Source organism: Penicillium canescens (assembly GCF_028828765.1).
Source record: "Penicillium canescens strain IBT 15451 chromosome Unknown utg000005l_segment0_segment0, whole genome shotgun sequence".
NCBI lineage: Eukaryota > Fungi > Ascomycota > Eurotiomycetes > Eurotiales > Aspergillaceae > Penicillium > Penicillium canescens.
Genome location: NW_026703967.1, coordinates 879355 through 1414865, shown reverse-complemented (window position 1 = coordinate 1414865; position 535511 = coordinate 879355). Strand labels below are relative to the sequence as shown.

General features: G+C 49.6%; 189 protein-coding genes across 189 annotated transcripts in view; 101 read left to right on the top strand and 88 right to left on the bottom strand.

The window, feature by feature from the left end:
- The window catches only part of N7446_008126 (eukaryotic translation initiation factor 3 subunit E), a gene marked incomplete at both ends in the record, with an annotated part of 1471 nt that extends 23 nt beyond the window's left edge, over positions 1-1448 (bottom strand). The window contains 2 exons of the mRNA XM_058516871.1: positions 49-243; positions 304-1448. Coding sequence (XP_058370517.1) covers positions 49-243; positions 304-1448 — 1340 coding nt within the window. The remainder of the gene's footprint in view (positions 1-48; positions 244-303) is intronic.
- Positions 1449-1518: 70 nt separating this feature from the next.
- N7446_008125 (mitochondrial 54S ribosomal protein mL49) lies at positions 1519-2525 on the top strand (the record flags this gene model as incomplete). The annotated part of the gene is made up of 3 exons (XM_058516870.1): positions 1519-1861; positions 2022-2419; positions 2475-2525. The coding sequence occupies 3 exons, from the start codon at positions 1519-1521 to the stop codon at positions 2523-2525; spliced, it is 792 nt and encodes a 263-aa protein (XP_058370516.1).
- Positions 2526-3459: 934 nt separating this feature from the next.
- On the bottom strand, positions 3460-6378 carry N7446_008124 (putative ARID/BRIGHT domain protein (SWI1); the record flags this gene model as incomplete). Its single annotated transcript, XM_058516869.1, has 1 exon — positions 3460-6378. The coding sequence occupies one exon, from the start codon at positions 6376-6378 to the stop codon at positions 3460-3462; it is 2919 nt and encodes a 972-aa protein (XP_058370515.1).
- Positions 6379-8408: 2030 nt separating this feature from the next.
- Positions 8409-10465, top strand: rpt3 (proteasome regulatory particle base subunit RPT3). Its single transcript, XM_058516868.1, has 6 exons — positions 8409-8698; positions 8747-8788; positions 8852-8950; positions 9006-9292; positions 9341-10004; positions 10061-10465. Exons 1-6 carry the CDS (start codon positions 8412-8414, stop codon positions 10077-10079), a joined length of 1398 nt encoding a protein of 465 aa, XP_058370514.1. The 5' UTR covers positions 8409-8411; the 3' UTR covers positions 10080-10465.
- A 580-nt stretch (positions 10466-11045) lies between these two features.
- Positions 11046-12856, top strand: N7446_008122 (uncharacterized protein). Its single transcript, XM_058516867.1, has 4 exons — positions 11046-11339; positions 11387-11528; positions 11588-12242; positions 12292-12856. The coding sequence occupies exons 1-4, from the start codon at positions 11238-11240 to the stop codon at positions 12578-12580; spliced, it is 1188 nt and encodes a 395-aa protein (XP_058370513.1). The 5' UTR covers positions 11046-11237; the 3' UTR covers positions 12581-12856.
- Positions 12857-13805: 949 nt separating this feature from the next.
- Positions 13806-16706, top strand: fcpA (protein-serine/threonine phosphatase). Its single transcript, XM_058516866.1, has 3 exons — positions 13806-14135; positions 14190-14276; positions 14331-16706. Exons 1-3 carry the CDS (start codon positions 13888-13890, stop codon positions 16408-16410), a joined length of 2415 nt encoding a protein of 804 aa, XP_058370512.1. The 5' UTR covers positions 13806-13887; the 3' UTR covers positions 16411-16706.
- Positions 16707-16909: 203 nt separating this feature from the next.
- N7446_008120 (uncharacterized protein) lies at positions 16910-17600 on the bottom strand (the record flags this gene model as incomplete). The annotated part of the gene is made up of 3 exons (XM_058516865.1): positions 16910-17013; positions 17088-17362; positions 17440-17600. 3 exons carry the CDS (start codon positions 17598-17600, stop codon positions 16910-16912), a joined length of 540 nt encoding a protein of 179 aa, XP_058370511.1.
- Positions 17601-18244: 644 nt separating this feature from the next.
- Positions 18245-19326, bottom strand: N7446_008119 (arginase; the record flags this gene model as incomplete). Its single annotated transcript, XM_058516864.1, has 3 exons — positions 18245-18548; positions 18609-19192; positions 19240-19326. 3 exons carry the CDS (start codon positions 19324-19326, stop codon positions 18245-18247), a joined length of 975 nt encoding a protein of 324 aa, XP_058370510.1.
- Positions 19327-20111: 785 nt separating this feature from the next.
- N7446_008118 (glutamyl-tRNA(Gln) amidotransferase subunit PET112) lies at positions 20112-21863 on the bottom strand (the record flags this gene model as incomplete). The annotated part of the gene is made up of 4 exons (XM_058516863.1): positions 20112-21214; positions 21262-21403; positions 21452-21528; positions 21581-21863. The coding sequence occupies 4 exons, from the start codon at positions 21861-21863 to the stop codon at positions 20112-20114; spliced, it is 1605 nt and encodes a 534-aa protein (XP_058370509.1).
- Positions 21864-22979: 1116 nt separating this feature from the next.
- On the top strand, positions 22980-23879 carry N7446_008117 (uncharacterized protein; the record flags this gene model as incomplete). Its single annotated transcript, XM_058516862.1, has 1 exon — positions 22980-23879. The coding sequence occupies one exon, from the start codon at positions 22980-22982 to the stop codon at positions 23877-23879; it is 900 nt and encodes a 299-aa protein (XP_058370508.1).
- Positions 23880-23893: 14 nt separating this feature from the next.
- Positions 23894-24603, top strand: N7446_008116 (uncharacterized protein; the record flags this gene model as incomplete). The annotated part of the gene is made up of 3 exons (XM_058516861.1): positions 23894-24041; positions 24106-24490; positions 24561-24603. The coding sequence occupies 3 exons, from the start codon at positions 23894-23896 to the stop codon at positions 24601-24603; spliced, it is 576 nt and encodes a 191-aa protein (XP_058370507.1).
- An 859-nt stretch (positions 24604-25462) lies between these two features.
- On the bottom strand, positions 25463-27961 carry N7446_008115 (uncharacterized protein; the record flags this gene model as incomplete). Its single annotated transcript, XM_058516860.1, has 2 exons — positions 25463-27719; positions 27774-27961. The coding sequence occupies 2 exons, from the start codon at positions 27959-27961 to the stop codon at positions 25463-25465; spliced, it is 2445 nt and encodes an 814-aa protein (XP_058370506.1).
- A 519-nt stretch (positions 27962-28480) lies between these two features.
- On the top strand, positions 28481-31579 carry N7446_008114 (uncharacterized protein; the record flags this gene model as incomplete). The annotated part of the gene is made up of 2 exons (XM_058516859.1): positions 28481-28567; positions 28622-31579. The coding sequence occupies 2 exons, from the start codon at positions 28481-28483 to the stop codon at positions 31577-31579; spliced, it is 3045 nt and encodes a 1014-aa protein (XP_058370505.1).
- A 141-nt stretch (positions 31580-31720) lies between these two features.
- Positions 31721-32870, top strand: N7446_008113 (putative mitochondrial methylglutaconyl-CoA hydratase (Auh)). Its single transcript, XM_058516858.1, has 2 exons — positions 31721-32121; positions 32198-32870. The coding sequence occupies exons 1-2, from the start codon at positions 31760-31762 to the stop codon at positions 32766-32768; spliced, it is 933 nt and encodes a 310-aa protein (XP_058370504.1). The 5' UTR covers positions 31721-31759; the 3' UTR covers positions 32769-32870.
- A 1040-nt stretch (positions 32871-33910) lies between these two features.
- On the top strand, positions 33911-38908 carry N7446_008112 (uncharacterized protein; the record flags this gene model as incomplete). Its single annotated transcript, XM_058516857.1, has 4 exons — positions 33911-34219; positions 34285-34915; positions 35043-35093; positions 35418-38908. 4 exons carry the CDS (start codon positions 33911-33913, stop codon positions 38906-38908), a joined length of 4482 nt encoding a protein of 1493 aa, XP_058370503.1.
- Positions 38909-39353: 445 nt separating this feature from the next.
- Positions 39354-41304, bottom strand: N7446_008111 (nucleobase cation symporter-1 family protein; the record flags this gene model as incomplete). Its single annotated transcript, XM_058516856.1, has 6 exons — positions 39354-39895; positions 39947-40017; positions 40071-40213; positions 40265-40640; positions 40693-40797; positions 40865-41304. The coding sequence occupies 6 exons, from the start codon at positions 41302-41304 to the stop codon at positions 39354-39356; spliced, it is 1677 nt and encodes a 558-aa protein (XP_058370502.1).
- A 376-nt stretch (positions 41305-41680) lies between these two features.
- Positions 41681-42885, top strand: N7446_008110 (isopenicillin N synthase family dioxygenase; the record flags this gene model as incomplete). The annotated part of the gene is made up of 3 exons (XM_058516855.1): positions 41681-42059; positions 42117-42781; positions 42835-42885. 3 exons carry the CDS (start codon positions 41681-41683, stop codon positions 42883-42885), a joined length of 1095 nt encoding a protein of 364 aa, XP_058370501.1.
- Positions 42886-42962: 77 nt separating this feature from the next.
- Positions 42963-44810, bottom strand: N7446_008109 (uncharacterized protein; the record flags this gene model as incomplete). The annotated part of the gene is made up of 5 exons (XM_058516854.1): positions 42963-43504; positions 43561-43778; positions 43839-44588; positions 44652-44738; positions 44800-44810. The coding sequence occupies 5 exons, from the start codon at positions 44808-44810 to the stop codon at positions 42963-42965; spliced, it is 1608 nt and encodes a 535-aa protein (XP_058370500.1).
- A 320-nt stretch (positions 44811-45130) lies between these two features.
- N7446_008108 (MDR family MFS transporter) lies at positions 45131-47050 on the bottom strand (the record flags this gene model as incomplete). Its single annotated transcript, XM_058516853.1, has 3 exons — positions 45131-46506; positions 46571-46651; positions 46708-47050. Coding segments are annotated over 3 exons (1800 nt in total), but the record flags the coding sequence as incomplete, so codon positions are not given.
- Positions 47051-50066: 3016 nt separating this feature from the next.
- Positions 50067-50530, top strand: N7446_008107 (uncharacterized protein; the record flags this gene model as incomplete). Its single annotated transcript, XM_058516852.1, has 2 exons — positions 50067-50256; positions 50322-50530. The coding sequence occupies 2 exons, from the start codon at positions 50067-50069 to the stop codon at positions 50528-50530; spliced, it is 399 nt and encodes a 132-aa protein (XP_058370498.1).
- A 152-nt stretch (positions 50531-50682) lies between these two features.
- Positions 50683-51684, bottom strand: N7446_008106 (putative FHA domain protein SNIP1; the record flags this gene model as incomplete). The annotated part of the gene is made up of 1 exon (XM_058516851.1): positions 50683-51684. One exon carries the CDS (start codon positions 51682-51684, stop codon positions 50683-50685), a length of 1002 nt encoding a protein of 333 aa, XP_058370497.1.
- Positions 51685-51912: 228 nt separating this feature from the next.
- On the top strand, positions 51913-52833 carry N7446_008105 (J domain-containing protein; the record flags this gene model as incomplete). The annotated part of the gene is made up of 1 exon (XM_058516850.1): positions 51913-52833. One exon carries the CDS (start codon positions 51913-51915, stop codon positions 52831-52833), a length of 921 nt encoding a protein of 306 aa, XP_058370496.1.
- A 317-nt stretch (positions 52834-53150) lies between these two features.
- Positions 53151-54749, top strand: N7446_008104 (uncharacterized protein; the record flags this gene model as incomplete). Its single annotated transcript, XM_058516849.1, has 2 exons — positions 53151-53728; positions 53783-54749. 2 exons carry the CDS (start codon positions 53151-53153, stop codon positions 54747-54749), a joined length of 1545 nt encoding a protein of 514 aa, XP_058370495.1.
- A 352-nt stretch (positions 54750-55101) lies between these two features.
- Positions 55102-57549, bottom strand: N7446_008103 (uncharacterized protein; the record flags this gene model as incomplete). The annotated part of the gene is made up of 1 exon (XM_058516848.1): positions 55102-57549. The coding sequence occupies one exon, from the start codon at positions 57547-57549 to the stop codon at positions 55102-55104; it is 2448 nt and encodes an 815-aa protein (XP_058370494.1).
- A 379-nt stretch (positions 57550-57928) lies between these two features.
- Positions 57929-58996, top strand: N7446_008102 (uncharacterized protein; the record flags this gene model as incomplete). Its single annotated transcript, XM_058516847.1, has 1 exon — positions 57929-58996. One exon carries the CDS (start codon positions 57929-57931, stop codon positions 58994-58996), a length of 1068 nt encoding a protein of 355 aa, XP_058370493.1.
- Positions 58997-59509: 513 nt separating this feature from the next.
- On the bottom strand, positions 59510-63622 carry atg11 (autophagy protein ATG11; the record flags this gene model as incomplete). The annotated part of the gene is made up of 3 exons (XM_058516846.1): positions 59510-63292; positions 63357-63468; positions 63555-63622. 3 exons carry the CDS (start codon positions 63620-63622, stop codon positions 59510-59512), a joined length of 3963 nt encoding a protein of 1320 aa, XP_058370492.1.
- A 233-nt stretch (positions 63623-63855) lies between these two features.
- N7446_008100 (centromere protein H) lies at positions 63856-64694 on the top strand (the record flags this gene model as incomplete). Its single annotated transcript, XM_058516845.1, has 3 exons — positions 63856-64030; positions 64094-64265; positions 64322-64694. 3 exons carry the CDS (start codon positions 63856-63858, stop codon positions 64692-64694), a joined length of 720 nt encoding a protein of 239 aa, XP_058370491.1.
- A 1920-nt stretch (positions 64695-66614) lies between these two features.
- nhp6 (high-mobility group nucleosome-binding protein) lies at positions 66615-67594 on the top strand (the record flags this gene model as incomplete). The annotated part of the gene is made up of 4 exons (XM_058516844.1): positions 66615-66924; positions 66997-67092; positions 67151-67275; positions 67353-67594. Coding segments are annotated over 4 exons (567 nt in total), but the record flags the coding sequence as incomplete, so codon positions are not given.
- Positions 67595-69605: 2011 nt separating this feature from the next.
- Positions 69606-71687, top strand: N7446_008098 (uncharacterized protein; the record flags this gene model as incomplete). The annotated part of the gene is made up of 8 exons (XM_058516843.1): positions 69606-70018; positions 70075-70512; positions 70571-70648; positions 70710-70945; positions 71020-71131; positions 71191-71295; positions 71365-71546; positions 71626-71687. The coding sequence occupies 8 exons, from the start codon at positions 69606-69608 to the stop codon at positions 71685-71687; spliced, it is 1626 nt and encodes a 541-aa protein (XP_058370489.1).
- A 372-nt stretch (positions 71688-72059) lies between these two features.
- N7446_008097 (CCDC174 family protein) lies at positions 72060-73178 on the bottom strand (the record flags this gene model as incomplete). The annotated part of the gene is made up of 1 exon (XM_058516842.1): positions 72060-73178. The coding sequence occupies one exon, from the start codon at positions 73176-73178 to the stop codon at positions 72060-72062; it is 1119 nt and encodes a 372-aa protein (XP_058370488.1).
- A 305-nt stretch (positions 73179-73483) lies between these two features.
- On the top strand, positions 73484-74649 carry N7446_008096 (homoserine dehydrogenase; the record flags this gene model as incomplete). Its single annotated transcript, XM_058516841.1, has 2 exons — positions 73484-73517; positions 73571-74649. The coding sequence occupies 2 exons, from the start codon at positions 73484-73486 to the stop codon at positions 74647-74649; spliced, it is 1113 nt and encodes a 370-aa protein (XP_058370487.1).
- A 126-nt stretch (positions 74650-74775) lies between these two features.
- Positions 74776-76070, bottom strand: N7446_008095 (heme-dependent oxidative N-demethylase family protein; the record flags this gene model as incomplete). Its single annotated transcript, XM_058516840.1, has 3 exons — positions 74776-75006; positions 75078-75763; positions 75845-76070. The coding sequence occupies 3 exons, from the start codon at positions 76068-76070 to the stop codon at positions 74776-74778; spliced, it is 1143 nt and encodes a 380-aa protein (XP_058370486.1).
- A 668-nt stretch (positions 76071-76738) lies between these two features.
- On the bottom strand, positions 76739-77232 carry N7446_008094 (uncharacterized protein; the record flags this gene model as incomplete). Its single annotated transcript, XM_058516839.1, has 2 exons — positions 76739-77101; positions 77167-77232. The coding sequence occupies 2 exons, from the start codon at positions 77230-77232 to the stop codon at positions 76739-76741; spliced, it is 429 nt and encodes a 142-aa protein (XP_058370485.1).
- Positions 77233-78281: 1049 nt separating this feature from the next.
- On the top strand, positions 78282-79023 carry N7446_008093 (uncharacterized protein; the record flags this gene model as incomplete). Its single annotated transcript, XM_058516838.1, has 2 exons — positions 78282-78327; positions 78473-79023. 2 exons carry the CDS (start codon positions 78282-78284, stop codon positions 79021-79023), a joined length of 597 nt encoding a protein of 198 aa, XP_058370484.1.
- A 387-nt stretch (positions 79024-79410) lies between these two features.
- lys1 (saccharopine dehydrogenase (NAD+, L-lysine-forming)) lies at positions 79411-80989 on the top strand (the record flags this gene model as incomplete). The annotated part of the gene is made up of 9 exons (XM_058516837.1): positions 79411-79471; positions 79525-79605; positions 79666-79682; positions 79757-79997; positions 80060-80086; positions 80137-80309; positions 80360-80456; positions 80504-80651; positions 80707-80989. The coding sequence occupies 9 exons, from the start codon at positions 79411-79413 to the stop codon at positions 80987-80989; spliced, it is 1128 nt and encodes a 375-aa protein (XP_058370483.1).
- Positions 80990-81839: 850 nt separating this feature from the next.
- N7446_008091 (putative ubiquitin C-terminal hydrolase) lies at positions 81840-83678 on the top strand (the record flags this gene model as incomplete). Its single annotated transcript, XM_058516836.1, has 1 exon — positions 81840-83678. The coding sequence occupies one exon, from the start codon at positions 81840-81842 to the stop codon at positions 83676-83678; it is 1839 nt and encodes a 612-aa protein (XP_058370482.1).
- A 760-nt stretch (positions 83679-84438) lies between these two features.
- Positions 84439-86022, top strand: N7446_008090 (fructose-bisphosphate aldolase FBA1). Its single transcript, XM_058516835.1, has 3 exons — positions 84439-84721; positions 84773-85186; positions 85243-86022. The coding sequence occupies exons 1-3, from the start codon at positions 84614-84616 to the stop codon at positions 85801-85803; spliced, it is 1083 nt and encodes a 360-aa protein (XP_058370481.1). The 5' UTR covers positions 84439-84613; the 3' UTR covers positions 85804-86022.
- Positions 86023-86367: 345 nt separating this feature from the next.
- N7446_008089 (uncharacterized protein) lies at positions 86368-88025 on the top strand (the record flags this gene model as incomplete). The annotated part of the gene is made up of 2 exons (XM_058516834.1): positions 86368-86960; positions 87009-88025. Exons 1-2 carry the CDS (start codon positions 86883-86885, stop codon positions 88023-88025), a joined length of 1095 nt encoding a protein of 364 aa, XP_058370480.1. The 5' UTR covers positions 86368-86882.
- A 58-nt stretch (positions 88026-88083) lies between these two features.
- N7446_008088 (uncharacterized protein) lies at positions 88084-89792 on the top strand (the record flags this gene model as incomplete). The annotated part of the gene is made up of 2 exons (XM_058516833.1): positions 88084-89619; positions 89673-89792. The coding sequence occupies 2 exons, from the start codon at positions 88084-88086 to the stop codon at positions 89790-89792; spliced, it is 1656 nt and encodes a 551-aa protein (XP_058370479.1).
- A 1954-nt stretch (positions 89793-91746) lies between these two features.
- Positions 91747-92961, bottom strand: N7446_008087 (uncharacterized protein; the record flags this gene model as incomplete). The annotated part of the gene is made up of 1 exon (XM_058516832.1): positions 91747-92961. One exon carries the CDS (start codon positions 92959-92961, stop codon positions 91747-91749), a length of 1215 nt encoding a protein of 404 aa, XP_058370478.1.
- A 531-nt stretch (positions 92962-93492) lies between these two features.
- N7446_008086 (putative RNAPII degradation factor Def1) lies at positions 93493-96206 on the top strand (the record flags this gene model as incomplete). Its single annotated transcript, XM_058516831.1, has 4 exons — positions 93493-93784; positions 93873-93974; positions 94034-96009; positions 96057-96206. The coding sequence occupies 4 exons, from the start codon at positions 93493-93495 to the stop codon at positions 96204-96206; spliced, it is 2520 nt and encodes an 839-aa protein (XP_058370477.1).
- Positions 96207-97170: 964 nt separating this feature from the next.
- N7446_008085 (OSBP family protein) lies at positions 97171-98539 on the bottom strand (the record flags this gene model as incomplete). Its single annotated transcript, XM_058516830.1, has 4 exons — positions 97171-97947; positions 98003-98057; positions 98105-98430; positions 98480-98539. The coding sequence occupies 4 exons, from the start codon at positions 98537-98539 to the stop codon at positions 97171-97173; spliced, it is 1218 nt and encodes a 405-aa protein (XP_058370476.1).
- An 824-nt stretch (positions 98540-99363) lies between these two features.
- On the top strand, positions 99364-101039 carry N7446_008084 (putative MFS transporter; the record flags this gene model as incomplete). Its single annotated transcript, XM_058516829.1, has 4 exons — positions 99364-99768; positions 99821-100054; positions 100117-100560; positions 100581-101039. The coding sequence occupies 4 exons, from the start codon at positions 99364-99366 to the stop codon at positions 101037-101039; spliced, it is 1542 nt and encodes a 513-aa protein (XP_058370475.1).
- Positions 101040-101141: 102 nt separating this feature from the next.
- N7446_008083 (uncharacterized protein) lies at positions 101142-103254 on the bottom strand (the record flags this gene model as incomplete). Its single annotated transcript, XM_058516828.1, has 9 exons — positions 101142-101441; positions 101490-101573; positions 101631-101687; positions 101737-101975; positions 102026-102220; positions 102275-102399; positions 102451-102933; positions 102980-103019; positions 103074-103254. The coding sequence occupies 9 exons, from the start codon at positions 103252-103254 to the stop codon at positions 101142-101144; spliced, it is 1704 nt and encodes a 567-aa protein (XP_058370474.1).
- Positions 103255-103803: 549 nt separating this feature from the next.
- N7446_008082 (uncharacterized protein) lies at positions 103804-106515 on the top strand (the record flags this gene model as incomplete). Its single annotated transcript, XM_058516827.1, has 4 exons — positions 103804-103839; positions 103892-104014; positions 104068-106107; positions 106156-106515. The coding sequence occupies 4 exons, from the start codon at positions 103804-103806 to the stop codon at positions 106513-106515; spliced, it is 2559 nt and encodes an 852-aa protein (XP_058370473.1).
- A 107-nt stretch (positions 106516-106622) lies between these two features.
- On the bottom strand, positions 106623-108106 carry N7446_008081 (uncharacterized protein; the record flags this gene model as incomplete). Its single annotated transcript, XM_058516826.1, has 4 exons — positions 106623-106871; positions 106924-107055; positions 107110-107463; positions 107519-108106. The coding sequence occupies 4 exons, from the start codon at positions 108104-108106 to the stop codon at positions 106623-106625; spliced, it is 1323 nt and encodes a 440-aa protein (XP_058370472.1).
- Positions 108107-109756: 1650 nt separating this feature from the next.
- Positions 109757-110538, top strand: N7446_008080 (dynactin subunit 5). The gene is made up of 2 exons (XM_058516825.1): positions 109757-109843; positions 109904-110538. The coding sequence occupies exons 1-2, from the start codon at positions 109802-109804 to the stop codon at positions 110477-110479; spliced, it is 618 nt and encodes a 205-aa protein (XP_058370471.1). The 5' UTR covers positions 109757-109801; the 3' UTR covers positions 110480-110538.
- Positions 110539-110675: 137 nt separating this feature from the next.
- On the bottom strand, positions 110676-112998 carry ccg9 (putative trehalose synthase (Ccg-9); the record flags this gene model as incomplete). The annotated part of the gene is made up of 5 exons (XM_058516824.1): positions 110676-111391; positions 111463-111572; positions 111619-112083; positions 112145-112842; positions 112894-112998. The coding sequence occupies 5 exons, from the start codon at positions 112996-112998 to the stop codon at positions 110676-110678; spliced, it is 2094 nt and encodes a 697-aa protein (XP_058370470.1).
- A 588-nt stretch (positions 112999-113586) lies between these two features.
- On the top strand, positions 113587-114316 carry N7446_008078 (ADP-ribosylation factor family protein; the record flags this gene model as incomplete). The annotated part of the gene is made up of 4 exons (XM_058516823.1): positions 113587-113680; positions 113748-114053; positions 114105-114217; positions 114275-114316. 4 exons carry the CDS (start codon positions 113587-113589, stop codon positions 114314-114316), a joined length of 555 nt encoding a protein of 184 aa, XP_058370469.1.
- A 747-nt stretch (positions 114317-115063) lies between these two features.
- Positions 115064-115354, top strand: N7446_008077 (hypervirulence associated TUDOR domain-containing protein; the record flags this gene model as incomplete). The annotated part of the gene is made up of 2 exons (XM_058516822.1): positions 115064-115112; positions 115173-115354. The coding sequence occupies 2 exons, from the start codon at positions 115064-115066 to the stop codon at positions 115352-115354; spliced, it is 231 nt and encodes a 76-aa protein (XP_058370468.1).
- Positions 115355-115946: 592 nt separating this feature from the next.
- N7446_008076 (cobalamin-independent methionine synthase II family protein) lies at positions 115947-117255 on the bottom strand (the record flags this gene model as incomplete). Its single annotated transcript, XM_058516821.1, has 3 exons — positions 115947-116518; positions 116573-116989; positions 117036-117255. 3 exons carry the CDS (start codon positions 117253-117255, stop codon positions 115947-115949), a joined length of 1209 nt encoding a protein of 402 aa, XP_058370467.1.
- A 738-nt stretch (positions 117256-117993) lies between these two features.
- N7446_008075 (F-box domain protein) lies at positions 117994-119082 on the top strand (the record flags this gene model as incomplete). Its single annotated transcript, XM_058516820.1, has 1 exon — positions 117994-119082. One exon carries the CDS (start codon positions 117994-117996, stop codon positions 119080-119082), a length of 1089 nt encoding a protein of 362 aa, XP_058370466.1.
- A 280-nt stretch (positions 119083-119362) lies between these two features.
- Positions 119363-120457, top strand: N7446_008074 (uncharacterized protein; the record flags this gene model as incomplete). The annotated part of the gene is made up of 2 exons (XM_058516819.1): positions 119363-119623; positions 119678-120457. The coding sequence occupies 2 exons, from the start codon at positions 119363-119365 to the stop codon at positions 120455-120457; spliced, it is 1041 nt and encodes a 346-aa protein (XP_058370465.1).
- Positions 120458-120713: 256 nt separating this feature from the next.
- N7446_008073 (putative PHD transcription factor) lies at positions 120714-123379 on the bottom strand (the record flags this gene model as incomplete). The annotated part of the gene is made up of 2 exons (XM_058516818.1): positions 120714-121764; positions 121819-123379. 2 exons carry the CDS (start codon positions 123377-123379, stop codon positions 120800-120802), a joined length of 2526 nt encoding a protein of 841 aa, XP_058370464.1. The 3' UTR covers positions 120714-120799.
- Positions 123380-126258: 2879 nt separating this feature from the next.
- N7446_008072 (sigma-70 region 2 family protein) lies at positions 126259-128235 on the top strand (the record flags this gene model as incomplete). The annotated part of the gene is made up of 1 exon (XM_058516817.1): positions 126259-128235. One exon carries the CDS (start codon positions 126259-126261, stop codon positions 128233-128235), a length of 1977 nt encoding a protein of 658 aa, XP_058370463.1.
- A 317-nt stretch (positions 128236-128552) lies between these two features.
- On the bottom strand, positions 128553-130128 carry N7446_008071 (DUF1593 domain-containing protein; the record flags this gene model as incomplete). The annotated part of the gene is made up of 2 exons (XM_058516816.1): positions 128553-129761; positions 129820-130128. The coding sequence occupies 2 exons, from the start codon at positions 130126-130128 to the stop codon at positions 128553-128555; spliced, it is 1518 nt and encodes a 505-aa protein (XP_058370462.1).
- A 7218-nt stretch (positions 130129-137346) lies between these two features.
- On the top strand, positions 137347-140660 carry N7446_008070 (uncharacterized protein; the record flags this gene model as incomplete). The annotated part of the gene is made up of 3 exons (XM_058516815.1): positions 137347-139098; positions 139146-139421; positions 139473-140660. 3 exons carry the CDS (start codon positions 137347-137349, stop codon positions 140658-140660), a joined length of 3216 nt encoding a protein of 1071 aa, XP_058370461.1.
- A 2059-nt stretch (positions 140661-142719) lies between these two features.
- Positions 142720-143207, bottom strand: N7446_008069 (uncharacterized protein; the record flags this gene model as incomplete). The annotated part of the gene is made up of 3 exons (XM_058516814.1): positions 142720-142748; positions 142812-142885; positions 142939-143207. 3 exons carry the CDS (start codon positions 143205-143207, stop codon positions 142720-142722), a joined length of 372 nt encoding a protein of 123 aa, XP_058370460.1.
- Positions 143208-144445: 1238 nt separating this feature from the next.
- N7446_008068 (bZIP transcription factor) lies at positions 144446-145704 on the bottom strand (the record flags this gene model as incomplete). Its single annotated transcript, XM_058516813.1, has 5 exons — positions 144446-144524; positions 144590-144889; positions 144944-145468; positions 145516-145570; positions 145626-145704. The coding sequence occupies 5 exons, from the start codon at positions 145702-145704 to the stop codon at positions 144446-144448; spliced, it is 1038 nt and encodes a 345-aa protein (XP_058370459.1).
- Positions 145705-146334: 630 nt separating this feature from the next.
- Positions 146335-147609, top strand: N7446_008067 (uncharacterized protein; the record flags this gene model as incomplete). Its single annotated transcript, XM_058516812.1, has 2 exons — positions 146335-146643; positions 146707-147609. The coding sequence occupies 2 exons, from the start codon at positions 146335-146337 to the stop codon at positions 147607-147609; spliced, it is 1212 nt and encodes a 403-aa protein (XP_058370458.1).
- Positions 147610-147915: 306 nt separating this feature from the next.
- On the bottom strand, positions 147916-149652 carry N7446_008066 (uncharacterized protein; the record flags this gene model as incomplete). Its single annotated transcript, XM_058516811.1, has 1 exon — positions 147916-149652. One exon carries the CDS (start codon positions 149650-149652, stop codon positions 147916-147918), a length of 1737 nt encoding a protein of 578 aa, XP_058370457.1.
- Positions 149653-149918: 266 nt separating this feature from the next.
- N7446_008065 (uncharacterized protein) lies at positions 149919-150245 on the bottom strand (the record flags this gene model as incomplete). The annotated part of the gene is made up of 1 exon (XM_058516810.1): positions 149919-150245. The coding sequence occupies one exon, from the start codon at positions 150243-150245 to the stop codon at positions 149919-149921; it is 327 nt and encodes a 108-aa protein (XP_058370456.1).
- A 996-nt stretch (positions 150246-151241) lies between these two features.
- Positions 151242-152887, bottom strand: N7446_008064 (sugar porter family MFS transporter; the record flags this gene model as incomplete). Its single annotated transcript, XM_058516809.1, has 2 exons — positions 151242-152614; positions 152680-152887. 2 exons carry the CDS (start codon positions 152885-152887, stop codon positions 151242-151244), a joined length of 1581 nt encoding a protein of 526 aa, XP_058370455.1.
- Positions 152888-153570: 683 nt separating this feature from the next.
- Positions 153571-154734, top strand: N7446_008063 (D-mandelate dehydrogenase-like dehydrogenase; the record flags this gene model as incomplete). Its single annotated transcript, XM_058516808.1, has 3 exons — positions 153571-153759; positions 153857-153932; positions 153998-154734. The coding sequence occupies 3 exons, from the start codon at positions 153571-153573 to the stop codon at positions 154732-154734; spliced, it is 1002 nt and encodes a 333-aa protein (XP_058370454.1).
- Positions 154735-155510: 776 nt separating this feature from the next.
- Positions 155511-156743, top strand: N7446_008062 (malate dehydrogenase; the record flags this gene model as incomplete). The annotated part of the gene is made up of 6 exons (XM_058516807.1): positions 155511-155579; positions 155634-155723; positions 155762-155831; positions 155902-155912; positions 155990-156335; positions 156391-156743. 6 exons carry the CDS (start codon positions 155511-155513, stop codon positions 156741-156743), a joined length of 939 nt encoding a protein of 312 aa, XP_058370453.1.
- Positions 156744-158012: 1269 nt separating this feature from the next.
- Positions 158013-161942, bottom strand: N7446_008061 (uncharacterized protein; the record flags this gene model as incomplete). Its single annotated transcript, XM_058516806.1, has 1 exon — positions 158013-161942. The coding sequence occupies one exon, from the start codon at positions 161940-161942 to the stop codon at positions 158013-158015; it is 3930 nt and encodes a 1309-aa protein (XP_058370452.1).
- A 503-nt stretch (positions 161943-162445) lies between these two features.
- On the top strand, positions 162446-163459 carry N7446_008060 (uncharacterized protein; the record flags this gene model as incomplete). Its single annotated transcript, XM_058516805.1, has 5 exons — positions 162446-162516; positions 162585-162721; positions 162774-162875; positions 162929-163186; positions 163245-163459. The coding sequence occupies 5 exons, from the start codon at positions 162446-162448 to the stop codon at positions 163457-163459; spliced, it is 783 nt and encodes a 260-aa protein (XP_058370451.1).
- Positions 163460-164629: 1170 nt separating this feature from the next.
- N7446_008059 (uncharacterized protein) lies at positions 164630-165787 on the top strand (the record flags this gene model as incomplete). Its single annotated transcript, XM_058516804.1, has 1 exon — positions 164630-165787. The coding sequence occupies one exon, from the start codon at positions 164630-164632 to the stop codon at positions 165785-165787; it is 1158 nt and encodes a 385-aa protein (XP_058370450.1).
- A 2205-nt stretch (positions 165788-167992) lies between these two features.
- N7446_008058 (uncharacterized protein) lies at positions 167993-168830 on the bottom strand (the record flags this gene model as incomplete). Its single annotated transcript, XM_058516803.1, has 3 exons — positions 167993-168238; positions 168292-168690; positions 168753-168830. The coding sequence occupies 3 exons, from the start codon at positions 168828-168830 to the stop codon at positions 167993-167995; spliced, it is 723 nt and encodes a 240-aa protein (XP_058370449.1).
- Positions 168831-168892: 62 nt separating this feature from the next.
- Positions 168893-169945, bottom strand: N7446_008057 (uncharacterized protein; the record flags this gene model as incomplete). Its single annotated transcript, XM_058516802.1, has 3 exons — positions 168893-169286; positions 169343-169502; positions 169558-169945. The coding sequence occupies 3 exons, from the start codon at positions 169943-169945 to the stop codon at positions 168893-168895; spliced, it is 942 nt and encodes a 313-aa protein (XP_058370448.1).
- Positions 169946-172409: 2464 nt separating this feature from the next.
- On the bottom strand, positions 172410-173882 carry N7446_008056 (flavin monoamine oxidase family protein; the record flags this gene model as incomplete). The annotated part of the gene is made up of 2 exons (XM_058516801.1): positions 172410-173197; positions 173252-173882. The coding sequence occupies 2 exons, from the start codon at positions 173880-173882 to the stop codon at positions 172410-172412; spliced, it is 1419 nt and encodes a 472-aa protein (XP_058370447.1).
- A 1267-nt stretch (positions 173883-175149) lies between these two features.
- On the top strand, positions 175150-178480 carry N7446_008055 (uncharacterized protein; the record flags this gene model as incomplete). Its single annotated transcript, XM_058516800.1, has 4 exons — positions 175150-175362; positions 175499-175760; positions 175812-178033; positions 178088-178480. 4 exons carry the CDS (start codon positions 175150-175152, stop codon positions 178478-178480), a joined length of 3090 nt encoding a protein of 1029 aa, XP_058370446.1.
- A 1506-nt stretch (positions 178481-179986) lies between these two features.
- N7446_008054 (uncharacterized protein) lies at positions 179987-181855 on the top strand (the record flags this gene model as incomplete). Its single annotated transcript, XM_058516799.1, has 1 exon — positions 179987-181855. The coding sequence occupies one exon, from the start codon at positions 179987-179989 to the stop codon at positions 181853-181855; it is 1869 nt and encodes a 622-aa protein (XP_058370445.1).
- Positions 181856-183124: 1269 nt separating this feature from the next.
- Positions 183125-184899, bottom strand: N7446_008053 (uncharacterized protein; the record flags this gene model as incomplete). The annotated part of the gene is made up of 4 exons (XM_058516798.1): positions 183125-183753; positions 183809-184389; positions 184451-184572; positions 184612-184899. 4 exons carry the CDS (start codon positions 184897-184899, stop codon positions 183125-183127), a joined length of 1620 nt encoding a protein of 539 aa, XP_058370444.1.
- Positions 184900-185614: 715 nt separating this feature from the next.
- On the top strand, positions 185615-186250 carry N7446_008052 (histidine phosphatase family protein; the record flags this gene model as incomplete). Its single annotated transcript, XM_058516797.1, has 1 exon — positions 185615-186250. The coding sequence occupies one exon, from the start codon at positions 185615-185617 to the stop codon at positions 186248-186250; it is 636 nt and encodes a 211-aa protein (XP_058370443.1).
- Positions 186251-188335: 2085 nt separating this feature from the next.
- Positions 188336-189862, top strand: N7446_008051 (uncharacterized protein; the record flags this gene model as incomplete). Its single annotated transcript, XM_058516796.1, has 1 exon — positions 188336-189862. The coding sequence occupies one exon, from the start codon at positions 188336-188338 to the stop codon at positions 189860-189862; it is 1527 nt and encodes a 508-aa protein (XP_058370442.1).
- A 1038-nt stretch (positions 189863-190900) lies between these two features.
- N7446_008050 (uncharacterized protein) lies at positions 190901-191966 on the bottom strand (the record flags this gene model as incomplete). The annotated part of the gene is made up of 3 exons (XM_058516795.1): positions 190901-190930; positions 190981-191768; positions 191825-191966. 3 exons carry the CDS (start codon positions 191964-191966, stop codon positions 190901-190903), a joined length of 960 nt encoding a protein of 319 aa, XP_058370441.1.
- A 1988-nt stretch (positions 191967-193954) lies between these two features.
- N7446_008049 (uncharacterized protein) lies at positions 193955-194927 on the bottom strand (the record flags this gene model as incomplete). The annotated part of the gene is made up of 4 exons (XM_058516794.1): positions 193955-194269; positions 194324-194578; positions 194633-194801; positions 194857-194927. The coding sequence occupies 4 exons, from the start codon at positions 194925-194927 to the stop codon at positions 193955-193957; spliced, it is 810 nt and encodes a 269-aa protein (XP_058370440.1).
- Positions 194928-198555: 3628 nt separating this feature from the next.
- N7446_008048 (non-ribosomal peptide synthetase) lies at positions 198556-202383 on the top strand (the record flags this gene model as incomplete). The annotated part of the gene is made up of 1 exon (XM_058516793.1): positions 198556-202383. One exon carries the CDS (start codon positions 198556-198558, stop codon positions 202381-202383), a length of 3828 nt encoding a protein of 1275 aa, XP_058370439.1.
- A 778-nt stretch (positions 202384-203161) lies between these two features.
- On the bottom strand, positions 203162-204755 carry N7446_008047 (uncharacterized protein; the record flags this gene model as incomplete). Its single annotated transcript, XM_058516792.1, has 5 exons — positions 203162-203820; positions 203912-204278; positions 204334-204414; positions 204468-204668; positions 204720-204755. 5 exons carry the CDS (start codon positions 204753-204755, stop codon positions 203162-203164), a joined length of 1344 nt encoding a protein of 447 aa, XP_058370438.1.
- Positions 204756-206317: 1562 nt separating this feature from the next.
- N7446_008046 (putative C6 transcription factor (Mut3)) lies at positions 206318-209577 on the top strand (the record flags this gene model as incomplete). The annotated part of the gene is made up of 5 exons (XM_058516791.1): positions 206318-206537; positions 206599-207349; positions 207398-208009; positions 208065-208449; positions 208498-209577. The coding sequence occupies 5 exons, from the start codon at positions 206318-206320 to the stop codon at positions 209575-209577; spliced, it is 3048 nt and encodes a 1015-aa protein (XP_058370437.1).
- A 393-nt stretch (positions 209578-209970) lies between these two features.
- N7446_008045 (oxidoreductase, 2OG-Fe(II) oxygenase family) lies at positions 209971-211351 on the top strand. The gene is made up of 2 exons (XM_058516790.1): positions 209971-210618; positions 210685-211351. The coding sequence occupies exons 1-2, from the start codon at positions 210263-210265 to the stop codon at positions 211247-211249; spliced, it is 921 nt and encodes a 306-aa protein (XP_058370436.1). The 5' UTR covers positions 209971-210262; the 3' UTR covers positions 211250-211351.
- A 1013-nt stretch (positions 211352-212364) lies between these two features.
- Positions 212365-214561, top strand: pacC (putative C2H2 transcription factor PacC; the record flags this gene model as incomplete). Its single annotated transcript, XM_058516789.1, has 3 exons — positions 212365-212598; positions 212658-212943; positions 213120-214561. The coding sequence occupies 3 exons, from the start codon at positions 212365-212367 to the stop codon at positions 214559-214561; spliced, it is 1962 nt and encodes a 653-aa protein (XP_058370435.1).
- Positions 214562-215921: 1360 nt separating this feature from the next.
- Positions 215922-218218, top strand: N7446_008043 (putative forkhead transcription factor Fkh1/2; the record flags this gene model as incomplete). Its single annotated transcript, XM_058516788.1, has 3 exons — positions 215922-216035; positions 216123-218071; positions 218152-218218. 3 exons carry the CDS (start codon positions 215922-215924, stop codon positions 218216-218218), a joined length of 2130 nt encoding a protein of 709 aa, XP_058370434.1.
- A 523-nt stretch (positions 218219-218741) lies between these two features.
- On the bottom strand, positions 218742-219963 carry N7446_008042 (putative transcription regulator PAB1642; the record flags this gene model as incomplete). Its single annotated transcript, XM_058516787.1, has 2 exons — positions 218742-219613; positions 219681-219963. 2 exons carry the CDS (start codon positions 219961-219963, stop codon positions 218742-218744), a joined length of 1155 nt encoding a protein of 384 aa, XP_058370433.1.
- A 462-nt stretch (positions 219964-220425) lies between these two features.
- Positions 220426-222238, bottom strand: N7446_008041 (uncharacterized protein; the record flags this gene model as incomplete). Its single annotated transcript, XM_058516786.1, has 2 exons — positions 220426-221704; positions 221754-222238. The coding sequence occupies 2 exons, from the start codon at positions 222236-222238 to the stop codon at positions 220426-220428; spliced, it is 1764 nt and encodes a 587-aa protein (XP_058370432.1).
- A 617-nt stretch (positions 222239-222855) lies between these two features.
- Positions 222856-225162, top strand: N7446_008040 (putative PHD finger domain protein; the record flags this gene model as incomplete). The annotated part of the gene is made up of 3 exons (XM_058516785.1): positions 222856-224194; positions 224221-224741; positions 224795-225162. The coding sequence occupies 3 exons, from the start codon at positions 222856-222858 to the stop codon at positions 224948-224950; spliced, it is 2016 nt and encodes a 671-aa protein (XP_058370431.1). The 3' UTR covers positions 224951-225162.
- A 328-nt stretch (positions 225163-225490) lies between these two features.
- Positions 225491-227254, bottom strand: N7446_008039 (glycoside hydrolase family 72 protein; the record flags this gene model as incomplete). The annotated part of the gene is made up of 4 exons (XM_058516784.1): positions 225491-226956; positions 227006-227031; positions 227083-227120; positions 227177-227254. 4 exons carry the CDS (start codon positions 227252-227254, stop codon positions 225491-225493), a joined length of 1608 nt encoding a protein of 535 aa, XP_058370430.1.
- A 1727-nt stretch (positions 227255-228981) lies between these two features.
- On the bottom strand, positions 228982-230223 carry N7446_008038 (NAD(P)/FAD-dependent oxidoreductase; the record flags this gene model as incomplete). The annotated part of the gene is made up of 1 exon (XM_058516783.1): positions 228982-230223. The coding sequence occupies one exon, from the start codon at positions 230221-230223 to the stop codon at positions 228982-228984; it is 1242 nt and encodes a 413-aa protein (XP_058370429.1).
- An 878-nt stretch (positions 230224-231101) lies between these two features.
- Positions 231102-232562, bottom strand: N7446_008037 (Gfo/Idh/MocA family protein; the record flags this gene model as incomplete). Its single annotated transcript, XM_058516782.1, has 5 exons — positions 231102-231366; positions 231421-231511; positions 231577-232275; positions 232328-232490; positions 232539-232562. 5 exons carry the CDS (start codon positions 232560-232562, stop codon positions 231102-231104), a joined length of 1242 nt encoding a protein of 413 aa, XP_058370428.1.
- Positions 232563-233063: 501 nt separating this feature from the next.
- N7446_008036 (dihydrodipicolinate synthase family protein) lies at positions 233064-234071 on the top strand (the record flags this gene model as incomplete). Its single annotated transcript, XM_058516781.1, has 1 exon — positions 233064-234071. One exon carries the CDS (start codon positions 233064-233066, stop codon positions 234069-234071), a length of 1008 nt encoding a protein of 335 aa, XP_058370427.1.
- Positions 234072-235487: 1416 nt separating this feature from the next.
- On the top strand, positions 235488-236800 carry N7446_008035 (NAD(P)-dependent alcohol dehydrogenase; the record flags this gene model as incomplete). The annotated part of the gene is made up of 5 exons (XM_058516780.1): positions 235488-235562; positions 235622-235649; positions 235702-235761; positions 235820-235861; positions 235923-236800. 5 exons carry the CDS (start codon positions 235488-235490, stop codon positions 236798-236800), a joined length of 1083 nt encoding a protein of 360 aa, XP_058370426.1.
- A 491-nt stretch (positions 236801-237291) lies between these two features.
- N7446_008034 (F-box/WD repeat-containing protein) lies at positions 237292-239963 on the top strand. The gene is made up of 3 exons (XM_058516779.1): positions 237292-238356; positions 238408-238750; positions 238803-239963. Exons 1-3 carry the CDS (start codon positions 237555-237557, stop codon positions 239779-239781), a joined length of 2124 nt encoding a protein of 707 aa, XP_058370425.1. The 5' UTR covers positions 237292-237554; the 3' UTR covers positions 239782-239963.
- Positions 239964-240332: 369 nt separating this feature from the next.
- Positions 240333-241451, top strand: eb1 (microtubule-binding protein BIM1; the record flags this gene model as incomplete). Its single annotated transcript, XM_058516778.1, has 6 exons — positions 240333-240346; positions 240419-240490; positions 240584-240618; positions 240714-240791; positions 240847-241334; positions 241389-241451. The coding sequence occupies 6 exons, from the start codon at positions 240333-240335 to the stop codon at positions 241449-241451; spliced, it is 750 nt and encodes a 249-aa protein (XP_058370424.1).
- A 1355-nt stretch (positions 241452-242806) lies between these two features.
- On the top strand, positions 242807-244396 carry N7446_008032 (uncharacterized protein; the record flags this gene model as incomplete). Its single annotated transcript, XM_058516777.1, has 1 exon — positions 242807-244396. One exon carries the CDS (start codon positions 242807-242809, stop codon positions 244394-244396), a length of 1590 nt encoding a protein of 529 aa, XP_058370423.1.
- A 2002-nt stretch (positions 244397-246398) lies between these two features.
- pmcB (putative calcium-translocating P-type ATPase(PMCA-type)) lies at positions 246399-250142 on the top strand (the record flags this gene model as incomplete). The annotated part of the gene is made up of 5 exons (XM_058516776.1): positions 246399-247082; positions 247142-247572; positions 247643-247788; positions 247856-249284; positions 249347-250142. The coding sequence occupies 5 exons, from the start codon at positions 246399-246401 to the stop codon at positions 250140-250142; spliced, it is 3486 nt and encodes a 1161-aa protein (XP_058370422.1).
- Positions 250143-250805: 663 nt separating this feature from the next.
- N7446_008030 (actin-related protein 2/3 complex subunit 5 family protein) lies at positions 250806-251505 on the top strand (the record flags this gene model as incomplete). The annotated part of the gene is made up of 2 exons (XM_058516775.1): positions 250806-251164; positions 251283-251505. 2 exons carry the CDS (start codon positions 250806-250808, stop codon positions 251503-251505), a joined length of 582 nt encoding a protein of 193 aa, XP_058370421.1.
- A 206-nt stretch (positions 251506-251711) lies between these two features.
- N7446_008029 (uncharacterized protein) lies at positions 251712-252882 on the bottom strand (the record flags this gene model as incomplete). Its single annotated transcript, XM_058516774.1, has 2 exons — positions 251712-252554; positions 252658-252882. 2 exons carry the CDS (start codon positions 252880-252882, stop codon positions 251712-251714), a joined length of 1068 nt encoding a protein of 355 aa, XP_058370420.1.
- A 524-nt stretch (positions 252883-253406) lies between these two features.
- N7446_008028 (putative dynactin Arp1 p62 subunit RO2) lies at positions 253407-255351 on the top strand (the record flags this gene model as incomplete). The annotated part of the gene is made up of 2 exons (XM_058516773.1): positions 253407-253792; positions 253851-255351. The coding sequence occupies 2 exons, from the start codon at positions 253407-253409 to the stop codon at positions 255349-255351; spliced, it is 1887 nt and encodes a 628-aa protein (XP_058370419.1).
- A 665-nt stretch (positions 255352-256016) lies between these two features.
- Positions 256017-257080, bottom strand: N7446_008027 (40S ribosomal eS7 domain-containing protein; the record flags this gene model as incomplete). The annotated part of the gene is made up of 3 exons (XM_058516772.1): positions 256017-256380; positions 256445-256527; positions 256823-257080. 3 exons carry the CDS (start codon positions 257078-257080, stop codon positions 256017-256019), a joined length of 705 nt encoding a protein of 234 aa, XP_058370418.1.
- Positions 257081-257362: 282 nt separating this feature from the next.
- Positions 257363-258406, bottom strand: N7446_008026 (Rab family GTPase; the record flags this gene model as incomplete). Its single annotated transcript, XM_058516771.1, has 3 exons — positions 257363-258000; positions 258191-258254; positions 258323-258406. The coding sequence occupies 3 exons, from the start codon at positions 258404-258406 to the stop codon at positions 257363-257365; spliced, it is 786 nt and encodes a 261-aa protein (XP_058370417.1).
- A 6250-nt stretch (positions 258407-264656) lies between these two features.
- On the bottom strand, positions 264657-266293 carry N7446_008025 (uncharacterized protein; the record flags this gene model as incomplete). The annotated part of the gene is made up of 6 exons (XM_058516770.1): positions 264657-264695; positions 264824-265201; positions 265267-265339; positions 265405-265467; positions 265525-265839; positions 265917-266293. The coding sequence occupies 6 exons, from the start codon at positions 266291-266293 to the stop codon at positions 264657-264659; spliced, it is 1245 nt and encodes a 414-aa protein (XP_058370416.1).
- A 311-nt stretch (positions 266294-266604) lies between these two features.
- N7446_008024 (putative phosphoketolase) lies at positions 266605-269394 on the top strand (the record flags this gene model as incomplete). The annotated part of the gene is made up of 8 exons (XM_058516769.1): positions 266605-266767; positions 266818-266892; positions 266950-267184; positions 267233-267385; positions 267432-267741; positions 267796-268416; positions 268476-269301; positions 269357-269394. 8 exons carry the CDS (start codon positions 266605-266607, stop codon positions 269392-269394), a joined length of 2421 nt encoding a protein of 806 aa, XP_058370415.1.
- A 41-nt stretch (positions 269395-269435) lies between these two features.
- N7446_008023 (uncharacterized protein) lies at positions 269436-271029 on the bottom strand (the record flags this gene model as incomplete). The annotated part of the gene is made up of 2 exons (XM_058516768.1): positions 269436-270329; positions 270403-271029. Coding segments are annotated over 2 exons (1521 nt in total), but the record flags the coding sequence as incomplete, so codon positions are not given.
- A 1113-nt stretch (positions 271030-272142) lies between these two features.
- On the top strand, positions 272143-273280 carry N7446_008022 (lignocellulolytic auxiliary activity family 14 protein; the record flags this gene model as incomplete). Its single annotated transcript, XM_058516767.1, has 6 exons — positions 272143-272645; positions 272708-272795; positions 272845-272873; positions 272923-273059; positions 273113-273187; positions 273255-273280. The coding sequence occupies 6 exons, from the start codon at positions 272143-272145 to the stop codon at positions 273278-273280; spliced, it is 858 nt and encodes a 285-aa protein (XP_058370413.1).
- Positions 273281-275531: 2251 nt separating this feature from the next.
- On the top strand, positions 275532-277428 carry N7446_008021 (RTA1 domain-containing protein). Its single transcript, XM_058516766.1, has 3 exons — positions 275532-276334; positions 276410-276502; positions 276554-277428. Exons 1-3 carry the CDS (start codon positions 276139-276141, stop codon positions 277186-277188), a joined length of 924 nt encoding a protein of 307 aa, XP_058370412.1. The 5' UTR covers positions 275532-276138; the 3' UTR covers positions 277189-277428.
- Positions 277429-277456: 28 nt separating this feature from the next.
- Positions 277457-278874, bottom strand: N7446_008020 (uncharacterized protein; the record flags this gene model as incomplete). The annotated part of the gene is made up of 3 exons (XM_058516765.1): positions 277457-278366; positions 278465-278803; positions 278862-278874. 3 exons carry the CDS (start codon positions 278872-278874, stop codon positions 277636-277638), a joined length of 1083 nt encoding a protein of 360 aa, XP_058370411.1. The 3' UTR covers positions 277457-277635.
- A 65-nt stretch (positions 278875-278939) lies between these two features.
- N7446_008019 (ATP-binding protein) lies at positions 278940-281325 on the bottom strand (the record flags this gene model as incomplete). The annotated part of the gene is made up of 6 exons (XM_058516764.1): positions 281214-281325; positions 280535-281156; positions 280117-280482; positions 279824-280065; positions 279430-279770; positions 278940-279371 (listed from the first exon to the last, which is right to left on the bottom strand). Exons 2-6 carry the CDS (start codon positions 280816-280818, stop codon positions 278940-278942), a joined length of 1665 nt encoding a protein of 554 aa, XP_058370410.1. The 5' UTR covers positions 280819-281156; positions 281214-281325.
- Positions 281326-282159: 834 nt separating this feature from the next.
- On the top strand, positions 282160-286122 carry N7446_008018 (translation initiation factor 3 subunit CLU1; the record flags this gene model as incomplete). Its single annotated transcript, XM_058516763.1, has 4 exons — positions 282160-282196; positions 282300-282371; positions 282424-282479; positions 282538-286122. 4 exons carry the CDS (start codon positions 282160-282162, stop codon positions 286120-286122), a joined length of 3750 nt encoding a protein of 1249 aa, XP_058370409.1.
- A 739-nt stretch (positions 286123-286861) lies between these two features.
- Positions 286862-289621, top strand: N7446_008017 (uncharacterized protein; the record flags this gene model as incomplete). Its single annotated transcript, XM_058516762.1, has 1 exon — positions 286862-289621. One exon carries the CDS (start codon positions 286862-286864, stop codon positions 289619-289621), a length of 2760 nt encoding a protein of 919 aa, XP_058370408.1.
- A 2010-nt stretch (positions 289622-291631) lies between these two features.
- On the top strand, positions 291632-293422 carry N7446_008016 (ferric reductase family protein; the record flags this gene model as incomplete). The annotated part of the gene is made up of 1 exon (XM_058516761.1): positions 291632-293422. One exon carries the CDS (start codon positions 291632-291634, stop codon positions 293420-293422), a length of 1791 nt encoding a protein of 596 aa, XP_058370407.1.
- A 509-nt stretch (positions 293423-293931) lies between these two features.
- On the bottom strand, positions 293932-295593 carry N7446_008015 (uncharacterized protein; the record flags this gene model as incomplete). Its single annotated transcript, XM_058516760.1, has 3 exons — positions 293932-295023; positions 295094-295095; positions 295143-295593. 3 exons carry the CDS (start codon positions 295591-295593, stop codon positions 293932-293934), a joined length of 1545 nt encoding a protein of 514 aa, XP_058370406.1.
- A 727-nt stretch (positions 295594-296320) lies between these two features.
- Positions 296321-299002, bottom strand: N7446_008014 (beta-glucosidase; the record flags this gene model as incomplete). Its single annotated transcript, XM_058516759.1, has 3 exons — positions 298809-299002; positions 298590-298756; positions 296321-298538 (listed from the first exon to the last, which is right to left on the bottom strand). Exons 1-3 carry the CDS (start codon positions 298944-298946, stop codon positions 296321-296323), a joined length of 2523 nt encoding a protein of 840 aa, XP_058370405.1. The 5' UTR covers positions 298947-299002.
- A 407-nt stretch (positions 299003-299409) lies between these two features.
- N7446_008013 (glycoside hydrolase family 78 protein) lies at positions 299410-302097 on the top strand (the record flags this gene model as incomplete). The annotated part of the gene is made up of 1 exon (XM_058516758.1): positions 299410-302097. The coding sequence occupies one exon, from the start codon at positions 299410-299412 to the stop codon at positions 302095-302097; it is 2688 nt and encodes an 895-aa protein (XP_058370404.1).
- A 619-nt stretch (positions 302098-302716) lies between these two features.
- Positions 302717-303325, top strand: N7446_008012 (RTA1 domain-containing protein; the record flags this gene model as incomplete). Its single annotated transcript, XM_058516757.1, has 1 exon — positions 302717-303325. One exon carries the CDS (start codon positions 302717-302719, stop codon positions 303323-303325), a length of 609 nt encoding a protein of 202 aa, XP_058370403.1.
- Positions 303326-303564: 239 nt separating this feature from the next.
- N7446_008011 (uncharacterized protein) lies at positions 303565-304693 on the bottom strand. The gene is made up of 2 exons (XM_058516756.1): positions 304329-304693; positions 303565-304278 (listed from the first exon to the last, which is right to left on the bottom strand). The coding sequence occupies exons 1-2, from the start codon at positions 304511-304513 to the stop codon at positions 303654-303656; spliced, it is 810 nt and encodes a 269-aa protein (XP_058370402.1). The 5' UTR covers positions 304514-304693; the 3' UTR covers positions 303565-303653.
- Positions 304694-305122: 429 nt separating this feature from the next.
- Positions 305123-307321, top strand: bbp (putative zinc knuckle transcription factor/splicing factor MSL5/ZFM1; the record flags this gene model as incomplete). Its single annotated transcript, XM_058516755.1, has 7 exons — positions 305123-305267; positions 305327-305546; positions 305595-305812; positions 306012-306235; positions 306287-306395; positions 306456-306664; positions 306722-307321. 7 exons carry the CDS (start codon positions 305123-305125, stop codon positions 307319-307321), a joined length of 1725 nt encoding a protein of 574 aa, XP_058370401.1.
- Positions 307322-307811: 490 nt separating this feature from the next.
- Positions 307812-309984, top strand: N7446_008009 (anion exchange family protein; the record flags this gene model as incomplete). Its single annotated transcript, XM_058516754.1, has 5 exons — positions 307812-308143; positions 308206-308354; positions 308404-308491; positions 308548-309044; positions 309098-309984. 5 exons carry the CDS (start codon positions 307812-307814, stop codon positions 309982-309984), a joined length of 1953 nt encoding a protein of 650 aa, XP_058370400.1.
- Positions 309985-310226: 242 nt separating this feature from the next.
- Positions 310227-311864, top strand: dbp8 (ATP-dependent RNA helicase DBP8; the record flags this gene model as incomplete). The annotated part of the gene is made up of 2 exons (XM_058516753.1): positions 310227-310738; positions 310805-311864. The coding sequence occupies 2 exons, from the start codon at positions 310227-310229 to the stop codon at positions 311862-311864; spliced, it is 1572 nt and encodes a 523-aa protein (XP_058370399.1).
- Positions 311865-312313: 449 nt separating this feature from the next.
- Positions 312314-313645, bottom strand: N7446_008007 (uncharacterized protein; the record flags this gene model as incomplete). Its single annotated transcript, XM_058516752.1, has 3 exons — positions 313151-313645; positions 312897-313073; positions 312314-312838 (listed from the first exon to the last, which is right to left on the bottom strand). The coding sequence occupies exons 1-3, from the start codon at positions 313454-313456 to the stop codon at positions 312314-312316; spliced, it is 1008 nt and encodes a 335-aa protein (XP_058370398.1). The 5' UTR covers positions 313457-313645.
- Positions 313646-314874: 1229 nt separating this feature from the next.
- Positions 314875-317948, top strand: N7446_008006 (putative glutaminase). The gene is made up of 5 exons (XM_058516751.1): positions 314875-315349; positions 315405-315810; positions 315863-316871; positions 316927-317057; positions 317112-317948. Exons 1-5 carry the CDS (start codon positions 315084-315086, stop codon positions 317736-317738), a joined length of 2439 nt encoding a protein of 812 aa, XP_058370397.1. The 5' UTR covers positions 314875-315083; the 3' UTR covers positions 317739-317948.
- Positions 317949-318335: 387 nt separating this feature from the next.
- stm1 (uncharacterized protein) lies at positions 318336-320025 on the bottom strand. The gene is made up of 4 exons (XM_058516750.1): positions 319848-320025; positions 319406-319544; positions 319227-319350; positions 318336-319140 (listed from the first exon to the last, which is right to left on the bottom strand). The coding sequence occupies exons 1-4, from the start codon at positions 319866-319868 to the stop codon at positions 318510-318512; spliced, it is 915 nt and encodes a 304-aa protein (XP_058370396.1). The 5' UTR covers positions 319869-320025; the 3' UTR covers positions 318336-318509.
- A 916-nt stretch (positions 320026-320941) lies between these two features.
- On the top strand, positions 320942-322507 carry N7446_008004 (Zn(II)2Cys6 transcription factor domain-containing protein). Its single transcript, XM_058516749.1, has 3 exons — positions 320942-321072; positions 321138-321479; positions 321546-322507. The coding sequence occupies exons 1-3, from the start codon at positions 320968-320970 to the stop codon at positions 322428-322430; spliced, it is 1332 nt and encodes a 443-aa protein (XP_058370395.1). The 5' UTR covers positions 320942-320967; the 3' UTR covers positions 322431-322507.
- Positions 322508-322795: 288 nt separating this feature from the next.
- Positions 322796-324044, bottom strand: N7446_008003 (bZIP transcription factor; the record flags this gene model as incomplete). The annotated part of the gene is made up of 3 exons (XM_058516748.1): positions 322796-323067; positions 323119-323800; positions 323883-324044. 3 exons carry the CDS (start codon positions 324042-324044, stop codon positions 322796-322798), a joined length of 1116 nt encoding a protein of 371 aa, XP_058370394.1.
- A 1033-nt stretch (positions 324045-325077) lies between these two features.
- pex19 (putative peroxisomal membrane protein receptor Pex19) lies at positions 325078-326401 on the top strand (the record flags this gene model as incomplete). Its single annotated transcript, XM_058516747.1, has 3 exons — positions 325078-325252; positions 325311-326209; positions 326282-326401. The coding sequence occupies 3 exons, from the start codon at positions 325078-325080 to the stop codon at positions 326399-326401; spliced, it is 1194 nt and encodes a 397-aa protein (XP_058370393.1).
- Positions 326402-326663: 262 nt separating this feature from the next.
- On the bottom strand, positions 326664-327581 carry N7446_008001 (uncharacterized protein; the record flags this gene model as incomplete). The annotated part of the gene is made up of 1 exon (XM_058516746.1): positions 326664-327581. One exon carries the CDS (start codon positions 327579-327581, stop codon positions 326664-326666), a length of 918 nt encoding a protein of 305 aa, XP_058370392.1.
- A 769-nt stretch (positions 327582-328350) lies between these two features.
- On the bottom strand, positions 328351-329130 carry midA (putative cell wall protein; the record flags this gene model as incomplete). The annotated part of the gene is made up of 1 exon (XM_058516745.1): positions 328351-329130. One exon carries the CDS (start codon positions 329128-329130, stop codon positions 328351-328353), a length of 780 nt encoding a protein of 259 aa, XP_058370391.1.
- Positions 329131-330614: 1484 nt separating this feature from the next.
- N7446_007999 (alkene reductase) lies at positions 330615-331715 on the bottom strand (the record flags this gene model as incomplete). Its single annotated transcript, XM_058516744.1, has 1 exon — positions 330615-331715. The coding sequence occupies one exon, from the start codon at positions 331713-331715 to the stop codon at positions 330615-330617; it is 1101 nt and encodes a 366-aa protein (XP_058370390.1).
- A 446-nt stretch (positions 331716-332161) lies between these two features.
- On the top strand, positions 332162-333757 carry N7446_007998 (MFS transporter; the record flags this gene model as incomplete). The annotated part of the gene is made up of 1 exon (XM_058516743.1): positions 332162-333757. The coding sequence occupies one exon, from the start codon at positions 332162-332164 to the stop codon at positions 333755-333757; it is 1596 nt and encodes a 531-aa protein (XP_058370389.1).
- A 118-nt stretch (positions 333758-333875) lies between these two features.
- On the bottom strand, positions 333876-336467 carry N7446_007997 (C2H2-type zinc finger protein). Its single transcript, XM_058516742.1, has 6 exons — positions 336282-336467; positions 335958-336233; positions 335659-335901; positions 334675-335608; positions 334208-334623; positions 333876-334153 (listed from the first exon to the last, which is right to left on the bottom strand). The coding sequence occupies exons 1-6, from the start codon at positions 336397-336399 to the stop codon at positions 333900-333902; spliced, it is 2241 nt and encodes a 746-aa protein (XP_058370388.1). The 5' UTR covers positions 336400-336467; the 3' UTR covers positions 333876-333899.
- A 771-nt stretch (positions 336468-337238) lies between these two features.
- N7446_007996 (SMP-30/gluconolactonase/LRE family protein) lies at positions 337239-338600 on the bottom strand (the record flags this gene model as incomplete). Its single annotated transcript, XM_058516741.1, has 3 exons — positions 337239-337982; positions 338045-338265; positions 338366-338600. 3 exons carry the CDS (start codon positions 338598-338600, stop codon positions 337239-337241), a joined length of 1200 nt encoding a protein of 399 aa, XP_058370387.1.
- A 472-nt stretch (positions 338601-339072) lies between these two features.
- Positions 339073-340012, top strand: N7446_007995 (uncharacterized protein; the record flags this gene model as incomplete). Its single annotated transcript, XM_058516740.1, has 4 exons — positions 339073-339121; positions 339184-339635; positions 339690-339772; positions 339829-340012. The coding sequence occupies 4 exons, from the start codon at positions 339073-339075 to the stop codon at positions 340010-340012; spliced, it is 768 nt and encodes a 255-aa protein (XP_058370386.1).
- Positions 340013-340448: 436 nt separating this feature from the next.
- Positions 340449-341579, top strand: N7446_007994 (3-isopropylmalate dehydrogenase; the record flags this gene model as incomplete). Its single annotated transcript, XM_058516739.1, has 1 exon — positions 340449-341579. One exon carries the CDS (start codon positions 340449-340451, stop codon positions 341577-341579), a length of 1131 nt encoding a protein of 376 aa, XP_058370385.1.
- Positions 341580-342245: 666 nt separating this feature from the next.
- On the top strand, positions 342246-344089 carry N7446_007993 (NAD-dependent succinate-semialdehyde dehydrogenase; the record flags this gene model as incomplete). The annotated part of the gene is made up of 7 exons (XM_058516738.1): positions 342246-342266; positions 342324-342423; positions 342480-342867; positions 342938-343166; positions 343218-343341; positions 343392-343801; positions 343859-344089. The coding sequence occupies 7 exons, from the start codon at positions 342246-342248 to the stop codon at positions 344087-344089; spliced, it is 1503 nt and encodes a 500-aa protein (XP_058370384.1).
- A 768-nt stretch (positions 344090-344857) lies between these two features.
- On the top strand, positions 344858-347340 carry N7446_007992 (uncharacterized protein; the record flags this gene model as incomplete). Its single annotated transcript, XM_058516737.1, has 3 exons — positions 344858-345919; positions 345971-346698; positions 346749-347340. 3 exons carry the CDS (start codon positions 344858-344860, stop codon positions 347338-347340), a joined length of 2382 nt encoding a protein of 793 aa, XP_058370383.1.
- A 5625-nt stretch (positions 347341-352965) lies between these two features.
- N7446_007991 (uncharacterized protein) lies at positions 352966-354042 on the bottom strand (the record flags this gene model as incomplete). Its single annotated transcript, XM_058516736.1, has 1 exon — positions 352966-354042. The coding sequence occupies one exon, from the start codon at positions 354040-354042 to the stop codon at positions 352966-352968; it is 1077 nt and encodes a 358-aa protein (XP_058370382.1).
- A 966-nt stretch (positions 354043-355008) lies between these two features.
- Positions 355009-356357, bottom strand: glfB (uncharacterized protein; the record flags this gene model as incomplete). Its single annotated transcript, XM_058516735.1, has 4 exons — positions 355009-355377; positions 355428-356059; positions 356119-356186; positions 356236-356357. 4 exons carry the CDS (start codon positions 356355-356357, stop codon positions 355009-355011), a joined length of 1191 nt encoding a protein of 396 aa, XP_058370381.1.
- A 1910-nt stretch (positions 356358-358267) lies between these two features.
- N7446_007989 (protoporphyrinogen/coproporphyrinogen oxidase) lies at positions 358268-360479 on the top strand. The gene is made up of 5 exons (XM_058516734.1): positions 358268-358415; positions 358469-358538; positions 358638-358718; positions 358771-359121; positions 359173-360479. The coding sequence occupies exons 1-5, from the start codon at positions 358333-358335 to the stop codon at positions 360178-360180; spliced, it is 1593 nt and encodes a 530-aa protein (XP_058370380.1). The 5' UTR covers positions 358268-358332; the 3' UTR covers positions 360181-360479.
- Positions 360480-361743: 1264 nt separating this feature from the next.
- On the bottom strand, positions 361744-362502 carry N7446_007988 (uncharacterized protein; the record flags this gene model as incomplete). The annotated part of the gene is made up of 2 exons (XM_058516733.1): positions 361744-361985; positions 362037-362502. 2 exons carry the CDS (start codon positions 362500-362502, stop codon positions 361744-361746), a joined length of 708 nt encoding a protein of 235 aa, XP_058370379.1.
- Positions 362503-362748: 246 nt separating this feature from the next.
- On the top strand, positions 362749-365229 carry N7446_007987 (PDPK1 family serine/threonine-protein kinase; the record flags this gene model as incomplete). The annotated part of the gene is made up of 2 exons (XM_058516732.1): positions 362749-364833; positions 364885-365229. The coding sequence occupies 2 exons, from the start codon at positions 362749-362751 to the stop codon at positions 365227-365229; spliced, it is 2430 nt and encodes an 809-aa protein (XP_058370378.1).
- Positions 365230-366363: 1134 nt separating this feature from the next.
- N7446_007986 (Zn(II)2Cys6 transcription factor) lies at positions 366364-368309 on the bottom strand (the record flags this gene model as incomplete). Its single annotated transcript, XM_058516731.1, has 3 exons — positions 366364-367153; positions 367202-367730; positions 367781-368309. The coding sequence occupies 3 exons, from the start codon at positions 368307-368309 to the stop codon at positions 366364-366366; spliced, it is 1848 nt and encodes a 615-aa protein (XP_058370377.1).
- Positions 368310-368654: 345 nt separating this feature from the next.
- On the top strand, positions 368655-369075 carry N7446_007985 (uncharacterized protein; the record flags this gene model as incomplete). The annotated part of the gene is made up of 4 exons (XM_058516730.1): positions 368655-368690; positions 368746-368763; positions 368823-368937; positions 368993-369075. 4 exons carry the CDS (start codon positions 368655-368657, stop codon positions 369073-369075), a joined length of 252 nt encoding a protein of 83 aa, XP_058370376.1.
- Positions 369076-369571: 496 nt separating this feature from the next.
- On the bottom strand, positions 369572-371842 carry N7446_007984 (sugar transporter-like protein; the record flags this gene model as incomplete). The annotated part of the gene is made up of 9 exons (XM_058516729.1): positions 369572-369796; positions 369894-370023; positions 370134-370272; positions 370373-370489; positions 370555-370632; positions 370694-371052; positions 371132-371430; positions 371495-371694; positions 371758-371842. 9 exons carry the CDS (start codon positions 371840-371842, stop codon positions 369572-369574), a joined length of 1632 nt encoding a protein of 543 aa, XP_058370375.1.
- Positions 371843-373513: 1671 nt separating this feature from the next.
- On the bottom strand, positions 373514-375780 carry N7446_007983 (transcription factor TFIIIB subunit BRF1; the record flags this gene model as incomplete). The annotated part of the gene is made up of 3 exons (XM_058516728.1): positions 373514-375037; positions 375092-375300; positions 375354-375780. 3 exons carry the CDS (start codon positions 375778-375780, stop codon positions 373514-373516), a joined length of 2160 nt encoding a protein of 719 aa, XP_058370374.1.
- A 930-nt stretch (positions 375781-376710) lies between these two features.
- Positions 376711-377948, top strand: N7446_007982 (uncharacterized protein; the record flags this gene model as incomplete). The annotated part of the gene is made up of 2 exons (XM_058516727.1): positions 376711-377855; positions 377903-377948. The coding sequence occupies 2 exons, from the start codon at positions 376711-376713 to the stop codon at positions 377946-377948; spliced, it is 1191 nt and encodes a 396-aa protein (XP_058370373.1).
- A 355-nt stretch (positions 377949-378303) lies between these two features.
- N7446_007981 (putative copper resistance-associated P-type ATPase) lies at positions 378304-380148 on the top strand (the record flags this gene model as incomplete). Its single annotated transcript, XM_058516726.1, has 1 exon — positions 378304-380148. One exon carries the CDS (start codon positions 378304-378306, stop codon positions 380146-380148), a length of 1845 nt encoding a protein of 614 aa, XP_058370372.1.
- A 542-nt stretch (positions 380149-380690) lies between these two features.
- N7446_007980 (crossover junction endonuclease MUS81) lies at positions 380691-382583 on the bottom strand (the record flags this gene model as incomplete). Its single annotated transcript, XM_058516725.1, has 3 exons — positions 380691-382213; positions 382270-382439; positions 382492-382583. 3 exons carry the CDS (start codon positions 382581-382583, stop codon positions 380691-380693), a joined length of 1785 nt encoding a protein of 594 aa, XP_058370371.1.
- A 986-nt stretch (positions 382584-383569) lies between these two features.
- N7446_007979 (uncharacterized protein) lies at positions 383570-385298 on the bottom strand (the record flags this gene model as incomplete). The annotated part of the gene is made up of 9 exons (XM_058516724.1): positions 383570-383838; positions 383891-384074; positions 384126-384204; positions 384279-384635; positions 384687-384786; positions 384840-384883; positions 384936-385065; positions 385139-385186; positions 385243-385298. 9 exons carry the CDS (start codon positions 385296-385298, stop codon positions 383748-383750), a joined length of 1089 nt encoding a protein of 362 aa, XP_058370370.1. The 3' UTR covers positions 383570-383747.
- A 4514-nt stretch (positions 385299-389812) lies between these two features.
- N7446_007978 (uncharacterized protein) lies at positions 389813-390721 on the bottom strand (the record flags this gene model as incomplete). The annotated part of the gene is made up of 1 exon (XM_058516723.1): positions 389813-390721. The coding sequence occupies one exon, from the start codon at positions 390719-390721 to the stop codon at positions 389813-389815; it is 909 nt and encodes a 302-aa protein (XP_058370369.1).
- Positions 390722-391390: 669 nt separating this feature from the next.
- Positions 391391-393183, top strand: N7446_007977 (cytochrome P450; the record flags this gene model as incomplete). The annotated part of the gene is made up of 5 exons (XM_058516722.1): positions 391391-391523; positions 391585-391694; positions 391767-392424; positions 392485-392565; positions 392618-393183. 5 exons carry the CDS (start codon positions 391391-391393, stop codon positions 393181-393183), a joined length of 1548 nt encoding a protein of 515 aa, XP_058370368.1.
- Positions 393184-393785: 602 nt separating this feature from the next.
- On the top strand, positions 393786-396154 carry N7446_007976 (DUF3292 domain-containing protein; the record flags this gene model as incomplete). Its single annotated transcript, XM_058516721.1, has 5 exons — positions 393786-394064; positions 394127-394336; positions 394393-394904; positions 394961-395188; positions 395241-396154. The coding sequence occupies 5 exons, from the start codon at positions 393786-393788 to the stop codon at positions 396028-396030; spliced, it is 2019 nt and encodes a 672-aa protein (XP_058370367.1). The 3' UTR covers positions 396031-396154.
- A 776-nt stretch (positions 396155-396930) lies between these two features.
- N7446_007975 (SDR family oxidoreductase) lies at positions 396931-397878 on the bottom strand (the record flags this gene model as incomplete). Its single annotated transcript, XM_058516720.1, has 1 exon — positions 396931-397878. The coding sequence occupies one exon, from the start codon at positions 397876-397878 to the stop codon at positions 396931-396933; it is 948 nt and encodes a 315-aa protein (XP_058370366.1).
- Positions 397879-398162: 284 nt separating this feature from the next.
- Positions 398163-400549, top strand: N7446_007974 (putative C6 transcription factor; the record flags this gene model as incomplete). Its single annotated transcript, XM_058516719.1, has 4 exons — positions 398163-398513; positions 398561-398693; positions 398776-399854; positions 399909-400549. The coding sequence occupies exons 1-4, from the start codon at positions 398411-398413 to the stop codon at positions 400547-400549; spliced, it is 1956 nt and encodes a 651-aa protein (XP_058370365.1). The 5' UTR covers positions 398163-398410.
- A 317-nt stretch (positions 400550-400866) lies between these two features.
- Positions 400867-402034, top strand: N7446_007973 (uncharacterized protein; the record flags this gene model as incomplete). Its single annotated transcript, XM_058516718.1, has 3 exons — positions 400867-400949; positions 401170-401291; positions 401412-402034. 3 exons carry the CDS (start codon positions 400867-400869, stop codon positions 401660-401662), a joined length of 456 nt encoding a protein of 151 aa, XP_058370364.1. The 3' UTR covers positions 401663-402034.
- Positions 402035-402125: 91 nt separating this feature from the next.
- N7446_007972 (ChAPs family protein) lies at positions 402126-404850 on the bottom strand. The gene is made up of 7 exons (XM_058516717.1): positions 404752-404850; positions 404489-404624; positions 404299-404423; positions 403968-404248; positions 402976-403916; positions 402547-402921; positions 402126-402491 (listed from the first exon to the last, which is right to left on the bottom strand). The coding sequence occupies exons 1-7, from the start codon at positions 404772-404774 to the stop codon at positions 402324-402326; spliced, it is 2049 nt and encodes a 682-aa protein (XP_058370363.1). The 5' UTR covers positions 404775-404850; the 3' UTR covers positions 402126-402323.
- Positions 404851-405016: 166 nt separating this feature from the next.
- Positions 405017-411261, top strand: hir3 (putative transcriptional corepressor of histone genes (Hir3); the record flags this gene model as incomplete). Its single annotated transcript, XM_058516716.1, has 6 exons — positions 405017-409367; positions 409420-409642; positions 409693-409848; positions 409905-410201; positions 410255-410656; positions 410680-411261. The coding sequence occupies exons 1-6, from the start codon at positions 405088-405090 to the stop codon at positions 411259-411261; spliced, it is 5940 nt and encodes a 1979-aa protein (XP_058370362.1). The 5' UTR covers positions 405017-405087.
- Positions 411262-411626: 365 nt separating this feature from the next.
- N7446_007970 (uncharacterized protein) lies at positions 411627-414322 on the bottom strand (the record flags this gene model as incomplete). The annotated part of the gene is made up of 6 exons (XM_058516715.1): positions 411627-411946; positions 412004-412064; positions 412115-412636; positions 412691-412818; positions 412866-413916; positions 413975-414322. 6 exons carry the CDS (start codon positions 414320-414322, stop codon positions 411627-411629), a joined length of 2430 nt encoding a protein of 809 aa, XP_058370361.1.
- Positions 414323-414537: 215 nt separating this feature from the next.
- On the bottom strand, positions 414538-414885 carry N7446_007969 (uncharacterized protein; the record flags this gene model as incomplete). The annotated part of the gene is made up of 1 exon (XM_058516714.1): positions 414538-414885. The coding sequence occupies one exon, from the start codon at positions 414883-414885 to the stop codon at positions 414538-414540; it is 348 nt and encodes a 115-aa protein (XP_058370360.1).
- A 280-nt stretch (positions 414886-415165) lies between these two features.
- Positions 415166-416062, bottom strand: N7446_007968 (uncharacterized protein; the record flags this gene model as incomplete). Its single annotated transcript, XM_058516713.1, has 3 exons — positions 415166-415516; positions 415622-415798; positions 415853-416062. The coding sequence occupies 3 exons, from the start codon at positions 416060-416062 to the stop codon at positions 415166-415168; spliced, it is 738 nt and encodes a 245-aa protein (XP_058370359.1).
- A 1662-nt stretch (positions 416063-417724) lies between these two features.
- On the top strand, positions 417725-418920 carry N7446_007967 (putative RTA1 domain protein; the record flags this gene model as incomplete). Its single annotated transcript, XM_058516712.1, has 4 exons — positions 417725-417749; positions 417808-417907; positions 417965-418114; positions 418179-418920. The coding sequence occupies 4 exons, from the start codon at positions 417725-417727 to the stop codon at positions 418918-418920; spliced, it is 1017 nt and encodes a 338-aa protein (XP_058370358.1).
- Positions 418921-419069: 149 nt separating this feature from the next.
- Positions 419070-420827, bottom strand: N7446_007966 (uncharacterized protein; the record flags this gene model as incomplete). The annotated part of the gene is made up of 5 exons (XM_058516711.1): positions 419070-419973; positions 420028-420357; positions 420421-420494; positions 420556-420577; positions 420631-420827. The coding sequence occupies 5 exons, from the start codon at positions 420825-420827 to the stop codon at positions 419070-419072; spliced, it is 1527 nt and encodes a 508-aa protein (XP_058370357.1).
- Positions 420828-425526: 4699 nt separating this feature from the next.
- Positions 425527-427042, top strand: N7446_007965 (zinc-dependent alcohol dehydrogenase; the record flags this gene model as incomplete). The annotated part of the gene is made up of 7 exons (XM_058516710.1): positions 425527-425587; positions 425665-425805; positions 425889-425971; positions 426062-426238; positions 426321-426390; positions 426456-426706; positions 426803-427042. The coding sequence occupies 7 exons, from the start codon at positions 425527-425529 to the stop codon at positions 427040-427042; spliced, it is 1023 nt and encodes a 340-aa protein (XP_058370356.1).
- Positions 427043-427140: 98 nt separating this feature from the next.
- Positions 427141-429009, top strand: N7446_007964 (uncharacterized protein; the record flags this gene model as incomplete). The annotated part of the gene is made up of 3 exons (XM_058516709.1): positions 427141-427297; positions 427368-428722; positions 428869-429009. 3 exons carry the CDS (start codon positions 427141-427143, stop codon positions 429007-429009), a joined length of 1653 nt encoding a protein of 550 aa, XP_058370355.1.
- Positions 429010-430584: 1575 nt separating this feature from the next.
- sec11 (signal peptidase complex catalytic subunit SEC11) lies at positions 430585-431654 on the top strand. The gene is made up of 5 exons (XM_058516708.1): positions 430585-430659; positions 430730-431123; positions 431189-431225; positions 431281-431387; positions 431443-431654. Exons 2-5 carry the CDS (start codon positions 430780-430782, stop codon positions 431534-431536), a joined length of 582 nt encoding a protein of 193 aa, XP_058370354.1. The 5' UTR covers positions 430585-430659; positions 430730-430779; the 3' UTR covers positions 431537-431654.
- A 251-nt stretch (positions 431655-431905) lies between these two features.
- Positions 431906-432589, top strand: N7446_007962 (putative ubiquitin conjugating enzyme (UbcB); the record flags this gene model as incomplete). Its single annotated transcript, XM_058516707.1, has 3 exons — positions 431906-431932; positions 432001-432117; positions 432275-432589. 3 exons carry the CDS (start codon positions 431906-431908, stop codon positions 432587-432589), a joined length of 459 nt encoding a protein of 152 aa, XP_058370353.1.
- A 6591-nt stretch (positions 432590-439180) lies between these two features.
- Positions 439181-440971, top strand: N7446_007961 (cytochrome P450; the record flags this gene model as incomplete). The annotated part of the gene is made up of 5 exons (XM_058516706.1): positions 439181-439489; positions 439544-439784; positions 439850-439968; positions 440029-440826; positions 440876-440971. Coding segments are annotated over 5 exons (1563 nt in total), but the record flags the coding sequence as incomplete, so codon positions are not given.
- Positions 440972-441164: 193 nt separating this feature from the next.
- Positions 441165-442774, bottom strand: N7446_007960 (acyltransferase family protein). Its single transcript, XM_058516705.1, has 3 exons — positions 442625-442774; positions 441948-442566; positions 441165-441893 (listed from the first exon to the last, which is right to left on the bottom strand). Exons 1-3 carry the CDS (start codon positions 442754-442756, stop codon positions 441205-441207), a joined length of 1440 nt encoding a protein of 479 aa, XP_058370351.1. The 5' UTR covers positions 442757-442774; the 3' UTR covers positions 441165-441204.
- A 1139-nt stretch (positions 442775-443913) lies between these two features.
- Positions 443914-446064, top strand: N7446_007959 (putative GTPase activating protein (Gyp3); the record flags this gene model as incomplete). The annotated part of the gene is made up of 1 exon (XM_058516704.1): positions 443914-446064. The coding sequence occupies one exon, from the start codon at positions 443914-443916 to the stop codon at positions 446062-446064; it is 2151 nt and encodes a 716-aa protein (XP_058370350.1).
- A 403-nt stretch (positions 446065-446467) lies between these two features.
- Positions 446468-448170, top strand: N7446_007958 (choline transporter-like family protein; the record flags this gene model as incomplete). Its single annotated transcript, XM_058516703.1, has 2 exons — positions 446468-446761; positions 446824-448170. The coding sequence occupies 2 exons, from the start codon at positions 446468-446470 to the stop codon at positions 448168-448170; spliced, it is 1641 nt and encodes a 546-aa protein (XP_058370349.1).
- Positions 448171-448663: 493 nt separating this feature from the next.
- N7446_007957 (uncharacterized protein) lies at positions 448664-449477 on the bottom strand (the record flags this gene model as incomplete). Its single annotated transcript, XM_058516702.1, has 2 exons — positions 448664-449344; positions 449400-449477. The coding sequence occupies 2 exons, from the start codon at positions 449475-449477 to the stop codon at positions 448664-448666; spliced, it is 759 nt and encodes a 252-aa protein (XP_058370348.1).
- Positions 449478-450653: 1176 nt separating this feature from the next.
- Positions 450654-452000, bottom strand: N7446_007956 (kinesin family protein; the record flags this gene model as incomplete). Its single annotated transcript, XM_058516701.1, has 1 exon — positions 450654-452000. The coding sequence occupies one exon, from the start codon at positions 451998-452000 to the stop codon at positions 450654-450656; it is 1347 nt and encodes a 448-aa protein (XP_058370347.1).
- Positions 452001-453776: 1776 nt separating this feature from the next.
- Positions 453777-455826, bottom strand: N7446_007955 (uncharacterized protein; the record flags this gene model as incomplete). Its single annotated transcript, XM_058516700.1, has 2 exons — positions 453777-455028; positions 455078-455826. 2 exons carry the CDS (start codon positions 455824-455826, stop codon positions 453777-453779), a joined length of 2001 nt encoding a protein of 666 aa, XP_058370346.1.
- Positions 455827-456497: 671 nt separating this feature from the next.
- Positions 456498-456855, bottom strand: N7446_007954 (putative quinol monooxygenase; the record flags this gene model as incomplete). Its single annotated transcript, XM_058516699.1, has 2 exons — positions 456498-456784; positions 456834-456855. 2 exons carry the CDS (start codon positions 456853-456855, stop codon positions 456498-456500), a joined length of 309 nt encoding a protein of 102 aa, XP_058370345.1.
- Positions 456856-457105: 250 nt separating this feature from the next.
- Positions 457106-458681, bottom strand: N7446_007953 (bifunctional AAA family ATPase chaperone/translocase BCS1; the record flags this gene model as incomplete). The annotated part of the gene is made up of 2 exons (XM_058516698.1): positions 457106-458470; positions 458529-458681. The coding sequence occupies 2 exons, from the start codon at positions 458679-458681 to the stop codon at positions 457106-457108; spliced, it is 1518 nt and encodes a 505-aa protein (XP_058370344.1).
- A 304-nt stretch (positions 458682-458985) lies between these two features.
- N7446_007952 (uncharacterized protein) lies at positions 458986-460630 on the top strand. The gene is made up of 4 exons (XM_058516697.1): positions 458986-459271; positions 459345-459389; positions 459443-460069; positions 460132-460630. The coding sequence occupies exons 1-4, from the start codon at positions 459042-459044 to the stop codon at positions 460508-460510; spliced, it is 1281 nt and encodes a 426-aa protein (XP_058370343.1). The 5' UTR covers positions 458986-459041; the 3' UTR covers positions 460511-460630.
- A 74-nt stretch (positions 460631-460704) lies between these two features.
- Positions 460705-462334, top strand: N7446_007951 (uncharacterized protein; the record flags this gene model as incomplete). Its single annotated transcript, XM_058516696.1, has 2 exons — positions 460705-462097; positions 462183-462334. 2 exons carry the CDS (start codon positions 460705-460707, stop codon positions 462332-462334), a joined length of 1545 nt encoding a protein of 514 aa, XP_058370342.1.
- Positions 462335-463811: 1477 nt separating this feature from the next.
- N7446_007950 (uncharacterized protein) lies at positions 463812-465772 on the top strand (the record flags this gene model as incomplete). Its single annotated transcript, XM_058516695.1, has 4 exons — positions 463812-464250; positions 464334-464669; positions 464731-465094; positions 465142-465772. The coding sequence occupies 4 exons, from the start codon at positions 463812-463814 to the stop codon at positions 465770-465772; spliced, it is 1770 nt and encodes a 589-aa protein (XP_058370341.1).
- Positions 465773-474790: 9018 nt separating this feature from the next.
- N7446_007949 (NACHT and WD40 domain protein) lies at positions 474791-478243 on the bottom strand (the record flags this gene model as incomplete). Its single annotated transcript, XM_058516694.1, has 7 exons — positions 474791-474820; positions 474876-476453; positions 476509-476635; positions 476702-476767; positions 476831-477766; positions 477858-478080; positions 478132-478243. 7 exons carry the CDS (start codon positions 478241-478243, stop codon positions 474791-474793), a joined length of 3072 nt encoding a protein of 1023 aa, XP_058370340.1.
- Positions 478244-480145: 1902 nt separating this feature from the next.
- On the bottom strand, positions 480146-481359 carry N7446_007948 (uncharacterized protein; the record flags this gene model as incomplete). Its single annotated transcript, XM_058516693.1, has 3 exons — positions 480146-480517; positions 480571-481057; positions 481118-481359. 3 exons carry the CDS (start codon positions 481357-481359, stop codon positions 480146-480148), a joined length of 1101 nt encoding a protein of 366 aa, XP_058370339.1.
- Positions 481360-486286: 4927 nt separating this feature from the next.
- N7446_007947 (5'-methylthioadenosine/S-adenosylhomocysteine nucleosidase family protein) lies at positions 486287-487207 on the bottom strand (the record flags this gene model as incomplete). Its single annotated transcript, XM_058516692.1, has 1 exon — positions 486287-487207. The coding sequence occupies one exon, from the start codon at positions 487205-487207 to the stop codon at positions 486287-486289; it is 921 nt and encodes a 306-aa protein (XP_058370338.1).
- Positions 487208-489719: 2512 nt separating this feature from the next.
- On the bottom strand, positions 489720-489990 carry N7446_007946 (uncharacterized protein; the record flags this gene model as incomplete). Its single annotated transcript, XM_058516691.1, has 2 exons — positions 489720-489821; positions 489871-489990. The coding sequence occupies 2 exons, from the start codon at positions 489988-489990 to the stop codon at positions 489720-489722; spliced, it is 222 nt and encodes a 73-aa protein (XP_058370337.1).
- A 389-nt stretch (positions 489991-490379) lies between these two features.
- On the bottom strand, positions 490380-491788 carry N7446_007945 (uncharacterized protein; the record flags this gene model as incomplete). Its single annotated transcript, XM_058516690.1, has 4 exons — positions 490380-490865; positions 490939-491035; positions 491093-491112; positions 491156-491788. The coding sequence occupies 4 exons, from the start codon at positions 491786-491788 to the stop codon at positions 490380-490382; spliced, it is 1236 nt and encodes a 411-aa protein (XP_058370336.1).
- Positions 491789-492839: 1051 nt separating this feature from the next.
- On the bottom strand, positions 492840-493148 carry N7446_007944 (uncharacterized protein; the record flags this gene model as incomplete). Its single annotated transcript, XM_058516689.1, has 1 exon — positions 492840-493148. The coding sequence occupies one exon, from the start codon at positions 493146-493148 to the stop codon at positions 492840-492842; it is 309 nt and encodes a 102-aa protein (XP_058370335.1).
- A 766-nt stretch (positions 493149-493914) lies between these two features.
- On the top strand, positions 493915-494607 carry N7446_007943 (uncharacterized protein; the record flags this gene model as incomplete). Its single annotated transcript, XM_058516688.1, has 1 exon — positions 493915-494607. One exon carries the CDS (start codon positions 493915-493917, stop codon positions 494605-494607), a length of 693 nt encoding a protein of 230 aa, XP_058370334.1.
- A 14706-nt stretch (positions 494608-509313) lies between these two features.
- N7446_007942 (uncharacterized protein) lies at positions 509314-510437 on the bottom strand (the record flags this gene model as incomplete). The annotated part of the gene is made up of 2 exons (XM_058516687.1): positions 509314-509321; positions 509375-510437. 2 exons carry the CDS (start codon positions 510435-510437, stop codon positions 509314-509316), a joined length of 1071 nt encoding a protein of 356 aa, XP_058370333.1.
- An 11181-nt stretch (positions 510438-521618) lies between these two features.
- On the bottom strand, positions 521619-524623 carry N7446_007941 (ankyrin repeat-containing protein; the record flags this gene model as incomplete). Its single annotated transcript, XM_058516686.1, has 2 exons — positions 521619-523080; positions 523131-524623. The coding sequence occupies 2 exons, from the start codon at positions 524621-524623 to the stop codon at positions 521619-521621; spliced, it is 2955 nt and encodes a 984-aa protein (XP_058370332.1).
- Positions 524624-527869: 3246 nt separating this feature from the next.
- N7446_007940 (uncharacterized protein) lies at positions 527870-528091 on the top strand (the record flags this gene model as incomplete). Its single annotated transcript, XM_058516685.1, has 1 exon — positions 527870-528091. One exon carries the CDS (start codon positions 527870-527872, stop codon positions 528089-528091), a length of 222 nt encoding a protein of 73 aa, XP_058370331.1.
- Positions 528092-528770: 679 nt separating this feature from the next.
- Positions 528771-529727, top strand: N7446_007939 (SDR family oxidoreductase; the record flags this gene model as incomplete). The annotated part of the gene is made up of 1 exon (XM_058516684.1): positions 528771-529727. One exon carries the CDS (start codon positions 528771-528773, stop codon positions 529725-529727), a length of 957 nt encoding a protein of 318 aa, XP_058370330.1.
- A 685-nt stretch (positions 529728-530412) lies between these two features.
- On the top strand, positions 530413-532430 carry N7446_007938 (uncharacterized protein; the record flags this gene model as incomplete). Its single annotated transcript, XM_058516683.1, has 3 exons — positions 530413-530494; positions 530545-532076; positions 532383-532430. The coding sequence occupies 3 exons, from the start codon at positions 530413-530415 to the stop codon at positions 532428-532430; spliced, it is 1662 nt and encodes a 553-aa protein (XP_058370329.1).
- Between the last annotated feature and the right edge of the window lie 3081 nt (positions 532431-535511).

Sequence of the window (535511 nt, the reverse complement as noted above, 5' to 3'; positions counted from 1 at the left end):
AAAGAAGGTTAGCAATGGTCAATGCTGATTTTCCGGAGAAATGCATACCTCAAGACTTGTGTGCGGAAGAAGGCACCCTTTGTCTTCTCAATGACTTGCTGGTAGACAGACTGGGGAGGGTGGTTCATAATCACAGTGCCCTCCTTATAGTCGATCTTGGCGTCAACCCGGGTGTCGCGGATCAGGTTGACAATCCACTTCTCGCCCTCGTCCTGGTTCAGACCGAGACGAGCGGACAGATCGCTGGAAAACTGTTAATTCGTGTTCCGCACTAGGAAAAGATTCCCTATAACTTATACTTACTTGATATCAATCCGTTGGTGGATCTTGCAGTAACTCTCAGAGATGAGGTGACGGGCAGCCTCAACGAAAGCATCCGCGGCCGACACAAGGAAGAAGTCGCTGCGCAGGACCTCCTCGGCCTCGCCGAGCTTCTTCTGTGCCTCCTCGAAATCGAACTCGACGTAAAGGGCCTTGACGAAGTCGGTAATGGGGTCGGTGTACTCGTAGTCCTCCTGGCGCACAACGCGAATCAGATCCTTCAATTGCTTCTGGTAGATACCGGAATGCTTGTGGGGACGGCTGCGGTTGGTGATGACAGCGGCGGCAAGGTAACGGAGAACCCAAGGGCAGCTGGTCTGGATGGTGTTGATATAGGCGGGGGAGAAGAAGAGGTCGGTGAGGACGTCGCGGGCAGGATCGTGGTTGAAGAAGGGGAACAGCGACCAGTGGATGAGCCATGAGCGGTTGGTGAGCTGCGCGAGAGGGTTGTTGAACAGGCGAGTCTCAATGGAGTCCTTGACCTTCTGAACCTCCTCCATGGCACCCTCCCAGTTGGTGGTCAGGATTTCTGACGCCAACTTACCCCATGTGGCGGAAGCGACCTTGTCGTTGTCGGTGGACAGGACACGGAACTGGTAAAGCAGCTCAGCGGCATTTCCATAGCTACCGCAGCTGTACTGGAATCGTCCGTAATCGTGGAGGCTGTTGACCATCTCGATTGTGACACCGTGCTGCTCTTCGAGGAACCGCAAGTTGGCCGCCTTGTCGCTACGCAGGTTACCCACGACCTCCTCATCCTGCAACAACTCGGAAATCTTCTCGCTCTGGTCCTGGTAATGCTGTAGCTTGGCCAAAACCTCCTCGCGCTTCTTCACAAACTCGTCGGGAATGGTATCGGAGTTGTTGATTTCTTGCCACAGGTTGGCAACGTAGTCGGTCATGTTTGTGTGCTTGAGGAGCTCATATTTGGCCCGGGTGATCTCCTTGTCCTCCTCATCGCTGCCGGCACTGAATTCGAGCAGGGGGAAAACGAGGTGACGGTCGAGGTACGGAATCAGTCGGGGGAGCAAATCGTGCTGAGAGGCGATTTCCTCGGCGGTCTTAGGCTGGTGAGAAGCAGCGCCGCTGAGCATGGTCTCAGCGGAGGGAGGGGCGTTGGCTGCCATGATGTGTCTGTAAAGATGGCAGAAAGGGGGAAAGGTCTAGAGAGGGGATAACAAAGGCCAACCGCGATCAATGGAGAATTTGCAGATTGTGCGGGCGTCGGTGGCCCTAAACCCTTTTGGGAAGTGGGTGCTGGAAGGCGGTGGCAGAAAATCTGAGCAGAACGCCGAGCATCAGATGTTGCTGCTCTTCCCGGCTTATGTCCTCCATCATCATTCTCTCCGGTTAATACACTCCGGTTGGTCCTTTAGACGTGCAATGGCGTCTCTTCTACACTCAGGCCCGGCCACTTGGGCCATGCGAAAGCAGGCCACTGCCATCCCTCTTCGCGTCAGCTCTGCACAATCCGTGGCTTCCGTTCAGACATGTAATTCATTTTCCACATTATGTCCTCAGACAAGGTTGTCGGTTTCACGTAAGTGACATTTGAACAGATCTCTCTTGATACATTGGACCCTGCAAGTTTTAACCCATATGCGCGCTGTTTTGCAATATCTTGCAACTTCCAAACAAGAGAGAAAACTGGGAACAATCTGGTTCTACAGGAAATTCGCGATACTAACCCTTCATTTCAGATTCTCACCCTCAGATCTCACTATCCTCGACCTTCAAGACCTCTCTCCCTACCTGCCAAAGCCGCACTTTCCTCACCCAACTCCGTCGTCAAGCGCAAGCCCTGAAAGAACAATCCCCGTCGGCACACGCGACCCCAGTCAATCCCTCCAAGAACCCTAGCCCGCCTTTGAAGCTCGATAATCTCCCTTATTTCGTTCGCCGTTCCGCCTCCAACAAGCTGCCTGTCTATACCGACACCAAAGCCGGTGGTACGAAGAAGCTCACCAAGATCCAGAAGACAGAGGGTGATCTGGATCAACTCCGCAACGACCTGGCTTGCGCACTGGGTGTTGTCGATGGCCACAAGCCTAACCCCGATGTTGCCATTAACCGTCTTACTGGTCACATTGTTGTCAAGGTATGTTTGATTCAAGATGGACTGGGTCAATGTGGAAATTAACACTCTGATACAGGGCTGGCGCAAACCTGAGATTCTGAAATTCCTCGAGGAACGCAAATTCTAAGGTCTTTCTCCTCTAATACCTGACCCTGGAAGAGACTCCATAGGATCTCTGATGGTCCTGGATGAAACCACAAAAGCATTAAACATACCCCCTCAATAGGGGTATGGCAGAGCATTGTTATCGGAGAGAGCAAGAATCAAAGCACATCGAAAACAAGGGATGAAAATGGAAGAAGCAAACGGTCCAGGTGATCCCTGATATTCATGGGTAATATCTATTTCCTTGATTTCTCTTTCCTCTTCCGTTGGCTTATTCTTTAATTTTCGTTGCGAGTTGTCTCTTTCTCTTCTTTTTCCTTTGGTGTTTGTGTCTTATCTGCCTGGTCGTGTCTTCTGGCGTGCACCTGCTTTTTGTTTCTCTTTCTTTTTTCTCACTGTAACACTCCTACCTACTCTGTACATTTTCGACGACTCGATGGGTGCTAGTTCCTTTTTCTTCATATGAATGATCATGCATCTCCATATTATTAGGAATTCGTTCTTTTCCTTAAAAGAAATCTGCAATGCTTTGTGTCCAAGTAGGCCCAGAACCTGGATTATGCGTCCGACAATGTCCCGGGCAAAAGTAAAATATCTGACCGACTACGACAACATGAAATGAGCATACAGCGTTACGTACAAGATACTGTGTTTACCAAGTAAAGGGAGTAGCTTTGGCATCATGCAGTATCTCTCGATTTCCGAGGGTATTTTGAGCATTGTACACTGAAACAGAGCAGAACGCTATCTCACAAGAGAAGAAAAGAATAGAGAGGAAAGGAATAACCCCCGTGCCCACCAGCGCCCAAATGAGAAAATAGGGAGACAGACAATTGACATGAGTACAAATGACATGAGAGAAATCAAGATTGTCGTATATGCTACGTGAGGCATGTGCCAAGGATGATTGATAAAACAGCCCGTCGCAGGGAGGAATCATATAAACATCAACATCCTTACTCCGCTAACCGAGCATATGTGAGAAGCTGGCGAACAACACCGCCATCAATATTGGGAAGTAACAATGCGCCAAGCAGGCTTTCCTTCCTGGGGAGGATTCCTGATGGGACCCGGAGAGGGGCCGTGTTGTCCACCTGCTTTGACTTCTCGGCGAGTCGGCGGAGGACGCCTAGGCCCCGGTTGACGATCGAGCTGAAGGCATATGCGTCGGCTTCGGCTTGGCCTCTTTGTCGCATATTGATTTGTGGGATACGCTCAGTGCACAGTGCGCAGGAAAGGCGCAGGAGATGCACAGCAAATCCGTCGACAGAGTCAAGCCATGCTTGGGCAAGGGAACCATCGGCAAACGTGGTGAGTACATCGGCTGACAAAAGGCCTTGCATCAGGAAGACCTTACGTGCATCCACGACAGACATGGGCTTCTTGTCAGGGACGCAGGAAATGGCAAGGCCAAATGCACGTGTCAAGAGCTCTGGCTGGGGAGGTGCAGTTCCATCTCCAGAAAAGATAGCCTTGAAATATGTCCGGTTCGGGTCGTCTCTGGCCAGCATTTTGGCAAGGCCATCAACAGCAGCCGGAGTGTATCGATCAACAGAAGAATTGAACGCCGTAAACATAACTTTTCCAGAGGCAGATGTAGATCCGGAACCAGGTGCAAAGGCAAGAAGGAAAGTCAACAAACTCAGTGCTTCCTCCTTGCCAGGGATTTGAACAACATGAGCCAGGTTGCTCAACAAAATCACTGCGTCTTTCATAAAGTCCAAGGTGTTAAGAGACGACCGCAGGAACATCTTGCGAGTCCCCATATAGCGGAAGACATCACCAAACAATTGAGCAACAGGAGGGATACCGAGAGGCAAGAAATTCGTCTCGCTGAAGGAGAAGTTGCGCAGGATGGTGGTGATACAGATAAGCCGATCCACAGCCCGGTCAAGCTCATACTCGATGCTCCCGAATTCAGGAACATCTTTCAGTGATGTGTTTTCAGCATGACAATCCCGGGTGATTTCGTCGTATGAACGTAAAGACATGGTATCAGACTCCTCTGGGGTATGTTGCGCTAGCAGGTCGACCTGTTCCTCTGCGCAGTCGATCAGGCTCTCTACCAGATCGTCACAATTCTCCAGGGAGATCTGTACGGACGGTTCACCAGAAAGAGTGGTAAGGGTGTCCAGTGCCACTCGAATTTCGGCAAACATCCCAGATTTGAGGCCCATGGTCAGCGCGTGGATATCGACTATTCCTAATTCTCCAAATCCTGGTACGTCTGGCTTGAGTCTTGAGATGTCGTCGCCAATCTGGTACATCTCATCAACAGCAATAGGACCGTGCATACGACCTCCTTTCAAAACCAGAGGTTTGAAGGTCTCCTCAATAGGTCGCTTGGTGAACTTCTCGGGCTTCGCTTCTGTTTGCCCTGGGGTTGGCGTAACACCCTTACCAGATTGCGAAGGAGAGGGAACCGGGAATTGTCCGGCAGCACCTTCTGTCGGTGGGCCAGGGGGTTGCGAGCTTCGAGAGATACTTGGTCGGTGTCCAGCCTGACCTGGCCTGCTTTGACCTCGTGGTGTCGGTGTAGCAAATCCATTGGCTGGGTTCATTTGGCCGTTATTATGGGTTGGGGTGTTGTTTTGAGGGGACTGTGTCATGTGCTGTTGTTGATCAAAGCCTGGGCTTGGCTTCACAGAGGGAGATTGGAACTGCATCCCTGATGCGTCACTTGATTGTCGTGGTAGACCGCCTTGTGGCTGCATCTGGCCCGCAAGTTTTTGCTGCGAGTTGAGGAAAGCTTGTTCGTAGGGGCCCAAATTTCTGGAATGGTGACTTTGAATTTCCTGGGCCGCCATGGGGAACTGCATCTGCGGAAATTGTAGCTGCTGTGCGACTACTGGCCACATATTCATTGCTGTGACCTTCTTCGAACCTCCCAACTTCATCACGGAGGCATAAAGTTGAACGAGGTTGATCGGACGCCCACTGACCATAGGATTTGGGTCAATCGGGAGGTTTTGGGACATCATAAATTTCTGGAGAGATCGCATGAATCCTTCTGGGTTACTGGGCTTCGGAATGTTCTGTGCCATATTCGGTGCCATCTGTCTCATCCCGCTCATTTGTTGAGGATTGGCCATCGGATTCATCCCAGAAACCGGCCGTCCCGCCATTGCAGCGTTGGGGTTCATCTGCCGGGGCTGGTTTTGTGCCTGCATGGCTTGCAGTCTCTGTTGCTGACTCGCCAGAGCTTGGTGATATCCCGCTGGCACTTGGGGCATGCCACCAAACTGTTGCGCCTGCATTGAGGGTTGAGCGGCTGCGGAGGTCATTCCAGGCCCCTGTGGCATACCACCGAACTGCTGTCCCTGCATAAAGTTGCCGTTCTGGGGTGTGTGTACGCGGTTTCCATTATCTGACTGCGACGGAGACATCTGGGTGCCAACGTGGGGTCCGGCAGGCGAGAAAGGGCTAGGGGAAGCCGTCGCCATGCGAATGCTTTGCTGGTCGAAGTCTTGCATAATAGGTGACTGCGTCACGTTGGGAGATGCACCTTGCTGTAGATGCTGGTAAGGGTTGGGATGTTGTTGGAATTGGGCGTTGCCATTTGCTGGACCCTGATACCCCGGATATGGCACTTGGGGAGTTTGAGATCGCGACACTGTCACGCCTCCCGGTGCTGGCCTAGGCGACATGGGCATGCCATCTTCCGGTCGCGTTCGTTTTGATGGAATCACCTGGTTTGGGTTGTGGAAGCCCGGAGAGGCATTTCGCGACATGCCATTGAACATGCGCTGGAATTGGGATGGGTCCTGAGTCGGGGAGCCATGGAGAAAAGCAGTTGAGGGGTCTATCGTGTTAGGATGAAAGGCGCCATTATCCTGGCCAGGAATATTCGAGGTGTCGGCAAGCCAGGCATTCATGTCGAGCGGTTTTACCAACCCATCTACCTGGAAGGGGTCAGCATGTGAACGATCCACGCGCCATCGCAAAGATGTGCAGCATAAAAAATATAGGCTCAATCATCGAAAGACATCGAGACTGAACCACCAATGATTTTTTGAGGATCAGATAGACGCGTCGGTGAGGTGTTTGGGGTAGTCGCGCAAGCGGTCGCGACACGGGAGACAAAGGGACGGTGGGGGGAGGAGAAACCACCGATTCGGTATATAAAATATACATAGAATGGGCAAGGGAGGGGTGGGAACAAGGTACATACCGATAAGGCTGGATTCACTAAAATTCCGCTTTGCGAACGGATGACTGAGGCCGGGTCCCGGTGATGGGATGAAGGCAGAGGTTGGAGTGAGATGGGTGGTCACGTGGTGGGAGCCTGAGGCCACAAACAGGAAAGGGGGGAGGGATAGGATATGGGGGGAGAGGTAGACACCTCGGTAAGCTGGGGTAGTGTTAGTGGAGGGGAACGTCACTGGGCTATTAAGGGCCAAGATAATAGACGCTCCAAATCCAGAAACAAATGAACTACAGGTGAGGCGCAGAGGTGGACTGCGGAAGGGGTGCGTGGCCACCAACGAATAATGATGTAAAGTAAAGTAACCAAGTAACAAAGGGGAAACCAGAAAAAGCAAACGGAGTATAAAAACAGTAAGAATGGCGTACTTACCAGAGATCACAGAGCCGTTCAGTTAGGGATGAAAGGGGAAGTGGAGAGAATGAGGGAAAATTACTGACAGGTCAGAGCTTTCAATGGTTACCGCCATTTCCGGCCTTCACTGTACAACTTTTGTTTTGTTAGTTGTTAGTTATCAGTTTGTCAGTTTGTCTTTTGTACGTGGTATTTTTCAAGGCTGTGTTTTAATGCCCTTTTTTGAGGTCTTTTTTTGGGGTCCTTTGGGCTTTTGGCTTTTTGTTAGTTTGCCTCTTATGCTGGCAGCCTGAGCCTGGGCAGTCTGAACCTGGGGGAATGGCCATAATCAAAGCCATGTTAGTGAGGGGAGTGTGAAGAGAGAGAAAACTTCTGTGCCAGAGCAGAAATTAAAATAAAAAACCACTTAGGTTGGGTCTCGTAAATCGGAACGATGATCCATTCCAACGGTCTCCGCCGAGGCTAGATCATATACTCCAGTGAAGGTGGATAGGGTTCCAAGGGGCAACATCCCGCTCTCTTGGATATGGGAAAGAGAAGGGAAGGAAAAGGATCGAGCCATATCGGCCAGTGGTTCTCCTTATATAAAGCTCGGACTAGCGTCTGATAATCGTGTCTATGCGCGCCCAATCCTCCGAAGACAACTAAAAAAGCAGAAAGCAAGTCCGCCGTGCAAGGACCCGACTCGATCCGCATGGGAACATGATGGTTCTGTGCCTGTCCCACCGTGTGTTGGGCCACTCCACCGCTAGAGGTGATTGGATCAGCATATCTTCATGTCCTTGAAGGGTTGAGTCTCTGAGCTTATTGTCTCAAAGTCTTTCCAGTCCAATCTTCTCCCTCTTTTCGAGTTGGACCTGATCGTGTCCCCAAATTGACATGCTTTGAAACGAATACCCCGGGCAAAAAGAGCTGTACATGTCATCATTGGCCACAGGCCGTCGAGTCCGCCGCAGCCGCTAGCGTCTGACCATTGGTAGCCTCAAACTGATACACTCAGGTGGCCAGGGGACCAGGTATAATAATGGGTTTATATGTGCTTTCTCTCCAATATAGCCTTTTTGCGTTAAAAGCATTACAGTTCGGGGTAATGGGTTGGTTTAGCAGGTTGCCATACGAGGTTAATTGCCACATTCAGTGAGAACAACTGACCCTGCCATAGTTTATACACTAGCATACTACAAGACTTTACACTAATTTTTTTTTTTTGTATTCTCGAACATTCAATGAAAACATATTCAATGAAAACACTAAGGAATATAAGGTTAACACTTGATGGGCCAAAACATTTGTTCATTGTATATCACGTGACCCAACCAAGCTCCCCGGCCATATCGTCGAAAGCTCCAGATGGCTGACCTCCGAACCCTTCACACAGCGCGTCATACACCCAACCATCTCCAAAGCACATACATTCTACTCCCAGCTTATAGACGCTATTTCTCTTTCGGATCTCATTTGCTCTCAACAGAATTCGCCATGGGAGACGTGGCCGTGGAGAACCCGGCGAACAACGTCACGCCGCTTCCCAAGCCAGGCGCGCTCGACGCCCTCGCCAACTTGGACTCCCTCGATGGCACAGGCGCTGATGGAAACGATGAATATGCTACTCTGAAGCGCCTACAGAGACATCTAGAGTATGTCTGACCTTGATGGATGGTGTGATCAGGTACTGACGAACACAGGTATATCCAACTGCAGGAGGAATACATCAAGGACGAGCAGAGGTATGCATCTTTAATACGGGTGTTGAGAGCCTTGCAGTATCTAACCATCATGGACCAATGCAGAAGCTTGAAGAGGGAGCTGGTTCGGGCACAAGAGGAGATTAAGCGGATACAGAGTGTGCCGCTGGTCATCGGACAGTTTATGGAAGCTATCGATCAGAAGTACGTATCCCGTTTCTTGGTATTTGAAGGTCGTTTTACTGACAAATCTTTCCAGCACTGGTATTGTGCAAAGCTCGACCGGTTCTAATTACGTCGTCCGCATCCTGTCCACCCTCGACCGCGAGAAGCTGAAACCCTCATCTTCGGTCGCCCTTCACCGTCACTCCAATGCCCTTGTTGATATTCTTCCTCCCGAGGCCGACTCCTCTATTGCCATGCTGGGTGAGAATGAGAAGCCCGATGTGACATACGCGGATGTTGGTGGTCTCGATATGCAGAAGCAGGAGATCCGGGAGGCTGTCGAGCTGCCTTTGACGCATTTCGACCTCTACAAGCAGATTGGTGGGTGAGAATCAATTTGTTTCCAACAACACAGCTAATGATCTGCAGGTATCGATCCTCCTCGTGGTGTCTTGCTGTATGGTCCTCCTGGGACCGGAAAGACCATGCTGGTTAAGGCCGTGGCCAACAGCACAACTGCCAGCTTCATCCGTGTCAACGGGTCAGAGTTCGTACAGAAGTATCTGGGCGAGGGTCCCCGTATGGTGCGCGACGTTTTCCGCATGGCGCGTGAAAACTCGCCGGCCATCATCTTCATCGATGAGATCGACGCGATCGCCACCAAGCGTTTCGATGCCCAGACCGGTGCCGATCGTGAAGTCCAGCGTATTCTGCTGGAATTACTGAACCAGATGGATGGTTTCGAACAATCCAGCAACGTCAAGGTCATCATGGCCACCAACCGAGCTGACACTTTGGACCCTGCTCTTCTGCGTCCTGGTCGACTGGACCGAAAGATTGAGTTCCCCAACCTGCGGGATCGACGTGAGCGCCGCTTGATTTTCACCACCATCGCATCCAAGATGTCGCTTTCTCCCGAGGTTGACCTCGACGCCCTGATCGTGCGCAACGACCCCCTGTCCGGTGCTGTGATTGCTGCTATCATGCAGGAAGCTGGTCTGCGGGCTGTCCGCAAGAACCGCTACAACATTATCCAGTCGGACCTTGAGGATGCTTATGCCGTTCAAGTCAAGAATGGACAGGACGATGACCGGTATGTGCTTTCCCTGAGATATTGGTCTTCATATCTTACTAATTGGTTTCTTGCAGCCCTGACTTCTACCGGTAAACGCTTGGGTCTCTCGGAGGTGTGGTGGATTTCAGTGACGAAAGCTTGGTCTTCCTCACCAGTTGTATTATCAATAATATGCAGGCGCCATGTGTCACAATGTTTGGACGATTTCTTGATTCTGTAATGCTCCTTTCGACCTCTACAGTGGTAGATTGCCTTGTCTTGGCATTTACCTGCCCTCGGTCAACTAAACCGTCCCTGTAAACTAGTAGCCAACAATAACCGTTTTGTTTAGTGTAATTTACATTGGGGTATTTTGTTGTGACTCTGGTGAGGAAAGGCTGTGATTCGACGATTTGTTGTCGCGATTCTCACGGTACTCTACCAAGTATATATATCCGCGGGTGATACTGTATCGAAGTATATACGTCTGGATTCGGAACACTTTACTCTCAAGAGCACGCTGGGCTTTACGTTTTACCTTTTGCTTCAAAATTAGCACAGAATAAGGGCCATGCTATTGTTGCAACAAGGCCTTGAGGTGCTTGGTAGCTTCCGTAGAAGACCAATGGCGCACAAAGAACCCTCGTGCCCGTTGCCAGAGCCACGGCAAGGTAGCCATGGCAGTCTGCAGAAAGGCAGCTGTTGTGTCCAAGAGTCCTGCAAAGGCACGCGATCCTTCGATGCAAGGCAAAAGAACTGTCTGCCCTCGCACAGAGACATATGTCCAAAGCTTACACGTACAAGAAATCCCTCAAAGTGACACGACATCGGCACGATTCCTTGATTTCGTAGAAACAGCATCATCCATAGCGTAGCTTTTCGCCACACCAGTCATCCTGCAGCTGCCAGGTACAGCGGGAGGGGGGTTTTCCGACTAGTCCGACCACTCCGTCAATGGCGCTAATTCCCCAGGCACTAGCCCCCAGATATTCCCCCGGTTGCTGCCAACCTGCAGGCAATATGGATAGAATTATGCGAGCTAACTAGTAGAGATGAAAAATATAGGAAAATGGAACACATGAAGGTCTGGAATTCGGAAACCAGAACCGCGTGATATGGGAACGTCCCAAAGGGGTTTAGTGCCAAGTGCGACCCTCCTGCTTCCGTCATCGGTCTCCTCATCCCCAGGTCCCCCATCTGCTCTTATCTCTCTCCTCTCCATCTCACTCTCTTGTTTACCATCACTTCCACTTACACTATTGATATTGAATTATGAAGTCGTCACTCACCCTCCTGACAGCTTCGCTGTTGGGCAGTGCTGCCGCTGAGGTTCACAAGCTCAAGCTCAACAAGGTCCCTCTGGATGAGACACTGGTAGGATCATTGATGCCTAAAGCATACCTAAGCTAACCGCGAAGTAGAGCCCTCAAAACTTCGGTGCTCATATGGCCGGCCTGGGCCAGAAGTACATGGGCCAGGAGCACCATGACCGGTTCCGCGACACGTCGATGAAGCCTACCGCCGGCCACGATGTGCTGGTTGACAACTTCCTGAACGCTCAGTGTATGTTGCATGCCAACGGGCTCTAGACACTGAATGTTGACGATACTGATCCTTTCCAGACTTCTCCGAGATCCAGATCGGTACCCCTCCCCAGAGCTTCAAGGTCGTCCTGGACACTGGTAGCTCCAACCTCTGGGTCCCCTCCGAGCAGTGCAGCTCTATCGCTTGCTACCTGCACACCAAGTACGACTCGTCTGCTTCGAGCACTTACGAGAAGAACGGTACTGAGTTCGAGATCCGCTATGGATCTGGTAGCCTGAGCGGCTTCGTGTCTAAGGACACACTCCAGATCGGTGACCTGAAGGTCAAGGGTCAGGACTTTGCTGAGGCTACTAGTGAGCCTGGCCTGGCATTCGCCTTCGGTCGCTTCGATGGTATTCTCGGCCTTGGCTACGACACCATCTCTGTCAACAAGATGGTTCCTCCCTTCTACAACATGCTGAACCAGAAGCTCCTGGATGAGCCCGTATTTGCTTTCTACCTGGGCGATGCCAACAAGGAGGGTGACAACTCCGAGGCCACTTTCGGTGGTGTTGATAAGAGCCACTACACTGGCGAGATGATCAAGATCCCTCTCCGCCGCAAGGCCTACTGGGAAGTTGAGCTCAACGCCATTGCTCTTGGCGACAACGTTGCTGAGCTTGAGGATACCGGTGTCATTCTGGACACTGGTACCTCTCTCATTGCTCTGCCTTCAACCATGGCCGAGCTTCTGTACGTGTATCCCTGATTGATGTTGTGAATTCGCTAACCCTTTCCAAAGCAACAAGGAGATCGGTGCTACCAAGGGGTTCACTGGTCAGTACACCGTGGAGTGCGACAAGCGTGACTCTCTTCCCGACCTCACCTTCACCCTGGCCGGCCACGAGTTCACCATTGGCCCCTATGACTACATCCTGGAGGTCCAGGGCTCTTGCATCAGTAGCTTCATGGGCATGGACTTCCCCGAGCCTGTGGGTCCCCTGGCTATCCTTGGTGATTCTTTCCTGCGTCGCTGGTACAGTGTCTACGACCTCGGCAACAGCGCTGTCGGTCTGGCCAAGGCCAAATAAGTGCGCCAAGGCTTAATGGCCCCCATGAGTTGTGAATATCAAAGATCCGTGTGACTAAATGTTTGCTTCATATATATCTGCGGCCTAGCTGGGTTGACCCCATAGCCCTTGTAGCGCACTTGATCATTTGCAATTGCTGCGACTACGTTGACTAAACTCCTCTTTTGTCTTTGCTGTCACAGTCTATCATGAGGCATTTGGTTTATTGGTACTGCGAATTGATCTCTTTACGCGTTAGTATTTACCCATTGCAATTAGTTCATTTACTGAACCCGCTCTCCTGCCCTCGTATTGTATACCAAGCTGGCTATATCAAGCTTGCTCCTATGAACTATCTCCCGATATCTGAGTTGACGTAGTCATAACTTAAGTGACAATTGGCCGGAGCTAATGTCGATTTAAGGTGCAGACTGCACCAATCCACGAACAAGTTTCTGATACATGCTGTGGTCAAGTATACTTTTTCTACTGCTCTTTTCCATACTATTGTTATAGTCCTTTTCAATGCATGGGTGTAATAACATCAATTAGTCCTACTAATACGCAAAGCCGAAACGAACCGATGTAAGTAGGCTAAACACAACTGTATGGCGGTGAGACATGGCATGCTCCAACATGGAGGTCACCAGTGCGGCTAAACGTTACCGTAGATGTTACACCCCAGGCACACCTACAAATAGTTCATTGAGTCATTTCATCAGGCCACGCAAGAAAAGTGAACGAAGTCGATCTCAAACCAAGGAGTGAGACCAATACCTGTTTTTAGATACTGTAATGACATAAGCGGAAGCTCGAAAGGCTCCAGGTCTGTCCCCGCACAACTTCAATGAGCTTCTCTTTCTTTGATTGCAGCAAACTCCAACCAACGTTCCTTCCCTCTTTGACTTTAAGTAATTTCCTGCGCCTGGTGCGGGACCTGTCTTTGACCTCCGCGCCAGGTTGTGCTAGGCGCACGAGTTTTCTTTGATCTTTGATCACCCGCGCCTTGTGGCGATTCTCTCATCGCGCTGCCTAAACCACCTCTACCACCTCTTCGTTTCCTCAGACCCTCCCAAGACAGCCTGCATCTCAAGTGACAGAGGTGACTCTCGCTAGAGCAATACCTGTATTCGTTTCGTTCTTCACGCGTCGCGTGTTGGTGATGGCTTCGTAGCCGGCATCGCACGCGATCACCTCATACGACCCACACGTCCGCTTTTGACGCGCCGCTCACAACAAAAAGGCACAGCGGGTATTCTATGCGAATACCTTGGGAGTAGGACTGAGACTTCACGCAATTTATCGTCTGGGGCGAGCTCAGAGCCATCATGCTTCTTCGTTTGCCGTCCGGTCTGCACTACCCAATCACGGTGACGTCGCTGCTCAAGCAGCCTGGCGATCCGATTGAGAGGGATGAGGCTCTGTTCTGGTATTCGTATGAGACGATGGTCACGGAAGGTGATGAATTCGGGAACAGGACCGATGTCCTGCGGAAGTTTCCAGCGAGATATGAGTCGACTGCCGATGGAGAAATCGTTCAATGGAAAATCAGAAAGGGGGATGTTATTGATGACGCGTGAGTATTGGTCAATTGTTACATTTTGTTAATTCTTGTCTGATCACTCCCCAGTGTTGATATTGTTGAAATCGATGAGCCTTGTGCGCATGAGGTCCAATTCGGCGGACTATGCGCGGAGTGTGGCAAGGATATGACTCAGTATGTATATGTCGAATAATCGGGGTGAATATGGCTAATCGCTTTCGTGAACAGGTCCACATACAATACTGAGATCATGGATTCCACGCGCGCTCCGATTCAGATGACACATGATAACACCACGCTGACTGTCAGTCAGCGGGAAGCAACCCGAGTGGAAGAGGATGCGAAGCGCCGGCTACTTGCATCGAGACGTTTGTCTTTGGTGGTAGATCTTGATCAAACAATTATTCATGCCACTGTCGATCCGACAGTTGGAGAATGGAAGGAGGACAAGGAAAACCCTAACCATGAAGCACTGCGCGATGTGCGACAGTTTCAATTGATTGACGACGGTCCTGGGATGCGCGGGTGCTGGTACTATATCAAGCTCCGGCCGGGACTCGAGGAATTTCTGCAAAATGTGGCTGAGATCTATGAATTGCATATCTACACTATGGGCACTCGAGCCTATGCTCAACACATTGCTGATATTGTTGATCCTACCCGCAAGCTATTCGGAGATCGAATCCTCAGTCGTGACGAGAGTGGAAGTTTGACCGCCAAGAACCTGCAGCGGCTCTTCCCCGTGGACACCAAGATGGTGGTTATTATCGACGATCGCGGTGACGTGTGGCGCTGGAGTCCCAACCTCATCAAGGTCTCTCCTTATGACTTCTTCGTCGGAATTGGCGATATCAATTCGAGCTTCTTGCCAAAGAAGCAAGAAATTGCAGCGAAACAACAAGCGATCCAACCCAAAGAGCCCGCGAAGAAGAAAGAACACCATGTCAATGGCAAGTCTGAAGCAGGGACGGAGGTATCAGCATTGGAGCAGTTAGTGACAATGGGAGGTGACCCAAGGCTGCTCCAGGAGCAGACTAATGCACAAGAAGAGACCATACTACACCAGGTGGAAGACAGACCTCTGCTGCAGAAACAGAAGGAACTGGAGGCAGAAGATGAGGTAGCTGAAAGCAACGAATCAACTTCCAGCATGGAAGACTCCCAGGAATCTATGAAACACCGCCACCACCTACTCGAGGACCACGACCAAGAACTCTTCCAGCTACAAAACCGACTTGAACAAGTACATACACAATTCTTTGACGAATATGACAAGAAGCGGACCCTCGCACTCGGGGGTCGGGTGGCAGCTCTAAGGGGAGAGAAGGTCCCATCGAAAGACAAAGATGTGGATCTGAAACTGGTTCCTGATGTCAAAGATATCATGCCACAGATCAAACGCCGCATCCTCGGAGGAGTAGTCTTGGTATTCTCGGGTGTCCTCCCATTAGGAACAGACTTCCAGAATGCCGACATCTCTCTCTGGGCCAAGAGCTTCGGTGTGATCATCTCTCCAAAGGTCAACGCCCGCACAACTCACCTTGTAGCTGGCCGCAACCGCACTGCCAAGGTGAGGGAAGCCACTCGCTACCCAGACATCAAGATCGTCACGACACAATGGCTTGTCGACTCACTGGTCCAGTGGAGACACGTGGACGAGGAACCCTACCTACTCCCCGTCCACCCAGATGACCGCGGCGAACCTCTCTCCCCAGGCTCCCGAGAACAAGAAATGGCCTGGCTCTCCTCAACAGACGAAGACACGAATGCCTCTCAGTGGACAGAGGGTGACGATGCCGAAGGCTTCATGAATGAATCCGGGCTAGACTCAACGTCGCCCATTGGATACGATGCCGAGGAGCAAGCCGCCGTGCACGACGAATTAAAAGATTTCCTCGGCAGCGACGATGAAAGCGAGAGTGACAACGAATCATTACCAGACGAGACAGCGGGGACTGGCACGAAGCGGAAACGCGGAACTGAGAGCGGGACCGACGAAGAAGAATCCGGTGACGACGACGGAGATGAAGAAAAACGAGGCTCCCGATTGTCGCAACGCATTAAACGCTCGTACGAGCGGAATACCGGGCTTCGGGAAGTCGTCTCGGCCCCTACCGGAGGGGAAGATACATTAGTCCCGTCAGGTCCGCAAGAAGACGAGTCCGATTCTGAAACTCTGGGAGGTCGTGATCAGAATGCTGACCCCGATGACGATGACGACGAGCTAGAACGGGAAATGCTCGCTGCCTTGGAGGGTGGAGCATATGACCCTCAAGCGGAAGAGGATATCGCGGCTGAGAATGGATAAACTAAATGACTGTTCATTACTCCTGTGTCCCCCGTTCGTCCTGTCTTTTATTCATGGTCTCTTTCTGCCATGTTCGCGTAAACGGTGTGTGCGGTTGCAATGCGCTCCTGACATAGCGACGGCGTTTATTATGGTCATTCGATTCTTCGCATCTGGCTTTCGGCTTTGTGTTGTGGTCAATGTGGGTTCTATTCTTTTCTTGTGTGTAATTTGTGAAAATTTGTTTATCTGCTATTTGTATGGTTGTTTATATATAGGACCCATTAGCTGTTTAAAACAGTCTCAGGCTATTCTACTCTCTTTTAATTAAACCTTGGTCTCTACCTCATAGTGAACCCAACAAGCATGCTGATGCGTAGATTAAGGTGCAATCCTCTCAGATTGAAGTATAAACAGATAAGCCAAGTCACTATCCAAGAAATATATACTTAAAGAAATCAATGCTGTATATCGCTCAACGCCAAAGATGCAACACATGGTATCAAAAAAGGGACATGAATCAATCATAAACATCACGATTAACCTGCCAAGACATAACGATCATCCATAAATAGAAGATAGTATTGACAAGTTCCAACGCAAAAGCAGTCTTCCAGCAATTGCCTAAAACCCAAGCCAGTTAGTAATGAATACAATACACAGTGTATAGCGGTATGCAAGCGTCGAGAGAAACTTACAAATCGTACTCTGGGTCAACCAAGCCAAAGTATTGATATTATTCCCCCAAGACTTATTATTCTCCACATAGATCTGGCAATTGGCATTGACATCACCGACAATCCCATAAAGCTGCAGCGAGGTCTCAATCAAACCAGTCAACCATAACACGCAGAGTATAAAGCTGCCGATGATGATAATGCCGGGTAAGAGGAATCGACGCTCGGCGAGAACGAGAACGAGGAGGATAAATGCTACACCTAGAGCGCTTGTCACGACCATGTAGGGGAAGAGCCTGGCGGGGGTTTCTTAGTACATGTATGTATACGGTTGGATAGGGCTGCAACTGCAAAGTATTATATGACCACTTACCAAGGCGTCCCGAGATGCATTTGCGATTGAACAGTCATGAACCACGAGAAAATACCCAGACATGTCGCTGAACATGACATGACGATCATGATCCAGATGTTGAGTTGTAACTCGGGCCAGTGGTATTTGCGGCGCGCTTCATGGCGGATGCGAATGGGCATTGTGTATATTGAGAATGGAGCGATTCCAGATATCGAAGTTGTTCGTTTGTTGTATGTTTGGATGTGTGTCGAGGATTTGAATGAGGTCGGACTTGAGTGTGGATCCAGTCCCTGGTGAGCGCTTTATACCACTGCCCGTCTCGTCCGTTGTATACACTCCCGAATGCCCGACGCAAGTCTCGATGCCCTATGTTGAGTCGCTGGACCCAGAGGGAATAGACGAAGCGCGAATAGAGGTCGGCCGGGTGGATTTGTACAGCGAGGTTTTGTTTGATCGTACCGAAGGTGAGTTATTAGGTGTTAGGGAGCGGACAGCGCATTGGGCGTCTTCGCGCTATGTGGAGATAGGCTGGAGTTGGCTTGGAGTTGGTGCGACGGTGGAATGTACAAATGTACGATTGCGCATGAATTCCCCGAGAAAAGTGAAGGAAAGAATAGCCAAGAGAATGTTTATCGAGGGTTTAGGGAGAAAAATAAAGAGAGGGGGGTTTGTTGATCGGGAAATTGAGGTGGCAGGGGATCTAGTCTGCCGCGTCGTCACTTCTTACTTTTACCTGCACTTGGGACTTTTCTTGCGAAATTGTGTCTATTGATCTAGGAATTTTTTCTCTCTGTTTGTTTATTCCCTTTCCCTTTATTATCCCTTACAGCAAAGTGTCGCCCAATGCACTCCGCACCAGTGAGCACCCCGCGCGGATGGTCTCTGAGGCGCCCTTGGCCTCCAGGCTAGGGTTCACTTCCACCAAGTCCATGGCGATACAGTTGCCCGTCTCGTGCACAGCCTCGCAGATGAAGTCTCCCTCGCGCAGGGTCAAGCCACCACGGACGGGGGTGCCCGTGCTAGGAGCCCACTGGGGGTCCAGAGCATCGACATCGAAGGACAAGTGAATGGGAGTATCATTGCCAATATGAGCAAGAGCCATATCGACAACACGACCGATTCCGTGACTATTGGCAAAGTTAGACGATGATCACCCAAGACCAAGAGAAAACAACACAAAAACATACCGGTCAATATCGTGCATGCTGAATGCCTTGATACCATTGTCGCGGAGGATCTTCTTTTCTCCACGGTCGACATCACGCAGACCAATGTACACCAGCTTGCGCATGCTAACCATATGCTCATCCTGCAACCACCCAAAGATATCGCGCTTCTCCTCCCGGGCCAGCCGGGTCAAGAACGCCATGGGCATACCGTGGATGTTACCGCTGTCGCTCGTCTCGGGGGTATTAATGTCGGCGTGGGCGTCGACCCAGATAACGGCCATTTCGCGGCCGAGACGCTCGCGGATAGCCTTGGCTGTGCCGGAGACGGAGCCGATGGCGATGGAATGGTCGCCGCCGAGGGTCAGCACGAACTTGCCTTCCTTGGCGTGGTTGTAGACCTGGGAGCTGAGCTTCTCTGTCACGGCGCTGACGGCACGCGGCTTCTTCATGCCTCGGTGGTCCGGGTCTTCGGCCGGGATGTCCTGCTCGTAGTAGTGGACTATGTTGTCATGGTGGACTTCGTAGTCGAGGTCTTCGCTTAGTTGGGTGAGAAGGCCTGATTCGATCAGGGCCATCGGGGCTGCTTCGACGCCTTTCTTGCACTGTTGGGGGTGAGTTGAGCTCATGTTGGTCTTGTAGAGGGTCTTACTTGACCACCGTTGAAACCGACGGCAACCACGCCCAGCTGGTTGGAGTGGGAAAGGAAGCGCGAGGCGATAGTAGAGGGCAGCGTCATCGTGTAGGTATCACAGGAATGTATCGTAGAGCAACAGAAGACAGAAGAGAGAGAAAGATGGAAAACTGATCGAGAGATCGCGATAAGATAAAAAGTGGGATTGATAAGGATCAGCTCGATCTTCGTTCAAGTTCCAGTAGAGAAGGATGTAGTCGTTAGTTATTGTATAAAGAAAAGAACAGGATGACCAGCTCTTCTTAAATGTCTCTGATCCCCCGAGTTCAACCGGTCGCCCCTTTCATTTGCGCGTTGCACCCCAAAGTCGCTAAAAACTGCTTTTAGGGATCAGAGCGACTCCGCCGGATCTCCATCACTTCCGCTAAGTACAGGTCGAGGAGAGCTGCCCCTTTTAGGCCATTTCGGTGTCCCACAGGCTGTGTTAGGGCGTAATTGAGAGAGGAGGCATGCGGGATTTATGTGTAATGGCTTTGGAGAGTTATTTGGTCTTGTTTGCCCGGGTGGTTGGCGTTTAGGGTGGAGGTGCAGATATTGGTGGATATCGACAACATTGATCATATACAACGATACAAGGGGAAAAGACTAGATCTGAAATCGGAAGTAGAAGTTGACAGCGTCAAAGGGTATCATTACTACCACATAGTACATCTAATGTTACAATATATATATATATATACACTAAGACCCCAGAATCAGCTCTCGGAGAATTTCCTCTGCCCTGGGGGCCTCCACTCGACCCTTCTCGCCGTTGCGCATCATCTGCCCCACGAACCAGCCGAGCTTCCCCAGCTGGTTCTTGGAGCGGATCTGCTCAGCCATTTGTGGGTTCAGGGCGATGACGGACTCCGCCAGCGCCACATACTCCCCCGCGACAAAGGGCGGAAAAGGAGATTGTCCTCTTCCAAGATCTGTGGGACTGGTCGGCGGTCGCCATCAAAGATAGTGGACAAAACCACCTTGGCGGTCGGCCCGGTGATCCGCTTGCGCTGTAGCTGGTCGAGGAGGCGGGCCAGGGACTGGGCCGGGACGATGTCCGCATCCCATGCGCGATCTGCCTTGGACAAAAGTCCTCCGAGTTCATGCAAAACCCAGTTACCTGCCATGCGTGGGAGACTGGCACGCGTTTTGTCGTCTTGGTCCACCTGGAGGGTGCGTAGGGCATCTACCACGTCATGGTAGTACTCGAAGCGGAGACCGTTGTCTAGCTCGATCAGTGGCTTGGCGTCCTCGACGGGCAGATTATATTCGGATCCGACGAGCACTGAGATGATGGAGTCTGGTGCCGTGGGGAGATTTTCGGTAAGGCTGGACAGCAGGTCCTCTCCAATGAACAACGGCGGGATATCTGGGTCGGGCATGTAGCGGTAATCGACCGAGCCCTCTTTTCCTCGAAGCCTGCGAGTTTCAGTGCTGCCAATTGTCCACCCACGCGTCTCCCCCTCGATGACACCGCCACTCTCGAGTACCGCGATCTGGCGGTTCTTCTCGGCGATGATAGCATCCTCTACTGCCTTGAAGCTGCTCAAGTTCTTGATCTCAGTACGCTGGCCTAGCCCGCTGATTCCATCGTATTGATGTTGTCCTGGTGACTCCCCCCGGCGTCGAATGGAGACGTTGACATCTGCACGGAGACCGCCAAGTTCCATTCCCGTCGTCACAGCACCACACGATTGGACTATGGCCTGGAGTTTCCGAACGCATGCCGCAGCCGTAGCGGGTGAGTGAATCTGCGGCATGGTGATGATTTCAATCAGCGGATGTGAAACACGGTTGAAGTCGAGGAGTTGTGTCGAGGGCGGGTATTCTTGGGACTTGGCTGTGTCCTGCTCCAACTGTAGCTGTTTGATGTCGATGCGGACCCGTTCCCCATCTTCCGGTGCGATGCCATCGTAATCGAATAGGTCGACGTAGCCGTTTCGTGCGAATGGTTCTGTGAGAGATAAGTATGGTTCGAATCCCGAGAGCGAGGGTGCTAACCATAGTACTGTGTGATCTGATACCCCGCCGGCTGATCCTGGTAGAAGTAGTGCTTCCGGTCAAACCGGCTGATAGGCTGGATCTCACAGTTCAGAGCAATAGCGGCACGTAGGGCAGGGAGGAGGGTTGCGATTTGAAATTCCTGTTTCGTATCAGTTGTGGTCCTTCACAAGCGGTACATAACACCAACCGGTTGGCTCCCCGGGAATGCCAGGTCGAACAAAGCGACATTGGAATTGGGGATCTCGCTTGTCGAGGTTGGGGCTCCTGTTCAAACCATGAGATGCCTGCAGAGCAATTGGGGTAGAGACGCACTGACGTGAGAATAATTTGGCCTCTGTATCCAATTGGGCATGGATCTCCACGCCAACTGTCAGTTCCCATTCCTGCCTGGATGCTTCCTCGCTTTCCTTGCGTTGCTTCTTGTGTGACCGTAACGCTTTGGCATCCTGCTTGAGTTGTTTGCGGAGGGGGACGTGATCTGCTTGGAGATAGCGTCTTGGAGCGGAGGAGAACGGGGCGATACGGTAAGGAAGGGTTGGGCGACTGAGTCGCGCGCAAATAGAGCGGACAGAACCGCTACCGAGCCATGGCCGAAGCATGAGGAGATTGGGCTGGTGTTGGAGTCGGAAGAGGTGGCCAAGGTGAACTCGCGGAATCGAAGCTCCGGGCTTGGCGATCTGCAGATCATACAACGCAACAAGTTACAGGTAAGAAACCAAAGTAATTAGGAATGGTCTGACTGGTAGAATTGGAGGAATCAGACCAAACTCAATTCTATTGAACTTGAAATTGTTATTTGTATAATCTATAGAGTACGGAGTACGGAGTAGTATACTGTATTGTTCTCTAACTTACTTCATATATGAATATGAACATGCACCCACCACCAATACATTCTTGACACAAAGACTCTGCAGACCAGGCATGCAGAACATGCACCGTGGCGTTGTACTGATCACAAAAATCAGTCACATTCCCCCACTTCCTGACCGCTAGATGAACGCAAGGAGATCGACCAACGCATAGTTTCTAACTCTGTTCAGACACACATGCGTTGATTCGCATCCCATTTGTTGGAGGCCCACAAGTGTCCAGAAGGTTATCGATGTCACTAGTCGGTAAATAGTCACTTTTTTATGTTTACTATCCCGACACACCCGAAACAGAACAGAAGAAAGGAACAAGATCCGAAGCCCCTCCCCCTCGATCGACAGGGATACAGGGACCTCCTTGCGACATTACCATTTGGCGCCGATCTGAAGCCCTCAGCGCTTCCAATCTGCTTCAGATTATCCCGAACTGCCTGGTGTGACGAATTGCAGTCCTCCATTACCCCAGGGTAAACACATGGGGCCCGTTTCAGCCCGCTGACGCGCGAACATTGGGGGCTAATGTTCTATAATAATCTTACCTGACAGCCCCAGGGGGCCATACACACCTTATCATGGGGAATGTTTGAAGGAATTCGCGGGGAAGATTGGAGACATTATATCATTTCTTTCATCATCGCCCCTAGATTCCCGGCCTCGATCTGAGACCTGAAATTCCCTCCCCTGGGCCATGCGTCGGATTCTACTCATTCCGGTGCGGATGTAATTATTGTGTTCGTGTCATGATCTTTCACTTTCCTTAGATTCTCTATTCCTATACGTGGGCAGCCTTGATATCTATATCGAAATATGAACCCGGTATAGTTCCGAGCTTCCCCGACCACCATGCCGCTCCAAATCCAGAGAACAAAGAAGGATGGAAGGAAGAGGACATTATCGACAGTTTCCAATGTCACAAATGTACATGGTCCTGTCGCCAGTGTGAAAACTTCTGAGAAAGCGTCGCCTTCACAACAGGCTGGATCAGATCAAACAAAGCCGCCTGCCATTTCCGAGACCCAACCGCAGAAACCGGCAAGTTCGGCGAAGAAAGTACCTGATGTATTTCAATTTCTTGACGAAAATGACGACTCCTCATCCGAAGCAACCTCGGATTCGTCAGAGTCATCAGAGTCGGACTCATCAAAGGATGAACAACCGACATCTCCACGACCTGTGCAAACTACCACCAATATCCAATCCCCTAAGCCGCGGGCAAATCCAGTTCCACATGGGATCTTGGTATCAGGAGGCAATGCATCTCCAAAGAATGCTGTTCCCTCGCCTCCAGCATCGAAAAGTCCCAAGCAACAGCGCCGGCCCTCAGCACCCCACGCTCCCTCCACGGGCAATCAATTACAGATAGCCCGGAAGCAAACCAACCGAAAGCCAAGTCCAATCTCGACCAGTTACCCAACGTCTGGAAAGGGACAACTAGAACTGTCTCGCCCAGAGGGCTACTATACCAGAGACGAGGCTGCTCTCCACAGACCACCGCTGCCCCCGTCTCCCCCAAGAAGCCCCGAAGACGGTCTTCACCACACCACGCCAACAAAGAGACGAGACTCAACTACATCCCAGGTCTCATCAGGCTACGGGCTCATTGCCTCACACCTATCCAAGTCCAACCCAGAAGACAAACCAGGTTTCCCCCTCTATACCGACGCTTCGAAAGCGTCAACCACCGCGTCCTCCTCCACCTACAGGATGAGATCTCCCAAATGGAAGAAGACCTCCACACCCTAGACGAGTACGAGGAAATGCACCGAATCGGCACAGCAGAGCAAGAAGGCACAAAGCCCTTACCCGCTTCCAGACGGCGCGACTCCCAGGCTCAGGTCTATTCGTCACTACACTACCGCCGCATGGATCTCATGGGTGCCCTAATCCAGAAGACCGAGCAATATAGTAAGCCCTATCACATTAAGCCCACGCTTCCATTAGAAAAAAAACCAACCCTAACAAAACCCAGACAATGCCCTGAGCTCTTACAGCAAAGTTCTCCAAACCCTACCCAAAGCCTCAGGAAAAGACATCGACGGCTACCGCACCTGGATGAAAGAAAAACATCCCATCGCTTCAGCCGAAACTCGATTCTTGAACCACGATGCTGATCTCGTGTCCCTGACGCCGCGACTAGCTGCAGGAGCCGCTGCGGCCCCTGTCTACGTTGCGATCATCATTGCTTCCGGCGCACTGCTTCTACCGCTATTGGCATTTAGCATGATTGCCGAGTTTTCGGGCCGTCTTGTCGTTGTGACTGTCGTTGGCGGTGCGGCGGCTGCCATTGCAGCGAATTATTCGGCTGGTATTGATACTCTTGTTGATTCGAGGGATGGGTGGCGGTGTGCTACTATGTATGTTTGCTTTGCTTTGCTTTACCTTTTTACATTGGTCTTGTGTTGAATGACGCTGACTCTTTTACAGATACTTTGGGTTCATGACCATCGCTGCCATGTTCATTCCCTGATTCTTATGTTGTTTTCTTATGATTAACGAATCTCCTATGCTTTAATTTTGTGCTATGTCGATGATCCATTCTAATTTGGCGAGGAATGACGAGGGCAAGGGACATTCTGTGTGTAATCAAAACTGCACAGTTAGATGTGAGAATTTGGGACACAGGGAGACGGAGTTTGGCATATAAGTGTCTCGGCCTTGTTGGCATGGACTATGGACTATGGGCATTGGGTTGGATGATGGACTGGAAGATAGGATAGGTGTTTGATATGTTCGGCTTTTATGCTATTCACTGTATTATGAGGAGTGAATCAAGGTAATCTTTTGACAAGACGTTGTTGGCTACGACTTTACGCACGAGATGATCTGTAGTGATCTGTATAGTCCAAGGTAACCACCAACCATGAGGTCTTCTACTTGACAACATCATGTTGTAATAGCGATAACTTCACAGCACAGTGCACATAACTTGAAAGTTGAAATACCCTGGATTGCCACTGTATATGGATCGAACTGCCTTTAAAAAAGTAAAAATGACTGATTTTCTAAACCGAGCAACAAAAAGAAGAGATAGAACTGCATCGTAACCCCGTCTTAGAAAAAAGGACCATCCACGCCAGTCGCTGAGTTAGGCCATAATACAACACCGAATAAGAATAAAATCATCATACACAGCCATAGATCAAAAGGTTCATTAACAACACAGTCGGAGAAGGATAAGTTAGAGCATGAAGCGAGGAAATGAAGAAAACCCGATTGCAGAATGCAATGTTGAATCATTGAAAGACTAAACTTTTGCTTTCTGAGCTCCCCGAAGCATGCTCAGATAGAAGCAAAAACAAATGAAATAAGATAAGCATAACCTGTACCTAAGCAGGGGTACCATTCTGCCTGCTTCCCGGTGTTGCGCTGTCCTCTTGGGACTCCAGACCCTGTGGCTGTGGGGTTGATGGGCTATGTCTCGTCTGCTGAGCTGCCAGCTGGGCCTTGTTACGGTCCATCAATGCAGCCTGTTCCGCGGCACTGCGGGCATATGTAGCAGCTGCTGCGGAATTCGCAGCAAAGCCTGCCTGGGAAGGGGTTTGGTTTGAGTACTGGACTCGTTGGGGTTGGGTTGAGCCTGCGGGGGTGTAGGGCGTGCGGGCCTGTGGCGTGGCGTTGAAACCTGGCTGACCAGGTCGTGCTGTATAGGGTTGTGGTGTACCTTGGGATGATTGCCCTTGCTGTGCGGCATAATATCCGTTAGGAGCGGGGCGCTGATACTGGGTGCCCTGGCTCGATTGTGAGTATTGAGAGGGATGGCCGGGGCGTTGTTGGCCGGGTGTACTGGGTGGACGACCCGAACCATAAGCCTGGGTGTATGTGGTTTGTGCTGAAGATTGGCGCACATGCTGAGGGGTGACCTGGAAACCGGGTTGAGATTGTGAAAGACGGGCGTTGGAAGCAAAAGCACGCTGGTTATAGCCAGACTGAGACCCTTGGTAATTAGGAGGTCGTGGGGCAGAGGGTGTGGAATTCCGGTTCGCCGCAGTGGTCGCTGCCATCAGTGCTGCAGCCCTTTCCTGTGACAAAGTAAAGTCGTCCTTCTCCATGGTACCGTTATAGTCGGGAGTATCAACCAAAATCTTCTGGCTGATATTCAATTCAGACAGCTGGTGACCATCCAACTTAGCAACAGCATAAGGAGGCAGGGTGCTGATGATCGCCACAAGACTTGATTTGAGCGTATCGTAGACGCTGAATTCCGCATCAGATGGCGTGCTCAGGTCGCTAGCATCAGGAGCAGGGGTTTCATTCGCCTCAGAATCTTGGCGGGTGGGTGGAGAAACAGGTTGATCGAGGTTTCGAATCCGCTGGTAAGAACTGAGGGTGTCCAGCAACCCAGAAATATCGTCCAGCATGTCCTTGATCTCTCTGGATTCAAGGTCGTCTTCAGGTTTAACATCGATTTGTGTAATATCTTGAGCGAAGTTCTCAGGGTTGAATGACTTGACCATCTCGTCTAGAGCACTCTCATCAAGTTCACCAATGTTGCCAGGTTGAGCTGTTGTGCCATCTTGTTTTGCTTCTCCGTCAAAGGGAATAGACAGCAAGGTGCTCAGGCGGCTCGCGCCTCGTTGGCCCCACCAAACCATGTTCTTTGAATCATGTTGCACAATTGAGTTGGAGCTATCGAAAGAAGGTGCGAATGAGGAAAAGACGCCCTGGAGAGCAGATGAATCGATGCCAGTCCAAAGAGCAGGATCACCCGATTTGTGAACAATATCTGAGTCTGTATGTTGTTTCTCAACACGGTCCCAGTAGGCTGGCGACGAGGTGATTCCGCCGTATTGAATCCATTGAGTAGAGGGAAGAGGCGCAAGGCAATAGTTGCTACGCTCACCTAGGAATGCCTTGCTATCGAATGTGGCGTCGAAACGATCAATCCAGGTGACTGAACTACTCCGGTGGGATCTTTTGCGCGGAGGCACCAACGGTGGCAATGATTCACGTGGAGCGAAAACTTCACCAAATGTCCGTTTCGGTAGGGATGCGGCGGCCAGGTTATAAGGAGCAACCTTAGTGGTTGTGATGCCATTGGGCAAGGAGGTCTCGCGCAACTCCTCCTGTACTTCAACGAACTTCTCGGGCCCGGAGTCGGACTGCAATGGCACCTTCATGGATTTTTGAAGACTTGAAAATAGCTGCCGGGGGTGTGCTGGATTTCCAAAGAGGGTCAATGCGTGCTTGTCCTCTCGGGTACAAAAATTGATCGCGTGGAGATCTGTCGAATCATCATCATCGTCTTCCATTGCCTCGGTCTTGATTTCAGCCTGGTTGACGAAAACTTGGCCAACTAAACTGTTCATGTGTTTTTTAAATGCTGCAATCTGATTGACCACCTCGGTCAAGGGCGCACTGTCGTCTTTTGTGCCATTCACTTGACCTTGATTGCGTTCAATTACAGCAGCCGACGCTCTTTCAATGTCAGAAAGAAACTCTTGCAGGGTGCTGTATCGGTCCGAGTTGACGCGCGTTTGTATGTTGGAGGTATCTTGGTCACCCGAAACCTTTGCGCGCTTCGTTCGAGGCTTAGTTGTAGATGTTGGGAAGGGGCAAGAAAGGAGTTGCAGCTCGGTATCATGCCTAGTAATTGTCAGAGAGGTGGGCCAGATATATATGAGTCTGATAATAGCTTACTTGAGTAGAAGTCTGATCAGGTTGCGGAGAGTTTCGTGGAGTTTTGCTCGATCGCGTGGCGCAGAGGAACTGGAATCATCTTGGGTGGACCGCTTCCTCTTTCCGGGAGTTGCGATCATAGTGGTATCATGGGAATCGCCATTTGTGGCGGAAATGGCGGCCGTCTCTCCAGCTTCGTCGGCGCTCATGGTTGCAGAGTCGCGCCTAAGTTGGCTTTATTTGACGCGGTCCCCTTCAATGCAGATGGTCGGGGTCCACAAATTAGAGAGCTGGAAGTGAAGGTTGCGAGGTCGCGATCGCAGAAGAAAGTGTTGCAGGTGGGTGGGTGTGAAGCTGCTCCACGAAGCAACCGTGCGAGGAGGCTCGATGGATCAAACCCGAATTCGAAAGGAGGAGCGAATCGCAAAGAGGGGAGAGAACCACAAAAGGAATCCCTCGAAAATGAGAGATAGAATGATGTACCGAAAATAGTAAAGTCCAGTGGGATAGGACAATGGAAAATGTAGCGAAGCAGGTAAGGGTCACGTCTGTTTTGCGGAGGGCGAGACGGATACAGTTCTTGACGCTCAGAATGCGCGCCATCCCGAAAAGCGCAACCCGTGACGATCTATCACGTGACCTCTCATTTTCTGCCGAGTTCAGGACGCGATTGTTTTCTCTCTCGATATCTCAACTTCTGAGACAAATACCCATGACTACGTTCATGGATGTCATCGGTTCTCAAGAATGCCCGAAGCCTTTCGGGAGTACCGGGGTTGAGAGCATACTTGCTCAATAGAGATCGGTTGTGCCAGGTAATGCTACTCGATCCTATACTACGAAGCCTGTGCTAATAGCTTCGATCTTAGACACAATTAAGCCGAGCCACACAGCGTGATATCCCAGGCGATTTCCGCTCCTTTCAATCCACTCCATTCCCGAATGAACCCGATCTACCTGCAACCGACACCAAGCCCTTATCCTCATACCTCAATGAAAATCCACCCAGCGCATCTACAAAAACCCCAAAATCGACGGATAACCACATAGCTGAAGGCGAAAATCTACCTAGAAATGCCGCCAGCATTAAAGTGAAACCGAAACCCGCCGAATATCTCTCCAAAGCTTTGCGCAACACTGGTCATGCTCTTGGAAACGATCAATCGACCGCATCTGATTGGCCTCAATTGGCACGTGGGAGGCAAAATGCGAGGACGGTTGGTCGACCGAAAAAGCCGTCTCTGCCGGTGCTCCTTGGGGAGTATATACGAGAGGTAGACCCATTGTTATCACCTACGTCGGATAACCTCACGGCGAGCAAATTGGATACTGCTCTCAATGAAGTGTTCAGAAAGAAGAGCCATGATTATCTCACCTCGCGTGGCTATGATGTTGCCGATGTCACTGCATGGGCATGGATCATGAAGAGCCGGAATTCTCATGAGGCTATGGTGCGGTTATTCTTGTTGGAATCCAACAATGCCAACTCAGTTGCGAATGCCCCGACAATCCCGGCTTTCATCCCACTCCATATTCTGCGACAACAACACCTCGATGCCCACACGTTTCGTCTGCTTCTCATCTATTCTTTGCATCTCATGAGCGGACAACCGCTTCCGGGCGTGTTCAACCCTGCCAGAGTCCCCGAAGATGGGTCCGAGCTGTTACCCGGGGAATTCCACCCCAGGATAGATTCGGGAACCTGCATGATCTTGGTGGTTCGCCTAATTCGTCATGCTCGACGTGTGTGGCCCCAAGCACTTCTCACTATCGCACGTGCATTTGCCCGCTTTCTGGCAGTTCCAAAGACGGGGGAGACAGAGAGGTCCATTTTGGCAGCACGACACCATGATCGCATGAAAACCACTCAGTTTAACAACTGTCTCTGGTTACTTTCCCTACCAACCAAGATTGCTCCTTACCGCTCGACATCAATCCAACAGCAGGCGCAGTTTGAGCTTCTTAGGGCCATGGCTGCCCACACGCCTGTACTTCCCGTCTCGCGGCAAGGATATCGTGCGGTTGTTGCAGTTCAGCTAGCTCACAAAAAGACGAAAGAGGAGCGACAATCGGCCGAATTGAAAGCCCCATCTTGGCCTCCATGGAAAGAAGAAAAGCTCGGAATTGACTCCCAACGTGGCAATGACGGAATGTATAGTCGCGCGATGCAAGTACTTTCGCAAATGAAGGACGCAGGATATTCTCATCGCCTTTGGGAAGATATCTCTTCCATCCTAGCGGGCTGGGATACTGATGGCAGCCCAACAGTGCAGACGAGAGCTATGATGCGTCGTCCAAAAGCTTTCTCGGACGCTCACAGATACAACTTGGATCACCAGGAAGTTTGGGTTTCCCGTATTCGTTCCACGAGAACTGTACGCGAAGCCTGGGCCTGTTTTCTATCCTACCAGGACCGAGGTCTTCCCCCGAAGGCGGCCATATATGCTGCAATGGCCGAAAAGTTAATCTACCGGCGAGCTACAATTCAGAACGGGATTGAGCGGATGAGCCATACCCTCCCAGGCGATGGCCGCGAAGTTTATCCTGAGCCGGATTCTGCACGTGACATTATATATGTGCCAATAGAGCCGCCTACGCTGGATGAGTTAATCAGCCAGATGCTCTCACATGGTCTCCGGCCTTCCGGGAGGTTCCTTGGTTTGCTGCTTCAGTCGGCTTCTTCCTTGCAATCAGGTCTGCATTACCTACAATGCAGTGGCCTGACAGAGGTTCAAATCTCCATCTTATCAACTATACGAGTCAACTCTCGCAAATATTCGACATTGGACCTTGAAGCTTTCCAAGCAGTGCCGGACTATGTGTTTGCATCGTTCATCAAATTTCTCTGTGCGCATTCTGATATAGTCTCCCTGGATGTCAATCGCGGAGAGATACTCACAGCCGACCGCTTCCCTGCTCTTGTATCCACTACACGCAGGACTGGTCCGAAGACGGATCTTTTTTCGCATATCAAGAAATATCCAGGCCACGGGCATTATCCCAGATGTCTATGGCATGCGATTCAGCTGACCAAATTGCGGCGCGTCCCCTACACCCCAGCTTGGACCCATATTTTGTCTGCCTTGACTCGTGAACGGCTAAGTGAAAATCACGGACTAAGAAGTCGAAGCCTTCAACGTGTGATCTCATGGCACCAGGCTCTGAAGACCTTGAGCTGGATGCGACAACGTGACATCGAGCCTGGCGAGGAAGGATTCCGTATCATCTGTGTGGCGTTCGCACGAGCCATTGAAGCTGCCATTAGGCACCCTGGAACTGCCGAGCATAGCTTTATGCTCATTGATAAAGCTCAGATCCGTGATCTCAAAGCCGAAAGCGAAGGCGATGACGACTTCGAGGCGTTGTTGCGACGTGCGTTACATGTCTTGAAGGATCAGTTTGATCACCTCGTTCTCCCAGCATCAAAATCCTCAGCGCATGCAGAACGCAGTGTCTTTGCAGGTATTTCTTCCAATTCGCCCCTCAGTGTTCCTTCCATACTCCACACACCATCACCTGCTACACTTCACGCTTTTGTTCGGGCTCTAGGATCCGTCGGGGATGACGATGGACTGTTACATCTACTGCATTGGATGGGTCAATCAGCCGATCAGCTCAGAGAAGCTGCAGAAGAGCACTCAAATGGCGACAGAATGATGCGGCGAACCCTTACGGCGATCAGGGTGTTTCTGGAGAGAAAACACCGACGAATGGACACGCGGGTACCGTCGGACCTGGTCATGCAGGAGGCATACGACCTAATCAGCCGGACAGGCTGGGACTGGCCGAGTGATGCAGAGGTTGAGGATTATTGCCAACCATTGTAATTATAGTGTATTTCTAGAGTTCCCCAATGTATATGATACCCCATACATCTTGTAGCTCGGCAAACGTCGGCATCGGAGCTTTCCCCACACCCAAGCAACTTGCAACTTTTCTGGTCATTTCCTCTTCTCCTGCAACGCGATCGCATTCCAGCACGTTTTCTACTACTACATTGACCGACGATGGCAACAATAATGTCCCCGCGTCTCGTGCGCCTCGCCGCCCCCCTCGCCGTTCGACCGACCGTCTCCTCCACCCGGGTGTTCATCTCACGATACAGCAGCGCCGCCGATGAAGACGTCATCAAGACCTCGCAAGTCCCAGCCCCAGGCTCGGGGCATGTGCGCGTGCTACAGCTGAACCGACCCAAAGCCCGCAACGCCATCTCGCGCCACTTACTCGACACGCTATCGAAGCAAGTAAACGCCATCGCCGCGGAAGGGGGCAACGGCCCAACCCGGGCTCTGGTCGTCGCGAGCAGCGCAGACGCGGCATTCTGCGCTGGCGCAGACCTAAAGGAGCGCGCCGGCATGACAATGGCCGAGTATGAAGCCCGCCTCCTTGCGGGTGTAATATCCGCAACTTACATTGCCCATCGCTAACAACTCGATGTAATACAGGACAGAAGATTTCCTCCTCAAGCTCCGCGCAACCTTCAAAGATCTCGCCTCCCTCCAAATCCCCACAATCTCCTCCGTCTCTTCCATGGCCCTCGGCGGTGGCCTCGAGCTCGCGCTATGTACCCACCTGCGTGTCTTCGCCTCGTCCAGTGTTGTCGGTTTGCCTGAGACCCGTCTGGCGATTATCCCAGGTGCGGGCGGTACATACCGACTGCCCTCGATCATTGGGGTGAACCGCGCCCGGGACATGATTCTCACCGGCCGCCGGGTGACGGGCCCCGAGTCCTACTTCATTGGTCTCTGTGATCGTCTCGTCGAGGTGTTGCCCGAGGAGGAGGCGCAGGAAGGCGTTGCTCGTGAGAGAGTTCTCCGTGAGAGTATCAAGCTGGCCCTGGATATCTGCGAGGGTGGCCCTATCGCCATTAAGATGGCTCTGCAGGCTGTGGACGCCTATGCTCTTGGTGAGCGGGCCGAGAATGCGGCTTACGAGGGAGTTATTGAGACAGACGATCGGCATGAGGCGCTGCGCGCTTTTGCCGAGAAGCGCAAGCCTGCTTTCCGTGGGAGGTAAGGGTGTTATAAACCATGAATGGACATAGTTCCAAAAAGCTATAAGCTAAGAATAAAGAGCTCTTCCATGCCAAGGGCTTATCATGACACTCTTATTGGTTTGGGGAAAGTAGCAAAGATGATTTCTTAAACGGACTACGTTTGTTCACCGCGGTGTAGTTAGGATGAGGTGTATGGCCCAGATGTCACATATTTTGTAGTCAGGCACCGCAAGCTATCATGTGGTTTCAGTTGCCTTTTGTGATCATGGGGACGAGGCAATAATTGTGGCGAAAGGCTGGGGACATGAAGTATGATTTGCATGTATAAGCTTTTGCTCTCCGAGTGATATCTTTCGGTGGCTCGGAATAGTCGCAGTTCCATAAACATGATTGCCTTCGAGTCATCCGGCATCTTCCTTGGAAATCGACGGGAGGATCATAACTTTATTTAGATCAGACCTGACTATTTGTTCTGGCCAGGTCTTGCTTGTTCAATCTCTACCTGCTCGATCTATATATTTCCCGGGGTCAACATGGAATTATTATAGAAACATAGCCCACAGCCTGACAATATCCAAGACGAAATACCCAGGTACAAGCATATCTTTTAGAAGAAAATAATCTAATTATGGGTAAGAACACCCCTGCAGTAGCTTGAAACTCGTATTCAGTAAGATTGCTGGTTTCGGCGCCAAAACCCCGACTTGTTTCTAGGCTTCCCTTTCCCCTTCTCTGCCATGGTCGAAAGTCAAAGGTCGAAGGTCGAAGGTCGCATTAGATGGTGAGTCACCAGGCCTCCATATTTCGCAAGGCATACCGACATGCAAATGCAGGCTTGGACGCATGTAATACACGGCTGTACCTGGCATGCCCGATCTCGAGGCTGTGCTAGTACCCCGGGTTAACACCCAATGGGCAATCCGAACTCACCCCCGAGGCACCACAGGGCGCAAGACAGATCGAAACAGTAATCTGCATACCCATACTAGGACTAGACTGGGGAAACCCCATGGATCTGCAGGAATGGATACGCGGGTGACCTGGGTCAGGGGAACAGCCACAGTCACCTGCAGGAAATATATAAACCGCGCTCTGTGAGTCGTTCCTGCTCTCCCACCTTTACACCTTTATACTATGGCGATAGCTTCAACTGTTTCTTTGTATGATGTCTAAGCCCCTCCCCATTAAGCCCTTTGGCTTGTCGCAGATCTATGTCCCGCGCGACGAACCTAAGGTTGATATTGTCTTCGTTCATGGCTTGAACGGCAGCCCTCATGACTCTTGGACGAGTAAAACTACCGGCTGTTTCTGGCCGGTTGACCTTTTGCCTGATATCCTTGCTGCGCAACATCCTCGCATCCTCACCTATGGTTACAACGCAAATGTCACCGCCTTCACGGATGGTGTGTCCCGGGACTCGATCGTTAGCCATGCTGAAACACTCGCCTCGAGTCTTGCTGCCAATCGAAGTGTAAGTTCTGCTATTCTTATCCTTCTGTATTCCTTTGATACATCTTCTAACCTGGGTCTCTACAGCTGAAAGAGTGCTCCGACCGCCCAATAATCTTCGTCTGCCATTCTCTAGGAGGTCTCGTTGTGAAGCGTGCCCTCATATACTCCCGCAGTCTCTCAAACGAGAAAACCGAGCATCTTCGCTCAGTATACGTGTCGACCTTCGGAATTCTCTTCCTCGGTACCCCGCATAATGGCTCTGATATTGCGAAATGGGGTCTCTTGCTACACAATATCTGCAGCGCCGTCCTTCCGAAGAAATTCATGGAGGCATCTCCGCAGCTTGTCAAAGCTCTCCGGACAAACAATGAGACCTTGCAGCATATCAACAGTCTATTTGTAGATATCATGGGCCGATTCCATATCTATTTCTTCCACGAAACGCGATCTACAGATGTACGAGGCACTCGAGAAGTGATCGTGGACGAAGCATCGGCGGCTCCTTATATGGAAGGCGTTGAGCGGATGGGGATTGAGGCAGATCACAGTCACATGTGCAAGTTTGACGATGAGAATGCCGCCGGTTATGAGGTGGTGGCTGAAGCTATTCTCCGATACTCACGCCAGGCTCCTACTATCATCAAAGATCGCTGGGTGGAGGAAAGAAACGTCCGCACACAGGAAAAGAAAGCCAAGGCTAGAGAGATCTATGACGGTGAGTCGACTTATTTCATACTCTGAATGATGCCCTTCTATGCTTTCAGTACTCTTTTCAGTACTCTTTCAGTCGTACTTTCGACCAGATCTTTGATTCCATCCTTGACATATACTAACTATTGCAGGAAGAGTAGAAGACCCAGCGAATAGAAGCATGCCAGATTTGAATAGGCCTGGTATGACACACCTTCTTCCTCCACCCGAGGAGTCAGTCACGCTGAGGAGCTATGAGATTGAGGAGCCTGCCGTCTAATGACTTTGTTTGAACTCCAGTTGGCGTTGCTTGGTTAAATCACATTCCTGTCTTTGCTTTTATCCCTCTATTGATGCTGAAGCCAAGGGACCACATACTTCAAATCAATCATTCCCTTCAAACTCGGACTGTGCTCATGTTCCATGTACTTAATTGCTCTGGGTGGCTCCCATCTTATGTCCTCAATACCTGACATGATTCGTCTTGCACTTTCTTCCCAGAGTCAGACCTGCTGACTTTCGCATAGTCCAATCCGTACCAACTCTGCCGCCTGCTGCTGCAACAGAAGGCCGCAACTCACCCGTTTCTGATTTGGGAAACAGTGGACTTCTCGAATTCTCCCATTATTCCCTCACAAGCCCACCGCTATTCGTGGCACCCCCGGGCTTCCATCCAAATGCCACATTCTTCGGCATGAAAAAAGAGCTTGAAGTTTTGCATAATCGGTTGTTCAAAGCCAAGTCGCGTGCAGAAAGGACTATGGCTGTTTTGATCTCTGGCGTTCCAGGTTCTGGCAAGACGCATCTAGCGCGACAATATGTGTTCGCACGACGCGACTGTTACCCAGGCGGAATCTTCTGGATTGATGCCAAGTCCCGCGAATCAGCATACAAATGTTTCTGGGAGATTGCCCAAGCCGCCACGCTGGTTGACCACAAGGAGGCCGTAGAACCCGAGTATCAAGAAACCCAGCGGTATGTAAGTGCCGTCCGGAACTGGCTTCAGACACGACAGGATTGGCTTCTGGTCTTTGATGGGGTTACCTTTGACCGGGACGATGATATCAACGAGTTCAGGTCTTTCTTGCCGTGGAATCGCCAGTGCAGTATCATTTACACCTCGGTCGACACGACGTTGCGGAAAAAGCAGCGACTGTATGAGCCCTACTGTCTGATGATCTCGATGATGCACGTCGAGGATGCTTGCAATCTTTTGTTTAAAGACGTTGGGATCACCAGACCTACAGCCGAACAGATCTCCAAGGCTACCCGGATAGTAGAGCACTACGAGTGTTTACCTTTGGCGATCCATGCTATTGGCCATCGTCTCAATGCCACAGGAAAGCCCATTGAAAAGTACCGTGTCAAATCCCAAGTGACTGACAAGAAGCTCGCGGAACCATTCTTGAGCATCATGAATGATTTGTTTCGTCTGCAACAAAGACAGGCATTGCATTTGATCAACCTCCTCTCGTTTCTTGGCCACCAAGTTCCCGTTGGACTTCTGAACCTCGGCAGGGCTGCCATGACCGCTGAGAATTTGGAAATCCAGACCAGTGCCCAAACCGGAGAGGAACCTGATCTTGATAATACTCTCGGAACTCTCATACACTATGGACTGATCGAGAGGACCTCCGATGCGGGCGTTGTTCGGCAAACTTCGTCTTTGCACCGGTTTGACCACCAGTCTGATGAGGAGGCAGCCGGGGACAACAAGCCTGTTCCTGAACTGTCGGACTCACTAAATGAGAGCAGCCAGGAAGGATTCTTCTCCATTTACCGCCACAATTCGGCCGTCGACGTGGTCAAAATCCACAGTGTGGTCCAAGGTTTCTGTCGAGATGAGCTCCGAATCAAGGACGAAGAGTATAAGGGTGCCATGAACAAACATGACCCAGGATTTTACGATACCTGGTTGATTGTTGCCACTCGGTTTCTCATCAAATCCTACGAAGCGGCTAGGGAGAGAATGGCCCATTACCAGGACTGTGGCCTTGTTCGGGACTATCGAGAGTACGAAACCCACGCTTCGCGACTGGCTGAGCTCTTTCCAAAGAGACCTTTGATGGGTTCACATCCACCTATCGTTCGTGAAGCACGAGAGGGGCTGCGTCGCCTGCTGAAGAGCATAAGCAAAGAGATCGAGAATCTCTCTCCTAGCTCCTCGCATCACTTCTCCGGCAACCAAAAGTCTGTTTTTGATCGCTCAAGTAGCTCGTCTTCATCCTTTCCCGAATCCTCGACAGACGAAGGTATTTCGCGACAGAATACATTCAACTGGGATGATATTGGCTCACCTCGAGCGGAATCCCCTGAGCAGATGGCAGTGCCACTTCCTCGCTTCAGATTGGAGCTGTTCCCTCCCCATATATTCAGAGGACCTGGGTATGAGTCGGAAGAAGGCTATGAAACCGATGGGGAAGCCAAGGCAGTTGCTCGAGTCTCTCCAGCCTTGTCACAGTTAAGCAATACTACAGAGAAACCGAAACCGCCCCTTTCGTCGAGCCCCCCGGTTATATCCAGCGAACAGGAGTGGCAAGTTGTCAATCGTCACCAAAAGCCAAAGCCAAACCCACCAAAGGGGAGAAACCAGAAGAGGCGGAACAAAGGCCCTCGGAACTTTAGAAACGCCAAAGCCGACACACCACTCGCAAAAGTCTCCTCTATCCAGGGCCGAGGATCCTCAAGTCGGACGACCTCGGCTGAAACGGGGAGCTCCTCAATACTGGTTTCAGAGGCTGAAAGAGCGCTCGCTGCAGTGCGTCGATATAGCAACTCCCAGGCGTCCTCTGAAAGTTCACAGCACACGACTACCTCTCCGCCAACGAATCCGCCAGCGAGCAACGAGAATATGCCGACATATGCAAATGTGGCCACCCGGCGAATCCTAGAGGTGGAGTCAGCTGTGAAACGTCCATCATCAGTGCCTGTATCACACGCGCTAGATCCTGCTCGTAGCGTACAGGTGAAACCTTCCACTGAGTCGCTTGACAGTCAAATGGGATATGCCTTCGCGTCACCACTCTCTCATGAATTGAGCTCCCACGAATTGTTAGTGGAACCTATGAGTCGGTCAACATACAGTGAGCCTGGTGATAATATTTTTGGTCATAAAATGAGTGACGTTGACTATCACACTGCACCTGGATCACGATCTCATTCTCGCCGTGCCTCAATCGCCCAATTCGAAATCCCCCGGACTTTGTCTGCAAGTGTGCCATCCCTCCTTCCATACCCGCCACCGTTACCCTATGATGAGAACATTGCTATCAGCATCCCGAATCTCAGAAGACCATCAAGAACATCAGGCACAAGCACCCCACCGGGATTCCCCGGACCTGGTGCCATTTCTCATCCATCTGCAATCATGCCGGGCTCATTCCCGCTGTCACAAAATTCAAGCCTACCCATGGGGTCTGCTCCCGAGCGGCCAACTGCAGAAGCACTATCGCGTGGCTCATCTGCGTTTTCACATCAATCGTGGGCGACCGAACCCGTACGATATCCACCGCGGTTCTCACCAGTCCCAAATCTTCAACACCAGCCCCCAGAAATAGCATCTGCTGTACCTCCACACATCCAACAACAGCAATTATCCTCCGGAATCGGAAGCTGGACAGCCGAGTTGCCTTTGGCGGGCAGCGCTCTCCCGTCCGACCCTACCATCGCTGGCCCACCACCATTACACGGGCGACTAGGGTCAATGGATGAACGACTGAAGCTCACCGAGCCGGGATTCAAGCCTGAACTTGAGCCTTCACAGTACTTGCATTTCGGCGGCTACCGCGTCGATGTCCGAGATCCACGTCACCGGCTGAGCGAGTCTGCTCGGCTCCAGGCGCCACGTCACGTACCTCAGTACCAACTGTATCATCCCAATCTATCTGGTCCTTTAATACAGCACGATGGTCATTTGTATGCACCTGCCCCACCACTGGAGGTGTATGGAAGACGAGCACGAAGTGGAAGCTCGCCTTCACGTCCGAGCTATGATGGTCTCGGTATGCGATTCTCTTGATCTCATAATCCTGTTTGTCTTTATCGTTCCTTGTTTCTGTGCGCTTGCATAATTACGGTCAACGGTGTAATGCGTTATCTGTCTATTATCACCTGGTTGCATCTGCTGTTCTAATCTGCATCTGATCGCGCGTTCATCATCAAAGGTAGGGTTGAATGATACCCGGAAACATCGTTTTGACAGGAGTTCGGCATTGCATTAATTCACCAAAACCATAGCATCTAGAGGTGGCTCAAGGAGCAAAGCATGGAATGCAATTCTTCAACGCTTCCTATCAAACCAAATGCATATCACTTGTACGAGCACCATCTGTTTTGAACGTGAAAGAAATTAGAGCCCAAATTAACTACTAAAAAAAACCCCCACGAGAGTTAAAAAAAAAACACCGATCACCATCGCTCAAAGCCCAAATTCCCAAAGACCATAACAAACCACCCATTAATAACTAATAACTTCCCTTCTCACCAACATCAGCCTTAGTAACCGCCACGGCTCCCTTCTCAGCGATCCCAACAGCATCTATAGTATTATATCCCTCACCCCCAGAAACATCCGAGTCCTCAACATAATCCTTCGGCTCCATCCATCCAATCCCCTTCTCCATGCCAGGAGGAGCAGAAGCCAAGCAACTCAAATAGTAAACCCCAAAAGCAATAATCAATCCCGTGGGATAGGCGATATAATAGAACCGCTGGATGCCCACGGGCGCCTTGACGCCCATTTGGTGCAGGAATCCGTAGAAGTTAGGCGCTATAGCCACGACATAGGCGAGGAAGGCGCGCGGGTTGAAGCCGTGGAAGTATCTGTATGGACTTGGCTTTGAGATGTACAGCGCTGGGATGTTGAGGTAACCGCGGCGAACTAGGTAGTAGTCGCAGACTAGGATTCCTGTTATTGCTGAGAGGAAGATTTGGTAGGATGATAGGAAGGTTATGAAGATTGAGGCGCTTGCTAGGAGGTACCAGGGGCAGATTGCGTAGGAGAGGACTGGGTGTTGTTAGCGGTGGTTTCTTTTTTGAAGGGTGTGTGTGTTCTTACCGGCGCAGATGAAGAAGCCTCGTTTGATTGTGATGTATTTTGGTAGTAGGGCTGCGATGTCGTTGCCAGCGCTGGAATATGTTAGACATTCTCTGGTTTTCTTGGGTGGATGGTGCATCCTTACGGGATGGAGTTCTCGAAGATGGCCGAGAAGACTGTCGAGTAGACGAATGCCAGGGAAATAAAGGCGCAGGCGGCACGGTTGCCATGGGTATAACGCTCTCCCTCCATCAACTTGTCGAGGAAGGCCAAGGGGTTCCAGATAAGCTGCAGCTCATGTTAGCTTGATATTTTCTTGTGGAAATCAGCAGTACAAACCTCTCCAAAGATCTCCTTGCTGGATGAAGCAATCAGATTTCCCAGAATAGCAACTAGGAAGTTCGATAGTGGGAAGCTGACGATCTGACCAATGAGAACATCATTAGGCTTTGTAGTATATCGCTGGAGATCAGACGCGTTGGAGATGAAAGTTCCACAGCTAGCAAGCCCGAGGAATAAGAACTTGAAGATTAAGAAGCTCTTTTCGGTGCCTTGGATTTTTGAGGGCGCATTAAGTGACTTTAGGGAGCCACCGGCCAGAGATACGGTCCATCCAAGCATAGCAAATGCCGCACAGAAGTAGACGGCAACCTTGGCATAGACCAGGGATTTCATCTTTGGAACGGGTACAATTAAAAATGCACAGTTGACGAGCCTGCAGAGTTGTAAGCCGCGAATGTATTTAAATGGACAGCAGATTACTATACCAGTAGATAAAAAAGCACATCATCTGCGCAGAGGTCAAAGCCGACTTAGAACCCATTTTATCTGGGATGTTCTCAATTGAAGGGAAAATGGCATGCAGGAAGACACTAAACGAGCGTAAGTCCTTCCGCCAACACATCGCGTTTTGAGAAGAGGTAGAGAGCAAATACTCACTATAGACACTGCGCGCCTTGAACGGAATTGACACCATTCCAGACAATCGACATAGCCGCACGGTTAAAAGTCGGCCACAGGGCACCCCATGTACCGAAACTGGAGCGACAAAGCACAGGGAACGGAATGCGATACATGGCACCAGCACGACCATTCAGGGCCATCAAGGCACCGGCCAGGATTTGTCCGCCAAAGGAACAGCCGATCGCTTCCCACATGGTCAGACCCATGGACATACCCGTGGAAGCCGTGTAGAGATTGCTGACATTGGCGGTTGCAGAAAACCAGAACATGATATAGGTGAGTTGGGACCATGTTCTGTCTTTAATTGGGGTGGGTCGGATGGAGGAATTGTCCAGCATGTCCACGGGGCGAGTGATGCCATCTTGCTCTGTCCTTTTGACAATCAATCGTTGATGCAGCCGGGTTAGCGTCGACATGATGGCGCTTGGTCACAGATGCAATGCGAAAACAGTGAGAAGGGGAACGACTGCAGTTATGAGGAGAGGAATGCGCATGTGGTTTAGGGCTATTTGAGGCGATAAGAAAGTCCCCTGGGTTATGAGCCTGTCAACTGCCCACGCCAGACCCCCTGCTATCACACTAAATGCAACAGACTGCAGCGTATCACCTTATCAAAAAGCCAAGCATATGGGCGTCGAAAAGGCCGAGCTTTTCCGCAACTCCGACGGTTATCGGTCGGACTTGCAGGGAAAGTGTCGAAGTATGCGGGGGACTCTCTTAAATACACCCGACTTCGCATTGGTTATCTTACCTGCAACTTAGCAACTTGTCTGTACAGCGATTAAGCAAATTATGGCAACCCTAATGGAATACACCCAGATCGAATTGCTCACACTGAGCGGCCCTGAATACCGCCGAGTATCTACTGCTCCCCCGCGACCCCCGACCGAAGATGAAATCCCGATCATAGATCTTTCCTCGATTGATGGCGATATAGAAGACCGAAAGGCCATCGCATCCAAGATAAAATTAGCGGCCGAAAACACAGGCTTCTTCTATATCAAAAACCATGGAATTGCAGAAGAGCTTATCCAGAATGCTCTATCGCAAGCCAAAACTTTCTTCAATCAGCCAGACGAGAAGAAAGAGCTGGTTTCAAGTAAGAAATCGAAACTCTCAGATGGCTGGCATGGACTTGGGACAACTCAAGTAAATAAAACTGAAACACGAGGTAATTCCCCTCTCATTCCGGGTGAAACATCCCAGCCACTAACCACCAACCCTAAAGATCGCAAAGAGACATTCTCCGTGCGCTACAACCCCAAAAACGACCCGACAATCTCCGACCCAGAGTCGCTGCTCACAGACGAACGATACGCATACGGCGGCGACGATCTGAAATGGGAGGGAACAAGCCACCTCCCGGGATTCCGCGAAACAACAATCGAATTCTACCAGCGCCGCCTCGCCCTCGCACGCAAGATGGTGCGCATCTTCGCGCTCGCATTGGACATGCCAGAGGACTACTTTGACGGAGTGACGACCCATCCCGGCGCAGACGGTCTCTACGTGCATTATCCCGGCACAGAAGATGCGCTCGAAGACGATCAAACCGATGTCGATGTCGGCATAGGCTCGCATACCGATATCCAGTGCCTAACTCTCCTGTGGCAAGATATGTCGGGAGGGTTGCAGGTCCTTTCTGCTAGCGATGAGTGGCTCGATGCTCGACCTATTGCCGGCACGCTTGTCGTTAATATCGGGGATTTCTTGCAGCGTCTTTCGAATAACCGGTTTAAGTCCACTGTGCATCGGGTTTATAATCGTCAGTCTACCTCTAGGTATTCTATGCCCTTTTTCTTGGGCTTCAATCCCGATTCAGTTTGTCAGGTTGTGCCTTCTTGTGTTGATGAGGCCCATCCTGCTCTTTATGAGCCTATCTCCTGTGGAAAGGTTAGTTGATTCTCTCATACTTCTATTTTGCGTATTCTCACAACTGCATTTAGTGGCACCGCAATCGGCTCGAGCTGTCATCGGGCAGGCCCATCAGTGCATAAACGTAAAAGTTTTGATAACAGACTCCTGTTGTGTAAAATGCTGTCATATAACTTATATAGAACGAGTGGAATATCCGTTAAAACGGTCGCATAGACTCCTCCAACCCATCCCATCCAGACGAAGGCATAGAATCAATAAACCGGAACGGCGCCCAATCCGCCACAGACATAGGATAAGAATACAAAGTATCCCCCGAATTAATCGAAACACTTGAATCCAAGTAGTCCCGTGCCTTTTTTTGAACAACATTTGTTGCCCAGTTGAAAACGCCCTCAATACTCCGCGGTATCCTGGCCTGTGTCCGGACATTCTCCATTAATGTATATGTCGCGTGGATATCAGATATATCTGAAGAGTATTCCGCGAGAGTGACGCCCGCGTATGCACTGAGCAAGTAATCATAGGTCGGTCTGACGAACGCAGTGTCCGATGAGCCGAACATTAAAATCTCGCTCAGTACGACCTGCGCATGGCGAATGACGGTTTGGGTCAAGTCCTTTATGCATTTGTTGTGGTGCAGTGAGCCGGGGGACATGCCTTGGTGCTGTTTTGCTAGTTCCCAGCGTGATAAGATGAGTGAGACGCAGGAATGTGCCCATGTCAATACGCTATTCCCATCTGTGATTGAAGTTCAGCTAACTACGTCTTTCAGTGTTTTGAGTGAGGGCTCATACCGGCAAGATATTTTCGGCTCCATCTAGTTAACATTTCCCAGGCTTCGCCCACCGAGTTAGCAGTGTTGTAGATGACCTCGTAGAGAATGATATAGATTTTGAGCTCTGCTGCAATGATCTGATCAAAAGCTTCGAAGCCCGGGTATTTGACAATTTCCGTCCACAGACGGAGACGGTCGCAGGAGACCACGGATGGCCGACCAGTTCCAATCGCAAATCTAGGTTGATAGTTAGCTTTGAGATTGCCCATATTGAGGATAAGTTGATATAGCACATACTTCAAATGTACCAGAGAAGCCTGTATCCACATCCTGCACATATTCCGACTCGTATCGTCGTAGAAGGAAGTAAGAGATCCAAGCTCAGGAAGAGAGAAACTAAGCATGCAGTGGGTGATAGTCGTGCTACTCATCAACCAGCTGTCAATATACCTACCACCTGGCACCAGAGGACCAAAACTCCAGGCGCTGAATATAAGCATGGCATGGATCGTAGTGAGGCCAATTGGCGTGTCTAAGGCTTTCATGCCTAGATGAGTTTTGACCATTGAATGCAGTGTAACGTGGAGATTCGAGCGGTTGAGACCAGCTGTTGCGCGGAACCCTGCCAGCAGACACATCGCGAAAAGTAGAGGGTAGTTTTGTTTGAGATCCGACATTGTTTCGTGCGGGAACGGGTACCATGATGCTATTTGTTCGAAGCCATGCTGGAAAACAGAGGCGAAGTTCTCGGAATCTAGACCCATTTCGGTCATATGTCCTAAGATGGAGTCGTTTTCTCCGTTTGTTTCGGGTTCTGTGATTAGATTGCCAACATGGCGGACGACTGTGATCGGTGCAGGATGAAGATCGGCTGTTGGATTTGGTAGCACTATGTTATCTTCGTTTTCGTCGAGATCCTTTATCGTGGTCAGAGTACTGTTGCCTCTAGAAACATTATCGGGGCCTGTTGATATGGACTGGTCATGTCCAAGGTGGGACCTCAACAATTGCTTCATTTCAGCGAGTGAGGCTTCAATGGCATCAAGCCTGATATCGGTTAGTATGTCACTGATAACATAGATAGGGCTTCGGCGTATGTATAAGGTATACCTTTTTGCGCAATGACATTCAGCAGGTTGAACGGAACCCCTCTCTGGACTAGTAATTGCAGATGTAGCGGGAAGGGAACATTCGAGCCTATCCAAGACCTGTCAGTCCCCAAAAATAGACAACCTCGGCAGACCCCCCACCAGCTTACCTTAAAGACATGCAGCGGGCGCATTGCCTCGACCCCGGCGGAACCTCGCAGCGCGTTTTCAAGCGCCGACATGGCTGGCAAGAGAGGATACGTCGTTTACTCGGCATTATAAAGACAGAATGAGAGATGTTTGAAGTCCAGTCTGCCCAGGTGATGTTCTCCGCAGCTTATCTGGGGTTCACCAGGCTAAGACGGATTGGGTTAGCTGCTGGAGGGTTAGCCTTGTCATCTATACAGAGCAGATCCATGTGAAAGAGAATGTGGAAAAAGATTATATTAGTCGAGAGTTGTCTATTATTTTACATGCTCGTTATTTGGGCAAAAATGCCAATTATGCTGCTCCTCCTGCTGCAAGACTCTTGCCTTTGACACTTTTCCACTCCACGATTACTGCACCAAGGACGCTCAAAGCGGCCACAGCTGCACAGACTGTAAAAGTCTGGGTAATGGCATCGTTGTATGCAAGGAGGAGACCCGGTAGGTCTGCCTTGCTGACAACACTTTGAACACTGGTGGCGCCGGTTCTGATGATCTTAGCTGGGTCCAAAGTGGGAGCGTACTCAGCGAGATACTGAACCAGCTTGTTGCTGAAGACGTTGTTTCCAATCGAAACAAAAAGAGCACCGCCAAGGGTCTGGGCGAAAACAATGATGGCAGTACCGGTAGGCACATCAACAATGTCAAGGACAACCTGAACGGCGATCATAGGTTGCTGCATACCAAATCCGACACCAGCACCCGCAATAATCTGATAACCAATCCAAACGGCTTTGGAGGTATCTGGGTGGAACTTGGTCATGAGACCATAGCCGATGGATATCATGATAGTACCGATAATCATGAAAGGTGCGTAATAGCCGACGATAGTAACGATTATGCCCGACAAAACAGATAAAACCACGACCGAGATCAACATAGGCAGGTTCATGATTCCTGAGTTGACGGCACTGGCGCCCTTCACGGCCTGGAACCAAATGGGCAGGAAGTAGACAGAGCAGAGGAACGCTGCGCCGAGGCAGAAACTGAAGAGGGCTGAGGACCACACAGTGCGCTTGAAGAATATGCGAGGAGGCACCGTGGCATACTCTTGCTGTGTCCATTGAACGAACACAAAGAGCAAGATCAAGACGCCAAAGAAGCAGAATAGCAGAATGATGCGCCAGCTGCTCCAGGGATATGTTGTGCCACCCCATTGCAGGGCCAGTAGCAGGCAAATGATAGCAGGGAGGAAAAGAGATGTGCCCATAGGATCAAACTTCCTAATGCGCTCTGCCCATGTCGAGCTTTTGATCTGGCGGTTTGGAGCCGGGAAGAAGATAGCAATCACCACGACAGTGATAGCACCAATAGGCAGGTTGATGTAGAAACACCAACGCCACGACACTTTATCAGTAAAGACGCCTCCCAAAAGAGGACCTGCAACTGAAGCGATGCCGTACATGCTGCCAATAAAGCCACTGTACATGGGGCGCTTCTCAAGAGCTACCGAGTGGGCTAGGATAATCAAGGCACCCGAGAAGATACCGGCTGAGCCAATACCAGCAACGGCACGGCCAATGATAAGGGTCAAGCTGCTGTTTGCCACAGCGCAGATGAGACTTCCCAACTCGAAAATGCCGATGGCGATGAGGTAGACCCATTTGATACTGAAAAAGCTGTAAAACTTTCCAAAGAGGAGTTGGAGAGACGCCGTGGTAAGGAGGTAGGCTGTAAACAGAACGGGAAGGGATTAGCTCAACTCTATACTCCGATATATCGGCTTTCTACATACCACTTCCGTACCAGCCTACATCTTCCAAGCTATGGAATTTATCTGTGATCTTGGGAATAGCTGTGGCGATGATACTGTTGTCTGCAAGGTAAAGTAAGCACTAGTCCAATGATGTTATATCAATGAGGCAAACGTACCAAGTGCCACTAAGAAGACACTTAGACACAAGGCCAGTGCAATCAACCCCAGCTTGAGGCCTGTGGGATATTCTGTGCCATCTTCACGTGTATTGACAGCCTCGACTGGTGAGTGTAATGAATCAGGCTCTGCCGTAGCAGTCTGAACTAATGTGTGTCCCATCTCTTTTGCTAGCGGTGGCGATGTGGGAGGGTCACTGAATGCCTCAGCCTTCTCTGGATCCTCATGCATAGCATGATCGGACATAGCCGTAGACACCATTCCTGATATCAGGTCAGAGCAGAATAGGCAGAACAGAATAGACAAAGCAGAACAAGATATCGGACTTTTGGCGTAGTGGAGAACTAGAGGAAAGGGAAGAGATTTAAAGCAAAAGGAGTCATCGTAAAAAAGGCCCGAGAACAGGGTCCATGTGGTTTTGACAAGCGCTAGTGCTTAGATAGGTTTCGGTCCAATGTAACCGTGGATCGGGCCACGTTTGGACCACTCAGCGCTTGTGAATACGAGCTTGATCAATAAAGAGCCCCACGATGGAGACACAAAGGCCTAAGTCCGAATGGTATACACTAACTTTTATATGGGCTTGCGCTATAACAGTTATGGGACAAGGATCGATCCACCGGGGAGATATTGTACCGAGCCGTTTACAGCGGACAAAGGCATAGCTTACAGGCAAAAATATAGTTCAAGTTCGTCCGGAATTCGTCCGGTATCATTCTATTAAAGTGCAAGCCAAGTTTCACGCCCTTACAATATCAGCCCGAGACGTGATCTTGCAAGGCAGCAGTGATGCTCACCCTTGGTGGCGCTCGTGTTTGTCGCCTTTACTATCATATATTAATGTCAGCTAATGGCAAAAGCACAAAGGTGAATCTGCACTTGCTTCTTGTTCAGGTTGTTATGGGAAAATCTCCGGGTTTAGCCGCATCTCGCCTACCCTACTCTTAGAGCCTACATCCGCCGTATTCATTGCCACTGCCACAGTTACTAGCGAATGAAAGTCGAGGACCCGACAACTCGCCAAAAAAAGCCCTAGCAGACGTATGACTCACAATGGTTGGTTTCGTAGAAGAAAGAAGTACGAGAACCCCTGGCAGGGAAAATGGGCCTGTCGACTAGGCAAGGATGAGATACTGTGGATTGCATGGTTATATTACTTGGCGCTAGATACGTATACAATAAAGCAAGTCCAACTATACAAGCTAAGCGCCCCGTCGTAGCCAAGTGGCCTGCCTACACTTAGCAGCAGTAATGGTCTATACTTGAGCCTTACTTACCGACATCAACCCTGCCAAGCCCCGGTAACACAAGGGATACGACCTGCCCTTTCTCTCGAAGAATGGTGGATCAACCAGCTTTTCTAGGCACGCCTTCCTCTTTTTCCTCCCGATGCCGATCTAGAGCAAATCAGGACAAAACCCGGTCGACCAAAAGATTCCCAGACTTTGTCAGACTGATCAATTTTCATACAATGGCTTTCCTAGATGATACTGTGACTGAATTGATCTTGAGCGAAGACCCGAAAACAAAAAAACTGAACCTGTCAATCTATGTCGCAAACCGGAAGACACCAATCGGTTTGCAAAGCTCACCAGAACCCTATGATCCTATGTTAGGGAGGACCCATTGAAGGCAGACCATCCGCTACGTCTCGAATTCCTGTCACTCCGAGCTGTCGATGCCGCAGAATTGATAGAAAAAGGATGAGATCACCGACAGAGGGTCCCAGGTTCTACACGAGGGCGACAGAACCACGTATATCATCAAGGCAGCCAACCGTCTCCCTTACATACCACACGACTCGGATGTTATACGAACAGAACTAGAAAAGCTTGAACAGTCCAAAGGTGTGACTGGGATCGTTCAGCCAGCTGGTATTGCGGTTATAACAACCCGCATGCGACTTCCCAAATAGGTTTCCAACAAATGGTCATCAGCGGTGTTCTATTCGACAATAGCGGTGGTTCCTTAAAATGTGTACTAAATGAAGAGCGTGTAAGGGAATTCGGCTGGGAGCAATGAGCTATACAAATTGGGAATGCTTTGAGCATTATTCACCGTGCAAAGAAAACCCATACGGATATAAAGCCCTCAAATGTTGTTCTAGACGACAGTGGCAGTGCGGTTCTCATTGATATCGGCGGCATCAGCGGAATAACACGTGAGTGGCTTGCTTTAGAAATATGGGCTGAAAAATGTGACTTTGATCTTCCATTTTAAACTCCCCTACGGAATGGCGTTTGGGCCTACGGAAAACCCTTGAACGAAATAGCTTCAAGCGCTGGGAACAGCCCGTTTACGATGGCTCTGAAGTTCGTTGCCGAACATTTGACGGAAGAAGATGTTCACAGGCGGTGGTCTTTATCTGAGGCAATAACTCATTTGAAGACTTGTCAGGAGACCAATTAGTTTAAGCTTGTCTAATTTATTCGGATTGTTTGCGTGATATCTAAAGCACGACGTTCGCGTTAAGAAGCGTGCCTCTGACCAACAGACTGACCAGTTCGGCTATACAATCTTTAAACATACTCCCATTCGACATCGCCTTGGTCAAAATCACCCTTTCAATTCGACGTATTATTGTTTTTTTCTGAGAGTGTCTGTAACGAAGCATTGCGAGGGCAAACCGGATACTGGTTATCACAGGGACTCAATCGCATACTGCGCATGATTTACCGTATTTTGTGAGAGGCGATACGCGAAGACCAGGGAGAATGAACAAAGGTGACGGATTATCTGCCAGGAGAACTTGCTCCAACTTTTGTACTAACATTAATTAGTTAGTTAACGTTAGCTCGACGACTAGAGAGGCCTGGGCTCCCAGGAAGCAATTCCAGACAGTGCTCATAATATGATAAAGAAGTAGATATAGAACAGAAGAGAAGCATAAAGAGTACACGTTTGCTTTATAGAGCGATTTGAAAATGTGCTTGGACAATAACCAAGATTTGAAGACTTTATGCTTGGCTACAATTAGGTTTTATACTTCATGGCCGCTATAGCCGATATACAACGAAGGGTCACAAATGTTTAACTTATACGCTTTCTAGCTAGAAGGAACTTTACCAGATATGATTTCCAATGGAAATTATCTCCAGTGACCAATGTTAAACCTGATTTTAACCATACAACCAAGTTAAAGAAAATCCAGTCTGACGTAAGAGACACTACATACTGATGACGTAGAGAAGGCCAACTCTTCGAAAGCGGCGACAAAGCATAAACCAGTCTCTATTTTGATGAGGCGACTACTTAAGGACTGCTTGATACCGGTCTGGACTTTAAACATTCGATCAATTCCATACTCTCAAACAACTTCATCACCATATTACTATTCACAACAACCATCTCCACAACCATGTCCACAGCACGCTTCGCTCCCCTCCTCAGAACTCGTGTGGTAGCTCCCACTCCTGGCTTCCAGGCGATCCGATCTATTTCTGCTACAGCTTCGTACAACAAGGGACCTATCGATGCAACCAAGGACACACTCAAGAAGGCTGATCGGACAGTATCTGATGCAGCAGTGAAGGGAATTAACCAGGGTGGTATGTTTACATTGCAGAGATCCCGTAGATGTAACAGACAGGTGCTAACATAGGTTTCACAACAGAGAAAGCTGCCCACACCATCAAGGAGGCTGTTGGCGCAGGAGCCCAGCATGCTAAGGCCAAGGGAGAGGAGGCCAAGGGCGATGCCGCGAAGGTTGCTGGCCAAGGACAGGGGAAGGCAGAGGAAGCTCTAGGCGAGGCCAAGGGGAAGACAAAAGAGGCAATGGGTACGGTTGAAGGGAAGGCCAAGGAGGCTAAGAACCGCATGTAAAGGGTTTAATCTTCTGCCGCAGATCTGTTGATTTTGCATGACTGGTAATCATCGAGTGTAATATTATTGCCGTTAAATCTTTCATTTCAGTTGTGATTTCATCCACTCGGGCTCTTCCGGGTCTCTTAAATTGAAGTTGGAATGATCCGAGTTCAGCTAGGGGGTAGCATCAGAACGTATTCCCGGGAGCTCAATCCAAAGCGAATCACGTCCTTGTCCATGACCTCCACGTAGCGACCTGCTGGAACGGTTTCCCCGTTGACGCTAGAGCCATTGGCGCTCTCAAGGTCGAGGAGGTAAGGCTTGACCTTTCCGATGCGGTCACCGAATTCATTCCTCTTTTCGACAAATCGGAACTGGAGCACAGCATGCTGCTTCGAGCAACTGGGGTGGTCAAGAGGGAAATCCACAATGGATCGCTCGCGGCCGACTAGCCAGCAGCTGCGTTCCAATAATTCCACAGTTTCAAGCAGATCTTTTCCCTTGAAGACATACATACGCCAAGCTTCCTTTGCTGGTGGCTTGCGTGCCTCTGGAGGCTCATGGTATTTCAGAACAATTCCTTCTCCACCTTGGACTTGAACTGTATTGCTTTCTGCCGCCAACCTGCCGGTAGAGTTGAAATTGGGCTTTTGTTTCTCTGGTGCAGGTGCCTCTCCAGGTTGTGCCACATCGGTAAAAGCATCCGATTGTGAAGGCAGCGGGCCGCTGCGTTGCAATGCACGCGGTGGGGAGCTGCGTGATGGTCGCGGTGAGCGAGAACGGGATCGCGGGCGTCTCTTAGATGATCGTTCTTCATCTCCGTGAGTGTCACGGTGTCGGTGGCTGCGATGTCTGTGTCTGCGGCGGTCTTCTGCTGCGGAGCTAGTTGACCGTTCTCTGCGCTCCCGTCGGGGACTGCGAGAATGTCTACGTCTGCGCCGGTCACCCGCTGAGCTTGTTGATCGTTCCCTGCGCTGGCGCCGGGGGCTGCGAGAGGATCTCCGTCGAGGGCTGTCTCGTCGGGAGCTTCGGCGGTCGTCGTCACGTCGTCTTGAGCTTGAATAATCGTCGTCTCGGGGTGCATCTCGCTGCCGTTCGCGCTTTATGGCTGAGGGCGAGGTAAATGAACCTCGCTGGCGGTCGCGACGGTCTTCATCGTCAGATCTGGCCATCCTTCCCGATGTAAAGGATCTGCGCAAAAAGGAAAGCGTGGTGGCAGACGTGGTGGTAGAAGCAATAAGTATTGCGTTATCTTTGGAGCTCCAACGGCCACACGTGATCATCTCCGCGGCCGGGCCGAAGGCTAAGTGAGGGGAGCTTTCCTTCCTTCAACACGACTACTTTGAGAAGAGAGCATAACGGAGTCTCCCCGTGCTCTCTTTCAGCCGAATGATGCGGCCATGCTCAAGAAATCCAACCTTCTTCGTGGGGGAGGCGTGCCACTACTGAGCTTGACAGCCTCGCCACTTGCCCATTTCAATAGGAAAACTGCTCAAATTCATGGACTACATAAACCACACACAAGCAGGAGCTATGCAACTGCCTCACAATTCTCTCATCAGAACTACGTATGGCCCAGCAATCTGTCTTTCACTCCCTACGACGTCCTGAACATTCCCCGCGGCGCTCCATACTCGAAGAGACCATACTACGACCTTGTTAAGATCTATCACCCCGATCGACCCTTCACCAAAGATCATCCACTATTTGGAGAATTGACGGCCGAAGTTCGGGTACAGCGCTATCGGATCGTGGTGGACGCACATGAGATCCTTTCCGATCCCATCAAGCGAGCTGCTTATGACCAAACCGGCACTGGATGGAACCACGCAGTACAAGATACAGCTGGCTGGAACACACATGGGCCGAGTATATATGCGAATGCCACATGGGAAGATTGGGAACGGTGGAATAACCGCCACAACGGCCCGCAGCAGCACGTTGTCGACCAACGCACCTTCACCCGGCTAGTGATCCTCTTGGTGCTCTTCGGAGGTGCTGTTCAAGCATCATGGATCGGAAAGATGAATACTGGTTTCGAGGATAAACTGCGTCAGGTCAACGAGGAGTCGGCGCGCTTCTTGCATGGCCGGAAAGACAACACCGTCAAGCAGATGGATTCGAATGATGCTCGTGTGCAGGGTTTCCTTATTCGGAGAGATCCCACTGGGTCGGGACTGAAAGACTCCGAGCAAAACGTCTACCAGAAGGAGCTAAGTCCTCTTCGCCGGCCGAATGAGACCTCCCCTCCTGACAGTCAAATTGTGTCGGACCTTGCACAGCCAGCGGCTTCAGTGAAGCCAGATATCGCAGAAACCTAGACTTTCTATATGCGCATATGATTGCATAGTGTTTTGACATTTCACATGGCTGGCACTTTTCGGTTCTATGCGTCTCCTTCGCCTTACTCCCGGAGATCTTGCATGCAGGCATGCGTATGTAAGGGCAATAATTTGAACATATTCAATCATGTATCAAAAAGCCGTTAGGGGCATGCCGTACATACCATATAATTAAATCTCAAATTCAATCATATTCCCAAAACAGTAAGTGACTTACAATGCAAGCTTAAACATGTTTATGCCTGCACGGTGGACCTCGGCAGTGACGCCACTGGCGGCTAAATCCGGTTTAGGGCATGTCTCTATCTCTATACTCTTTCCCCTCCCAATTTGTTTCTTCATTCTTGCGGGAGCCAGTGCTTCAATTCGCTCTTTGTCGCCATGAGCTCGCTCAAGCGGCCTGTTGCCCTTTAAAGGCCATGCTGGTCAGGATCCCATTGATCCTAAAGACCATTCTCCTGCATGGCATTCGAATGTCCCCCGTGAGGGGAAAGCAGGACTTGCGCACTGAGTTAACGGTCGCCATTATCCGCTCATTCATTACATTTAGCACTCCGGTCGGCAAAATGCAGAAAGACAGCATGCGCGATCCTGGGATCAAGGGCCCTATGTGGGTGTCTAAAGTGACCCTGCCGCAGCCTGAGGTCGACGTGCGCGACGCTGTGTTGCGCGCAATCGAGGACCTCAAGACCGGCGACGAGACATATGATATCCCCAACGTTGCTGCCGTCGAAGCCGAATGGACTGGCTACCGCGGCAAAGTGGGAAAGCGCACAGCGCAACCAGATATCTCAGAAGAGGAGAAATATCACAAGCTGCGCGAGGAATCGCCGTCTGATATGACGATCTTATACTTCCACGGAGGCGCTTACTTGTGAGTACCCGTCGACGCTTTAGCATAAAATATCCAGCTAACATATTCCAACAGCCTCATGGACCCATGCTCTCACCGTGTCCCCGTCGCACATCTCTCCCACCGAACAGGTGCCCCAGTTCTGTCCGTCCGCTATCGCCTAGCACCGCAGAACCCATTCCCAGCAGGTCTAGTCGATGCCCTAACAGCCTATCTCTCGCTCATCCACCCACCAGCGGGCTCCCTCCACAAGCCCGTGCCAGCAAACAAGATCGTCTTAGCAGGTGACTCCGCAGGCGGCAATCTCTCACTAGTCCTCCTCCAAACCCTCTTGACCCTCCACCGCGCATCCCACACAATCCGCTTCCACGGCAAAGACATACCCATCGAACTACCCGGCGGCGTAGCAACCGTCTCACCATGGTGCGACGTCACACGCTCTATGCCATCAACCCGCAAGAATGAGGTGTTCGACTACCTCCATGCACCACCAGGCGCAGACACCCCATTCAAGCCTATTCCCTTCCCCTCAGATGAGGTCTGGCCTGCATCCCCGCCGCGTGTGGATATGTTCTGCAACGCCGATATGGTTCTGCACCCATTAGTCTCTCCGCTCGCTGCCCCAGCTGAGCTCTGGAAGAACGCACCTCCTATCTGGATCTCGGCTGGTGAGGAAGGTCTCACAGATGAGGGTTTGATCGTGGCGCGTCGTGTTCACCAGGCTGGTGTGCCTCTCGTCGCTGAGGTGTTCGAGGGTATGCCGCATTGCCATGGTTTGCTCATGATCTCTACGCCGCCCGGCCGCCGTTTCTTCGAGAGCTTTGCTGGGTTCTGTCGTGATGCTGTGGCTGGCCGTGTTGCGTCATCCGGTAACCTCACTTATATTTCATATAAGGCGCAGTCTACAAAGGAGATCCCTATTGAGAAGGTTTGTGAGACTACCGATGAGGAGGCTGATGCTCTTATGCGGAAGAGCGCTGCTTGGCGATTGGAGGGGGAGAAGGAGATGCAGAAGGAGTGGCATGAAAGAGCGCGTCTATGAGTGGCCATGGTGTTTCTTTTTGGTTGCTTTGCATTGTTTAAAGGTGTATACCCTGTTTTTGCATTATAATGATATAGCCTTGATTCTTCGTGGGTTTCTACTCTGCTTGTGCATCGGCTTTATGTACTAGATTTCCGTTAAATGAATGTTTATGTAGCACAAGTCGCTATCTGCGATTGCATTGGGCGGTAGCTAAAATCACAATGGGCTAGTTCCCGAGAAAACGACTTGCTGGTCTATCTGATCAAGTCTCCGCTGGCGCGCAATATATGACCGTCCACCTCATCCTAAGCGGACGTACAGTGCAAGAGACAAAGTAAAACGCTGCAAGATACTACACAATCTTATGTAGCTAAAGGACTTCATCATCGTCCATTGAGGCCTGGTCCTCTTCCCACCGCTGTGGATGCGCATCCCGAGGTGGCCATACAGACTGTACAGGCTGCACAGGCCGCACGTGTTCAATAGACTGCTTAGGCTCATGAACAACAGCTTGAGCAGTCGGCGCCGACAGCCAGGGAAAAGCAACAGGGGTGCCGTTAATACGAATTTCACCAACAAGGCCCGTAAGCTGAGGAGTCTCCTCCATATATCCATCAGAAAAGCCGAGCAATTGTGTGAACAGGCGGAAGACAAAAACGAGGATAGCAAAGACAGGCGTGAGAACTGTCGATAGATGTGACCAGCGCCACAGCATTGTCACCGTCACGAATGGGAAGGAGGGTGCATCGGGGCGTAGACAATAGCCCTCGCATGTTTCAGCTATTTCGGGACGGCTATATTGTTCGCACATGAGGCATTCGATGATATACAACGAGAGTGAAATGAGAGTAAACCAGCCGAGGTTGGTCATTTGAAGGCGTCGAGATATCGGGCTCCGCTTCCACAGTCGGGGAATAGGGAGCGCGGCGTATACACGTCCATCCGAATGTGTACCGCAGTCTTTGCAGGTTTCGCCTGTGTGGATGTGTGATGGTTGTTTGCTGCTCTTCTCTGTTGGAGAACTTGATTTCGAAATGGTTGCGGCTCGATTGACTTGGCCTTCGAGACCGTCCAGTCCTTTCTTCACTTCGCTGATGTGTCTCATGAGTGAGTTTAACTTGTCATTAACTGAGCCCAGATCGACCTGGTCTGTTTGTGCTGTATCCGCCTGTGCGAGTTTCTCCAGGACCGCCTTTTCGTAGGCTTCTTCGTCTCCTTCTTCGACTTTGAGCTCGGCGGGTCCATCTTCATCATCCATCATACCTCGGAGAGACTCAAGGGTGTCGTTTCCGAATTCATCGTCCTTGCCAGAGCTTGCATCTTCAATGACAGCCTCCAGTGCACTTTTTGGCAGATGCGGCCGAGGCAACGGGGCTCTGGACTGTTTCTCGGGTTTGGGCTCAGGGGGAGGCTGCTCTTGTTTGCTTTCGACTGGTATTGTCTCTTCAGGCTTCGACGTGACAGGCTCTGCTGGTTTTGCAGGCGGTGCAACGGTCTTTTTTTCACTTGTTGCCCGTGGAGGAACAATGTCTCTAGTCAAATCTTCAGGGAGTTCAGGCATTCGATCTGCCACCCGCTCAGTCATGGGAGTATCAATCCATGCCCCAGTTACCCGAGGGGTCTGGTCGTAGATTTTACCCCCAAAGAGCTTTGATGGCTCGGGAGTCTTCATATGATCAGGCTTGGGCGCCTCAACTCTGGACAGCCTCCGTAGCAAATCCCGCGAGCCTCGCTTGCTGGGACTAGGTCGTGTAAACTTCGAGCCTTCGTACGCCGTGTCGTTCTTGAACACAGTCACGGGGCTATTGGGAATGGGGTTTCCGTCGCCAGGAGGGAAAATAGGCTTGGTGAGAGGTTGTTTCCATGCCAGATCTTCCTGCGGTGCCTGAATAAGAGAGTTAGCGGTGCGTTCCTCAAGAACACCCCTAGCAGGAAGACCGTTCCGCACCAGAGAACGAGGAGATGTGCGAGCAGGCCTAGCAATCGGGTCGCGCTCTCCATTTGTGTGCCGATTTGATGGCCTAGTTTCTTCTTGTTTCTCGAAAACACTAGGCTGACTGGTTTTTCTCTGCCATTCGTGTGGGTAGTTGGCCCGACTGCCCCAGCTGGAAGGTAGATTCAGCGAAGGACCACGGCTCCCATCATCCTCCACAATATGTTGTTCCCCCTCAATCTTCTCTTGTTCGCGTCTTTGTAGATTGTCCGCCGTCAATGAGGGTGATCGTCCCATATGCGCCCTGCTGAAAACCGGCGATCCCTTTTTTGTAACGCGATTGAGACGCTTTTCATCCTCGGTATAGTCCCGAGCCCTGGGCGGTCGATACGCGCCGAGATCACCGTTGAGACTGGCACCGGATATGGAATTGGCCTCTGGGGACCCTATTGCGTGGTTCGTCTCCCTTGCGCGAGACGAGGAGCGGCTCAATCGACCTGGGGAGCGAGCCTTCGGCTCCCAAGGATCCTCGCGCACAAACTCGGCCAGGGTACCATCTTCTTCAATCTGTCTGTAGGAGTCCATGATTTCATGAGGCGGAGGGGAGTTCGGGGACGTCGAAGAGAACGCGTTCATTGACTGTCGCTTCTGCCGCGGGCTGGGTGTTGTTGCCTGTGGGCTTAATTCGTTGGCTGTGAAGGGCATGTCTTGTCTGGACGCAGTGTGGTATGCTGCCGCTAAGGATCCGGGACGGGGAGCGCCTCGTCGATGCGTATCATTCTTGAAGTTCGACGGGAACTGATCTATATCGAACTTGGAGGCGTGTTGGAAAGGCGACCGCGGCGCTTTGTCTCGAGAGACTCGGTTTTTCCTGTCGGATGACATGACGAGGGTCGCCCCTTGCAGAGGAAACGCGAAAATAGGAGTGGTGAAGGAGGAAGACGCGCGGAGAGAGTGACCGGAGTAAATACGGAGACCACTCATTCCCCGATGTGGTTAGCCTGTGGAATCCTCTCTGAATTACGTCTTCATTCCCAACTGTCTTCGACTTGTCTTTTGTCTACATTTATTGCTACCTTGCAATATATCAGAGCTCACAGCACAATTCGTGTGCAAATGACCCTTCATCTTGACATGTGACCCGTTCATCGCGTCGATCCTCAGACCTCGAGAGCTTCGATAAAGGCAACCCATTCCCAAGCTCAAGCTCCAGAGCTCACTCTTCACCTCAAACTTCCAACCCTACCCGACAACCAAACCCACCATGGCAAAATCCGCAAGGCGATCAGGTCGCAAAACACCCGCTTCAACACCAGGCTCATCCGGCGCCTCAACACCAAGCTCCGTCTCAGGCCCAATTCCACCCTTCATCAAAGTCCCACCAGCGCTGCAGTCCTTCGTCGAACCACTCTCCCCAAAAGAAGTATACCTAGTCCACCTGGACATAACAGCGGAAGACCTAAAACGCCAAACCTTCACCGTCCCCCTCATCGTCAACCTAGTAGTCGGCGCCGTGATCGCGCTACGTGTATACCAGGGAATCAGCACATACCCAGCCCTCATCGCCACGCTAATCGGGCTACAAAGCTCGATGACAGTGGACACGGCCACGACCCCGTGGACAGAGGGGTTACAAATCGTGCTGCGGCGCACGGGAACCCTGCTGATCGACTACTTCCTCGTGACGATGTTCCTGTCATGGCCGATTAATTTTATTAAGGGGCCCGTGCGTTGGCGGCGTGCGGTGGGGTTCCGTGAGCGCGAGGTCATCGTGCGCCGCAGCCACCGGAGCTGGAGTCAAAAGCTTGAGCGCAATAAGTGGATTCGGGAGGATGAGGCGCGGCGTGATAAGATCATTGCTGCTGTTACGCCGGAGCGCATTGGGAAGACGGGGTATTTGCTTGTGGATGAGGACTGGAATTTGGATTATAATGCTATGATTCGGGCTCATGCACTTGTTGATCGTACGAGGCAGGGAGATGGGGTGCAGATGGATGAGTTCCGTACTGCGGTCTTGGTCCATACTGATCCTGATGGCTGGTTGATTTGGCGTGTTGGGGATGAGAATACTCCTGCCGGTCGTCAGCGTTCTGAGCAGCGTGATCAGATTCTTGCTTTCAAGGATAAGTTGACTGAGATGGGCAAGGAAGACCTCTTCCTTCGGTGGGTTGAGTTGATTCAATGGGAAAGCTCGCAGCCCGGTGGCTTCACTCCGGAACGGCAGCGGTCTGCAATGTTCCAGGCAAAGCAACTGTTCGAAGATGAGAATGTGGACTTTAGCAGTTTCTGGGACGACATGGGCGGTATGGAAGGAATGGGTGAATTAGATTAGCGACTTATAGGTGTCATATTGCATTCACTTTCAAGCTGCATCGAACTCCTACTCAAAATGAATACGTAGTGCTGTCGGACAGATTCAATAGCCCTAACAGACCATGCCAGGCTCGATAGATTCAAATGTAAATTGCATTGTTGGGTATCTGAACTATAAAGACAACGGCAAATGACTCGTATATGAAAACCAACAGCCGCAGTCTCAATGCTGGAGAAAAGAAAAATGTAAAAGCGAAATGAATCAGAACGATGCTCCGCTACTCCGTTCAACTTGAGCGACAGTCCTCATGCGCCACCCTCAAGTCGATAATCAAGCGACCACAATTTCTCCCAAGGGCGAGATCGGCCATTCTGTCGACGACCGGACGTCGACCGGGAGGGCGACGAAGCCGCATCCCCTGTGGGATTGACCGATAGCTCCTGAGGCAAAGAAAGCGTGTTAGCCTCTGACCCGAAGAAAAACAAGGAAGCAGACCCGGGAAAAGATGGAAATCAAATTAGATCCTACTTTTCACGGGCCGGAGAGTAGGTCACGGCGAACCTCGTCGAAGATCGGGGCAGCCTCTCGAGGCTGCGAGCCGGCATCACTTTCAGCAGGGCGCACGAGATCCGTCGTGGACTCGAAGGCGTGCTGAGATGGTGTAGGCGTTCCACGTTTGGAGTTGGCACTTTCACGGCGGCTGTCAAGGCTCCTTGAGAGGGTCTTTGCAACAGTACCTTCGTCCGTAGGTCGCTTCAGACGAATGCTGCCTTTAGCATCGACATTGTTGGAGGCAACTGTGCTCTTTGCTAGACCTGGGGTCGCAGGTGCCCCGGGTTTCTCCTCTACGGCTTCGAGGAGGTACCAGCGTAGACCGTCTGATAGTTCAAATGGATTTTCGTCGTCTAGGGAGGCGCCGTCACTGGCGTCTCCAAGAGAGCGACGATCCGGTGCGACACCATTCAAGGACTTGGAAAGATCAACCACGCGCTCCTCGATCTTCGTGATGCGGGCGAGAAGCCAGTCCCGAGCTTGGAGCTTGTGCGTGTCTTGTTCACGCAGGAAATAGTGTGGCGCGCCGACATTGAAAGCCGCCCAGGAGCGGATAGCTTGGTTTCGTGTGGGTAAGAAGAGAGCAAGATCACCTTCTTTGAAAGATCGATAGGCAATCTTGTCGTGTGCTTCGCTCTGAACTCGATGGTATTTATCACGGTAGCCTCGAGCTTCCTTCTGCCACTTACGAGCTAACACTTCGATATCCTTGACGCGTTTGACGACGACATCTCCAAACACGGCGACGTCGAATTGAGCCAAGTTTTGCATGAAAGCCGAGAATTGAGTCTCCTCGTCCTCCGGACTTTCGGCTTGCATCCAGCTAAGGAGCACCGCATCTGGTTTCATAGAGACAATTCCTGACTGGGCGAGGCTTTCGCCCAAGCTTAATGAGGCACTGAGCTTGGAAGCGCGCTGGACAGTGAGCTGGCCATCCTGCTGAATAACTGTGAAACCCAACTGCTCGAGCATTCTTCCAAGTTTCTCAACCTGCGCGAAAAGCTGCCTTGAAAGCTCATGGGACTTAGTGCCTCGAGCTTCGAGCCGGGCCACGGCCTGCTGTTCCGTCTCTGAAGTCATGCCGGCTTTGCCTTCCCATTCTGCCGCTTGATCTTTCAAGCTTTGGGCCTGGAACTCAGATTCAGCCAGTTGTCGTGACAAGTCGGCGTGTTTTCGTTCCCCTTCGGCAATTCGTTCGCGCAGAGCTTCGGGGCTACTCTCTTCGGCCGTTATTTGATCATGCAGAGCATTGAACTTCGAGCGTTCTTGGTCCAGTTCACCAGTCAACCTCGCGAGCTTTGATCGTTCCTGTGATAGTTCTTCGTTCAACCGAGACAATTGGACCTCGCAATCTTGGAAGTTCTTCGTCTGCTCCTCCGCCTCCGTCTCGAATTGAGTAATTCGTTCTTCAAGAATCTTGTTCTCAGCGATAGCCTGGGTGGCATTCGTTTCCGCACTGCGAGCATGGATCGAAAGGCCCTCAGAGAGAACTTCAATAGACTTGATGATGTCGGGAAGTTCAGTGGGCACGGTGCTTCCAGGAGAGAGATTCATGAAGATAGCCTCAAGAGCCTGGTAGTTATCCTGATTCTTTTGCTCCAACTCCGCTTGGCGGTGTTCGAACTCATCGATTCTCGTCTTCAGTCCATCTTCATTCTCTTGTCGAGCTTGAATCTGCGCATTAAGATCGTTTATATGTGAATTGAGGCCAGTGATATTCGCATCAAGATCGACAATCTTCTGTGCCTCATCAGCGGCATTGGCATGAGCAGTTTGCAGCTCAATCTCAAGCTGGTGTATCTGCTCATCTGTTTCTCGTTTGCCATGTTCTCGGCTATCCATGAGTCTATCAAGCTCTTCTTCCATTTCCTCGTTGCGGAGTTTGTACTTCTTTAGCTCCGAGTCCAGGAATCGGCGTTCATCCTCGAACTCGCGCTGGCGGGCTTCTAGGTTGCCAATAAGGTCCTTCTTAGTGGATTGGGCTTCTTGATACTTGTCAGAGTTAGTTTGACGCTCAGCGTGGGCTTCCTTGTGAAGTCGTTGGACGACGTCTCTCTCCGTCGCTAACTCCGCTTCAAGGGCAACAATGCGCTGAACAAGTGCTTTGTCTTCCGGAGACTGGGTTGCTGATACCCGTCTTGAGGAGACCGAAGATCGTCTTGAGAGTGCATCAGGGTGCGGAGACGCAGGTGAACTAGGGAAGTCCGGCGCGCCAAAATTGCCGCTTGAGGGCCGGCTAAGATGACTCTGTCGATGGAGGAGATCTTCCAGCTTTCGGACACGGCTGTCTGACCCTCTGAGCTTCTCTTCCAGTTTTGTCTTCTCTTCTTGCAGACTGCGGACAGAGTCATCGGCGCGTAGAATGGAGCTCCGGCTCAAATCAAACACACTTCCCTGTTTGAAAGCTTTCGCGCGTCGTCTTTGCTGTCGGCTTGGTGCGTCCAGCTCCTTGAGTTGCTGACTCAAGTCGTCTGCCACTTTCGTCAAGGAATGATTCGTCTTTAGATCGTCGATATAGCACTCGATCTCTTTGCGAGCTACCTCCGGCCATTCGTCATCTTGGCCCTGGAGGTTGACTTCAAGACCTGGAGCTGTGGAATCAGTCACGGTAACGAAGTCACTCATGTTTTTCAGCCACTTCTTTCTTCTGCGCTGTTCCTCGTCTCGCAAGATAGCCATCTCCTCGGCCAGCGTCAGTGAGTCAGTCTTGATCTTATCACTCCACTCCCGCCGCCGCACTGATTCAATGAGAATAGACCCATACACCATTGGCATCTGGAAGACAGAGTAGATCACATCAAATGCGTTGCTACCCACGTCCAAATTGACCAATCGTGAATGTGCATCGGCAAGTCGGGACTCAAGGGAGGAGATAGCGCGCATATGCTCAATGGCAGTTTTCTCAGCGGCCCCTCGACGCTGCACAGCATGCTCCAGTGCAGTTTGAAGCTCGACACTGATCTCCAATAACGAGGGAAGAAGGTCCTGTGTATGACTGAATGCAAGTCTGGAAATATTGGCCAAGTTCTTCTGATTGTTTGGAAGGCTGAGAACATGCTCATAATCCGACCCAATCTTCTTGGCAATCGTTTCCATTTCTTCCAAGAGCCCATCTACACTGGCTCCATTTGAAGAGAACGCTTCGTCGACCAATCGTTGGGTATCCGAGGCAATGTCAGCGATGGTGTTTCCAATATCATGGACGTTGCTTCTAAAGGCCGATGACACGCCCTCTGCCTCCGACCCGGCCCGCTGAGCCTCACCCACATCGACAAAGTCACGGAGCGTCCCGGTTGGTCTATCCTTGTCCATCTTAGGTGTGGACGGACGTCCAAGAAGTGGGAAGTCTTTGCGAGCCGGAATGTCATCCAACGTGGAAAGAGCTCGCTGCCAGCCATCGAGAGCGGCCTTTTGCTCTTCGAGGAGGTTGTTCGCCCATGACTGTGCTTCTTGGAACCGGTGCTCTAGGTTCCCCACATGGGACTTGAGGTTCTCGAGAGCCACGCCCACTGCACGATTTATGACATCGGTCCGCTCGTTATGTTCTCGGAGGCTCTTATCAATCGAGCCACAGCGGCTGGACAAGTCCATTGCCCAGCTGCGTCGCGCCATGTAGAGATTCCGCCACGCTTGAAGGTCATTCTGGTCTTTGAGGGTCGCTGGAGGACTGCCAGGCTGGAAATGTTCTGGCGGAGGAAGCTCCGGGAATTCGACATCGCCGGGATCGCTGATGTATTGTCGGTCATATACGAAGATCTCGTTCTGTGATAATAAGATATTAGCACACTGCAAGGGAAGCTAGGCTCTGGGATAGACGGTATCGTACCTCGGTGGCAAGCGTTTGAATCTTAACGTTCTTCCCACGAGCTGTCATCAATATTTGCCTATGAGGCTGAATAGAGGTGTTGCGAACAATCCATGACTTCAAGGCATCCGGACTAGAGGTGGTCAGCTGGCTCACACATAGGCACAAAATGAAGACAAATCTCTATTCATCATAGATCATGGTAGATGGAGTACATACGATGCAAAGGCTACCGGATCAGCCAGGAAATGCTCACCCGTGTGGGCAATGTAGATGTGCAACGACATACCCCCTCCGCACCAGCGAGCGTAGAAACCCGACGGTCAGTACTGAGAGATATGAATAAATAATCCCAACGAAGGGTACAGGAAAATAAAAGAGTGAGAGTCCTGAAGCCCCCGATCCAGGCTCTGGTCAGCAAGGTTACAGGTTGACAACCTTGTCCAACCTTGTCGGGGAAAGCTGCCCACCGCCTCCGCCCTCTCCATATCATGCGCCATTCACCACGGGATCTAAGCCCATGGCTGCAAAACATGGCTTGTTGCCTCACCTGCAACCCGGCGAGGTGACCTTATTAGACTACGCTGCGGATGACTCTCGCGATGTCGTGACTTTATCTGACAAGGAGGCTCTGGTGCTCCAGCTCTACTACCAAATTCAGGAACAACAACTGGAGAAAGCAGTGCTCGAACAGGGTATGTCCGATAGCTCGCCATTCATTTCTTCCCTTTTTTTTTCTAATTTCTTTTTCCGATAAGAATTGGAAACACTATCTGGCGAAAATGCCGAAGAACAGCTCGCGATCGCAGAACGTGAGCTCCTGGAGGCGCGATCTACCTACACGGTCAGGAGGAAAGCAGTCCACACGATCCTCATGACCGACCCGATCCTCAAAGCCGTTCACCTGAAGGCCACGACCCCTGCTGAAAGGTATGTACCCATGCAAATCCGCCGGGCCAGAACCCGAGTCTTATCAAGAATTACAGAGCACTCCTTCGCCTGGTGAATCGGCGCGACGTGCTTGCGCTCGCACATGAGAACCTAGCCTCAGCACATGACCTGGTGATGAAACAGCTCTCAACCCTGGAAGTAGAGAATATACAGATTAATCGTGAAAACCAGGAGCTGGTGCGACAGTTACTGGAGCTCACGAAACAGGATTCGTCGTGGCGAGAGAGACTTGACGATCCTGAGCTACTGTCGCAACTGGATGAGCTAGAAGTGGATCTGAAGGGGCGCAAGGCGCAATGGGAAACTATGAAGAATATCGCTAGCGCGGTTGTAGTCGGGAGTGGACTGGATTGGGCGGATGATGATAAGCTTCGCGCGCTTGTGCTGGATGAAAGTGATGATATCTGAAAGGTGTTTGTTTCAAATGTTTATGCGATGGGGCGTACAATATCCAATATTCTATTTCTATCCAGTTCTACCAACTTCAGGGCAAATGGCCTGAATAATAATTACCACGGCTGCACACAGACAGATGTCGGTGTAGAGAAGAAGTAAGGGCGGATAAATGTGCACCTTTTTACTAAAGTATCCGATATATAAAATTACCAATACTCCGTACGCGACTCTATGACGCCTCTCGGAAGACGTGGAACTGATACATTACGGGGCTTCCCTTACTGCGGTATGGTATGTAATTTGGAATGTGGTGCGGAGACTAATACCCGTGAATCACATCTACTTTCTGTCTGTTCCTTAGTCTACTATTTTAGACTGGGGGCCATGGCGCGTTATGCGATACGGTCTAATGGAGAAGACATCCTTAATTTAGCTTGGCTTGTGATTGATGGTGTGATCCGGTAAGGAATCTTGATTAATTCTGAATCCCAGTGTCTCACTCTGGGACGGGGTTAATATTTATTTGTTATTATGAAATTCACTATGAACTTATGCTGATCGTGCCCATCTTCCTGTATGTAGTCCATGGCGATAGCTATTCCTTTCAAAGCAGTAGCCCATAGCGCGAGGGTCAATGTCCATACCTAGGTACCTCTGCAGCCATGTTTCCAATTGGGGGTTACACTAAAAGGGTACGCCACGCCATGATTGAGCAACCGTCCGCCCTTGCCTAAGAGAAGAACCTTGAATAATAACGCCGGTTGTATCTCTTTGCATTAGGTTTGCACTATTACACTGCCTGGACATTATATCACACAGTGTTTGACTCCGAGAGCCTAAGTGGAATTTAGGACTCTGGTTTATTCGACTCTGGGAGAGGATATAGTACCAATGATGATGACTAGGGACCTGTTTCTCAAAGCGGGAATGTTTCCTATACATGATGAGGGTACTGACTTCGCTAGTCAGGCTGCAATAGCTATCATCTATCCATAATTATCCTTGACTATAATAAACCGAATGAATACAAGTTATCAAGAATCATTGCTACTTCCATCTCTCTGTCTGTTAGGTTTATCTTACGATCTTTGACGTGCATCGCTGCCTCTTAGGGTTGACTTAGGCAGTATTGTAGACTCTAGCACTGTTCTACTCAAATATCTTTAAAGAAAAGAGTAACAGTAGAGTGATCAAATTGGTAAACAGAGGAACTATAGACTTGTATTACGATGTACAGGGTACTTGCCGAGAGACAGCTTTACTACGGGATACCGCGTACCCAGTACCTGTATGTTTGCGCGACTTATTAATAAGACGAGCAAGACGTAATTCTCCACGACAATCCACCACCGGAATGGGCGTATCGTTTCATACGTATTGTGGCCTTTACCTCGCTTTTAATCAAGAACGTATAGACCAAGCGTGGTAATTAGACAAAAAAGGAGGCTAATGAGTCAAAAAGGATCCAGCGAATTCATCAAGCAGCCTAATTACATACTAAACGAAGAGTGGTGTGCTATGGAAGCCACTTGAACAGCGTAAAATACGCGTATGTACATTCCCTGCTTACATTGAGTGCTGTCCCCTCTCTCTCTTCCTACTACTACGGCCCTCCCCCTCTACTCTTCTTCCTCTCCTATTCCTCTCTACCAACTCCCCCATACAAACTCGCTCCCCATACTAAAAAAGGTACTGCATATCTCCCCTTCTATATGGCTTCTATACACTCGCATTTCCACCACCACCATTTTCTCCCTTTTTTTTCAATTCTTTTTATCCTCTAATTCCCCTTTTTTCACCTCATTGCCCATGTCTTTTTTTGTGTCGCTGGCGCGAATCTCGTCGCGATCTATGTTTTGGTCAAAGCTGACTTGAACTGAACGCAACAGCTTTTTTTCACCACACATATTCAATTGCTTTCTAAATTCAGGTAAGCCGATTTTGCTCGTCTCAATTCCTGATTTTCCTCGGTCGCGCAAGTGGTCGAATGCGCGCGTCGCGACTCACTCACCAGCACACGCGCCCTCCCCAAACACTCTTCCCCTCTCTCTGCGTCTCAATTGTTTACTCCCCCGTAAACAACCCATTGTTTCGCTCTTCCTACCCAAATCTGCATCGTTTTTTGCACATCTTGCAACCATGGCCAGAGTTACCAGGTCTGACCTCACTGCAGACAAAATGCCTAAGGAGAAGTCCACCCGCAAGGCCGCCGAAAAGCCCCGCGTCCAGCGCCGCAAGAAGGGTAAGTTGCTCCGATCAGAGAGCCATATTTGACGCGTCTACGCAGACATGAACGTGTGCTGATTCATCACAGACCCCAACGCCCCCAAGCGTGGCCTCTCTGCCTACATGTTCTTCGCCAATGACAACCGCGACAAGGTCCGCGAGGAGAACCCCGGCATCAGCTTCGGTCAGTGATCCCGCAGCTCCCCATGCTTGTGCAAATCCCCATCTAACAGTTTCTACAGGCCAGGTTGGCAAGCAGCTCGGTGACAAGTGGAAGGCTCTGAGCACCAATGAGCGCAAGCCCTACGATGACAAGGCTGCCGCTGACAAGAAGCGCTACGAAGAGGAGAAGGCTGCTTACCTCGCTGTACGTTTACGTTTACATTTCCTTTTCCGTGTTTCTGTTTCTGTTGTCGCGACGCTTGCTAACTCCAATTTTATCAGAAGGCTGATGAGGAAGAGGATGAGGAGTCCTCTTAAATGCCATTCTCGCATTTTCACTTCGTCTTCGGCCTCAAGGTGTTTCTAGTTTTCATGGATTTTCCCCTGGTTTCTTATTTCGGATGGTTTCGTGCACGGCTTTTGGGTTAGGATGACGGAGGGGTTTTTATTTGCTTCTGACGGTTCCCCTGCTTTTATCAAAGGCTATTAACTTATCAATGGGAAATCTGATCCTTTAAACTGGTGCCAACTCTTTCTTTCTGTGTAGCTTGAGGATGAGTGGTAGACACAATGCTCAAGGTTAATGGTAAAGCTTCTAGACGCGGTCTCGGAATTACCTCGGTTGAAGCTCAGCTTAGAGAGCTTCAACCTGGAGCTTTTTTTGCCCCGCAAAATAACGGACCGCCTGCGTCATTCACCGCCCCGGAATCCGGGGTTGCTCAAAGCCTAAACTTTGTTTCTTTTTGGGCTTCCCATACTATGCAATCAAAAGATATCAATTCTGTGGGTAAACTCAAGACTTGGACTTGAGAGGTCAGATCTTCGCCAAACTATCGAGTCAAGCCAAAGGCTACGAGAACACATCACGCGTGAGAGCAGTGCAGACAACTACTCTAATAACAAACCAAGAGTCTCCTCCACAATACACACAACCCAACAACTATACTAGATCTCGCACGACAGCTACGTCAACGTCAAAGCCTCAAAGACCGGTACAACCCCGAAACAGAGCAAATAAGAAAACAGAGGGATACAGATTACTAGGTACACCTAGGCAGCAAAGCCTCCGCCTCTGACAATTGCTATCACGGAATACCAAGCCCCCGAATTCAATGGAGACGGCCCCTTTACAAGCCGATTTATCTTCGCATACAACGAGACCCTGATCCAAGCAATGCATTAGGGCCCCATCGCAGAGCTCTCAATTGCTGTTCTACCATGCGTTTCCTGGTACCCAGGAGATGCAATGAGATGAGATGACTGGGAGTTTCATGTTACTGTGGATGAGATAGGGTCAATCTTGAAGAACACTGATGTGAAGAGTCAACCGTGAATTGGATATGAGCTCGAGCAAGAGATGGTACAGGGCAAGATCAAGCTGTGAATATCTCAAGATGAACCAGTGAGCTGGGAGCAGGGGTTCATACCAGGACAGACAAGGCTTGGGCATCCCGAAGACCGCTCCAACGAGTCTGATTTCGGGTCCGGTGTGTACCGGTGCATATGAAGATGCCACGGTCGGATACCTGAGGCTGCGTTTTCTTAACGGGGAGATCGCCAGCTTAGGGTTTCCGGGTTCGGTCCCACTGATGATATTCTGCGACATCTATATCAGGGTCCTTATTGGGCAGTTGGCAGTTCTCTCATGGTCTGAGAGAATTAGTCCCAGACCGCTATACGCAGCTCCGGCTGCCTCCGAAGGTGATTCGGGTTCATCAGTTGTCTTCAGGTTTTGTTATAGGGTACATGTATACCCATCCGCAGGGTACTGCGAATGTCTGATTCGCTGTTTCACGGATACAACGGAACCTGCCGGGCACTCAGAAATATCTTATGCTCTATACCTATCATAATCGACATATACTCGCCTAACAAAACTACATAACAGATTCCGTCAAATATACCTCCTCATGTTAGGTTTAGCAGAGTCCAAATTAGCGAGACCTTCCAGGTTGGAACAGAATTCGGGTGAATAATCCCGATCTACATGTAAGACAACTTAATCGGCGCGAATTGATCAATTAGGCGGCAGCTTTTGCCTTCAGCCTTGACTTAATCACCTATCGGTTCCCCTCCTTGGTTATTTCATTCCTTTTTTCTCTCTCTCGGTTCGCTTATTCTGACCACACTTGAGTATGTTGTCCCTTACCGCTGTTCGATCTGCCTAGATGAGTCTAGCATACTACCAGTACAGTGGTAGGTGTGTCTAACAAGGGTACTGTTTTCTCCACATTTAGGGCTCAAATGTGAACCATGGAAACCTGAGACAATCTATGTCTGTCGCTATATCTTTTTATGTTTATTGTCGCAAACATGTTGGCAAATTGTGCAGGTATCTCGACAGAACTCCACTATGCCCCGCCATTCCCGCGTGAACACGTCAAACTCGACTCACAAAGAACCCTGTTCAGAGCCGCACACGTGAGGGGGGTTTTCGACAATCTTAATTGTGTCTATGTGAGCTTATTGGCTTTATACCCGAACACCCCCCCAAAACTTCACTTCCCCTCCATGGCCTGACCCGTCTACTCTACTATGGCTCTGCGCACATCTGCAGAGAACGCCGAAGATGTTGCGGCTGGCTTCACCATGTTCCGGGGCCCTGTCCCTGAAATTTCGTCCGAGGTGACATCGCTTATCGCGGACTTATACGCCATAAGCTCATCGCTTTCGATCCTGGATGACCTGGGCAAGGATTACCGCCGTCAGCTTAATCTCGCCCGCATCCAACCCGATTTGAACATGGTGCAAGCAAGTCTGAAATACACCCTCGAGGACATCGTCAACTTCTTCGGTCGTCTCAGCGGCCCAGCTGTCGTACCGGATACTTACAAGCACACATGGCTTTCCCTCAGTCGGTTCTTTTGGGACGAATCGAGATTCACTCTAGCGACCCGCCTGGCCAAATATAAAGCAATGCTTAGAGAGCTAAGCGAGATGGCCAAAGAGTAGGTAGCCCGCCAAAAGTAGAAAAAGAGACACCGTACTCATTCCTGGCGCTCAGTAAACATTACAGCTCCCCGCTCCTCGATGGCCTCCGCAATGGCATGAACACCCTACTCTCCATACAGGATAGCCGACTCGCTTCCCAGCTTGGGCGCATGTCAATGGGTAGTCGAAACCCATCGAGCAGCAGCGCCGAGACTCCCAGTCCTATCAGTGATCGGAAGCGACATCCCAATCGCCGGCAGAGGTCGTTCGACCGTCATCGTCCCTCCCATGCTTCTCCTACGTCGCCGCAGTCGCCGTCTTCGGGCAATTTCTCGGACTTCCCGCCTTCTGTTCCTGATGTCCCAACCTCGCCGCCGACTTCTACGACTAACACTACCGCTACGAATGGCACTGGTCGCTCGACTGCGTCTGATACTATCAAGTACCACTGGGCCAAGGAGGTATACGGTACTTGCGACACCCAGACTCTTCTCCCGCCTGTGGCTGAGACGTGAGTTTGGAATATCGTATACAAATCGTCGACACTTTGCTAATGTATCTAGCTATAGATCTGACTGCCGAGGAGAAAACCATCCCGGCGTCAAGGAAGCAATCCGAGAAAAGGGATTTGAAGAGCTTCTCAGGCTGTAAGCAGATAACACTGATACGCCTTGGGGGCATCATTAACATATTAATTCTCATGGCCAGATCCGTCAACGACGATTCAGACATGAGCGTGTCATTTTACCTGCGAGAAAAAGACCACCGAGCCCGAATCCTCTGCAAAGTCCCTCGCCGCGGCAGCAAACCAAGTGAATACTTCTGTCTGCCTCTTAATCTACTTGAGATATTGCGAGAACGCTCCTGTCTCCGGTTGTGTAGACGGCGGAGGTCTGGAACAGAGCTTGTGTTATGGACTCTTCTTAAATTCACCACGATGGAAGGTCAGTATCATCCAACCCGGAAGACAAATGGGTCTCTTTCCACAAGATCAGTCTATATTAACTGGTTATCCTAGACCTGGTTCTATTCCACAACACGTTCATTGCCCTCCGCTCCCAGGACGAAGGCCACCCTCCACGTCAAATTCTAGATCACGAGCTCCAAGACGAAGATGAGATCTTCGGAGGGTGAGACTGCTTACACCAGAAGAACCATCCAGCAACAGAAATAAGCTAACGGAGTATAGTAAAATCAACGACGACGAATACCCACATGCACTTCGCGTCTACCAAGACTTGGAGACTGGAGCCGTCCGGCTGCAATCATCAATTATGGAAGGCGAAATGAGCCGGTAAGTCAAGATATCAACCCTTCACTCCGACTCTAATTATGATTCTAATGTCGGTGATTATGACTATAGAACCCCCGTCTGGACAGCCTTCATCTCCAAACACGTCGAAAAACCCAGACTAATCCAACAATACGATGCAACAACCATCCACATACGCAATCTCAAGCCTGTGATCTTCATTTCTGCGGAAGATTACTCGCCGCCGAAGACGAAACATGGTGACCATGTGTTGAAGTTTACGTCTGCGTCTGGTAAGTCTCGTTAACCCTGTGACTAACTTATTGTTCACGATGTTTACGTATCACTGACTAACGGGACTTAATGTTATAGACGCCGAGGAATTCCTCAATATCATGCATGACCTTTATAGATCCTATACCAAGCGACGTTAACTTAATGATTATGACGGCCTTGCCTTGCCTTGCACTTAATCGGGAAGTTGATTTTCTGCTGTTATGAGTGATGAGATGATGTTTATGATTACGATGATCAATTTAAAAGTCGTGGATCTCATTCTAATTATGCTGAGTGCTGAGTTGGCTGCTTCTCCTCTGTTGTTGATCTACGTTTTGTCTGTTAGGTACTACTCTACTCAGATCTCTTAAACAAACAAGGCATCTTACATTGGTTTCGCTAAAGTTTCATCGTGGTAAAACATGGATTCAATCGTACATAGGGGGTATCACGAACAATATTCAAGACATGTGCAGGGCTGACACCGAAATTGGAGCACCAGAAAATGCGATGGGACAATCTAAAAGTGTTCACTCGGCCTGGTCTACCTGCTCTGTGTGGTCTGTCTGCTCAGGTTTGTTGGCCTGCTCAAGTTTGTCGGTAGGAATAACAGTTGCCTCAAGATCCGTCATGAACTGAGCAGCCATCTTCCTACTCTTCAGCTCCTGAATCTTCTCCAGCCGCCACTTTATCTTAGCCTCACGCCGCTCCAGTCGTTCCTTATTCGACCTGCGCTTGTTCAAAGTCTCCTCTCGAACCCTGGAGAGCTCCTCCATCTGCTGAGCACGATCCTTCTCATCGGTCGAGAAGGCATAAAATCCAGTTCCACGATTGCGCACTTCCCAATCAGCATCATAATGCTTCTGCTCTGGCGGTGTAGCAGATCGGTCACGGCGAGCAGCGAGATGAGACATGTGCGACGCAATGGTAGCATCGGGGTTAAAAGCCTCAGCTTGAACAGCAGCTCCGTAGATAAGATTCTCAGGACGAGCAGGGCGCCAGCGTTCCTGACCGACCTTCCCACCATTCGCCTCATCAATAGCGCGGGAAGCTTCCGCGGCTTCGGCACGGGTGCCACGGCGCGTCCGGCCGAACTCGTCTTCGTAGGAGATGATAGAGGCATTGTCATCATCGGACAGATCTTGCTTGTTCTCTTCTTCGTCTGCGTGCTTGCGGTCGAAGTCCACCAGTCCTTCTCTCTCTTTGCGACGCAGTCGGGCCAGGTAATCTTCTGGCTTGGATGGATCGTACTGCTCATCATCGTCACTGTCCCCGGCAAGGTAGAGTCCCTTTTTCATATCATCATATATGCGCGCTTTCTCGTCCATGCGTCGACGGGACCGGCCTAGAGTGGCGGAGTCGACGTCGCCGAGGTCCTTGCTGCTCCTGTGGACTTGCTTCAGAGCCCGATTGTCATCTGCGAGGTCCGCTGCGGCTCGTTTTAGAGATCCTTTGTTGTGTTTTGAGAAGATGTCTGACTTTGGGTTCTTGGAAGGGCGCTGGCGACCTCGTGAGGAGGTAGAGTTGGACTCTTGCGAAATGAGTGAAGAAAGTTGGGACGCGAATGCGAGGTTGGAGGATGTTGTTTCGTTGGACTGGGCCTTCTGGCGACGCTGCCCATAAAGGGATGAGCTCTTGTCTGTAGACATTATTGTACAAACTGTCTAAAAGGCGGAGTGTCAGGAAAGTGAACGGATGAACGGTGAACTTCTCTAATAATGATGGCAGCGAGCTTATCGATAAGGGCGCGATCGCATCTATACACACCGCTGTACAATTTTGCCATGTGATGACTAAGGCCGATGTTCGCAGCCCCGCACCCCACCTGATATCCGATTGTTTGACTCAATTGAAGTGTTTCTCAGCTTTGATCTGATACTTTAACTCTTAATTGAGCATCAGGCACAACAATTGACTCGATATTTCCCAAAAGTTCATTCAATTAGCATACATCATGTCCGCTAACCCTATCTACCTAGGTGTCATTGGTTAGTACCCCTCCTACTATGTCAAATAGAATTCTAATCATGTTATCAACCAGGCGTTGGAGGTGTTGGCACTGCCTTCCTCTCGCAGCTTTCCCGTTTGCCCAATGCCCCCCAGCTCGTCCTCCTTGCCCGCTCCTCTCAGACCCTTCTTTCTCCCAGCCCAGCCTACTCGCCGGCCATTCCCGCCGCCGACTGGGCTACCGCTTCCGCTACACCATCCTTGACCAAGAAGGGTGCTCTCCAAGCTGAGGAGATTGCTACATACCTTGCCTCGGCCCCTGGTCGCGCCATCCTGGTCGACAACACCTCTGACATTAACCTGGCCCGCCAATACCCCACATTCCTCAAAAAGGGCGTGTCAGTCGTGACACCCAACAAGAAAGGATTCTCAGATGACCTGTCCCTGTGGAAGGACATCTTCACTTCCGCCGCCGAGGGCAAGGCTCTCGTGTACCACGAGAGCACCGTTGGCGCTGGCCTCCCCGTGCTCTCAACCCTCAAGGACCTTGTGGCTACCGGCGACGAGGTAACCCGCATCGAGGGAGTGTTCTCCGGCACCCTCTCCTTCCTCTTCAACACCTTTGCCCCCGCCTCCGGCTCCTCCAATGCTCAGTGGAGCGCCGTCGTTGCCCAGGCTAAGGAGCTTGGCTACACCGAGCCCGATCCCCGTGATGACCTGAACGGCATGGACGTTGCGCGCAAGCTTACCATCCTCGCCCGTCTTGCTGGTCTTGAGGTTTCCCGCCCTGACTCTTTCCCCATTGAATCTCTCATTCCCGCTGAGCTTGAGTCCCTGCCTTCCTCTGCCGATGGTATCACTCAGTTCATGACCCGCCTCCCTGAGTTCGATGCCCAGATGGCCAACATCAAGGACACTGCTGAGAAGCAGGGCAAGGTTGTCCGCTACGTTGGTAGCATTGATGTCGCTGCTAAGGCTGTCAAGGTTGGCCTGCAGTACTTCGACAAGGACAGCGCCATTGCTGGTCTTAAGGGCAGTGACAACATCATTAGCTTCTACACCAAGCGGTACGGTGCCAACCCCCTGATTGTCCAGGGTGCCGGTGCCGGTGGTGATGTTACCGCCATGGGTGTCTCCGCTGATCTGCTTAAGGTTGTTGAGCGTCTGCGTTAAATGTTAGATATCAGGGCCTAAAAATATATAAAGTCGAACCTTAACATTGTATATAAACAGCGGTTTCCCATGGATCTGGAAATATGCTTGTTTCAAGTCCAGCTATTCCACCTTCATATGCTATAGCTAAGATCTCAAGAATTCCTTCAATGCTTCTCCCCACACATCACCCTTCTTATAGATATGCATTTCAGGCACATTACCCTTCCGCAAACCATCAACCGCAATCGCCATATCGCCCCCGAGACCTTCATCCCTAATCTGCCTAATCGGATACGTATACGTATGAAAGGCAAAGACAAGCGCCTCAGACACAGGCATCCGATGCAAAGTCTGCCGTTCACACCGAAGAACAGTCTATATCCCAAAATCAGCAACATTCCACAACCAACAATCCACCATCTGTCCAGAGAAAAGAGCAAACATACCTTATCGACATTCAATTTCCCAGGCTCAATAGCAGCCTCCTTCTTCCCAACCACAGCGTGCGTCCCACCAAAAGCAGCAAACAAATCCGTAGCAATAGTAACACTCCAATTAACCCGCCGAACAAACCTCCCAACCTCAATCCGCGCAAAGAACCGATCCATACTGCGCTCGATCTTCTCTTTATACCCGGGAACTGGTTTATGGATATCAGCCAGTCGCAGACCGAGTTTCTCGCGTGTATTGAATCCAGATGGGAAACAGGCTGCGTAGGCTTGTAGGATATACTTTGGCTGTTCATTATTCTCAGGTGAGAGTTCTGGTAATAGGATTAGGAACTCTTCGTCGACAGTTTGTGTTAGGATTTCTAGAGCTTCAATTGTTGATGTGCTTTGTGATAGGGTTGTTGGGTGGATTGCGCCTGTTACTAGGTTTTCGAAGAGAGGGTTCGAGTTGCTGCTCCTTAGTTTGAACATGCTTGGGTAGCGCGTTGGTAGGTATTTGCCTAGGATAAAAGTGTAGAGTTCGCTGACGGCGGTGTGAGTGCGTGGATCTTGGGTTTGCGGTTTGTCATTGACTGCCACTACTATGTCGTGGTGTTGATTGAGGATTGATTTGCGAAGGTCTAGGCGGTCTTTGTATGTTTTGTCCATTGGAATCAGTTCTGACGGGTCGAGATTTTCGATTGCTAATAGATGTTAGTCGGTATACGTTCTTGGAATCTTGGTATAGTGCAATGTATGCAGAAGAAGTATAAAGGAGTACTCACACATGGTCAGATTGAATTTCTCTTTGCCTTTGAATGGCCGAAATTGCAACGGCTCTGTTTTCTCCCAGTCAAACCCCTCCAGGGGTGTAATGACTGTTTCCTTCTTGTCCGATAGAACTGGTTTCGTCTTCACTGGCGCACAAGTATAACGATATTGTCGAACTCTCCATGCCGCGACACACAACCCCATGATAAGAGCACCGACAAGGTATCTTATAGAAGGCATGGTATGCCATGATCCAACAAGATCCAGTTTAGTATATAGAATTTCCGCCATTCCTTGTAGTTCAAGATGTAGTGTGAAGTATGGATTGATGTGCCACAGAGCAATGTGACAATCTGCTTGACACAGATTTTATAGTCTTTGCTCCTCAGTTTTACTCCGCATGGACTCCGCACTGGCAGCCAACTGCAGTTGGAGCTTATCAAGAATCCTCCACTTTGAGTGGCGGAACCGTCCGCTGGTTGCCGCTCATTGACTCACAAAGCCGAGTTGACTTGCGGGGGTTGATATTCAAGATAAGATAGTTGTATCTATAGCTAGATGCAAGAGAACCAGATACGAGTATGAATAAGAATAGGTTACATCGTGCGAGTATCTTTGTACAATCCTCCAAGTAGTATCAGGGCGAGTATAGAGGTACAGTCCCTGATCATGCCAGTCACTATCCTCACAATGTCAGACGATAGCAAGAAGACCCCAGCGGAAGCAATAGGAGAGACGCTCTCTCATGATGATAAACAGGTAAAACACAGACAACGCGCACAGGTATAACGATAAACATGCGAAAACTCCATGACCATGGAACCCACAGGAGTCCCAAATGCGAAGACAGAAAACAATAACAAAATCATAAGCGTCGTCACTTCTCAAAACGGGAGAGAAACATGTGGTCAATGCAGACCCGTGCCCCTATGTTTCAGGGCCCCATCTCCGATTGCAAGTGGATTGAGTCTGACAACAGGGTTCACATTCTCCCTTCGAGACTCGTCGCGATCGTTCTGTCTCTTCGAACTCGACCCACTGCTCTGACCACCATCACTCTCACCAGTATCGGTCTCCACTCCGCGCAACCCGAACGCCCTCCGTTGTCCATCCGGCCGTTCATTCAAGCTCGGTGCGCGCGGACGTTGTTGGCCCCGTGCGCGTCCACCAATCCAGGGGAAATCCCAGAGAATCATGCGATATAGCCATATAGCTGCATCGAGGAGGATGAGGAACGCCCAGGGGCCGATGGTGATTAGACCGAGGACGAACTGCAGAATCCGGGGTAGGTCAGCAACTGCGTCATAGGGAGTTCGGGAAAGAGAGCGGAACATACGAAAACGCGAGCGGCCCAGCTCTCCAGGTGAGTGAGCTCCTGCGGAAGGATAGAGTACCATGCCATCGGGGGATTGGGAGTGCTGGGGAGTCTCGGAGGGCTACAGCTATATCTAGCGCGCTCTGGGTGGGGCTTTCCCTGTCTGTTTGAGGCTAGAGCCACACTTCTGTCAACTGTCATATATGTATAGCATGACATATAGCGTGACACCTGTTTTTGTGTTTAAATATGGCCTCTTTGTTGAGCGCCTAGAAGCATGGGCCCCTTATTGAATATCTTTTAATTGGTGGTGATTACGGAACTCTCAGGAACAATCTGTCACGCAACCCTTAAGATGCCCAAGTGCACCAACGAAGAGTAGTTGAGAAGCACCCAGTCACTCTGAAGTGGCCGCACTCTAAATAAATGAACATATATGAAGCTAATATATGAAGTATTTGGCACTCTGCATCTACGATCGCTTCATCTCTATGGTTCCTATTTAGGAATAGCGTCAAGCCCAATTTAGAACGGAAGATTATTAACCCTCGATCCGAATCCTACATAGACTAACTGTATTTGTCCTAGTACGTACAGTATACTTGACTGCGTAGGTCCAGTCTGCAACTTCTCTGTCTCTCTTTGTAGATTTTCTTAAATGTATATTGATCAAGATACTTGATAGCTTTCTTTTTGAGCTTAATTGGCTTGGTACCATGCTCTCAAACGTTTTCATGAGCTGTAGAACAGGTAGACAAGAGGCTGATCAGCATCCGGATCAACGCTCTTACATGTACACTTCTTTGGTGTCCGTGGAGGTGAATTGAAATGTATAAGAGTATATCGGAGGGATATACCCCTGCAGTAATGGTCCAAACAATACTTGCGCAACTTCGTGGCGTGGAGAGCTGAAGCGGCGAATCAGCTGGGTTAGCGTCTCCAGTCTCAAGTACGTCACCGAGCGACCTCACCTCAACGCTCCCCCAAATCAACCGACTTCTCCGCAGCTTCTCTGCTCTTCTTTCTACATTCTCCTCCATAATCATCGCAGTTGCATTGTATCTGCGATCATCATCACATTCAATCGCCGCTTTTTTTACGAGGCACATCCCGATACTTGACATCATCTATCCAATATGGCTACCGAAGGAATCGTCGGGCATAGCCCCTCTATGACTCCAGGTATGTACCGTTGTCTCTTGTCTGATTCTTGAAGCTGCACTGGCCGAAATGTATACCGAAGTCTCCAGATTTCGTGGTAGAACCGTCTTTCTTTGCATTTGTATCTGCCCAGGTGCTGGTGCTAGATGCTGACTAAGTATCCTAGAGACGGCCCAGCTGGTTAAGAACCATTCGCATGCATTTCAGAACACGTTGAACACGACACAGACGGACAGTGCACCTGAGACCACCGATGCAGCAAAACCTGCTGTAAACAACGAATCCTCAGAGGCCCCCGTTGCTAAAGAGACAGTGCCACTTGAGCCTACGTCCTCTGGTGTCGACGTTGCCACTGCCGTTGCCAATGATACCGGAGATACAGTAGGACCCAAGGACGAGGTACCAGTCATCGAACCCATTACTGGCGCCAAGCGTGATCTTGATACGTCTGAGGCTCCCGCTTCGACTTTGCCTGCTGAGAACAAGGAAAAGGCACCTGAGCCTTCCGAAGAGCGTGATCCTAAGAAGCAGAAGACAGACGAGAAGCCTGTATCAACTTCCAATGGCAATGCTGCCCCCGCTGGTTCAAAGAATGGAATCAATGGACAAACGAAGGAAGGTCGATCGACAAAGGAGAAGATCAAGGATGCTGTGAAGAACGTTATTCCAGGAGAGGGGATTGGAAGCCGGACTCGCAGCCGGACAAAGGGTGCTTAGTTCTGTCTTCAGTGGCCGTTTGCCCTCTGCTGTCACATTTGATCCAATGATTGATGCATATTCATGGAACTTGTTTCTGGCTGTACACGGGCTTCACTAGGAAGATCCTAATCAAAATATCATTGATGTCTTCACTTGTGCCAAGACAATCAAACCTCAATCAACTAAGGACGTTGCAGAGACTTCGCAGCATAATCGTAAGACACAAGATATCCGTTGCCCTAAGTTTCCTGCAAGGGGGCCGATAATCGGGCTGAGTCATTTCATCGGAACGGAACAACCACCCTCCCCCGCTATCACCGGAGGGGAAAGTGTGTGTCATTGGCAATTGCATTTATTTGCTTGACTTCTTTTATTTTCTTTTATACTTGCAACTACAATTTCACAATGTCTGGACAGAAGATTTGGCTGCGCGCTGAGACCAAGCCCGCTGAGGCGCGGTCTGCCTGTGAGTTGCTGCTACAATGGCGGGAATGAGCAATGGCTAACACATCAATCAAGTGACTCCCACTACTTGCAAGGCATTGATGGATGCTGGGTATGATGTGACCGTTGAGCGCTCCACCCAGCGCATATTTGACGGTATGTCTCAGTTCCAATATGACCAATTCATTGGAATCAATGGCTAATTGTGCTCTCTAGATGAGGAATTCGCCAAGGTACGGCCTGCTCCTAAAAAGCGATGACCCATATCCCCACCCGAGCTCTTTCTAAATACCGTCAAATACTACAGATTGGAGCTCCTCTTGTCGAGGAAGGTTCCTGGGTCAAGGATGCGCCGAAGGACGCCGTCATTCTGGGCCTCAAGGAGCTGCCCGAGGACGATTTCCCTCTGGAGCACGTCCACGTCACTTTTGCCCACTGCTTCAAGCAGCAGGGTGGCTGGGAGAAGGTACTCAGCCGCTGGCCACGCGGCAAGGGCACATTGCTTGACCTGGAGTTCCTCACTGATGACTCTGGACGTCGCGTTGCTGGTAAGAGCTCTCCAATTCTTTTGGTTTTTGACTTCATTTACTAACATGCTTCTTTATAACAGCCTTTGGATGGTCCGCCGGTTACGCAGGTATCTACACATGAGAGTCGTTATTCGGAACAATACTAAGACAAGGATAGGATCTGCTTTGGCTGTGAAGAACTGGGCTTGGCAACAGACAAACCCTAACGAGTCTTTGCCTGCTGAGGTTCCCTATGCCAACCAGGACCGCCTGATCGAGTCTGTCAAGCAGTCTCTTGAGGCCGGCAAGAAGATCGCCGGCAAGGATCCCAAGATCCTTGTCATTGGAGCTGTGAGTACTCGTTTGGTCGACAGAGAGATCAATATCTAACAATTCCATAGCTTGGACGCTGCGGCAGCGGTGCTGTGCAGCTGGCTCGAGATGTTGGTATCCCCGCTGAGAACATCATCGAGTGGGATATGGCAGAGACCGCTGGAGGTTTGTTACTGTCCCTATAATTGAAGTGCCAAACTAACCGTTTTCAGGTGGTCCCTTCGATGCAATCTCTCACAAGGCCGATATCTTCGTCAACTGCATCTACCTGTCCGCGAAGATTCCTCCTTTCGTGAGCCGCGAGTCCCTCTCCGAGCCCAACCGAACCTTGAGTGTTGTCTGCGACGTCAGCGCCGACACGTAAGTTGACTGATTTCGATTCAGTAAGCATAGTCATGTAGCTAATTCTCTACAGCACCAACCCCCACAACCCTATTCCCATCTACGACATCACTACCACATTCGACAAGCCCACTGTGCCCGTGGACCTCCCCAAGTCCAACGGACCTCCCCTCAGCGTGATCAGCATTGATCACCTGCCCTCTCTCCTCCCCCGTGAGAGCTCTGAGATGTTCAGCACCGCTCTCCTGCCTAGCCTTCTTACCCTGAACGACCGGGCCAACGCTCGAGTCTGGAAGCAGGCCGAGGAGCTCTTCGATGAGAAGGTTGCTACTCTGCCCAAGGAGTACCAGGCTTAAACCGAGGGTTTCTGGACGATGAATTTATATGATTTGATGGTACATTGATAGAATCCGTTTTGGAAAAAGAATACTACAAAAGATGCATGTTCACTCACCATTCAGCAACTCTTGGCATATGTGTAGCCACGTAGAATCTTCTTCTAGAAGGACTGCACCTGCAGTGTCTATTTGAAATTGGTACGACAGGGTCCAAATGAACATGGATGCTTTTAATTACCTGGCTCTAACCCCTTTCTCTCCTATTTGTTTTCTTCCAAAGTACCTGTATCGGGGCACCAGTCATGACCTGTCTAAAAGTCTGTATACCAGAGGCCTGAGCTTATAAAAACCGCCTCTTCTCAACGTGGCTCTACCCCAGACTAAGTCAACAACCCTGAAGTGCGGGGGATCTCTGCGTCAGACGGATATCCGGAGAATCCGTCCGTGGCGGTTCCGCTTAACGTGCCTGGGCTAAGAATGTTGCCATTGGGCGGAAGTCGGGGTATCGCGAAAACGAGGCCAGGAATGTGTCCTCCTGAAACGCCCTGGAGTGCCCGGGACGATCATCGGAATTTGCCCATTTCTGCGAATCCTGGAGTTTCATCTCTTTCTCCGCATGAACTCGCTCCACTCCCTTTCTCCTCTCCCCGGCCGAACCCGCTCAATCCTTGCCTAAGTGAGCCTCCCGTTCTCAGTCCGCTCTCACCGACGACCGCCACTGGCATTGGACCTCACCTTTCACCAAAACGAGCACACTCCTAGCCACTATTCAAGCCAACTCGACGATGGGGTAATGAGACAGAAGCTTCCCTGCCTCGATACCTTACCAACACACGAAGCGCCGAACCCCTCCTAACCACCCACCTCGATGCCAGAGAAGCCGACGACGGTCGCCGCCTATGCGGCTGGGGCCTCACTGGCCGCTGTTGCACTATTCTACGTCTTCGGACCGAACTACACAATCGACGGAGATGAATCGAATGACAGCAATCGCAAGAAAAGCATCGTAGGCCTGTCGAACCTAGCCAATGACTGCTTCATCAATTCGGTGCTGCAAGCCCTGGCCGGACTAGGAGACCTGCGAGTCTACCTGATCCACGAACTGCACCGGCGCCAACTGGACGGACCAGAGACATACCACGCAGTGCCAAGTGATGGCGAGCTCTCCGGAGCGCGAGAGGACAAGCTGCGCGAGTTGCAGCAGGGCATAACCACGCGGGCATTGAAGGAGATGCTGGATCGGTTAAATGAACGGCCTATATATAAGAAGACGATCTCGGCGCGTGACTTTATCCAGGCTTTGGAATACGCGTTCCGCACGCGCATTAGTCGCAATCAGCAGGATGCGCAGGAGTTCTTGCAGATTGTTCTTGAGAGACTGTGCGATGAGTATCATGCGGGCGTGCGTGCACGGAAGCGAGCGCTTGGTTCTGCGTCTGCTTCTGTGGCGGTGGGAGATGCGCGTGAGGGGAGTCCGCAGGAGAGCTCATCTGAGGTGGAGGTGCGCATTGATGATGGCTCCCCTAATGGCTTACCTGCTATCATTGACACCAAGCTCAAGGAGATTGACCGAGAGTCTGGATTCCCCTTCGAAGGCAAGATGGAGTCTCAGATTGAGTGTCAGTCCTGTCACTACCAATATAAGCCGAACCAGACGGCTTTTGTCAACTTGACACTGCAGGTGCCGCAGAAGAGCTCGACTACGCTCAGCTCGTGTTTCGATGGTCTTCTAAAGACTGAATATATTGAAGATTTCCGCTGCGATAAGTGTCGCATGCAGCATGCAGTGGAGGTCAAGTCCCAGGAGCTAGCCCGTGCACGAGCACAGAGCGACAAAGATCGATTGGAGCAGGAGATTGCACGCATTCGTGAGGCAATGGAGACCGACCCCGAAGCCGAGCTCGAGGGGATCGTGTTTCCTCCGTCCGAGACAGTCCCTAAGCGCAGAATCGCGCGGCATATGCGTATTACGGCGTTCCCCAAAGTCATCGCTATTCACCTTTCACGGTCGATCTTTGACCGGAGTAGCTCAAGCAAGAATGCCGCCAAGGTCTCGTTCCCTGAGCGGCTTCCTCTGGGCAGCATCTTGAGCCAGAAGTGGTACAAGCTGCTGGCCATTGTCTGCCACAAGGGCAGCCACCACAGTGGTCACTACGAATCCTTCCGACGCAATCATATCTACCCGCCGTTCTCCACGCCGGAGGTCTTCAGCTCCTATGCTCAAAGTCGTGCGGCCAGCGAGAACCCCTCGGCCGCACCTAGCCCGCGTATCGCGCCACGCAGCAGCCCCGATCCCGACATCACCGGAAGCATCTCGACCAGCAACTCCTCCACCTCCCTCTCCGGCGCCTCAGCCTCCGCAACACGACTCACACCTCCCCTCCCGCGACCCACGACCTCCAGCTCGCGCCGTTCCTTCCAGAGCACCTCCTCCAAACACGCCTCTCCCTCGGACAGTAACAGCCCAACGGCCGACCAGGGCCGCTGGAGTACATCTACATCGGTTCCGCGCCCCTCCCTGGACACCCCCACGGGGGTCAGTTCGCGACTTCGACGTCGTCGCAAGCCGATGGATCGCTGGTGGCGCATCTCTGATGAGAAGATTAAGGAATGCAAGACTTCTGATGTGCTGGGCATGCAGAGGGAAGTCTACCTCTTATTCTATGAGTTGGAGAAACCCGACCCGAGCCCCGCCGAGAGGCGTTGATCGCATCGGAGGATTGTTTTTAGAGTATATTCCGTTCAGTTGTAAATACGGAGTCAAATCTAGAATACATGTGCGAACATTATATGCCCCATGGTAGAGAGTAGATTAGAGTAGAGTACAGAATACAGAGACACAGAATATAGTTCCCCAGGCGACATTTGCCCAACATGTGAGACAATTGTTGAGGTGTTAGTGCCGATTAACGGTTGTTCTGTTCCGATGATGTCACCTGCAGATCAAGCTCCCCTCCTCGAGATCGAACTTGTTAGAAGGTGGAACCATAGACGTTGGTTACAGGAAATATGTAGAGTCAACCGGATTGAATGGAAGTAGAAGTCCGCCGGATACTGTAGTAGTAGGCCGGTTTCAAGGTTGCTATGTGGAAATACGGCGAACGGCTTCGAATTTCCTCGGTTCCCCGCTACGAACAAAACACGGAGGGGGGTCAATTCTTTAGCAGACATGCGTAGATGTAGTTGTAGCTATAATAATCATAGTCATAGTAGCTAGTGTAGAGTGATTGACTATAGTAGCTCCTTGATAAGTCTAGAAATTGTTCCGGCTAACTTAATTCTCTTATACTCATAGCTGAAGCTCAAGTCTATACACACGATGTGTTGAGCACTCGGCAGGTCGGGCCAGAACGGAGTAAATGGAGTAGACCGGGATACAGAGCACCGGAGGGCCATACATAAAGAAGCTATTAACTCTTTGAAACTAAACTCCTGAAATCATTCTGACCTCAGTTCCACACGCTCCACCACCGGTGAGTTTGCCTTCACCGATGACGCTCTGCCCCTCCGAACTTGCCCCTCCTATTTAAAATCTGCCCGCTTTCGTCTCTCGGTAAAGACTGCTTGACTACTTGTACTGACCATTTCCCCCTTTTCCTCTTCTCCAGACATTACTTTCTTCCTTTTTGTACAAACTTCATCATGGGTGTCCTTGAACAGCTTAACCGCAAGTCCGGCGTCATTGTCGGCGACGATGTTCTCCGTCTCTTCGAGTACGCTAAGGAGAAGCAGTTCGCTATCCCCGCCATCGTGAGTTCGCACCGTCAACACATCCCAATTCGGTGTGACTAACCATCTTAGAACGTCACCTCCTCCTCCACCGTTGTCGCTTCTCTCGAGGCTGCCCGTGATCAGAACTGCCCCGTCGTTCTGCAGATCTCCCAGGGTGGTGCTGCCTACTTCGCCGGTAAGGGTGTGAGCAACGGTGACCAGAAGGCCTCCATTGCTGGCTCCATCGCCGCTGCCCACTACATCCGCAGCGTCTCCCCGGCCTACGGTATCCCCGTCATCCTCCACACCGACCACTGCGCCAAGAAGCTCCTGCCTTGGCTCGATGGCATGCTCGATGAGGACGAGCGCTACTTCAAGCTCCACGGCGAGCCCCTCTTCTCCTCCCACATGATCGACTTGTCTGAGGAGCCCGTCGACTGGAACATCTCCACTACCGCCGCCTACCTGAAGCGTGCTGCCCCCATGAAGCAGTGGCTCGAGATGGTAAGTCAATTTATACAAGAAGCTTCCCTCTGATTCAATGCTAATAATAATTGTAGGAGATCGGTATCACTGGTGGTGAGGAGGATGGTGTCAACAACGAGGATGTTGACAACAACTCCCTCTACACCCAGCCCGAGGACATCCTGGCCATCCACAACGCCCTCGGCGCCATCAGCCCCTACTTCTCCATTGCCGCTGGCTTCGGTAACGTCCACGGTGTCTACAAGCCCGGCAACGTCAAGCTCCACCCCGAGCTCCTCTCCAAGCACCAGAAGTACGTCGCCGAGCAGACCAAGTCCAAGTCTAGCAAGCCCGTCTTCTTCGTCTTCCACGGTGGCTCCGGCTCCTCCAAGGCCGAGTTCAAGGAGGCCATCAGCTACGGTGTCGTCAAGGTCAACGTCGACACTGACATGCAGTACGCCTACCTGACCGGTGTCCGTGACTTCGTTCTCAAGAACAAGGACTACCTCATGTCCCAGGTCGGTAACCCCGACGGTGCCGACAAGCCCAACAAGAAGTTCTTCGACCCCCGCGTCTGGGTTCGCGAGGGTGAGAAGACCATGAGCAAGCGTGTTCAGGAGGCGCTTGAGGACTTCAACACTTCTGGCCAGCTGTAAATGTTGTCGGCCTGATGTCTTTCTCTTTTCTTTGATTCCCATATCCTCTCTTCATGCTGCCAAAAAAGCGTTGGGCGCGCCTGGGGACGATGGCGTCTTGGTTGTATGTCGCGTTGTATTCTGACACGCTGTAATGAATGTCCGTACGGTCCTTGACCACTCTTTGGAATATGAAAAATTCTGATGATAGTATATTATTGCTATGTAAACAGTAAAGTAACTCTTTCTACACATCAAGAACCTCAGATGTGTCAGGTGGAAGTCTTGTAGCTTGCATATTTGAGGCCCCCCCCCAGGAGAGCGTGTCAGGCGGAAGTTGCCGATGTAAGTTTCAGTAGGAGTTGCATCACTTGATATTTTCCCGCACGTGAGGGGCTACTGTAGTAAACCCCCAAAAATAACTGTACGGAGTTTTCTACTGAAACATTCAACAAGTCTATAACGTATAACGTTAGTTAAGTTTTGGTCAAGGTTTTCATGTAGGATGCCTCAGGCGACAATGAGGTAATAGACAAAACTCCCAGGGCCAAACACAACAAACGGTAACTCCAGACTCAAAAACAACTCCAACACATCACACACGCAGGGGCACACGTACTTGTACCTACATGGCTGATGTGTTACCCTGGACCCGACAATCGCAATGTTCCAGACTATCCCGTCATGAGGTGCCTGATTGGCTTGCCACTTGATACAGGGTGGCGGTCTGCCAATGATGCGAATGGGGATGGGTCGGACGGAGAGATAAAAACATGTTGGAACGCCACAAGGCACGTATTATGTTGACGCAAAGGGAGCTGATCTTAAGAGCCGTGGGAACGGCTAATTACAGTGTTCAAAGTCAAGAAAATCTGCCAAGTTGGAGTCCAACGGTGATCCGCAATATCGATCGGTTCTAATAATAACGGAGTCCAGACCTGTGTCCACTTTTCTTTCATTCTTGGGCTTTGCGCTTGTCTCACCTCGTTTTTTTTTGCCCAGTCTTGTCTATTCTCTGTTTTTCTTGACTTCATGCTCTAAATCCTCTTTCTCACCGGCCTCTCGTTTATGCCGGTTCGCCATTCGTTTGATCTGACGCCATGGATCTGGCCTTGAAGGTCCGCGATGACGGGACTGATGAGTTCCTCAAGCTCATTCAGAATCCCTTCCAATCTTCTGTATGTTGAATTCGTGACAGTGAGGGAATATTCGCTAACTCATTACAGTTCGCTATCACCGCCATCTGGACCTCGCTAGGTACTTCGCTTGGTATCACTGTCGTCCTCGCCCTCCTCTTCTCCCTTGTCCGACCCCGACACTCGTTGGTTTATGCACCCAAGGTCAAGCATGCAGACCTCAAACACTCTCCACCTCCGGTGGGCAAGGGTTTCTTCTCCTGGGTGAAGCCAGTGATCAACACACGGGAAGCCGAGCTCGTCGAAACAGTTGGTCTGGACGCCGCGATCTTCCTGCGCTTTACCAAGATGTGCCGCAACATCTTTATCCTTCTCAGCATCATCGGCTGCCTCGTTATGATTCCGATCAATGTCACACAAAGCAAGGGCACAGGAGATGGGACCACCCAATCGAAATTCGCGATGATGACGCCGATCTACGTTTATGGCACACCCACCTGGAGCCAAGTCGTATGTGCCTGGGCTTTCGACATAATCATTGCTTTCTTCCTGTGGAGGAATTACCGTGCCGTGCGGAATCTGCGGAGAAAATATTTCCAGAGCTCCGAATACCAGCGCAGTCTGCATGCGCGAACTCTGATGATCACCGATATTCCCCCCGCTGATCGTAGCGACGAGGGAATCCTACGACTTACCGATCAGGCGAATCCCACCGCTGCCATTCCCCGTGCTGCGATTGGCCGAAATGTCAGGGATCTACCCCGGATTATCAAGGAGCACGAAGAAGCAGTCCGAGAGCTTGAGTCCGTTTTGGCCAAGTATCTCAAAAACCCCGACCGACTTCCCGCGAAGCGACCTCTTACACGCCCTGCTCGCAGCCAGCGAAGCAAATATACCGGTGGAAAGGTGGATGCGATCGATTACCTTACGGTGCGAATTCGGGTTTTGGAAGAAGAAATCAAACACGGGAGAGCGTCGATTGATCGCCGGAACGCCATGCCTTATGGTTTCGCTAGTTGGGAAAATATCGAGCATGCTCACGCCGTGGCATGGAGTGCTCGCCGCAAGCCCCCAGGGTACCGTTATCGGTCTTGCGCCGCGGCCTAGCGATCTCATTTGGGAGAACCTGCCTCTTTCGAAGGGAGCACGCAAGTGGAAGCGATTCATGACTTTCATCTGGGTTACATGCTTGACATTCTTGTGGGTTGTTCCTAACGGTCTAATTGCCATCTTCTTAGCCAACTTGCACAATTTGGGTCTTGTGTGGCCGGATTTCCAGACTTCGATGAACGCAAACCCGAACGTGTGGGCTGCTGTTCAGGGTATTGCCTCACCCGCGCTTACTTCGCTGGTTTATCTCGTGCTTCCGATCATTTTCCGTCGACTTTCTATCAAGGGAGGTAGCAAGACCAAAACATCCCGTGAACGTCACGTTCTGGGTCACCTTTATGCCTTCTTCGTGTTCAACAATCTGGTTGTCTTCTCGCTCTTCTCGGCTGCTTGGACTTTCGTGGCTACCGTAGTTGAAAAGACCAACACCGATCATGAAAATGCTTGGCAAGCCATCGTTGATAGCCGGTTTTACGCTACACTGATCTCTGCGCTCTGCAATGTTTCGCCGTTCTGGGTGACCTACCTTTTGCAGCGAAACCTTGGTGCTGCTATTGATCTCGTTCAGCTCGTCAACATGGTCTGGGTCTGGTTTGCTAGGACGTTCCTTTCGCCGACACCTCGGCAGTCCATTGAATGGACTGCGCCTCCGCCGTTCGACTATGCCAGCTACTACAACTACTTCCTCTTCTATGCTACTGTTGCTCTCTGTTATGCAACCCTGCAGCCAATTGTGTTGCCTGTGACAGCCTTGTACTTTGGCGTTGACGCCATGCTGAAGAAGTACCTACTGATGTACGTCTTTGTTACCAAGAACGAATCCGGTGGTTTATACTGGCGAGTTTTGTTCAATCGCCTGGTCTTCGCCACCATCCTCGCCAACGTTATCATCGCTTTCGTTGCCAAGTCCAACGGCACCTGGACCATGGTGTTCTGCGTCATTCCCCTGCCTTTCCTCATGATCGGTTTCAAGATCTACTGCATGAAGACCTTCGATGCCGACATCGAGTACTACAACCGCGCCAATCTAACAGACGCCGAGGCATTGGGCGTGGGAAAGTCCAGCAAGAAGGCAGCCGAACGTCTCAACTCCAAATTCGGCCATCCAGCCCTGTACAAACCTCTTATGACCCCAATGGTTCATGCCAAGGCCGCCGAAGCCCTGAAAGAAATCTATCAAGGCCGCCTCGACCAAGGCGACACAGCAGGGGAATACTCAGACATAGCCCTAAACCCAATGCTATCCTCGCAACCAGGCAAATCCGCCGAACCAGCACCCTTCGAAGTCGTCCCGGAGCACCAGCTCGACTTCTCCTACTTCAAAGACCGCGCCGACTTCCGCGACGAATTCGGCGGCGGCATCTACGGCCGCCCAGAAGATCTCATGACAGAACGCTCCCAAACCCCGCGCTCAACCCTAGGCGGCGAATGGTCCCCCAGCTCCTCCCGCGCCTCCTCGCCAGCCCCCTCCCTCCCCTCAATCACCCCCTCAAATTACACGAGGGCCACGTGCCCTCCGATCCCACAGGCCTCATCCACCCGGCCTTCCGCGTTCCCCTCTCCCGAGGCGACAGTGGCACTTCCGTGCCGGGTGTGTATACCCCCATGGACGAGAGCGAGTCTCATCTTCTCAGTCATGCCCAGACGCCTGCACAATCAGATGTCAACCCGCTGGATCGGTGGCGTACGCGTGGCTATGGGCCTGTCGAGCAGGAGGACGAGCCTTCGCTTACTTCTTATGAGGCGTACCGTTCTCGGCGGTAACGTTAGTCTGTGACTATGTGCATGTCACAAAAATATTGCATATAGTCTTTTTGGGTTATTGGATTTACTTTTTGGCGACTGGATTAGCGGTGTGTTTCTTTTCTTGTATACGAAGGTCACGATTCATTCCCTTGGTACCCGCTTGACTGGTCATATGTTTGGTTATAGTATGGATATAGATCCGCTTGTATTTTGGTATCTTATGTATATCACTGTCTACATTATCAACCTTGATTCTCATTTAGATCATTGGTTTTATCTTTTCCAGCTTCGTGCTTATAGTTCTTTGGCACTAGCGATCTTGATATATAGCAGTATTATATCTGCCAAATGCCGTTTCATTATCCTAAATAGATAGATACACAGTTGCTATTAGGCCTGCACAGGCTGAGGTTTGCTAAGTACCATCTCTGGAATCTTCCGCGTCTGGGTTATATAAAGAACCTACATGCCCATATAGAATCTTCCTTCCCACATATCCGCATCCTAAGCACTTATCCCTAACTCTATCTCTCTAACTATATGTAATCACCCAAGGGGTGCTGTGAGATATCCAAGTGGACACCCAGGTATATTCTCTCAATAAATTCCCATACCCTATCTCCAACCTATACTCCCGTTCTAACACTGAATACAAAGGGGCACCATCAAATTCCCCCACGGAATGTCTCTCCAATAATGGCACTAATCCAATCAAAAGCCGTCGTCGGTATCTCGTCTTCATTCAATGAACCAACAAAGCCCATCCAAGCGTAGCAGCTGGCCTTAACGCTGTATCGCTGTCGACTTGTGCCATGCTTGGTTAACCTCCCACCTCTTTTGGCGAAGACATTGCAGACATGGATGGATGTGGATATGGTGCCTGGTGTTGGTAGATTCCGCTGTTATGTTGGGAGTGTGCAGCCAGAATAGCAGTGCACCCTCAAGAGGAAAGGGTTTACTATCTAGAAATGGGCATCCTGAAGCAAAGTGGCGCCGGTATCGCAAGTTCTTCAAGCTACAGTCAGCCGAAAGCGACCCGTCGAACTTTCATACTCGAGTTTCTCTATCCGCGGACTTAAATCATCCCTCTTTCCGTTCCAGGCCTGGGCGGTCTACCTGATTCTCTCCCAAGAGCGTGATTCCCATGGGGATTTTCTTGCTGATGATATGGGGCTGGGGAAGGTGATTTCCTTGAAAAGATGGTCAATCATTCACGTTAAATGACCACAGAGCGCTAACCTATCTCGTCAATAGACCCTGACCATGATCGCGGTGATCGATTTTTGGTTGGCCAGTGAATTGAATCAGAGGACAACAAATTGAATATAGAGAATGTTGGGTCTGCCCCGAGTTCACGTTTGCATTGAACTCTTGGGCTGTGTTGACATGTAGATGGAGTCTAGCGGATAAGGGACGACATGATATAGGGGGGAATGTGTATTTTTGAACTACGTATGCGCGTAATTGATCTGAGTGTGATAGATCTAGCTTATTGTAGATTGTTTCTGGAAATTGCGGGGAAGGAATGAGGCTGTGATGCCATTGTATTGTATTCAATTGCGATGCTGGTTTGCTGCTTGTACACATTCAGTCATATAATATCACACAACCTGTGCTTTTTACAATTCCTCCACTTTGTATCTCATATATCAGCAAAGACTGCATAGAGACCTGTCAGTACGGATTATATGGCTATCCTTCTGATGGCACAATGAGGTCGGCATAGCAGCGGTGAGAAGATCATCACGGCTGTATGGTATTCCGGAGCGGGGAGGCCGATCACTAATTTGATCGCTCGGATCGCCAATCCACTGTGCAGTGTGATGCACGAATGTGGGAGCGAGTTGAGGACAATGGCGGTGTATCAGTCGGTGATTGTAACGCGTAGAGACACAGGGACCATAGACGTATCCGCTAGGGGTATATGCTTGCGCAAGGGTATGAGATTCGTTCAGTCATTAAGGCAAGGGTATCATGTAAAGTTCCAGTTCAAGCGGGCGAGGTGTTCCTCTTCGGATAGGTGCGTATCAGATCTCTCGGTGGCCGTTGGCGCTGGCTTCTCCGGCAGCAAAGCCGAAATATTTTGCTCCAGGCGGGAGATATCACGGAATCTCTTTCGTTCGACGAGAACTCGAAGTGCCTCGGTACCAATATCGAAGAATGCGTCTCGTCTGGCCTCATTCCACGTTTGGAACTTGGTTGGTGACAGATTCTCCACAAATTGGAGGAATGGACGGGAATCGGGGTTTGTGGGATGACAGACGGCCACCGATGCTACCAACAAAGATCGGGGAGATAGCACAGAGACCACGTCCTTGAAATGATCATATATTGCCTCTGATACCTCATCTCTCATTGGCTTTTGCTCCACGGCCATACGGCTTAGGTGAGCAGCTGCAGCCAGGAGCATTGGTTTCCTCGACTTGTGGGAACATGCGCTTTGGAAATGCATCTGGCATACACGCAGGTAAGTTGCAATTGCGGAGCCAAATCCGTTACCGGTGTGTAATTCTGCATCGACAAAATCGACGAGAAGATGACTGAAGGTCTGCCTGGCGAGCCCTTCGGTCATCTTACCGTTTTTGCTACCTAAGTCATTGCTCATGAGTGTCTCCAGCCACTTCAAAGCAGTGCTATGCAGTCCCTCTGCAACCATAAATTTGGTCAACGAGATCGTTGCTGACCGGGTACGGAGAAGTGACTGTCGGGAAGCACCATCTGACGCCCAGTACCAATTCACGACTCTCTCCGCAGCTCGGGACGCTTTCATATCTTCCGGGGATCTGGCAAGAAGAAGCTGGGATTTGAGACAATCATTGATGGTGGCTGCAGTGGCAGAACCAGCGGCAGCGAGTTCGTCAAAAACCACCATGGGTTCTTCCGAGAGCCGTCGCTGTCCCTCTATGCTCCGCAACACCGCGGCTTCCTGAGGACTGGTTTTGGCGGGGACTATCCGGAATAGAGGATTGTCGAGGATATTCTGCAGATGCAAGTCGGTTGCATGTGCCGATGATTCGGGGTTTGGAAGAGGTCGGTCATTGCTGACTGCGGGATAGGCCCGGTCTAACTGACGACGAAAGGACGATGTGAGGGCATTGAGAAGCTGCTGAGACTCTCGTGGAGTCCGTGGCAATGGCTGGTGGATCTTAGGCCAAGACTTGAACTGAAAAATCGAGGTCCCCTTCATGTTGACGGTGGGCTGTACAGAGAGGATGGTATGATGAAAGCATAAAGAAGTCAGGTCTCCAGGGCGGTGAGAGCCACCAGATGCATGACGAGTAGAAGAACACCAGTCGAACAGTTCAACATGCGAATAGTAGACCAAATTGGACAGACCAACTAGCCCAAATCAATTTATAGTCTGTTATATCTCCACTAATATATAGCACTATCCATCTCTCGTAGCCTCAACCCCATGTTCTCTACGCCCCCAGGCACCCAATAAGCGTCACTCGCTAAAAGCCAGGCAGCGCCAAGACCTGAGGGAGCAACTCTGATTCCGTTAGCTTTTGATCCTTCCTTCAACTCCATCTCCTGCGCTTTTCTCCCTCAACTCTTTTGTTTCATTTTCCTGTCTATCTCGGCCCCGTGCCTGTGGTCCTGGTGCTGATCCTCTCTTCTGCGAGGGTGCATCCCCATTATACTTTCCTCCCTTCGAACGAACTCCATCGTGACCTCCTACCCAATTCCGACCTCTTCATCACATTCATCTACCAACATGTCCGAAATTCAGAACCGGTCCTCCGCTTCGCGGGGCAGAGTATCCGCCCGTGGCGGCCGTGGCGGCTTCAGCTCCAGAGGTGGTCGTGGTGGAAGCAGCAGATCTGCAAACGATAACTCAGACGTCTCATCCTTCGAGGAAGGCGAAATTGGACAGATGAAGAAGAAGTACTCCGAGACTCTGCCTATGCTTAAGGAAATGTTCCCCGACTGGAAGGACGAAGATCTGGTCTTTGCTCTGGAAGATTCGAACGGCGAGCTCTTGGAAGCAATTGAGCGCATTAGTGAAGGTCGAGCCCCCGTTGCCCTAAATCCCCCCATTGACTCGAGATTTCCGACTATCTTGATTCAAGGACCCATAACTGACGAGCCGTGCAGGTAATGTGTCTCAGTGGGGCAAGGTTGAGAAGAAGACCGCAGACCGGACTCGCCCTAAGCCCAAGGAGGCTCAGAACCCCCGACCGAAACGAATGCAGCTTCGTCCCGTGCTACCCGTGGCCGTGGTGGACTAGAGACTCGTGGTGGTCGTGTTCGCGCAGACCGGGGCCGTGGCGGTCGCGGTGGCCGTGCTGGAGCTGGAGCTGCTACGAACGGAACTCGCCCTGTGGCTAGTGCTGTAGAGACTTCCGCGCCCGCTCCTACAAGTGCTACTACATCTGCATGGGACACGCCCAAGACGGAGGAGAACAACGCAGAGGCTTCATCCGGTGGGGCATGGGGGTCCACAGAGTCGCCTGAAACCCAGAGCAGTGTGATCCCCGAGGGAACGAAGAAGGGGTGGGCTAGCCTCTTCGCCAAACCAGCCCCTCCTCCGCCTCAGAAGAAGCCTCAGCCCGCTGCCCCTGCTCCTGCTTCCGAGCAGCCTGCCGAGCCCGTCGCTGAACCATCCGTTCCTGCTCCTGCCCCCGCTCCCGAACCTGCTCCAGTGCCCGCCGCTTCGCAGAAGACCCCCGTCGCAAAGCCCACTCAACCCGTCATTCCTGCCGTTCCTAACACCTCCGCCAACCAGCTCAAGAACGACTTGACTGAGACAAACCTTGAACGTATCCCCGATGTGTCCGCTCCCGCTCCCACTGCGACCGCCGCTAGCACCGTTGGCAGTGGTATGGACCCCGCTGCTGCTGCCGCCGCTGCTACTCCCTCCCGTTTCTCCTCTTCTGCCTATCCTCCTAGCGCTACCAAGCAGGGCCGAACCCCTGGTCTCCAACGCCGTGTCATGGAGCAGCAGCAGGCTGTCGTCATGCCCGGTAACCACGCTGTGGACCGTGCTGCTGTTCAGTTCGGTAGCATGGGCTTGAACGGCGACGCAGTTGACATTGATGAGAACCGCGAGGAGGCCGAGACCCGCGCTCAGCCCCCTCAACACTCCCCCGTTGCTCCTCGTGCCTCCCTCCCTCCCACCCAGGGTCCTCCCTCTATGGAGACTGGTGCTGCTGGGCGCCCTGCCCCTGGTCTGCCTCCGGTCCCCCAGGCCTCTACCGCCGACTCCTTCAACGACTTTGCCCGTTACTCCGAGCCTCAGCAGAAGCCCTTCGATCCTTTCACCCAGCAGGTCACCCAGCCCCAGCCTCAGATCCCTGAGCCTTTCGCCAACCAGGCCCAGGCCCCTGTCCAGCCTACCGCTACTACTGGTAGCGAGTACTCTCCTTTCTATGCCGCCGACCAGCAACGTTTCCCCTACAACTACTACGGCAGCTACGGCCAGACCCAGGATGCCCCCGCCGGACCCCGCGCTGGAGCCGGATTCGGTGTCTCTGGTGCCGAAGCCCAGCCGCAGATCCCTACCACGCAGCCTCCAAGCCGCTACGGCCCTGTCGATGCCAACAACAGCGGACACAACACCCCCAATCCTACTCTCCCCGCCACGCAGCAAACCCCCACTGCTCAGCACATGCCTGGCCAGAGCGCTCAGCACGGTTATGGTGGCTATGGCTACCCCTACTACAACAACCCCCACTACGCTTCGTACATGAACCAGATGACGCAGCAGCAGTACGGCCGCAATCGTCCCATGTACGATGATGCCCGCCGCTACGAAGACCACTATATGCAGCAGCAACAACAACAGCAGCAGCACAACTCCCAGTACTACGGCAGCCAGTACGGTCCATATGCTGGCAAGGGTGGCATGTACGGTCAGCCCCACGCTGGCTTCTCCTACGACCAACACTCTTCTTCCCCCGCCAACGCCGGTAGCTTTGCCCAGGCCGTTCCCGGCCGTGACTCCGTCTACGGCCGCACCGGCTCTGCTCAGCCTTCCGACAGCCAGCAATCTGCCACCGGCTCCAACGCCTTCGGCACTGGAATGTCTGATGTCTTCGGCCGCTCTCAGGGTAGCTTCGGCCAGAACCCTCCCATCGCCGGACAGGCCCCCGTGGCTACCGACGAGACCAAGGGTTTCGAAGCCCCCAAGGCCGGTGGACCTAGCCCGTCCCTCGCCCAGAACCGCCCCGGGTCCGCTACCAACAGCGTCCCCGGACAGCCCCAGGCTCAGAGCGGTATCCCCCTCTCCAGGGTCAACAGACTCAGGCCTTCGGCAGCTACCCTCAGCTGAACCCCCAGTACGGTGGACTCGGTGGACTCGGTGCCCACCAGGGCGCAGCCACTCAGGGCCACCAGGCTACTGGCTACGGCAGCTACGGTGCCGGCTTTGCTAACTACTATGGCAACTCCAACAACCGTGGCGGCTGGGGTGGCAACTACGGCCACTAAAAGATGAAAGAAGAAACGAAAGGGGAGACATAATGACCCACCAAACACATATGGCGTTGCATTTGCGGGTGATTTGAAAAGGGTATGGTTTTTGTCTACATTACCAGGGTAAAACACATGTCTTGTCAAAGGCCATGACAGACGGAACCCAGAATATTTTCTCATCATCTTTCTCTCTTCAGCTGTGTAATCTCTACTCTCTTGGGGAGCTTGGCCGGTTTTTATTTGATTTTGGGGAACTGTTCCGTTATGCTTTTTCTTTTTCTTTTTTTTTTTCTTTTTATGGTTGAGTTGTTTTCTCATTTTGCTCTGCTCTCTTCTGATGGGCCTGTATTAAATTCACCCCTTCTTCTCTAGGTTTATTTACTTTTCCTTTTCTCTCTACCTAGGTAGTCGGTGTCTGTGTCTCTTCGGGTCCGGTGTGTCACTTGTTCTGCGGACGGTTCTGCTTGCTCTCTTTTTTTTTCTTTTTTACGCATCCTCCTTCTGTGTTTGTTTCTTTGCTCCCCCACACCTTGTGCAATATCGGTCTATGATTATGATGGCTCAATGGGTCTGGTAGAGGTAGATCCAATGCTCAGTTGCGTTCTGGGCTAAAAGTGTGATGATTTATGTATGTCCTGTACGATCAGTATGGAACCTCATATGGAGAAATCTGGCTTTATATCTTGTAGACTATGTAGTCCAACAACTATATATTTAAAGTACTCTAAACATGATAATAATATTTGAATCTACCGATCCCTATCTATCCTAGTTTCCATATAACATAACCGAAGATACCATATCATTAGATGGGAAGGTTGAGCCGCCAATCCCAAGCATATAAGCAAGTAAACGGCTTCAACCCGGACCGGAAACTATATACAATCGAAATGCAACATGAAACGGTACAGGAGCAATAGGAATCCAGGAATCCAACTCTATGTGCCCAAGATCTATTCAGATGAGCGAGTTGAACAATCTACTCAGTAAGACCCAGACCCTCAGGGCCAACCTTGTGGTAAGGCGGCTGGGCACCCTCAGCCTTCTTAGCATCAAAGCGCCAAATACCGCCAGTTTTGTCAGTCTCGAAAACAAGATCGGCATCCTTAGCCAGGCTCTGGATCTGGGCATCGTCGCTCTCAATACGGTTGAAGAAGCGGCGCTCCCATTCGCGACCCTCCTCCTTCTCAACGCGGCGCAGTTCACGCTGTGCGTTCTCAATGCACGACTTGTAACCTGAGACAGCGTCCATATCGCCCTTTTGGATGTTCGTGGCTACATCGCTCCAGGCGCGGCGGCTCTCGTACAAATCTTGTTGCTCGAGCGGTGCCAGGGTGAGCGGGGTGGTCTGGTTATCCTTGGCAGACCAGCTGTCAATGACATCCTTGGAGCGGGCGTCCTTGATGTTAAACTTGTCGGACCACTGGCCATCTACCGTGTACAGGGGCTTCTTCTCGCCCTCGGCGGTCTTGTACAGGCTCGCGGTGAAGGTGTTCTTCTTGCCGCTCAACCAGCCCTTGCCGGAGAAGTCGATCTTGGCGGTGTAGCCGCTGCTGCTGACGATCTTGGATGACTTCTCCAGCTCGACGAATGGAGAGCCGTAGATCAGGGATTCGATGTGCAGATTTGGTAGCGTGATCAGGTATATTTCCTTCTCCTGGGATCCCGATGGGGTGAGCGAGTATAGGGCATGGCCGATCTGCTTCACAAGGATGGTGCTTGAGAAGGAGGCCTTCTGCGCGTTGTAGCCTTGGAGCTGTGTGTCGTTAGCATGGGATAGGGTTGCGGTGGTACAATGTTTATCCACTGACCTCGACTCCGTGTTTCTCGTTCCTGATCGCGTAGGCAGTGGCGGGAGGGTGGTGGCTGCGATTGTTAGCAGTTGACTAGCTTGTTGGAGTGGTCCCGCATACCTGACTTGCTCACTGATCAGAGCAGTCTCCCCCACATCCGCGCCTCCCTCCCATTTACCAATGAAGAGCTCACCCAGGAACGGGTTCAAGGGCTTCTTCTCACTGCCGAGCTTCTCGCTACGGCTGCAGTACTGCTGGTGCAGGGTGCTCAGGAACCACTTGAGGACCAAGAGAGCACGCTTCTCCGGGTCGGCTTCCTTAGCAGGGGCCACGAAGACATCGGGGTGTTCAGCCCAGTAGGCAGAGTACTCGGTGAGGGAGGTAGTTGACAGGATAAAGGGCGGAGCAGTCAACGAGGATAGATCACCGTTGAACGAGGCGATTGACTGGGAATCTGTTAGCCTGGGGTAGACTTGGCAAGTGACGGAAGCGTGCCTTGAGGAAACTTGTCCATGAGCCCTTGCTGTGGGCGGGAACCTGGCTTTGAGAGGACATCTTGTGTGAATATGGAGTCAAATACAAAAAAAAAGAGATCGAGGGTGGGGGGAGGGAGGTCGTTGGCGGTCAGAAGCGGATAACGTCATGATCAGGGGTCGATCGTGAACAGCCACACTCAATGTAGAGTTGGGGATGACGACGTTCGATCTGCCTATGCATCTAACAATGTATATGCCAGGTCTGTCAACTACGACTGTCAACTATAACTGTCAAATGTCAGTCCTGTCAACTGTCAACTTGCCCACTTATCACGCATATACACACTTTCTTTAGTGGATCACCCCGCCACTATATCACTAGGGCCTGATAGAGCACTTGGCTCCTGAAACCGGTCAAATGCTTCTGGGAATTGCCTTTTTCTTCTACCAAGCTACGTGGAAGTACCCAGTTTCCCACGGGACGGATTCTTTTCCGCCCCTAGCCCTGCTCGGCTACTCCCCCGGTGTTCTCCCCGAATCACAGTGGCCCATGGACCCCCTCAAAGAGAGAGCAAGTCCTCTGTTTGGACAAAAAGGCAATGTACGGCTAAAGGGTCCACCGATCTCGCAGAGATAAAGCAATTGGTTTTGTATTCTTGCTCTGACTCACGCTACAAGTGTGAAATGTGCTTTACTGTGTACAATTCTCTCTTCCTTTTCATAGTTCTTCGAACCAGTTTCAATTCAATTGACCTTTCTCGTGGATACAATCCCCGAGCATGAACTCGGAAAGCTTCCGAGAGTGAATACTTTCAAATTTTTCAGCCTTAAATGGGCATCGTGAGAGGTCAAGCCTGGTTGCCCATAAGATAGCGAGTGCTCGTTGACCACCAGACACCCAACATGCCTCCAACATCCCATGCCTCCAGTGACGAGGGATGGGAGAACGAAGAACGTATTCAAATGTCTCAATCGCAGCGTGAAGCAGATCCAACCAGTCTCAACCATGTTCGGAGCCATGTCTCTCACCATGATATGCCGGCGACAGATGAATTTCATGAAGTCGACGCAGAACAATATCTCCGCTTCTCACCAGCTCGCAAAGTTGTCATCGTTGCTATCCTCTCCTTCTGCTCTTTCCTAGCACCCATCTCATCGACCTCTATCCTCGCCGGTGTTCCTGAAGTGGCAAAAACATACGACACCACCGGCAGTGTGATCAACGCCAGCAATGCCCTGTACATGGCTTTTATGGGTATTGCAGCACCTTTCTGGGGCCCTTTCAGTCAAGTCTGGGGACGACGTCCAGTAGGTTATGCAACAATCAGCAAGGGTGTACATTTTAACTAATTGTACTTAGATCTTCTTCATAAGTGCTTTGCTATTCTTTGCTTTCAGCATCGGCACAGCTCTAGCCCCCAACTTACCAGCATATTACATCTTCCGTGTCCTCACTGCCTTCCAAGGAACGTCCTTCTTGGTAGTTGGAAGTTCCGCTCTAGGCGATATCTACGAGCCGCGTGCTCGTGCAACAGCCTTAGGCTGGTTCCTATCAGGAACCCTAATCGGACCGGCTTTTGGTCCGTTCATTGGTGTATGCATACATCCATTCCCTCCTCTCGACACAAGTGTATAAATAACTAACCTCACACGTAGGGAGTGATCGTCACATTCCGCTCCTGGCGAGATATATTTTGGCTCCAAACCGCACTAGGGGGCTTCGGCACCGTACTCGTATTCTTCTTCTTCCCAGAAACATACCCCCATCTAACGAAAAACGACCTATCCGAACGAACAACATTCCAAAAAGCAAAATTCCTCTGGAATCGCATTTCTCCACTCCGCGTTGCCATCATGCTCTTCACATATCCAAACCTTTTCTGCACTGGCCTCGGGGCTGGTGCTCTAGTGTGGAACCAGTATTCCCTCCTCACGCCTATCCGCTATGTTTTAAATCCTCGCTTCCATCTTACAAGTCCCATTCAATCTGGCCTTTTCTATATTGCTCCTGGATGTGGATATCTAGTTGGGACCTTCATGGGTGGAAGATGGGCGGACCATACAGTTAAGAAATGGATCCGCAAGCGTGGTGGTGTTCGTGTACCTGAAGATCGACTTAGGTCGTGTTTGTTCTTCCTCGGGGGGTTGTGCCTGGCTCTATCTTGATCTATGGTTGGACGGTTGAGAAGGCTGTTGGCGGTATTCCGGTTCCCGTGCTGGCGATGTTTTTCCAAGGTGTTGCGCAGCTGTTCTGCTTTCCTAGTCTCAATACTTATTCTTTGGATGTCATGCAGTCTAGTGGAAGGAGTGCGGAGGTCGTTGCAGGGAGTTATATGTTCCGGTATTTCTTCGGTGCGCTTGGGTCTGGGCTTGTTCTTCCTGCTGTTGAGGCCATGGGGGTTGGATGGTTTAGTACCATCAGTGCCTCGTTTTTGTTTTGCTCTGGGGTTGGTGTCTGGCTTACGACAATCTTTGGTGACCAGTGGCGGGACAAGATTGAAAAGAAGGAACTGCGCAAGGCTGAGAAACATGCTGAAGCTCTGCAGCAGGATACCGAAAAGTGTGAGACGGCGGCATGAATCTTATTGATCTGCCGATAATCTAATGATAGAATGATTAAGTATAAAATATCAGTTGAATCATTGAAAAATGCATCTACTCGCTCTTCCGTACTCAAAGCTTTAATTCTCCAAAGCCGAACTTCTCGCGTTCCCATCGCCCAATTCGGGAGCATCTACAATATTAACAGTTTGCTTCCCCTTTGCAATAGCATCGGCATCTAGTCCACTTTCTGCCACCACACGGTCCATCTTGCGCTGCTCGGTAAACTTGCGACAGTCTTCTCGGCCTTTCTCGATATTCACAAACCAGATGGTAATCATGGCTCCAGCGCAGATCGCAAAAAGAAACGGGAAACCCATCCAATTGTTACGGGTATTGTTGATGATGGCCTGGATGACGTTGGGACCGATGATTGAAGACTGTATGATGGATTAGACCAGTAGACGGAAAATAAGTAGGTTACTTACAGCCCGATTGGTGATCCCAAATAGAGCAAAGAACATATTGTCGTAGCCGCGGGGCATGAGCTCACTAATCATTGTTTGAGCGTACTACTGTACTGTTAGAAACAGACACTGAATATGAGTTGCATACAAGAATAGACATACCGCGTAGTATGGGGCTTGGAAGAGTCCGAAAATGACGTTGTAGAAATAGAATTCCCACTGCAATTTGTCAGTGATACGATCTTGGTGATTTCATGTTGATACATACTCTATTATGATATCCGATGCGAGTAGTCCACAACCCTATCATACCCCAAAGTGGAATGAGGACGCTGAAGAAATTGGTGAACAAGAACATGGTCTTTGTTTTGAACTTGAAGTATCGCTGTATGTACCAAAAGCCGAGAGTAGATGTGATTGAACAGACAGCTTGCGTGATGCCGAGATAGGTGATCTGTAGAAATGAAAATGAAACATAGTCATTTTGAATGATGCTGACGAGGGTACCTGAGATATATTAGCGAGCATCGTTCAATAGGAATCTAGGTATCACGAACCAGTTGTGTTTAAGCCGTCTGCAAGTAAGAAGTAGGCGAAAAAGTACAGAAATGTTTGGGGAAGGGATCTGATCTCTCGAATGGCGAGCCATATCTGCTTGAATCCGATCGTTGCGTAGTTTGAGCCTTTGGGGATCTTTGGACCCGATCGTTTTTGTTGGAAGATGAACCACCAGATGCCAAGAACGACCCAATCTATAAGACGTTAGACAATGTTGAGATGAGCCCAACGAGTGCGAAGATACTCACATGAATTGGTAAGACAGAGTGCTAGGTTATTCGAGTAACTGTTGTTTTGTAGAGGAAGTAGGACACTCAGATTGAGGACGAGAGTGAGCAGGTATCCAATGTTACTGTGCGCAGTGGATATGTTGCTGAACAGAATTAGTGTCAACGCAACCAAAAGCACCACACATGCATCTCACCTAATATGATTCCTCTCCAAAGACTCAATAGCATCATATTCCTCCTGATCGATCTTCCCCTCTCTCAAATCCTCCTCCCTAGCTTTACGCACATGTGGCGTATATCGAGCCAGGCGAGGAAAGACAGCAGCATAGAAGACCAGCGTCGCGCCGTAAGAGACATACGCCACAACATACATTCCCATCGCTGCAGGCCACTGACTTGGTTGCCGGATAGCCATCATGCCGTATTGCAGTGCCCAGCATACTACCGTCAATGCCAAGAGAAGCCATCGACCAAATGTGCCATAGTCCGCAGAACTCCCAAGCCACACGAATATCACAGTCATGAATGCGAAACAGAGACCGTTTGCGATGAGCACCACCGAGGATACCGATCGCGTGCCTCCTGCCCATGGCACAACACATGCGGACGAATCGCTGCAAGGCTTTGGCGGATTCGTGTCCGGTTGATGTCCGGCTCCATTCAGGGCCCATTGGAAGCTTTGGACGTTAGTTGAGGTACCGCTGTGGTGTCAATGGTACTTACAGGGCTTGGCTGTATGATCCCGGGCCAACGCCATTATCACCTGTAAGATTTGCCAAGTCAGTCTCTCATACTCATCCAACGAAAGGCTCCGCACCGTTGTAGTAGAGATAGTAGGACCATAGTTCCTTCCTGGTGGTCGTTGGCTGTTCATATGCGTCCTCGTCAACCCCGAATAGCCGTTCATACTCCTCCAGTGTTGGATGGGGCTGTGCGGTTATCTTGACACCATCGTGTTTCGCGGCATCCTCTCTCTGGGCAGTATGTATGTTGTCCATGGTGGTTGACAAGGTTATAATTGCAGCTGGGTCATAGAATAACACTGGAAAGTTACCAAGGTTACCCCGCATTCCATGACTCTTATCTCTGCATGTTTGAATATCCCTGTATTCTCAGCTTTTATAGGACTACGCTTATACTTGATAAGAGCCATTAGGTGGAAGATTACTAGGTAATCATATCTGGAAATCCTCCACATTACGCCAAGAAGAGCGCTATACTATCTCTCATTCAACTCTAGTCCTAATTTCCATTTTCTGGTCCGAGTCTGTCGAGATATAAAAGAGCGAGAGGAAGGAAAGGTCTGCCACTATCCCCGGCTACCCCGCATCATAGCCCGGGAGGTTACCTCAAACCTCAATGCTACGCTGCTGCACTCTCGATACCTGAAGATCCACGAGTGTTGTCTAGCCGAGGCGAGTTGGTTGATCAATGAAACGTTGCCTTGACACGAGTGTGGACCCGGGCTGATCATCAATCCCTTCTCACTCCCCCAGTGGACTCCGAGTCTCTGAACCGCTTACTGTTTACAGACCCCAGCCGGCAAAATGGCTTCGGATCTTCTCCAGAAGCAGATTGGCCAGGTAGGATAAGCTCATGATATTCCCATTTCGCATCTCAATCTAACCATCGCAGCTCTTCGCGGTGGGGTTCCATGGCTGCACCCCAAGTCCTGAAATCAAAACTTTGATCCGCGACTACCACGTTGGCGGCATTGTTCTTTTCTCGCGCAACTTTGATGATGCAGTACAGCTTCAGGTGCGGCTGATATCGGTCTAAATCGAGGATGTCTATACTAAATTTCTGAATAGGCCTTGACGCTAGCTTTACAACATGAAGCCAAATCAGCCGGGCATGAGCGACCGCTGTTCATCGGCATTGACCAGGAGAATGGGCTCGTCACCCGAATTTCTCCCCCGATCGCTGCACAAGTCCCTGGGCCTATGGCCTTAGGCGCAACACACGACCCGGAGTGTGCCTACAGTGCGGGGAAAGCCACCGGGGAAACCTTGAGTTTCTTCGGCATCAACATGAACTATGCACCGGTCGGGGACATCAACTCAGAGCCTCTTAATCCTGTTGTTGGTGTGCGCAGCCCTGGCGATGATCCTGAATTCGTCGGACGCTTCGCGAGCGCGGCCGCGCGGGGTTTGCGGGAACAGAACATCATTCCCAGCATCAAGCATTTTCCGGGCCATGGCGACACGGCTGTCGACTCGCATTATGGGCTGCCTGTCATCCCGAAGACTAGAGATCAGCTGGAGCGTTGTGAGCTGATTCCATTCCGGCGGGCTGTGGCCGAGGGAATAGAGACGGTCATGACTGCTCATATCTCGCTGCCTTGTATCGATCTGACTCGCCCTGCAACACTCTCACCGAATGCCATGGGTATTCTGCGGAAGGATATGGGCTACGACGGCATGATTATTACAGATTGCTTGGAAATGGATGGTATTCGGTCCACTTATGGTACGGAAGAAGGCTCAGTGCTGGCCTTGCGCGCTGGCAGTGATAGTATTATGATTTGTCATACCTACGAGGTGCAGATTGCTTCAATCAAGAGAGTCTGCGAAGCCGTGGAATCCGGCACAATTGAGCAATCACGACTGGCGGATGCTTGTCGCCATGTTGCTACTGTGAAAGACAAGTTCTTAAATTGGGATACAGCACTGAGACAAAACAACCTTGGAGAGCTCAGTTTGCTCAACACAAAAATTGCCGAGACAACCATGGACATATACTCTCGGTCAACTACACTTGTTCGAGATAAGTCCGGCACTCTTCCACTCTCAAAGACCTCGATTATCATCTTCCTGTTTCCCGGAGATAAGACCCCGGCAGGTGGTGCAGTCGATGGGGAGGGAATGGGGCGACAAGGGTCATATCAGTCCAGCCGATATCTAGATGTTCTCCGACAACACAATAACTCAATTGCTGAGATTCGATACGGAATATCGGGTCTAACGCGGGAGCAATGGCAGGTCATCGAGGTTGCCGATGCCGTCATCTTCACATCTCTCAATGCGCGCGAATCACCATATCAAGAATCTCTTGGTCATGAGCTTGCTGGGCGTATCAGTAACTTGGTGCATATTGCCGCTTGCAATCCTTATGACTTCCTCGATGACCCCAAGGTCAAAACATACATCACCACATATGAACCGACCATCGAAGCATTTTCCGTGGCTGCCGATATAATGTTCGGCGCGTTGATTCCGACTGGAGCCCTTCCAGTGGGACCTAGTGCTTTGACCAAGACTGCGGCGGTAGTTACACCGTTCGATGCTGAGAAGGACTTGGATGGCATTCTCCACGTCTGGGCTGAGGCTTTACCGACCTACAAACTGCCTGAGGACAGTTTACGCTCTCTGATAGTCCGTCCATACGGCCACCATTTCGTCGCTCGCCTTGGATCAGAACTAGTAGGCTTCTGTCTGGCCTACACAAATGCCGACGGTGAGCCAAACACCGTTCACATCGCAGTCCTCGCAGTATCACCAAGCTACCAACGCCAAGGTGTTGGAATAGCTCTTTTGGAAGAGACTCGGGCGAATGTCCGGGCCAAATTCGGCATAAACGGCGTGAAGCTAGGCAGCTCCTTCCCTCGCTTCTGGCCTGGAATCCCTCGTGAGCTCCCAGAAACAGTCCAACACTTCTTCACCCACCGTGGCTTCCGACTTAGCCCACCTGATGCTCGATCGGTCGATCTATACCAAGATATCCGTAACTTCCAATCACCAGAAAAGTACATGACTCGTGCAAAAGATCGAGGCTTCCGCTTTGCACCCTTAAAAGCTGGAGACTATGATGCCTGCCTGGTTGGCCAACGAAAGAACTTTTCTCATAACTCCGTACGTTTCGCATAATCCCATCCCCTATTCTCGCTAACATTTATACAGAGCTGGGTACAAGCCTACGTCACATTACACCCCGACCAGTATCCCGACAGCGTAATGGTAGCATTCGATTCCGAAGACCAACAAGTCGGATGGACGTTGATGCTGGGACCATCACCAGCACTGAATCACGTCTGGGCATTCCCGCAAATTTGTGGACCGAAGACGGGACTTATTGGCTGCGTTGGAGTTGATAATGCCCATCGCAGCTCTGGTATTGGACTGGCATTGGTTTGCCATGCCGTTGAGCATATGAAGCAGCGAGGTATAGAGGGCGTCTTTGTAGACTGGGTTGCGTTGGATGGGTGGTATGAACAGGTTGGCTTTGAGGTTTGGCGGAGTTACCGACCCGGAGAGCTTTAGCTTTCCCTGCTGATTGAGCCCGTTCCTAGAGGTTATAGACTTATCAGGTTATTATTATCAGAAATGTTAATATTGATAGTTCAATGCTGGTTTCTTGGTTCACTGAATTAGACCACTGAATCGGATCTTTTCTTAGACGGCAAGCCAAACAATGCCGGTTGTTTCTTTCCCTTCTCGTTAGGATAGGTTTGACATCTTCGGTTTGATTTGTGCTCTGCTCTATCTTTGACAAACCAAAGACCGCTAGCTGCCAGAATGTACGTTGCCAAAGAGAGTACCACAAAGGTAGCAATAAACGGTGCTCGAGAGCTAGAGGAATCGCCACTCTGGTCGAATATATGCATTCCATAGAAGGACTGATATAGGTTAGCGTTGCCATTTAACAGGCTTTCGAAAAGCCTTTCATACCGTCACAAAACTCATCGGCAGATAGAAAACAGTAGCAATAGTAAAGACGAGAATATACTGGTTTTGTCGCCCACTCATCTCAGCGAGACTAGTTCCTTTCGAGGCTTCTCGAACAGAGGTAGCATTGAAAAGCTACGAAACAACGTCAGCAAATATCATATACTATGTGGCTGTTGTCCTTCTTACACCATCTCGAAGACTTTTGACTTCTTCAACTTTTCTTTCGATGCGGTCCAATAGTGGCCGAGACCTCACTTCGTTCTCAGCCATCACGATAGAACACATCTCGTGTAGCCGCTTCCTTTCGTCTTCTTTATCTTGAGCCGTATGCGCATTGGTATCATCGTCGCTATCATCGTCAAGGCTAGCTTTCGATATATCAATCTGACTATGTAAGGTCTTCAGCCCTTGATTAACCTGTTTGATCCAGTCACTGCAAATGCGAAGCACCTGTAACGCAGTGAAATATTGATCTGATTTTGAGAATTGATCGTTGTCAAACATGAGATCTTGTCTCCTGCTGCGTTTGAGCTCACTCAACTGTATTTTCGCATTAATAAGAAGCCGCAAGATGGAAGAGGATATAAATACTCACACTCGTCACCAGAGTTTCATCAAGCTTATCTAGCGAAACATCCCAATTCTTAACAATTGTCTCCAAAAGCACCGACAAAAAAGCAAGGAAAAACCCAATCGCAGTCAACCTCCCAACATTCCCACCCCTCATCTTAAAAAGCCTCGAAGCCCTCTCAGCCAATTCAACAGCTACATATTCCCTCAACGGACTAACAGCACAAGGCTCCCGATCTTGCAACAGAAGCAACGAATAAAAAGGTAATGGCTGGATAGTACTAACAAGGCAGATCCCATGCCGGACCTCGAGAAGATGCAGATCCATAGGAACCTTCCGGTTGATATGCGGGATATCGCCCGATTCGCGCTTTATCTGGAGACCCAAGTCGGTGTCGTTGTACTCGCGGGGCGATTTGCTGATATCCATCCAGCGGATGTTGAAGTAGATTGAGATGTTTTGACTGAATGAGCCGAAGGGGTGTTGGATTGCGCCCCATCTTGAGGCGAATGATAGTAGGTATTCAAGAGCAAAGCTTTGTTCACGGTAGGATGGGTAGCCTGTGTCTTCTGCGTGGCGGAGGCGCCAGAGAATGAATGCTATTAGGTGCATTGGGAGGACGGCTGCGTCTTGGAGGTTTATATCGCTGGTTGGTGGTTAGTATTTGTATTGGAACATTGTTCTGGTGGTGGTGATTTTACATTATCGTGCCACATCCAAGGCCAATCCAGGGTTTATCGGTTGAATGTCTTCTTGTGTTCTTCTTGCGTACTGGGCTAGGTTCCCATAGGACTAAAGAGCCTTCGGGGATATTCTAGCAACCAGAATCAGTGACAGGTCTTCCACTGAAAGGAGGGGAGTGACCTACCGGTAATCGAGATTCCTGCAAACAAGACTCAGAAATAAAGCCAGGACATCCCTCATCATCGTACTCCATCCGACATATCTGAACAAACATATCCTTCTCACCCCTAGCAAAAACCCAATACAAATCTTCTTCAGGACAATCAATATGAGAGAACTGCTTCTGTAAAGCTCTGGCAGAAAGAACGGGGTCACGGAAAGCGGGATACCAAGCCAAATGCTTAGGCCACGCATCGAACAATGGCTTCAGTCTACAATCGAGAGGCTGAGTACCCCATGGTAACAAAACCAAGGGATTTTGACTAACGATCATAGGCGCGGCATTTTGTCTAGTCGATACTAACGTCCTTATAGGGAAATCGTCAGGTTGAACCCCGATACTGGCGCGGAGGTTTGTGGTTGAATTGCTCAGACTTGCGAAGAACTTGAGTCGTATGCGTTCCAGCTTTGTTTGTATTGGTATCAGTGAGCGTAGCCATTTTTCGAAGCTTCTTTGGTCCCAATCTTGGCTTTGAGGGAACCATTGTGGCTGGGGTTGTTGGGTGATAGCTGTTGCGGCTCTTTGAAGTTCTATGTGATGGTCAATCTGCATTCGTATTGCATTTAAAGCTTCTTTGATTTGTCTAAGCTCTTCGGACTGGGGGCTTTTTGTTGGCGGTATCATCTTGCGAGACAGGTGAAATGGATGGTGATTTCATGGCCGTAATTTTGTGGTTTCATGACAACAGTTCAAGTAGAGACCCGGCCATAAGAACAGAAACGAGAGGGGTTACCCGGGCTAAATAAATACGAGTTTACGAGAAGGTTCATGGGAACCAAAAGCCTCAGCTGAAGGCGTACATCAGATGCCAGGCAGAGATCTACGCGGGAACCAATAAATCCCCAAAGCTCAACATTTGAGCATATCTTACGGATGTCAAGGCTTTTGTGAAATGCAGACTTCGTATTCAGGTATACATTATAGAGCGGTTGCCGGCTATACTCGGTAGCATGTGCAATCAGGATCACTCTTTCTACCATACCTCAATAATCAAAAGATATCATACTTGTATATTAATTTTATCGAGTCTTTGTGATTTGCGTAGAAAGTAGAACCACTTCGTGGGAATTATATTAGTAGGGATTACATGCTAAGTTACCTATACCGGAGCAACATATATGTTCATGGTCGTAATGACAACCGAGACAGTGTGGATATGGTTCTTAAAGCCATCCTACAAATTTTGAACATTGCATGAATACTATACAATAATAGGCTTTTTTAGAGAGCAGGGACTATAACAACTTAGAAACTCAATTCGTTTACAATTCGAAGCTTTATAGTTATTCACCGCCTTGCGGACTATTACTGCCGCAAGTGCTATCCTGGGGTCAAGCTATGCAGCCTGACATCAACTCCGTAATTGCAGCTTGTCCTGCGAAAAACACCCAAATTTCTTCAAGATGCCTCCACCAAAGGCTGCCAAGGGTGAATACATCGAAACAGTATGTCAAACCTCTCCAATACTCCTCACCCGAAACAATCTAATCTAACCACAACAACAGGATACAGGCAACAAAATCTCCCGCCGCTCCCAAATCCACGGCACACAGCACATTATCCTAGGCGGAAAAACAGTAATCCAAGCCGAAGCCGTCATCCGCGGCGACCTCTTCCGCACCGCCTCAAGCGTCGCAGCCCAGGATCCGAAGAACCCAAGCACACCCCCGCCACCATCCAATGCACCCAGTGTCGCGATAACAGTCGGTCGATACAGCTACATATCCAAGAGTGCGATCCTACGCCCACCAAGCCGCCTCCACCGTGGCACGCACTCATTCTACCCGCTCAAGATCGGCGACCATGTCTTCGTCGGCGAGGGTGCTGTTGTTGAGGCTGCATCACTGGGTAACCATGTTCATGTTGGGAAGGGGGCTAGTGTAGGGAGTATGGCTATCATTAAGGACTTTGCTTATGTCCTTGATGGCGCGGTTGTGCCGCCTGGTATGGTTGTTCCGAGTTGGTGTGTTGTTGGTGGACGGCCGGCCAGGATTGTGGGAGAGGTTGGGGAAGGGTATGGAGTTGAAGGGGCTGAGGGCGGTTTGGCGAGGGAGAGATATCGGGTTGTTGGGAGGCCTTAAGGGTTGTATAAGTTTTGGGTTTTGGTGTGCTCTATGGATACTGGTCTTTGTGATACCCCCCTCTGCTGCTTTGTTGCGTTTGTGTTTAGTTGAAGACGTTCGGATGCTATGTCTAGTTATCAATTTATATCAAGTCTGAACCGATTTACATAACGATGAACGTAGGGTAACGCCTCAGCTGAAGGTGGAAAATCGACTAGCCCATTTTGTCGACTTCGACTGCACGCGTTAGCTGTGGTGTGTCTTTCGGTAAGGGAATACCGATTTCCTCGAACGCGAGATCATTGATCCAGCGCTCCTTAGGCCGGACAGGCTCGCCACGGGATAGTTTTGACGCAAGATAGAGCCAGTTCAGTGCATTGCCCACGGTACTGACTTCATCGCAGACATGGTGGCTAGCATATTCCGACATACGGTTATACAACACCTCATCCGTCCACAGCTCGAACAAATACCGCGCCACAGTGTCAGTGTCACCAACATCAACTAGGAAGCCATTCTTCCCATCCTCAACCTGCAGCGGGATACCGCCGGCACGAGTCGCGATCACAGGCTTGCCCTTGTGGATTGCTTCGGAGACCTTCACTTCGAAGCCCTCGCGCGTTGATAGCTGCAGGGCGATGACCGCCTTGGATAAGATGGCGTTTAGGACTTGATCGGATGGCCGTAGGCGCATCACGCAGATAAGATGCCGGATGTCAGGGATGTTGTTCTCAAGGTGGTCTATTATTTCGTCGTAGATTAGGGCTCCGTCGGGATCGTCCACGGATCCATGGCCACAGATTAATAGTTTTGGGGGTACCATGTCTGGCAGCTCCATTACTAGTCTGCGGTAGAACTTTTCATACGAGTCCAGTACATCGAAGATCCCCTTGGATGGATCGAATCGTGAGATCTGTACTATGTACGAATCTAGAATGTGTTAGACAACAGTGCAGATATGGCCAATGAGGAGCAATCTTGTGGATTGCTGAACTGCTTACCCTCTGGGTATTTGATAGGCGGCATCTCCGCATTCCTGCAAGCTGCATTGAAGACACGGCCATAGTGCGCCACATCCCAGTCCCGCATGTTTTTGTTCAGCCCATCCAGCCTACGCCACGTTAGCGAGATCGGTCATCGGGCTACTTGTTCCTCACCAGTCGGTTGACGCGGGCATGTATCCCACAATCTCTGTTGGCACATCCTGTGGCACAAAGGCGCTCACAGGGTGACTGATAAAGCAATCGGCGAGTTTGATATGTTTCCATAAAAACTCCCACGCTTCCGCCTGGGGAGTCCCAGCCTGGGCGACCAAGTCACTTCGGATTTGGATATGACTTCGAAAGATGACTGGGCGATTTGGTGCTATTGCTTTAGCAATGGGAATCAGTCCGGGCATCTGGGGATCGTCGACGATGATCACATCTGCACCGCCTTCGGACGGCGCGAGTAGAGGTCCACCACGGCGGGACCAGTATCGTTTTGCGTTCTCCTCGATCCACCCTTTCAGCAATTCCTTGTTCTCTGATGTGAGTCGTTCGCCAGGACGTGAAACGCCTTGGAGGATGTTGTGATTTGTTTTTGTAACTCGAAAGACGCCGGGTCGTGGCTTCGGAACGTACCTATACACCCAATTAGTGCTGTCTTAATTTTGAGGATGACCATCGAATAGATATAGCACACCATCTGATATCAGTGCCTAGATAATGCGAAAATCGCGCGAGAGCATGTCGCATCAAAGCCACGCCTCCACCCTGCGGCGTTGCGCTGAAAAAAGCAATCTTTACCTTGCGTTCTTGTAAATCAGCGGTGTAGTGTTCCACTGCTGACCACGTTCGACTGGACACTGTTTTCTTGAAATCTTGCAGGTTCGCCAAGCGTACATGAAAAGCCGTGTCTACTTCCACAAGACCGAGGAAGCCAACTTGTAACAGGGGAATGTTCTCCGGTCCAAACAACCTGACGCACTTGCGTCCCATGGATTCGGCTTGCTCATCAACTGTTCTTTGATCCCATGCACTTGCTTCACTAGGATTAGGGGCCTCGATTGACGGACCGACACTTACCCTATCCACCAAGGCTGATTCAGGCAGAACCAATGGAAGGATATCGATCTCCGCCCAGAGGCGCGAGCAGAGTACTGGACAATGGTCTGCGACATGCCTGGGCATTGCCAGCCCCACAATCTTCTCCAGGTGTTTCTTAGAGTAGTTCTTCAACTCGGATATGATGAAGTCGGTTGCTTCTTCCGGACATGCCTGGCCATTAATGAACTCTTTCTCGAAAAAGTCCAAAAGGTAGGTAGTGTCGCGGATTGCAATTGCAACAAGTGAGGTGCGATGATTTGGAGAAAAATAGCTGGAGACACCCGCGTAAATGGTCTATCATGGATTAGTACGGCGTCTGCGACTCCAGTGTCAAACCACTCGTACATCTGATGGAGGTCCTAGCCAAGCATTGCGCTCAAACTGCGATGACAGCCGACGCTGCTGGGTCACTGAGGCGCGGCGCTCGAAACTGTGCTTATCGCCTGGCATGGTGCTACACGGAGGAATTAAGGGACAAGGGCATATAATTAAGGGAGAAGGGCATATAGCGAGGTTGGAAGTATGATTTCATGTGGTGACGTAGAAGCCCTAGGGCATGTAATTCAGGGAGAAGAGCATATAATTAAGAGACAAGGGCATATGATTAAGGGAGAAGGGCATATAGCGAGGTTGAAAGTATGACTTCATGTGGTGACGTAGAAGCCCTAGACATAACCAAGGTAGCCATTTGCGGTAATGACATGGTTAAAATCTTCATGTTCCCGTATAACAATCAACAAAGATCAACACAGTAACAACATGATCAACAGCATACAGTAGAACCCACGAGGTGAAACACCCAGGGCCTCGTGGGCTGAGTCAGCCAAGCCCCTTTTCCCCCGCCTCAGGGAAATTGGAGGCCGATCGGATCTCTTCTTCTTTTCCTCCATTCTTTACTCGACGGCTGTGCTGTCCCTTAATCTAATTTTTATACTCGAAGCCAGTGCTCTGTTCCACCGACCTACTGGGATCCCAATTGTTGGTATCCCGCTCTCTCCAACTCCTGATCCCCCCGACACCGCGACCAACCTCGCCAACATGGGTGGACAAGTATCCAAGATGATGGGGAAGATTTTTGGCACGAAGGAGATGCGTATTCTTATGCTGGGTCTAGATGCTGCCGGAAAGACAAGTATGATCCCAGGACCCGCCTTAATTGAGCCTCGGACGAAAGTTGGCTAACACCTGTTCCCTCCCAGCTATTCTCTACAAACTTAAACTCAGCAACCAAGATGTGACTACTATTCCCACCGTCGGATTCAACGTCGAGAGCGTGACCTACAAGAATGTCAAGTTCAATGTTTGGGATGTCGGTGGTCAGGACAAGATCCGTCCCCTCTGGAGACACTACTACTCCGGTACACAAGGATTGATCTTCGTGGTTGATTCTAGCGACACAGCACGTATGGAGGAAGCTCGCTCGGAGCTGCACAAGATCATCAATGATCGCGAAATGAAGGATGCTTTGCTTCTCGTGTTTGCCAACAAGCAAGATATCGGCGGCCGTACGTATCGCGCTCCTGTGATTGGATGTTCAATTTACTAACAAAGTCTAGACTTGAGCCCCGAGGAAGTCACCCAGCAGCTTCAGTTGACTAAGCTCAAGGACAAGCTGTGGTACGTTGCGCCTAGTGTTGCGACAGATGGCACAGGTATTTTCGAGGGTCTGGTAAGTCATATTCTTGCTTCGTTTCCTTGCAATAGCTACTAACTCTTATCTCTTCAGGCCTGGCTCTCAAACAACGTCAAGACCCAACCCCAGAAATAAGATGCTCGTGGTGATCTCGAGAGGCGCTCCTGGAGCAGCTTCGTTGTACAACATCTCGCATTTCCTCTTCATGTCCGTGTTTGATGACAAGACGACGTAGCATTTGGGCTTTTATTTTCTTGATGTTTCTTTTGTGGCCTTTGTTATCTCGTTGCCTGTTTCATTGCCTTACCTTCACTTCTATGATATCCTCTCTGTTCTTATATGGGCTTGTTGGGTCCAATTTAATTCTTTAATCTTAACTTGCTTCATATCACGGGTGATGCCATTGTTTAAACCACCGGGAGTGATTTGCAGATTTGGCGAGAAGAGAACAGAGTTCCGCAATTTGATAGAAATGGAGATGACGTCCTTTTGACCATCTAGACTCGTCATATCAGATCTAACTATGAAGTATCTACGGAACCAAATCCCGATTGATCCCAATGCCATGGATCAATCTCGGGGCTGCTCGAGCTTACCTTGATCGCATAGGTCTATGCTTATGGCGAACCCACTCGGAGAACAGAGGCAGTAGCCCCAGATGACACTCAAAACGCTCATGTCAATGTGACGACAGCGGAAGTCATTCCCTTCCCTTACCAAGACAATGGCATAAATAGAGCCCCAGGCCAGCGCCATCGCCAACAATCCTTGCCCAATATTGAGAATCTTGTTGAAACAACAATCAACCAGATCCCTGGAGCAATCCTTCATCCAATATCTACATCTCACCGTACCGCTCGAATCAAAATCAAGTCACCAACCATGCCCAGCTACCAGAAAGGACAAAAGGTCAACTACAAACCTGTCGGTGGTATGATATACACTCTTGTTCAACTGAAAGGGATCCATAAACTGATAGACACTATAATAGGCGCAGCCTCCAACACAAGCCAAAGCGTCGGCATCATCCGCGAAGTCAGCACCGGAGATACCAACATGACTGGCCGGAATGTTGCTGCTTCCGCCGATGAGCCTCGCTATGAGATTGAGAATATGAATACTCATAAGAGGTCGGCTATTAAGGAGTCTAACATCGAGGGGCCGGCGGAGTAGGGGAAATGTGACCATTTTCTTGATGTCTAGATCAATGGATACGATTTAGTTAACTAGGTCTCATCCAATCTCATCAATGTCAAGAATATAAGCTGCGTCGACAACACTCTCCGTAGAGAAATACAAAAGTAGTCTCCTGTCATGTTAAGCCATAAGTTGGACCGGCACATAGTGTCATTCGTGTCATGGGGACCTTGTGATGCACTCCAAAGGATGAAAGTCGCCTTGCCCCTCTCTATCTGACTGGCTTTCCACTTATTATCGTGCATCAACCTCTTCTTTTCTGCACAATTAGGGTCCATCTCACACCCTATCAAAGCACCATCATATTAAAAGTTCAGTCAGATTCAATTCAAATGGCGCTCGTTGACTCTATCCCGGAATAAAAACGTTAAGTGGGCATTCGAAAAGATATATCATAGTCTTCGTCCAGACCTCCCAAGAAAAACACGCTGTGCAACTAAAAGGTCCCGATCCGGTCACATATGTTGAAAAGTGACCGAGAGAATACCAGACCCTTCAGCCATGGGAAAAAAAAAGGAAGAAAAGGGATATACAAAGGAAAGTGGTAGGTCATTACGCTGGCACAGGCTTAAGCCTGGTTAGGCCAGATATCATTGGCGATGTCCCGAACCAACTTAAGCTTGTTAATCATACCATCCCAGTCAATAGCATTGCCCTCACGGTGCGAAGCAAATCCACACTGAGGACTAACACCAACCTGGTTAAGGGCAGCATTGAGAGAGATGTTGTTACCCTCAGCGATGAACTTGGCAGCATCAATAACGCGGGTCTTCATCTCCTCCTTGTCTTCCAAAGTGGCGAACTTGGAAGTGACAACACCCAGGATGACGTTCTTGTGGGTGGGCAGGAACTTGAGGGGCTCGAAGCCGCCGGCGCGGGGGGTGTCGTACTCGAGGTAGTAGGTGTGGACGTTCAGCTCCTGGAAGAGCTTGATGGCGATGCGGTCGTAGCCGCCCTCAGAGAAGTGACGGCTACCGACGAAGTTGCCGCGACACAGGTGGACACCGACGTGCATGTCCGCAGGGAGGTTGACGAAGCAGTCGTTGTACTGCTTGATATACTTCTCGAACATGTCGTCGGCGGTATACACGTTCAGAGGGTCTTCCTTGAAGCCGTTCAGGAACTTCTCGGAGCAGAAGTCTGGAGAAGGTAAGTTTGGGGACTTTAATGTCTGATGCATGGGATTTATCTTACAAGCCAGGTTGGGGTCGTCGAACTGCACGTTGCGGCAGCCGGCGTCATATAGGATCTTCAGCTCGGCCTGGTAGGCCTTGGCGATATCACCGAAGTAGTCCTCGTCGTTGGTGTACACGGACTTGGGGTAGGCCTTGCCCTCGCGGTAGCGGAGGTGGTACCAATTGGGGGCGGCGAGGGTGATCTTCAGGTTGCCGACCTCCTCAGCGGGCACCTGGCTGGCGAGGTACTTGAACTGGTCGACGTAGGTGCTACCAACGTGCTTGATCTTGCCAGTACAGATGACACTCTCACCGGGCTTGTGGCCGGCCTCGAGGAAAGCCGCAATATCGGGGGCATAGGGACGGAAGTCGTCAACATCGACGTTGTTCACCTCCTCGAAGCCGTCAAGGCCGGGGAAGAAGGTTCCCCAGAACACTGTGATTGTTAGCGATGCTCGGCTGAGAATCTCTGGGTTACTTACTGTGGCGACGGTACTCGCCGTCGGAAATAGCGGCATATCCGAGGTTTTTCTGAGTTGCGACGATGTCCTTGACTTCCTTATCCTCGACGGCAGTCAATTGGGACTCGGGGATCTTGCCGGCTTCAAAAGCGAGCTTGGTGTCCAAGAGCTCGTGAGGGCGCAAGAGCGACCCGAGGTGCTCGGCGCGGAAAGGAGGACGCTGGTGAAGTTGAGGAGCCATTATGAAGTATGAAGATTAACTACGAAGAGGTGATAAGTGATAGTTAACCGTATAAACAGGATGGAATGTACCTTGGGATCCGAGACAAGGGAATATCTGGAGAAGGAAGAAATAATTCGGGGAAGAAACCGAGAAAAGAGAGGGGCACTGATTCCATTGCCAATTCATCGGTATATGGTTGCCCCACAGACCTGAGGCTCTCCACACTCTGGCTCGCGTATGAAACTTGGCCCATTTGATGTTGTCGACTCCGATCTCGCCGATCACTTGGATCTTTCTGAAATTCGTGGCCTTTTGTCACTGCGCCCAGTCCCTGCACGGAGCCGTAGCATGCCGATATACGGAGCTCAGTGTATAAAGTATGTTCCAATGCGGGGACTGCAGTGCACGCCGACATATGCAGAGTAATATTTAGTTCTATGCCTTGGCCTTGGCTTGGATATAGTGCACGGACCACATGGCGGTTTCCCGAACAAGCTTCTTTGTAGTCCACTGGGACCGTTGACTCTGCAACTCTACTCTTATTATATATCTGCTTTATTTTCCATCGCTCCGTACAACTGCTTTGAGCTCACCGTTCGAATCTGGAAGAAAAACCCAGGCTGAGTCACGGATGACAAAGGGCCAAGTGGAGGCCCCAGCAAACTCAAGTGGGGAAGCCGGCACTTGACGTTGTTCGTCTTTCCCGACAACGTCTCGAGTCTATAAGTGTCATGTGATATGGCATGATACACAGCCATGTCTGCATTCTCCCCCGTAGAGCTTCTTCCCAATGAGCTCTGGGACGAGATCATTGGATATCTCTTCACCGAGCCACCATCGTCAAAACGACTACATCATGCACCAAGTTTACAACTGACCGAGTCTCCGACAAAAGACCTCAAGCATCTCGCACAATGCTCGTCAGGCTTCCTCCAGCTCGTACGACCCCAGCTATTCACTCATGTCCGGCTGAACCTGCATGATGAGCCCGACTTTCACTCCTTCATGACTAAATCAGGTCTCGCGCGACATATTACTTCTATAATCATAGCAGTTGGAGAAGACAGCCCAGATCACCGAGCCGACCCCTTCTGGTGGCGTCGAGTCCTCTGCTATCTGGACCCTGCTCATATCATGGTATTAGCGCCACCAACCTTCATCGGGGAAACCATAGGCAGCCCGATCATGGATGGCCATAGTTGGGCATTCGATATACCCCTGCAGATCCTGTATATGGAACGGGAGTGCAGATTTGACGGCTCGTCCAAGTTACCAGACTTGGCTTCGTGCACTAGTCTTTTACGAGCTCGTCCATGGACGTCAGTGACCTTCAATGAGTCATCGTCTCTAAAAGCATACAACCACTACGAGTACTTCCTTTCTTGTGTTCCCTCCATTCTCAGGGAATGGGGCATGATGCGTGGTGAAGGCCGCAATATGCCACTTCAACGACCAAGGGACTTACCCCTGCTATTACACGGTCTGAGCACCTTCTCTTACACCGCCGTCTTCCCGTTCTACAATCATGTGCAAATCGTACTCGATGCTGTCTTGAGAATGGGATCTCTTCGGCGTCTTGATGTACAGTTGGCACCTGATAGGAATAATCATGTCACTGAGATTGAACAAAGAGGCTCTATGGATGCTAATGATCCGTGGATGGAGCTTGCGACTTCATACTCTTTGATTGGGTTTACAGTCAGTCAAATGGATAGCTTGAAGGAGTTCAGATCTGGTGACCTACATGTGGAGGCTGTTCGAGATGATCTACTTGCAAATTTGAACGATGTCATTGGTGATGCGGCCTGGGTGCACGATGGCCGTGGAATTTGGAAGCGCAATTAGCGTTGCTATATTTGCAGTTTCTTGATTGGATTGTGATACCTATATTCAATAATTTGAAAATAGTGAAATTGAGCGATTTAATCTAATCTTATATTACAGTATTTGTTGTTCTATGTGATATTGAAAGAAGGTATCAAGTTGTATACATTGAGCCAAGAAGCGGTGGGTCTCGTCCTCCCGCACTTCATTTCTTCCCTACCATCACCAGTCGCTCCTACGAGTAGATCCACTTAATATCACGACAGATGGAAATTCGACACGGCCTTGCCAACTTATAGCTATGGCCTCTGCCACGAGCGTCTATTCAGCGGAGCCTGCATTACCAGTCCTTGCCGATTCCCTGCTCCGCCAGTCAGAATTGAGTACCAAAGAACCAGCTCCCCAATCCAATATCCCTGCTGCAAATAGCAACTGGAACCTAAAAGATGATTGGGAGAAGGGTATCCAAACCGACAGCAAGGGTGTCTTTCGATGCGGTACAGTTCTCGGATTCTCCCGCCTGCGAGGGAGAAGCGACGAAACCGACGAATATATCGGAGAGGTAAGTCAACTCCATGCCGAACTTTGAACGTCCGATGAAACTAACTAGCCATAGGTCCCCCGGTATCTTCTCACAAACCATCTACGGCGCATAACCCAGTGCACAGAACCAAGCACATTCATAATTTACCCAGGCAACTTCGACGCCTTCGACGCACAGAATCTCTTCGATGACTTAACAGCAGCATCAAACGACCACCCAGGACTCTCCAGCGAAGAAGCAATCAAAAAAATGGACACGGTCCAGTTACTAGCCGTCTCAGACTTTCACGAAGCCGCACAAGCCATCAGACAGTATTCAGACGTGATAGACGAGCTCGAACAAAAGCGCGAAGAAGCGCGGAGCAAAGCAGAAAGCGATCCATCCAGCCATGAGCCTATCATGATGATAGTTGTTGGTCTTGATTACCTCGTTGAGGGGATTATCCGCGCTTCGAACCCGGGTAAAGGAGTAGCCATGCTGACTGCTGCGCTGCGCTCTTTGACGACGTTTTCTCGTCTGCATGCCTCATATCTCTCAATCATTCTCGTCAATATGAGTGGATTGGGACCGTTCAATCCGGATTGGGGCGGCAATTCTCCTTCAACGGGAAATATGAATTCGCGCGGCGATGATAGCGCGAAGCCTCTTGACTATGCTATTCATTCGGTATTCCATTCTGAGATTCGCCTATTTCCCAATATGCTCATGAAAACGTTGGACCAAGGCACCGATATACATTTCCTAGTCTCTGACGTGCGACGGGTACAGGTGGTTGAGATAATCAAGGATAGACTTGGGACTAGTCTTGGGAAATGGGGGATATGGAAGGAGCACCGAGAGATCGTTTACTAGTCATAAGCCTTTAAGACCGTCCGCTATAAGAAAAGGACAAGCTTAGCTTGATGTATCTCGGTGCAATTGATGCAATTATCCGTAATCTTACAAAGGAGTATCCTAAGACATGACAGACCACCGTTCGTAAAGCGCCGCTTAACATGCATTTGGTCCCAGAAAAAGCGATATGCACTCGCTGCTACCAAGACCAGCTCTGATATATGATAACCCACAAAGATACAAACTCCAGCTCCAATCCATGAACCTTTTAGTAAACTTCCCCTGCAGTAGTAAAGCGGAATTAATCTTTTGTTGCTAAAGACAAGGCAAAGATGACCCCGGAAATAAAAGGTTACGATCTCAGAGGGTGTTATCCCTCTCAGCCCATTTCCGCATAACACCCCTCTCAACAACAGATTTCGCCTCTTCCTCACACTTAGCAAGATCCTGTGCGGCAGTCTCCTCTTCGAAGAGGATATCCTGCTGCTGAACCTTCATCCACTGTTTATGTCTCTCGCACCGCTTCTTCGTGCAGACGCCCTGCGTCAAGACTGTAATGCTGTCTTCGGTTTCGCCGTCCATGGCTGTATCGCCATCTGCATCGGTGGTGGAACGGTAGCTCGCAGCCAAGGTTTCGACTGTACCCTCTGCCAGAGCTTTCTGTCCAGATTCTGAGAGTCGCCATTCGTCGAATTCCTCGTCTGACCAGGACAGTCTTGAGTCGAAGCCACAGATGTCTTTCCAGCCGCCTTTTGGCTCGTGCTGTTTTAATTTTTCGACGATGCCTTTGGCTCGGGGGCGGAGGAGGGATACGAATGTTGAACGTGCGGTGAGCATTTCTTTGCGGTGGATTAGTCGTTCATGTTGTTTACGGAGTTTTTCGATCTTGGCAATTTCGTCTGGTGAATATTCTGTGCCTTCGGCGTAAACGTCGACGCTTAACCATTTGCCACTTTTCGAGTGGGACGTAGGATTAGTATCAGTCGGGCTGGATTCTTTTTTGTCGGCATCTGGTGGAGGGGAGACGATTCGGTCTCCGAGTGTTCGGAATTCTTGTGTGGATGCTACGCCCATGATGGCGGCTTTCAGGTCGCCGGCTGTGAGGATACCACCCATGCTACCCAGGTCTTCGAAGAGGCCTTTTGTCTGATCGGCCTTGGTCTTGAGCTGTCGGGTTTGCTGGCGCATGAATTCTCGGCCATGGTCATCACAGCAGTATTTGCTCGGGTTATTGCGCGTGACGCGAGCGGGCTTACGGCACTCGACAAGACGGCACATTGGTTTCCAGGTTGTGTATCCCTTGCCTTCACTTGCACATTTCGGACCTGTTTTCTGTATCAGTTTTTGCGATGCAATACTCGGTGTGAATGAAGACTTACAGATATACCGATCGATCAGATCTGCGTCTCGGGGGTGCATGTTGACACATTTGCCATGGTACCAATCATCACAGTCGCCGTCGCAGCCAATCATCCAGGTATGGTTGTCAGGTCGGCGGCAAATACAAAAGACTGCATTTTCGTCAAAGTCGTCATCATCATCCTCGGCGGCTGCTTTGGGTCCTTTCTTTCTGGGCTTTTTCTTCTCTTCGGGTGCTGGTGATCCTGCTATCGAAACAGATCCTTGTTTCTTTCCGGGAGTCTTGCTGGTCCGGGAGACTGGCGTATTGGAACGGCGCCCATCGACGCTGTCTGCGTCTGCGTCGTTCACCTTGCGCTTTTTCGGCGCAGGCTTTTTGGCAGTTCCTTTCTTGGTGGTGTTGCCCGCGGGCTTTTTGTTTGATGGCTTCACCGAGTTTGCTGGTGATGATCGGTCAGACGAGGATGCCCTCGACGTCAGCCCGTGCTTTAGATCAGCGACTTTCTTTGAAGTCGGGTAGTCATCTGTTCCATCGAAGCCGACTGACTTGGTATCGAAGTCATCATTGACGGGGAATCTGTCCAAACTGGAGCTTGTTGGTTCAGTTTTAACTGAAGGCAAAGCTGTATCTTGGTTCGCGACTAGCGGAGCACCTTTGGCGGGGTCATAAGCACCATCATAGAGGTCAGCCCAGGTGTCTGACTTCTTAGAACTGTCGCTGCTGTTGTGAGGCACATCCCTGAAGAGTCGATGGACCTTGTTGGCTCTGATATTGCCAAAATACCCGCATTGTCGCCAACCAGCAATTCCCACGATTCGATCGTCCCGAACAACAATGTTGCTCTTGATTAAATCGTTGTGTGTTAAACGTAGTTCCTCATCATTGCCTTTATCTGTGAATAGGATATCTCGTTCGCGAGGTCCGACGGAGGGCGGTGTTTGTGAGTTGAGTGCGGAGGATACGTAAGATGGTTCGTTCAAGGGCGGGTCAATTGTACCGAGGACCTGTAGGATCTGACGACACTGATTCTTCAGGGCGTCAATCTGGCTCGTGTCAAGATACCTCCATGCAACGTCCAGCGAAACACCCGGAATCCGAGACTCGATTGTGACATTTCTCTCCTCGATCTTGCCGCAGAAATATATCACTGGCACTGAAACACCGATCTCTCTTAGCGAGTCCTCTGCCTTCCGCGCCGCAGATAATTCATTCTCATTGGTGCAGGTGTATCTCTCCGCTAGGGCACCATCTGCCAGCTGACGGTCAACCCAAATGATTATACTCCCAGCAGCAAACGCCTCCCTCGGCCCCGATATGTGAAGCGAATGATCCGGGGTACAATATCTCTGTGCAACACCCTCCCAAAACGCGTTCACTTCCGGGTCGGGCTGATACCACTGCATGAAGCGAGGAATGAAATCGTCATTGCTCGGTGCATAGCGACCATATTGCGCGCTCTGAGTGAGAAATGGGTCGTCACTAGGGATGCGATCAGGATTGGTTTCGTAGGGATTTGGCGTTTGTATGGGCGTCGCGGACCCGTTCATGTGGTTTGCGCCGGCTGCCTTCATATCCGCCATGTTGGATTTCGTGAGTGGAGGTCAGAAAGAGAATTGCGCCGTTTTAGAAAAGAAGACCTAATCGACGCTGTAAAGGTGAGTCTTGCGGAGACCTGCGAACGTTCGGGTCGTTGGGAGGAAAGGGCGCGCGGGCTGAAAGCTAAACCGATACAAGTTCCGCTGAGAATGCCGGCGGCATTATGGGGATTGCATCGGGGTTTGAAGCCTCGCGGTTTGTTTAGAGATTGCGCAGACCACGCGATCTGAGGTTATCGGTTAGAAATTGGTTCGGAGGACGTGTGTTGATTGTTGAATTCTGAGTTGGCGCGATCCCACTGTCGATCGGAGAGATCAGTCTGCTCCAATGTCGTCGTCGGGTTGTGATCTTGGTGGATATCGAATGGCAAGACCTGGAAAACGCCTATTGAATATGCAGAACCCTTGCACTAAGCTTAGATGTGTGGCCTGTGATTTAAGCCCTGGTTGAACATTATCGGAGTTGCGGAGCTCAGGGACTGAAAAGCGAAGGCGGTGAGAACATCCACGCCAGACACGCGACAGCGACTCCCCATCTCGGCCATCTATACAATCACCAATGCTCTGAGGGTTAATGCATCGATTGATGGCAATGTGCCATTTGATATCCCCAAGCTATGTTTATCTGACCGCCGAAATAAAAAAAAACATTCTCTAGTAGAGTCTCGTGTGTCTACTGTTGCCTCTTTTCTTCACTTTGAGGCCATTTTCGGTGCTAAAAGCAAAAAGAATCTCTACCAGCAGTACTGTTACTAACTGTTTCATTACTCGGGTCACTCCATTGTTTACTGACCACAGTTGACAACGTGTACCTGGACAACTAACAGATCCCACGATTATCAGAAAGTCGGCCACGAACTTCCTTTCCACAACCCTCCCGTGGCGTGACGTCAACTCTCGAGATTGGGACACCAGGACCATCGTAATTGGCACCCCTGGGATACATTGCTAGCTTCCCTGCGCATGAGCCATCCGGTGTTCATGTCTCACGGCGGCCCCGGAGTCATCCATAATTCCGAGTCGCGCTTTGGACCCCTTCCCGCTCCGCGATCGCCTCCAGTTTTTGGCCGCATAAGCAATATACGCATTGGATGGGATGATATATGGCGGAGTCAGCATATAAGCATGCAGGTCCTTGTTCAGCTTTCTATTCTGGGTATGCTGACGGCTTGAGTGGTGTTAACGGGCTGCTCCCCCTGACACCAGTCAAACCAGGGACATCGTTTCCCCAAAAAAGCATATGCATCAATCCTTGTACAATGAAACCTTGTTTCATCGTCGGTGTGCATGGTCCTGGCTCTATCTGTGGCCCGACGGAATGCGAGCGAAGCACCAGCCACAGGGGACTTTGGGGGCTTGGGGCTATATTGGACAAATTACATTAACACTCCTGTAGCCGTTGACGATCACTGAGTGACCTTCAACCGGATCCATCACACGGGGCAGGATCATAATCAGGCCCTGACTACCGCAAAGCTGGGACTGTCTTCCGCGCGGATCTACAGGGGGCCCTACCTTCGGGACGACGCCTGAAGATTCAGGGCTGTCACTGTGGACACTGCCGGAAACTCTATATTGATACCATACAGAAGTGAGACAAGTTTACCGAGTGGCGTTGCATCTTAGAGTACAGTAATATCAGGGCACTCTCGCATGAACCCCCCTGCCAAATATTAACACTGGTCGACAATCGTGACCAGGGTATACATGTACAATACGGAAAACGGTTAATCCGAAGGATTTAGGATGTCTGCCAGGGCCATGTAAGCTGGTGATCAGCCAAGACTAAGCCCAGCATGGTATGTCGTGGTGGAGACAAAAGTAAGATTCAGTGGGGGCGGAGACTCCGCAACTTGATGCTGTACAACTGAAGTATATTGCTCTGAAACAGTGATTTCTCATCAGGGATGCACTAATACATTCTAATATTATGCAAGTAATATGAACTTGAAAAGATTGTGCGCTTACGGCTCAATCATTTCTAGCTCTAGCGCAATTAACCTATCTTAGCGGTCCGGATTAGGCAGAATAGACGACGCTTATCAAGTTGTCCGGGATAAGAATAGCACTTCTACATGTGCTCCTGCAGCTCACTAAGCCTCAGCAATCTAATGACACAGCACAACTCACCCTTGCATCAACTGCGGCGCATCTCAGGGCTGAGGCATTCCAGAGCTGATCAATGCCAAGACCCAAACCACACTAGCGGAATCCGCCCAAGGCCCTATACAGCTAAGCTCTCGTTCGTCTTCCACTAGCAAACAGTTGTATTCGCCAAATGAAACGTTCAAAAAACACAGCCAGCTTGCCAAGGACAGATATTTGACCTGTTCCCAACTCCTGTGCGGTTCCCATGCATCTTGAATTTCCGGCACATCAACGCACTTCAGTGGAGCCTCTCTAAAATGGGGACTGCATCGAATCTAGCCCGATTTGGGGCGAGTGCGAGAGTCGAAATTCGACATATCTTTGACCTGACCTGATCTGATCAGACATTGGGATATTGGGACACAATCGATGCTAAGTGTGTTTATTTCCACGCTATTGAGACTTCCATGGCTCGAGCCGGTCCGTCTGATTCGGCCCCCTCGGTCCACACGTGCATGAATAGGCCACTATTCCGGACTTGTTTAGTTCGGCAAAAGTAGCCTAATCACTGGGACCCCCTGCCCGTGGATCTTTTGTCTCACATTTCTGACCTTCCGGCCTATATTCTTCCGTTTCCACGCTCCGAGACTTTAATTCTACGTGTCTCCGCCTTTTTATGTACGGGCATTGCGCTCGGTTCGCCGATCCACCCGTTTTATCAATCTATCCCAGCTGCCTTCTTTTCTGCATGTTCCTACATCTGTCTGTCTAGAAATATGTCAAATCCATCCGATCAACCCAGCTCTAGCAACCAGGACACAAGCAACATGCGGTGGCAATTCATCGACTCGTCCAACAATAGTCGGACCAATTTGACACAAGTCAAGCGCCATGTGATGCAAGAGTATATGCGCCAGAAGAAAGGCGGCAGTCGCCAGAGTGAAAGCGAAGACGAGACACCACATCCAAAACGCGGGCGGCCTAAGAAGTCTCGGGCTTCAAAGCGAAATACTGGAAACAAATCGAGAGTATACAGCAATGAGACTAAAGGGAAAAATCCAGCCAAGCAGGATGAGCCGCCTCAACCGACAGAGGACCAAGACATTGAGGAAATCAGCCGAGATACATTTGTTCAGCACGTCACGTCAAATCCTCTTTTCATCCAAGATGACGAAGTATTCTCATTCTTGCCTTTCCGACCACCTCCAACCGAATCTCGTCCTGTTTTCATCCCGCCACATGAATTTGTCGACATATCCCCGCAAAGCGCTCGAAGCCATACTCTGGAATTCAATAGCTTCCCCTCTCGGTCATCGGCACCGACTACGACATATGATCTCACGCATTCACCCAAAACCATCATGAGTGCAGCCCGGACAGACCCATTTAACACCCTTCCCCTGGAATTGGATCTAGATGAACAGAGATTATTTGATTTCTACGTGAATACCATGCCCGCGTGCTCTTACGGCTCCCATTTCCGCTCGGCCAAGGCCCACAACTGGTATACTGCTGTTTTTGTACCGGAGGGAATGAAAGGTGCCGTCGCTTTCCAAAATACCATCATGGTCCATGCGGCCAACACATGGGCTTGGGTGCGTAGCGAGAGCGAAACAGCAGACACTCTTTTGCATCGAGATCGTGCTGTTACTATGCTTCGTGAACACCTCGCCAACAACCCTCGTGATATCTCCGATGTCGCGATCATCTCATGTCTCAGCGCGGCAGCCCTAGAAGACTTCGACCCAAGACCAGGTCACAAGAAAATCAGCTGGGTGCACATGCGCGCCGCACGCGAGATGATCCGGGCCCGTGGCGGTCCTGCTGCATTCGCGTGCACCCGTCTGGGCAAGCTCATCAATTGGCAAGATTATATCCTGTCCGGGTATGAAACCCATGGGCCAAGTTTCTTCTATGAGTATGAGAAACCAGGTCCCATCACCTCCGAACCACCACACCAATCCACCCAGAATCTCCACTCAATGCCATCACCACCATATTCCACCTCCTCGGTCGTAGACCTCTCACCCAGCCCGGAAGCAAAAACCCAACCAGCATTCCCACCACCCTCAACGACAACGCCAGTGGATGAAATCAAGCTCCAATGCGAAGAGTTCCTTGATCTCCTTCGTCGTTGTGAACAACTCTCCCTGTACCAGCGTGACAACCCCGAATCCTCTCACTTAACCCGCCAAACCGCCGTCCAAGAACCATCCATCCTCCACCAAGTCCTCACCGCACCCCCAGGAGCACGCTTCACCACATCCGGTGACAGAAAACAAATGGTCTCTCGCATTACAGCTTTAATAATACTCAACGCTGCCCTTTGGGACTACAGGTATACACCCGTCCGCGCGAGCATTTTCCTCAACACTCTCGAGACAGCAATGATCGACAGCGAAGTTGGAATGAGCGGCTCTGTCGAAGCAATTCTCCAGATACTGTTGGAATGCAACGACGGCTACATCACTGATGAGTTTACTGCTGCTGCTACGGTTGAAGATCTGCCTGATTTCTCGCAATACGGACCCACGGCTACTTCACCTTCTGCGCGTCCGTGGTATGCTGGTCGTATGTTGAAAATTGCCAAAAGACTTCGTGCTGAGACTTGGTATCGGGTCAGTGACTTTTTGTTCTCGTGCTTGACATTGCAAGTGCGGGAGCCTTGCATGGCTCTTTGGGAGGCGGATCTTCGTCAGGAGATTCTTGACGCTCCTTTGACGAGTTATCTTATGCGCTCGTTAATTGAGTGATTCTTTCTTTGGTTTGCTCTTTTAGCCTATATATAATTTGCATGGATGTGTGCCCTGGAAAGCATCGGTACATGGCCTGAGATCGTTTTGGATATTTATGTTTATTTTAGGGTTTATTTTGACACTCTCCATATACGCTGGGAGATTCTGTATATAACTCCCACCTTGTTTTTGACGATACACTTGAATGATTGATGAAATGAGAATCCGGCAACATACACAATAATTTCCGATTTTTCTGATTGCTTATGGGCCATTCAATTTCGTGCTATCTTTGAGTATGTAACACGAACGAGCAATATGATATCCACTGACACTCATTGCATCACATCTTTCATAGTATCACCAATAGCCTCAGCACCACCACCACCCCCTAACAGCTTCGTATTCGAAGCCTGAATGACAACACGCCGATAGGTAGTCAAAGCAGGAACTCCATCATCCTTCACCTCCAAAATAAGATGAAGCAACTGCCCCTTGGCAATCGCCTGACGACTAATAAGCTCCACACAACACTTATCAGCCGGAGGCATCTGAACCTCAATAACGCTGGCAGTCTCGTTCAAAGCCTTGATTCCCAATTCCCCAACCTCATACTGCACAGCCCACTGAGTCGCGCTCGGCTCCTTATACTGATACCACTTAAAGGTAAGCGAATCATCAGGGTCAGGATCGTAAGAAGCAGAAGCATCAAGCCGGAACACCTCCCCAGCCCCAATCTCGAGTTCCAACGGTGCAGGACCAGTAGTCCCATTAACAATTGCCACAGGATGATGATTCGCCCTGCCCAGATCCGAAGAAAGTGACCACTGCATCCGCGCCGCAAAATCAACCTGGAACGCTTCCCGCCAGCGCCAGATAGTTGCATGATTGGACTTATAGCTCCGCCCATCAAGTCCAACAACCTCATCGGCCGTATCACTAAAGTGCCCATTCACCCCAGACCCAGACCCAGACGCACCACCATGCGTGGCAACATACCTCCCACCCCAAGACCCAAACTCCGGCCGTTCGGCCACCCCAAGCCCATTCTGAATAAGATATAGAAAGGTAGGCGTATCCCCCTCAGGAATAAACATGAAATCAGGATACGTACGACCAAACGGTCCAATCTGGATATTCTCTCGAATCCACTGACTACTAATCTTCGTCGGGTCAGGTCCGCCCTTGTCAAAGCCGTACCAGCCGTCACCGGAGATGCCCGTCCAGGTTGCGTTCCCGTATTGGTTCCAGCCGTGCACGGAACAGATGTAGAATAGGTCTGGGTAGGTAGTTCTGATCCAGAGGCCTGTATCGTCTTGGTCGGAGATTGCATAGATGCGCAGGTTTGAGCGGAGCTTCGCTGCGTGTGTTTGGGTGTGTGTTTTGTTTAGTTTGTGCAGGGCTGAGGCTAGCACGTTTGTGCCGCCCCAGCAGAGGATCCAGAGGGGGTTGTTTTCTTTGTCTTGAGATGTTATACGTTCTAGGAGGGCTTCGGCGCCTTCGCTTAGGGGGATATCGTCGCCTACGGCGGTCATGCCGTATGTCTGTGAATGGGGGTTAGAGGGATCGGTTGTTTGGGAGGGTGTTGCGAGGTTGTGGTACCTCTGCGCCCTTTTTAATTAGTGATCTTAGGTATTTAGCTGTTGGATATGGATCATCCGGGTGGGCGTGGGAATTGAGGTTGTTCACGACTTTCTCATAGCCGTCTATGATCTTGTGCATGTCCTGTGGACAGACTTTTGTCTTCATCCACGTCGATGTACAGGCTACCAGGCCCTCGGTGCGGAACTGGTTTGAGTACAGCAGGTAGCGCACAAGTGACTCTGCATCATCTGGTTCATTTGAGATGTCGCTGAGGATGAACACGCGTGGTTTGGATGGGAAGCACTGCAGTTGGTGCGGAGATGCCATAGCTATGGTGGTTGATTTGGAACAAGAAAGATAAGGATAAGATAGTTGGGCATGAGCAACTACTTATTTCCTTGATTCCGGACACGTTGCTCTGGAGAAAGCCAGAAACCGTAATTGTAGCCACCCCAGCCTTGTGCGGAGAAACGTGGGGAATTGCCGAAGTTCAGCCGGTCCAAAGCAGTATCTGTAACCGCCACTAAGCCAGAAGCATTTATTCCCGGGTTTGTCTTCCTTGCTCGATATATGAATGGGAAATATTAGCATTGTTCTTTCCAGTTCAGGGAGTTTTGTTTATGGTGGTCTGATCTCGAATTGCTTATATAGGACGTTATAAGGACATTTTTCTCTCATCCGGAAACTTGGTGAGGTGGTTTGAAGAAGTGTCAAGTTCCTGCATTACCGTTGTAAGTTTGAACATGGTGATACGCTAGTCTCTGTGGTGTGCTATGATGACGATGAGGATGAGATTAATAACAAAGAGATTCGGTGCGTGTTGTCCGCCAGCTTGCCGGCTTCAATTCAATAACCAGTGGACTGTTGGCCCAATGAGTAATCTCTCAAGAAAATGTAGACTGACTATATTTAGAAGCTTGAATAGATTTCTCGAAAGTTTTTCTTTCGTTTGACTAGTCTTTAATTTCCTACCTTTGTCGGATGATAAAGATATCAGTACTTCCAGTCAAGATTTCACTATCTATTATACGTAGTTGTATATATACACCAGATAGTATGGAACTCGATATTACCGGGAAGTTCTAATGTACTTTGTTTGTCGTGCACTCACATTACCGCTGTCCCAATCACAACAACTTCCCTTTTCTCTCAATCGTGAACCCTTCATTTTTCTTCTTTCCCGCCCTTTCCCTTCCACAGAGCAGCATGAGCATATCTGACGAAGACCATCAAGACAAGAAGCCTGCAAGTAGCCAGGAAAGGTCGTGCTTCCATTGATGAAGCTGCCAATGCCCTCACTAGGGCGAGATGAAGAGACAGTGCGAAAATATGCTGAAGTCGGATATGCGGAACGTAGGGGTGCTGCCAGTCAATGGACTCGCTAAATTTCCCCGCGAGGGCCCTATGTGTATTGCGATGGGGTTTGCCAGGCATTATTTGCCTTTTTCGCATCCGTACTTGCCATCGACGGGGCTAGTTTAGTTTTGGAGATCTTCTGGATCTATCTTCTTTGATCTCTACATCCCAGAAAGTTTTGCGTCATGACCAGCCCGTGCTTGCGTATCAAACGAAGAAACACATCCCTGTCTCGGTCTCACGATAGGACTCATCAAAGACCGACACTCCTTTCCAACTACATTATTAATGCTTTGTAATAGTACTGCAGTAATATCACGTCACTTTTGCATATGTCATAAATAAGTGATAGGAACTCTTATGGTGAATTTTTGAAGTATAGCACACCCTCTCTCTTAAATCTATTTTAAAGGTCCACTTTAATCTAATCCAACTCGATCCGGTCATCACGAATAATTCGAGAACTAAATATCCAACAATCGCATCCAACATCATCCCAATAAAACTCTAGGGATGGTCCCAACCCTCCTAGAGTAGCCATCGTCCTCGAATAACTGGACCTTCCTCATGAGTTTCAACCCATAACACTCGCGGATGTGAAACCCCTAGAGTACCTCGCCATCAACCCTAACGGTCGACTCCCCGCTATCTACGACCTAAACACCGACCTCACGCTCTAGGAATCCGGCGCTATCATCGAATATCTGGTGGATCGGTATGATACCTCTCGCAGAATCAGCTTCGAGCCCAGCTCTAAGGAAGCCCGGCTGGCGCGTCAGTGGCTTTTCTTCTAGGCTTCCGGCTAAGGTTCGTACTATGGCCAGGCGTGCTGGTTTAAGAAGTTCCATCCCGAGCGGGTGCCCAGTGCGGTGAGCGCTATGTGAAGGAGATTAACCGGGTTTCGGGGTTGGTGAATGATTCTTTGAGTAAGCAGGAGAGCGGGCAGGGGGGTTCCGTGGTTGGTAGGGGCGGGTTCCGTTTACGGATTTGGCTTGGGCCAGTTGGCAGATTACCGTGACCAAATTTATTCAGGAGGAAGACGGGTATATATAATATCTGCGTTATTATTGATAGAAGCAATTACTATTCTCACTTTCCTCATATTTTCCGGTGCGATTCGACAGATAATCCCTTAGCTACCGTGCGTGCTTAATTAACCAAAGATGTAGGAGCACTATTGTGCTTTATCTTCTTTATATATAATTATTAGCTTCGCTACTCTTAGATTCGTCTATGCCTAATTATTCGAGCCTAGATTATTTGCGTAAAGCTATGGCATATGCAAACAAGTACTTCTATATTGTTTTAGCGAAGTCCGGACCTTAAAACTGCTAGGCATTAACGAGCCTTATAGGCATCTATTAGTTTAATAGGGTTAATTCTTATTTTATTAGGCTCAATAATCCTTGCCTATATAAAAACTAACCTATAGACGTAAATTGTAATAGTACGTGCCTTGACTAGTCTATCATTATGCGCTACTTATATGCTATATAGTTCTAGATTGCTACATTAAGCCTAAGAAAGGCGGTGATTTTATTCTACCTTTTCCGAGCCCGGAACGTAGTATAAATGTCTTACTTTCGCATAGACATCTTAACAATAAGAACGGAATATAGGGTAGCGTGTGAAAGACTATTATCACTTATGAAAATGCACTAAAGAGACAGGAGAGTCAATTGCTTATATTTTATACTTAAGGCTGCCTCTAAATCTTAGTAAAATACCTAGAACATATGTCTTATATACTTGTGCCTTTATGTCACGAGCTGTGCTGTATTCGTCCAATTGGAGATATCAATAACTCTGCATTGCATTACCCTATTTCCTGCTATTTATAAGGCAGCATTAATTAAATTTGCGAATTCCGGGTCTACTGTATTTCCGAAGCCTTCGGATCATCTATAGACCCGGTTCCATACAGTATTCGTAAGCCCAATGCTTGACATGGGTAATTGCAGTAGTTACAGTGGTGTTTCATAAGTATTTGACCTCCGATACTTCGCCCCGAGACCCACTTCTTAATACTGCCTGGCAGAAACCTTAGGAATTCAATTCAATTTAATAGCTAGTATGCCAGCCTTCATATTTAATAACATCAGCTACCCTATGTGGCATAGTCTCGGAGAGATGCTTAAAGACCTCAATGTCTAGCGTTTCCCATGCTTCTTGCGCAGCATTAAGTAGTAATTCTAGCGTATCTCCGTTATTTGGTAGGTGCAATAGCTCAGGATGACGCTTCAATATCTCGGCTTTTAGCAGCGCCCATAGGTTCTCAATAGGATTTAAATCAGGTGAATAGGGTGGCCATTCCATAATTTCGCATTCAATATCATTAAGGGCGTCTTGTACAATATAGGCAGTGTGAACGGGCGCGTTATCTTGCTGAAAAATAGCATTTTGATCAATACTAGTAAGCAACGTAGGTAGGACACGCCGATAAAGCTCTTCAATTGTACGCGAAGACACGCCTCCACGACGAGACTGCGGATCTCCGAATAGTGGAATTAGGCCAGAACGACGCGGTAAACCACAAAAAGCAGCCCAAAACATCTGCTTAATTTGCTTCCCACGCGTCGGAGCCATTTGTATTTGATGTCCTTCTTCGTGATGCTGAAAAAGCTGGTCTTTCGGACGTGTAAAGGTCCATTCTTGACGCTGGCCGATACCACGTTCAACCGTACATTCATCAGACCAATAGACACGGGCCCAATCCGTAGCGGTAAAATGCTGATATCTTCGGGCCCAATTTAGGCGTTTTTCGGCGTGTAAAGGCGTAAGTGCGGGCCGCTCCATTTTCCGCCATTTTCGAAGGCCCATTTCGTGGGTAAGGCGCCAAATTGAAGTGCGTTTAACCTTATAATCGACCTCCGTAAGTAGGTCTTCGACCAAAATTGACGGTTTTTGCTGAATAGTATCGTATATGTGATCACGATCTTCGTCGGTAAGGTTTGTAGGGCGGCCGGTACGTGTTAAAGACTCCTGCTTTATACGCTTCGATTCTTGGGTTAAGGTATATTGAATAGTTGAGCGTGGAATGTCTGGAAATCGCCGTTTTTTGATAGTGGTTGCACCCCAGCCATTAGTGGCATGTAATTCGCAAATTTTAGCCCTCGTAAGGCAGTCGAGCTCTGGGCCCCTTTTCCTACGTATAGGAGGCATAATTAGGTGAGAAAATTGCAAGGGAATTGCGAGAATTGTATTAAAACGCGTTGCTATATAGCGTGTATACTAGCGTGTTGAGGAACGCGAGATATCATGGTCTAAAATAGTAGGCGGTCTATGCTGGCGGTCAGGGGCCCGAAGTATCGGAGGTCAAATACTTATGAAACATCACTGTAAATCATGCTCATGCTCACAGAGCATGATCACGTTTCTATTTTCCATGAATACCTGGGGATGCCAGAGTATTGGATGCTGCACGTGACTTGATGACAGATAGATCGGTAGGCTCTCGGTGGCCCATCTGTTAGTTGGGCCCCGCGACTGATTGATGTTGGTATTTCCGTAACACTTAGTAGAGTCAAAGGCAAATGACCAACACAAGGATGGATGCTTGATAGCAAAAGTCCCCTGGTGGCGGCTAAGGATATAAAACACATTCCGAGCCCCAGTGAACGATGTATGGCAGTGATAGGAGTGATACGATCCTGCTATTGCAGAACCACAGCTAGTGACTTAGGTTCTTCCAAAGCATGCGATCAGACAGCAAGGAAAAGATGAGAGTTTTGCAGAAGTTCAATCTTGGTATCGTGTCCCCATCAGGACGGGAGCCCGGAGATATTGTTGGAGCTTAGCTTGGGCGCCACTCTTGGACTCAGTGATTATTTCCTGCGGTCTTCAGTCTTATTGGGTCAACCTCATTTGTGTACGAGACGGCCCATCTATTCTGGTCCTCTGCACTGTACCGGATAGGTACATGGTGCCGACAAACATCCGGGGCTAGCTAGATAAGTACCGCTGCACATCTTCGAACCATCCAGGTCTGGTGGGCCAACCACAGGAGCGTGGTTGCAGTGCGTATGCCATATCTGGCTCACTATTCCGCCAGTTTTGAGTCTGCTTGTCAAAGTTCCATTTAATCTCGGTGATTCGCGACGTATTCGTGCCCAGACGTCGCCCCATGGCCCGCGACGGCTGGGCACGAATACGTGACCCAGACTTCACGTAGGCTAAAAAAGCTTGACCCCCCGGCAGCGTGATAACTCAATCTGCACCATACTAGGAATCAACCAATTAGTTTCCTTTCTGAGTGTTTAGTAGCTGTGCCGCAAAGAATCTCCAAGAGCTGATCAATGATGCAGTGATGCCCAGACCAAGAAATATGTCAGGCATTACGTTTAGTTTGTCAACTGACCAAGCCTCAAAAAGGTCCACAGGAGTACCGTGGAAACTTTGATGGCTGTAGGACGAGCGTTTCGTTTCAGGTCTGTAAAACGTTCTTAGTGCCCGATTCTCGCATTTTCTCTTAATCGGTTAATATGCCGGGCTTATTGGATTTTCGCCAGTACAGGCGACGCAAAAGAGATATTCCGATCGCAGGGAAGGATGAAGGAACTGAGAAGCGAAGGTTTCGTGGAGTTTCCCGGATCCATTGCTTGTTACCTAGAAGGTTGGGGTGGTCTGAACCGGCATAGATGCCGGATAGCCCTGGGAAATGCGGGGAAAGTCAAAACATGTGTCAGAGTTTATAATGCGGTTGAGCTTACCGTGGATCTGGGGCCAGCAGGCCAGCCAATCTATGGTTAGTGTCTGAGGCTCGAACAAGCAAAGTCAGGACACCCCAATTTGCTTAACGATCGATGCAACTCCAAAGTCCGCTGTCGTTTCTGTATCTGCATGTTTAAGGATGGACTGTGTATCACATAATGTTTGATTATTATGGCAACGGCTAAAGGTGCCTTCCAATGTACACATTATCAATGCTGCAAGCGTGTTAAGCGTTTATAACTCTTTGGCTGAGTTACCCCTATAACAATTGAATATAGCTACAAGTGCCATGGTAGGGGTAGGTGACCATCACGGCTAGACGACGGCTGGGGAGAATGAAGCGGATTGGCCTATTAACCTCAGAAAGTTGTATTGAGCTACATTTCAAGGGAAAGAAAAACAAAATTGCTCCGTACAACTAAGAGGCCTTAGTGGTTGCCACGTATGGTTAACATCTAGTTCTCGTGGAGATGAGTGTCAATCCCCAAACTTAAGACTTTTCAGATCATTGAGAATGGCGGCAACTCACGTGTTCTACTAAGAAAAGCTTAATTTAGGTAAACTTTAATCATATATTGATTGTGCCGCTGCGGCCCTGGCCCTACAGTACCAAATCCAAACACATTAATGGGGACGGCTAGCTGAGAGGGAGGAATTCGTACTGCCTGGTGACAACCTCTAGCTGGCTAGCCCGAAGTGAAGTGTAAACCGGCTGAATTTTACAAATAAACCTCGTACTGGCCATCCACGCAATTACATTTACTACTAGCGTCTGCCTTTTATGGCAGGTCGACGGGCTTTTGTCGGACGCTTTGCGGAACCACAACTCATAGATGATGGCGTACCGGTACCAGAAACTTTGGGAGTTTTCCCCGAGATTTCAGTCAAGTCACCGAGCGCTGGATGACGAATAATGAGCTATGACAGCATTGTCGCGGCCTCTGCTATGGCAGGTGGTGCAGTCCTCTCCCCGAATTTGCTGCCTTTCCCAGTGAAGCTCCTGGCCTGAGAAACAGCCTCATATGACGTTCACATACATGTCTGGGTTGACCTATAGTTACTTTAGCCTGCATCTCGTGTCATCAACCACGACGGACATGCTGTAACCCCAAAGGCAAGCCAGGGTAAGCTTTGACTATTACCCCACAACCCATGGACCCCCGGACGTGGTCAGTCTGAGCAATCAGCCCCACGTCGTTCCTGGATAGATCGAGAATATGCTTTTCTGCTTTTGGCGCGGGGGATAAAATTCTCCCACCATCCGTGCATCTCCATTTGTGTAACTCATTTAAGACTCTACTATTACCCATTATATCTTCACTACGCTGATATTTGTTTAACATTGTTCTTGACGGTCGCTTCTCGGGGCCTACACGACACCCACACTCGTTGGATACTGAACGGGCTGCCTGCAAGATGCAGTTCAAAGTAAGCAATAGACTTCCCTGTTCCCCTTGTGTCTTCCATAACTAAGTAGTAATGTATCCAAAGCCTTTTGCACGGGCCACGTTGCCACTGCTGTTGAATCTCAGTGCGCTCGTGGAAGGGGCTTCCTCACAAAGCCGCATCAACAAAAGCGTTGAGAGGTACACTGGTCAAAGCCACCAGGCCAAGCCCAGCAGCAATGTATATCAAACAGGCTTTGACGGTGTTACATGGGATGAGGACAACTGGCTCCTTACCACAACCAACCTGGAGCAGGGTCGCTTCCAGTCACGTGGCTCTATGGCCAACGGTTACCTTGGTATCAACGTCGCCAGTGTTGGCCCTTTCTTTGAAATGGATCAGGCAGAGGATGGCGGTGATGTGATCAGCGGCTGGCCTCTGTACTCTAGACGCCAGACATTTGCGACTATTGCTGGCTTCTTTGATTCTCAGGCTCATACCGATTCGGACAACTTCGACTGGCTGGCCCAGTATGGCAGCGACAGCGTTATCAGCGGTATACCCCACTGGGGTGGACTGGTCTTGGATATCGGCGACGGTAACTACTTGGATGCCACTGCCGACAAAAGCACCATCTCCAAATTTCAGTCGACTTACGACTTCAAGGCTGGTATCCTACAGTGGGCCTACCAGTGGACACCGCAAGGCAACAAGAGCTCCTTCCAAATCACTTACCGCCTTTTCACCAACAAGCTGTACATCAACCAGGCTGTGGTGGATATGGAGGTGGTCTCCTCCACTGATGCCGAGGGAATGATCGTCAATGTCCTTGACGGTACCGCGGCAGTGCGCACCGACTTTATCGAGTCCGGCGAGGACAGCGGTGCTATCTACACGGCTGTACGGCCTAATGGAATCGCCAACGTCACTGCCTATATCTATGCCGGTATGGACGGCAGCTCGGACGTGGACATGTCGTCCGCCAAGCTTGCCTTTAACAAGCCGTACGTCAGCACCAACGCCTCGTCTATTGCCCAGTCTGTGGATGTGAAGTTCCAGGCAGGCAAGCCGGTGCGCGTCACCAAGTACGTCGGCGGAGCATCTACCGACGCTTTTGTAGATCCCAAGTCCGTCGCTCAGCAGGAGGCCGCTGCTGCAATGAAGAATGGCTATGCCAAGTCTCTTCGTTCGCACGTCACGGAGTGGGCCACCGTCATGCCCGACAACTCGGTAGAGAGCTATGCATTCCCTCAAAATGGCACTCTACCCGCGGACATGCATATCATTGATTCTGCTGTGATCGCCGTGACCAATACCTACTACCTGCTACAGAACACTGCAAGCAAGAACGCTATCAAGGAAGCTAGAAACGCTCCCATAAATATAGACAGTATCTCTGTGGGTGGCTTGACTTCGGACTCCTACGCTGGACAGATCTTCTGGGATGCTGATGTTTGGATGCAACCTGGGCTGACTGCCTCTCACCCCGAGGCCTCCCAGCGCATCACGAACTTCCGTGTGGCAAAGTATGGGCAAGCACAGGAAAACATCAAGACTAAATACGCCGGCTCGAAGAACCAAACCGACTTCTCTCCTGCGGCAGCTGTCTACCCCTGGACCAGCGGACGATTTGGCAATTGCACGGCCACCGGTCCCTGCTGGGATTACGAGTACCATATCAACGGTGATATTGGCATGGCCTTGGTCAACCAGTGGGTTACCAGCGGTGACAACGACACCTTTAAGGGAAGCCTTTTCCCCATCTATAACTCTGTTGCCACTTTGTATGCCGATCTGCTGCAGCGTAATGGGTCGTACTGGACTCTGACTAATATGACCGACCCCGTAAGTTTTGCATTCGGATTTGGTCAGCAGAACCTGACACTATATAGGACGAGTATGCGAACAATGTCGATGCGGGAGGTTTCACTATGCCTCTCATCGCTGAGACTTTGTCGTATGCCAATGCCTTCCGTCAGCAGTTTGGGATAGAGACGAATTCGACCTGGGATGAGATGGCCGCCAATGTCTTGGTCCTCCGTGAGAACGGCGTGACCCTCGAATTCACTACTATGAATGGAAGTGCCGTGGTCAAGCAAGCGGACGTTATTTTGGACACTTATCCTCTAGACTACGCCACTCAGGACCCGTTGAACGACCTAGACTACGTGAGTTGTTCAAAGGTCAACGCATGACTACAGGCCTAACAAGTGTAATAGTACGCCAACAAGCAGTCTCCTGATGGACCGGCTATGACCTGGGCTATCTTCTCGATCGTGGCCAACGAGATATCGCCCTCTGGATGCTCGGCTTACACCTACGGTCAATATTCGTACAAACCATATGCCCGAGCTCCTTTCTTCCAGATGTCGGAGCAGTTGATCGACGATGCTGCCATCAACGGAGGCACCCACCCGGCATTCCCGTTCCTAACTGGTCACGGTGGTGCTAACCAGGTTGCCTTGTTCGGCTACCTAGGACTGCGTCTGCTTCCCGACGAATACTTGCACGTTTACCCCAACCTGCCGCCCCAGATTCCGTACTTGAAATACCGAACGTTCTACTGGCATGGATGGCCCATTGGTGCCTGGTCCAACTACACCCACACTATCATCAGCCGGGCCACTGATGCCCAGGTTCTTGATACCGCGGACCAGCGCTTTGCCGACCAGACGATCACCGTGCGCTCGGGCCCTAAGACAAACTTTACCGTGTACAGTCTCCCGGCATCGGGCTCCCTCGTCATCCCCAACCTCCAGACCGGCTCCCGCAATACTATCACCGGCAACCTCGTCCAGTGCCAGCCTGTTCAGTCTGTGAACACCTTCGAACCGGGTCAGTTCCCTATTTCCGTGGTGGATGGAGCCTCCTCGACCAAGTGGCAGCCCGCCTGGGCGGCAAACATAAGCGCTGTGACTGTCTCATTCGGCTCGAAAGCCGGCTCCATGGTCTCGGGCTTCTACTTCGACTGGGCCCAAGCACCTCCCGTCAACGCGACGATCATCTTCCACAACCAGACTCTCGGTGACCCTACCATGGCCTACTACAGCCAAAGCTCGAACTATCAGGTTGTGGCGTCACTTCACAACATCGCTCTTTCTGGCCCCTACAACCCGCAGACCGCCAGCCTGGACGTCATTGCCATCCCTTCAGGCAACACCACCAACGTGACGCTTTCCGACCCCGTCCCGGCTACTAAGTACGCATCTCTCCTGATTGTCGGCAATCAAGCTCAGGAGCCTGTTGGCGCGACTGTTGCCGAATGGGCGATCATAGGGCAGGGTCAGAACTCGACCCCGTCTGGTTCTCAGATGGCCAAGCGGAAATTTGACGTACACGCTGCTGCGGCTCTGTCGAACTCGAGTTCTTTCATACAGCGCCGTCGACAGATTCCCTCCTTGAACTAGGACCACATCCTTGGAGATTTAAAATCTGTGAGTGTATAACTTGGTTGATGTACGAATTTACAATACCGTATGTTTTTCAGAACGCGCTCTTGATTTACTACGGTTGGTTTTTGTTAATAGAAATTGCACAATGCACTTTAAGCACCAAATCCATCAGTCAGCGAATCACTAAACTTCGAATGCGATTTTGTCAATACTTAAATCAAACATCGCATTTACAGAAGATTTCGCTGTGAACTCTCAATCAGCTATTTTAGCTCTTTCGGGCAATTGAGGACCTTCTCCATCCCTCATGTCACGTTTATCGCACAAGGCCTCCGATGCGATACCCCTTCTATCCCAGTACTTTATATAGAACCATATTTTTCAGAACTCATTTTCTTTATAATACCTATAACGACCCAAGGTTTTGTATATTAAATTTTCTTTTACGAATTTTCTATATCAAACTACGCGGCTTTGAAAATTGAACATCATGATCTGTTCCACTTTTGAGTTATCGTGTATGGGGGATTGCCTTAAAATGCGGAAATTATGTCGGACCACCACTTCCAACTCCTCTATTTCAATCAACAATTTTTTTTTTTAGATCTTAAGACAAATACATATAATAATTCGGCCATTTACTTACATTTTAATATAACATTTATAACAAAAAGTCTGACTTTGTGGTAAGAATATATCTTAAAAGTCGTGAAATTTACGGATTTAAGGCGGGGAACATGGGAAGTATAGGGAAACTGATCCTACGGGATGTAGTTTTGAGCCGATGGCCTTGTTAGACTGCCGTACCCGCCATAAATAAAGAGGGCGAAAATGCAAGTTACAAGGGACCGTCAACCGCCTTGTTCTCTATTACCTACATATACCCCACGGCATATGAGCCTACATGTCGACCGGGCAATCAAATGAATAAAACGTTGGTGTTCATCAGCATTCTCAAAGCAGTGTAAACCAGTGCCTCAGAGCATCCCAACAGTGTCTCCCCCAAAGCACTGTCAAATATGACCACATTATTGCAAATTTTTGAATCTGGGGACATTGTCGCTCTCGCTCTCGCTTTCTGTTTCCCTCGAAGACGGCCCAAAATTTGGTCTGGAGGTACGAACTGAACCATAGGCCACCACCAATAACACCCAGATGGCGGGCGCTGAACCGAAAGCACTGATTTCTTAAAGCGTTGATAATCAACCCTGATTTGTATTATTGGCCAAAGGAATTATTGTCCGAACCTCCATAGGCCAGGCCAGAACCAACTTTTGCCAAGAAAAAGCAAAATGTCAACCGAACTGCCAAGAATATCCTCAGATCCGAACATGAACTATTAGATATCATGATTACTGGAAATTAAAGCAGAAGGCCAGTGCCACCTAGCTCTTGGCGACTCTAAAATCAGGTTTGCCTTAAGCTGTCATGGTAATGCCAAGAGCACCGTGAAACCCCGTGCTCAAAATCTGGCCGGTCCGGTCCGATCAGGCTTGGCATTTTGGCCCGTCAATTATCTGGCGGTAGTACATCGGAGTCATACTCTCTCTGCAGTTGTATTACCATATATCAGAATAACAATAATATTGTGCTCATGTAGTCAACAGCAAAAATGTGCTTGACGTGGTCGCTTAACCACATCGTGGTGGGGGACCTATTCACTCTGAGATCGCGCCAGATAGGATTCAAGGTATATCATTGAATGGAGCGATATAACTTCCAGTCAGTCAAATGCTAACGGGGGAGCTATCTAAAGAGTGCCTAGGCAAAACCCTTAAATAAATAACTTATTTGACCCGACGTCTAGGCTTTTGTAAGTACATAGATTCCGATTTCATTTGTGCAGATTGTAGTGGATCTAACTTTAGTCGGTTGGAAATTTTCATACCTGAGATTATCAGGATTTTTTGATATTTTCTGATATTAATAACAAAGTCAGCAAGGAAGCCAAACTCGAACATAATTAGTTGCCAATACATAATATGAACTCCATTGGAATACATGTTTTTGAAATTGCAAGCGATATTTTCCTAGCTATTCCTCTCCACAAAACAAGAAGCGAACTATTTTTGATTCACACAGGGCATGGGTTCGACGCGCCAGCTAGACAATCGATTAGTTTAGTCTCTTGCACCTGTTATTAACAAGCCACAAGGGGTCACTTACGGCACCTTCGAGGCTTATCTTCTTCTTTGACCCACCCTCTTGGGGCGCTGTACCAAACTCCAGAATCCGAGTTTCTATAGCGTTGTCAGCAAGCTGGTTGAGATTTACTATGGTTCGAGAGACTCACTGGTACTTGCAAAAAGAGGTAAAAGTGGCACCTAGGAGAGACGTGCCGTTTGAGGGACTTGAGTCGCAAGGGTACTTGTAGTATGGATAAGTTCGCTTGACCTCACAAACGTTCGTGTCGCCGTATCCGCGGTGGTCTCCGTAGCCTTTGTCATTGCCACCGCCTCGCTCTTCAAGGGAATCAAAATGCGGTTCCGCAACCGGTGTTGCTGCAGTTAGCTGAGAAGCAAGGGGAAGAAGCGCAACAAGAATATACGATGGCGACTTCATAATAAAATAAAAAAAAATAAAATACAGAGACAGATATGAATGTTTCAAGATACTGGGTCTGTTATATGGATTGCAAGGAAGAAGAGTGATAAAAAAATGTTGTTTTCTCTCACAGGAACTGTATTATCAGATGAATCTTCACTCGCTTTATACAAGATCCAGTGGCAAGACTTGTGGGTTCACAAATACCTCAGTGATCATGAGATAAGTATTAACAAGGATTTAGCTACCCAAAACTCAAAGAAATACGAGAAGATAAAATGGCGATGACTCGAAGAAATGATCTAGACCGACTCAAGTTGGCATTCTCTAACGTCAAAAATCAACTGCGGAAATATTTTGTTTGTCAAATGGGAGACACGTACGTCAGTACCGCTTGATAACCTACGACTATAGTCCCAAGAAGCTAGTATCCAAAATCAGATCCTGTTGTATACCACTCGTGATCAACAGAAAACTGATGTCAGATTCTGTCATTTTTAGAGATGTATCATATCAACATTCCGATAGCGTTTTGACGTCATTCACCGAATCGGTAATAGAGCAGATTCTTAAACTCCATTGGTTGACTTAATAAGATGATCGATGGTTAAAAAAAGCTTAGATTCACTTTTTGCCAAGCCCTTTTGCCAGATCTTTCATGCCAAGTAAAAAAGGAGTCATAACTACTTGGCGTTCTAATTCGGGATCTGCCCCACTTCGACTTTTTGCCATATCCTGATATCTGAAGGTAAAAAGCGTTCTCATTGCAGACATTCTTTTGTACCACGGGTAGGTATCTAAATAGCTAGCATACCGACTAGTGTGTCGTATTGCTGTAGACGGAGCCGTATATGGCTACAAAGTACAGTATGGACACGAGGTAGGTAGCAGGGGAGTCTTGCCAGGTAGCTAAGTCCGGACCAGCCTCCCTGTTTGTACTGGAGCATGATCAGGCGTACGGATTACGAGTTCTTGCTTCATTTGGAAGAAGCGCCTGGTTGCCATTACGATACTAATTAGGCTCCAACAGATCGATAGAACTTTGATTGATTAATTTATTGATTGCTTGTTGGACAACAAAACAAAAGAACTAATACATGGCTTTTTTTCTACCAAAGAAGCCTCCATGGATTCGATCCTTGCTTATAGGGACCAAGGTGTAATACAAATTCATCTCATTTATGAAGTTATCAGACGCCGCGCTCTGATACAGCTTTGATTACAGCGTAAGGGACTATTGATAGACCGATCTTTGTTCAATCGCCCAGTCCGATAGTCGAGGAAGCCTGAACTAAAATAGCCTCAAACTCATCTCTTCTCATTACAGCACCAAACCTAATCAGTCAAAGCAGTCCCACGTTAACGACAAATACAGATTCACCGCTGCAGAATACACGTACCCGTGGCATTTGATTAGCTTCAAAAGTGACGAACTCAGACGCCTGAGGATATCTAGGTCGAGCCTACTTGTCCAAGGTTGTTGGACAAGATGAAACCAAGCCTGGGTTGGGCTAAGCTCATCCTCGAGAACAAGCTCTTCAGACAGGGCTAGCAGTCTGTCAAAGATGAGTGCGGGCTTATGCGATGGCGGAGCGCATTGATGGCTATTTGAGCGGATGAATGTGGCAGATGCAAGCAGAGCATGGCCGTTAGGCTTGTCTGGGTGGCGATCTAAGTGGGGGAGACAAGGGTGTTCCAGTCTGTAAGTGCATTAGGGGACAGGGAAAGATGTAAAGTAAGGGAATACTACTCACGCCAAGATAAATTCCATACCCATGTCAGTCATCTTTTGGTTAAACGGCTTATTGGCGCATAGTAATTGTGAATCCTTCGATTGAACTAGAGCAGTGCGAGATGGAGAACTGAATAATTGGTCCGGCGGTGGATCGTTTGTTAATCCAGCTGGTTGGCCGTGGGAGTCTGTAGAGTTGTTTGACTTGATAGGGGCGCAGATACTTTCGCTAGAGAGATCGATATATGCATCGGTCCTTTCAAAATCCATATCTGGTTTGGATGCCCAGGAACTAATCCCATCTTGGACATTGCCATGGACATGAAACGGGGTTTTAGAGGGGAGGGGGTCTGGTCTATTACCCTCAGTAGCACAAAACGGTGCTGATATTATAGATTGATCATGTTTCTTCACAATCCCCTGGAGCACATCGACCTGGTTGCGAAGGTTCTGAACTTGAATGACCAAGTTCACTTCATTTGCGCGTAAACGCAATACCTCACTCTCTAGATTCTTAAAGTACTGGTCTTTGCGTAGACGGTGTGTGCTGCCGAACATCAGCATGATTTGGGGTTACAAGAAACACTTCCATACCGCTGGGCTTTCCGAAGCTGTTCTCGTCGCCTAAAGAGGGTCGAGCTAGTACTGCCTGTGATTGGTAATCAGTAGGCCATATCAATCATGAAACAATGCTTCTCCGTTACGAGGAAACTTGAATTTGACCTCTGTACCTGAATCAGAATCTTGCCGATGGCCGGGAAGAAAGGTAAAAGCTTTCTTCATGATTGATTCAATGGTCTTGGCAAGTTGATCCGGACGATAAATTGCGTTTGGAGATTGAGATTGAATGACCAGAGAGATAAAAGGCTAGGTAAAAATGGGGAGGAGATTAAACTGACTGGGGACAATCAAGGAGGTAGCCATCGAGTAAGTAAGCCTTGGCCCCGGTATCCACTTTGATCTCATAATCATGGAGTTGCGGCATTTAGTTATATTAGCGGTAAATTAGTTCCACTTTGGATAGAGTTTTAGCATATCATAGCCCAGTTGTGCCGCAGCAGTGGATTGTTGACCTAATCAACATTTCCTAATTAAGCTAGTGCAAACTTCTAGCGTCTATTCGGTTGACTTCGAAGGGGACCAACCAGATTTTGGATTGTTGACTATATCATTCTTTCCCTTCTAGGATAGCTTGCAGCTAATTTCAATATCGATCATGTTGACTTAATCATTCTTCCTAAATCTATGTAGTTCATACCTTCATACCATGGTGCAGGGTCACCCGGTCGGCGTTAACCCCCTGGAGCGGAGGATGTTATATAAAGAGTCCGCTGGAGCCGGTGTCAATGAGATTCAATTCTCTACTAATTCCCTATTGTCGCATAGGCTTCCTTTTCTCAATCTCTGTGCAAAATGCGTTCTACTTTCTCTCCTTTTTGCCTGTGGATACCATTCCTCGCAGGGTTTGCGTACGCCAACATAATAAATGCATGCCCCAAAGGCCCTCAAGAATCCTCTGGTCCGGGTAAAACCATCTATCTTCAGACCAATGAGCAACAAAACTCGATTGTTTCAATTCCTATCGGACATGATGGGAAGCTCTTTGGCGGTATGACCATCACCACGGGTGGCAGGGGAGGTGACAGTATCGACGGGACCACCAACAAGCCTGCTGCTCCAGACGCCCTCTCATCGCAGGGTTCAGTGATAGTGACCGACAAGGTAAGTTTAAAGATATCGCATGGGAGTTGCAGCTGGGACCTATGAGCTGATTCTATCCACTAGTATCTTTTCGTCGTAAACGCCGGATCCAATACTCTCAGCATGTTCAGAATTGGCGAGACCGATCCCACTCACTTGTATATGGTCGGCAAACCGGCCATCGTACCTGGTGAATTTCCTGTTACGGTTGCAGCTTCAGTGAAGCGAAGCGTGGTATGCGTCGGATACACGGGCGCTAAGGCTGGTACTTCTTGCGCTTCATTTACGTCTGAGGGACTCGGTCAAATGAAGCAAGCCGTTGAATTTGACCTTGGCCAGACCACGCCTCCAATAGGGCCCACAAACACCCTCGCGCAGGTATTCTTCACTGCAAATGATACTCGTTTGATCACCACTGTCAAGGGGGATCCGAATACCAACAAGACCGGTTTCGTCTCTGTTCTACTATTCAAAGATTCACGATCATACACCTTTGAAAGCCGTGATACCCGAAGCTCACCATCCGGGACTGCTGTGCTATTCGGTGGTGTTAATATCCCCGACACCTCTGATCTCTTGATAACAGACGCGTCGTTTGGGGCCACACTCCTCAACCTCAATTCGACAACAAATAAGGTGTCTATTCAGCGCACTTTAGTCATTGAAGGCCAAAAGGCAACGTGCTGGGCTGCTTATTCGCATGCAAGGGAAAGTGTCTTTGTCACCGATGCCGCAGCCAATCGACTGATTGAAATCAGTGAAGATGGCTCCAAAATCATGTCAACTCTTGACTTGAAGAATGGTGACCCTGGGCTTATTGATATTCAAATTTCTGGTCGCTTTGTTTACGCTCTTTCCCCCGGCAATGGCACAACACCTGCTGCGATCACTGTGGTTGACTCCTTCCAGGGTCGTCAGATTCAGCATTTCATGCTCAACAAGCTAGGCGTAGGGAAACGCTCCCAAGGTATGGCTATATTTGAATAGGTGCATTGTATGGCAGAGAGTATAGCTGTATCCGTCTGACTATGTTGAGCCCTGGCTCACATAAACCACCTCTTGCAATTCTAAAGTGCCCTCATTTGTGCTAGAGTGGATAGAAATCTAACCAGTCATTTTGTGCTATTACGTATCGTGCGAATCTTATTTGGATTATGTCAAACACCGAAACGTTACATATTTTTATTTCACACTGTAATATGGAATGTCCAAGTTCAGATATCAGGAGCAACATGAATGGTAACGGATGATGGAAGAAATGCCGATCGTTTGACTTTTCACTAGCCGAGCATTTTAAATTACATTGCCCTCCTGCATAATTTTTGAGACAGACAACATGTTTTGCGGAACCGCCAATGGAATATCCGCCTGATTCACTAGGAGAGCCTCACCGGCTGTTTGACCACCAATGCGGATGGAAGAATCAGCTCCTCGACTTGCTAAGTACTCAAGATACTTGGCCTGTACATCAAGCTTCTCCCTCCAATGATAGGAGTGAAATCTTTCTTCCAATGTCAGGAGCTCTTTGTGAAAGGCTTTGCATACCGCATGCAAAGCCGTTGGTCCGTCCTCGGCCCCCATGCGGGCATTGATGTTGGCCCCCGACGCCAAAAGCCGCTCAATTGTGGCGCTGCCAATTTTCTCTAGGGGCTTATTCCATATGCATAAGCCCCTTTGTAGGATGTATTGGCTCAATAGTATGGTAGGATCCACCTTTAAATCCTCCAGAACATAGGTCAAGAGACCTTGCCATGTCGCTGAAACTTGGACTATTGTATCCCCAAAAACCAAAAGTTTAGAGTCGTAGGAAGCGAGGGACTCAGCAAGCGTGCCAACACTGATCGCGTGCCGGAGCAGATATTGCACAGCCAGGAGAAGACCTGGACTCGTGACCAATTTGATTAGTCCCCACTTCTCGAGGATGAAGTCCAGGCACATTTGGGAAGGGCTCCAATAGCACCTCACCCAAGGCGCACTGTGTATTCGCTCCAGGTCTCCACGATCTGGAATGGGAATGGGCTGTTGAAGGAGTGCCCCTCGGCTAGCCAGAAATACGAGTCCATCGACCGGGTGCAAGGCATGCGACGGTTCGTCCCAGTTGTGAATGGAATCAACATAGACAAGCGCAGGACTCATGTATTGGTATTTTTTGCAACCATGGTAGCTATTTTCGCAAATCACAGGTGCTGGATGGTTGATGTCTGCGCCATGGTGTAAGCATCGCTCGATCATAGCTGTCCTCTGGCTTGACATGCATGTCACAGCGGCCATGATGGGAATATGCGAAGGCTGACGGACAGGACGAGTAACATGGGGTCCATGAATAAGTCCTCCTTTCTCGATCAGGAGATCCAGAACATCAGTGTGGGCCTTCCGAATTGCCACAGTCAGGGGAGTCACCAGTCGGTTGCCATAGAAGGAGAATATCTCATTGGGGTTACCACCGCGGTCCAGTAAAAGGCGCACCGGACCAAGCGGAGAGGCCGATGCCGACTGGGAGATTATCCCAAGCAAAGGTACGGTAAAGGGACGATGGTGCCGATAGTGCCCCGTACGAAGCTGATGGTCGAGGCCGGCATTCAGGTAGAGGTGCAGCAGAGCCCAATCATGTGCGGGGCTGCAAATGCGGCTGACGAAATGAGGGATGGCCCCTTTGCCCAAATCAGGATGATCGAGCCGTGCGCCAATACCAGGCAGGTACTGGAAAGCTTCAATTTGCTTTTTAGTGGCTGCCAGATGTAAAGTGGATGTTTTGATGTAACACCCCGAAGAACTAGTTCTCACAGAAACCACGCTAGGGGATGCACCTAAGGAGACTAGGCGACCAATGGCTTGGCAATTTCCATGCGAGCACGCCCAGCCCATTGCGAGGTCCATGACATGTTCTCTGCCGTAAAAGATTGGGTCAAGCTGGTGGTATAGCTGTCTGTTTGTGGCTAATAGAGATGCCAAATCACGATCTCTCAAGTGCGATATGATCGCATGGAGAAGCTCGGCGGGAAGTGTATCCAGCCGTCCTAGTTTATCCATAATTTTTTGGATGATTAATCGAAATAGATGGGTAGTAAAAAATAGTGGTCAGATAATATTAACAAAGTCGCTTGATCATGTGGTAAAATAGTCGGATATACTAACCCTAACCTGATCTGATTAACCCTACTCCTATACCCTCGGAATATACGGAGTCAGAGTACTCCGTCCATTTTCTCAATAAAAGATAAAAACTCAGACTAATCATTTTGATAATTATTACCAAAAATTGGTTTCAGTCTAGATACATCCGCTGCTCGCCACATTCATTGCCTTTTTGCCCCCGCCAAGGCCCTTTGATGCTCCTTGACTAGATCCGTTTCTTGAAGTTTGTTGTAAACAGTTGTGAGCAGAGTCAGAGCCTGTTCTTTGGTCAACCCCAGCCCTTCGGTGGCTGCCAATTTGGTGGCCGTAGCATCTTTGTAATACACTTTGCAAGGCTCTCCCCACACCACCTCGCTCGCATCAAGCATCCTGGTTACAACCGAGATTAGCCTTTTCTTCTCCACGTCGGTATATTTTGCTTTGAGAGCTGTTTTAATAGCTCCTGGCTCTTGCATTCGAAGTTCTTTTTCCCGATATGCGTAGGACATCTTAGACGATTCCACCGCATGATTGTTCCAAGTCTTGAACAAATCCTTTAGCTCATCACTCAGCTTATTGGGATGAATGATCCTCCGATGATATTTACCGCATTTTGTTGAAGTGTAATAGATAAGACGATAAGACCAGAGAGAATTGAACAATTGCCAGCGATCCTGTTTCACAAAATTAATTTCTATATGTGTTCGAAACTTGAACACGTTGACGACCCTTCTAGTTTTGGGCTGTTTGATCGGAAATATGCCATGATGCTACCTGCTCAATTGTATTTCTGGTCCTCACACGTGATATGCTCGTTTCGAACTAGCCCCTGGAGAATACCCTATAAAGGTCCACACGCCAGCCTGATTTGATTTTTTTTAATTTGGACCTACGCTTCGAATCCACAGGCCCTTCAGTATCCTTTTGTATTCATCTCTTTATTTCCTTTATTTACGCTGAACATGGAAGTTGTCAGTGACTTGGCCGCCACTTATGAGGAGCCAAGATCCATAGATTACAAATTACCATCCTTCCTGGACTGCAATGAAGACCTGCGAAGTCATTTTCTTCCTTCGCAAGAGCAGCTTCGCTCAATCCTTGAACTCTCCCTGTCTTATAGGAGGATACTTGATGAGGATATTCAGGTCAATTTCATGTGGCCAACCGAATCTTCAATAGTTGTCAAAAAGCAGATAATATCTCATAGTTTTGTCCTCCATAAACTCTATATGTTATTGTTCATCCAAAGCCTGAGCCCCATCCAACTTCTTTTGGAAGATCAGAGAGCATTATAAAAAGGAGGGAAAGCAGGAGAGAGAGACAAGAACACTTTCTATATCACTGAGTCATATTGAATCTCATACATTGCTGATTTCCATTGTCTCGAGCAATATGAGATTGCCTTCGTCGTATGAGATAATACACTCTCCCAGTAGCGCCAAGAATCTCACCTTGAGGTAATGCAGATCTAGCCCCCAGATATCCCTCACAATGTGCTTGCAAGCTCACTCGGTGACTGTCGACTTCTCGGGTTCTTCAATGTGATGGACCGTCTCCATCTTCCCTCCGACTTCCAGCTCCAGTACCCCACACTTTCGTAAAGCCTGCGAGTATTTAGTCACTTGCCACCAGTTCTCAGGTTCTCGGAATAAATTGTCCATCTCCTCGAGTGAGAGGCCTCTCGTTTCGGGGAAAAAGAACAATATGAGTATTGAAACAGAGAATGCAATCACGGCGTATACAATGTAATAGCGATATTTGATGGTGACGAAGGCGACTGGAGTGATCTCAGCAATGACAAAGTTGAAAAGCCAGTGTGTTGCCGTCCCGATGGCCGAAAGATGCATGCGCAGATCCTGCGGGGCAATTTCCGTGCTGTATAGGAAATTGGCCCCAAGGAAGCCAAGAGGGAAGAATGTCATGTAGAAGAAAAGGAAAAAGGTAGCCGCCACGGAGGCTGCATATGTGTAATGGTCCTGCACAACCCAGACAGTCACTGCGAGTGAAGCCATCGACACACCCATCCCCATGCCAGAGATAACGAATAGCGGCCTTCTTCCAAAACGATCGACCGTAAGGTAAGCCGAGATGGCAGCAAAAATTTTCCAAGTGAGCACGCCGGCGTTGAGTAGCGATGCCCTCTGCTCTGGCAAACCCAGGGACGCTTGGAAAATGGTGGTTCCGTAATAGGAGATAGCATTTGCACCAGTCATCTGTGCAGCGAAGTTGATACCAACAGCAAGGCATAGGCGGTAAAAAAGACGTTGACGGTTGTGCTTGAAAAGGTCGGAAAAGCCACGCTCAGAAGTAGAGGCTTCTTGAAGGGCGTCAGAAATAGCGCGTATCTCTTGAGTGATGTCCTCATGGCTGGCATTTTCAGGACCCGCGAGCGTGACCATAACGGCACGAGCTTCTTCATCTCGACCCCTACTGATTAGCCAACGAGGAGATTCTGGGAACCACCAAGTCGCGAAAATGAGTATGAGAGTAAAGATTATGGGCAGGCAGAGAGGTAGACGCCAGGCAACTTCGCTATGCGAAACGTGGGAGAGGCCATAGTTAATCCAACCAGCAGCAGCAATCCCCGTGGCGATGAAGATACCGATAATAACAACGTTCTTCCCTCGGCTTCTAGGCTTCGTGCACTCGCTCTGCCACACAGGTACGATGGCGTTAACGCCGCCGTTGCCAATACCAGACAGAATGCGGCCGACAACCAACTGGCCAAGTGAAAAGGAAGTTGCCTGGATTAAGAGGCCGACGGTGGCCACAATAGACACCAGTATCAATGATTTGCGACGGCCAATACGATTTCCAATCTGCGTAACACCCAGGGCGCCTATAAGGCAGCCGATTGTGTAAATGGCAACGACCGTACCTGCATGAGATTCAAAGTGGTTACTAATGATCCCTTCATTATGACGGTAATTCACGCAAACTAACCCTGGACTTTGGCATTTGTACTCTTGGTAGATCCTTCGGTGTCCGCTGTGTCAAGACGAGGAAAGTACTTGATGAAGGAAGGATACCCTAGAACGCCTCCTATGTTTGACTGGTTGAAACCGAATAATAGAAAGGCAGGGACAACTATCATGACAATACGAGCCCTCGCTAGTGCTGGACCTGTGAGGCCAAAAAAGCCCATAGTCATTTTGAGGACTTATTCCAAAAAGTAAAGCCTCTTGCACCTTCTGGATGAGATATTGCGGCTTTCGAGGGCTTGGAAGGGATCTGAAAGGTGCTCGTGGGCGGAAAAGGCGAGCAAGACAAGCCCCCTTTATAGCTGGCACCACGGATATGTTTGAGACACATTATAATGGCTATGGCATGTCAGGCTAGAACGAACTCAAATGCCCTGAGCTTAGTTTGCAACTACCTATACTCCAGACTGCTACCCCACAGTCGATAATACCCCGAAATATTTAGCAAGGAAGTACATCTCGACATTCTTCGTAAATCCGAAGAGGCAAATAAGTTCCCGTTAATTGGTCATCGGGGCGGATATTTACTGGAGGCTCGTGGCGGATATTGGCTCCAATCGCGCAACGAAGCGCCTGAACCTTTCCCCGCTTCCTTCTGCCTCATTGGAAGATTTTCAAGATGCTGCGGAGCATACTTCAGCCATAACTAACATTCTTCTGTGGGTTTGCGTCTAAATAGATCTAGCCAGACGGAAGTCTAAATCACGAAATTGGCCCAAAATTGGTTCCAACATGACGGTTGCTTGCGTGGTGATCCAAAGAAATGATTGAAATATCGAACATGCGCCCTTTCTTTTCGGTAATAAACTCCAGTCACAAAAGGACTTCATTTGTTCGCAGCTACATCACAACAATGTCTCCAGCCAAGCCTCTTGTTCTATTCTTCAGCCCCGTCCGACATGCTACATCGACGTATGAGCAGCTACAGCAAGTGGCCCAGACGGAGGTTGTGACCAGCCAAAGCAGGGATGAATTCTTTGATGACGTGGCGACCAAGTACCAGAACGTTTTCGCAATCTATCGGACATCTGCTAGTGGCTCCGTATGTCTTTCTCTGTTTTATTTTCATCAGTTGGCCAAAGCTCCAATCGAGTAATTTGCAAATCCGAGCAACCGACTGACCAATGGATTTGATACAGGTAGCCGGAAAGTTTGATGCTGATCTCATCAATCGTTTGCCCGCTGGCTGCCGATACATCTGCCACAATGGCGCAGGTGCGTACCAATCTGATTAGTACGGCGTGAAGAAAATCGCCCAGAGCTAACATGTAATTAACCAGGATACGACCCTATTGATACAGCTGCCTGTGCAAAGAGAGGCATCATTGTCACTAACGCGCCCGACCCAGTTACCGATGCCACTGCCGATCTGGCTATCTTCCTCCTTCTAGGGGCTCTGCGACAGCTGAACCCGGCCATTTTTTCATTGCGTGCTGGAACATTCAAAAACGGCGTCGATTTCGGCCACGATCCTCAGCAAAAGTTACTTGGTATTCTGGGTATGGGTCGAATTGGACGCGCAATCAAGGCTCGCTGCGACCCATTTGGCCTCAAGTCAATTTATCACAATCGCAACCCGCTGTCACCTGAAGAAGCGGCTGGCGCCGAGTATGCTTCCTTCGAGCAACTGCTCGCCACGAGCGATATCATCAGTGTCAATGTGCCCTTGACTTCAAAGACAAAGCACCTCATTGGTGCGAAGGAAATTGCCAAGATGAAACCTGGAGTTGTGATCATTAATACGGCTCGTGGCGCTATTATTGACGAGGCTGCCATGGCTGATGCCCTGGAGAGCGGTCATATCGCTGCGGTTGGTCTCGATGTGTATGAGGATGAACCTACGATCAACGGGAAGCTCCTGAAGCAGGATCGGGCCCTCATGGTGCCCCATGTGGGTACTCACACCACTGAAACACTGGCTAAGATGGAGTCCTGGGCGATGGAGAATGTGCGGCGTGCGATTTCCGGAGAGTCGCTGCTTTCCCCTGTTCCAGAACACCAACACCTTATTCAATAGATATACTGGGAAGATATTCGAAGTTCATGAATACCCCGTGATTTAGCAACCTTGCTAAATAAGTAAAAGCTCTCCCATCCTAACCAATCAGGCAGAGCAAATAGTTGTTACAAACGCGAAACTTGATCAGAAGGCTCAATGAGGAGGCGACCTTCCCCGGTAGATTAAACGCTCCCTCATTAGATCATGAGCGCTGGTAACGGAGACGTGCTTGTTTAAGAGTATCTTCGTCACTAATAATGCAGGAAGAATTCGATATCGTTGTCTTTTTTTTTTTTGGAAAATAATGTACGCAGTAATGCTGTAGGGTGCCTAGCAGGCGCGCTTCCTGAGCACTTCTCCATGAACACAGGAACACCTAGAAAAGACCTGACACTAAATTCAGCGATTTCGTGGCCATGATAATAGACAGTAATGCATTTCCCAAATTTCTCGGCCAGGGAATTAAAAGCAAATAGATGCTACCAAGTACAATGGAATTAGGTGAGCACCGGCTCCTTCGCTGATTTCGCTCCACATCTGGCGGCAACAGGTAGAACGTAGAGAAGCCAGCGTATATCAATTTGGCCAGTTGCGGCTGAACCCGTAGGCTGAATAAATAGCCGTGTGTTCCGGCTTGCGCACACCTCATTTGACTGAAAGTCGCGAGTGTGACATAACCGAGCAGGATGGTAGTTTCTTAAATTCAAAGGCATATCCCATTAGTCTGGTGGGCCCAACACACAGAACCATTCAAATTCAAGAATTGTTTGAACTCGAAATTCCATACCTTCGTCATGGGTAAAATTGCACTTATCGGTGCCGCAGGCCAAATTGGCACTCCTCTCAGCCTCCTTTGCAAGGCGGTGAGTACTTACCCGTCTCAGACGATGAACGCTTGCTAATGTAGTTCGGTTTAGAGCGATCTTTTTGATGAGATATCGCTATATGATATCGTACATGTTCCAGGCATTGCGACTGATCTAATGCACATAGACACTAAGGCGAAGGTCAGCGGCTATCTACCTGACAACGGGGGCCTCAAAAGGCTCTTGCTGGCGCAGACATTGTTGTTGTGACCGCTGGTATTGCCCGTAAGCCTGGTATGACGAGAGATGGTAAGAAACATAATCGACTGTCCTTGAAATATATACCCTTTCGACCATATAACTAACAATAGCCTTATAGATCTTTTTAAGGTATCTTGCCCTGCCACTGCGTACTCATCATGTATTCATAATGTACGTAAATGCGATGGCATACTGATTTCAACCAGACCAATGCTAGCATCATCCGTGACATCTTTTCCGAAATCGCCTCTACTTGCCCTAATGCGATCTCCTGTGTGGTGACGAACCCCGTGAACTCGACCGTGCCCGTTGCAGCCGAGACTCTGGAGAAGGCTGGTGTTTTTGAACCCAGACGCCTCTTTGGCGTTACGACTCTCGACGTTGTGCGTGCCTCCACATTTGCTGCACACGCCCTCGGTGGAAATATTGAGCCCAAACAACTTAGGGTCCCAGTAATTGGCGGTCACAGTGGGGCCACCATTCTTCCCCTTTATAGCCAAGCTCAACCTGTTGTCCATCTCAGCGATGAGCAATTAGCACTTGTCATCAACCGTGAGTTTCCACATCGCAGATCTTATAGCAAAACCCATGCTAATGGTAATATTAGGTGTGCAATTCGGTGGTGATGAGATCGTGAAGAGTAAGCAAGGAGCTGGCAGCGCTACGACCTGCATGGCATACGCTGGCTTCCGCTTTGTTAAAGCTCTTATGTCAGCCCAGAGTGGTCAATCTGTAACAGAAGAGGCATATGTATATCTCCCAGGTATTCCCGGGGGTGACAAACTTGCTGTGGAACTTGGTGTGGACTACTTTGCCGTCAAGGTCCAAATAGGCACAAAAGGTGCCACCAAGGTGCTTCCTATTGGCGATTTGTCTGGGAATGAGAAGAAACTGCTCGAGGCTGCTCTGTGCGAGCTTAAGACGAACATTGCCACAGGTGTTTCTTTTATGCGTGTCTGATATGTGACACGCTGATTCGGTTATCCTTCGATAGACTTAAGTAGGTCTCTAGATGAAAAAGTTCTTATTGAGTGGTTTTATCTAAGTACTGTAAACTGTTTTCGAATTCTACTGTATTTTTGAATGTGCAGACAGTCCCTGAGCAGGAGATCTCTTTAAAGTAAACAACGTACTGGTTTACCTTGATGGACAATTTTATTTCTAAAATGTCCACCCAGAAGAATAGAATGCGACTGTGGCCGTATACTATTGTATAATGCTCTCCTAACTCAGATCCCGCCAGACAACGTGGAAGCCATGGCGCTTCATTGATAGTTGAACAAGTCCCATGCCGGATTAAACAGAGTAGAGAAGTATATGTGTGGTCCGTATTGTGGGAGGGGAGGGAATGTTATTCGATACCAAATCCCAAGGCACCCCGGCCGCCAAGTGATATTATCATAAACTGAATTAAATGCAACAAAACAGTTAGAGGAGCAAATTAGTGTGGATTAGCTTCCCATATACTGCAGCACTCAGGCCTGACAACTCTAGTACACCCTACACGTACGTAGATGCATTTAGTAGGCAAGAGGAGGGATGGCGTAAGTAGACATGACCAACAAGCGAATGGACTCCCGAAAAGCTTTATGGCACGGCACATCTTATCACACCAGTTCGCGATCTTCTAGCCGGTCAGACAAGAATATTCATATCGTTGCACTGAATTCGGGTCATGATCATCTGGTAGATGAGGTGATCCATGGGAAGCAACCGAATCTGGTTTCCACCCATCATTTAGAAGGTAATGTAGTCTTTTGGCTCTCCAGCATTGCCAAGAAATTGATGCATTTTTACCGATTAATTCATCGGAAATACAATTACTGCATAAGACCTAAGCGGGTTTAGCATGCGTAGGTAGGGTCCGAACACATCTTAGGTTTGCCAAGGGCAGATAGTGGATCAAATACTCAGCCCTAGGGATCGGGGCTAGAGATTTGGGCCAGAGATCGGAGGCTCTGCTTGGTTCGGAATCACCGACCTGGTTGACTAGTCCTTGGTACCCGCTGTCTAATTTTGGTTGCGACTAGGACTTGGGATCGATTACTGAAGAATCTACATCGGTGATGATTATGTTTCTACGATTTGTCTATTCCTGCCAATGGAGCAGACTGGAATGTACAACTGAGTATCGAAGTAGCTATATGGTAAGAACAACTACTAATTGACACATGATGCTCGTATATCGTTCAGCGTTCATCCAACTCAATCTACTCGTAAGTTCCGTCATTAAAACATGTGCATCTCACGGCCGGCATGGAACATGGCTGGCAATAGCTTCCGGTTGCGGTCAAGGTCTCGCACTGGTGTGCGCAGAGACACTGGCACGCGCTTCAGAGCACCCTTCTCAATCCGTCCCTCGAGATGGTTAGCCCAGAGCTCGGCACCCAAGCCTCCAAGACCCTGTCCAGTCATCTTGCCCAAGTTTACAACCTTGTCTAGAGAGACATTTTGCACAATCTCCCATGCGGTCTCCAAATCGCCCTGGAAGCCTGGCTTGCCAGGTCCCTGGGAGGGGTTCTCCACCTTCGACAATTCATCCATCTGGTGGCCAGCAGCTTGCCACAGCTTCTGGCGGTTGAGATACATGTCGAGGGTATCGCAGGTGCGCGCCTTCTTCTCCATGGTGAATTGGTGCCAGTACTCTGTCAGGCCCTGCTCAGGTGCAGCATCCTCAAAGCTAAAAGCGTCGGTAGGAATTCTCCGTCCGTACAAATCATTTCCAGCACCCAGTTCCAGTAGGCAGAGGAACCATTTAGCTCCCTCGACACCCGAGAAGCGGGCCAGCACCCATTCTCCAGCGATGCCGTCGAGGTTCTGCTTTTGCACGAAGTTGATCATGCGGCCGACCTTGACCTGCTCAGGGGTCTTTTCCAAGTTGAGTTCACTCAGAATGCCCTGCTCCTTTGGTGGTTCTTCCTCAGTGGTATCCTTGGCAGGCTCTTCGGGCTTAAGGGAAGTCTCAATGACCTCCGACAAATCAAGCTGCTGCGCCAGCACGTCTCGCTCACAAGAGAACGCGACCAGTGTCATTGAGAGACCTGTACTGATGATGCACCATCCGTCGATCTTCTGGCCTCTGACTGCAGTACGGATTCGAGAACGCAGCACATCAGGCTCAACCATCTTGACGATAATCCTTTGGATGTCGAAGATACCGCGGATACCACCACTGCTCACCGTGATTGGGTTTGGACAGACCATTCTTCGGTCCTCTTGCTGCTTGAACTGAGTGTTGCTATCCTTGCTGTTCGCATCCTCAGTCGTGGCAACAACCTGCTTGTTCTGTGGCGTGTCCTGTGGTTTGTCCTTGGCAGATTCGGCTTGGGCCTTCGCAGGTCCACTAAGAGCACTGATAACCTTTTCAATATCCGATTTCAAATCAGCGTATGGGTCTTGTCTTTCCTCCGACACGGTCGTGGGCGTGGCAGGTGTAGCAGGTGCTGCAGGCTCGCTCGGTTGGGCCTTTTCAGCTGGCTGGGAGCCACCCTTCTTCCATCCAAAGGACATCTTAGGAACTTCGAACTTGGGTATTTCCATCTTGGGTGCTTCAATCTTCAGATTCTTGGAGAACGAGTCGACACGTTCCATAGTGTTGTTCAATCTGCCAGCAAGAGACTGATTCTTGATTTCCTCGTCCGCTTCTTCGGGAGTAAAATCGTGGATCTTTTGAACGATCGACTCCAACTCTCCAATACGGTCTTTCAGTATGTCAAAGTTGGTTTCCTTGATCTTAGTGGCCAGATCACCGAGTTGTTGAAATACTGAGCATTGCTCTGGCAGCTTCTTACTAAGAGCAAGCATCTCAGCCAGAAGCGTATTCACATTGCTTGCGGTCTCGCTCTGGCGCACTCGCTGGTCTCGGAAAAGTTCCAAAATTCGCCTACTAGTTTGTGCCTTTGACTTAACATTCGGGTTGTTCACGGGATCGACAAAGGCGTCAATGCTCGCCGGATACAGTGATCGTCCGTGGAGAGGGCTACCACGGTGCTTTCCGGACCAGTTAAAGACCGAAACATCGTTGTATGCGATCACAACCTCATCCAACAGCCGGGCCAGGGCTTTGGGAAGACCCTCTGCTGGAAACGCAGGGAACCTAACGCCAAGAATACCCATCAGAGAGTACGCTTGATCCGTGGCAACAGTGGTGACACGGTCCGATGCTGTGATAAGGGAGGTGCTTGCGGATGAATTTCCGAGACCATCACCAACAACCCAATTTGTCATATTTTCGATCTTGCTGAACTTGGCAATAGCCTTTCGGTCATCGAGAATCTCTTGGTCGGTGAGACTTATCAATGTGGCCAACAAGTAATTGAAAAGGGAGATCTTTTCAGTGAGATGGGGCTCATCTGTTTCAGGGAGTTCAGACTCGGCTTTTGCAGTAAGGTCAGGCTTATATCGGAGGCCGGACAGGGGGGCATCGTTAGCAATGCTCTTCTTTTCCAAGAGATTATCTAATTTTATAGGCAGCTGTCTGCAGGAGTTGAGAACTGCTTTTCCGATTTGAGATTCGGCCAACTTCTCTTGCAGACCTCTTGGTGCCACGAAGCCCAGGGATTGAAGCATTACGGTGAGCTCCTGCTCCTGAGACATTCCAGGCTTGATGAGCTCCGGTGAAAGGAGTTCTTTCAGCGTAGCAAGCTGCTCCGAAGGAGCTGTGTTGAACCTCTTGACATAGGGATGACGCAGATAGCGTTTGACAAAGGGACGAAGGAAGTACAAGGGACCAAGCACCTCGACCGGTCGGACCAAGTTCTGCCAGTGTGAATTGACGTAGTAGGTTACCTTGCTCAGCACGAGCTCTTGCAAGGTCCATCCACGTGTTGCCCACTCCACCTGATATTTCTTCTTTTCGGCTTCATCAGCACCGGCGCCAATCTGATCAAAACTGGTCATGTTTAATGGCACCGGGATATAGGAAGGGTCCTTCCAGTGCTTCCACTCTTCGATCCAGGAAGACTCATCTCGTGGAGTATCAACATGGACCAGGCAGAGGTCGGCATTCTCATACCAGTCTCCCATCAAGGCCAGGGACTCGGTTAACTCGTAGCTATCCCCCTTGTTGATACAGCACGTATCAAGCCACACATAGCGCTTTCCTCCCCTAGGGAAGTGCGCATCAAACAGCTTCTTAGCCTGTGCGATAGACTCTAAAATCTTCCGCGAGGACCGGATGTGTTGCAACGCGACAAGTAGGGCCTCAATTCCATAACACAACTCGCGGTTCTGGTCGAAGAATTTGATCGTGCTATCCTGATCCTCTCTGGATTTCGCATCCGCTTTGTGTTTCGTTTCCGCCGATGTGCGACTGTCGAGTGCTTCTTTCTTCAGCGTTTTGATTGCCTCTTGTACTTCTTGCATTTCCGGATTCTTTGTCGAGGCATCTGGCTTCTCGGAAGGTTTATTATTAGGAAGGTTGGTTATGTCATTCCAAAGACCTTCATAATATTCTGCCTCTCTTTCTGCGCTCGAGTAGCTCGCAGTAGCATCGTGAAGTTTCTTCTGTGAACTTCCAAGGGCCCATTCAGCTCCATTGGCGTCCGTATACCACTGAAGAAGGGTTGCGATATCCTCTGGATGTTTTCCATCGGATCTGTCACGGACATGGGGAAGGGCGGAATTGATCTTGTCTTCCAGATCCTTGATATCTTGTTTGCATTTGTTGACAACCCTGCTCACGTCATTCGAGGGTCCCTCGGACTCTGTGTTGGCAGGTCCATTCTTGGGCTCAAACTTCTTGGCTTCGCTAAAGTATCCGTAGGTAACTTCAGAGCCTTTCCAGCTGTGAGACACGATGCAGTACTGGTCCTGCAAGCCGAGGTTGTATGTAGTGACCATGTTCATGGTATCGACATCAATCATGCGAGCAGGCGTCTTCAGGTCTTCGTCGGTCTTGGCCAGCCAGTCATCTGGCACCCGACGATCATCGTGAGGTGTGATATCCTCATCGTCCACAAACTTGGGCTTGACGGTTGGAACGAGGAAATGGTTCAGGACCCGACGCAGCTTGTGCTTCTGCTCTGGGTTAAGCGCAACATCCCTGAACCGGCCGGAACGATCACCAATAAAGTTGGCAAAGTCATATGCCTCTTTGAGGGCGGAATTGGAGACGACGGAGTCCGCAAGAGCCGATTTGATTGTTGCGAGCGAATTCATTGTCTCATGGGACGTGACAATTTGGATGGTAAATGCAGTGGTTTGGAGTCTCGGTTACCAAGCTGGGGGGTAAAGATATACACAAGCCGACGGACCCGATAATAAACGAGGTGGACTGTACTGCATGAGACAAGAAATTGCTACACATCCCAGCTGAACCTCGTTTTCGGTGACGGAACCTATCACCTTGCAGCCTTAGGAGACCCCACTCGGGAGACCCATGAGGCGGGAGGATGAGGGCTGTCGATTGGAGTAAAAGGGCAAACACCACGACCACGTCAGCGCACAGGGACATGGGATCGGGTTTTCGAGCAGTGGACCCTCACAATCCACCCTATTCTGCAGCTCTATGACACTTTGATCCACTCTGTTTGCCCAGTGCGTCTTCACAGCACCCTCGCTAAATCATTATTTTGAAGCACTTGGTCTTCAACATACTATCATATTAGACCCCTTAAAGGACCTTTGATCCAAGCTTTTGCATACAACAATCGATCTACAAAATGGCATCCTACCACCGTGTTCTCGAGACCTTTGGAAGAACTATTAATGATAACACCTTGGAATGCGACTGGTGTGTACAATTTTCTAAGCCATTTACCACCATAGCCACTTCAGAGCTTTCTCGGCTAACATCGACAGTGATATTCATCCATGGGAACTCGCCATTAATGGGGAGCAATGGGCTGGCAAAATTCGGCTGATTGGCTATGTGGATGTGTTTTTCCTCATCGCCTACTCTGCCAATGCTCGATTTGAGCATGGAATTATCGTTTATAGTATGTTATCTTGGAGTTCCATTATGTTAACAACTAGCTAACGGCTGTTTAGAGGACAAATTGGCCCTGGAGGAGCTTACAGGCATTACCTCCAAACCGAGCCAGGCAAACACTCAGGGTGATAACTTAGCAGATCATCAGGAACCCGAAGAAAGTCAGTTTTCCAAAGATAAAACAGTACAAGTATACGATGCTCATAACTAGCAGATCTTCAAGACATTGAGGAAGCCGGGGATGCTGAGGATCCAAACGCGAAGGCAGACCAGGACGAAAATTCCAAGTCGACCGACGAGCAACCCAAGGACAATCAAAACGAGGAGATCGTGGCTCCCGAGTTCCGGAAAACGAGCACTCTTTCGATCAAGAGCCTGGGTCACCCGGTCGGACTGCGAGCCTCGTATCCCAAGTCATGGATCCGCAGCTACAAGGTGGAGATCACCAAGCCCGCCAGCTGGGGGTTGAGCAGTGAGTGGCACCCCGCGATCACATCACACTTGAAGCACCAAACTGACCAGGACGGCAGAGCGCATCATGCGGGGTTTGAAGCCACACAGTACTTACGATCTGATGAGCGACGTAATTCGCTGCGGCATCATCTCGCAAGGTCAGTTGGCGGGTCATATCATGGGTATCCTCCTCGCCGGAACCCAGCTGGACGACACGGCCAAAAAATACCTCAATGGGTTGACGTCAGGCAACGACGCTGGTCGGCAGGCGTTGTCGAATGAGAAGATCTAGTTTTGGAGGTTGGGAAGTTACCCGTGTCAGTATAGCTCAGCGAAATAGTTCAGCGCCTAGGAGAATGAGATCGTCGCAACAGCCTGTGCGAACCAGACCAGAGATTGTTTTTCCACACGATCAAGGGGCACCATCATCACAGTGGGGCTCACAAGACGCTAGAGATCTGTATCTGTCTCAATCTCGCGGTGATCAACATACTTCGAGTGAGACGGCAAATCAGGTAGAGAACGTACTCAGAAACTCGAATCTCCACCTCAGCAGCTATCAGGGAATTGTATCTGCTCCACGCGTGGTCCACCAATCAATGCTGTTGCAGGGTGTCGTTGGTTATTCTTCTCAACTGTGATGGACTCATGGGGAGGGAGAGTACTTCCTTCGGTCTCCCTTGCACCTTTCCGACATTTCGGGTCTGTTTGGTGGCTGGCTTAGCTGTGGAGCTAAGCCAACTGCAACATCTCCACCCACGCCACCCCTAGGCTGAATGGAAAAAGTGCTAAGATTCGGTTGCGATATTTTTTCATCGTTGGTCGGTGAATCTGTGTCAACAACGAATGATGGGTGGCGAACATATGGGGACGCCATCAGGGTGGGCCGCAGACCATCGAGTCAGCTTGTTTACTCCGCTCCCAATCGCAACTTTGAGTAATGTGTCATGCAGATATTCCCTGTCTGTGCGGGCCGGCTGGCTTGGACTACCGCTATTGGACCCCACTGAGGAGCGGAGCTGAGGGCAACGAACTATGCATCGTCCCGCGCTGAAAAACACTCTCGGGAATATGCGGTCTCTTCCATCTCTAATGTCAATCACTAAATGGACCCAATCACCACCCTGGCGCGGGACAAATCTGCATCCTAGGAGTCCCCGATGGAGATGCCCCATTGTATATCTCCACTTGGTCTCAAAATGTGGTTGATTTTTCTGGCAATATTCAGATGGCTGGCTGCCACCTCGTTGCCTCTTTTGCTTTTGTTGACTCGGACTTGGGCATGTACTGTTGATCAACCTATGGCCATGTGGGTCCTGGCCTGCAGATTTCCTCGGAATCTGTCCGTGGCCTTCGGGGATAGTTTTTAGTTTTGCAATGTTTATTTATCTTTTTTTCTTCTCCTACCTTGCTGTGTTCCTCATTCTTCACGTTCCCGGATACTTCCCTCAAAGAGCACATCATGCCCTGGTTTCCACTGAACGTCAATGATGGCTCGGTGTCATGGAGCTTCGACATCGTCGGTTTGCTGGCCGTCGTCGGAGGATCCGCCATTGGAAAGTATGCGCAGGCTATCACCGCATCGCCCTTTGGCAGCATCCCTCGTCTCCTACCGGCCCCCGAGACGATGCTGGACACCGACCGGCCAGCGCGATTGCCCGCCATCAAGGATGTGACCGTCGTTGGCGTTTACTCCGGCAATCAATTCAGCGAACTCAACTTCTTCGCTGATGTGATTCATAAAATCAACGAACTAAAGCCATATCAGTTTAGATCCTTCAAAATCACCCACAAGAAGGACGACCCCGAGCACGCCAAGAAGAACCAGGTCTTCGATGAAGAGGGCCATGAAAAAGCCATTATCCCACTGCATCGGTTCTGCCCGTTGAACCTGGTGACCTTGGTCTCAATTCTGATGACAATTGCGCTATTCATCTGGGCCGGTGTCCAGCATGAGGCGGTCGCTTTTCTTGGCCTAGGGACCATGTCACTATCTACCAGCATGGCTTGTATGTCCGCGCAGTGGCGACCGAGACTCTCGGTCCGCACTGTCAAGGGTGATGTGCCCCCCGGAGATGTTGTGATCCGCACGCGAGCTGGAGCATTTGTCTCTGTCAAATGCTCCGAGGAGGTCGCACGCGAGCTTTACGCGGGTACCGAAGTCTGCGACTATGTCTTCAAGGGACGGGTGCACCAGTGTCTTCTCGGTTCCAGCACGGTTCTTCTCATGGCTGCCATCATATTCTTCAGTAACTGCAGCTGGAAACTTCAGATCGCCGTCGGACTGGCCTATATCATCCTCAACCTCGCCTACTGGGCCATGGCGCTACTGACGGACCCGGCGGATATGTGGAACATGGAGTCTCGGTATCATGTGGAGGAGCTTCCTGGGGCCGATAGGAAGAACTACACCCTGGTTCTCTGGGATGCTATTCGAACAACCGGGAAGATTGGCTGGGTCAAAAAGACGGGGATGGCACCGTCGACGAAGAACTGGGATGGATGGCTGCAGGAGGCGAAGGATAACAGCAACAATCCGGGCTGGGATTCTGAGGCAGCACGAAACAAATGGATGAGCATGAAGTTCGGATCTACGGAGCAAAAGACTGAGGTCGAGTGAGGGTGAACTGTAGGAATGACGATGGGTTCGTGGGAGCAAAATGAGGTTAAATGCTATGTAATTAATGCTTGATAAAGATACCTGTATCTGCACTTCATTTAACTTGAAGTAGTTTTAACTAATTGGATAATTTTTTGTTTGTGTCGTTTTCGACTCGAATCGCTACAGTCTACCCGCCAAAGTTTGCAATATCTTTGCCCGTTAGTTTAACCCTTGTGTCATCAACCATTTCGTGCCGATTTACGCTTCCCACAAATTCATCCTCATATTCCAGTGTCTTGCCCTGGTGTCTGATTACGACATCCATGGATCCTGCACCACCTAGACCTGGGCATCCCTGGCCTCACATCCTGGTCTTCTGAGGCTTTCGCTAAATGAAATGATCCATTAGGGTGCTTTGTTTGCGCTCATCCAGGTTTCTCGGTAGTAGGAATGAACAATCATTTGTATGTGGACTTGTATGCACGCATACCCAGCCGGTGCCTGAACTTTTGGCGTTCAGGGCGAAGCACTGATTCTCACGTTATGTGGCTGCAGCGATGTAGGTGTAGGGTATCGAACCCCGACCGGGTAGGCTTGGAGGGATCCAAAATCAATCATTTCTACAATATATAGCGTGTTATGTCCCCAGTGCTCTGTTTACCTATACTTTGTACGGGATCCGGGTGTTGGCGGAGCCCGTCGAGGTATCGGCCAAAGGTGTTTCCGTCACTGCCGTCGTTGTCTCGTGGGCCCATAAACGATCGCTGTGTGCTGATTCGAACGTAGTTGCGCTATTCGTAGGGTCGTTAGTGGTTCGGTTGAAGGGAGGGGTTACTGCTGCTGGCCGCTACAACGGCCTATGATCTAGATAGAGCGCCGAAGGTAAGGTTTCGGTTTGTGCTCGTAGGGCTTCACTTCTTCACAGAGCTTCCCATTCTGTTCCTGAAGGACATTCTGGTTGTGTTTGGTCTCCTAGAGCTCGTTTTGAGTGGTTTCGATGACTACGGTTTAATGGCGGATAATGTTTTTTAGGGTCCTAATGAGTTTCCACAACTCCTTTGTGGTGACTCTGACCTAAGTTCTCTAATGATGCAAAGGCATCGCCGCTATGTGTGCGCTTTCGGCTTTCGGAAGGCGATCCGAGCAATCCGATAGTCACCCTGGGCTGGAAATCTTCCACTGAGAAGCTGAAGGTGGTTTCTTGAGTGTTTGTGGGAGGGCGTTCGGGCCCTCCCGTAGGTGGATCCGTCATCGGTCCGGGGTTAGCTCCCGCTCGGCACAAACGACAACTAATATATATTGAAGGTAATATCAACCACAACGTTGGATTAATCAGTTCATCTGGTAGTGTGCTATAGTTACCGTAGGCTTGAAAAGGAGAACAAATTACCCTACAAATAAATTTAGGGCGACATTACATTGACCCTCATATCTAAAAATTGTCCCTAGCAAATGTACGCTAAGCCTACCTAGGCCGGCCGCAACGATTGTATTTCAAATGCATTACTCAGTAACAATGCATGCATTACTTAGCGATACTAGATGACCCGAGTAGTGGCGGTTAAGGATCTAAGGTACTTCTAGTACTTCTATTCACTTCGTTGCCCACTAGTAAAATTAGATCACTCCCGACCCTTGCTCACAACCAACTGACCTAGGCCGTAGGCGAAGCTATTCGCCTAAGATGCCGCCGGCGAGTTTGGGGGTGTTGCCTAAGCTCCCTGGGCCATAGACGAGTCTATTCCCACCCGTTATATGCCTCCACGTCCTCGTCCGCGTCCTCAGCCTCGACCTCACTAGGCCCCCGTCCTGTCTGCCGACTTCCTCTGTCCTTGGTCGGCATCGACGATCTCAAATAGCGACTGATCATCCCGCTGCGTAGATGATACTAGAGGGTCGGGAGTGACTTAATTTTACTAGTGGGCTACGTATTGAATAGAGGTACCTTAGATTCTCAACAGCCGCTACTCGGGGCATCTAGTATTGTTAAGAATTAATGCAGTTTTACGAATAATGCATTGGAAATACAATTACTGCGGCCGGCCAGGTAGGTTTAGTTAACATTTGCTAGGGTCCAATTATTAAAGATGGGTCCTTTTAATGCCACCCTAAATTTATTCGTAGGATAATTTATTTTCCGTTTCAAGCCTATGGCAACTATAGCACTCAATCGTAATTTAGCAAAACTTTATCCCAGCACAGCTCAACACTATAGGGTTTAACTCATGTCTGTTGAGTGGCAGGCCGTTCCATAGACTGTTCCACGAGTCTGGAAAGAATTGCAGCACGGCTTTCAGCTTCCTCAACAGTGAACTTATCTTTGAACACAGCATCCATCTGCTCCAGAGTACGACCGGCGGTCTCAGGGACAAGGAAATATACCCATATCCCAGATAGAGCGCTAAAGCAGCAAAAGAAGACATAAGTACCAAAACCAATGTTCTGGAGCATTGGAGGTGTAATCAACCCCTAAAACCAATTAACAAACTGGGTGAGCCTTTCAGTATACTAACGGTACTCACAATTATGAAGTTGTTGCCCCAATTAGACATGGTGCCAAAAGCGCATCCTTTGGCACGAAGCGAAGAAGGGAAGATTTCCGCAGGCATTGCCCACGGGATAGGACCCCAGGTGGCTCCGAACGACAACATAAAGAAGAGAATCAAAGCCGCACTGGCCCAGCCAGCGGCAGTATGTTCAGTCCATTTTCCGTTGTATTTTCCGACTAGAATGGAAATGATAAAATGCGCCAGGAACATGCACACCGCGCCACCCAAAAGAAGCTTGCGGCGGCCGAAGCGGTCCATGCCCCAAAGAGACCAGACACAGGCGACAACTTGGCAAATATTCATCACACCTGACATGGTCAGTTGCATCTCGTAGTCCAGGCCCATTGTTTCGAACAAGGTCGGCGAGTAATACTAGGCACACCAGACGTTAGAGGGCTTTCAAATAGCTTTCACGCAACCGGGTATAGACTCACAATGAGAGCATTAATACCAACAAACTGTTGGAAGAACATCAGGCCCACAGCTACCTGAGTGCGTTTATAGATGGGCATTTTCCAACAATCAGCATACAACACCAATTGTAGCTTGATGGTATTCCATAACCCAGGTCTAGTCAGTTTGGGGTGTTTTTTTCTGATGCCTCCTTGCAAAATGTGCATTCAGCTCGAATTTCGCACCATTCCTGCAGAACTCGCTCGTCGCTGGTGGGTAGTTCACGAATTTTAGCAAGTACCCTAAGAGCTTCTTCGTCTCGACCACGTTGGCACAGCCACCTAGGAGAATAAGGCAACATGAAGACACCGGCGATCATGAAGAGAGCCGGGATCATCTGGATCAGGAATGGAAGACGCCATGACCAGTGACTTGGAATATGGCGCGTGCCATAAGTGATGTAGAAGGCGATAACGATACCAGTGACAATGCTCAGTTCCTGAAGAACAAGCAGAGTTCCTCGAATCTCAGGAGGAGCAATCTCGGAGATGTAAAGCGGGGCGACCATAGCAAGCCTATTTGGTAATTAGAACGGGGGCAAAAGTCGACGGAAACCAGTTTCCGGTCTTACATTCCCACGCCAACGCCTCCTACAAAACGTGCGACGGTCAACATAGCATAGGAGACAGCTCCAGTCTGTAGAGCAGCACCAAGGAGGAAGATACAGCCAGCAGTAAATATGCTCCATTTGCGGGATATCTTGTCGGCGATCCAGCCCTGATTTAGGGCACCTGTGACTTATTAGCCCACCCTTAATGTAATAATATATTGTTCCACAGTAGTTACCAAGAAAAGCCCCCAACTCAAGAATAGCGGTCATAAGGCCCTTCTTGAATCCAGCTCCTGGGGCACTTGGGGAAACATCAGGAAACTCCTCGAGGAACTGAGGCATCACAAGCGTAATCGAGACCACGCCCTGGTCATAACCGAAGAGAATACCTCCCATGGTAGCAAAGAGTGCACACAGGAACACATATTTGGAAGAGAACAGCCCCCGGAGTCCGCTCTTGGTATAGGTGCGACGTAACTCCCAAACTGGAATACCATTGCGTTCGTCGGCGGACGCCGTGGATCCTCGGGGGAGGATCATTCCTGTTTGGACATGGCTCAAGGACGCAGTCTCTACATGAGCAGGGTAGTCATTGCCAGTATCAGACAGGCACTTCTTCTCCATATTGGGAAAGTGTTGGAAACAGATGTAATGCTATAGGGTAAATGGATAGGAGTAATCCCGTGGGGAAATCTAGTGAAAATCTGGGGAATCCGGGGAAGTATTTAACTTGACCAGTTTGCTTGCGGGATACATGCGGGGACTCCATAAGTCTCCATAGGCGCGTGGAGACGATCTATGATCCTCGGTTTCTTTGCAAGGTTCGGCCATGAATGCCGATGTTTTGCCCAGCTTTGGTCAAGGGCAGGGAATATGAATCCGAGACTTGGGCGTAGTCCTCCCTCTAGTCTATTAAGTCCCGGAAACATCCCGCGTATTTGTCCATAATACGGGTATACGTTCTGCCCGTACGGTATCTCGTCTAAATCGCCCGCAACTTGGCAGCAAGGGTAAGAGCGCCTCCCTGGAATCCTAATGGCGAATAACGGCTACGTTGTGAAAAGGTTTTGCGTTCGAGTTGAACATCACGTATCATTTTATTTTCTAAAAAGAAAAAAAAACCATAATGTACTGGCCTAAAGTGTACTCTGTAGTGGATAGGAAGAGGACCCGAGCTCTTCTTGGTATGCCAGCCTCCCTCGTTTGTGGATCTAGGCCCTGATTCCCATAACCCTTGGAACATTCTTCGCAGCTGCACCGCCCGTTCAATGCCCTCTTTTCTGCCAGCACTTATTGCGCTAGCAGCCTCGCCGGCTCACAATACTAGAGGTCTTGTTCGCCCCCACGAGGCGCATGTTCTCGTCGAAATTAGGCTATCCATCCCGCCGAGTCCGGGTGGAGCCAAGCCTGTATTCGTTGAGATCACGTGACCTAATTTGCCACGTGATGGATGGTCGTGAGAGTAGTCCTCGAGGGGTTGGAGCTTCTCTCCTTCCCCGTCCGTCTCTCAAGCAATAAACTTACGTTATTGCTTGTTTCTTTCTCCTCTGTCAAGAGTATTGTTATTACCCCATCTTCAATCTATTCAAACAATAACCGAGCGACTGTAGGCCGAAACTTTAAATTTTAGAGTTCCGGTCACCTATGTCCGAAAGTCGAAGAGACTCCAGGTACCCTTCTATTTCAGCAATTTCCTTACAGGGCGTTATTTTCGTCAGGCTCATACGTGGATGGCGTGGTGGATAAGGATTGGTAGATGTAAGGACACGTTTTAAGGTGCCATGTAAACCCTCAATCATGCCGGCCCCATGATCCAATCGGTCGCAATATATGATTAAAGCTATGTTCATCCCCGCGGCATCACCGAGGGGGTCACTAGGTTGAAGAAAGAGACGAACTGCGCTGCTAGGTTTTGAGCAGGTATTTAAGGGTAGAATACGGGACTGGAAAGCCGAGAAGGATAATTTGTGAAACAGAGATCGGATTGAAGTAGCGTCCGAAAACAAAGGACTTTTCCATGCGAGGAAGCAAAGTCTGCATGGTGTGGCGCACGGCGGACTGGGCGTGTCTTCCTAGCCCAGAGCCATCCAGTGCAGTTCTCTATCGTAAGCCCAAACATTAGCAAGGTCTTAGAAGTTTAACGAATGACCACACACTAGAAAGTTTTCGACAGTAATTCCCTTGTGCTGAATGTGCGTAAAGCCATCGTTTGAGCGTCTTTTCTGCCTCGCTAAGATGCATTTAACCCGACACGTACAGCCATTTTGTGTCCAGATCACCCGGCTCCGTTGGTCCTCGGTCGGCGGCGACGAGCACAGGGCGCTCTCTTGTTTCAAATGGGAGTTCATATTTCTTAAACTATCCACATTTCCGGGTTTGGCAAGCATTATTTAACTCAATACACATAGACGCGGGGGTAGGACTGAACCAGATCGGCCCCTCTGCGTGGCGCGCCGGGCCACTTCCAGAATGAGGGCCATAAACTCAGGTGAAATCCATTGTTTCACAATATAATAGCTTCGGTCCTAAAATATCAATTGTCACTATCGAGATGCCCCAGGGAGGGGGAGGGGAGCTGTAAAATAAACATACTAGAGAAAGCCTCCACGGAATGGAAAAGGAGTCCAGAGTATCGTCCAACTGAGGACACGAGGGGATATTGACATGATTCTTGTGCAGAGGGCGTGCCTTTACTGGCGAAGGACTCTCTGGATCTGCGCAGGATGGAAGCCAGCCGCGGCGAACTCAACCTCAACAGTCGCTGATAACGATTTGCTTTCGTCCATGGTTGATCAAAATCGTCGTAGAATATGTAGAGGGGAAGGAAATGGCAAATAAGAAATAAGACACCACCTAGTTGGTTAGTACCCGCTACCCATGAGCCCCCTTATGCAGTGTTCTTTTAAAATAGGCTATAGCGCGGCACGGGTGGATAAGGCCGCTTGGCAAGCGTGATCTACATAGGGGGCATTTATAGTTGCCTTTCGAGACGCCACTTAGATTATTATTGAAGTACATACATAAGTTTCATCCTCTATCTCCAACAGACACAGAACGAAAGTGATTTGTAAATGTAAATAGTTCAATGTTAAAGCTTTGCTTCGCAAAAATTACCCTTGAGTAATTCTTTCACGGTTGTGCCCGCTGAATCAACCGCACCAACAATCCATGCATGATGACGACTCAGGTGCTCCCCAGCAAAAGAAATATTACCCTCGGGCCGGGATGATTCCTCCGAGAACCTCGTGAACTGGCCGGGAAGGTACATGCAGCCACCCGTTGACGGATGGGAGCCCCAATAAATATCATGTGCTTCGATGAATTCCTCAAAAACATCTAAGCCTCCATTCAGCTTGCCAAAGAACGTGGCTAGGTCGTGCAGTGCCAATTCAACGCGTTTCTCGAATGGGAGAGTGCTCCATCGTGTGGCGTCTGTCATCCATGAGTATACGAGCAAAACGCCAGACACATTGGATCCCACGTCGTTGGATGGATAGACCACCCATCGTATACGAAGGTCAGTCGTACTCTGGCCCCCAAAACAGGGCCTGGAAGACTTTTCCCAGAAGCGAGTTCGAAAGTGAAGGCCCATCTTATAAAGTGGTTCGTAGTAGGTCGCACGGATTGCCTGCTCCTTGGCGAAACTCCAGCGGGGTCGCTCCAGCAGGATGTTGAGCGAGCACAGAGGTATTGCCATAATCACCTTGTCAAACGACATGGTTCTAGGTGAGAACCCACCGATAGAAAGGCTTACTTTGCCGTTTGGGTCATTGTGAATCCCTTTAACTGGCGCATTCATATGGATGTTTTGCACTCCAACAAGGTTAGCGATAGCATTAATCAGCCGTGACATGCCACCTTCAATTGTAACCCATTCTAATTTTCAAATAACTCAGTACGGGGATTGCAAGCTAATGGAAGCATACTGACCTTTTGTGCCAAAGTCCATATATTGGAGAATGACTTCCGTGAAGCTCAGGTCGTACTGACATGTCTGGCTCGTCATCATCTCCACAAAGTCGATCACTGCGTGTGGCCACTGGTGAATTTGTCGCAAATACTGGCGAAAGGACCATTCGTCGTATTGCAACACCTTCGCAAACCCATAGTCAAAGTCGCTCGTTAAAAGGGAGATCCACTCTCCAACCACGCCCCGTAGAAGATCGTGCGCGCTCTGGTGACAGTATTCTTCTGGCAGGCCGAGTTCTGCAGCTAGATTCATGTCGTTGGTTTGTCTCTTCTTTCCACGAACAAATGCTACATTGTTCTCATGTGCCATGATATAAGGAATCCACCGAATCTTCATTTCACTGGGGTTATGGTCATTCAAATATCTCACAAGGTCGAAAACAGAATTGTGCATCGAAGTACATGGAATCCGCATAGCCCCAGCCTCAAAGTATGGATCCTTATTAAGCCCACAGGGTGGAAAATGAAACGTATAGATGCGGCCACCTAGGCGCTCGGTTGCTTCCAGCAGGGTCACTGAAAGCCCTTTTCTAAGAAGCATCAGAGCCGAGTAAAGCCCGGAGATTCCTCCGCCGACGACACCTATATGCATTGAGAAATTAAGTGTGGGAAGAACTAACACACACACTCGAGTAACAAATAGGTGGGGCGTAGACAAACAATGTCCCATTGAACTTTAGTCAAACTGAAATTCGGTCCGGAAGGGAGCCAGCCCTAGATCAATTGTAAAGGACCACTCATCAACCCCCTGCAACTAAATTAATTAATACACCGCCTTCTTAGTAGCAATTTATATAATGTTACGGGTCTTAAATGCGCTATTTTTTAGGAACTTTAATAGCATTTATCAAATTCGTATAGCACTCCTTTGCCTCAATAACTGCCTGCCCTCTCTCACTAATGTTAAAAGCAGGCTATCAAAGTAATCCTGATCCATTCTAACCCACACTTACTTAGTTAATTATCGAAATATTCACTAATCTCGTAATAGGTTCTTCCAAAGATTCGAGGTGTGGATCGAGCCGATTCCTTATGTTTTTAAGTTTTGCCCACGCATTTTAGGTGCAGCTCAGTTCAGGCAAATAGGTCAATCCATCCTAGAAAAGCTACTTACCAAATGTAACTTATGGTTCAAATATGTGCTACCCAATACCCATTATTTGATATTCCTAACAAACTCTACTTGTTTAAAGTACATCGGACTATATTAGTTATAATACTTTCTCCCAATTTCAATTTTTCATTTGTGCCTTTTCCATTACTTCTAGTCCCAGACACGTTCAGATCTCCATACAGCAGTGTGTGATTTTACATCGAAGCACTTCACTCAAACTGAACCATAATTTGTCTTTACGGTAGCACTTCAATCACGGAGACAGCTCTGTTAGAGGCATGTAGATACAGGTTGAGGCGGTGACTCGTAACTCAAGCAGGGTGGGTGCCCCTTACTGACCTAGGTAACTCGGTGTGCAGATAGTGATAAATTGGCCGCTGATTTGGGCAAACTCGGTGCAAGGGGTTTGCTATGCTGTCAAAGTCTAAGGCATACTTGCATTAAAGTACATCATCTGCAGAGTTACTCCTTCTGGCCAATGTTGATTTCCACTCCCGTACCATTAACTATATCACATTTGATATATCGCACGGAGATGTTCGGTGATATGTAAGTACATGCTAATTACCAGACCGCTTGTCCAAGGTGTTCATCGCCTGCTTTAGTTCTATCGTATTGTGAACACAGGGAATCGGCAAATATAGGGGTTGAACTGAGAATCTATAAATACCCATGATTCTCATGTTTTATAATTCAGATTGCTCACTTTTAAATTTTACAAAATCAGAACACTGAGAATACAAATATGACCTTTCTCCCCAAGGTTCGGGGAGTATTGCTCCCACGAGCCGTTGACGACTTGGCATTGACTAGTGCCAGCGGCATCTTCTGTGTGCATCCAATTTCCTCTGATATTTCCGAAGGTTGGCAGAGTATCACTTTCAAGAGACTTGCTGGTGCTGTTAATGGACTAGCATGGTGGATTGAAAAGAACATTGGACAAAGCAAGAGCTTTGAAGTCTTGGCTTATATTGGTGCCAATGATATCCGCTATGCAATTTTTTTCTGGCCTGCCTAAAGACTGGACACGTGGTGAGTGTGAAAGATAACCCTAAGAGTGATTAAAAGGGCGAACCATCTCATAAACTGGCTAGGCATTCTTCCCATCTCCACGGAATACGAAAGAGGCAACATGGGGCTTGCTTAATGATACGGCTTGCTCCAAGCTCATTTTCAGCCCTGAGCGCAGAAAAGAAGCTACTGATATCGTGGCAGGGAGAGCTGGCATGAAGATGTGGGAAATTCAACCCTTGTGGGAGCTGTTGCATAGCGAAGCCACACGGTTTCCATTTGAGAAGGAGTTTGAGGATGCCGAGCACGACACAGCTATGATTATCCATAGCTCAGGCACAACAGGTAAGCTTATTTAGTCGTCAAAGTTGCGAGACACCCGCTAATGCCCGATAGGCACGCCAAAGCAAGTACCTCTAACCAACGGGTATGTTTCGGTTCTCAACAATATTGCGAACCTACCCACTCCCCCGGGTAGAACCAATATAATGCCTGGTTCAGTCGGAGGTGGAGGTTCAATTCTCTCTATGAGCCCATTCTATCATATGATGGGACTGTACATGTTCACTGAATCGATCTTCCACGCGACGCCATTTATTCAGTTCCCGGACAGACCGATGACTACCGATTTGTTCTGCCAAGTTGTCAAAGCCACTCGGCCAGTTAACGCAATGCTTCCTCCATCGATCATCGAGGAACTCAGCTCATCTGAAGCAGGCCTCAAGTCGTTGCAGCAACTTCGAACTGTTATCTTCAGTGGAGCCCCGCTATCGTCAACTGTCGGGAGTAGACTAGCGAGCAAAATCCAGCTTCGTTCTTTCCTTGGCTCTAGTGAGGCCGGTGTGATCCCGGCCCTTGTACCAACCGAAGATCGAGAATGGGAGTATTTTGAATGGAACCCAGCCTATGGTGCTCAGATGATACCGGTTGCGATAGGGCTATACGAACTCATGATCTGTCGGCCAGGAGATGGCAACCGTGACCTCCATGGAATTTTTCACGTGTTCCCTGATCGTTACAACTACAATACCAACGATGTCTTCAGCCCACACCCCACCAAGCCTGGCCTCTGGAGGTTCCAGGGACGCCTCGATGATGTTCTTGTGCTCAGTAATGGCGAGAAGTTCAATCCAACTTTGATGGAGAAGACTATCGAGGGCCACGAATTTGTTTCGAGGGCGATCGTTGTTGGCCACGGGAGATTCCAAGCCGCGCTGCTTGTCGAACCACGATGGGACCAGCTAGGAGAAACCCTGGAAAGTTCTATTATCGATAAAATATGGCCAGTTGTGGAAAAGGCTAACCGTCTCGCTCCGGGCCATGGGAAGATATTTCGGTCGAAAGTCGGCCTGGCTTCCAAAGCCAAACAATTCAAGACGTCACCCAAGGGCTCAATCTCACGTCGAAAAATTATCGCCGATTATGCCCAAGAGATTGACGAGCTTTACGCGCGTCCAGATATGGAGATCGTTGGAGCATTGCCCAGCAATGCTTCTCTCATGGACTTCTCGGACTACATTCGACAGGTTCTGTCTTCTCTTCTCCATCGAGACGACATTTCGGACACGGTCGATCTCTCGTTACAAGGGCTGGATTCCCTCCAGTCTCTTCGTCTCGTAAAGATTTTGCAAGGCGCACTACGTTCACACAACCCAGCTAGCCATTTCGAAGCGATTACTAGTCAGCGGCTGTATTCGTATCACAATGTTGTCGAGCTTTCGAACTTTATGTATTCATTGGCAACCGGCAGCGACGTAGGCGCCGAAACTGGCCCAGTCCTTGACCAGGCACGGTCAAATAAGTTCTCTGCCTCTGTCAAAAGGTTCACAGCGAGCTTTCCCGAAACCCTATCTCAAAACATGAATGGAACCACGACTAAAGGCCCTTACGAAGGGCAAACAGTGCTTTTGACAGGCTCCACGGGCTGGTTAGGCACATACCTACTGAGCGGGCTTCTAGGAGATCCTGAAATACACCAAATTATCTGCTTGAACAGGTCAGAAGACGCATTGTTAAAACAACGCAAAAGTTTCGAAGAAAAAGGCCTCTACATTACGCCGTCTGCCTGGTCAAAAGTCAGATTTCTTCGGTTCCAGTTAGGCTATGAGCATCTCGGCCTTGCTACGGCATTGTACGACGAGCTAAAGCAGTCGGTTGATACTATATTCCACTGTGCATGGAATGTGAACTTCAACCGGAGTCTAGCAGACTTTGAAGAGGTTGAGATCAAGGGACTTTCTCAGCTTCTTGCTCTTGGTATAGAATGTCGACATCAAACCAATTTCCATTTTATCTCATCAATATCAACCGTTGGAAGATGGGGCGCGAAGTATGATCTAGACGTCGCGGTACCGGAAACTATTGTTGAAGATGCTGCTTTAGTTCCATACCAAGGATACGCAGAGGCGAAACATGTCGCCGAGCGGGTCTGCGCCGCAGCATCGTCACGTTCGGGCCTCCATGTCACCATTTACAGGGTTGGGCAACTTGGAGGTCCCACCACAGAGAAAGGTGTATGGAATAAGGAGGAGTGGCTACCATCACTCATCGCAACGGCGAAAACGATCGGACAGATCCCGCGAACCCTTGGACAGGTGCCAATCAATTGGATCCCAGTGGTATATATACCAACTTACTCCTTGGTGGGGAATGAGCTTACGCATAAATAACAGGATACACTCACGAAAATTGTTCTTGAAATCGCCGATTCGCGCAAGGCGGACCAATCCCAAACAGGTGCAGCATTGTTTAATCTTGTCAACCCTACAGTGATACCCTGGGAATCGCTCGTCCCGACAATTCAAAAGCGATTCCAAGTGGATACAGTCGACGACAACACTTGGCTCGCAAGCCTTGACGCCATTGAAGACCTATCCGAATCAGATATTGAGAATAAGCCAGCATTGAAGATACTAGATGTCTATAGACGTCTGTTTGCTACAAATACATACCCCAAATTTGGCATTCGGACAGACAAGGGTCAGGAAGCTAGCAGTTCCATGCGCCACCTCGGGCCTGTGAACGAACATTTGATGAATCTCTGGTTGGATCAATGGGGACTTTGACCGTGGGCTTGAATCTTGACTGCTGTCCTCGTCTTCGAAAGAGAGGTGATCCCAGCCTTGAAACTCAATAGCAGCGCTGGTACTGCGTAATCTGTCGATGTGATGTTTGAATAAGTTCATTCATTTAATTTAGCTTTTCCTTGCCACAGCTATAAAATTGTTTTGAAAGAATCGCGTTCTTATTTTTCGAGCTGGGAACCGGGAGAAAGAAGAAAAAGGAACTGAACTTCATTCTTTGTGAAGCAAAAGGCTGTTATAGGCCTGGATACAAGGTAAGAAGGGTTTCTATATGCTCCTACGTAGCAGATTTCCTCTGTCACGTCTTGGCTTTTCCTTTCCGCTTTAGTGCTTAGGCCTTGCCGCTTTTTGCTCAATGATTAAAACTGAATATGGCTCTGAGTGCCCTGATCCGCTCACCTGAGCGGTGTATAAGTATATAAGCATACGGACCTGCTCATTGGGTATACTCTGATCGCCACCTGAGCGATCTGGTCCGCTCGGTGAGTTTTCGACTTCAAGTAGCTACGACGATAATAATATATATCTCTCATAGAGTTAAATAACCGCCTAATACGTACTCTAGACTTCGTTTTATATAAGTACGGCTTTGGAGCCCATCTGCTGCTTGTCAGACAGAGGCCAGCCCTCACGGGGGTCCTGGCGAATATCATTGTCGAGACGTTCTGCATGGGCTAATGACGACGCTGTTGTTGTATGCCAATGGTGCAAGAGTTCGAGGGGTAGGAGGGGTAGGCAGGGGCTTTCCCCAAATCTGAAGCGAGGTCATTGGATTTAATCTCTGCTAAGCCCATGTATGGCCTGTTCGGTGGTGCAATATCCCGAAAGGCGCGGGGAAGCTCTTTTCTGACAGAGCCACAGCAGGGGCTGGACAGTCTAAGACTATCGTAAATGCACACTAGACTGAGTTGCAACTTATGCCAGGTTTATTTCAGGACGGTGATTCCTCAGATCGCAATCAGGGCCACATACGTGGCAAAAGCAAAGCCCGATTTGCGGGGCCCCGGAATAAGCGCCAAGGATTTCACCCCAGTGGTTCGGATAAGTCACACACCGACAATCCACGCTTACTGATTTGGGAAAGCCCTAGGTCGACAATGGACTTGTGTCCTCGGTTGTTCAGACGTCTCGGTTGTTCAGACATGTTTTCATTCATTTGTGCTTACATTCGTTCGGACTAAATGATACCGGGTTACTGCTGTCATGTGATATCGGGTGAAATGCACCGAAGCCGTACAGTTTCCAGATCCTCAGGTGTCAGGGCAGGCTCTCAGGGCAGATAATATGAGATCTATGAAGCGATCCGCTGTCTTCCGATCGTACCCTTTACCTCAATTGGTATAGTTCACGAGCAAAGTCGTTGACTGAAGAAACTTTCATCAAGATCCTTTCACGGGGAATCGATAATTTCACGCAGTAGCGAAGTTCCTTAAATTCTCGGCTCCCGCAGGGCTCTCAGTAGTATGAATTTCATTAGTAGACATCAGGATGCCGTTTTCTCCGTTTTTGCTAGCTGCCTTGAGCCTCCTCCCGCCAATTCATGCCTCGCCCTCCCCACCGGTCCCCGAACCCATTCAAGTGGTCGAGCTACCTTTACCCCCTGTCATTTCCAGCAGGGCTGAGGGTGCCTGTACGGCAGCCATCAACCCGCGTCGGACCGGATGTATCCATCAAGTCTTTGACGAGTTTCAAGCGGGCGATTTTACACCGGACGGCAATCATGTCATCGTCAATATCGAATTTGTTGGCGCTCCTGCTGCCCCAGACCCGGCAAGCATCTACTCAGGTGAACAAGTGATACTTATCAAGGCGGATGGCAAGACATTTCCCAACGGAGATACGTGGAAGTGCCTAAGCTGCGGAGTTCCTGCTAGCAATGCACAGTCACTGGATCCCGAGAGAGACTATCCTCATGTCGCCCAAAATGGGAAACAGGCCCTTTGGGGCCACAATATACTCGACTGCGGCGACGCACCTCTTGCCAGCAGCCAATGCACACCGAATAAAACCCATATCTATCCCATCCACTGGCCGACATCAGTCGACGGCTCTGGCAGAGGTGGTATCCCTAGAGAAATGCGTCTCCATCCCGATGACATCCATATGGGTTGGAGCTCATTTACAACAAATGGTGGACAATATACGTATTTCGGTCGACTCCAATTCAATCGGAATCCCACGACAGGGTTGCCCCTTGCACCACGATATGATCTAGTGGACGTGGACATTCTCATTCAGCCAAACGGTCCGGCCCCTATTATGGCCAACGGAACCGAGCTTCATTTGCATGACAATGCTATATCTGTCGGAGAGTTGCGCGGTTTCAGCGGGGCTGGCGACGAGATCCTCTACATTGGGTCACCGCGGGAAGCCAATAACATCGACGTCTTTGCTGTTCACATCATTACCGGGGCTGTCCGTCGCCTGACGAGCCATCCCGAATATATCGATCCGATGGCCTTTTCTCACGACAACAATTGGTTCGTCGGTATGGACACCCGTGGCTCTAACCGTCAGATGTGGATGGCCGGCATGCGGTATATCCCACCCTTGATCGACCTTGTTACGGTAACAGCAGCCTCATCTACTCGTAACAATGGCCCCCGCCGTTTCTTCCAGCCTATATTGATCGACCGTTATGGTGACCGTGGTGATTATTTCGGTCAACGAGTTAACGCAGCCGGGGACGGCAGCAACGGTAGTATAAACGATCCTAACTGGAATGGGCGAGCAGATCCCGCATTCTCTCCTGATAGCACCCATATCGTTTATTGGCAGGCACTGGTCGTCTCTCCTGCTTGTGGGGGTGCGAACCCTCTGCCTTGCCCTGTTTCAACTGCGCCTGGGGGTCGAACATACCGTGTCATGCTAGCCTGTCTCACCAAACGCCGCCCTCGGCAACCTGCTCCCATTTTTAAAATTCCAGGCAGAATTCCCTGGGCGACTCCATTCCCTCCCGGTGCTTCGATTCCTACTGAGTATACTTTGCCGGCAGGTAACTACTCGCTCCACGGGAAGGTCCACGGAGTGGCGCACACGAGCATCACCTCCGACCCGACCTATGGTGGACACCAGACTGTCTCGGTTGAGTATGAAAATTATTCGGACGAAAATGGTTATTCCATTAATGGAACCGAGTCTGTCACCCTCACCAGAACACCGTCGCGGCCTTGGCTGAGCAAGCTTGAATGGTATTCAGACCTGTACGAGATTGGAGTTGTTACAGCAACCAAGAAGACTGGACCTGGTGGATTCAATTTGACCATCGATGCTCAGGCAAACATCTTTGAAGCAGATGGTACATTGACTACTACTATAGACGGCGTTGTATATAAGCAGCCTGCAAATGGCACTTGATGGCCTGGCGATCTACCCTTATGGAGCTATAAATCAATGGAATGACGTTATGTACATAATCATCTATCCTGAAACAGCCTTCAGTTAGCCCCTATAGCAAATTATGCGAACCATATGTTCTCTCTTCTCATATTTGAACCCCGACAATGCTGATTGTCCAACAACCCTCCATGGACGTGTTATTAGCCATTGAATGTCATATTAGCGTGGATAGATAACTGCCGCTTCTCTGACTACCACTTCTCTGATACTACACAACCACTGTCTCCTTGTCCCATGCGACCGGATATGTAAACTCCAGAGATCAAACATGAATATTCAGGCGTGAGAATATACTATGCCTGCATCTCAGAATCTCTCCATCTGATGCGCGATAGTAGAATTGACAAAGAGCTCAGATTCTTCCGATCTGCATGTGTTATACGAGAATCTGTATCCAAAAAATATTGGGCCTTGTTATCTAAAACAGATATCAATTTCTTCATTCTGAAATCAATACCCTACACGCTGACTATTATCATGCCTAGGACGGGTCTTGGCTCTGTCTGATATACGATTCCTGGTACCTGGAAGAGAAAACTCGGTTCCTTCAAAACTTGGCCTGTTCGCGGTCCTTTAGGTATGTTTTTCCAAGTCTAGCCAGGTACTGGACAAGGTAGTTTTGGTCTAGCAAAATCTGAATCTACCCGCCGGGAAATACTCCTTAGGGTTGTCCATGGTATCTCTCCATGGCTGAAACACGCAGAAAAAAGAGCTCCACGCTTTCAAGGTAGCACTTATCATTTGTGTACATCAAACAGCTGCTTACCGATGGATTTGGACAGAATATCGACCGTATCGACCATAGATGGGGTTAAGTTGCACTAATGTTGAGGAGGTTGAGGTACTGAATAACTTACCGTCAAAAGGGCACATGTGAGGCGGATGACACTGACTGTTCGTTCGAAAAAGCAGGCGCAGTTGCATGAAATAAAGTGGAAATTCGAAAGAGTCTCTAACCTCTCCGGCGCCATGTATAGCTCATTGGTCAAAACTATTCGCAAGGACTTGTGGCATCCATCCCACCCACCCTTCAATAATCGTATTGGACATAGATTGAGTATAACACCGCCGGTGTGTCTTGTTGTTGCCTCCACGGCCGGGCGGCAACCTGATTTGACTCATGAGCGATATCATTAGTCTATTTAAAAAGAGGGTAGTTTTACAATTTGACCCGTCGCTCTGTACTATATCACAGATAGGCTGAACAACGATGGCTGTCAGAATATGCTATTGCCCCACAGCTCCAAACCAGCATAAGCCTAAAATGCCACCCATTACAATCGCCATGGCTGGGGGCACATTGAACCATGCACTCCCTGCATATGTTACCGCCGCGACAACCACCCACCATGGTTCCTTAGCCAGACTCTGTCCGTCGCTTCTGTCAGGGGTCAAGTATCCAATCTCCCACAATCGGTATACAGCTGTGAATACTAGTCCAACTGCAGTAGCATTCACTCCTCTTAGAAAGTCGATCACATACTTCTTCTTCCGCAATACACGCCAGAAACTTTGGATTGCAACGGCCAGCGTGATTCCCGGAAAGAAGATTCCTAAACCGCCGAGAAATGCACCGAAGATGGTCGGGAAGCGCGAGCGCTGCAGTGCTAGCGCCCCTAAAAAGACGGCGAAGTTGAAGTTAGGACCGGGAAAAGCTTGGATAATGGCAAGGCCGATCAAGAAGTCTCTACTGGAGACCCACCCGGGATCGACGACATAGGAGCGTAAAAGGGGAATGACAACAGGGCCTCCACCAAAGATAACAGTGCCAGCAAGGTACATATTGGCAAAGAGGTCGAGGACAAGTGGGGGTGTGGCGAGCTGGCCTCTGGCAACAAGAATTCCGATGAAGAAAGCTAATCATATTAGTGTTGACTCTCTGAAAATTTATTAGGTGGAGTGGATGCACACCAAAAAAGAGAACCATGACCAAAACTCCGACCCGAATCCGAATAATGTGATGTTGTGAAGGATCTTCAGCGGACTGTGTTGGCGTTGTAGTATTGATTGAACTCTGTGGTAGTCCTTCGATTCTAGGATCCGGCCTTCTCGGTCGCGTCGTCTCACTCCTTTGCGCGGTATTCTCTTCCAGGGTTATGGCGGTTATGGAGTCCATGCCCGTAGGATCCCCATTTGTCACATCCAGTTCCTGTGAACGAATATGTCTGTTCTTCCAAGCGATCCTCGCCCTTGAAATTTGTTGATATAACCATCCATCCCAGAGGCTCGTGAGGAATCCACCGATAATCATCAGCACGGGAAAATACCAGAGTGCATTGTAACAAAGACCAGCACATGCGCCAAAGATCACAAGAATCCGGGATAATTTATCGCGAATGGCTTTTTCAGCCAACTGTACGGCCGCAAGTGCAACAATACCTACTGTGGAGGCGTTGAGGCCGGAAAGCAGGGAATAGACGGGTTTGGGAAGCGTTTCACTGATATTTTGCACACCAAGTGAGAGGGCATACATGCCAATTGCGCCAGGAAGACTGACAGTGTTAGTTGAAGATCAAAAGATGGCGGGCTTTGTAGCATAAAGGTTTAGATCACCTCCAAATGAAAAACACAAGCATGGCAGGAATAAATCCTGCATGTAATAAGGCTAGGCAGAAAATCATCTTCGTGCTACCGGGACCCGGAAGGCCCTGACAAATAGCAAAGAGTTCCTGATACTGTGAGATTTGTTAGGAGCTCCTATAATATTGAGACACCGCCAGCTTGAGGATATATAAGGAGAATCGTACAGTCTGCTCATCTACCCATTTTTCCTTGCCGCCCTGTCCCTCCACGAACCTGCCATGTAAAATCTGGAAGTGTACTGGTGGCCCTCCGAAGGCTGTAAAACCTAGATCCCATGTACGCAGAAAGACGTCCAACAAACGCGTTGATAGAGGTTTTTCCGGTTCTTCATTTTGCCTCAAACCCCTGTGGCTGTCCCGTTTGTGGTTCAGCCGGGCCAGGGAAGAGAGGCATTGCGAAAGGGGGGAGAGGAGTGTCATACTGCTTTCGGTCGTTCAAACGTTCATTTAACAGCTGCGTGGATCTTGCGGTCAATTACAGATAGCAAGATAGATAAGGGGGATAACATCTCAAACGTGAGTATCGATCTGAATACCAAGCCAAGATGTTTAGTAAGCATCGACATCACAATAAAGTTCAAAATAACCAATCAAGATGCGGCAATGAGGTACGTGTCATACTACCGTCTGAGGGCATTGGGAAAGCCTATTCGGACGGTGAATGTCATTGGGCGGCTGTGATTGGCCTAGATAATGTCGGACTCCCGTTGAGGTTTAGTCTTCAAGGTCGATCGGTATTGGCACTACCAAATTTGGGATTAAAAAGACGAAACTTATAATTTCGAAAATATAATGATTTCAAGGATTGAAACTGAGCAACATACTCCTAAACAGAAGGAAAAACATGGAATGAACAAGGCTAGCAGTGGGAAATGATATATTTTACGTAGGACTTTCGATAATCTAGATCTCAACTTATCGACTTTAATATTATGGCATCTTTCAGTGGTTTTATTGCGACATACTTAGGAGCGAAGCGACAGCTGAAGCATACCATAATAGAGTTTTAGCCAGTGGGCGTTGCTGTCCCACCAGCAGCATCGACAGATAGACAGATGTATAAAGAGCGCAGGCTTTGTAAAATATTTCGCAGTCGTGTTATCAACACATAACTTTTATTTTCTCTGAATTTCTGATGGCTGCACAAGTCCGCATTGTCCGCCACGCGGAATCTGTCCACAACGTCTCTAAAGACTACACTCAACGTGACCCGAGCCTAACACCGCTCGGCCTTCAACAAGCTGCTCAGCTTATTCACGATTTTCCCTATTCCTCCCGGGTCGCGGTAATCATCACCTCTCCGCTACAACGCGCTATTGAAACCGTACTGGCTGCCTTTCCGCACGTACTGGATAAACGCTATTACGATCCTCACTCGGGGCAAGGCATTGAGAACGGCTCGTTGCTCATTATAGACCCAGAACTACAAGAACGGAGTGCCTTCCCGTGTGACACCGGTTCCTCTCGCAAAGTTCTGGAGGCGGCCTTCGGTGTAGATTTCAGTGATTTGGCGGAGGACTGGTATATAAAGGAGGGTCTGTACTCCCCAGATGACGATGCTGTGAAAGAGCGGGCAAAATGCGTGAGGTCTCGTGTTGCTGAAGTAGTGGACAACTTGAAGGATATGGAAAAGAGACAAGTTGTGATTGTGACACACGGTGTTTTCATGAAATACTTGGTCGAAGATCCCGAAATTGACCTGCCAAAAGCTGGGTGGAAAAGTTACACTGTTGGCAAGAATAGCTCTGGCATTATCCTGCTTCCGGTTTAGAGAGAAAGAGATCGACCTGAATAGTATTTAATAATATAGGAAAACCCCCTGGGAAATCCTTCTGAGAATACTGTTGAGATAGCAGTGTTGGATGCGAAGACAATACATACACGCCTACGGAGGTGCATTTCAAAAGTTCTGTGTATCGCATTGTCTATAACCACAACAGATTAGGGCTCGGGCCACTTCCCGCAAAACTAAAGGATCCAGGCAATGAAGGCCTCGAACATAGTGGTATCCGTTAAACCGCGGTAGACACGCGAGAGAACGACCCTATCCTAGGCATACGCAGGCAATATCTGATATCGGTATCGTGGCGGAACTATGATGCTTGCGTAGGGGCCACGCTAAGTGGTGACTAGCTAGTCCGCCTAAACCCAATCCTTTTAGCACATCGAGATTTATTAACGTAAACTAGATGATATAACTGAAAGTCCGATAACTTGTGTAGATAACATTCCCGTAAGTCGTCATTTCGTTCCTTAGTTTGCTGTCGAGTAGTCTTTCTAGACAGATCTTTAGCGATAAGGGCTTTTCTAATGCTAGATGTTGACAAGGTTATGGAACTCATCCTAAAGGGAGACAGACATCTCATCTAGATAGAGACCGAGTTTTTCAGATAGGTGGTTGCACAGCGCCTCGATCATCAGTGGTGTTACGGTACTTCTCCGGCCTATTCGAGTCGACGATGCGTGGACATCTCCAAATTGTCACAAGTTTCTGCGAATATTGATGATCGTAACTTGCTTTATTCAGTTTTTTCGGCCATTTGAGATGCGCTTAGTGACTGGCTCTCTATTATATCACGGATGAGATGCAGCTTTGAGGGAGGTAGTCTTAGAGCCATATTGCTAGGCCCGACGTTGGGTGATGCCGAAGAGCAACCCATGGGCGACAAAGGCATGTTGTTAGTGATGGACAGAAAGGAAGAGGGGCACAGAAGTAGCATGTGTATAGTAGTTTCGCGTAAAATACAGTAGTCTACATAGGTCCCACCGGCGTCATGTAAAATACAAGACCTATTCTAGGAACCGAGAGATCGACCACCTTACCGTATATAGATTAGCGTGTTCCAACTTAGGGTTCGGGAATTCATACAAAAGAGAGTAGTGGTAAAACTGGTTTCGAATATTACTCTACCAGATCGAGTAGAGGATCAAATTAAACAGCCGAGTTGTTATGAAGGACACGGAATAACAACTGACTCCCCTGTTAGTTCTTATTAGCCTATAATATAGAATTAGCAATGCTAGCGCAAGGGCGGGGACGTAGTGTCTCTAGTAAAGATAGGCAGTGGGCAGTGTGCTCGAACTTACTTTCTCCCCTTTCTCCATCTTAACGAAGGTCGCTTTCCCATCATACTCAAAGATAGTGTCCCAGCCTGCCAACGATCAAACATGTAAATACCGTCTCTGTAAGCAAAGCTCATACGTGGCACTCGTCCCACGCTCGCTGCGCTAAGGGTCCATTACGTAGGACTGGAACCCAGTCACGCAGGGACGGCGCCTGTCCGTGCGCTGGGGAAACTATAACAAACTAGTTCTGGCCCACGTGCCCCAATCGCTGTAATACTCAGGTTTCTGATTAGGCAGTAGCACACTCAATGATCTTAAGCAGCAAGTGGAGAAAGAAAACAAGGAGTAAAGTCTGTTTACAGTAGTATAAATGATAAAAATCTGATCCAAAGCAAGCAGTCAAAAAAGAGAGAAGGAAGGCTTGATAAAATAGTCGCTGTAGTCGCTCTTCAGTATGCTTCAGTTGGCAATACCTCTGGTATCGCAGCATTTCCGAAATTTAACAATCAAACGTCGTGTGACAAGATTTAGGTGAAGTGGCTGTTCATTCTGTCCCGGGTATTCTTCGGCTCATACTTGCATCGATGCCAAGCCTTTGGCTTAGCTCAACGCTAGTGAAATCCAAAGTAGTCACATGTAAACGGAATGTCGGCTCGAAAAGCCGCATGGACTTCTGCGTTTTCATTGAATACCAAAACTTTTGTAGTATTTATAGTCAAGACAGACCCCTTGAGTCACTCTGTCTTCAACCTTTTGCCAACTTCTTCATATTGAGTGACAAATCTGAACTATGGAACCATCGCGTTATCACGAATTCATATGGGCACAGGTCAAGCCTGGAAGGTGGGAACGAGGTATTGATGAAATCGAACAGTTCTACACCACGTTGGCAAGAAGGTTCCAAGGTACTGGCAAGACCTTTTTTGCCATGACAGCCCATGTCTCTTTCTCCGTTAGGAGAACTCAATCTACAATCGAAAGCAATGAGCTGCATGTTACGAATGCGTTGCAAAAAGCGTGGTTGCGTCTCCGATATGACCACCCCACAATTGCGTCATGGGTCGAGTACAATCGCGAGGAAAAGAGATGTAAGAAGGTCTATGAGACAGTTCCGGAATCGGAAAATATTCCTGCATCTGCCTGGCTGAAAGAAACTTTCCGAATCGTTTCCACCAGTCAGTCATGCCAAGATTGGTGCAATTCAGATCCTCCTGTGCCCAAGCTACCAACTTTGTTTCTCATAATACAACCTACTTCATCAACCAACAGCAAATTCTCCGCTGACATTGTTTTGCGGTCACAACATGATATCATCGACGGCATTGGGTCGCTTCATTTGCTTAACAACTTGTTCAAATGTGCACGCACTGCTCTCGACGATACAAACACCTTCCATATACCCAACTTTGGCGATGAATGGATGAATCTCAGCCCACCGTTTCGAGTAGCAGCTTCCATTCCACCTAGCTTGACGGTGGAACAAGAAACGCGATTGAAACGGATTCTGGAGAAGAATGCCTTGCTTCGGCAAGGCATTCAAATTGCCACAGTTCCTCTTCAATCCGAGCAACTTGTTCCCGGCCGCCACCAGCGAGTCTCATTAAATCTGGATTCCCGTCAGACTCAAAAATTGCTCATCATTTGCAAGAGCATTGGCGCTAGTGTAACGCATGTATATCATGCTGCAATTGCAGTCGTTCTTCGCGACGCGCAAGAAAAATATTATGAGGAACGCAATGTTCGATATATCAGCTACTCATTGATTAATGAACGTGCGCATTGCAAAGCACCATACAATACGTCACTACATGCGGTTTCTGTGTATCACTCCGCCTCTGGTCCGAGCCTTGCCATCGATTTGACAGTCCCCGCCGCTGCCCTAACCGATCAAACAAAGGACGACAGAGCTTCCGAATTTGTCCAGGTAGTTGAACAGGTCAAAGACTACTATATCGGAATACGGAATGATCCAGAACATATCTCTTTGATTCCGTCATACTGGAACCTTTCCACTCCGCCTTATCCTGACAACTCACATGTTCCGCCTATTCCTCTGCCGAACAAGGCACCTTCAGTCTCAATCTCTAGTTTGGGGGTGATCGACAACATTATATCCCCAACACATGGTCGGTTTGAGCTGGATGAGCCTTGGGTTACGGGAGAGGAGCTCGGTACAGGATTAGGCCTTTTCCTCGGTACTTTCCGTGGCTGCATGAGCTTAAGCGCCGCATACAATGATGCCTGGCACAACGAAACTGAGGTCATGGAATTTTTGAGCAAATGCAATAGCCTTGTGCTTGAGGCTTTGGGGGTGTAGGATGGTTCTGACGAGACTCGGCGCGAAGTAACAGACTGGGAAAGGTGATTACAAAAAAAAAAAAAAAAAAAGAGTTCGTGGCAAACAGGGAGCAAACTTCGTGTATTTCATCTCACCCAGTTTGGCGCGTATTCTGATCGGCACTTTCTTTCCACTTGGTAACTGTAAGGCATATGCGATCTAGTAGAACTCCAATGCGCTTTTGACTTAATGAATGCACAAACATTCGTTAACTAAAAGCTCACATGTTGCTACCAAATTATATTCTGAATCCAGTAGACCAATTGGGCAAATTGGTCAATTCCTTTTTCCTGTGTCACTCAATGGCCGTGACGGCTCGGTCGGGAGTCGTGAACCAGAGCAGACATGTTTGGTGCTTGACAAAGCGCGGTAGATACATAATGAAGGTAGGTGGTATCGTTCTCTGACTGAGTAGAGACGGCGCTTTGCCTAGGAACCGGGAGTTCCTAGTAATACAACTACACACGGGCCACAATTAGTTAGCCCACATACGCTAAGGCTTTTGGTTTCTAAACCAATGATCACTGCGCGTGGGCGTCCAATCAACAGTATCCCACGTTCTGGTGGACTGTCCGAAACTAAAGGAACTACGGAGCGAGTTACGAAGGAAGGTGGGGGCCGCGTTTAGTAAGTTGAGACGCTACTGAGAGACTCGAAGAAAAATAGGAAGAGGTAAACCTGACAATGTTTCCACGGTGGTTTTACGAGTCTGTGGTGATGTTAATACTATTTTACACTATTTATCTGTTTCACCTTTGTCAAACTGCACTTCCTTCATTCCAAAATACATTTTACAATTTTCTCAATTCCTTACTGTAGAATCAATTTGTGAACTACTTTGGCTGAGTACATTTAAAGGAAAAACAGTCACAAGTCGAAAAATTGATTGCGCAAGAAATTTCCGAAAGTTCGGGGATACTGGATGTGATTACACCCCGCCACCCGGCGATTTCTCGCTTGTCATGCCCTTAAACAAGTTACAAGCTATCAGCGTTCATGATAGATCACGGGAACCGATCAATAATAGATAGGAAATTGCCCGAGGAACTTCTCAGTATGTCAGCGCGTGTCACCTGTTATCTGCTGGGTATACGTACCTGCATCGGATCATTGAACCGGAGACCGATATCCAAAGAGCTGATCTTTTTTATGTCGTCATCCTCCAGGTCAAAGGCGGTCGATGTCAGATTTAAGCGCATCCGCTCGATGCTGGTGCTTCTCGGGATGACCAAAATGCCGCGTTGGGTCGCCCACCGGAGAAGCACCTGCGACGGCGCTTGTTGCACTCGTTTGGCAATTGAAACAATAGCCGGATGCTCCAGTAGCGATGAGACTTTTTCCGCTGCGCTCTTTTCGGACTTTGGGTACGACAGGCCTCCAAAGGAAGAAAAGGCAATGACCGCGATGCCATTCTCCTGCGCAAATTGGACCAGCTGATTCTGAGCTAGGTACGGGTGATGCTCAATCTGCAAAGCGGCAGGCGGAATCCGTGCATAGCGTAGAAGATCCATTAACAAGGAGCCCGAGAAATTAGATACTCCAATGCTTTTGACAGAACCGTGATCCACCAGCTGTTCCATTGCCTGCCAGGTCTCCTGTATGCTGGCCGTACCGGGTTCCACACGATTCTCTTCATAGAACCATCCGGGAGGATAACGGATTGCTGGCGGGACATATTTCAAGGCAATAGGGAAATGCATCAAATATAGATCGAAATAGTCCACCTGCCAGTCCGCCAGCTGCTTTGAAACGATTTCTTCCACTCGATGTGCTTCATGATAGGTATTCCAAAGTTTTGAGATAATGAATAGATCCTCTCGTTTGACTAACCCATCTTTGATTGCGCGAGTGATGCCTTCGCCGGCTCCGGCTTCATTCCCATAGTCTGTGTTCATCTGTCAGCGAAGCGCAAGAGTATCAACATGGTAAGGATTGCAATACCGCAAGCACCATCGAAAAGCCTGTACCCAGCTTTAATGGCATTATAGACAGCGTCGGCGCAGGAGTCATTTTCGATTCTCCAAAGGCCAAACCCAACCAAAGGCACCGTCTGGCCACCACGGCCAATCGAAATTGTTTTCATTTTGATTGTACAAATAAAGTACGGCTTCCACAAACTATTGGAATCAATTTAAATTCGTGCAGGAGAAAAAATCGTAATAAACCCTGTACAACGCACAGGCGCTTCTATTATACGCGAGGCGCTGGAAACAAAGTTAGCCAGTGAAGATCACGCCTTTCCGAATCTGGTCCCCGCGCATGACTCACCGGCATAAAGTTGGTACAAGCATAATACAAAGCTAGATCGCTCCTCGAACCTTTGGGTTTGAGCTCCGCACTACCACTAATTTCGCTTGGACCTTCTGCGAATTATCATGATGTCATTTTGCGGCGAAGAGAAGTCTGTAATGCCGATGCTCATCCTATCTCCGTCTCTACCTTATATTCTTCTTAGCCAATACATGCATGGTAGATCTAATGGTTAGGCAATTTCTTGCATGCATTCACGTTTACTGCCGAGTGTCAATTAAGTTATCAAGAGCTAGATGCCCTTCGATGGTGTGATTCGTACACTAATTGAAAATGGACAACCTCATTGCAACTCCAGCTCATAGAAAGATATTTGGGATTGCTACTGGTTGAGAAATCACTAGTATCTCCGGATGCAGATGAACTCAAAGGCTTATAATGAGTTCTACTCTAATGGAGAGAAAGGTCCACCAGGGCTCCTGGAGCTCTCGAAGTTCTATCTAAGAGAAGGGGTAAATCGGGCTATACGGTAGTGTTTCGCCGTCTTTTAGCTCCATAGTATAATCTATTAATTCTTTAAGGTAGTAGGATCTTAGTATTTTAGGAGCGAATACGTCGCGGTATACTAGTAATTTGCTAGGAAGCCTCTTACATAAAGTAGGCTAAGAGTAAGCGTGCTCACTAATAATAGGCGTACGGCTAGCTTTTTCACGATTCTTGAGGGTATCTTCTTCGTGGTAGCGCTTAAGCGTATTATAGATTGTCTTACGAGAACAGCCGAAATCATTAGCTAATTTCACTTACGAAATACCACTCTTATAAGCAAATACAAAGGCTAACCTTTATATAGCAGTAAGCTACGCCGTTTTTCTAATTTTTGCATCAATTTTCATTGCAATTGGAGCAATAGGGGAGGTGTAGGAAGAAAAATAAAAAGGTGAGTTGGTTGCCGGGTCAAATTGTAGTGGGGCATTGGGTAAGAACATATGACCAGTATCTGTAGATACAGTGGTGTATCATAAATATTTGACCTCCAGTACTTCGGGCTCTAACCGCCATTTAGACCGCCTACTATATCAGTCTATTAATCCTTAACACGCTAGTACACACGCTACATGTCAACGCATTTTAAAGCATATTTCGTGATTTTCTTATTCAATTATGCCTTCCATACGCCGGAAAAAAGCCTGACTACCTTACTAGAGCTAAGACATATGGTTTACATACTACCAGTAATTTTCTGCAGGCAGTAATAAAAGTGGGTCCTAGCCCGAAGTATCGGAGGTCAAATACTTATGATACACCACTGTACTTAAGGTTTGAATTATTCCGAGTGCTCTGGTTGTACTTACGAATTTTACCAGGGCGCGTGTACCGGTGTCACGCGGTAGGCCTGGTCCAATAGCACGGGTACCAAAGCCTCTCATCTTGCATACAGTTCTCAGGGGGAAGAAGAAAGGTTTCACTCTTTCCGAAGGATAAAAGGGAGATGAATTATGGTTTGAACAAGACAACTTGGCCAAATTTTAAAGGGTAACACTCACGAGAGGTAACAGGATGCTAATTCCTCAAAAGGAAATCGGCAGGGCGCAATTTATCAACACTAAGTGTGTCTGGTAGTGAGCAGCGATTTCGGAAATAAAGTCTCCCATACTAGCACTTCGGACGAATTAACGCCTTCCCCGCTTCTTTATTGGGTAAGTCTCAAGCTGAATAAAACTTACAGCACCGTCTTACTTTTAATGTCACAGTATATTCAATGAGAAGAATTGCTTATATTGATACGATACTCAGAGGATGTAATTCTCAAACGTTTGGTGGTTAGTTCCTTGCGTAAATGCTGAGCATATCAGTCCCCTTCCCGCTCTCGTACGACCTCTCGGGCTTGATATACCACTTCCTCTCGAAAGAACCCGTTCCCATCTGTTGGGCTAGTTTAGGATGATGCAGGATTCCATCACCGCCCTGAGCTAGTAGGTTCCAGTGTACGCCTTGCAAGGGCCATGGTGGGCCTGGATGACTGAGTTCTTTGAAGAGAGGAAACTCCAGACAAACCAGAAGGCCGCCCGCAAACAACAGGTCAGCCATACGCGAGGCCCACTGAGAACGCATTTCCGGATGAATAGCACAGAGAAACTGGCTTGGGTTAGCTTGTGTGCTGAGGTCTATAGGTCCCCGTGGATAACTTACAGTGTAGTCATAAATTACATCGAACTTCTCCCCTTCCGTGCAGTCAGATTGGAAGAAATCACCCTGAATGAAAGATACCGAGCCTCTTTCAAACTTATTCGCCCAAGCAGACCCGAAATTGTACGTTTGTGGCGTTGGGAGTTCTTTGTGTGCATACTCCTCTGCAGTAGAAACTCCCTTCGATGAGATCTCCAGCCCAACAGCATCGAATCCATGCAGAGCAAGCATAACCACATCGTAGCCTTTTCCGCATCCCTACACAGAGTAAGTTTCCTGCATTTGTGAGAAATAGAAAAGAAGACCTCTTACAGGTACGAGAATCTTCCTCCTCTGGCCGTTAGCTGTAATTGGGCTCAAGATGTCCTCTCTTTGCTCCAGAAGGTCAATCAAAGCAGGTGAGGGCATCCCTCTGTCCCACATGTCACTGTTACCAGTCTCCCATAGGTTGTTCCATGCATCATTGTGGTCCTCGATTCTACTGCGAGCTGTCAGACCTCTATCACTCTAGATATTGAACATGAAAAATTCCATACCTTTGTTCGAAGTGTTTGATCAGGCGAGACCGACCCTCGGGGGTCTGAAGCCATTCTGGCGGAGTCGTCATTTCAAGTGTCTGTTACGTTTACTGTTTAATGAGAAAACATAAATGGAACTCCTTAAGAATTGGGTGTCTGAGTCGTTTTAAGGCGCTCCCTTGATGTGGGGCAAACCACTCCATTTTTTTCTCAGTCACGCGGAGTTTCCATTTGATACGGTATGCCATATTTGTTTCCTTTCTAAATGGTGGACGAGCCTCTTTTTGCCAATGCATACACTAAGACGGTCTGCTTAGCGATCCAGATATATGTTTTCTTCCCACGTTTCTTAGTGCATGACGTCAGTGATAGTGGTCCCACGCGAAAGCCTTGGCGCCGATCGAGCCCCAAGTATAATTTTTTTAAAAAAACCGTAACTACATATATATCACTGTCCTCTTTAAAAAAAGATCACCCTAAGCTGATGTAGAAGGGATCCACTACCTACTAGTCCGATTTACTACCATGTTCCGATTTAGTGCCATTTCCAAATTTGGCCCCTACTCAGCTAATGGCTTCTGTGACTGTCGATTCAATATATAGGATGGCATATTTACTAAACGCCCTGCTTACGTGCTGTAGGAGTGAGGAAGTCTCGCCTATGCCTAGGATTTATCTGATCACCAGGGTTTTTCTAGATTAGTCTAGTTATTTTAGGCTTGCAGGTCAAGAATGTAAATTCTTGATTCGCGGTGTTGACATTCCTTAAAGTGTGCAGCCTACGAAATATTTCAAACGGTCGGCTAACACTTTGCAGAAATAAACAATTTGAAATATTTTCTGTTGAAACAGCTTTTTACTAGGTCTCTAGATTGTGCTTATCATACACGTACCGTCTTAGGCCTATTTTATATTCAAAATCCTTATTGCAGTGGTTGCAGTGATGATCGTTAAGGCCAAGTGTCTCTAAAATGACGTAGAAGGTGCTTATAGCGAGAGTAATGTTTCATTCTATGACATTAGAAGCAGCCTAACGGTTTGATAGGTTTTGGTGTAGGGATCCTCAGCTCTGGCAGTTCTTCCTATGGTGGTAGAGAAGGCGGCTAGACAAATAGGGAGACTAGAGCTTAAACACTATTCGCTATTGTGTCGTTTCTTATAGAAATCTGCTATTTAGTATACCGTCGGCCCCGGCGGGGCCCACCCTCGAGCACATCGCAATATATGCGGACTGCCTCTACGGCCTCGTTTCGACGCGTCCACTCCGCTTCTAACGATAGCGTTGTCGGCTAGGTCGTTAATTTTTCTAATAAATTGATAAAATTGGAGCACTGTGATTGGTCAAGTCAGAATAAATTTAGCGAGAAACTGAGACGTTTAAGAGAATTCAGTCCTATGTGGGAACGTTGAGACCTAAAGTCACGTGACCTATATCGAACTGAGAATTAGACAGCCAGAGAGCTCGCTTACCGAGTCTCTCTCTCCCCGCATCCTTTTCTCCATCAATAACGTCGACATTGCTTGCTTTTCTGTTGTCAAGAGAGTGGCCACGGCGCCTATCGACGCTGCGGTAAAACCCACGTTGATCGAAAATGACCACAAAGTCGCGAGATAGAGCAGAAGAAAGAGTTCTAAAAAGTCTGCTGTTCCATTCCTTGTACTGACTGAAAGGAGAGCAGCATTCCCAGGCTTGCCACAGGTCTCATGATAGAGTGTTGCGCCGTTTCACTTGCATCTGTCCTGATCGAGGCTCCATACATGTTCCACTCGCTTACACAATACGTTATGACGGGGAAACGAACTGGGAGAAATATGTCGTTGACGCTGTGTCGGACATTTACATTGATTGGAGGGTGAGTATGAACCTTGGAGGTACAGTTGATTATCAATACTGATTGAATCAGGCACAATGGGTTGCGAACCTGAGAGAGAAGAAGCCGGAGTACAAAGATAAACATGTGCCGGGTTATTACAACCTTGTTGTAGAGTACTATTTGGATTATAAAGGGCCATACCTGCTGGGTGATAGGGTCGCTTACACTGACTTTGCGATCTATCGATCTATTGATAACGATCGGAGAACGGGGACGCTTCCGGTATGATAACGTTAGGTCTCTATCAGGCCGCCTGCTAATTGTGTTGTGTTTAGTCGGTCTTGCCGGATGCTTTGGTCAATTTCAAGGTCTTTGAGAAAAGGCCTCGGATCGCGGAATATATCAAGCAGAATGAATAGGATGGATACTGGGCATATCCAGTTCGAGGACACTCAAGGCAGATCAATAAGATCGTAAAGCCTGATACAGTACATGTACTGTTGATCTGTGTGCTGTATATCAACATGTGAAGCCTTCCTTGGGCTTTTAGAGCGCCTTTCTGGAGCAGAGGCGTGTTTCGAGAACTGAGGCCAAGTTTGATAAACGACAAGCAGGGACTTTGGTGGTTGAATAGTTGTAGACAGACGCACAGGACGACCACGGTCATTATAAGCCGGATAGTGATGTTGTCTCCATGGTCAATTTTCGCGACGCACGAAGCACGAGCCTTTTGCGCTGGTAGGCGCCCCTTTTGTATTTTTCGTGGACTCTTAGGTCGTTTGGTCGATGTACTTCACAATGTCAGATACCCATCAATAGCCTCCTTTATGGAAGAAAAAGTAGAGTACCTCATTCTGCTGACTTATCGTCATGGCAAGATTGGCACTGTATGTGGGAACTCCGAAGGGTCCGGGGCCCAAGTGCCGTGACGCTATTCCTATTCTGGTATGTGGACATGTGGGCAAGTGGGCTGGTGTCAAACATCATGTCGCTGGTGGACATGGTAGAGACCTTGGCTTCTGGGGTTCGGAATCATTATGTGTTGGCTTTGCTGCTGTTTCTCGGCTATTATCAGCTATATGTAGCTCAGCGTGGTGTTTCCGTCTTTTAAGAGAGGGTTTGTGGGTAGCTTGTTAGAAACCCTGGATCCATAGTACTGTGAATTGGTGTCTCTGCTGTATGTTCATCTCCGCAAATTCAATATTGGCAGTAGAACTATCCATTGGCTTGGAATGTGAGGTCTGCAGACAGAATCAAGTTCAGGGGCACAGTGGCTTGCTCAGAGTAGACACCGGAGGTCCTGGGGGTCCGTGCGCATGTCCTGAATCCCCAGTCAAGCATTCTACATCAGCTTGGCTGCCTCAAGGAGGATAGTGATGTCTTAGAGGCATAGGAGAACTGGTAAGAAGGAATAAGAAGCTATAAGAACCGGAGTCAAAGCGACACCTGAGGCAGAAGCCAAACTGTTGGGAAAATAGCTTTCACATGTCAGAGTGGGGGCTGACATGTGAAAGACCCTCTCCTGTTGAGCTGCATTTCTATATCATAAAGATCATGGAGATGAAGCGGAGAGAGGTTTGAAGACGATAGGATTAGAGAATATAGATATCTCATATGCATAAAGCCACAGAATCCAACTGGTCCTGTGCGCCGGAGGAAACCGCGCGGGGAAGCGATTGGACCCGATACGAATTACCCACGTTCAAGTTTGCCAGGTTAGGGTCTAAGTTAGTTCCAAGTCATCTCTCAACAAAATGTGCCCTATTTCTTGATCTCTGGAGCTTCTCAGGTTCTTTTGTTCTACTACACCTCTCCCCTGCATAAGTGTCGTGAATCCATGACCATCTTACACCATTCTCTGTTTAAACTTCTTTCTAGCGTCTGAGTCCTTCTTTCCTTCAACATGGCTGTTCTCGATATTACCAAAGATTTACCTACCCTCTTTAAGAAACAGGTGCAGGCCACCCCGGACGCCATTGCGCTAGAGGATGAAACAACCTACACATACCAACAGCTGGACCACGAGGTCGAAGCTCTCGCCAGCCGATTGCGGACCTATGGGGTGAGCCGTGACACCCTCGTGGGTGTACTTCTGCCACGCAGCGCACATTATGTGATCGCGTGTCTGGCGGCCCTTCGCGCCGGAGGAGCATTTCTGGTGCTCGAGCTGGCTTACCCCGCGGACCTCTTGGCGGATGTCATTGAGGACGCTAGTCCTGCCGTCATCATCACCCATCGATCTGAGGCCGAGAAAATCAAGGCTCCTCTACCAGTGATCGCCCTGGATGATCCAGTGGCTGATGCCAATGGGTCCGCCAAGGAACCTTCTCCATTGCCGGCTGATGATGATTTGGACCGTTTAGCCTTTGTGTCTTACTCGTCAGGAACCACCGGCAAACCCAAAGGAATTGCCAATCCTCACCGCGCTCCGGTTCTGTCTTATGATCTCAGATTTGCTGTACAGGATGTACAGCCTGGGGATCGGGTGGCTTGCAATGTCTTCTTTATCTGGGAAATGTTGCGTCCATTGTTGCGGGGAGCGACAGTGGTGATTGTGCCAGACGAAACCAGCTATGATCCGGCCGCCCTGGTCGACTTGCTTGCGGCCAAAAAGGTCACCGAGACCCTGATGACACCCACGCTGTTAGCCACGGTTCTCTCCCGCTACCCGCGATTCGGCACACGTGTTCCCGATCTGAGAATTATTTGGCTCAACGGTGAAGTGGTGACCACAGATTTGGCTCGCAAGGCCATCAAGATTCTTCCCAACACTCGCTTGCTCAATTGCTACAGTGCATGTGAAACACATGAGATCGCCTGCGGAGACATCCGCGAAATCATTGATGAGGAAGCTCTCTACTGCCCAGTTGGCCCACCGCTCGATCCTTCACATACGTATGTTTTGGACGAAGCTGGCAAACAAGTCGAGACAGGCGCATCAGGAGAGCTATTTATTGGCGGTCCCTTGTTGGCCCGGGAATACATTAACCTCCCCGAGGCCACTGCCAAGGCTTTCACACCTGACCCCTTCGACTCTACACCCGGCGCTCGGGTTTACAGGACTGGCGATCTGGCGCGCAAGCTGCCTTCCGGACTCCTCGAGATTACTGGCCGAGTTGGCGCAATGATCAAGCTCCGGGGCTACTCGGTGGTGCCGGCAAAGGTGGAGAGCGACATCTGCCAATATTTGGCTGTTAGCCAATGTGTCGTGATCGCTTATGGTGAGGGCCTTGACCGACAACTGGTTGCATATATTGTCGCCGACAAGGAGGCGTCAGCTGATCGCCCAGCTGTCACCATCAACGAATCTGGCCACAGCCCCGCGGCGCGCCGTGCTCTCGAGAAGAACCTCGCACACTACATGATTCCCGCCCTATGGGTTGCACTGGAGGAACTTCCTACTAGTGAGGTCTCTGGAAAGGTTGACCTGAAGAGCCTCCCGACCCCCCGCAGTGGCAGCCCTAACGGCAGCGAACAGAGCGCCGGAAAGGACCCCATCGGTATCAACGATATCGCTGCGATTTGGGAAACTGTTCTGAAAATCTCGAAGAATTTGCTCAAGCCGGAAGATAGCTTCTTCGATCTTGGCGGACACTCTTTGTCTCTGGCCGATCTATCATCGAAGCTTTCGCGGCGTTTCGGTTTCCGTATTCCGATCCCCCGTCTTGCTGAAAATACCACTCTTTCTGGTCACCTGGACACAGTGCGTGCAGTTAGAGACGGTCATACTGAGGAGGTGCAAGCCAATTTGCCCGCAGTTCTGCTTTCTGACTCTACTCTGGATGAAGACATCAAGCCTTCCAACACCGCCATCACTTCGATCACTGAGGCAAACACAGTGCTTTTGACTGGTGTGACTGGTTTCCTGGGCGCTTTCCTGCTGAATGACCTGATCGAGAACACCTCGGCTCGGATCATCTGTCTTGTTCGCTTCAGTGACCCAGAGCAAGATGATCAGGCTGGAGGTGTGGCTCGGATTCGTAGGAACTTGTTAGACATGGGACTTTGGCGCGACTCGCTTCTGGAGCGTGTCGAGGTCCTTCCTGGTAACCTTTCTCGTCCTCGCTTGGGTCTGTCTCCCGATGTGTTTGATGACATCGCGTCTCGCGTCCAAGTTATCGTTCACGCTGCCGCGACTGTCAACCTTGTTTACCCCTATGCCGCACTTCGCGGTGCGAACGTCGGTGGAACCAGGGAGATTCTTCGCCTGGCCGCTAAGGGAGGTGCGACTGTTCAGTATGTTTCAACTAACGGCGTCTTGCCATCGTCAGGAGAGAACGGCTGGCCCGAGACTACCATGCTGTCTGCGGAAGAGGTCCCTAAGAAGCTGCTTGATGGCTATGGTCAGACCAAGTGGGTTGCTGAGCAGCTCGTGCTCAAGGCTGGTGAACGCGGATTGCCAGTCAAGATTCACCGGTGTGGTACCATCAGTGGCCACAGTGTCACCGGCTCTGCTAACGCCTGGGATTTGCTGACTGCTTTGATTGTTGAATCTATCCAGCTTGGATATTTCCCAGACGTGGAAGGCTGGCGCGCAGAGATGACTCCAGTGAACTTTGTCAGCAAATCTATTGTTCACTTGGCCACCCAAACCCAGACCGACCAGACTGTGCTCCACTTGGGCGATCCCAAGCCGGTCGACACCCGATCTGTCTTTGAGGATCTCAAGGAGCTAGGTTATGAGACTCAACCCCTCCAGTGGGATGAGTGGGTGGCTCTTTGGTTCGAGAAGAGAGGTTCAACGAAGGGTGGAGATGGTTCTTTCACTGTCGATATTCTTCGCAGTGGTATGCCGACTGTCGAGTTCCTTCGGGACATCGTGGTCCTCGACAACGCCCTGACTAGACCTCTCCGTGCCGAGGTCGAGCGACCCAAGGTGGACAGCCTATTGCTGGAAACCTACACCCGACACTGGTTTGCCCGAGGATGGCTGCCCCGTCCTCCCTCTCGTCAACGTGCTCTAAGCCGCCCTGTGGAGCCTACCGTGAAGGGTCCTCTCAGCGGACAAGTGGCCGTGGTCACAGGTGCATCCTCAGGCATTGGCGCGGCGGTAGCAGCCGCCCTAGCCAAACAAGGCTGTGCCGTCGCACTTGGCGCACGACGCCTCGATGCTCTCGAAAGCACCAAGCGCAAAGTCGAAGCCCACGGCGTCAAGTGCATCCTCCGCTCAACCGACGTCACAAGCAAGACCCAAGTCGAAACCCTCGTCCAAGCAGCAAGCGAAGAGCTCGGCCCGGTCGACATCCTCGTCGCCTGCGCCGGAGTGATGTACTTCACAATGATGGCCAACACCCAAATGGACGAATGGGAACGCACAGTCGACGTCAACTGCAAGGGTCTCCTCCACGCCCTCTCCTCCACAGTCCCAGGCATGCTCTCCCGCGGCCGCGGCCACGTCGTCGCCATCTCTTCAGACGCCGGCCGCAAAGTCTTCCCAGGCCTGGGCGTCTACTCCGCCAGCAAGTTCTTCGTCGAAGCAACCCTCCAAGCCCTCCGTCTCGAGACCGCAGGCGCCGGCTTGCGCGTGACAAGCATCCAGCCCGGTAATACATCCACAGGCCTGCTAGGCATGTCAACGGATACCGAAGCCGTCAAGAAATTCGGCGAGCCATCCGGAGCGAAGATCCTCGATCCTTCGGATGTTGCTAATTCCATCGTTTACGCCCTCACTCAGCCGGAATATGTCTCTGTCAATGAGATCCTGGTCGAGCCCCGTGATGAACCTATTTAAATGATGTCCCTCTCTGTTATGTTCCAGATCGGATGCGATGATCTGTGGAGTTTTATATGTGTTATTACTTATCTCTCAGTTTGCTAGCTGTGGTTTTTAAGGCTAGGGTTTTGAGATTCGATTACAAAATCCGATGCCGTATAGTGGTAGATTATAGACTTAGATTTGTATATATATAGATTACCGGATTCGTTTCCAATGCGCTCTTCTTCCCATGCAACATCGATCAATCTATTGGCCCATACGCTGTCTACTTACAAGGTATTTTTTGTTGCAATTCCTGCATATAGACTCCATATAGACCATAAGAACTCTCCCTTCTCACTCAAACAGTCGGTGTAGCCATCCACCTCGATATACTTCAACGCAACGGGGAAGTGAATCAGGAACAAATCAATCTACCCCAGCCCTCAAGCTTCATTTTGGCTCTTGGCCATTTCCAGTGAATGTGTGCGCCGGCGGCAATTGTTCCAGAGCTTTGTTGCGATGAAGATCTCTGAGCGAGTTACTAGGCCCTCGGTGATGGCGCGTTGGATATCTTGTCCGGCTTATTTTTCGTTTTGGTAGTCGTAGGCGCCGTCGAACAATCTGCATCCCACTTTGATGGCCTGTTGTTTGTTAGTGCTGCGTTTATGTAGACTCCTGTATTGAGAGTTGCATGGTTAAGTGTAAATATACTTACGTTCCGATTAGAGAAAATTACATGCTGGATAAGCTGGAGTTGACTCTTTGGACGGATCTTCAATTCATAATATCATAACATTCTATATAGTACACTCTAGACCTCTTTCACTTCAATCCCCTTCTCAGACCCGCTAAGACTAGTTTCAATAATACTGACAATATCGTCGGTGGGATGCATGGACAGCGGATGTAACCCCTTATGTCGAATCTGTGAGCGCGGCGCCGTAGCCACAACAGTAGACTCGTCACCAGTACCCTGATCCGACAACTCAACCACTGACTTCCCAGAGAAAACATCCTCGACCTCCTCGAGAGAACGACCCGCGGTCTCTGGATAAAAGGCCCAGACAACAACCATAGCCGCCCAGTTAAACCCAACGAAGCAATAGAAATACCTATATCCAATATCCGTCAATGCAATAGGCGAGCACTGCGCAAAGATAAGGTTAAGACTCCAATTCGTCGCCGTAGCCAGAGACGAACCACGCGCCCGAATAGGCGTCGGGAAGATTTCGGATTGGTAAATCCAAGAAATCATACCCAGCGCAGTAAAAAACAATGAGAACGCAAAGAACATGGCGATGGCAGCGCGCAGCGCATCCGGATTCGCCTTTGGGTCGCTAAAGTCAATATACCGCACGAGCGTGGCTTCGACACACATGACCGCGCCCATACCAAACAAAGAGGGAATAAGGAGTTTGCGACGTCCTACTTTGTCGATGAAGGTCATGAACACCGTGTTCCAGAACAGCGCTAGCGCGCCCCAGACTCCGATGATCATTAGGGACGTAGATGTTGATAGGCCGAGTGATTTGTACAGGCGCGGTCCGTAATTTTGGATTACGTTTGTGCCGGAGCATTGCGTGAATGCTTGTAGGCCGCAGGCGAGGAGGATGCGGCGGCGCCAGTGGGGGAGGTGAGGAGCTGGCGCCAGGATCGGACGGCTTTTGGTGCTCTTGGAGGAGGCTGTCGTGGATTTGGGAGAGTTCATGTTCGAGGAGTTGATTGTTTGTTGCGCTGCGGTTTAGGTGGAGTTTGGCGAGGACTGAGCGGCCTTCGCCTTCTCGGCCTTTTTCAATGAGCCATCGTGGGGATTCGGGGAGGAACCAGATGCCGCAGGTTAGGATGAAGGCTGGGACTACTTGGAAGGCGAGCGGGAAGCGCCAAGAGAAGACTCCGCCGCGGAGGGAGCATCCGTATCCGACCCATTGCTGGTGTTGTTAGTTGGATGGTGCGAGTGTCGGGTAGGTAAGTACATGTACTCACGGCAACCATAATGCCCAGACCGATCATCCATTGCTGCATACTGGCTAATAGGCCACGAATCTGAGGCGGGGCAACCTCGCTCTGGCTGCACGTCAGACGAAGCTTAGTAGGCCGTGGATATAGCATTGACGTACGCAGTATACAGGAATAGTAGCTGACATTTGCCCAATGGCAATCCCCGCAATGAATCGACCAGCGATCAGCATCGCAATGGTGACTGCACCCCCTGGAGGGCAGCCCCAAAACTCGCAAGCAGTCCACCGAGGAAGATGACCATTCGGCGGCCATAGTAGTCGGAAACGAATGGGGCGAGGACCGAGCCCACGATAGCCCCCCTGATCACCGTTAGATCCCGATCGCGGCACGTTCCGACAGTGGAGGGTTACCGGTGTAAGACGAGATGATTCCTCCCGCGGCGGCATCAGATAACCCCGGAGAGCCGAATCGGGCTAGAAAAGCCTCTTGTTCGATGCTGGAAGAGATCACGCCGGAATCATACCCGAACAGAAATGACCCCAGCGCAGCAAAGGCGCAGCAGAAGGTGACGAGGAAGAAAGCCATAATCCATAGTACAGCACAGCTGTGTAGCTAGATGAAGTGGACGGGTTTGTTCCATATAAAAGTAAATTTTCAGCGCGTGTAGAATGTTGATCCGCGGGGAGTGGGACGTGCCGAAGGGATGAGTTGATAGGGAATTACATGTACGCGAGGAGATCAAGCTTAATATTCAGTCGCTTAATCTATTATCACAAAAGAGCGCTAGATCACAACTGGTCCCTCTTGGAATGACGCTTTTGACTTGGAGCGTCAAAAGAGCACCCGTGTTTATTTCATCATCAATTCTTGGATCTTCAGATCGTCTGTAATAAAGATGATGCTAATAGGTCTCCGGGGCGTTTCATGATTGTTTTCATTCTTCAGCGCGTCACAGGGCTTGTCAATTGAAGCATTCAGGCCTTGTTTCAACCCTTCTGCACGGCTGATCCCTTTTGATGGGGTCGCAAGGGAGTATGAAGTGCATTTACATACTGTACTTCTTTTAAAGGATTGCAGGGCATAGAATCATTAGAGTCATCTGGTCAGGCCAAGAATAGTAACGAGAGTGAGCACTAGTAATCTTGGCTACAGTTGATCTTCGTTCCTGTCCCCAAGTTGGAGAAGTCACTCTTAACATTGTTCCCCAACAGTGACAGGAAGTGACAGCCCTGGAACTTGGAAGATATCTATTGATTATGGAAAGGGATATGCCGGGTTTATGTGCGAAAACTTCATGAAAATATCAAACTCGCTTAGCGCCGGAGTTACAAGTTTCTCCAAGGCTAAGCAAGGAGAGGCCTACAACGTGAATAATATAGGCGACGACCTCGATATCTCTCTTGCGAACAGGTACATATAGAAAGTACGAATCTGCAGCCAAGTTTGAAACCCCGAAAGTCCTCAGAGTCATGCGGGCGCAGGGCGCGGAGAAACCCTCTACACCAATATACTTCGCTGAAGTCTTCTCCGAGTGCGCCCTACGGTCAATATGACCGGCCCATACACTCGGAAGTGATTAGACGTGACCTCGGCATGGACTTTGAAAGGCCGAGTCTAGACAGAATCGGGGTCCAGTGGAGATCGGATAAAAGTCTGAGATCACACCCAGGGAAGTCATTGGAAGAGCCAAAAATGCCTCAGGGAAAAATCTGGGAACGGGAAGTCGGTGATGCGGCCAGAAACCTCCGACAATGACTAAACGCTCTAACCTCAGTTGATCTTGGCGGGGAAATACGAACTTGGCCTCTCTTTCTCTCCAAGCCAAGACGCCAGGAGTAAACGTTCTTGTCACCGCTTTCGGGGTAATCATTTCATCATCCTCACATCTTCCTCTTTATACTTTGACTCTCAGCATAGGGCGATCCATAATATAATCGTGAGTTCGGATCGCCCGCCAAGACTCTCCTTACATGAATCCGTGCACATTACGGACATCAGATCTTCAGTCATGGCGACTATAGGCCCTCATGGCGAGGAGGACGATCCTCTGAACGACTTCAAGTACCACGATGGTGATGCCCCCCATGAGGCCGAAGCCTCACCAGACCCTAAATCACTGCCCATGCAGAAGAGGCGCCGTGTCGGCCGCGCATGCGATGAATGTCGTCGAAAAAAGATCAAGTGCGACGGCAAACAGCCCTGCACCCATTGCACAGTCTATAGTTATGGTACGCAAAGCCCTAGTCTCCTTAATCCGCGAAGCCCCCCAGCGGCCTAACAATCCTGTAGAGTGTTCGTATGACCAGCCCTCCAACCGTCGTCGCAACCCTGCCCCGCAATACGTCGAGGCTCTCGAAAATCGCCTCTCCAAGGCCGAAGCCCTCCTCCGAACCGTTCTCCCTAATGTCAACCTCGACGACCCGCAACTAGACGTACATGCGACGGAACAAAGATTAGCCGCCCAGAAAGGGAAAGATGCGACCGAAGGTGCCAAACAGCCGATTGCCCAGGCGGATTCTGCGCCAGAGGCGGGGGATGAAGGATTGCTCGAGACGATGGTCGATAATTCAGGTTGTTTAGATCGCGATGATCAGGGCCATTGGGATTATCATGGACACACGTCTGGAATTATCTTTGTTCGCCGCTTGCGCAAACAGTTGGGCGCTACGGATATCGCTAGTCCCATGTCACGATCTCGTGCCTCGATCACATCGCATATGTGGGATAGTCCAAAGTCGATGTCCGAGTCGCCTCAGGATACTTCGTTGCCTCCTACGCATGATCTGCCCCCGCGGGCGGTTGCCCGCCGCTTGTGTCACAATGCGATCGACCACGCTTGTTCTCTGATGAGATTTGTGCATGAGCCTTCGTTCTTCGCGAGTCTGGAGCGCATCTACGATACTCCTCCTGAACAATTTAGTAACGATGAGAATTCATTCCTACCGCTTTTGTATATCGTTATCGCGGTTGGATGTTTGTTCTCGGATGATGGAGCTGGCACTCTGGATTTGTCTGGCTACGAAGGTGCAATCGGCCAAGGGTAGGTCCATCTAATATCCTCGATATGGACATCCACTAACCGTCACAGATTCCAATTCTTCAAGGCTGGACGACAATTGTTGGAGGTCACTGATTGTCGTGACCTGCCTTCTCTCCAAGCGATTTGTTTCATGGTACTCTTCTTGCAATCTTCGGCCAAATTGAGTACCTGTTATTCCTATGTAGGAATTGCGCTGCGCTCATCTCTACGATTGGGTCTCCATCGCACGGTCGCGACAGACTTCAACCCCATCGAACGAGAACTACGAAAGCGAATCTTTTGGGTTGTCCGTAAGATGGATGTCTACGTCAGCACCCTTCTGGGTCTGCCTCAGATGCTGAGCGACGATGATATCGACCAAGAGTATCCAATGGAGATTGACGGGGATTTTATCACCACACAAGGAATCATTCAACAACCGTCTAATTATACACCGTTGATGGCTGGGTGCAACGCACACACCCGCCTTTCCAACATCATTTTGAAGGTGGTGAAATATATCTACCCCGTCAAAAATGCCCGGTATCGCTCGAAGTCGGACCAGCGCTACATGGTCAGTCATTCTAAGATTCGTGAGATTGAGCGTGATCTACAAAATTGGATGGAGGAATTGCCTCCTGCTCTGCGACCAGGCACAGAAGTGTCACCTCAGCTAGAACGGTCAGTCTACCTCGCGATATGATATATTTGATTGGATTCAACTAACGCCTCTCAGTATCCGACAATTACTGCGTATCAGTTACGCACACGTGCAGATGGTCATGTATAGACCTTTCCTCCACTACGTCTCTGGTGGTTCCCAAGCGCGTGGTGTAGACAAGCGATCATATGCTTGTGCAGCAGCATGCGTCAGTGTTTCCAGAAATATCGTCCACATTACCACTGGAATGCAAAAAAGAGGGTTGCTCAATGGGTCGTTCTGGTTTACCATGTATACGACCTATTTTGCCATTCTCTCTTTGCTCTTCTTCGTTATTGAGAACCCTGATTCACCAACCGCCAAGGACGGTGTGTTGAAAGATGCCATGGAAGGCAAGAATACACTGGCCGGTTTAGCAAAGAAAAGTTTAGCTGCCGACCGGTGCTCTCAGAGCTTGAACGTATGTCTTACCATGTCCTCTCATTAACTTTGGCTAATTTGGTTGCAGTGCCTCTTCAAGACTTTGCCTGAGATGCTCAAGAACCGTCAAAGCTCTAAGACTCCTGTTAATCTCAAGCGGTCAGCGCCATCCAACCAAACAGCTGAGCCTGAGCCCGTCCAATCTTCGTTTGAGAAAACACTGCCACATCGGTCCAGCACTTTCCCTATGCAGATGATGCCCCAGACTCCTGCACCCGAGGCTCCGACCCGTCGTCAACAGAGTCTTGACAACACCCAGATGATGAACAACCGCCCCAATGAGAATGGTAGCCAGTCGACATGGATCTCAACAACGCCTGAGCTGCTTACGGAAACCATGTCTACCCCGGAACAGATATCTTCAGCTAGCTCCATGAACCCTTCCATGTCCAACCAGGAGCCCTCGAGTCTTGCATGGGCCCAGCAATTTACCAACCCGGCCAATCTCCCCGATCTCATGCCGATGATGTTCCCCTCTGACGATCCATTCGCGTATCCCACACAACCCATGTCCACTCTGGAAGATGACCACTTCCGCCACGACCGAGGAATGGCCCCATCCCAATACCCCTTTGATGCAGCCCCACAAGCCAAAGGCATGGGAACAACGACTCCCACCGATCCCCCTGGTGGCGTTGGAATCTCTACCCCGACTTTTGACTTTAACAATCTCCCTAATTTCCCCGGGAATCCCTCGGCGATTAAGTCATCAGTGCCAAGCCGTCTCCAAGCTTCCCATTCCAGAAGCTCGTCACGTATCCACTCCCCGATCTCCCAGGGCCAGACCCCAAGCGAGGCCCTCAGCAGTCCGGATCTGGTCTCAATCCCGAACCAGAACTTCGTTTGGCAGGGTTACAACTTCCAACCGAACAACCCCAATAACCCCAATAACCCCAACGACATGCCAACCGAATCCGCCCCGCAGCAAGAGTTCACCAGTCCGAATGGACTACCTGATGCCAGCATGGGCATGACGGATGAAAACATGGGCGTGAACATGGACCTCGGGATCTCGTTCGACGACCTATTCGGAAACAATGCAACCTTCCGACCTAACAATGGGGCATCCAATGACGATTGGACTCAGTGGATGAATGCCAATGTCTGATTGAATCTTTACTTTTAACTTTTGCTCGGCTTCTATGAGAATATGCAATTATGAATGCCAAAATTTCTTGGTGTAAAAACTGTCGATACCAGGTTGGCGTTGTGTGTTGGCTTTGGCGTCTCGCTTTTGGAATTAGCTACATGTACATGCTGATGATCTGTACAGTCTGGTGCAGTTAAGATCCAGTATAATTGATTTCGCTCAAGTCTTGATCTATCTCTAACTAAACTAGCGTATATCAGCGTGACTGAATAAGATGTAGGGAAAACTAAGTTTGGGACGACAAGAGGGCGGTTGGGCTAGATCACCAGATCTTCTTCATATAGGAATAGATTACTAGATTCATTGGACACAATGACTTAGTTGTCGATAACTTCGATACAATACAACAGGGTTGAAGACAAACGCGGACTATCTTATAGCGGAGGTCTAGCGATCAGTTGGAAGACCCACATAAGACTCGCGCATCTCAACGTCCTGACGCAACCTCTCCTTCATACGCGATGGCCCTCCACACCCTCACCCTACACGTACACCCATGAGGAATAGTCCCTCCAATTGACAAACGCACCAATCGCATCCACAATATCTGCAGTCGCATGCAGTCCTAACAACCCATCCAATCCGATGTACATGTCATTATCGCCTGCATATTTCCGCTCCTATTTATAGCCCACCTGGCACAATGCCCTCCCTCCCGAAGCTGTCGACAGTCATAACCTGGTTCCTATACTCTATCCCAATATACATCTTCGTCCTCGACCCGCTACTCCGCGGCTTCTTCCCGGGTCTCCTCCCGGCCTCGGACTCGGACTCCGAACCCAGATCCAATAAAGACATCTTCGATTTCGACGACGCCGCTGCTATAGGACCGGGCCTTAACCTTACCGATGATAGCTTCATCAGTCCGGAAGATGGCGTGCCATTCGATTGTCCCAATGCAGAGGGATATCGCGTGCACCTCCTATCGCGCGCGCCGCTGATAATGTACATTGAGAACTTTATTAGTGAAACCGAAGCGAATCATCTACTTGATGTCAGGTAAGCAAGGAACCACCACTCCAACCTGAACCCAACTAAACATATTAACACCACTCTCTAATCCAGCATCCCAAACTACAAACCCTCCATCCTCTACGACGGCCATACCGAACGCATAGACCCAACAAAACGCCTCTCAGATCGCGCCCTCCTAGACCGCGACAATACAGTCCGCTGCCTGGAAGACCGCGCGCGTGCCTTCCAAGGCTGGCGCCCGAACCTGTACATCGAGCGCATGTGGGCCCAGCGATATAATACCTCCGGCCACTACCGGCACCACTATGACTGGACGGGATCGCTGGCGCGCGGCGGGGATCGATTGAGTACGTTTATGGTTTATCTGGATGCGCAGTGTGAAGGCGGGGGGACGAATTTTCCTAGATTAAAGATGCCGCGGTCGAAGGAGTGGTGTCGGTTTTTGGAATGTGAGGATGGGCACAAGGGGAACGAGAGGGAGGCGATGCCCGAGGGAATCACTTTCAAGCCTATTAAGGGGAATGCCGTGTTTTGGGAGAATCTAAGACCGGATGGGTCTGGTTACCCCGAGACGTGGCATGCTGCCTTCCCTGTTATGGAGGGGACGAAGGTTGGGTTGAATATTTGGAGTTGGTATCAACCTGGTAGGCGGTAGGGTGTTGTGAAGAGAGCACGTGGCTGGGCTGGCTTTTGCCGATATGTGCTTCTAAGGGGTAGAATGCTTGGGTTTTGTGAAGATGAGATGAGATGAGATGAGCCTGGATATCTAACCTGTCTGAACATAAAATAGAATAGAATAGACTTGCGAGACAAGATCATATAAGAAGATGACATGTACTCTACGGACGGGGCTGTTTCGTTTCGTGACTGAAACGCGACTTATGCATACAACCACCATGCTTCCCAGGCAACCATATTAATCAGTTACGAAAGGGATGGTAGCGAGGCTGGTCGAAGGGGGAAATACCAAGACCCAAGACTCAAGGTCTTGGTCCTCGGAGCGGGAATTATTGGCAGAGGGATTACTTGGCTGCCAAGAAGCATGGCCCCATGTTTCTATGTGCTTGGCGAAGTAACTTGATCTCAGGGTTGCCACGTCTGTTCCACAGTCATTTCCCCCGAGGCTATTCGAGGTATTGGGATGGCGAATGAGAAGGATTAAATTACCCCAATACCCCTAATACCTCTAATTTACCGTTTGCCTCCGAAGCACCCGTTGGGCTTAGGCTAGTCCTGTTTAGGTGTTATATCTGTACCTAGAGAGCCCCTGGGATTGTCTGCTTCTTCGAAGCCCTATTATTATATGCAATGCAGTCTCTAATCCTCGGAGTCCAACGGGAAGGATACGTGTTAGCACCGGAATGTAGAATACGCACAGCCCCTTTCCCTCCAGACCAACCAGTCACAAGCCATGGCGCAGCGCCTCTCGGGTCTTGGGGCCCGCACCAACTCTTGGCCCGGTCTTGTCGCTTGGTTGTCTTGTCCCTTTCTTGTCACGCACTCCGCCCGGCTTAGCAAAGCGCTTTTTCTGGGCAAAGGCTCGGCTCTTTTCCCTTGCGGAGAAGGCCCCCATTTTCTCTCTTCCCTTTATCTTTCCCCGAGGTCTTCCCCCCTTTTCTTTCCCTTTCACTCTATACTATATCATATCATCTCTTGCCTGTATAGCGTAACTGCTCCTTGTGATTGCCACACGTTTTCATTTCAACTGTTCTTATCTGAAAGCCGTGTCTGGGCTTTCCGCCAGCACCACCAGATTCATTTCTTGGCATCATGACAGATACCAACATCGCATCGACCACGACGCCGCAGGCTACTATCCCTGCGCCGGTCGCTGATCAGTCCGCTCCTATACAGGCAACCGCGACACCAACAGCGTCCGTCACCGCGACTGCAGCCGCCGCCACCGCTGCCGTCAACAGCCCCGCCATGAACGGCGGCGGCGAGCAACTGCCCTGCCAATGGGTTGGCTGCACTGAAAAGTCCCCAACTGCCGAGGCTCTCTATGTAAGATCGCCGACTCAAGGTGATAGTGTAGAATATACGCTGACGCGCTGGTTACACAGGAACATGTCTGCGAGCGCCATGTTGGACGCAAGAGCACTAACAACTTGAACTTGACTTGCCAATGGGGTACTTGCAACACTACCACTGTCAAGCGTGACCACATCACCTCTCACATCCGGGTACATGTGCCTCTCAAGCCTCACAAGTGCGACTTCTGTGGCAAGGCTTTCAAGCGTCCCCAGGATTTGAAGAAGCATGTCAAGACCCATGCCGACGACTCGGAAATTCGGTCGCCCGAGCCTGGCATGAAGCACCCCGACATGATGTTCCCTCAAAACCCTAAAGGTTCGTCCTAGGATCCTTTTCCGCCCGTTTGAGCTCCCCGCTTGGCACCTCTCTTGGCACCGCTACCTTGGCATTTTACCCTTGAATTTTGGCACAATGTCTCCCCGTTGGACCTTTGGACCCCATCGACTCTTTGCATTAAAGGCACGATCACTGACTGAACCCACGGCATTTAGGTTATGCTGCCGCTACTCACTATTTTGAGAGCCCCATCAGTGCCGTCAATGGCGGATACTCACACGGTGCGCCTCAGTACTATCAACCCCACCCTCCTCCTCAGCCTGCAAACCCGCATTCTTATGGCAATGTGTACTATGCGCTGAGCCAGGGACAAGACGGAAATCACGCCTACGATCGCAAGCGTGGGTACGATGCTCTGAATGAGTTCTTCGGTGACCTGAAGCGCCGCCAATTTGACCCTAGCTCCTATACTGCGGTCGGCCAGCGCCTACTTGGCCTACAGGCTCTCCAGCTCCCCATCCTTAACGGCCCTGTGCCAGAGTACCAGCACATTCCTGCCTCTGTTGCAGTCGGAGGAGGCAGTGGTTACAGCCCCGGTAGTGGCCAGGCTCCTGGCTACCATCTCCCTCCCATGTCTAACGTTCGCACCAAGAACGACTTGATCAACATTGATCAGTTCCTCGAACAAATGCAAAACACCATCTACGAGAGCGACGAGAACGTGGCGGCTGCTGGCGTTGCCCAGCCCGGTGCCCACTACGTCCACGGTGGCATGAACTACCGTGCTACCCACTCGCCTCCTACTCAGCTCCCGCCAAGCCATGTCACCGCGCACTCTTCAGCCCCCATGATGGCTACTTCGGCTCACTCTCCTTCCGTCGGCACCCCGGCCCTGACGCCGCCCTCCAGTGCACAGTCTTATACCTCGCAGCGCTCCCCTATCTCCATGCACCACGCTCACCGTGTCTCGCCTCCTCATGAGAGCGGCGCTGGCATGTACCCCCGTCTGCCATCAGCCACTGTCGTCGACAGCATGGCAGCAGGATACCCAACCGCATCAAGCGCCGCGCCGCCATCTACCCTGAGTGGAGCATACGACCACGAGGACCGTCGTCGCTATACCGGCGGTACTCTGCAACGCGCTCGGCCGGCCGAGCGAGCTGCGACCGAGGACCGTATGGACGTTTCCCAGGATAGCAAGGAAGACGGCGAACGCACTCCCACCAAGGAGCGCCCTGCCGTCCACTTCTCCGAAAGCCTGATTGATCCCGCGCTGCACTCCAGCACATCCCCCGACCCCGACCAGGAAGCTGCCCAGCGCACCGCGCAGGCTGCTACTGAAGTCGCCGAGCGCGATGTCAACGTCGCCTGGGTGGAGAAGGTCCGTCTGCTCGAGAACCTGCGCCGCCTAGTTTCAGAGCTGTTGGAGGCTGGCAGCTTCACTCCCCAGTTCGATGCTCAGAGTGCCCCGGCCCCTGCCTCTGCCTCCCCGACTCCTGGACTCGATGCCATGGAGGGTGTTGAGACTGGCAGCGCACCTTCTGAGACGAAGGAGGAGCCTACCAAGGCTGAAAGCGAGGCTGTATTCTACCCCACATTACGTGGTGTGGATGAAGACGAGGACGGGGATTCCAAGATGCCCGGCGATGAAGCGTAGATCTTTGTTCTTCGAGGTTTTAGCCTGATTAACGCCGTGACGACATTTTGTTTATTGCTATGTCTTTCTCTCCGTTTTCTTTACTATATTTTCTCTTTGTCCTCTTAAGGCTGGTTTCGACTTCTGCCATGAAACAAATTCTCATTTATTTCCTTTTTTCCTTTCCCCCCCCCTTTCCTCTATACGCTGGGTCCATGGTCCCCGTTTTTTTGCTCTGTTTCCATTTGTATGATTAGGATCCTGTTTATTGACGGAAAATGTTGTTTGCGTCTTTTCTTCCAATTGTATTGTAGCATGTAGATCCTGTCTAGATCGCGGTTGATACTACGGTTCACTGAGTCCGTTGGCTCCGGATCGACATGTCAAACCCAAAGGGGCAAGACAACATTCCAGGCTAAACTGGATCCGGGGGTGACGCAAACGGTGGGGGGTCTGACAATTCAATCATATGAAGTAAAGATGTGAACTGTTGATATGTAGATGTAGATATTATAGATGTTTAAGTTATAGTTATAGATCACGGGGCTAGTACGCGCGTGTTATACAACTAGACAGACAACTTGCACTTGCACTCAAAAGTTAGAATGTCAACACCTAGCCCTAGAATGTCAACACCGAGCCTTGGAACTGTCATTCCAAAGCAAACATCAACTCGATCCCCCTCTGCATCTGGTAATGGCTGTCTGCACTCGGAAGCCTCGATCCCACCCCCATGTACTGTATTGGTATTTACGTCATCTTTGTACCTGCAGGTGGGCTTCCCACTTGTATTATACATGTTTGTGACCAAACTCCACAGTTTTCATGGTCACCTCAGCACATCTCATTTATTTTCTTCTCATCTCTTGTTTCTCTTTTGTATCTTCTCTCTCTTTACTTTGTCGACTTTGTCAACTCTTTACGTTGTGTTGTACCTGTATCCCCACGCGACAAGGCGGTCACCCCAAACAGACGCCATCGCGCGTGTCGATCGGCCTAGGGATTATCGATAATAACATCCAGCCACACAATATCAACTACTCGGGGCTTGACGACCCTCTTCCTTTCTTGTTTACTAACCTCGTTTACTATCGTGGTTTATTTTCCCTTCCTTTTTCCCGGTGGCAAATTACCAATCCGTTGGCTCTAACGTTCTGGTTCTCTGGTTCTCTGTAACGCTTTTCCGATCTTGGGGGCGCTGAAATCCGGATCCAGAGTTGACTTTGTTTTTTACCCTCTGGTTTTCGCCTTCGACTTGCCTCATCTTTGTTACCCGCTGTGTTTGTTGGGTACTCGGACTTGGACTTGTCAACACACAAAAATCGATTTGCGATCCGGTTGCAATTACACTTTCGGAAAGGAAGATCCAAATTCTTGCGATATGCCGCTATCAAACCGCCGCCGCGCGCGGCGCAAGGAAATCCAACTGCAGGAGACATCCGACGCAGAGGCACCGGACTCATCGCCCAGCCGGCCCTCCGCAAAGAAGCGCAAGGTAAGTCAAAACAAAGTCTTCAGTCCGAGACGCAACCCAGCCCCGCGCAAAACAGGAACTAAACCCCGATGTTTTCCTCTGATCCAGGTTGAGCGCCGCACCTCTCCTCCCCGCAATGTCAAACACGAGTCCGGCGACGAGGCCGAAGACTCGACAGGCGATCACGAACCAGCCACCAACCAAGACCTGGTCGATCTAGTGATCTCATATCTGAACACACCCCGCGAAGAGCTGCGCGTCTCACGCGACCACTCCAACACCAAAACCGAGAACACACAGCGCATCCAGGCCTACGCGAAGATCGCCGGCCGCAACTGGACCTATTACGTCAAAACTTTGCATGTCAATATCGGCCGCGAGCCGGACCGCGAGCCGAGAGCCCCCGAGCAGTCCAGTCCCGTTGCCATTGCCGCCCGTGCATTACCGGATGTCCATGTCGACTTGGGCCCGAGCAAGTTCGTGTCCCGTCTACACGCTGAGATCTTTTACGATGGCGAGGAGACGCCCGCCTGGCACATCCGCGTAAATGGCCGAAACGGCGTGCGCTTGAACAATGGCATAATTAAGCGCGGCACTGATGCGATTCTGTCATGTGGTGATATCATCGAGGTGGCCAATACCCAGATGATGTTTGTGACGCCTGGCGACGAGGCCAATATTCAGCCTAGCTTTATCGAGCGCGCTCAGCGCATTGCTAGTGGTCAAGAGCCGGATCCGGCTTCGGTTGCCTGGGATGCATCGCAGCATGCCCATCCGCCCCAGGCATCTCAGAATACTGAGGCTGCGCGGCCTTCTTCGTCTGGTGGGCCGTCGTTGGCGCCTGCTCCGCAGTTCCTTAAGCGCCAGGTTACGCCGCCACCGCGCTCGCCTGATACTGCTGGCCAGCGCACGGCGAAACAGTCGCCGCTTTACAACCGTGGTATGATGATGGAGAGTACGGAGGAAATTGATTACAGCAATGATTCATCGAAAGATCTGAAGCCGCCGTACAGCTATGCCACGTTGATTGCTCAGGCTATTTTCTCCAGTGAGGAGGAGAAGCTTACACTGAATAGCATCTACAATTGGATCATGGACCGCTATGCCTTCTACCGGCACTCTCAGAGCGGCTGGCAGAATTCAATTCGTCACAATCTGTCCCTGAACAAGGCGTTCCAGAAGGTCCCCCGCCGGACAGATGAGCCGGGCAAGGGTATGAAGTGGCAGATTGCAGCAGAGCACCGGGAGGAGTACCGGAAGAAGCAGATGCGCAAGGGTGGCACGCAGTCGTCTGCACCGTCATCGCCGGCTACAAAGGAGCCCCCGTCCTCAGCACGCGGAACACATGTCACTGCTCTCGACACTTCATTCTCCGCCACAGCCAAGAAATCCCCACCGGTCTCATCGCCCGGGTTCAGTTCATTCCCCGTGGCCCCAGTCGAAGCCTACACACCAGAGCGCGGCTCAAGACTCGGCCGCGGCGTTGGATCCGACCACCCGCTCCGCCACATGAACCCACGCGACTATGAAGAACCATCCCCACTACCCGCGCGCGCTAGCCACGTCCAAAACAGCAGCAACAGCCTCACCCGCGCTTACGGGATGTCCGACAACGTAACGGGCTCTCCACCCGTCCTCTCCTCCTCATACTACAACGAAGAACCCTCCTCAATGATAACGCCCGCTCCTCAACGCCAACAACCCCGCCTCCCACCCCCAAGCACAGCGCAGATCCCATCAAAGTTCATGCCCATGAGCTCGCCGGCTCAGTTCTGGAAGTTCGCCGATATTGGGTCTACACCTGCCCGCCCCGTGCCGGATATGAGCCCGCTCAAGGGCGAGGTTGGGGATCGCATTATTCGCGGGTTCCCGAGTAGTAGTCCTCCGCCGCCGAACCTTGCTAGTCCTTCTAAGCCTGGGACGTCGAATGGGTTAGGCTCTGGGCAGAAATTGCCGCCTATTCAGACGGAGCCTTCGGATCATGCGGCCAATGGCTCGAGGAAGGAGGAGAGAGTTGAGGATGAAGAGGATGATGGTTCGGGCTTTGATCTTGCTAGGTATGTTTCTCTCCCTTGGGTATATCACATATATCCTTGGGATTTCGGGTCCGAGAGGCATCTGCTAATATTTTGAATAGGGGTTTCCAACCTATCGGTTCATACCATCGACAATTAAGTAATGCTGCTCGTGCAACAGCTACTTAATTTGCTTGTCTTTCATGATGTATAACATGTCCACTATCCCAAAGAGTGTTTTAAGTTTGTCTTGTTTCTCACCTCTTTCATGCTTCCGCATTACGAATGGTGTTGGGGGCTTTGTTTTTGCTTTTGGTTATCCCTATATCTGTTTGAATGTTTACTTGCAAACATTGCTGGGAACAGAGAACGGAGTTTGAGTTTGAAACTGTTTCCATTTTGCTTGTCTCTTTTGCTGGGGGTTGTGGACATTCGGCGTTTTATTGCTTGTTTTTGTTAATGTTTGCGCTGTCATCGCGGTAGATGGCTTTGTATGTATGGCTTCGACTTTGTCGGCTGTGTATGATATTCTCACATACAACATTGTTTGCATGCAAAAGTGCATCTAGTGTAGATTGTAGATTGAGTAGAAGTAAAAGAAATATTTTTGGTTCAAATAAACCATGTATAAAGATGCTATTACATTTTGCTTTTTCATACTTTCATCCCCAAAGAAACATACACAAAGCAACCCCTATAGCCCAATATAAACCTACTGATAAGGCTTAACTTTCGGCCAAAACCTCTCCTCCAACCAAAGAATCTGCTTCCACCACTCCAAACACCTCCCACGCATCAACTCAGTCTCCTCGGCCCCCTTGAGCTGCCCAGCCATCTCATCAACAACATCCCCAATAGAATTAACAAACACCTCAAACTCATCACTCGACCAATTGGCAATAAACTTCTCCCTCAACGCTCCCCCATCCGCATCACCCTTATAATCCTGCTTCTCGTCCATATTCTGCCTCATATACCCAGCCGCAAACCTCCACGCCCGCAGGTAACAAACCTCCGTAGCCCACAGCACAGCCAACCCCTCCAAAACCGAAACACCCGCACTACCGGCACTCATAAACATATCGATATAAGCCCTCGTCGTCCGACTAGCGCTGAAGGAAATCGTCCCACACTGGTCAAGCTCTGTAACAACATCCATCGCTTCAGGCGTGCGAGCAGGTCCAGGTCCACCAGTCCCAGCTCCAGTCCCCGCCCCATCCGCCGTCGCAGGCGAAGTCGTCGAAACCTTACCAAACGGCGACAAGTTCTGAACAGACTGTGTGTCGAACTGCGGTTGCGGCACGCACATCTCGCTCCCGGCTGGCATCTGACACTCGCCCTGCGAACGACAGAGTGCATGGTCGGCGGAGGGTGCGCCAGAACCAGTAGCAGCAACGCCCTGGGAGCCAGAGCCGGTTCCGAAATCATCGATTGAGGGGTCGCGGGCTAGGAGGGCATTCCCATCGCGGCCGCCAGTGGAACCCGGGCAGGCGCTTGAGCCGGTACTTGAGATTCCAGCTGAGGTAGTGATGCATCTACCAGAGCCGCAGGAGGTACGCTCGCCACCTTCCTCGGACGAGATTGCTGTGAGATCGAGACCGTAGTCGTTTGCGGTTGTTTCGAAGAAGGAGAGTTCCGTGCGGATGTTTACGAGCGCGTCGATGAGGACTGTGATTGCTTTTTGTTCGGGGGGTTGTGCAGTGGGTTTGGGCTTGAGGGGGCTTGCGGGGGAGGCGGATTTTTGCGAGGAGGAGGCCTATGAAGCGGATGTAGGATTGGGCGTAGAGCCGGTCTTGGGAGAGCCATTGGCTTAGGGTTGATTTTGGGAGGGTGCCGCTGCCTGCCGCTGCTAGAAAGGGGTGGTTTGTTGCTCGGGCTAGGCCGCCTGGTGTGCTGCCTAGCAGATACGTTGTCAGGGGGCCTTGGCTGCTCATTTTTGGTGGTTGTTTGTTGGGGAGGGGTGTAAAGAAGGGAGGGTCGATTTAGAGTAGGGATCTGGTGGGGGCGATAGTGGGATGAAGATGCGGGTATGTCGTCAGATCGGAGCTTGGACGTTGCCCCATGTCTTATCCTGTAGATTGATTGTACTGTATGTATATGTGATTTAGGGAATACTCATTTGGCCGATTTAATATGGTATTATTATAATGAGGTGGGCGGAATCTAGAGAAAATACACAGACTACACACGTATATACTTGAGACCTAGCTCAGCCGAGTCGTCATTAACGACACACCACAGTCTGTAACTAAATAAATGTTAAATATAGCAACGAGTGTAGTCAAATCAAAGTCAAATGGAGATGCATTTGGCTCAAACGCTAACAAAGCTAAAATGTTGATTTGTGCACATTTCCATGGTATCTTCAATTTTCGGACGTTTCCTCCGCATAGAACTCAGATCTCGGTCTCTGTCAATTCACCGACAAGCTTCTCCTGAGGCTTCTTGGACTCTTCCTCGGGCTCCTCCTTGGGCTGCGTGGATTCCTTCGCCCTCTCTTCCTTCTCATATGCCCACGGTTTCTCTCCAGCAGCCTTCATCATCAGACGCACAAGACCATGCAGGGTGTAGTGCGCATCATTGCCCCCGTTGTGCAAGTTTACATGCAAGACCTGCAGTGATCTCAGAACATTCTCCAGGCCTCGATTCTGAAGCTCGCCAGATTCGGCACGGTATAGTTCTGCCAGGTCGAGAGTGTCATAGAAGATTGACCGAGGGGTATTGTAGTCAAGGAAAACCTGGCTTGCATTGCTCCTGAGCTGTTGGATATCGCCATTCAGGTTCAAGCCAACCAGGACGATGTTGCGCTTCTGATGCTTCCACCAATAGGCGGGGTCTTCTGCAGTGGGAACCATGTACGGAGGTTTGAATGCTTTGTCTACGATTCGTCCAACTTCGGCAGATGGGACAAACTCGCTTTCGCCAAAGTCAAAACTACCAGGGCATCCGTGGCAGAACTCCGAGTTGGTCCAGTGCCGATATTCATCCACGCGCAGGTGTCGAGACCGGATACGGGCCGCCCACATCTCGCCATAATCACCCGGGACCACACCTTCCAGGTCCATCATATCCAGAGTTGAGATGCCAACTTCGGTCAGCTGCCAGTTCTGTCGCTCATTCCATTCAATATCGACGCAGATAAAGATAGGCGAGTCTTGGTAAGTCCATTTGACAGTGCGCGTGGGATCGATGGGTTGAATTTCGCCGTTAGCAAACGAAGGCTGGTGCGTGTTTGCTTTCCACAGAGGTCGCAGACCAAAGAAGGCCATAGCACGACCTAGACGTCCTTCGGCATCTCGCTTCTTCTTCACTTGCTGAGCCTTTTTGAGATCTTTCTTCTTGATCATATCGAAGGACAGCCGGATGTTTGCTTCAAATGCCTCCATGACAATAGCCTGAAGCTCGTGTGACCAAAGTCCCCATTCAAGACGGGAAGAGGGAATAGTCTGGGCCAGCTCATCCTTCTTCTCGGCGCTGCTGCTTTGACCAAGGAACATCGGAAGCGGGATTTTGTCATTGCCAAAGGTGAGCACCATTCCCTCTCTGCCCGTGCCGGTGAGTTGAATCTGGCTCTTCAAGGTTGAATTCATCTCTTCAATGAAGGAAAAGGCTTGCTTGGCGGGAATGAGAAGCAATGCCCCCTCACTAATCGCTTTTGGAACACTCAGGTAATACCTAGATACGCGTTAGTGGCAGTCAACCAAACCCAGTGTTGTTCACATACAAATCCCAAGTCCGTCTCCAGAACTTCCCTCCGTCATAGAACTCCTTCGAGGTTCTCTTGGCCAAGTCTCCGCTCATGTGCCTAAATGGAAAACGAGCAAGGGCGACGACCGGGGTAAAGGATGAGGGAACTGAGGTGTCCGAGGATACAGTGCTCTCATCTGGGATAACGGTGGAATCCTCCGATGGGCCAAGATCGGGGTTGGAGTTAGCGTCCAAGAGAGCATCGTCGCTCGGTTCCGTGACGCAACCAGGGGACTCGGGATCCTGATGCAGTGGAGTCAAATCGCCACCCTTCTCCTTGTCGTATGCTTCCTTCACACCTGAACCGGGGACGTAGGTACGGATGTAGGAAAGCGGATGATGGCGAACAAGAGGAAGCGCATGGGGAGATGAGTGTGGGGAGTGACTAGGATCATTCACACTTACGCCTTCCTCAGTGTCACGCAGGCTATTCAGGCCAGGGGCCAGGTTCAGGATATTCATGTTGTCTTTGAATAGCAACGTGAGACGATCGCGAGGATCCATCGGTTGAAAGATGAACCTAAGGGAAGATCGAGTAAAGAGAAAAGAAAGTGAAAATGAAAGAGATCACGACAAGCAAAGATAAACAGACGCAAAGTCTTGAGCGTGTTGCTTCTGTCTAATTAGGAAATAATGAATGTTGGAAGGAGCCAACCAGCAGCATAGATATCACTTTGATCACTGGCCATGAACAAAGTCACTTTGATCGATAATTTAAATGATGTAGTTACATATTGCAAATGTGGCATGTAATTATTGATTCCATTATATTTCAGCCCTAGGCGAAGGACTCAAGAAATACATCGGAATGTAGAGGAAGAAGACAATCAACCTGTGGAACTTGTATAGATCTGGCGTGCACGTGACGAGGGAGCTCCCCAGGGCCGGGGAAATGATGACCCGCTGTTTGGGACCTCGTGCAGCGAAGGCATCCAGCTACTCTGGCGCGATTCAAGGCCTATAATCGTCTATTCTTGTTGTTGAACTTTCTTATCGGGTATAAGTCCATCGAGACTATTGTGTTGTGATCTGGCGACACAACCTCCCCTTTCGCCTCCAACTGCGCCCTCTTACCAAACATGGCTATGACGGACGAGACAGACGACAGTGGGGGTGTCATCCTGGATGGCCCATTTGACCCTGACGCCCAGGCGACCGTGACAGATTTCATAGACTATACCGAATATCTTCCCGCCGACCTCATCCGCTCGTTGACGCTCATCCGCGGCCTCGATGACCGATACCTCGACTCGGCGCAAGGAGTGCATCAGCTCACCCAAATCTATGGTCAACTCCCTAGCCTTCCATCTGACAACAGACCGGGCGCTATCGAACTGCGCAAGGATATCTCACTTCAAATGGATCGCGCAATCAATGCGCGGGAGTCAGCGTATGCCGAGGCCTGTCGCCTGTACGACGTCGTGGATCGCCACTTCGACCGACTGGGTTGTATCCGTCAGAAGCTGGAAGCACTTCCAAAACCCGCGTCATCGGGACCGTCGCCAGCCCCAGAACCCACTCCCAAGCGTGTGCGCACAACCAAGAAGCCAGAAGGAGCAAACCCAACGCGTATCACCCTTCGGGTCGATAATCGCAGACCTAGAGATAATAAGAGGAGGAAGCGTGCTTCGGGCCTTGATGGAGCAGGCTTCGATCCTGACTCCCCGATCGCCAGTACTGAGCAATCAGATGCGGAGGCCGAGCTCGAGACAATCATCCGGAAGCCATCCAGACCGAAGAAAGAAAAGCCACGTCGTCCAAGCTCTGGTAATGGACAGTCCACGGCTCAAGCTCTAGCACAGTTGAAACCACCACCTGAGGATGCGAAGTTGGGCAGCGAAGACTTGCCATGGCTGCGATTGACTGAATGGGAAATGACACGTTTGCGAAAGAAGATGAAGAAGAATGCTGTGTGGCAACCCAGTGAGGTGATGATTCACCGCGAATTAGCCCTTGCAAACCGAGGGTGGGAAGCTTACAGGTTAGCCAAGGCTCTGGCGGAGGAGACAGGCGTGGAGTTCATTGACTGCGACAACATTGAGCAGACTCGCCGGGGCGAGGCTGCCAAGGACCTGGAAGAAACGAAATTGAGCAACCGCGGAATGAAACTGAACGAAGCAAAGAAACTGAAGCGCGAACAGCTGGCTCGTGAACAAGCGTTGATGGACGGCGATGGAGTATTACCCAAGGCTGTACAAAGCCCTGCACAGCCAACACCCGCCGCCAATCGGTCCTCACGGAAGAGAAAAAGAGAAGAGGCTATGGTTGAAGAGCCAGAAGCCGTCGCTCCCGAGCCTACACCAGTGCCGGTCCCTGCGCCGGCCCCAGTTTCTGCGTCTGCGCCTACACCTGCAACCTCTTCCCGATCTGGCGCTCGGCGTAGATCCAGTCGAGGAGCCGCACTAGTCACAGAAACCAGTAATGACGTCGTACCTTCAATCAAGACTCGCGTCTCTCCCCCGCCGAAGCCCAAGTCTCTCCTCCTCTCCCCAGTCCCACTGGCTCCCGCCGCTCCAATCGATCATTAATTCAACCTATTACCACACCGACTCCTCCCGTGACCCGACCCTCCTCACGGCGCTCAGCAGCAGCCGCATCAATTGAGACAGGGGCTCTCGGCGGAATCCATGCCGCTTTAGCAGCCAGTGGACGCGACCAGCGTATCAAGAGCGCAACACCTACCCACAAACGTGAATCATCTCATGCCCCGAGCGTTCCTGGGCCCGCCCGTCGACGAAAACGCCCTGCGCCAGGTCCTATTTCCTCCGGCCAGGATGGTGGAGCGGCAGTGAGCTATGGACGCCGTAAAGCCAAGCCAGGAAAGAAGCGCATTAGCATCCGCGACTCTCAAGATGTTCGAGTTGATGAGGATGGCGTACTTGAACAGATTGATGTCAATGAGCCTCGATACTGTCTCTGTGGAGACGTCAGTTTCGGGACAATGATCTGTTGTGAGAATCCAGATGTGAGTTTTACTTTCTTTCCACTGCCCTCAGACTCAATACTAACCCGACTTAGTGTGACCGCGAATGGTTCCACCTGGACTGTGTTGGTCTGACCGAGGTTCCTTCGCGCACAGCCAAGTGGTACTGCCCCCAGTGCCGGGTCAAACTTCACAAGGGAGAAGATGGTATTATCAAGGGGGATCACGACGTTAGTTATGGGATGGATTGAACTTTCTTGCATGATACCACGAGATGCGTTTGCGGGTTTTCTGCACACTATTTGCTTATTTGTGGTGTTTAGGGTCTTGGTACCGGTTGGCTATTAGATCAAGCTATTTTTCTCGGCCAAGTAATTTTTCATTTATCTATGTATCAACATTCTTACTCAGGCTTACTTTGTACATCTGTCCTTTAACTAGGAGTATCTGCGTATAGTTTCTGTCACATCGAAAGGATATCATAACTAATTTTCTCTGTAGTCGGCCGCTCCCAAGACATTCAACAGAATATGCTCAGTAAACATGCCATGAGACACACATGATCATTTCTATCATCCAAAGGCCAAAGATATAAACATGGATCTCAAGGATTGCCTGACTTGCTATCCTTGCTCAAAGGAGTAATCTACTTATATTCATCGGAAGTACTTCTTCAACCTATAGTTGGGTACATCATCCATAATAATTTATTGGTAGATACTACTGTTTCTCAAAACATACATGGTCCTTTGTTATTTTCCTCAGTCAGGGAGACTCGAAATGGCACTCGTCTAAAGCGCCATCATCAGGAGACCCGTCACAGCAGCCCCCATAGCAGAAGTCATTGTCAACCAACCGCTCACAAACACAGTAGGACCAACAGTCCCAGCAGCAGCTCCCTTTGACGTAGATGTACTAGCAGAACCCCCAGTAGGATTAGAAGTAACGGTGCCAGTTCCAGCAGCGCCACCAGCCTGGCTGACAAGAGCATTGCAATCACCGGAACCATCCTTCACAGTCTGAACCTTAGCCGCACCATTGAAATCACACGCAGAGCTGCTCTTATCCTGACTCTCGTAGTACCGGTTGAACGCCTGGGAGAGCTGGTCCTTGCTAGTGCACACACTGTAGGCACCATATTCTGCACTAGTCGCATTGTGCGCAATACCATCGCAGATGTGTGTGCCGTATCCACACACTTCAGCAAAGAGACCGGAATAGTCTTCTGCCTTGACAGAATCGCTAACCACACAGGATAGACTAGCAACCATACAAGAGCAAAGCTGTTGATTCGGAGTCGGGGGCAGAGGACTCGACTTTGCGAGCCAGCTCTCGTTAACGGTTGGGCACGCACGCGGCGAGTTGGTCGGAAAATAGCTGGCGCTGTTGGTGCCGCTAGGGGTTGCGCTTTGGATCTGGCTAGAGTAGTAACTGAAATCGACTTCGGTAGTGACGGAGTTGCCGTCTACTGAGACGAGGCCGTAGTCATTGTCGGTTTCGAAGTACATGTAGACGATGCCACCGCTCCATACATCGCTCATCTGTGGACCGAAGAGGACGGGGATATCGGTGAATTTGCGGGGTCTCACGGTATTGCAACCGTACTCTGAGAAAAAGACCGGGATTGAGTAATTCTGGTACTCATTGGTTCGGTCTTCATATCCTGAGGTTTGGAATGTTTGGTCGCCGCACCATTCGTAGATATTGTAGCCGAAGAAGTCGATTGCACTCGACTGGTCGCCGCAGTTTAGATAGTCTGAAAGCGTTGTTCGGATATCTTCCTGGTCTGTTGTTGCGTAGCCGATGCCGAGCGAGCTCCGGTAGCTTTTGTCTTTGATATAGGTCTTCATATCCCGAGCAGCGGCCTTGATAAAGGCCGCGGCGCTGGTTTGGTTCATCTGGTTGACAACCTCGTTGCCTATAAAGAAACCAACGACATTGTCGTACTTTTGAAAAGCATCGATGACACTGGTGTATCGCTCGTATTGATCGACCGTCCACACGGGAGAGTTCGCTTCGATAGAAATGTCGGGCGAGGACAAGTCACTGATCACGTAGATGCCTGCGTCGGCAAGCTTCTGCATACAATCATCGTGATTCTTGGATGGGTCCAGGGTGTATGTCCGAATAACATTTGTGCGCAATTGCGTGAGATAGGGAATGTCGCGCTCGCAACTGGTGAGATTGAACAGCGGATCCTGGTAGCCAGAATCACTTGTCTGACCGGTGCCACCTGCTCCTCCGCCACTGTAGTTCTCTGCAAGTTTATCAGTACTGGTTGGATTTGGCGAAGCTTGTTGTCGTACCCTGATAGGCTATGCCTCGGATGTAGCTAATCTACTAAGTTATTATGTGTGATTCCCGTGGACGGAGATAAACTTACAACTCGGTTCCATTGTTGGAATAGAAAAATTTGGAGCCCTGGGGAGCATTGTAATTAGTTTGGATGATGTTTCAAAAAGGGCCGAAATATCTACTTTGATTTCGATGGTGGGGATGCTAGCAAGAGCACTTTCGACGAGCAGCAAGGCTGCCGCGAATGCTCGAAGCTTCATTTGGCGTAAACGAATGTTTAGTCTGAGAGATCCGACGTGGCGACAAGCGACAAGCGAGCGTGAGGGACGACAAAAGAAAGTAAAGGGAAAGTTCCAGGGAGTACGTCCTTGCTCAATAGGGTTTGCAGCAGCCTAGAAATAAGCGTCGTGACTAGGGTGCGTGATTGTAAGCGAGGTTATGCTGGTCAAATCATGGCTCGAATGTCTCAGACTATTTCCTTATTTAGAGACATCCGGCATCCGACGGCTCGAGCAGCGAGAACTAAACAAGCAATAAAAAAGTGGACTTGACGTCGCTAGTCCTCAATCAAGCAATTTTCTATACAGCTAGTAATCTAAATCGTACACTAACGTCGCCCATCCGAGATTTCATACGTTATCCTATCAAATAGCCGTCTTTCAACCCATTTCGAGGTCATTTCCAACTAGGTATTTCTCGTATTCTACTGGCTGCCTAGGCTCCAGGGTTTCTCATGGGGTATTTAACAACCATGGATACTATTGAGACCAAAAGCCTCTACTAGAGGGCTCGAGCGCAACCTTGTAATTAAAACCAGAGCTATTGGCAAGCCAGTGCAAATATACGGGATTGCAATTTATTTAGTGAACCCAGGTGTCATGTAACATCATCCACCTGTAGAAACGGTGATTTAAGCAAGTGAGAAAATTACGTCCCGCTTTAAAAAAAAATCATTAGTCTGAGCAATAAGCATAGCAATTAGCAGGGCCGGGCCGCATCTCAATCTTTTTCATTGGAAGCTCGTAACTCATAAAGATATACTAATTCAGTGATCACGGTGCGCATCTCGCCCCAAAACCCCTGGATGTCCGAGGTTCGCAAGGGAATGCCGCGGAGGAAGGGTTCTCTCTGTTTGCGCTAATGCGGGCTAACATGAGTCCCGGGGGTTTTATTGCTTGTTTATGGCTAGGTTCTACGCCACCAAATGAACTGGTTGTACCAACCCAGCGCTACTAGTAGGGGGGCCGTTCCCTTTAGAGCACAGCTCTCATGTTTGCTTACTAGGTTGACCCTGAGTCTTCTAAGAGCCCTTTCATTCAACACCGTTTTTCTATCTTCTTGGAGATTCTGGGAAAATTGAATACAGGGGGCCAAGTGAGTCACACTCTCGCCGGTTCCTCCCGGCCAAAGTCCCTCTCGAGTGGTAGCTATTCCCGCAGATTGAGACTATAGTGACTTGAATCTGTTGAGGTAAACGCCCTTCTATGGCAAAGTATATAGTCAAGCCTCGCCAAGCATCCCTCTGTGAAGCTTACCCGCAACCCCACCGGTGATCGACAATGACTTCAGCGCGCACAGGCCAGAATCGACTCTTCACAGCTACCTGTTGATCTCCTGGTCATCATTTTCCAGCAATGTACGGACTCCACTTCGCTTTGGGGTCTCATCAACACATCCTCTTGCATATCCCTGTTCAATGAGCGAGCTTGTGATATCGTCAGTACTATTCTGAACACGACAGTTCCGTCTTCGAGTCGAGTACTTATGCAAGCTGTTTTCCCCACCATGACTATAGTACCGCCGTTAGTATTAGAACGAGTATTTAGATAAGTATTTAAAAAGGAGATCAAATATGTGTTTGAATCTATATCTGAAAGAGGATTTGAATGACTATTAGACCGAGCAAAGCAGATCCATTTCCTTGTGCCTCAATAGTAGGCATACGTATCAGCCCATTAAATACAACCCCCCTAAATAAGTAAGACATTCACGATTCCTTAGCCCACTGCTTGCCACTCCACAGGCCCCCAGTAGTCCATAGCCAGTAGTCCCGGCCCTTGATCGCCCACACCATCCAACTGGGCACTTGGTAGCCCATGGCGGCGCCCACGCCCTTACTCTTTCCAATTGGCACGAGCTGCATCTCACGAGTATCCTCCTTAAACAGACGATCATCGGGGACGGTACTTTCCTCCTTCCCAGCAGCGAGAAGCAAATCCCGCTTGATATTCGCACACAGAATGGGAACCGTATTCAAAATATTGTGCACTGCGGGACGCGCATGCGATCCCACATCGCCAACCGCGTAGACCCGTGAACCAGCAGCGTCCACACGCAACGTAGACGAGTTGGTCTCGATCTGGCCCCTAGCCGTCAATAAGGACTCGTGTATGAAGCTGGTATTAGGCACTGCGCCGGTGGCCGGAATGTAAAGGTCGGCTTCGAGAGTCTGGCCGTCTTCCAGGGTCACTGTCGCATTAGTCGTCAGAGCATTCTCAGTTCCTGCACCAGGTGGTGATACAGTTGCAACACGCGAGCCCTTGACTACCTTTACGCCAACCTGGGCGAGGAGTTCCTCCGCCTTCTTCGCGATTGCGGGCCGCAAGACGGGGAGGATCTTCGTGTCCGACGTCACTAGGGTAATGGGGACCTTGGGATTCTGCATTCCATTGCTGAACCAGCCGGCGCGGCCGTTGAGATATTCGCCTAGCTCACCGGCTGTCTCTACACCGGCCGGGCCTCCACCTGCTATGACTATGTTTTTGGCGTTGGGGAGAGCAGTGCGGAAGGCATTCCAATTAGCGCGGAGGGACTCGGAGTCGCGGTTCAGTCCTAGTAGAGGCGACGCGGTGGATGTGCCTGTGGCGATGACTAGTGCGTGGTATCCGATCTTCTTGGTTTCGGCCCCCTTGAGGGTCACAGTGACATGGCGATCCTCGTGGTGGAGTCCCGTCGCGGTACCTTGAATGAACTGGAAACCGTTCGGGTACTGCTCAAATTGCTTCGGTACACTGACGAAGAGCTTCTCCTGGGGGAACATGTCATCTGAGATCAATGCACGAGGAGTTGCCGGGCGACAAATGACCTGCGACGAGGTGCTGACGAGGACGACCTGATAGCTCGCTTTGTCGGGCAGCTGAGGGACGACATGTTTGAGAAGGTAGTGCACGACGGATATGCCCCCGTAGGAACCACCCAGGACGACAACATTCTTGCTCTCCTTGACCATCGTGGGCAGGCAATGAGATATTAGGAATTGGTGAAGGTCGAGACGTGGTCGAAGATGCAGGTAATAGAGGACTGAAGAGAAAGTTCCCCCTCCCCTATCCTCTTCGTCCAGCATTACCAATCTAACCCTCCCTGGTCCCATGGCTTGCGACGGGTTCAATCACCAGTGAGTACTTTTGATGGCTGACGGGCCAAGACAGTGCACTCGACCGAGCCGAGTCATCGGAACCCGACTGCCGCCTGCGGAGGTCGGGACCCGGACTTTTCACTCCCGCATTTCTCACATCAGATTGTCCTCCTCCGGTTGCCCAGCTGGAGGATCGTGCGGGGAATGAGAATCGAGGAGAGATGGCTGTCGAGGTAAAGAAAGGTGGTGCATCTGGGTTTCTTGTTGCCCGGACATCGCCCGTCAAACAACCAACTCAACCTTACTACCATGCCCACCCTAGTCTCCCATAGAACTCGATTAGCCAAAGAGCCCGACAGTCATTTGGGTAAAGACGAACTATCCCAATTAATTATGATCGATCTATACACCTGGTCATACACTTGGAGCCGGTGGGGTGCGGCAGTATTCTTAAGTAATCATTCGGGCGAAAGGCCTCGGGGCTTGGATTTGCTGTATAGGAGTGCAATATATCTAATCTTAGGCTTCTAAAGGGTCTTACACTACGCTGAAGCCAATGACATTCTAGTTCCTTAACTTATCACTTCAAACATTTATAGTGTCTTAAAACCACACGTCGCCGAGGCTTACTTTAATCGCTAGGGCACTAAGTATAGAATTAATACAGATGCTACGCCTTCCCTGTGATGGTTGGGCAGATGGTTTAGCATAAAGATGGGTCCATTTCATTTTGCCCTTTAGATAATTCCAAATTACTTTAGCTCCCATTTATCTCCCTCAGACACAATCTCAACAGGCCGCCTCTCATCCAGCGACTTACGTCCAGCGTCTAGGATAGCAGTTGTGGCAATGGTATTGCGGAGGGTAGGCAGTGGGCGGGCATCCAGCTGATCAAGGGTCACACGGCCCTCGTTTACGGCAGTCACAGCATCAATAAACTTCTCGAAGCTGATGTAGCCGTATCCGGTCTGTCCACTGAAGTTGCCCTCCTCATCGGGAGCGTAGCGCATATAGAATCTGCGTTTGGGGTTAGACTTGTAAACTGTATGAGGGATACTTGGAAGGCCTTACGGGTTCACCCAGATCAGACCCTGGTCATCGCCGGTCACGTCGTAGCCGCGCTTGGCTTGGTTAACGCGGATTTCACCGTTGGCGGCCATATCTGGTTCAATGCGTTAGAATATTGTATGTGGGAGTTAATAGGTGTCCAAGAGATAATGAACATACAGTGGAAGTACTGGTTGGAATGAACACCAGCGTTTTGAGGTGCTGTCCAGCTAGCAGTATAGACACCGGTAGCAATCTTCGATGGGTCGTCACGACGGCGCCACTCAACCAAAAGAGTAATAGTATCCTCGGTCTCGGGGACACAGCCAAGTGCAGCAGCGGTACCCTGGGATGCAGTAGCTGTGACCCGCACAGGCTTGTATTCCGGGACCATGCTCTCACAGATATCGATGTGGTGAGAGTTCAGGTAGTAAGAGATATCAGAATCACGGCCGGCCCAGGCCTTGAAGGTTTCGAGCTGGCTCTTAGGCTGACTCATGTAGCTGTAGAAGTAGTTGAAGTCACCGAGGGTCTTAGCCTTGGCCCGCGCATCAGAGTACGCGGGGTCGAAGCGCTTGTGGTGCTCGACGAAGACGAAAACGCCGTGCTTGCGCGCGGCCTCGACGAGGGATAGGTGGTCGCCTAGCCGCTGGGTTGCGGGCTTGGTGATCAACACATGGTGCCCGCGCTCAATGGCGTACAGGGCAATGGGGTAGTGGGTTGAGTCGGGGGTGAAAATTGTAATGGCGGAGCCACGGGGGAGGGCGTCAATGGCGGTCTTGTATGCGTCTGGATCTGTCTGGTCGTCCGCGGGGAACGAGGCAAATGAGGTGTCGAGGTTGTTGTAGACCTGTGAGATGTTGCGGTGCAAGTGATCTCCTAGTATTATTGTTAATCGTTTTCTTTGCCTTGTGTTCCTTGTTCAACTTACGGATACCGGGGAACTTCTTGCCCGACACGCCCACCATGCTCAGGTCGCCAACCTTGCCTCGTCGGCGCAGGTCAAACAGCGTGAGGCCTACCACGCCGACCTTCTTGTCTGAGCCGGAAGCACCACCACCGACAAATCCAGTGGTGTACTCGCCGGTGCCGACCTGTCAATTTGTTAGCTTGGATCTACTGCGGGGAGTCGCTTGCCATACCATCAGAACGCTAGGAGGAGCCATTATGTCAATGATAAAGATTGTAATCCGGGGAATTCTGGGGAATGAAGACTTTTAAGAAGAGAAAGCAGAGAAACCGGGATGTTTAGTTGCTGGAATAATTCTTCCGGCGTTTGAAGCTCAATAGCCGTCATATCTTATCGTCATGCCTTTCTTCTTTCTCTTTATCTTTCTACCTCTCGACTTCTTTAATTATTTTGCCTCTATATCTACATGGTCTGAATAATCTCAATTGCTTTGTTTATTCAGCTTTGAATAAACTCATGCCCTCCTTGCTTCTCTCAACGGCTATTCTGCGCCGTCTTTACCCGCCTTCTACCCCTCATGCCCCCACACTCGCCGCGCATGAAGTGATTGGTGGAATGCGATTCTCCGCCATACAATGCGCCTCGGAGCATTCGCCGACGTGGGGGAATGATGGCCCGAAGTGATAGAATTGTCTATATACCCCTCTCATCCAGGTAAGTTGTTTCTCAATCCAATCAACTCACAAAATCCAGAATCATGTCGCTCACCGCACTCCGACCCGGCGTCTATGCGCCCACAATGACTTTCTTCGATGCCCAGACCGAAGATCTCGATATTGCCTCTATCCGTCGACATGCCGTGCGCCTGGCCAAGGCCGGCCTCGTCGGCCTGGTGACAATGGGCTCAAACGGTGAGGCAGTGCACCTCACCCGCGAAGAGCGCATGACCGTCACCCGCGAGACCCGCTCCGCTCTCGATGAAGCCGGCTTCAAGAACGTGCCCGTCATCGCCGGTGCCAGTGAGAACAGCATCCGCGGCACCATCGATCTTTGCAAGGAAGTCGCTGCTTCTGGTGGCGAGTACGCCCTGATCGTGCCCCCCAGCTACTACCGCTACGCCGTCGGTAACGACGAGACACTGTACGAGTACTTCACAGCCGTCGCCGATGGCTCGCCCATTCCTCTTATCCTGTACAACTACCCCGGTGCCGTTGCTGGTATCGACATGGACTCCGACCTCATCATTCGCATCTCCCAACACCCCAACATTGTCGGCACTAAGTTCACTTGCGCCAACACGGGCAAGCTGACCCGTGTCGCAAGTGCCCTGGGCGCTATCACCCCCTCTTCCCCTCTGGCCCCGGCTCAGCGCACTGCTACTGTCTCCAAGCCCGACGCCAAGCATCCATACGTTGCCTTCGGTGGTATTGCCGACTTCAGTCTCCAGACTCTTGTCTCTGGGGGCTCTGCCATTCTCGCCGGTGGCGCTAATGTCCTTCCCCGTCTTTGTGTGCGCATCTTCACTCTCTGGTCTGAGGGTCGTCTCACTGAGGCTATTGAGGCTCAGCAGCAGCTCAGTGCTGCTGATTGGGTTCTTACCAAAGCTGCCATTCCTGGTACGAAGGGTGCTATTCAGTCTTACTACGGATACGGTGGTTTCCCCCGCCGACCTCTCGCTCGTCTCAGTGAAGAACAAACTAAGACTATTGCTAATAAGATTAAGCCTGCTATGGATGTGGAGTTGTCTTTGCCTGACGTCGCATAAAAGCTTGGCTGTACGAACCATGCGTACTAATATAAAATTCAAATTATAAGTTTTGATCAGTCTAGCTAAGTAGCTTAAACCTTCCATAATCATGGGCGATCTTTTATTCACCCAGTTCTGTGGTACTTGCCATCTAAAGCGGCGTACGTGGATATTATGCTTTTATACTTTAGGGCTAGTCATACCTTCCGTTTTGATATCGGCCTATACCACTCAATCGACTTTCTTATTCTTAAAGCATACACCACTATAACCTTTCGTGAAATACGATATCCTCGGAAACCTCTTTCCCTCTAAATATCATGAACGAACCACCAAAAGAGATCCACCCAACACGGCGATTTTCCTTCCGATATGAATGCCTCGAACGAGCCCTCGCCATTATGAGACAAATCCGAACGCCCAATTTCTCCCAAGAAGATCTTCTCGCCACAGAAGTCGATCTCAACAAGATAGACGAGGAGTTTGGCTTGGTGCCACCATGGAAAAAGAGAGGCCAAAGTAGGGCGAAAACAATGAAACGGTCTACTCGCTTCAAGGCTTTCGTGTAGAGACTACCCGGTACTTCATGGCACTATATACAATACTCGCCGATTCCATAGATCGTTCCCGCTTCATGGTGTGGGGGCTCGGGTTCAACACACCCGAAAGACCGAACCCATCATTACCTACGGGATGAAGTGAAAATGTTCAAAACTCATTCAAAGAAGCAGCATGAAAAACCCCCTGTTCTTATAACCAGATCCTGACCCTAGTAAGCCCAAGCCCTAACTCCAAGCCCTGCATACTTCTTATCACGATAAGCCCGGAAATCAATTTCTCCCTCTCCTCTCATTGGTGGAAAATATCCCAGTAGAAGTTGATACGAGAGCCCCAATGCGACAAAGTAGACCATGCATATACAACACTACGTAGGCAGGTCAAGTTTTGGTGACATGTATGCCCCCAAATTAGACTCCACAAGACAAACAAACCCCACGCTGCCCAGAAATCTGACCTTCTTCCAGCGCATTATCTTTCCACTCGGACGAGACATTCAATTCGTCTCGCTCTCTGATTCCCGGACCGTAGTTGCTAGTTCCGCCGGTGGAGTCGTTTCGCGGTATAATGTCCGAGCCTGTGGGGTAGTCGTACTGTACAGTATAGGTAGACTGCGGTATTGTGTCACCAGAGAGACTATATCCCGCATTGGTATTGGAATGGGAAGGTGCTTCGCGATCCGTGCTCGTTGCTTTTGGAATTTTCGTGGCGTTGATATACATATCCCCCTCCACCCCGCGCTGGTCTTTCTTTTTCTGTTTTTCTGTGTTCTCTCTCTTCCACTCTTCTCTTCGTATCTACTGCCTGCCATACCGTAGAGGTTCTTGCTGTTGCTATCTCAGAAGAATTCGATCAATTGCGCTTTTATCCTTCGCAATGCCTTACCCCGAGGAAGCTGAGGGTTTCCAGGTCGATGGACCTGCGAGCTTTACCCAGTTCCACAAGCGCTTCGTGGGTACTCTTTGTTTGCCATTTTCTAGGAACTGCGCTGACTTGGTTTTGGGGAATAGTTCAAGCTGAAGCCCTTTGGTGACTATGGTAAGTCGTGCTTCTTATCTCATTGCGATTGGCTGGTACTGACTGTGTATAGATGTCGATGTTAAGATCGAGGCTTGCGGTGTCTGTGGTAGTGACGTGCACACCATCAGCGGTATGAAAGGCGCAAGAATATAAGCATTAAGCAGGAACCAAGACTGACAATCTCACAGGAGGGTGGGGCGAGCAAATGTTCCCTCTCTGCGTCGGACACGGTAAGCATCCTTAAAAGAAAGCACCCACAGAACCAACCCCCTCATGCTAACACCAAACCAGAAATCATCGGACGAGCAGTCCGCGTTGGGCCCAAAGTAACCCTAATCAAAGAAGGCAGCCGCGTCGGTGTAGGCGCGCAGTCCTACTCCTGCGGCACATGCAAACAATGCAAGAACGACAACGAAACATACTGCCAAGTCCAAATGATGGACACCTACGGTTCGAAGTGGCCCGAGACAGGCATCATCAGCCAGGGCGGATACTCCTCGCACGTGCGCACACACGAGCACTGGGTCTTCCCCATCCCGGATGCACTGGAAAGCAACACCGTGGCGCCGATGCTGTGTGCCGGGTTGACAGCGTACTCGCCGCTTGTGCGTAATGGCGCTGGACCCGGGAAGAAGGTTGGCATTGTTGGACTCGGAGGTATTGGGCATTTTGGTATTATGTTTGCTAAGGCGTTGGGCGCGGAGACTTGGGCTATTTCGAGGTCTCGGGCTAAGGAGGCTGACGCTTTGAAGCTTGGGGCTGATGGGTATATTGCTACTGCCGAGGAGGGGTGGGAGAAGGAGCATCTTTGCTCTTTTGATTTGATTATCAATTGTGCTAATTCTTCCGAGGGCTTTGATTTGCCCCGATATTTGTCTATGATGGATGTTCATGGGCGCTGGATTAGTGTTGGGCTTCCTGAGGAGGAGGGACAGGTTATCAAGGCGCAGAACCTGATTTCGAATGGTGTGCTCATTGGTGCTAGTCACTTGGGTTCCCGTCGGGAGATGCTTGAGATGTTACAGCTAGCTGCGGAGAAGGGTCTTAAGGGTTGGGTTGAGGAGATTGCTATTGGGGAGGAGGGCCTGAAGGAGGCTATGTTGCGGATGAAGAAGGGTGATGTTCATTATCGCTTTACTCTTACGGGATATGAGAAGATGTTTGGTTAGGGGGTTGTATGTATAGAAGGGAGTTGGTGTTGAGGAGACATAGATCTTGAAATTGATATCTTTATGCAGTGCAACAAAGTAAATTATGCATAATCTCTTTGAACCAAGTTTAGCATTTCTTGTACCTTTGTTTATCGAGTCAAATTTAGCAGCCCTGGGGCGTGAAAAAAGGTCGCCACCAGGTGACAAAACAGAAGGTATTCGGTACATGGACCCGCGGTCAGATAACCGGGCGATCGAGGTAGAGGTACTCCGCAGTTCGGTTCCCCCATGTTTGCCCCCGAGACTCTAAAACTCTGATCCGTGGGGCGGGTTCCGTGGGAAGTACTGGGTACTTAGTTTGGCTAGAATTTAACCACGCACAGCTTGTACCAGGTACTCTCCAATACCTGGCCTTGGAACCAATTGCTCCTGCTCAATTCACCGCCCGACTCTCAGACCCGTTCGATCGGCTTTCTGGAATTCTTCCGCCCTTTTTATCTCCCCTTGCGCCGTCGTTTCTCTCTGTCTGTTTCTCTATTGCATTCATTCTCTTTTTTTTTCTCTTGGTTACTGGAGTTCACAAACGGTCGTTATACATATACTCGGGATCCTATAGATTTGCCTTTGAACTCCCCAAGACCATCATATCGACATATATTTTGATCTGTCTCAGCCCCTGTCATTCATTGTCCACCGCTATCGATTCGCGGCGTTCAGATTCACACCGCTTGCATACTATTTAGCCATTCGCATACGAAGCGCGCATTTCATTATGTCGCCACGAGAGAATAACTCCGCGGCCTCCACACGACGACGCCCCTCGTTGTCGTTTCGTCCTCGCCCTCGAACAGCAGCTCCCGCCCCGGTGTCAAAGGATTTTGGTTGGGATACCTGGCAAGAGCCATCCCTAGTGAAGGTGTGCCAGGATGGCGAAGCACCAGTGTTGGAAGAAATGGAGCCATTCCCAGATGCCGTGCCTCGGCGCCGCGGTGCCAAAAGCTTCTCGAGCTTGCGGCACCCGGTGGACGGCATCGTTGCTCTTGGGCGCCGGCTGTCAGTCAGCCTTCGCAACAAGTCTTCCAAGCAAAGTCTTGCTGTGATAGAAAATGTTCATGACGACCAGGATGGCCATGAACAGTGTGAGGATCGCCATTACGCTCATGTTACGGGTCGTACCGGGCACAAGCATCATATCGCCTCCGGCAGCTGGGATGCCCGGGTGGCACCGAACAATTGGCCTCGGGGGTATAGCATCAATCGTCGTCCTTCGTTGAACAGTGTGTCTGCTCTGCATGGCTTCTACGCCCCCATTGCTTCAATCCCAGCCCCCATTCCGGGTCGGGGGCAGGAACCTCCGATTCTGCCAAACAATCGGTTCGGGGGTGCGGCGGCCCGCGCCGCTGCCGCTGCGCAGAATGAACAAATGGAGGTTGCACGTATGGCCAAGGCTGAACGGGAGTCGAATAAGATTCTCGAAATGAGAATCCCTCAGGACTCGGAGAGTGGCATTGGTATCGATCTTCGCGATCGGTCAGAGGTGTCAAATGTTGATTTGCCGGGCATCCGGCGTCTTGGTAAGCGTCATTCACGAGTATGCTTGTAACTTCCCTGCTAACATATTTCAGACCCCATTGGCTTCCTCCCGGCTGAGATTTCAGCTCACATTCTCTCATATCTGGACCCTGACTCCCTTATGACCTGCGAGGCTGTGTCTCGTAGCTGGCTCCAGGCGTGCTCCTCGCCCGTGTGGAAGCGCGTTTTCCGTGGTGCATATGGCCGACGACCTACGAGTGATACGACCTCCAAGGTGAAGCAGTCTTCCGGGCTGGGCAAGTCAATTCCGAACCAAGACTGGAAGAAGATGTACTTGACCCGGCGCGCTCTTGATCAACGCTGGAAGGACGGCAAGGCTGCCGCCATTTACTTACAGGGCCACCAGGATAGCGTCTATTGCTCCCAATTTGACGAGTATGTTCCACCATTCATCATCTGACACAGTATCACGCTAACCCACCTCAAGGAAGAAAATTATTACAGGATCTCGTGATCGGACAATTCGCGTATGGGATGCTCACTATCCCTGGGCGTGCCAGAAGATCATTGGACCACCATCGCAGCGTGTTTATGGCCGCGGTCCAGTGAACAGTCCGACTTCCCAGGCTAATGGAACCTCCCCCTTCCTGACTATCACCCCACCATCCGTCCATCCTGATAATATCGACGAAGGCTCTGGTCCGGAGGAAGAGTCGGTGTACCACAGCGCATCAATTCTGTGTTTGCGTTTCGATGAGGAGATTATGGTGACTGGATCTTCGGACCATACCTGCATCGTGTGGGACATCAAGAACGACTACCGGCCTATCCACCGTCTTTCAGGTCACCACGCCGGTGTCCTGGATGTATGCTTCGACGACCGATACATCGTCTCATGCTCCAAGGACGCCACCATCTGCGTATGGGACCGTAAGACCGGCGAGCTGCTGAGACAGCTCGTTGGCCACCTCGGACCCGTGAACGCCGTTCAACTGCGCGGCGATCTTATCGTCTCAGCCAGTGGCGACGGCGTAGCCAAGATGTGGAACGTGATTTCAGGCCAATGCGTGAAAGAATTCGTCAGCAAAGACCGAGGCCTGGCGTGTGTCGAGTTCAGCGACGATGGCCGGACCATCTTGACTGGCGGAAATGACCGCATAATCTACCAATTCGACGCCAACACCGGCGATCTTGTCAACGAGCTCCGTGGCCACTCCGGCCTAATCCGGTCTTTGCACTTGGATAGCGCCAATAAGCGCATTGTTAGCGGCAGCTATGATATGAGTGTCAAGGTATTTGACCGTGACACTGGTAATCTGTCTATCAACTTCCCTGGCTGGACCACGAGCTGGATGTTGAGTGTGCAGTCTGATTATAGACGTATTGTTGCCACAAGTCAGGATGCCCGCACTGTTATTATGGACTTTGGATATGGTCTAGACGGGATCGACCTTTTGGAGGAGTGATCCATTTGCTTTCTTTTGCTGGTTTATATACTGTTCATCTAGCGCTCTTTGCTTTTCATACGTGGGTTTCTTTGGCATATATATTATTTGGGGAGTTAGACGAGACTATGCCACACGGCACGGAAACAGGAAGTTGTGAAATAGATTCTGTGTTTGTCTTCAGCATAAACATCACATTATCGCAAGAGTAGCGGCTTGGTAATTTGGGACATACATTAATTAATTTTGAGCTATTCACTCTGGAATGCAATATCGATAACCGATAGACATAGGTCGAGGTGATAAGATTATGCCAATGTATCAGGCGGTGGAACAAGCGGTGACTCGGATTAACTAATCCTCCCGTGATTCGCCGGCAAAAGCGGACTAGTGCCACTTGGATTGATCCGTGGATTTTAGCATCAAAACAAACCCTCTTGCTGTTTTCCATCAGAAGACTGTCGAAAATTCCAGTGTGGTATTCTATTCGCTCGAGCATTTTCTCGCTTAGCGCTCACCCCATACTCTTCATATCGCTTTAGCGTTTTCATTGATATCAATTTTACCCCACCATGGGTGAATCCAGGTTCGGCTTTTCTCCTATTCCCCCGCCTTCCAACTGATCGGCCCTTGCTTACGGTTGAATTTCGGTCTCTAGACAGGAATTGCTGGCATGGCTTAACAGCCTGCTGCAGCTGAACCTTACCAAGATTGAGCAGTGCGGAACTGGGTATGATTTGCCAAACCCCCTCTCCGTTGCCTGGGCTTGCCGACCTGCCCGTTGATATATATCAGACGTGCTAACGTGTCTCTGCCATGACAGTGCTGCGCTATGTCAGATCTTCGACTCTATCTTCAGTATGTAACAATTGTTTTGCAAGACAATCGATCGAGAGGCGGTCAGGCCACAGTGGTTGTATCACATTTACTGACTGGGCTTTTTCTTTGTTCAGTGGATGTTCCCATGTCGCGAGTCAAGTTCAACGTCAACACTGAATACGCCTACCTTCAGAACTTCAAAGTCCTCCAGAGTACGTACCGACATGTCCATCCACGGTCCCTATTTAACACGTCCCACTCGTGCAGATGTCTTCGCCCGCCATCAGGTCGACAAGCCCATCCCCGTCCAGTCCCTCACGAAGTGCCGCATGCAGGATAACCTAGAGTTCCTCCAGTGGGTGAAGAAATACTGGGACCAACACTATCCCGGTGGAGAATATGATTCCGTCGGCCGACGCAAGGCCTCCGGCGCGCCTGCCTCCGTTGGTGGCCCAGCTCCCACCTCCCGCGCCCCATCCTCACACAGCGCTCGTCGCGGCGTGACCCCAACGACTGGCGCCGCTCGTCCCCGCGTTGCCGGCGCTGCGACCGGAGCTGCGACCGCAGCCCTGCAGACAGAGATTGCGACACAGAAGGAGGCGATTGCCGGTCTGGAGAAGGAGCGCGACTTCTACTTTGCCAAGCTGCGCGATATTGAACTCCTGCTGCAGAGCGCCATTGAGGAGGACCCTGAACTGGAGAAGGAGGAGGACACTCTTGTTAAGCACATCCAGGGCATTCTGTACTCGACCGAGGTTCGTTCGCCTAGATCCCTCACGCCGGAACCCCCGCACTGACACTAGCCCTAGGACGGATTCGAGATCCCTGCTGAAGGGGAGGAGGTTGTGGCTGAGGACCTCGAGACTTTTTAAGCGAGTTCTCTCTGCCCCAAGAACCCGTTACTAAATACCCCTCTCACGTTGATTCTTGCGTTGTGCCAAATAAGATAAAACGTAGATATGGAATGCACCCACGTTTTCCGATGGTCTGATATCTTAAAATAGCTGGAGAATGGATCGGCAATACTCTAACATGGCACATTCCTTCCAGTCGAGCTTAAAGCTTAAATATATGCATTATCCAGACCTTGTTTAGCCAAGTAAGCAATACAGTACATAGTACATAGTACATAGTCGACCACTACCCAGTCACTACTGTCACTGTTTGTTTATACTGACTCCTTGCCTCTACTGTACACATGTAAGCAGATAATTAAACCTGCATGGCCCACTAAACCCTAACTGGCCTAGTCTGGGCCAGAACCTCATCGCTGCCCCCACCTGTCACTTTCTACTGGTTGATCGCCCGTACCTGCAGCCCCCGTTGGCTTTTCTGTTCTCTCTTTCTCTTTGACAAGAACAATTGACCTGAACCTGGGGGTGCTCTACAGTAGAGGAGAGAGTAGAGGACAGAAGCATTGAAACAAGAGCAACAGGAACAAAAGTGGAACCCTATCTGATCTGTTCAAGCTGTCGACACTAATTCGGGTCGGGTAAGGGATTGTTTGGTTCGGTCTGGGTCCTCATTTCCGCCGTTTTCTGTCTTCCTTTCCTCTTCCATTTTGCTTATTGTTTCCCCCTTTCAGTGTGAACACGGTGTGTGTTCCCTCGTCGGGACCTTTCAATTCTTCTCTCTGCTTTGCACTATGGACTAGGAGGCTGGGTTCTCTTGTTTCTTCGTCACTCCTTTACTCTCCAGGTGTGTGGTGGACACTGTATCCGTTGGTCAGCCCACATTGAATCTATGCTAACGTGTCTTAGTGCGCTGAGTCCTTCATTCGTTTGATTACCTAGTCGACTTCTCTTCGATTAGTCGTACCTACCGACCTTGGAGTCGCCGTCCATCGTTTCGCTGTCTGCTCTGTGTTGTCGTTGTTTGTGCTGCGCGCCATTTTGAGCCCTATCTCGTCTCGAGTATCCGTCGCATATTCATGCTCATTCTTTGGTCGCATCGTTGGCTACACCTTGCCGACTTCCACTCTTTCATATCCTCTCGACTCGGTCATTCTTTTCCGGTCTGAGATCATCCACTCAATTCGATCTTTTGTTTACCTGTGCACGCCAGACCGTGCTTTTCTTTCGTGTCAACCTTGATATCACGTTTTTTTATTCTTCCCGCACGTGTGGAAACTCAACCTCTGTGAGGATCTACGGGACTTTTCGCCCCCCACTGTTTGATATCTTACCTTCGCGTCAACAATTGTCTATATTTGTGAGGGATCGACAAGATGCATCACAGTCATTTCCGCCACTCTCGCATTGAGAGGCTCATGAGCGCCAGGCACCACCTACAGGCCGAACTCACCGACGATGCCATTGACATCGGCTTACTTGAAGACCATTCTCCGTCAGCGACTCCCAATCTCCCTGCTACAGATGTCATTACGGATGAGACTTGCGATCCGTCGAAGAATGCCACGTGCCTTGAGCGTGAGTTGAATGGATCTGATAGATCACCTCAGAAACGGGATGAGACGACACCTACTGCTACGACTGTTGTTGAGACTGTCTTGCAAGTAGTCGACACTAGCTCGCATACTCTCTGGCAGTCGACTGGGGCTGCTTTTCCGATGACATTTTCAGATCCATCAGTTGGCACTTTTACCATACCACCATCTGATAGTGCGACTGCAACCGCGACTGCCTCTGTCTCTATCTCTGCGGAACTGTCAATGCCCACGTTACCTCCACTTGTGTCTGCCACTCAGTCGGCTACATCACTGCTTAGCGAACCCTCATTAAGCAGCATTACGAATTCGACTCAATCTACTACGAGTCGTGCTCCCTCGTCATCAAGAATTGTATCGGCCATCAGCTCTCCGGCGACCTCGACTCCTCTTGCTGCTCCTTCAACCGTGTCGTCTTCTAGTTTCAACTCACCGTATGGGTACTACTGGTCACAATCGGAAACAGATTGGGCCTCGTCGACCTCGAAAAGCTCAACCGCAACCTATACATCCTCCTCGACAAGCTCCTATGGAAGCTCTGAAGAGACCAGCACTGAAACAGGTAGCGGTTCCACACCAACGGCTAGTGAAACGACCGCCGTAGGAACTGGTTCATCGAGTGACGCCGCTACACCCAAAATTGTTGGTGGGGTAGTCGGATCGATCGCTGGTCTCGCTCTGCTTTTGTTCCTCCTTGTCTACTTCCTTCGTCGCCGAGGACTACTCCGTGGTAAAATGGGGGCTCATGCTCCTCTCTCGGACGACGCAGCAATTGGAACTGTAGCTGGAGCTGGAACAAGAGAAATCGCCGAACGTCGGTCGAGCAACGACCCCCTTTTCACTGCATCATACTTTGCCCCCGCTTTCATGAAACGCTGGCGTCAGTCAACTCAAACAGTGCGTACCGAAAGTACCATCGACTCAAATTCCAGCGAACGCGGCTTCCAAAAGATATCCGGGCGAAAACTTCCCCCCGTTCTCACACATGGCGGTGATGGATTCGGCGGCGGCCTAGATGGAGACTCCCCCACAGTCCCAGGTTTCCCCCCTACTTCTCCAGGTCCAGGACCAACTGGCTCTCCCGCCTTCCATGCTCCGCCCCCTGCCTCGCCATATGGTATGCCCCTCGACTCAAAATACACCCGTGAGATCGAAGAGCACCAGCCACCTGTCCCGCCTTCCCCCGTGCACCTCCCCATCTCCAACACGGTGCCTGTTGCCACTCCCATCACAGTGACGCCAGCTCATCCTGTGGCCCAGCCCCAGAGTGCCATTCCCATCGTCCCGCAGCGACCAGATGGGTTGGGCCGCAGCTTGCCGAGCTTCGACGGGAGTCGAAGCAGTCGATTCACGGAGGGCATCGACATGTGATGCCCTAGCATGGGCTATGTGAAATGACGGATATGATGTGCTGGTGGCTTGGCACTACCCATATATGGATACGACTGGTTTCTTGAGCGTTCGAGTGAGCACGGGGTCGTCTTTTCTTGTTTATTTTTCTTGTTTGAGTCAGTGTATTTTGCCCCCAGCTTCGCTTTTTGGTCACTTTCTTGAGCGAACTCCCTCTGTCTTTGAGTGTTTCTTGTTTTATATTTCTCACTTATTGATACCCCCCTTCTCTTTTCTCTCATCTCTGACTCCCTTTTCCCTTGAAAAGTAAGGCATTTCTTCCTAATCCCTTCTCACTTCCCCTTTTTTATACGTCACTTTGCACATGTCATTTTGAGATTGGGCCTGTTTATATTATTTGCCCGTGTCGAGGTCTGAATCATATTTCAGCCGGGCTAATCAATGTAATGTTTGGATCAGCTATTCTCACTGATGGTAGCCTAAACTGGGGCTGTGACTCCAGACGTAAAAGTCAGCCTGTTCGAGGATATACGCTGTATATGTATTGCCTCCTAGGTGAAACTAGGGCTTACTGCAGGTGGATAGGGTACCTGATGACCCCTGGTCAGCCTCCTTGAGCCATACAGTAGATCACCGCGCCACATCTATAATGCACCGCCACACCATTCGCCACAGATGGCAAACTGCTCCCAAGCCGTCTAAGCCTCCTTTCCTTCCCTTTCCTCGAATCAGAAACTCCCTCAGTGAAAACTCCAATCCTTGTTCTGCCAATTCCCCTGACGGAACATGATATCGCGTGCCCATGACACACGGCTTGACACGGCTTAGGCGCTCAAGTGGACATCCCCATCGCAACGACACTTCGGCAGATCACGCCTCATGACGCAAAAAGACTCATCTCGCCTGATTAGACTCAACAAAAAGTCAACTGCCAATTCAATATACCTCTGATGGGGGGATATTGACTGCTATGCAACCTCATTGGATCAACCCATGGAGGCGCAGTCGAGCGGTCTCCCGGCGCCAAATCGCGTCATGCCCTCGCATTGGACGCACTCGGCTTGGCGTATCGCTATCCATGTTTGATTTTGACGATTTGGTCATTTTAGCTATAGCTGTCATGCATCACCCAGTTACAGAAAGAAAGGTCCGGCGCGTAGATTCCTCAGCTGTTTCCTGTTTCTGGGGATGCCTATCGTTTTGTCGTATGATACTTCGCCTTCATTACTGTATGTACACATTGTACTTGGTCCACATACCTGGGCAGCGTAGCGCTGGTCTTGGAAGGGGGCTGTGTTGTGATCAGTGCCACCTCGATTATTCTCTCTTTAAGGGAGGTATAATTTACTTTCCGCTTTCTTTTCTCTTGGGTATCATATTTCGCGCTACTTGGCATTGTTCATAGTCAGCGCTTCTTGCCGAACTGCTTGGACTTTGACCATATCGTGTCTCGGCATCTCTGGGCACACTACACAGCCACCATCATCCAACTGGAGGGAAATCACTTGAGATAATAAGAACTCTTCCCCCGCGGCATTCGACATTTGATACAATCCTGAGACGAATATTAAGGCTTTCTTTTGGAAAGCTCGCTCTAAATTTGCAGAGTGCTCTGCCTCACCATGTCATCCTCTAACGATGACACACCCCGTCAGGACTCACTGTTAAGTCCTGTTATAGTAACGGATTTTTCAAATCCGAGCAGAGAGGTTGGTCTTCCAAATCAACCCTATATACAATACATATACATACCCTCCCAGAACCAAATCGACTAACTATCTGCGCTTTTTCTTGTTTTCTTTCTATACAGCGCTCTCTCTCTGCTACCTCTTCTTCCTGGTCTAGTCCCACAGATCTAGATCACAGTCCAACATCTCCAGTCTCGCCAACCATGGCCTGGAACCAACTTGATCCAGCAAGGCTGATGGTACATCAGACCTCGCATCATCATCATCCATCCAATTCTATAGATGGCGACACATTACGGCCGCGGTCGGACTCATTCGCTTCATCAACCGATACGATGGTCCGCTCGCGTGCCAATTCAGATGTCCACCCTGACCACGCAGTCAACGTCGTCTATGACGACGTCTCATTGTCTGATGCTTTGAATCCAGACCCGAGGAATGAGAGTGACTTCCAAGTGGAGGATAATCGGTTTGCCTTCTCGCCCGGTCAGCTAAATAAAATGCAGAATCCAAAGTCCCTTGCTGCTTTCCATGCTCTTGGTGGTTTGCAGGGATTGGAACGTGGTCTGCGCACTGATCTTGATGCTGGCTTGTCTATCGATGAAGCTTGTCTTGAGGGGGCCGTCGACTTCGACGAGGTTGCTCCTTCTACGCATATTAAGTCGGCTGCCAAATCAATACCCAAGACTGAGGTTCCTCCTCCCGCTCCGGTTTCATCAGGTGCCGGCTCGCCATTCGAGGATCGTATTCGTGTCTTCAGTCAAAACAGGTTGCCTGCTCGGAAGTCGACGGGTTTCTTCAAATTGTTCTGGATTGCTTATAATGATAAGATTATTATATTGTTGACTATCGCCGCCATTGTCTCATTATCCCTCGGGATATACGAGACCGTCGACGGAGGCACAGGCGTCGACTGGGTGGAAGGAGTAGCCATCTGCGTGGCAATCCTCATTGTCACAATTGTCACTGCAGCCAATGACTGGCAAAAGGAAAGACAATTCGCCAAACTCAACCAACGGGTTAGTACTACGCAGCCCTTCATCCGAAAAGCAAATTCCAAACTAACACATATCCCCAGAACAACGACCGCGAAGTAAAAGTTATCCGCTCCGGCAAATCAACAATGGTCTCCATATATGACATCCTAGTCGGTGATGTCCTCCACCTGGAACCCGGCGACGCAATCCCTGCCGACGGCGTCCTGGTAACAGGCCACGGCGTGAAATGCGACGAATCCTCCGCTACCGGCGAATCAGATGCAATGAAGAAAACACCCGGCCATGAAGTCTGGCAGCAGATAGTCGATGGGAGAGCTACCAAAAAACTGGATCCGTTCCTTATTTCCGGTAGTAAGGTGCTGGAGGGTGTTGGCACTTACTTGGTTACTAGTGTTGGGCCGTACTCTACTTATGGGCGGATTTTACTTTCATTGCAGACTCCTAATGACCCTACGCCGCTTCAGGTTAAGCTTGGGAAGCTGGCGGATTGGATTGGGTATCTTGGTACTGCGTGAGTTTTGGTCCTTTTCTTTGTTTATGAATTTGAGGCTTGGGGGGTATGGATTACTGATTGTTTATAGGGCTGCCGGTGTTTTGTTCTTTGTTCTTTTCTTCCGGTTTGTTGCTGATTTGCCTAATCATCCGGAGAAGAATGGAGCTATGAAGGGCAAGGAGTTCGTTGATATCCTTATTGTTGCTGTTACTGTCATTGTTGTTGCTATCCCGGGTAAGTTGTTATATCTCACCTGGCACTGTTGATTATAGGGCTTTACTAATCTGTCTTGCTTCTATAGAGGGTCTTCCATTGGCAGTGACATTGGCTTTGGCCTTTGCTACAACTCGAATGGTTAAGGAGAACAACCTTGTTCGTGTGCTTCGAGCTTGCGAGACAATGGGAAATGCTACTGTCATCTGCTCCGACAAGACAGGCACACTTACCCAGAACAAGATGACAGTAGTTGCTGGAACTTGGGGCTCGGATCAGAGCTTCAGCCAGTCAACTGATGGTGACGAGGAAGAGCTAAACTCGACGACCACGTCTGAGATCTCTCAGCAACTCTCAGCCCCCGTCCGAGACTTGATCATCAAGAGTATTGCTTTGAACTCCACTGCCTTCGAGCAGGAAAAGGAAGGGGGTAAAGAATTCGTCGGTAGCAAGACCGAAGTCGCAATGCTCCAGCTAGCCCGTGATTACATGGGCATGGATCTTGTCTCGGAGCGTGGCTCTGCTGAAATCGTACAATTGATTCCCTTCGACTCTTCCAGGAAGTGTATGGGTGTCGTGTACCGTGTTCCTGGTTTGGGATACCGTCTCCTCGTTAAGGGAGCATCCGAATTGATGGTCCGCGTTTGCACTGCCCAAATCGCAAACATCGATTCCTCTAAAGAGAGAATTGATGTTGAGCAGCTTTCCGACCAACAAAACCAGCATATTCTGGAACTCATCGATAACTATGCTCACAAATCTCTTCGGACGATTGGTATGGTTTATAAGGACTTCGCTAGCTGGCCTCCCGCAGAGGCTAAGAGCCCTGAGGACCCTTCCTCCGCCAATTTCGAAGACGTCTTCCATGGCATGACCTGGGTCGGCGTCGTGGGTATTCAAGACCCTCTACGCCCCGAGGTCCCTGCAGCCATTCGCAAATGCCACTCTGCAGGTGTGCAAGTCAAGATGGTGACGGGAGACAACGTCGCCACGGCCACAGCCATCGCATCTTCCTGTGGAATCAAAACAGAAGATGGACTTGTGATGGAAGGACCCAAGTTCCGACAATTGACAGACGCGGAGATGGACGAAGTCATCCCCCGTCTGCAAGTTCTGGCACGGTCATCCCCGGAAGACAAGCGTATCTTAGTCGAACGACTCAAAGTGCTTGGCGAGACTGTCGCTGTTACTGGCGATGGTACCAATGACGGACCAGCTTTGCGAACTGCAGATGTCGGTTTCTCCATGGGTATTGCTGGTACTGAGGTCGCTAAGGAAGCGAGTTCGATCATCCTTCTCGATGATAACTTCCGGTCTATTGTTACGGCTATTTCTTGGGGCCGGGCTGTCAACGATGCTGTTGCCAAGTTTTTGCAGTTCCAGATTACGGTTAACATCACTGCTGTGGTGCTCACTTTCGTTTCGTCTGTCTACAGCAGTGATAACACTAGTGTTTTGAGTGCTGTGCAGTTGCTCTGGGTGAACCTGATCATGGATACGTTCGCTGCCTTAGCTCTGTGAGATCCCCTTCATCCATATATCTCAATCACAATTTCTTACTAACATATCAAAAATCCAGAGCAACAGATGCCCCCACAGAAAAGATCCTCGACCGCAAACCCGTCCCAAAACACGCTTCCCTCTTCACCCTCACTATGTGGAAGATGATCCTCGGCCAAGCTGTCTACCAACTGGCTGTGACATTCATGCTTTATTTCGCCGGCGACAAACTCCTCAACGCCCACCTCAGCTCAGACCCTAACCACCCGGAACTCCGCGAAAAGGAACTCGCAACAGTGGTATTCAACACTTTTGTGTGGATGCAGATCTTCAACGAATTCAACAACCGCCGCCTGGACAACAAATTCAATATCTTCGAAGGCATGTTGCGCAACTATTGGTTCCTGGGAATCAACGCCATCATGGTCGGCGGTCAGGTCATGATCGTCTACGTTGGTGGTCAGGCTTTCGGCGTTACCCGCTTGAGTGGCATTCTCTGGGGGGTGTGTATCATCTGCTCTATTGCTTGTCTGCCTTGGGCGGTTGTCCTGCGCGTTATCCCTGACTACCATTTCGGAATTGTCTTCAATGCCGTTGTTAGTGGTATGACTTTTGTCCTGCGGCCTCTTTCTAAGGGTTGCAAGGTCCTTGGTCGGGGTATCAAGGCTTTCTTCCGGCCTGTGAAACGCCTTACTCGTCGTGCCTTCAGACGGAAGTCGGAAACTGAAGATGTATTGGATCCTCAGTCATCTGAGTCTTCGGATCTTGAACAGGCTTCTGCTCGGTTTGAATTGAGCGAGCAGAAGTCCCCTGAGCGTCCTGTTACGCCCCCTGCTATTGCTGTTCCGCCTATTACGATTACTGCCTCTCCTTGATTGACATTTAGCGTTGGTGTTGTTGGCGTTTTTTGTTTACTTGCTCTTATTTGTCATGCTCTATCTGTATATAAGGTTAACTGATTGACTACTTAGAAGCGTGTATAGACACTACACTATGCACAGGGACTTTCTAGGACCTCAAAATATAGCAATATAGTGAGATTTATAGTACCGTCTCAACAAAATATGAAAATTGACTCGATTTGGCAAGACAACACCTTAATGTCTCTATAATTCCCATAATAAGAAATGATATCCAGCCAGGCAGCTGGATTGAGGTCGGTTCTAGTTGTATTGCTGCCTCAGGCCACAAGATACCCGTCAACCAAGTGTCCAGCTCCATCTCCCGACCCCCCAATTGACTGACTGTTCATTGCTCTCTCGACCTACCCCAGAATCTACTTGTGACCGGTTGAATTGGAACTCCCCTCCGTGCTCTCTCGAAAATACTCTCTCTATCTCCATTCGATCCCATCCCACCAGACACTCCCACGTCACTAACCTCCCCGCTCCCCACCGCACCGCCATACCAAACAGAGCACTCTCCACAAACAGCTCTCCCCCGGACATCCCTCAGCAAACGACCTCAACAGGCAAAGCCATAACAACGCTCTCCAAAAATCAATTCTTGTCTACGTCCACTTCCACCAAACCGCGATCATGTCCCAACTCAACTACCGCACCATCAACATCGACGCTCTTGACCCGGAGTCCTCAACCAACTTCCCCATGGACTCCCTCCTCCCCGCGACCCTCCCCCAACCCGAGTCCGCCAGTGACGCCGCCAACGTTGCGACCCAGGTGCGCCAGCTGCTGCGCGGCGGTGACCCTGAGGGCGCGCTCCGGACCGTTCTCGATACGGCGCCGTTGGGCGGCGATGACCGCGCTAAGGAGGTGCACCTTGCTACTGTTATCGATGTTCTGCAGGGGATTCGTCAGGGCGAGATGACTCGTATCTTGGAGGGTGCGTGCAGCGGGGATGGAGGCGCTGAGCGTGCTGATTGTTTGATGAAGTACCTGTACGTGGATCGTTATTGCAATTACCCCGTGGAGAGATACCCCTGGGCAGTTTGTCTAGAGGGGGTATTCTTGTGTCATGGGTGAGTGAGTGAGTGCTAATTTTTGTTCTGGTTATAGGTACAAGGGTATGTCCTCGTCTGCTCCTGGTAGTGGTGCCCAGTCCCCTCGGAAGAACGTTTCACCTCAGGACACTGGGTTCTCGCAGATCCAAGCTCGTAACTTGGGTGAAGGTGGTGGTGGTCAGCAGATGAGTGTTTTGCTTAGCTGGCATGAGAAATTGGTCGAGTTGGCTGGTACTGGGTCGATTGTTCGGGTCATGACGGACCGCAGGACGGTTTGAGAGAGAACAGCATTTGATGGAGGTTTTTTATGATTTACTGTTTCTGTTCTTGTCTTCCTGATAGAGGGTTGGTTTGCATTCCACACATCTCTGTGGATGATATCCCTCCAGTGTCGCTTTAAGCGTAGTTTTACATTGATATATTGTGACAATATGTTGAGCTTTTCCGCTTCCGTTTTGATCGTCTATTTCTCAATACGGTTGCTTCATGGCCTGTCGAACTCCCCACCACCCAGGATATCCTTGAGGTTAACATCACCACTGCCGCGCTGCAATGGCTGCGCCTGGTTCTTACCCTCCTTCCACCCGATCATATAGATCAGTCGGAACGTAGCAGGGATACCAGGGGCATCATCTTCCATATGCAAAGAGCGATAGATAGCCTCATTAGCCAACAAAACATCCCGCGAAAGCGGTGCCGAGTCCCGATTCATAATCGCATTACTTTCACCCATGGCCTGCAAGTCCTGCATCAGAGCAAAGGTATCAGGGAACTCAACAACAATATCCTCAACATCAACAGTAAGCATCTTAAACCCAGCCCGGTTCAACAAGCTCCCAACATCCTTGACATCAGCCAGCGGCGACACATGCGGACTGACACCACCGCGTCGCTCCATATCAGCCAACTGCAACGATCCGCGCAGCTCGTACAAGGTATCACCACCAAACATAGCAGCGATGAACGGCGCATCGGGCTTCAGTATTGTGTTCACCTGCTCCAGCAGAGCAGGCAGGTCATTAATCCAATGAATGGACAGCGACGACAGCACGGCGTCGAAGCTGTTCGGCTCGTACGGCAGCGTCTCAAGGTCCGGGATTATATCCCGCTGGATTTCGATCTCCTTGTTGAATGGTAGATCCTCGTCGCGGTGTAGCAGGGCCCGCGATGTCTCCACGCAGGTCAGTTTCGAGATTTTGTCTGCTAGTGGCGGGGAAACCGTTCCTTCCGGCGTGGTTATGTCGAGGTTGGGGGTTGTGAGAGCTTTGGCGATGTTGCAGCTGTTCGCGCCTAGGTCGAGAACGTGTGGGAAATTGCGCTTGATATCCTATTTGTGGAACATGAAGCTCTTGTCAGTGGGTGTGATCTTTTTCTTTTCGGCCTTGCGAGCGCGCGCTCTTCTCTGCCCTGCTTGCGGTAGGTTTGCTCACCAGTAATCGCTCGCATAACCGCATTGCCACTTCATCTTTCAGGTAGTCGACTTTTCGGCTTTCCTCGACATTCCGGGCTGCGCGATCTTTCTGGAGATGCTTGGTTTTCCGGTTGAAGACTTCCAGCATGGGATTGCCGGGTGTCTGGCTCGCATATGTGCGGAGAGAGATTGTCGGGGCGATACAACGCCTTGAAAGGCTGGACCGAAATGTATAGGATAGCATTGTAGGGGTAATGAGTATTGCGATCTGTGGTGTTGTGAGGGCTCTAGGCCATTATGCGTTGCGGAGGGAGATGCGAGGTCGAGCTTAAATTTTGTTCTGACGTCGATTGTTGATGCGGCACCTCCGCTCTCTCTCCGCGGACCGTCGACTCTCTGGCAATTGGTGTTTGGTGTTTTCTCCGATCGCGAATTCCTTCATTGTTGCATTGTACATACTTTGCATAGTACCTTGAGTGCGATTCGTTCTATTGCGACCGCTGCTGTGGTGAGTCCTGGCGCGCCAACATCTTCCTTACCTCCCTGGTCTCTAACATCGCGCAATAGGTTTAGCTTAGACAACTAAGCTATCCTATCTACGAGACGGAGAGATCTCTCAGCTGCTCGAGCTTTGTATCCCGGTCCCTCTACCATCGTTCACCCCTATCCCGCTATCGACCCCGCGGATTCGAAGCATGATTTGACCGACGTGCGCGCCTGAACAGCAATCACATATCATTTTGCTCGCCACTATCGCTACACATCAATATGTCACGCCCATTCCCTTACACCTACATATCTTGTCCCTGCGCCGACACCCCGGTTCCCGACCCAGCTAGGAAGCGAAGATCGAGGGAGTCGCCGCAGAAATCACCACAGAAACCACCACCTGAGCGGGCGAACCCCTCAGAGAAAGACAGGAAAGAACCTACAAATAATGAACAACACGAAGAGGATGAGGAGGAAGAGCAGACCTTTGACCCTCGCTCTCCGCGGTCCAATTTCTCACTGTACCCGCCTGAACAGCTTCTCTACTGTGAGGAGTGCCACCAGATCAAGTGTCCTCGATGTATTACAGAGGAGATCGTGAGCTGGTTCTGTCCAAGCTGCTTGTTTGAAACGCCCAGTAGCATGGTGCGGAGTGATGGCAATCGGTATGTACTACAGAAAGCACCCTCCCATGCGAGTATTTACTAACGCGCATGGCTCCAGGTGTGGTCGAAACTGCTTCAATTGTCCTGTCTGTACGGCCCCATTGGCTGTCAGTACAATTGAAAATGCCACTGGAAATGGAGCCCAACAGGGTCCGTGGGTGCTATCCTGCGGGTATTGTCTTTGGACAACACTAGATATCGGTATCAAGTTCGACAAGCCGACAAACATCCGCAGCCAGCTGCAGAAAATGACCGACTCTACTGCTCAACCTACGCTTGATAGGTCGAGACAAGCTTCTCGCACCTTTGGAGATCTGAAATCCCCACTTTCCACCTTTGCCTCTATCGATGAACAATCGGCTGCACGCGAGCAAGAAGGAGAGCAATCTGCACCTCAAGAACCAGAAGCACCTCCCATGGGTACTGATGCCCGATTTGCAGCCTTGAAATCCTTCTACCGTGCTCAAATCGCCGAAACATCAGCCTCGCCCAACGACCCTCTCAGCACAGACTTTGGGTTCTCTTCACCTGGTGCCCTTAACCGGCTGATGTCTCTTTATGCGTCATCTTCACGTCTAAGCGGTCTCTATGGCGGAAGTAAGAAACCCAAATCCAAGCCACCAGTCATGCGCGAGGCCATAACAGCAAGCGAGGGCCTCCAGCTCGCCCCAGAAAACGGAGACGAAGATCTAATCAAACGAATCACTTCCCCAAGCTGCGGCTGGGATGGGATGGCATCAATAGCGCAGCGCGCAGCCCAATCCCCAGATGCCCGCTTCACAGATGATCTCCTCCCCCTCCCCGTCCTCCTCCGCACCAAGCGAGCCAAGCGCTGCAAGTCCTGCAAACACATCCTCGTCAAACCAGAGACAAAACCACAGTCCACTCGCTTCCGCATCCGCCTCATCGCTCTAAGCTACATCCCCCTCCCAACCCTCCGCCCCCTGGCTCTCTCAACATCCTCCACCCTCCCAGCCATAGCCCCAACCCCAGACCTCAACTCCCTCCCACCCCTCCGCCCCGTGCATGTGCTTCTCACTCTGAAAAACCACATGTTCGACCCCGTACGCATAACCCTCGCCACGCCCCCGGTCACACCAGGCAACGTCGCAACAAAAGTCACCGTCCTCTCGCCCCAATTCGAGATCGGCGCCAACAGCGACGTCTGGGACGAGGCGTTACAAGGTGCCTCAGCCCCGCTGAAGGGTGACGCCACTACGGCCGGTATGCGCGGCGTACCTGAGGCAGGCAAGGTATGGGATAAGGGTCGGAATTGGACGACGGTTGTGTTGGAAGTTGTGCCTGGTACTTTGCCTGGTAGTAGTGCTGAAGGTGGGGATGGGAATGGAGAGGGTGATGAGGGTGTTTTGGCTGTTGCAGGTCAGAAGGCTGATGAGGATGTTTTGGAGATTCCGGTGTTTGTGAGGATGGATTGGGATGCTGATGCGCAGCTTGAGCAGGGGAATATTGGGAAGGGTTCTAAGCCTGATGACAAGGTTACTAGGGAATTGGCTTATTGGATGGTGCTTGGTGTAGGTAGGATTCAGCCTTCGTTGTAGATAGATCAATGTGTTTGGAGGATTGGGATGTGGATAGTTTTGTTTGCGTTTTATACTTCCATACCCTGAGTTTATTTCGTTTTTTGAGATATATATATTCGCTTTTTGACTGAAATAAGCATTGGCAGTATGAACAGTATGAGCCACGTAGATATATATACATGCGAGAAAATGTATGGCATGTAGCTCAGATATATAACCCCAAACCTAAGTTGATACATCCTCCATCAGGTGCTCGTTCTACAGGTATTTAGATCTGGCTGAGATAAATCTGCTACATCTAGGAAACACAGTGAAGGTTGAATTGTTGAATTGGAATATCGATCACATATCCGATCCCATCCTCATTAAAGAGAAACATAGCCCAGAAAGACCTCAGCTCCATCACCTCGCCCAGAAAACCAGGAAACAGAGGGACAAACACCAGAAAAACCTGGGGAGGACCAACCAAAACCAGCGAGTTATGAAAAAAGAGAAAAAACCGTCAATGCATTTTTATGGAGTCATCTCTTTTGGAACCCATAATGCCTATGAATCTAGCAACAATTCAAAACTAGAGAACACAGGGCATTAATTCCCCACGCATCGAAACCGAGCACATTCACAAATCACATTCCAGCCCCATCCCAAAGTTAAAACGAAGTGGCACAAATCCTGAGTTACATTTAGAACTCAGCACCGCTCTGGGGGAACTCGAACGCAACAGCGCGGCCAGTTAGGCGACGGTAGACCTCGCCGTAGGCATCGAGGCGGTGGTCAACACCACCACGCTCCTTCTCGTCAAGGATGACCTTAAGGGTCTTGGAGCCGTCCTCCTTGGTGCGGATGCGCTTGCCGACAATCTCGACGGGGTAGACAAGGTCGGAGAGGATGGCGTCGTGGACAGCGGTCAGAGTGCGGGAGCGGGGACGCTTCTGGGTCTGAGTGGTGCGCGAGGTGGCGGAGCGCTTGGGGCGGGGCAGGATGCGGCGCTGGGCCACGAAGAGGACGTGGCGGTCGGAGAATTTCTTCTCCAGCTCGCGGGTCAGACTGAAGGGCGGGGGATTAGTATTTGTGTGGTTTTTGTGTCGATGGGCCGGGGCTTGGTGCTTACCGCTGCTGGATCTTGTGGAAGTTACCGAGGAGGGGAACGGGAACGAAGACAATGATGGCCTTCTTGCCGTGGCCGACCTCAACCTGTTGTGGAAAAACTGTCAGAGATTGTCCTTGAACTGTCTTGCATGCAAAATCGTATCCCTCCTGAAACGGCGTCCTTGTGCGAAAATTTTGTCTTGTCTTTCGTATTTCTTCGTTGATGGTATCTTCGCCTTCATGTTGATAGGTTTTTTTGGCGTTGAGGGACGTGAATTGAGACAATCCACAAATCCAACCTTAACCCCAGAGTTTATTGAAATCCTTCCAAAATTCGTGGGACGCCATTCCAGAACACACAATTCACATGGCGGAATCACTATCGAACACCAATTCTTACCTCACGGGCAGAGACGAACTGCAGGGGGCGAAGGGTGGCCTTCAGGTCCTGTGTGTTGCTCTCGAGGTCGAAGAGAGCGCCGGCGATCGCGGTCTCCAGCTCGGAGGGTTCTGCCGGGACGGCGAGTTGGAGGCGATCTTGTTGATGGCAGCCATTATTGCGAGCGACGGGGTGCTGCGGGAAGTGCTGGTGGTGATGTCGACGGAGGGGAGGTTCGCAGATTGAATCGACTGGGAATTTGCTGTGGGATCGGCGCATTCGCTTAGGGCGCGCTATTTCCTAATGAGGCTTAGTGCGACCGCCTTAGGGCTCTCTTCTGATTGGTGGCTTCTGAATTTGATAGGACCCACTCTCTTCGGCTCTAACTTTTCTATTTCGACTCTTACACATCTAGGTGTGTTACTTGTAGGAATGTCACTCGAATTTACATCTAATCACTTGGGGAATAACAGTAGACTATAAGAGCACAAGTCTCAACAAGAGAAAAAGCAGGGACGCCTGTATCCATGGGAAATAATTGCAAATCTCTTCAGACCCAAATCAGCAAGCACAACCTTCATTGGCCTTTGCAACGTTCCGATCACCCAGGTTAACTCGAGCATCTTCCGCAGACCGACCTAGCGAAGTCTGGCCAGTGCCCGCGCCGGTGCCCCGACCAGTCTTCAGACTGCTTTCTGGGATAGTGTTGGCAATAGCCGTGAAGACGTCCACTACGTTAGTACCGGTCTTAGCACTAGTCTCGAAGAACAAGAGTCCTTCCTCCTCAGCATAGCTACCAGCCTCCCGTGTTGACACCTTGCGAGCATCACCAGACACAGCATCCTGTGGCTCATCTTCCTCAGCGGCTCCCTCCTCACCATTCTGTTCAGCCGACTCGGATTCGGCCTCGGCAGCGACAGCGGGCTCAGAAACCTCGCCGCCATCGTTGGTCAAGTCCAGCTTGTTACCGACAAGGGCGATGACGATTCCAGGGCTTGCTTGGCGCTGCAGCTCGGCAACCCAGTGCTTAGCCTTTGTCAGCGACGAAGGTTTCGTGACATCGTAGACGACCAGGGCGGCTTGCGCGTTGCGGTAGTACATAGGGGCGAGAGACGCGAATCGCTCTTGGCCGGCGGTATCCCAGATCTCGAACTTGATCGTGCGCGTAGGAAGGGAGCATTTCTGCGTCAAAAATGCGGCTGAAAATATGAAGTTAGCTCGGTCATCCTGGTTCGTACATGTAGTGACTTCGAGGGGTCCGGAGAAGCCGGTTGTGGGGGAAATCGCTTGGTAATAGACGTAATGCACTGCCCTGATCCGGAGAACAGTCCTCCTTTCTAACCAGGTACTTCGTGTCTTGCGGGGGCTGAGTTTATGGGAAGTTCTTACCGCCAATGGTCGGCTCCTTGTTCTCCTGGAAATCATTGTTGACGAAGCGAAGGACGAGTGATGACTGTATTCCAATGAAAAGACATGATTAGCTAGTGGCAAACGCATAACCTGTCACAAAGGTAGCCGTACCTTGCCCACTGCAGCCTCTCCTAGCAGCACAAGCTTGACACTGCTGCTTGGCTTCGGGGCATTTGCGCTCGCTGACTCGGACATGGCTGAAACAGCGAAGCGAAAGTGAGATAGAGGTATCCAAAGGCTTCCCGTAGAGAATTTGGCCGTTGGTCGACCAGGTATCAGGCGACCGGATGAAGTGTCAGGGTTGATTCAGCTGGTGACCACAGGTCCGGATTGGGGGCTGCCTAGAGGTAAGACAAGAGTTGGGATACGATTCGCTGCTGATGCGCTCGTATTGGTTGTGTATCTTGAATCCTGGTTAAGAAATAAGAAATGAGAAATGCAAACCTGCTTATAGACGTTCCCGAGGGTGTTGGTCGTGGAGAGCGGAGGTCGATGATGACGGGTATCCCCGATTAGGTTTAGCGTGTTCGTCACGGGAGGCCTATCCGATGAAGTATAACTTGTTTACTTCGACTCTACTCTATTTGGAGGTTTATTTGCTGTCTATTTAAAGACATGTTCAAGGATCTACAGTATAACTAGTATCATATCTCAGACATGCATTGATGGCAGACAAGGTTCTCGGGAAACGGAGAGTTGGGACCAGTCAAGTCAGAGCCACGTACTCTGACTTCATGCACGGTGCTAGACAGCTAAACAAACATGTTCCTGGCACCTTGAAAGCTGTCATCGCAGAATGGACCAGTGCCCAACATCTCTGCAGGACGACATCGGGCGCTCTTCAAGTAGCAGGTCAGACCCTAGTCAGGCTCGGGAGATATCTACCGATGCAGCAAGGCCCGCATCAGCAACGGGGCTGGCCGTTCCTAGCTCGGCATTAGTTGGCAAGCAAATCTGCCCGATGTTAGCGCAATCGTGGTCGGTCAGGTACGAGCGGAGTACGACGCGAGAATTGTGGGTTGCAAAGCTCGGGAGCACGAAACGTAGATCTAGGTCAGTCTGAATTAAGGGAGATCATAGAAAATTGATTGGCGCTGACAGTTTTGCGCAAGATATAATACACAGGCATCAACGTCAAAAAAAATACACATACAAAATATCCCGGGAGCAGAGCCCATCCAAAAGTGAAACAAAAAAATCAAAACGTGCTATTGACCGTGAGGTCGAAGCTCTAGGTTCTGGTATCAACCCATGCATCCCATACAATATCCATCCCGTCTATGCCAAAACGCCGGGTAGAAGACAGAACCAACAAAGGAAATAAAACAAAAAAATTCAAAGGCACTTTTGAGAGGTTGGACCGTGGTATCGAGTCGTAACAGAGGTAGGTAGAAGGTGAGGTGAGGCGGATGAAAGGTTGAGGGCCCGAAATAAGTAATAAGGCGCGTAGGCGCAGGCGAAAATAAAAGCTGTCAAAAAACAAGTGTCCACGCTTGGTATCCGAAAAGAAAATGCAGAGGTCGAGCCGAATTAAAAAGGGTATAATGTCGCGTGAAGCCTATAGCGAGGCAGAAAGAAGTATGGCTGAGACGAAAATAGTGTTACAGATATCTAGACCGTGTTAGTTTTGGTGCCCAAAAAGTGAGGTGAGCTGGTCTTACCAAAATCAAGTAAAACTCCAAACGCATATGCGTCAAAACTCCAGCCACTGTTGGGGGCCAGACAATCCAAAACATGACCGAGTGGTGTAGAAAGCAATGTTGGGTATGACGAGGGATCCCGAAACGATTTATTTCGGTTGTGGTGGAGGTACACCAGGCTTCTTCACCCCAGTTGTATCGTATGCGCCGCGTCCCATGTTGAAGGCCGAAAGATCTCGGAGAATCATGTTGAGGTCTGCAGAGGCGAGCATGATTAGAGAAAGGCGAGAAAACCGCGGGAAAACGAGTGTTACGATTGCAGGGCGAAGAATGCGATGGTTGAGACTCACCGATAAACAACGACGAAACACGGTTCTTATATGGATAAATCTCCAAGCAATCAAAGGCCTGATCCACCCCCCAAAGTGAAAAAGGTCTAGACAAAAACTGGTGGGTGCAGATGCAGGTGCAGTCGAGATCGGAAAAGGTGACCCTTTTAAGGATAACCACTTGGGACAAATGCGGGAGCAAGCAGAATCGTAGGGCAGGAATGTGACGAAACTCGACAAATCAGGGAAAATTGTTCTCGAGATGTCGGACAGGTTGCTTTTTATGTGGAAAAAAGATCAAATCCAATCAAATGATACGAGGATAGCTGCAGCTAATCCATAGAAATCTCGATCTGAACCAAGAAAACGGCGAGAAGGGATATGAACGGCAAGGGAGCAAGGAGAAGTGCTCCGGAAGTGGCTCCGGTCGATCCGGTACAAAAAAGCAATCGACGTATCGCAAGGGAGAAGGGAGAAGGAAGGGGAGTAGGGAGAGATGGTTAGGTATGTCGAAAGTATTAAAATCGCAGGGGGAAATGATGTTGATATAGAGGGTTTTTTTTTCCTCTAGGGGAGTTGATCTTCAGAATTTATTGTAATTATATTTTCCAATTCAATAAAACCATTAAAACAGGAAAATAGAAATGGGTAAATCGTAAATCGTAAATCGTTAAATCGAGGAAAAAAGAAACTAAAAAATGGCCTAAAATGCTAATTAAAAAAAAAAGACAAAATAAATGAAATGATAATCATATCAATATTTCTTTGTTTAGCACAGCGGCTCTCCCGTCTCCTGGCCCCGGGGAACAGGAACGCGTTCCCCCTTTCTTACATGTATACATACACATAGATCCTGATCCTTTGATTCATCACAATTTAATCTTGGATGCATCTAGCTCTTCTCTTATGTATCACTCCACCAAATCTCCGGGCCTTTGTGCATAAGTGGAGATCAGCCGCAGGAACGAGAAAATGGATCTTCTTTACGTATATAATTCTCGCGTGGGTATATAGACAGGGGCTGACATATGATGCCTAGGTCAAGCCCTGGAGGTCCCCTAGCCAACACCAAGTATTTTATTCAATCAAGGCCAGACATCCGGCCTCTAACGCGGTTCCCCGTGCAATTCACCATTTATTGAGGTAAGACCAGTCGCAACCTTCATCTCGGACTTGCATCTTGTTTTTCCCAACCCCCTGTTACAGATCAGAACGAAGCCGGTCCTTTAGGCGCCTGCTTTTGAATCTCGCCACTTGTCTCGTCACTTGTCTCGTCACTTCATCACTTTTCTTATCTCGAAGAAAGGGAAAGAAAAAAAAAAAAAACAGGAGTCTCCATCATAGGGGGTGGGGAGGCGCTAAGTGTATGAAATCCCGTCTCCGTTACGTGAACGTGAACATTCTTTTGGCCTTCTAGTTCCCGGGCCCTTGGGTCGTAATACCTTGACAGGGAAACATTCTGGACTTGTTCCTGACCCACCCCCATATCCCCTAATTAAGGGTACAGCTATACAGCTTGAATTCGCCACAATGGGGCCGACACATAATCCAGCCACAATTACAGGTAAAGTGTACCTATCCGTGACGGGTCGCTCCCCTGTCCCGGTCCTAGACTCGTAGGCTGGTTTCAGCTTATGGTCCACCTCGCCAAAAGGAGGATTACCCTCCAATGGATATAATGGAATCGGTCAATCTGAGTTTCTCCCTCGTGGTAATTGGATCCGGAGATCGTCGATTGCAGCCTAGGACCGTTGACCAGAGATCAAGACCCATTCTCAACGCGACCAACGGAAGTTCCGAACCCATACACAAGACGGGCGTTTGGGCGGCTAATCTTCGCGGAATCTAACGTCTTCTTCCACTTCCCCGGCGCAAACACTCTACTCAAGACCTGGCTTTTCTTTAGTCCAGAGACAGGCCTTGGGAATAGGGGAACACTTCGCATTCCCGGATAGAATTGGCGATCATCCCCTGTGGGCCATGACCCATAAAAAATAGGTCATAGGAACGGTATTTACGGACTTAGGTGTTCCCCGATACCAAAAATGACCAAGTGTCCAATTGTCAAGGGAAACGAGCTTCCTATTCTTCCATAGTGGAACCCCCTATGGGTCTCGGCAAGACTCCATTTCGATTACAACTAGAATGACGCTAGAAACGGGAGAAAACTGCTGCGAGACTCCATCAGTTAGTCAACCTTAATGGTCACAGTTAGGTTTCTTCCCCCTTTTCACCATTTAGGATGCTGTATGGATGTATGGAGGTATGGAGCACTCTATTGGGGAGGCTGGACCGTGATAGCCTGAATTTCAAGAAGTGAACACGTTAGAAACAGGAACTAGACTCAACGGTATCTAGACCCGAGACCCAGGGCTGTGGTTCGTGATTGCCCCGAAACCCTCTAGTCCTTAGTACAGAGTAACCTCAACAGGCACGGTAAAGAAAAGTCTCCAGACTTCGGGTCGATGCATTAGTGTACAAAACAAGGTTACCCGTTGCATGAACCGGCTTCCATCTGTTCCGGAACATCTTAGCCGTAATGTAGCTCACCTTCCAATTTGGTTTTTTCCTTTTTTTCTTTGGTATCCGCACTGTCGCGGCCCTATACGTGCAGCATGTCTACGCAGTGGCGTTCAAATCTCAAGGGAGTCGAATGAACAGTCGCGGATCCAGATCGTGTTAGCTATCGTGTTTTGCGTTGGGATTGAGGCAGGGGATCCCCTGGCCCGGATGCATCTTCGCGCCAGCCGGCTCTTTGTTTATTTGACAGGATTGTGGATGTGTCATTGCTCCTAAAATTGGGTCTGTTATGTGTCTGTGTTGGTTTCTGTTTGCTTTTTCCCCTTCTCATTGTTTGGGGGGCTATGTGGCTTCAGATTGATTCATTTTTCTTTGGGAGATCACTAGACATAGGAGAATGGCGCACTAGGGCTTCCGCGGATGCGAAGCCGGGCGATCTAAGTACAATTTCCCAATTCTCTCTAGAGTTAGGCTCCATGGACGGAAGTTCTAGAAGACTATGCACTCCATAGTTTGATGGTAGCAGTGGTCTGCCAATAGTGGGTGGTGTCCACAGCAGTAATCCGCCTTACCCCGTTAAGGGAGTTAAAAATGAAGCCAACAAACTCGGGATTGACATGGGAGCTGCGTTCCCCGTCCCGAACCAGTGTGTATCTCAATTCTTAGCTCCCTGATTTAGAAGGATTTTCGAACCCCAACAAAGAAGTGGAGAGATTCTGGCTTCAGAATGACAGGCCACAGCCCACATCCCAATAACCGCGGAAATCCTACATGATGATCGCTCCGCTGACCACCGCGTCGGGTTCGATCGTCCCCCTATTTCCTCCCCCTGACTTCGGGAACTTAGTTTTATTTTGTTACCCATCACGACATGACGCAGGGAGTATGACTGATCGAGCCACACACAGTACAATGTTGATACAATCAATCTTGCACGACCCACTCGCTAGGTCGGCTTCTCATCCCCTTCCGCGGCCACTTGCAAGTGGCTGGTGGATGTATCCGTTTACTGCATGGGGACCCCCTGGGAATGATCAAAAGTACTCTCTGCGTCACACCTCAGCCTCATACGTGAGAGGATATGTACGCTGTACATGTACCATGCACACTGTATGACATGCGAAAAAAGAAAGGAAACGCCCGATCTGGCGATCGCTGCCATGCACCCTTAGGTACATGCCTACATTTTGCAACCTTGGAACGAACACACAGTACACTTAGATACAGTAGACCATGGATCAGAGTAATACACATCTCCCAAATCCGCTAGCCTGCAGATCAGAACCATGGTTGAACTCGATCGATCTTGCAGAGAACCGGGGAACTACCCGCTCCGACAACCTGGTCCAGTAGATATGTCACATCATTCCTAACATTACAGGCTATTTTACTTGAGCTGTCTAGGCCAATGATAGCGGTGTATAGGCTACACTGCATCCACCCCCGTCTTGGTCCTTTGGTATGCAGGGACTTTGTGCTTTGGCTTTCTTCCCCTAACATGTACTGTACGGTACATACACTGTGGAATGATCATGCACTGCATTGAGGCGCAAATATGACCGTGTATCTGGATCACTAGTACTCTTGTATTGCTTCTTCCCGATCCCAATATCCCAATTTCCGGGTCTGATCCACCCGGGACTGGGGTTGGGTTTCTGAGACTCGACGCGTCGGAGACTACCTGTCACCCCAGCCACACAAATACATGTACACCTCCCCTTCCCCGATGTCAAAAGGACGCAAACTATGTCACATCTTGAGAGGTACGATTATTTGGAATGATTAAGTTGATTCGGGTATGCACGGAGTCCATGTAAATGTACGGACAGGGCCATCAATATTATCAATCGTAATCTAGAGGTATGTCCAGCGTCCAGCTTCCCAGCCACTCTCATCTATTCGTGTCATTTGGAATACATGCCGCGCGCAAAACTCGACACCTCGCATATGATGAACTCAGCTCCGTGTACAGACGCAGCGATACGCCATCTCGAACTGCAAGACAACCCCATGTTAGCCAAAATCCAACCCCAAATCAAGACTCCAGCGTAAACACGCCAGAAGGGTTGCACTTCTCGCCACACCGATTGTATCATCGAACGTCTGGATTGTGAGACACTTACCTGCTCATTAGTTTGACAAACCAAAACCCGGGGCCCCTTGCCTCCACCGGCAGATATGTCCTTCACCGTCTCGTCGTCCCCAGGCCCCTTATCATTAGCTGCTGCGTCGACTGTCACGCCCAGACATTGGAGCTTATCTGCTAGTGTTTGCCGTAGCAGGGCGCTTTTCTCGCCAATACCGCCGGCGAAGACGACCGCGTCCACTTGCCCGTTTAGCTTCACGTAATAGTTTCCAATGTAGCCTAAGATGCGGTCGACGATGATGTCGAATGCGAGCTTGTGCGCTTTGGTAGGTGGGTTGGCGACTGCGATCTCGCTGAAATTGGTTGTTCCGGTTAGTGCTTTCCAGCCGGATTTCTTGTTCAGGATTTCTTCAGCCTGCGTTTGGGGGTTGGTTAGATTCGATGTTCTTGATGGTCTTGGCTGGTTTGGTTACTACGCACTGTACTGATGTGCATCTCCTTGGTGCTTGCTGGACTTAGCTTGCCTGCTTCGTTGGTGTAGTGGAATACCAATCTAGACACGAGGCATATTCTGTCAGTATCGCTGCAACGTGGACGGGAAGTGTTGGATCAACTTACGAGGGGTCAATATCTCCACTGCGCGTTGCGCCTGGCAATCCCGCCAGAGGTGTGAGTCCCATACTAACCATGGTGTAAGCGTAAGTTCAACTTGATATAGATATACAGCAGGGTACTCGCGAGGTATCAATCGACTTTCCATCCTTGATCGCACAAACCGAAGCTCCACTGCCAACATGCATGGCAATGATGCTCGTCTTCTCTACCGGCTTACCTAGGTGCTGCGCAACCGAGCGTAGGATAAACCCGTAGCTAATTCCGTGGAATCCATACTTGCGCAGTCCATTTGCCTTGGCGATTTCCTGATCGATAGGGTACGTGTACACGGATTCGGGGATAGTCTGATGGAATGCTGAATCGAAGAAGGTAACGCTCTTGACTTTCGGTAGTTCGGTCCTGCAGAGACGGATAATTTCCAAAGCGGAGAAGTTGTGGCTGTTGGTGGAATGAATTAGTACATTGTGAATATATATTGGGGAGCAGACAATATAGTCGAAAGGTGACAAGCTTACAGTGGCGCGAGGTCTTCCAATGCTTCAAGGTGGTGTAGTGTCTCGTCATTGATCTCGACTGCTTCATGATATTCCCCTCCGTGGACGACGCGGTGGCAGATATAAGCTAGATCGTCGACGCTGGCGATTTCGGAGAGCTCGCGATCGCTGAAACAGCGCTTCAAGAGGTAACTGAACGCATCCTGGGGTGTGTTCAGTTTCTCCTTGAGCTCTTCCTTGTGCTTGGAAGCTCCCTTCTGGTATTTGAACGATGGAGGGGGTGCGGTGATCCCAGAGATCTCCGCATCTGCGATAGCTCTTGGCGGGTTCTCCAAGGTATAGAAGGTGATTTTGACGGAGGATGACCCCGCGTTGACGGAGAGTATGGACCTTGTCATTTTGAATGTGTTGAGCGTAATTGAAGCAGGATGTGTTCCAATTATCTCAGTACAAATTGACTTAGATTAAACTGTGAGGGCTAACTGGTGTGTCACGGTGATGTCAGGTGTGACGTCGCCGGGAACGAAGGCGGATTAAATATCCTGTTGGTCTGACACAACATGATTGTTTGGTGGTGCCATCTATTAATCTATTCCATTCCTCTTTCTATCTTCTTCATATATCTCACTATTTACATTGGACTCTTCGATCTCCAATTTTGGTGTGGATCACACTTGCCGTGCTCTTGTCGATCTTCCATACACTCATCATGCCCGGAGAAGTCATAAACGAACCAAATCCGCAGCCACAACCGTCGCATCTGCCGGACTATCTCGAGAAACTTAGTGTCAATTTAGACCGTGAAATCCTAGATCAGAAGTCCTGCGATGCGTTGCTCAAATTTCGCCGAGCGGCCTCATACATCGCGGCAGGTGAGCTGTGACGATATTTACTTGGACATCAGTGACTAATTCGGGTCTAGCGATGATTTTCTTGCAAGGGAACACACTCCTGAAGCAAGATCTCACATTTGACCATGTCAAGCCTCGCTTATTGGGTAAGCTGCGTTGAACTATAGTCCATGACCATCATTAGTTGACAGAATACTCTACAGGCCATTGGGGAACATGCCCAGGACTGATCTTGGTCTATTCCCATTTGAATTATCTTATCCGGACCATGGACTTAGACATGCTCTATGTCGTCGGCCCTGGACATGGTGCGCCGGCAGTGCTAGCCGCGCTTTGGCTTGAAGGCTCATTGGAGAAATTCTACCCACAATATTCACGAGACAGCAAGGGCCTACACAATCTCATTTCAACATTTAGCACCCCAGCCGGCTTACCAAGGTCAGTCCTGTAACTTCCTATTAGCTTCCTCAGCTAATACTATTGCAGCCACATCAACGCCGAAACCCCCGGCGCCATCCACGAAGGTGGAGAGCTGGGCTATGCCTTAGCAGTAGCATTCGGTGCTGCTATGGATAACCCAGATCTGATTGTCCCTTGTATTGTGGGCGACGGAGAGGCCGAAACTGGCCCCACTGCGACGTTCGTCGATCACTCTCTTTATCGGTTCTTGGCTAACAATTAACAGGTCCTGGCATGCAATCAAATACCTTGATCCCAATGAATCGGGTGCAGTTCTGCCAATTCTGCATGTGAATGGATTCAAGATCAGTGAACGGACCATCTTTGGCTGCATGGATAATAAGGAGCTTGTTGCCCTTTTCAGTGGGTATGGGTATCAGGTTCGTTTTGTGGAGGATATCAATGATATAGATACGGATCTCTATTGCTCCATGGTTTGGGCTATAAAGGAGATCCATAAGATTCAGAAGGCTGCTCGCTCTGGGAAGCCGATTCTCAAGCCAAGATGGCCCATGTTGATTCTGCGAACTCCAAAGGTATGGGTTTCATGTTCCATTTGCAGCTCGCAAGCTAATAGTTCTATTTTATAGGGTTGGTCTGGTCCGAAACAGCTCCGTGGTCACTTCATTGAGGGCTCGTTCCATTCCCATCAGGTTCCTCTGCCAAAAGCGAAGTCCGACAGTGAAGAACTGGGTCTGCTTCAGAAATGGCTATCTAGCTACAAGCCACAGGAACTGTTCACGGCAGACGGGGATGTCATAGACGAGATCAAATCCGTGATCCCGACTGCAGATGCAAAGAAACTTGGCCAGCGCATTGAATCTTACAACTCTTATGTTCCTCCAGATCTGCCCGACTGGAAGAAGTTCTGCGCGGAGAAAGGGTCCAAGGAGAGCGCAATGAAAGTAATTGGTTGCCTCATTAATCAAGCCTTCACGCAAAACCCCCACACACTACGGCTGTTCTCGCCAGACGAGCTGGAGAGTAACAAACTTTCTGCTGCCCTCGATAGCACGAACCGCAACTTCCAATGGGATGAGTTTGCCAACGCGCGAGGTGGTCGTGTAATCGAAGTTCTCAGTGAACACATGTGTCAAGGCTTCCTGCAGGGCTATACCTTGACCGGTCGGATTGGTATCTTCCCATCATATGAGAGCTTCCTCGGTATCATTCACACGATGATGGTGCAATATGCCAAGTTCATCAAAATGGTGAGCCCTTTCCCCTTTTTCCTCTGACAAACCCAACCTAAACATATGCTTTTATATAGGCACTCGAAACAAAATGGCACTCCGGCGTGAGCAGCATCAACTACATCGAAACTAGCACCTGGACACGCCAGGAACACAACGGCTTCTCCCACCAGAACCCATCATTCATTGGCTCAGTACTAAAGCTGAAGCCCACCGCTGCTCGCGTGTACCTGCCACCAGACGCAAACACCTTTGCGACGACAGTGCACCACTGCCTCAAGTCCAAGAACTACATCAACCTCATGGTAGGCTCAAAGCAGCCGACTCCTGTGTATCTCAGTCCCGAAGAAGCCGAGATCCACTGCCGCGCAGGAGCATCGATCTGGAAGTTCTGCAGCACGGACAATGGAACCAACCCGGACGTGGTACTGGCCGGTATCGGTGTCGAGTTGATGTTTGAGGTGATCGCGGCGGCGGCGCTTCTGCGTAAGATCGCGCCAGAGCTGCGAGTTTGCGTTGTCAACGTGACGGACCTGATGATCCTTGAAAATGAGGGATTGCATCCGCACGCCCTGTCTACCGAGGCGTTTAACACGCTCTTCACTTCGGATAAACCAGTCCACTTTAACTATCACGGCTATCCAACCGAAGTGCAGGGCTTGCTCTTTGGACGTCCCGGTCTTGACCGCATTTCTGTGGCTGGTTATATCGAGGAGGGTAGTACTACTACGCCGTTTGATATGATGCTCGTCAATCGTGTCTCGCGTTTCCACGTTGCTCAACATGCACTTCGTGGCGCAGCCAAGCATAGCGAGAAGGTGCGGGTTCGCCAGCCGGAGCTGAATGCTCAGCTTGAGCTAGACATTGTCAGCTCGCGCAAGTACATCATCGACAACCACAAAGGTGAGTATCTGTGTTCCTTATATAATTCGTGAGCAAAGCTGATATTAATTCTCAGATCCCGAACATACTTATGACACCCCGAAATTTGACTAGAGCGGAATTCTAATAACAACTATCTTGCTAGATAATTTCATCTATGGCGCATCAGAAGCCATTTCAAGATTTTCAATACGTCGAATAATCTCCTCCACATCTGCCCAGATCCGCTGTCGATTCCGCAAGCCCTTTAGCCTGTTTAAATTATGCTTGATCTGCGTGAAGACGAAGTGCCAGTCCGTTCTTAGTCTGGGCAAATTTACCTGGTCTGGTATTTCGCACGGCATAGGGAACCAGTGTTCAGCAGCCTTCTCGGCATCCTTGTGTCCCATGTAGTCCACACTCAAGACTTCAGACACGCGCTTCCGTGATTTCAAAATAGATTTGACCTGGGCTGTAGACACTGTTGTCCAGATCTGAGGAATATGTTTGCATTCGGATTCATCCCATGCTTCCCACAGCCAAGGCATCTCTTCACGTATTAGTCGGTACCACACACTGTTGGGAAGATGTGTGAATGTCCTAGAAGCAGCCCTTAAGCTGGAGATATCAATTGATCCTAGGAATCCGATTATCATGAGGCGAATTTCCACGGGCATTGATGAGAAGATATCGGCCCGCTGATGCTGGGATGATCTATGCCGAGCTTTGGTAGATTGCGACAATGCAACCTTTTTAAATCGGCCAGATCGCTCACAACTTATCTCGCCATTTACCGCGGACAAAAGAAGTTCTGAGAGTCCGGGCACATAAAGAGGACTGGCAGCCAGATACTCACTGCCAGGTTCATGGCGCCAGAATTGGTTCTGTGCCCTCTTGACCTCTTTCGCCCGAGGAAACCGGTAAAAGGCCTCTTGATCAAGTTCGGAATTGCGCCAGTTCATGAGTCCTGACGCCTCAACTCGTCTGAACTGGACTTTAGATTGCCGGCAGAAAATATCGAAGCACCATGGATGCAACGGCATTGCTATATCGTTGGGAGCCAAGTGTGGCTGCCACATATCAGCCTCGTTCCATAATCAAGATCTTCAACATGATTCGAGACTACCAAGAAAGACGACCCACATAGTAATTGTCATTGTCCGCTTCTAGCTCCTCTATTCCACCTCGCGCAGGCCACACCGTTGGAATCTCCCAATCGCGCGATGGCATTCCATCACATATCCCGGAGAGTGCCCAGTCTCCGTTAATTTCCCAGGGCTCATGTAGCTCGTCGGGCTGCCACACACTGCTTTTATGGAGCAAGAACTGGGCTGTGCGGCAGCCTCTTGCCTCTTCGGGAGAGATTATATTGGTCGAATATGCGGATTCCCCAGCATCAAAATATCCAACATGTTCCTCGGGCTCTCTGCAATTTGGGTTGAAAGTTCTCACTGCCCAGTCGTTATACTGCTGAATCTCAGTGTCCGTTATATCAAGGCTCTCTTCGTTTTCGGGCGTCTCTTCGTCACTGCTGGCGTCGGTTGAAATGTCGGAGCCATATTCATATGCCTCACTATCCTCACTTTCTTGGGGCCTGTATTCGACATCGTGATCAGTTTCTTCATAGTCCATAGAGCAGGCCACGTCTGTCGTGTCGACGGCTGGGTTGTCCCTTTGTAAGGTTGTTTGGTCTCGATCATCGGGGTCCAGCTCTCCTGAGATTGAGCCGAAGATTATGTTGAAGCTCACACCGCAGAGATGACAGTAAGCCTAGCAGACTATTAGAAATGCCGTATTATCTTCAGATGAAGTAAGAAATTCTGTACCTCGGAATAGCCTGGACACCGTCAGTTACGCTATCGCGTTTGAGTAATTAGGTCAAGGTTCAACCTACCCATCCTTTTCACTGTTTCAAGCTTCAGCTAATGTAGACATATATTTGTTTATATACCAATTTCTGAGTTGTAGGTTGAAGTCTGGTTTTGCGTGGGAGCCTACATGGGAGCCTACATGGGAGCCTACACACTATTCCTTTCTTGGGCTAGAGCAGTCCAGCAGCCTCTCTAATTGGACTGACTAGAAGCAGTCAATATCACCAACTGCCTGATGAATAGGCATCTATAGACAGCAGACAAAGATGCTTTCAATCAGTGCCCAAGGCCTTTTTATTAATTCAGCAAAATGTTACAGTCTTGGTCTACCTTAGGTTCCCATCTGTTCACCATATGCTATTCTTAAAGTAAATCAATTATACCTCTACAATCTTAGAACTTTACGACACGATTGTGGGACATTGAATAATGTGTTTAAGTCACTAGAAACCGCTATGGTAAGAGTATAAACCGAGTATCATGAAACGAAGGGGCCGTGAGATTCAGGGGAGGCGAGCACCCCACCCCGCTCGGTAGTACTCTTGAGGCAGGCCTTGAACCCTGCGATCGGTCCCTTTAATCAATATTTTGAGAGTCTTGCCCAGATGCCGAAATTCCGCAGCTGGCCAAACCCAATTTGAAAGATTGCTTCCAGGTATAGTAATTTCTCTTCGAACCTGAGAGACCAATCTCCTATACTAGTTAGTCGGTTTCATATTCGTGGAGCTTTTTCATCTGTATCGTACGGATGTAACTGCAATTGCCGCTTGCTAGAAAACCTGAAACAAAAATTAATAACTACTCAAGAACCATGGCAGGTGTAACCCGGATAACATGGCAAGCTCTCATCCAGAGTTGTTATGATGCATTCATGGTCGTACTCTCGTGCTTTCTGCATAAATACCAGTACTTCCCTACTTGAGTTCTTTACTTGCTCTCAGTTTCATCTTCTTCCAACAATAACCACGGTCTTCACTCCCGCTTTTCCTCCAAGATTTCTGTCTCCTTCATCATGTTGCACCCCGTTGCATTCCTCGCATTGAGTGCTGTTGCTCAAGCACACACAGTTGCTTGGGTCAAAGGCATGTACTGCCTGGGAGGTCCCGACCTTTCGACAGACAACGCGAACACAAACACAGCCGTTGCTCCCCTGTATAACCTCCCTCGTGAAGAATGGTGGTTCCAACACGATCGCGGCTGTGACGCAGCACCTCCAGCGGATGGCGACATCCTGCAGCTCCCAGCTGGCGGAAAGTTCACGGTGGAACTTGCGCACAACCGCGCGCAGACTACGCTTTCATACGACGGGAAGTATACCTCTGAATGGCCGGACGGGAAAGAGCACTCCGAAGACTGGGCCGGTCCTGGAAGCCCGCCCGACTGCATTCAGGACGATGGAGCAATGCATACTAACAACCAATCCATGGCTGCTGGAACTGCGTTTGCTATCAGCTATCAGTCTGACCTGGCTGCGGTAACGATGGAGAACTTGGCTGTGTTTACAGTTTTGGAGCAGTAAGTTCTTTTCCGAAGCTTTTGACACTATAGCTGCCCGGGTTCCTAATATCCGTTTATAGCACCCCATGGAAGCGGGTCGCTACCTATGAAGTGCCCAAGGATCTTCCTGCTTGTCCTCCTGGTGGATGCACCTGTGCCTGGCTCTGGGTAAGTGTATGGATATTCAGCCAGGTTTTACTTAACTGACACCAGATAGGTCCCGAACGGTTGTGGACAGCCCAACATGTAAGTGTCCATAATCTAGTTCCAGTCCGTTAACTGACAAGAGAACCAGGTATATGGCTGGTTATAAGTGTAATGTCACTGGGTCTACCTCCTCGAAAAAGGTCGCCGCCGCTCAAGTCGCTGCTTATTGTGCGGATGATACCAGCAAGTGCGTTAAGGGTGCTAAGCAAATGATTGCCTTCAACCGTGAGTCAGTCCTTCTCCTGGACGGTATACCCAGAAGTAACTTGAAATCATAGAGCAAACCGGGAACAACGTTCAAGTCCCCAATGGCAAGACACCTATGTATAACACGGCGTGGGGTTTCAAAAATGGTACGTCTTCATCTACTATAAACTTACAATGAGAACTAATTTGCTAACAAAAAATCACTCTCCAAAGGTGCGCAAAATGATATTTTTGTTTAAACAAGGCCTGGGTTCGAACAAACTGCTATGAGTCGAGCAGATGGAATATGATTCGAAAGCATACACCTGTGTATTCCATTAGGCTAGCTTCTGCGAGGCTCAGGGTGTGGTTAGTTCTACTCGGTAAGCAAGAGGCGGCGATGGCTGGGCATTAAAACGGGAGGGGAAATATGTACTATACGAATGCGCGATCCATGGGATGAGTGCCATCGCTTTTCTTTACGTGCCCGGGTTTGTGCTGGGCTTTTGTATATAGTGGATGGATATCATTTACCCCGACTACTCGTCGAAGCGATATGCAGGTTACCACAAATATATTTTTTTTCCTGTGCTCTGTGCCCCTCCCTGAACGAACTTCAGAGCCTCGCACAGGTCATCGTCCCGGAATTTGTTTACAGTGAGAGTCGAAAACACATTCCCCTATAGAGACACGATTTGTTTCTCGGTCCGTACCCGAATCACACTAATCCATATTGGGTTTACTCTACGTACAACCCTTGCTTGGTACCAAGAGATTCTACGTGACTCCATTGAGCATTACAGTATCATACTGATAGCTCATCAAGTACGGCCATTACCAGAAAAGTTCTGCCTAAATTACGGAGCGGTGAACTGTTAGTGCATTTCAGATCTACTTTCGGGGAATCGAGTCGTAAGAGTGTGGGATATAACTGATTTCGAAAACTACTGCGTCAACTCATATCTCGCACTACTGCACGCACAATATAAGATGCTCTTTTCAAATTAATATCCACCGTGCCTCCAAACTTGAAAGGGTCAAAGTCAACCGCTGCGCTGCTTCCACCAACTCGTTCACGAGTCACCACACTCGCAGTTGATATCAAAGAGTCGGTAAGATATGTTTGGAAGGGGTATAAATCTGCTCTGTATCCGTGACGTCGGTCTTGTTGGATGTGATCTAGGCATCGAGGGCGGTAGAGAGAGGTTGGAGGGTATCTAAACAAAGTCCGTGTGGGTTTACCGCATTTAAGGAACACAATATCTCTATCTCTCAGGCCTAGACTCACACATACAACTGAAACGCGGCTCCTCCCGTATATCAATGAAATGACATCACCCTCGCTTTCGAGTATACTCCCCGTAGTCGCTTGACCCAATTCCCCGACTCCATTGCTGAGTACAGAAGATTTCAATGGAATCTGGAACAGAATGCTGAGCAATTGAATGTCTTGCTTTATGTGGAAGGAGGCTCACTGAACATGGTGCGTTTGTCCAACCAGATAGGTCCGCTGTATTGATATCTGGACCGCCACGGCAAGGCTTGGTTTTTCTTTCGTTGGTCACAGTAGCTGCCTGACTATCTGTGTTGGTCGGGGTCTGGACTAGGAGGGTTGAGAATTGGTCTCGATGGAATCGTTATCTCGTTGCAGTGGGTGTGTATAGGCTGCGTTTTGTGTTGTTTACATGAGTGGCTCCGACATTGTCAGTTCTCTCTTTCCAGGCTCCTTGTTAGGATGTATCATCTTGATGCGCGGCGTCGTGGTTGGGCGGAGAAGGCTCTATGATTCCATCAATCTACAACCTATCTGGTTGGAGGTTATTGAAGTTTTGGTCGAAGTATATCAAGTGCGCTGCGCAAGCCGATCTGTTGTTCACAAAGAGAAGCATTACTTCGCGTAAAACAACGTGTTTAAAACGTGCTGGAATTGCTTTTGTTTTTAGTTTTCTGGAGCTAAAGTTATTAACATGTCCTTGCTCCAAGGGCCATAACGTTATTGCTTAGATCTATACAAAAGGCCAATAGAACTTCAAAATTATATCAAAGCGTATTGCCTATAGTATGTACCAGTTAAGCGGCAATAGATAACCACGGTAGGTGGATCTTGTTCTCGTTTCTTTTTCCGCTGGCACATCCGCCGTCATCCGAGACTGCGGCCCTGGGTTGTCTCTAGGGTCCGTTATTCCGGCAGATCCAGGGCTAGATTTCAATATTTCTCGAGAATGCACTCTCCATCACGTACATGTAGCAACTTCGTTGCATGATGAATACGATCTCACCTCAGCGAGGTTTGGTTGGATAGGGCCAAAAAGCCTATTTGGCCGTCGGATTTCGGAATATTAAAAAAGCCCCCAAAAGCCAAGTCGGTAGTGCCGCTAACAACGCTCTCTCTGGATCCTCGCTCTCGGATCGGAGATAACCTGGAAGTCTGAGGTCAAATCATCCCAGGGCTGACTCGGCGAAACGCTCCACGCTAAACCCAAAAGGGATGAGCTTGCGAGAACGCACGTAGTTCGGCCCGAATCTCTATAAGATCTGAAGGATTTTTTCTCTTTTTCTTTGGCTTTGATGTCATATTCCCATACACAAGGACAATACCATGTACGACTGGTCCATGTATTTCCCACACTCCGGTCAAGCATTTAGCGGTTCCCACGTCTTTGCGGCCTTCTCGCTTCATTTACTAAACTAGACAGAGCCATCCCGGTTATCAACCCGTTGGATATGTCTCAACTCGCGTGGTTCCTGTTTTGCGATTGGCTATTCCGGTGCGGGTCTTATACTTGTCTCTCCCCGGTAAATTCAGCATGGTAGTTGGGACGGAGTAGACGTACATTAATAAACCCGTGGCTTTGGCCTCGCAAGCTCTTCCCCGATGGTGGGGGCTAGTATCTGCTCAGCCATGCTGACTCGTACTTATACTTCTCGATTCTGAATATTGATGCCTGATTCCTTGTCCTTCGTTGGGGCTCCTCTGATCTAGGCAATTGGTCTTGTTGTCTATAAAGCTCTACTGAGCCGCTTAGAGCATCGTCGTTAAATCTCTCTATCCAAATACAGATATACCGTCGGTCTTTTCTTTCGATACATTTTTCGACGTTTATTTACTTCCTTCGATATGGCTGATAGACTTCAGCTGGAAGTTGGATGCCACGCCCCTGTCGATGGTGTGGAAAGCTCATACGGATACGTTCCTACGCTGGCAGCAGGCATCGCCTATTGCACACTCTTCGGTCTCTCGATGATCATGCATACAGTCCAAATGACTTGGAAGCGAACATGGTGGACGAGCGTGTTCAGCATCGGATGTTTGGGTACGTACATTGTCTCATTGTCACCTGTGACACCGAACCCTAACTCCCGCAACAAATCACTGACAACCGCAACAGTCGAAGTCATCGGCTGGGCAGGCCGTACCTGGTCATCCAAATGCCCATATAACTCAACCGCATTCCTAATGCAAATCTCCACCCTCATCATCGGTAAGACCTACATCCCTGTCTAATATCCAAGCACCATCTAACAATCACCAGCCCCAACCTTCTACACAGCAGGCATCTACATCCTCCTAGGCCGCTTCATCCAACTCCTCGGCAACGAATCCTCAATCCTAAAGCCAAAACTCTACCTCTGGATCTTCTGCACCTGCGACGTAATCTCCCTGGTCGTTCAAGCCGTCGGCGGCGGCATGGCCTCAGGAGAAGCCGGCAAGATTGACGGTGATACCGCGCCAGGCACGCACATCATGGTTGCCGGCATTGTCTTCCAGCTGTTCTCGATTACCATCTTTGTATTCTGCGCAGCTGACTTTGTCCGTCGCACGATGCGTCGCCGGCTGCTGCAGTCGCTTACTGGCTCGGTTATTCCTTTGTTTGCTGCGATGGTGTTGTCCATTGTTTGCATCTATATTCGGAGTATTTATCGGACTATTGAGTTGTCGCAGGGTTGGTCGGGGTACCTTATTACCCATGAAAGTTACTTTATTGCGCTTGATGGTGCTATGATGATTGTTTCGGTGGCTGTCTTTAATGTGCTTCATCCTGGTTGGTTGTTGCCTAGTGGAAAGACCATTTCCTCGAAGGGGGAGAGATCTTCTACTGATGGGCTGGAAATGAATCGTTCTGCTGATGGGTTGGAGGTGAATCGCGGTCCGCCTCTTCATTATTGAGTGCTGTTCGTTTTGTTATTCGATTTCTTTTGGTGTTTTTGGTGTGGCTTTGTTTCTATATACCAGTGTTTGTTTGTGATTGCCCTAGAAGATAGATAATAGCGAGCAGCGATTGATATTCAGGAGATAATTAGTGTTGATATAGACTTTTGATTAAACTTAACGGCAACGTATATTCAGGATGCCCTATTAAAACATGATCTGAAGGGTAATCGACGAGCGGAAAACCATCAAGCACCGAATGATAATATAAAGGGAGGGGAAAAGGAACGAAAGTGATTAACCTGGAATAATGGTATACTGCGGCAGCATCGAAAAGCCATCGAGATTCGTGGGCTCCATCAAAAAAGAAGGCGCTTGAAATGGTGCATTTCGCCCACCGGTCAGGCACCAGGCACCAAAGAAACACTAAATCAAACCCTGCACGAGAATATCCAATGTCAAATATCATACACCATCCACGGCTTCAATCCAGCCAAAGCTTATTCCTGTAACAAGCGCCGAAACAGCCCAGACGGATCCCCATGTAGCAGCACCTACGACAGAGACATCACGAATGGTGCCAGCCACTTGGACAATGGTGTTGAGTAGGATGCCAGCTGCAAGGATAATCGACCGAGAAACCAGGATTCTGGACTTGGGAGATAGCTTGCCCCAGGTCTTGCGGTAAATAGCCGCAATCAAGTATTCGCCTTCGCGGCTCGCGCTCGCCGACTGAGCGTCGTTGATCGCGTATCCAGTAGAGCTGGCGAACAGGAAGTCACGCGCGGCCCAACCAGCAGGAGCGAGAGTCAGGAGGAGCACCGGCAGGCCGCCGGGTCCAGCGTGCGCGGCGCTAATATCCGGGAGACTCTCGAAGTGCACGACCAGTTGCGCAGGAAGCCAGGACGCGTAGCTGATATACAGCACAATGCTGAAAATTGAGGTTGCGAGTAAGCTCGTGAAGAAAGTGGTGAGCTTGTCCTGCAAGATGCCTCGGTTGGCAATTGCGCCAGAGGGCGTGTGGGAGAGATCGTGGACGGACGAAGGCCGGCGCAGGACGACAAATGGAAGAGCCGTCGATATGATTGTGATCCCGTAGGAGATCAGAGCTGAGGTCGGGCGCACGTTATAGAAGCAGGACAAGAGGGAGTATATCGGTAGGTGGGTCAAGAAGAGGAACGATGCGACATCGCGACCTATTTCACACGATCATACCCAAAGTTAGTCTCTGTAATTTATCTGTATGGCTGCAGGGGCACTGCAAGATAGCAATGGGGTGCAGAGCTTTGCTTACCATCAAACCCGAGCACCCAGGCCACCCCGACTTCCACAGCTCTCCAGCCGACCAAGACCCCCACTTCCCACCATTCTTCCAGGTGTTTACTGATCGGCCCGAGATCACCTAGAGTCAGGCTGGAAGTGAGTGTGAACAGAATTGAGCTCACGATCAGACTGCTCAATACGACAAGGATAAAGCGCGCCAGAGAGGGAATGCACGTCAGCGGAGAGGACTCCGTCACGGCCGTGAGGTCGCGTGTGGGTCGTGTGGTGGTGCTCGATGCAGTCCGCTTCTTGGGAGACATGGTTTCAGATCTGATTGTGATAATACTGCAATACAGAAATTGAGTCTGAACTGAGTGCAGTCACAAGAGCGAGAAAAAGATGGCAAGGAATGTGCTAGCGGTGAGCACGTGATGATGTCATTTTACGGAGTACAATTCCAGGGTTTGCTAATTTACAGTGGGGCCCCAAGTATACAACCCTAAGCATTAGTCCTCCTCTGTCTCTGCCACGGCAAATTCCACAGTGCCACTTTCACGTCCGTGGTTGTCTTTCACCACTACTCTGTACTTGCCCTTGTTCCATAGGTCCTTGATCGTCAACTCACGAGTACGGCCAAGACTCTCGATGTCGCCAATACGCTCCAGAGTGCTATCCAGGTGCGAATCGAAGTTTTCGATGGCGCAAATCTCTCGGAAGGCGCGTTGCATGGGCACTGAATCGGCGCGCACCATGGCTCGCGAGTCGATGGTGAAGATATTCTCATGATCGTAAGATTGGATGAAGTCGGCACGGGTCATGATCTCGCGCGCTTTGTGGAGCGGGATCTCTGGTAGGATGTGGCCTCCTTCTGGATCATAGTTTCGCTCCATCTCTTTCTCAAGGTCTACAAGTGCTTTGGCAAGGACCATAGCCGCAGACTGGTTTATAGTTAGATTGGTTTGCGTAATAGGTTGGGGCTCTGTGGTTATTACTCACGGAGAACTTCTGTTCGTCCATCACATCATCATCCATCTCCTCTCCGAGAATCCAACACTTGTTGAGAAGCCAGGTCTTCTCGGCACGGCAAATGTCGTCGCAGGTCTTGGTCATATCGTCGGATTTGGCGACACGGCTCAAGAAGGACAGGCGACCACCCACTTTGTCGTAGACTTGCTCCAGAGTCGATGAGGGGAGAACCTGGTTGCAATACTGCTCGCGGTACTTCTTCAACGCAGCCATCGCCTTGTCCTTGGGTAGGTCGGTCACGGGTATGACTTCCATACGGGTTGCATAACGCTTCAGGCGCTCATAAACCCAATAATCATCGCTGTTGAGGACTGGAATCGACGCGAGTTAGAAAGGTTGAATGAAGTACTTGCTGGCTCCTTACTGGTTGTGACAAGGCCGCTGGCAGCCCATTGTTCCGCCCGTTGCTGAATCATCTCTAGCAAATCCTGTCCATCATGGTCGTCTCGGACCAAATGAGTGCTGTTGATAATAAGGATCAGCGGAGACGAGCCGGAGCGTCTTCTGGTGAGTGCCACTTTCTCCAACTTGTTGAAGGCACGTTCAATGTCCAAAAGGGCAGTAGTGTCCCTGGGCCCACGGATGCTGAAAAGGCTGCCGATGTAGCTAAAATTTTATCAGTATTTTTGCTTGTGGCTGATAATAGTGAAAGCTTACTCCTCATGGAATTCGTAGTCCAAGGCTTTACCCAGTCGGATGCGGAAAATCTCGAGATCGGCGTGCGCTTCGAACATCGCACAGCTATTGCCATTGATCTTGCGCATGGCCTCTAGAAGCATCGAGGTCTTTCCCGTGCCCTTTTCGCCGATCATTAGGTAGTAGTGGCCCGTTCTTCGCCCGGCTACAATATCGTCAACCTTGGGTTGCTCATTGCGAATAACCCAATGCTCCTCGTGCTGGTACTGATGCTTCCCAGATACAACGCCTGCGACCTCGAGGGCGGGATCACCTGGTTTGAACGCATTGTCCATCTTGTCCAGGATCAAGTACTTGTAGTACTGGTGATACCCATAACCCGCCGCTCTTGTGAAAATATTAGCCACAATATCATATACTTCGTGTGATGAATCCTTACCCTAAGATGAAAATCGATGCCGCAGTGGTTGCCGCGGTTTCAAGCATCTTGAGAATCGTAGATTTCAAGTTAGGGTCTGAGTCGCCATTGCGACCATGGCTTTGGCCTTTGCCCTCATCTGAATCAGGCTGGTCGGTAGGGTCCGGGGTATATTGCCCGGTGTTCTGAGGGTTTGAGTTGAACCGCTTCGGTGTATACACCACAACACGGTTATTAAACCGAAGTCTTGGCAGGCCCCGCCGGGCATAGCCCCTTGCCGGTTGTGCAAGTCGGTTCCATAGCATCCTGGTCCGTCTTGGCGTGTGTATGGAGTGCTCTGAGGCGTGAGGTCTCCAACGAGGCTCACAGAATTCGGTGATAAACCGCAATCCAAAGCGTAATGATATAAGGAGTGTATTGGGAAAATGAGTTCACAAGGTCACTCCAGAGGATGACGCGTCGTTAAAAGAGAAACGAGAGACTCAGCTGAGAGCTGGAAATGAAAAGAATGAAGTTGAAAGAGAGGCTGAAGGATCAAGAAACAAGTCAGAATACGAATGAAGAGTGTGGCTTAGTCGAGAGGTGGACTCCGGCCTCAGCCTCGATGAACCAGGGATGGGGAAGGCTTGGCGTGTCGATTCGGCTACGCTCTGATCATCTGTATATTGGCTTCAATATGTATGATATGAGCTTCTTTGATGTTATAATGGACAATTATTGTGCACCTGTGGCTCTTTGATTTGGATTCCCTCATGCAGCATTTTGGTTCTTTTGGTGCGTCAAACTCGTTGGTCTTCAGCCCCAACAAAGCTGCAAGTGAGAAAGTCTGTACATTTGGGCGAGTGAAACCCTTCTCGGTGCGCTGGGGAGCCAGATCGAAGTAGTAACAGTGGTAATGCATCCGCGTTACGGGGGTAGATGTAGCTTGTCAGTGACGTAGTATCCTTGTGTTATGTTTCTCCTTATATATACGTCAACAACGTCCCCAAACAGCTTCAACTTGAACTGATTCACGACACGAGCAGTCATGCATTTCCAAGAGGCATATAAAAACCAGCCTGAGTCAAACATTGACAAGTTTTTGCTACGGCAAGATGCCACGGTGTAAGTTACTCGATCGCCAATGTATGTCGACGTGGACAAAAACATAGACACCTGAGGCAGCAAGACACTAAATACTATAATCTATGAGTTTGTCAACGAGACAATGGAAATTATATACTAATACTACCACCACCCCGTTACCTCAGTTATACTACACTTTTACCGATCTAAATAGCAAGGCCATTTACAAAATCCCAACTGTAGAGTGGAGAAAAGGCACTCTCCGCGTCTTCCCCGAACCCACCGCCCGAGCACTTCCGAGGGTATGCCGCATCCGCGAAATTTTCTCTCCGGTTTCCCTGTTTCACCGTCTTAGCATCCTATTCAACTTTCTGGGGTACGGGGTTTTTGTTTCTTGCCCATTGCCCTTTTTCCTTGTATCATACTAAGATTTTGTTTCCTGCCGATTCCCCGCAGGCCTTAACCTCTTTTTTTCCCGACCCATTTTTCCGAACTTTTGTCCCATCCGCGTGACGGTTGTGGGATAGGGGTTTGTGGCATTTATTCTTTGTCGAAGCTTCTTTTTTCACCAATTCGACATAATGGCGCAGACCAATGGGGAGTTGGAGCACTCGAAAGGTGTGTGTGTTAGCCCTGAAGCTCGAGGCCCTCACGGCCATCGGAAAACAGCCCAGGTTTCGGTAAACCTAGATGCAGGACACACATGCTAACGGAGGAACAGAGGCTCCCCAGACTTCTCAGGAAGTTACCAATGGCAACGCCCCCGAGGGCGTGGAGGAGGACAACGCTGGCGGTATGTCGGGTAACCACTGAGACAGTGTAAAGGCTCTCTAACTCGACTTCAGGTCTTTTCCAGATCTCTGTGAAGCTTCCTCATGCTCCGTATAAGATTCAAGTGATGGTGGGTGCAATATTCAAGAAGATCCAGGAATGTATGTTTGACTCTTTTCTTTCTACAGGTGTCCAGCCAAGAACAGGTGCAGGATGTCCGCCAATCTATTGTCGAGCTACCGGGTACCTTCCAATACACTTGCTTCCACCTTGAATTCAACGGCAGCCGTATCAACGACTTTGTTGAGTTGTCCGAGGTGCCGGACCTTCAGGCCGACTCCGAGATCGTCCTGGTTGAGGACCCCTACACCGAGAAGGAGGCTCGCATGCATGTCGTCCGCATCAGAGAGCTGATTGGTGCTTCTGGTGACCGGGTTGATAACCTCCACGGTATCTCCGCTGGTCTCTCGCTGCATGACGCCATCTCTGCGGACGCCGTGAAGGCCAATGCCTCGGAGAAGGAGCACTCGCTTTCCAAATACGACTTGACCGGAGTTTCATCACTGCAGACCATCCTGCCTACCGCGCAGGCTCCTCTTCCTAAGACAGTGAAGTCTATCTCTTTGTCTTCATGGAACCCCGTTCCCTATAACCTCCGCCAGAAGGGCCACCTGCTCTACCTTTTGGTTACCACCAACGAAGGCGAACAGTTCCAGATCACTGCTCACGTGTCCGGCTTTTTCGTGAACAAGTGCTCAAACACCAGATTCGATCCCTTCCCTAAGCCCATGCCCAAGGACAAGAAGGGCAGCGCCCACTCGTTGCTCACTCTGATCTCCCACATCTCTCCTTCTTTTGACGAGTCCTTCAAAGCTCTGCAGGAGTACAACAACGAGAAGGATCTCCTGACCACCTTCCCCTTCCAGAACGCCATTCCTAACAGCCCATGGCTTATTTCCCCCTCTACTTCCAGCTTAACCGCTCACCAGCCCGATATCACTCGTTCTCAGGAGAACTACCTGATCTCTGGCGTTGATAATGCCGAGACTCTGCGTGACTGGAATGAGGAGTTCCAGACTACACGCGAGCTGCCCCGCGACACTGTTCAGGACCGTGTGTTCCGCGAACGTCTGACTTCCAAGCTGTTCGCCGATTACAACGAAGCCGCTGCTCGCGGTGCCGTTCTGGTTGCCCGGGGCGAGGTTGCTCCTCTGAACCCCACTGAGGCGCGGGACGCCCAAATCTTTGTCTACAACAACATCTTCTACTCCTTCGGTGCTGATGGCGTTGGCACTTTCACTTCCGAGGGTGGTGACGAGGCCGCACGCGTGGCTGTTGGCAAGGATGTCCTCGGAATTAAGGCTGTCAACCAGCTCGATATCGATGGACTCTTCACCCCTGGAACCGTGGTTGTCGACTACCTTGGCAAGCGTATTGTTGGCCAGAGCATTGTCCCTGGTATCTTCAAGCAGCGCGAGCCCGGTGAGCACCAGATCGACTACGGTGGTGTTGAGGGCAAGGAGGTTGTGGCTACTCACTCCGATTTTGTTCCCGTCTTCGAGAAGCTCTCCAAAGCTCTGCGTATCAAGTCTCACCCCGTATGGGACAAGGACAACAAGCGCCACGATCTCGAGGGCAGCGTTGAGACCAAGGGTCTTCTCGGCACTGATGGCCGTAAGTACGTCTTGGATCTGTACCGCGTGGCTCCTATGGATGCCGAGTGGCAGCAGGAGGATGGCAGCGATGTCTACCCTCACCGCATGTCCGTTCTCAGACTTGAATTGGTTGAGTCCTACTGGCGCCACAAGATGAGCCAGTACGTCAAGGCAGAGGTAGAGCGCCGTCGTGCTGCTGCCGCCGAGGCCCCCAAGGAGGAGGGCAAGACCGAGGAGGAGACCGCCGCCGACCAGGAGCGTGTTGACATCTCCGGATTCAACTTGGCTCTCAACCCCGATGTCTTCAGCGGTCAGGTCCCCCAGACCAAAGAGGAGAAGGAGCAGTGGGCCCAGGATGAGAAGGAGGTCCGTGACGCCTGTGACTATCTGCGGTCTAAGGTTATTCCCGACCTACTTAAGGACCTGCACGACGGCGATGTTGGCTTCCCCATGGACGGCCAATCGCTGACCCAGCTACTGCACAAGCGCGGTATCAACTTGCGCTACCTCGGAAGGTTGGCTCAGCAGTCCAACGAGAAGGGGCCTCGCCTGCAGGCTCTGTCCACCCTCCTCATTCAGGAGATGATTACTCGTGCCTTCAAGCACGTCGCCAACCGCTACCTCAGCAATGTTCCTGCTCCTTTCGTTGCTCCCTGCATCTCTCACTTGCTGAACTGTCTCCTCGGTTCCGCCGTCAACGCTACTCCCAAGGCTGAGATTGACGAATCCCTGCGTGAGATCTTCCCCGAGGGCGACCTCTCCTTCGAGAAGGTTACACCCGAGTCTCTCCGCGCCGAGATCGAGAAGCAGGTCACCATCCGCTTCCGCTTCTCCCTGGAGAACGGCTGGGCCAACACCTTGAGACACTTGCAGCTTCTGCGAGATATCTCCATCAAGCTGGGTCTCCAGCTTGGTGCCCGTGATTACCCCTTCAGCAAGGACCAGGTCAAGGAAGTGGTGGTCCCCGTACCCACCTCCAACGGCACTAACCGCGAGGAACCCAAGAAGAAGGGCAACAAGAAGAAGGGTGGTGACGCCAAATCTCCCACTCGCGCCCCTGCCCCCGCCAAGCTCGCTGTCACCTTCACCGCTGACGACATCCTTAACATTGTGCCTTTGGTCCGCGATGCTGCTCCCCGTAGCGCTTTAGCCGAGGAGGCCCTGGAGGCCGGCCGTATCTCTCTTATGCAGAACCAGAAGCAGTTGGGCCAGGAGCTCATTCTGGAGTCTCTGTCTCTGCACGAGCAGATCTACGGTATCCTGCACCCCGAGGTTGCCAAGCTCTACCACCAGCTTTCCATGCTGTACTACCAGACCGACGAGAAGGAGGCTGCCGTTGAGCTTGCTCGCAAGGCCGTCATCGTCACTGAGCGCACCATGGGTGTGGACTCTGCTGACACCATCTTGAGCTACCTCAACTTGAGTCTGTTTGAACATGCCTCTGGCAACACCAAGACCGCTCTGGTGTACATCAAGCACGCCATGGATATCTGGAAGATCATCTACGGTGCTAACCACCCCGACTCCATCACAACGATGAACAACGCCGCCGTTATGCTGCAACACCTTAAGCAGTACAATGACTCCCGCAAGTGGTTCGAGGCTTCCCTCTCCGTCTGCGAAGATCTGTTCGGCAAGGACTCCATCAACACTGCCACCATCCTCTTCCAGCTGGCCCAGGCCCTTGCTCTGGACCAGGACTCCAAGGCCGCTGTAGGTAAGATGCGTGAGGCCTACAACATCTTCCTTGCCCAGCTTGGTCCCGAAGACCGCAACACCAAGGAGGCTGAGACGTGGCTCGAGCAGCTCACTCAGAACGCTGTCTCTATCGCCAAGCACGCCAAGGACATCCAGGCTCGTCGTCTGCGCCGCATCAACATGAACCCCCGTGTGTCCACCATGGGCACCCGCGTTCAGCCCCAGGTCGGCCAGGTCGCGCCCGACGTCACTGGTGCTGCCCAGCCTTCTGCCTCCGGTCTTGACTCGCGGAACATCGATGAGCTTTTGAAGTTCATCGAGGGTGGTGATGCCGGCAGCTCTTCGCGCTCAAAGCAGAAGAAGCGTGCTGCCACCAGCAACCCCAAGCTCCGCGGCTCCAAGCAGACCCCTAAGGCTTAAAATTGTCTCCTAGACTAACCGGACTGCGTCATTTGGTTCCCGCCTTTAATTTCTTGGTCATTACATGTGTTAACAGTCAAATAAGTTACTATCTCTATATCCATTGTCATTTTGGGGAACTGTGGGCAGGCTTGATGAGCGAAAAAGACTTGTTGTATTTTATTTAGATCTCTCTCCTCTCTTTTTTTGATGTCTTGATCTGCCAAGTTGGGTTGTCTCTCGGGCAGTGCATGAAAAAGGATTCGGTTGTTTTATGTCGCCTCATCTGGTGCATTATACGGTGGTATGTATTTGTATTTTGCATGGGGTTTTTACGACCTGGCTCAATTCTCTTTCTGGGTAGAATCCAATAAGTTCATACATGGCTCTATATAATATAATTCAAGACAAGGCTTTCTAGATCAGGACGCATATTTGCGCAGTAGGCAAAATGTGTACCGATCCGCCTTACCGCTTTGGGCAATGTTTGTTTACTTTGTCCGTGTCTTTCAATGTTGTCATGCATCCACTTAACGCGCACTGTATCTCTTCATACCTTACCTCATTGGAATATTTCTTGGAAGCAAGAAATACTTGCTGAGTGTCTATTGCTACTTCTCCCTCTTACCATGTATAACTAAGGGGCTATTTCGTACGGTGTGGTTAGTGCAATGCGACCCGACAGACCACAACCTTGGGGACAATGCTGATTCTTCTACAGTTGTATGCTTTTGGCAGATATCATTATCCTTTCTTCCCCATGGAAGACCTCCAATCTACAGCAAGATGGGCAAACCGTGTACTGCGCCCTCTGACCTCCATCTGCCGTCGAATCGAAAAGCACCAAAAAACGCTATCCATGATCGCAACCGAGTCGAGGCAACAAGAGGCAGCACAGGAAAAGCCGGCAGTGGACACAGGGCAGAAAACAGATCGCGGGGACATTTTTTCAACTTCCGAGGCAGACGACAATGATCCAGTCTGGGTTCCAGGGAAAAAGCCGGAACGGCGCCGCGCGAGACACAAATACTCATCCAGAGGCGAGGGAAATGGTGGAAAGAGGTGCAACAGACTATCGCTTCAAAGCCCAGAAGCGCCGCGCACCCTGCCCGGCGCCATCGAGCTCGCGACACCACTAATCACTGGAAGGCGATGGGAGATGCCCTCGAGCGCACAGTCGCAAGGCTCCGTTGACCGATCGAAGCCTATACCCCATCCTGCACAGCAGCAAGCATTTCGTGACCGATACTCGCTGTACAAGAGCCCTTGGCAGGAATTGCTTGACGAATCTGGCGATCCGACCTTCGCCGACATAGCCCACAATCTCGACCGTGTTTTCCAAAACTTCCTGTTCAATACTCAAATATCCAAGCGCGAAGCGAATCCCGTGGCAGAAAAGGTCAATCGCGGAGCCCGATCTTTGATGTCCATGCTGGTGCGACGTCTGCCCGAGTTCATCGCTATCGAACAGAAAGCACAAGACGAGCTGGACGAAGATGGAGATGAAGATATGTGCGATGCATACTTTACAGAATTAGAAACATTTTATGCGCCTCATGGTTCCGGGTGGAAGCCGCTCCGTGAGGCCGTTCGCGCGCAGGGTATCTATTTAGTTGCTTCGATGATACAGAATCATTGGGTGACAGATGCAATTGCCTGTGCATTGATTGAGAAGTGCCACTCTTGCGCTCCTGATGCTTGTCAATCTCTACTTTCTACAATTCTTTCCACACGCACCACCTATCCATACCCAAATGCCTTGAAGTCTCCAGATCAACCTAGTTCTTCTGGTGACCCGGTTCGATTATTGCGCAAATATGCGCACCATGGGGTTGCCCCTCGGTCTTTCATTTTCGATGAACTTGCAAAGCTTCTTTCACGGGGTGTGTTGCCTCCTGAATGGATGGCGACCAAGCCATGGACCGTCTGGGTGACACGAGCGACGATATCGTTTTCGAAGCAAGATGATGACTGTGATGCGGCCTCAAGGCTGATAGAAGCTGTCATTCTCTCAGCGAGCGATGTGCGTTCCGTTACTGCTGCTCAGTCTTCTCAAAGGTTCCCAACGAGACGCAAAACCAAGAGTGCCCGTTCCCGTGATACCAGGGCTTCTTCCATAAGAGCATGGCAAAACCCGCATCTTGCGCAAACCTGCCCCTTGCAAGTCGAGGAAGCGCTGAGCAATCATGTCATAAGCCTCATGGCGGCGATGTGTGGTATGCATATCTCGCGGTCTCGTGCCAGCGATGACACTGAACGCTCGAATGGAACAAAGCCAGGCCATATTATCCGCTACATCACACTTGCTCTACAACGAGACATGGACTTAAAGCCTCTCTCTCAGCGGCCGGATCTTACACCCCATCAATTATTACGGCGCGGCTGTATCTTACTAGGAACCAGCATTGTACAGTGCAATGACACAATTCTGTCTGATGATACCCCTTACATGATACCGTCAACAACCAGTATTGATGAATGTGCGCGGACCATTGTGTCTCGCACAGACATGATTAAAGAGATGGCATTTTTTGTGAAGCAGGCATTTCGTTGCTTCAAGACCGGCACAGAAACCGAGCATGACCGTGTGAGCGAAGATATACGTTGCATGATTTACCAACTTTCCCGCTTGGCGGATAGGCCAGGCCTGTCTTCCTTCCTTGGACAAGTTGCTGCAGAATCGGCCATGGTATTTGCAGAGGCCACGGATGATCCCGAAGACCATGTTTGGGCAATCGGGGCTCAAGAGACGGTTGTCACAATCCAAAGCCAAAAGGAATCTGAGGAAGGCTCTGAAGAAAACTCCGAATTTGAGGAGTCTACACAGAACAGGAGCTTGTTCCGTTGGGAAGAGAGCATAGACGAGTGGGTGGCATGTACGCCAGTAACCAAGGCAAAGCCCATTCTAGTGCAAAAGTCCTCAAGGCCGTTTATGCGGATGCTATCAAGCCCAGTACACTGTATTCCTTGCTCTGAGGACAGCAGCTCATCTAGCACTGATAGCTTTGCAGACTATATCTCGAGTGTGACCTCATCTCCTTCATCGGTGGCCGCCCCTCTTCCGATGGCCCCCAAGCGAACATTCGAAGACACGGATTCCGTGCAGCTTCCGCCCAGAAAACGACAACGACCTGCTCCATTTATCGTGTTCGATAATGAGGAGAGTAGCGAACAAAGATGGTCGCCTTCGCCTAATAGATACAACTTTACAGTGGAACCAGTCTCTCGCCGTATGGCCCTACGAGAAAGGCGCAATGTCAATATGCGAATGCCCCCTGCAAAGCAAGGCAACAAGGTCGAAGTTGTGATCATCAATAACCGAGAAACTCGCACACGGCAGGATGCACCTCGACCCGCATTGGAGCGGGGTGAGAAGCAAATCCATCGCACAGTGGAGAGACGAAGGCCTGCGCGCTCTCCCATTCCACCCCTGTCTAGAAGTGTTCGGCGACCGACCTCCCAACCGGTTATCCCCTGCTCCCAGGACGAGGACAGTGACGATGAGCTCAGTTTCCTGTGAGCGGGGCCGCCTGGGCTTTCTGAAATCGTTCTAGTTGGACCCGTTATAGACTACCTCAACGGGAAGAGAGGTCAGGAACACCCAAGCTCGTCGCTGTCCCATGGTTGTGGCGTCTATCATTATTTACTTTGTGGATGGGCCTCTTGTTAAAAATTGTGAGCGTTTGGATGTCCACATGGCCGAGATTGTCCGAATATGAAGGCGATCTTGGTTCATTTCATTTGAAGGGAACGGTGGATATGATCTTCTTGTTCTTGTTTTTTTGGCAAACCGGTGTTTTGGCCCTTTATTCTTTTGATACCCTTGGCCTGAATTGGAGTTTTTTTTTTTTTTTTTTTTTGCCCTGGAGATTTTCACCGGCAGTGTATGTCTAAACTATGACCTGGCTCAGGATCTAGACCATGGTGCCAACAATTTGGCAGCCTGAGTCCTCGGACATTCAACCTAAAGCAAACATCACTTTATCTGGGACTCAGATAAGACATCATGTAACAAAATGGCAGAAGGCCGGCGCCAACGCGGGAGGATGACCTGTGTAGATATAGGCCAGCAGGATGCAGTTGACCTATGGAATATCAAATGATTATTTCCAATGTTTCGGGCGCAAAGCCACTTTGACAGAGCTGGACAAGTAACCCGGAGGTCGTTTGTTGACCAAAGCGGAGTCCTCGGAAGGAGATTCCCCATTGTGGGAGATGAAGGTCTGATATAGATGAAGTCCGCCGGGGCGCCAAGACTTCTTCCCCTGCGATAACCGGGGATCTCACAATTACAGTGTGGCTTGACCAGAGCGGAGCTTATGACCGGCGTGTTTCACGAACCTCAATTCGGGTGAGATCTCCGCGAGTTACCAGGACTTTCGGATGATGTGGGCGCTAAGAGGGATGTGCTGTGGCGAGCAGACAGTATTCACTCTACACATCCACACCTCCTGAGTCCCCACCTAAGCCCAACACCAGCAGCAGATTGGCCCTCGACCAGGCAAGGGCTCTAATTTCAAACGGCCAGTCGCTGGCCAAGGCTTGTCGCGGACCGACTGTTTGGCGCCTGTTGATTTCTCTTCAAACTCTGCTCACTGGCCTGTTTCATCGCTGGCCAGTCACCGTCCATATGGCCACCCCCGCCACTCGACAGAAGCTGACCTTGACCTGTCGCATGTCGCATGTCCATCTTCTGCCAAATCTTGCGGAAGATGATCTGAAATTTAGCTGTCTGATTGACCCATGGAGTCGAGGGGTCGCTATGAACATCCCTTGACACCCGTCAACCCTGGCACAAACCCCTCGGAATTAATCAAAATGCAAAAGTGATACTGCATTACATAGCATGGCACACGGGCCATAGCCCAGCCTTGCTTGGACTCTACATATTAATCCGGCCTTTGACGCTTGTCTCATACTCTCCACTCTTTAGGGAAGAGACAGTTTCTCTTGTTACTCTCTTCCTTTCTTCCTTTCTTCTTTTCTTCTTTGTGCTTTATTTTTACAATTGACATTGTTTCATTCTTCACTTTGCCTTTCTTTCTGAGACAATCGTCATTGTATGACGAAGTTCCATCTTTAGCCCTTTGCAGTGACTGGCTCACCAGCATTCCTTTCGTTGCCAGCCGACAACAGCCTTTTTAAGACATCTTCCCTGCTCAGTCCTTTCGTCCGATATTCTCTGAGCACAATTGGATCGAGAAATTATCGACAATCGCCATTTCTATGCTGTTTTCTCTGTTTTCTATACGTTAGATATAGGCAGGCCCTGCACTCGACACCAAGCCACCAAACGCATATCGAGACCAGGATTCTTCACCCTTGCCATTCTTATTTACATTGCCAAACAACTGGGATTGTTTCGACTGCTGTGTTACTTCTCGACAATATCTACCGAGCAAAGCCTACGTTGGCTTTGGTCCTGATATAACAACCCCTTTTCTTTCCATTTTGATAGCGAGCTGGTCTCGCTGAACAACCACTCAGGCCACCCCTGACTTTTGGACCTGCAGCATCTTAGTGGGGCATCATGCAGTTCATTCTTCTCGCCATATCCCTCGCTGGACTGAGCAGCGCAATGGACATCGAAAAGCGTTACAGCAAGAGCTCTTCGGAAATGTACTATGAGGCCGTCAATGATGACTTGGCCCGCTATACAATCCTCGCGCTCGGTTGTGCCGCTGCCGCATACTACATCTGGCATCTTTCTTTCCGCTTCTCGGCCCATCTGCGCCGTCTGTCCAGCTTCAGCGATGATAGACAACGGTACTTTGTCTCTGCTCATGATACCTTCTCCTGGGTTAAGGAGCACATCGTCTACGCAGCACTGTTCCGCACCCGTCATAACCAGGAAATGCAGCTTTCCTCAGCTATCAACATGGGTACCTTGCCCAGTCGTTTCCATGCATTCCTTGTCACCGGTATCGTCGCCATGAACGTGGCACTTTGCTGCGTTACCACCCCCTATGGCTCCAAAGAGGACACCGTTGCCGGTGTCGTGCGTAACCGTACCGGTACTATGGCCACTGTCAACATGATCCCTCTGATTATCATGGCAGGCCGTAACAACCCCCTGATCGCCATGCTCCACGTGCCCTTCGACACATGGAACTTGCTCCACAGATGGCTGGGCCGCATTGTAGTCTTGGAGGCTCTCGCCCACGTATTTGCCTGGGCAATCCCCAAGGGCCAGGAGAAGGGTTGGAAGGTCGTCGCCATGGCCTTGGGAGGAAGCAGCTTCCTGTTCACCGGCCTGGTGGCTGCCGCAGCCTTCGCCGCGCTCTTGGTGCACTCGCCCTCGCCCATCCGCCATGCCTTCTACGAGACATTCCTGCACCTCCACTTCGCCATTGCAGCCGTCTCCATCGGCTTCCTCTGGGTTCACCTAGACGGTTTAGCGGCGCAAACCTACCTGCTCGCAGCCATCATCCTCTGGGCCCTGGAGCGTGCCACCCGCCTCCTGATCATCCTCTACCGCAACTGCGGTCGCGAATCAACAACCGCAACCATCGAAGCCATGCCCGGCGATGCAATGCGCATCACCCTGCGCGTAGCCCGCCCCTGGACCTTCCGCCCCGGCCAGCACATCTACCTCTACATCCCGTCGGTGGGATGGTGGACCTCGCACCCCTTCTCCGTCGGCTGGAGCGACACAGAGGACAACATGTCGGACGAGAAGTCCCTCCCCCTGACCAAATCAGACCTCCTCAGCGCGCCCCAAAAAGAAACAATCTCCCTGCTCGTTCGCCGCCGCACAGGAATGACCGACAAGCTCTTCCAGCGCGCCGCAAACTCAATGGGCACACCGCTGACTGTCCGTGCCTTCGCCGAAGGCCCATACGGTAACATCCACACAATGGACTCCTACGGCACAGTAATGCTCTTCGCCGGCGGCGTCGGCATAACACACCACGTTCCCTTCGTCCGCCACCTCGTAGCCGGTTTCGCAGATGGGACCGTCGCCGCACGCCGCGTCACTCTCGTCTGGATCATCCAGTCACCTGAGCACCTGGAGTGGATTCGGCCCTGGATGACCAAGATACTGGCTATGGATCGCCGCCGTGAAGTCCTGCGTATTATGCTGTTTGTTACCAGACCTCGGAATACGAAGGAGATCCAGAGCCCCTCTGCTACTGTGCAGATGTTCCCTGGCCGTCCTAATATCGATACTTTGATTGGGATGGAGGTTGAGAATCAGATTGGCGCTATGGGTGTGCTTGTTTGTGGTAATGGTGGGTTGAGTGATGATGTTCGCAAAGTTTGTCGGAGGAGACAGGCTCATTCCAATCTTGATTATGTGGAAGAAAGTTTCTCTTGGTAGATACACGTGAGACCCCATGTCTCGTTCTTTTTATTTTGTGTGTGTATGAGCGTGTTCTGAGAGGTCGTTTTTTTTTTTTTCTGTTTTGTTTTGTGCTTTTTAACGGGTTGCATCCGTTTGGTCTATATACTGGGGCTTTTGCTTGGGTATATCTACTCTGTTTCTTTTGTTTAGTTCCTGCTTTGCAGCCGGCTTTCACTGTATACTTTTGGGGTTCCTCTTCTCTTCTGGCGGCGATCTATACTGCTTTTCGGGCAGTGTCTTGGTCGCACATAGGGGGCTGTACATATCTTCCTGCTAAATATAAGATATGATGAATGTTGGTTCAAAAGTTTCTGTTTCTGTTTCTGTTTCTGTTTATAGTAATAGTCCGGTAGAGTACCTTTATATTAATTCATGTGCCAGCAGAATAACCATCCAGGTAAAATTATAGAATATGCTAACATAAACTTAACCAACTCATAAAGACATCACAAGTCTCGTCCAAAATTAGGTAGAAATCCCCGCCCCTAAACACTGACATCACCCTCTTTGACAGCAACGCCCATAGCCTCAGCATCAGTCTGATAAGCCTTAAACTTCCTCGCAGGAACCTCCTTAACAAACATCTCATCAAGCTCAGCATAAGTCCTGCCGCCAGTCTCGGGCTGATAAAACCACAAATAAACCAGACAAATCACCGATAGACCACCAAAGATAAAAGAAACCTTTGCACCAAGGTTCGCCTGATCAGGATTGAAAAGATAGGGCAAAACAAATGACCACATAGTGTAAAGCGCATTCTGCAATGCCAACCCAATAGCAATAGTCTTAATTCGCAGTCTGGACGTCGACACTTCAGCCAAGATGGTATATGCCGCTGATCCAATGGTCATATTGTACCACCAGCAGTAGATCAGGATCAACGCTACCGTACCCTTGATCGCACCCCCGGAGTTGGGGTTTGAGGTATCCGCTCCAACTACCGCCAGTCCACCGGTCAACATCAGGATGACGGTTAATATGCCCAAGCCGTAAAGCATCACATTGCGACGGCCAACCCTGTCAATCAGGAAATAAGACATGACATTGCCAACAAGTGAGCACACCTGCTGCGCAATCTGAAGTCTGAAGCTCATCTCTGTGCTATATCCAGCCAGCTGAATATAGTATGTCGAGTAACCAGCCGCAAAGACAACACCAGACAAAGCCTGGATACTTAGCGGGACGATGGAGATGATCGTACGCCGCAGATTGGAGCGACGGAAACATTCCAGATACGTAACGCCCTCAGTCTCGCGCTTGATATCTTCAAGAGTCACCCTGATATTGGCGATCTTTTTGGCGCGCTCTTCTTCGCTGTAGCCCAGCTTGCGGAGACTGTTGAGGGCTTGGTCGTCGCGGTTCTTGGACACCAGCCACCAAGGTGACTCGGGCATGAATGCTATCAAGGCGAGTGCTAGTGCGGCGTAGCCGTACTGAGCTACAAACACGGCACGGTAAGCCCAGCGGTTTGTATAAGTTCCAGTCGTGTTTGTTATCAGGGCGACGACGAAAGGGCCAATACAGTATGCCAGAGCTGTGAGACAGGTGAGGGTGCCGCGGAGGGCGAGGGGGGAGATCTATAGAAATGGTTAGTATAAGAAGAAAAGACATGTCATAGGAAAAGAAAGAATCTTGGAAGAAAAATACCTCTCCAACATAAGTAATAGGAACAGAAGCCAAAGCTCCCAAAGCAAACCCATTAAGAAACTTCCCCCAAAGAACATCTCATTGGTAGTCGCAACAAACTCCAAGGTAACAGCAGCAACAGTAATTAAAAGCGACACTCCAATCGTCAGTTTGCGCCCAATAGCATCCGCAATCTGACCAGAGCACAGCGCCCCAACAACGGCCGACGCCACTGGCCCGCCACTGAATGCAGACTGCCACTTCGCCTCGAGAACCCAGGCGCCGTCATAGAAATGCCCGAAGTCTTTACGGAACTCAGGAATACCGGTTACGTTTCCTGATGCTTGGTTCTCGAAACTGACGAGGAGGATGCACCATACGGCGTAGACGCACCATGCGAAGGTCCATGGGTATTTCTTCAGGCTTTGCCATTTTCCTAGCTCGTGATCTTCTTGATTGGCTAGGTGGCCGAGGTGCTGGTCATCGGCGTGCTCGACTAGGTCGGTGCTGGGCTTTTCCATTGTTGGTAGTATGCCTGGAATCAAGGGGTAATGGGTAATGATATAGGTGAGGGTGTAGTGTATAGAAGAATGAACTCCAGAGAATGGGAGTCGAGACGGTATGATCCCCGATGGTCAAAAAGCAAGGCCACGGGAGTGCATTTATTCTTTTTCTGCATTGGCAAGGATATAACTACCCCGAGATGCGAGTATACAAAGCCGAAAAAGCAAGAATGGAGATTTTCAGCCACGCGGCTAACCCATCTGAATTTGGATCCTCGTATTTGCATCAGTCTCTCTAAAGGCAAGTGGGAGAATGGTCTGATCCATGATTCTGGGAATAAATGCCGAGTGAAGACGGGTCAAAAAGAAATCAGGTGAAGATGTGGGGAAACCCCAGACGTACCCCGGATTCAGCTGATTTTTGCCTTTTCTCTCCCGAGGTTTTGCCGCTGGGAGGGAAATGTGTACCACTGGGGTTATGGATGGGCACGGCTTGCAATGCGGATCTCTCGGAAAGGAGTGTGGTGCCTTTCATTTGCGCAGTCAAGTATGAGTTCTTTGATGTCGACTCGGTCTATGTTGGGCTCTCGAAAAAAATACACCGAGAAAACCATTCGAAGTATGTTCTACTCTAGAAATAATGCAATGCTTCAGTTGCTACGTTTCTTTAGTTTACTTGAAGCCCAATGTTCAGTGTCATATTTCATATAATCAAAGACAAGCATTCTCTTTATTTGCCAAACAATCACAGCTCATAAGACCGGACCGCAGCAGATACAGTAACTTTCACAATAGCATCATGCACAGACCGTCCAATAGTGACCTCGTACTCACCCTGCTTCAACTCCCACCTTTTGGTACTTTCACTGAAATGAGCCAACTGCCGGGCACTAAATCTGATCATAGCAGTTTTGCTCTCCCGGGGAGCAAGGTGAACCTTAGCAAACCCAACCAGCTCTTTAACCGGATCCTCACTGGACGTCACCTTGGCTCCTGTATAGACCTGAACAACGTCGGCGCCGGCCCGCGAACCAGTGTTGGTTACATCAATCGTAATTTTGAACTCCTCGGCATCGTCAGAGGCCGTTACTCTCGGGTTGCTATGGGTGAACGTGGTGTAAGAGAGACCATGGCCGAATGGGAAGAGGACCTGGGAGCGGTGTTCCTCGGATCGGTCGTAGTGTCTGTAGCCTACGAAGACACCCTCTTCGTATGTGACATGGAGCTGTCCATCGATGTATTCACCGGGGAAGTTACCATGAGCAGGAGCATCTTCAAGCCTGCGAGGGAAAGAAACAGGTAGGCGACCTGAAGGATTGACTGCCCCGGTGAGGACGTCTGCAATTGCGTTGCCAGCTTCTTGGCCGGGGAACCAGGCTTGCACGACAGCCTTGACATTTTCAAGCCACGGCATGCCAACCGCCACGCCGGTGCAGTTGACCACGATTGTGTTGGAGTTTGCAGCACTCACGGAAGTCACGAGACGGTCTTGAGATCCGTTACTAGGGAGGTTAAAGCTGATTTGGTCTTGGCCTTCTGTCTCCCAGTCTGGCGTATGGCCGGTGAAGACAATGGCAAGGTCGGAGCGCTTCGCGACTTCCACCGCTTCGGAGAGGAGATCCTTGTTGTGTTCTTCCTCCGTCATAAAGCCGAATCGGAAACCGAGATATCCATCCAGGAGGGCGATACCGCCACTTTTGGAAGGTTTTAGAGTGACGACCTCGATCGTGTAGGACTTTCCAGCTTCAAAGTCCCACTGGACCTCGGGCTCTTTGACACCTCCCAGCAGGAATGCCATTGAGTCGGGGCAGTTTCCTTTCTGCTCATACACTGTCTTGCCATCAATGGCAATTTTGGAGCGTCCTAATCCTGACATGCCAAGGTAGTGGCGACCGCTCTGCTTTGGGGTGAAGCGGCCAGTGGCTTTGACACTACCCCAAGCCTCCTTGACAAAGATTGGCATGTATGTTGGCACATCAGAGTGCTTCGAAGAAGAGGGCTCTCCTGTAGGCTCCTCGCTTAGGAAAAAGTCCAAGGTCCATCCGGGATGACCATCACGGTCTACAACCATCTTGTCCATCAATGGCAATTGACGGAATGTGTGGGCACCCTGGGCATATTCGAACTCAACGGCGTCACCAAGTGCAGCACGGAGACCCTCCTCAGGCGTAATCCGGTAGTGAGCATTCACTGATGCACTGCCACCACCGTGAATCAACCCATCTTTGGCGAAGCCCAACAGAGCAACCTTTTTGTTGGCAAGATGCTCCTTGTTCAGAGGAAGGATCCCATTATCATTCTTGAGAAGAACCAGGCCTTGACCGCCGACTGAGCGGATAAGTTTCTGGTGTTCTGGCTTGTTAATGGCCTTTTCTTCGGGGAGAGTCGGATCCTCGAAACAGCGAAGTTTAGCCACAAACTCTAAAACGTTACGAGCACGATCGTCAATGGTCTTCTCTGAGACTCTACCGGCCTTGATTTCCTCAAGAACAGCCTCGGCTGTTCGCCACTTGGTAGGGCCGGGCATTTCAAGGTCAAGGCCAGCCTCTATAGATTCGGCAGTCGAGTTCGTGCCGCCCCAATCACTCATAACAAGGCCATTCCATCCCCATTGACCGCGCAAAACATCTTTGAGAAGGAAATCGCTTGAATCGGCATGGTGACCATTGAGAATGTTGTACGAAGTCATGACAGCCATCGGATTGGCTTCTTTAATGGCAATCTCGAATGGCTTCAGATAGATTTCGCGAAGAGCTCTTTCGGCGATATGAGCATCGACTGTGAAACGACAGGTTTCCTGTTCGTTCGCAGCAAAGTGCTTGATCGTCGCGGCTACACCCTTCTCCTGTAGGCCGCTGATGTACTGCGCGGCCATTTTACCGGCAAGCAACGGGTCCTCGGAAAAGGACTCGAAATTGCGACCACCGAGCGGGTGGCGATGAGGGCAGACTGTTGGAGCCAGGCTGAACGGTTCATTAGCATGGGGCTATTTGATTCCAATTCGGGATTCTCACAGTGCACGAGCTCCCTTGGATTGCGTCTCTTCTGCAAGAGCATTTCCAATGTTCCTAGCAGCTTCCACGTCCCATGTTGCGGCCAAGAGACAAGATGCCGGGAAACACGCGGCTGTTGCGCCGTTCTTGAAGGTCGCACCTCGGGCGCCATTGGGACCATCGGAGACCTAGAAGGTATCAATCAGTGCAATATTTGAGGGTGAGGATTGTGTACTGTACCTTCACTGAGGGGACGCCTTTCTCCGGAATGTCCACTGTCTCCCAGAAATTCTTTCCAGCTAAAAGAGAAACCTTCTCTTTCAACGTTAACTGGCTTAAAATAGCGCCTATGTCAGGCATCGCAGCGTGAGAACCCATGACTTCGATTATGAGGTGAATGAAGAGAAGAATGACCGAGCAGACCAGAACAGGTCAGGGCCTAATAAAGATTGACCCGCCCCTCAGCCCTGTCGGCAGGAGTCCGTCGGTTGTTTCAACCTGCGGGGAAGCATGGCGTCCGTCATTTGTTAATGGCGGATCCAACTATACAGGAGCTCGTGAGAAATGACAGCATAGCAGGGATGGGCGGGGAGTGGGGAGAGATGAACACGCGGTTATCCGAAGTTGAGCCGGATGCCTCCGGCTCAACTTCGGACACTCTAAACATCTCCAAGATATCTTGGCTCAAAGCCATGAAGTAGTTGATATCACGAGGAGTTGTTGACTTCGGGTGTATTCAACCCGAGCGGTCCACCCCTCATTTGTGACTTATGTAGTACGACTTGGTTCACAACCACAACCCATCACTTCGTTCCGACACTTCAAACCCGAGACTCTTAGAATGTCGTCACAACCCTCTATAACATCGCTATCATTTGAACAACATCCAACCGGCTTCGGGATCGGAGAATCTCAGCCTCGCCTTTCGTGGCGATTCACAACAAATGAACAAACATGCCAGAACTGGGAACAGACAGCATACGATATTGAACTCTCACACCATTCCTCCTCAACACCAGAAACACATCATGTCAAAAGCAGCAACTCCGTCCTTGTACCCTGGCCAAGCCAGCCACTCAAGTCTCGAGACATCGCCCGCGCTCGGGTTCGTGCATATGGTGGACCGGACTCTACTCCCACCGAGTGGTCAGACTGGAGTACCGTTGAATGCGGCTTGCTCCATCGGAAGAATTGGAATGCACGCGCTATCACCAGCAGCGTAAAACAATCTGAAGGTCCATTGCGACCTATCCGCTTCCGAAAAACCTTCACTCTCCCTTTCGCAAAGGTGCAGCAAGCTCGTCTTTATATTACCAGCCTGGGGGTGTTTCAGGCATACATCAATGGCGTACCTGTTGGCGATCACTGCATGGCCCCTGGTTGGACGAGCTATCTTCATCGACTCAACTACGAGGTTCTCGATGTTTCATCGCTTTTGCATGAGAATGAGCCAAACACCATTGCCGTTGAGGTTGCCGAAGGCTGGTATGCTACTCGATTGGGCTTCCATGGTGGACGTCGTTTCATTTATGGGGATGAAATGGCCCTAATTGCGCAGTTGGAAATGAAGTCTGAGGATGGTGATCAATTTACCGTTCCATCTGATTCGACTTGGAAGAGTTACCACTCTGCAATTGTCAGCAGTGAGATCTACGATGGTGAGGTTTACAATGCGCTCGATGAGCAAGATGGCTGGAGTAGTCACTCCTCCGCATTGGAAGCGACTTGGAAGGCGACTCGAGAGGTGGACTTCCCGAGTGCGGAGCTCGTGGCTCCGAATGCTCCTCCTGTGAGAGTCACTGAGGTTGTCAAGCCAATTCAGATAATTACAACACCATCTGGCAAGACGATCGTCGACTTTGGGCAGAACTTGGTTGGACGTATCCGGATTCCAAGACTTGCAGTTGCCCGCGGTGAAAATGTCATTTTAACTCATGCGGAAGTCCTCGAGAATGAAGAGCTAGGAACTCGTCCTCTTCGTGTAGCCAAGTGCAGTGACAAGATCATCTCAGCAGGCGATGAAATCGATTGGGCCCCTCGGTTCTCATTCCATGGATTCCGCTTTGTCCAAGTCGAGGGATGGAATCCAGATCTGAATATCATTGTCGCTGAGGTTATGCATACGGATCTCGCTCGGACTGGCTGGTTCAACTGCTCTCATCCTATGATCAACAAGCTTCATCAGAATGCCACTTGGTCTATGCGCGGAAACTTTCTCTCCATTCCCACTGATTGTCCACAAAGAGACGAGCGTCTAGGTTGGACTGGAGACATCCAAGTTTTCGGCCCTTCCGCCAGCTTCCTGTATAACACATCGGGCATGCTTGGTGATTGGCTGAAGGATCTATCGGCTGAACAACTCAAAAATCCGAAAGCAATTCCTCCATTCGTCATTCCCAATGTTATCCCCGAAGAAGCATGGCCTTGTTTTCCTCAAGCAATCTGGGATGACGTGACTGTTCTACTTCCTTGGACCTTATACCAGAACTATGGTGACGTTGAAATTCTTCGGAAGCAGTATCCTAGCATGGTCGGCTGGCTAGATCGAGGAGTTCAGCGCGGACCTGACCGTCTATGGGATGATACTCTATTCCAGCTCGGAGATTGGCTAGATCCTACCGCGCCACCGGATCAACCAGGCAACGCGCGAACAGACGGGACACTCGTGGCTGACGCCTACCTTGTGCATGTCACAAAGGTATTAGCAGAAATAAGTTCGATCATTGGCGAAGCAGTCAACGCAAGTCGTTATGAAACTGAACATCAAAGCCTGAAATTACGCTTCCAAACAAAATATGTTACTCCCGAGGGCTGGTTAGTCGGCGACACACAAACAGCCCTTAGTCTAGCATTGGTATTCGATTTACTTAATAATCCAAAGCAAGCAGCAGCCGCTGGAGCTCGTCTAGCTCGGTTGGTTGGGAAGTCGAAATTTCAAGTATCAACTGGGTTCGCAGGGACACCGGTGATCACACACGCACTGACCAAATCCGGATATCCTCAATTAGCGTACCGCATGCTTCAAGAGAAGAGCTGTCCCTCGTGGATGTATCCAATTACCATGGGAGCTACGACTATCTGGGAACGTTGGGATAGCATGCTTCCAGATGGATCGATCAACCCTGGAGAAATGACGAGCTTTAACCATTATGCTCTGGGTTCGATCATCAACTGGCTTCATAAGACTGTTGCCGGTGTTAGTCCGTTGGAGCCTGGTTGGCGGCATATTCTCATTCAGCCCGTGCCCGGCGGTACGGTTACTTCTGCAGAGGCTATTTATGAGACTTCTTATGGGCGGTTGGAGTGTCGGTGGGAGGTTGGTCAGGGTGGCGAGTTCCGCCTTGAGGTGATTGTGCCACCAAACTCGAAAGCGAAGATTATTCTGCCGACTGGGGCTGGAGAAAAAGAAGATGTCAAATGGATTGGATCGGGGAAATATTCTTTCACCAAGACGTTTGATTGTCAGGCTGGATGGCCTCCGAAGGCACTGGTACCCCCGATGTTTGAAGCCGAGGATAGCTTCGTATGAGATGTGACCTATCAGAGTTTTCCAAATCATAGGATATAGAGTATAGGGTTTACAACCTCGTTTCTAACAGTAATGCGCGTATAGAACTGGATCTTGTTCCTTTTGGACTAGCTCATTGTTTAAAGCCTTATTACTGGTCAAATGTCAGTTTAGATATGGGTCGTCTCTATACGCGTATTTGTACGCCGATCCATTCGAGAATAAAAAAGGTTCTTCTATTTTGGATAAGGAATGATGTATGTTTTATAAAGGAATCAAGTATTTTCTTAGAGATTATATCAACTCACAATTCTCTGCTTCTTCCTCACTGGTACACACTCTCCAACATGAACCAGCTCGTGTCCCGTTCCTATAAATTCTGGAATTATGTACCCTCAATGCCCGCAGCGGTCATTTTCATGCTTATATTCATGATCCTGACCGGAATTCACTCATGGAAGCTTTTCAGAACGCGGTCATGGTTTTGCATAGCATTTACCCTAGGAGGACTCTGTAAGCTGGCCTCCTTCCCTACTGAATTTGCCTATAGGACAAGAAACAGTCACTGATTTGAATTCATATCATAGTCGAAATCATTGGCTACATAGGCCGTTGCATTGCACACAACAATACAACAACTATGGGACCATATATCCTCTCGAACATCTTCATCCTCCTCGGACCAACCCTCTTCGCCGCAACAATCTACATGACTCTTGGTCGGCTCATCCGCCGAGTCCAAGGCGAACATCTTTCGGTAATCCGCGTATCTCGTCTCACTAAAACATTCGTCTGGGGAGACGTGCTATCCTTCGTCGTTCAAGGCAATTCCTCGGGGTTGTCTGTACTGGGATATCCCCAGTGGGGCAAGGTGCTTGTGATTGTCGGCTTGGCAATTCAATTGATCTCATTCTCTTTTTTCTGGGTGACGGCCATTGTCTTTGCTAGACGGCTTCGTCGATCACCGACATCTGAGTGTCTCAAGCCTGGAGTTCCTTGGCGAAGTTCTTTGCATATGCTGTATGCTGTCAGTGCTTTGATTTTGATTCGATCTGTCTTTCGTATTATTGAATATGTCATGGGTAATGATGGGTATCCTCTTCTTCATGAGTGGACGCTTTATATCTTTGACAGTGTGCCCATGGCGGCTGTTATGGTTATCTTTTTCATTTGGTATCCTGATCAGTTGAGTCTGGACATGATTCCTGACAGAGGTATACCGCTTGCACACAGCTATACCACGGTTTGAAGGGGTTTTGGGGTCTGTACTTACTGTGCTACTATCTGATCCATATGGAGTGCTCGCTTCATTTGTCCCTTACTTTTCTGTATTGAGCTCTTCGTTTTCTTATCATCACATATTTTGTCCCGTCGTGATCTACCCTCGCTCTTACCTGGCGTTTGTGTAAAAAGAGAGCAGAGAGAGAAAAAAAAAAATAGAAGGCACCCACAGGGATCTACCGGGGAGATTTCTAGGAATCGAACCCATTCTCGCTGCAATGTTTCCGAAGTGATCGTACCCGGGGTAGATTCGGATATTTCAATGTTCTCAGTTGATTATGCTAATATGAAGTGCTCTAGACTTTGCTCTTAGCATCGTCCTTCATTCCCTGCTGAACCCAAGCCCTAGTATCAGCAGCGTGCTTGTCCATGGTAGCTTTATCCTTGATCAAATCCTTAATTGTGTGAGGGGAAGGAACATGACGACCCTTCTCTATGGCCGGTCGCTGCACAATCCGCTCCTCCCACGCTTTCACATGCGGGAACTCCTCAATATCAATGCCAGCCCATCCCGCAGCAGCCACCCATCCCCAGTGTGTGATATCAGCAATGGAGATGTGATCACCGACAATGTACCCAGACTTGGACTGAGCAAGGTGCTTATCCAGCACACCATACAGCCGGCGTGATTCATTGACGTATCGGTTTACACCGTACTCAATGTGCTCGGGGGCATATCGCGAGAAGTGGTTGGCCTGGCCTTGCATTGGGCCCAGACCTGCGTTTTGGAAGAACAGCCAGTTGTTCACCTCGTAGTATTCCCGTGAGCCCTTGGGGTAGGAGATCTTATGGTCTGGATCATATCGTTCTGCCAGATATTGTAGGATACTGCCAGACTCGAAAATATTGATCTGCTGGCCGTCGCTGAAGGTGTCTGTCAAGGCTGGAATGCGGCCGTTGGGGTTGATCTTGAGGAACCAGCTGCGCGATTGTTAGGAGCCCGTTAATATTTGTGGGATACTACTACGTACTCTTCCTTTTGAGTGTTCTTGGACATATCAATTTTCTCGACCTTGTATGGCAAACTGTGGCAAGTCAGTACTAGTTTCAAGGCGGCTGAGATGAAGCTACTATACCCAAGCTCCTCCAGTGCCATGGAGATCTTGATCCCATTGGGGGTCTGGGCCGTGTAAAGGGTAATGTTTGGTTGACTCATAGTGACTGATCAATGTGATTCAAATTGGTGAGGTTGAATCAAAAGAAGCTCATGAGGGGTTTAAGTACAGCTCACGGGCTCCCCACATCGCGGATTTATAAGCTCATGGAAACCCCGCGAGATCCCGAAGCTTGTTGAATAATCAACTGCATTCTTCGAGGTTCTAAGGTGACAATGTATTTTGTGATACGAGGTAGCAATTTGATTGTAAAACAACTCTACAGACATAGATGATTCCGCAGGGAAATGTACAGCTGTAATGCGAATTAATTGCGGGACTTTTTTTTTCGTACTTTCAACGATAACTCAAAACAAAAGTTTCGGGGTATTCGATTGAACAGGTAAAACATTAGCATCTGCATCAAACAGGGATTTGTTTGCCTTGAAAGTTGCTCTATGACCTGGGCTCAATGTCGAGGGCAGAAAGTGAGCTAGGCGGTATGTTGCAGCAGTATAGGAACGGAGTACTCGGCGGTGAACATGGAATGAATCAGACACCGCCAAATATCTGCCATCACGTGGGGGCCACTTTTACAAGACAAAAAGAAGAGTCTCCTTTGGCATCCTATCTTCATATCACTAATCTCACATTCTCTTACCAATACAGTCATGGCTTGGCGCAATCAAGGCATCACTGGCTCCAACAATATCCCGCTGGGGAAGCGGCGTATGGGCGCTGATGACGAAGAGGAGGACTCGCGCACTGCGACCCCTTCGTTTGATGGCCCGAAGCGCGGTCGCAGCCCTGTTCGAGGTATGTATACCTCATTTTCAACCTCGAAAACCACATATACTCACAGTTTTCTTCCATAGCGGATCCTCCTCTGGCCGCCGATGGCTCCAAGAGACGCAAGAAGCGCAACCGTTGGGGTGATCAGCAAGAGAACAAGGCTGCTGGCCTCATGGGCCTGCCCACCATGATTATGGCAAACTTCACTAGCGAGCAGCTGGAAGCTTACACGCTCCACCTTCGTATTGAGGAGATCAGCCAGAAGCTTCGGATCAACGATGTGGTCCCGGCTGATGGTGACAGGTATGTTCTTTCTTCCTGCATTCTTTCATTTTCTAATCTCTATCGCAGATCTCCTTCGCCGCCTCCCCAGTACGACAACTTCGGTAGGCGTGTAAACACTCGTGAATACCGCTACCGCAAGCGGCTTGAGGATGAGCGTCACAAACTGGTCGAGAAGGCCATGAAGACCATCCCTAACTATCACCCGCCCTCTGACTACAGACGCCCGACCAAGACCCAAGAGAAGGTCTACGTCCCAGTGAATGACTATCCAGAGATTAACTTCAGTATGATAACTAACCCTCTAACTCCTAACCATCCTTCCATCGTGTCTGTCATGAGTCCCTGCTCGACTCGAGTTGACAAGGCATCTCTCTTTGAATGTCCTCAACTCGTTTCTTGCTAAACCTTGGTGCTTGATGCTGCACATTCATTCAAAAATTACCGGATAACTAACACTCAGCTTTCTTTGCTACTTTTTTACAGTTGGCTTACTCATAGGACCTCGTGGAAACACCTTGAAGAAGATGGAAACCGAATCCGGCGCCAAGATTGCCATTCGAGGCAAAGGTTCCGTCAAGGAAGGAAAGGGCCGATCTGATGCCGCTCACGGTAGCAACCAGGAAGAAGATCTGCACTGTCTGATTATGGCCGATACCGAAGAAAAGGTCAACAAGGCTAAGAAGCTTGTGCACAATGTCATTGAAACGGTGAGTCTCCTTGATTTTATGATTCAAACTTGATACTGACGATTTTACCAGGCTGCCTCCATCCCTGAAGGCCAGAACGAACTGAAGCGCAACCAACTCCGTGAGCTCGCTGCCCTTAACGGTACTCTCCGTGACGATGAGAACCAGGCTTGTCAGAACTGTAAGTTGGATCTGTTTGAATATCCCTTTACGCAATGAATACTAACTTCACTTTCAACAGGTGGTCAAATCGGACACCGCAAGTATGACTGCCCTGAGCAGCGTAACTTCACTGCCAACATCATTTGTCGTGTTTGTGGCAATGCAGGCCATATGGCTCGTGATTGTCCTGACCGCCAGAGAGGCAGTGACTGGCGCAACGGCGGTGGTATGGACAGACGCGGTGCTCCCCGTGTCGGCACTGGCGATGCTGTGGATCGTGAGATGGAGGTAAGCTTTTTCGATATCTGACTGCTATCTCACGCTTGGTACTAACATTATATCTAGCAACTCATGAACGAACTGTCTGGTGGCGCAGGTGGCGAGTACCAACCCCGTCGCATTGAAGCCGGTCCCGAACAGGGCGGCTACCCTGACGACCGCGATGCGAAGCCCTGGCAGCAGCGTGGACCACCTCCCCAGAGTGATGTGGCTCCTTGGCAGCAGAGAGGCCGCGACAACCGTTCCCGCGACGACTACCAATCTCGTGGCGACTATGGCTCTCGCGACGACTACGGAGGTCGCAGCCAGGGTGGCCCTGCCCCTTGGGCTGCACAGAACCGCGACTACGGCTACCCATCTCAGGGCGGATATGCTGCTCCTGGTACCGCACCCGCCGCCGCCGCCAATCCTTGGCAGCAGCCAGCTCCTCCTGGCGGCCAGCCTGCCTATGGATACGGTGGATACGGTGGTTATCCTGCTGCTCCTCCTGGCATGGGAGCTCCCGGTGCTGCTCCTCCTGGCATGGGCGCTCCCCCACCTCCTCCTGGCATTCCTCCTATGTACTATGGAGCTGCTGGCAGCCCTCCACCCCCGCCGCCTCCTGGTGACGCCCCGCCACCTCCCCCTCCCAGCGACCAGCCTCCCCCACCTCCTCCCCCTGCGTGAGCAACTCCCCATGCTTTATGTACTTGCGTCGCAGTCGTTCACGGAATCCTACAAAAAAAAATGGCAATCGCACCAATACGATTTGTTTGAGATGCCCGCGTTCCCTCGCTAATAAGGAGCTCAAAAAACAGCAACCGAGATTCTGCTTTTCTTACCCTGTTGATTATTACTTCTAATTTCACAATAAGTATTGCTTCACATAACTACCTTTTCCGTAGCATATATGGTCATATAGTAGCAGCTTAGACAGAACAATAAGAGGACCTGCCTCAGGCCCCACTTTTATTCTTGGCTTCATCACCTCCAAGTCATTTTCTCCCCGCAAAATCAACTACACCTCGATTGCACCCTAATCTTTGCCTTCTTGTATTTCTCTGCATCTATGCTGAATGCCCAAATGCCGCTCGCATTGCACTGACCCATAGAAACCATCAAAACATTGCATATGCAGGAATCTTCGCACGGAGACTTCTCCCTGCCCGGGCCAAACATGCACACTTCGGCGTCCGCTCAGCGGAAACCTTCCTGGCAGTCACAGCGTCTATCATCTGTGCGCTCAATGCGTTCCGGAAGATCAAGCCATGTATCAACGCGTGAACCCGCCCAGGCGGCGGAGCAGCACAACACCGTCCAAGAGGACTCGCAGCGCCATACATCGACCGCGACATCGGCTCACTCGGCCAAGGCGAAATGGTGGCATGTTCATTTATTCCGTGGGATGGTGAATGATGTTAAGCGCAGAGCGCCGTATTATTGGACTGATTGGACTGATGCGTGGGATTATCGCGTCGTTCCTGCGACGGTTTATATGTACTTTGCTAAGTACGGTCTCTCTGCTATTTTCAATGCACTATGGATTAGTTGGTTGCTTATACTTCTTGTAGTATCTTGCCTGCTTTGGCTTTCTCTTTGGATATGTTTGAGAAGACGAGTCAGAGTTACGGGGTAAATGAAGTTCTACTTGCGTCTGTTCTTGGGGCTATTGTGTTCTCCCTCTTTGCGGCGCAGCCGTTGGTTATTGTTGGTGTTACTGGTGAGGTTTCCTGATTGTAGTTACTATTGGCTGAAGCTGACATTCCTAGGTCCTATCACTGTGTTCAACTATACTGTCTACGATATCGTTGCCCCTCGAGGAACGCCTTATCTTGCTTTTATGTGCTGGATTGGCATGTGAGTTGGATCAGCATGTCTCAAGCTTCGCCGTAACTTACTGACAGAGAATCTAGTTGGTCGTTGATTATGCACTGGATTCTGGCTATCACCAATTCCTGTAACGCATTAACCTATGTCACCCGATTCTCCTGTGACATCTTTGGATTTTATGTTGCTTGCATCTATCTTCAGAAAGGTATCCAAGTACTCACCAGACAATGGGGCTCTGTGGGAGAAACATCCGCATACCTGGCCATCATGGTCGCGCTACTCGTCCTGATGAGTGGATGGATCTGTGGAGAATTGGGTAACAGCAATCTCTTCAAACGATTCATTCGGAAGTTCCTTGAGGACTATGGCACACCACTTACGATCATTTTCTTCACCGGCTTCGTTCACATTGGCCATATGAGGGATGTTGATGTGGCTACACTTCCTACCAGCAAGGCCTTCTTTCCCACTCTGGATCGTTCATGGCTGGTACGATTCTGGGATATCGACGTTGGTGATATCTTCCTCGCTATTCCATTCGCACTGCTTCTCACTATTCTCTTCTACTTCGATCACAATGGTATGTACTGTCACTCCATCCTCATATCTAAAATAGCCAATCTGATCCCCCAGTCTCCTCCCTCATTGCCCAGGGAACCGAATTTCCCCTCAGAAAGCCAGCCGGCTTCCACTGGGACATCTGGCTCCTCGGTCTCACAACATTCGTAGCTGGTCTGCTAGGAATCCCCTTCCCAAACGGTTTAATCCCGCAAGCACCTTTCCACACAACTGCTCTGTGCGTTACCCGCCAAGTCGCAGACGAGGACGACACAAACAAAGGCAAAGCCATCCGGATAACAGACCACGTCGTCGAGCAGCGAGTCAGCAATTTCTCCCAGGGACTCTTAACCCTAGGCACAATGACCGGCCCACTACTCATTGTCCTGCACCTGATTCCGCAGGGCGTCATGGCCGGTCTTTTCTTCATCATGGGTGTTCAAGCTCTACAGGGCAACGGCATTACACAGAAACTGATCTTCCTCGCCCAAGACAAGAACTTCACGCCTGCTTCAGACCCTCTCAAGCGGATTGAACGCCGTGTTGCAATTTGGGCTTTTGTCCTTCTTGAATTGGTCGGTTTCGGTGCTACTTTTGCTATTACGCAGACCATCGCTGCTATCGGTTTCCCTGTTATTATTCTGCTTCTCATCCCCGTGCGCACGTTCCTTTTGCCTAAGTGGTTTACTCGTGAGGAGCTGGCTGCACTGGATGGTCCCACTGCTAGTCCGTTTACTATGGAAAGTGTTGGTGGTACTCATGGGTTTGAAGATGATTCCGATGAAGCAGCGGCTAGTGGAGCTAATGGGTCTTCGAATAGAGGTGGTGACGGGGTTTTGGGGAGTCGCCACTCGACTTCTTCTGACTCGGCTGTTGAGGATAGTGATCTGGAGCGTGGAGAGGCGTACGAGCTTCCTTCTCGAGTTTCGCGTCGGAGAAGCACGGCTAGCAGGATAGACTGAAAGCTTTTGTGGGTGTCGAAATTTGGCAGAAGCTTTCTTTCTCGAGCCAATGCCGTTATTTTTCAAGTAGATTCAAAATAAAGAATAATCAATCAATTCTACGACTCGAATAAAGTCCAAAATAGCTAAGATCTATATGCACGTGACGTAGTCAGATCTCCCAAGGTTCACTCCACCGCTTATTGGAGATAACTTTTCTGCCACAAAATTATTTTGCCTCGATCGACGAGTCGCAAACAACAATGGCGCCCCCGATCGAGGAACAGCTTCAGTCCGAGGACTCATATGCATCCGACAACGTCGATATGGAACAATCCGATGTCGAAGACCGCGCCCCAAAGCGGCGCCGTCTCTCAACGTCCTCGAATGCCTCAAACGACTCGTACGTCGCACCTGCGCCGCTTCCAGCCGTCTCCCGTATTAAGAAGAAGGGGGAGGTCGATCCAAACGCTGAGCCCGAAGAGGAGGAACCAGTGACTATTGCCGATGCGATTGCGCTCGGTCGAGAGAGTGAAGTGTCTACTTTTGCCGCTTTGAATGTGGCACCATGGCTTGTTAGCTCGTTGAAAAATATGGCTATCAAGCGGCCGACTGCTATTCAGAAGGCTTGTATTCCTGAGATTCTGAAGGGGAGGGATTGCATTGGCGGGAGTCGAACTGGTTCCGGAAAGACTATGGCCTTTGCGGTTCCTATTATGCAGCAATGGGCAAAGAATCCGTTCGGAATCTTCGCTCTGGTGCTGACTCCGACTCGGTATGTTTCGCCATCCTGAAAATATATGATCTAGATGTATACAGTTGCTAACATCGGTCTGTTAAGTGAGCTTGCACTACAGATCTTTGAACAATTCAAGGCTGTGTCCGCCCCGCAAAGTATGAAGCCCATCCTCATCACCGGAGGCACAGATATGCGACAGCAGGCCATCGCGCTCGCAAACCGACCGCACGTCGTCATCTCCACCCCTGGCCGACTGGCAGATCACATCAAGACATCCGGCGAAGACACCATCGCCGGACTCCGGCGAGTGAAGATGGTCGTGCTAGACGAAGCAGATCGACTCCTAGCCAGTGGAAAAGGAAGCCAGCTCCCAGACGTAGAAACCTGCCTAGCAGCACTCCCCCCAACAACGGATCGCCAAACCCTACTCTTCACTGCAACCATGACCGCCGAAGTGCGCCTACTAAAGGACACGCCCCCAGCAGGCGACAAGCCGCCCATCTTCGCAACCGAAATCGGAACCGAAAACCAAGGCAAAATCCCCCCAACCCTCAAACAATCCTACCTTAAGGTGCCTATGACGCACCGCGAAGCCTTCCTCCACGTCCTTCTCTCCACAGAAGAAAACATCTCCAAACCCGTCATCGTCTTCTGCAATCACACCAACACATGCGATGTCCTAGAACGCACACTCCGCCGCCTCGGCCACCGCGTCACCTCCCTGCACAGCATCCTACCGCAATCAGAGCGAACGTCGAACCTAGGCCGGTTCCGCGCTACCGCTGCGCGCGTCCTCGTCGCTACGGACGTTGCATCGCGTGGTCTCGATATCCCCTCTGTAAGCCTGGTTGTCAACTTCGATGTGCCGCGCAACCCGGATGACTACGTTCACCGCGTTGGTCGTACGGCTCGTGCGGGCCGGAGTGGTGAGGCGGTTACGCTTGTTGGGCAGCGGGATGTTGAGCTTGTGCTTGCTATTGAGACACGTGTTGGGCGCCAGATGGTCGAGTGGGAGGAGGAGGGTGTCAATGTTGAGAGTCGGGTCGTTCGCACTGGGGTCCTTAAGGAAGTTGGGTCTGCTAAGCGTGAGGCTGCTGGTGAGATTGAGGAGGGTCGTGATATTTTGGGTCGGAAGCGAAATAAGCTTAAGAAGGTCCGTTGAGGATTTCTTTAAGGGCTTTGGGTCTAAATTTGGATATGACTTTTGGCATTAATTGACATGTTTAGCGGTGTTTCTCTTCCGTCATCTTGCATGACCACGTTCATCTTATCATATTGCCGATCTGATCATCGACATTCATTGCTGAGACACAACGTGGTTATATTGAATTCTAGACCGTTCAAATATGCATATGGTATCGTTGATTGCAGCGTAGAGACTGATTATTCTAATAATACTGCATGTTCCAAATGGAATAACCCGCTGTCATATCAAGGCCCAGCATTATATCAGCCAAGTCTTGATAAACTAGCTGCATGGACCTGTATACCGTCATTCCACCTTGCTTCCAAAATGGTTTTGGCTACTGGTGTACAATGCCAACTCGGTTCGTTCAAAACGGCTCTTTGGGGCGAGCGTTGACCGGAGAATATCAATGCTCTATGACGCAATCATCCAGTCCACGAGTCCGAGCTCTCATTCCTATCCGTCGTACTCATAAGCTTGAGCAACCCATCAACCGCATCACCCCGCTGTGACGGCGTCATAGCATCTTCAATCCCAAGGTCAGCCCTCGGTCCCATACTCGACTCTCGCTCACGCTCGCGACGAATAACCGTAGCAGGAGGACTACTCAACTGCATCGGCGAGCCCAGAGCATTAGGAGGAGTATGTTGGCCATGAGGCTTTGCGCGGTGTTGGGGAACGCTCGAAGACAAATGTGACAGTCGAGCCGGGAGATCGGGCGTATCATGTGAAGGAGTAGAGCTAAACCCAGAAGAACCGACTCTGGGCGTCTTCATTTGCGATGGTGTGAAGTGTTTGCGGGATGAGAGTGGTGGTGTGGAAAGGACGGAAAGAGAGAGGCGTGGGCATTTTCGACTATGTTCTTCTAGCTCGGAGACGCGCCGGTCGAATTGGTGGTCTGTCACGTTGCGCATTGCGCTTTGTATTCTGGTTCGGAGGATGTTTGCTTTCTATGTGCCATTGTTAGATCTGTCCATGGGTATTTGTGTGTAGTTTTGCTTTGCATACTTGTTGGATGAACATTTTGCGCGCGTCTGGGTCTTCGGGGACGCTACGCGTTTCTTCCTCGGGGGTATGAAGCATGGCAGGTGCATGGTCTGTTTCCATTTGGCTGTGTGTCTGGTCACGTTCGGGTTGGGAGTTTTGTGGTGTTTGGATGTCCATCGCGTCGGGTGTTTGTTGCAGCTATTTCGGCGCGTTATATGGTTAGCTTGAGGCTGATCATTCCGGAGGTTTCTTTGCATATGCGTTATAGAGCTTACCTGGCTTTGCATATCTTCCTGGGCGGCGGGTTGGACGTGCAGCGGAGAGCACTCCCGCGCCTGCATGTGTCCGATGTTCTCTTCTGTCTCATCCACTTGGTCTCTTGTCCGTTTTTGGCCAGCAAATATGGGAGATGGGAGGAGCTTCTTAGGTGAGAGAATTGTTGACATTCGTTTCACGGGCGTTCCTGTGACCGGGAATGACTGTTTGGCCTGTGGCGCGGGGGGCAGACACGCGTTGGAGTCTTTCTCGCCTAGGATCCGCCGGCCGTCCTTCACAGGACTATATTGCACGGTTGTGTTCATTGTAGAGGTTTCGACTTCGGTTCGAGGTTTGAGGTTTGAGGTGCGAGTCGTGAGGAGAGAAGTGGATGGGACCAGCGCGGTCCGAAAGTAGCTCTGCGGGGGAGTCTCGTGATATGCAGGGAAGTATACCAGGCAATTGGAATGCAGACCAGATGTGCAGACCAGATACCCAGGCCAGATATCCAAGGGACCACGGGAAGGTAGAATGGAGGAAAGGAGATGTTCGAAATGTCCGAAATGAAGAAAAACGGGCGCGTCGATCGCGTATAGTCCCCAATACCTTACTAGCTTGTATAGAGCACGGACTTTGTACCCACTCGTAGCACGCGTTGGTTTGATATATTTGATGTTTCTGTTATGTTACTGTTGAAATACAATATTTAGGCTAGATTAACTCCTTGTTTTCCTTATGCTATGTAGTATGTCAATATTGCCTGGCGGTATACTGCCTGGGCGTACGTGATATTGATATTGGCCTTTCTTCTCAGGCCAATTCAGCCCATTGGAGCGCCAATTCCGTTTCGCCCCTTGTTTCTTAGACTCAATGCTCCAGTCCCTTTTAGGGGCTGTTTTGACGTGTTTACTGGCATACGCAATTAAGCGAATACTCAAGCCCCGCGTCCTGGGGCGCGTCCAGTGTCTCCATCGTGTCTCCATCGTGTCTCCCGGATCCACAGGGGCCAATTCCGCATAAGTGGGCTATTAAATAGAAAATAGAAACCATGAATCTCATGTTATTGCTATTTGTGAGCGTATTGTCTACATTATAAGGCATAAATTATGCTGTACCGTGGACAGCTATTGAACAAATTCAAGGACCTGGGACAGACCGGGATTATATATCACGGAATGTTGCTGTTTTGTGACAATAACAGCGGAGACCAAATTATTTTTCATAATGACTTGACAGTTCGATTTATCCTTGGTTGTTAATTTCGCTTTTCCCTATATTTATTCAATCCAGAACCTTTAAGCGAATCCTTTTGGAGTATATCGCCGTAGAACAACCGGAACAAAGCTTTGAGCTGAACTTGGAGAAACTGTGAGCAAAGACAAACCTTGCCCCGCAGGTAAGAGGAAATATGAGAGACTTCGTGCTGTGCCTGAACTGATCCCCTACCTAGGAGTATGTGTGTCCTAGTCATTTGCGCTGTCCCGTCTATAGATACATAGCTCTGATATCCACATTTCTCCCACAAATACCATTTTATCAATATATTACCTTGTCAATATTCTCTACTATCAAACTGCAATGATTCTTTAGGTAGTTCATCAACCCTCGGTCGATCTATGCAGAATATTGGAGAAGCTGTGATAAGAGCTATCTCTCCGCATGACATCATCGAAGAGGAAACACGACTTTCTTGACTGAAGAGTTAAGAGACTGGGAGGAAATAAGAAAGAAAATACAATCGATTTGAACTACAGAGCCAATCCTCATACATCCGAGAGCCCAAGGCCAAGCACAACGCCGTGAACCAGATGATCCTTCCCCGCATTTCTTCCCTTCACCCCTTGGGTTTCGATCTTCGTTTCTACAACTCCTGAACACTCTCTTGATCTTTTATACCAATAGTTGGTGACACACTGTAAAACTTGTGTCACATTCACTCCCCTCAACGCGACCATGCAGCTGTCACTAGCCGTTTTGGTCGCCTGCCAGGCAGCGGTTATCGCTGCTTCCTCACTGACTCCGCCTGTCCTTCCACTCATTGTGCGAAATCCCTATCTCAGCACTTGGTTTGGCGATGCCAGAGAGGCACCCTGGAAAAAATGGCCCATGTTTTATACCGGAGAGGAGGTGGGGCTTTCCTTGATGGCCCAAGTCCCCAGCCAGGGTGCGGTCTATCCTTTGCTAGGCAAGCCGCATGAATCCTTGTCTTCGAAGGAAAGGTATGAGCCCTGGATGGGATGGATTCATTTGGCACAAATATCTAACACATCATAGCTACAAGATCAAGTACCCTGAGTACCTCGGCCACAATTACGATGCGTCCACAACCAACTTGACATACCACATTGATACCGGCTCCGCGAACACTCTGGATATCATTGTGTCTTTCCTTTCCCCAATTACTCCATCCTCGACTCTGCGACAGTCGATCCCGGCCTCATACGTCACAATTGACGTCCAGGGCGATGTTGAAGTAAATATCTACATGGATGTCGATGGCCGCTGGGTCAGCGGGGATACCCATAACAAGATCAAATGGGGTTGGGACAAACTCAAGGCTCAGCACGAGAACTCTAACTCTGATCTTCAGAGATGGCAAATACAACGAGAGACCGAGCTTCTGCTGACGGAGACCCGCGACCGTGCCGAATGGGGCACACTTCATTTCACTGGACCTGCTGTAAGTCTTCTCATCAAAAGTAACGGGAAACCTTCTGCTGACTTCGAGCCAGGATGTGAATTATCAGTCTGGCGATGCAGTCAATGTTCGCCGTGTCTTCGCTAGCAGCGGCTCTCTGCATAACGCCAACGATGAATCGTTCAGAGCTATTCAGGACCGGACACCGGTGTTCGCGTTCTCGAAGTCATTCAACCCAGGTCAGCAGTCAAAGAGCTACGCTGATAGTGTCACTTTCACTGTTGCTCTTGTTCAAAGCCCCGTCGTGCAGTATGCCGCAGCTCGTGGGCTCACCTTGATGCGGCCTTTGTGGGAATCGTGGTTTCCTACTACGGAGCAGCTTTTGAGTTTCCACTACAGGGACTACGCTGAAGCCAGTTATCTGGCCTCCAACTACTCCCAGCAAGTAGCGGAGGATGCCTACCTGTCGGGTGCTGATGACTATGTCGACATCGTTGCCTTAACCGCGCGACAAGTCATGGGTGCAACCACCTTCTCAGGAACTCCAGATTCCCCTATTTTATTCCTGAAGGAGATCTCTTCGAATGGCAACTTCCAGACCATCGATGTCATCTTCCCGGCGTTCCCCTTCTTCTTGTACACCAACCCCAGATGGTTGGCCTACCTCCTGGAGCCGCTGATCGAGCACATGCTGAGCGGACAGTACCCTAACAAGTATGCGATGCACGACTTGGGCACACACTTCCCTAATGCCACCGGCCATCCTGACGGAAATGATGAGTACATGCCGGTGGAGGAGTGTGGTAACATCCTCATCATGGGCTTGGGAATCGTGAATTCGCTTCTGTATGAAGACTCTGCTGCTGCCTCCTCCATTTGGTCAACACAGGGCTCAGTCTCGCCGAGCATCGAAAGCGAGTCTTCCGGAATCTTCCCTCTTGGTGACTTGCAGACGCTTTCTGGCATTGCCCACCAAGATGGTAAGTGGGGTGGTGGTCGTGACGGCCGGCGCCAGGCAGAGAAGTGGGTGAAGCGAAGCTACCGTCTCTGGAAGCAATGGACTGGCTATCTGGTGGAGTTCTCTCTCGAGCCCGCCAACCAACGTGAGTTATTTCTTTATATAATTTGCTTTTGGTTTATTGAGTCTGACTTGTACAGTTTCCACCGATGACTTTGCTGGCTGGTTAGCCCTCCAGACCAACCTAGCTTTGAAAGGTATTGTCGGTATCAATGCGATGAGCAAGATCGCCGAGGTGGCTGGCCACGAGTCCGACGCCTCATACTTCAAGGTATGAAATGTAACAAGATGCATCTATTCAGACTTCCGGCTAACTATTATACAGGAAATCGCCGATGACTACATCGCCAAATGGGAACAATTCGGCATGTCCCGAGATGGCACCCACGCAAAGCTCGCCTACGACTGGTACGGCTCATGGACGACCATCTATAACCTCTACGCCGACGCCCAGCTCTGCTTCCATCTCGATGGACCCGAATCAGACAAGCCAGGTTTCGTCCCACGCCACATCTACCAGAAGCAGTCCATCTGGTACCACTACGTGCGTCAGAAGTACGGTCTCCCCCTTGACAGCCGTCACCTCTACACCAAGACAGACTGGGAGTTCTTCTCTATGGCCGTCGCCTCCAAGCCAGTGCGTTCCGAGATCCTCGAGTCCGTCGCTCGCTGGGTCAACGAGACAGCCACCGATCGTCCCCTTACAGACCTACACAACACAGAAGGTGATGGCGGCTTCCCTGGCCCTAACTTCTTTGCTCGACCGGTTATCGGTGGCCACTTTGCTTTCCTCGCTTTGGAACGTGCTTGCGGTGGTCGGGCCATGTCTGGCCTGTCTTTCCTCGACGATGTCGATGAAGAAACCATGGCAACCTGGAGTGAAAATGCCCAGTCTGCGGCGGCAGAGTTCACCGAGCCCTGGATCCATCGTCAACGCGAGGGTGAGCTGTAGGTTACTATATGATAGAATTGGCTGTTGCAGTGGGGATAGCAGGTGGAGAATCGCCGTTGACGACGTATGTCTGTCGTCCTGTCTTTCTTGCATTCATACCCTGGCCTGACTTTTGCAGTTTTGGCTTTATCATTAGTACATAAGCCTAGCTTCCTAGAGTATATCCTAAGCACCTCTGGTAGGACCGATGTTGAATATATTACAGTTCTGATCCGTTCGTGTTCTAGTTAGTGTTCTAAGTTTGCTTTATACTCCGTGCCATGAAGGCTATTTCGGAACTACAGTGAGACTACAGTAGACATGGACCAGTGAAACACTAAAAGGGTTTAAAGTATAAAGAAACAAACACGTCCCATGGTTCAATTGAAGATTTCTTTGTGTTCCTATTTTTTGTTTGACTTCTGGATCGAATCAAATTACATTGGGCCCGTCGAATTCAGTCATCCAATTCGCGCTTGCACACAAGGCAAATGTAAAGCACACACATAAAAAACCCGCTCTGATATACCTCTTTTCCATGGAAGGGAAGAAAAGAAAACATAGTAAAATCCGAGTTGGCTCTTGAATGCATCCAGCAGAACACGGTAAAATCCACAAGCCACCACGTCCTCCCCCTCAACTCACACATGGGAAAGAAGAAAAAAACATGATTCTCTTCCCTAGGACACACAAAAGAAGCACACTCAACAGACGGAGAGAGGGACAGGAGATCCGGGTGTCAAAAACGAATTCTTATACCGGTCGTGGAGCATATCCCGAGATTCAGGCGATTTAGTTGCCGCCGAGGCTGGGGAAGTTCTTCTCGTCGACGGTAGGGCCGGCGGGGCCGCGGGCAGCGCCGCGGGGAGCACCACCACGGGCAGCGGGGGCACCGCCACGGGGAGCACCACGGGGAGGACGGTCACCACGGGGGGCGCGGTCGCCGCCACGGGCACCACGCTCACCACCACGGGCAGGGCGGTCACCACGGTCACCACGGCCGCCACGGCCACCGCGGGGGGCAGGGCCGCTGCGGGGAGGCTCGACGTAGCGCAGGTCAACGTCGAGGAAGTTCTTCTCCTTGCGCTGCTTCTCGCGCTTAGTCTTCTCGCCGGAGCCGGCGATGTAGGACTCCTCGTCATCCTTGGCGAGCTCCTTGGCCTCGGCCCACTTCTTATCGAGCTTGCTGCCCTCGTTGGCGGCGCGAACGGGCTTGGCGGCGAGGGTCTCCTTCTGGGCCTTCTCGGCCAGGTAGTCGGCGAAGGACTTGGAGTTATCGGGCTCCTCCTTAGCTTCCTCGTCAGCGGGAGTCTGGGGCTCGGCCTCCTCGTTCTTAGCGATCTTCTCTCCCTGGCGCTCGTCGTCCCAGGTCTTCTCGCCGCTCTCGGCACCCCAGCCCTGCTGGACCTGCTTGCGGGTGTCACTGTATGGCGTTAGTCCCATATACGATATTATATCGCAAAAACATATGTATGTTTTCGCTTTGAATTGCTTCGCGGGATCGCTTACGTCTGGCCAGTGCGGGACTGGCGGTCACCGCGGCCACCACCGCCACGGCGGCGAGCGGGCTGAGCAGCCTCGTCAGTGGGCTTCTCGCGGTTGTTGTTGCGGCCGGCGTTGCGGTCACGGAAAGCTACCCTCATGTTAGTCCCATCGTTCCATCTCAGATCACTCGGTTGACCACATACCGGCCTCGTTGCCAGCGGTCACACGACCACCGCGGCGAGCGTTGGCCTCATTGTGACGAGCGGCGGGCTCCTTGGGGGTATCACGCTTGCCGGAGCGGTCAGCGGTGCGGTCGACAGCCCTCGTGGGGGAGGAGCGGGTCTGCTAGGGTCGAGCTCTGGGTCGTTACCTGGGAGGAAAAGACAAGGTCAGCTATCAATGCGTTGAAAAACAGAGACTGATCGGGTTGGAATTGCGATTGAGAGGACGAATTGTAGTCGGAAAAGATAGCCGGTGCTCAAGGGAGGGGAAATTTACCCAGAAGCTCATAGAGGTTCTATTTGCGAAAGTTTCGAGTTAGTTACTGGTCAAAAATCCCTGGAAATCCCGAATTTCCTCCGAATCTCGAGTTGATCGGTATTACGTCGCCGGCGGGCGCGCGAGAGAGCTTTCAATTCAGCGTACCTTGGACCGTACGTCGGCCATGACGCCTGTTGTTGCGGAGGCCTTCCGGGGGGAGGCGCTTCGACTATCGTAGACCGTTGTCTAGAGGATGTAACGGGGCACAAGGCAGAACCCAAGGAGATCCGGCCTTCAAGATTGATGATGATGAAGCAGAATAGAGGGAGGTCCACGGTTTGTGGTTGCTGGGTGCAGAGTGACTAATCAGGAAAGGCGGCTTCTGCTCCTAAGCGAATGTGCCCGCATCCGTTGATTGGCTGCCCGCATGCTAGGGCTTAGGGTACCTTACATAATGATGGCGTCAAGACATATACTACGGGGGAGCTTCGTTTGTTCGACAGTAGGGATATACCTCGGTGTATGAGTTTGTGTGAGCTGTTTAGAATGACCTTCCTGTGGTGCATCTGTCATGCTGTGGAGTCTGTCGATCTGGTCGATGTGGACTACGCCTACAGAAGCTATGTAATCGGGCTTATCCATGGTCATAACAGAGATGCATAAGCTTATATTCAAATTCAATGTGAGTAGAGAGTCTGCATATCAGCTAGAAGCTGTCGATTATCTCAACTGTGATTCAACCTTGTCAGTCCCTGCCATTCAATCATTGCTGTGAGGACCAGACCTCAGTTCCATCGATTTCATGGTCAATTACTCCTGGGAGTACACATCGGCCTTAATGTCCGCTAGCAAGGCTTGGCCAGAAATCTCCTACCTAAGCTCCTAGCGAGACTTCTCGCTAAAAGTAGGGTTGTTAATGACTATGATGTTAGGCAACTAGTTGTCAATCTTTAAGGCCTCTAAAATAGGCAGAGACTTAATAGGAAGACTAACTTAGGCACCGATCACCTCCACAATCTCCTTTATAACAATGTCCTCCTTAGCAACAGCGTGGTAATAGGAACCGGTAGCATCCTTCTCTAAAGCGAGACGATAGAGAACGTAGTATCTCCCTTATTTACAACCTTAGAGCAATGCCAATTGTACGAGAACGGTTAGTCCAACTACCCAAGCCAATGATATCGCGCCTCGGGGCTCGGAGTTAAGCAACAGCAACGACAAGCGTAGACATAGAACCAGTATGGTTCCCACCATGTCATCTTTCTCCAAATGATAAATTGCTAAGATGGCCCTAGACAAACAAGCTCCAGTCGGCCAAGAGCTGCGCAAGCGTCGAGCTCACACCAAATCCAGACAAGGCTGTCGGAACTGCAAAATCCGCCGTGTGAAAGTAAGCCTACAACATCTACCCATGTACAGTATCATCATTAAACCCAAACGTTAATCAACCCCTAGTGTGACGAAACCCGCCCCCAATGCCAAAAATGCATGCAATACGGCGTCAGCTGCAACTATACAGCCCAAGCTCAAGGCCAAACCCCAGACCTACTAGCCTGGCAAACCGGGGAACCAAACAAACCCGAAAACAACAGAGCAAGACAGATAGTATTCAACGCAAAGCCAATCCCCAAGATGCTCCTACTTCCAATTACAGTGGGAAATGGCCCAGATTCATTCATACTTGATATCGAGAGCCAGGCTCGACTATATCGCTTCCAGACGCGGACTCTGCCTACTATTGGTACACCGAAGATGTCAGCATTATACCAGAGGGTTATTATAGGATTGGCATTACCAGTAAGCCTAAAATTAGATCATAACAGTCTAACATAGAACGCACCAAACTAACAGTACCCCTGCTAGCACCCATTCCTAATGCACACAATCTTAGGCATAACAGCAACCCACGACCGCCTCTCCCTAACACTACCATCAAAACTACCATCAACATCAACATCACCGCCACCAATAACCCACAAAGAATCCCACCACCGCCAACAAGCAGCCAAAAACTTAATAAAAAAGCTCTCCACGACAGTAAACCCCCAAGACCGCGACGCCCTCTGGGCCGCAGCAGCTTTACTGGGAGTAACAAGCCTAACCTCGATCGAATCAACAACACCACAAGAAACATGGCCATTGAAAAACCAAGATAAACCGCCGGACCTGTCAGATCTCCAATGGATGAACCTAACAAAAGGAAAAGAAGCAATCTGGAAAGTGACGAATCCCCTCCGCCCAGATAGCGTCTTCCACATCCTCAAAGATGAATATCGGGACTTGACAGTTGATCCGGGGATATGTGCTATATCAGAATTGAAGGTTGAATTTGTGGATGTATTCAACCTCGCAGATCACGATCAACCTCACGGTCCCAGTATCGATATCAATTCCACCGGAGAGAATGAAAATGGAACACACAATCCTAACCCCTATCTAAAAGCAATATCAATCCTAACCCGTCTCCGCGGTCCCGAATGCAGAAATGGTTCTATACCGCGGGACCTGGCGTTTATTAGTTTTATGGAGGGGTCGTTTAGGCGGTTGTTGCAGGTGAAAGACTTGCGCGCTTTGCTTCTTCTTGCATACTGGTATGCGCCGCTTTGTAGGGACGCGTGGTTTATTGCTAGGAGGGCTTGGTTGGAGTGTCGGGCTATTTGTTTGTACTTGGAGATTGTTTGTGCGGATGGGGATGAGGAGGTTCTTGGGTTGGTTGGGTGGCCAAGGGAGATGTGTGGGTTGGATTAGGACTGAGAATTGAGGTTTGGGTGCTTTCGTTTGTTTGGATGAGAATGGAAGGGATGATGTTGGTGATAGTATTGGTGATGATGTGAATATTGATTCAAATATTCATATACAGCACATGTAAAGATAATAACTGATCAAGTTACCTCCCAGAAAACCAGAAGAAAGGAACATTGGTATCAAACCCCTCGCAACAACGCCGGGCAATGCTCAAATCAAACTTTTAGATAGAGACGACCATTTACCACTCACATGGAGAACAGCAACAGCCAAGAAGGAAAAAAAAATGATCCTCGAGGGAAATATAAAACAAGAGAAAAAGGAGAATAATAAACAATAAAAGAGACAATTTTGCTTAAATCAACCATTCATTGCCGCGAGTTATTCTGCTCGTAGTTGAATGGCGTGGGGAAGTGCATGCTAGCACTCAACCCGAACGGATCTGTATCCAGCATCGGCTCATACTGTCCGAGGAGGTGATTTGCATTATTGAAATCGCCGGGTGTGCTCTCGCCTGCTGACTGGTTAAAGCCAGACATGTGCGAGTTCGAGGCGACGGACTGTGGCGTAAAGCCTGGCACGAAGGATGAGCCATCGTGCTCGTCGTCGACGAGGTCGGCTTGGGCGTCGTATTCTTGTTCTGCTTGGAGGGTCAGTTTGGGATTCCGGAATGGATGATTGGCATGCTTACCGAGCTGGTCGTAATGTTTCTGGAAAGGAGAGGGATAGTATGCTGCAGCAACGCGCCCCCCGCGCGGTCCCATACGCGATGGCTTGGCGTCTGAGGGTTCCGTCTGCGGCATGCTAATCGCCGGCGGCGAGGTCTGGTTGTAACTCCGTGGTTGGGGGAGGAGCTGGGGACGACCCTGACCTCCTTGTTCGACGGGGGACATGGCGCCCTGGAAGCCGAAGCCTGGTGATTTGGCGTGGGATGGGGAGGAGACGTGGGAGGTGGGTGTGGCCTGGAACTGGGGGGATGGGACGCCGTAGGCACCTTCGCGCTGGGACATGCCGAAGGCTTCGGGTTTGGAGGCGATGCCGGCTGGGTGTCGCGTTGAGCGCGCACCTGGTGCGCTCTTTTGTGGCATTGGGTTTGTCTTTGGGGGAGCGCCCGGCGCTCCGGTCTTGAGGCGTAGCTCGGCTTGGACGTCGATGCCCTTTTCCAGGAGGATGCGCTCCAGCAGAGAGTTTTTGTAGCGCAGCATTAGGCATTCGTCGGCGGCGCTGCGGTGACTTTGCTGGAGGCTTTGAAGCGATTCTTCATTGCGCTTGATGGTTGTCTCTAGTTGGCGGATGTACTCTGTCCTGCGCTCACGGAAGGCGGCTTGGGCCTGACGGTTGCGCTGTTTGCGCTCTTCCGAGGTGGCATAGATCTAGGGAGGTCAGTCAATGGATGCCAACATGGAAAGATGATCGAGGAATGCGGGGCCCCAGGTTTGCAAAGATGTTACGTACAGGTTTCCTGCCTCCCTTCCTCTTCTGTGTTTGCGCCGCATCTTGAGTCAAGACTTCGGCTTCGGGGTCTGGCGTTGACACGTTTGAACTGATTGACCCATCTGGACCGGGTTCATGCTTGGGCATGGGGTCCATCACCATGTCATTCTCGACAGAGACCATTCTACCCTGTGCCTGCGGCCCGCAGACACAGCTTCCCCGCGGAAAAAGGAAATAAAAAAAGGCGACAAACGCGCGTCTAGGCGGTTAGAATGACATAAAAGAAACCACAATTCAAAGGCAGACAGAGAGATAGGAAGAAGAGAAAGCCGTGAGGTAAAACGATTGACTAAGTTGAATAACAGAAAAGTCTGAAGGGGAGGGGCTCTCGCCTATACGGATTTTTCCTTTCTTTTTCTTTTTTTCTCTGGTCTTTAGCCTCTTTGGGGTCATTTCTCCACTTCGACCAAGGCGCAAATTTGCCCGCGGAGTTCCAAGTGTCAGGCCATTAGGAGGCCGAATAGCCGATACCGGGCCCCCAAATAGTCATCTCCCTAGGTATGTTCTATGCTACTTAGGCTCACCGTACCTACTCCAACTTAACCACATGACCTTCTAGAATCACGCGCCCACCTACGTGGCCAATTGCTCTGGGATGTCCCCTTCCCCGGACTTTCCACAGATTCTACACCCACATGTGGTACATGTACGTGCAGATTTTTCAGCCGGCAACTCAACTTTGGTGCGGGGATATTTGCCAAGAGGGATCGGGTGCATTGCAGATGTTCATCTAATATGATCTCATTTAATTATGATGCCATAGTCCTGTTGCTACTTATAGGTACGTACATGTAGGTGCAAGCGAGGCAATATAAGAAGACAAACACAGACAAACAGACAAACAGCTCATGGGACTTGGCTCGGCCCTCCAGATCGTCCGGGTTGAGTTGTGAGATCCAAAGTAGATCTTTGTTTTTATTTCCTATTTCTGTCTTTAGCACTATTGCAAGTCTATAGAAAACAATTCCAATTGACATTGGCCTATAGTATCTGTTTATTGTTTATTGTCCGCACTGTACTCCGTACACCATGCTAACCCTCGGCGATCGGCATTACCGTTCGGTTCCCCGCCAAACTCATCACATGCGAACATCTCTAGACCCGACGCTTCTTTCCATCTCACCAACCCCTTGCTTAACACCCGCAATTATTCGTCATGGAGAACGTGTCGCCCGCCCAGGGCGACCAGCCTAAGGACGTTGCAGAGCAGACAGGGCAGACCACAACCGCGCCTGTTGATGTCAAGCCGCAGACCGAAACCAAAACCGAGACCGTGATCCCGAAGAAAGAAGTAGACGATGATGAAGACTCGGATTTTGACGAGTTAGATGGTAAATCACTCTTCTGACCCCACTGTATATATCAGACTTCCAATTTACAACCCAACAGACGTCCTAGACGACTTCTCCAAACCCAAACCAGCACCAGCACCAGCGCCCGCACCCGTACCATCATCAACCGCAAACCCTGATGAATCAACGGGCGTCGCACCAGCAAACTTTGATGAAGATGCCTTCCTCAAACAACTAGAAGCAGAGATGGCCAATATGATGGGCGGGGGCGGGGCACCACCGGGAGCAGGAGCAGGAGCTGGCAACCCGGCAGATCTCCAAGCAACAGTCGACCAAGGCGCCGACGTCTTCGCTAAACAACTCGAAGAAAGCGGGATTCCACCAGGAGATTTCCTGAAGCAGTTGCTTGCGGATGTTATGGCCGAGGAGGGTGGTGGGGGTGCATCAGCCGAAGGTCATGCAGCCGCGGCAGCGGCAGCAGGTCTCGGCGGATCTGGCTCTGGATCGGGATCGGGATCAGCTCAAGGTAGCAAGTCCTCACCCGCCTCAACAGAACTAACCGACCAACCCGCTGAATCCTTCAATGACGCCATCAAACGAACAATGGGCCGAATGAAAGAATCAGGCGATAAAGCCACCGCAGCGGCAAGTTCAGAAGATGACATCTCAGACGATATGCTAGCGCAACTACTCAAAGCCGTCGAAGCCGGTGCATCAGGTGCAGGCGACGAAGGGGATTTGTCGAAGATGTTTATGGGGATGATGGAGCAGCTTTCTAATAAGGAGATGTTGTACGAGCCGATGAAGGAGCTTGATGGGAAGTTTGGGCCTTGGCTTGTCAAGAGTAAAGCTGAGGGGCAGGTTTCTGAGGAGGATATGGGACGGTATGAGACTCAGGCGAAGGTTGTTAAGCAGATTGTGGGGAAGTTTGAGGAGAGTGGTTATTCGGATGATGATCCTAAGTGTCGGGAGTATGTTTGGGAGAGGATGCAGGAGGTGAGTGTTTGATTTCTTCTATGTGGTGACGGGTTTCTTTGGATTGATTGCTGACTGTTGGGTTGGGTGTAGATGCAAGCTGCTGGTAGTCCGCCTGAGGAGCTTGTTTCGAATCCTCTTATGGAGGATCTAGGTGGGCTTGGTGCTGGTGCTGCTGGAGTCCCTGGTATGCCAGATTGCCCGCAGCAGTGATCTGATTGTGGATGTGGATATGGATGTGGATATGAATGAAGATTGGAGAAGCGGCTTGAAGTTGAAGTTGAACTTGTCATGCTTGTTCCTCGGCTCTGTACTGTACATATACACAAACTCTTGTCGATACCCTTATTTACATGCAGACTGAATTGCTCACAGTTCCCATATCCCATATCCCATATCCCAAAGAAGAACGCCATGCAATGCCATGCTATGCATAACCATAAACTCAAACAATAAAATCAATACCTCGCCCTTCTCACGACATATCCATATCCTGAGGCCCATTCCCAAACTGAGAATCCGACAATCCCATAAAGATATCATCATACTCATCATCACTAAACGGAACACGGGACCCATCACCCCTCAACGAATCAACCCGTCCAGGGAGAGGAGCAGCAACACACTGTGTCTCCCTCAACGCCATCTCCATCGCCTCCTCTTGGGAAATGAATTCATCCAATGCATCAGCTTCGTCAGGAAGCATATCATCCTCTCCCTCCCCCTCAAACTCCCCATCAAACTCTAACCCTATAACCTCCCCATCAGCAGCCATACTCTCCTCCCATCGCCGCCGATCAGCGAGACACTCCATGCGCATCATCTGCTCACCCCGTGCCTCGAAACGGCCGCTGTCACGCTCATTGCGCACGCGATTCAGGAACATTTTGCGCGTTTTGCTGCGGGCGAGGGATGGGGCGTTTTTGAGCGGGTTTGCGATAGTTGAGGCGTAGCGCGCTTCGAATTTCGGTTTGGGGGTTGTGCGTGTTGGTGTTGTCGGTGAGTGGGGTGGAGGGGATGTGTTTGTGTTGGCTGGGAAGGTGAAGGGGTTGTTGGAGGTGAAGGGTGTGTTGGAGGTTGAGGTTGGTGCGTTGAAGGTTATGGGCGATTGGTGGTTGTTTGTGTGGCGGATTATTGGTTCGCTTTGAATGTTGAAGGGTTGGAAGGAAGTCGCTATGGGTGAGGAGTTGAGGAATGCATTTGTATTGTCGGCGTTGGTGGTGGTGTTCGCGTTCTCGTCCATGGTGCTTGGCTTAGGCGCGCCGCTTCGCGTCGGTGACATTGTCCATGGGGGCGTGGAGATGTTCGTGCTGCGCTGGCCTAGGGGGGATGGTCGGGATGGAGTGTAATAGCCTGTTTGGCGGAATGGTGTTGAGGGTGGATGGGCGAACATTTTGAGGTTGGATCCGTTCGGATGCGGAAGGGTTGCGTCAGTGGTTGATTAGGATTGAGTTGGGTTGAGGTTTGGGATTGATGAGTGTAGGTTGTGGATTATGGTGGAGTATTTGATAAAGAGGATATGGTTTGAGCGAATTGATATGAAATTGGTAGGCTGGGAGACATGTACTGCATGTATCTCGCGTGTAAGACGCGTGCTGGAACACGTCACGTGAGGCTTCGGTTTGGACCGATTTGATCCAACGATCTACGTTGATTAGGCTCAAGTTAATTCATTTAGTGTAAATTTAATTCATATACGGAGTAAAGAGGGTATATCTGCTATGACTGAATCCATTTGTCTCAAATTACATACATAAGGTTGAAAAAGGCCTTTGCACTTGGCGTCTAGATACACTATACAGCGTCCAATGCTCCAGAAAGAAAAGATTGTCGAGACAGAATGAACTTAATCACAGATAAACCAAGCGCTTCGACACGGGGAATCAAAAGAGACGGGCAGAACCCGTAAGGTAGTGCCGGATTTTGTCAGTCGCGCGAGGATCGAGAGTTGCGATCGAAAGGAATGTGATAGTTGCTGGAACGCTCAATGAATGTGCAAATGTCCAATCTATGAAAGAGAGACCAGGCGAAAGACGCCTAAAAATGATAAAAATAAGTCCGCAACCGAAAGAAAGAAGCAACCGTGCCCTCGCCTATCCATAGCGCCTGTAAATTGCATGATGATCGTACAAGTTTTACACTGAAAGTGTCAATTCCGCGGCTTAGAAGTTGGATGCCGCGTTGACAGGGCCAGGGTTGTGGTACTGGTCCAGTGTGTTCTTGAAGGGGGTGTTACCGGCAGGGCTGGGAGCCTTCTCGCGAGGTCCGGAGCCAACGGCGGTACCGCCCATCAGATCATCCTCGTCGCCAAACTGCTCGTTGCGCTTCTTGTGGATTCTCCAGAAGACGAGACCGAGGGCACCGATCAGGATGGCACCACCGACACCGACCACAACACCGATGATGATCTTCTTGTCGGAGGAAGAGACACCGCTAGAGCCGGAGCTCTTGTCGCCGTTGAGAGAAGGCGAGGTGGCATCGGAAACGGGAGTGGAAGTGGTGGTCATCACGTTGGCCACGGTGGATCCGCTTCGTGTCTCGTACGAGGTGATGGTCTTCACGACAGGAGTCTGGGTGGTGGAGGGAGGCTCGGTGGTGCTGCTGCCAGCACTGGTAGTGGCAGCTTCATTGTTGGACGAGGTTGAAGAAGTAGAGGAAGAGGAAGAAGACGATGTGGTCGGGTCAGCGGCAGTGGTAGGTTCCGCTGACGGGGTGGTGGAAGTGGAGGAAGTCGAAGAAGTAGTGGGCTCGCTGGTAGTAGTGGGCTCAGTGGAAGTGGAGGAAGTCGAGGTCGATGATGAAGACGTCGATGTAGGTTCAGCAGAGCTGGACGAAGAGGTCTCACTGGTGAGATTTAGGATATCAGAGACACCACCACTCTGGGCTGCGACAGCAGTCAACAGCAGAGCGTGGACGATGAACGAGAGGCTGGAGAGACGCATGATGAACAAAACGAGGGAATATGACCAAAGTCAAGATGTGAGTCGAAAGTCGAAATGTCAAAGAATAAGCAGGAATGAAAAAGGAGTCCAAGCGAACCTTTGGAAACACATCAATCACACTAGGCCAGATTGGGTTAAACTAGTCTCAGACTAGCACAAGCGCCGAGAGATCTGCAGTTCTGATTGGCTGGGGCTTTCAATAGACACGCGCCGTTGTCGCCTGCTCAATTTGCTCCTTTCCCTCGGGAGTGAGGATTGAGGGATTTAGGAAATTACAGAGGCGAATTATGGGAATTGCATAACATAGATATGAACAATCATGAGAAAAACATAGAATCACTATACCTTGTATAGAAAACTCTGAGGGTGACCCCTCGCTTCCGGGCCCATAATAGTCCCATATTTAGTAACAAACCAGCCCTGGAGATCTTCTGATCTTCCCACTCTCCGTACGTTAGTGTACTGTACAGAGTATATGCACTGTGTGCTGTAAGTACATGTATGACGTTCAAATGCTACCCTCGACTACTACCTATGTTTACTATTTATTGAATGGCAAATTCTCACGTGTGGGATGATTTATTAGCCCTAGCGCTGGGCCTTCCAGCCCCAGTCAAAGGAGCCGACACAGCCGGACCTAAAAAGGCCTGAAAGTTCGCAGTCTCTTAACCCTAGCCCTGACATGGTCGCATGTTCTGGAATTTGGCCGGGTACGTACACATCCTGCACAGGGTTGTTTAGCTGGAATCCACATAGGGATTCTAGGGGTTCTAGACTCAAGGGACTTGGTCATCATTGAATATCCTGTCAAGGTGTAAAGTATAATACGATGTTTATTATTCTCTCTGAGATACCCGAGTAAGGCATAACATAGAGTACACATTGCCACCCACGCTGACATTGCTGACGGCTGGCCTAACTCGCTCTCTTGCAGAGTCGCACTATTGATGGTCTCCATGACGTAGAGATCGTCGACTCTACCCAAGATTGGCGCTGACAGTCTCGAATAGTTGCCTCGTCCGCACTGCTGGTGCATTTTTCCCTTGCCTTGGCAACGAGGCACAGTCGGCGCTAGGACGGATCCCCCGGGTAGAGTGAGGGGCTTTGTCTATGTAAGTTATGTGTTTGGCTCGGTGGCTCTTGAATATCCACAATCTGCCAGGTCGACATTGGACTGTTGGGCAACAATATCATCTATTTGATATTCATCAGGGACTTTATTTGAGGTCATGTTTACCGCTGGCCTCCCGTCGCTATTTTTGGCCCCCTGTTTGGTGTTTTGGCCGAGTACTTCTGGCCTGTGCGTCCACGTTTCGGCCACGTTATGCTATACAGCAGTCCATAGGAGTATTCTCTAAGAATTTCAATTAATACGCTCTTTCCTTTTTATCTTTTGTGGTCAATTGGGATAGCTACCCATGCCATCGCATTCTTGGCTATATATTTGCCTAAGCCTATACAAAACGCAGAAACTCAGCATACATTCAAAGACCGCTCTCCAAAAACTCCGCACTGAATGGATAATCCGCATACCCGGCTTCTTGCATAGCCGCATAGAAACTATCCCGGTCATACCGATTGAGTGGAAGTTGATGTTTCAGACGGAAGGGTAAATCAGGGTTCGCAAGGAAATGCCGGCCAAACACAACAGCAATATCATTGCCCTTGTACTCATCAAAAGCAGCATCGACATTCTCCGGCTTATACCCACCGGCAACAAGAACAGGAGATGCCTTCCCCCAAATATCCAAAAGGAAATCAATCCCCTCGGTCTTCTCACAGTCCACATTGTTGATCACGCGAGACTCAATCAGATGAAGATACGCGAGCTTAAGCTCCTTCAACCGCTCAACAAGATATCCAAACTGAGCAACAGGATCAACCATCTTCATCCCCTGCCATGTATTCCACGGACTAAGACGGAACCCAACACGGTCAGCCCCAACAGCTTCAACCAACTCCTTAGCAACCTCCAATCCGAATCTCGCGCGATTCGGAACATTCCCACCCCATCCATCCGTCCGTTGGTTTGACACATCTTGCAAGAACTGATCAACAAGATACCCATTAGCACCATGAACCTCAACCCCATCAAACCCAGCCCGAATGGCATTCTTCGCGGCGACACCGAAATCCCCAATAATACCCCGGATTTGCTCCTCGCTCAACTCGTTCGGCACAGACATTCCGGCTTCCATGGCGATAGGGCTCGGAGCGAGCACCTCATACCCGCCCTCCTTGTGCAATGTAGTTGGATCCGCGGCCCGGCCAAGCGCAATCAATTGGCAGAAGATATAACTGCCTCTGGCGTGCACAGCATCTGTAATCTCTTTCCAGGCTTGGATGTGGGATTCCGTGTAGATTCCTGGCCCGTTGGGGATTCCGCCGCTGGACGGGGAGATTAGGGTTGCTTCGGCTATGAGCATTGTTCCTGGTACTGAGGCGCGTTGCTCGTAGTATGTCTTTGAGAACGGGAGCGGGGTATGATTCTCATCGGCACGTAGGCGAGTCAGGGGCGCCATTATTACTCGGTGGTTTAAGGCTGCGTGGCCGATTTGGAGAGGTTCGAATAGTTTGGAAGACATGTTTGTTTGGGGTTGGTTGAACTGGATGGATGGTAGGTAGGTAGGGTCTGAGAATATATGAAGTTTAGATGTTATATACCGTCCGGGATGCTATGTATATAGTAAAGTGGATTGATGATAAATAATGAAAATTTGGTGCTTGTATACTTCACAGTGGCGCGTGGAGATGTGTTGGAGGTGTGTTGGAGGTGCGTTGGAGGTGAGTTGTGGAGGTGTTCCAAGATCGACCGTCTAAGTGATTCAACCACCTCCAACGACCACCCCCACACGTAATCGGGGACCTTTCAATGCAGAAACTGCAGGAGCTGAGTGACAAATCTGCTTTAGAATTAATAATCTGTAAACTCTTGTATAAAATCAATTCGACGGGTTGATTAGAGTTAGTGTATTACAAGTTAAATTTGAGAGTTTGTTGGCGAATCAATTGTAACCCTAACTTGCCCAAGATGCCTCTTCAATGGCTGCGTGACAGCTTTGTGGGACAAACTTTACGCCAATTCTGCAAAATCTCCAGCTTGAAATACAACGAAGAGCATCCCCACTGGCATTGCTTCGACAACAAAGTCCTTCAGGATGAAAAGATCATTCGAGTCGAATGGTCTCCCGACGACGAGGAAAATCCTCATGACTGGTCATCAATTAAAAAGACCTTTGTTCTCTTCGTTATTGGTGCATATAGCTTCGTGGTTTACATGGCAGCACCAATCTACACCCCAAGTGAAAACGCTTTTATTGAAGAATTCGGCGTGAACAATGCAGAAGCCGCCCTTGGACTTGCTCTATACGTGTATGTCAAGGTTTTGAAACCACCAGATACCATTTTTGCTAACTTCAAGCACAGCTTAGGATACGGAGCCGGCCCTTTATTCTTCAGCCCTCTAAGCGAGATCCCTCGCATAGGTCGAAACCTTCCCTACGTTGTCTCCTTCGTCCTCTTCTGCATAATCAGTATCCCAACAGCAATAGCACCAAACGCAATCGGTTTCTACTTCCTACGCTTCCTTCAAGGATTCTTCGGGAGTCCATGCCTAGCTACTGGAGGCGCCTCAATTGCGGATATCTACTCATCAGACGTGCTCCCCCACGCAATGACAACGTGGGTTTTCTGCATTTTCTGCGCTCCTGCTATTGGTGTTTTAATCTCGGGCTTCGCAGTCCCAGTCCTTGGTTGGCGATTCTCAATGTGGGAAATTTTGATTGCTGCTGGTCCGATCCTCGTTCTTCTTTTGCTACTGCCTGAGACTAGTTCTGCTACTATTCTGCATCGACGCGCACAACATTTGGAGAGAATGGATACAGATCATACCCATGAGTATAGGACTGCTGCTGATATTGCCCAGGCGGGCGTTTCTTTTTACGAGATTGTACAGGAGTCCTTGCTGATCCCTGCGAAGATCACTTTCCTTGATCCAGCAATTCTGTTCTTGAATTGCTATACATCTTTGACTTATGGTATCTATTACTCCTTTTTCGAGGCATTCCCAATTGTCTACCAAGGCATATACGGATTCAACCTCGGCGAAATGGGACTTGCCTTCCTAGCCATTGTCGTCGGGACAGTGATTTCGTTCGTGATCTACAATTTTTACATCCGCAAGATCTTCGTCCCCAAGGCCAAAGAAGGGGGTGTCCGGAAACCAGAAGACGTCTTGGTTCCAGCTCTGTTTGCGTGCTTTGGACCGGCTATTGGTCTGTTTCTTTTCGGTTGGGCTGCCAATCCGAATGTTCATTGGATCGTTCCGACTATTGGTATTGTCATTTATCCGGCTTGTGTGTTTATCTTGATGCAGTGTGTTTTTCTGTATATTCCCGCATGTTATCCTCAGTATGCTGCTAGTGTGTTTGCGGCGACTGATTTTACGCGGAGTGCTTTTGCTTGTGGGGCTGTTATCTTCTCCAAGCCTCTCTATGAGAATTTGGGTATTGGGCCTGGTTGCAGCTTGTTGGCCGGTTTGACTATTGGGTGTGTGGTTGGGATCTATGTGCTTTATAACTACGGGGAGACGCTGAGGCTCAGATCGAAGTTTGTATCTAAGTGGTGATTTTGCAGTGTTCTTTTAGCTAGACCCTATAGATGTTTCTTTATGCATTGATTGCTATCCATAGACGTTTCTATAGCCATTTTACCCGTTGTGTATATTCCTGTCAAAAGGGGCAGGGCTGATACCAATACCAGCAATATATTCATTGATCTTTCAGAGAACTAGCAAATCTTTGCTCGCATGTATCAGCATATATATCAAGTCCCTCCCCAATAACCTTCAATATCGCCCATTGTTCATTTCCTCGGATCAATCGCGCCCAAAGCTTCACCACAGCGAAGCCCAGATAAACACAATTCGATGACAACGTAGGCCTAGACCACAAATCTTCATCTCCCGACGTTCTCCCCTCTTCAACAATATCCCCGATCCAGCTAATCAAGCGACTCTCATGCTCTATAACAAAACGTTAGCATATTTCAGCCTGACTTATTGGGAGAAAGCACATACCATCGAGCGGCCTCCTTGTCTGACAATCAGAAATACAAAACAGCCATTTACTGAGGAAAATCGCAAATTCCAATCCACAAAGTGAATGCTGAATACTCCACACGAATGCGTGGCTCCTCGCAACGAAATTGACGCCCAGCTTAACTGGTATACTCAACGCATGAGTCGCATGCAAGATTGCAGGCAGTAAATGGGGACCAGCGGGTAGTTTTGGCATCTGTAGGAGTCTGTTTGCGATTTGTTGTGGATCCCGAGACCCGAGGATTTTGTATGGGCCTATGTTTAGAGCGAGTCGGACGTACGCTAGTCCCAGTAATGCTGTTGAGGTGAATGTGACTGGGCCGTTGGGATTGCGAGGGTCGAGGCTTGATTCGGGAGCTCGTTGCCATTGGGATGTCCATGCGTGGAGGGCATTTCTGTGGAAGGTATTAGCGTATTACATTGGCGTGTCACTTTGATTATCTTACCGGATGACCTCTTTCTGGCCATTGAGTAAGGTGTCATTCACATCATTGTATGAGCCAAATGCTTGCTGTACAAGTGTAATTCTCTGTATTAAGGCATGTAGAAGAATGTAGTTTGCCAAAGGCGATGGTACAGGTTGGGAGTTTAATGCCTGGGTGTCGCTGGGAGATTTCATTAGTTGCGAAAGGGCCTCTTGGAAAGGCATTTGTTGTGCATTGTCTAGCTTGTGCACCATTGACCATTTATGCTGATTCGGGGCAATCCATTCGAAGCAGCTGCACGGAAGGCGGAGATTGATTTCGTCGGCCAATATGACTGGCGGAGTACTGAATGCTATGCCATGTAGATTGAGGAGGGCGAAAGAGAATAGCTTGACTCTCCTGTCGGATTCTTCTTGTACCCATGAGTGCCAATTTGTATCTTCTTGTAGATTTTGGGTACTCTCATCTAGTTGGCCCTCTCTGACACACCTTGCGACAAAGCTCTGAAGGTTGAAAGCCTCCCGTACAATGTCGGGCTCACGCTGCCAAGTTGCAAAAGCAATCAGGTAAAAAGCGCACCGTATCTGAAGCATCAATTCTCTCTCGGACAAACCTTCACAGCCATTTTGCGTTTCACGATGTTTTAAGGTTGATTTTGCGGCATAAAATAGCAGGACTGCTTTTCGATGTTCATGCCGATACTGGGCACCAAGTGCAGCCATGGCTAAGATAATCTCCGGCTCACAGTTATCCACTCTAAATGTCGGAATGTGGACGACTGGCATATGAGGATAGAAACCATCGAAGAATCCATTCACAAATCGAGTGAGTGAATGACATGATGGGAATAGAGCGTCAGCCATTGCCGTACCAGATTGACTTACAGCCCGTAGAAGACGATTCCGATATTCATCAGTGATTCTCAGAATAGGTAACGTTAAGACTCCAAACTCGGCTAATATCACATGGTCAGTTTATCTCTGGGTATAGGGATGAGATACCCACCGACTGACTCTCTTTCAATGGGAAGCTGGCTAAGAGACTGATCTGGTTGCGAAGAAGGTTGTTCTTGTAACGTATATCCGGCGCTTCCGACATAAGTAGGGTGCATATTGGATTCCCCAGCAAGAATTTGTACAATGCTGGGCTCAGAGGGGAGAGTCCACTCATTGTTGAGGCCTGTATTATGACTGAAGGACTCCAAGTCTTGTAAAACCAAAAGATCTTGGGCATTGAACAATGAATCCCCTACCCAAGTAAGCATTTTGTTTCAGGCTCCACATGAAATGAAAGGGGAAATGTACCTTCAAATGGATAGCCTGAAAATTGTCCCTGCGAATCAATTGCGGCGGACACACCAGCCCCTTGGAGGTCAGGAAGTCCCCAAAACGATGTGTTTGAATTACCGGTGGAGGCATCATTCACTGATGATGGGATACTCTGGTTACTATGACCAGTCACAGGCGATGGTTGCTGAGTTGGAGGAGTTGGAGAATGGCCAATGTCCTCATGGCGTTTCAACAGATCACGCCGGCCGAAGGAAGCGCCACAGGTACATTTGTATGGCTTTTCATTTGTATCTAAGAATAATTAGCTTCTTCCATTGAAATGATTGGGGGTGGACATACGAATCCGAATGTGCCGTTGGAGGTGTTCGTGGCGGCGAAAATGACGCTTACAGTGAGGACATGTTCGGGGTTTTCTTTTGCCCGTTGAGTCTGGCGTTTCAGGAGTTGGTGAATCCATGTTTGATCAAATGCATGATATTCTGCAATATATGTGGGGAATATTGCGAAAGGAACGCTGGAGGTGTTCAAATGGAATGTGAAGACCTATGAAAATGACTTACTCGGCCGTTTACATGCTTAGCTAAGCTCGTCGCCCCAGTCCTGGAGATAACTTCGACAGCTAGACGCGAGTACAGGGAATATCAAAATTCCTCCTTAGCTCTCCTATTTTCAGGAGGATGTTAAATTACTCGGAGATGAAGTCGAAACCCTTGCACCTTTACTTCTCCAATAATGTGTCCAGCATCAAACACTCACGGTTGAGAAGAGCAATGGCAGTCAAAATGATCGATTAGTACCTTGAATAATCCCCAATATAGAGGCCCAGCACAGCTAGGCTCCCCAAAACTGTTAATTTCATTCAAGGATTGGTCTCTGCGCCACACAGATGAAGGAAGTATCTGGGATCGAGCTTAAAATAGCGTGGTGAGAACAAGCTGCCCTGACGAGTTACTCTCTCGTGCTGACAGGTGCGCTTAGCTATCATATATAGCCTCAGAAGAAGCCTTCCAGACAATTTAACGGTAATAATGCCATATATTTCAGACCAGGAAATAAGCTTCAACCCCACAATTCCCCAGAGCACCTCATCCTGTGGAAGCTTTTCCTCCCCACGACCATCTCCGACTTCCTGGTCATCCCATTCAGCCAATAGCCACGCCACGTCATCTTATCTTTCCAGCGTTTCCATTTCTCCGAAATGACGAGCATATCAAATGACCAGAGTAAGAAATTCTCATTTGCCGTTGTGTATTGAAGGCGTAGTCTAAAACTGCGATGTCATACTAACACCATGGACTATTGCTCCTTGATTAAGACCTTGTAAATGAAGTCCCGCCCCGTTAATAGCCACATTCCATAATCTCGTTGACGAGGTCCTCTCTCCAAATTGAAGATGATATCATTAGGGGTGTTGATTTTGCCCAGAAGAGCCCCAGATGTAGGATCAACGACATCAACCCCGCCCAAAGCTGCCACCATCAGGTATCCCTTGCGCGTCACTTGAAGTCCATCAGGCCAGCCAGCCTCATTCGAATAAATCAGCCGTGGGTTGCTCAAAATCGAGCCTTTGACATCAAAGGCCCACACATTACGCAAACTGAAGGGAGAATGGCTCATGGGCTTGCCCGAGGTTGAGTTAGAGTCGGCAACATAGAAAGTCGATCCATCAGGAGAGAATGCGAGGCCATTTGGGGTGGTGACGACTGGGTTTGAGACAGAAATAAGGGCTTTCGTTTTTGTGTTGAAGAAATAGATGCCATTGGGGAGCTCGGGGGACTTCACGCCCGGGAATCCCTGGCACCAGCCATAAGGAGGGTCAGTGAACCAGATGTTCGAGTTTGAGTCAAAGACCAGATCATTGGGACTATTAAGATGACGTCCGCGGAAGTTGTTCACAATCGGAATGGCGGTGCCGTCGCGAGGGTCAACAGAATAGATACCTCGGGCTGGACCACCGTTTGTGGTCAGGTACACTCGTCCTTGGTGGTACCTTCCTCCATTCACATTGGGAAGAGGTGGAGATGTCTCGACCTTGCGCGCCTTTTTCCATGTCGCGATTAGCTTAAAACATCTTAGTCTTTCCAGTGATTCAGCTACTGTACCTTATGAGTGTCCACGTTGATCGCCCACAGCCAGCCTGTCTCGCTTGTATCAGCAAAAAAAAGTTCATTGGTCTCCGGGACAAATGCAGGCGCTTCATGTACTCGAGGGGGCTGCCCCTCGAAGGACTGAATCTTTTCAAGCTTTGCATCCGATCCGATAATGCTGAAAAATGAAGCATCCCATGCGATAAAGTCCGTAAATCTTATCTTTTTAAGGGCATCTTAAACATGGGACTGATCAGACTGGATATCATAAAATGGTGTCACTATTATATACATTAATTCAAGTTCCAAACTGAAGGTCTTCAAGTGTAAACTGACTAATGTCACCGGCTTCCCATTCTCCGGGGATGACTGCAAGATTATCCTTCACATAAGAAAGTGAGACCTTCTCGAATCCAACAGGCAAGGCACTCAGAAAGTCATCCTCGCTAGCTAGCGAGGTTGCATTATGGTGCACTGGAAGGACATCCTGATGATTCGACCCCAGAAAGCTGAGAGGAGAGAATGCAGAGTCTCCCCAGAGCACTGACAGCAAAGACATGCTAAGATTCATAGTAACTCGTCGCTCATCAAACTCTGAATATCACACCAAGTAATAATTGCGATGTCATTTCTGCGACAATTCATGTGGGAGCCCCTAGCGACCCTTCCTCGTTCTCCACAAGTCCCCGCACAAAACTCCGTGTTTCTCGGACATTCGTGCGGCGTATTCACCACGGTTTGAATAGCTTCAATGTATGTTTCCAGACTGAATTATTCGCATCCATCATATCGGGTGTTTGGGTGGGGAGCATGATTTACACCTCGAAAGTATTGATCCCCACGTTCCCTCCGATTAGCATATTCCAACCCCTCACATAGTCTGTTTGCCTTGATCAAGTTTGCATAGCTTGCTTGAATATTCAATAGTATAAAGATATCCGCGTCTACTCATCCGTATTCGATTTCACAAGTCGAAGTGCTAAGCAACTGCTATCCCAATATTCTATTTTGTTTCAACTTTGACCTCTTTACTAATCTTCACAATGACTATTAAGAACGGGCGCCTTTATGGAAAAGTTGCTCTCGTAACTGGTAGGTGATATTTAGCATGCCTTTGAGGACTTCGAAGCAAACAGTACTGATAATATTTCTAGGAGGGTGTTCAGGATTTGGTGCTGCGATAGCAAAGCTCTTCGCAAAGGAAGGGGCCAAAGTCCTCATTGGAGACATCAACATTGCCGGTGCTGATGCAGTCATTTCTGCAAGCCCTGCTGGCTCTGTCATCTCTCAGGAGCTGAATGTCACTCAGCGTGCCGACTGGGATGCTGCTATCGAGCGGATCTTGAAAGAGTTTGGCCAGCTTGATATTTTGATCAACAATGCCGGAACAAGCTATAAGAATAAGCCGACATTAGACGTCACTGAGGCGGAGTACGCTCGTTGTTTTGATGTCAACTGTTTGGGAATCTTCCACTCTGTCTCATCTGTGTTTCCTATCTTCGTGAAACAGAAGGCAGGAATCTGCGTCAACATTTCTAGCTGTGGCGCTAGTAGACCTCGCCAGGGTCTGGTGTGGTATAATGCCAGCAAAGGGGCTGTGTCTAATGTAAGCTCTATTTGGCAGTTCTTTTCTTCACTTGTGTATCTAATTTATTCAAAGGCTACGAAAGGGCTGGCACTAGAGTTTGGCCCTCACCAAATCCGGGTGAACTCGGTCTGCCCTTTATTGTGTGGGACAGGACTGTAAGCTTCATACCTATGGAAGTGGTATTTCATCAGTGCTAATCGCGAACTTTCAGGTTCGAGTCCTTCGCTGGCGTCCCTGACACACCCAAGAACCGTGAGAAGTTCCTCGGAAATGTACCACTGGGTCGCCTAACTGAGGTTGAAGATGTGGCTAATTCAGTGCTTTTCTTGTCGAGCGAGGAGGGCAAGTTCCTCACCGGAGTGAATCTGGATGTAGATGGGGGCAGAACCATTTAGGATATTTTCAATGCGTACATAAAATAGTTCTAGATGAATGAATGAACTGATTTATCTTTCAGGATCTGAGCAGTTGATTATTGTACCTTAAGCCATTATCTTGTGATTCCGACAGAGTTCCAAGTTGTTGATTGTTTGAGCTGCACGCGTTCAACCCTTTGCCATCTCTTCTTCGCTTTCATCAATAATTACCCTGCTATTTCGGCAGGAGTCGTTTTGAAACCTGTGCTATTCAGAACGCAGACTAGTGCATCGGATCTTGTCGTGGGGCGCAAACTAGCATCTGGCACACATCCCCACCAGAGTCTCCGTAGGTGTGAAGCAATCAATTCAGATAGAAAACAGACACAAATAGTTAACTGTTTCCCTGTGATTCAAGCTCATTCATAACAACTCAAACGTTGTAATCTTTCAGAACAATACGAACGAAGCCATCATGACCAAATCCAAGCCGGAGTTTTCCATCCTCGTCATCGGTGGAGATGGAATTGGCCCTGAAGTCACCGCAGAGGCCACCGCAATTCTCGATTTACTCTCGGCGCATCCCAAGGGCCGTGCAACTTTCAAGCTTCTCCCTCGGCTCTTTGGTGGCTGCTCTATTGACAAACATGGAGTATCCGTCACAGAAGAAGTTCTTGAAACGGGCCGCAGAGCCGACGCCATTCTCATGGGCGCCGTTGGAGGTCCCAAATGGGATGGAATGAGGCATGGGTTTGAAGGCCCCGAAGGTGCCACTCTACGCCTGCGTGAAGTGACACAGGTATACGCGAATCTGCGGCCTTGTGAATATTTTGCAGCAGGAAACAGTCCCCTCAGAGAGGAACTTGTTCGTGGAACAAAGTTCATAGTTCTTCGCGAGAATTGCGGTGGAGCTTTCTATGGGCCTAAGGAAGAAACTTCCGATTATGCTTCAGACTTGTGGTCTTACAAACGCTCTGAAATTGAGCGTGTCACTCGCATGGCGGCACATTTGGCCATCTCCAAAGCGAGCCCCAAAAAGACCGTCATTAGCTGTGATAAAGCCAATGTTTTGGCCAGCTCGCGACTATGGCGAAAAGTCGTCCAGGAAACTATGGAGAGAGAATTCCCAGAAGTTGAGATCGTGCATCAACTTGCCGATAGTGCAACCACACTCATGATGATGCGTCCCACGCTTTTCAATGGAGTGGTTCTTGCCGACAACACATTTGGTGACTTGCTGTCTGATCTTGCTGGTGTCATCCCAGGGACACTTGGTGTCTTGCCGTCGGCCTGCCTTGCAGACATTCCTGTTCAAAAATGGGGTGATAAACCAATCAAGGGTTTCTACGAGCCGGTGCATGGATCGGCGCCAGATATTGCAGGCCAGGGAATTGCGAATCCAATCGGAGCCATTCTCAGTGCAGCTCTCATGCTCAGGTATAGCTTCGGAATGGAAGAGGAAGCTACTGCAATTGAGAAATCTGTCACCCTGACTTTGGATGAGGGGCTTCGAACAAGGGATATGAAGGGTACAGCTTCCACAACAGAGATTGGAAGTGCGATCAGGAAAACGCTATTGGAACTACTAGATGAGCAAGCCCTCTAAATGGTCTCTATTCTTTCTATTCCGTGTTTTTTCAATGTATTGACAGAGTGAAACCTATACCGTGGCGTCCGAATAACAGTCGAATGTTTTTTTTCTCATTAGACCTAATCAGCAATTGTAGGAAGGGGCCCACTGATTAGACATCATACAAAGATGACCACGGTTATTACCAGGCACCTACATGTTCCTGCCCTCCAAATGTCTAGGAGGTCACTGTTCGGGAGTTCTTGAGCGCTCGATGTGTAATTGGCCTTCAACGCGCTATGGTCAGCATGTGTATTCAATTAACACCAGGTGGCTCACTAATCCCTGCAAGGCGTGCCACTCGGGATATGAGGCAATCACTTGTTTAAGATGTAGGGTGGGAGACAATCACATCTCTAGGATGTAGAGTGCGATGTAATCACTTCGGAACGTAGGGTGGGGTATAGGGTATAGACTGAACAGGGAGAAGCAACATCGGAGAACATTGTGGGGGATTTATGACATCGGAAATGTGATTGACTCCAAATGGATACTTAAGTCTTCTATCTAGCTATCTATGATTGTTTTCCCCAAATATTCTAACCCCGAAGCAATATCAATTGCGACTGAAAGCCGCCTCAGTAAACAGGACCATTTCAAGACTTTATCTCGTGACACAGTCCTAGACCAGCACTTTTAGACATGGGCTCAACTACAAAAAGCGTATGTCAATGAACGTCCTCAAAACAAGGCATTTGTTGATGGTTTCACCTTTTCAAGGTTCAACTTGAGCTCAAGAATCCCGATCTCTATAGAGATCAAGCCCATGTCAACGGGCAGTGGATTGAGGCGATATCTAAGAAGAGATTTGAAATCATAGGTCAATATACCCCTTCCAAAGCATCATCAAATCCTGCATTAACAGGTGATAAATAGATCCTGGAACAGGAGAAAATTGGGCAACATGCAGTGATATGGCAGCTGAGGACGTGGATGATGCAGTGCAAGCTGCGCACCAGGCTTTTAAGAACTATCGCACTCTAACCCCACGACAACGTGGAGATCTTCTTTTCAAATGGGACAGTCTTATTCGTGAAAACGAAGACGACATTGCCAAGATTTTGGTTTATGAGACTGGAAAGCCTCTTGCTGAAGCGTACGGAGAAATCCAGTATGCTACCAGCTTCACGAGGTGGTTTGCTGCCGAAGCAGAGCGTATTCAAGGAACCGTGTTTCAACCTGCCGTCGCAGGACGACGCATTTTCACATTCAAACAACCTATTGGAGTTGCTGCTGCGCTTGTTCCATGGAATTTCCCAATTGCGTGAGTTAAGCTCAATCCGGTTCAGAAAAGGAAATAAAGGGGGAATGTTGAATATTAATACCTGCTACAGGATGATTCTTCGAAAAGCGAGTGCCGCGCTCGCTGCTGGATGCACAATGGTCGCCAAGCCGTCACCTGAGACGCCTCTAACAGCCCTAACACTGGCCTATCTGGCTCAGAAGGCAGGCTTTGAAAATGGAGTTTTTAGTGTTCTTCCAACGACATTGGCCAATACTCCGGCTCTCAGTGAAGCCTTGTGCAAGCATGAGCTTGTGAAGAAAATTAGTTTCACGGGCTCGGTAAGTCACTTCTTGAATTCATGATGGACTATTGAAGCTGAAGCTCTATAGACCAGAGTCGGGAAGCTCATTTCGCAACACTGTGCTGGAGGACTCAAAAAGCTCACCCTTGAACTGGGTGGAAATTGTCCATTCCTTGTCTTTGACGATGCAAATCTTGATCAAGCTTGCGAAGGTACGCTTCATCTTCGATTAGAACTAAAACTCGAGTCTTACCCATTGTAGCACTTATGAGTTTGAAATTCCGTCATGCCGGTCAGGCGTGTATAACCGCAAATCGAGTTTACGTCCAACGGGGCGTGTACGATCAGTTTGCTGATATTCTAGTCTCTCGGGTCAAGAAGCTCCGTGTTGGCCATGGAATGGATGACAAGACTACAATGGGCCCTCTTACTGTTCCCGCTGGCGTCGAAAAAGCTACTCGTCAGGTCGAAGACGCTAAGAAACACGGCGCTGCAGTGCTAACTGGTGGCTCGAAAGTGGACAAGCTGGGCGGTTACTATTTCGAGCCGACCATCATCAAAAATGCTCGATCCTGTATGCTCATCACTTCTGAGGAGAGCTTTGCACCGCTCTTGGCATTGTATCCATTTGATACCGAAGACGAAGCTGTTCAAGAAGCTAATAATACCAGTGTATGTTGTTTCTCTCCGCTTTCTACTATGATCGAACCGCTAACCCCAGAACCGCAGATGGGTCTTTCTTCCTATTTCTTTACCAAAAATGTCGACCGCACATGGCGTCTTCTTGAGAACTTAGAAGCTGGAATGATTGGCATGAACACCGGTAATGCCTCAGCAACGGAAGCGCCTTTTGGTGGAATCAAAGATTCGGGATACGGCAAAGAATCCGGAAAAGATGTAGCAGTACAAGAGTATCTCATCACGAAGACTGGCACATTGACCGTGGAAGATCATTACTGAATAGCTAGCCAAATAGCAACACATCCAAGTACGCTTTCTAGACCGAACGAGGTTGAAACCCTAACCCCACCTTGAACTCCGATGCGGGGGAAAGCATTTCTTCCCTCCGCATCATGCGTTGTTAACCCCCTTTTGCTTGATAAGAACTGTCAGCTAAACATCTCTAATGCAGCACCGGGAAGTAGCACGTCACTAGAATAATGGAGTCGACAATGTCCGATCCATGCAGTCCCAGCGGCGACGAGGGCGCGGCATCGGTACACACCCGACCTATTGAAGCATCTTACGTCGAGGTCTAACGGAATGCACAGGTGGATCGCAATCAGAATAAGCAACGCTACACATGTCGCGCTTGTGGTGCTAAACTCTCACGTATTTCGCATCTGCATCGACACCAGCTGCAGCATTCCAGGCAGGCGAACTCGGGAAGCTCCCACTCTTTTAATCTGCTGTACTAACAATATATCAATCAGCCCCAAAGAGACGTTCCAATGTCATTTATGTAACAAAGAGTTTAATCGAAAGGATGTGTATCAACGCCATCTTCGAGCCGTTCATGACCCCAAGCAAGCATCCCAACGAAAAGGATGGAAGAAGTCCTGCCAACGATGCATTCGCTACAAACTAAAGTGTAGCCGTGAGCTTCCATGCTCTGCTTGTTCTCGCAAACAAGTCCCTTGTAATTATGATGTTTCAGTGAGCAGGTCGGCGTCTCAGAGATCGGAACAATCACAGTCCCCAAATCAGATCAATCAGCCATGGCAAGCTATGAGTCCAAGAGACCCACTTCTTCACGGGGGTGCAGATGGCCATGCATCAACATCTTCTAACTTTGGAGGTCCAGGGCACAATCCGAGTCAGGATTGTGTCGGATCCTCACGACATCTTGTGGAACAAGCCACAGATTTCCCATCACGACAAACGACAAACGGCCCTATGAATGGCGCTACGCCCCATATCCAGCCTCCGTCCTATGAGTCTGTTCAGAAGCACGGTATTGATATTAGTTCCGAAGCTTACCATGGGGCTCTGTCTTCTGGCTGGGAATTCCAAGACCCAACGACCCTTCTTGGTCAGGATTCCGGGTGTCCACCAATCGACGGAGCCACCAGTCAATGGATAGATGGTATATCTCTGGATTTGGAGGCATTTGACAACAGTATGTTCAGGGCATCGCGAATGGATTGGCTCGGCTGTGAGACGGATTTCTCCGATCAGCATACAGTGCCGCCGCTATCCGAAAATGCGCATGTATATCCCGAAGTCTCGCCGTGCAGAGAAGATCTTATGACTCGTACAATGTCTACCAGACAGCCGCAACCAGTACCAATGGACATTGAACAACATCCAGCCCCTTCATTTCCAGAAAAAGATGATAAAACTACCTGGCCTGGAGTGTTAGATCACGGCGGCAATGAAATGTGGCCCTTTGACTACGCCTCAAACAAGGGCTTCCGCAAAATCAAATTACCTCCTCTCAGAGAAATAATGGAACAGACTGTGGGCCTAGGTCTGCCAGATGTTCAAACTAGCACAGTTAAGGACCTTATCAGGGTACTATCCGCGCCTCTAATTCCATCACTGAATGACAGCCCTGCCCTGGAGGCTTTACCCGCGGTTGCTTTTCTAGGCCAATTGGTCACGACCTATTTTGCTGAATTTCACCCAGCTCTGCCCATCGTGCATGTACCAACCTGGCGAATCGAGAGATGTCCTAGCGCACTGCTGGCCGCAATGGCGTGTATAGGGGCAACTTATTCCACCGCTGAGGGCTCTCAAGAAATAGCCGCATTACTGGCAGAGATCACTCAGCGCACTCTTTTTTGGATGGTAGGTGGTTCACTGTCTCAGGTTAATACAGGCTAATCTCGCCTATTTTAGGGTCAAGCGGATAGCAGATCATTCCGCAACCCAGCCTACATTGCCGCGTCTTGCTTGCATCAGATCTATGCCCTGGGCTCTGGGAATCGTCGACTCTATGAGCTAGCTGATGCGTCAAGAGGGCTCTTAGTAACAGGTTTGAGAGAGTCTGGGGTTTTATCTTCTGACGCAGAGCGAAGTGAAGCTAGTAAAACTGATTTCCAGGGCTTAAAAAAAATGGACGCCCCCATCCTGGAGCAATCATGGAATCGATGGCGAGACATTGAGATTGAAAGACGAGTAGCGTGGTCGGTATTCGAGTTTGACTGTGCTCTTTCAATATTGACTAGCAAACGAGGGGCATTCAGCATCTCGGAGCTTCCTACAAAGCTCCCATGTTCTGAAAGTCTGTGGGATGCCCCTTCGGCAAATGCCTGGGCCTCCGTAGTCTCGTTCTCGGCGAGCCCCCCAGATGGAATTCCTTTCTATCCTCTGCTCCGGAATATTATCGCTCGAAATGCTGTGTCAGAATCAGTCCCTGCATGGGCCAAGCGTATCTGTGCTTTGGTCGTCAGTCGGCTTCTATGGGACTTGCGGGAGTTGGAAGATGCCGCATCCACTCAAGTCTTGGGGCTTTCCTCTCTCGCAAATTGCCACAAAGCAACGCGTGAAAACTTGTTGGCAAGTCTCACAGCTTTAAGCAATTCTTTATCCAGACCAACCTGCACTTATGATGTGATCAATATGAAGTAAGTCAAGCTACAGCAAACCCCTCAGCAGGAACTAACAATCTAAATAGTGTAGCTTGTCTGGCAACTCATTTTGCCTACCTGAACAGCGGGGACGATACAATGGACCTTGTCACCTTCATCTTTCGAAACAATCACTCGTGGACCCACGGCTCTTCCACATCTCAGTTAAACAAGGAGCTCGCTCGTGCTCTTGAAAATCTCCGCCAACGGTTCCAGCACAATCCAGTCGCTACACGGAGATCTGTCCGCCATGCTGCGTTGGTTGTTGGCATTTCCCGCGAATGTACCAGCTTCACACCGTGCGAGACCATGCGAGTATTCTTTTCATTCGCATTCCTGCTTGCATTTGCAAGATTCTTTCCATTTGACAAGGTACCATCAGCTCCCCGAGATGAGATTATATCGGTTAGATTGGACGAACTTCCTACGCAGAATTCAAAACCCTCGGGATCGGTTAGTCGTCTGAAAATATGGATAGAACAGGGTGGACCGGCTTCGTTGGAGTCGGTCGATGATATTTGTCTTGCGCGTAATTTCAATGCGCTCAAGGATACTTCCCTCCGAGCCATGGAGAGGCTTAGGGTCTGGGGACTGGCCAAAAAGTTCCATCGTATTTTGAAGAATTTCAATTATGACTGATAGGCAGATAAAAGACCTTGATCAATAGATGTCAGCGTCTAATATATATCAGTTATAATCAAGATCCTAATATACTTCTTTCCCAAAGCAGCCTCCAACCCTACCCAAAGTCTCAGATAAATGCGAAAGCATTCTAAACCATCATTTAATAAGTAAGTAACACCGGTTACTTATATTATTGCCCTATCCTTTCATCTTACTTCGACTATCGAAAACACGTGATGCCGGTTGATCGTCTCGGGTCACACAAAATTGGTTGGGTTCTTATAGTCAAAATGGTGAACTCTTCATAACCAGAAGGTGCTGTGGTCGAGGGGTTAAGACACATCGTTGTGGAGATATCTTCGGATATCTGCAGTTCCGATGTAGCCCCGGTTCGAGTCCGGGCAGCGCCACTTCTTTTTTGTTTTTACCTTCCCGTACGGTTAAGAACTAACTTTTTACTATTATTTCAAGATAAATATTAGTAGCACCTGGTGAAACCCCTAGCAATTGAACCAACTGAGTGAGTCGTAACAAATAGTATAGGGAAAATAATACGAGAGACTGTACGTATGGCAGAAACCTGTTGAAACAATACACCACCGAGGGAGGCCCTTATTAGAGGCGTCTATATGTGGTATTACAACTCTACATCTCTACTATAACACCGTATTTGTCTCTCTACATATACCTAAGGGGAGAGAGAGCCATTGGCAGCACAAACTATTTCCTAAGATAGTGAAATTTGGAATCATCCTGCATTGTCAGCATAGAGTGCGCGTGCAAAGTATATTGCTAAATAACGTACGAAACGGCGACGACTCCGTGTGGTCTTTGACTAAATTCCGCTGAACAATCCCTCTATCTGCCAAATACGACCATCCTATGCGGAGAATCCTGGTGGGCTTTAAATCGGTAGGTTTAGTATTCTTATTCATAGAGCTTTTCACCCCTACAAGCAATCGAACCCTAGAAGACATGAATACATCTTGCCCGGAGTAGATTACGTCGCTTTACTTAGACATAGTCTACTTTACGAATTCTATAGACGATTCCTTCGTGTTCCTAAACCGAAAAAATAGATTGGGCCTAGCATCAGGTCACCCGTTAGACCTAAGAAGTGATTGCTCTGCACTTTAACCGGTGCTAAAAGTGACTTCCGCTGCATAAATGATTACCGTGTTTGCCTTCTCATCCCTATGCCGCTTCGTTTGCCTTCCCTCTGTTTGTCTTTGTTAGATAGATCTTGCGAGACTTTGATAGCTGTAGGGTGCACGAAATTTCCGTAATTCGAATGTTTTGTGTCTAGGTAGAACATATCTGCACCAGTCTTGTTTGTGGCCTACCTACGTAAGGCCTTTGTATGACCACTCCTAAAAGCTCGTTCATCCTATAGCCTCTCACCACATCGATTCCTAGGGAGAGTACATCTCCCACTAAGGCCGCTCTTGCCTAGTGAACGGCACCTTCATTTTACTTTCGATATATCACTCTCTTAACCTTGAACGAGTGGTTGTAAGTGACGATAAGAAAACATCTATTGCTAGGTGTCTATTTAATCACCACCGAATAACGCTGCGAGTAGATATATGCTGAATAATTTTCCAATGCTACAGCTATAACTGGGAACAACCTTCTAATCGTGCTCCTAAGCGGTGTCGTTCTAATTAGGGCGCGGCACCACGAGACTAGTTCCCTTCTTGTGGGTTTAATTTAGCCTTTTCCTTTATGGCCCTGATCATTTCCCTGCCTATCCGACTGCTTGCCCTATAGAAGATCCTGAAAGCCTCGCCTTGGGGTTGACTTCTTTGCCTGGATGGATCCTAAAATCTACAGGCCCTGAGACATTTTTGAAGCTCGCATTCAAACTATTTCAGGTTTCAAGAACATGCTACACTGATAACAAATGCTTATCACAACCCAGGTGCTGTGGTCGAGGGGTTAAGACACATCGTTGTGGTTATATCTTGAGATTTCCTCAGTGTTCCGATGTAGCCCCGGTTCGAGTCCGGGCAGCGCCATTTCGTTTTTTGCCAACAATATTTACGTGTAGCTGAGACTCCGTACTAACTTAAAAAATTTTGGAAAAAAGCTTTACAGGGAAAAACCTAAAATATTACTTGAAGATATAATCCTCATATTACACTGATAAGAGCTGCTTATCACAATCCAGGTGCTGTGGTCGAGGGGTTAAGACACATCGTTGTGGTTATATCTTCGGATATCAGCATTCCCGATGTAGCCCCGGTTCGAGTCCGGGCAGCGCCACTCTTTTTGGCCTACTTAGCTTTGTAGTAAGACCTACTAAGACTTTTGTGTACTTTTTTACTTCAGCAAAATGATGGCAACGATTGTATTTGACGGCAGAATAGTCCCGACGACGTCGCAAACGTACTTTATGAACGCAGTCCTTATTAGTGGCGATATGAAACAACTTTAAAATGTGAATGATAATTTTACACTGGACCATGTCTATGCTCAAGTATTTGCGGCACCTCTTTGCCGGTCTCATTCCTCGAGTGACGAGGGGATAGTAGCTATACATGACCCGCAATGTCGCATAGGCACACAAACAAATACCCAAGCAAGATATCAAAGGGCTAGAGGGGCGAGTATCAACGTCTGTGGCTTCTTAAATAGAAAGTTCTTTGACTCTGACTCTAGCTCATTTCATAGGAAGGCCATAGACCTTCTCGAGACCCTCCCATTCTATGACCAAGAAGGCTTTGACAAGTTGTGTAGTGCTCTATGTACCAGATTCAGCATTATAGCTTCCAACACTTCTAACTTCTCCGACATCCCTCCAATTCATAGAAGCACAATCTCCATTCTACTTTTCAGCCTTCGTTTCCCGCTTGGTCGGGTTACATTAAGGTAGCGATATTTCTAAATCGTTATGCTTTCAACACCCGTTCAATTGTTTTCCATAAGATGATAAGTCTTCCACGACTTGCTATCTTGCCCAGAAACGCGAAAGAATCCTCTCTCCTATTTGTGATTGCGGGATCTGCCCATATGAACCGAGCCATATAGTCTGCGGTCTTGCTTTGCAGCTATTAAAGGGCGTTACGGACTAGATTACTCAAAATATGTGGGAAGTCTCGGCGATGACTGGAAACGCGAAGAGATGCCGCCATCGAGGCCCATCGAGGCATCCGTCAATATGTGGTATTGTAGCGGTGTGTTCTCTCCGATAACACCGTGAGTTGAAGGCAGGATCTTTATGAATCGAATGCTCTCTATTGATCTCGACCCTATATGACATCTACGGCACTTCTCTCTTTACCTTTCCCAACATGAACATTAGCGTCATTAAGAACACGAACTAGGTCCGCACACCCAGGTATGTGAATACAACGCTGTAATATTGTAATTAATCAAATCTCCTACCAAGATTCGGAAATAGTTCAACACTCGGAAGGGTACCTCAAAAGTCCAGTGCGAGAGGATCACTAAGACCAAAGATAGCACGGACATGTTCAACCCGCAAGACAATACAGCTGTGGCAATAGAAGATTCTTACAAGTGATTGAACAATAGCTGTGAGAGCCACATCGCTAGTAGATGCATCCTAGGTCGGTCGTCATTGTTTTCTAGTTACTTTCCTAGGAAGGACGGCAAAAACACAGATAAAAAGAAGGGCCTAGCTAGACATATTGGTTACCTGTGTCTCTTTAGTCTCTTCTACACTTGCTTGCTGCCTGTATGTATTGAATTTCTTTTTATAGTCTAAGATCCTTAGCAAGACGAGCTATGAAAGGGGAAAAAAAAAAGTGGCGCTGCCCGGACTCGAACCGGGGCTACATCGGAACTGCAGATATCCGAAGATATCTCCACAACGATGTGTCTTAACCCCTCGACCACAGCACCTATTTGTAGAATTGGACGGCAAATTTTGACTACATATTCCCTGTACCTGGATGTTTCAAAGCTTTTTTAACTCCCATCTCCAAAATGATAGATAGAACCTGTGCTTATTATTTCAAAGCCCGCCATTTGTATTCCTCTGAGAACAAAGGGCTCTTCTTATCTATCATGTGGAAGCAGTAAAAAACGTCTTGCTAGATACGGACCAGTGACTAGCATGCGTGAGCGCATTGGTTGGCACGACGATCTTGAATGCCGGGGGAACTATCCGTCAGTGCATTATAGCCTTGAGTACATAGGATCTACCCGCGTGGGATTTTCTCAGATTATTGTAACATATCGAGACAATCCTCTCGCAAGTTTTCCCTAAAGGTTACCAGCGTCCAGCGAATCATCAGCTTCTAAAGCAACCAATTGTGTATAGCAAGGCAATAGACTATTGGCACTAACTCCGAACTGATCTCTGTGTCTGTACCCTACCTAATTGCCACTATTCCTACCACAACAAGCTTTCCACACAAAAGTGTGCTAGATCTTTTTCGGTCCAATTTGGAACCCGACTTCACCCACCATCCTTTTCAAGTGCGGCTGCTAGCCATTGTATCGGTCTGTCTCGCAGTCACGTAGAAGTCTAATAATCTTACCCAGATCAGCCAGCAGCGGCGTCTCTCTTCCTAGAATTTTAAGCCACTTGGATGCATATGGGTGGTTCGAATAGTGTGGCCTTCTGCAGGACTCTACAAAAGCTTGCAGGTTTTCAGTCGAAGCAGGAAACTTTCTCTTGTGAGCCGTTCAGAATGTACCGTCTGCAGGGAATCTTTCATCTAAAAATGTCACTAGTCGCAGAATAGTTGCAGGGCTGGCAGCAGCTTGAACTTTCCGCTTTGGCAAATGAGCCCGAGTCGTTGAAGAAGCAACCCCCAGGCTTACCTCTATCCTGGCCTTTCCCGGGGCAGGGTCAGGCGATCGTGCAGGATTCTCATCCTTATCCTCATGAACCTCCCACGAGTATTATCACACTGGAATGCTCGAGGGCACGCTTCGGGTGTGGCCGAAGCTTGGTGGTGGCCTTACCTCAGACTGAGATGACTCCTCAGCGTCAAAATAATCACAAAATTTGTCCATCTGTATTTTGGCAGGCGTTTGAGTACCGGTGGTAATCATGGTAGGTTGCCCATGGGGATGGGTCTTCTGAGCAGGAATGAGAGTTTGGACTGTCAATGAGATACCTATTGGAGAATAGAAAAAAGCTAGAAAAGAAAGAAATAGAAAGAAAGGAGCCACGCGGGGAGTATTGCTGTGACTGAGGGGGTTTTTTTTTCATGTTGTTTACAACTTACGATAGTCGCAAACAAGCTGATGAGACCGGACCCACCCTACAAACCAAAGAGCTCATAAAATTTCTTTTGATTTAGAAGTCAAAATAGTCATAGATAAGTCGGGAGCCAAAAGAATATAGATAAAACTCCAGATTACGAGACGCCATAGCCCACCCCCTCAAAGAAGCAGAGAGGGAAAAAGAAAACACCCAAACCCATCCCATAAACCCTCCAGAGGGCGAAAACCAAAGTGGGCCGAACTGGGTCAGTCAGGCGCGTAAGTCTCATAACTAAATAAGCAATAGTAAAAACGAAGATGGACGAAGAAGATGATATTCGAGGTCGATGCGGATTGGTGGACGTCGAGGTCGGGGTCGAAATCGAGGTCAGGTCAACTGATGGTGTATCGGCTCGATGTATTGGGGGTAGTGAATGGGATTGGGTTGAAAGAGAGGAATCACGAGTCGATTTCCATTCCCATTTCTACGCCTCCGCTCAGTCCCGGTGCGTGCGAGTGGTTGGACATGGCTTGTTGGAGGAGTGGCACGCCAGTGTCCATGTTGTTGAAGGGGGTGGGTTGGGCGTCGGGTCGATCGGTAGCGGCGAGAGGGGCAGCGCCCTCGAAAATCATGGGCGTGCTGCGCAGATTTTGGATGCATGCTTCCCACGAAGAAGCGACGAGCTGGCCTTGAGTCAGGTCTTCGGTGAAGAGGTAGAAGGCGGGCGAGAGTCCAGAGGTCGGAGTAGCAGCCACAAGGAAAGCGTCCAGAGCGCGGCTCTTGATGAGGATCTGCGAGTCGTGCAAGTGGGCCGAGTACTGGTTGTCGATGTACTTTGTCCAGCCGCGGACGGCGCAAGCCATGTCGTCATCTGTGCTGACGCGCTGCCAGCCAATGCCTAGGAGACGGGTTGTATCGTCGACGAGGGGTTCGGCGGGAGGTGCAGGCCCGAGGTTAAGGGTGCGGTGCTGGTCGTTGGAGCTGGAGTCGTTAAGGCGTTGGTGGATTGAGGAGAGGGCGATGTCGTCCAGGCCTGGGGCGGATTTGTCGAGGCGCTGGGACTTGCGGCTTGCGTCACCGGCGTCAGATAGCAGCGCGTTGGACCGGGAGGAGACAGGAGCGGCGGTGGCCTGCTGCGCCTCGGACTCTTGCTCGTACCATGTGCCGGTCTGGCTCTCGGCAGAGAGGGCAAGGCCAGTCTGCGGGTTTAGGAGGACCATTCCTTCGCCATAGATGGGCTCTACCTTCGGTGGTGCCGGCGTGGGTGCTGCCGGCGCACTGGGTGCCAGTGCCTCTTCAAAGGAAGCTTCATCACGCGACCTCTTGCGGGACGGCTTGGGAGGGGCTGTGAAGTTGAAGCTTGAGGAAGCTTGCGCAGGGTTATTGGCGAAGACCGTGTTAGGACTAGAGAAGCCGTTGAAGGTTGATGGAGTGTCCAGCATGGACTGCGCGGGGGACTGAGCGAAGGCGTGTTCCTGGGGAGAGAGGACCGTCGCGGGACCGTCGGAGAGGCGATTGAGGATCATTGGGCACATTATAATTATGATTGACCCTCAAGATATACTGTTCTGTTAGATTAGGTGAGCAAGACACAAGAAGCTTCAACCACCTGTGGATCACGTCCAAGCGGAAGGAAGGTTGAGAGGTAGGAAGATGTAAAGGTAGAAGGAGGATGAGGAGGAGGATATATATAGGAGGGGATGGGAGAGTATAAACGTGGGAGAGCAGAGAAGTAGAGGAGTAGAAGGTAGAAAGGAAGAAAAGAAGAGGAAGGGAAGAAAGAGAGAGAAGAAGAGGTAGAGTAAGAGTGAGACCAGACGGATCTGAAGAAGTGGATGATCCGATGCGTGAAATGCGGAGTTACCGTGACAAACGGTAAGATACCAGCCAAAAGCAGCTATCCGATCGACCAAAACTGTCACAATACAAGTACCATACAGTGAGGCGATTGGTCTATGCAGCCAAGCCGCCTCCGAGCAGTGGGTCGGTCAATGATTGGGTCCAGCCCCGTTGCGATTGGCCAATCAGAACCGAGGTGACTACGCCTCAGGCCTGCGCGGATATGAGGCCCGTGGACAGTCACGTGAAGTAGGGATGGGACGCGTGAACGACGAAGAAGTCTATTGGAACACTATAGAAACACGAATGGTAATAAAATGACCACAGAAACAGGTCCACAGCAAAAACCGACACCAGAGCTCGTGCAAGTCTAACAAAACCAATGTTCGTAGAAAAAGAGTACACCGCCAGTAACACCACATGTCACTGAATACATCAAATGCGGCTGGGAAAAAAAGAAAGACAAAACTCAAGCCCCATTTTCCATCACACCGGGGCTTGGGAACAACATGGCGGCATCATACAGGGTAGAGAGTGTGCCAAAGCCGCTACATGCTGAGCATCTGCATTCATTCACTGCTCACGCCAACGCTAGGAAACTGCGTTGGCTCCAAAATTAGGTGCATTCCGGTTTATAGGAGATGCAGGGGTGATAACTGCATTTAAGCGTTACCAGCGGTAGCACCACCGAGCATGCCCTTCACGCGGTCAACGGACTGAGGGGCGTAGCTGGGGGCCATGGAGCCAACAAAGAGGAAGAAGATGAGGGCAGAGGCTCCAAAGACAACGAACTTGCGCTGGGCAGGGCGAGCCTGGCCGTACTCAGCCCAGGCGCGGCCAGCAGAGGAGGTGTACTCGCGCATCTTGTCACCACCAAGCTTGTACCAGACGAGACCGAGCAGAGCAATGGAGTAACCGAAAAATTGGAGGGCAGTAACGGGAGTGTTCCAAATCATCATAGAGGCAACAACGAGGAGAATATCCTTAAGGACACCGCACAAGGTCATGACCAGAGAGGAGGTCTTGCCAATCTGTAGAGACTGTTAGCGCGGGTTCGCGGGGTTGAACTCGAATCACTTACCAGGAAGACGACGGAGACGTTGAGCAGGAAGGCGACGACAGCGTTGAGAACCAGAGTCCAGACACCGACGGAGTAGACGTGGTCCATGGTGACACGGGGGAACTCGAGGAACAGAGCAACGGCACCGTTCATAACGGCACAAATGGGAGCAAAGTAGTACAGAGAGACCATGGGGTCCATCTTGAAGTCGGCAGAGCTGAGCAGACCCTGGACCATGACCAGACGGGTAGCCTCGAAGATGATACCACCAACCTGGAACAGGAAACCGACGAGCTGGAACTTGACCTCACCAAAGGAGGCGATGATCACACCAATCACAATGATGGAGACGTTGGCGAGAACCTTCATGTTGGCGGGAGCCATACCCATACCCCAGGTAGCCAGCAGGACAGCCACGGGAGTGGTGGCCTTGAGCATCTGGATGAAGGCCACACTGAGGTAGAGGTAGGTCATGTTACCGCAAATCAAGCTCAGACTGAACATCACACCGATGGGGACAATCGCACGGAGGTAGACGCGGCCGGTCATCTTGACGCTCTTGCGGCCATCGAGAACGGTGGTAGTGCGGGCCAGGATCTGGGTCATGATGGTAGCGAAGGTCAAGTGCCATGTTGTGAGGATAATAGGGAAGCCTGTTCAATTGTTAGAGCTTGATTCCGTGTCGCGTCCAGAGGTCTGCTAGGTAACTTACGGAAGCCGAGAGTGTCGAGGAGGTACTTGTTGAACAGAATAACGGTGGAACTGAGGGTAATCCAGGTACTGGCAGATATCAGCGAATGTGTCTCCCTCTGGAACAATAGTCGCTCACGTCACGTAGACCGCGGGATGCAGGGCCGCGCTGGGCTCCTGCTTCTCAGCGGCGGGGTTGACTGTAGGCAGGGACTCCCGGGGAGTCTCGCCGGAGGCGCGGACCTTCTCGCCTTCGCTCATTTTAAAAGTTGGAGTCTGTTCGGAAAGGAAGCGCTTGAATTCGAAGGGTCGCGGCCGAGAGAGGCTTCCTTGACTAAATGCGGAGGAAGCCACGGAGAAAAAAGTGGGCGAGATAAGAAAGGGAGATAGCGAACACTGGTTTAACGAGTGTGAGACAGTTGGACCAAAACGAGCGTGGATGAAGGAATGATGAGGTACATACAGGAACCAAATAATTGAATCTTCCAAATCGTTGGAAAGGAAATTAAAAAAAAACCGTCGGGGGGATCAGACGTTGTTTAGACGTAAAGAAAACACCCAAAACAGAAAACACCAACTCTGTTTGCAGACGTGGTTCATGTTTCCAAGGTATGAGAATTACCGTTACATCTCAGCTAAGGCCACCTGTACTCTGTCATCAACGCTGATTGGCTGGATTGTATGGTACCGCCCTTTTCCCTTACCTGAGCCTGGGCCTTGACTACCATGGGTTGCTCGTGGCGATGCTCTCTTTTTGTGGTAATTCACCAATTAAGTCAAGTTCCACTCCACTGGCTTATTTGGCACCTAATTCTAATTCTATTTCTATCTTTGCACATGTACTACTATAGGGCTGACTCTTTACCTGGAAGCAGATAAGATACTGTAGAAGGAATGTACGGACTCGGTATCTGAATCGGTACCAGTTTGAGATAGAACACCACTACGTAGGGCGCAGATCCGAATTAACACGCTTGACAGAGGGTTACGCAAGCAGCTGTTAGCCAAGGCCCACAGGGACCCGCGTTCGGCGACCCTCTGGTCCATCCGGTCCCTTACGGGTGGAGAATGCGGCGATCGCCCTGGGCTGTGTCTGACGCCATCAGGGACTCGCTCCACTGCAAGGACTGGGGGACCAAGCTTTGGTAAGTGAGTACACAGAGACTGTATTGACTTGGTTGTTTACATGTTCCCTTGGAACCGGTGACATGGAACTTGTAACATGTTTTCCAGAAGTTTTTCCACGTAGTCCACGAAGGATCCTCGTTATGTTGCCTTCTTGGGGGCGACAATCAGTGGACCCTGTCGCCTGTGCCCTGAAGTCTGCGAATCCCGTTCCTTTCGAGACCGCCAGATTGATGGGTCAATATGAGTGGCCGATCAACGGGCTCAGGGATTTTCCCCTGCCCTATCGGCGCTGAATGCATATGATATGTTGCAAAGAAAAATTGAGGATACAATATCTTACCTGTACGGAGTACATGAGCATGTTTATAGTATGTTTAAGTTATATATGGTCATCTAGAGCGTTGGGAAATGGAGCCCTCGAATTAAACTACATCTATAGCTCGTAAACGATATTGCCGCAAGGTAATTTAATCCAGTCGGAAACGTGCTAATTTCGACATCGGTGGCGTATTTAGTCCAGCCATTTTCCATCTCGATTCAATGGCCCCTATCTGCCCCTTTTTTCCTAGAGCATTGAAAATGTCCGAGATGGGAGATGATAACGGCATTCCAGACTTGTCCAATATCCGCCAAAGGAATACCAATAACGACTTGCCCGCATGCAAATCGACTCCGGGTCCCTGCTTTTGGAGTCGATAAGCCTCAGACCAATAACGGGCGTGTGCAGGATATGATAGATTCAATAGTTTCACCAGGGTCCCTACAGTATGGGATGTGATGAGATTGCCTTACGTGTCCCACGGGTCCCTATGGAGTCCAATAGACCCTGGAAGACAGATCGAATGTGTTTGAGGATTAAAATTTATAAAATTAAAATTAAGAAACACATGTACAGCAAGTATAAAGTAGAATAGGGGGTAAAATACCGAATCAGTAAACCTGAAACAGGCACGTCCTCCCCACTCTACCTTTAGCCGACTGCGTCTGGATAGCTTGGCTTGTCACGTTGTCCCTCCCACTTCTCCTTCTTTGGTTCCCCCCTTCCCATTTATTACCTCTCCCGCTCCCAACTTATCTTCTGCAGACCTCCTGCAGCTGTGCTTTTTCTATGCTGAACGTCGCCCGCAAGACTTTTAAAAGAGTTCCCAGCTTTCAGGATCTCCTACAAGGCAGAATGACCCACCCCGACATGTGAGTATTGGGACTCCATCATCCCGTCACTGTCAACACTGACAATTGCTTAGTTCTGTTGACGTTCTCGTCATTGGTGCTGGCCCTACTGGTTTGGGTGCCGCCAAGCGGTTGAACCAGATCGTAAGTCTTTCAAATCCTCAATTGTTGTGTCGGAGGGGCACCGAGAAAAAAAAAAGGGGAGGGGTATTCCGAAGAATTCGCGACTGACTGAATATACAGAACAGCGCCTCATGGATGATCATTGACTCCAACGAAACCCCCGGTGGTCTTGCTTCTACTGATGTTACCGACGAGGGCTTCGTAAGTTGCGACTCGCCTCAACTGCCACATGTATAAACTGACACTTTGGTAGCTGTACGATGTCGGCGGCCACGTTATCTTCTCCCACTACAAGTACTTCGACGACTGCATCAACGAGGCCCTCCCCAAGGATGAGGACTGGTTCACCCACGAGCGTATCTCCTACGTCCGCTGCCAGGAGCAGTGGGTTCCCTACCCCTTCCAAAACAACATTTCCATGCTTCCCAAGGAGGAGCAGGTGAAGTGCATTGACGGCATGATCGATGCCGCCCTTGAGGCCCGTGTTTCCAACACCAAGCCCAAGGACTTTGACGAGTGGATTGTCCGCATGATGGGTACTGGTATTGCCGACCTCTTCATGAGACCTTACAACTACAAGGTCTGGGCTGTGCCTACCACCAAGGTGAGTTTATTTCTTTTCAGAGACCGACCGCAACGATACTAATTCCACCAGATGCAATGCGCTTGGCTCGGTGAGCGTGTCGCTGCCCCCAACGTCAAGGCCGTGACCACCAACGTTATCCTCAACAAGACCGCCGGTAACTGGGGCCCCAACGCTACTTTCCGTTTCCCCGCCCGTGATGGTACCGGTGGTATCTGGATTGCTGTTGCCAACACCCTCCCAAAGGAGAACACCCGCTACGGCCCCAAGAGCAAAGTCGAGAAGGTCAACGCCAACAACAAGACCGTCACCCTGGCTGATGGCACCACCATCGGTTACAAGAAGCTGGTCTCCACCATGGCTGTCGACTACCTCGCCGAGGCCATGAACGACACTGAGCTCATGCCCCTCACCAAGCAGCTCTTCTACTCCTCCACCCACGTTATCGGTGTTGGTATCCGTGGTGCTCGTCCCGACCGCATCGGTGACAAGTGCTGGCTCTACTTCCCCGAGAATGACTGCCCCTTCTACCGTGCCACCATCTTCTCCAACTACTCCCCCTACAACCAGCCCGATGCCTCCAAGAAGCTGCCCACCCTCCAGCTCGCCGACGGCTCTAAGCCCAAGAGCTCCGAGGCTCAGGAGGGTCCTTACTGGTCCATCATGCTTGAGGTTTCCGAGTCTTCTATGAAGCCCGTGAACAACGACACTCTCCTCGCCGAGTCCATCCAGGGTCTCGTCAACACCGAGATGCTCAAGCCCGGTGATGAGATCGTCTCCACCTACCACCGCCGCTTCGACCACGGCTACCCCACCCCATCCCTTGAGCGTGAGGGTGCCCTCACCCAGATCCTGCCCAAGCTCCAGGAGAAGGGTATCTGGTCCCGCGGCCGCTTCGGTAGCTGGCGCTACGAGGTCGGCAACCAGGACCACTCCTTCATGCTGGGTGTCGAGGCTGTTGACAACATTGTCAACGGTGCCGTTGAGCTGACCCTCAACTACCCCGACTTCGTCAACGGTCGCCAGAACACCGAGCGCCGCTTGGTCGACGGTGCCCAGGTTTTCGCCAAGAAGCAGTAGATAATTCCCCCTTGGTCCGTCACATGTTTGTGTGAAGGAATGTTTTTCTTTTGTCCTTTTCCTTTTTTTTTGATACAATTGAAACGAGCTCATACCGTCATGGAAAAAAATATACACGAGGGAGCATTTGAAGCGACATCTGGGAGATGATCTTTCGTTGGCGTTTCATCTTGTTACTTAACTCCATTCAACCCTCTTTACCTTTCTTCTCTCCTCCTGTGCGCTAGAGCTGGGTTGCTTTTGATATACATTTTATTAGACTGGCTTGATTGGTTTTGCTATTCCTAATTGATTCAGTTGCAAACAGTTCACAGTACCTGTAGACCGTAATACAGGCCATGACATATCAAACCTCCAAATAGCGGTCTCCTAATAGGCTATCCTACAATCTCAAAAATCAGACCTGCAATCCGTCCAATCTCTCCAACTCATTCATTCCCCCACATAACTCTACACGTACCAATAGCCTCAGCACAGACCGATGTACATACGTCCAGCCCCACCAACCCAACCTAAACCCCTCGCCCTTCGCCCTCGCCTCTCGCCCCAGGACACTTATACTCGCCACACGGCGATCGCCAGGCAATCACCAATCCCAGATCGCAAATCACCGGATCAGGAAACCCGCACGGAATACGGAGTTCAGTAGGACTGTATCCCTATATGTACCATCCAAAAATCAACTCAATTCTACGATACACAACCCCTGGATAGCCAACCATAGGAACCCATCTCACCAAGCGACCTAACCAACGCCGGAAATATTCCAGAATGAATCAAGGTTTGCGTGCAGGGTGGCGTTGTGGATCCTGAACCATGCAGTCAGCAGTACATACAAGAACACTGTACTGTACTCCGTACTGGTATGCATGTACAGCACTGTAGTATAACTATGGACAAAGATAGAAATAGAAATAGAGTACATGTATATGTATATAGCTGACGTATACCCTAATCTCCATCCCAAATTCACCATTATAGGGCAGATGACAGCATAGGGCAATGTGGGATGGAGGCAAAGCGACGCGTCAGTTCTGATGCCGGGCCCCGGTTAGTAGTTCTCTCCACTTAGCACTTGAACTTTTGATAGATTGCCGGGATTGTTTCAGATGGACCTGTTGAAGAGGGATTCTAGATTGTCTATGTTTCTTTTAACGTGAAACATTCGCCAGGGCTGGGTTGTTGTTATCCTTGGGCCTTTTGGGGGTTGTTGGTTTGCATGTACAGCATGTATATGTATTGTTAGGCTGGGACTGGACTGGGTATGCGTGGTTCTGTTATTTTTATTGCGTTTCATAGCTTGAAGTTTATCTCATATCTCATATCTCATATCTCATAACTCATAACTCATCTTCATATTCATATTCATATTGGGTATCATACTTCGTCAGTTCGTCGCGTCCTATCTATACAAAACTACCTATACAAACCTAACAGAATGAATCTGGGCAAACAAAAAGCCACAAAATCAATAGCTCATGGCAAGCTTGCACTTGTCCGCACTTGTACAGTGTAGACCGCCAGAACCCAGCCACCAATCTCGGACATCGCATCTCCTGACAGCTAGACAATACCACGGCCTTTACCGATGCAATCCCCTAACTCGGGCGAGACCGTCTTCTCGGCCAAGACTGCCTCGTAAGACTGTGTGGACGCTAAGACTAGGTCCCGGAGTGGGACGCTGGCAGTGGCCGGGCTTGACGAGACACCACACGACAAGAAGGAGAGTTGTGGCGTGAGGGCCGGCGAATCGAGGGATAGGGCTGTAGTAGTGTCTGGGCGAGGCCAGTTTTCAATACGATCATCTGTTGTTATATTAGAAGGGTTCGCGACTCAAACTGCGCGGTTTAGTGTACCTTCTTGTTCTTCGGATGAACGATTGGCTCTGCCGCTATGGAGCTCTTGTTCTTGCGGTGACAACGCGAAAGTCACTTTTGGCCGTGGTGGGTCGGTAGACTGGGACGCTCGACGCGGCTTCACTCCCGGAGATGTGTTCTGCAAGGACTCTCGGATTGGGAGGTGGGATTTCAGGCATGATTTGGTGGATGCGGGTGCGGATGGTGGAGCTGTGCTTGGAGATGCGAAGATCCCGGGACTGGGTGAAGAGGTGTCGCGTTCACAAGAGGGCTTCCCGTGACTGGGAGCTGTAAGGTCAATGCTGGTAGTTGCCTCTGATGCGCAGGATGAGAGGTCCCCCAGTAGGTCATCGTAGCTCTGTTCCTGTTCGTCCAGGGTCAGTTTCTGGAAGTCTGTTGTCAGCGGGAAGAGCTGGAGAGAATCCAAGTCCTCCAGGAGGATGATAGTTGGGCGACGTCTGAGCATGTCTGAAGAGTAGCACAGAAGTCTAGAAGTAGAGAGAAACAAGACTTGTCTTAGGAGGTGATACTACAAGTATTAATAGTCAGACTCAGCCCCTCAACACTAGACCCGATTTCTACGAGCCTCCTGTTGATCCTTTCCCCCTCTCTCTTCTCTCTTCACTCCGGACCATGCATCCGTGTTAATAGTTTTCGTCTTTTTTCGTGTTTTTCAACCTTGCATCTCCGCTAGACGACTTCATCCTTCGTCATGAACGGGGATCTCAGTCTCTCCCAGTCCCTGGGAGGACTTCGGATAGCCAATCCTGATGATTCGCCTCTACCAGATGCGACCGCGGATTCATCGGGGACCAGTCCGTTCGGACGCCCGGGCGGTTCGGTATCAACACAGAATTCCAACGACGACCGCTCCTCAGCATTTCCTCCTGCACCCATCGAAGCCCCTACGGTAGAGGACCGATTCATTCCTTCTCCAGACACACAGCCTGTGCCTACATATCAGCCATATTCGACTCCGCTCTCGACACCTCCAAACCCCAACCGACCCCTTTCCGCCGTATACGCGAATGGTTCCGCAACCTCCAACCTCCCCCGTGACAATACCTACCGCATTCGAACCGACTCAGGCGCCTCATCTACATCTGGCTCTCAGGCGCGGGTAGACACCCGAGGAGGTTCATCGGCTTTACATGCCGGTGTTCTAGCGCGCGACAACTCGCACAGCGACCGGTCCTACCGAACCGCCCAGATTCCCGGCAACGGTCCGGCGGTGATGCGTCAGACGTCTCGAGCACACGCAAGAAGTGGAGGCGCAGCATCTCAGATGTCTCGAACTTCCCACATGGAGAATGGGCCGCTGCCCAGCAGCGAGGATTGGCAGGAGCGTGGTGCTGCGGTATCTGTGAGGCAAGAGGTGGATGCCAACGGTAAAACAGTTTCCCGCTATATCAAGAAGGGAGTCCGGGATTTCTCGTTCGGGAATACTCTCGGAGAGGGCTCCTACAGTACGGTCGTGTTTGCGACAGACCGGCAGACTTTGAAGGAATACGCGATCAAGATCCTTGACAAGCGACACATCATCAAGGAGAGGAAGGTGAAATACGTGAACATCGAGAAGGATACCCTGAACCGCTTGACCGATCATCCAGGTATTGTGCGGCTCTATTATACCTTCCAGGATGAGCAGTCGCTATATTTCGTGCTGGACTTGTGCAAAGGAGGAGAATTGCTCGGTACACTCAAGCGGATGACCACATTTGACGAGGAGTGTACGAGGTTTTACGGTGCCCAGATCCTGGATACGATAGACTATATGCACAAGCGCGGTGTGATCCATCGAGACTTGAAGCCGGAGAACGTGCTGCTTGACAGCGCAATGTATGTCAAGATCACTGATTTTGGAACGGCCAAGATCCTCAAAACCTCGCGACGAGCGGACTCAAACCAAAACGGCCTTCCCCCTCTCGACAACGAGGTTCCCGAGGAAGAGCGCGCGAGTTCCTTTGTCGGTACTGCGGAATACGTCAGCCCCGAGCTTTTGACAGACAAGAACGCGTGCAAGGCCAGTGATCTATGGGCGTTTGGGTGCATCATTTACCAGTTGTTAGCCGGTCGTCCACCCTTCAAAGCTGGGAATGAGTATCAGACTTTCCAGAAAATCGTGGGGTTGGATTACGAGTTCCCCATTGGATTCCCTCCTATCGCTCGTGATCTTGTCGAACGTCTTCTGGTCCTGGATCCTGCTCGACGCCTTCAAATCGAGCACATCAAGAACCATCAATTCTTTGAAGGTATCACTTGGGGTCCGGATCTTTGGAAACAAAAGGCTCCTCGCTTGAAGTCTTATGTGCCTCCTGCACGCGATCCTATCAAGCTCAATGGTGGTGAAGGTGATGAGAATTTGCCGCCGGTCGTTTCAACCGCCCCCTCCAATGCACCCAGTGCCAGTAACCGCCAGCTCCCACGAGTAGTGACCGAGTTACCTCCACCGAGTCAGCTGGATATTGAATGGTCACCAGTGCTCAGCAAGAACAACGAACGGATCTTGAAATTGGGCAATTTAGTGGTACTTTCATCTGCTGCCTCGCACAGCCCGTCATCCAAAAACAGCAGTGGTGAGTTCGAGGCCCCTAAGAAATTCTCTCGTTTCTTCTCTGGAAGCGCCACCAAAAAGCGGCAACGGCTGGTGATGGTCACTTCACATGCGCGGATTATCCTGGCTGCGTCTGGTGGTGATGATAAGAAGATTAAGCTCGAGATCCCTCTCTTGGCCCCAGGGACACATTACCGGAGCACGACCGACTCCAAAGGACACTCCTCGTGGATTGTGGACACGGTATGTAACCCATCCCGAAGCAATCAAGTACTTCATCTAATGCCACTACAGAGAGATAAACATTATGTCTTCGAGGACCCCAAAGCCTCATCAGGCGCCACAGCTGTCCAGGTCCAAGAATGGCTGGATGCCTTGGACAGATCCCGAGAGATGGCATCATTGCAACAAAGCGCCGGTGCTTTCGGTGATGATGCATTCCAAAACCTCTCATCCGGCTTTCCCAGCCCCGCCAACACACTAGACCGCACCTCCGACATGCAGAAAGATGACAGAGGTCCACCACCATCTGGCCGGAACCATCTGGTGAAACACCAGGCCACCGACTCCGAGTCAACAAAAGGAAGAAAGAGATTCAGCAAGCGTCATTCGAAGAATGGCCTTGCTGCCGTCTTCTAGTGGCAAAGAACCAAAAAGCGTCCTGCTCTCGACTTGACTCATTTCTTGTACACCTTGTTCCTAGCCCTGGGGGTTATTTTCGTTCGTGGGCAATAGGTGGTATCTCACCCGACTGTGATCGAGGTGGAATATGACACACCTCTGGCAGTCTCCTCACTTCCAGTCTCCCATTTTCCCATTCTCCCGTTCCTTTTCTCTTCCATGCACTGACATTCGCACAAAGACTGGATGTCCTCCTCGCATATCGGTTACTTGACCTACCCTTTGCATATTCCAGTGACGAGCGTGTTTGTTGATTACAATTTTTCTTTTTCATTTTTCTACCTCTGTTGGGGAACCATGTTTTCTTGCATTTAGAATCGGAAGGGAGCATGCGCATTCTATCTTTCTCTGCCGTCTGCTGTATCTCAGACTGTTTTCCATTTACACTCCCCATTTCATGTGTCGTGTTTCCTTTTCTCATCTCCTTTTCTGTGTCGTCCACTGTTATATATCCCTGATTTGATCTGAAGCATACTGTCCACAACATTGAGACTTCTTCTGCTTTGCTCTTTTCTTTTACATTGATGTCTGTTCGAGACCGTGTCAAGTACTTCTGAGCTGGTATTGAATCACAGTAGACCTGTTGACTTTTTCTTATCCTCTTTCCTACTTTCTTGCCACCCCTCTTGTCTTTTGGTTCTTTTTTTTGGGCTATTCGCTGAAAAGGTCATTTGCATTCCCTTATCATTTTTTCTCGTTGTGTCTTACTTCCATCCTCTTTCAATGTCTTCCTCTGAACTCCTGATCCGACCTCTTCATTGTGACTTTCTTTTCCTTTCTATCTCCTCTACTTTCTCTGGTATACACTCTCGCGCCCCCCCCCCCCCCCCAAAAATCTCTTTATCACCACAGCACATAGTTTGCTTCTTCTTTCTCTAGGCTGAGAATTCCCGCACCTGTTACAATCCTTTCAAGTACATAGTCCTTTCGTCAATATCATCTTCAAATTCAAATTCAATATATCCACTACCACGTAACAACAGTAATATCCATAATAATGTACTTGGAGGTATATACAAACACAAACATAAGTCATAACAGGGAGAGATACGTATAATTATCCCAGACACAGACAGCCACAGCCACAGCCACTTAGATAAACAGCCAGTCAAGACGAGAAGAATCCAGCTCATCGATCCAATCAAAGCTAATATCGATATCATCATCACCACCCTGACGTTCACGACGCTTAGTATCCTGCTTCTGCCACATAAGTCTCAAAACCCAAGCAGCATTGCGAACATTAACACTAGTCAAAGCTTCATAAAGCGAACCCAATTTCTCAAGAACAAGAGCCCGCTGCGAAGGGCGACATTCAGCGCCGGCAATGAAAGTAGGCCAGATGAGGCATTTAAAGTGCGGATCCGAAGGCGGGATTAGACAGATTTGGGTAATGAGATTCGTAGCGATGAACGAGTGATCAGCTGGCAGGCCGACGTCTGACCAAGGGGGATCGAAGCCCGGTCTGGTGCGGGAGAGGACGCGACTGGTGTAGAGGTAGACAGCGTCTTGGTAGGAGGTCGCGAGGGCGAGACGGTATGTCAGATCCGGGATGGAGAAGACAGCTTGCATTTCCTGGCTCCAGGCTATGGGGTCGAAGTTTCGGATTCCTTGGAGGAGGGTTGCGAAGGATTCTAGGGTTAGGGGTTGGCCTGGTTGGATTGAGGTTGGGAGGGCGGTTGGCTGGGGGGTTGCGGCTGCTATTTCCGAGTCTGGGTACCAGAGGGCGTGGACGAAGAAGATTACTTCGAGGAGGTAGGCTGGGCAGCCGACCCAGGAGTTTTCTTCCAGGCGTTTTAGGATTGAGGGGCCCATTGCTGAGGAGTAGAAGGGTTTTGAGAGGGCGCCTGGGCGGGCGAGTGTTGATCCCATGATTTCCATGCTGGGGTTTTGTTAGAGGGAGGGTTTGGTGGATGTTGAGGTTTCTTACATTAAACATCCGTCAAGGGCGAATGCGTCCAGGTCTTCGAGGATCCCTCGTCCCAGACCATTTTCAGGTCGGTCTTTGAGAAGTTTCTTTGCGCCCTCTATGTGATAGCTCCACGCTCCGCTGCCTGACTCGATGATGTCCAAGAAGGCAAGTAAGACGATAGCAGCTAATGTTCTGCCGTCCTTTTGCATTGCTGGGTTGCTAAGGTCCATGGACAATTGGCGAAGAGCACGCTGCTTGAACTCCAAGAAATGTTGGTATCCTTGCGAGGTGGGCTTCCTTGAGCTTGCTGGCGCAACAATGTCTTCGATTTCCTTTACAGACAAATGCGAATCCTCCAACGGTTGGCTTTTGGATGACCACGGCATGGGAGAGGAATCCGACTCCGAGAGAAGCGAGTAATGAAGAGCCCCGAGAGCGGAGATACTGTGCGCAAGCACCGGGGAATGGTTGACCAGGGCGGTGATGTCTCGAAAGGGGTTTTTAGACTGAGAGTAAAGCGCAAAGTCGTTGACCATGTATTGGTTGTCTTAGTCAGTTGTTAGCCGGACCACTTGGTGTGTGCATAGAGTATCTCACAGTGATATACATAGTACCGTGAGTACTGGCCGAGATCTTTGAATAGCGGATCTACCAGTCCCCATGGCGCTGGAACATAGTCAGTGCTAGGAGTACTCCGAGGAACATGAACGACAGCGTTGTCCTCCTCGGTGGTATTAAAATCCAACTGTACATCATCTCCAGTTGGTAGATTTTCCGACGTCCCAAAGATCCATCCCTCTGTCTCCGGACTAGGCTGGTTCCCAGAACTATGTGATTCGGCGTCCGAGGAAGACTCGGCGATGGAAAAGAAGCCGAACCCACTGCTCGTCGCAGTAGAATCGGATACTTCAGTAGCCCTGCGCTTCGGTTTGCTCGATGGCTTTTCCACATCATCAAAGCTGCGGCCCATCATCTTTCCGCGACTAGCCACACCACCCTTGACCCAAACGAGCGGCTTCTGATACCCCAGACATTCCTTCCCCGCATCTCGACACTTCCGGCAGGTGGGCTGGCCATTGTCGCAGATGATGCGACGTCGTCGACAGGTGTAGCAACCTTTGGTCATTCTCTGGACCGCGTAGGAGAAACGGAGTTTCTGATCTGGATTGGGAAGAACCGAGCCACTTGAGTAGTTCGTTCGGTGCCACTCGCCATCGTCGGCAGTGGTCAAGACTCAGTGGCGGGTTGTTGGAGCCACAGGACCATAGCTGTACATTCCGTGGTTTATTGAAAAGGAGGCTGGAAATAATTATTAGTCGCGAATGTTCTCCGCGATGATTCAGAAAAGCTTCGCGGGGAAGAGCTGACTAAGAAACCCTCCGGATCTTCAAGGCCGAGGTCTCTTCCTCTTCGCACTCGCAGATCCCCATGGTTTGAACTTCATGCTTAAATCTTAGAGAGAATCTCCAAGATGGCGTGGAGTACTCTGTTGTTCCGAGGCTTGGAGGTGAGTTCTCTCCTTCTGCCACGACGTTCTTCACTGACAAAATTGTCTGTCTCAGGTCTGGCTCACTGCTCGAGTATGTTGCATCGAAGTCGCCCGTTAACTCTGATCAATATCCTGACATCGCTCTCACAGCTCCTCCGAAGCCCCATATTCCATCGCATGGTTGGCCGAGTCCACGAGAAAATTCAACACGTCAGGCACGGGGTGCCTCCGGAACAGATGGGAGGCACCAAACTCGAAAATAATGGTACGGCTCTATGCGAGTCTGTAACAAGAAGCCATGGCTAACTTATCCGTGTTAGGCTCCGGGCTCAAGCAGTTCTTCGACTACTTCAAAGAAGAGCTCAAGGATCAGGCGAAAGGAAACCCGCGCAACAAATTGTGATACCCTGGCGCTTGTTTAGTATAGGACACCAATGATACCCATTTTGAATACTTATCCGTCTTTTGCGGAATGCCGTTTCGTATTTTATCGCTTGCGTCGACATCGGGTTGACAGTGGGATGCACCATTTTCACTCTATGGGATGTATCCCTTGTTTCGCCCGGAGAACGAGGCTTGGACAACATATGTGCCCCCTTTCTACTGTTCCCGGCTGTTACTCATGCCCGACTGGGAGTTTATCTTTGGGGCCTACATATCTTTAAGTTGGGATTGGCCCAAAAACCTACTCAACGAAAGGGGGCGGGATATTGGCCGAGTAAAACGCGCATATCCTCTTTCTGTCCATTGAGTAGCAATTCACTTCCATAACCTACAATGCTCTAGTTTGATGTAATTAGCTAGCCCTTTTCTTCACTAGATCTTCATAACGTCAATATATGATAAACTAGAGCATCAACAACTATCTCCATATGTAATATTCCCTAATAACAAGAGCATCACTCCTTCCCTCCAGCTCCTACTCTCACTTCGTCATGTCTGACACTACCCCCAGCACTCCCACTCTCATCTTTCTCATTCCCATCCACACCATCCACCCGAACATCTCCATTCCCAGCGGACCGCAACTCCGCAATAGAAGGGTATCTCGCCCGATCCGTAAATAGGAAATCAATCTCCTCGAGCGTGAGATTCGCAGTCTCGGGGTAGAAGAAGTAGATAATCTGCATGTAAATGTATATCATTAGCAAAACAGAACCGAACAACCCCACCTACAGACTTTGGGGTCGTAGCATAAACTAGAATGGTGATTGGCCTTACCGGAACGAAAACCAGATTCAAACACATGAAAATCAAATATCCCTTCCAAGCCAGATTTTGGATTAATGTCGGCGTTATCATTACCACGAAGAAGTTCCAGAGCCAGTTTGCTGAGATTCCGATTGCTTGGCTGTTATGGGAGAAAAGGAGGTTAGTGAATATGAATATGTCTTGGTGACTACATGGACATCAAGAGATAGATGGGGTGTTTGATAGCGGTGTGGTGTATGAGTTACTCACCCCTTAGCGCGAGCATGCAAAGGCAAAATCTCAGGTCCGTATACCCACGGAATACAATTCACTGATGCACCGAAGATTAACATGAAGAGGAAGAAGAAGGCGACGGAGGCTGTTGCTGTTGGTTTTTCGATTGATGTTCCTGTTTTGGAATAGTGATATCAGTATCAAGATGTGGAGAATGGTCATTTGTGCCAATTAGGACGAGATCTTGTATAACAGATTTGTAGAAGTGTACGCACCCTTGAATGAGAGCAAAATCGATATCATCATCATTGAGATGAAGAGCCCGAAGGAACCCCACATCATTGGCTTGCGGCGACCGAAGCGGTCCGAGAAGAAGGTTGGGTAGAAGGAGCCTGGTGTGCATTAGTTGGGGTTGCTCTGGTGTGATATCTTCTCATTGCTGGGATTGTGAACTTACCAATCACAAACATGATTTGGATTACTCCTCCAAGGAGGAGACTTAGTTTGCGAGTTAGGCCGACGTTATATTCGAGGACTATAGGTTGTTTCTATCAGCATGATTTTGACGGAAGCTTGTGATTTGGGATGATATTTACCGGAAGTCACATAGTACTGCAAGGCCCATAGTGTTAGAGATTGATGGTTTAGGTCAATACAGTAGGACAGTGCTGGGAATGAACTCACCACAACCAAGTTGATCCCACCCATCTGATTCATAAATTGAATTCCATAAGCCAGCAATACCCGTCGACCAGTCTGCACCTCATCCCGCTTGAGAATCTGTGACCATTTATATTCGCCATGTAGTGTCTCCAGCTGAATAGCCTGGATAATGCCCTCGGATTCAGAAGCGACCTTACCATCCTCCGGTCCCATGTCATAGATATCACATAGAACCTGGAGAGCTTCATCTGGTCTGTTATGTCGGTAGAGCCATCTGGGACTTTCAGGCAGACTATTTATGGCCAATGTTAGTATTTCATTTAAACAATTGGATCTCCTCTCTTCCCAATTGTCCCCCAGGGGTCACTAACCCAAAAACCAACAAAATAACCATGATAGCAAAAATCATCTGACAAGCAACTGGCAACCGCCAATTTATAGCTCCATCAACATAACTCATCCCATAGTCAAACCAGTAAGCAATAACAATACCAACACCAACGAAAAGCGGCTCGCTGCAGACGTATTTTCCTCGTTTCTTGGCTTCGCATAGTTCGGATTGGTACACTGGTACGACAGTGGTTTCGATACCTGTACCTATACCAGTGATGAAGCGCGCAACGAGTAACTGGGGTCTTGAGAATGAGGTTGTTTGTAATGTTGCTCCTACCTATACGGGTCATATAAGTGTTACTTTCGTTGTTAATACGAGGAAAAGGAATCGAGAAACACACAATAATCCACGCCATGGAAAACCACATTGATTTCCGCGGTCCAATTCGATCACTTATCGCAAATGAGACTATCGTTCCGGCGAAACAGCCCAGATTGTATATTGATACTATGATACCCAGAATACCGGCGCTGGGATGGTGGACTATGTCGAGGAATTCGTCGTTTCCTACAATTCCGGAGAAGACACCTTGATCGTAGCCTATGTTTTGGATGTTAGCTGTTTGGGTCCCGTTCTCTAATCCGGGGTATAGAGTATACGCACCGAAGAAGATAAATGCCAATTGGCACGTAAACATAATAGCCATTCGCAGTGATCGGCCTCGGCCGTAGATGTTGAGTTTTACCATCTTGATGCTATTCAGCCCGATGGCTATGGCATAGCCTGTACGAGGGAAACAGAAATAGAGATGTGATGTTAGTAATGGGAAGGACTTGTAGATCCCACACCGCGACACGGCAGACTCTCGTCCTTTTGTATTGTCCAAACTACCACAGAGAGCATCTCTACAATATTAAACTAAAGCTACCGTACATACCCCCCAAACCAATCCCAGCTTGCGACCCGAATCTCCTCCCCCAAATGAGGCATGGGAAAGCGCCAGCCTTGCTTCGTCGGTGTCTCGAGCACGGAGTTACGCCGGTAGGACAAGGGAAAAAGGGGGTTAAACGGGAGAGTTCCACCAATGTCCTTCGTGAAATGAAGCTCGACAGTATAGATCGACCCTCGGCTGATTGATTGTCACTTTCCTTTTATCCTTTTTGTGGGATCTGGGGAAGTGCGGGGAGATTGGCATGTTCGGGGAGAAGGCCGTTTTTGGGGTCGCTGTGACGTTGCTTGTATTCTTGCAGATCTTGGGGTTGGGATTGTCGTTTTGGGTGGTTGGCGCTTATGGTTGCCTTGTGGGAGGGTTGTTTGTGTTGGATGGGGGCATTGTTACTGGGGATGTAAGGATATGGCTTGTTGTGGCGTCTGTGGCGTGTGGTTATGAGAGGAGATCGGTGTAGTGTGTTCCTTTTATTGGGGATACATGCATGTGGTTATATTGAAATCTGTAGACAGGGGGTATCGTACCGCGCGAGAAACAGACAGTCACAGGGCACTCGAGGGCTCAAGGGCCCAAGTTAAATTCAAAATGAATCATTCTGTTAGAAACTGCATATGCATATATAGCCTACAAAACGCAAGGCCGAAGAGGGATAAGCGCGTAAGCAGCTGAGAATACCGTCGACCGAAGTGCATAGATGCAAGATGGCATAATTGGCCTGGATTATCAGGCATAAATTGGGTGACCGTTTGACCTGATTTGTCAGGCACAAACCTCCTTAATCGGGTCGGTAAAAGGTAAGGAAGGAATACCCTAACGCCTCCCTGATTGCTCAGCGTTTAAAACGCTCCAGTTATTATATAGCGACTCACCGTACATACAGTGCGAACCTGGGTCCGTTTGGAAGATGCGGCTTATCTTATTAGCTGCCATGTCTGAGGTGCGTGCCCAACGCATAAACTGGGAAAAATATATCGTCCCAGCACCCCTCAGGTGGTTTGCCCTCTTTTTTTTCTCTTCCTTTTTACTCTTCCTTTTTACTCTTCCTTTTTACTCTTCCTTTTTACTCTTCCTTTTTACTCTTCCTTTTTACTCTTCCTTTTTACTCTTCCTTTTTACTCTCGTTCTTGGTCCAGCTGTTGGTCGAGTATAGCTACTGCAGCCGGACGGTGCATGGATGGGGATCCATGTCTGATGATCCAGACTGCTAGCATGCTGCATTAAGGTGGAGTTACAGTAGGCAAAGGTGAGGCACGATGTCTTGTGTGTTGCGACCATGACATGACCATGGAGTTGCCTTGAAGCATTTGATTGATTAATACTGATTCAAATCCGGACCCAATGCGTGCGCTAAAAGTACATGGTATCATTTTGAAATTCGTAAAAAGGACCTGATAAAGCGAGGGGATTACCATCACATCCCAACCCCGGGCCACTCGTCTATACTGTGAGTCTAACGAACCCAATGACTCACTAGTCATCGTAGTCGTAGTCGCTCTCGTATTCACCGTAGTTGCCTGCGAAGGCATCGTCAACACCGTCCTCCTCGCCATCATCGTCATCATAGTCATCCTGGTCATCTGGATCAGGATTTGCAGGAGCAGAACCATCTTCCTTGGTTGGCTCCTGGGTATTCTGCGTGGTAGGGGGAGTGGGCAGGGGTGCGGCCGTCGTGGAGGGAGGAAGGACAGGCTTGGCGTCCGAGGGTGTGGCTCGCCGAGAGGCTGCCTGTGGTTCGATGCTGGCACTGCGTCGCGAGATGACACTTTGGCTGCGACTCTGGCTGCGGCTCATGCTCTCTGCCTTGGCATCGGCTCCTTCTCCGCCGTAAAGTGTGTCCAATAGAGAGTAGTTGATCTTCTTACTGTAGCCTCGGCGCTCCAGCATGCGACGAGTCGCCTCGGCAGGAGTTGAGGCTCGGGAACGGCCCTCTTCACCTTCACCCTCGAGATATGTGACATCACCAAGACGACCACGGCGACGCTTGCGAGGTTTGCGAGATGTTGTACCGCCTTCAGATTCTTCCATGGCACGCTTCAGAGCCTTTGCCTGTTGAGTACGGAGATATTCTTTGTTCTCAGTCACCCAGATTGATTCCTTAATTTCCACTTCAGCAGGCAAGAGGAGACAGTTGGCGACTTCGGGATCATCTTCAAACTCGGCGGCATCGATCTCAGTGCTGTCGGAAACGGGAGGCCGCTCGGGTTCAGTGGCACTCTCAACCAGGTTTGAGCCTTGAGCCAGCATTGTCCGCATTTCATCCTCTAGTGCCTTTTCAGATGCAAGCTCCTCTGCGGGAGGTTCTGGCACAGGCTGTCGCCTCTTGCCCTTGGAGCTTGCTTCGGTCTCAAACTCTTCTGCCACATCAGTGACGGCTTTCGCAACTACCGATGAACGTCGACCCGTTATAGCCGGATCAATGGGGAGGTTGGGAATAGTAAAGCCGTCGGCATCCAAACGACGTGGTGGAACTGATCCCGCTTCGCTATCGGTGAGGTCATCTTCAATTTCCGCTGCAGTCTCTGGCACCTTCTTCTTGATTCGAGGATACCGACCTTCTCGCCCGCGAGTGAAGGAAGGGGGATCGTGAGTGTTTTCCAATTGGACGGAACGGAATTGATCGACGGTCAGCTCACCACTTTCAGTGGAACTGAACTCGTTTAAACGCTGGCTGATGGTGATTTCCGTAACTTTGACGACGTAGACGACTTCGCGCACGGTCCGACGGAAATTGTTCATACGCGCGGCGAGGATCAATGCCGCACCACAAAGACCAGCTGGACGTCGTCCAGTGGTCATCCAATCACGGTTCATTCGCTGGATGATTCGAACTGCTTCACCGGCCACCGCCATTGTAGATTGTCCGAATTCCAGCTGTTTAGCGAAACGATAGATCAAGCTTTCCGGGTCGATGGGGTTCATCAAGAATACGTTTCCGCCTAGGCGAAGCTCATCGAGGAGCGCCTTGTAAGTGCGGCCGAGTTTAAAGACATTGACCTGGTTGGAAGTTAGGGGGCGGCGCCAAGAACACAGTGAGCAAGCATTACTTACCATCAAAACATCAGCAAAATCAATCAACATTACTGTGTTACCATTTTGGCGACGACAGGCAATGTATAGACAAACTGCAGCCACAGTCTTTGTGCGGCGACCTTGAATAAAGTTGAGGCCAACTGCAAGTTTGAAGACTTGACCAGCGGCTTTGGTTGCGCTTTCGGGAATAGTCAGGGCTCGAGATAGTTGGAGCATATAACGATTGCCTGTTAAACATTAGCCGTTGGTCATGTACGTCGCGTATACTCTCGAGACATACCATTCTGCTCAGTCATTTCGCGACTTTCCATCGCGCCTCCGCGTTGAAAACCGGGGCCATAGCTGCGGACATGTGTTTGGTCTTCTCCGACGAAGGATCCTTGGACAACAGCTGCACCGGAAGACGATTCACCGAACGTGACTTCTGAAACGATGTTTGACTCGCTGATGACTGTACCACAGCCTGAGCAGACCTTCACCCCTTCATCTTCGACGATATGCGGGGCAGGACAGCCCGGATTGGGACAGTTGGAGGTTTTGGGATGTGTAGTTGGTCGGGGAGGTTGAGGACGTCCGATAGACTGCGGACGCTTAATAGGAGTTGGACCTGGTGGCTTTAGACTTGCGAGGCGTCCAACAGGAGCCCGCCGGGGAGGCGGGATAGTAGGACGCGCGCCTGGTTTTGGCGCAGGCTTGGGAGCGGACATCTCTACGAAGAGATGTAGAAATTTTTAAGGAGGAAAGGCGCGCTCGGTGGAGGAACCGAGGTCCTCAAAGCCTCAGGGATTCTTGTCAGAGTAGGTCGCAGGAAATATTTCGTATCACCGTCGCGGGAGTCGGCGATAAGGAAAGAGGAGAGAAAAGTTATTCAATCTTACGTAAGCAGATGCATTGGGAGAGTTACATTCCAGTTTGAACAAGTTGAGGTGAGGAAACAATGGAAGACTAATACATTGTCTTGTTCGCATCTTCAGTTCTTGTCTTCAGATCGCTTTGACTTCATTTTGGTCGCTTTCACGTCGTTGTCCTTCGGTCACCTGACCTGACTTTAATTGAGTCAGACACGCTAGGAGCCAATCCGGCATAGCGGCATCAGACGCGTGCCTGTTCCTGTCGACCAGGGCATATTCACTTCCTTGAATCACACATGGCAACATGTAGTCGACTTGAGAACTCCGGGATCTGGGTTCTGGGATGCGGGATCCGAGCTCATTCCTCATGACTGACCCCATCTCCAGCATACTGGGCCATGATCTCCGAATACTTGGAATGCGGCATTTCTGCGTGATTTGGGTGGAATCGCGCACAAATGTCGCATCTTCGCCATCTCTGCTTATCCACCCACTTCTAGGTTTTTCTTTTCTTCTTTTACTTAATAAAACATGTTATAACTCTTTCAAATCTCTCTCATTCTTCCTGTTCCTTGTGCTTGCCCATTTAAACACTGTGGTTCGCTATTTCCTTCAACATACCGGCGCGCCACTCCCTGTCTGTAGAGAACGATCCTATTGCCGATCGGTTTCACATATTCAAGGAGTCTCTTTTTATTTACATCTATCCCTCCAAGCTGCAGAGCTTTGGCATTACGGCTACCAAGCCAAGCCTCGTGTCTGGCCCCACGCAGAGATCTGCCGATCATGACTTCATCAAGATCGAAGAGCCAGATCCTCGATCTGAAGGCTGCCAACTACGAACATGATACCCAAAAAAGCGTCTTCTTCGTGAGCAATGTGCACTGTGCGTCATGTATAGCATATGTCACCGAAGTGCTTTCTGAAATCTCCACCGTCACTGAGATCGAAGTCACGATCTTGACCCATGAAGTCCGTGCCAGTCACAGCGCTACAGTTCGACCGACCGTCCTAGTAAACGCATTAATCCACGCCGCATTTGAAGTACAATATGTAACGACCTTCAACCAGCGAGGAGCGCTCGTCTCGGAACTCGATACTTCCGCTTGGAATTACCGCGGCTCAGCGTTGTTCTCCACACCACGCAACTCGGTTTCTAGTATATCATCGAATATCAAAGAGCGAATTCAGGCTAGCAGACATAAACGACATATTGCCAATTGTGATGCCTGCAGAAAAGAAGAACATGAGAACACTTCTCCTCATTCTTCTCGAATAGAGCTGCGATCTTTGGCCGAGAAGTCTTCACACGCTGGCTATCGTCGGACAAGCAAGGGCCACGAGCGCGATATCTCTACCACAAAGCTTAAGCCAACGCCAGAGAATGCTGCACAGGAGACAGCTTCGGTTGTCTCCTGCGAAACACGAGTGGAACGTGGCGTGCTTTCTCCAGAACAGCCTAGTCCAAGCCCTCAACCGATTGATGAATTCACGGTACGGATCAGCATTGGAGGAATGAGTTGTGCATCATGCGCCAACAGCATTACGACCGAAGTTCAACAACTCGACTTCGTGAAAGAGATCACAGTGAACCTTCTCACCAATAGCGCCACGTTGACTTATACTGGACCCAGAGACAATGTCCACAAGATTATCGAACAAATCGATGAAATCGGATTCGAAGCATCACTCGACGAGGCGAATCCGATTCCTAAAGCCTCGACTCCTACAGAGTCCACCGAAATCTATACCAGCGAGATTGCGATCACTGGCATGACGTGTGGCTCTTGTAGCGGGACAGTGACTCGCGGGCTCGAAGAGCTGCCGTTTATTCGAGACGTCTCTGTCAACTTGCTTTCACATAGTGGAAGGGTTGAGTTCGAAGGCCGGGACAATCTTGATAAAATCATAGAGAAGATTGAAGACCTAGGGTATGATGCTGCCGTCAATAGCGTCTCTCCAGTGACAGACATCCCAGAAAATCTCCATTCCGCCCAGTCCAGGACAATTTCTATCCGAGTTGATGGAATGTTCTGTCACCATTGCCCTCAGACTGTCTTGAAGGCAGTGGAATCACTTCCCGATGTCTGCATTGAACAAGCTCTGTCTGAGAAAGACCCAATACTCAGAGTCACATATACCCCACGGCCACCTTCTCTCACCATTCGCTCTCTAATATCCGCCATCAATACGGCGAATGACTCGTTCTGCGCAAGCGTATATCACCCGCCCAGCATCGAAGACCGTTCTCGTGCAATTCAGCACCATGAACGCCGCCGCCTGTTACTACGCCTATGGTTTGTCTTTTTGTGTGCGATTCCCACCTTCATTATCGGCATTGTGTTCATGTCTCTTGTCTCGTCCGACAATCCCACTCGGATGTATCTGGAGGAAACGATGTGGTCCGGCAGCGTGACCCGCACAGAATGGGCACTCTTTATCATGGTAACCCCCGTGATGTTTTACGGCACTGATGTATTCCATGCCCGGGCCATGAAGGAGATATATGCCTTGTGGAGACCTGGAAGTCGGGTGCCCATCCTGCGGAGATTCTATCGTTTTGGTAGTATGAACCTTTTGATCTCTGCGGGCACATCCGTTGCCTATGTCTCATCCCTGGCTATACTTATCGTCGATGCAGTCGTGGGTACTAAGTTCAGTCCCCACAGCACGACCTATTTCGACTCGGTGGTTTTCCTGACTCTTTTCATTCTTGCTGGTCGGTTCCTAGAGGCATACAGCAAAGCCAAAACCGGCGATGCTGTCACGTCATTGGGTAACCTTCGACCCTCCGAGGCACTGTTGATCGAAGACACATCCACTATCAGTGGCGATGCCCCCGATGGCTCTGCTGCAGAGGGGATGAAACGTACAAATGTTGACCTCCTCGAAGTTGGCGACATCGTCAGTATTCCTCATGGCGCCTCGCCTCCTGCCGATGGAACGGTCATTGACACCGCCTCGTACCAATTCGATGAAAGCTCTTTGACTGGAGAATCTCGACCGGTCAAGAAATCAATCGATGACATAGTATATACTGGCTCTGTGAATGTCGGCCAACCTGTACGCATTCGCATTACTGAGCTCGGTGGTTCATCGATGCTTGACCTGATCATTGCTGTAGTTCGTGAAGGCCAAAGTAAGCGTGCACCACTCGAAAGGGTCGCCGATCTTCTCACCTCGCATTTCGTCCCCATCATCACGCTCATTGCTATTTCAACCTTCATCATCTGGTTGGCCCTTGGTCATTCGGGTGTGCTCCCCACAGACTACCTTGATGTCGCTCATGGTGGTTGGACATTCTGGGCTCTTGAGTTTGCGATTGCAGTATTCGTTGTAGCTTGTCCCTGCGGCCTGGCTCTTGCAGCCCCTACTGCGCTATTTGTTGGAAGTGGTTTAGCAGCGAAGCATGGTATCCTGGTCAAAGGCGGAGGAGAGGCCTTCCAAGAGGCTAGTCGCCTGGACGCGATCGTCTTTGACAAGACGGGCACATTGACCGAAGGCGGCAGCCTGAAGGTTTCCGAGCATCAAGTTCTAACTAGTGACCCGGAACTTGCGAAAGTTGCATGGGCCCTGACTCGAAAGATGGAAGAGAGCAGCAGTCATCCAATTGCCCAGGCAATCACCGAATTCTGCAAATCCCAACCCTGCGCCACTGTCAAGTCCTCCGACGTCCAAGAGATTTCCGGACAAGGCATGAAAGGAATTTTCACCGTCTCTCGACCGGAGCACGAAGACGAATACGAAGCTGCTATTGGAAATGAACGCCTGCTGCATAGCGTCCTATCACCCGAAACAGATACATACTTCGTATCCAACCTGCTGTCAAAATACCAGTCAGCAGGCAAGTCAACCGCAGTCCTCTCACTCCGCCATGTCAACTCTCAGTCCTCTGAACCGTCAAACTTCATCCCAGCAATCGTGCTCGCAACATCCGACACAATCCGCCCCGAAGCCGTCGACATCATCTCCCAGCTCCAGAAAAGACGTGTCGATGTCTTCATGTGCACAGGCGACAACCAAACAACCGCCCATGCCGTCGCAGACATGCTAAGAATCCCCCGGTCAAACGTCATGGCCAATGTCCTCCCAGCAGAGAAAGCTAGCTTCGTCCGCCAGATCCAAGAAGGATCCTCAGACACACCTACAACAACCAGTAACACCAAACAATCCCGTCCAATCGTCGCCTTCGTCGGTGATGGCGTGAACGACTCCCCGCCCTAGCCGCAGCAGACGTGAGTATCGCAATGGCCTCCGGCTCAGACGTGGCAATCAACTCCGCGAGCTTCATCCTGCTAAATTCAGACCTGAGCACGATATTACAACTAGTCCTGCTGAGTCGCCGAGTGTTTAATCGCGTGCGGATGAATTTCGGCTGGGCGGTTATTTACAATCTCTGTTTGGTGCCTGTTGCGGCTGGAGTCTTCTATCCCATTGTCAGTGGGCACCATTATAATTCTGTTGGTGGGGAGATGGTTATGGTTAATGAGCATTGGAGACTTAGTCCTGTGTGGGCTGCGTTAGCTATGGCTTTGAGTAGTATTTCTGTTGTTGCGAGTAGTCTTGCTTTGAGGATTGATATGGGGAGCCTTATGAGGATTTTGAGGAGAAGTAAATAGAGACATTGTTGGTTCTTGTTTTATATCTATTTTAGCGTTACCTTATGTTTGTATCTGATGCATCTGGATGAATTGTTACCAAGTCTGTTTCTAAATTTTTCATCACACTCTCAGTAGTTCAGTAGTCCAATCGTCTGCCTGTGTCAATCAACTAGCTTGTCCCCAGATCTCGGCAATCCGCTTGCTAAGCTCTTTAGCAACCTTCTTCCGCCCTACAACCTCCTGCATACGATTCGACACCATAGTATCCCGTGCACTAGGCTCAAGGGCCATGTACGCCTCGACCAAATGCCGCGGCGTAGGCCATATTTGCTGGATTTCGAGAGCCTTCTCACCCGTCACGCCACGCGTACACATAAGCATCTTCAAGAAAACGTCCCGTAGCGTAAGAATATCAGACTTTGAAGTAAGCGCCGAGAAAGTCGAGAATGACACGCCGTATGTAACGGTGGGATCTCGTGTACGGAGATTATCGAGGATGGTGAGGTAGGAGTCCGTGGCGAGACGGCGGCCGGGGATGAGGGCAATTTTAGATACATGAGTCGCTGGGCTGGTATTCTGGGTTGTGTTGGTATCTGACTCTGCTTGTCCAGCTTGGGTCGAGGGCGGGTCTTGGACACCGTACATCTTTCGTAAGAAAAGAGTCATGCGCGCTAGATAACGGATTGATTCGTCGAGATGCTTTGTCTTTTTGATGAAGTACTCATTGAGGACCTGTGTTGATGCGATGGCTGAGGCTACCATTTCCTGATACTGTGCTCCACTTCCGCTCGTTGAATCGGGGTGCGTGACTGCGAACTCTTCGATGAGGTAGATGACGTTTTTGATGCCTGAGCGACGAAGACGGAACTTTTGTTCGTGGAATCGTCCGTCTTTGATAGACCCGATCAGATCGTCGAGGCGTTTTCGCTCGATGATCCAGTCGAGCATTACTTCGTCGCCTTCTTCGCCATGGCGGGTGAGGTCGTTGGGGTCGTTGCATTTAGCTACCCACATTGCATCGCCCACTTCCAAGGCGCGTACTTGCGGTGTAATCCCTTGTTTTTGGAGTTCGCCTGAGATGTAGTCACGATCGGCTGGAGTGCGCACTTCTCGTGTATCTAGCACGAGCTGAATTGTGAAGCTTTTGGGAGGGAGGAAGACAGGCTCGATGTTGGCTATGTCCTGCTCGGTTAGATCCTCTTGGGCATCTATTAACACATCGTCATCTTCAGGCAATCCAGTACCGGTTGTTACAGGAACGCTTTGTGATTGGGATGTTGCAGTTGTCTGGGAGTCACCAGCAAAAGACATCGTGTTTTGAGCAGCACCGGGCAATGTCTTTTGGAGACGTTTGACGACCTCCCAGCCTTCCTCGGAAAGCAGATATTTCCGTAGCGGACGGCCGTGCTCGTAGACGAGGTCTTTCTGAATGAGTGATTTCATTGAATTCCAGGCAGTGTAGAACTTTGTTGGGTCTGGAGGTGCTGTGAATGAACTATCGCAGTATGGTTGGGCCACCTCAATTAACTGGGCCTTGGTCATTCCCTGTGATGCATTCTCGTCCTGGCTTCCCAGGGCTAGCATGATGGCATATGGACCAGACCGCAGTGCTGGTACATACGGCTTGGCTTTTCTGGGCTTCTTTGCGGGTTGATCGGAAGTCGTACCATCAGATGTTCTTTTTCCACCTGTTGGATTGGATAAGCCAGAGTTGTCGATATAGAAGCGTAAGAAGGGAACTTACCCTTGTCAGGCGGTTCCGGCATAGGAAGTCCATTTTCTTCACAATAACCCTTGAGTTTATCTGTTAAACGGTCACATAGTTTGGGTCCCAGTCCATTCAACTGCTGCGCCTGTGACGGATGCTGGAACTCCAACGGACATGCTTTCATCGACTCATAAGCCTTCTTATACCTGGAAGCAGTCAGATAGGTGAATATCACACAGGGACTCGGGATATACGAACACGGTCACGCCTTTGCTGTTGCGTTCTCTGGCTTGATCTAGCCATTCCCTGATCCACCCCAGCAGGAGAGGATTCGCGCACTCTTCGCTCATGGCGAGCTGAGTATCTAGGGGCAGAGCAGGTTAAAGCGAACGATTCAAGTCTGATGACGCGAAGATGTTTCCTCTTTGGGAACGCGACGCACACGTGCGATAAGAGATAAAGGGATAAGAAATGCTTATCGGTCTTTGATATCATGCGACCAAGGCCACGGTCTAAATAAAAGGATATAGAGGCGTATTGATCTTGAAATTTGTTGCGCTTTTGATATTGAGAGGTATCATCGCTATTGGATTCATCTCTCTTCGTTTTTCAGAGCCCTCTTTGTAGCATTCTATTCAATTATTTCCGAGGACAAAGCCCGAGGAAGACTCGTTTTCGTTGTCTCAAAGCCCTTGTTGTAATTTTCTGTTTTGTCTATTACAACCATCTACATTGTTATGGCTCCGTTGTTATCTACAGTATTCCTTGTGTATACATGTCTTTATCTCCATCTCTTTCTTCTTCCTCGCCCCACACCTACTTGCTCCTTGCAAATTTCTATGTCTGTATTTTTATCCATCGATACAAACTATGTAAGTCCGACTCTATCTCTCAATAAATTTCCATTCCAAATCAAACAGTAAGCAATACAACAGCTTCTACATACATTATTGACTAAATTTTCAACATGACAGACAATGCAGGCAATTAAAATGCTCAACCTGACGTCATCGCATAGTGAACCCCGTGTCCTGAATCTTTTCCTTTTTCTATTTTTATCTTCATAGAGGATGCGGAATTTTCTTCATACCTTAACCCCTGTGGGTTCTATGCCCCAGGATCGCCATTTCCAAGTTGTATTGTGGAAACCACAGAAAACACTTCCTACTAATTGCAGTCCACCCAATACTTGTTCATTACGAAACCGGAATTAGAACAGAGTGTGACAAAAGAGAAAGGCAGGGATACTGCTCTTGATGATTTGAGGACTGACGAACCAAGGCCATGATCCAATAGTTGTATGACTACTTATAGAAGATTGAAAAATGGAAGGCAAAGTCATTCGAGGGTCACGATTGAGTAGAAAAGAGAGCTAAATAGCCAGGACGCCAAAACCATCCGGGGCAATTGGATATATCCCGATGCATGCACAGATAGAAACAGACCTTTCTTTCGCCCATGCCATAGTAATTTTGCGACGACACCATATCCTTCTTTGTATCGGTGTTGAATGATTAGTTTTGGGCTTTCGAGACGGACTGGGCCCACTTTCTGACAGACTCCTTAGCCTCTGATTGTTTGTGATATTCTAATACCTCAGCGTACCTGAAAATGGTCAATGTTGTATTACCCAATTGAGTGTGGTGTGTGAACATACAGCTTCTGCTTCCAGGAATCATGAGAACAATAATATCCGTCAAAGGTCTCATCGAATGTGTCTTTAGCCACGGGTTCATCTGTGGGATCATGATAGGAACCAAGATATGGAACGGTAAGAGCACTAGATGCAGAAATCCGACCGTGAGGGTCAAAAACCAGCATTCGTTCGAGGAGGTCGAGCGCTGCAAACTGTAAACAAATAGCTCACCCACTGGCATGGACATCAAACGTACCTTTTGGATCGACGTCCGAGAACACGCTTGAGACACCTCTAGCCTGGCGCTGAGGGAATGACCGAATGAGGTTCAGGGTCTGGTACAAATCTACCGGTCAGCAATTTGTAATCTACAAATTTGCTGCTTCGGGTAAGTTTTGTATCAACTGACGCTTTTTGAGGCTATTCGGGCTAGGAATCCCTCATCGGGTGTTCCAAGCAGCTCTGTAATGGCACAAAATTGTTGCACATGGCCCTTTTCTGCGAAAAGAGGTTTCCCTAGCAGCATTTCGGCAAAGATGCACCCTGCACTCCAGATATCAATCTGTTCGCCATGCCTCTGCCAAGTCAACATGATTTCTGGAGCTCGGTAGTATCCAGTGGAAACGTAGCTCGTCATCTGCATTTCCTGGACTCGCGTCAGCTCGAAATTGCATATCTTGAGATCACAATCCTCGTTAATTAGGATGTTCTCGGGTTTAAGATCGCGGTGAATCACGCCCGCTGAATGGACGTATTTCAGTCCTCTCTAAATATTCAATCAGTAATTAGTTTCATGAAGGACGGGGGGTGGACGAACCATAATCTGGTATAAGAAGAACTGAACAAATTCATGACTAATGGGTTTTGCGTTCATAACCGTACGCAGATCGGTCTGCATGAAGTCCGTGACGAGATAACTGCGCATATCAGCAAATAGCACGTTATTCACCATTCAATTGGATTTGTATACATGTCTTCTGTGGGAGATATGAACAAGTCAAGTGGACGGACGATCTGTAATTCAGTTAGCTTGGGCTGCGGATTCATTGTATGGCACTTAACGCACATTCTCATGTTGCAAGTGCTTCAGCAACTTGATTTCTCTGAGAATATATTGAGTAGTGACTGGCGTCCTGAACGGCTCTGGTATTTTTTTCACTGCAACATATTGCTGTCTTATTTGATCCCACGAGGAGCTGATGTTGAAGCATGTGTCAGTGATTCGCAGCCCCGTACTTTTGTATGCGGAAATGAACGGTGGAGACAAACCACACAATTCCAGAAACACCAATTTTCAAAACTTTGGGCTTAGTATATCTGAGTTACAGGCAAAATAAGTAGGTGAGCGACAGCTAGTGTTATGGCATATGTACCTATCTGGCGTCTCAAAATTGCCACCGGCAACAGTATTTTGGACAAATTGCGCCATGGCGTGAACGGAGAAAGAGTCAATACCTAAATCAGGCGTTCGATGGGTTCAGAATTATAAATGGTTCGAGTGCAAATGAACATAAACTTGTTAATTTGATCTACGTGCAGGCGATCCAACCAAAGCTAACCGAGGATAATCATACACTGAGGTACTTCCAATATTATGGTATAGCTGCCACAGCTTTCGGGTCTGCTACTTTGAATGAGGAGCGCGCCTGCCTTATCGAATTGCCCAGAAACGCATCAAACAGCCGGGGTACCTCGCCACAGTTAAATATTTTTACGATCCAAGGCAGATTCCAAACAATTAGGAACGGTGAGAAAATCCGACCAATAGGAGCGAGTAGTGTGTTGACTCCATACGGACGATCACTGTTCTGTGATTGATTGGCTATTATTTCCGGGTAGCGGCGCACACTTAAGTCCTGTTATTAGTTCTTACATTAGATGTAGCCAACGATTTGAAACCAGGACGTGCAACTGACATCACCGCCTTCTCATTCCGTGTGTTAGCCAACAATGACTAAGTCTACTACTGTACCGGAAGCTGAGTCCTTGTCAACTGCGTGTAGATTGACGGATAAACTCTCTCCAAGGCGCAGTCCAGAGAAATAATAGCGATAAATTACTACGGGTCTACAGTGTTGGGTAAGCACGCAGATCGTAATCTAGGTGACGGTAAAACTGCCGCCTTGGGAAGCGATCGGCTCACGAGGTGAACATGGGCAGCTAGCTCCCTGAGCAACCTGATCGCTCGCCCCAGATGCCCTTGCTGATCAGCCCATTTGATATCATTTGACCATGCTATTCTCATGCATTATGGACCACCCTATACTCATGCGTTTTATACCAACTTCTGACTATGTATCAACACTATCTCTGGCCTCGCTAGTATCCTAGTATCACCACCGTCACCACCGTCGCCACCGTTATCACCACTAGCCGCACCACCTCCAGCACGACGTCTACGCCCTACCTCTTTTCTCTGTGCTCGCCGGCATTGCTCTCTATCACTATTCTCTTCGGAATCCTCCTTATGCCCAAAGCTCGTTTCGGTCTCGCCACCATCATCTCCTTCGTTGTCACTCTCTCGAGCAAGTCAATCACGGGCCGCTTAAAGTAAGGTACACGTAGGGATACACACTCATGACTACCGCCCAACATTCCCTTCGCAACCTCTAGCCCCCGATATCTCCCACCTGGGTTTGCTTTCTATACTAAATTAGCAAGTTCGACAGATAAATCACGGTAGAAGACGTACAATATAGCGGGTCTTATTATACTTCAGTATATTTGACGCCTTACTCGCACTTTTAGGCTGATGTCCACAATAAGGGCATTCGGTACAACAGGATAGGATACTTTAAATAAGATTCGCGTTAGTTATGCTATAAGATCATCGATCACTTGCTCTTAACTCACAATAATAGCATCTTGGGTAGGCTAGCGCCGAATGGTTCGTGCAGGCGCGAAACTTAACCGCATCACTAGATATAATTAGCCGGGATCGGTCCATTGCACTAATCCGTAGTTCACTACTTACATCCACATGCGAGGCCGTCGCCCTCGACGGTTACTCTGCCACCAACGTCCCTTTGGAAACAATCTTCAGTCGGGCTGGCTCCTGATACGGCACCATAGCAGGTTAATGTCAATCGTAAATGAACCCTTTAGGTTTTCTACTTCAGACAAAACCAGTACGTACTTATATAACCGGATATTACCTCGATCAATTGTAGGATACTAAGTCGACAAGTAAATGTAGAGCAATCACGGGCTCGACAAACGGGTCTTTCACGTAGTCCTTCGAACAAAGGATGTCAAAGGAGAAGCCCTCCACGATCTATCTTTATCGTGTCGCCACGAACGTTATCTATGACCGTTTCTTTCAACTCCCATTCGAAGAGGACATCAGTCTTGCGGTCAGCTTAACCGCCCTTTCATGTTTCATCAAAGGGAAACCCCCTTATATCACCCGCTACCGCCCGTTCACATAGCTTACAGACGGATGGACCGATATTCGACAGGAAAATGTTGACGGCCGTCAACAAGTCAACGGACAAGAACGCTCCTTTCAACAGAAGTTCTTTGTGATAAGGGCCAGAAAATAGAGGGCGGGCTAGACACGCAGTAACCAATAGAGATAGGCGATATAGGGATTTCCTACAAAGCCACGGTAGGTAGACATAGTGTCGACGGCTATCAGCAGAGGGGCTACTGAGAATACGCCTTCACCAGGAGTGCTTCGTGATCAGGGTCAGAACATAGAGGGTGGACCGGACATATAGCCCAGTACAGCCGAGCAGGACTACTGTAGGTCCGCCTAGTCCCCCGTGGCCGATTTGCGTTGTCAGCCATAGATACTCATGCCAGCTAGTGACAAGGAGAAAAGATTAGGTCAGTGTAGTGTAGACTAGATACGATCGAAAAGACCTGGGTAAGGCTAGTCCCTTGCGGTTCTTCTTAGTCTACTCCGACTATACCCGTATGTTATAGTAGCTGTAGGGAGATACTTGGTCTTGCTGGTAAGATAGCATGTAAATAGCGCGTACAAGTGCGTAAAGAGATGATGTCTATTGCCCCTCATTCACCACGTGATAAATCTGACGGCCGTCAGAAAATGTGACGTAGGAGCTGCCCTTTACTACCCTGTCCCGACGGGTAGATCCGTGCGGCTCGGGTACTACCAGATCCGCACTGGTGGGTCCAATCTAGACGACCCCTTTCTGTAAACCCCAAGAAGCACTCCATTTCCTAGAAGTGGACTATGCTACTACACACACTATCGTGCAAGACACCCACTTGTACATTAGTCCATTTGATTTTAAAATTTGGCTATAAATAGTGGCTTCCCTGCCTCGCCAAACCTTCCTTTCTTTTTTCCCCAACTTTTTCCCTCATTTACTGCCACTCACCACACAAGTATGTGCCCACCCTGCTTTGACGGCCGTCACCATTTCGAATCTGATCGTCTTGCCCTGCGTCTCCTTCTTGTTGACGCACAAGTCCAGGAGAGATAATACCCCCTGATACGGATATAGCGATAGTGGACTTCCTAGCAAAGCAAGAGAGGCTTAGTTCAGCTAGATTAATCAAGACTAGACTAGATTGAAGTAAACTAAAGCGGTTTGCCCTGGGTGGAACTGGCATGATAGGAGCCGCGAATAGTAACTTCGTCTCGCTCTTCGTACTTCCAGTTGGTCGACTCAAACTGTGTCTACGCTGTACCATCCGGTCCCTGACACCCTTTTCTAACGGCCGTCAGGATTCAAGGGTTATTTAGCTACGGCACCAGATATCTGACGGCCATCAGAAAAGGGTGTTGGGGACTGGGAGCTATCGCACTGGCCTTTTTGACAGCCGTCAGAATTATACGGTTATTTAGCTAGGGCATAGGGTTTTTTGACCGCCGTCAGAAATTGAGATCATACGGAGAGGCCTTCACTGTAAGTCAAAGACAATGAGAAACAAAGCAAAACTCAAACCATTGGAGCCCTCGGAACCATTAGGGTTTGCTTTAGTTAGATTTGCGGTTTTGCGGTTTTGCGGTTTTTGCCGCGCTCTAGTTATACTGGGAAAGTATAACATTAGTGGTTCAAGATATGGAGAAGAACTGATGTAAAAAAAGAAGAGTTATTTCGATTACTAAGCAACTTTATGATTAGAATTATACAAAAGTTGGGTTTGCCTAGGGGCCCAGTATTGGCCCGGGTTACCAGGCTGGGTTGGGTTCTGAGTCGAAACCTCCGGCCCAAAATGGATTATGCCGTGTAACCATCGTCAGCCTACCGACATACGGAAGAGCCCGGTCATCCATACTGAATGAGTTTCCTTCCCTCCCGCTTAGAGATACCGTATACTAGTCTGATGACTTCTCGCGAACGGTTAATCCATAGATCTTTGCTTCTGTACTGGCAATGGCTGCGTCAGGGACGTACACAGAGGTCAGCCTTGATGCCCGCCACTAGATTCTAGCACACAGTAGAACCAAGACTTACGAATCAGTACCCTAGAGCGACAGCTTTATCCTCTACACCCCGACATTAATGCTATAAGCCACCGAATGTAGCATTCAAATTAGTACATTGACTCATATCGTCCACCTATGACAGAACTAGCTGCCCCTGGCCAATATCGAAGCGGCACATATACAGATTCCCGAAGACTCTGCTTACCTCCCTTATATAAACTGCAGTAATATGTCACGGATTATTTAGACTGTGTGTCGTTGTAAATGGGTATCATAACGTCAAACAGTGTGCAAATTGTCCGCACCGTCTCTCTACACTGGCAAACAGAAGTCTGTTATTCCGTTCTAGAACACTTAAGCGATACTTTGTAGCTACATGAAGAAGTAGTACTGGTTTGAACCCTAAGAAGAATATTGATCATAATTATCATAAGTATATCGTGAAAGTCATCAGCATAAGCGGCGTACACGGCTAGCTAGGGTATAGAGCAATAAAACAGAGAGGAAGAGGGGAGCGGGGGTAGAGTGCGCCGCCACTACCATCAGTAACCATTTGCCAGAATCCAGTGGAGTCTCCCAAACCCTATCAAGTCTTCTCCTGTCAGGACAATACTATCTCCAAAATTGACATAAACACCAGGCGGAAGCTGGTACCCAGTGAAAGCCGCTACAGGAAGTCGGATCTCAGTTGGAGTGAAGGTGGGCGATGTAAGACTTTCAAATCGGACCACAGGATCTGGACGGCCCCGAGTAATAGTTGCTCTATCGGTGATGGCCGCGAAAACATGTCTTCTGCGGAGCTGTGGGCCGGAATAAATGTGGTTTTGTGGCCGCTGTGGCCGCCAGACGGAAAGTGTAATCATATCGGGATCTTTGGTGAGCTTGACAGTGAGGCAGATCTGGAAGGATGATTCGGCATGTCCGATCCAATGTCGAGCGTCATGCTCGAGTTCATGTTCGCTTTCGGAATTTCCAACCTCAATGCCAACTGTGACGTCCTCGCTATTTAAGGGGCCCCAGCATCCATCTGGCTGAGCAGCAGTGTTACCAAGTCTTATTGAGGGTGAGAGGTTCGGTACACAAGTAGTGTTGAGTAGGCCCGCCGATCTCAGCTTATCGGAGATCAGGTAGGAAAGCTGGACAGCAAGACTGTCGTGAGCTTTTGAGGGCATCCGGACGCGGAGCTTGCGCTCGTCGAAATTGTAGAAGTAGTGGAGGCGCCTAGTGCTTCGTGAGGTTCCGTCCTGAAGTTGGTAGAATGTGGCTTCGGTGATATCTGAGAACCACAGATATCCCGTGTCTTTTGCTCTGATTTTGCTGACCAGCTCGCCTTCGATCTCCTTGAATTGTTTCGTCTGGTCACCAGAAAAGTTCAAGTGCCGGGAGAAATGAAGTAGCTTGCTGGCATCGTCGGATGAGTCGCCGTACGTCGGAAGTGTCGCACGAGTCATGGAGGGTGCAGACGTGGATTCATCAGGAGGAGGAGAGGAAACAGAAACAGAAAAGGGGGATTCTGGGCGTCCATGGTGAGAAGACCCGTTGGGCAGGTGCGAGTACGATGAAGGCAAGAGCGACGAGGTGTAGTTGTATACTGAGGTAGTTGGCTGTAAGTAAGGACGGGTGATCAGCGACCCACGTCTTAGGTGGTGGGTTGGTGTCGGACTCGGTTCTTACGTGGAATTTACGTGGAATTTACGTGATGTACTCCGCGAAGTCGCCGGACGCCTGGTGGGCGGTGCCGTGAACCCGAGGGGGAAATCCCTAGCGATTCTGTGCCCGTGACGAGTTAGGTTGGCATGAGATGGTTTGGGAACAGAACCATCCCTGACCGCTCCACCAAACTGTGCTGCGCTCCTAAGAAGTGTCGCTCACCTAAGCCCTTTTTATAAAATCTATGTATTGAACCGAGTTCAAAGGCAGTCAAGCAATGGAAAAGTTTCCAGCCCGACCAGCCTCGCTGGTCTTTCCGAAGATTCGGCACTCGGACCTGTAAAGCGAGTGAATTTATAGGAGGGAACGTCTTCTGTCGTAAAGGGTGCATATATAAACCAGAAACCGTGCATTTTGACACCCATACAAGCCAAACACTCATTTCATTCCACGAACACGACTAAGGCATCATGGCTGTACAGACGTTTTATCTTCTCGGCAATCCCGTCACGTCCGCAAAACAAATCGAGATCGAGTCGAACATTGGCCTCGACGGACTCAAGCACTTGATTGCCGCGCACTTCGCTATCGTCGAACCAAATGGTAGGTAACACCGGGCAGCATTCACCATTATACCATTTCCAATTACACTCTGACACTGCAGTAGGAATTGCCTTCCAGTTCGAAGATGCCGAACTCGCCGATGTTCCAGACATCACTTTTGCTCAAGGATCGGTGACGATCACGATTGATGGCCACGCCGTCCGCGATCGGGTGGGTCCCAAGGGCTTACCCGTCTTGGGTAACTTCTTGGAGATCTAACCCGATCACCTTGGCAATCACCAGCGACTTTTCGAGCGATTCGGTCCGGTTATTCAGACTAATAACATGGGTCGTGTGACCTACCAAACCAACGATCCGAACATCGCCGCTATTGCCTGTGTCGAATCCCACTTTTTCACCAAGGAGATCAACAAAGCCCATCCCCTTTATGCCCTGAAGACCCCTTCTGCCGGGGTCTTCCTAGGTGATACCGATACTCCTGAATGGAGAGTGGCTCACAAATTCATCCTCCCGGCACTAGATCCTAAAGCGGTTCGCCACTACGCACCTACCATGCAAAAGACCGTCAAAGATGCCTGCAAAGTCTTCGATAAGTTGGATGAGCAGGGTGAAGCCTGGAATGTCTACCAGTATATGCTGAAGCTTGGTGCTCAGGCTGTGGGCAAGCTTACTCTGGGCTTGGACTTCGAGCACTTTACTTCGCCTGACGCACCTGTTCACGAGATGGTTCACCTAATTGCTGAGCTGCTCTCGTTGAATAAGAAGGTCACTTCGAAGGGTAACTGGTATAGCAGTCTGCCCTTTGGCGACAATAAGCGCCTAAAGGAAGTCAAGAGTCGTATTGAGGGAATGGTTGAGCAATCTATACAGAATGCTGCCAGAGGTGGTGCAGATGACCTCCCACTACAAGATGCGGCATTACAGGCATCAAACATGGCTGGTTATTGTTTTTGCATTTCTCTATTACCTATTATTGAAACTAAAAAAACTTTTAATCTAGACTGTGCTATCCGTGCTACTGACAATAAGGGCGAGAAGTTGCCGAAAGAAAGTCTCATCTGGGCTCTGGTCGTCGCGACAGGTGCTGGCTTTACAACGAGTACCCCTGCTTTCGTGGCTTATCTACGGCCTAGTCACCTACCAGGGCATGCAGGAGAGACTTCTCCAAGAACTTATTGACAACAATTTCGACAATCAGACAGAGATCACTGCCGATTTTACTAATCGCCTAGTCTTCCAAGATAAGTATATCAAGGAGATGCAGCGCAGACACAACCCGTTCTTTCCAACCTGGGCGGACCGCAAAGACCGACCTTATCCTTCCTGGGGTTACAGAATTCCCAAGGACGCAGTTATTATCCCTGCTATTCACCATATCCACAACAACCCCGAGCTCTGGGACAACCCCTACAAGTTCGACCCAGACCGTTGGGACACCTCGGAGGTCAAGAATAGACACAAGGCCTCTTACGTTCCATTCGGTGCTGGTCCGCGTATGTGCATCGGGTTCAAGTTTGCACTCCAAGAGATCATTCTCCCGAAGCTGATCTACAACTATAAGTTTGTTCGCGAGGGCGACGGACCCATCGAGTACGACCCAATATTCCAGCTTATCCACCCAAACAACTTGGATGTTCGCGCTCACAAGCGAGTCAAGTGCCCCCCACCCACCACCAAAAAGACTGAGGCTGCTGTTTGAAAGCTCGTATCCAAATCTCAGATGTGACTTTGTTCTCAAGCTTGCTCTGGCTCGCAAAGGCCTGTAGTTTCATCCTTATTATGTTTCATTCTCTGGAAGATCTTTATTTTATTTTCTTTGGCTCTCAATTTCATTTTTATTTTCTCAATTCCAGTTTCTCTGTCTTCAAACGTAACGCGTCTTTCGTTTATTTACATCCCTTCTCTTCAGAATCAATTTTGTGTATATTTTGAAACGGGACTACTTGGTAGCTCGGTCGCTAAAAGACTCTCTGAGCAGCAGGAGTTTTGAATCCTTTCTTTAGCGTCAGAGTGGTATATAAGCCTGTGTAGTGTTCAGGTATCATACTAACCTCATCCGGCATATTTAGTGCCCACGTAGATACAAGATCTTATCTCTAAATAAATGATAAAGTGCACTATACACTTAACATTGTAACATGAATAATAAAGATAAAAAGACCGCGCGATGAAAGAACAAGATTTCGTTGTGATTGCCACTGCCCTGATCCGCGAGATGACGTCGACAACCCTGTCAACAGGTCCCGCTTCATACATCATCTCGCTCTACTTTCAACATCCCAACGTCCCCAGGTCTTCACGATGTCCACAGCCAATGAAATAAAACCCGCCAACGATGGCGATGCTACAAGTAAGGCCGACAGCCAAGTCACCGCTGAATCAGCGATCCCCGAAGGCCCAACTGACAGCCATGTGCTGTCCCAAGTCGAACAGGATGAAAAAGGTCTTGCGCAGAAAGCTGGCGACACAGAGGAAATTACCAATGTTGGATGGGGTGTCTCACCCAACAATATTGGAGAGCCTTTAGTTGCTGGGTTGTCAAATGAAGACCTGTGGATGCTAATTAGGCGATTCGACAAGGTGCGCTCTTCGACCATAGTCTTATGCTTTGTTTTCCTAACTAATATTGGAAATGTTTCTAGCAAGTCTACAGAGTCAAAGCTGTGCCTGATGCTCCCCTCCAAAACCTGGATCTGACACGAACGGACGATGATGAATTCTCTCCGGATAAGCTCCGGGCTACGATAGAACGATTCTACGTCACAGTCGTCGTGGGATTAACCAGCTGTATCAAACATATCGCTCGACTTCGGTCCTGGAAGGAGCCGCGACGAACGGCGATCTTTGGCACGGCAAGACTCACTCTGAAATGCTAACTTCTTTGGGAACATTATCTGATATCATACAGATTTACCTCGCTGCATGGCTTCTCGATCTACTAGCGCCGACCATGCTAGCAGTTCTACTCGCCCTAGTGGTCTACCCACCATTGCGACCACTGATGTTTCCCCCAGCGCCAATAGCTCTCGTGGACAAAGATACGGGCGGTGTACAAAAGCCGAAAGCAGGAATTCTTGGCTCCCACGACAGCATCACTGGTGCGCCGGAAAAATTCAAGGGTGAGGCAGCTGAGCAGGAAGCAAGTAACTTGGTAGCAAGTGTCGCTAGCGTGACCGTGGGCAGCGCAGTCGGGAAGCATGATCAAGGCGTACCCGATGATGCACCCTTTGAAGATGACGTACCTGATGCTATGGATATTGTTGCCAATACCGCTGATGCACAAAGTGCCGCGCATGGGGGAGTGCCGACTGACACTCATGACAAAACGCGACAACCCATGCGACAGGGCGTGATGGATGCTGCGAACTTTGCTATGCAAGCCGTGGGTGATATCACGGATACCTATGAGAAACTAGGAAAGTGAGTGCAAAGCGTGTGCTGTATTATCTAGCTCAGGCTCAAACTTTTCGATCTAGTGCTCTATCGGCAACAACTCCATTCCCTCGACTGAAGCCTCGTCTACGTCTAGCAGCCGTGCTGGGTCCAGCATGCCTGCTTTCATTACTGACAACAAGTTATGTTTTTATGAAGATCTGTACGCTTTTGGTTGGATTTTCGTTCTTCGGGGACCCGGTGATCAGACGAGGAATAAGATATCTGAACCGCCAGTTCCCGAGGTGGCAGAAAATAATCGAGTTGCAGAAGTATATTCCTCAAGCCACTACAAACTTTCACCTACTGACAGCCCAAATCTAGCTCTCTACTCAAAGGCATTCCAACAAACGCCCAGGTGGCCGTCACGCTTCTCCGCATCGGCGAAGCCAATGCATCACCACTACCACCTCCCCCGACTTCACAAGAAAAAGCACCCTCACGCCCAGCCTCATTACACCACGAGGAGCTAACTCTCGGAGCAACTGATGCAGAAATCAAAGATGCAGCATTAGTCAGGCCTGATAATGACAACATCCCCGAAACCCATTCCGAGGCAGAGAAGAACCACAAGAAAACACTAGCGTCAAGAGTGCTAGGATTCTTCCGAGGAACGACAGCAAGCGGCGTCGAAAGCAAAAGAGGCATCGACCGCGTACGAGCAGCGGTTGGCTCACGACATGCAAAGAACCGAGTCGGTGTCCTGCGCCAGAAGGGCAAAATGATAACACCCATCGGGCCAGTATCATTTGATGCTCGCTACAAAGGAAAACGTGGGACAGCGGTTATAGACTCGACGAAGGAGCCCGCACTTCTTTACTTCACAACAGACACACCGCAGAACGGAGACATAGAGCTAGAACATCGAAAGGCTGGATCCGTTCTGTTTACAATGCCCGTTTCTGATATCCAGGAAATGAGGAAGCTGGGTGGACTGGGATGGAAAGGGAAGTTGGTTGTTGGGTGGGCGCTTGGTAGTAAAGAGGTTGTTGATGGGTTGCTACTTACTGGGAAGAAGCCTGGGCAGACGTATCAGCTTACGGCTATGGGGACGAGAAATCAATTATTCAATCGGCTTATTGCTATCGATGGACAGGTTTGGGCTAGCTGTTGACCTTCATGGACAGGATGCATGCTAAAACGATACCAGGTTTGGAGGTAATTTCCCACGTGTTTCTGTTTATGGCAATTATGTACAGTGGGCTTGCACATTTGTGTCAATGAATGTACAGAGCGGGCTTTTGTTATTTTTTTAAAGTAAACCTTACTGGCATTTATGAGGGGGAAAAAAGCAAGATTCCGGGGAACCTACCGTATGTGAGAAAATACCAGAAACTTACTCTGATCACACATCAAGTTGGACCCTTTTCAATCAAGGTGACAAGATACGCAGGTAATCTTCATCACACTGGAAGTGATCCGCAAAAGGGGATGCCTGAAATTGAGCTCTGCTAAATATATCAGGCTCGAAACTAGCAAGCAGAGGTTGCTTATGAAGATCTCCTGTAACAGGTGCCATGATGCGTTGTACTGATTTTCGGCCCCTGGAAGATCCTTCCTAATATTTGCTCTAGGAAGATGTCATTGAAGACACCCCATGCCAAGGACCCGTAAACGTCGGCTACGCTCAATTATCAAGGCCTCCTCTTGGTACTTGTTCTCAGCTGGAAGCTGCTAGCTTGGTTGGTACTGTGATCACATTCGCATGGATCTTGACAACAGGTTCGATAGCGCTATTAGAGCCTATATCACGAAGATTCATGTTCCTATTCTCAACTCATATACGATTAGTCTACGTACATTACAGTTCAAGCGCCCCTTTCCAAGTGCCATGTTAGGTATCTAAATGCTGATAAATCTGGCCCATCAGAGTGAGACACAGCATAAGGAATCAGATATAGACAAGGGGTAGCGGACATGTCCCACCCCAAGAACCTCAACCGCGGAGAAATAGGTCGCGGAGGACTCCGTTTCATTTTCAGAAATTCATTGAACTTATCGATACATGATTCTTTCACTCCAATCCCTGCTTATAATCCCTCACGGTCTGCTCAAATGATTCGTCACGCTTGAAGCCCAAGGAAATAGCCTGAGTATTATCGAACTGTGTCGGCCAAGACTTTAGAATCGGAATCACTGCAGGGTCCTCCTTTTCTGCGAGAAGTGCCAATGCCTCCTTGCCACCCACCTTCTCCAATGCATCCATCATGCCCTGAACGGTGACACAAATGCCGGGTACATTGATCTGGCGAATATGCAGGGGAACCGAGTCGGCAGGAAGACGGAGCGTAATAAGAAGATTCTGCACCAATGTCTTGGGAGAGCAGAGCCAGGACTTGAACTGACGGTCTTCAATAGGAATGATACACTTCTTGCCGTCGAGAGGCTCCCGAATCATACCCGACAAAAATGAAGACGCCGCAGCGGTCGGTGCACCAGGGCGAACGGAGATGGTAGGGAATCGCAACGTAAATCCGGTAATGAACTTGCGACGGGTATATTCATTCACCAGAGTCTCACAGACGATCTTCTCCGCACCGTAGGAGGATTCCGGGGTCGGGATGACGCTGTCGGTGACAATCTCTGGCAAGGGTTGACCATAGACAGCCTGGCTGGAGGAGTAGATGACCCGCACTCCCGGGCAAGTATGTCGCAGTGCCTCGAGCAAGTTGCGTGTCGCATCGATGTTGACGCTCATGCCTAGGTCGAAGTTGGCTTCGGAGCCTGATGACATGATTCCGTGGAAGGCGTAGACGGCATCCAGGGAAGAGTCGACGATATCCTTTGCTCCTGTTAGGAGATCTGCTTTGACGGCAGTTGCATTCTGGGGATATTGCACGCCTGTGGGAATTGGCGGTTGGTTAATATCGGTCAATGTGAGGCGGTAGGTTGGGTCGTTCAATAGTTCCTTTGCGAGTAGTTGGCCGATGAAGCCAGCAGCGCCGGTGATGAGGATATGCATTGTGAAGGTGTTAATTGGAAGTCAGGAATAACGGAGAAAGGGTATTATTGTAGTGAAATTGTCGCAGCGCATTTCTCTCCGCATTCGCATCAAGTCCGAGACGATCTTTGGAGGGTCCTCCGCACCGGACTTGGGCCGGTGGAGTCGTGGAGGCCTCGGACTCCAGGGCTGTCAAGGTCCCAAAGCATTCGGGATGCACCGAATCACTGTATGAGTGATAGACTACACAACGGTCATGTCATTTAGACATCAAGTGCAGGGGAAGCGAAAAGTATTCCTAATAGCCAGATACAAACAAAGTAGAGAAGATGGAGTCGGTGCCACTGAGCATTGAATTTCGGGAAAGTCGAGTCCGGGCACCTCTTTCTGTTGAGACCCCTTCCTCTGTTTCCTCTGTAAACTCCCAATATCCCGAAATCTGAATTGTTGTCTTCCTTGAATCCTCCCTCGGACCAGCTCAGCTCGACTCCGAGCTTCCCCCACTCCCCAGATTTCGCCCCCTACGCATGCCCGGAGCATCACCGACTTCGCCATGGAGGCCTCTACTCCACTGAAACGATCTGCCGATGACGACCTGGAGTCTCCCCGAGAAAGCAATCGTCGGTCTGCGCCCAAGATCTCCAAAGCTCGTGCCTGTGAGTCTCTTCTCTACACTGTCCCCGACACTGTTAACCCGGACCAGGCGCCGAGTGTAAGCGCCATAAGATTCGCTGCGAATTCCGACCGGGCGAGACAACCTGTACGAAATGTATCCGCAGCGGTATCAAGTGCGTCGTGAACGACTTTTCGCAGAAATTCGTCGACGATGATGGGATGTATGTGCACTCCCCGCGGACCCCGCTCCAACCGCTCAACATCGAAGCTCCCAGGGCACTTGCTAATCCAATACTGGTATAGATGGAAATCCCAGGCGAATGCGACAATGCATCAGCTGCAGGCAGCTGTCTCGCACCTCTTGCGACAGGGTGGATTGCCCGAGCTCTCGACATATCCTTCCGGGGACAGTCAGAATGGCCCCAGTCCCGCTGCTTCGCACCATGCTCATCGTCCCTCGATTGATAGATCGCAGACACATACCAGTCATCAGGAGGGGCCGGGGGTAGTCATGGATGTCACTCGGGAACCGTCGCCAGAGCAGGACCTCCAGGACCCTGAATTGGTGCCGGCCCCCATGCGCAGCTTATACGAAGTGACCAAACTACGGAATCTGAGAAATAATCATGTCGAGCCACCCAAGCAGACATTGCTAGAAGAGGATTTCATCTCGCGCGGGTTGATTTCGCTCCATGAAGCGGAGGAATTATTCGCCTACTTCAGCCGCACCATGAACCAGCTACTCTGGGGTGGGATAATTCTGGTCCATCGCGATCTAACATCGGTCCGTCGCGCTTCGACGTTGCTCTCCGCTGCCGTGTTGACTGTCGCAGCACTTCACATTCCGAATCGCACTGAGACCTTGAACCGGTGCTATGGCGAGTATGTCTCGCTCGTGTCCAGCATGGCCCTTACGCGAGCCCACACGTTGGATGATATACGTGGACTTTGTGTGGGTGCATTTTGGCTGTCTGAGTTAAGCTGGAAGCTATCTGGCCATGCGGTGCGAATCGCGACCGAGATGGGCCTTCATCAGAGTTACCAGCGCCTGACCCGCGGACACACGGATCAGTATGAGCGCGCCCAGCTCTGGTACTTGCTTTATGTCTGCGATCATCATTTTAGTATTGCCTACGGTCGGCCACCCGTGATCCACGAGGATGTAGTCATTCGCAACTATGAGACCTTTCTCGCGCTGCCCATGGTCGTGCCAGGAGACATTCGGCTTCTAGCTCAAGTGGCCCTATTTATGATTCTGACCGAGGCTTATCGCATGTTCGGTAGCGATACTGAACAAGCGTTGACTGAGGAGGATTTTGGACAGTTGCGCGTATACAACGTTGCGGTTGACCAGTGGCGGCTCCTTTGGCAACCTCGATCTGGTAAGTGATCCAATGCGTTTCAATGATTACTGCTGAATCTAACGCGCCTTCCAGCTGATAGCGCCTATGTGCGAACTTATCCCTCGAAAGGAGTGGTGCTACATTATCATTTTGCCAAATTCCAACTGAACTCGCTTTCCCTCCGAGCGCTGTCCCCATCCAATTCCCCAGTATTTTCTATGGATCGCAAAGAATCAGCCAACATCGCGATTTCATCGGCGATGGCATGTCTCAATATGGTACTCGAGGAGCCCGATATCCGGGATGCGATAGTTGGCGTTCCCATCTTTACTCACACTATGGTTACATTCTCTGCCGTGTTCCTATTGAAGGTCGCCATCAACTGGAACACATCATACCTCAGCATCAACGCTCGCCAAATCCGACGACTAGTCGAGCGCGTGATCGAGCTTATGAACTGCGTCTCTGCAGGCGAACGACATCTAACCCGTCACATCGCGCGCGGTCTGGGTAAGATGCTCGAGCGCTTCGACTCGTGGGAGGCAGCCTGGCAATTCCGAGGGAGCAATGAGACAGCCGTCGAAGGACGCGAAGTGCCCGGGGGGGCAAACGCCATGGCACAGGGATTCCCTCCGCCAGACTTAATTTATGGCATGGTCGGCACGTACGGATTCGGTCTTGACGAGAACCTGCTTGACCCGAGCATGGCGGATTTCGAATTCCTGACACAATGAGAGAGCAAAGAAAAAGCACAGAATACCCCAGAGAGGCCTGAATACCACGGAATGTAGCAAGAATCTCACTGGCGACACGCACCCATCTGCCACGCACCGAACTCCACTGTAAGCTGTCAACTAACCCTAACCCATGTCGTCACCGTCACCTCCGCTTATGCCCCCTCTCCCTTGGTTCGACCCCCTTCCCTCAGCTTGGAGCTACGCTCTTTCTCTCTCCTTTCTCTCTCCTTTCTCCTATATATTCCTTCCCCCCAAGGCCTGCCTCCTCGTACTATAATTCTCCCTCTATAATTCCACCTCCTTAATTCCTCACCATGACATCCACCCGCAAGAGAGGTCGTGAACCCGAGGAGGAGCTCCAAGCCCTTCCTAGTGATGAAAGCGAAGAGGAAGAAGAGTAAGTCTCCAAGTTCTAGTTCCATTCTATTTCCATTCCCAATTACGGGTCCAATTCTTCTCCTCGACCTTTGCGCCAACACTTCGCGCATCCTTTTACCACAATTCAATGCGATTACAACAGTCACGCGCGAATCGCGACACCCTAACAACCTACTTTATTCATGACGCGCAACCCTTAAATCCAATTCACGCAATACTAACCCGGCACCCCAACACAGGTATGAAGACTCCGAACCCGAACTAGAGGAAGGAAGCGACGAGGACGAAGAAGCCGAAGAATCTGCCTCAGCCTCAGACGATGAAGACGAAGAGGAAGAAGAGGAAGCCACCAAAGCCCCAGGTATGACTTCCACATTCAATTCTCCAAACCCAACCCAACCCCAAATCCTAGCCCTATCATATCATATCATATCGTATATCCATTCCTCGCACGCGCTAACAATATAACCATCAACACCAGGCCCAGCACCAAAGAAGCGAAAAACCGCACCTGCAGTCGTTGACGATGATGAAGGCGTCGAAGTCGCACGGAACGGTGACGGCGGCGAAGATGAAGATGAGGAACCTGCTGCCGAGGAAGGAGAGGAAGAACCAGTCGATGCGACAGCTGAGAAGAGTGGTCCTGCGGCTGCGGCTGCCAAGGCTAAGGGTGGTGATGTTCCCAAGGAATCTGATCTTCCTGAGACTGAGGCGGTTGAGAAGGATGAGTAGGGGTAGTTTTAGTGGTAATTCACTATGGGTTGTCGTTGTTGTAAAATGGCTTCCTTGGTTTGGGTGTATGAATTATAATAGGAATGTATTGGATTGCTTTAGGTTATGGTTTCATCTACTTGTATCATCGCTGGATCAACGTTAGGGCTTCTGTGGATCTTATTGTAGATGGTGATTATACACAGAGCTCGACTAGTTCTTGCTAGTGGCCGATCCCGTCTGTTTTTCCTACGGACTGGGGCATGGCGCATATCAAGCGTTGGTATAATCTATGTGACTGGCTGATTATCATTTGTCTCCATGCTCTCCACTGAGGCAGTTCTTAGATTGTTGAACACGCGTTGCACCTAGAGGTACCTGTACATAACCCAGGGGGCAACAGCAATGTGTGAATTCTAACTATAATGGACCCGCTATGATGCACTTTTGAGTAACCGATCAAAAAATTGATAGGAAGTATATACTCTAAGAAAAACTACCTAGTAACAATCGATTTGACAAGAGGAAATGAAGAAAAAAAGGTGTCATCAATCAAGAATGGTCATTAACCCTGCCTGCGCCCGCTTTCTATCTTGACATCGACATCCAGGGAAGAAATTAGCACTATGGCCTCGTAAAGCTAAGCGATCTCTCGTCCGTATTTTGTTCGACCGCGCGCAACTTAGGTATCGCTGCCGCTGCTGCGGAATGTGGCGCAGAGCTGGCAGTACTGGTGTGTGAGGTCGAGGACGGGTTGGGGGAGGTTAGTGGCTTGCACGATGCTGCGGACCTTTACGGCACCTTCATCCTCGATGAGCTTGCGGACGAGGAATAAGAGCTCGGGGGAGAACTGGAAATGCTTAGCTATGGATGACCAAGGTTATTTGCAGAGGAGAGAAACATACCTCAGAATACCAGCGATATTGCCAGGCGATGAGACGAATGAGTGCGCCAAGCATGCCTCGCGTGTCATTTCGCTGCTCGTAGAGCTTCAACACCCCGCGCATGGCCTTTGGTGAGAAGCGAGTGGCCAGACAGCTCTGATAAGCCTCGATACTCTCGTCAAAATGGTGGAGTCGCTCTGCGAGCTCACCAAGGATCTCCCACTCGGTCGCGGACTTCTTGTACTCCATCGCTTGTTGGCGGAACTGGGCCATCTCTGTTCTCCAGATGGTGTAGATGCGGAGGTCCTCATAGAGGACCATGAAGAGGTTATCGAGCCATCTTTCACATAGACGTTTGTTGCGGAATTGTGTGTATGCGGCGTGTGATGGGTCGGGCTGTGAGATGAATAGTCAGTATATAATCAATACGTCCGTGTTGTGTGCACTTACATCCTCGTTGCCAGACTTGACGACCTCTGAAGCCACCGTCTGCTCGGGTCTTTCGAGAGGGCTCTGGCCGTGGTTTGCATTCCCGTCTCCATTGGGGGTTTCTTCTGTGGACTGGACCGGGCTAGGTCCATTCACTGAACCAGTGTCGTCCTCCTGCTCAGCACTATCTCCATTGATCTCGGCCCCTAGTGACTGAGCAGGTTTAGGGACATGTTGTCGCTCAACACGGTATTCCTCTTCCATCACAAACACCTCGCTGCGGACCTTCAGGAGTTGGTCCCAACCGATTGCAGCGGCAATCTTTGTAAGGAGATTGTATGCCTTCAAGAAGGTACCCTGGTAACCAGCAGCATGGATCTTCCGAAGAGAAGGGTGAACAAAGTCATGGGGGTCTCCCTGTTTGGGCTGGCCCTCGTCGATTTCATCGAGGATGCTTTCGGCGAGAATTGGAAGCATGATACGTGATGGTTGGGGCATGCGAGGTGTGTCTTTGTCCTGATATGTGAACATGGGACAGGAGTTGAGAGTCAAGAGCGCTAGGTCCCACTGTTCCATACCGACATATACCTCCGCCAGACGAGCCCATGTACTGAATTCGCTCGGGGCAGCGGTCACGGCCCGCTTGGCACATTCAAGCGCCATATCGCCTTCGCCCTTGCTCTGGCAGAAGTTTGCCTGGCAGTCTAGCAAAGCATAATCCATTGGCACATCTTGTAGGGCATCATACATTAGTCGCACCGCTTGTACTTCCTCGTCTGCCATCATCTGTACACGAGCGAGCAGAGACGAGACCTCCACATCCTTTGTGCGGAGCTTTTCGAAGAGGTTTATTCCGGATGTGTATCGACCAGTGGTGTGGATGTACTTGAGGACGCCTGATGTAAGGTGGTTGCTCACGGTGTTGGGGACTTGGGTCTCGGGGTCGGAGCTCAGCTGGCGTCCTGTCCATTGTCAGTACGGGTACAACAAACGAGCTATAGAATGGTTCGTACCTAGGAAGAAAAGCTTTTCGGCGGCATCCAAGAACTTATGTTCCATCTCTGTATTTGTCACTGGGTTGAATCGTCGGACTCCGACAATCTTCTTGACAGCATCTCCACTTCCGTCATCGGCGTAAAGGTAGGCTCTTAGCACAGCGCAAAGGAACGTTTCAAGCCAGAGGGCTTCAGTTGCAACTCGCTTGTCACCCCGCTCGTCGATGCAGTAGCTCTCCAAGCTTCCGGGGATCTTGACTTCAACACGCATGTCGAGGTGGGAGAAGGCATTGTAGCAGCTGTATAGATATTAGCATATATTGACCGCTGTAGCGATTGTGAGACTGACCAGTAGATTCCTGATACCACTTTGTGTGTCTTATCGAGGGGAGAGAATGTGAGGGTGTTCACGTAGGCGGCTAAGCTTGCGGACGAGGAGGCATCGATTCCGGTGACATGATGATAAACGCCGGTCTGTCATAGATGGAAATGAGTCAATTATCTGCATAAATTGTTTCAGATCAAAGGCATAAGTGTACCTGGCGAGTTGAATTGGAATTGGCCTTGGGCTGCTTGACCAAATATACCAAGTCTGGGGGGCCTAATTCCCGCAAGCTCTGCAGAGATTCTGTTCGCGCATCAACGGCAACAAAGATATCCTCCTCCTCGTGGATTCTAAGTAGGGTTCACAAGGTCAGTCACGATTCCTGCGATTTGCGCAGCTGCAGCTGTCGCCCATTTGGGACAATTGCCATGCGTGCGCAGCCCGGGGAACACGTAAACGGGGACAGGAGCAACATACTCAGGGACAGCGGGCGCGACCATGGCGCCTGCACAAGCGTGGTGAGAATAATGAGGGTATCTGGAATAAAATAGGCTGAGCAAAGTGAAAAAAATCCAGGGGGTGCACTGAGGGGTGAAAGTGATCCTGGACTACAATTGTACTATTACCCCAAAGGAAGGTGTCAGGCCATAAGGCATGCAGGCATCAAGGCACGCAGGCCACACACACCTTCCCCGATGTGGTCAACGCGTGATAACGTGTCTGATAACCAATCCCGCATTTAAGGGTTTCCTGGGATGTCGCCCTTCTTTCGACTATCTGATATATAAGATCGAACGACCCCGAGCTCGCATCATGTCGAGCTGGGTCGCATTGAATGTTGAACCCGATGAGGCTGTCGAAGAGGAGGTTGATGATACCAAGGAGCTCCAGATCGAGGAAGCTCTGAAGCTATACCACAGTGCTTTAAAACTACACGCGCAAGGTCCAGAGTTCTATTCCCAGGCAGCCGAGGCATACGAAGCTCTTCTCAATTCCGAGATCTTTAAATACCCAGAGTCCGTCTCCGATTTCAAAAGGGGCGCATTCGAGGATGCGCAGACCCAAGAGACCTCTGATGAAGCCACAGAACCGATCGGCGAGTTCAATGTCAACGACTCTACCTCCAGTCTATTCCAGACCCTTTATCTCTCCTACAAAAACCACGGCAAATACGTTCTCGATGCGGTACAAGAATCCATACGAACAGCACCGAAGACGCCCGGATCCGAGAAAGAAGCGCAAAAGAAGCTGATGGAGGCGTCAAGGAAAGCGCTGCAATCCTTCGGAGATGCCTTAGAACGAGATGACTCTGATCTGAATCTCTGGAGGCAAAGCGCGAGACTCAGTGGTGCCTTGCAGAGCCATCGCTTGTCGCGGTATTGCTTGGAGAGCGTACTAGCAGATGATGACAATCGGCTGGAATTGCGGCCAGAGCAGCTCGGCCTGGAGGAAATATTTGCAGAGCAACGCCTTCGAAGCACACTAGAGACCCTTTTCGACAAGTTATCTGCTTCGCAGATTCCCGTCAAAAGACCCAAGAAGGCTCTATTGAAGTATTTAAAACAGCACGAGGATCCTTACCCAAGTTTACCTACGATTCCCGCCGATTTACAGAACATCGATTCATCCAAGGGACCTCTCGCAATACATACTTCCATCAGGTATATTACACCCGCAGCACCAACTTGGGAGTCGGTTGGAAAGGCACTTCTCCAAGCTCTCGACGACGACGATGAGGCGTCGATTTCCGCAGTTCCGAGTCGGTCAATCGGCATTGTTCTACCAACACGGGGCTCTCATCCTCCTGGCACGCCGACCACAAAGCCAGATGACGTGGAGATGAAAAGTGAAGACGATGGACATGAGAAAAGAGCCGAAAACGACGAGAGCAGCGGAGAAATGCTTCAAACAACTGAGCATGAGACGAAATCCGAAGAACCCGAACCTGAACCCGAAAAAACCAAGGAGCCCGCAGAACCAGTCGAGGAACCCTCAACTATCGACCAGAGCGCAGAGAAGCAATTGATGGAATCATTAGAACGCCAATCAGCACAACCTCCTGATCAGCAAGCTGAAAATGATGAGACAAATCCCGAGGACCTTGACCCGAGCTCTGCAGCGGCTGCTCGCAAAAGATCGTCTGCATCAGTTGCCAACGAGGAGCCAGAGGGAGGTCGAATGAAGAGCAGACGGACACGTGCCCGAGAATCAAATGCCGACGCCCTGGTAGTTCCTGAGGAAATCGCCTTCGACCAAGAAAAGTACTACGAAAACCGCCTCGAGATTTTCGTCAATGCCGATGATTGGATGTTCAGCACGCTTGATTCTCTGTTTTCAAAAGTCGGAATCGAAGCACTGGGGAGCATTGCAAGCATAAGAGCAAAGTGCTCGACAAGTGAATCAACTGATACACCCGAAGACCTTGAAACACGGTTGTTCCAGGATTTCCGCGGTCTCATCAAGACATGGGACGACGAAAAGTCTCGTTTGATGCAGCAGAAGGATGAACATTCACCCTTGAAGAAGGATATACACGGTACGAGCAAATCGGGCTTGGCTGTATTCCTTGAACACTCACGCAAGGGTGCCCGGAAACCAATTGTTGCGGAAGACCTCCCCGCTGGGGAGCATCTCTATGACTTCTCTGACTCCATCAACAGTGAATGGCGACACCCCCATGACACCTCTTTTCAGTGGCTCAAGTGCCTTCTGACGCCAAACTTTGGTCGAGAAACCCCAGATTGGTCCACTGCGAAGTCAGCATACAGGCGTTTTTTGTGGCCGAAGGAACTAAAGAATACTGTGGTGGATCTCTTGCTCCGCGAGGATGAGTTCATATACAAAAGGTCTGGTGAACTGATTGCCGACCTCGAACGCCGAATGCTTGACGCAAGCAGTGAAGCTCCTTTTGAATATAAGGCCAGCGACTTCTTCGAGCTTGAGATGGTACAGTCCATCTATGAACTTCATTTGGATATCTTCGCTTCAGTTGAAACTCTAGGCAGCAAGACAGGACAGGAGACACGACTTGCACAACGCGACAGGCTGGGTCGTTGGGGCATGCTAGCTCGATCATCCGTGGATCATTTTGTCGACAACGGGCCGTCTGGTGATTGCCAAAAAGACATCACTCTCCGTCATCTGTGGGCATCTGTATTCCATATCAACCTTGCCGGGGAGGCAGAACGGGAGCATATTTTGCTTTGCCTCCAAGACCTGAAGCAAATCCTCCAGACCCTTGGCAATCCAGACGCCAGCTTCATCAACAACTCCACCATGTCCGAACTGTCTGCGGCTGTGATAGACCAAGAGGTGTTGAAGCTCAAGTGCATGGACTTCTTTGCCAAGGTCTTCAACTCGGACTCGGAAGATCCTGTGTCCCTCATCGAGGCAATTGAGCCCATTCTTGAGCCCTCATCGATTGAGTATGCAGAAGCACCATCGGAGAACGACATGAATCATCCAACATCACACCTCAGCGAAATGGCTGCCTTCTTAGACCGCGGAGATGCTACATTGCGTCTATTTCTGTGGCGCAGGCTCCAGGAGGCATACCAAGCCATCGACTACCCGCCTAAAGTTGTCTCATGCTATCTGCGAAGTATCGAAGTGGTGATGACAGAACTTGAGGCCACGAAACACAGCGAAGAAACAAATCGACACCGTCAGGTATCTCTGCTGAGCTGGCTCAAGGCTCTGGATGGCATCGTGGCCAAGGCCATACCACTTATTCTTGAAGAGTCGGACATGGCCTACGAATGTTTCGACCAAGAGCATCTTCAAGCATCCATGTCTGCAGTATCCCGCCTTGCTAGACTGTTGCACAGCTTTGTTCTATATGAAGATTCTGTGCGGGTCGGGCAAACTTCTGGTCGTGACCTCCGAGCATCATTAACGAAGTCGCTTGAAAACTTTAAGGATAGGATGCGAGAGCTGTACGTTCGTTGCTGGATTCTACAGTACACCCTTTTCATGGAGGCAATCGCTCAGAACAAAGAACTTTTCGATGACGCACTCGAAGATCGGATTCACTTCCTTCGTTCCGTACACAATGCATTGGGCGTCCGATCAATGTGCAGGTACTCGCAGAAGAAGTTCTTGAAACTTGTCAAGGCTGAGCTCTTTGGCCTTGAGACGAAAGGGGACTATGAATTCGATGTGTGCCAAATCCTTTACGATCTGCACGGCATCAAGTTTTCTCCATTCGATGGAACCATGGATCATGGGTGCCCTCCGGAGAAGCTGGATCGCCCTACAGCTATCATGATGATTGACTTTGTTTTGCAGCAGGCAAACAAGATGAACATGAAGGACCTGTCAAAGTCCGAATTGAAGACAACTATCGAAAAGATGCAGCAAGCAATTGGTCCCGCCGCCAAGTCTTCGTCGCAAGCACCACAGCTGACTTTCAATCGTCGGATTGTCAATGCCTATCTTAAAGCCGCCCTCAACCCATCCAATCTTCTCCGGGCCGTTCAAGGTATTACAGAGCTTTCGACAACTGTGGTTCTAACCGAGAATGCAAAGATTGCCGCTAAAGGATGGTTCTTCCTTCTTGGCCATGCCGCTTTGACCAAGTTCCGTTCACAAAAGCGTCTCAGCCCTGGTTCAACAAGCGAGCTTGACGATGCCATCAGCTTCTTCAGACAGGACTTGGATCATGGATCAGGGAGGTGGGAGACCTGGTTCAGACTCGCTCAGGCATACGATTCCAAGCTGGATGAAGATATTACATGGACAGCGGACAAAATCAACAACAACCGCGCGGATCTAGCAACACTCCAGCGGAACGCCATCCATTGTTATGCAATGGCCGTTTCAACGGCAATCCGGACCGCAGAGCCAACGGCAGAGACAAGAGCCCTGATGTCGGATCTCTACTCCGACTTTGGTATTCGTCTGTACTCATCCTCTCGTGAACCGTTGTCTATGGGTGCCTTTAGCGTGGAAGGTTTCCCTCGTCATTTCAGCAGCGAAGAGAGTCAGCAGATGTACAAGGGGCAGCCTTTCAAGGAAATGTCGGAGTACTCGGTGTGGAACTTTGCCAGCAACCTTCTCAAACGGGCAGCCGTTGACAAGTCGAAACGATGGATGTAAGTGACAGCCTGTGATGTTGCAAATGTTCAACAACGCTAACGTGATCAGGACCCATTATACGCTTGCCAAGTGTCTCTGGAAGATGTACAATAGCGACGACTCTCTTAGGACGAGTTCAAAAAGAGTTGAGATGCAAGAGGTGCTGGACGCTCTGTTCGATGCCATCAACGCACTCCCACAGCGAAGAGACTCGCGCTCTGATCCGATCTTCGAGCCGCACTTCAAACTGTTTTCTTTTGTGCACAAGCTTGTCCTTCGAGGAAAGATGACGGTTAGTGACATTTTTTTTGGTTGAGTAATGTTTACTGACAATTGCATCAGCCTGCCGAAGGAGGCAAAGCCCTACTCGCAACCCCCTGGGCCAGAAAGGTTGATGTTCCCGAGAATATGGATGCATGGAAATCATACATGACGGAAGTTCTTCGAAAGTTCAAGAGTGCCGATAAGTCCAACTGGCATCATCGAATGGGCGTGAAGGTATACCTCCCTTTCCCTAGCTGTTCTCAGCGGTTCACACAATTGACAATCCCTAGGCTGCCCATTTGGTTTACGATGGTCAACCAAACCCAGCTGCTGCGATTGCTGCCAAGCAGGAATTGTCCCAGATTTTTACCAAGACGCTCACCATCCAAGTCTGGCGACCTGAATTCGAACGTCCGGGTAGACATTTCGTCTACACCACACGATATGTGTACTTTTTCGTCGGCTTGCTTGATCAATTAGATGATCGCGCAAGCTTAGATCAATTGTTACGTCGCGTGAGAAAGAAGCAGGGCGATTTCCTCAATCACACCAAGCTGTGGGAGGATATTTGCCTGAACTATGCAAAGGTGAGACAGGACCAACCCATATTACCACCCTCTCCAATACTAACCAATTCTAGCTCATTCGCCGCGCAGCAATGATCAACGAAGGACATGAAGAAGGCGTATTCAAACCAATCGGCTGGGAAGAATTTTCCACCAAAACAGCTCGCCTGGAAAGCTTAACCCAACTGTCCACAGACAGCCAACCCCTCCTAGAATTGCTCCGTGATGCCCTGGAATTGAAGAAGCTGAACAACAACCTGATGAAAATCACCATGTTCGAGGATCTGATCGCAGACCTCTACGCCCGAGTCTACGAAGTCAACATGCCCCAACTGATCGAGCAAGTCAACGACGAGAACAAAGAGAAAATGAAACTCGACCACCTGCTCATGGCGGGCGAAGCTTCCGCCGAGACTTCTACGCCACCTACCCCCTCCCCGCTTCTGATACCCCCGCGCCGCGCGGCCGTACTAAGGGTATTGCCCGCCGCGACATCCAGAAACGGGCCGATACAATCGTCAACACGAAGCTTGCTCCCCGTGCTCCCGCGAGCAAATTCACCGCTCCGGGCGAGACGGACCCGCCTTCTACGCCGCATGGTGCGTTGATGCCAGGCGCGGCCTCGACTCCTGCTATCCGAGGCCCCGGCAAACCGCCTCCCGCGAATGGAGATGGAGCTGCTGGGCAGAAGGATCCGAACGGGGAGCATGACAGCGCTGACGAGAGTGATGTTGGTGAAGACGACGATGGGACGATGATCGATGAGGGGAATTCGACTCTTTTCCCTCCTGTTACTGACGCGGAGGAAGGTGGTAGTGGGGATGAGGGGGCTGATGAGGGTGATGGGGAAGATGATGAGAACGAGGGTGGCGAAGGGGATGGTGGTGGTGATGGTGATCCTGCTGCTACGGAAGGGGAAGGTGATGGTGATGAAGATGAGGAAATGCAGGATGAAGAGACGAAGGGCAATCTCACTGCTGACCAGTCTGCTAATGAGACGGAAACTGAGCCTTTCGCTGGCAAGGATGTTGCGTCTAAGGGCGACCCTGACGCAATGGATATTACACCTTCTGAATCCTGATGGACTAGGGGCTATATTTCAATTGTGTTTTACTTTTTAATTTCTTCAGATATTCATGGCGCTGCGATTAATTATCTCCGGCTATATTACAGCTGGATGTTGGCGTTGAGAGATAGGACATCAGGTTGTTGCCTTACGAGCTGGCATGTACAATATTCACAATAACGTTATCCAAAAGATTGGTATTCTTGCAAAACGAAGTATCATTCAATATTCCAACAAATAATGGCTCCCAAAACGCCTAGTCCGAGGGATATCATTGCCCATAGCCAACCAATCCAACCATCCGGTAGTTAAATTCTGTATCTTGAACTGGGTGGGAAGAAGGATAAATCGTAACAGTCGTGTCAACAAATCGGGAAAACTTAGATGTCCTCCTCGGGGGCGAGATCCCATTTGCGTGTGCCCATTTTCCTCTGCTTCTTGATAGGAGATGCTCCAGGGGACGGAGGAGCAAACATGGTATCAGCAAGTTTCAACTGATCCATGCGTTGCAATGCATTCTCGATGTCGCTTTCGCGGCTCAAGAGATTAGCACGAGCGGGAGTGGCGTTCTTGGCCCTTGGCTTTCTGGTCGGAGATTGGGAATGCATCTCACGCTCGAGAGCGGCGAGTCTGCGACGGAGTTCGTCATTCTCTTGCTCAAGCTCTTCCATCCGTGCATTTGAGTTTGGGTCTTCAAAGACTGTAGGTGGAAGTTAGTCTGATGATTCAAGCTCAAAGTTCACATGAGACAACTTACTCTGGAATCCACGGGAAACCAGCTCGACCTTCTTGTCGATATGCTCATCATTGCGGCCGAGCTGAGAAGTCTTAGCGTATGACATATACCAAACGTTTGTTGTGTACCAACCTGCTCATCCCAAGCATTTTGCCAACGGCGCCTCTCCTCTTCCATCTTTTCATCCATCTCTGCCCAGCATTCTTCGCGTACGTCTTGCTCAATCATGAGACATCTTTCTTCAGTCGCCCTTAGTCTTGTTTCAATCTCAGACCGTGCAATTTCCTCTTCAGCGAGTTTGACAGCAAGGCCGTGGCAATCACGGGTAAGACGTGTGATCTCACCAGCTGCTCTTTCGAGCTCCTCTGCTCTCCCATCATGCACAGAAGCACGGCCACTAACTGAGCGGTGGCTTCCAGATGCAGATATAATAGACTCAGCGATTGAGGGCGCTCTGGGCACGGTAACCTCACGAGCCAGTGCGGAGTAGCGCAATATTTGAGAAGTGGCATTGAAATCACCCAGAGGGTCAGCAGTGACAATCATAATGGCCTTTTGGGGATATTGTCCCCGAGACATTTGATGGGGCGAAGGGAAAGAATTTGAGAACAGGAGCTCGGTCAACTTGCACTGGCGGTATGGAACGAGTGCGGTCTAAAATGAATCAGTCATGGCGCAGATGGTATTAACCAAAGTACCAAGACATACCTTCATGCCATCCTGGATGTTGCTTTGCATCTGCAAGCACTGACCAAGATACATTAAACTCTCGTTAATCTTGCCAGCTTCAGCGAGTGTAGCACCCGCTGTCTTGGCCGTTCTGGCGCGCTCAGAGCCTAAATGTGTCAGTAAAAACCAGGATACGCAGACCAAATATACTTACCAGCCAAATCAACAACGGTAAGAGCGTTCCCTACCCAGTTCGCCTCACCAGTACGCTTAGAGAAGGTACGCTTCTTGACTTCCAGGGAGAAGAAACCATGACTCCGAGAGCTAACACTATTCATTCCAGTGCCAGTTACCTTTCGTTCCGTCAAACCAACATCCAAGATAGCCAATGCTTCTTCGTAGGTGCCGCAAGCAATCTTTCGCAGCCCTGCAACCAATTTGCGGTCAGGTGAGCCTTCGGTTGGCTTGAAAAGCAGGGGGCGTCGTCGATCCTTTTGGTTGTTGCCGCGGGACATGGTTCCTTGGCCTGGAACAATTGCAGGGGATAGGAGATCAAAGATTCGATCGTTGTACACCTCATACATGGATACCAAAACGACGAAGTCGGCATTGGAGTCCATATCCACCGAGAGGTGACTCATGTCAGGAAGTCGAGGAAGCGCGCCTTGTCGTTCACGAATGTTGCGGCGGGGGAAGCTCAATGCGGGAGCAGGTTCCTTTAAAACATAAAGTCGTGATTTAGCTAATTGCGATTCAAAAACATTGGAGTGGGTGTAGGGCAGGGGGTTGTAGAGTCCCGGGGTAACGGGTCCAGTGTGCTCGGGTGAGTCCTGGCCTAGGAAAGCTCGCGCAGTGTGATGGAGACGGTTTACCAGGGCTGCGTCCACCTTGCGAGGGTTTCCAGGTTTACTCCGTGGTCTCGGGAGACACGAGCTAGGTGGGTTTGGTCGCGGGGTTGACGGTCCTTGAGGAGAGTTTAGGGCAAGAGGGCTTCGTACCGTCAATGGCGTGTTTGCACGAGATGGGCTCATGGGTGTTTGTGCTCTTGAGCTGCGTCCGGTGGATTCGCCATAAACAGCTTCCAAAAAGGTCTGGGCCGAGAACAGCTGGGCTTCAGACACATCCGTAGCAGCCAGCGATGCAAGCATGATGGGGGTAATGCTTCCATCTTCGGTCTTGACGGTGGGTTCTAGGGAGCGGAAGATGACATCGAGCGCCATTTGGGTCATTCCTCGTTCAGTCTTGGATCCTAGAATCGTGTGGCTCTGTATTTCTCCAATTATTAGCTTCGGTGTTGTGCTACACCTTTATTTGATGCCAGACCTTTCCACTTCCTGTCACACCTAGCGTGGCAACCAGTCCATCTCGGTTCTCCTTCAACACTCCCCGTATGATAGGCTCCATGCCAGTGTCGTGGAAGACATCTAATTGCGAGGCAGCCTCCTCGAAGACTTTGGTAAACCCAAACTTCTCCACGGCCCGCTTTCGGGTATCATTCGGAGGTTGAAGAATGATATGCGTCGGCACTGCGGGGACAATTTCTGCGTCATCCTGCGATGTCTCTGGGGGCTCAACTGCAAGGAAACGCTCGGATTCGTCTTTCTGGGCGATCGGAGGTCGTAGACGAAGAAATACCTGGAAAAGCGACGCCTGGGGCTGTTTCGGCGACATTTTGCTGACTATGAGAACGTTGAAGTCGAAGATACAGAAATCAAAACAGGCAAACGCTGCGAAGCAGACGTTCCAGAACGTCTACAGATCGACAGGGCGCATGCCGTTTTGGGTCAAATGTTGCCCGGACAACAACATCACGTGCATAAGCATTTACGTGCGATTTTTCAGCCTCAAATGACTGTTCGCATATTATAAAAGCAATTATTGGTCTCTCAACGGATGGAAGGATCCCAATGTGGTGATGGCAAAGCAATCTCAAATCGATGGACTAGAGAAGCAAGCAGGACAGTCTGCGCAAGGTAGCTAATATTGCGACCGATACATCCACTCGCTCCAGTACTGAACGGAACGAAAAAAAGGAAAGGCTGCAATGCTTTGCCTTCATCCCCCAGCCATCGCTCCGGCTTGTAGGTGTCGTGGTCACGGAAGATAGACTCTTGGTGATGAACAACGTAAGCTGACATGCTGACAGAAGTGTCACCAGCAATATAATCATTGAGAATTGGAGCTCCCTGGGCAGGCGTCCGGCGAGGAAGTCCGAAGATCATAGGAGGGAGCATGCGCAAGCTCTCGTCTACGCAAGCTCTCGTCTACGCAAGCTCTCGTCTACGCAAGCTCGAAGATAAGGCAAGTTTTTGGCCTTGGCATAAGGCGCGATGACCTCGTCCGTGACATCGTCTAGCTCTTCCCGGACCTGATTCATACACTTGGGGTTCTTTAGCAGGAAGAAGAGGGTGTTCCGAGTGAGATTGCTGTTGTGTCATGGCCAGCATTTATCATGATGCTGATATCAGCGACACTTTCGCCCCATTCTATATTATAAGTCGACCCGCTCTTATTCTACATAATCGTGCCGAAGAAGTCATCCAACGTCTCGCCTACCAGGTATCGCTTCAGGCGTGTAGTCGCACAGTTGTAGATGATACCGTTCCAATCGCCATCTAGTTTCCACATACGGTAATAGTTCGACGACACCATCTTACTCACTCGGGAGAAGGTCTTTAACCAGTCATAGGCCCAGACAAGCTGGTACGACACTCGACCTGTAGCAGCATGGCATTCTCGGAACGAGACCTCTTTGACGGTCCTGTCTTTCTTCTCGGATTTCACCTTGTCGGATCCCTCGTCTAGAAATCCTAGGTCTTCGCTGAGCCTAATGCTCGCAATTGCCGCGGCCGTGAATAGCATAGTCTAGTTGCGGTAGTCGACAGTCAGGTGTTCTTTCCGGGGAAGCTGATTTAGAGGCAACGGATCGGTACATCGGGCATCAAATGCTTTGATGAGTTTACCGCTCACTTCTACCACTTTAAACCCCCAATTTTCCAGGTTTTTGAGCGCATAAGCGCTGGACAAGATCTTTCTCTTTCGGAAATGATCTTGCTTGTCGACGACATCTACGAGATGCGAGTGCGAGCCTGAGGTCTCGGAGTAAAATCGGTCAATGATACATCCTGTACCATGGCCATAGATGTCCTTGATGGCTTATGAGTCTGAGAAAGACAGTGCGTTAGGTCCGATTCGCAGAACAGGATGTTTCGTGTGAGCCTCGAAGCGTGTCCGAGAGCGAAATCCTTTGTTTGCTTCATAAAGGAAGGGCAAATCCGATATCCCAGACAAGACGTAAGCATTTGGGAACTTCCTTAGGTCCTTTGGATCATAGAAGTATGTGGTCACTGGCACTACCAGGTAGTACACCAGCGCGAATAGCGTGAGCGCGCCTAGTGCGAGGTCGTACATTGTGCAAGTGAAAGTGTGAATCTGAATTGGATGACATTCGCCTGGATCTGGCTTTTTGATATAGACCTTCGACATGGATTAGGTGATGAAGGAGGGGGTGACGATGTTCAGACAACATGGAAATATACTGGCGAAAGTTGACACATGGGGTTAGCGTCGGCGAAGTCGTCCGAATTAGGAAAAGATCTATAGGATTAAGCAGTTGAGATTTGGAGGTTATTTTCCTCGCATTCGAAAGAGGATATCTTGCCCGTATAATAGGGATGTATACAGTGGTAATTCGTTGAACTATCTTCTCTTCTAGACGCATCCTTCAGATGCCATTTTGCGGGGTGTGACAAAAGAGTACAAGAACCAAGACTAGTACAAGACAAACAGAATGACGAAGTGTAGACTGGGCAAATTGTGGCCTTAACAATGTTATCAAGCGCTACTATGATAATGATCATTGGCCTGATTTTCAACTTTCATCTAATGAGATTTACTTTGACATACGAGACATACTTTGGGAAGTCTCTAGTTTATCTGGCTTGAATCTGATAGCATCAGTATATGGCTTCCTGATCCAAAACTTTTTGACGACCATCAGATTAAACCAGTTGGCATGCTCATCTGTTTTGATCCCGAGCCAGAGCCCTTGGTCTTCCTTCGTCCGCCTTATTGAGTTGGGATGGTGGTAGGAACACAAAATCTCGCCATTCTCAGCGCTTTTATAAGACAATGACAAGTAAGGCGCTTTATCGTCTGGATTTCATAAATAATCTAGTGATCTTGTTTCTCTTCTTTATGGTAGACCTCGATAGATTCTGAAAAGATGCTGTCGAACGAGTTCATATTGTAGCATCTCCGCATAAAAATGTCCCATGTTCTGTAACGTTTCTGCTGGGCCTCTAACAACCGCAGTCAAGCAAGGCCCTCCCGTCGCCGCACAAGCCCATTCAAGGTTGTCGGATACCACCTAGAGAATATCTGCAGCATATCTGCAGTGAGACCTCATATATCTTCTCCCACGACCATAGATACGGCCCTTTCACTAGTAAATGCCAGTATTGCGGGACAAGACGCTTCTCCTATATGACCCAATAGACTTTATCTGGATAGTTATAATGTGCTCGATTCGTTACGTTACGAAAACCGCCTCTGCAATCAATATAATACCTAATAACCTCGCGATTGATAAAACTCTTAATATCATATTAATCTCAACGCCTAAATGTGGCAGCACACCATGACGATAATATAGTGAGGCAGACTGCCCCAAACACCGGTGGTCCATGGAAGAGCCCCCACAAGTCCACGCTTTGGCCCGAGACCTCGTGTTTGCCTGCGCCATGCCAAGCCACTCTGGATACGAAGCTTCTTTCTCATTGCCCCGGATAATTGGACTATGATTGGCTTACTCTTGACGCGCCTTTCCTAAATAAGTAACTCGTTTTCGCTTCATCGGGGCGCGTGGAATGGGTCAGTTCCATCTTGATACGACATTGTATTTATACCAACTTGCAGCCCATCCATCCTCTCGCGACTACATGGAGCTAAGAGAGCAAGGTCCCTCCCCTGCCTTTTGAGAGTTCGTTATTATTTGGATTATTTATTTATGTCGCCTTGCTCTTCGCTATATACAGTACACTCGGTGACTTTTTAACAAAATTCTTAACCGCCATGCTGGAGACAAGATCGTCATATCGTGAGTCGTCTTCTAAGGACAAACTGCCGACGAGTGATTCTATGACTAACAAATCCAGAGGAGGGAAGCTTGTGGTTCTATGCGCCAAACAAAGGAGCTGCAATCGCATTTGCAATTCTCTTTGCTATTTCCGGAGGTGTCCATGGCTACCAATGCTTGTATGTTTGATAACACCTCTCCAGCACTAGGAACTTAAGACTGATCTCATTTCACAGCAAATATAAATCCTGGAAAGTCACTGGACTTCTGCCGTGGTCTGCCCTTCTGTTCACTGCAGGTTTCATAATGCGCACCATTGGTGCATTTGGTCAATGGGAGAATGTCGGTATCTTTATCGCGAGTACAGTACTACTCCTGGCTGGACCGTAAGGAATATTTCTTCCCGATGTGATGTTAATCCTGCTAACACAGACTCTTCGACCGTTCTAGCCCCGTCTACGAAGGTGCTAACTTCTTCATCTTGGGTCGCATGCTCTACTACATCCCATATCACTCACCCATTCACCCGGGACGGGTTTTTACAACATTTGTCGCCTTTGGCGTCGCTATCGAAAGCATTACCGCCAACGGAGCTGCCCGAGTTGCAAGTGCGGACTCCTCAGTCAGTTCACAGAATACCGGCAAAGCACTGTTGAAGGCAGCACTCATCATGCAAATCGCCTTGATGGCAGGTTTTGTCGCTTTAGCCGGAAAATTCCACTACAATTGCTTCCGAGGGGGTGTGTTGAATGATAAAATCAAACGTACTCTGATAGTGCTGTATTGCAGCTGCACGCTCATTACGATCCGCACCATCTACCGCACAGTGGAGTACTTCACTGCGGCGAGTTTAAATGCTTACTCGGACATCGAGCACATCAGTCCGGTTCTCAAGGAAGAGTGGTTTTTCTGGTTCTTCGAAGTCGTGTTCATGTATAGCAACACAACTCTTCTGAACGTATTCCATCCCATGCGTTCGCTTCCACGCTCAAACAAGATCTATCTTGCTGAGGATGGGGTCACTGAGATTGAGGGGCCGGGATACGAGGATCCCCGCCATTGGCTTCAGACGTTTGTTGACCCTTTCGATATTCATGGATTGATCACAAAGCGAGGCAAGAAAGAGAAGTACTGGGAAGCGAATTCAGCCATGCAGCCAGCCAAGTCTGCTGTCACTGGCCAGGGGGTATGAGTTTATACGTATCTACAATATTCTGTGGATTTCGAGTGTGTTCTAATCTAGTATAAGTCTTTTTATTAAGCCTATCCCCATATATTCCCGATATACTCCATAGAATATTCACTTTTTAGAACTCAACATATATATTAAGAGCGCATAAATCACCAATCATCCTCATCTTTACCCATCTGCTCCTGAATCTCCCAACTATACCGAGCGAATTTGCTGGCCTGCCGGATCCGCTCCCCATAAAAAACAAAGACAGGGGGCACTATACAAAACACCGTGGCCACGACTGCAAGCACAGTCATGGCAATATTATTGCCTAGTCCACTGAACATTTGCTTCGTAAAAAGCGGCACGACACCAGACACAAGCGCTCGCATGAATGCAATTGCAGCGGACGCACTGGCTGAGTAGCTCAGATAACTATCCGAGATGTACCCATATAGCGCCGTATCCAGTTCTGTGAGTGCATATCCCACAAAAACGAGAGATAGGGCGGGTACGATCCACGAGGTTTGTACATCTGGCGGAATGGTCCAGGCGAACCACCATAAGCCAATTGCCAAAAAAGGAGCACCGATTACGAGCCCAATGAGTTTGTGTTCAGGTTTGATTGGGCGTCCTTGGCGACGAAGGTAGTTCAAGATATATGAGTCCAGAAAGCGTGTAAAGGTGCTGAGAACGGTTCCAAGACCGATTGTGATGAAGATTAGTGAGGCGTGGGCTTCGCTGAACCCCATAGCCTGGAAGATGGACTGAAGAGATTCCGTGAAGATGTAGATGAGCGACATGACCACAGAAACCATCATTGAAACAGTGAAGATGATGGGCTCTTGGAAGAAGAGCTGGGCTGGACGTATGAGTGATTCCTTCATGAAACCGTGGAGACTTGGGATATGATCATGATTAAGGGATGGCGGGATGGATTGGATGGTTGTGATAGTGCGAAGATGTTCCACCTCGCGGGCTAGCAGCAAGGAAGGTCGAGACTCGCGAATTAGACAAAGACCAACAGTGAGGGCACCAATAATGATAGCAAAAATGTAGAAGTTCCATCGCCTAATGAGTTGGTCAGAACGGGACGTAACGCGTTCACGTTTCACGTGTACATACCAATCGAGACCTGCAATGATGTAGCTGCTCATGATCGGTCCCAAAATTAGACCTATGTTGGATGCAATAGTCCAATAGAACATGGCCCATATCCGAGCATGTGCATTGAACATGTCTTCAATAGTACCACCGATGATAGTATACGGAATTGCGGAAAGCATTCCAGCCACGATTCGCACAACAATGATAGCAGAGATTGGGTGTACCAGACCGATGATCATGCAGCAAATGGCGCTGAGGCCACTACTGAAGATGTACATCTTTTTACGCCCAAATGACTCCGACCATGGGGGAAACACAATGGTACCTAGCACCTGGCCGAGGAGAAATCTGTCTCGCATTAGCATAAATAACATATCAACGCCGCGGAAGCAACTTTGGTGACAATCTTACATCGTCACGAATACAAAAGTCGCAAGTGTTTCATCCATGCTATATTCATATTTGGCTTGTGCTGCTGCTGCTGACTAGTATTTCCCTGTTAGTACTAGTATTCAAAAGCAAACTATTATTGTTATTTTCACTCACTCCTGCGGTACTAGATGCTGTTCTGTAAACATTGTTAGTTGCAAGTAATTCCCTTGGGACTGATAATTATCATACATAAAAAGATCCAGCAGACACACAAGAATAATGTCATAGGCTTTCCGGAACCCAGACCAATTCCGCGGATGTCTGGGGTGATCGCGCACCCATCGTACATATTTTCCATCCGGGGTAAGCTCCAGAGAATTTTGGTACAGAAGCCCTTGAATAGAAGGCTTGGGTTCATCCATTGATTCCGGAGAAATGGGGTGCATATTGGACAACCATCAAACAGATCATAGGAGTGAGGTTGTTGACTCGGTTCGGAGTAGAGGTATGAGCCTTGGAATATCCCACACTTAGCAACAGCACATACCGACCCTTGAAGGCACTACAGCTGGGGTGGGATTTCTGCTTTTATCATGTTACGCCAACTTTCCTAGTCGGACATTATTTAGGAAACCTTGCCCTGTGGAATGCCCCCTTGCGATCTGCGCGTGTGGGGTTGTTCGAGCCCAGTTCCTTATTAACACGCGTCAGTCACCTAGAAATGCGTCCGAAAATATTCGCTTATGATCTACCGATTACCTAGCTACCGACAGATGATACAGCGGCTGAGCATTTGCTCAGTCGATATGGGTTGCTCTCGGTCAGATCTACATCCCGGGCCCTGCATAGTTTACACTACGTTGGGTTGTATCTTGCCAAGAAAAACACTCATTCAAAACCACCGGACTTTGTCTAATGACCTAAGTTGACAGGGATAGCCATTTTGAGCATTCCTCGAGGCGTTAATGTGGTTCTCCGTGCACCATGAAAGTGACTTCCCCATACAAAAATGAGACTTGATCTGAAATAGAAATGATCAACAAATGATGTCAAGTATGTCTTCTAGCTACAATCCGTAAGTGAATCACAGGTTAAATGCTATTGTGGATGCTTTGAGCCTCCCAAACTGAAGAACCAAGCATATCGGCACCGGGGAGCCGGAACAAAAGTCCCACCCTGGCGATGAACTCATGCATCGATCGGCAACTATTGATTTCCTGTAAGTAGTTTGAGCCATTGATGAAGCGTCTAACTATGAGTAATTTCCGCGAAATAGACCAGTCATGTTACCTTTTTGTGTGTTATGGCGATGGAAACCCTGGTACGAAACATGTCTAAGTATAAAGAAGATCTCCAAAGTTAAGTAAGGTAACTACAAATTCAACAACTTATTCATAAGTGGATAGATTGCATCATCTTAGCACCTCATGAACTCTGTTGTCTCGCGGCTTCGCGGATGATCTGCATCAATCTGTTTTTATCGGGATTGATCGGTCCATCATGGGCTTCAAGCATAATCACGCTGGCCTTGTAGTCTCCACAGTCAGTTTCAGTCTGGACCCTAGTCAAATCAAGTTTCAGTTTTTAATGCGTCACTTCTGGAATACGCTTCTATGAAGCATTTATATACCCCGTACTCTACAGTTAATACACTAGGTCTGCGCGCCTCATTGCGAGTGTTTTTCTTTTCATATCGAACCTCGCTCTAAATTGGCTTCTCTATTTATTGTCTATGTTCTGCCTTTGCTAAAAACCAAGGGAGGATTATCACTGCCAGTATTTCGTACTGCATATGCATGTACTAGTAGCTGTCTAGATATTCAAGGGCTCCACCATGGTATATCACGACAGAAGAGCACGCAACAGATCTAAAACAAGCCTTTTGTTCGCTTTCTTTGGTCTGTGTAGGCAACCGAAATCCGAATTTCAGACAACTTTATCTTCACGTTTATGATGCATCAGATATAAAAGGTATCCAGTGCGACGAAATCCACAATTTTGTGATTTCCCATGTCTAATTTGCGAAACTTCACATGGGTTGTGGCATTGTGCTTTCTGGTAGGGTCTAGATTCTGGCTCTGGTCCCTGTCCTGATCCATGTCCCACACATCAGCCATGAAACATGTTCGCTTTGGCCACGTTGTCGACGCGATATTGTCACAACCGCGACAGCGAATAGCGGGGTAATCATGGAGGGTTTTCCACAATGTCCACATTTCTCATTCAGAAGTCTGATTTTGATATCATGGCGAAATCAGAGGGTTAGTTGCAGCATTGGAAACCTTTGGGGTATCCTAGTAACGCTCCCTTTTATTAGTTTGTAAAAGTATTGATGCGAGGGCATGGTATTACGCACGACTATATAATCGTCGTTACGTTAGGAGAATTCTGGCTATACTTGCCTATTGCTTCTCTGTCCTTAACGTTAACGATCTGTCTCCTAACCGTACCCGTCGTCTAGTAGGCCTTATACGGGCTAAGTCCTTTTAAAGGCATCGAGGAACGATGCTACGTAAAGCTTTGAATAGTTCTATACCGGAGTATTAGACTATTCGTAGTACTGTTAAGTTATAATTAAGTAAAGAGCCACTAAAGTCTAGGTAGTAAATATAAGTAATAATATACAATTGATCACGAAGAACTAAACTTAGTATATAAATGTCACGGAGTACCTAGGAGCTTCTGGAAGAGCTCTATTTCTTCCTCCCAAAAGGTATTCAGGCTGGTGTGAACGACAGGGAGCCGAATATGCAGCTGAGGGCTGCTGGGGGAAATCCCGATGAGGAAGAAAGAGCGTCTCGCTGAAAATTAGTGAGATTGTACTTTTCTGGAAGTGTCCGTTGGAGGACTATTTGAGCCCAGGGTAGTTGTTTTGGTAAGGACATCGTGGCAAAGTTAAGTAGGAGGAAGGATTTGAGCTCCACACCATGCCTCCAACGGCTTCCGGCAATCTTGGATAAATACATCAACCATTCCATGGCATGGCACATAGTACATATACATAATACTAAATGGGCGAAGATGATATATGGATCGAGTGGATACTGCCTGGGGACTTGCCTCCAGGAACAGAACACCGCCGTACTGTATAATTTCGCCTTGTGCAACACTAAAAGTGTGTGCGTGACACGGCACCCTGGACTTGCTTTTACTGTCATCATCTTAGTATCACATCTGTAGAAACCTGTAGGCCGCGCAACCAGCAATAAGTCAGGTCATATTTAGCTTGCATGAACACCTGGAGCCGGAAAGGACAGAAGCATGAATTGTCCTTGGGGGCTGTGTGCTACCCCAAACTCTTTGCGATCGTTATAGCTGATTGGCCAGTAAGGTGATAAAGATATATGATGAGAGAGCTGATCTGAGAGACCCTTACCTTGTGGGAGATAAGCGAAAATCAGACACACTGTGAATTACACACCGAGCAGTGGGCGCCTCGGGGACACGAAAAAAAGAGTAAAGTAATGAAGCGAGTAGAGCGAGGGCCGCAAGAGAACTGCCACAAGCGGAGGAATCATTGAGCAGACTCTGATTCTCCAGCACAAATGGATGCCCAAAACCGTAGATCGAGAAAGAGGGAAAGTGGAAGGTAACACAATCGTCTAGATTGCGACGTGTTATAGGGCGGGAGGGGAGATGCCAAGAAGTGTGTGATCCTGCAGCGGGGGCTACTTGAATATCCTGTCGGATCGAAGAAGCCTCTTGCAATGAAGTATACAAACACTGGAAATCAAGAATGTATGAGATTCACTAAGTCCAGTGACCCTGACGCGTTGTCTGACCGCTCTGACCCCTCTCTTCTCTCATGTCTGCTCCTATTTTCATGTTTGTTTGGGTCCATGTAGCTGTGTAAATTGACATGGATGATCCTGAATGGCATAGTTGAATAAGCCATGCTTATGGCCTCTCATATAGTCGACAGAACCCAGAACTAAAATAGGAAAAACTCGATCGGTTTGAATATCGTTAGTCACTCTCAACGATTGGGCAGAGTGAAAGAAACCCCTTACGACGAGGCTCTTAACTATATTTTTCAAAATTTGGAAAATCAAATAAACCATCACGAAACAACACCTATCCTATACGATGAAGCTTCACGTGCGTACATAGAAAATTCCAACGTGTGTGGACCAATCCACATCGTTTGATAATGGATTATGTACTCGAGTTTCCAAACTATATGCAGAAGGGAGGAAAAATGAAATGATCGCCACACTATCTCCAGGGTCACCGCAACACGTCACTCGGCATAATCTCTTGCGGTATTTAATCTTCGCACGAAACTTGGACGGTTACACAAAGTACTGAGCAGTGTCCCAACACCAGTACTGATTGTGAAAGGTGATGACGATCTCTGGTAACGGTAAGTAAAACTTGCATTGGTATGGCGCAGATCGTATATGCAAGGCTCTAAGAAGAGCAATGGAGCCATCTACAAGATAAGACTCGCAAATCAGCAGTGCCAACTCGCCAGAAAGCGATACATTGGGAGAGGGCTGTGTCCCTGTTGGTGTTTATACAATAATCTACGCTCTATCTCCTTTCTAATATATCCAAAATGGCAGTTGTTCGAGAGCGATACTGAATATGACGCCCGTTTAGTGTAATTTCTCCACTTATGATATAATATTTGTACAGTGAACGATGCATAGAGGGAAAAAAGTATTTGTGAAAGTCTTTAATCCAGTTACCGTGCGTATCGAATCTATCTTTCAAGTCGGCGAGAACTACAAACCATCATTAGGATTACACACCACTTGTGCCTCCTGCGAGGCGTTTCCCGCTGAGTCCCTCCCCCGTGCGTGTAAATGAGGTTATATAACCCGCATATGAGCTATACGAAGGAGACAGAGGGGCGGTATATCAGAGTGGTGTGCCGATCAATGCCATCTGGCCAAGCCACAGTATCACTACACGAGAAGCGCGGGAAAGGAATAGCCATTCTGTAGAATCAAAGATAGCACGTTCCGTGTTGTGCCGGCTGTCATTGTCTTTATAAGAAGGTAGCCCTCTAAGGGCCAATTTTACTTTCGTTCAGGAGATTCAATTTGGTAAATTTGTCGTCAATCAAATCCAAATTTTGAGAACATCACGTCCTTAACTTGGAATAGTATTCCGAACAAAAGGAATTCACAATAAGAAGAAATGAAGATGCCTCAAGTCCCAGAGAGACAATGGGCCCAGGTTTTTGAGACCAATGGTGCAGGTAAGAATGAAAAGAAATCCTCGGCCTTCTGAAACTCTTATAATTTCCAACCATGAATATATGCTAAAGATATATAGCGTTGCAGTTTCGCCAAGTTCCTGTACCTGTACCTGGTCCTGCTGAGCTCTTGGTGAATATCAAGTACTCCGGCGTTTGTCACTCGGATCTGCAAGCTTGGAAAGGGGGCTGGCCACTTGCCTGCAAGAAACGACTCATCGGTAGGTACCTGATTCCTTACAACTCATCACTCATTTGGTATAATTCAACAGCAATTAATCTAATCCGGCATACCTTATGATAGGTGGTCACGAGGGCGTAGGAATAGTCGTCGCTACAGGTGAAGGGGTCAAAGAAATTGGCGTGGGTGATCATGTTGGCATACAGGTGAGAGAAGATTACCTTTTTTTGCCCGTTTAATAGCTTTTACTTTGTTCGCACAATACGATATACGGAGTGAAGCTAATGCACATAAAGTGGATCAACAGCATCTGCGGTTCTTGTGTCTCATGCATCTCCGGAGATCAGAGATCTTGTACCAACCCTCAGTTTTCTGGATACACTAAGGACGGCACATTCCAAGAATATGCAGTCTGTAAGGAGTCCTGTGCAGTTAGGATTCCTCGGGAAGCGCCTTTAGACACTATTGCTCCAGTAAGTGGTATTCCCCTTTGTGATGTGCAAAGTAACTACCTAGCCCAACCGAGCATAATGCCTTACTAAACATTGAAAGTAGATCCTCTGCGCTGGAGTTACCGTCTATCGTGCTCTTAAAGAGACTGGTGCCCAGCCAGGTCAGATTATTGGTAAGATATGGATCCGAAATCCTTTGGTTTAATCTTTTTACCGCAATGCTGATTGGAGACATTAGCCATAGCTGGGGCAGGCGGAGGGCTCGGCACCCTTGCTTGCCAATATGCAAAAGCGCTTGGATTCCGGGTACTTGCACTTTCAAGTGGGGATGGCAAGAGACGGCATTGTGCAAATCTAGGTGTGGATTACTTCGTTGACTATAAAACTTCTAAAAATCTCCCCCATGAGATTCAAGGGCTCACCGATGGAGGGCCCCATGCTGTTGTGGTCGTCTCTTCGGACGACCGTCCCATCCACCAGGCTATTGAGGTAAGACATAAAGTACCACAAAGTCCCTGCCAAAAATACTTCTTGTTTACCCTGTTCCCACAGCAAAACTACTTATTACTGACTCTAATGTTCCAGTATGTCAGAGCTCGGGGAACGATTGTGTTGGTTGGCTTACCACCAGGAGCCGTCATCAGAGCGGATCTTTTTTCCGTCATCTTTCGGATGATCACCATCAAAGGATCTTATGTTGGGACCAGAGAGGATACTGAAGAGGCACTAGAATTTTTCGTCCGCAACGACATGGCTATGCATTGTCAGATCATGGAGCTTGAGCAATTACCTCAAGTTTATGATTTGATGGAACAAGGTAAATAGAGCACTCTCATATGTTAGGTGCCCTTTTTGATGCTCAAAGCTCACCATGAGGCGGGAATTCCTACACAGCAAATATCAAGGGTCGAATAGTGTTGAAAATGCCTGGAAGTGCACAGCAGTCTGGGCTGTTTGAGTCACCCAGCTCCGTCCCGTCGTTGATCACCCCAAATTTCTCACCCAAAGAGCACAACATCGGCACGTTCCTGGCCTATAGACTGGAAGAGCTAGGTATTAAAGAATTTTTTGCCGTTCCAGGTATGTATGCCTGACTCCATTTATGCTAGACATATTGACGCGCCCAAGCTAATACTACTCTTAACGATAGGCGACTCAAATTTGAAGCTAATCGACCAACTCTTGAAAAATCAGAGCCTGCGCCTGGTTGGTTGCTGTAATGAGTTAAACGCTGGCTATGCTGCGGACGGGTATGCGAGAAGTTCCCCCATGAAAGTTGCCGTTGTGGTGGTTACCTATACGGTTGGAGGCCTCTCACTGCTTAATGCGATTGCAGGAGCTTGTTCCGAGCGGCTGAGGGTAATAGTTATCTCAGGCTGTCCGAGCACAAAATTGCTAGCTGCAGGTAATCCACTCCACCACACGACAGGTGAGCTGGACACAGATCAAGGGCTGCGCATATTCCAAGAGTTCACGGCCACATCGATCCGTCTCAGCCATGATGGAGATGTCAGATCCCGTCTGGATGATGCTCTGTTGCAGTGCCTTCGTCGCTCGTTGCCAATCTACATCGAGGTTCCTACCGACCTAGTTGAGATTGTGGGCACACCAGTAACGCCTTTGCAGATTGTATCTCCTCCAGTGCCGATACGATCAGGGCCCACTGATGAGATACTATCTTTATTAACCCGCACTTGGACTACTGCATACCATCCAGTATTGATTATTGGTGCTTTTGCACGTCGTTTTCTCTCGCAAGAAGCTCTCACAGCACTCGTGGCCAGACTGGGTTGCGCTGTTTTCTGCCAGCCAGATGCCAAATCATCTCTACCTGAGTCACACCCTCAGTTTGCGGGAATATTCTGGGCCACTGCCTCAACGCCCGAATGCAGACAGACTGTGATGGAATCGGATCTCTGGGTAGTGATTGGAGGGCGTTGGTCTGATCTGCACACGGTTGGGGGACTCGACATCATAGAGGAGCGGAGACGGATAGTTGATATCCAAGAGGGTTCTATTCGAATGCCTAACGGTTGGATGGTTCAGGATCTAGGCCTAGCTGAGCTCCTCGGAGCTTTTATAGAATCCTCTGTTCCGTCTAAAACCGAATCTCTTCTAACCTTCCAGCGAAAGTCCTACCAGCAGACGCGTATCGGTAGCCCTGATATCGGCGCAGCTCTCACAGTTCGTGGCATCATGGATGGTATTCAGCGACTACTACGAAGCAATGATACCTTGATTGCAGATGCAGGAGATTCTTGGTTTAACGCCACCGGGATACTGCTGCCAACCGGGGCAGACTTCCAGATTCAGCTTGTGTATGCGTCACTAGGATGGAGTTTGCCTGCCGCAATTGGCTGCCAGCTAGCTCGGCCAGAGGGGCGAACAATCCTCATGATAGGTGATGGTGCTTTTCAGATGACCGCCCAGGAGTTGAGTACTGCTATCCGCAGCAGGGCCAATCTCATTATCTTTGTTTTCAACAATCTCGGTTATCAGATAGAGGTATACTTTCTATTTCTTTGTGTGGCATCTCCACTCAGCCCCATTCTTAGCTTTCGATGGAACGAACTTTTTGCTAACAAGTTTTCCTTACTTCGTCCCCTCTTCTAGTCTGCAATTCATGATGGACCCTATAATTACGTTGCCAGTTGGAGCTATGCTCAACTGGCTTCTGCTATGTGTGCACCCAAACATATCAGAACATGCAACAACCCCTTTGCGACAAAATTAGAGAGAGATCTGGGTCTCAATCCGGCAATGTTCTCGATGCAAATCAAAACGCAATCTGATCTGTTATCAGCACTGGATCGGGCCAATTCCGAGCCATGGAAACTTGCCCTTTTGGAGTGTTGTATTCAGCCGGATGATGTGAGTGCTGGTCTACGACAGCTGGCACTTACGCTCTCTAAAGCCAGCTAGCGTTTACTGTTTGAGTTTGCCTGTGATGCATCTTTTCATTCTTTGGGGACCACCACAATAGTCAATTAACGCGGTTAGATTTTGACTAGAAATTGCCTACTTTTCAGCGGGTTGTTTGCAGTCCATTCGATGACAGTGATCCATAGAGGATCGACAATATATAGGTGTCGACAGGTCAGCGTTGATTCACCATAACGCTACCCTTTACGTTATATAGCCTCTTCTAGGAGAACCCAGAAGATCTCCAAGAACCAGTCTCTATATTCCTCTAATACCACTTGTTCCTCAGGCATCTTCACTTTACCTAGTTGGCAGGCTCTATTTACCAACACTAGAACCCTTCTTGCTTTACAACTTACCGGTTTTAACATCCTCTTAGATAGCCACCGTAAGTTTGTATTGCTTCGGATAAGAAGTTAGCGAAGATATAGCGTTCACTTGTCGTTTCTTAAGCGTTTCACTAACAATATCGATAGGTATCGCGAGTAATTTGCTAATTACATGCGTATAGGGATGTCGTCGTTTACAGTAAGGCTAGAAAGACGCCTCTGACCCAGAAAAACAAAGGGTGAGCAGAGATTGATTGCGAATACATTAATGAATACACCGGGTTTTAATTTACGAAGACGAACAATACAATTTTCGAAGGGTGACATTACCTCTAAAACACTTAGCACCCTCGGATTCATTTTTTACTATGGCCCGAAGCTTCCACTATGGCGGACCCAGCCGTTGCTTACGATGTCACATGCTCCTGAAGTTGAGCGACAAGATTAGGACGGGAGGATGACAAACAGTGCTTAGCGGGTGAAGAATAGCGGTGTTACAGTTAGGAATGCGGCCGTTTCTGGCGTTGAAAGCGGTCATTTTCGGCGTCAATTTCACAGGTCCTCAGATTCTATATGTAAACTGACTATGTTACTGTAGTCACAATAGTTTAGCTTGCTCGAGAGCGACGGTGAATGTGTCAAATTCAGCACAAATAACGTTTCGGTGGGTGAGATCGACGGTCTCGAGTTTAGATCCAGCTTGTCAAACACAAGTGCCGTAGAACTTTCTATGTATCTCAGCCACTATCTAATGGGCTCTAGAATTCGTTGGTTCGCAAACGTGGGCATCTATATGCTGGGGAGTTTAGACTTTCTTGGTATAGATAGGAAGACCTAACCGATAGCAATATGCACCATATAGCTCATATCATCCGTCGTCGTCAAAATACCTCTCACCACAGATTCACGCCAACTTTAGGGGGAAACCCTCGCGTCGTGCGTGTATTTATATGAGATTTCATTGTGCGGAAGACTAGTATCAGCCGGTATGGAAGACAAATTACAAGACGTTCAGTCCGAAAACAATTTAACACAAAGTCGTAAGGATAGTAAAAGCATGGTACCTGTAGTCCATTGGGCGCATTGTATCCAAGGGCGGAAAACGGAGATCTGCAACGCCAAGCCGATCTCCGACGAGGACACCTCTCCGCATCAAAACACAACTCAACCAGCCCAGCTGGCCAATAATAGGTACCTTGCTCCTTCTTTTTATCTCGCGGTCACCGCGAGACGATATACTGGCAATTCTGACCAAGAATAGTTTATCAAGCGGCCCACCCCATCACATCCTTCGATCACAAGCCGCCCATCATGTTATCCTCCCTCTCTTCTACTATGGCAAACGCCCGACACTCAATCGCACAAGCCTTGAACTTTGCCCTAGTTCTCTCTACGGCTTTCATGCTATGGAAGGGCCTGTCTGTTGCCTCCGCATCCAGCTCGCCAATCGTCGTCGTGTTGTCTGGGTCAATGGAACCGGCCTTCCAGCGTGGTGACCTGCTGTTTTTGTGGAATCGGAGCCCTCGTGCGGAGATTGGAGAGGTCGTCGTCTACAACGTTCGAGGCAAGGACATCCCGATTGTACACCGCGTGGTGCGGACATTCCCCGAGGTCGAAGGGCGCGTGAACGCGAGGAAGGTGAAAGAAATTACAGTGTACGCTTATCCGAAGCCATAATCCTTGATCTTTGGGCGTCCTTTGAGTTGACACAAACTTCTAGGGACACGGCACCCGACTCTCATATGCTCCTTACCAAGGTAGGCAAACGCGACTCGTTCGAACTTACTATATCAGCTAACAATCTACACACAGGGTGACAACAACATTGCCGATGATGTCGAACTCTACGCTCAGGACCAAGACCACCTCAACCGCAAGGAAGATATTGTGGGCAGTGTGCGTGGGTATATCCCGATGGTGTAAGTGATCCTCCTGGATCTATCTTGTGGATATACGGCTGACAGGGAGGAACAGGGGATATGTTACCATTATGCTGTCTGAGCACCCTTGGCTCAAGACAGTAATGCTTGGATTGATGGGCATAATGGTCATGCTTCAGCGAGAGTAATGGATGCATGGGAATATAAAATGCGCAGATAGATAGGAAATACCGGCAAAACAACCCAAATGTGTTATCTAGGCGCCGTAGGGTATAATCAAGCCATGTAGATCTCAATATAAATACGTAGCTACGCGCTCCTATGAAACTCGCGTGTTGCACGCCTATCGGGGACTCTGACGTCTTTGCCCCCCACTCAGAGCTTCTTGGATCCAAGCCAATGGCCACTTGAGTCACAGTTAGCATCCCTGTCCTTTTCTTGTTATCCTTTTTGATCTTAGCTTTGTACTTTCAAAGAGTTGCATTGATGCGTTGATCTGCAATTTCCTACACCTCCCCGCACTCACACCCCGCCAGATTCCACAGTCGACACCGAAAATGGGCAGCCAGAAGCGCATAGCCAAGGTATGGGCCTGTGATCACTCTTAGATGCCGATATTTGCCAGCCTGCTAAACCTTCGTTCCAACCACAGGAGCTAGCTGAGCTCACCGAGTCTCCTCCCGCGGGAATCATGGTCGAGCTCGCCGACGAAGCCAACCTGTACGAGTGGAAGGTCCACATGGAAGGCCCTGAGAAATCACCATTCCACGTACGTCAAACAGGAACCTCAGCCTCCCCAGAATATCTGTCAAGGCGCGTTCCCCGTCCACAGCCTGTCTAGGGAGGAAGGGTTTGCCACGCGAGCCCACGTCTCCGGCTCCAGCCCACCAAGCAGTTTCGCTAACCCCCTTCTTCGAGCAACACAGAAAGGAAAATTCCTAGTCAAGCTTTCTCTGCCTACCGAATACCCCTTCAAGCCACCCACCGTCTCCTTCGCAACGAAAATCTACCACCCAAACGTCACAAACGATGAAAAGGGAAGCATGTGCTTAGGCATGCTACGGGCGGACGAGTGGAAACCCAGCTCCAAGATCTCGGCCGTTCTTCAATTCGCTCGTCAGCTACTGGCTGAACCTATGCCCGATGATGCCGTCGAGGGGAGGATTGCTGAGCAATACAGAAATGACCGGTCGCGCTATGAGGAGGTTGCACGCGAGTGGACTCGGAAGCACGCTAATTAGTAGAGGGTGCTTTGATCGCCCGGGAAATGGGGTGCTCTGTGAAAGAAGGCCTTTTCTCTGTGGATTTCTCCGGAGTTGAATGCGGAACTACTCCTGCATACCGGAATCTTGTCATGATCACTGCGGGACAGGTCAAATATCGGAATATTCAAGCCATGGCTTACGAATTACACGCTGTCATGTTATTATTGCAATCTCCAAGCGGAATCTTTATCCATCATTCTTTAGGTGCATATATCGGTCGTGAATTGATACATCTTGTGGAAACGGTGTCGAGAGTTCTCTTCGCCGGTCGATTCCGTCAAGAAAACGCTTTTCTTGGTGCTTAAAGTAGCTAATGGCCCCTTCACCCATATTATAATGGTTTAGTTATTGGAGACTGTCCAGGTGAAAGCGTCAGTCAAGAGTCATTGACCAGGGGTACTATACGATTCTCTCTTCCTATCTCACCAGAACAAATCTTATATATATATATATATATTTCTTTCTTGCTCAGGACTTTCATCACCTCTAACATGTGCTCACATATGTTGTGATCTGAAGCTCGCCAAGCACTGCTAATGCTTGGCTGAGCAGCGCTATAGAGAGCTTCAGAGCACTTGGTTGAATGCATCAAGCAACGTGGCCTTTTCATAAAAGCTAGTGAGCTGATCACGCAATAGTTTCATGAAAGGCATATCGTATGCATTTGACCATTATAAATAGCTATAGAGAAGCCTCCTTCGGGAGGTAGACTTAAATCATCTCGTTTTACTGCCCATTGCTCATGCATAGTGCTTCTCAGACCATTGTAAATTACAACAGGTTATGAGCCCGGCTTCGTCTCCGTAAGCCGGGAATAGCTTCATTCTTGCTATCAATTCTTTACTTGCTTTACCCCTGAGTCCACTCCTCCAACAATGTCTGATAGACGCACCACACGTTCTCAACGTCGCCGTCTCGAGACCGATCACCTCGATTGGAGTGAAAGTGAAGCTCCACCAATGAGCGACGCTTACCCCTCTGATGTTGAAGACGATACGCATACCGTGATCCAGGACTCGGCGCCGGGCCCTTCATCGCGAGCAATTGGCAACCAACCAATAAGAGAGCAGCCAGCTTCGACCTCGCTGCCTCAATATGGGCCAGAGATCACTGGCACCAACCAACCACATGTCTTAGACGCCAGTACAACGTCTGATAGATATAGGCTTAACATTCAAAGTAGGAGAGCACCCTCTCTCTTTACTCAACCAAGTGAGCCAATCCATGGACCATCGGACCAGTCAGAGACCGATGGGCCCCATACAGATGCCGACGTAATGTATCGCAACCGAACTGCGTCGAGCAAGCCGGGAAGAAGCTATACAGCTCACCCGAACGGAACACATACTCCTAGAGCCTCCAGTCGCCATAGTGGAGAGCCAATTCAAAGAACAGCTTCGCGGAGATCTCACTTTTCCACTGGCAATGCACCGCTAAGACGTCTACCAAGCCATCAACCGACGCCGGCAATGACCAATGAAGAGGTCCAATACGCAAGAGCCGTTCGCAAAGCCACCGAGCACATCAAAATAGCTGCGACTATTCATCGCAAGCTTACTGATGACGACAAATTCGAAGCTTTGAAGGGAAAGGAGAACTACACCCTTTGGGTAATGAGCATGCAACAAGTCTTTGAAGACAATGCAATTGAAGCCATTGTATATGGCGAAGTCATTGCCCTCCCAGCCGACCATCGGTATTCAATGATGCAAAAGAAATTCATCAGCCACGCGAGAAAGGTTATTTGCAATCACATATCGAAGCCCATTCTCCAGTTCTTACAACACCGCAAAATCAACCAGCCGCATGCTATTTGGAGAGCATTGGAGCTGAATTATAAGCCGCATCCATACAAAGTAGCTGAAGACGGCATTGCGGAGCTTGAGCGATGTAAGCTGAGCAATTACGCCAGCTTCGACCAATACAAAAACGCCTTTCAGTCTGCATGGGCCAAGGTCCATAATGAAGGCATTGAAAGCGAGCGAATCAAATGCCTTTGGTTCATTCGAAAGCTCGACTCGGAGAAATGGCAAAGCTGGAAGACCAACCTCAAGTCTCGACTCACAGCTTCATCTAACCCTGATAAGGAAATTCTCCAATTCGAGCTGCTCGTCAGCGAGATAGAGAACCAGACAGAGAACGTCTCCAACGAGACATCAAAAGCATACTCAACCGCTGCAACGGGAGAGAAATGCAAGCACTGCGGCCGGAAGCATAAAAGCTCCAATTGCTGGAAGAAATACCCCGAGAAACGGCCAAAAAGAGGGGAAAAGGAAGAGAAAGGAGAAGAAAGAAGATCTCTACTCACCGCCTCCCTCACCGCTTCGCTAAGCGACGAATCACCGTCACCAGCTACTATAGCCCTCTCGGTAAACACCAAAAATGGCCCAGGAGCATGGATATGTGATCCAGGAAGCGATGACCACTTTATCTCTTCACCTCACTACTTCGTGGCTGGCACTGCTAAGCCAATTACGACCACCATAGTCACTATAAATGGACGACAAGAGCAAAACGGGCTTCGTGGAAACGTCGTTTTGACCGTCAAATCGGGCCGTAAAACCAGAGAAATCGAACTCTGCAATACAATATGGTGCCCGACCATACAGTGCAACCTCTTCAGCGGCAACCGTATCTCAAAGAAAGGCATTACAGCCATTTATAAGCCAACCAGGGTTGACTTCATTGAGAAGGACGGCTCGCACCTTACTTCGGGAAGGAAGAATGGCTCACAATGGCTGCTTAACGTCGTTAAAACTCATCAAACTGAGAAAGCAATATATGCCTTGAAAACGACGACAGAATCGGATGAGTTGAATGCCGAGAGCCTCACCAAGGAAGCTCCGCATATCGAGGAAGCTCAACAAATTGAGCAAGCTCCGCCTATAGCAACCGAGCAAGCGTCAAAAGCGTCAAAAGCGTCAAAACCACCTGTTTTGGACCGCTCCCGAGTCAATGTCGACACTTGGCACCGCCGTATGATGCATCTCAGCATTCAGGGGGTGCAGAATACAGCCAAAATCGTCAATGGCATTGACATTGATGGGTTGTCAGCCTCAAAAAGGCCATGCGAATGCTGCGCCATTGGCAAAGCAACTTTGAAACCACGCCGCGCACCTGTGCTTCACCGCTCGAAAAAGACCGGAGAACTCGTCTATATAGATATTGGCGGCGGCGGCAAGCTAAAACCTGCTCTCAATACTGAAGCTCGCTACTGGCTCCTAATGATCGATGATTTCGATGGCTGGGCCGATATTTGCTTCCTCAAGTCTAAGAACGAAGCAAAAGACGCTATCAAGAAGCTTCTTGCCCAGTACGAAAGGGACCACCAAGCCCGAATTGAGCAGTTTGTTTCTATCGACTCGACCAAGGAAATTGGAGCCATTCAGACCGATAATGGGGGTGAATTCATTCAGAAAGACCTCCAAATTTGGGCTGAAAACCGCGGAATCCACTGGCATTTCATTGCTCCATATGCTCATGAGCAAAATGGGAAAGTGGAACGACTGATGCGCATAGTAGCTGAGAGAATGCGATCCGTTTTAGCTGACTCGAACCTCCCGCCATTCCTCTGGGCGGAGATCATGAAGACCGTCGTATACGTCCGAAACCGCACCATTTACTATGGTAGACGACTCGCCGGGATGCCACCAACCACCCCATATGAGCTTCGCCATGGCCGGAAGCCGGATCTCTCTCACCTTCGTATCATCGGATGCCGGGTATTCAGAGTATTTGGCCGAGAGCAGGTGGCTCAAGACCCCGTCGGCAAACATCTCGCCCGCCGCATCGAAATCGGCTACCTCGTCGGTTATGAAGATGACAATGGCGGCATTTTCAAGGTCTACCGACCTTACCCAGTGCGATCAGACGGCACTAGACCTAATGGCGGCACTCTCCACTTAGTGAGAGATGCAATTTTCGAGGAAGGAGAAGACTGGGCCCTTTACAACAACCCCGACCTTCCAGACCCTCGAAACAAGCTTCCTCATCATCAAATCGATGAGCCTATTGGCCATCAAAGCCAACAAAGCCAGGAAAGCTTCAAGGAAGCAGATCACTTGCTCCTCAACCCTGAATCGGACAATGAAGAAAGCTCCGATGAATCTGCCGACAATCTCACCTCTGAAGTAGACGCATACCTAACAAGCAATCAATCTCCTCTCGATATGGCCGAGGAGGACAAGCTATCGCCGTCCAAAACCGACAAGATCATTAGAGCACTAGCTTTCAGACCCTCAGTGATCTCAAAAAGTGACAGAAGGGAAATCCAGGCATGGGAAGACACTACAACGGTATTATTAGCTCAAAAGCTGGCTAGTAATGACCTTCATACCCTACCTCAAAACATGGAGGAAATCCCTACCAAATGGCTCGACTCTCCAGTCTCTCTTGCTCAAGCGAAAGCTTCACCTCTCTGGCCATGGTGGCAGAGAGCTATGCAAGCAGAGATCTCACAATTTGAAGCTCTCGGTGTATGGAAAACGGCGACACCGCCTAAGGGCGCCCGCCCACTTCGTGGTCGATGGGTATACAAATTGAAGACTGATTCAGCGGGTAAACCAGCGAAGTTCAAAGCTCGCTGGGTCGCTCGCGGAGACCAGCAACTTCCTGGTATTGACTTTGACGAAGTCTACGCCAGTACTGGCCGATATGACACCCTTCGAGTGCTCCTTGCCGTCATCGCAATGCGAGACCTTCACACCACGCATATGGACGTCAACTTAGCGTATCTCAATGCAGCTTTGGAGGAAGAAACGTATATGCATTACCCAGAAGGCTTCGAGGACCGCGGAGCATTTTGCAGGCTTTATAAAAGCTTGTACGGACTTCGCCAGTCGGCAGCAAACTGGTACAAAACCCTCTCCGAATACCTCCACTCCAGGCAATTCATGAGCACCAAGGCTGATCCATGCCTTTACGTACGCCATGTCCAGGGGGTGGAATAGTGCTCATCTTCGTCTATGTTGACGACTTGCTGATAGCAGCAACTTCGGAGAAGCTTCTTAACGACACTAAAGAAGCTATTTCAGCAAAATGGTCAACTTCCGACCTCGGTGAAGTGTCATATTACCTTGGCCTTCGCATCAAAAGAGACAGGAAGCAGAGGCTGCTGAGCATTGACCAGCAAGCATATGTTGACGGATTTGCTAAACCAACAACCAAGATAGCTTCACCAAGCCCTCTTACTCCGATGAATCCTATCGCAGTACTCAAGAAAGCTGATCCAGAGCTTCCTACCGACACCTTACGAGGCGAGGAATATAGGAAGACCACTGGCAAAATCGGCTATGCGAGCAACAACTCCAGGCCCGACCTTACCCTCGCATTCTCCATACTGTCGAAATTCAATCAGAGCCCCGACGAATCGCATACCCTCGCCGCCGACCACGCCATTAGTTATGCCAAGAGAACCAGCGGATATGGGATCACTTACGGCAAGGCGAAGGAAGCAGGCAATACTGGTTTTGAAGAAGGTCTAGGGTTGTGGGGGTGCGTGGACGCGAGCTTCGCTTCCGACCCCGACACTATGAGATCGAGAACCGGCTGGGTATTCTTCCTCGCCGGCGCTCCTATTTCATGGTGTACTCGCCGTCAAACCAGCGTCACGAAGTCTTCAGCTGAGGCTGAATACTACGCTCTCTCAGACGCAGGAAGCCAGGCCGTATGGCTGCGTCGCTTGCTAGACGATCTAGGCATTGGCAACAAGGGTGAAGCAGTGCATTTGCTCTGTGATAGCCTCTCAGCTATTGCTCTTACGACGTCCGCGAAGAACCATTCGAGGAGCAAGCATATTGACGTCCATTGGCACTGGATTCGCGAAGCCGTCGAAGATCAAAAGATACGGCTGTCGCATGTGCCAGGTGTCCGTAATATAGCGGATGGCCTCACAAAACCGCTCCCGAAACCGTCATTTGACGAGTTCAGGAAGCAGTTATCCATTTCTCTCATCAACTGAAGAGATATCTTGCTCCATGAGCAAAATGGCATTCTGATTCGACCGATCAGAATCGAGTATTTGGGGAAGTTATTTGACACCCTATCCATTCATTTTAGAGCTGAATTTTATGGCTTTTGAACCTCTGAAATGCTTGCTGCATTCAGGGGGTGTGTTGTGATCTGAAGCTCGCCAAGCACTGCTAATGCTTGGCTGAGCAGCGCTATAGAGAGCTTCAGAGCACTTGGTTGAATGCATCAAGCAACGTGGCCTTTTCATAAAAGCTAGTGAGCTGATCACGCAATAGTTTCATGAAAGGCATATCGTATGCATTTGACCATTATAAATAGCTATAGAGAAGCCTCCTTCGGGAGGTAGACTTAAATCATCTCGTTTTACTGCCCATTGCTCATGCATAGTGCTTCTCAGACCATTGTAAATTACAACAACATACACGTACAAGTATATCCATATCAACCAGGGCGGAATTATCCCTCGTTCGATGTATTTCCCCGCATTTGCCCCAGAAGCTTATGGGGTGCATAAACCCGGAGTGAACCAGCCTATAAAAGCAAGGCACAAATCCATTTATTGCTGGGTATCATACGAATATTCTAATTCAATCCACTATGGCGGTGATATCAGACTCATTGACTTTTCTATCAGAGCATCTCCCAGCAATCCTAGTCCTCACCACTATACTCTACTTAACAAAAAACTATTTCACACCAGGAGCATCTTCAATCCCGGGCCCATTCCTAGCCAAATTCTCTAACATCTGGAGATTCATCGATGTCGCCAAAGGACGCGCAGAAGTGACACTCCACAAGCTTCATCAGAAACATGGAGATTATGTCCGACTAGGGCCGAATGTGGTCAGTGTGCGGGATTTGGATGCTTTGAAGATTATTTATGGTATTAATAAAGGCTATCAGAAGGTATATGTTGCCCAATATCCCACACATAAGTTGCTTGGCTGACTTTAATACAAGACCGATTTCTATTGTGTTCAGCAACAATTAGCAAAGGGTAGACCGACGCCTACTCTCTTTACTACAACTGATGAAGAGTTTCATGCTGCTATCAAACGGCCTATTTCTTCGGCTTATTCGATGAGTACGCTTACTGAGTTTGAGCCGTTTGTTGATAAGACTATATCGACATTCTTTAGGAAGTTGGATGGGTTTGTGGAATCGGGTAGGGTTTGTGATATTGCTGCTTGGTTGCAATTTTGTATGTTTCTTATCCCAAGTGTGTCCAAGTTGAAGGGTTCATAGCCGGCTAATACAAACTTCTAGATGCTTTTGATGTTATTGGAGAATTGACGTTCAGTAAGCCACTTGGGTTTCTTGAGAAGGGAGGTGACGTGGATGGGATTATTGTTGCCTTGGAATATATGCTTGATTATTCCGGCAAGGTATGTCGTCCTTCTGAAGAAGCAAAGAAGACAAGAGCTAATAAGTACCGGATAATCCAGATTGGTCAGATGCCATGGCTTGACTATCTATTCATCAAAAATCCCCTCAAGAACCTCTTTGGGGGAGGCTCCACAGGGGCAGTGGCACGTTTTGCCCGCGCACGACTCGACGAAAGACTAAAACAAACGAGTATAGGGGATACACTAATAAGTTCACTCTCATCTCCGCATAAAGATTTCCTCGCCCGCTTCCTAGAAGCAAAAACTGAGCATCCAAACATCGTTAACGACAACCAAGTCTTCTCATACACCGTCAGTAACATGAACGCCGGCTCAGACACAACAGCCATCTCTCTACGAGCAATCCTCTACTACACACTCAAAAACCCACGAGTGTACAAGAAACTAAACGAAGAACTCAACAACGCCTTCGAGGAAAACCGCATCTCATTGCCCGTTTCTTGGAAACAAAGCCAAGAACAACTCCCTTACCTAGATGCAGTCATTAAGGAAGCTCTCCGTCTACATCCCGCCGTGGGGCTGATGCTTGAGCGAATTGTTCCAGCTGAAGGGCTTCAACTTCCTCATGGTGGTCCTTTCTTGCCTGCTGGGACAGTCGTTGGGGCTAATCCCTGGATTATACATCGGCATTATGTCTTCGGGGAAGATGTGGAGTCATTTATTCCGGAGCGTTGGCTTAGGATGGATGGGGAGGCCGAGGAGGTGTTTCAGGGGAGGAGGCAGAAGATGTTGCGGGCGACTTTTACGTTTGGGGCTGGGCCGAGGACTTGCATTGGGAAGAATGTTAGTTTATTGGAGATTTATAAACTTATCCCGTCGCTTTTCCTGAGTTATAAGGTGAGTGAGCTCTTCTACATATTGCATGGGGTCTCTAACAGGTCTGTAGATTGAGCTGAAGGATCCTGATGCTGAATGGGAGATTTTGAATGCGTGGTTTGTTAGGCAGAAGAATATGGATGTAAGGTTGGATCGCACAGCAGTGAGGTAAAATTGGCGAGGTCACATCGAGTCGGAGATATACATCACTTTAGTATTAGATTGATCGATGCATCCGTGTACACCTGTCTATACACCTCACAAGCACAGCACTTTGAGAATCTCAGTAGTTATATATTGTTTTGGCAACGTGATGATCATCACCAGTTGCTTCCTTTATGACAACGCCTACCTACCAAGTCCATGACACGCTAATCAATAACAATAAACATCAAATTATCATGCCTTGATCTCTTTGGCAGAGTTGAGAGGCAATAATGCACCATTATTCCTGATAGCCCACATCCCATTCTTCCCCCACGATCGAGAAAATCTCTCAAAAGCATCCGTCAGTGCAGCCATCTTCGGTTCAACATATATCGTCCACTGCTGAACAACATAGAGCAAGAAGGCAAAGAATATGATAAGAATCACACCCAGCCGGAACGGGTTCGGCGTGGGAATGTACGACTCCGGATCAAATGTCCCATCTGGTCGCAAACTCGGCTTGAAGCCAATTGACATGGGCAGGTAGACGAGGTAGACAAGAACAGAGCGCATAAGAGGCCCGTGGATGAGGTAGAGCGGGAAACTGATGGATCCGAGCCACAGGAGTACAGGATGAGAGAGTATCCGTCGTAAGAACGGCGACAGTATCACGCCGGAGCAGACCATCTGTGCTCCTAGACTGGCATAATATCTGCTGACATTCGCATCTTTCGGGAAGATGGTTTGAGCGAGGGATTCGAGCTGAGAAGACCATGCTGTTTGGCTTGCGTATTCGTCGGGATAGGAGCAGATGTAGAGGCCTAGTGTGACGAGTCCATAAGGAAGTATTTTAAACAGAATGCGTGGTCGAAGGGCTGACAAGTTGTAAAATGACATTTCGGCCATGATCATGCCAGCGAAAATGTTGGTACCGACGGTGCCTGTACAGGATTTGTCAGCTTTGACTATTTTACTGGGGATAATTTCGCAATTACCATCAAGTGTCGCCCATGCATAAGCGTAGAGGACCATTTCGGCACAGATGCGAAACTGCGGCGTGGTATTCACCAAAGCCAGCAGAGCCATGAAGACATACAACGAGCCACGGAAAAGATGTAACAACGCCCATTGTGGTTGATCATAGGCGTTCTCTCCATATGTCCAAGTGCCAACCACCTCCTGCACAAGATCAACAATGGCAGTGATCAAAGAAGAGCTTGGTTTGGGACTCGTTGCCCGCAACCAGTATGCATCTACCTGGCGACCTAATTGGAACGCCCCGAACTGACACAATAGCCAAGACAGAAATGTCATCAAGGCTGCGGGGAAGACGAGTCTCCCCTTGCGCCGGAAGGCACCAGTAGACAGGGCATTCAGGGCATCGGACGTTGCTCCACGGCGGGCTAGCTGGAGTGGCTTGAGGGCATTCACAAATCCAAGTAGCACCAGGAAGATGGCCACCCACGCCTGACCCTGTATCACCAATCTGAAAAACGGACGCTGGAAAAGGATTGATTTTCCGGTTTGCGAGAAGGATGGCGGAACCAAGTATGTTGCAAAGCAGAGACAGGTATGGCTCGCAACTACGAACAGTGCGGCAATTCCCCGAAGGCCCTATTGTGAGAGGAAAGTTAGAAGGTGTTCCCTGCAGGGGACAGGGAATAATAATTACATCGGCCCAGCTACTGGGGCGGATGTGAGCTGGAGATCTGGTCGCCGGGTCGACAATGGCCATGTTGGGGCAAATGGGATCATTGGTACAGGTCAATAGTGAAATGCAGCTGCAGCTGGCACCTCCATACATAAGTACCGAGCATTGGACCAGACATCCGGAAACCGTCTTAACGATGCAAACGTACAAATGATAGAAACGATATCCAAATGTTTAAGTTCAGCGGCGCGGAATGGCTGACATGACATGTCCGTTCCGGGTGTCCGAAAACGAACATTCCATAACTGATGTTTCGTTAGATTTAAAGATTTAACCGTTTAAATGTTTCAAGGGTCTGGAAATAGAGCGGATATTTGACGGTTAGGCAGTTAGAGCCCAACGGATTTCTAGAAACACTCAGGGGCTTTTTAACTATCGACTAGATTCGCGGATCGCCGTGCAGCCGTGGTTCGCCTATAGATGTGACCTGTCAGGTATACTACTAACTACTATATACTACTTCCTACCTGTATACTCGTCTATATCTATCCCATAACTGAATAATATACAGTATCTATCTACTCAAAGAGCAAAGAGAAGAATCGTATTCTGAAACCCCCTTTGATTATTACGTCACATGACACTAGGCCCAATCAGGGCTTGTTGATTTTGTCTCAACTTCACCCTTCTTTTCTTTTTACACAGTCCTCTGGCAGGCTGCCCTCCCGGAATTTGCCAATTCTTTTCTGTCTCTCGTTACATTCCTATTCGCTCTTTTTCTCCTGTTAGTGAGACGTCTTTTGCTACATTCTCAGCCGCCGGAGTTCGCGCAGGGTCTATCTCCATATCCCAACTTTTCGACTTCCAAATAGCGCCCATGGTCTTGGACCGCTCTATTGCAAATTCCCCTCTAGTCACGATCATCAATGTCCAGCGGGATCTGGGTGCTAAATCGTGGCCATGGTCACAGAAAACGCAAACTCTCCATATCCGCCTCCGGCTGAATTCGACCTGCCTGGCCGGCGCAGAGTACCCCATCCACCTCGATTGGATTCTTTGACGATCGATCCACGCGCACGCCCTTCGAAATCAGCACCAAGAGCGTCGTCTCGCTCTCCCCGCTCTCCGCATCACCCGCCGCATCACCCGCCGGACTCGCGTTCGCGCTCTCCTCTCCCACGAACACACCCTCCTAACCATGAACACCCATGGCCGCCTACTCCACCACATTTAGGCCCCGCGCAGGGTAGGGGCGAATGGAAAACCCCCGGTCTACAGCTCGCCCTCCTACCTATGCTACACCTCCCGAAATGCATCCTCCGAAATGGGGTTCTCGAGACGGCGAATTCGACAGACCTAATCACCGTAATGCTCCGCCCGGTCGAGCTGGACTTCGTATATCTATGTCAACATCGCGAGCGAACACGCGACGACCGCGGACGCAAGAATCTATGGAGCGTCGCCCACTGGAACTCAGCCCTCAAGACTTACCCCGTCCACGGTTCCCGATCAATGGGCCTGCCGATGAAAACGCGCCCCGTTCAAGCGTCAACTCGGGCGAGACCTCGCGCTCCAGTACCGAGCAGGCAAGCGGAACAGAGCGCAGCAGTGTCTTGACCAAGAGCAGCTCCTTCACAGATCTCTCGCCAGACACCCCGGACGCGCCTTACGGGATGGACAATGGAATGAGCGTTGAAGACGCGATCTCTATGTATCTCGATGGCTTCAGCGACGTGACTGAAGAGCCCCCTTCACCAAAATCTCATGCGGAAAGTAAAGCGCCATCAATAACGCCCCCACCGTCACGCGATGCACCACTGGATGATGTGCAATCAAACTTTACACAATTGGACGACGTTCCCCCGATACCTCCATTACCAGAGTCAACACCCAAAAGCACATATCCTGAGCCGGTGTTGCAAGATTTGACGTTCTTGCCCAATTTAACATACTCGGAACCGACACCTTTACAACCTATACTTCCAGAATCTCCACCAGACTTTACACCACTTGAACCCGCACTATTGGAATCCTCAGCGGAACCTTCGTTATTGGATCCCATAACACCAGAGTGCCCGACATCAGATCTTACTCAGCCTGAATCTCCGGTAGCTGAAGCTCCACCCGCACATCAACGGCAGCCCTCAAAGGTGTTCATTCCAGGATTAGTGCCTCCGCGGTTCTTACCTGGGGTCGGCCCTCGAGACGAATACGGTTTCCGGAAAGCGACTCAATACGTGACCTTGGATGAGCACGAGGCCTGGAAAGGTCCTTATTCAAACCATGTGGAACATCGGAGATTAAAATGGATTGAGATGCTCAAGGAGCATGGGCTGCCCACGGTAGACCCAACCACTTTCCCACCGCAGTCTTCCAAGGTGAAGCGATTTGTGCGCAAAGGAATTCCCCCCGAATTCCGAGGTGCGGCTTGGTTCTTTTATGCCGGCGGGTACGAGCTTTTGAACCGAAACCTGGGCCACTACGATCAACTGGTGGAGAGTGCGATGAAATCGCCGAGCAATGACGACAAGGAGCACATTGAGCGTGATCTCCACCGCACATTCCCCGACAATCTTCACTTCAAGCCAGAGATGCCTGAACAAACAGAGAACTCGGGGAGCAGTAACCCCAATTACTCTAATGTCACCACGGAGACACAAATGATCCAGTCGCTGCGCCGCGTCCTGTATGCCTTTGCGCTGCATAATTCCAAAATCGGATACACCCAGTCTCTTAATTTTATCACGGGGATGCTTCTGCTATTCCTGCCCGAAGAAAAAGCATTCTGGATGCTTCACATCATCGCTTCAGACTACTTGCCTGGTACCCACGAGATTAGTCTGGAAGGCGCGAACATTGACCTCTGGATTCTCATGGTCCTGCTCAGGGATTCTATGCCGGGCATTTATTCCAAGATCGCCGCAATGGGAGGTACCCCGTCAGGACGGGGCAAGATGCCTCCTCTGACTGTGAATTCTCGCCTGCCGGACATTACCCTCGGACTGACCAACTGGCTTATGTCGGTCTTCATTGGGACTCTGCCCCTGGAGACTACACTCCGAGTTTGGGACGCGTTCTTCTACGAGGGCTCGAAGACCTTTTTCCGCGTCTCCTTGGCCATCTTCAAAGCCTGCGAGCGCGATATTCTGAGCGTAACGGATCCCATGGAGGCATTCCAGGTCGTGCAGACCGTCCCTAAGAAACTGCTGGATGCCAATACGCTAATGGACGAGTGCTTTATTCGCCGGCACCGAGTTGGTCAAGGCCGCATTGAGGAGTTACGCGCTCAACGCCGGACTGCCGTCCGCCAAGAGAAGCTGCGACGATCGGTCGCCTTCGCTAAAGGCCATCTGCATCCCTCCACGGACGACTTCACTGGCCGAGCGCGCACCCCAATCCCAGGCATTGAGCACCGGGTCGTAGGTTCCTGGCGGCACCTGAAACAGCACACATTCCGATGAGCGGACCATTGCCCTCTCGGTCTATCTCATTAATTTCTGTAATCATAATCATGGGTCGAGTGATGGCCCATTTCGTTGGAGTTGCATTCTGGGCGCTTCATGGCGAACATTTGGAAGGAAAAAGAGTTCTATTTGAAAGGCCAACAATTCTTGTACATAACTAAAAACAAAGACTGCCAAGCAGGCAACAAACTTGGCAACTTGGCACAGCTAAAAATTGAGGTTTCATTGGGACTATCGATCGCAAACCCTACAGGGCTGATCATTGGCGATCGCCGTTCTTGTTCCCAATTCCATGGCGTCATGATTCGAATCACCTCCTTGCTTCCCCTAATTTTTGTTTTCTCTTCTGCGCAGTATTTTCATAGTTTTCTCCCTTGGTATTTATCTACAGCATGCAGATATGAGTGGACAGGCTGCTAGTTATTACACCGGCGAAGGCTTCGGTCAGGGCCAGCCTCAACCCGGATACAACTACAACGGACAGAACAATGGGAAATACCAGCAGCCTCAGTATCAGCAGCCTGAGTACCAGCAGCCTGCGGGATATCAGCAGCCTGCGGGATATCAGCAGCCTGCAGCTGAGCCCAAACCTCCCCCGCCGTACCAGCAGAATATGCCAGAGTCTGGATACAGTTTTGATGAGGCATTCAAGGTCGAGAAGCCCAAATGGAACGATCTGTGGGCTGGTATCTTGGTATGATTGTCGCAATCGCAGCGCTGCAAGCTCATATCACCGCAGAACTAATACCTCTACAGCTGATCGCAGTCTTCCTGGGATACGCCGCCGTATCCGGACTCACCATCCACAAGTATGCAACTAACAAAGGCTTCAGCGGAGGAGGCATTTACGACGCGACCAATGATTTCTCGCTTAACACCAATACACTCGTCCTCTTCATTTTTGTCCTCGTTGTTGCCCTTGTCTTATCCTGGCTGTACTTTATGGGCGCGAGATACTTCACCAAAACCTTCATCTGGGCGACTGGCATTCTCAACATCGTTTTCGCACTCGCGACAGGTATTTACTATATCGCGCGTAAGCAGTATGGAGGCGGAATCGTCTTTCTGCTATTCGGCGTCTTCGCGATCATCTGTTTCATCAGCTGGATCCCGCGCATCCCCTTTACCGCATTCATGTTGCAAACCGCCATGGACGTGGCACGTGGATACGGTCACATTTTCCTCGTGAGTGCGCTGGGTGGAATTGTCACTGTCGCATTCTCGGCCTGGTTCTCTGTGACTCTTGTCTCGATCTATGTCGCATATGAGCCTGATTCCTCTGGTACCAATCCTTCATGTGCAAATGGCGGGTGCAGCAGAGCTAAGGTCATTGGTTTGGTTGTGTATGTGACTTTTGCCATGTACTGGTTTAGCGAGTGGATCAAGAATACCGTGCACACGACTATCGCTGGTGTGTATGGATCATGGTACTTCTGGAGCAAGTCTGCCGGCGGTATGCCCAAGGGCTCGACCCGTGGCGCGTTCCGACGTGCGACGACTTACTCCTTTGGCAGTATCAGTTTGGGCAGTCTGATCATTGCATTCATCCAGATGCTGCGCCAGGCATGTTCGATTGCTCAGCGACACGAAGCCGCGCAGGGCAACCTAATTGGCAGCATCGCTATGTGGGTATTGGGATGCTTCATCTCGCTACTTGACTGGCTTGTGACGCTGTTCAATCGCTACGCCTTCTGCCACATCGCATTGTACGGCAAGGCGTATATCCCCGCTGCGAAGGATACCTGGACCATGATGCGCGATCGGGGCATTGACGCCCTTGTGCAGGATTGCCTAATGGGCCCGGTGTTGACCATGGGCTCGACCTTCGTCGCTTATGTCTGCGCTCTGCTGGCTTATCTTTATCTGCAGTTCACCAAACCCGCGTACAACAATGATGGCAACTTCACTGCTGTCATCATGGCTTTTGCTTTCTTGATTGGTTTGCAGATCTGTCAGGTCTTCATGACGCCTATTGGTAGTGGTGTCGAGACTATCTTTGTGGCTATGGGCTGGGATCCACAGGTTATGATTAATGACCACCCGGAGATCTACTACAAGCTCGTTGAGCTTTATCCTCGGGTCCAGCAGGCGGTCCACGCATGAGTGGTAGATCATTGCCTCGGTGTATGGATTGACAGGGTAGTAGTATGCATGTTTTTACTTTCAAGGGTCACTGGCTATAGTCATATCATGACTCACGAGCATTGAATGGAAGTACAGCTTAATTAATGGACAATGGAACACGACATACAGTGAAGCATCTTGGATCTCTGGACAGGTAGTTCAAGTACTGGGATAGCACATCCCACATTGTCTCTCAGCACCAGAAAATGGACCAAAGGGAGGAGAGATGTGTTGCATGGTGTAAACTAGACTAGGTATACACCAAAGGTACTCAGTACTCAGCTTCCCAACATTGCAACAGTTAACCAGACATGTTTCATTTATCATTACCACTCAATCTGAAAGCAAACTAATCTGAATATCACCAAAAGGCTCCAATATAAACTCCCATAAGACGCATTAACACCAAAAAGAAAACAAGAACCACATTCCGAACGAAACCCTTTTAACGCCCTAAACATCAACAACCACCTTACAAGGCAGCCATAAGAGCCATAACAGCAGCAACACCAAGAGCAGCAACACCACCATGCACGGAAACACTCTTAGCACCAGCCCCCTGGAAAGAGCTGAAACGGTTGGCATCAACACCAGATGGCGAAGGCGTAGCAGCCGAAGCCTGCGATCCAAAGACAACAGACGAAGAAGCAGCATTAACCATCATACCATGCGAGTAAGAAGCAGAGGGAGCAGCTGACGACGCAGCGATCATACCAGACATGCTAGAGCTAGCCGGCACATTGACTGGGATCTGCGAGACATGAGCCATGGAAGCGGGCGTGGTCTTGCAGCTGCAGTCGGTGCGCGTCTCGGTCACGTAGACGACGCGTGGGACGGCGGGCTCGGCGGGTGCGTAGGCGCGCTCCATGTTCATGTTCATGTGTGCATTCGGGGCCTGCACGCGCTCCATTGGCTTGCTGGCGTGGCGGAAGGGGGTGGTGTGGGTCTCGCGTGAGGCTGCAGTTGAAGTTGAGGTTGAGTTTGAGGGGCAGAGACTGTCAATTAGGGTGTTTATGTCGATGCCTGAGCAGGCGCTTGCGGTGGAGGGGCTCAGGCTTGAGATGGCGTCGCTGTTGCTGCAGAAGCAGTCTTGGGCAGACTTGCCGTCGCAGTTTGAGAATGAGTATGTGTCGCCGTTGCTGATGGCGGCTTCCTGGCTTTGGGGTTAGGGTTTGCGGTATAGTTCGGTTTTTTTGGGGTGTACTTACGGCACACGCAATGATGTCCTTTGCGGTCTGGGCGACTGCGGCGCCGATGATGACTGAAGCGGCGATGAAGTGACGCATTGCGGATGTGGTTATTGATATTACGGGGTTTTGGGGAAGGGGGTTACTAGCAGTATAGTCTAGTATCGGACAATGAAGGTAGGTAAGAAGAGAATAGAACGGACGGGCCGGGCTCGAGAAATGGTCGATAATTTAAATACAATGTAGATTCTATGACACTAAAAGAAAGGGTAAACAATTGGTTGTGAATGGCACCCCTTGATCCCTTAATGGTGGGCGCGAATGAAGGTGATGACGTTCAGGCATTCTCGTGGTGGATTATACCTGATATAGGTACGGTGTCTATTCTGAGAGGATAAGCTTTACGTGGCATTTTGGACTGATTCTCACAGGTTGATACGTATACAAGCACCCTTGTTGTTGTCTTGGAATGACACAGGAATGTGCCAGTTGCCATGTCCCTGTGGCGCTTCCCTTCTCATCCCTAGAGCCCTTGAACTCCGAGGAATGTTGAACTCAAGAGACGAAGGGCCTGTTCCATTGAGTTTTATTTTGATCGTCACTGCTCTATTGTAGGACCAAGGTATGCCTTTCTCTTTTGGATTGAAGGAGAAGGCATAGTTTGTCCTCATTATGGGCGTGGATTAGGGCTGTTCCATACTCGTGCATCGACCCGCACGTGATGATATCTAGTAGAACCGGTGACTTCGAGGCATTCAACTCGAATCTATCTATTTTTATTCTGGGAATTGAATTCGTGACACTGTAAAAATGCCACATGAAATGTCAATGCATCTTTGTGGTGTGGCGATGTTGCACCTGTGACGGTACAGCGGGGAATGATCAACAGGCACTTAAGGAGGATGTTCATCCTAGAACCCTCAATTGGGAACCCGACTGTGGTCGGTCAATTTTCGACGCCATGGTATGTGCATGATCTTGATCAAACCAATTCAGATTTTGCAGGCATTCGTACCAAATACCCATAGCTTGACTATGGCTCTACATCCTAGGTATTTGGCATTTGAAAGCCTGTCATGACTAACAAAGAGCAGTCTGTCACCTTTGAACAGTTATATCTCGTCTTGCATTACTCTTCCGCGTACCCTCTGTATAGATCAGGCTATTGTCACAAACTGGGATTACTAGTCGTATGTAAATAGGAAGCAAGCTCTTATGAGGATTTGGGATTTTTCGGTGGTATTTGGACAGTGACATGATGAAAGATGCCCATGTCTATTTAGCATTTCCCGCGGCTCCGACCAGATTTCCATATTTGAGTGTATTCATAGTCGCTGCAAAATCACTAGACGAAGGCGAGACCGTCAAAATCATAGCAGAGTGAGAATCCTCAGATGTTTGAAAATGTGGGCGCAGCACCATGGTAAGAGGCGATGATCGGAAAGGAATTCGGGCTGAGCCTTGAGCCCGGGCTCGTATGACTTCCTTGAGAGCTAGCAGATCCGTGTTGATGTGCCTTCCTATCTGCTTCTCATGTGCGCTCTGATTCATTTTCAGTCCGCTCTTGTCATTGTAGTACTCGGATCCAGCCAGGTCCACGAAAACGAGCTTTCCTCCTAGACATGCATGCTTGCGAGCTGTAGTACCAAAGACTTGAGACTCATTTTCTTTTGCCAAATCGACCAATGCTTCAAACTCTGCTTTCCTAGCTTCTGCAGTATCGATTCGCACTTGGTCCAGTTGATAGTCGGGATTTGTAGCATATCCACCGTCGGGGTTTCGTATGATAGCCTTGCTCTGCTCCTCAATATAAACATCAGTCGCATGTTTGCCCACAGGAACCAGCTCAGACTCTCGCTCAATCACAGCGTCACGCGCCTCAAGCAACGTCTTGGTAACAATCTCAAGCTCGATGACTGCATGAGTTCTGGAGCTTTGATCATGCACAGACGACATTCCCGTAGCGCGAAGTTTGAGCCCTTCTTGGAGTTCTCTAGAAAGATCTTCAAAACTCCAGCATGCTTTGGTCACAATAGGTTTCACTCGCACTTTTCCGTTCTCGAGCATCTCCGTCTTGCCCCGGATATAGACTTGGCCATCAGAGCCTTCTCGGACGAAGCATTCACCCCGATTATTCAAAAGATCGTATGCATTGTTTCTTCGCAGTTCATATATACGGACCCCAACGCCTAGTGGATCGCATACATTCTGTTCGTTCAGGCGATTGAGGGCCTCGACAAGTTGACGAGCTGTGGCTAGACAGAGCCCAAGATCACTTGTTGCTTCATATTCGTATCCAACGATGGTATGAGTCTTGCCACTTCCGGAATGGCCGTACGCAAAGACATTGCAAGACTTCCCTTGTAGGACTTGCGGGAGGATTGGTGCCACGACTGCGTCAAAGACTGTTTTGTTGGAATTGTTCATTTCGAATATGCCCGTCATAGATGAGCCGCTGGTCCAGACTTGCTTTTGAGTTGGAAGCTTCCCGCGTGATGGCACTTCAATTGAGACTGATGTAAGTGCCGATTCCTGCTGGGTGTGCTCTCGCTTGATCTCCCCTTGAGATGACTCGGCCGGCGTAATGCCTCTCCATCTCGTAAATACCCGGAAACTATGCATAACGGAAATGGTGCTTTTGTGGAAGGCTAGTAAGGTCTGCGACTTTGAGTCTTACGAGAAGAGAGCGCCTCGTATTGCGACGCGGTAGCATCCACTTTGCCAAGGATCTGTCAACAAGTCCACTATCCTCCAGGGTCCGTAGTGCTATCGCGTCGCCCTCTATTGGAGGTCTCTGGGTGCGTTTATCACCATATCACAGGATATTGGAACAGGGGTTCGAATTGACCTAAGGTTTAAAAGCAGCTCTATCTGCACAGGATAGGGGCGGCAATTTCAGGCGCGACTGTACGGCCGTTCCGTTAATTGTAGAATTTAGACAGACCGATATTGCAATCATCCTAGAGTTGTGGAATTGAACCCCGCGTTAAAAGTTCTCAGATCCATCGGCACTCTTCCCATAGAGGCTGCAAAACATATTCAGATGCGGACATGTGAAAGACCACATCATTGCAGTCAAAATCTGCAGAGGTCCTAGGGCTAATAGCAAATTTACATTCCACGCACCTCTTCATCATATCGTAGTAAAGTGCATGATGTGATCTATACTTCTGTCCACCCATTTACATGCAGCGTCATACCGAGATCCAAAAGTATAGGAGAGTGACATTGGAATCTCGGCAGCAAAAGAGACCAATGTTCGTTCTTGCCATAATTCGAGTGGAGTATACCCAGCTCTAACATTATCCGCCGGACATTATTATGTTGGTTTTTAGTGGAATTTGCCATAAACCTTTGCCTGATCAAAGGCTGAAGCAAGCCAGTGGGCCTTCGAGGACCCTCTGGAGCCAGATACATTATCTCACTGGGCAAAAGCAAGTCAAGCCATGGCGTTATCTTCTGTCAGTAGTATTTCGGTTTCCGACTGGTCGCTTTGTACTTCTCGATGGCCGAGATTATGAAGGGGATTGCACTTAGCACTACTCCCTCTACGTAAAAACCATTCATGATGGGAGCATGGTACTTCCAATGGTGGTAGCTGACGTGAGTTGTATAGGAGGGCACCGCAGTGCGTTTTGGTCTGCACCTAACCGCACGTGGCAGGGATTGACTGGCCAGAAATTTCAAGCGCGTGATTCAACGAAGTCAACCCAATTTGATACCGCCATTAGAAAGACAGAAGATTCCTTCGGCCAAAATAATCGCGGATATCCCATTCCCACCCAGAAAGAGACTCCAACAGCCACCAGTCCTGAAGTCTCTAGCAAACGGTTAAACTATTCATGGATGGCACTGGAGTTCCCATTCCTCAGTGCTCGGAAGCGATGGATGATATCAAGCGATTTGACTACGTGGGAGCCTTGGAAAATACGTCCGAGGCTCAGGTAGTAGCTGAAAACTTGGCCCCCGGTAGGTGTTAACAATGTCCCAGAACTATTACGTGAAAATATAACACGAGTATGTTGACAGTGGCAATGATAGGCTTTCACCATGCCCCAAGGCGTCCTTGATCTCAAGAGCTCTAGATTCGGGAGGCCCGACTTTGTGGTATTGTTGCAACTGCAATTTTGGTCCTCACAATGCGGCAGTCAGCGACACCTGCGTTAGTTGTGGGTGGAAGTGTTGCCCAAATTGCCAGTATGAGAACCTATGATCAAGGCTTAGGATGCATAACATGACCGCACATTTCATTCAAGAATGTTATCGTAAAAAGAATAATATCAAATTGGGTATAACCATCGTCTTGAAACATCTCATCGCTACCAACATACCAAAGAAACCAACCTGTAAGGCGAAAACGACAAGAAGAACAAACAAAAATATTAGTCCAAGCCCAGCTCAAAACTTCTCACTAGTAACGCACCGCGTCGCATTAACCAACAACCAGGCCAATATCTTAACAATAAGCGTCAACCCCTTAACAATAAGATCAAGACCAAAGAACAAGATTCGAAGTATACCACGCGTAATCCCAGGCAATTTCTTCCCCTCGCGCGTCCCACCTCCATATCGACCATACTTCTCAAGATCGAAATCCTCAACAACAATCTGCTGATTCTGATTCTTCTTGCCATGACCGCCGTCCTGCGGTTTCGCCTTAGGAGAAGATTTATTCCAAAATGCGAAGGACCCTTTCCTGTCGGAAGAATCTTTGGACTTTTTCTGTGCAGATTTGATCTGCGATGCGAGGAACATACTCTCAGCTGCGTCCTCGCGCTCTGCAATTGTTGTAACCAGTTTACCTTGGAAGACAGGCATGGAATGGGCCGTGGCAGTGTGGGATGTAGTCGGTCGTGGTGGTTGAGGCGAGCCGAGGACCATATCTGCCAGGATGGGGTTCGTGGCTTCGTCTGAGACAGCGACTGCGAAAATGGCTGCGACGAGGGAGTCGATTGCGTAGAGGGATGGGATAGTTGCTAGCACGGCTGCCGGGCAGATAGAAAGTGTTTTGGTGCCGAAGTCCAATGATGCGAGAGGTTCGTCGAGATCTGTTACTGGGAGCGTGGATGTTCTAGGGTTTGCAGCTTGCTGTGCTGCTTCCATTGCTGTAGATGATACCGGTCCCGTCACTATGATTGTCGGTGGCTGGTGAAGTGAGCTATCGCTCGATGGTGCTGAGACTGTTATGTGGACCATTCCCGAGGACTGGGAGCGCACTGGGGACAGTGGGATACCAGCTGCGCCGACCAGAGCGGGTGGTTGACGTCTTGATAGGGAGGGGTGTCTCAATTCGTAGAGACGTTGATGGCGGTTCCAGGAGAGTCGGCAGGATTCTTGCGCTGCGGCTCGTTTTAAAGCATCGGTTTCAATTTCGGATGCCTCAGCAGGAGTTAGATGATGTTGTTTGCTGATCTCTTCTGCTTGGTCAATAGCTAGCATGGCAGCTAGTCTCGAGAACAACAGTGTGACGAGGCCGTCGTTGGGGTGTTCGCGGCGGATGCGATCTTCCAAGCTCATCATCATGATAGGGACGTCATTGTTTGGTCTTGATGGGTCACCTCTACTGAGGGAAAGTTCGTCGGTGGAATATGTCTGCAGTGTATAGAATGGCTTTTGGGAATTGCCGAGTGTGAACGTAGCAGGCCCGGTCCTTGAGAGAAGTTAGCACCTCTGCGACAATATAGAATGAGAGAATTTACTTTGTCATCCGCAGATTCAACGTGCCGACAAGATTCTCAGGCCTTTGCCCATTGGCAGTTTCCCACAGCAGCATCAGTTCCTCATTGGAGGAGTATTTAACTTCTTCTGGCTCCCAAGAACCAGTCGGGAAATTAAGGACACTCGCCGGCACAGTTTTTGGCGCAAGAACATGGTCAATATGGTTACTTGTGGTGAGCGTAAGCTTGGGAGGTTTGCGAGTGGACTTGGTGAGCTGTGGATTATTCGGCGTCTGCTGTTGATACGACTGCTGGTTGACAGGCAAACTCGGATCAAATTGAGGGAACATTGATCTCATAGGAATAGGTGAAGCTGAAGACTTCGATGATTGTGGAGAGACAGTGGATGCCGCAGTATAGCTACTACTGCTACTGCTATGGCTATTGTGTGAGGCCACAGCTTGTTGATTTGATTTCTTAGCTTGATGGTTCTGACTGTGCATGGACTGAGGGGACATTGAATCATGGGCGGCCTTCGTCAATGAAGGCGGTGATCTGGATCTTTCGGGATTTCCAGGTGGTGGAGGTGGAATTGTTTGAGTATCTTCGATTATCTGAAGCAGTAGAGACTCGGTTTTCGCTGGGTCTTTGATCTCTTCAAGAGGGATTGGAGAGCCTGGCTCAGCCTTGAGAGCTGGTTTCTTCCCGGGCTTTCGAAACGGATTATTAGACCTCTTGGCCTCAGCCGTAGGAGGCGGGAATAGTTGAAATTGGTTCGTTTTAGCACTCATTGTGCCGGTTAAGAAGGATCAAATGCAGAGGTATGACACCATGGAAAGGAAGTACAGAGCGCGAATGCAGGGAATACGAGTGAGATATAGCCCCATCTTCACCGAAAAGTGCTCATCTCGACAAACCAAACAGAGAACATGGCTTGCTGAGCTATGTGACCACCCTGCTTGTACAGTGGGCGCTTAACTCATTATGGGTGTGATTGGCCGTGGGCCTGGGATAGGCACCTCGTTCTGCAGTAGCGGCGCTTCGACCCTGACAGTTGATTGGTGTTCGGGCCTTGGAGAATCTATAATTACCGCAAGCCTGCCATCAGATTGGCTGGTTATTTTCGCTGTGAAGAAGTCGGGGAGTAAGCTCACTAAACCCTGCATGTCGAATCTAGTGAATTTGGAGTATACAAAAGTGAGATATGACGTCCAACTTCGCATCTTGGATAGACTCTGTAGAGGCGCTTAAGAACCAAGGTTGCGACTATGAAAAACATACTTATTGGCGCAACCAATATGACGATCGGCCAACCACGATCCAATAGCCGGTGTCCATCTTCAATTCTTCATGTTCATTTTTTCATGAACAATCTTTGGAGTCGCAAAAAGGAACCCTGGTATCCGAGTAGTATGTGAAATGCGATTTTTATTTATGTTCTCTCCATTGTCACAAAATTGAGTTACATGGTAGAGCCCTCCAACTCTTCCAAGCGGTGCATATCCATATCCTTCTCGAGCAGAGGAATAACGTAGGGGTCGAAGGTCTTCCAGTAAGGGTTGTTGAGGTGGTACTCCTGGGAAGACTCCTTCTCGTAACGCTCGACAATGGTGAAGTCCTGCTTGTCGAAGACGGACTGCATGACGAACCACGAAATGGTCTCCTTGTCGTTAGAGTAAACGTTGGAGGCCTCGACAAGCTTGGCCTTGAGCTTGGAGATGGACTCCTCATCGGCCTTAGCGCGGAGGTCTAAGATGGTTAGCAGTGAAGATGTTGGAAGTATACGGATGGCACGTACGGACGACAATAGTGTAAACCATGATGCAGTATGTTGATGTGGGGTGAATGGGAATTGAGGGGCACAGGGCTCTGACGTTAAATAGCTGCGACTCGTATTTAGTCAGTCGGTGAGAGAAAATGAGAGAAATCATGGTGGGCCGATCATGGAAAATCCCCGAGATTTACCCCAGGTGATCCCGACGTTTTGATTTGCGGGAGTTTGAATCCCAGTTAATGCTTGGGTGCACTGGATATCTATACATTTGATCTTATTTACATGATAGTGTACATTTAGTCGCTTTTTCCTTGGTCGTGGCCCACTGCCTCAGTATGAACGGTGTAGGTGAGTCCCTCCGCCATGGCGATCGCACCCTCCATGTTGCCCTTGTTGTACAAGAACAAGCCTTGGAGGGCAGCAGCACTGGTATTCAAGGACCGGTCGGCCTTGTGACCAGCCTCATCTTCAATCAGACCAAGTTCCTGGAGCCGGTCCAGGAACATCTTGCGGTAAGCCCCATCGGTATCGAGCTCCTCGTAGAATCGATTCCAGAGGCAGCCAACCTGGTAGCGAGTCACCTCGCCCAAGCGAACAGTCATATCGACACGGCCGGGACGGACCAAAGCTTCATCTAATCGTTCAACGTGGTTGGTAGTGAGGAAAATGATGCGCTCCTCTGCACTCGCGACACCGTCCAGTGCATTAAGCAATCCTGAGAAAGTGACATTGGCTCCGCGGTAGCCATCTGCATCGCTCTGCGTGCGTCTGTTCGAGAATGCGGCATCCACATCTTCCAAAAGAACAAGGGTCCGGTTCGGAACAATAGTGAGGAGGTGGTTCAACCGGTCGTCAGTCAAACCGCGCTCACTCAAGTTCAGAATGGCAATGTCGTAGTCCAACTCGCCCGCCAGTGCCTGGATAAATGAACTCTTGCCCGTACCCGGGGGACCATATAGAAGATATCCTCGTCGGTATGGAATACCACGATCGTGATACCACGATGAACTCGAGATGAAGTCTTCTACGTCCTCCACGATCCGTTCCTTGACTCCTTCTTGGAGGACAACAGATTCCAGAGGACGCTTCCGACGAGGGTTTCCAAATGGCCGCCACTCCGTTCCCCAGCTGTTATAAATGGTGGTCTTGCCTTCATGTGACTTGGCGGCGTATGCGTGGGCTTCGGTGAAGAGGTCCTCGAAGATGTGGCGTTGAGAGTAGAGGGTGGTAAGGGTGATTGTTTCCCAGGGCTTTCCGGTTTGAATATCACGCGACTTCGACTCGCGCATACGATTGACAAACACAAATGCGTTTTTGTATCGAAGAACATGTTTCCCCGGCCCCGGAACTAGTGAGAAATGTGTGTGGATAGCTCCGTTGGAGTGCTCGACTTTTTGCGTTTGTATGGAGAGGTGGCGCATGCCGGGGGTGATTTTTTGTAGGAAGCGGTCCATGTAACCGGTGCTATTCGCTGCAGCCTTGCCTGCATTGAGCTGTGACTGCTGATAGAGGGTCATCCAATGTAAAAACCATGGGTAGGAATCATCCTTGATGCTGATCTCGACGTCCACCAGCATCCGGCGGCGGAGAAGTGCGGCGCCATGTCGGACACCTTTTTGCGCGAAGGTCAGTCCAGCTCCTAAGCCAGCGAGTCCGAAACCCTAACAGCGACCGTATGTCAGTAAGTCAACTTCAATCAGCGAGCAATTTATCACCTACCGCGGTGAACAAGGGATTGCTCGTCAGCTGTGACAACAGGCTCCCATCGCCTTTCTGCGCGGACTGCAGCGCCTCGGTTCTCTGCTGGAGAATCAAGTCGCCTGCAGAAGGCGCAGGCGCAGGCGCAGGACTGGAAACTCCATTTGGCTCCATGCCAGTAGTTGGTGCGAAAGTCGCAAGTGGCAGGAATTATCGATAAGGAGGACTATCGGAGTTACAACGGGCCGACCGCCCGACATGTCGTGAACACATGACAGCACTTGCAGCACTTGGAGTGTACAAAGATTGTACTCCGCACAAGGCTTCTCGTATTCCAGATTATCTCCATGATTTATCTTGGGTGGCGCCCTCGTATCCCATGTCGATGATCGGTCCGGTATTCACATGGGCCCGTCGGGGCCCAAATACCCCGAGTCGGAGTTATCGGGGATAGAAGCGGCTTTTTTTTGCTTGGACTCCCCCTTCTTCTCTCCCTGCGTAAGCTGATGCCTTCTTGTTCTTTGGGCCAGGTGGATGTTTAAAATGAGGTTGCAGCCCATGCGATTTCTTTTCCAGCATTCGCCATTCAGTCGGCGCGCTCCATACCAACGCGCTCCTCACTCGACATTACGCAAGATGACTACCCCAACTGCTGCGACAGTGCTGTATGCACTGACCGTTTCCAGCTCCCCGGCGCGACCTGGGCCTGAAGACGTATTGGAGAAGACTCATCATACGAAGTCTGGGTTCAGAAACCCATGGGAGTATGTATAAGCCTCCTGCAGTCAGTCTCCTGCAGTTCGCACCAGAGCACTAACCAGAAACTTTGGACGGCAGGTCCTATCGCGATCACAGCCCCAAGGATATCATGGGAATGCTACTGTGAGGAAAATAACAATAGCTCCAATCAAATTAGATCTAATTTAAAGCTCTAGCTCTCGACGATTGAAAGGCGAAGCGAATGCGCCCGACATGACACCTCCAGCTACCCGCAAGCCCGAATTCCTTCCTAGTCGAGAGACACCCAAGCTTCGGGCAACCTGGCTTGGACATGCATGCTACTACGTTGAGTTCCCAAGCGGGCTCCGTGTTCTGTTTGATCCTGTATTTGACGGTCGCTGTGGGCCATATTCCTTCGGCCCGAAGCGCTATACCGAGCCCCCATGCAAGATCGAGGATATCCCTGTCATTGATGCTGTCGTCATCTCCCACAACCATTATGATCATCTGTCCTACCCTACCGTCAGTAAAATCGCCAAGCAACATCCCAATTGCCATTTCTTCGCGCCCCTCGGAAACAAATCGTGGTTCCATGACTCCAAAATCTACAATGTAACAGAGTTGGATTGGTGGGATGAGCGAGATATTGCAATGTCTCCAGCGGAGGAAAAGGCGACGGAGGTTGAGCCGTTAGGAAAGGCTTCAATGGCGGCTGATATCAAAGCGCGTATCAGTTGCATGCCTTGCCAACACATCACGGCTCGTGGCCCATTCGACAAATGCAAGACTCTGTGGGCATCATGGGCTATTGAGTCCGGTGGTAGTAAGGTGTATTTCGCTGGGTAAGTCAAAATCCAAATAGGGCAGTGACTGTCACGTGGCTACTGTCTAACCCTTTGTATAGAGATTCCGGTTACCGCGCGGTGGACGAAATACCTAAGGGAGAAGATGATTGGGACCCCAAGTATAATTTTCCTATCTGCCCTGCTTTCAAGCAGGTTGGTGAATTCCGAGGTCCATTTGATCTAGGTCTCATTCCCATCGGAGCCTACGCTCCTCGCCATATCTTTAGCGCTGCGCATGCTGATCCTCATGATGCCGTGCGAATGTTCAAGGATACCAAATGCAAGAATGCCTTGGCTATGCATTGGGGAACGTGGGTTCTTACCGAAGAAGATGTCCTTGAGCCCCCGAGGAAGTTGAAGGACGCACTTAAGCGTCACAATATTCCCGAGACCGGCGTCTTCGATGTGTGTGAGATTGGAGAGAGTCGGGAATATTAATAAATCCAAGGCCCAAGAGCCCTGAGGCGAGGAAACCTGCCCATATGGCAGGAACGAACTTGTAACTACCCCCATGTACAATATGAATCAAATACTTGTTCTCATCTAGCGCGTACTGCTGTTATTCCTGTACGCGTCTTCTACTCTTCATTCGCGTCCTCATCCTTTCTTATCTTCCTGTGATTCTGTTTATCATGGTACCTCCTCGCCTTTGTGCACAATTGTCTCTTCCTGATTCTACTGAACCAGATCCCTCTCTCGTACCTCTCATGGTTGATTTGGCGAATGAGCAAGCGAGAGGTGCAGCCGAAATCGATGTCAGAGATCGGAGATCTTACCAATTCCAAAGCCAAGTCCCTTCTGAACTCACTCCTCAAGGCAGTAATCTGGAGAACAGAGATTCCCCAGAACGTCGCCGTCGGTATCTGGCCACACCTTCCACCACATCTTTGTCCTCTACCCTTTCCGGAGAAGAGGAAGTGATTTATCCTTTGAACGAAAGAGCACTATCAGCGCTTCCCCCACATTTGCAGTTGCACATGAGAAAGATGCAGGAAGAACGCATTCTTCGCTTGCAAACGCAAGTTCCTCTAATTGGGATGTCTGACATCTTATCATATCCCCAACCGAGAGATCCATCCCAGAGAAACTTCTCATCTCGATACCCTGGCGTCAAACCTGCTGAGAGAAGCCCTTCTCGTCCTTTGCTCAAGCATGGCCACACAACCAACTCGGCTGACCATGAGGAGAGCCCTTTCCATAGTCCGATTGCGACCCGAGATAAAAGTCTTAGCCCTACGTCGCCAATGAACCCTTACAACCTTCAACCTACTTCACCATTAACATGGCTCGCATCAGCGCCTCTTGGCCGTCCGGCTTACTTCGCCCAATCCTCACAGAACATTTCAGATAACCCGCCGACCGAATCAAACGGACTCTGGCTGCACCGCAATGTTCCTATCGGCCAGGGCTACACGGTATGGGACCGAAATGGTCAGTTCGATGCACCAACACTGCGCCCAGGGACACCTACTCCATGTGTCGATATCACTCAGTTTGATTTCGGTTTCCATAAGCCTGAGCCACCTCAAACTATCGAATCATCTCAGACACCGACCAAGACAGACTTGTCCATGGCTAATCCGTCTCGGGGGATTGACTTGATAAATAAATGGGTTCATCCAGCTCTGCAGGCTGATTTGATTGAAAAGTGGAAATACGATGGTCTGCTCCCCAAGGGTCTTCCTATTGTTCCAGGTCCAGCTGCTGAAGCTTCAGTCATTCCAGCTCCCGTTGATCAGACCCCAGTGACCCCTCCTCGCCGCCCGATTCTCACGCCATATGAGCCTCGATTCTACCCTCGTTACGGTCAGAGTCTGAGCGATCTCAACGATGATGAGTTAGAGGAACGACGTATGTGTACGCAGCGACGTGCTTCTCAAGGTGCCCTTGGAGGATCTCCATCCACTGCCGTGACTACTGTCACTCGTATAACTCCTCCTTGTCATATTCGGCCCCATTCACCAACGGGTAGCATGCGTGACATCCCTCGGACACCTTCTTGGCGTTCAATCCCATGCTCTGAGGGTGAATCAAACGGTTACTTATTCCCAATGAACCATTCGCCAACTGACAATATTGTTCAAGGATTGCCATCCCCCCTCCTTATCAGTTGAGCCCATCCTCCTCTCAATGCGCGGTCAGAAGTTCTCCAATTGCTACTCCACAACGTCAATTGCTGCCACCATTTTCACCAAGCAGAACGTCACTCAATTCCAATCAGTCGCCCTCACTCCATTCTATGGAAGTACTTCTGGGCCATGATGAAGAAGCTTCCTTAGCCCAGGCAGAATGGACACCTGAGATGCATGCAAGTATCCTTGGCCCCGTTCGGCGCTCCCGTCAAGAGCGGCGCAATGCATTCGTTCCTGAGCAAAAGTCCCGCAGACAAACCACCCGGGTTCCACAGTCGAGTCCACCAGGCTTGCTCACCATTGACACAACTGGACTGCCTGTGTTGACAAGTACAGAAAAATCCGCACACAGCGGAGGCCAAACCCAAGAGTCTGCGTCTCGACCTTCTCGTTCTCGTGTGCGAGAGGGCCTACGCAGACTGAGCCATGGGTTCAGACGCAAATGATTCAATTTTGCTTTACTCACACTGGCAAGAATGCGGTATCCAGCATCCTGCTCTATTCTTTTGAAAGAAACAAAACAAAACCCAAAAAAGGAAAAAAAAGAAAACCAAATGATTCTATGTCCACAAAAACGGGATGTCGCATCCTGTTTTATTTTTACAGCACAACGCTAATTGACGGTAAATCGGCTGCCGAAAATGGCTACACTTGACGCCGGTTTAAGCTCCCTTTTTACCAAAATCTTAGTCATCACAACATCACGTGCACTTAAATATACTATTGATCACTGAGCAGTGCTCGGTGCTCAGTGAGCACTCAGGGCTGCTCAGTGATCAACTCACCCCTCGCTCAGTATGCCCAGGGCAAAGGATCAGTGATGACGTGCGTGCTCAGTATTCTCCACTCCGTCTGTAGCCGCTCCAGACAAAAACGATTAAAACATTTGTCTTGCGGAGCCAACAAGACCGGTTCCCAATATATAAATGGTCCCCCCTACTTCCCCGTCAACTCATGGCCTTTCCTCAGTCCAACTCGCCAGCAACAGTCTTTTCTGCTTTATATATATCCAGCCTTCTTCCGAAAGCTTTCACTATCGCCCATACCAACCATCTTCCTTTCCATTCAGTTTCCTGAAGCATGCCACTATTCTCTGGTATCTGCTAGGCTTATTGCTACCTAAAGCCATGTCTGTTCCAGACTCTCGCGCTTCATACGTTAAGCCAAAGATAGTACCCGCTCCCCAGTATTATCTCCAACGTCGCCAACAACTGGAGAGAAGCATTGTTCAAAAGCGACATGCTGTATCCACGAAAAACAACATTGAGTACCTCAAGAGAAGGTGGATCAAGTAAGCAATTGTCCATACATTATATTGATGGGATACTAGACTCATCGCAAGCCAGGCATTCTGAATATCTCGAGAAAGACCCTTTGCAGTTCCTTGTTGCAGCAAGGAAAGAAGACGTGATGATTTTTCTTGAGTGGTTGTTGCATAACTCAAGGATACAGAAATTCAGCAGTCTGCATGAGAACTGGAGGCTGTGGTGCCAGTTGTACCGCAAAGCAACGGGGCGAAGCCTCCATGCGAAAAGTTGTCAGGATATCAATGATGTGGGTATTTCTTACTTTGTGTTCGTTTCGGTCTCTCACACATATGACAGTACATGAACAATGATCTTGCTCAACGTTTCAAGTTGGATAGATCTGTTGGGGAACACCCTGTTTTTAATGTTGACGATTTGTACATTGTAATCCATCATCTTTGGACGAAAGATACTACGCCTTATCCGGATGGTCGGCAAATTATCCAGCTCGCTTTCCTGTTGCTTGTCTCGGCTTATACCGCAAGTCGGCCGGGGGCATTGGTGTACGTTGAAAAGAACGAGCGGACCAACGCCGAGCACTTCTTTGGAAGTGTGGATGATGTTGATGCTATTGAAAAGGACACAATGGATGAGTGGGATCTCAGAGACGAAGATTTAAAGACTCTTTGCTACGGCCAGATAAGCTTGGTGCTTCTACCAAATCCTGGTGGTATCCGGGATCATCTCGTCATGGAAGTCGATCTCAGACATACCAAGGGCCATAATAAAAAGAAAAAAGGTGAGCTTTTTCTATTAAGTGCCCTGTATTTTCTATACCAAGCTGATCGTGGATTTCAAGCAAAATATTTCTGATGTCTGAAGTGAAACAGCCGTTCTTCGACATCGTAGGGCTTGTGGTCGCTATGGCCTTCCTTGATGAAGCATTCGAGAGCAACATCCGCTCAGTCGAGGACATTTATGCTACTCGTGTGAAATCGCCACGTCGTTCCTTGAATTTCAAGTTTGTCAAAGAAAAACTCAATGTGCCCATCTGTCGTCAGCCTGAATCAACCTCTTGCGGCGTGAGCACCCATGATGTGAAGCCCCTTAGATACCACACATATTTGTATTATCTCCAGCTGTTGAGCTTGGCAGTGGGAAAGCCTCGCGCTATGAAGCCTTACGAGACGCGGCGTGGTGCTGGTGAGGCAGTTGAAAGTAAGTACAACATACTTCAAACAATCATAGTTCAAGCTGACATGCCATGCGTTTTGATCAGAAACTGCGCCTCTTCCTCTGCTCCAGCAGGTGATGGGACATGTATATGCCAGTACTTTTCAGACATATATGAACCAGCGTGTTCAGTGTCATGTCCAAGCCGCATTTCTTGGGATACCTTCGGAGGATGCGTTAATGAACATTCTTAGCCATCAAAGCCGCTATATCGACCCTCGAGCTCCTTCTCATTACGAAGATTTGTCAGCCACCACGCAAGCTACTTTGTCAACTCACCCTGAAATAATTACTCTCCAAGAAATGCGCGATACCCTCACCAGAGAAGCTAAAGAGATGTACGGATCTTTGAAAAACGCTGCTGGCAGCAAGATTGGAGAACTCAAAGTCAAGACGGAAGCTGCATTGCGGTGTACAAAGGCAAAATTAAAGAAAAAATCTTCGACGGAGCTCGCAGCGAATTCTTTGCCACTATCGATACCCTTGAGATAAATAGCCAGCTTGATCCGTCACTTTTGGATATTGACAAGCAGGCGTATGAACCCGAGAAAATTGTTCATCGTTTGAAAGAGCGTCGCCGGGTGGCGGAATTAATGGAAATCTCCATGCATGACCTTTCAGAGGAAGATGATATGGCACAGAGAGTCTATCTTGTCAATGCACTTATTGGACTCGGACGTGTTGTGAAAGTACCGTCTGAAAGGGCTAAACCCGAGAAACAAGCCGAGTGTGCCACCAACAACGACCAAAACTCGTTCCCAAAAGAGCCATATCGGGCAGAATATCGGGCAGAAACGGAGCCTTCTTCATCACCGGAACCTCGAGATTGCCCCATATCGCTCACCAATCGACACTGCCTCTTCTGCATTTTCAAACCGGAATATCAGTGCTACTTTGCCTCGCCCCGAAAAGCACGAGAACATTTCGAAAAACATCTTCGAAAATACAAGCGAACTGAGCCCATACTCTGTCCGGATGAATTTTGTCAGCTTGTTTTGAATGGACACAAAGCACTCAAACGCCACGCAGAAAAAATTCACCATGTTCGTTATTTCACAGATGCCCAACGAATTCAGGCAGGTTTCTAGGTATTTCCGGGCCTTAGAGAAACACTTTCGCGTATGATTTACGGGGAATGGCACTGTATACTACTGATTGCCTAATATACATGTTTTGTTGACCTCAAAAATGGCATGTCTTATAGCGCCAAGATAAAAAGGCATTTGGATAAGTGCCGGGGTTTAATATCTTCAATGCCGAAAAAGTCGATGTATCGAGAGCGATCGCATGGATCACGAAAAGATTGATAGGCGGGTAGTGAAGGAGTAGCAAATATACCTTTAAGCCTTGCCAGATTTCCATGGCATTCTTTGTCTAATCAAATCCAAAGCTTGCTCAATCGAAAGGGAGGATGAGGAGTTATTCTAATGCAGTACGGATGGATGACGTCATTCACCGTGACTCTTCGCATCTGATTAGAGTATACAGCAATATAAAGAATCGTTACTGTATTATTCAGGCGTACAACAGATCAATCTGCGATTTGGTACGCCTTCCATGCGCGATTCCTTCTGCGGTAATCCTCTTACAAAACGATCATAGTTTACGATACATACTGCACCGCCACACACACAATTATGTAAGAGCAGATAGAACGAACTGTTAGTAAGGTAATGTACACATTGGGTTCAATACCGTATCATGCATCGTTTCAAAGGCCTTGCGTAGCCAAGCATTAGAATCCAGCATTTTAGAACGCCTTTTTTGGCTACTTGACACAATACCATTTCTCTTAGAAACCCACCAAATGACTTTTGATTAGCTGATCCCAACACTCAACTAGATCGATTTGAAATATCAATGGACCGTCTCATTTATTCACGCTCCATGGCATCTGTCCCTTGCGTTTGACGTCCAGACTCCAACCAACGCAGTTTGAATTTTGACCAGCTCTGTAAACCCTTGCGTAGCGCCTCATCGTCAGGAATTGATCTTGCAAAAAATCCCAGATGACACAAAGCTCTTTACAAGAACGCCTCGTACAGTGTCAGAACATAACAAAATGCTCCTGGGCTTCGTAACAAAACCACCACCAATTCAATTAGTGCCCAACATTCGTGGAAGGGTATAAACGGGGGTGTATAACAAGGGGTGCATAAACAGGGGCTGCGTAAACAGGGGGTGTATTAACAGAGGCGTATAAACAGAGGCGTATAAACAGAGGCGTATAAACAGAGGCGTATAAACAGAGGCGTATAAACAGGGTGTGCATAAACAGGGGTGCAAAAACAGGTGGTGCATAAACCGGTGGTGGGGTGCACATCGATTTTCAACATCCCTGAGAATAATCACACTCAGAAATTCCGTTAGACGACGGCATTCAAACTTACTGGACTGTCCATAAATGCACATATGAACGTTCTCTTCAGCCTAGAATGCGCTGGGACCGATGGAGTTGACCGCGTTGAGTGACAGCATGGAGCTGAAAGTGTTCAACGATGCTTAAACAACTTTTTAACCTTTACTCTCAAGGTGAAGCATACTTCGATAGTCAACAACAAGCATACTGTGCCAACGGTTATCTTTAGGGCTTGGTGAATGTAATAGTCTAGACTTCGATGGTATTTACGTTTGCTACTCCCACCAAGCCGTGAAACCAAACACAGGAGTTAAAATTTGCTAATTACCTGGGAACGGAAGTCTGGTTGGGTTCCTGGAGGTGTATGGGCTCCCAGAAATACCCGTGCCGTTTGTGAGGGTCTCACGTCTGGGAATTATGATTCCCTTCTCCTGGGAGCAATCAATAGCGTGCCTGGGAACCATGCCATGGATCATGGGGTCGATGATCCTAGGAATGTGAGGGTCTCACAACGTAAAATGTGGGGGATCTGTAATCGGTAGTCGATATTAGGAAGACAAATTGAAATGCGGGTAACAGAAGAAGAGGTGGTTAACCGGGCAAAGATATGATGTAAAGACACCGTTTGAAGAGAGAAAGGATGTTGATGAACGATAAGACGGTTATTTGAGAGTTGACCCGATGATGCTCTCACGACCTACTAATTGGTTGCCTTAGAAATCTGAGTACAGCATGGCCGGAATAATAAATAAACGAATTCATTCATTCGTTTTCTTCTTAAACATAGTGAAAGAAGTAGGGTGTTTATCGAGTACTATTGGTCAGAAAACAGTCTCCACTCTAAATCACGCATTTCCTAATACCCAGACGACCCCGAGTCTACTGCAAGAATTTATTTCACCCTGCTTCCCAAGTTAGATGTCTTCTTCGCATGCCAACCTTCTTGCCATATTCCCGAGGCCTCCAATCCAAGTCCCCTTCCTGTCGTAGTACCTTGCTTACAGTATTGTTGTTGTGAAAATAATAAAGAAAATTAAAAAAGGCTCTAAAAACCAGAACCTCAGGCTAGCTACTCTGTGCAGTTGACGGAATTTTCTAAAGCAGACATTCACTGTTTACTGTTGGCTCTCAAAATCAGAAATTCCCTGCTATAAACAGACCACGACTTCATGCGTTCCGTGGACACCATTAATTACTTTGAAAGAACCAAGCTTCCCTCCCTTTTGTGCTAGGCGTTAAAATGGGCGTGGCAATAAATTTGTTAGGCACATTTTACGTTCATCACCTACTGGAGTGACCGTTTCAGAGCTTTGCTGGTCATGAACTCGAATACCCGCAGTTTCTGGACCGCGGATTCCTTGATCGTCCCTGGTCGTGGTTTTCAACGCAAATTCGTTGCCTGCTGTGAACTCATCACCTGCCAGGGGACCGTTTCAGGTATTCGTTGACCATGAACTCTAAAGACCACGGTTCTGGAGCGCAGCACTCCTTTTCAACGCGAAGACCCATGAACATGAAGAGGGCCGTTTTGTACCTGTTTGTAGTCTTAAGAATTCCTGAGAGCCATTCGTCTATACCTGCGACTATTTAGCACCCTGTTTCCTTCAGTCTTTTCCAACAGTGACGCGTCTCTTCATATGGCTTCCGCTTCTCCGACCCAGTCCAATCGATCTAAATCTGTCAGAAAGTCCAAGCGCCAAAACCAAGGCCGTCGAAAATCAAGCCTTATGAAAAAGCGGCCGAATATAGCAAGATGTCCGATGCTGATGTCTATGGGGGCATACGTCTTCGGGAAACCGGCCAAGTATTTATCTTACAGTGTGTGTGTGTGTGTGTGATATCATTTACACTGACCCCTCGCCAAAGCGATATGCGGTATACGACAACTATATATCCGGGTATATACACATAGAATGATCCACTTCCTGACAGAATCTTTGAGCCTCGTCACGGCCTCTCGTGGCCCATTGCCGCTTCCGTTGTTAGGCTGCCCTCATGGCGCACGACTGCGAAACCGCTGTGACGCCTCGGCAAAGTCCAATACGGCTTGAACCGTCTTCACCCTCGAGACGATGTCTGGTTTACCTTTCTCACCTACGTTTGAGCCTCCCAGCAGGCTCGACACGCCGCTCAGCGCATCTCCAACTTTCCTTTTCAATTCTATTCTCAGCTCTCGGAGCCTCGGGCATTCCATCAACACGTGGGCGACTGTCTCCCGTGTTCCGCATTCACATAGATCGTCATCGCGGAAGCCGAACTTCTTCGCGTAGGTGGATAGCCAGTTGTGGCCCGTGCGTAGCTGCATCAGCAGATAGGCGCGATTCCTTGGTAACTTTCCGTAGAGCTTCCTCGTATACCGCGCTGGTAGGCCGCTATCTATCTTTCGTAGGTAGGCACCTTTGGTGCCTGTCTTCCACTCTTGCTCCCACTGGGTGTAAATGTTGTTACGGACCAACGCGTTCTCTCTCGATAGTAGCGGTCGTAAGGGATGGGTTTTACCCGGCTGCGCAGCTTCCTTCGCTAGTCGATCCGCTGCATCGTTTCCGGCGTTCTCACAATGCCCTGGCACCCACTGGAGGCGGAGTTTGACATTCGCTGCCTGGACCTCGGAGGCCGCATGTGAGATTGCGTGAGCGATGCGTTGTCCGGATCTGTTACGTGGGTTCTGGATTGCTTGTAGCGCTGATCTGCTGTCACATAGGATTGTTGCTGTTGATGGTTGTCCATCCTCCAGATTGGTGCACTGATGGACCAGCTTGAACACCATGTCCACCGCGTAGAAGATACCAATGAGCTCTGCTGCGTGGACCGACCAACGGTCCACCGGGCCCACCTGCACCTGATGAGATTCCGTAACCTCTTCATTGCTGTTGAGCGTGAGAATAGCCGCACCCAGATGACCTTCACGCCCGGACGCGTCCGAGTAGACGATGACATCGGATGTGTCTCTTGCAGACTCCGCCCTTTCTCGCGATCAAGTTCGATTTCAGCGAAAGCGTTCGCTCGCCATGGTGGCAGTGGGCGAGGATCGATCGTTTCTAGTTCGTTGAGCCTGTCGACGTCCATGGTCTTCATTGCCTCCGCTAGGGGAAGCGTGCATATGATCCCACATTGTTCCTACGATTCTGGGCGCGTGAAAGCGCGGCCCAGATTGGGTGGTCCCGCGGCAGAGTGTGTAGTCTCGCGATAGTGCGCTGCGCTCGGTGTCGGAGTCGGAGGTGAGTGGGGAGTACGTGGGCTTCCACTTCCAGCGTTGCTGTCGCCACCGTTCGAAATGCCGACAGGACTCGGATCAGTACGGTTCTCTGGACTGTGTTCAAGTGACGGAGATGTGTCTTGTCCCGGAGCGGGTCATGCCAGACCGTTGATGCATAGTCTATGGTGGGTGTGACGCATGCTTGGTAGAGCTGTCGCATTTGTTCCGACCGCAGGTGCCGTAGCCCGTTCAAGGCGATGGCTGTCTTGGTGGCGCGTTTGATGGCCTGCTGGACGTGTTCTTTCCAGCGGAGTCCGTGGTCGAACACCACCCCCAATAGTTTGGCCGTCGGCGACGGCTTGATATCGGCTCTATTGAAGGTGACCTTTCCCACCGAGTGTTCTTTCTTTCTTCTGGTCAGGTGGATGAGCTCGGTTTTCTCTGCTGCAAAGCAGGATCCAGTTCGTCGCGCCCATTCCTCGATGCGGGGGAGATCCTCGGACTGAATCTTGGTTAGGTTATCCTCCGCTGAGTAGCCCACTCGCCATCGGAAGTAGTCGTCTATGAAGGCTGATGCGCCTCCGTGGGGATCAACAGGCTGGTCAACCAGGTCTGCGTTGAAAAAGGCGAACAAGATAGGAGAGAGTGGTGATCCTTGCGCCAGGCCTGCGTTCGCGAGGGGCTCTGTCTCTGTTCGGAAGTCGTCAAATCCAATGTTGGCGTGTCGATCGCTCATGAAGCTGGCAATCCATTTCCTTACTGCCATTGGGATCCCTCTTGCCTGTAGCGAGGCATCCAGACTTACCCAATTCACCCCGTTGAAGGCGCCTTTGAGGTAGAATGAGATCAGTGTCACCACGTTGTGTCTGTACCATGCTTTGTCGATCGCATTAGATAGCACCAGTAAGGCTTGCTCCGTGGTTCTGCCCGGACGCCCGCCGAACTGGCCATTCGGAAGCAGGCCGTGTTTCTCTGCGAGGTAAGACAGCCGTCGGGCCATCACTGCCTCGAGGACCTTGCCGAGTGTGTTCAGAAGTGATATCGGCCGATACGCCCCGGGCACTGAGTAATCCGGTTTCCCAGGTTTTCGTAAAACCACGATTTTGGCACTTCGCCATTGTTTGGGGTGGTGTCCTAAATCTACACATGCCGTGAAGATGCGGACGATCACGGTTTTCAGGTGCACCCACAGGTTCTTCCAAACCAACATCGGGAGATTGTCCTCCCCTGGTGCTGTCGTTCCTTTTGCGGTTCTCGGTGACCGCTCAATCTCTAGTTCCGTGATCGGGTGCCACGGGAGCTCCGGGTGTGGTGAGACTGATGGACCGAGCTCGGGTGTATTCATAGCAGGGAAGAACGCGTCGAGGAACGCTTTCGCTTTGTCCTCATTCCGGATGATCTCCTCCGAGCCCGCTTGCAGTGTCGGGATGCAGCCGCATGTCTCCCGGGGCTTCATGTAAGTCGCGGCTTTCCAGAGCTTCCCCTCGCCTGCCTCGTCCAGAAACTGTTTCCAGTGTGCTGCTTTCACTTTTTCGATGGTCCGAGTCCATGCTCGTCGCTTTTGTTGCATGGCTCGGAAGGCAGCCATGGTTCTAGCGTGCTCTCGTCCGAGCTCTGCGCAGTTCGCTTGCCATCTCCTGCGTAGCTGGTTGACTTCTACTTGTTGCACTTTGAGATCCGAGGTAAACCATCTTTTGGAGTACGGCGTTGGGCGTGTGTCGGTGTGAATCGGTCGACTGCCTGGGCCGTGGCGGACGTGAGTTCCTTCACGATCCTGTCGAGTGCTGGCCGGGTCTTAATATCCCTCCATGGGCCCATCTGCCGAGTTATTTCCTCGCCGATTTTGGTCCAATCCGCTCGCTCGTACGCTTTCCTTGCCCTAGTCTTGAGGTTGGTCTGCGGTTGCAGGTTCCATTCCGAGTATGTCGCGCGGTGATCCGATCCGTAGTTCTCGTGGTATAGGTGGCATTTGATGAGCAGGTCCGGCCGGTCTGTTGCTGTTTGATCGATGTCGAGTTCTGCCCCGGGTTGTTGAGGGCCCAGTAGGTTGCTGTGCCTCGGGGGAGGCAACTTTGGAGACCGTGGGCCTGGAAGAAGTCGATTAGGTCGCTAGCGTCTTCGATGAACCTGGGCGCGATGTGATTGCCACCCCACATCGGGTGGTGTCGGTTAAAATCCCCAGACACGACGATGGCGGTTGACCGTGGTTCGGTTTGTGTGGCAGCCGTGATGGAGCGTTGGATTGAAGCGAAGGCTGGTATTGCCGATGCGTCGTTGCCGGTGAAGAGCGGGGCGGGCGGTATGTAGATAGAAAAGACAAGCATTTGGGAGTTGGCTGTCCAGATTTTGATGGCTGCAATGTCTGGGTGGTCACAGGGTATTTGGCGATGGGACGATGTGGAGATTCGTCTGTTGACGTAGATCAGGCTGCGAAACCGGACGGCGTCGGACTGTGCAGTAGGTCGATATAATCTCCAGGCGCTGTTGGTTGACATGTGTACGGTGCATAGTGATAGAAGGCTCCTGGATCAGAAGTACATCCAGGTCTTGGCTTTGAGAGTCGTTGATGAGTGCCTCCATTCTCGGTCCCGATTTCATCATGTTCAACTGTAGGATGCGAAGGTTTCTCTCTAGCATCTGGAGGGGTTCGATGTCGCCGGCATTAAGCACTGTCGGTCGCCGGTTGGGTGTTCGCCACTACAGTCCAAGCACCGCGCTCTCACTCCCTGGTGGGCAGCGCTCACGTTCGTGCTGCCCTGCACAGTATCCGCATCGCGGCGTTTCCTTGCACGTCCATGCCAGGTGTCCAAACCGTTGGCATCTGAAACATCTCTTTTTCTTGATCTCGCGGCGTTCCACGTGGGGGATGTAGTGCTGGCTGACAATGAAACCACTGCGTAGCATATGTTCTGCCCCATCGGCGGAGTCGAACCAGATTCCCAGCGATGCGAACTTCCCCAAGGCCTTGTCCTTCGCTTTCATCCAAGCGAGCTCTTCAATATGGAAACCGTGTTCCGCCAGATCGTTATCGCTGATGATCTTCTCTGCTGCCTGCATGGCCCCTGTGTCCAGGTCAAATTCCTCGGTGGGGGTGCGGTGTACCACCACCCCGAACCGTGGTTTGACCAGCTTGGTGTTGTTTCCCAAGCCTTGTAGCCATTCCGTGTTATTGCGCGCCGCTTCGGCCGACTCCGAATTTTTGAACCGAATAAGGTAACCGGTTTTGGTGGTACCGATACCAGCCACCTGGGCGTCTTGGGTTGCAGCTTCGCTCTGTAATGCTGCGCGGATGTGGGCGTTAGCGGCATCGGTGGGGAGGTATCGTCCGAATGCATGTTCGGTGTTGTCTTCGTTGTCCCTTGGATCGACAAAGTTTCTCTGGGTACTAATTCGGATGCAGTTTTGCTCTTTCTCGGGTTGCTGCTGGTTCAGCGAGGGGATGGCAGTCCCACCGCTGCTGGCTGCGACTGCTGCCCATGTTTTGGTCGCAGTCCCTGCCGGGGCACTTTCGACTTGTGCTCGTAGTGCTCGCACTTCCTCGTGGAGCTTCTCGTTCTGTTTTTGGAGCACGTTCTGGTTGTGTTTGATCTCCTGGAGTTCGTTTTGGGCGGCTGTGATGGCGGTAGTTTGGTGTCGGATGATGTCCTTCAGTGTGCCGATCAGTTTCCACACTTCCTTGGTGGTGATTCGACCGGCGGGGTCCGATGGGGTAAATGCGTCATTCTTCCGGGTTCTTCTCCGGGTTCCAACGCTGGCCCTGGTCTCGAGATCGTCGTCCGTGAAGCTGGCGGTGGTTTCTTGTGTGTTTGTGGGAGGGGTTTCGGGCCCTCCCGCGGGTGGGTCCGCCATCGGTCAGGGGTAGCTCCCGTTCGGCACACAACGCTGCAGCTTATGTCGACCTTGGTGGTACAGTAGGATTCCTTGTAATCGTATCGAATCGATTCGATACAGTCCCTCTCATACAGTAGTATTCCGATGGGTTACCTATTGATCGTATCCCTAAACTTCTTATCTTACAGTGATATTCGAAATCAGCTTTACCTCTAATCTCCGTCTCTCTATTTCCCAAAACCCCACTTAGAGCGCACTAGTCCACATTGAGTTATCCTTCCGCCGGTCTAGCCTCTGTCCATGTACCTTGAATTAGCCAGCGTAAATTACAGTAATCTCATGTCAACAATCCTTGTCACTCTGAGTACAACATAGAAGCCTTACTGCGTACACATTTTATTCACGTTTAAGCCATTCTTTTACGAAGGTCTGAAAATAGAAGAAAGAATGGAAACGGGTTCCTTCAACATCCACTGTCAGAAAAACTTATGAAGACAATTCGCCTTGATGAGTGGCCTAACGCAACCATATTCCCTCTAATCGCCAAGCAAGTGGCTCTAAACTCGGTGGGAAGCCAAATAACTTTTTCGCCGTTCAGTTTTATCCACTGCGGTTCGTCGAGTGAGAATTTCGGGCTCATACAGGACAGATGCGATGCGTGACAGCAATTTGTCGACTGAATATGGAGAACTCCCAAGTTAGTGCTTAGACAGGAACTGTCTAGGCAAAATTCGAGTTCTTTGACTGCTTCTTTAACGGTCCAAATCTGCTGCAGTACGCCCGTCGCTGAATTCCAGAGGCGCACGCTTTTATCCCAGGAGCTGGACGCTAGAAGCCGGCCGTCGGGCGAGAAGGTCACCAAGGAGACTGTATCAGAATGGCCTATGAGAGTCTGCTGTCGTACGCCTGTCCCCAAATTCCAGAGCCGCACGGTCTTGTCATTAGAGCTAGACGCTAGCTGCCAGCCATTGGGCGAGAAAGCAACAGAACGTACCAACTCGGAATGGCCCGTGAGCGTGTGCTGTAGCGCACCTCTCATCGAGTCCCAAACTCGCACAGTCATATCATTAGAGCCAGACGCCAGTAACCTGCCGTTTGGCGAGAACGCCACTACTATAACCCAACCTAAATGGCCTTTTAGCGTCTGCTGTACCACGCCTGTTGCCGGGTCCCAGAGTCGCACAGTCGTATCTTTAGAGGCAGACGCTAGCTGCCGGCCGTCGGGCGAGAAGGCCATTGAGGAAACTATATCAGAATGACCTTCAATACTCTGCTGTAGCGAGCCCTCCACCAGGTCCCAGACCCGCACGGTTCGATCCCAGGAACCGGACACCAAGAGGCGACCGTCGGGTGAGAAAGCAACCGAGTTCACTGTTCGAGCATGACCTTCAAGCGTTTGCTGAAGCATGCCCTTCGCTGGGTCCCAAAGTCGTATACTCTTGTCGCTCGACCCGGACCCCAGGAGCCTGCCGCTAGGTGAGAAGGACACCGTTAATACCTGACCTAAATGGCCTTCAAGTGTTTCCCGTAGTACGCCTGTCGTCGAATCCCAGAGCCGCACAGTTTTATCTTTAGAGCCGGAGGCTAGTAGCTTGCCGTTAGGGGAAAACGTCACTGACCAAACCCAGTCCGAATGGCCCTCAAGAGTCTGCTGCAGTACTCCTGTCGCCGAATCCCACAGTCGCACGGTCTTATCCCTGGAGCCAGACGCTAGCAGCCGGCTGTCAGGCGAAAAAACCACTGAATTAACCCAATCCAAATGGCCTTCAAGCGTATGTTGTAGCATGCCTGTCGCTAGGTCCCAGAGCTGTATCCTTTTATTCCCACAACCAGTCGCTAATAGCCGGCTATCAGGTGAGAATGCGACCGAGTTCACAGTTCCAGAATTTGCTTCAAGGGTCTGCTGTAGTACACCTGTTGCCGGGTCCCAGAGCCGTAGCTTCGCGTCCCAGGAACCAGACGCTAACAGCTGGCTGTTTGGTGAGAATGTCACTGCGATCATCCCTATAAGGCCTTTGGGTGTGTCCAGCTGAAGCTTCGCCAGTAGTACGCCTGTCACTGGATCCCACAATCGCACGCTCCAATCAGCGGAGCCAGATGCCAGTAGCCGGCCGTCTGGCGAGAAGGCCACGGACTGTACCATGTCTAAATGCCCCTCCAGGGTCTGTAGTTCTGGGCCCCAACGTTCCTCAACTCGTGGTAACTGGCATATCCAAGAGGGAAGCTCATTTTTGAACTGTTCCCGGATTATTGCCATTCGGGGTGCAAATACAAGTCCCGCACGATAAACTTGAAGAGGCACTTGGTCAACCATTTGGCGGTTTTTCAGGATAAATCGCTTTGCGTCGTGGAGGAAATCTAAAGTTGGGGAAGAGTCGATGCTCTGAACCTGTCAGCGTGAATAATGTAAAATGTAAAATTGTATGTATTAAACTTACCGATAAAACCGTTTCCAGATGGTCAAGAGCACCTAGTAGTTCTGATGTAAGATTGAGTAGACCCATTGCTTCCACCCAATTGAGAAATTTTTCCCGTAGGAAATGCCTCAGGAGAAACAACAGAGCACTATACGTTATATTATCCAATCCCGCACAGTGAACTAGATGATATGTCCAGTATCGACATGCGTACTGCAACTCAGGAGGAAGGTAGATATTGATAGTCTGGCGATCAACTTCGGCACGTTGAATTCCATAACTGGGTAATTTACAGATATTTTTCCGCAGATTTTGACACATAAGGAGGCATTGTTTAGCCAACCTATAGTGTATATCTCTCTCATTCATCCCAAAATAGGTCTTCTTGCGAGTTTCTGGATCAAGGATAAAGTCCCGAAACGACAGGTGGAAGAGCCGCACGGGTTCTGTTTCGCTTTCTGGCACTCTTAGCACAGAGTGTAGTGAGCTCAGTCGAAGTTGTATTAGGCTCTCAGGAAGCTCTAGAAGCTTTGAGAGTGAGTTAACTGAGAGTGGACTCTCTAGTATCACGATGGCTCCGATCACTTGCTGGAACTCTGAGACCAGTTTTTCTTGATATTTCCCGGATGTTCCGTTGAGAAGACGATCGAGAACTGGAAGATATGTCTGGTCTAGCTTCGATTGGTCATACTGATGTGTAAGGATTTCGGTAAGACTGTCCATGGGGTCCCAAATTGGGTCCTCAAAAATGCGACAGATAGTGGCAGCGAAAATAAATAAAGGAAAAGACAATGCTACTAGCTTTTCGAAATTTGTATTTCCAGGCCAGTCTTTCGGAAGGGGAGGTTGTCGTTCTTTTCGGATTTCTGAAATCCGTGAATTTAAGAATAGTGTTAGATCATGCTTAATTGCCTTTTCAGGAATTTCATGGAGAACCAGGTCTTTGTGATCATGGTTGGCAATCTTTGAGAATCCTAGACGGATCGGCAATTCAGGCCTGCTGGTCAAAAAGACGAGCAGACGAGCAGAATCTAACTTTTGGAGCTGGAAGAGAAGCTGGAGTATGAGTTTAATGTCCCTATCTCCTTCGCATTCATCCAGTGCATCAATCACTATCACCATAGTCTGCATTGGGAAGTCAGACCCCTTCAGACTTTGAAGTGGATAAAGGATGAGCCTTTCAAATTGGTCCCTCATCGTCTTTCCTGCAATATCCGGGTCATCAAGAATTGTTTTCTCGAGAGCTGGGATTATCCGCGGAATGCTAGTCGCCAGTTGCCTTGCGATCGTTGAGAAAAAGCTTCTTAGCAAGTCCCCGATCACCTTCACCTCTCTTGAAGAAAAAACTTGCTCCTAGTGATATATCTGACTTATCATCCCTAAATACTCTTGCGATCGTGCGGGAGATGGTCGATTTCCCTGTGCCAGCCATTCCATTCAACCAGAACACATATGGCCTCTGAGGAGAAGAAGCCCATTCTCTGATTTGACGTAGGATATCAGTTCTCGTGCCGTCTAAGCATTCATCTTCATGCTGATCCGCATATGAGCCAAAAGCAGCCCCATCCGCGACAGGCAATTTGTCGTTGAGATCTGTTTCCACGTTAGTAGGATGAACGCTAAATGAAGATTCTCGCTATATACTTGATGGGAGATGAAACGTTGGATTGTTGATCGGACCATAGTTATTCCCAATCTGCAACCCAAAATTCGAGCTTTCGAATACTACCGTGGAATCCATAACCGTGGGATCCATGATTGCGGAATTTAAAGGTTTCTCTGAGATTCATAAGCATCGTGCGGGGTACGCGCTGCTTGAGTGACGACTTGGGAGCTTAGCCCCGCCATCAGGTGACACCCTACTCAAGCCCTGGCATATGATGTTCCCTAAGCCAAAGAAAATTCTCTGACCTTATGACCGATAAACGGCTTACATGGCATGCAGGCTGAGAAGGAGAATTGAAGCCACCAACCAGATCGCCCATAAGGTGATTTGAAGGGATCCACTCACAAATAGATTGGCTGGTGATAATAAATCCATCTGAAGAACAAAAATTGTTCGACATGAAATTACTGTAATTTACGCTGGTTCATTGAAGATACAAGCACAAAGGTTAGGCCGGCGGAAGGATAACTTAATGCGGACTAGCGCGCTCCAAGAAGGTAAAGCTGATTTCGAATATCGCTGTATCAGCGGATGCTTCGGGGTTTTGGGCTTTCCTTGGCTCGCAACTAGTATGTTTCCAACTATGTCTTTGATGAAAAGTCGACTGACCTATCAAGAACTCCTACTACCCCGCCCCAAAACTAGTAACCGACCAGGATCTGGAGCTTGTTGATAAAGATACACCAGAGCAACATATATGAAGTCATGGCGGCCCTTCCATCAGACTAGAAACTTTGCAATTAATTCAGCGACTTAAAACTACCATTTATGGCTTTTTTTTTTACAGTTCAAGTTACTGAGCGTAAAGCACGATAAGTTGTGGTTCCGAAGTGGATTGATCCTCAATACGCAAGAGTTCTCTGTACATAGTAGGTTCTGAAGTCAGTGTTGAGATTCATGGCTTCTCCAGGCATGAAATGCCTGCTCCGCCAACCATGAATCTATTGATCAGCATTGAACCTGCTATATAGAGAATAGTTCAGGAGAAATGCTTCTCATTAAATAGGATCTCTCTCTCATGAGAGAGAGATCAGACCTAAACCACCTCGTTGGCCTTGACATACATGCTTCCCGTAAATTTATCGTGTAATTTCAACAGTCAGTCACAGCTACTTATCGGCCCGAGGAATTAAGGGAATCTAGATAGCCTATGTAATCGGTTTATCGCGCGTGTACAATTGACTGTCGTAGAGACAAGGCGATTTCAATATGTATGAATAAGCCCGTATATGCATTGGTAGGAAGCTCTCGTGTAGTTTGGAGAAAAGCACTGTGAACTTCAGTACATGGATTCTATTAATTATTATGGAGAACTGTTATTGGCCAACATAGTACGAGAAGAAGGCTTGGACCGGGGGCCTGGGAACTGATTCCATCAGGTCTGATCTTCGCACCGATGAGATCAGGCGCTGGCTTTGTCACCTGGATCCGTCTATAAATGCGAACGCGAGGACGCTCCGCCATGAGGGGACTGGAGCGGGGCTCCTGGAAAAACCCGGTCTCCAAGTCGTGGCAATCGGGGTCGCGTCAACATTTATGGCTGCACGGGCTTGCGGGATGTAGAAAGACGGTTCTCAGTTCGACTGTGCTTGATCATGTCGCGAAGGAAACCGACGGTCTAATCCTCAGCTTCTTTGACTTTAGCGACACGACAAAGCAGACCTTGGATGGCATACTGCGTTCGCTTACCTTCGAACTTTACCAAGGCGGGGTTGACTCCGCTATTCATCTTGACGCTTTGTTTCAAGCACACCAGAATGGCAGTGACCAGCCTATAACAAAGACTGGGATACTGCTTTAAGATGCTTGTAGTCCAGAAGAAGGTCTATATTGGTCTAGACGCATTGGATGAATCAAAAACAAGGGATGATGTCCTCTGTGGATCAATCAGGTAATAACTCGAGCTCAGCATCACTGTGATTCATCACCAACTCAACATTCCCCTAGTGGCAAGTTGAGAACAAGCTACATCGGATCCGTAAATTCGTAATCTCAGTGCAGCTCACTCGTGGAGTCTCCGGGCGAAGAGCTCGGGCGATAGTCGCTACTTTGACGTCCCCGTTTAATTTCTCTTCCTCTCGTGACAGACCCTTCGTCTTCCGAGCTTAGCTGTTCAGGGGGTGTTTGAGGTCGTCGGCGCTTTAAAGCACCCGGTCGTATTCGATTAATTGAGCCTTTATGTTGTGTCTGTATCTGTTGCCTTGCTTCAGCGCTCGAAAGGAAATCCCAAAGCTGCTTCGATGTAATGACGATTTCGCGTTCGAGACCCACATGGTCTCGAGCAAGCTCCTCCGTCGCGAAGTCCCTTAGCGATAGTCGTAGCGCTATTCCCTCAGTTGGCAACCCAGAGTCCGTCCGGAATGGCTGCTAATCAGTCAGCGTCCGACCATCAGGTTTGTTGCTTATAAAAATCGTACCTGTGCTTCTATCACGGTGGCCGCACGAAACTCCTCTACACCATTTACCGTTACATATTCCGGTCGCCACATGGTAACGGTCGCTCTCTTGGACCCTTTGTAATCAATGTCGAAGGCAAGCACCGCATTCACGCTCCCATCAGTGTTCAAGATGTACTCATCCGCCAGGTGGGAAACACGTCGGCTTTTCTGTGAATAGCACACCTCCACAATTACACCGGGATAGTGTGCTTGGCGATGCCCAAATGAGGCATCCGGTTCCCGTCTGGAATAAGTCTCTGCACCATCAGGTGTAACTTCAGGTATCAAGATTCGAGATGTGGCAAAGTGTTCGACTTCCTTGGCGAAATCGGCGAGTGGTTCGTTGTTCTGTTGGTATTGCCTCAGCTGTCTTGATATTTCGTCGACTATCCTTGCACAAAACGTGTCATGGAGAGGACTTGGCATTCGGATTGTCAGGCAGTGGCGACAGGGATCGTAGTCGTATCTATGGTTATTCCACTTGAGCACATGCGGACTTCTCCATCAAAACGCTGATAGTACTGACCGTACTTTATCTTCCACGTAGTCTCGAAGAGATTTGTCAGCATCCAGCGCACGTAATACTTGTGTATAGTCGTCAGGTCTTAGTCGACCTTCCCACCAAGATCTTGGCCGGTGGTTTGCACGATGGAGTCGCAAACAGTTCACCACGCTTTGGGCGCTTCTCGACAAGGGCTTCTCTGCCGTAGGTGGCGGTGTAAGGGGAGGTTCAAGGACACTCCCTGGTGGAGTGATGCCAGCTGCCATGAGAGATACACCAGATGTGTAAGAATGTATTCTTGGGTGTAGTTTGTTTATGGCGCAGCGAGAGTGGAGTTAGTCGGTCACGTGCCAACCGCGCAGGTGTTAAGCACGTGACACGAGGCAGGCAGAAAAGTTGGCCCAAGTGCGATGAGTGAGCTGAAACCTCCGTGATTCGTACAGTAGCGATTCAGCGGCTCCTCTCCATTAGACGGTACGGTCTGAATCCTTTTATGGTCAGCCCTTCTTAATCGACGCCACTAGTCCATTTATCACATAGTTCGCCGTGTTTCTAATGAACAAGATGGATGCCAAAAGAGCTCTTGGTAGATAAGCTATCAAACATTTGAACAGACACGGTATGGGCTGTGAAACAAGAAAAGATCGGCAGTCCTGTGCACAACCAAATGGTCTCAATTCACCACCCTCAATTTGCCGTCGCGAACCCTTATGTATATGATCATGTGACCTGATAGGCAGTGTTTTTATTGAAGCCGCAAAAGAAAGGTTAGACACGATGTGAGGCAAACGCCCGAATTGCGTAGCCAGCCTCAAAGTTTATAAGAATTAAACAGAAGCACATCACTGGGAAATCACTACAGTACACTGGTCAAGAGGGAACATTTTCAATGTGGCTGGAAAGCAGAAAAGTAAGATTTGCGGACAGAAATGCTGGGGGCTGGTAATCGAATACGTTTAGTAACCAAATCGCGTATAAGAGTCGTGATTGAAGGGGTAGTTAGCCTGATCAATTAATTCCTAGGCATACAATTATTGATCAGAGCCGTTCAAGCAGTCTGGCCCGACAGTTCAATGTATTTGGTCATTTTTGAGATCTCAGAGCATTCATTTGCAAGACGAGTAAATACAACCAACGGTCTACGTCAAATTGCGTGGTCAATCATCCTCTGGTACCCGCTGCACACAGCCAAGACATGAGACAATCGACTTGTCCTGCATAAGTAGACAAGAAGTGAATTTCGATTGCGCCAGGCTTCTTGGAGATTCTCTGATTGTTTGAAGCATTGATATGATCAATCTTCCAGCTCTTTTTCAACTATATCTATAAATAAACGTGATAAAGCTTTCCGTCGATTACGTTTTGACGCATTCAATGGCACCCATTCAAGACGTTCTTCACCGGTTCGTAAATATTGTTCTCGGAACTCTAACCAGAGCGAATTGTTTGTTGCCGGCCGCGGATAGAATGGCTCGCTTTGCTGAAAGGCTCTGACTGCTTGTTGGACCCCTGCCTCGTCCATGGACATCTCTCTACAAAGATCAAAATCAAGCACCCACATGCAATGGTCACCAAGTGAATTTAAAATAGTATCAGCTTTGATTATCTCACCCCACGGTGGCGCGAGGATATATTCAACCGCGTTTCCGTCAATCCCGCCGACCCAATGCATGGTCGCAAGAGCCTCGGCTATTGTGCGCGCGTATTGTTTCATATGTGCATCAGAGACACCGAGCTTTTTCATTTGATTCACATGCAGAGGTATATCTACTTGCGAGTAACTGTGTTGTTCCGGCTTCAAGCGGGTCTTGTGTGGCTGGCTGCAACCGAGGTACGGTCTGATGAAACACTGCTTGTCCTTGACATCCAGAAGAACCGAATACGGCAGTATTCCCTGGAGGCAATGGCTGTGTATAAGCAGGCGCATCGTATCCCTTGGAAAAGGAAGCACGCGCTCGGTCAGTATGCAATTGCGAGGCGTCCGCGGAGAAGGAAGGCGTTCGTTGATCCCGTCCCACCACTCTTGGTTTGCGGCCGTGATGAAGTTAAAACAATCAGGCACTTGAATTCGGGTGAACTTCGGAAGACTCTGAAAGCTTTGGACAACTTTTTCATGCATTTGGTAGTCATTGTAAAGTGACCGGTTGGTTCCATCGTTTTCAAATTTGAAAACGGGACCGCCCCTCTCTGGTGTCCATGCTGTGCTGCAGGCACCGGCGCCGATAATTCTCAATGTCCTTCCGGCTTGAGTTTGCCTGTGAGCACCACTCATATTTTCACTATAAGTACGTCCAAGATACAGTCTGCGGAGGATCGAGGGAAAGTGAGAGTATCAGCATCTGAATGACCGCAGAATCTTAAGAGTCCTTCAAGGGACTGAGCTGTGAGGATTCTCCTACTTAGTCATCAGACTCATCGGAAGAGAGCAGTTGATCCTGGATGATACCAATTAGATCAGCTGCACCCCAGGAGCTGCTTTGTCTGTGATTCATGAAATGCCGGACATGAGGTTTCTGAAATCATCATTTGATTTGCTCCCAACTTCTCAACTAAACGGTCATTCAGTTTCCATTTCATTAATATCGGGATACGGACTGATGCGTGGAGGATCGGTCTCCATATATTGGTTGTTTCTCCCCGTCTCAGGAAGTACAACGCTTGTTACCTCTACTTTGTGCAAATCTCAACGAGAGAACCGAAATAAATTATATTCCATTATGGCCCATACAGTAGTGCGCTCCCCGATCTCTACCGGCATTTTTCTGGCAATAATGACGACGACAACACCTCGCTCCCCTCCACAGGAAAAGCGCCTGATGAGCCGCCCTCAGTCATCAGTGAGCTTGGCTCTGATCTAGTGTTACGTTGCAATGCATCTCAGGACGGTCATATGTTGCGCCCAGAAATGATTTCTCCTCGAACCCCCACATCACTTCAATACAGGAGCCGCCTCAGCAGGTGATCCAGGTGGGAGGTACTGATATAATGGTACATCGATACTCCACCCAAGTCTGAATGCCCGGTGCATCGGTCTACGGGTCTGGATTTCATAGTCCAGATCTTGGGTGAGATAGAGGTTACTCATTTCACGGGCGAACAACAGATCATACGACCTGGCGATTTAACCATCCAGGGTTCCACTATCACAAATGGCGCAATCCAAGCAGGTATCAATAGGCTCGGATGATGGGATTTATGTTTACGGCCCGTTCTATTGGAAAAGAAGTTCAACCGTCTAGAGCAGGGTTTCCCAAGCAGGGACAAAGTCTGTTACTTCTACATTCCACAATGATTTAGTAATACTCTAGACTGTTTTCACAGAGTTGAATGGACGTACTGTACTGTATGTGTACATGGATGCGTATGTATGTTGCATCCTGCATGTCACTTCTGAAGTTGGATTCTAAATCACAACCCACTTGGCTGGTTACGGATCCGTATTTTAGGAAATCAACTTCTAGGAGTCCGGTAAATGAAATCATCGATCCCGTATTTTTTTTGAGTCCACCAATGATCCCTGGGTGCTGTGTAAACGCAGCTCTGACCTTAATGAAATTTCAAATGGTGAACAATCATTTTCATTGTACATGTATTTCCTCTCGCCTTTCCTGTGTTCTTCCATCAGATGTCCCTTCCAATCTCGAATCGCCTTCCGAAGTATCGATAATCGCCCGTATCTCTCATATTTAGCGACCCATCAGCTAAACATGTGATCTCGTCTCTCAAATGGCGCATACGCTTTATAGTTTCATTGGGACCCCTTTCTGTAAATTGGATCCTCTCCACCTTCATATGTAACCCTAGCAGCTCCCGTGTAGTCCGTTCATCCAAATTGCCTTCAATCTTCAGATTGATGCGGAATATCCATGTGTTGTACCACACCTCGTTCAAAAGGTTAATTCCCTTCTTCCCTGCACATGCATAAATGAGTTCCCTTCGGAGCCAGGATGGGTGGGGTCGTATGCGACCCTGGTGATAGCAGATCCCGTGGCACTGAGCATTCTCTCCAAAATTGTGCTTGATAGCCTGTTCTAGAAGTCGAATATGTTGGTGTGCAGTATCGGTGGTAATTCCATGCTGTCTGCCATACACGTGGACATAGCGAAGCATTCTTGTTTACTCTGCTGGGACAGCAACCTTTCTGATCTCGTGGAATTTGCTGGATTTATATAATTCGATTACAGCAAGTATATAATAAAAAAATCAATCTAATTCCGGTTCTAGCAGCGATAGAGGCACATCAGTTCAACAGGAAATCCTCGTATCCAGTTGAGCCGCTTGCAAAGGGGCAGAGTGAATTTCTAATGTGGATGGCCTTGGAGCTCTTTGGACGATAGAAATCATCTTGTTCTGTAACAATTTGATCTCCGGTTATTGGAGGGTGAACACTTGGATGTGAGGGTTGTGTTAAAACACGCCTTGAAGGGGGAATTACTCAGGCAATCTACATGTTCTACTTAGATGAGAGACTTTGTCAAAGAATCTGTGTAATTTTGTACTTTGTTTCATTTGGTGGGGAGGGTGGCCACCGGGTTTTTTGTTGGGAGGAGGGGGGGGGGGGGGGGGGGGGGGCTGCCCGCTGAATTTCAAAATTCCCCAATGACCTGAACGACAAATGTGCCACTTAGTGCCAGAACACTGCGCATCGACAAGTCATCATCGTAAGCAATTCGCATGTCCATTAAAACAAATAGGGCCTTTTCTGCTAGTGCGGTGGCCAGCAGTGAATAGTATTCTTGAAGTAATGAGACAGCAACAGCGGTTAGGCGAAGATTAACATCCCAACTTGTCTTGGACTCAAGTATGTGCTCAGTCCCTTGGACCAAGCAATCCCCTCGTCCGGGGTTCGAATTGAAAAATAGTTGTTTGTTTTTAGTCCTTTTACTGTAGGCGCCAAATACTTTAAAGATCTTAAGATGACCATATAAATCAAATTGTGAGGGCAGACCGGTAATGTGGAAAATGAACATTTGCCTTCTTGCAGCGCATGTACGATGCTAAACCGACAATGCATAGAGCTTTCATATAAACTACGGTGTTAAGGAGAAAGAAAGAAAGTTCTGTATCTCCCCTGCACAACGATCAAGTCGATCGATTTTGCGGGTCTTTTCATTTAACATCTAGACCCAAGATATCGCCTAAGAAGCCTCTCCAGAAGGCAACTGTCATCAAAACTGCTTGCGAGCATCAAAGTCAGGCTCCTTTTGTATATGCTGCGGCTGCTAGGGCAGCATATCCCTGCCATTCCTTGTTCTTATGCGAGTCGGCATAATCACAAACACCGCGGATAACAACGCAGGGGAAGTCCAACATCAGACCAGCTGCCTCCATTTCCAAGCACAATGCCCCAGTATCCAAACCAAGTTGGTCTCTTGTCGGCCCGTGTTTGATGACCTTATTACCAGAAGCAATGATACCGTAATACGGCTGTGGATCATTGTCCTCGCGTTCATGTCTGGTCTGTTCCCACTCCGCTAGACATCCAGCACAGCTCCTCGCACTGGCAGGATGATCATGGTTCGCCTGAAAGAGTCGATCAGACTGTGCAGTAGGCCGGCCAAAGTTTTTCCGCGTTCGAGCGGTTCTTCCGATTGCGTTTTGGAGATATTCCGGGTAGCGGGGGTCATCCCTCAGCATGGCCGCTCTCATCGTGCCAACTGCGGTTAATAATGCCCTCGGTGGACTGTTCAACGAGCCAGTTCGTTCGAATTCTCCATCTGCAATAATCTTGCCTGTATCATATTGAATCACCCCACCGCAAGTGCCTTGGGGGTAGCTAATCACGACATCGCCGAGGCGGATATCATGAGCAGCTGAAGGAATTCCACCTCCGATACCAACCATTAATCCAATTCTGAGTGACTTGGAGAAGGTTCGAAGCATGTTGTTTGCGACCGCCGTGGCAGAGGTGGTTCCGTACTGGCCCCCAGAGAGGCAGGCGATCACGACGTGATGTTTGCCGATTCGGCCCAACGTGTAAGTATTCGAGTCCGCTGCATCTTGCTCCTCGAGAATCCCAAAGTGCTCATCTAGCATTTCGGCGGCGGCTGCAGCCTCGATCGGAAGAGCACAGATCCAGCCAATTTGGAAGGCATCTCGCGGAGGATAGGCCATGGAGAAAGTCTAGCGTGGTTTCGCGAGAGGAATAGTGCATCGATGAGAATATTAGGAAAAGTTGATTAGCGACAGAGGTTGACGAGTCATCTACTCGATTACAGGGGGAGAAGAGCCCCATTGAAAGGCAGACGGCAGCAGCCCCGCCGCCAGCAGTAGAGGCTCGCCTGGGCTGAGGGAGGAGCACAGCGCGGCAATAGAGCGAATGCTATTGGAGAAAGCGACCAGCCTGTAGCTTGGGGAGCCGCACGTGACAATGTGGTCTGTGACTGACGTGGCACGACAGACAGAACCTGTCAGCAATGGTGGCTGCAGCACCGCCAGGTAGATATGGCACCAACACTTGAACCATGGCGACTCGAGCTCATTCGTGACATGATACAAGACTCTCAATCGTATACTAACGTAGAAATCGCCAAAGCTGCCCATTGTACCCCACGATCAATCAGCACTGCCCGCTCGAACCTACGATGCTTTGGAAGTGTCAGGGCCCCTCCCAACGGTATTGGACGACGACGGACGATCACCCCACCGATGCTTGAAGCTCTCTGTGAGCGCCTCCTCGAAAAGCCAGATTTATACCAAGATGAGATGGTGGTCTTCTTGTGGGATGAGTTTCGGGTCCTTGTGACTATATAGCATTGGCAGAGCACTCGCATCGGTTGGATGGTCTAAGAAAGCCGCAAGGCGGATAGCGCGGGGACAGAATATTGAACTTCGGGACTTCTATCTTCACACCATCTCGTCTTTCCGATCCTACCACCTGGTGTACGTGGATGAGTCAGGCTGTGATAAACGAGCGGGTTTCAGACGGACCGGGTGGTCTCCACTGGGAGTGACACCTGTCCAGATTTCTCAATTTCACCGCGGGCAGCGTTACCAGATACTTCCCGCATATGCCCAGGATGGCGTCGTTCTTGCACGAGTCTTCCAGGGATCGACCGACGCTGTTGTGTTTGAGGATTTTGTACGGCAACTTCTACATCACTGTGGGAAGTGCCCGGAGCCGAAATCCGTTCTTGTCATGGATAACGCCTCATTCCATCGTACGGAGATGGTTCGGCAAATTTGTTCCGCAGCCGGGGTCAAATTGGTGTACTTGCCACCCTACTCCCCGGATCTAAATCCGATCGAGGAGTTCTTTGCTGAGCTTAAGGCTTTTATTAAACGACATTAGCTGACGTATGAAGAGAACCCGGGCCAGGGTTTTAATACCTACCTCGAATGGTGTGTTGATGTAGTCGGAGCAAGAGAGAAAAGCGCGAAAGGCCATTTTCGACATGCAGGCTGGAATATTGAAGAACCGTGACAATCGAATATAAAACTCTTCCATTCTATAGTCTATCCTCTACGTTGCACTTACAGTGCTCGACCCAATAATTGATGTCCCCAACAAAACGACGAGCAATGCCTCTTTTGATGCCATTCTTGATGAAAAATCCCGGATCTTGATCCTTGTGGATCTGCACAAGATCTAGTCCATCTTCGAGGGCAGTATCGCGAGCTTTGCGAAACTCTGCCTTTAGTTTCTCATCATTCACTTGTGATTGCTGCCAGTCACTATATTCAGCAACAGCAAGGTCCCGCAGACCAGGGATCTCGAGGAAATCCGGAGGCGCTTTTCCTGGACCCGTAGTCGGCATCGGAGTCGGTGTAGTTGGCATCGAAAGAGAGGAAGCCTGTGCAGGAAGGACGTTGGTGATGTTTATAGGGGGATACCCATTGGTGGACTGAGTTCCTCCCTTTTGCCTCTCAAGTCGCTGCTGCTCCTGTATATATAGCTTTTCATGGATTGATTCAGGGACGTCGTCGTGGGTTTTCAACACACCACCTTCCTCCGCGTAGTTCACAAGGGCCCTCAGATTCTGTACTGTCAGCTTAATATGCTTCTTGCTTATAGGGTCACGCCAGCAATGCGGTCCTAGCTCACATGCTCCACTATAGCACCGCATCAGACTGTAAACATGGTCCCAAGTGGGAGGTTGCCCAGTGGCTTGTTCTTGTGCATTGATGTCTGCTTGCCGCTGAAGCAACATAAGCTGGGTAGCAGATGAAGTCCCTCTTTTATCTGTCCCTCTTGGGCTGGGGCTTGGGACGTGACTGCCCTCGGTGTAGTTGAATGACATACAGACGCGAGCAAAACCAGCTTCACCGCCGCACTCTCATTAATTGTTTCTGAACCCCACTGCCAAGCCACAAACGACACAAGATGGGTGTACAATAATGAGCAATGTAAGTATTGTCCGTTAATAAAGAATAGTATTATGCGTAATTTTACAGCACTTGTTATAGCAGTTATGCAGCTAAATAGAATCAGTGCAAATCCGAGGCTGTTGGTGCCAAAAGTTCCTGAAGCCTAGTTATGGCTTAAGTTACTCAGCGAACGTGAAACGTGGCGGCACGACTGATCAAGCCGGTGGCAAATGGCAATTGATTAGCTACCGTATTAGATATAGAATCCGGTGGAAATCTCCCACAGATTCTACTGGCAGGATAGAGCAATATAAATTGCTCAATAGAGTTGGAGGGGCGCGTCATCAGCCATTTGTCGGTTTTTAAGAACAAAGCGCTTTGCATCATGCAGGAACGCAGATATTTCATTATCTTTGTCGCCCTATATTAGTTAGCGCGAATAGTCACATAGGACTATCCAAGGAACTTACAGGTACAACCGTCTGCAGGAGATTAATAATCCCCACAACTTCAGATACAAGACCCAGTATGCTCATTGCTTCCACCCAGTGCAGGAAATGTTTCTGGAGAAATAAGGAGGCATTATCCATTTCAGTGACAGGATCTTTGCTTTGTGCCAGATGATTTGCCCAATAACGACAAGAGTATTGCAATTCTGGAGAAAGACGGTCATTGATAGTCTGGCGATCAATCTCCGCACATTGTGTTCCGTCGCTTGGTAGTCCGCAGATATTTCTTCTCAAGCTCTGGCACACAAAAAGGCACCGAGTAGCCAATCTTTCATGTATCTATTTCTCGTTCACCCATAATAGAGTCTTCTCACGTGTTTCCGGATCGAGGAGGAAGTTTCGAATGATAAATGGAAAGGCCGCACCGGCATTGTCTTATCTTTGGGTATACGAATCACCGAGTGTAAGGAATCCAGTCTCGCGTTGATCAGTCTCTCAGACTCTCCAACGAGCCTTGAAAGTGAGATGATCTAGAGTGGGCTCTCAAGCATCACGATTGTACCCACCACCTCCTGAAATTCTTGAATGAGCTGCTTTTTCCGTTTCCCATTCTGGTTGTTGATAAGTCGGTTCAGCACGGGAAGATACGTTCCGTTCAGCTGAGATCCGTCACTTCGATGGGTGAGGATCTCGGTGAGACTATCCACGGGGTCCCACTGGGGATCCTCAAAAACGCGGCACACGGTCGCAGCGAAGATGAATAGCGGAACAGATAATGTTACTACAAGAGTTTGGGTATCCGTATTTCTAGGCCAGTCGACGGGTGGCGATCGTTCTTTTCTGATTTTTGAAAGCCGCCAGTTCAGGAACAAAGATATATCGTGTGCTGTAACTGCCTCAGGGATGTCATGGAGAACCAGATCCTGATAGTCCTGATTCTTGATCTCCGAAAATCCTAGCCGGATTGGCAAATCAGGTCGGCTTGTCAAGAAAATGCGGAGATGCACGGCGCTTAGCTCCCGTAGCCGGGGTAGTAGTTGGAGTATGGCCCGTATGTTATAATCATGGAGTTTTGTTATAGCCAGCGACCGTCTTGGGCTTGCGGCGGAGCATGTTGGGTGGCAGGCATCTGTTGTAATTGGTGACCATCGGCGCCATTAGCTCCAGGTCGGCGGCACTGCAAAATCTGACTACGTTAGTGTTGGAGCTAATAGGATTTTTGTCCGGTGTGAGAGTAACGTACCGTGCTGTCCAATATGCTTCCTAAAGTTTTAAAGCATGGACATTGTCGAAAAAGGGCTCGTACGAGAACCCAGGCTCCGATGATGAATGGGATAAGCTGCCCGACAGTGCTCAGAGTATTGATTTCTGAAACGTTGTTCCATATTAAGGTCAATTCAATGGCGAAAACGTTTACGATAAAAGTGAAAATGGAAACAACAAGGAATGTTTTGTCTCCTAGCATCGCGGTGTCTTCATCACGGGGAAGTATTACCCCCCCAACGATGGTGCAGTAAAGTGATCCTATAATTGACAATGCCTGGTAGAAATGAACTGCCCTGTGAAGGTTATTTCCGGACACTTTAGCAAAGAGAAACAGGACAGTTCCGCAAGGGGTAGGCTTAACCACATTCTTCTGGCTGCTGAACCAGAACCAGCTGTTCCAGAATGTCATACCCATATATAGATAGACCAGAATAAGGAGGCGTAGTTTCCAATGAGATACAGAGGTTCGAGGCGTCACGAAAACAACGAACATGCCTCCGAAGAACATACAGATCACCACGAACACTTCAATAAAATAGAAACAGGAGAACCCGGATGTCATAATAATCGCTGCAATTGCTAGTGCAAAGGAGAACGGCAAGTATGCATCCTTAATCTCCTCTTGACCGTCAGGATCCCAGGTGTTGGCAATAATCGCAGAGAGCCATTGCATATATATTGCTAGTCGAATGCCAATGCCATAAAGGTCTGCGCTTCCAACAAAGCTGCACCCTCCACCAGGGGTTTGTCGTCCATCACACTGCTGGTTTGGTTCAGAGGCTCTAATACATTTGGCTGGGTAAGACTGAAATGGCAAAGCGTCCGCAGTACAATCATAACCCAAACAAAGTAAGAGAACTGCTAAGTGCGGTTGGCACATTGACTTAATGATTTTCAGGATCAAGGGGTACATTTTGACGAGGAAATTGTCGCGGCAATGTGTGACTTTGCCAATCTCCTTGGCAAATTCCTTAAACAAATGTGGGCACTGTTCCGAATAACTCGGAGGGTTGAACTGATATTTCAACCATAGGCAAACTGTTAGAGAAAATTATTTCGGGTAACCTATAAAGTCAAAAGTCCGTGGTTCACGTAGTTGACATAACTCTAATTAACGTTAAGAAAGATGGGTTTGTCGATCTCTGGCCAGAAAACACGTACGGACCGCCTACCTAATTTGAATGACATCGTCATCATTTTTACAGCTTAAGACTAAAAGTCTAGATCGAAACACGTCACTTTTCTGTCATTCGTAGCCTTTTTCATCCTCTAAGATACGAATCTTCGACAAGTCTGTTGTGTCCACTTTCAGCATCATAGATCTCGAAAGTTAGTAGGTCAGTTTACATGGATGCCATTGCATCCTGAATTCGATATGTTGCAGTTGATTCCATGGTGCCCCAAAGAAGCTGTGATCATCCGAAAGACTTGGATTTATGTTGCACCGCTATTGGCTCATTTACTTAGTTTATAAATTCATAAAGCTCGAGCTCCCCAAGCTGGATTACTTGATTGCGAGGGAAAATTCGACAATTCAATCACATGTCATCATCTTGCCAAGTGTGGCAAAGGAGAGAATATTGGCTCGCCGATCCCAAGGTGTTGGATTCGCCGCGTCGTGCCATTTGTATTCTATTAGAGTTTTGTAAGGTCATCTGACTCTAGTTTTACGGTTGCTGGGCCAATTATAGAACAGCGTAATTGGTTTTGTGTGACCTATAAAGTCAATTCTGGTATTGCTGGAGGACCGCATCCGTCTGCGGGAGGTTACGAATGAGGGGGACTATGCTTTCGTATTTGTAGGCCGTCACGCATTCGTCGGTGCTCTTGGACTTGACAACGGGCGTCTCGAGCGATTTGTCCGACAGGATCCATGGGATCAGTACACTCATCGTAAGGAATACGCTCAAGTTAAGGAGCGCAAAGATTCCAAACCATGGCGATGGAATGGGGGGTCTGAAGGGTCCAGCACCCAGGGCTTCCACGATCGCTTTTCCCTGCGAAAGGTGCTGGCGATAGTCGACGCCGAGCATCGGGGACTTCGTTCGCTGGTAGATAACGTAGCGCACGAGGACCCAAGCCCTGTTCGGGTTTATTGCGGCGTAACACAAGTTGAACAAAGATCACAATCGAAGTAGTACATACTTCTTACAAGCTGACAGACCAGTAACCTGGCATGATACTGGGAGCAGAATTTCCTAGATAGACAGTCAAACATTTTACGGAGAAGTTGATGCAGAATCCTTTTTGGAGTCGGCTTTTAAAATGATTTCTACGCCTTTCCATGCACGGCCCTGATCGTAACTGATGGCGCGATGTCTAGTCACGTGAAGAGTACAACAGTCGTAAGATATACAGGTACATACTATGGTCCATTTACAACCAACAGCTTCTCACCCAGGAAGGCCATATTCTATTGAATCCTCAGACCCGGCTCTCAATCCAGGCGCCCTGCCTAGGATAAGGGATAGCTTCCCCTCCGTTCGTTGCCTGACTCCCGCCCGGCAACCATCACGCGTCTCCACGCGTCATCACGCGTCAACAACATGGCACGGCGTGATAACCAACCTGTTGGCCCTCTACAGGCTGCACTACAGGAGACAACCACTACAGCCACTGCTAGAGCTCTTGAGGGCCAGAAAATATTTAGCCCTATAGCAGCCTTCCTTGACAATCACCGACGCCAGAACACCGGCCTCACGCCCCGCCAGCTAGGAGCTCTCGCGGCCCTCAGCAATGATCTGGCTAACATAGCCCAACAACACTTCAATGCCTACATCAGCGGCCTGCCCTTGACCAATGCCCCCCTCACCCCTGCCCCTGCCCCTGCCCCTACTTCCCTCCCCCCTCACCTCCCCCTTCTCGCCCCCCTTCGGTCTTGCCCAGTCCACATACGCGACTGTCACCCGAAGCCCTCCGGCTAAGAACAATGCTGCCATAAAGCAAACCAACAGTAATACGAAGACTGACAGGCTTGCTACGAAGCTGCCACCTTCCGACCACCGACTCTTTGTACGCCTCCCGGAGAACCATCTTGCGAAGAGCATGGATGCATTTGCTATATATACTAGCCTGCGATCATATCTAGACACTAATGGAAAGCTTCTCAAAGGCGGCCAATCTATCAAAACTGGATTCGCTCTTCTGCCTGTCTCTACAGATGCCCTCCCAGTCCTAGAGGCCCAAAAGGAAGCTATAGCCGCCTTCTTCAAAGAATGCCAGATCGAACGGAGTTCCCGCTGGATCTCCTATCGAGTAACCAACGTACCTAGGAAGGTTGGCCGACTTACTGGTAGCCAATACTCTATGATGCCGGTCAACCCCGAAATTTTGTCTGCAGAGATCACTGAAACCACAGGCCTTAACCCAGTCTCCATTATCGAGACTGCTACGAGTGCCGCTAACCCCAACACTATCGCATCTAGCTGGTTTATCAACTTCCCGGAGGGCAGCAAGGCCAACCTCCTGTACGACTCCCCTTGTTTGGTATGATCACCAACGCTCAGCGGCTAGTAAGAAAGACAAAAATTGTACAGTGCAACCGCTGCTGGAAGTGGCATAACGTAAGATCCTGCGCTCGCTAACCCCGATGTCGACTTTGCGGGTCTACCTAGCATACTGAGGAGGGCCATAGCAACAGATGCAGTACCTAGTCTCCCCACACCTGCCCTCCAAGTTGCCTACACTGCCATGGCCCCCACCCGGCTGACTATGGGTAATGCCTCCTCCGGCCTAGCAAGATAGGCTCTCGATACACAAAGGCCCAGCAAGCTGAGATCCGTAAGACTAGCTCCCTAGAGCTTGCTAAGGCACGCCTAGAGCGATAGTGTTGTATGTAAGTCCCCGAGCCTCCCCAGGACCAAGATATAGCTACGAATAGCAGCCCTTCACCCTTCCCCTTCCGCACGGCCACTCCCCCGCCCTAGGAGCCTCTAGACTCTGCCCCAGTGACGGCCAGAGCAGTCCGCTTCGTATCTCCTAAGCTATAAAACAGCTTTGACGTTCTGATGAACGAACAAATATGAAATACCGTAATTATCTAAGGAAGGAGTCTATCTCTGTACTCTAGCTGAATGTTGGCCGTATACCAGAAGCCCACGAAATTGCCCTCTCCTAGGCACACTCTAATCAAATCGATATTATCCTTATACAGGAGCCCTATATTTACAAAGATCTGTCTCGAAAGATCACGAAAAGACATCCGTCTTATGAATGCTTCTCCCCTACCGATTCTTGGGAGACGAGTGGTATCCCTCGAGTCCTTACCTATATTTACCGGAAAAGCAGCATCCGAGCCTCCCAACTCCGCCCTGACTCAATAAGCCAAGAGATCCTCTCAGACCTTCTTCTGCACCAGATATCCTTATGCTTAGGGCAGTCTGCCTTAATATTCAACATATATAATGCCCCAGTTGGCGCAATCCGGGCAGGCAAAGCAGCAAGAGCGCTTACTTGCTTGCCTGAATCCTACTTCCTACTGCCTACCCTACTTGCTGGTGACTTTAACCTACTATATAGCAGGTGGTAGCCCTCACTCCAGCGTTCTCCTACTTCCTTCGCAGATACATTTACTGAATGGCTCGACGGGCATGGATTACTGCTTACTTCTGAGATCGATACCCCTACGCACGATAAAGGCAATGTCCTGGACCTAGCCTTTGCCTCGAGCTCCCTGAACCTCTTAGGAACCAGTACTAGGGTTGCATATTATCTAGACGCCACCTCTGATCACCGCCCACTTCTCACGAACCTGCCTTGGGAATAGGGACCTGTGGAGTCCCCGGAAAGACTAAGGTTTGACACACTTGACCACACCCGCTTCCTCACACTTCTCGCCTCTAACCTAGCGAACGTCAGGAGCTCGGCAGGAAATAAAGAGGAACTAGACTGTCTTGCATATGAAATCACCACAGCTATCCATAGCTTATACACAGCCTCTGCAAATAAGTCTATACCCCAGGGAGGAGGCCAACGATGGTGGAACAGCACGTGCAAGCAGGCTTTACAAGTCTACCGGGCAGGGCTCTGCACACAGAAGGACTTCCGACGGGTAACTCGACGAGCCTAAGTATAGTACTGGCGAGACAAGATCAGCGCAGTAACTGAGAGCAAGGAAATGTTTCAGATGGCTAAATGGCATAAGTCAACAGGCTCCTACCGCAGCCCCCCACTAAAGGACCCCTTAAGGCCAGGTAGCCCCCTAGCGGTAGCATTGCAAGAGAAGCGAGATATCCTATCCCGGAATCTACTTCAAAACACGGCTGAAGCAGGAGATAACCCACTGGATACACTAGCAGTCCTATCCTGCTCACTACCATTCCCGGACAACCATAGCCCAAGTTGAGAAATTAATCCTGTAAGCAGGAAACACGACCCCTGGGGCAGATGAGCTACCCACTTGCATAATCAAGGTGGTATGGCCCCTGATCAAAGACAGAGTCCTTGCGCTCTATCAGGGTTGCCTTCGAACTGGCTATCACCCGAAGTGCTTTCGACACGCAGTGCTGGCAATAATCCAAAAACCAAATAAGTCTGACTGGTCTAGTCCCAGGTCGTATAGGCCAATTGCCCTCCTGTCAGTGCTAGGCAAAGGCCTCGAGAGACTAATCGCCCGGAATATGGCATGGGTTGCGATCCACTACAAAGTCCTGGCTAGTCAACAGTTTGGGGCCTTGCCCCTCCGCTCAGCCATTGATCTGACTACATGCTGGCTCCACGATGCTGAACAAGCCCTTAATCAAAGGCAAACAGCCTCACTCCTCACCTTCGATGTAAAAGGAGCCTTCGATGGAGTCTTCCCTGGGAGACTTGTCCACAGACTTCGCTCACAGGGCTGGCCTGATAATCTAGCTCGCTGGGTAGCCTCCTTTGTTACAGGGCGTCTGGTATAGATCCGGATTGACGGCGATATTGGACCAATAACATAGATACTCTGCGGCCTACCACAAGGCTCGCCAGTGTCCCCTATACTGTTCATGCTCTATCTAGCCCCTTTGTTCCGGCTAGGACGTCCAAAGACTAGGTTTGGATACGCAGATGATGCAGCTATCCCAGCAATTTCGCTGTCCCTTGAGGCTAACTGCCAAAGCCTGTCAACCTCCCTGCAAGAAGCCCTCGACTGGGGTACTACGGAGGGAATCACCTTGGCGCCTGACAAATATGAACTGATCCATTTCTCGCGCCGTAAGGATGACCAGGATCCCAGCCGCATACCTAGCGTTGTGGCAGGCTCGGTCACAGTCTCTGAGAACACAAATCGCCCTTACCTGCGTTGGCTTGGGGTCCTTTTTGACAAGAAGCTTAGCTTCAAGTACCATGTCGGCGAGACAACCTCGAAGGCCCTGATAGTTGCAAACGCCCTCCGCGGCCTCGGAAACACTGTCTGGGGAATCAAGCCCTATCTCATGCGGCAGGCTGTGACAGCCTGCGTGCTCCGGAAAGCCTACTTTGGTGCAGAAATTTGGTGGCCAGGCCGCTCACGCCCCCGGCCCCGAACAGGCTCCATCTCAAATCAGGTCCAGGGTCAACTGGATAAGATAGCCAAGGTCATACAGACTGGTGCTAGGGCAATCCTTCCTGTCTTTCGCACAACTCCTTTGCCTGCTTTATATCGGGAATCAGGGCTTCTACCAGCTGAAGTGGAGCTAGACTACATAGCCACATCGGCTACCATCCGTGTTCGTCGCCTAGACCCCCACCACCCCCTGCGCAAGAGGGTAGCAAATATAGCACAGACTAGCTAGGCAACTAGCCGGTTTACATGCCGTGTCCTCGCCCTGCCAGAATCGGAGCAGTTAAATCCGCTGCAACATGCCCCGTGGCTCCCAAGGGAGTCACGGGCGGACGCTCTATACCAGATAGGAAGACTTTGTCTCCAATCATCCTTCTCTCTCGGACCAAACAAAGAAGTTTTCGACGCCGAGCAGAAGCAGCCCTTGCTGGTATTAAGGCAGCTATGCAGTCTGTTACTACACGCTTTGCCACTAACCTCTGGGTCTGCCTAGATAACTTAGAAGTGGCCACTCGCCTGCTCTCGCCCTTCGAAGGCTCTTCCCAAGGAGTTTTTGAGACCTTCCGAACCCTAGCTTCAACCTGGCCTGAGCGGGAGAGGTTCTCCTACACCAATGGGGGCTCCGTACACATTTGCTGGGTCCCAGGACATGCAAAGGTCCCTGGAAATGAAGCAGCCGACCAAGCCGCAAAGAAGGGAGCTACCTCAGATCCCCCGGTCTCCTACAAGTATTCTTTTGCCTCGCTCAAGCGCCAAACAAAAGCTGCTATGATCTCTAGCCTACAAAAGCACTGGCAAGCCATGGCTCCGCAGTCGTATCAAGATCTCTGGATCACCTCCTCACCCCGGTGCCCTAATGAGTTACACCTCCCACGCCACCTTCTCGCACAGATCCTAGCAGCTCGTATAGGACATGGCGATTTTGCAGACTATCATGAGCGGTTTAATCATGAAGGCGCACACCTACAATGCCGGTGTGGAGCCAGGAAGTCTCCAGTTTACCTCTTCTTCTGCCGAATAGCTAAGAGACGCCTACCCCGACCCTCAGGGCCCCCCTCAGAGACGAATCCCTTCCTTCTAGGAACTGAAAAAGGTGCAGCAAAGCTGGCTGCCTGGCTCTCAGAGACTCGGTTCTTTGACGATATCTGTACAAGACGACGCCTGACTGAGCATACACTCGTATATATATATATATATAAAAAAAGAGGTTCTAAAATAAAAGAAAGAAAGGAAGCAGAGAGGCGGAGGAGTGGCGGATCATGGTGCGGAGGCGGATCCATGCAGCTGGCATTACCATTTAACCTGCTACAGCAGATATTTCTTGTGACTGAGGTAGCTATGTGAACGCACCAAAGTCTCTTATTTGTACATAGAACTAGCAATAGTCAGAGACACCCAGGGCTCACCCCCTGGCGGCCTTTGCCCCGATCGGGGACAGTGGATGACGTGCAAGTCACGAGCCACGGCTGTAAAATACACACACACACACACACTATGGTCCATTTAAATGCACTCATTTTTTTTCAGCTAGCGCCTTGGCAGTGGGGCTCAGAATTAATTCGTGAGTGTTTGATGGTGAAGCTGGTTTTGCACTTGCCTGTATTCAGTGGATATGTCCGAATGCGGAAGCCGTCGAACCCGCACATTTTTATCCAGATTCGGGACTTCGTGGTTGATATCACTTTCAATATAAAACTGTTGTGGTTGTGTACCGAGCGGGAACTAACCTTGGACCGATGGCGGACCCACCCGCGGGAGGGCCCGAGTCCCCTCCCACAAACACCCAAGAGACCCACGCCAGCTTTTCAGTTGAGGACTTCCAGCCTCGAGTATCGATCGACGCAGGCCAAATCATAGGGAAAAGAACGAGAAATGGCGAAGCTTATACACCCACCGAGGGCACAGGCCGGATCACCACCAGAGAGGTGTGGAAGCTCATCGACAACCTCAAGGACATCATCCATCGCCAAACCACGCTCATCGAATCCACCAAAGCCGACCTAGAGGAGGTCAAACACGACCAGAACGTCCTCCGAGATCAGAATGACAGGCTTCATGAAGAAGTTAGGGCCCTAAGAGCACAAATCGAAGCCAGCCCACAGCCAAACCCGCCTAGAACATGGGCAGCGATAGCAGCCAGCGGTACCAGTAATCCGCAACCATACTGAATGGTTGAATGAGCTAGGAAACAATACAAAGCTGGTTAAGCCGCGGTTCGGCATCGTCGTGCACCGCACCCCGACAGAGAACTTCGACCTAGAGAATGCGAACCCTCAAGCCATTCAAAAAATTATGGAAGAAAACGACCTAGCCGAACAAGGCTTCCAAATCGAAGAGTTAGCATGGCTTAAGCGGAAAGATAAAGTTCTGGGGAAGTTTGCGTCGCTAGGTATCTGGTTTGACTCTGCAGAAGGAGCCGAATACATCCTTAACAATGGTCTCCTTGTTGGACAAAGATATATTGGTAGCGTGGAGCGCCGCGAGATCAAGAAAAAGAGGTGTTTCCGATGCCAACGTTTCGGACACTTAGCGTGGTCGTGCAAGGAAACACCACGCTGTGGACATTGTGCGGGTCAACACGAGCGGCAACGATGCCCTACAGGAATCAGGGCCAGATGCCTGGATTGTAGCGGCGAACACCCAACTGGTGACCGACAGTGTGCTTCACCCGCAACTTCCAACCCCCATCAATGTTAGAAACGAACCTACGCATACTACAGTTGAACATCATGAAGTCGGGACCCAGGATGGAAGCACTCATCAACGACCACCAAACCCAAAACTTGGATATACTTCTGATCCAAGAACCCTCGATCACCACCTACCAAACACATGTCAACCACAGCGCCTGGCGGCTATACCGGCCAACCCTCGAGACCGGAGCAGATCGATTCCGAAGTCTAATCTACGTCAACCAGCGAATCTCAACGTCTTCACACCGGCAGATTCCTTGCGATCACCCAGATATTGCCGCCGTCAAGATCTGGACAGCCGAAACTCAACTCCTCCTCTTTTCTGTTTATATCCCATCTGTCCCGCTGCGTACGCCGGATGAGGCGTCGCCAGAACCAGCATTCACCGCCATCCAAAATACGATCACAGCTGCTCTACGCGACAGTCGACGATCCACAAGTGTCGTTCTCGCAGGAGACTTTAACCGCCACCACCCAGCCTGGGGTGGTAACCACATCCAACCACGACTTATCGAAGAAGCAAGCGACCTTATCACCTTCTTCCAAGCCAATGGGTTATACAGCTGCCTCCCCCGGGGGACAGCGACATACTGGGCTCTGAATGACCCCGGGAGGAACTCCACTATTGACCAGACGGTGACGAACCGACCAGACCTACTCATCAAATGCCATCTCTACCACGACAACTACGGGTCGGACCACCGTGCCACGTACTCGGAATGGAATCTCCAAGCTCAGTATAGGCCCGCCACCAAGGCAAGGAAAGCGTTCGACCGGGCCGAATGGAACAAGATTGGCGAGGAGGTGTTGCGGCAAATCGGTCCGTGGAAAGAAATCAAAACACGACCAGCACTAGACGAGATGGTGCAGAAACTCATAGAAGCAACAAACGCAGCCGTAGATCGGCACACGCCTGATATACGCCCGACTCCATATTCCAAACGATGGTTTACTCCGGACCTCAAGGTTCAACAAATCAAGGCCAACCAGCTTCGCCGAAAATGGCAGGAATCCTGTGCCCAACTTGGACGAGAACATTCTTCATCTATAACCCTCTTCCGAGAGATGCAAGAAAAACGCCGGGCGTGGACCCGGTCCATTGAGAAAGCTAAAGCATCACACTGGAGACAATTCCTTGACGAGGCAGGAGAAGGGAAACTTTGGAAAGCGGCCACCTACATGAAACCCCGAGATGCCTGGGGGTGTACCCCAGCGCTGCAGGTCGGCACGAGCGAACTTACAGGGAATGAAGAGAAAGCTCAGGCCTTCCTGGACTCCTTCTTCCCCCAAATGAATACGCCCTGCGAGAGTCTACCAACCTCAACACCGCTGGAGCTTCCCTGGCAACCCATCACTGAGCTAGAGATCCAACGATCTCTCAAAGCCGCTAAAGGAACCACCGCACCGGGAGATGATAATCTGCCGATGCTCGTGTGGAAACGACTATGGGTATACCTAAAGGGCATTATCACCAACATTTTCAACACATCTATGACTCTAGGCTACCATCCCAAGCAATGGCGGAACGCGAAGATCGTGGTGCTGAGGAAGCCCGGAAAGCTAGATTATTCAATCCCCGGGGCGTACCGCCCGATCTCACTCCTCAACACGCTAGGCAAGCTTCTCGAGGCAGTAGTAGCCCGTCGACTTTCATATCTCACAGAAAAGCATGGCCTGCTACCGGACACCCAATTCGGTGGGCGCCCGGGAAGAACCACTGAGCAAGCTTTGCTGGTACTCTTGAACGCGATTGACCGGGCGTGGTACAAAAACAAAGTGGTTACTCTCGTTTCATTCGACCTAAAAGGAGCTTTTAACGGGGTCAACCAAACGAGTTTAGATGCTTGCCTGCGAGCTAGGAGGATCCCCGCAGTCGCAAGAAAATGGATCGCAAGTTTTATGAGCGACCGCTATGCTAGCATAGGATTCGACGACTTCCGCACAGAGTTAGCACCACTAGCGAACGCTGGACTCGCACAAGGATCACCTCTCTCCCCTATTCTGTTTACATTCTTCAACTCCGATCTAGTCGACCAACCTGTCACATTCCATGGTGGCGCATCAGCCTTTATCGACGACTACTTCCGCTGGCGAGTAGGACGCTCGGCAGAGGAGAACCTAGCCAAGATACAGTCCGAAGATATCCCCCGCATCGAAACGTGGGCGTGGCGAACTGGGTCCTGCTTCGCAGCCGAAAAGACGGAACTCATTCACCTGACCCGAAAAAGAGGAGAACACTTGCAGGGCCATGTTATCGTGAATGGCACGACCGTCAAGTCATCGCCCGTGGCTAAGCTGCTAGGCGTGATCTTCGACCAAGAGCTGAGATGGAAGGAGCATGTGCAACAAGCTATCAAACGCGCAACCAAAGTCACTATTGCCTTGAGCGGACTGCGACACCTTCGCCCAGAGCAGATGCGACAACTCTACCAGGCATGTGTAACACCAGTAGTAGACTATGCGTCAACGGTCTGGCACGACCCACTGCGAGACAAGACACACCTCCGACAGCTGAACACGATACAAAGGACCTCGCTGATCCGGATCCTGTCAGCATTCAGAACAGTAGCCACCACGACCTTGGAAGTGGAAGCACACGTTCTCCCCACCCACCTGCGTCTCCGCCACCGAGCCCAGAGAACCATCGCTAGCCTCCACACGTTACCACGGGATCACCCCATCTGGAGTGCGCTCTCACGAGCCCAGAAACGCAGGGATAATATCGGCTCGTACGCTCGCTTCCCGCTCGCGGAAGCGATGAAGACCATGAATATCGAGAGGCTAAACGAATTGGAAACCATCGATCCTCGACCACTACCGCCGTGGCGTCTCGATCCCTTCGCTGAGATTGAGATCGGGTCGGATCGCGAGACAGCGGCACAGAAGGCCGAGGCCACTCGCTCAACATCCGACGTTGTTGTCTACTCTGACGCCTCTGGTCGACAGGACCACCTAGGCGCTGCCGCTGTAGCACTCGACAACAACCAAGAGATACTCGAGGCGCGGCAGGTCCAAATAGGACCGATGAGCCGCTGGTCTGTCCACGTAGCGGAGCTCATAGGCATCTTCTACGCGATCAGTGTAGTGTTCAAGATCGCCCACCAACGCTTGAGGACAGCAGACAGGCAACTGACAGCGACGATCCTCTGCGACAGCCGGTCTGCCCTGCAGGCGGTTCAAAGCGCAAGAAACAGATCAGGACAACGCATCGTTCACGCAATCCTCCAGGCTGGCGCCGAGGTTCTAGCGGCGGGAATCGCTCTCCGCCTTCAATGGATGCCAGGGCATTGTGACAATCCTGGAAACGACGCTGCAGATCGATTAGCAAAGTACGCCGCCAGCTCAGGCAAAACCCATCCTTTCCGCCCGCTCCTCACCAGAGAGAGGGCGTTCATCCGTCGGAACATCTACTCTCAGTGGGGACAAGAATGGAAATCATCCACCAAGGGTGGTCACTTACGAAAGATCGATAACACTCTGCCAGCAAGCTACACTAGAAGGCTATATGGGAACCTGCCAAGAAACCGCGCGTACCTCTTGACGCAGCTGCGCACGGGCCACAACTGGTTATCCAGCTACCGCAAGAAGGTTGGTTATAGTGACGACGACCAGTGCGCATGCAGCGCACAAGAAACAGTCACCCATGTGCTGGTGGATTGCCCGAACTTGAGGGAACCTCGGAGAGAGCTAAGGAGAGAAGTTGGAGACGCGTTTAATAGCGTATCGAGCCTGCTGGGAGGCTCAAAACAAGGTGAGAAAGGTAAACCAGACACCGTCTCGCGAGCCAGGACGGTCAATGCCGTGCTGGACTTCGCCGAGGCGTCACAACGGTTTCGGAGTCGCGCGCCACCGGGGCAGCCTAATAATGGGAACGGCAGTTAGGCCACGACAGGCCTTGACGAGGCTCTAAGTTCGTTTTCAGGAAGTGGAACACTCTACATGTACGTACACGGATATATATAGTAGTCGTATCCTGCATATCGTTCGCGAAGTTGAACCATGGATTGAGGTACAAGTGTGATATTGATCTATATTGAGAGATCCAGCTATTTGTAGTTGCAGCAGCTCATCTCCCTGCTGCCTAGCGGAGTGTCTGCCTAACAGGCAGCCACTCCTATAGATCTATATGCATCACGTGACCTGGGATCCAACTCTCCCCCTGTGCTGAGGACCCGAAGGGGTCGAGGCACCTCAAGGATCCCAGAATATGCTCTGGCATTATCTGATCTTTCTTTAAACGAAATTGCAGACTCAACACCTCCCCCTGAATGGATATTCAGACGTTCCACAAGGTCTTCGTGTGTAGACCTCGGTAAAGCTTTGGTGAAAATATCTGCCAAGTTGTCCTTTGTATTGACACGCTGGGTATCAATAAGACCTTCCTCCACCTTTTCCCGAATGAAGTTATGCTTGACGTCAATGTGTTTGGCCCTGCTGTGGAACTCTGGATTCCTGGTGAGCTTCAAGGCTGCGTTATTGTCGATATAAAGGGGAACTTTGTCAATGTGTACTCCGGGGATGCGGAGGTCATTGATAAAGTTGCGAATCCACATAGCTTCCTTCGCAGCCTCGGCGCATGCAATGTACTCCGCGTCCATGGTTGATGTAGCCACTGTTTTTTGTCTCTGGGATGACCACGATATGGGCCCTCCAGCAAGCGTGAACACCCATCCAGTTGTCGACTTGCGCGAGTCCTCACATCCGGCAAAGTCGCTGTCGACGAAACCCCTCAGCTGAAGACCGTGTTTATCTGAATAGACAATTCCCTTCCTAGCATCGCTCTTCAGATACGCAAAAATGCGATCCACGGCATCCATGTGAGCCCGGTTTGGATTGGATGCGTATCGAGCTACATATCCGGTAGCAAAAGCAATGTCCGGTCTTGTCTGATTGCTGCTGAAATTGAGTGATCCGACCTTTGACTGATAGTCTTTGCGGAATTTGGTGTTGGCAACATAGTCGCCCTGTTTCGCTAGCTTGGTCTTCATGTCAAGAGGAGTCATGACAGGAGCTGCATCTTTGAATCCATATTTATTGACCATTTGGTCGATGTATTGTTTTTGATGGAGATGGATTTCTCCAGGCTTCTGCTCGATGTGCATTCCTAAATACCAGGAGCACTCCCCCTCGTCGGACATCGGAAATTCCTTCGAAAATTGTGCCTTGAAGTCAAGGATTGTCTGAAGGGTTTTGCCCATCACGTTTATGTCGTCCACGTGGACCTCGAGGATAAGTCCGGTTATGTCATTGATAAAGACGCACGGATCGTAAGCGGACATTCGCCAACCCCAGCGGACAAGGGTGTCCCGGAGTTTCTGATACCATGCTCGAGGTGATTGCTTTAAACCATAGAGGGCCTTCAGAAGCAGCAAACAGCATCCACGCGTTAATTGTACATCACTAGGCGGTCTCATATGGACTGGCTTGTCCAAGTTGCTGTTTAGGAAAGCCGTCTTGACATCTCCCTGGTGAATGTGCCAATGGCAAATCGCTGCCAACGCGAGCAATATGCGGGTTGAAGCGGATTTGACAACGGAGGCAAACGTCTCCTCATAATCAAGACCCTCTTCCTGCTGAAAACCCCTAGCTACTAAACGAGCCTTGTGCCTGATAACATTCCCGTCTGCTCCGTATTTGTCTGTGGTGACCCATCGTGAGGTAACCGGTTTAATTCCTTTGTCGAGTGGAACGATAGTCCACGTTCCTTTCTCTTCGTGGGACTTTAGTTCTTCCACTTTAGCCTGATGGTATTTTGCACGATTGGTGCTACTCGGCTTCAATTGGAGGGCCGGCACAGTGTGTCCACCATACGCAGATAGCCCGAACTTGAATTCCTTGTGGCCACTCTTGTCCACGTCTTGTTCAGTATTCACCTCTTTTTTATCCCGTTCGGTGTTAACTGTTTCTCGTCCTATATATGGAATGAGTTCCACCTTCTTTTGTCCGATGTCAGATGTTTTTCCAAATTCGTGGACATCTCCTGGAATTCTAGACTTCCTTCGACCCGTGTATTTTTCGTAGTCTTCGCGGAGATTCGGCTCGCCTAGAGCTTTCAACTCAAATGGACGAATCGCCCACGATTCATATGTCCCGTCAGAGCGGCGATAGTTGCAATTAGCAACGTGGGTGTTGGGCTGTGCTTTGACGCATGGGTAACAGGGTTGTCCCCCGTCGCAGTTCAATTTACTTCTTCGGCAGCGCACGCATTCTTCATCAGACAGATCTCCTTCCTCAAGAGGGCCCACGGAGGAGAAACCAGTTGGAAGCGGAGAATCAGGGACGCGATAGATTCTGGTTAACAAACCATCCTGGGCTTTGTAGCTGCATGTTGTCTTTCCGTGGATGCATGCCTTACAAGGTCGTCCGCGGTCACACTTTTTTCCACTCCTGATTCCATTTCTGCACTGATCACAAGGAGGTAAATCATCCACGCCCTGCGGCCGACATGCTAAGCGTTGAAGAAGGGTGTTGCACTTGTTGCACGGAATCTTCCCATCGCATGCCATTATTTTTGTTGCGCACCGGTAGCATTTCTGATCACGAGGAACTGGTACAAATCCGAGCTTTTTATGCTTTTCCTCCTTTTCAGCCTGTCTTCTTTTCTGCCGTGCTGTTGACGTTTTTGCCCCGTCTAGGTTCCAATTGCAATTGATCTTGGCTTTTTGACATGCTTCGCATTTTGGGTTGCTTGGGTCAATGAGAAAACAAGTACGGTTCGTCTGGAAGCATCTTCTGCATGGCTGGTCCTGTTGTACTCTTCCAATTTCTTTACGCTTGTGACGGTTCTCAGGAAGAACTAACTTTCTCGTTTCTTTTGACTGTGGTCTGCAGCCTTGGTTCTCCTTTCTGCATATAGAACAAGGCATTCCATTTTCTGCAGAGTCGCATCTCCTTCCATTCCGGAAACAGCGATCACATTTATTGTCATCGGGAAGAAAAGTCTTCATATTGTTACCGCCATGTTTTCTCACGAATTGCCAGTAAGCCTGAGAAATCTTCCCATCGTCCGAGTAATACCAGGATTCATCGTTTGAGTCTGTCGCATTTGAGTCTGAATGCGCGAATTCAGCTTCAAATGAATCGTGTGTCGCTCTTCGGCTTTTCCTCGGAGCCACTATCGGAGCATCCGTAGCTTTCCGTTTAGCCATACCGGCGTGTTTGGAATGATTGAAATATCTGGACACAACTGGGGTTATTGATTCTTCGTCGGTTTCATATTCATCGTCGGCGCTTTCGATCTCATCTCGTGACTCGTGCCACGCTTCAGAAGGGTTTTGCTCTTGGCCGATCCCTTCTTCTTCCAAAGAGCCTGTACTCTGCCAATCGTGATTAGCGTTGTGTGGCCCAGCTTGATCACTGTCCTTCTCGCTGGAAGCTTGGCTTTCGTCTTCCGAGGGAGTATTGCTTGGAATATCAAGATCCGGGATAGGAACCCTGTCTTCAAGACATGGTGCGTCATGAGGGTCGTTCAGACCCTCACCGTCCTCGACCCTAGCAACTCCAATACGGTACACCTTATTCTTTTCCGGAGAGTAAATATGATACATTGCTTCACTTTCACACCCGACGAAGTATCCCAGCCAGCCACGGGGACTATGTAGTTTTGTCATCGAAGCCGTGCTCCTCAACTCCTGAGGATATGTGACGTATGCTCGACTACCCCAGATTCGTTCTCTTGTGAGGGTTGGCTTTACCCCTCTTAATGCCTCGTACGGGGTTTTTGCATCTTTCTTGCGTAACGCACGTGCTGGGATTCGGTTCTTCAGCCAGACAGCATGTTGAATAGCTTCGGGCCAAAGGTTTTCGGGAATCTTAGAAGTCCGTAACAACTCGGTACCCTTTTCGGAAATGATCTTGGAGACTTGTCCAGAGATGGAAGTCTCTTGAACCATAGGCGCGGCCTTTTCACGAATCGTACGGTTTGTTCTCTCTGCAACACCATTCTGGTAATGGGCGTATGGCTCGATAGGTTCTCGCGCGATGGAATGAGAGTGGCACCATTTGCCAATCGGTCCCCTTTCAAATTCGTTGTCAAAGCGACAGCACCGGATGGTAATATTGAAAACCTTCTGGATCAATTTGACCAGCGACTTGAAGACTTCGAACAGCTGATACTTTTTATCAAATCGTGCGCTCCATGTATATCGCGTACAGTCGTCGGTGATGAACAAGAAATACCTAGTTCCATCAAATCCTTCGATTGGGTATGGTCCCCACACGTCCATATGAACCATCGCTCCTGGTTGTTGAGCATGTCGCGAGGCAGGATCGCGTGGAATCTTGACCAGGGCCCGTGTCGTCGCACATACAGGGCAAACGGCCTTGAGCTTGGCTTTAATTTGCTTCTCGGTGATCTCCATCCCAGTTGAGCTACGCAGCAGATTCAGCATGTTTTGAAAGCCTAGGTGCCCCAACCTCCGATGCCATTTCCATACAGGATCATCAAAGTCCACTGTGGCTGCGATGACGCCACCCGTCATATCATCATTGGGAAGTTTTGTGGCGTCGAGGTGATATAGACCATTGCCGAAGATGGCATGTCCGATCATATGTCCGGCATCATTCATCCATGTCATATATTGCTCATTGTAGATGCCGGTTACTTTTGCCTTCCGAGTGAACATCCCTCCCGAAAATAGGTTGCATTTGCCTCGAGGAGCATAAGCAACTTCCGAAAGCGATACTTTCACTAGAAACCCATCAGGGCTTTTTAGGACAAGATTGACAACTCCCGTTCCTTCAATTTCGAGGGTAGTGGACCCGTCTGCGGTGCTGATTTTTAAATTGGATGAGCGGAAAGTATCTTTCTTAAACCATTTCATGTCATTAACGATATGCATGTTCGCTCCTGTGTCCGCTAGCCATGTGTCTGTTGTACAGAAACTGCCTGCCAAGAAAGCTCCTAATACAGGTTTAGAGAAATCCAACGTCGTGGGTACTGGGTCCCCCATATCAACTCCCCCTGATCTCCGCAACTTGATGCAAGAGATAGCTCTATGCATCTGCGGCGAAGGGTCAGCTGGTTTCCCATGAGTTGAAGGGGAGGGACCCGTACCCAGAGCATCAGTCCGGATATATGTGTCTTTGGAATCGGGGAGATCCATTTCTGCGACACCACCCATGCCATTGGTGATAACAGCCCTGTTGGTGGTGTTGGTGAACTTTTCTTTGAGAGATCGTGGAATTTTCTCGGGGTTCTTAACCCAGCAATATTCCTCGGTATGGCCAGTCTTGCCACAGCCAGAATGGGTGCACTTGAGGTGACTTCTGTCCTCCCGTCTAGGCCTGTAACGAGTATTGTTGTCCGTGTTCATGATGCCGTTGCTGCTGATTGCATCTCTCTTGACCTTTTCCCTGATCTTTCTCTCTTCTTTAATTTGAAGCTGGTGCATTTCTTCAACATGCATGCGTTCAAAAAGATAGTCCAGATCAGGAGAATCGTCAGGGTTGATCGACCTAATCCAGTCATACTTCTCTTTGAAACCGCGATAGCTGGGAGGAAGGCCATGAAGAAGAGCCGTTGCGAACATGTCGTCAGTCATATCATACTTGACTGTCTTGAGATCAGCTTTGACCTGGCGGACTTGATTGGTGTAGTCGGTCACAGATGCGCAGTGATCCAGTTTGAGATCGTTCAATCGATTCAACAGAATATCGCGCGCACGTTCATTTGTGACCGCATATCGCTTCTTGATAAAATCGTAAGCTTCTTTGGCGTCCGAGCAATCCTCGGTCTCGATTTTGATGCCGTCAGAAATCCATTTGTCAAGTAGCTTGTTTGCCATCTTCATCTTCTCTTTCGCAACTTTATGATCATTGTAATCAATTTGCCATCGGAGTGTGTTGTTTGTTGTCAATACAACTGCCTGGCCATCATCCGTCTCGTTTTCGTCATCGGTTGTCGGACTTAAACTTTTCTTGATCCGAGTAGACCGACGGGTTTCGGTGTCAAGGACTTTCACAAAGTATTCGTCCTTGTTGGGCTTGGGTGGGACGACTTCTTCGCCCGTGAGAAATTCAAGCACATCATTTGCTCTGGCTGCTCGCTCAAACTCGCGTTTCCAACTGATGAAGTTGGTCTTGCCTTTGAGCCGGCGATCTGGTTTAACTTCATCCATCTTGGATGATGTCGTATCTGGTGCCCGGAATTGGGCGTCTGGGGTCTGGTTTCTGTTGATCACTGATCACTTGTCAATCCAAAGGCTAGTTTTTAGAAGAGAGGCTCATAACCAGTTGAACCATGGATTGAGGTACAAGTGTGATATTGATCTATATTGAGAGATCCAGCTATTTGTAGTTGCAGCAGCTCATCTCCCTGCTGCCTAGCGGAGTGTCTGCCTAACAGGCAGCCACTCCTATAGATCTATATGCATCACGTGACCTGGGATCCAACTCGCGAGGGGTCAGGGTAAATGATTTCACACACACACACACACACGCCTGTATTCAGTGTTAGTTTCTTCCCAGCACGGAAAAGCTCGCCCCAACCCAGAAGCTGTTTCTCCACAGCAGGCCAATCCATTTCGGTTTTGTCACAAGAGAGTGTGAGGTCTGGTTGATTACGGTGATTCACCGATACAACGGCAGTTGTATCATCAAGTTCAACTCTTTTCTGTGGAAACTTCTTGACTACAATTTCCTTTAACTTCGGCTCTAAAAAAAGACGCCAGTGAAACCGCAGAGCCAACACCAGGTCTTGCTCTGTGTTTTTCCGGATGGTTTTGTTGTTGAGGGTTATCTTCCACACAATCGAATAGTGAATACAGGTCGGTGGAAGCTCATCGTACAATCTTCCTTCTTCCCACTCACCCAGCTGAAGTAATCGAATCTGGTTTATTTGAGGAGATCGGTGCTGCGGGGAGAAGTCGTCATCTGGGCGGTCTTCCGGGCTAATAAAACTCATCATGGAGGGTGTCTGGCAGACACCGTATCCGGGGGCGGGGCATATTCTGGGGTCTGGGCAAAGAGCGAGGATTGATCGGGTTGGTCATATGAATCAAATAGCAGTGGATCATTCTGAGTGTTGAATGGGCTACGGCTCATATTTGTGCAGCTATTCAACCAATAATTAACATTATCGTGCATCAAGAGGCTCTGGGGGATCTTTCGCTCTGGTTGATACTTGTTGATTCTTACCTAGAGAAAGCGGCCGCTGAAAAGAGAGCACAGGCAAACAAGAAGATTCTTGGAGTAAGCAGCATCGGAAAACAGCGATGCTAGGTTATACAAGCGTTCTCTTCGATCTGATCGGTGACGACGGAGCCCTCCGAGAGTAGATGAGGTTGGGACACCTGTAAAGCAGGCACAGCATAGTGTTTGCCTTGTTTGCATGTAGATCTTCCAGGTTCCAGGGTATTCCATAAACCGATCGACCACTATTCCCGATTGGGAAAAATGTAAGCATCTAATATTGGAGGCCCTCACATATCTGCGTCTTTTTGCCAACCCAAAATCTGGTCGAAGAGAAAAAGATTTCAATTGAGGTGAAGGAACAAGGAAGAAATGATGTAGGTAATAAACATCATATCGTTGGTTTCAGTATTGATGCTATTCACAAATGAATTACGCATGGATGGGCCTTTCAACAGTCCCGCAGTCATTAAGTTGAGGGCCGCGCGACCGGTGTTTAGCAGCTAATTGTTTTACATGACACATAATCACCTGATCTGTCCAAGCCTCAAGCATACCCCTGCGAAGAGGATAGTTTCAAAATATCGGATAACTCTAATACCGTAACACTGGTCTCAAATACCAAACAATACGAAGGGCTGTTTTTCCATTACTAGTCTGCGTGCAATAATTTTCCACGCTAGCTCCTTGGCAGTGGGGCCCGAGAAAAGAAATGCTATCATCAGGGTAGAAGCTGTTTTCGCTATCGACTGTACTAACCAGGAAGATAGCGCCTACATTACAAGCATAATCCGCCTTAAGGCAGTGGCTATAGCGACCAATTCCACTAATTTGACAAGTCGGTCATCTCGATACGACCCACTATAGAGACTAATCGTCTTTATCAGGATCCCTAGCTCCGATTGCAACTTGGTCTTACGTGGAGATGAACATGAGAATCATCTGATCTTGTGTCCCGCCGTTGCATCCGTTATTCAGACTTACACTTCCACGGCTTCTTTGTCCGAGTCGCCTATGCTGCGGCAGTAACGATCCGATGAACCCTAAATGAGCTACGCTGTAACGGGTACTGCTGGATAGGGAACGTAAATCAGAATTACAAGGGCAGGTTTTTGCGGAATATCGAAATTTGCCAGAGTTGGCCCTAGCTCTTCATGGGCTGGTAAGTTCAACTCTGTTGGAATTCAGAGGGAACATGTTATTTCTTAAGGGAAACCAGGAGGCTATATATACAACGCGAACTCCAAGTTGATTTCTGATCAACTTACTTCTTCGTACAGTAGTATTCGAAATCAGATTTACCTCTACACTCTTAAGACTTTCATTCCCGAACCCCACCTTGAAACACGCTAGTCTATTTTTAGCTGACCCCCAGTTACCCCTGTCGGACTGTATTGTACTGGAAGACGCGCGCGTTGCGCGCATCGGCCCTGAAACGAAGAACTGGAAAGGGGAGACGGAAAGGTGAAAAGAGACATTAAAATGTGTGGATGATGTTTGAGTTGCGTTTTATTTAAGATTGACCAATGAGAGGAAAGATCAGATGACTAATAAATGAAATCGAAGAAAGCAACTAAGAAATCAGTTAAATTCGCTAACAGTAGTTATTTTTCGACTGCGCGAGTATATCAGCATATGAGGCTTTCCTTGGCCTTTGAGAGCGTCTCTCTGGAGTGGGAGTGCTAGCACGAGGTAAGGCATTGACTTCGTCTGCCGTGTCTGGCCACGTCATTTGCGTGCTTTCGTCGTCCTCATCATCTGGGGCATCTGTTCCAGTTGGCTCAGGATAACGCTGGTCCCTGAGAGAAGGTTCATTTTGGGGGATTGTAATTGATTTGGAGGGGGTGGTGGGGCCAGCCCTCTGGGACCAACGATCGACTCGCTTCCGTTTACCAGTTGTTGAGGAAGGAGTTAGAGGTAGATGAGGAGCTGGTGCAGGGAGAAAATGTATATCATCCGCGATGATAGCTAATTGACGGTTCTCTTTTGTGAGGCCGAAGATGCGACCCGTCAAAAAAACATGGGCGTTTACATTCAATGGCGGAAAGTTCGCCTAACGTTGCCCGTTTTTGAAGTAGGCGGTGATGGGAAAAGTGTGCTGGGTACGAGTTGACGTGTTGTAAACGGTAGTCTGAAGACGGTAGTGGAGTAAAGTTGGCCCATCGTTTAGTTGGCCGCCGCGGTCAAGAACGACGCCGAGGAAAGTAACTATTGGCTGAGCAGCTTCGGGACAGTGCATGAAGTATGAGGCAGTACCTTCCTGATTTCCGGGATGACTAGATTGTGTAAGCATGTTCCTAAATTAGACAAGGCAAACCTACCGATCTAAATTGTGAGCGTGAAGTAGAATATGAAATCCTTCCTCATCGGACGTGGTAGTCAGAAAAGCACCCGACGAATAGACAAAGGCATTTGGTTGGTAAAGGTCAGGCCGGTTGCCCTCATTAAAGAATCTTATAAGGGTGGGGATTTCTTCCTGTTCAACATCGTCTGACTGAACATCCTTGCTTGGGATATTGAGCGAAACACGTAGCTGTATGGAAAATCCTTTACCAGGTCGTGTTGGATCCGGTTCAACATTCTCGATGAAATCGCGGATATGAAGGACGGCGGGAAAGGATTTATTTGATGGCATATCGAACGTAGTTGTCTACGGAGAAGTGTGGGGCTAGAGGATAGAGCAGGACAAAAAGGAACGTACTGAGTAAATTAGAATATGAAGTATGTTAGGCGTGACAGCAGGAAATAGTCGTTGTGCAGCACGTTAGGCGCAAATACGATGAAAATGTGAGGAATCCAAAAACCTTGACCGCTTCTTTAAAAAGAGGATTACGACATACAGAACATGAGTCTGCATGTACAAATGTGTGTAGGACGTGGAAAGAGATGATTGGACATTTGGTTACTTAGTCGTAAGAATTGGTCTGCCACGCACGAAGAGTTTCCTGTTGAAGTACTTGCAACCTCCGCATTTCTTCAAGCAGGTGAGGGTCAGGTTTGTGCTCAACGTCACTCATAACGATTGGTTGCATAAGATGAAGGCCCTCCAGTGAACGCAGGCGCGAGAGTTGCACATATGTGGAGCAGTATTTTCGGTGGGAGTCTTGCCGTCGACTCTTGCCTTCGTCTTTCAGATCCAAAATGACAGAGTTGAGAGTTGCCCCTTGGACCTTGTAGTCGGTGAGACAAAATGCCGGACAAACAGGAATTTGCTTGCGCCGGACTGAATAACCCTTCACAGTGATGGACATTTCCAGGGGGAAAGATAGGTAAAACACCACCGTCCAAGTAGGGAATATTTGGCTGTGTGCGGGCTGGTTTGAAAAGAAGACAGAGTGGTGGCTTAGTGCAAAAAATGTACTGGTTGTCTAATTCTACGAATTCCGCTGATCATGCGAAACTCGGTTCAGAACCACGGTGAATGATATATATCCGGTGGTCACTCACCTTCTGGGTCAACCGCAACGCCTACCGCCTGGCCAGTAGCACCATTGACCAAGCCTGCCGATGTGCAAATGTTCGTCAATACCATTGTGGGCATGGAAAATGTGTACAATGAGTCCCGGGAAAGGGACTTTTGCGCCTTGCTCGGGCAAACCGAGCAGATCATCCGCATGAAGCCGAGGGGCTGGCGGGCCTGAAGATCTTGTTCGGGTGTGGAGAGCTGGGAAGACAAAGATCTTCTGATGTCTGGCTCGAGCGAAGCGTTCAATCTGAAGACGATTTATGACGTGCCGAAGAGAATTCAACTTGACAATGGCTGTTGCAGTCAGCAGATGTGGAGCGGCGAGCGAAGATATTGCCTTAGAATTCAATGTTGATAAGTCCTCGGGTGTCAGTGTAGCAGACCTCGCCCGACCCAATAGGTCTCTATATTGTATGTCCTCTGCCTGGCGCATCTGCTCGTGGAGGATGACGACTTCATGGAACTGATTCCATATGAGTTTCCCATCCTGTTCCGTATCGTTTCTTGGAGGTTTCCACAATGGCTGGCCTTGGACCGGAGGGAATTGATGGAAATCGCCCATGAGGACCACTACAGGTAATCCCCCAAAAAGATCTGGACATGATCTGTCCAGAGATCGAGCGATCTTACATTGTGTATTGATGATACTCAAAGCAGAGAGATCTATCATACTTACCTCGTCTATGATCATAACGGTCTTTCGAAACCATAGCCTGCGAACTCTCGGACCAACTCCGCCGCGCCTATAGCAATTGAGAGAAATACCAAGGGACGTATGGTACGTGCTTCCTCCGATGACATCAGCAGCAGCTCCTGTGGGCGCCATTAGGATGACCACGTCCTTGCGGTGTATCAAGTCCATTGCAGCCACGACGGCTTTTATTATCTGGCTTTTGCCCACCCCTCCTTCACCTCCTACGTAGAGGAGGGTTTGTTTCCGCATAGAAGAGTCATACGGGTGGTTGACACAAGCCAGGAGGTTAGACATGACGTTTTCCACGACAAGACGTTGTTTCTCATTCAGTGGAATAATATCGCGCACCACTGATGTTAATGAGGCACCCGTGGGGTTCTGACCGATCTCGGAACGACGGTGTTGCAAGTCAAGTGATAGGTCTGCTTCGGTTAAAATGGGAACCAAAAGGTCGTCAGCCAGTCCAATATTGAAGTCATCAAGGTCTGATGCAGTAGCGGTGGGCATCCCAGGTTGCGTGTCATTATCTACGGCCTTAGTAATATCCTGAAGACGCATTTTTAATTCTTGCAGGGTAAACTCAGGGAGGAATTGGAGACCAGTGGACTCCCGCAGAATGCTACTTGAAATCTGAATTGGCCCAAAGTTGTCAAATTGAAAGGGCAAAGAGGGAAAAATTGTCGGGTCAAGAGTGGGAATACGTCGTTGGACATCATTTGCTTCGTTCGACCAGCCTCGACCAATCGTAAAGAAAGCAGCCAAAAGTGTTTCTTTGCTGAAGGAATTGTCGAGTGACTGAGAAAGAGGCGTTGGCTCATATTCCGAATCTGACGCAGGCTCAGGGGAACCGGCTAATTCCTGGTCAACCGGGGAAGTATTTTGCGAAGAGCGACTCCGCAAAGTGATGTCAGCCTGGCAATCGCTCTTTGATTTACGTAAAAGCTCGATATTATCCGCAAATGTCCGAATATGCGCTGGAAGTGTTGGCTCGACAGACGTCCAGATGTGATGAAGAATGTCGTGTGTTGCTCCGGAGTCAACAGGTATTTGGTGGAAGAGTGGCCGTAAGTTCTGCCAAGGAATGAACATTCCAAGAAGAATCTCGGCTAGATCGTTCTGAATTGCAGTGGTTGTAGGGTGTCCGCCTGGCATGGAATCCTCAGCGGACTGAAATTCTGTCAGCTCACCTTGGAGGGTTACAGTGGCTGTCTGGGACACTGATCGAGCCAGCCTCTGCACATGAGTTCGATACCTTGGATGTGTCTCATGGAATGGAATATCTTCTGTCGTCGCGTCCTGGACCCTTTTGGTGCGTACAAGCATGCAGTACTCGAAAATGCACAGGGGAGAAAGGAGAACCCCCCGCCATCTATAATTGTCGAATATGTTTGCCGGTACAGCCGCATCTTGGTCATAATTGCACTGTTCTTCTCCCAGCGTATCGGATGACGCTGCATCGCCAGGTTGACCAAGTGGAATGATAGATCGAAAATATCGTCTTAGCCACCACAGATTCAAGCGTGTGAAATTACAGTTGAGCGTGTAGTAGGAAGGGAGTTGGAGTAATGTGCTCGCTACTTGCACACCACTAACTTCTCGGTCTTGTGTCAAGCTATTGAAACAGCGCAGAGCAAACTTGTCCATGCCTTTTTGACGAAGCTTTATGTCTGCTAAGTTTGGGGCGGGAGTGGAGCTTGCCCGATCGATGGCTTGTTTTAATAACGCGGCTTTCGTTACTATCTGACTAGGCGAAACATCGTCTTTGGTCGCATAATTAGTGATGTAGTAAAGGAGCGATAAAGACTTAGACACGGTCGGGATCCAGGAGATGTCATGATTCGAGCGTATACAGCTGGCGATTGAGGGGTTCCACGGGTTCACCCAAGCATGATTACGTGCAAGATGCACAATACCATGCTCGTCCACTTGAGAGCTTTCCAAAATATCTCGGGGCATACCAAAGCGACAACTATTGTTTGCCAGCCCCGAGTGACGGTACTTAAAGCAGGTTGCTGTGTGACGAGTGGAGTGAAGTTGCTTAGAGCGAGCAATGGAATTGCTGTCGAGGAACAGATTCTGCATGAACTCGCGATCCGACTGTGGACCAGTTGGGGAAGGTGGCATGGTTGTGTCAGGGTCTTGGGGGCATAAGTGCAAGCTATGCTTGATAACGGATTCCCAAAACGTGATCATCCGATCTGCAAAGTGACTGTTCGCAAGTATACGATCGCGTAACTTGCTGAAACCTAGATTGCCTCGAATCCAAACCAATGCGTGAAGATGTAACATGCCTCGTTCATTACTTTCAACAACACCAAAATAATTAGACACATCCCCAAGGATTCCGATCTCAGTATGTTTCGCACTCAGTAAACCGTAGAGGACTGCCTTGCAAGTATAATGGAAGAATCTTGTACCGCCACTGGATCAGAAGTCGCTGTTGCGCATCGTATCGTCGATGAAACTTCACCAGTGGGATCAACCGGGCACTGTATTCCAGCAAGAGCCAGAACAAGGGGGTTTTGAAGGTCAGACGGGTTGATTGTCAACCAGAACGCAGGCATCCCTTCGCGTACGAGCAGACCTCGGAGCTCGGCACGCATCTGTAGCTTTTGGAAAAAGGATCCTGGTACTTGGACTCCGATGGCAGTTATATTCTTGAGTAGTCGTCGGATAATGGGATCCGCGGGTACTTGATTCGCAGCGAGTTCTTCGGCCGCTTTCCGTAGGCGATCGGCATCCAGTCCGTTCAGATCACCGGTAACAGAGGTCCACTGTGATCGTTTTATGAGGAGTGAATGACCGAGACAAGAATTCCGCAGTTGGATAACATCATATAGCAGATACATGGATGTCCTGTGGAGAGCAAATCTGGATTAATCAGTTAAAGCCCGTACTACTAATGGTCGTAGCCACATGCCTTCGGCTATGATGTCGGAGTGCCCAGTCAGCGAAAGCAACGAGCGACACTGACACATCCCGCTCATCCTGGTGTCCTCCAACCCCGGTAGGAAACAGCGTAGGGAAAGCAGATGTGAAATAATGAGCGTCCTGCCATTGATTCAGGAGCGATGCCTGCCCGGGAATTCCATATTCAATTACACTAGACTGTCTTTGTGTGTTGTACACGGTATTTAGCACGCGGAAACTAGGGTTTTGGCGTTCTCCGTTGATATCAGTGGTGACAGAGGCTGAGATTAGGAGAGGATTCTCGTCAATGTTTCCATGGTTGTCCTCCGCGGCCTGCCACTCATTTTCATAATTGCCTTCTTGCAAATCGACGGTGTAGCCGGCCCGCTCATCAGAATCTGTTTCGTTCAAAGATATGATCTGCTGCTGCAACTCAGATGGTATGAACTCGTCAGGCCATTCGTTGACAGTTGAATGGTCGAGGACAACGTCTCCGTAAAGGGGATTGAATTCGGTAAGATATCGCAGAGCAGCAAGTACTTTGCTTTTACGAACAATCAAGAATGGTCGTAAATCGGCGTCTGTTGGGGAACCTTTTCCCATCCATATGACCTTGATGATCTCAGTGAAATCTAGGGCGTGGCTTGGTAGAATTTGAAGTAGTGGCTTCGGGTCTTGTGGGATGATTATGAAGTGACCGCGTAGCGCATGGTAGTTTGCGGGCGATGTTCGCCCCCGTGGCCGCAGCTTCACAATTATTCCAACAGGGTGAGATCTAGCAACCAGATATTCTTCGGTTAAAGTAAGATCTGTTAGGGCGTCAGGGTAGTGCTGGCATAAAGTGACGTTCACGCTGTTTTTGGCAGAAAACTTTGGAATGTTTGCTCGGAGAAGGGCCGCATGGCATGGCGGGCAGAGGTTCCAAAAACCGTCTGCATAACCGCAGAGGTCTAGGAAACCTTCAAGTGGCTGTAACAAGGAATCTGCATCTAGGAATTGTCGTATATCAGAACTAGCAGCAAGCTTGCCACACGAGGAGCATATAAGATCTCGGCTCGCAATTTCTATCTCATTATCGAAACGAATAAACGAGGAACGAATATAAGAACTGCAGATTGGAGAAGGGAAAGTCTCCGAGGCCTGTACACGAGATTCATGTTCTTGGCGTAGAAACGCGATGGCTTGGTTGACAGCGAGAAAGCTGGGGTCACAGTCTATAGGCTGTATCCGTGATCTTGGGGATGATGGAGATATAAGCCTTATTCGCTGACGAGAAGGTCGAGAGCGATGTCGCGGAAGATTATTAGGCCGCTGGAACGAATTCGTAAAGGGATCAAAAGAGGCTTGGAAGCGGCCAGAGCTGACAGGCGTTCGTGGAGCAGTCGATCTTCTGGACCTGCAGTCCGGACAACGGATAATATGACGCCGGCCAGCAAAGTACTTCCCACAGTCCAGGCATGATGTATCATAAGTTTGCCTTACTTGACAACCTGCGCAGAAAAGAGCAGGCGAAGTTACCGGAAGCGGAAGATGGCAGCGTTGACAGGGACGCGTTTCAGGTGGGGACGGAACAACTGCTAGGCGGCAGGCGGGGCACCGCGGCGGCTGAATAGCTGTAGACAGGCGAACACTGCGACCGCAAGTAACACAAGAGCGATGCGTCAACATCGCGATGCAGCACCAAAGAGATACAAGAAATCTCAAAGTGGGCCGCAGATAAAGGCGCTGGTGGCAGTAAGACCCTGAGCGTACGATTAAAACATACAGCAAGAAACGGAAGCGAAGCAATCAAAGTCGGACAGCATGCAGATACAATGCAGATATAGATGGCGAACCCTAAACCCCAGATACACAGACTCAAAATGGAAATTCAAGGAACGAATCACGGGGGTGCGTGGCGGAAAAAACCGTACATAGTTAAGCCTCTTCTTTTTTTCCAGTCTCGCACACGTACATCCACGTTGATTAGACTGGAAGACGCGCGCTCCGCAAGCTCCGCACGCCGATGCCCTGAAACGACATGAAAACAAGGAAGTATGTTTGGTAACTAGCGAGCAACTTTATTGGATAATACAGAAATAAGGTGCATAAAGAAAGTTTCTTGTACGGGGTGTTAATCCTTGAACATTATGGTATTATCGTCCTCAATGCAGGCCTATTATTAGTGCAGAAGTAAAGTAATATATATATGTATTGGGATCCAAAATACGTCGAGATACGCCAAGGTCTGATCTTGTGGTATGCGGATTGAATTAGGCTTTTGTGGCTTAGTTTTAGTGTAGATAAATTATGCCGGGTCTAATCCGTGTTACCTATGCCAACCCAGAGCCATTTTTAGATCCAACTCAATACGCAAGTCAGCATAGGCTTTATTGAGGTTTAGATTCTTAATAAAAGTCAAGCCAATTGCATATTGATATACGGCTAGGCTTTGAAGAAGGTCTTCTGACACTCCCGCAAACCATGGTAGCGGGCTCCATGGATTCAAGAAAGAAAAGCAATTTCGCATCCGGCGATGCTATATTTTATTGCTCCTATATACTTGCACCCTTGCCCGACATCACATCACTCATTGTCAATCTATCATCTAGTCAGATTTGGCACAGCTTATTATAGGAAGCCGAGACGTGGAACACGTCCTATATGCGCACTGCACACAATGACATACGTGTAGGACAAAACAAGGACAGAATCATACCGTAGGCAGAGACGTTAAGAGGCTCATCGACTATAGAACTAGTGGGTAGGCGGGGATCCCTAGGCGTTGAGAAGAAGCAACAGAAGCCGAATACGACAATTGGAAGCAACAAACCTAAGAAGGAAGAAAAGGAAAGTCGCCGAGTAGCAATCAGATGAGAGCGTGGGAAGATAGACGAACAATCAGAGAAGAGCGTGAATGAACAGACAAGCAATCAAATGCGAAGCGTGGAGATATAGACGAGCAATCAGAAGAAGAGTACTCCTAGATGGCTTGGGCTGCTGGCCTATGTATTTGGATCTGCGCATTTTTTTAGAAGCAGGTGCGATTTTTATCAGCTTTGTCAACCAGCAGCTTAACGCCGCGTCATGCCTATGAACTGCTGCCCCAAAATACCATTGTCACACCGTATGGAAGTACTCTCGCGGCGTGAAACCATGTTTATCCTTACATTCCATATCAGCGCCCTTGTCAAGTAGTACTCTCATCGCTTCTTTTCGGATCATCGTTGCAGCCCACGACAGTGGTGTCCGACCGCCATTGTCCTTTGAATCAACTTCGGCGCCATTGGCGAGTAACCGGCCCACCACAACTTCACCGCCCCGCTCTGCAGCCAACGACAGCGGTGTCCGACCGCCATTGTCCTTTGAATCAACTTCGGCGCCATTGGCGAGTAACTGGTCCACAATCGCCTCACGGCCCCCCAATGCAGCGCACGACAGCGGTGTCAAACCGCTATTGTCCTTTGAATCAACCTCGGCGCCATTGGCGAGTAACTGGTCCACAATCGCCTCACGGCCCGTCGCTGCAGCCGACAATAGCGGTGTCCGACCGCCATTGTCTTTCGAGTCGACCACGGCGCCCTTGGCCAGTAGCAGTCCCACCACCGCCTCATGACTGTAGTCTGCAGCCCACAGTAGCGGTGTCCGACCGCCATTGTCTTTCGAGTCGACCACGGCGCCCTTGCCCAGTAGCAGCCCCACCACCGCCTCATGACTGTAGTCTACAGCCCACAGTAGCGGTGTCCGACCGTGACTGTCCTTCGGATTAAGTACGTTGTCGATATTCGCGGCCGGCTGTGAGGACAAACAGTCCGAAAAATATCGCAATCCAAGCCCAGCTGTTAAATGCAAGCCCGTTACGTGTCTCGGAAAATCCTGACTAAAGCGTATGGCTCCCGATTGTGGATTTGTCGCGGTCTGTATAACGGAGGAAACCAGATTGTTGTCCTTTAGGAAAAGGAATGCTGCCTCAGACACCTGCTCCTGGACCGTACGCGCGTGCTGGCCCCAATATCGAGAAGCATAATCCAAGAGCTTGTACTGCTCGAGTCTGTTCTGGAATTCTTCGTAACTGCCACAGCTGCCGCTCCTAAAAGCATTGAATGAGAGATATGTGAGACAAGAGGACGCAATTTTGACCTTAATACCTCGGTTCCACTTCTCTCGGATCCGCTCAAAGTATTCTTGGGTGGTGTAGTGGACGAAGCGAATAATATTATTTGCCTCGTTCACAACAACAAGGCCAGCACAAACGGTGGTAATTTCTTCCACATCCGGCATGTTATCCTCATCGAGATATTTATCACCGAACTCAACAGCTACCGCATGGCGTAGTTCCTCAACCGTGAGCGGCCTTTCTGCATAGGTAATCCAGGAGAGGACATTACGAGCTAATGCACGCTTCATGCTTGGTTGGGTCCCTATTCGCTTGATTGTTTTGCAATATAATTCGTCGTATACTTGTGCGAGTCGTCGTTTAGAACCCTGAAAATTCTTTGAGATTCTCTCCAATGTAGACTTGGCCTGCTTCTTGGTGGTTGTATCTCGCAGCAAATCTACACTGAGACAAGCGAGAAGGAACCTAATATTGTTAGTAGATCGTGTGTAAAGGTAAGGACGTGGTATACTAACATGCCATCTGCTGCTTTAACGATATTATCTTCCACTACGCTCGGCAGCTCTTCGTCACCTCGAATACATTTTGGAAGTTGATAAATCTGGTCTGCGACAAATTTTCTCACGTCACCATTACTTGCTCGAACCTCCAGTTTTGTTGCATGTTCAAACTCCTCTTTTAGTTCGGGAATAAATCGCGAGGTGATCATTAGATTGAGATTCGCATCCTTTTGGAGGTCACGGATCTTGGCCAGAAGTTGGCTGAGAGTGCCGTCTTGGCGGCCCAGCAATTCATCCAGAGCATCGATAACAAGGTGAACTGTTGAGTAATTCTTAAGTGTAGACCGTAGGGTAGCGAAGATTTCATCGTACGATAATGTGGTCCTTTCCCTTGAATGATCCTCATGTAGACGTAACACATCATCCGGGATTAATTGTTGGGCCTGCACTAGTTGCCGGAGGATTGCAGCGAAGAGACTGGGGACGTTTTGTTCTCCTCGCATTTTATAATCGCAGTATATGTATACAACTCCGTTGGCGCTACTTTGTATCGTCCTAAAAAGGTGGTTAATGGCCATGGCAGCCACAATCGTCTTACCAGCCCCGGGCATTCCATGACAGAACAGGGTCTGCTTTGATCCACGAATCCAGCTGTTAAATTCGGAAGCATCAAGAAACCATTGCCCAGTCCCTTCTTGTCTCTTGTTAATGGCGTCAGATTGTTGAGATGGGAAATCGGCTGATGATATCCAATTCAGGATTGTGTCGCGACGTTGACTTTGTTGGATTGCATCCACACCGATTTCAGCATTTGTTGCTGCGCGATGTGTTTGCCTCACAGCCTGGTCAATTTCCTCAATCCTCTTGTCCATTCTCTGATTGGTTGCAAACGTAATTGCACTAATAAGTCGTTGTTCGTCTTCGAAAAGCTTCGCCAGTCTGTCAAAGGAGGCCTTGGTCACCTCATCCGCTCCTAAGAAAAGCGCGGCAGCATATTTTTTCCATCGGCCAGTTTTAATTGTCTTCTCAGAACGGGCGAGAATATCCAGTAAACATCCCAGAATCTGGACTACCTTTTTCTCCAGGCGTGGACTCATACTTTCTTTGCAGTACTCCTCCAGGCGGACTGTGAAGTCGCCGAGCTTATTGAAAAGTTCGTCAATCCAGTCATACGCCTCTGATACTCCATCGGCGGCTTGTATGACAAAGACAACAGCACCAAATATCGTCGAAGCAGGGGCGAAAGGGGAGAGTGAGATTGCACTAGAGGCAACAGCTGAAATCACTGTAAAAGGCTTCACAGCCTTTTTAATCCTCCCAGTAATCTTGGAACGTTTTGCCCGGAAGCTAGTAAAACTGAGATGGTCTTTTACAAGCTGTTCTTCTAGTTCTTTCGAACTTTTTAACTGCTTGAGTAGACCTTGCTCAGAGAGTGTCCGACTGGTGGAGTCGATGTATCTGTCAACGGCCTCACTCCACAGGCCCTCGAAGTCATGCGTTGTGGCCATGTGAGCGATGGGCGAGACGTTAGAAATTGAAAGAGTAGGCGGCAGGCAAATATGTTGTTATACAGAGCCGGCGCCTATAGCAACTGTAAGATCTTCATCTAGCGAAGAGTCCTTTCTTTGCTTCGGATGGCAGTAGAGTGGGTTGCTACATATATTCGAACAATTTTGGGACCTCTTAAGTCACGCTTACATCAGTGATAGTTATGGCTCTCCTTGGATCACCCGTACAGGGTTATCATGAGCTCTATAAGCACGACTAATACACGCACACTTCACTTTAGAAACGGTGAAGAAACCGAGATAAATTTATAGATTGTTAAGTGTTGTATTTGGATTGAGCAAGTATATCAGCGTAGGATGTTTTGGCCTTTGGGGTCGCCTCTCTGGCGTAGGAGTGTGAGGCTGTGTCTGGCCAGGTTATTTGAATTTCTTCATAGTCGTCATTTGGTGCAGTGGTCTCAGTGGAGTTGAACGACTGTTTGATGGTTGAGGTGGAACCACCTTCCAGCAAGGTCGCTGATCTAGAGGTAGTGCGAGGGCTATGGTGGCTTAGCATGGCATTAGCCCAAAACATTGGCCTTGCAATGGCTGTGGTGGTACCAAGGGCGGCGGTAATGACAGTGGCGTCATGGGGCAAGATAGCAGGCAATGTATCCTGTCATGTGCCCTATTGGTTGTGTCTCACCATTAATGGTCCTGGTACTCTATTGTAGTGGATTGTGGGCTCAACTGCAAAGTTTAGATTTCATAACCATATCAGCCGCCTATTTTGTATTCCGGTAGACATGGCTATGTTTTTGATACGTCAGTATAAAGTAACTTTCACCTCTTACCCATCCAATACCGATTGGTTATATGCAAGCGGAGTGTGACTCAACGAAGATGAGGAACCGCGGACGGCAAAACCACGGATGTGACATAGCACAAGGTTGCGGGCTCGGATGATCGACATACGTTATGTGGCGTACCCGGAATTGCGGGCGGTGATCCACTGAACGCTAAACCTTAAATAAGTGAGTATGCTTTATTCACACTACTATAGAGCGCTATATATTCTGCTTCTTACCTGGTAATAAGCCCGAGCATGGTATCTTGGTGCTCCCTGCTCTAGGGCCTGGGCGGTGAAGGACTGAGCTCGTAAGGGTAAGTCATTCCATCCTCGAGTTTGGGAGAGCACGAAGGCTTGCACCTTTTCTTTTTCATGGCTAGACGCGAATGAAGTTGTGAGAGTCTATTAAGATTCGGCAGACCAAAAACCGGGACTGTGAGGCCAAAAACCAAATAAGTAGGTTTTCCTGAGGAGGTTAGTTTTGCTCTATGTTCAAAGAATGAGAGTTTGGCGCATTGCGGCCTAACCCCGCTTCCTTATATAATGAACACGAAGGACAAACTGGTTGCAGACCAATTAGAAGACTTTAAAGAAGTGCGTAGCAAAAGCATGCAAGCAATGAACGTGAGGGTATAACGAATGAGCACCAAGTATGAAGCACGGACACCAGGGTTAGGGAGCCAGCTGTTAGGGCTATAGAGGAAAGAGCCAGTCAGTAAGGATGAAAACCGCCAACACTAAACAAAAGTGCGAATTGCTTGAGCAGCAATCAGAAGAGGGCGTGGAATGAGGAGATAGCGAATCAGAGGAAGACAGTGGGTCAAAGTAGCGAATAAGAAGCCTGGATTTGGCTAACATCAACATCATAGATAAAGTTTTGACAACAAGGGTATCCCTGCGGGCGAAGGTAAACCCTTCCTCTCACTTCGTTCGTTTCAGGGCATTCCTTGGTAACAATGACTGAGTTATTGTAATAGTACCGTAATTTGCCTTAGAATTTGATAGAATCTTTCATGCAAAGAGACCAAACAAAGTGGGCAATCCTGACGATTCGGCAAGATCTCCCCCAATTCGTCTCCTTATGTCTTGATCTTCTTGTCATACGCAGCCTTCGCTTACATTCGTTTGACATCCAATAGAAGGCTGCATTTGATCTATAGAGAACTAACCTGGTAGGAAAAGTTGTTTTTATTTCTATGGCTTCTTTGATCCACTGCAATTTCATTCGTTGCCGTGGCCCATCGAAAGCCCGTACCCTTATAAGCTGACATAGAAGAGAGCCGTTTTGTGTAAAGATGACACAGAGCCCAAATCATGGCGATCCAATCTCCCAGCCTGCCGCGCCCGAACTATGGGATCACGACTCGCAATACGCTCCGACTCATGGATACGTTGGTGTCTACGCAACGGGATCTGACTACAGTCCCTAAATTATGGCTGTGCACTGATTCAAGGATCTAAACTATATCAATGATGAAAAACATTCGATCCGCGCCGGCTTCCCACCTGGTCCCCTCCCACCAGTTTGCGATCAGCTGCTAGTTCGCTGGTTTATTGGTCATCACCAAAATTCATAATTAAACTATAAAGTAAGAAATTCTAACATGTCTGCAAACTTCGAAATCCACTTCTCCTGAAGCTCATTGTTTAAGGAAACCATCTTCTCCTCCTTCGCATTAGCTTCCCACTCATCTCTTTCAATGGAATTCCACAAAGGTTCATTGCTTGGCAGAGGGAAGTGAAGTTCACTGGCAGGTAGTAAAGGCCTGTCTTCTGGGCTTGCGCTGCTGAGTGTCGCACAAAGCTTGTACAGTGATATATTGAACCGCTTGAACTCCTCGACACCCACCCAGACCAAAGGGGGAGGTCAGCTTCCTTATACCGGGCGAGCATATTCGGATAGGAGAACATGCCCAGTCTTCGACAGCTTCCAACAAGTGATTTAAGCAGTGTTAAATCCTCGGCCGAAATAGATGCTTTCAGATTGAGGTTGACAATACCTTCGCCCTTCACGAGAATAGACAAAATAATATGTAGTAGGATGGCCTGGTATGTCGCTATTGGCCAGAAGCAATTGCTGCATGCCCCCTCTACTTCTGAGGCATCCCATTTTCCCTGTGGCTTACACATCAGCAAATTGGCGCATTACAGGTCAATAATCTGACGTACCCGTTGACCTCGGATAGCATAATCAAGTTTATCATGAAGCTCCACTGCCGCAGACTGTGCAGACGATTCCTTCGATGTCCACATACCGATGGCCACCATTGATTGTAGAAGTAGCGGGGTTTCTCGGGGTAGATCGAATGTCCTTTTATGGATGAAAGACCAACGGGGGTGGAATACCTCAAAGTAATGATCAACGTAATGCTTCCTCTTCTCCCAATAAAATTCCTGAGACCGTTCGTATTTTGGAGATGATGGAAGTGGAGTCCGGTTCCTGGAATGTTGCTGTTCTGTTTTACCATCCTTATCTTGAAAAGAACATGGAATGTTGCGACGGACACACTCTTCACATGGCACGCCCCTTTCGCACCGACTTTTGCCGGTATGACAACCCGCGCAAGCTCGGCGCGCGCGGTCTAGCGGCTCGGTTGTTTTGTGCTGCCTTCGAAGATGGCGTCGAAGTGTATCGCTAATTGCAACGTTCTATAGTCAGGTTGGTGTTGAAAAAAATGTAAGTGTAAGCACGTGGGTACCTTCGTCTATATTGGGAACCGCAGATGGAACAGACAAAGGCCTGCAGCTGGGCGTGGTTTGATTCTTCGTGGCGTTTTAAATGCTCCTTGCGCCGGTACCTCACATTGCAGCCAGGGAATTGACACTGGAACGCGCCGTACACGAAAGGATCCGAGAGACTCTGAAAGAACCCGATTTCGCCGCCGAACCCTTCCATTAGTAAGACTGTCTCTAGCAGCTAGCGTCCCTTCAGAAATGACACGGCAAAGGGGGAGAGTGGGCCTACTGAGGTTTGCACGGTGTTCGAACGGGTGGCAATAGCTCTTAGCTCCACCGCGTCCTCCACCGTTCCCCCCACCGGGCCCCCACCGGCATCCCACCGGCCTCCCACCGCTTTTGAGCTTAGAAATCCGGGACACAACTTCGAGGCGGAATTTCGCAAAGGGCACACAGTTTTACTTAGTGCGATGCCGACGGGCGGCAAGAGGTTATTAGTAATCCTGCTACTTACGACTCGCTCGAACTCGTAGTCCCATCTTAGGATTTCTAATCACCGAGATTATGGAAGGGATTACCGGAAAAGAAACTGGGTATAGGAGCCTCGATACTCAAAGTGAACTATATTCCGCACCTCGAACCATGACTCCTTCCATCCTTATCGCCGGCGCCACCGGCAATACTGGCCGAGCTGTTGCTCAAACACTGCCGAAGTTGCTTCAATCCAGCAGCACCTTATCCGGGTACCGCGTTATTGCTCTCACTCGCACTTCGAGCAGTCCTGCAGCACGCGAGCTTGCTAAATTGCCCGGAGTTGAAGTGATCGAGCAGAACTGGGTTGAGATCACCGCCGACTGGCTCCGCGAACACCAAGTTGCTAGAGTGTTTATTGCATCCCAACCCGAGCCCAACCAATTTGCCGTAGAGTCGACCTTCCACCTCAATGCCCTCAACGCTGGCGTCAAGTATGTCGTGCGGATCTCCACTACGGCTGCGAATGTCTGTCCGGACTGCCCTGCCTACCATCCACGCCAGCACTGGGCCATTGAGGCTCTCCTCGGTTCACCCGAGTTCGACAACTTGCAGTGGACCTCTCTTCAGCCGAACATCTTCTCAACACTCATTTTGTCCCCTGCTGCGGAATTCATCAAGAAGTACCGCAGGACTGGAGAACAGAATACACTTCGGTTAATATTGTCAAAGGATGCACCGGTCGGCATTATTGATTCCGACGAGGTTGGTGTTATTGCAGCTCATCTCTTATCCCAGGATGACACTTCCAGCCATAATAAGTCCAGATACGTTCTGAATGGACCAGAGGACATCACTGGGATGCAGATTGTTGCAATGGTTGAACAGCATATTGGTACACCCGTCAAAGATGTTAGGTACAAGGACCTCTCGTTTGTCGACACGTTGTATGAGGACAAGTATGCGGCAACCAAGCAATCGAAGAACATCATCTACTCGAGCAAGCGGGCCATCGACACAGCGTGGGAAGGGAAATGCTCGACTTCTACGACCAGCAACGAGATCCTGAAGCTTTATACTCCAAAGTGCACGCCTGCTGATGCCTTGAAAGCGTTACTGGAGGGCTAGGGATGTAATGAGTCGGACCCGCTCCTCACTATGTGGTCTTGCCGGTTAGGTTTTTCGTTCCACCACCGCCCTACCTGCCCCTATCTCTACCAGTGTTCAGCTTTTTCAACTCCTTCCCTTCTTCAAGCTTTATTTGAACAGCATGTTTGGCCCAGTCAGCACTGAATCAGTTTGGCCTCAGCCCTTCACAAAGGAACCATATGTTAAAAGATAGTGATCTCGAGAATGAAACAACTTGCTTCTATTGGAAAATGGGTAGACTACGACTTATACAGACGCGCTCGAAATCAGTTTCACGGTTTTACTCTCTTCAATTATTTTCTCTAACTCTAAATTGAAACACGCTAGTCCATATTAGGTCTAGCAAGTTCCAGAACATCGTCATGTATTGTAAGAATAAATCACATGACGTGATGCTATGTACTTTACTGAAAATACGATTACGTAGAATAATCTCAAAAGGGCACCTTGTCACGAATGGCAGATAAATACTGAATGGTGGGGTCACACGATTGTACCAAAGGTTTTGCAACAAACGGAAAACGCTAGTTGCCACTCCGAGTGAGCGAGGAGCTCAAAATCTGGATGAGTGTTCCCTGGCTAGCGTAGTTTCCTAGGTCGCCTGGTAGTGGGGTACTTTGGCGACTGAGCCATGTGTTCGCGACTTAACTTGTCTGACTGCATCATGGCATCTACGATATCATATGGCGGACCTAACTCTGGGTTCCAAGCAGGCGTCATTAATGGAAATGTCACTGCTCAGTTCGGTAAGTGGGAAGACACAAGTCTACTCAACCCGACTAATTTACTGCCTTAGCACAATCAGAAACATCGTTGAACCAAGCGTGCCTACGGGATCTGCGAACGACCAATCCCACCGACGATAAAAACCGTATCAAGAACATGAATGGAGGGCTGCTTAAGGACTCATACTGCTGGATTTTAGACAATGAGGAGTACAGACACTGGCAAAATGACCGAAGCAGCCGTCTGCTTTGGATTAGAGGAGACCCTGGCAAGGGGAAGACAATGCTCCTTTGTGGTGTCATTGAGGAGTTGACACGCTCGATTGGAGTCACTGCGAATATTTCGTTCTTTTTCTGCCAAGCTACTGACCTGCGAATCAATAATGCCACGGCCGTTCTCCGTGGGTTGATATATTCACTTGTCGAGCAGCAGCCATCCCTTCTCCACCACGTACGACGTCGATATGACCCAGCGGGAAAAGCACTGTTTGAGGACATAAATGCATGGAATGCCCTCTCGAGGATCTTCACGGATATTCTGAAAGACGTGGACTTACGGAGTACCTATCTGATAATCGACGCTCTAGACGAATGCACAACAGACCTTTCTCTCCTTCTAAGCTTGATTGCCCAGGAGCCTCCCGCCCATCCAAAAGTAAAGTGGATTGTCTCAAGCCGTAACTGGCCCGATATTGAAGAACGCCTTGGCACTGCAACCCAGACAGCCGCGATCTCGTTGGAGCTAAACGGGGCGTCTATATCTGAAGCTGTGAATAAGCTAATCTGGCATAAGGTTAAGCATTTGGCAACAACAAAGCAGTATAAAGATGAAACGCGCGATACGATATGCCGTTACTTATCGTCGAATGCGCAAGACACTTTCCTGTGGGTAGCCTTGGTCTGTCAGGAGCTTGATAGAACACCGCGGAGGCACGCTCTTAAGAAGCTGGAAGCATTTCCTCCTAGGCTAAATGCTCTGTACAGTCGAATGTTCGACCAGGTTCTCAATTCGGAAGATTCGGAGCTCTGCAAGCGCATACTGGCTGTCATGTCAATAGTTCATCGGCCTCTTGCGTTGGACGAATTAGCCTCTTTGATTGAACTTCCTGATGAACTCTATAAAGACATCGAAGACCTCTCCGAGATCATAGCAATTTGTGGCTCCTTTTTGACCTTGAATCAACACACCATTATCTTCGTCCATCAGTCTGCGAAAGAATTTTTACTCAGAGAGGCGCGAAACACTGTTTTCTCCGAAGGCAAAGAAGCTGGACAATATGCAATTTTCTCACGCTCTCTACAGGCTATGCATCGGACACTTCGTCGCGATATCTTCGACATTAAGTTCCCTGGATTTCCTATTGAGAAAGTCACTCAACCCAGTCCGAATCCTTTAGCAGCTATACAATACGCGTGTGTCTATTGGGTAGACCATCTTCGGCAGGGTTGGTGTCATAAACAAGATGCCGTTATTCTTGACGAGGGAGGCTGCGTCGATCTTTTCCTGCAGCAAAAATACCTTAACTGGCTCGAAGCCCTTAGCATCCTCGGAAGTATATCGCAAGGTATAGTAGCTATGCTAAAGCTTGAAGACTTGCTTCAGGTAAGTGTTCAATTTTATGTTGGGGATCTCTATTTACAACGGAAACTATCAATAGACACACAACAAGCCACTACCTCTTTTGCATCGAGTCCGAGATGCATCCCGGTTTATTCGATATTGGAGGGTAGCCATTGAAAGCAGCCCGCTTCAAATATACAACTCGTCTCTCATCTTCAGCCCAACTAAGAGTATCACAAGAAAGTGCTATGAAAGTGAACAACCAGATTGGATTTTGAATAAGCCATCTGCAGAGGAGAATTGGAATCTGTGCCTTCATACCCTCGAGGGACATGATGGTTGGGTCAGGACAACGTCCTGGTCCCGAGACGGAAGCCGACTCCTATCAGCGTCTAATGATAATACAGCGAGGATCTGGGATCCGGCCACTGGCCAATGCACGTCAACACTAGCGGGGCATAGTGATTCGATCAGCTCAGTTAATTGGTCGCAAGATGGAAACCAATTCGCATCGGCTTCTTTTGATAAGACGGTCAGAATTTGGGATACAGCTTCCGGCCAGTGCGCGCTAACCCTCGAGGGGCACACTAGCGGGGTCAGGATGATCGACTGGTCCCAAGATGGAAGCCGGCTCGCATCAGCGTCTGATGATAAGACATTGAGAATTTGGGATCCGGTTACAGGCCAGTGCGTAGGGGCCCTCAAAGGGCATCATGATTCGGTTTACTCAGTATCCTGGTCTCAAAATGGATGTCAGCTGGCGTCAGGGTCCGCTGATTATACGATCAGGATCTGGGACCCAGAAATTGGCCGGTCCATATTCACTCTCGAGGGCCATAGTAGTCCGGTAACCTCTGTTATCTGGTCGCAGAATGGAAGCAGAGTCGCGTCAGCATCACATGATAAGACGGTCAGGATCTGGGATCCGGCCACAGGCCGGTGCAAGTCTACACTCGAGGGCCACAATGGCTCAATCAACGCAATTGCCTGGTCCAGCCATGAAAACCGACTTATGACAGGGTCATCTGATCACACAGTTAGAATCTGGGATCCAGCCACTAGCCATTGCCTCTTCGCTCTCGAGGGACATAGTGATATGGTCATGTCCCTTGCGTTATCGAAAGATGGAACCAGATTTGCATCAGCATCCTGGGATAGGACAGTCAGGATATGGGATTCAGTCACTGGCCAGTGCACATCAATACTCGAGGGACATACGGATACTGTGAACTCAATCGCTTGGTCCCAAGATGGAAGCCAAATTGCATCAGCATCCTGGGATAAAACGGTCAGGATTTGGGACTCGACAGCCAGCAAGTATGCATCAGCTCACTTAAGCAAAAGAGTTTCAGTGTTGTGCATTGCCTGGCCGCATGATGGAAGTCGGCTCGCATCAGGTTCCTCAGATAGCATTGTCCGGATTTGGGATCCAGCTACAGGTCATTGCTTATTACTCCTCGAGGGGCATAGCGGGCCAGTTAGCTTAGTTGCTTGGTCGCCAGATGGAAGCCGACTTGCGTCAGTATCAGATGATAAGACAGTCAGGATCTGGGATCTAGTCACTAAACAATGTCTTTCGGCTCTTGAGGGGCATGGTGATAAAATCATGTCAATCGCGTGGTCAAATGATAGAAGTCGACTCGCCACAGCCTCTTGGGATAAGACCATTAGGATTTGGGATCCGATAAACGGCCAGTGTTTGTCAACCCTTAAGGGTCACAATAATCCGGTATGGTCAATTGATTGGTCGCAAGACGGGTGCCTACTCGCATCGGCCTCTTTGGATATGACGGTCAAAATCTGGGACCCAGCCATTGATCAGTGCAAGTTTACTCTCAGCGGTCATGGTGGATCGGTTTGCTCGATTGCTTGGTCGCAAGATGGCAGCCGACTCGCATCGGCGTCTCTTGACCGTATACTCAAAATATGGGATACAACCAGTGGTCAGTGTATATTAAGTCTCGAAGGACATCGTGGAGCGGTCAGCACGATTGCTTGGTCGCAAGATGGAAACCGACTCGCAACAGCGTCTGTTGATAACTCAGTCAGGGTCTGGGATTCGACCACTGGGTATTGCGAGTTAGCACTTCCTATCTCTTCCTCGTTCCTTCGATTTGACAAAATAAAACTCAATCATCTACACACATCAATCGGTACATTCAAAATTGCACTAACCAGGCCCACTCCACCACACACTTCGCTATCGTTGCCAGAACAAAATGGATTTGGTTTCAGTGGTGACTACTCCTGGATAAGCTACAATGGACTGAACCTCTTGTGGCTGCCTGCCGAATATCGACCGGAGTCTCCGTCTTTTTCTGCTGTATCTGGACGAACCGTGGTAATATGCTGTTCATCAGGCCGTGTCGTGTTTCTCTCACTCTCAGAGCATAATCCCATCTCTTGCTTTTGACTACTTATATGCATGTTTTGGTATTATTTTGTTGTTTATCCCAGCGTTGATAAATACTCTTTGCGGCCTTTCCAGAGATTTCTCCAATATCTAAAGTATCCAACCTGTAGGTTTCGTCATATCAGATCCGATGGGCAATTCAACTTAGCCTTAAAACTACCAAGTTTAGTACGTAGGTTAATATACTGTTACGCCAACAGCTTTCAACCATCCAACACCCTGAGGAGAGATTAGACACGTGATCCGTCATCCGTGACATTGTACATGTTGTTGTCTCTGACGGTTGGTATTGAGGCGGCCCGCAGTTTTCAGATCTGTCGCCATGACAACCACGTTACCAGGGACCACGACAGTTCTTTGTCACGTGCATTTCCCAATACCCCAGCATCCCCCAGACCTTCGACTAAAACTCATTTCATCCGCTCACTGAGCAGAAGGGTGAGCAAGGGTGAGCATGGAGAAAAGAATTTCCACATGGTGCCCAACAATGCCCATCAGTCAATGCCTTATGGGGTTTCCATCCACAGCACCTTCTATCGTCCCTCCGCAAAATGGCGCCAAGGCTCCCTCCATCGAAGCTCGAGATGATCCGTGACATGATACTTAGCAAATCCCTGAATACATCGCAGATGGCCGAAGCAGCTGAATGTAGTGGGCGTTCCATCATCAACATCCGCAACAATCTCCACCGATTCGGAAATGTCAGAGCCCCTCCGACTCGTGTCGGACGACGAAGAACTATCACCCCTCCGATGCTAGACGCCATATGTGATCTTCTACTTGAGAAGCCTGGGCTGTACGTGGATGAGATGGCGCTCTTTATATGGGATGAATTCCATATCAAGGTGACAAATTCGAGTCTTAAACGGGCTCTTGCGTCTGTCGGCTGGTCGAAAAAGGTGGCTCGACAAAGAGCAAAAGAACAAAATGCCGATTTGCGAGACTTCTACCTACACAACCTATCGGATTTCCGATCCTATCACCTAGTTTATGTGGACGAGTCCGGATGCGATAAACGAATTGGTTTTAGGCGGACCGGCTGGTCTCCGGTCGGCGCGACACCT

Coding starts and splice junctions, on each gene's coding strand:
- rpt3 (XM_058516868.1), top strand. CDS start 8,412: ATGGCTGACCTCCGAACCCTTCACACAGCGCGTCATACACCCAACCAT. Junction 8,699..8,746: donor CGCCTACAGAGACATCTAGA/GTATGTCTGACC, acceptor TGACGAACACAG/GTATATCCAACTGCAGGAGG. Junction 8,951..9,005: donor ATGGAAGCTATCGATCAGAA/GTACGTATCCCG, acceptor AAATCTTTCCAG/CACTGGTATTGTGCAAAGCT.
- N7446_008122 (XM_058516867.1), top strand. CDS start 11,238: ATGAAGTCGTCACTCACCCTCCTGACAGCTTCGCTGTTGGGCAGTGCT. Junction 11,340..11,386: donor TCCCTCTGGATGAGACACTG/GTAGGATCATTG, acceptor ACCGCGAAGTAG/AGCCCTCAAAACTTCGGTGC. Junction 11,529..11,587: donor CAACTTCCTGAACGCTCAGT/GTATGTTGCATG, acceptor GATCCTTTCCAG/ACTTCTCCGAGATCCAGATC.
- fcpA (XM_058516866.1), top strand. CDS start 13,888: ATGCTTCTTCGTTTGCCGTCCGGTCTGCACTACCCAATCACGGTGACG. Junction 14,136..14,189: donor GGGGATGTTATTGATGACGC/GTGAGTATTGGT, acceptor ATCACTCCCCAG/TGTTGATATTGTTGAAATCG. Junction 14,277..14,330: donor TGTGGCAAGGATATGACTCA/GTATGTATATGT, acceptor TTTCGTGAACAG/GTCCACATACAATACTGAGA.
- N7446_008113 (XM_058516858.1), top strand. CDS start 31,760: ATGGCAACAATAATGTCCCCGCGTCTCGTGCGCCTCGCCGCCCCCCTC. Junction 32,122..32,197: donor GCCGGCATGACAATGGCCGA/GTATGAAGCCCG, acceptor GATGTAATACAG/GACAGAAGATTTCCTCCTCA.
- N7446_008090 (XM_058516835.1), top strand. CDS start 84,614: ATGGGTGTCCTTGAACAGCTTAACCGCAAGTCCGGCGTCATTGTCGGC. Junction 84,722..84,772: donor AGTTCGCTATCCCCGCCATC/GTGAGTTCGCAC, acceptor TAACCATCTTAG/AACGTCACCTCCTCCTCCAC. Junction 85,187..85,242: donor TGAAGCAGTGGCTCGAGATG/GTAAGTCAATTT, acceptor TAATAATTGTAG/GAGATCGGTATCACTGGTGG.
- N7446_008080 (XM_058516825.1), top strand. CDS start 109,802: ATGCCTCCACCAAAGGCTGCCAAGGGTGAATACATCGAAACA. Junction 109,844..109,903: donor AGGGTGAATACATCGAAACA/GTATGTCAAACC, acceptor CCACAACAACAG/GATACAGGCAACAAAATCTC.
- N7446_008045 (XM_058516790.1), top strand. CDS start 210,263: ATGCCCTCCCTCCCGAAGCTGTCGACAGTCATAACCTGGTTCCTATAC. Junction 210,619..210,684: donor AATCATCTACTTGATGTCAG/GTAAGCAAGGAA, acceptor TCTCTAATCCAG/CATCCCAAACTACAAACCCT.
- N7446_008034 (XM_058516779.1), top strand. CDS start 237,555: ATGTCGCCACGAGAGAATAACTCCGCGGCCTCCACACGACGACGCCCC. Junction 238,357..238,407: donor GCCGGGCATCCGGCGTCTTG/GTAAGCGTCATT, acceptor AACATATTTCAG/ACCCCATTGGCTTCCTCCCG. Junction 238,751..238,802: donor TATTGCTCCCAATTTGACGA/GTATGTTCCACC, acceptor ACCCACCTCAAG/GAAGAAAATTATTACAGGAT.
- N7446_008021 (XM_058516766.1), top strand. CDS start 276,139: ATGGCTGATAGACTTCAGCTGGAAGTTGGATGCCACGCCCCTGTCGAT. Junction 276,335..276,409: donor GTTCAGCATCGGATGTTTGG/GTACGTACATTG, acceptor CAACCGCAACAG/TCGAAGTCATCGGCTGGGCA. Junction 276,503..276,553: donor AATCTCCACCCTCATCATCG/GTAAGACCTACA, acceptor AACAATCACCAG/CCCCAACCTTCTACACAGCA.
- N7446_008011 (XM_058516756.1), bottom strand. CDS start 304,513: ATGAGTCAACCAAACATTACCCTTTACACGGCCCAGACCCCCAATGGG. Junction 304,279..304,328: donor AAGAACACTCAAAAGGAAGA/GTACGTAGTAGT, acceptor ACAATCGCGCAG/CTGGTTCCTCAAGATCAACC.
- N7446_008006 (XM_058516751.1), top strand. CDS start 315,084: ATGCAGCTGTCACTAGCCGTTTTGGTCGCCTGCCAGGCAGCGGTTATC. Junction 316,872..316,926: donor TCTCGAGCCCGCCAACCAAC/GTGAGTTATTTC, acceptor TGACTTGTACAG/TTTCCACCGATGACTTTGCT. Junction 317,058..317,111: donor CCGACGCCTCATACTTCAAG/GTATGAAATGTA, acceptor ACTATTATACAG/GAAATCGCCGATGACTACAT.
- stm1 (XM_058516750.1), bottom strand. CDS start 319,868: ATGGCCGACGTACGGTCCAAG. Junction 319,545..319,847: donor TGGCCGACGTACGGTCCAAG/GTACGCTGAATT, acceptor CGACCCTAGCAG/ACCCGCTCCTCCCCCACGAG. Junction 319,141..319,226: donor CAGTCCCGCACTGGCCAGAC/GTAAGCGATCCC, acceptor AACGCCATACAG/TGACACCCGCAAGCAGGTCC.
- N7446_008004 (XM_058516749.1), top strand. CDS start 320,968: ATGGCCCTAGACAAACAAGCTCCAGTCGGCCAAGAGCTGCGCAAGCGT. Junction 321,073..321,137: donor GCAAAATCCGCCGTGTGAAA/GTAAGCCTACAA, acceptor ATCAACCCCTAG/TGTGACGAAACCCGCCCCCA. Junction 321,480..321,545: donor TTATAGGATTGGCATTACCA/GTAAGCCTAAAA, acceptor TACCCCTGCTAG/CACCCATTCCTAATGCACAC.
- N7446_007997 (XM_058516742.1), bottom strand. CDS start 336,399: ATGGATTCACCAACTCCTGAAACGCCAGACTCAACGGGCAAAAGAAAA. Junction 334,624..334,674: donor GGCCAGAAAGAGGTCATCCG/GTAAGATAATCA, acceptor TACCTTCCACAG/AAATGCCCTCCACGCATGGA. Junction 334,154..334,207: donor GACAAGGAGGCCGCTCGATG/GTATGTGCTTTC, acceptor GTTTTGTTATAG/AGCATGAGAGTCGCTTGATT.
- N7446_007989 (XM_058516734.1), top strand. CDS start 358,333: ATGCTGAACGTCGCCCGCAAGACTTTTAAAAGAGTTCCCAGCTTTCAG. Junction 358,416..358,468: donor AGAATGACCCACCCCGACAT/GTGAGTATTGGG, acceptor ACAATTGCTTAG/TTCTGTTGACGTTCTCGTCA. Junction 358,539..358,637: donor CCAAGCGGTTGAACCAGATC/GTAAGTCTTTCA, acceptor CTGAATATACAG/AACAGCGCCTCATGGATGAT.
- N7446_007972 (XM_058516717.1), bottom strand. CDS start 404,774: ATGGTCGCGCCCGCTGTCCCTGA. Junction 404,424..404,488: donor ATTCCAATTCAACTCGCCAG/GTACACTTATGC, acceptor CATCTATGACAG/ACCGGCGTTTATCATCATGT. Junction 402,922..402,975: donor TCAAGTCTGGCAACGAGGAT/GTAAGTGCACAC, acceptor TTCATCTCACAG/CCCGACCCATCACACGCCGC.
- sec11 (XM_058516708.1), top strand. CDS start 430,780: ATGTTATCCTCCCTCTCTTCTACTATGGCAAACGCCCGACACTCAATC. Junction 431,124..431,188: donor AAGGTGAAAGAAATTACAGT/GTACGCTTATCC, acceptor ACAAACTTCTAG/GGACACGGCACCCGACTCTC. Junction 431,226..431,280: donor CTCATATGCTCCTTACCAAG/GTAGGCAAACGC, acceptor ATCTACACACAG/GGTGACAACAACATTGCCGA.
- N7446_007960 (XM_058516705.1), bottom strand. CDS start 442,756: ATGTATGGAGGTGCCAGCTGCAGCTGCATTTCACTATTGACCTGTACC. Junction 442,567..442,624: donor GCCCCAGTAGCTGGGCCGAT/GTAATTATTATT, acceptor CTCTCACAATAG/GGCCTTCGGGGAATTGCCGC. Junction 441,894..441,947: donor TGCATGGGCGACACTTGATG/GTAATTGCGAAA, acceptor AATCCTGTACAG/GCACCGTCGGTACCAACATT.
- N7446_007952 (XM_058516697.1), top strand. CDS start 459,042: ATGTTTAAAATGAGGTTGCAGCCCATGCGATTTCTTTTCCAGCATTCG. Junction 459,272..459,344: donor GGGTTCAGAAACCCATGGGA/GTATGTATAAGC, acceptor TTTGGACGGCAG/GTCCTATCGCGATCACAGCC. Junction 459,390..459,442: donor GATATCATGGGAATGCTACT/GTGAGGAAAATA, acceptor TTAAAGCTCTAG/CTCTCGACGATTGAAAGGCG.